Source organism: Madurella fahalii (assembly GCF_045866475.1).
Source record: "Madurella fahalii IFM 68171 DNA, scaffold_5, whole genome shotgun sequence".
In the NCBI taxonomy this organism is placed as follows: Eukaryota; Fungi; Ascomycota; class Sordariomycetes; order Sordariales; genus Madurella; species Madurella fahalii.
Genome location: NW_027263975.1, coordinates 1 through 460899, shown reverse-complemented (window position 1 = coordinate 460899; position 460899 = coordinate 1). Strand labels below are relative to the sequence as shown.

At 54.1% G+C, this 460899-nt stretch overlaps 139 protein-coding genes and 1 non-coding gene across 140 annotated transcripts; 69 read left to right on the top strand and 71 right to left on the bottom strand.

Moving 5' to 3' along the window:
* Window positions 1–436: 436 nt before the first annotated feature.
* MFIFM68171_08684 (Nicotine oxidase) lies at window positions 437–2064 on the top strand (the record flags this gene model as incomplete). The annotated part of the gene is made up of 3 exons (XM_071064104.1): window positions 437–764; window positions 817–1489; window positions 1545–2064. The coding sequence occupies 3 exons, from the start codon at window positions 437–439 to the stop codon at window positions 2062–2064; spliced, it is 1521 nt and encodes a 506-aa protein (XP_070920205.1).
* Window positions 2065–2517: 453 nt separating this feature from the next.
* Window positions 2518–4191, bottom strand: MFIFM68171_08683 (Pisatin demethylase; the record flags this gene model as incomplete). Its single annotated transcript, XM_071064103.1, has 4 exons — window positions 2518–2703; window positions 2761–2866; window positions 2941–3821; window positions 3895–4191. The coding sequence occupies 4 exons, from the start codon at window positions 4189–4191 to the stop codon at window positions 2518–2520; spliced, it is 1470 nt and encodes a 489-aa protein (XP_070920204.1).
* A 2145-nt stretch (window positions 4192–6336) lies between these two features.
* On the top strand, window positions 6337–8255 carry SET6 (Histone-lysine N-methyltransferase set-6; the record flags this gene model as incomplete). Its single annotated transcript, XM_071064102.1, has 4 exons — window positions 6337–6726; window positions 6792–7082; window positions 7140–7398; window positions 7465–8255. The coding sequence occupies 4 exons, from the start codon at window positions 6337–6339 to the stop codon at window positions 8253–8255; spliced, it is 1731 nt and encodes a 576-aa protein (XP_070920203.1).
* A 473-nt stretch (window positions 8256–8728) lies between these two features.
* MFIFM68171_08681 (uncharacterized protein) lies at window positions 8729–10417 on the bottom strand (the record flags this gene model as incomplete). The annotated part of the gene is made up of 1 exon (XM_071064101.1): window positions 8729–10417. One exon carries the CDS (start codon window positions 10415–10417, stop codon window positions 8729–8731), a length of 1689 nt encoding a protein of 562 aa, XP_070920202.1.
* A 375-nt stretch (window positions 10418–10792) lies between these two features.
* On the bottom strand, window positions 10793–11938 carry MFIFM68171_08680 (Stress response protein rds1p; the record flags this gene model as incomplete). Its single annotated transcript, XM_071064100.1, has 1 exon — window positions 10793–11938. One exon carries the CDS (start codon window positions 11936–11938, stop codon window positions 10793–10795), a length of 1146 nt encoding a protein of 381 aa, XP_070920201.1.
* An 896-nt stretch (window positions 11939–12834) lies between these two features.
* MFIFM68171_08679 (uncharacterized protein) lies at window positions 12835–14566 on the top strand (the record flags this gene model as incomplete). The annotated part of the gene is made up of 2 exons (XM_071064099.1): window positions 12835–14347; window positions 14403–14566. The coding sequence occupies 2 exons, from the start codon at window positions 12835–12837 to the stop codon at window positions 14564–14566; spliced, it is 1677 nt and encodes a 558-aa protein (XP_070920200.1).
* Window positions 14567–15611: 1045 nt separating this feature from the next.
* MFIFM68171_08678 (D-isomer specific 2-hydroxyacid dehydrogenase NAD-binding domain-containing protein) lies at window positions 15612–16905 on the top strand (the record flags this gene model as incomplete). Its single annotated transcript, XM_071064098.1, has 4 exons — window positions 15612–15964; window positions 16028–16080; window positions 16141–16225; window positions 16293–16905. The coding sequence occupies 4 exons, from the start codon at window positions 15612–15614 to the stop codon at window positions 16903–16905; spliced, it is 1104 nt and encodes a 367-aa protein (XP_070920199.1).
* Window positions 16906–17417: 512 nt separating this feature from the next.
* Window positions 17418–19668, bottom strand: MFIFM68171_08677 (Carboxylic ester hydrolase; the record flags this gene model as incomplete). The annotated part of the gene is made up of 7 exons (XM_071064097.1): window positions 17418–17925; window positions 18053–18273; window positions 18332–18614; window positions 18675–19038; window positions 19101–19210; window positions 19280–19402; window positions 19457–19668. 7 exons carry the CDS (start codon window positions 19666–19668, stop codon window positions 17418–17420), a joined length of 1821 nt encoding a protein of 606 aa, XP_070920198.1.
* A 5241-nt stretch (window positions 19669–24909) lies between these two features.
* On the top strand, window positions 24910–25661 carry MFIFM68171_08676 (uncharacterized protein; the record flags this gene model as incomplete). The annotated part of the gene is made up of 3 exons (XM_071064096.1): window positions 24910–25057; window positions 25137–25397; window positions 25465–25661. 3 exons carry the CDS (start codon window positions 24910–24912, stop codon window positions 25659–25661), a joined length of 606 nt encoding a protein of 201 aa, XP_070920197.1.
* Window positions 25662–27395: 1734 nt separating this feature from the next.
* Window positions 27396–29204, bottom strand: MNN2 (mannosyltransferase; the record flags this gene model as incomplete). Its single annotated transcript, XM_071064095.1, has 1 exon — window positions 27396–29204. One exon carries the CDS (start codon window positions 29202–29204, stop codon window positions 27396–27398), a length of 1809 nt encoding a protein of 602 aa, XP_070920196.1.
* A 2912-nt stretch (window positions 29205–32116) lies between these two features.
* MFIFM68171_08674 (uncharacterized protein) lies at window positions 32117–33156 on the bottom strand (the record flags this gene model as incomplete). Its single annotated transcript, XM_071064094.1, has 2 exons — window positions 32117–32783; window positions 32855–33156. 2 exons carry the CDS (start codon window positions 33154–33156, stop codon window positions 32117–32119), a joined length of 969 nt encoding a protein of 322 aa, XP_070920195.1.
* Window positions 33157–37554: 4398 nt separating this feature from the next.
* MFIFM68171_08673 (27-O-demethylrifamycin SV methyltransferase) lies at window positions 37555–38472 on the top strand (the record flags this gene model as incomplete). The annotated part of the gene is made up of 1 exon (XM_071064093.1): window positions 37555–38472. One exon carries the CDS (start codon window positions 37555–37557, stop codon window positions 38470–38472), a length of 918 nt encoding a protein of 305 aa, XP_070920194.1.
* A 417-nt stretch (window positions 38473–38889) lies between these two features.
* Window positions 38890–40545, bottom strand: MFIFM68171_08672 (Beta-lactamase/transpeptidase-like protein; the record flags this gene model as incomplete). Its single annotated transcript, XM_071064092.1, has 2 exons — window positions 38890–39361; window positions 39407–40545. 2 exons carry the CDS (start codon window positions 40543–40545, stop codon window positions 38890–38892), a joined length of 1611 nt encoding a protein of 536 aa, XP_070920193.1.
* Window positions 40546–42389: 1844 nt separating this feature from the next.
* Window positions 42390–42647, top strand: MFIFM68171_08671 (uncharacterized protein; the record flags this gene model as incomplete). The annotated part of the gene is made up of 1 exon (XM_071064091.1): window positions 42390–42647. The coding sequence occupies one exon, from the start codon at window positions 42390–42392 to the stop codon at window positions 42645–42647; it is 258 nt and encodes an 85-aa protein (XP_070920192.1).
* Window positions 42648–47140: 4493 nt separating this feature from the next.
* Window positions 47141–49234, bottom strand: MFIFM68171_08670 (Heterokaryon incompatibility domain-containing protein; the record flags this gene model as incomplete). Its single annotated transcript, XM_071064090.1, has 2 exons — window positions 47141–48197; window positions 48252–49234. 2 exons carry the CDS (start codon window positions 49232–49234, stop codon window positions 47141–47143), a joined length of 2040 nt encoding a protein of 679 aa, XP_070920191.1.
* Window positions 49235–50952: 1718 nt separating this feature from the next.
* MFIFM68171_08669 (Glucanase) lies at window positions 50953–51762 on the top strand (the record flags this gene model as incomplete). The annotated part of the gene is made up of 1 exon (XM_071064089.1): window positions 50953–51762. The coding sequence occupies one exon, from the start codon at window positions 50953–50955 to the stop codon at window positions 51760–51762; it is 810 nt and encodes a 269-aa protein (XP_070920190.1).
* Window positions 51763–59407: 7645 nt separating this feature from the next.
* On the top strand, window positions 59408–61067 carry MFIFM68171_08668 (Tyrosinase copper-binding domain-containing protein; the record flags this gene model as incomplete). Its single annotated transcript, XM_071064088.1, has 4 exons — window positions 59408–59988; window positions 60055–60217; window positions 60293–60736; window positions 60816–61067. The coding sequence occupies 4 exons, from the start codon at window positions 59408–59410 to the stop codon at window positions 61065–61067; spliced, it is 1440 nt and encodes a 479-aa protein (XP_070920189.1).
* A 2068-nt stretch (window positions 61068–63135) lies between these two features.
* On the top strand, window positions 63136–64225 carry MFIFM68171_08667 (NAD dependent epimerase/dehydratase; the record flags this gene model as incomplete). Its single annotated transcript, XM_071064087.1, has 3 exons — window positions 63136–63241; window positions 63359–63528; window positions 63611–64225. The coding sequence occupies 3 exons, from the start codon at window positions 63136–63138 to the stop codon at window positions 64223–64225; spliced, it is 891 nt and encodes a 296-aa protein (XP_070920188.1).
* Window positions 64226–65903: 1678 nt separating this feature from the next.
* Window positions 65904–67441, bottom strand: MFIFM68171_08666 (Peptidase S8/S53 domain-containing protein; the record flags this gene model as incomplete). The annotated part of the gene is made up of 2 exons (XM_071064086.1): window positions 65904–66743; window positions 66803–67441. 2 exons carry the CDS (start codon window positions 67439–67441, stop codon window positions 65904–65906), a joined length of 1479 nt encoding a protein of 492 aa, XP_070920187.1.
* Window positions 67442–71084: 3643 nt separating this feature from the next.
* MFIFM68171_08665 (uncharacterized protein) lies at window positions 71085–73097 on the top strand (the record flags this gene model as incomplete). Its single annotated transcript, XM_071064085.1, has 1 exon — window positions 71085–73097. The coding sequence occupies one exon, from the start codon at window positions 71085–71087 to the stop codon at window positions 73095–73097; it is 2013 nt and encodes a 670-aa protein (XP_070920186.1).
* Window positions 73098–74511: 1414 nt separating this feature from the next.
* MFIFM68171_08664 (Carboxylic ester hydrolase) lies at window positions 74512–76328 on the top strand (the record flags this gene model as incomplete). The annotated part of the gene is made up of 2 exons (XM_071064084.1): window positions 74512–76084; window positions 76147–76328. 2 exons carry the CDS (start codon window positions 74512–74514, stop codon window positions 76326–76328), a joined length of 1755 nt encoding a protein of 584 aa, XP_070920185.1.
* A 124-nt stretch (window positions 76329–76452) lies between these two features.
* Window positions 76453–78178, bottom strand: MFIFM68171_08663 (Delta 8-(E)-sphingolipid desaturase; the record flags this gene model as incomplete). The annotated part of the gene is made up of 3 exons (XM_071064083.1): window positions 76453–77205; window positions 77264–77924; window positions 78000–78178. 3 exons carry the CDS (start codon window positions 78176–78178, stop codon window positions 76453–76455), a joined length of 1593 nt encoding a protein of 530 aa, XP_070920184.1.
* Window positions 78179–79099: 921 nt separating this feature from the next.
* Window positions 79100–80285, bottom strand: MFIFM68171_08662 (Short-chain dehydrogenases/reductase; the record flags this gene model as incomplete). Its single annotated transcript, XM_071064082.1, has 2 exons — window positions 79100–79812; window positions 79934–80285. The coding sequence occupies 2 exons, from the start codon at window positions 80283–80285 to the stop codon at window positions 79100–79102; spliced, it is 1065 nt and encodes a 354-aa protein (XP_070920183.1).
* A 1658-nt stretch (window positions 80286–81943) lies between these two features.
* On the top strand, window positions 81944–90159 carry MFIFM68171_08661 (Lovastatin diketide synthase LovF; the record flags this gene model as incomplete). The annotated part of the gene is made up of 10 exons (XM_071064081.1): window positions 81944–82123; window positions 82180–82266; window positions 82317–82374; window positions 82428–82761; window positions 82813–83338; window positions 83405–84059; window positions 84115–87051; window positions 87119–88887; window positions 88941–89267; window positions 89320–90159. The coding sequence occupies 10 exons, from the start codon at window positions 81944–81946 to the stop codon at window positions 90157–90159; spliced, it is 7713 nt and encodes a 2570-aa protein (XP_070920182.1).
* Window positions 90160–91242: 1083 nt separating this feature from the next.
* MFIFM68171_08660 (Reticulon-4-interacting protein 1, mitochondrial) lies at window positions 91243–92229 on the bottom strand (the record flags this gene model as incomplete). Its single annotated transcript, XM_071064080.1, has 1 exon — window positions 91243–92229. The coding sequence occupies one exon, from the start codon at window positions 92227–92229 to the stop codon at window positions 91243–91245; it is 987 nt and encodes a 328-aa protein (XP_070920181.1).
* Window positions 92230–92845: 616 nt separating this feature from the next.
* On the top strand, window positions 92846–93300 carry MFIFM68171_08659 (Germin-like protein subfamily 2 member 2; the record flags this gene model as incomplete). The annotated part of the gene is made up of 2 exons (XM_071064079.1): window positions 92846–92865; window positions 92919–93300. The coding sequence occupies 2 exons, from the start codon at window positions 92846–92848 to the stop codon at window positions 93298–93300; spliced, it is 402 nt and encodes a 133-aa protein (XP_070920180.1).
* Window positions 93301–93764: 464 nt separating this feature from the next.
* On the bottom strand, window positions 93765–95873 carry MFIFM68171_08658 (Fungal-specific transcription factor domain-containing protein; the record flags this gene model as incomplete). Its single annotated transcript, XM_071064078.1, has 6 exons — window positions 93765–94001; window positions 94071–94559; window positions 94621–95134; window positions 95204–95513; window positions 95566–95688; window positions 95765–95873. The coding sequence occupies 6 exons, from the start codon at window positions 95871–95873 to the stop codon at window positions 93765–93767; spliced, it is 1782 nt and encodes a 593-aa protein (XP_070920179.1).
* Window positions 95874–99424: 3551 nt separating this feature from the next.
* On the bottom strand, window positions 99425–100839 carry CHT4_3 (Chitinase 4; the record flags this gene model as incomplete). Its single annotated transcript, XM_071064077.1, has 3 exons — window positions 99425–100416; window positions 100483–100631; window positions 100691–100839. 3 exons carry the CDS (start codon window positions 100837–100839, stop codon window positions 99425–99427), a joined length of 1290 nt encoding a protein of 429 aa, XP_070920178.1.
* A 1991-nt stretch (window positions 100840–102830) lies between these two features.
* On the bottom strand, window positions 102831–105358 carry MFIFM68171_08656 (Tail specific protease domain-containing protein; the record flags this gene model as incomplete). Its single annotated transcript, XM_071064076.1, has 4 exons — window positions 102831–103889; window positions 103953–104665; window positions 104727–105122; window positions 105175–105358. 4 exons carry the CDS (start codon window positions 105356–105358, stop codon window positions 102831–102833), a joined length of 2352 nt encoding a protein of 783 aa, XP_070920177.1.
* Window positions 105359–106662: 1304 nt separating this feature from the next.
* MFIFM68171_08655 (TRIP4/RQT4 C2HC5-type zinc finger domain-containing protein) lies at window positions 106663–108258 on the top strand (the record flags this gene model as incomplete). Its single annotated transcript, XM_071064075.1, has 1 exon — window positions 106663–108258. The coding sequence occupies one exon, from the start codon at window positions 106663–106665 to the stop codon at window positions 108256–108258; it is 1596 nt and encodes a 531-aa protein (XP_070920176.1).
* Window positions 108259–110575: 2317 nt separating this feature from the next.
* HST3_2 (NAD-dependent deacetylase hst3) lies at window positions 110576–114041 on the top strand (the record flags this gene model as incomplete). Its single annotated transcript, XM_071064074.1, has 2 exons — window positions 110576–110701; window positions 110763–114041. The coding sequence occupies 2 exons, from the start codon at window positions 110576–110578 to the stop codon at window positions 114039–114041; spliced, it is 3405 nt and encodes a 1134-aa protein (XP_070920175.1).
* Window positions 114042–115333: 1292 nt separating this feature from the next.
* Window positions 115334–115704, top strand: MFIFM68171_08653 (uncharacterized protein; the record flags this gene model as incomplete). The annotated part of the gene is made up of 2 exons (XM_071064073.1): window positions 115334–115485; window positions 115539–115704. 2 exons carry the CDS (start codon window positions 115334–115336, stop codon window positions 115702–115704), a joined length of 318 nt encoding a protein of 105 aa, XP_070920174.1.
* A 768-nt stretch (window positions 115705–116472) lies between these two features.
* On the bottom strand, window positions 116473–118634 carry MFIFM68171_08652 (uncharacterized protein; the record flags this gene model as incomplete). The annotated part of the gene is made up of 7 exons (XM_071064072.1): window positions 116473–116714; window positions 116776–116845; window positions 116895–117054; window positions 117105–117244; window positions 117301–117730; window positions 117815–118139; window positions 118601–118634. The coding sequence occupies 7 exons, from the start codon at window positions 118632–118634 to the stop codon at window positions 116473–116475; spliced, it is 1401 nt and encodes a 466-aa protein (XP_070920173.1).
* A 2066-nt stretch (window positions 118635–120700) lies between these two features.
* MFIFM68171_08651 (Heterokaryon incompatibility domain-containing protein) lies at window positions 120701–121442 on the top strand (the record flags this gene model as incomplete). Its single annotated transcript, XM_071064071.1, has 3 exons — window positions 120701–120975; window positions 121027–121352; window positions 121408–121442. 3 exons carry the CDS (start codon window positions 120701–120703, stop codon window positions 121440–121442), a joined length of 636 nt encoding a protein of 211 aa, XP_070920172.1.
* Window positions 121443–126332: 4890 nt separating this feature from the next.
* MFIFM68171_08650 (Cation/H+ exchanger domain-containing protein) lies at window positions 126333–127868 on the top strand (the record flags this gene model as incomplete). The annotated part of the gene is made up of 3 exons (XM_071064070.1): window positions 126333–126363; window positions 126738–127196; window positions 127246–127868. The coding sequence occupies 3 exons, from the start codon at window positions 126333–126335 to the stop codon at window positions 127866–127868; spliced, it is 1113 nt and encodes a 370-aa protein (XP_070920171.1).
* An 844-nt stretch (window positions 127869–128712) lies between these two features.
* On the top strand, window positions 128713–130593 carry MFIFM68171_08649 (tripeptidyl-peptidase II; the record flags this gene model as incomplete). The annotated part of the gene is made up of 1 exon (XM_071064069.1): window positions 128713–130593. The coding sequence occupies one exon, from the start codon at window positions 128713–128715 to the stop codon at window positions 130591–130593; it is 1881 nt and encodes a 626-aa protein (XP_070920170.1).
* A 1114-nt stretch (window positions 130594–131707) lies between these two features.
* On the bottom strand, window positions 131708–133256 carry MFIFM68171_08648 (uncharacterized protein; the record flags this gene model as incomplete). Its single annotated transcript, XM_071064068.1, has 2 exons — window positions 131708–133111; window positions 133182–133256. 2 exons carry the CDS (start codon window positions 133254–133256, stop codon window positions 131708–131710), a joined length of 1479 nt encoding a protein of 492 aa, XP_070920169.1.
* A 1265-nt stretch (window positions 133257–134521) lies between these two features.
* On the bottom strand, window positions 134522–137551 carry MFIFM68171_08647 (Heterokaryon incompatibility domain-containing protein; the record flags this gene model as incomplete). Its single annotated transcript, XM_071064067.1, has 1 exon — window positions 134522–137551. The coding sequence occupies one exon, from the start codon at window positions 137549–137551 to the stop codon at window positions 134522–134524; it is 3030 nt and encodes a 1009-aa protein (XP_070920168.1).
* Window positions 137552–139554: 2003 nt separating this feature from the next.
* On the top strand, window positions 139555–141650 carry MFIFM68171_08646 (uncharacterized protein; the record flags this gene model as incomplete). The annotated part of the gene is made up of 4 exons (XM_071064066.1): window positions 139555–139649; window positions 139716–139902; window positions 139965–140716; window positions 140798–141650. The coding sequence occupies 4 exons, from the start codon at window positions 139555–139557 to the stop codon at window positions 141648–141650; spliced, it is 1887 nt and encodes a 628-aa protein (XP_070920167.1).
* Window positions 141651–142522: 872 nt separating this feature from the next.
* MFIFM68171_08645 (NAD dependent epimerase/dehydratase) lies at window positions 142523–143534 on the top strand (the record flags this gene model as incomplete). Its single annotated transcript, XM_071064065.1, has 3 exons — window positions 142523–142767; window positions 142838–143202; window positions 143272–143534. 3 exons carry the CDS (start codon window positions 142523–142525, stop codon window positions 143532–143534), a joined length of 873 nt encoding a protein of 290 aa, XP_070920166.1.
* A 694-nt stretch (window positions 143535–144228) lies between these two features.
* On the bottom strand, window positions 144229–145218 carry MFIFM68171_08644 (uncharacterized protein; the record flags this gene model as incomplete). Its single annotated transcript, XM_071064064.1, has 4 exons — window positions 144229–144342; window positions 144399–144737; window positions 144798–144865; window positions 144927–145218. 4 exons carry the CDS (start codon window positions 145216–145218, stop codon window positions 144229–144231), a joined length of 813 nt encoding a protein of 270 aa, XP_070920165.1.
* An 835-nt stretch (window positions 145219–146053) lies between these two features.
* On the top strand, window positions 146054–147745 carry MFIFM68171_08643 (RGS domain-containing protein; the record flags this gene model as incomplete). Its single annotated transcript, XM_071064063.1, has 1 exon — window positions 146054–147745. The coding sequence occupies one exon, from the start codon at window positions 146054–146056 to the stop codon at window positions 147743–147745; it is 1692 nt and encodes a 563-aa protein (XP_070920164.1).
* Window positions 147746–148721: 976 nt separating this feature from the next.
* Window positions 148722–151436, top strand: MFIFM68171_08642 (P-loop containing nucleoside triphosphate hydrolase protein; the record flags this gene model as incomplete). Its single annotated transcript, XM_071064062.1, has 1 exon — window positions 148722–151436. One exon carries the CDS (start codon window positions 148722–148724, stop codon window positions 151434–151436), a length of 2715 nt encoding a protein of 904 aa, XP_070920163.1.
* An 842-nt stretch (window positions 151437–152278) lies between these two features.
* Window positions 152279–152491, top strand: MFIFM68171_08641 (uncharacterized protein; the record flags this gene model as incomplete). Its single annotated transcript, XM_071064061.1, has 1 exon — window positions 152279–152491. The coding sequence occupies one exon, from the start codon at window positions 152279–152281 to the stop codon at window positions 152489–152491; it is 213 nt and encodes a 70-aa protein (XP_070920162.1).
* A 709-nt stretch (window positions 152492–153200) lies between these two features.
* On the top strand, window positions 153201–153769 carry MFIFM68171_08640 (uncharacterized protein; the record flags this gene model as incomplete). Its single annotated transcript, XM_071064060.1, has 3 exons — window positions 153201–153294; window positions 153377–153488; window positions 153568–153769. The coding sequence occupies 3 exons, from the start codon at window positions 153201–153203 to the stop codon at window positions 153767–153769; spliced, it is 408 nt and encodes a 135-aa protein (XP_070920161.1).
* Window positions 153770–154031: 262 nt separating this feature from the next.
* On the bottom strand, window positions 154032–155204 carry MFIFM68171_08639 (Beta-lactamase superfamily domain-containing protein; the record flags this gene model as incomplete). Its single annotated transcript, XM_071064059.1, has 2 exons — window positions 154032–154876; window positions 154973–155204. The coding sequence occupies 2 exons, from the start codon at window positions 155202–155204 to the stop codon at window positions 154032–154034; spliced, it is 1077 nt and encodes a 358-aa protein (XP_070920160.1).
* A 2700-nt stretch (window positions 155205–157904) lies between these two features.
* On the bottom strand, window positions 157905–158725 carry MFIFM68171_08638 (cellulase; the record flags this gene model as incomplete). The annotated part of the gene is made up of 3 exons (XM_071064058.1): window positions 157905–158185; window positions 158255–158623; window positions 158674–158725. The coding sequence occupies 3 exons, from the start codon at window positions 158723–158725 to the stop codon at window positions 157905–157907; spliced, it is 702 nt and encodes a 233-aa protein (XP_070920159.1).
* A 1518-nt stretch (window positions 158726–160243) lies between these two features.
* Window positions 160244–161440, top strand: MDH1 (Malate dehydrogenase, cytoplasmic; the record flags this gene model as incomplete). The annotated part of the gene is made up of 3 exons (XM_071064057.1): window positions 160244–160297; window positions 160408–160525; window positions 160602–161440. 3 exons carry the CDS (start codon window positions 160244–160246, stop codon window positions 161438–161440), a joined length of 1011 nt encoding a protein of 336 aa, XP_070920158.1.
* A 567-nt stretch (window positions 161441–162007) lies between these two features.
* On the bottom strand, window positions 162008–166102 carry SPF1 (putative cation-transporting ATPase 1; the record flags this gene model as incomplete). Its single annotated transcript, XM_071064056.1, has 3 exons — window positions 162008–162548; window positions 162609–165670; window positions 165746–166102. The coding sequence occupies 3 exons, from the start codon at window positions 166100–166102 to the stop codon at window positions 162008–162010; spliced, it is 3960 nt and encodes a 1319-aa protein (XP_070920157.1).
* A 1661-nt stretch (window positions 166103–167763) lies between these two features.
* Window positions 167764–169054, bottom strand: MFIFM68171_08635 (uncharacterized protein; the record flags this gene model as incomplete). The annotated part of the gene is made up of 2 exons (XM_071064055.1): window positions 167764–168355; window positions 168417–169054. 2 exons carry the CDS (start codon window positions 169052–169054, stop codon window positions 167764–167766), a joined length of 1230 nt encoding a protein of 409 aa, XP_070920156.1.
* A 914-nt stretch (window positions 169055–169968) lies between these two features.
* MFIFM68171_08634 (Cell cycle transcriptional repressor whi5) lies at window positions 169969–171817 on the bottom strand (the record flags this gene model as incomplete). The annotated part of the gene is made up of 2 exons (XM_071064054.1): window positions 169969–171030; window positions 171107–171817. The coding sequence occupies 2 exons, from the start codon at window positions 171815–171817 to the stop codon at window positions 169969–169971; spliced, it is 1773 nt and encodes a 590-aa protein (XP_070920155.1).
* Window positions 171818–174724: 2907 nt separating this feature from the next.
* MFIFM68171_08633 (High-affinity methionine permease) lies at window positions 174725–176475 on the top strand (the record flags this gene model as incomplete). The annotated part of the gene is made up of 3 exons (XM_071064053.1): window positions 174725–175010; window positions 175073–175959; window positions 176017–176475. 3 exons carry the CDS (start codon window positions 174725–174727, stop codon window positions 176473–176475), a joined length of 1632 nt encoding a protein of 543 aa, XP_070920154.1.
* A 286-nt stretch (window positions 176476–176761) lies between these two features.
* Window positions 176762–178489, bottom strand: MFIFM68171_08632 (uncharacterized protein; the record flags this gene model as incomplete). Its single annotated transcript, XM_071064052.1, has 5 exons — window positions 176762–176918; window positions 177227–177484; window positions 177560–178051; window positions 178112–178160; window positions 178396–178489. The coding sequence occupies 5 exons, from the start codon at window positions 178487–178489 to the stop codon at window positions 176762–176764; spliced, it is 1050 nt and encodes a 349-aa protein (XP_070920153.1).
* A 1190-nt stretch (window positions 178490–179679) lies between these two features.
* Window positions 179680–180590, top strand: BOS1 (Protein transport protein bos1; the record flags this gene model as incomplete). The annotated part of the gene is made up of 2 exons (XM_071064051.1): window positions 179680–179682; window positions 179757–180590. 2 exons carry the CDS (start codon window positions 179680–179682, stop codon window positions 180588–180590), a joined length of 837 nt encoding a protein of 278 aa, XP_070920152.1.
* Window positions 180591–180859: 269 nt separating this feature from the next.
* Window positions 180860–181827, bottom strand: THI80 (thiamine pyrophosphokinase; the record flags this gene model as incomplete). The annotated part of the gene is made up of 3 exons (XM_071064050.1): window positions 180860–181453; window positions 181503–181579; window positions 181638–181827. 3 exons carry the CDS (start codon window positions 181825–181827, stop codon window positions 180860–180862), a joined length of 861 nt encoding a protein of 286 aa, XP_070920151.1.
* A 322-nt stretch (window positions 181828–182149) lies between these two features.
* On the bottom strand, window positions 182150–182740 carry MFIFM68171_08629 (uncharacterized protein; the record flags this gene model as incomplete). Its single annotated transcript, XM_071064049.1, has 1 exon — window positions 182150–182740. One exon carries the CDS (start codon window positions 182738–182740, stop codon window positions 182150–182152), a length of 591 nt encoding a protein of 196 aa, XP_070920150.1.
* A 928-nt stretch (window positions 182741–183668) lies between these two features.
* MIA40 (Oxidoreductase) lies at window positions 183669–184704 on the top strand (the record flags this gene model as incomplete). Its single annotated transcript, XM_071064048.1, has 3 exons — window positions 183669–183873; window positions 183936–184347; window positions 184407–184704. 3 exons carry the CDS (start codon window positions 183669–183671, stop codon window positions 184702–184704), a joined length of 915 nt encoding a protein of 304 aa, XP_070920149.1.
* Window positions 184705–185427: 723 nt separating this feature from the next.
* Window positions 185428–186148, top strand: MFIFM68171_08627 (Mitochondrial outer membrane protein OM14 C-terminal domain-containing protein; the record flags this gene model as incomplete). Its single annotated transcript, XM_071064047.1, has 3 exons — window positions 185428–185520; window positions 185588–186054; window positions 186115–186148. 3 exons carry the CDS (start codon window positions 185428–185430, stop codon window positions 186146–186148), a joined length of 594 nt encoding a protein of 197 aa, XP_070920148.1.
* Window positions 186149–190660: 4512 nt separating this feature from the next.
* MFIFM68171_08626 (uncharacterized protein) lies at window positions 190661–191642 on the top strand (the record flags this gene model as incomplete). The annotated part of the gene is made up of 2 exons (XM_071064046.1): window positions 190661–190905; window positions 190964–191642. 2 exons carry the CDS (start codon window positions 190661–190663, stop codon window positions 191640–191642), a joined length of 924 nt encoding a protein of 307 aa, XP_070920147.1.
* Window positions 191643–192349: 707 nt separating this feature from the next.
* Window positions 192350–193471, top strand: MFIFM68171_08625 (uncharacterized protein; the record flags this gene model as incomplete). Its single annotated transcript, XM_071064045.1, has 3 exons — window positions 192350–192954; window positions 193019–193300; window positions 193360–193471. The coding sequence occupies 3 exons, from the start codon at window positions 192350–192352 to the stop codon at window positions 193469–193471; spliced, it is 999 nt and encodes a 332-aa protein (XP_070920146.1).
* Window positions 193472–195093: 1622 nt separating this feature from the next.
* Window positions 195094–196011, bottom strand: MFIFM68171_08624 (Aminoglycoside phosphotransferase domain-containing protein; the record flags this gene model as incomplete). The annotated part of the gene is made up of 1 exon (XM_071064044.1): window positions 195094–196011. One exon carries the CDS (start codon window positions 196009–196011, stop codon window positions 195094–195096), a length of 918 nt encoding a protein of 305 aa, XP_070920145.1.
* Window positions 196012–196628: 617 nt separating this feature from the next.
* On the top strand, window positions 196629–197172 carry MFIFM68171_08623 (uncharacterized protein; the record flags this gene model as incomplete). Its single annotated transcript, XM_071064043.1, has 2 exons — window positions 196629–196899; window positions 197033–197172. 2 exons carry the CDS (start codon window positions 196629–196631, stop codon window positions 197170–197172), a joined length of 411 nt encoding a protein of 136 aa, XP_070920144.1.
* A 245-nt stretch (window positions 197173–197417) lies between these two features.
* On the top strand, window positions 197418–197993 carry MFIFM68171_08622 (uncharacterized protein; the record flags this gene model as incomplete). The annotated part of the gene is made up of 1 exon (XM_071064042.1): window positions 197418–197993. One exon carries the CDS (start codon window positions 197418–197420, stop codon window positions 197991–197993), a length of 576 nt encoding a protein of 191 aa, XP_070920143.1.
* A 1822-nt stretch (window positions 197994–199815) lies between these two features.
* On the bottom strand, window positions 199816–201262 carry MFIFM68171_08621 (Myb/SANT-like domain-containing protein; the record flags this gene model as incomplete). Its single annotated transcript, XM_071064041.1, has 2 exons — window positions 199816–200826; window positions 200888–201262. The coding sequence occupies 2 exons, from the start codon at window positions 201260–201262 to the stop codon at window positions 199816–199818; spliced, it is 1386 nt and encodes a 461-aa protein (XP_070920142.1).
* A 1488-nt stretch (window positions 201263–202750) lies between these two features.
* Window positions 202751–203680, top strand: MFIFM68171_08620 (Ureohydrolase; the record flags this gene model as incomplete). Its single annotated transcript, XM_071064040.1, has 1 exon — window positions 202751–203680. The coding sequence occupies one exon, from the start codon at window positions 202751–202753 to the stop codon at window positions 203678–203680; it is 930 nt and encodes a 309-aa protein (XP_070920141.1).
* A 1392-nt stretch (window positions 203681–205072) lies between these two features.
* CEL3A (glycoside hydrolase 3) lies at window positions 205073–207377 on the top strand (the record flags this gene model as incomplete). Its single annotated transcript, XM_071064039.1, has 2 exons — window positions 205073–206864; window positions 206971–207377. The coding sequence occupies 2 exons, from the start codon at window positions 205073–205075 to the stop codon at window positions 207375–207377; spliced, it is 2199 nt and encodes a 732-aa protein (XP_070920140.1).
* A 214-nt stretch (window positions 207378–207591) lies between these two features.
* MFIFM68171_08618 (Regulatory P domain-containing protein) lies at window positions 207592–209006 on the bottom strand (the record flags this gene model as incomplete). The annotated part of the gene is made up of 2 exons (XM_071064038.1): window positions 207592–208670; window positions 208733–209006. 2 exons carry the CDS (start codon window positions 209004–209006, stop codon window positions 207592–207594), a joined length of 1353 nt encoding a protein of 450 aa, XP_070920139.1.
* A 6833-nt stretch (window positions 209007–215839) lies between these two features.
* On the top strand, window positions 215840–216418 carry MFIFM68171_08617 (uncharacterized protein; the record flags this gene model as incomplete). Its single annotated transcript, XM_071064037.1, has 4 exons — window positions 215840–215918; window positions 215966–216062; window positions 216117–216178; window positions 216240–216418. The coding sequence occupies 4 exons, from the start codon at window positions 215840–215842 to the stop codon at window positions 216416–216418; spliced, it is 417 nt and encodes a 138-aa protein (XP_070920138.1).
* A 1080-nt stretch (window positions 216419–217498) lies between these two features.
* MFIFM68171_08616 (xylan 1,4-beta-xylosidase) lies at window positions 217499–219837 on the top strand (the record flags this gene model as incomplete). Its single annotated transcript, XM_071064036.1, has 2 exons — window positions 217499–217695; window positions 217749–219837. The coding sequence occupies 2 exons, from the start codon at window positions 217499–217501 to the stop codon at window positions 219835–219837; spliced, it is 2286 nt and encodes a 761-aa protein (XP_070920137.1).
* Window positions 219838–220047: 210 nt separating this feature from the next.
* MFIFM68171_08615 (uncharacterized protein) lies at window positions 220048–221802 on the bottom strand (the record flags this gene model as incomplete). The annotated part of the gene is made up of 1 exon (XM_071064035.1): window positions 220048–221802. The coding sequence occupies one exon, from the start codon at window positions 221800–221802 to the stop codon at window positions 220048–220050; it is 1755 nt and encodes a 584-aa protein (XP_070920136.1).
* A 1379-nt stretch (window positions 221803–223181) lies between these two features.
* On the top strand, window positions 223182–224597 carry MFIFM68171_08614 (Archaemetzincin-2; the record flags this gene model as incomplete). Its single annotated transcript, XM_071064034.1, has 1 exon — window positions 223182–224597. The coding sequence occupies one exon, from the start codon at window positions 223182–223184 to the stop codon at window positions 224595–224597; it is 1416 nt and encodes a 471-aa protein (XP_070920135.1).
* A 400-nt stretch (window positions 224598–224997) lies between these two features.
* On the top strand, window positions 224998–226451 carry EGT2 (Glycosylphosphatidylinositol (GPI)-anchored cell wall endoglucanase; the record flags this gene model as incomplete). The annotated part of the gene is made up of 2 exons (XM_071064033.1): window positions 224998–225136; window positions 225184–226451. 2 exons carry the CDS (start codon window positions 224998–225000, stop codon window positions 226449–226451), a joined length of 1407 nt encoding a protein of 468 aa, XP_070920134.1.
* A 614-nt stretch (window positions 226452–227065) lies between these two features.
* Window positions 227066–227815, top strand: MFIFM68171_08612 (Gluconokinase; the record flags this gene model as incomplete). The annotated part of the gene is made up of 2 exons (XM_071064032.1): window positions 227066–227254; window positions 227345–227815. 2 exons carry the CDS (start codon window positions 227066–227068, stop codon window positions 227813–227815), a joined length of 660 nt encoding a protein of 219 aa, XP_070920133.1.
* A 602-nt stretch (window positions 227816–228417) lies between these two features.
* Window positions 228418–230439, bottom strand: MFIFM68171_08611 (GTPase-activating protein SAC7; the record flags this gene model as incomplete). Its single annotated transcript, XM_071064031.1, has 2 exons — window positions 228418–229085; window positions 229149–230439. 2 exons carry the CDS (start codon window positions 230437–230439, stop codon window positions 228418–228420), a joined length of 1959 nt encoding a protein of 652 aa, XP_070920132.1.
* Window positions 230440–232381: 1942 nt separating this feature from the next.
* Window positions 232382–233699, bottom strand: GRE2_2 (methylglyoxal reductase (NADPH-dependent) gre2; the record flags this gene model as incomplete). Its single annotated transcript, XM_071064030.1, has 5 exons — window positions 232382–232912; window positions 232976–233269; window positions 233332–233464; window positions 233525–233576; window positions 233645–233699. 5 exons carry the CDS (start codon window positions 233697–233699, stop codon window positions 232382–232384), a joined length of 1065 nt encoding a protein of 354 aa, XP_070920131.1.
* A 687-nt stretch (window positions 233700–234386) lies between these two features.
* On the top strand, window positions 234387–235724 carry MFIFM68171_08609 (Salicylate hydroxylase; the record flags this gene model as incomplete). The annotated part of the gene is made up of 1 exon (XM_071064029.1): window positions 234387–235724. One exon carries the CDS (start codon window positions 234387–234389, stop codon window positions 235722–235724), a length of 1338 nt encoding a protein of 445 aa, XP_070920130.1.
* Window positions 235725–236750: 1026 nt separating this feature from the next.
* MFIFM68171_08608 (F-box domain-containing protein) lies at window positions 236751–238093 on the top strand (the record flags this gene model as incomplete). The annotated part of the gene is made up of 2 exons (XM_071064028.1): window positions 236751–237884; window positions 238037–238093. 2 exons carry the CDS (start codon window positions 236751–236753, stop codon window positions 238091–238093), a joined length of 1191 nt encoding a protein of 396 aa, XP_070920129.1.
* Window positions 238094–238855: 762 nt separating this feature from the next.
* VPS24_2 (Vacuolar protein-sorting-associated protein 24) lies at window positions 238856–239065 on the bottom strand (the record flags this gene model as incomplete). The annotated part of the gene is made up of 1 exon (XM_071064027.1): window positions 238856–239065. One exon carries the CDS (start codon window positions 239063–239065, stop codon window positions 238856–238858), a length of 210 nt encoding a protein of 69 aa, XP_070920128.1.
* A 1387-nt stretch (window positions 239066–240452) lies between these two features.
* MFIFM68171_08606 (uncharacterized protein) lies at window positions 240453–241354 on the bottom strand (the record flags this gene model as incomplete). Its single annotated transcript, XM_071064026.1, has 2 exons — window positions 240453–240546; window positions 240603–241354. 2 exons carry the CDS (start codon window positions 241352–241354, stop codon window positions 240453–240455), a joined length of 846 nt encoding a protein of 281 aa, XP_070920127.1.
* Window positions 241355–242047: 693 nt separating this feature from the next.
* On the bottom strand, window positions 242048–243708 carry MAN26A (Mannan endo-1,4-beta-mannosidase man26A; the record flags this gene model as incomplete). The annotated part of the gene is made up of 4 exons (XM_071064025.1): window positions 242048–242107; window positions 242166–242357; window positions 242490–243493; window positions 243546–243708. 4 exons carry the CDS (start codon window positions 243706–243708, stop codon window positions 242048–242050), a joined length of 1419 nt encoding a protein of 472 aa, XP_070920126.1.
* Window positions 243709–244103: 395 nt separating this feature from the next.
* MFIFM68171_08604 (Glucose-methanol-choline oxidoreductase N-terminal domain-containing protein) lies at window positions 244104–245437 on the bottom strand (the record flags this gene model as incomplete). The annotated part of the gene is made up of 2 exons (XM_071064024.1): window positions 244104–244963; window positions 245035–245437. 2 exons carry the CDS (start codon window positions 245435–245437, stop codon window positions 244104–244106), a joined length of 1263 nt encoding a protein of 420 aa, XP_070920125.1.
* A 130-nt stretch (window positions 245438–245567) lies between these two features.
* MFIFM68171_08603 (uncharacterized protein) lies at window positions 245568–246057 on the bottom strand (the record flags this gene model as incomplete). Its single annotated transcript, XM_071064023.1, has 2 exons — window positions 245568–245613; window positions 245666–246057. 2 exons carry the CDS (start codon window positions 246055–246057, stop codon window positions 245568–245570), a joined length of 438 nt encoding a protein of 145 aa, XP_070920124.1.
* Window positions 246058–246692: 635 nt separating this feature from the next.
* TPN1 (Vitamin B6 transporter) lies at window positions 246693–248380 on the top strand (the record flags this gene model as incomplete). The annotated part of the gene is made up of 3 exons (XM_071064022.1): window positions 246693–247127; window positions 247198–247421; window positions 247483–248380. The coding sequence occupies 3 exons, from the start codon at window positions 246693–246695 to the stop codon at window positions 248378–248380; spliced, it is 1557 nt and encodes a 518-aa protein (XP_070920123.1).
* Window positions 248381–249119: 739 nt separating this feature from the next.
* On the top strand, window positions 249120–250600 carry MFIFM68171_08601 (Lysosomal acid phosphatase; the record flags this gene model as incomplete). The annotated part of the gene is made up of 2 exons (XM_071064021.1): window positions 249120–249216; window positions 249270–250600. The coding sequence occupies 2 exons, from the start codon at window positions 249120–249122 to the stop codon at window positions 250598–250600; spliced, it is 1428 nt and encodes a 475-aa protein (XP_070920122.1).
* A 172-nt stretch (window positions 250601–250772) lies between these two features.
* MFIFM68171_08600 (Pantothenate transporter liz1) lies at window positions 250773–252488 on the bottom strand (the record flags this gene model as incomplete). The annotated part of the gene is made up of 4 exons (XM_071064020.1): window positions 250773–250940; window positions 250998–252117; window positions 252176–252279; window positions 252354–252488. The coding sequence occupies 4 exons, from the start codon at window positions 252486–252488 to the stop codon at window positions 250773–250775; spliced, it is 1527 nt and encodes a 508-aa protein (XP_070920121.1).
* A 434-nt stretch (window positions 252489–252922) lies between these two features.
* Window positions 252923–253007, bottom strand: MFIFM68171_t135. The gene is given in 2 exon segments: window positions 252923–252957; window positions 252971–253007. It is a non-coding gene; the product is annotated as a tRNA-Gln (tRNA).
* A 538-nt stretch (window positions 253008–253545) lies between these two features.
* Window positions 253546–255627, bottom strand: MFIFM68171_08599 (uncharacterized protein; the record flags this gene model as incomplete). The annotated part of the gene is made up of 3 exons (XM_071064019.1): window positions 253546–255046; window positions 255105–255462; window positions 255519–255627. The coding sequence occupies 3 exons, from the start codon at window positions 255625–255627 to the stop codon at window positions 253546–253548; spliced, it is 1968 nt and encodes a 655-aa protein (XP_070920120.1).
* Window positions 255628–257757: 2130 nt separating this feature from the next.
* On the top strand, window positions 257758–259159 carry MFIFM68171_08598 (uncharacterized protein; the record flags this gene model as incomplete). The annotated part of the gene is made up of 3 exons (XM_071064018.1): window positions 257758–257986; window positions 258059–258527; window positions 258595–259159. The coding sequence occupies 3 exons, from the start codon at window positions 257758–257760 to the stop codon at window positions 259157–259159; spliced, it is 1263 nt and encodes a 420-aa protein (XP_070920119.1).
* Window positions 259160–260232: 1073 nt separating this feature from the next.
* On the bottom strand, window positions 260233–261532 carry MFIFM68171_08597 (uncharacterized protein; the record flags this gene model as incomplete). The annotated part of the gene is made up of 2 exons (XM_071064017.1): window positions 260233–261370; window positions 261438–261532. The coding sequence occupies 2 exons, from the start codon at window positions 261530–261532 to the stop codon at window positions 260233–260235; spliced, it is 1233 nt and encodes a 410-aa protein (XP_070920118.1).
* A 3227-nt stretch (window positions 261533–264759) lies between these two features.
* On the top strand, window positions 264760–268461 carry MFIFM68171_08596 (uncharacterized protein; the record flags this gene model as incomplete). The annotated part of the gene is made up of 6 exons (XM_071064016.1): window positions 264760–264918; window positions 265008–265375; window positions 265453–266102; window positions 266172–266825; window positions 266886–267107; window positions 267695–268461. The coding sequence occupies 6 exons, from the start codon at window positions 264760–264762 to the stop codon at window positions 268459–268461; spliced, it is 2820 nt and encodes a 939-aa protein (XP_070920117.1).
* A 2664-nt stretch (window positions 268462–271125) lies between these two features.
* MFIFM68171_08595 (uncharacterized protein) lies at window positions 271126–273803 on the bottom strand (the record flags this gene model as incomplete). The annotated part of the gene is made up of 3 exons (XM_071064015.1): window positions 271126–273239; window positions 273364–273535; window positions 273759–273803. The coding sequence occupies 3 exons, from the start codon at window positions 273801–273803 to the stop codon at window positions 271126–271128; spliced, it is 2331 nt and encodes a 776-aa protein (XP_070920116.1).
* An 8566-nt stretch (window positions 273804–282369) lies between these two features.
* Window positions 282370–285402, bottom strand: MFIFM68171_08594 (uncharacterized protein; the record flags this gene model as incomplete). The annotated part of the gene is made up of 1 exon (XM_071064014.1): window positions 282370–285402. One exon carries the CDS (start codon window positions 285400–285402, stop codon window positions 282370–282372), a length of 3033 nt encoding a protein of 1010 aa, XP_070920115.1.
* A 545-nt stretch (window positions 285403–285947) lies between these two features.
* SMY2 (kinesin-like protein) lies at window positions 285948–290606 on the bottom strand (the record flags this gene model as incomplete). Its single annotated transcript, XM_071064013.1, has 3 exons — window positions 285948–286258; window positions 286309–290264; window positions 290500–290606. 3 exons carry the CDS (start codon window positions 290604–290606, stop codon window positions 285948–285950), a joined length of 4374 nt encoding a protein of 1457 aa, XP_070920114.1.
* A 462-nt stretch (window positions 290607–291068) lies between these two features.
* MFIFM68171_08592 (uncharacterized protein) lies at window positions 291069–292415 on the bottom strand (the record flags this gene model as incomplete). The annotated part of the gene is made up of 3 exons (XM_071064012.1): window positions 291069–291387; window positions 291447–292035; window positions 292097–292415. The coding sequence occupies 3 exons, from the start codon at window positions 292413–292415 to the stop codon at window positions 291069–291071; spliced, it is 1227 nt and encodes a 408-aa protein (XP_070920113.1).
* A 504-nt stretch (window positions 292416–292919) lies between these two features.
* Window positions 292920–294152, bottom strand: MFIFM68171_08591 (uncharacterized protein; the record flags this gene model as incomplete). The annotated part of the gene is made up of 4 exons (XM_071064011.1): window positions 292920–293484; window positions 293546–293612; window positions 293672–293894; window positions 293952–294152. 4 exons carry the CDS (start codon window positions 294150–294152, stop codon window positions 292920–292922), a joined length of 1056 nt encoding a protein of 351 aa, XP_070920112.1.
* Window positions 294153–295544: 1392 nt separating this feature from the next.
* MFIFM68171_08590 (uncharacterized protein) lies at window positions 295545–297797 on the bottom strand (the record flags this gene model as incomplete). The annotated part of the gene is made up of 5 exons (XM_071064010.1): window positions 295545–295986; window positions 296073–296388; window positions 296445–297357; window positions 297412–297467; window positions 297524–297797. The coding sequence occupies 5 exons, from the start codon at window positions 297795–297797 to the stop codon at window positions 295545–295547; spliced, it is 2001 nt and encodes a 666-aa protein (XP_070920111.1).
* A 505-nt stretch (window positions 297798–298302) lies between these two features.
* Window positions 298303–298926, top strand: ats1 (Peroxygenase 1; the record flags this gene model as incomplete). Its single annotated transcript, XM_071064009.1, has 2 exons — window positions 298303–298345; window positions 298409–298926. 2 exons carry the CDS (start codon window positions 298303–298305, stop codon window positions 298924–298926), a joined length of 561 nt encoding a protein of 186 aa, XP_070920110.1.
* A 168-nt stretch (window positions 298927–299094) lies between these two features.
* MFIFM68171_08588 (LYR motif-containing protein Cup1-like N-terminal domain-containing protein) lies at window positions 299095–300177 on the bottom strand (the record flags this gene model as incomplete). The annotated part of the gene is made up of 1 exon (XM_071064008.1): window positions 299095–300177. The coding sequence occupies one exon, from the start codon at window positions 300175–300177 to the stop codon at window positions 299095–299097; it is 1083 nt and encodes a 360-aa protein (XP_070920109.1).
* Window positions 300178–301005: 828 nt separating this feature from the next.
* Window positions 301006–303609, top strand: SWI6 (transcriptional regulator swi6; the record flags this gene model as incomplete). Its single annotated transcript, XM_071064007.1, has 3 exons — window positions 301006–301188; window positions 301241–302894; window positions 302945–303609. The coding sequence occupies 3 exons, from the start codon at window positions 301006–301008 to the stop codon at window positions 303607–303609; spliced, it is 2502 nt and encodes an 833-aa protein (XP_070920108.1).
* Window positions 303610–303946: 337 nt separating this feature from the next.
* MET8 (Bifunctional dehydrogenase and ferrochelatase) lies at window positions 303947–304779 on the bottom strand (the record flags this gene model as incomplete). The annotated part of the gene is made up of 2 exons (XM_071064006.1): window positions 303947–304621; window positions 304678–304779. 2 exons carry the CDS (start codon window positions 304777–304779, stop codon window positions 303947–303949), a joined length of 777 nt encoding a protein of 258 aa, XP_070920107.1.
* Window positions 304780–305204: 425 nt separating this feature from the next.
* On the top strand, window positions 305205–307304 carry PEP7 (carboxypeptidase Y-deficient; the record flags this gene model as incomplete). Its single annotated transcript, XM_071064005.1, has 3 exons — window positions 305205–305492; window positions 305543–306407; window positions 306457–307304. 3 exons carry the CDS (start codon window positions 305205–305207, stop codon window positions 307302–307304), a joined length of 2001 nt encoding a protein of 666 aa, XP_070920106.1.
* Window positions 307305–307892: 588 nt separating this feature from the next.
* Window positions 307893–309260, top strand: MFIFM68171_08584 (Kinetochore complex Sim4 subunit Fta1-domain-containing protein; the record flags this gene model as incomplete). The annotated part of the gene is made up of 2 exons (XM_071064004.1): window positions 307893–308844; window positions 308905–309260. The coding sequence occupies 2 exons, from the start codon at window positions 307893–307895 to the stop codon at window positions 309258–309260; spliced, it is 1308 nt and encodes a 435-aa protein (XP_070920105.1).
* A 679-nt stretch (window positions 309261–309939) lies between these two features.
* MFIFM68171_08583 (uncharacterized protein) lies at window positions 309940–310779 on the top strand (the record flags this gene model as incomplete). Its single annotated transcript, XM_071064003.1, has 1 exon — window positions 309940–310779. The coding sequence occupies one exon, from the start codon at window positions 309940–309942 to the stop codon at window positions 310777–310779; it is 840 nt and encodes a 279-aa protein (XP_070920104.1).
* Window positions 310780–312412: 1633 nt separating this feature from the next.
* Window positions 312413–314230, top strand: MFIFM68171_08582 (Penicillin-binding protein 4; the record flags this gene model as incomplete). The annotated part of the gene is made up of 4 exons (XM_071064002.1): window positions 312413–312914; window positions 312966–313082; window positions 313128–313380; window positions 313426–314230. The coding sequence occupies 4 exons, from the start codon at window positions 312413–312415 to the stop codon at window positions 314228–314230; spliced, it is 1677 nt and encodes a 558-aa protein (XP_070920103.1).
* A 46-nt stretch (window positions 314231–314276) lies between these two features.
* On the bottom strand, window positions 314277–316094 carry MFIFM68171_08581 (Protein-arginine deiminase C-terminal domain-containing protein; the record flags this gene model as incomplete). The annotated part of the gene is made up of 1 exon (XM_071064001.1): window positions 314277–316094. The coding sequence occupies one exon, from the start codon at window positions 316092–316094 to the stop codon at window positions 314277–314279; it is 1818 nt and encodes a 605-aa protein (XP_070920102.1).
* A 398-nt stretch (window positions 316095–316492) lies between these two features.
* MFIFM68171_08580 (Arginine metabolism regulation protein II) lies at window positions 316493–318091 on the bottom strand (the record flags this gene model as incomplete). Its single annotated transcript, XM_071064000.1, has 4 exons — window positions 316493–317249; window positions 317298–317431; window positions 317480–317787; window positions 317839–318091. The coding sequence occupies 4 exons, from the start codon at window positions 318089–318091 to the stop codon at window positions 316493–316495; spliced, it is 1452 nt and encodes a 483-aa protein (XP_070920101.1).
* Window positions 318092–318440: 349 nt separating this feature from the next.
* MFIFM68171_08579 (Acetoin reductase) lies at window positions 318441–319382 on the bottom strand (the record flags this gene model as incomplete). Its single annotated transcript, XM_071063999.1, has 1 exon — window positions 318441–319382. One exon carries the CDS (start codon window positions 319380–319382, stop codon window positions 318441–318443), a length of 942 nt encoding a protein of 313 aa, XP_070920100.1.
* A 1769-nt stretch (window positions 319383–321151) lies between these two features.
* Window positions 321152–322137, top strand: MFIFM68171_08578 (Putative short-chain dehydrogenase reductase protein; the record flags this gene model as incomplete). The annotated part of the gene is made up of 2 exons (XM_071063998.1): window positions 321152–321224; window positions 321290–322137. 2 exons carry the CDS (start codon window positions 321152–321154, stop codon window positions 322135–322137), a joined length of 921 nt encoding a protein of 306 aa, XP_070920099.1.
* A 918-nt stretch (window positions 322138–323055) lies between these two features.
* MFIFM68171_08577 (Glucose oxidase) lies at window positions 323056–325251 on the bottom strand (the record flags this gene model as incomplete). Its single annotated transcript, XM_071063997.1, has 7 exons — window positions 323056–323085; window positions 323133–323908; window positions 323955–324419; window positions 324474–324600; window positions 324651–324916; window positions 324967–324999; window positions 325047–325251. The coding sequence occupies 7 exons, from the start codon at window positions 325249–325251 to the stop codon at window positions 323056–323058; spliced, it is 1902 nt and encodes a 633-aa protein (XP_070920098.1).
* A 1583-nt stretch (window positions 325252–326834) lies between these two features.
* MFIFM68171_08576 (MARVEL domain-containing protein) lies at window positions 326835–327420 on the bottom strand (the record flags this gene model as incomplete). The annotated part of the gene is made up of 2 exons (XM_071063996.1): window positions 326835–327071; window positions 327124–327420. The coding sequence occupies 2 exons, from the start codon at window positions 327418–327420 to the stop codon at window positions 326835–326837; spliced, it is 534 nt and encodes a 177-aa protein (XP_070920097.1).
* Window positions 327421–328667: 1247 nt separating this feature from the next.
* MFIFM68171_08575 (Glycosyl hydrolases family 43-domain-containing protein) lies at window positions 328668–330281 on the bottom strand (the record flags this gene model as incomplete). Its single annotated transcript, XM_071063995.1, has 1 exon — window positions 328668–330281. The coding sequence occupies one exon, from the start codon at window positions 330279–330281 to the stop codon at window positions 328668–328670; it is 1614 nt and encodes a 537-aa protein (XP_070920096.1).
* A 412-nt stretch (window positions 330282–330693) lies between these two features.
* On the bottom strand, window positions 330694–332448 carry MFIFM68171_08574 (MFS transporter, ACS family, allantoate permease; the record flags this gene model as incomplete). The annotated part of the gene is made up of 4 exons (XM_071063994.1): window positions 330694–331621; window positions 331674–332119; window positions 332173–332241; window positions 332296–332448. The coding sequence occupies 4 exons, from the start codon at window positions 332446–332448 to the stop codon at window positions 330694–330696; spliced, it is 1596 nt and encodes a 531-aa protein (XP_070920095.1).
* Window positions 332449–333209: 761 nt separating this feature from the next.
* Window positions 333210–334262, bottom strand: MFIFM68171_08573 (Glycosyl hydrolase catalytic core-domain-containing protein; the record flags this gene model as incomplete). The annotated part of the gene is made up of 2 exons (XM_071063993.1): window positions 333210–333555; window positions 333604–334262. 2 exons carry the CDS (start codon window positions 334260–334262, stop codon window positions 333210–333212), a joined length of 1005 nt encoding a protein of 334 aa, XP_070920094.1.
* A 1188-nt stretch (window positions 334263–335450) lies between these two features.
* Window positions 335451–336872, top strand: MFIFM68171_08572 (Acetyl-CoA acetyltransferase; the record flags this gene model as incomplete). The annotated part of the gene is made up of 4 exons (XM_071063992.1): window positions 335451–335515; window positions 335566–335746; window positions 335815–336391; window positions 336448–336872. 4 exons carry the CDS (start codon window positions 335451–335453, stop codon window positions 336870–336872), a joined length of 1248 nt encoding a protein of 415 aa, XP_070920093.1.
* Window positions 336873–337049: 177 nt separating this feature from the next.
* MFIFM68171_08571 (EF-hand domain-containing protein) lies at window positions 337050–337330 on the bottom strand (the record flags this gene model as incomplete). Its single annotated transcript, XM_071063991.1, has 2 exons — window positions 337050–337102; window positions 337171–337330. The coding sequence occupies 2 exons, from the start codon at window positions 337328–337330 to the stop codon at window positions 337050–337052; spliced, it is 213 nt and encodes a 70-aa protein (XP_070920092.1).
* A 596-nt stretch (window positions 337331–337926) lies between these two features.
* CDS1 (phosphatidate cytidylyltransferase) lies at window positions 337927–339455 on the bottom strand (the record flags this gene model as incomplete). Its single annotated transcript, XM_071063990.1, has 4 exons — window positions 337927–337968; window positions 338018–338823; window positions 338876–339254; window positions 339300–339455. The coding sequence occupies 4 exons, from the start codon at window positions 339453–339455 to the stop codon at window positions 337927–337929; spliced, it is 1383 nt and encodes a 460-aa protein (XP_070920091.1).
* An 810-nt stretch (window positions 339456–340265) lies between these two features.
* Window positions 340266–342768, top strand: MFIFM68171_08569 (uncharacterized protein; the record flags this gene model as incomplete). Its single annotated transcript, XM_071063989.1, has 2 exons — window positions 340266–341315; window positions 341362–342768. 2 exons carry the CDS (start codon window positions 340266–340268, stop codon window positions 342766–342768), a joined length of 2457 nt encoding a protein of 818 aa, XP_070920090.1.
* A 235-nt stretch (window positions 342769–343003) lies between these two features.
* Window positions 343004–345125, bottom strand: MFIFM68171_08568 (uncharacterized protein; the record flags this gene model as incomplete). Its single annotated transcript, XM_071063988.1, has 2 exons — window positions 343004–344025; window positions 344078–345125. 2 exons carry the CDS (start codon window positions 345123–345125, stop codon window positions 343004–343006), a joined length of 2070 nt encoding a protein of 689 aa, XP_070920089.1.
* Window positions 345126–346089: 964 nt separating this feature from the next.
* Window positions 346090–348553, top strand: MFIFM68171_08567 (uncharacterized protein; the record flags this gene model as incomplete). The annotated part of the gene is made up of 3 exons (XM_071063987.1): window positions 346090–346586; window positions 346634–347771; window positions 347822–348553. 3 exons carry the CDS (start codon window positions 346090–346092, stop codon window positions 348551–348553), a joined length of 2367 nt encoding a protein of 788 aa, XP_070920088.1.
* Window positions 348554–348905: 352 nt separating this feature from the next.
* MFIFM68171_08566 (uncharacterized protein) lies at window positions 348906–349979 on the top strand (the record flags this gene model as incomplete). Its single annotated transcript, XM_071063986.1, has 1 exon — window positions 348906–349979. The coding sequence occupies one exon, from the start codon at window positions 348906–348908 to the stop codon at window positions 349977–349979; it is 1074 nt and encodes a 357-aa protein (XP_070920087.1).
* Window positions 349980–351744: 1765 nt separating this feature from the next.
* On the top strand, window positions 351745–352666 carry MFIFM68171_08565 (uncharacterized protein; the record flags this gene model as incomplete). The annotated part of the gene is made up of 3 exons (XM_071063985.1): window positions 351745–352040; window positions 352136–352409; window positions 352604–352666. The coding sequence occupies 3 exons, from the start codon at window positions 351745–351747 to the stop codon at window positions 352664–352666; spliced, it is 633 nt and encodes a 210-aa protein (XP_070920086.1).
* A 1167-nt stretch (window positions 352667–353833) lies between these two features.
* Window positions 353834–354633, top strand: MFIFM68171_08564 (uncharacterized protein; the record flags this gene model as incomplete). The annotated part of the gene is made up of 3 exons (XM_071063984.1): window positions 353834–354184; window positions 354241–354393; window positions 354451–354633. 3 exons carry the CDS (start codon window positions 353834–353836, stop codon window positions 354631–354633), a joined length of 687 nt encoding a protein of 228 aa, XP_070920085.1.
* Window positions 354634–354846: 213 nt separating this feature from the next.
* MFIFM68171_08563 (uncharacterized protein) lies at window positions 354847–356684 on the bottom strand (the record flags this gene model as incomplete). The annotated part of the gene is made up of 6 exons (XM_071063983.1): window positions 354847–355000; window positions 355052–355286; window positions 355349–355631; window positions 355686–355956; window positions 356006–356559; window positions 356613–356684. The coding sequence occupies 6 exons, from the start codon at window positions 356682–356684 to the stop codon at window positions 354847–354849; spliced, it is 1569 nt and encodes a 522-aa protein (XP_070920084.1).
* Window positions 356685–358976: 2292 nt separating this feature from the next.
* On the bottom strand, window positions 358977–359539 carry MFIFM68171_08562 (uncharacterized protein; the record flags this gene model as incomplete). The annotated part of the gene is made up of 2 exons (XM_071063982.1): window positions 358977–359348; window positions 359516–359539. The coding sequence occupies 2 exons, from the start codon at window positions 359537–359539 to the stop codon at window positions 358977–358979; spliced, it is 396 nt and encodes a 131-aa protein (XP_070920083.1).
* Window positions 359540–359779: 240 nt separating this feature from the next.
* Window positions 359780–360648, bottom strand: MFIFM68171_08561 (uncharacterized protein; the record flags this gene model as incomplete). Its single annotated transcript, XM_071063981.1, has 4 exons — window positions 359780–359967; window positions 360027–360237; window positions 360384–360516; window positions 360608–360648. The coding sequence occupies 4 exons, from the start codon at window positions 360646–360648 to the stop codon at window positions 359780–359782; spliced, it is 573 nt and encodes a 190-aa protein (XP_070920082.1).
* Window positions 360649–364004: 3356 nt separating this feature from the next.
* MFIFM68171_08560 (uncharacterized protein) lies at window positions 364005–364661 on the top strand (the record flags this gene model as incomplete). The annotated part of the gene is made up of 3 exons (XM_071063980.1): window positions 364005–364253; window positions 364316–364476; window positions 364538–364661. The coding sequence occupies 3 exons, from the start codon at window positions 364005–364007 to the stop codon at window positions 364659–364661; spliced, it is 534 nt and encodes a 177-aa protein (XP_070920081.1).
* A 2693-nt stretch (window positions 364662–367354) lies between these two features.
* Window positions 367355–368905, bottom strand: MFIFM68171_08559 (uncharacterized protein; the record flags this gene model as incomplete). The annotated part of the gene is made up of 4 exons (XM_071063979.1): window positions 367355–368069; window positions 368120–368244; window positions 368302–368585; window positions 368638–368905. The coding sequence occupies 4 exons, from the start codon at window positions 368903–368905 to the stop codon at window positions 367355–367357; spliced, it is 1392 nt and encodes a 463-aa protein (XP_070920080.1).
* Window positions 368906–369461: 556 nt separating this feature from the next.
* MFIFM68171_08558 (uncharacterized protein) lies at window positions 369462–371250 on the top strand (the record flags this gene model as incomplete). The annotated part of the gene is made up of 4 exons (XM_071063978.1): window positions 369462–369639; window positions 369694–369844; window positions 369911–371159; window positions 371215–371250. The coding sequence occupies 4 exons, from the start codon at window positions 369462–369464 to the stop codon at window positions 371248–371250; spliced, it is 1614 nt and encodes a 537-aa protein (XP_070920079.1).
* A 2944-nt stretch (window positions 371251–374194) lies between these two features.
* On the bottom strand, window positions 374195–376193 carry MFIFM68171_08557 (uncharacterized protein; the record flags this gene model as incomplete). The annotated part of the gene is made up of 2 exons (XM_071063977.1): window positions 374195–375547; window positions 375642–376193. The coding sequence occupies 2 exons, from the start codon at window positions 376191–376193 to the stop codon at window positions 374195–374197; spliced, it is 1905 nt and encodes a 634-aa protein (XP_070920078.1).
* Window positions 376194–376902: 709 nt separating this feature from the next.
* On the top strand, window positions 376903–379356 carry MFIFM68171_08556 (uncharacterized protein; the record flags this gene model as incomplete). The annotated part of the gene is made up of 14 exons (XM_071063976.1): window positions 376903–377091; window positions 377164–377236; window positions 377337–377554; window positions 377632–377768; window positions 377834–377915; window positions 377978–378170; window positions 378230–378318; window positions 378380–378549; window positions 378601–378688; window positions 378747–378794; window positions 378845–378885; window positions 378947–378978; window positions 379044–379180; window positions 379267–379356. The coding sequence occupies 14 exons, from the start codon at window positions 376903–376905 to the stop codon at window positions 379354–379356; spliced, it is 1587 nt and encodes a 528-aa protein (XP_070920077.1).
* Window positions 379357–381786: 2430 nt separating this feature from the next.
* On the top strand, window positions 381787–383493 carry MFIFM68171_08555 (uncharacterized protein; the record flags this gene model as incomplete). The annotated part of the gene is made up of 8 exons (XM_071063975.1): window positions 381787–382296; window positions 382379–382469; window positions 382539–382727; window positions 382859–382871; window positions 382964–382996; window positions 383038–383164; window positions 383217–383250; window positions 383321–383493. The coding sequence occupies 8 exons, from the start codon at window positions 381787–381789 to the stop codon at window positions 383491–383493; spliced, it is 1170 nt and encodes a 389-aa protein (XP_070920076.1).
* A 2088-nt stretch (window positions 383494–385581) lies between these two features.
* MFIFM68171_08554 (uncharacterized protein) lies at window positions 385582–386229 on the bottom strand (the record flags this gene model as incomplete). Its single annotated transcript, XM_071063974.1, has 1 exon — window positions 385582–386229. One exon carries the CDS (start codon window positions 386227–386229, stop codon window positions 385582–385584), a length of 648 nt encoding a protein of 215 aa, XP_070920075.1.
* A 1992-nt stretch (window positions 386230–388221) lies between these two features.
* On the bottom strand, window positions 388222–388989 carry MFIFM68171_08553 (uncharacterized protein; the record flags this gene model as incomplete). Its single annotated transcript, XM_071063973.1, has 2 exons — window positions 388222–388793; window positions 388866–388989. 2 exons carry the CDS (start codon window positions 388987–388989, stop codon window positions 388222–388224), a joined length of 696 nt encoding a protein of 231 aa, XP_070920074.1.
* Window positions 388990–389592: 603 nt separating this feature from the next.
* On the top strand, window positions 389593–390769 carry MFIFM68171_08552 (uncharacterized protein; the record flags this gene model as incomplete). Its single annotated transcript, XM_071063972.1, has 3 exons — window positions 389593–389713; window positions 389765–390507; window positions 390731–390769. 3 exons carry the CDS (start codon window positions 389593–389595, stop codon window positions 390767–390769), a joined length of 903 nt encoding a protein of 300 aa, XP_070920073.1.
* A 5441-nt stretch (window positions 390770–396210) lies between these two features.
* On the bottom strand, window positions 396211–397000 carry MFIFM68171_08551 (uncharacterized protein; the record flags this gene model as incomplete). Its single annotated transcript, XM_071063971.1, has 2 exons — window positions 396211–396827; window positions 396874–397000. The coding sequence occupies 2 exons, from the start codon at window positions 396998–397000 to the stop codon at window positions 396211–396213; spliced, it is 744 nt and encodes a 247-aa protein (XP_070920072.1).
* A 572-nt stretch (window positions 397001–397572) lies between these two features.
* MFIFM68171_08550 (uncharacterized protein) lies at window positions 397573–398634 on the top strand (the record flags this gene model as incomplete). The annotated part of the gene is made up of 3 exons (XM_071063970.1): window positions 397573–397714; window positions 397761–398515; window positions 398584–398634. 3 exons carry the CDS (start codon window positions 397573–397575, stop codon window positions 398632–398634), a joined length of 948 nt encoding a protein of 315 aa, XP_070920071.1.
* A 5883-nt stretch (window positions 398635–404517) lies between these two features.
* On the top strand, window positions 404518–405645 carry MFIFM68171_08549 (Soluble quino protein glucose dehydrogenase; the record flags this gene model as incomplete). The annotated part of the gene is made up of 1 exon (XM_071063969.1): window positions 404518–405645. One exon carries the CDS (start codon window positions 404518–404520, stop codon window positions 405643–405645), a length of 1128 nt encoding a protein of 375 aa, XP_070920070.1.
* Window positions 405646–411638: 5993 nt separating this feature from the next.
* Window positions 411639–412791, top strand: MFIFM68171_08548 (uncharacterized protein; the record flags this gene model as incomplete). Its single annotated transcript, XM_071063968.1, has 5 exons — window positions 411639–411827; window positions 411916–411952; window positions 411996–412063; window positions 412202–412506; window positions 412590–412791. 5 exons carry the CDS (start codon window positions 411639–411641, stop codon window positions 412789–412791), a joined length of 801 nt encoding a protein of 266 aa, XP_070920069.1.
* A 4700-nt stretch (window positions 412792–417491) lies between these two features.
* On the bottom strand, window positions 417492–419155 carry MFIFM68171_08547 (uncharacterized protein; the record flags this gene model as incomplete). Its single annotated transcript, XM_071063967.1, has 5 exons — window positions 417492–418007; window positions 418082–418302; window positions 418403–418671; window positions 418735–419009; window positions 419078–419155. The coding sequence occupies 5 exons, from the start codon at window positions 419153–419155 to the stop codon at window positions 417492–417494; spliced, it is 1359 nt and encodes a 452-aa protein (XP_070920068.1).
* An 11476-nt stretch (window positions 419156–430631) lies between these two features.
* Window positions 430632–431130, bottom strand: MFIFM68171_08546 (uncharacterized protein; the record flags this gene model as incomplete). The annotated part of the gene is made up of 2 exons (XM_071063966.1): window positions 430632–430900; window positions 431022–431130. 2 exons carry the CDS (start codon window positions 431128–431130, stop codon window positions 430632–430634), a joined length of 378 nt encoding a protein of 125 aa, XP_070920067.1.
* Between the last annotated feature and the right edge of the window lie 29769 nt (window positions 431131–460899).

The following is a 460899-nucleotide window of genomic DNA, read 5'->3' as shown; positions in this document are numbered from 1 at the left end:
CCGGTCAACTGTCTCGAAAAAATAGCGAGGAATAAGCTACCGGATCGGCAGCGGCGTGGAGTAATTAATTACGCACCGATCCGGGGTTGTAATCGATTCAAAGGCCGTCTGTTCGGCTCCGGTTCAATCAAATTTCTACAGCAGATCGTGAAATACCTAGTAGCAACCGAAATACGAGGGACAGGTGGATGCAATATTTAAACAAGCCTGTTTCTGTCTTTGAGCTGCGTTTAAGATACGTGTCAGTTCAAACCGCTGCGCATCTTACTCGATTGCTTTGAAGGCTTCCACATCCACAATAGTACTTATCCAAGACGACGGTCACCCGGGAATCCCTCCACCATGGTGAGGGGATCAAATACTCTCTTGGTCATATCTGGGATGGCAATGGCATCTTGTTCCACCGCTTTAGCAACCCCGTGTGGTCCGTCGCCAAATGTATCCTGTGTCAGTTTTCAGGATTTCCTTCGAATCCGGTCCTGGTCTGCTAAACGGGTCGCAGTGTCGAAGCCTCGTCATCGCTGGCTTGGCAGAAAAAGTCTTCTTCCCGACCGAGACGAAGTACCAGCGCCGCCTTGACTCGTATTGGTCCGTGAGCGCCGCTTTGAGTCCATGGTGCATGGTACTCCCTTCCACGGCCGAAGACGTGTCCACGATTATCAAGACTCTGGTGTCGGGCAACTGTACCTTCGGTGTCAGAGGAGGTGGCCACAGCAGCTTCGCCCTCTCAAGCAGCGTCGAACATGGCGTAACCATTGACTTTGGCATGTATTTCTACTTCGTTAAATCCCCCAGAGCACTTTTTGACGTCAATAGGCAATATGAATGGGACCGCTTACAACCCGGAAATCGAGATTGCCTCGATCCAGCCCGGTAGTCGATGGCAGGATGTGTACGAAACGCTGGCGCCACATGGTGTAACAGTAACCGGCGGTCGCGCGGGCTCAGTCGGAGTCGGTGGCTTCCTCACCGGAGGCGGCAACTCGTTCCACTCCGCGTCTCACGGCATGGCTTGCGACACGGTTGTCAACTTCGAAGTTGTAATCGCAGACGGATCCATCATCAATGCTAACGCCCGGGAGAACTCGGACCTTTGGGTCGCATTGAAGGGGGGATCAGCCAACCTTGGGCTGGTCACTCGATTCGATCTGCGCACCATCAAGTTCCCAAATCCAGCACAGCCAGACATCTGGGGAAGTTTTCTTTCCTTTGATCCAGCAACCGGCGATGGCGTCATCGATGCCATGGTAACCTTCACTGAGAACGCTCACATAGACCAGAATACGACCTCAATTATGTATTTCGGCCACATCCCTGTTGCCGGAGGAATGGTTGTCCACGTTGGGCTTGAGAACACGGCAGGCACGGTTGACCCTCCCGCGATTAGCGTGTACCGGAATGCCGGCAGAATCATATCCAGTCATGGAGCTGTTGTGCCCATGGCTGAGCTTACGCGGTCGGAGAATCCAGCTCAGCTGGCGGGTTTTCGGTAAGGCACCGGATGCCTCCTCGACGCCTAAGAAGCTAGTCTAACCCGTCTGCAGAAACATATGGTTCACACTTTCCTTCCAGAACGACGCGCGAGTCATGAAGTACGCCGCTGAGCAGCACAGAGTGGCCGTAAACAAATTATCGGAGACTCTATCCCCTAGCAGCAACTTCAGTACTATGTGCGCCTTCCAACCGCTGAATAAAGTCATTGCCGAGCACGGTATTCGGAATGGAGGCAACGTCATGGGTCTTGACTATTGGATGCGAAGCGGTAACGGCATCTTATTTCTTGCCGAACTCAGCGTCAACGGCGTCGAGAATGAGAAGAAGGCGTATCCAATCATGAGGGATTGGACCGATGCCGTCGATGCCTATGCGAAGGAGCTGGGGGTCGACTGGGGCTGGAAGTACTTGAACTATGCTGGGCGGGAGCAGGATCCGCTCTCTACGGTTGGGCCTGACGCTCTCGGGAAGCTAAGGGCTGCATCGGCAAAGTACGACCCTCGAGGTGTCTTCCAAAATCTACGTGGGTCAGGCTTCAAGATACCCCAGACTGCACGCGAGAGCCCTTAGAGCGCTAGAGCAAGAGAAGTGGGAATACGGCAGTAGAGCCCGGTAGCGAAAGTCTCCGTCGCTTATGGGGTTTTCTGCCCATTAATGGTATCCAAATGAATCTCCGGGTCTCCAACCGCCGTTGGTCCTCGTGTACAGGGAGGACAGGATTCCTCTTAAGTAGTTGACTACGACGGGGAAATGTGAGTTGTATGTTAGCATCTCAAAGATAGACTCAAGTTCTCTTACTAAGACTAGATAGGTATATAGGAGGAGGAGGAGAACTTCATGGAGAGATTAGATAGTGTTGTGGGAGAAATCCACGTTACAATATAAGCTACATCTAATTAAGGATAACGAAAATGGGTTGAGAATCAGCCAAATTTTATATCTCTTTCCCCGAAGCCCGTAAGCTCTTTGCAATACCGGCCTAGTTCAGAGCATTTAATTCACCGTCACCCGCATCTCAAAGGCTCATCGTACCCTCTCTACGTAGACAGGCCAGTCGTGAGGGAGAGTATTGAAGTATGCCTCGTAACTCCATTCCTGCTGTGGATCAACTTGACGAATAACGTAATCCCGAACAATGCTTGCGGCCAACTTTGACAGTTCCATTTTTGCCAAGTTGATGCCAGGACAAGTTCCATAGCCAAGTCCAAACTGTCGAGAAAAGGTCAGCTGCTAGAGTGGGAACTCCTTGTTAAACGAGATCTTTACCGGCATATAGAACTTGTCTAATCCAGCGCTATCCTCCTTCAGCCATCGATCGGGGCGGAAGGCGTTTGCATCGGCACCCCATATACTCTCGTCTCTCATCATCGTACTGCGACAGACACGAATCTTAGCTTATCCTCAAGGCCTCAGGCCGCAGCCGCACGTCCCATAATCACAACTTACTACGGGTGTATTGCCAGACAGGTCCCCGAGGGAAAGACGCGATCACCAAGCTTTGTGCCTCCTGCCGCGGCAACTCGCGGGAGTCCAGTGCCGAGAGGGCCAAAGAGGCGCAGTGACTCCTTGATGCAGGCTTGTAGGTAAGGCAATTCTTGCGCATGCTCAAAGGAAACAATCCTGGTATCACACTTCCCTTGCGCTCTTGCGCTCGTAACCTCGTCGCTGCACCGTTGCCACGCTGCGGGGTGACGGATAAGGTGATACAGGAAGCTCTGCATTCCAGTCGACATGGCATCGGTCCCGGCGAGCACCCCCAATGTCGCCTGGGCCTGAACATCTCTCAGCGTAACTTTGCCCTCTTGGTAGGCCTTGAGCCAGTGTGTCAGGATGTCGGACTGCACACCCGGGTTCTTCTCCCGCTCTGCGATTGCATTCATGGCCGTGTCGTAAATGAGGCCGAACGGCAATATTCCGGTCCATGTCACAAACGGGTTGGCTAGCAGCTTGTTCAGCCATGGAAAATAGCCGCCCACGGTTCCAATACCAGCAACTTTGTGCGATCGCGACAGGGTTTCATTGATGTCATAGCCTTTGGAGATAAAGCCGAAGGGCTTGGAGAAGAGAAGGTCTCCGGTAACATCGGCAGCCGTGAAGGTGAAGAACTTGTCCAGGTCCATGGGTTGCTTCTCGGTCGAGAATTTGTCCATCCAATCTAGCAGGAAGGTAAAAGTCGCATCAAGGCGCTCTTCAAGCGCCAGCAGGTAAGAGGTCGAGTATCCCTGCATGAAGTGTTTGGCACGCGCCACTTTGGCTTTGGGTTCGGTTGTAGAAAGCGTGGTTTGAAAGCGGTAATCAGGAAGGGCTCCAGCGCGGTACCAATCACCCTATACAGATGTATTACAAGGTCAGAGCCCCAGTGGGAGGTACATTACAATGAGATTCGGATATTTGTTGTACCTTGTGGAGTGCCGTGAGCAGGAGCTGCTTCGGCGCGTCGGGATGATTGACGCTCACTTCGTTGGGCGCAACCCGGACGAAGGGACCATACCTCTGATGGAGGTCGTAAAATACGTTGAGCGAATCGCCCCGAATCAACGTAATGATCTGCCATAGCCGAGTAAACGAGGCGAAGAACGGCCCTGGGATGTCGCTAAGAGGTGAAAAGTAGCGGCGTTTGACTAGCACCGTAAGTAGAGTGATTACCGCGAGGCTAATGAGTGAGCCAGGCGTTATAGGTAAGCCAAAAAATTCCATTTGGCTAGCTTGAAGGCGGCGGCCGGAAATTCAATTGATATGAGTATTCAAACCGATATGATAGTCAAATGAAGTCTAATTATGTCAGGAGGTTGGAGTTTTGATGATGGGAACCCTATCACGGGACACGTGGTCAGATGCGAGAGGGGTCTATTTCTTATTCCCGGTAGAGGAATACCGGGCAGGGACGTCATCATGGTGGACTATTTTTGCGTAACGGGGCTCGCTGCAGTCCTCGGCGATCAGGATGGATGCGTGGGCAATCCGAGATTGGCAATCCGAGATTGGCAATCCGAGATTGGCAATCCGAGGTAGACAATCCGAGGTTTCGCCAAACCCGAAGGGCCCATTCTCGAAGGACGCCGAACCCAGCGAAAACCTGGATCCAGATTTGAGGGAGGAGTTGGACGGAACTCCAAAGCAGCCTAAAAGCCCTTTGTATGTCAGTTTTGACCATAACTGCTGCCTGCTAACCAGATCTGCGCCGCATATTATCCCGAGGGCCGAAGAGAACTTGGGTCGACTAGAGAAGTTGATCAGATGATGGGAATGCATTAGGACAACATTTTCAAGTTGACTTGTACCAAAGAAGACCTCGCTGGCCGGGTGAGCAACCTCACGGCAGCGGCGGCCGAAACCTGCAGAAAGAGAGATAAAGAGAGAGCGGCAGTCGACTGCACGAGATTGCAAAAGCTCGTTCAAGCCTTCGAGAGCGCGGCGCGATGCACGACAAGCTCGAGTTCGGCTACCAAGATCTCCAGGCAGGGAGTGAGAGACGGATGTCCGAAACCGTCAGACTGTAAAAGCCCGTTCAAGGAAGGAGCTTGAAAGCTAAGGGCGGAGCGCCATCTACAATAAGCCTGATCGGAACTATTGTGAGCTACAAATATGAGCGCAAAACTAACAGCGGAGAAGTTGGGGTTCTAAGCTTTTGTTCGGAGGCGGCCGAATCGTCGGATTGTAATGGCTTGTCCAAGAACGGAATTCAGAGCTCGAGACTGGAAAGATTGCTGAACTCCGGGGGAGAGATGGTTAGATCGAAACGGTAAAAGCTAAAGCCCTCATTTAGCAAGGTTTCTTTTAGACAAGGGAGAAGAAGTGAGCAGGACGAGGCTGAAATGGTCGGAGTCCGGCTTCAGCGGATCGTTCGAAATAGAGACACCGACATCGCCAACTTTGCAAGGCCTCGTTCGGGAAAAGCAGAAGGACCCGAGAGAGGATGGGTAGGTAACGCTGGATTGTACGGTTTATTCAAGACAATGATGCCCAAGTCGAAGGGGACGGGGTCAAGATCGTAAACATGTAGGGTGTCATTCGTGCAAGAGATGAGGAAGCTGAAATGCTAGAGCTGAAATGGTGACCCTTCTCGTCCGATGAAAAGAGGGCGAAGTCGAAACGATATGAACCGAAATGGATCATATCGGCAAACTTGTATATGCACTGTGCGACTCCGACCGGCCAGGTGCAGGCCCTCGAGCGCTCAAAGAGACGAGGAGTGTCTAGCAACAAGTTGTGGGTGACAAGTTTTGCGCTTTCTCCACGCCAGAAGACAAAGGTACCGTACAAAGCGCAAAATCGGGGTTTTCATTGCCGCGACGACTGCAGTTTTGGATGATCAATTTTACGGGCCAGAGCCTCCGTAATGTTGATTCCTAGCTAGCCTCCATCGAGCCCAACGCGTTGGAGCCACGAAAACTGAATCTAGCCTTTTGGAAAGGCGGCTAAGAAGCGTTCCGGGCGGCGGCAGCACCGCGAGAGGTTTGGGATTCTGGTTACAGTAATTTCGCCATGCCCGATATCTGAGGCGATGAGGACGGCTGGGTCAGTTCCAGCACACTAAGGTAAGGTAGGTAGCGAGTAAGCCAGCACTGTGGTTTAATGCAAGCAGTTTGTGCTGGTGCTTTCACTTCTCATCCTGTTTAGTACCGTGTTTGAGAAGTTTCCTTTATCAAACTTCCTTTTATTTCCAGAGTCTTCTGAGTTCTGACCGCACTTGCCATTCTCTTGCCCCAAAACCATCGCATTCTCGCATGAATTAGCAGCCTTGAGTTGCGCATCTCGCCTCAATTTCTTCGCCGAAACACTGCCTACTTCAACTTCAACTCAACTCGAGCCCATTGGATTCACTTATCGCATGATTCTCAGATGGCGACTAAACAACCGACTGACGTTGCCGATGGAAAAGCCGGCGATTGGTACAATGATTTGACCGCATCGTCCCGCGAAGCTTTCCACACGGATCCCGAGCTTTGCGAGAGCATGCTTCGCAAAGTCGTCTCAACATTCCCGCTCAAGATACGCTCTTCGCAGATTAGCATGGGCTCTGGGCTCTTTACCGAAGCGCAAATTGACGCAGGTCGTGAGATCTACCAATCTCCGCCTCTGATGACGGCCGTCGATGTTGGGAACGAGTCATTCTGCCACTACTGCCTCAAGGACACAAAGGATGGCTTCAGCACCGGCAGCGCTGGCGACGACAACACTTCTCTTGCAAAATCGTGCACGGGATGTAGGGTTGCGAGGTTCTGCTCCAAAGTAAGTATCAACGCAAAACAGTACCAACAGCTGCCCAAAACCCAGACTGACGGGTCCTACCCCAGGAATGCCAAAAAGCAGCATGGACAGAGTTTCACAAGGACGAATGCAGGGTGATGCGTGATGTCCCTCAAATGAAAGCACAGCACCTGCTCGCCCACCGGCTGGTCTTCTGGGGGCAGCGCAAACGGATCATGGCGAGCCAGGGCAAGGCCATCAGTTTTCTCGAGACACACTTCCGCGAGTATTCGGAAGACGGCGATCGCATCTCTGAGATCACGGACATTGCTATGGCCATTCGAGAGGCCACCGGCGGCAAGGTGAACCTGGGATTGGTCTGGAGGACTGTGCCAGCGGTAGGCGTTCAAGATGTCAGATACCACTCACGAGCTTTGGACTGATTTGTGGTGCAGCTGCGGGTCAATAGCGTGCGAATCCGTCCCGCGGCTAGAAAAGAATCCGTCGGATACGCGCTGGACCTCGTCACGGCTGTGATGAACCACTCCTGTGATCCCAACGCGTTTGCCTTCTTCGACGGCCGCCAGCTGTACGTCCGCTCGCTCAAGACGATCGCCGCCGGCGAGGAGATCACCATTTGCTACCTCGACCCCACCATCGCCATCTCCATCCGCCGGGAATTCCTCCAGCGCGAATACTTCTTCGACTGTCGCTGTACGCCGCCCCTCCACCCTCCACCGTCCCTCATCCACAGCCCACTGACCAGCCCTCATTCCCCAGGCAAGCGCTGCGAGTCCGAGCTCAACGAACAAAGTGCCCTCCTCGGGCACGACGCCTCCCTGCTGCCCACGCTGTACCAATCGCAGCAGGACATCCTCGACCTGATGAGAAACGCCGTCCTCGCCGCCAGGCGCCCGGGCCTATACCCAGAATTCGAAAACCTGCCCTCGGTCGAAGGCCAGCTGCGCGCCATCACCCAGCGCGCCTTCCCATCCACCACCACCTCCAGTACCACCACCACCCCTAGCACCAGCACCCACACCAAAAAAGCTGACGCCTGGCCCGCGCACATGGCCCCGCTGCCCGCCGCGCGCCTCGCCCTCGCCATGCTGTACCTGGAGCAGGGCAAGCCGGTGCAGGCGGCGCGGCACGCGCTGCGGGGCGCGCGGCTGGGGCGGCGGGATCCCCGCACGCCGTCTGGCCCGTCGCCGTCGGCGTGGTCCGGCTGTAGGCCGGAGTGGGTCAACGACACGATGGACGTGGTCGCGGCGCTGCTGTTCGCGGCGTCGGCGGGCGGGGGCGGGGGCGGCGCCGGGCTCCCCGCCCCGGACGACCTGCGCACGGTCGCGTACGGGTATCTGTACGAGGCGTGCCGGGCGGCCGGGGACGTGTTTGGTGGAGGCGCCAGGTACACGCGGGATACCTGTGGGCTGTTTGCGGCGATCGTCGGCGGCAAGCATGGGAGTCGGCCTGGCAGTGAGGAGTTCAAGGGGGAGTTTGAACAGGCGCAGCGGAGGGTTGGGACGTGGGCGGGGATTGGTGAGAAGGACTGGGTAAGGCTCTCTTATTGATGGGGGATGAGTGGCAGCGTTATTATGGTAAAAGGGGCTGAGTGAGGCAGTGGGATACCGAGAGAGATAGGGATCGTCTACTGCGAGAGAGTTGCTAAGTCTAGCTGATTTCATGGCTTTCAGAAAATGAGAATGGAGGAGTCACCTACGATTATCCCATGCGCTTGCCGCCTGCATCGATGGGCGGAGCAATCATCCCCCACTCAGGAGTAACATTTATTATCACTACAGTTACTATGGCCGTGATGCCGCACGTAAAACCGCAGGTTGGAAACAGGGTTGATATTGTAAGATGCTGAGTTTGGTGGATTGTTCCGCCGATTCGTGGTGAATAATTAATTAGCTGTAGTTACACAATTGCAATGCCAGAAATACGACTCGTGCCACCCGACACTGGAGCCTCCGACCCGGACTCCTTCCTTGGGGTTATCTGACGGGCACTACTCCTCGTACTTTTACAAGGTCAGTCTCTATCAGAGCTGCAGTTTTTCTCGGAGGTGCTGAGTTGCATCAAAGATCGTTATTGGCTCCACGGCACCAACGCTCTCCTCAGCATTGCTGCGGACGGAAACACTACCACCAGCCGAAGACGTGTTCCACTCGTCGGTAGCGTAAGATCCCCTTCGAGAAGACCATGGCGACAACGGCAGCTCCCGGTCCGCGGCAACAATCAGCTCAAACATACAAGTCAGGCTATCCCACGGCCCGTGCGGCCGCGTCGGGCTGCGCTCGAGCCACTGCGACGCCTCGTCGATGATATTCGGCGAGGCCAGCATTTCCCAGATCTCGACCAGGTTCCTGTGCAGCCCGACCCGGTAATCGCTGAGCATTTGCCTCAGCTTGCCGCTGGGAAGGCCGGCGCGCCACGTCACGCTCGGCGGTCTGCCGTAGCCGACGGCGTGGATCGGGTTGTTTTGCTCCCACTCGGTCGTGCGGGAGAAGGGGTCCACGTCCACGAACATCTTCTTCTTCTGCCGAGGCGGCAGCTGCCAGGGGAGGTTGGTGAGCAGGAACGTCCGCAGCGTGTGGATATAGGCGATGGCGGCAATGTCGAGCATCTCGATCAGTTCCTCACCGCGTCCCTCGAACTCGGCCCTGGCGGCGTCGACGAGGTAGGCCACGGCGGTGCGCATGCGGGAGGAGTGGGCCTGGACTTGGTGGCGCCATTGGAGGATGAGCTTTTTCTTTTCTACCGAGGGGTCCTCCTCCGGTACTTTGTCCACGCCCGGCGGAAGGTATGCCTGCGGCTTCCCTGGGAGTTCCTGGACGACTGCGGCGAAGAGGGGGTTGTATGCCGCCGTGATCAGCCCATCCGCTAGGTAGTGCTCAAATGGCTTGACGCCCATGCGGAGAAACACGTCCATGACGTTGATATGCAAGGCCTTGGACGCCACTGACAGCGGAGTCATGTACATACCCCCGTAGTGGTACGGAATGTTGAGCTCGCCCCAGCCCACCATGACGATGAGCAGCTGGATGAGCGCCGGGTGGCTGAATCTATTGCTGCAGTGCTCCAAGAGGAACGGCATGAATCCGGTGCCGGGTGGCATCTTGCTCCCAAGCTTACACAAGGCGACCGGCGAACAGGCCCGCGTCATGAGAAGACCGTACAGACCACCTGGATGCGCGTGCTCGACCAGCTTGGACGGTGAGAACTTGTCAAGCGTCAAGAGGAAATCGATTGTCCCGTCATACGCAAGGTCAATTGCTCGGCTGTACAGCTGTTCCCGGTCATAGCGGAAGGGTCTCGCGGGCTCGCCCGCCCAACGCATCAAGAAGTCGAAGCATTTTACCGCTCCTTCTGTCATGCACATGTGTACCAGCAGTGCCATGGCTGGATTGCCATGGGCGCGAAACCGACTTCCATTCAAGCACTCGGCATCCGTGTCGAAGTCGGCCACGCGGATCAGATGTTCCAGATATTCGACATCGTCGTGCTTGATGGCACGGCCGACCGAGCTGTGAGGCTTCTTCACTTGCGTGAAGGGGACCCACTTGGCATTCAAGCGCTCCCATTCTTGGGCTACAGTTCGGTTAAAGGCATGGTTGACGAACAGGAGCTCGCACTGATCTTCGTCGCTCAACATCCATCTCTCCAAAATGAAAGGAAGAATCTTATGCCACGGGATCGAGGACGGAACAGCGTTATGTGGCGCGCTCATCCTGAAAATAGTGCGGGACGATGAGAATACGTGGACAACTGGGGCAGCAGAACTAGTGACGGCTGACGAGACTTCAGTACGCATGTGGTGGTCGGATAACCCCTCTGACTACTTAATCCAACAGGGGCGCATACTTATAGCAGATTGGTGGACCCCCACATTCAGTAACCTCTTGTCCTCTTTATTCGAAGCTTTTCTATGCCTGCGCTGTCTGGAGACAATTTCTTTGTTGTTGGGACGCCACGCTGTGAGGTTCGTGAGCCCGCCTTTGTCCCCAGCCGCCTCTGTCTCGTGCTTTGACAACCCGCACGGTCCCCTGAGCACTTGAGAGCCATCTGCAAGTTACTGCAACCGGTCCATGCATCCCATGTTGGTCTATCCCTGTTGCGCGCTGGCCCGGAGCAACGCAACTCCTAGTTCCGCCGGCTGCTCGAGTATGACGGCGGGCCCTGCGACGACGGAATCATCTGTGGGAGCACCTGGCTTGTCAGCCAGTAAGGCGACGATGGCGCCCTTGGTGTCAATGACGGCCGGAATCATGGTCCAGACGTCTTCCTCGGGCCAATTTCGCGTCTCGATCGGGACGCTGATATTGAAGACGCTGTGGAAGAAGACGGCGTAGTACTGCGTGCCTTTTTTAAAGACGGGCTGGTTCGTGGGGTCTGGGAAGCTTAGTCTGATGTTGTAGCCAGGTTCAAGAGTCTTTGTGTCCAGGGCGGCTGACAGTGCCGGCAGCTTTTGGCGAGGAAATGGGTATTCTGGGTTCTCTGGCGGGCAGCTTCCCGGGACGATGAGGTTGTTGGTACTGTCGAGAATCTGGTTGGCGTATGGGAACATTGTGTCGGCCGGCCCCCCAAACGGATTGACTTTCCAGAGATCCATCAGTGCCCACACCTCGTGGCGGGTCTCAGTCTCGGCAATGGCAAGCATGGCAGCTGCGGACGTCTTGCTCTTAACCTGCTGCACCAGGCCCGACAGGAAGACCATGCTCGATATCTCGAGCACCGTCAAGAAGGCAAGGTAGGACAGCGGATCGGTCAAAGGAAACACGTACTTGCAGGGGCCGGGCTTGATGGAGGTCGGCGAGATGTTGTTCTGGAAGATGCGCAGGTGGCCGGCTTCGTTGTTGCGGATTTCCATGAGACGGCGGCGTGTCGTGTTGGGCATGCCGATCTTGACAAAGTCCTCGTCGCTGAAGGCCTCGATGCCTTGCTGGTAGAACTCAAAGATGACCCACTCGGCTGACAACAAGTTTTGCCAAGCGTAGTCGTCTTCGGCCGGGGGGCCGTATTGTGTTGGGAAGACAGGGTCTGTGATATTGCCGGGAAAGGGTCTGTCCTCGCCCCAGTACGAGTTGTAGAGATTCGACATACCAGGAAGGGGCCCATACGTTGGGTCAGCCAGCTTCTGCGCTTCACCAGAGTAGCGAGAAGGAATTGGGGGGGCGGGAGCTGACAGTATGCCTGCCACAAGCAGCGTGAGAGCTACAGGCACAAGCTTGAGAACCCGGTTTCGCATCATGGGGGGATCGCAGACCAATTTGGGTGACGCGAGAGAAGGTGAGGTAGAGAGAGGAATGTTTGCCGCCCAGGAATGGAAGAAAATTATATCAAGTACAATGACGAAACAACACATTAAAGACGACCCAAAGGCAGCCAGAGGATTCGGGCGCTCGAGCCTCCAGCCTCGGGCTTGGGGGTTGGTAGAAAAAATTGTTCAGACCAGTCGGGGTCATTGATCCCACGAGAGCTATTATCTGAGCTTTAGGTCCAGTCTCCCTGAAAGGTACCTGCCCTGGGCCCATGCGGCAGGGGCGCAGATGTGCCTGGCGATGGATGGCCCTGGCAGGTACGTACTATCCGTGGAACGGAAGAATCAGGGCTTGCGCCTCACCGACGATGGCCGGGCCTGGTGTGATGAGCGTAGTGGTTTGAGGCTTCCGTTTGAGCGATGCTAACCAGACGCTTGAACCGCAGGCTGTTGCAGGCCGCGGAACGATACCTGCTAGATTGCCTGCTAAGTCAAGGTACCTAGTTGCACCGCCGCCCAAAGTGAACAGTCCATGACGCGTCGGCCTTCAGCCATCCAGCAACCGCTTCCAACGCTTGGGCACCGGCACGCAAGGATCCAGAGCGTGCTAGAAGAAGCGCACGCCCGGCGAGGTTAGTGGCAGCTGCCCGCATGATTAGACGGGACCGCCTGAATCACTCGGTTCTTTCCATGACCCCCGCCGATTTTCCGATGGTGGAAGGACTGGACCTAACTGGACCTAAACTCGAGAGACCAAAACGTTGTCGAGTTTAGAGCCAGCAAACCGCCTCTGACCTTCACCTTCACCCCCCGCCGATCGTCACTCGGAACGTTAGCAGACATACACGCACCCCACCCACATACGCAGAGAATTGCATCGTCGTTTCATGGCGCCCTATAGCAGCCCAAAGTTTTATACACTGCTGCTCCTAGCATCAATTGCTATCGCTGCCGTGCTTTCTTTACTCATCTTTCACCCGTGGCCAAACCGCCGGGCTCTGAAACGCCACAACGAGCAAGAGGCGGCGCGCCGAGGATGTAGCCGAGCGCCTACGATACCCAGGGGGTTCTTCGGCATCGGATGGCTCCTCCGGAGCATTTGGGCAACCAAGCATGATTGGGGCCCGCAGTTCATCGTAAAGAACCTGGACGAGCAGGTCGGCAGGGACGTGCACACTTGCGTCCTGGCCATTCTCGACTACGAGCTCATCCTGACCCGCGATCCCGAGAATGTGCAGGCCGTGCTCGCTACTCAGGCCCAGGACTGGGACATTGGAGAGCACCGTACCGCCAGCTGGGCCCCTATGTTCGGTCATGGCATCTTCACCTCGCGGGGCGAGCGCTGGAAGCAATCCCGCGCCCTCGTGCGCCCGCAATTCACCATGGGCCAGATCAACGACCTCGACCTAATTGAGCGTCACGTCTGCCACCTCTTTGCTGCCATTGACAGGCGACACAAATGTTGTGGCGACAGCCCAGACGAGAAAGGGTGGACGCGCGAGTTCGACCTGCAGCCCTTATTCTATAACCTGACACTGGACGTCACGACCGAGCTGATCTACGGATACTCGGTGCACTCTCAAAACCCGTCCAAGCTGCTCGAGCTCCCCATCATTCCCGGCTACGACATGCCCGACCGGGAGAGCATCGGCATGCACATGGATGCTGGGAAAGCATGGATCGAGACGCGTGGCGCCCTGTGGAAGTATCGCTGGCTACTGCCGACCGGAGAGTTCCACGCTCACTGCGCCGCGATCAACAAGTACGCCGACTGGTTTGTGCAGCTTCGCCTCCAGCGCGGAGATGCCTATCTAGATGGCCTCCAGCCCAAAGACGAGTCCGTCTCCAGAGATCGCTTCGTCCTCTTGCACGAACTGGCCAAGTCGACGCAGGACCCTATCGAACTGCGCAGCCAGACGCTCAACATCTTGACGGCTGGCCGTGACACTACGGCTGCGCTCCTAGGCTGGGTGTTCTACTTTTTGGCAAGGAATCCCAACGCCCTTGCCAAGCTGCGCAACGAGGTTCTGGATCGTTTCGGTCCATACATCCCTTCCCAACCGAGCGGTATCAGATTTAGGGAGCTCCGTGACTCGATGCCGTACCTCAGCGCCGTCATCAACGAGACCTTCCGCGTGGCCCCCGTGGTCCCCCTTAACGAACGGGTTGCCCTTCGTGACACCGTCCTGCCTCGCGGCGGCGGCCCGGACCGTGACAGGCCGGTATTCGTGCCCAAAGGACGCCAGATCCTGATCCTTACCTACGCCATGACGAGGCGAAACGACCTTTGGGGTGTAGACGTAGACGAGTTTAGGCCGGAAAGATGGGAAGAGAACGGCGGGCGCAAGCCTGGGTTTGAGTTCATCCCCTTTGGCGCAGGAGCCCGGCAATGTTTAGGCCGTGAGTAGAACATCCGGCGTCGCGATCGGCTATCCGCTTACTGAAGAAACCCCAGAGCATCTTGCCCGCATCAAGGCGGCATATGTGATTTCCCGACTGCTGCAGCGATATGACACCTTCGAGAATGCCGAGAAACCTGCCAATGCGCCCATGAAATTCCATCATACGATTGAGAATAGGAGTGGCAGTGGTGTCCGAGTCCGGCTGCACGAAGCATAGTCTGGGGTTGCCTCCATCCAGATAAACAAAGGGTGCTAATGGGAGGATTGTACGACGACGGACGAACCAAGTAGCAATACAGTGTTGTACGCGGGTTAAAGACTAATGGGCGGTCAACTCAGAACTCACATGCCTACCCTTATCCCCTTAACTGGTGCGTCTTACATACTATTATTGAAATGGAGTAGACTAATTAATTGGAGGAGTCACTTGGTGGATCTCCTTTTTGCGGTACCTACCTTACCTAATTTGCACTGTGTCTTTGCGCCGGATGGGGCGGCTTTAGCCATAGCAGCTTTAGGCCACGTTCTCTAGGGTATAAATACGGTTTCTTTCCTAGGTATATCATTATGCAAAGGATACAGAGATACAGACAACTTACTTCCTTAAAGCTGCGGCGGCAATACTATGGTCTTTGCGTACGATGTGTCCCTGCTAGTTGGACCTCACATACGGGTCAACCTACGTTTGATCTGTCCGAACTGCCCCTCTCACGACAAGACCACTCTCTCAGTGCTTTTACTCGCAAGGTATTCCTGGAACTTATTGTTCTTTAGTATCTTAGATTCGAATTTCTGTTAAGTCGCTATTGAGTGCGGGTCGTTGCGGGCGGCTGCAGAGCCCGAAGAGAGGATCGGCACGTCAATCGGATGCTAACACCCACTTGTCCAAGCCGGTGCTGTTTTGTACGTCTATGTGCTCAAGGTTTCGACTGTGTCAGAGATATTCTGTAGATTGGTGCGTGATAGGTTCAGATATCTCTTGCGTCTTCATGGGCAAGGCAATGATCAAACAACGGCCGTTGCCGAGGTTTGATTACTAATTAAGCACACTATGCGAACCGCTCCCCACATGCATTGGTGTAACCTCACGGGAAGCGGAGCAGAGCTCTCAGTTCCGGATTCGATCTCGGACCGCCTCCGCACTGGCTCCCGTCGCCTTGACCGCCCGCCCGTCACGGTGTCAACGACTTGGCCTTGCAGAAACCAACAGCTTACAAAACACAGCGCTCCATGCTTCTTGTTCCCCCCAACTCATCAACGCCATGTTAGTCAAGGCAAACGCCAGCAAGACCCTCAAGGGCCACAAGCTCTTGATGATCACGCCTTGGGAGCCGCCTGGCGCCTTCATCGACAAGCTAGCCGCCAAGTTTCCCGATCTGCAAGTAGTATACCACCAGCAGACGCCCCCCGAGAAGTTGACGGCGCCAGGTGACTTGCCAGCGGAGGTCTGGGAGGATGTAACCATTATCTTAACGTTCGGCACCTTTCCAAAACCTCAGGAGGCGCCTAAGCTGGAGTATGTCCAGCTGATGAGCGCGGGCGCGAACCATGTCCTGGATAATCCTCTTTTTAAGGATACAGATGTTACGTTTTGCACAGCGAATGGCATTCACGGGTGAGTCTGCGATCCTGTGCTAGAAGAGTCCGGACTGGAAGACTTACTCTTCCCGTGGTTGAGACCGCAAATATCCGAATGGATTATCAGCACCTACCTCGCGTTTGAACATCGCTGTCAGTGACGCCCCTTTCCCGTCCAAGAGGCTGCCTCCACTAACTTCGTTTCCCTTAAAGTTGCCGAGTACCTTGAGAAGCAAAAACAAGCCCACTGGGACAGAGGCAATATGATGGGCATGGAAGATGCCGTCGGCAAGACAGTGTACGCCTTCATCCGATCCCATCCCCGTTTTGTTTTTTCATGGCCTGACCAACCTCGACCACAACAGCGGCATCCTAGGCTACGGCAGCATAGGCCGGCAAGCAGCCCGTCTCGCCACCGCGCTGGGCATGTCCGTCCACGCATACACCCTGCACCCGCGCCGGACCCCGTCGTCGCGGCGTGACAAGTCCTGGACCCCGCCGGGCCTGGGCGACCCGGAGGGCATCTTCCCGTCCAAGTGGTTCTCGGGCGGCTCCACGGCCGACCTCCACGGCTTCCTGGCGTCGGGCCTCGACCTGCTGGTCGTGGCGACTCCGCTGACCGACAAGACGGCCTACCTGCTGGGCAAGGCCGAGTTCGAGGTGCTGGCCGCGGACGGGCGGAAGGGGAGGGCGTTCGTGTCGAACATTGCCCGCGGGGCCGTGATCGACACGGCGGCCCTGATCGACGCGCTCGACGACGGAACCATCAAGGGCGCGGCTCTAGACGTGACGGACCCCGAGCCGCTGCCCGACGGCCACCCGCTGTGGAAGGCAAAGAATGTCATCATCACGCCCCATGTTTCGGGAGCGTCGGCGAAGTATTTCGAGCGGGTGTTGGCGGTGCTGGAGTTCAATTTGACGAGGATGAGCGAGGGCCGGGAGCTGGTCAACAAGGTGGATAAAAAGGCAGGGTATTGATGGGCAAATTCTTTGTTTCTTTTTCTCTGTGTGTGTATTTTCGGGGAGAGAGGGGGGACCGCTTGTCTCCTCGATGTTTGGAGTTCCGGACGGCCCCGCGTGCTTTCTCCTCATCTTGTGTTAGTATACCGTCATGACATGGGAACCAAGCTGGGAATGGGGCCTGAGAAGGCAGAGAACTGCGGAACTATAAGCCTAATAGGTAAACTGCTACTGGTCCGGTCTAACCGGGTAGCCGGCTCCTGCATTCTGTCATAGCAGCTACGGTATAGTTATATATTTTTTTACGTTACATGACGATATACTCTTTGTGGGCGGACGGCGAGGAGTGGTATTACCGAGCGGAAGTCGGGGCTTGAAAAGACGCACCAGACCGCGGGGCGGAAGCACTCAGTGGTAGTATCATTGGCATGGCTCATGCCAGCTGAGCATAGACTAACCCGCCATCACGGTGTGCCATTAGGACACACCTCAACACACCCTACGCTTCCCCCCATTAAGTCTCCTACCTTTCACATCACGCCAATTCTCGCCCACAAGGCACACCTCTCCCGCCTGCCTCCTTCCCAGTTCAACCCATCCACAACCTTCCAATCCGTCCTCCCCTCACTAGTCACATTCAAATTCAACATGCCATATTCCCTCGAGTTCAGCGTCCCCGACCCTCTCTTCCCCACGATCTCCCCCCACCGTCTCCAAGTCCCGTTCTCCGCCGCCGCCAATAAACCCGTCCCATTCCCGCCACCCATCGTCAACGTTGGGTCTCCCGTCACAATAAACCGCCCCCAAACCTCTTGGAACCCTCTCCTGAATGTCCCATCGACATTGGTGGCTGCTCCTTTGGGGTCTGTCTGCAGCGGACCCAAGTCCGCGCCGTGGAAGGCATTGGGGATCGAGAACTGGTAGCGCCAACCCGCCCTGTCCGCTAGGGCGGCCGAGTCAGGCACGTAAGCGTCCCCGAGCCAGAAGGAGGGGCAGACAAATGTGGCTTCGGCGTAGAGGTTGTTCGCTGCTTGTTGCCTGTGCGGTGATTATGTTCGTTAGTTGGCGGTTCTATCACGGCGGTGATTGAGTAGCTGAGGCCCATAGTGGGGCTTTGAGGGAAATGTGCGGAAATGGGTCACGAATGGAAAAAATAAACGCTTACCAGCCGACCGCGAAGGCCGAGACATGGGTGGCGTAGGGCGGGTGGAGGCCGTCCGAATCGAATTTGGGCGACGTGAAGTTCAGTGGGATGGAATATCTACTTAGAAGCGAGGTGATGTTCGATGCTGCTACGGAGGGGTAGTTGAGGGCGAGGAAAGACTCAAAATGCGATTGGGTGGTAATGTTTTGGGGGACGAAGAAAGTTCCTTCGTTGGCGTTGCTCTGTCGAGTTAATATCAGCTAAGTGTAATTATGTTGTCCGGGGTGGAGAGTAACTGACCCCGGTGAGAATTCGCTCGCCATTAACTTTTCCGCTGAGGAGTTGTCGGTTAGGTTGCTCCCGAATGAGGGTGCCATCAGACACGGGGATGAAAGCCCACTGTCCGAATTTGGCGGCGTAGCTGGTGTATGCGCTGGCGTTTTGCAGGACGATCGTGTCGGCATTCTGCAGGCATCTAAAGACGGAACCGTCGCTTGGGATAACTGTCTCGTTGCTACCGAGACACTCAGCTCGTCGAGCAAATTGTAGGTAATAGTCGGTGGGTAAAGCATCATCAAAGTTTCTATACACAAATTTAGTGGGGCGGCTCGGGTATGCTGTAGGGAACACTGAAGTCACTCACGGCTGCGTTGGGAAATAGGGGCTGCTGGCAATCCCCCTCCTGAAGAGACTTGTGCCTTCTGTGCCGCCATTTGCCATCGCCATCAACATGACAGAACCACCACCAGCCGACTCACCAGAGATCGTGACCTGATCAGGATCACCTCCGAAGCGGCTGATGTACTTCTGCACCCATTGGAGTGCGAAGCGCATATCGTGCAATCCGGCATTCACGACTCCCTGGTCCGCGACCTCAGCTGACGACAAGAATCCGAACGCGCCCAAGCGATACTGAATCGTTACGGAGACGATGCCATTGCCCACAGCTCGCCCTATATAGGAGAAGTCAAACGAGCTGGCCCAGCCGGCGCCATAACCGCCACCATCTGTAAAGCATCAGCTATGAGGAGTTGTGACTAAAAAGAGAAAAAGTGCGCGGGTTACATACGAATCCAAACTACTACTGGCAGTTTAGTTGCATTTGCTGGGGAAAATACGTTTAGAAATAGGCAGTCCTCGTTACCCAAGATGGATTCATTGAAATTTACAACGGCCGGCCTATCAGTGGAAAACAACTAGTCAATATCTTTGGGGACAATACTAAGGGGCAGAGATGAGAATACTAACGTTGGGCCCGGCAGTGATTGCGGACATCGGGGAGGGTCACTGACGGCTTGGATGACCGAAGTGCGATTCACTTCGGGAGCCTCTGGAAGTTGCCAACGCTTCGGCGGAGCAGCGAAGCGAATTCTGTGAATTATCAATGTCTCTTCTATATACCTTAAGATTACTGCTCACGCCTACCCTCGGTAGACATTAGTATCGAAAGTTGGATCGTAGGACCCTTGATACTGAGAGTATCCCAAGTCCACAATCGGTGCGGCAGCGCCTCCCGAGACCCCTTTGAGGTCCGGCGGAACAAATTGCTCTTGAATGAAACCGGACACTAGCCTGCCAGCTGCGAGAATCACAGCTAGTTGATATACGGCTACGAATTGATTCTTGGTTTTGATCATCGTTCAGGAGATAGGGCGTGGGTCGAATGGTCACGATGATCGTGGGTTCCGGAATCCGGGGGCTCGGTACAGGGAGTTAATAACTATACACAGTCTGGAGCGCCCGGGACTTTAAGGGCTGCTGGCCATTGTCCCTCAAAATGTGCTGCATCCCCGATCTTGACTCTATACAACCGTAGCATCGCCATTCCGTTTTTTACGATAAGCGACGGGTATGCGGTTGAATACGAAGAGTATGATGACTGGCAGAATGGGTAATACCTTTATGTCCCTGCCGCACGAATCAGGAATGATTGTGGCGGACCCCAATGCACCCAAGGTAACCTTTTGCCGTAGAGCCGCGAGAATTTGGCGAGGACTCCAAACTGTGCAGAACCAAACGTGAGGTGACCCAGGAACCAACTTTTTGGATTAATGACGATGGTCCGAACCGAGCACCTGCTGCCGGGGACGGATACAGTTCCGCATTAACGCCAGAACGACTCCAGGAGGGCTTTCGTAGTTTCTAGGTGAAGGCAAGGTTGTTCATCCCAGTCAGCGTACGGCCGCCACGACAGGCTTCATTTCGATAGGCAACATTCGATTCCTCCGCCGGGTTGCCGAGATATAAAGCGCGGCGTCAAACCTTAAGCCGCCTCGTCCAGCGACATCGATGCAATCACCTCAAGCATCGAGCGAGATACAACCGAAAGATATCATGCACCGAGAACAAGATACCTACCAGAGGACATCGACATAAAACACGCTTGTTTGGCGGGATGAGGAATGCTAACAAGCTTACAACCTCTCCAATGAAATTTCCGCGATGCCGATACAACTGTGATAGTTTCAAACTATCATATTAAGCTCAGACGGTAAACTCCGTATCACGATATCACCGAATAAGGGTAGAAGGGAATAAATATTCGGGGGGTTAGACTCGCTGGTGAACACCCCAGGACAGGAGTAACTAAGGTCTCTCAAGTTACAGCAACTGAAGTCAGGACCTGGTGAGAAAGGGGGAAGATAAACCAAAAGACCCAAAGCTGGCTGGATCATGTCAGCACCGCCTATAAGACAACCCCGCACAGTGTCTCGGAGAACGTTGAGAGCAAGATCTCAACATTATGACTGCGGACCCCGATACTCTTCCAGGGATTGCAAAGCCGTCTGTAGACATCAGTTTCAGTCTATCCACGCCATGTCCCGTGCTGGCAAGGAGGATGGCGGAAGCGTATACGCTCAACCACAGACAGAGCATCGAAGATCGCGGCCCTTGTAGAGCTATTCTGGGCATAGGGCAATCACATTGTCTGGTGGTAACAGCCACGTCCGGGTTAGTAACCGCAAATAATAGCTAACACAGCCTAAGTAGACACCCACGATATGTAGAGAAAAAAAAATGTTTGTATACAAGATGTCTTGTTGACTCGGAACCACCGCCATGTCCCATACCCTCTCTGTTTGTCGAGTGGCTCGCAGTCCGAACAGCATCCAACTAGCCATCTCAGGGACAAAATAAATCATGATATCTGGGCCCCGTACCTGAGACAAGAGAGCTGCTATCGCCGCTGGCAACACGATAGTAGTGCCGGGGTGTCTATTTACTGTGCATGGTGGCAGCGCAGCGGTTGAGTGGTCAGATTAACAGGATTACCTATTTTCTAAGGGTAGGTAAGCAGGGTGTGAAAAAAAAGACGCGCTAAAGTTCGTCACTGACGAGCACCGCCTGCCAGGTGAGCTTGCCTTGTGGATACGCATTTGTGGGATACTGGTAGGGTATAAGTACGGCGTGATAGAAAGCTTTCGGCGTAAAAGGCCGGCCAGAACCGGCGTACATTGGCAGAGCCTGTAGGTGACACTGAGATCCCTTCTCGGTGGTGATGCTGCTGATAGTAATGTTCGCCGGTTTCTGGGGGTGAGATGTCAGGTGCGTTGGTAGAGACGGATAGTGACTATGAAGCTTGCGAGCCTGGATAGGGTTAATTAAGTGCCGATTGACAATGAGATGGGGACGAGAAAGGTCATGTCCGTCTCTACGTATTACTCGAGGAAAAGGTTTTGCTTTCTTGTCTATGGCAGCGGCATCAACGAAAATTGAGACGTATCCTTGTTCTGGTTTACATTTAGTTTATCTCCGACATTTGACTTACGAAGCGAGAGGTTAGCAGATACAAATGTGTCGCACTGCAGGGAGCGAAGTGGCGGCTCAGGAATAGAGCGTAGGTAGAACAAAAGAAAGAAAAGTGTGCCTTGTTCTGATCCCAATATGTGGGAGACTTTGAGCGGTATATATACAAAAGAGATCCCCTGCGGCTAACTGCGCTCTAACTCTTGGCAGCGCTAAACCCTTTCAGATCGCGACAAAATGAGCATCTCAAGGATTTAGATATAAGTAAGCAAGCTAGCTTCTTCGTAGTCACGGGGCCAAACACAGCTAACGAAAGGCAAATTTGCATTCTATTATAGAGTTATAGAACTTAAATAACATATTTTCTATTGCAAACGGTGCCTTAATAGTTGTAAAAGCTGTGCAACATTAATCAGACGATGTCTTTCAAACCCGAAATTTTAACAACGTCTTGCGCTCAGAATACTGTTTTATATCGAGTTCCCTGCGCTAGGGGTAACGAAGTACAAACATCTCGTATTCCCAGCGTATAGCTAGGCAAACCAGCCCTCTCCCTCGATAATGGTAGCTCAAGCTTCTCCATTGTCCAATATGGCAATGCGGGTTGTTGCCGCTCATAGTGCCGTGCTTCTGTCCAATGCCGTTGCAGCTGTTACAACTATTCGGGAGGATCGTTGTACAAATATGAGCTTTGATCTGCCGGATTGCAGCATCAGGACGTTCGGGTCCTGTAGCATGTGACACAATCTGGCTCCATGCTACGGGATCCGTCTTTCGCTGCAGCCTCGTTCGACTTGACCCTTTCCCCCCGGCAGACCACGGTCACTGTCCACCTGGCGGTTCTGAGATCTAACAGGTCTCCTACTGGCTTCAGGTTTCCGACTCCTGTGGTAACAATCAATATATTGAGCATTTTGCTTAGCATACATAGAACACGAGCTGAACGCTACACTAATGCTAGGTACTCTGCTCATGGAGTTGACATTTACCCGCAGAGCACATTAGAGGATTCAGCAGATTGACGCCATTACCTTGTCTCAAGATGCCCATGATGAAGGGCGGCAATTTTGTACGTCCCTACGCCGAACCTAATCCCGTGCGAGCTGATAAACACGACGTGTGTGAGCGTTTTGTCAGGGGCATCCTGGTCCGCCGTGCTGATCAACGGTCTTATTTGAATCAACCTAATGCGGCCAGAGGATCTCACATGATAATTGGGCGCGTAGGGTACTCAATAACCTCGTCGTCTCTGTACCGGCCGTATCGGTGAGACATAGCCTGGTGTTTAGCCGGACCACGACCCGCGCCCATTCCATTTACCCGGGCCATGGGAAGCTCAGCAACAACCCCTCCTGTATTGCCTTGTTCAGTACTTGCGCTAGCAGATTGGCAGCCATGTCTTTCAACCTGTGTCAATCCAGGGCTTCTGTAGCAAAGTTTTGCCGTTGTCTCACAGGCGGGAACGAAAACCTTCCTCTCTCTGCTATTTGCAGCGATCTGAAACCCTTACAACCGTGTTGAAAAGCTATAGCCCATATGCTGCTCGGGAGTAGGGCCGCTGATCAGCGGTGTAGGCGCGCGGTAACTTTCCGTCATAGGATCCGGCGCTAGGGGGACCGCGGCCCTGGAGGTGGGGGAGGTGGTATGGCTAATCGAAGGTTCCCAGCGTAGGGTATGGAAATACCGAGTTGACCCATGGGTAACGTAGGTGGGCACTCGAATAGTTTAAGATAACCCCCTATGAAACCTACTAGCCACTTGCTTACACTTTCACAATTTTTACCTCGGAAACACCGCCTAAAGTATGTAGTATTGCATTTTCAATCCTCTTGACAAAATTGAAAAGTTTCAGGTACCTAGATCTAGACCGACTTCCATTCGGGTAACCTAACGGTACTTTTCTACCCTACGTACCTAACCGCTCTGCTGCCTCCTCTCGGATGGAACAACTCGTGGTTCTCAAAGGGTGCCGGTTTGTACGAAAAACCGGTTTTGTTCCGAACACACGGCAGAATCTTAGGGCACGTAATCAACATAAAGCGTAGCGAGCAGAGGATTCCAGGGACCTATAATACCTTCGCTATATATACGTGCACATTTACCGTGTGACCTGTGTGCTGGCCCACATTCCTTCACCGTCCACACCCCACTTCCTGGGGAGAGTCCAGAGCATATTGTTCCATCACCCTGGTTTGGTTGTCTACTTAGATCATAAGATGTAATTAGCAGAGCCCATACCAGCATTTCTTCAGAGGTGCCGCGCCTTGTGTGCGTATTAGTTAAGCTAAATGCTCCCCCTGCCACGAAAACGGGCCATCTGCACCGTTCTCGTTCGAACAGAATCGCTTGACCGGCCCTATTGCGGCCCTTCCCGGTGCCAACTAGTAGTGATCAGCAAATTCCGTAGGCTGGAGGACTTGGAGGAACGACTTGGCGGGCCGTGCTGCCGATCGACCCACGTGTTCCCCGGCAATCAACACCCACCGTCAGCCGGGGTTGATCGACGACGATCGTCCATGTGTGGGGTACGGCTCTTCGTTGCATACCAAAAGCCGATATATCCCAGCTCAGCTTCTTGTAGATCTTCCAAGATTCCGCTTTCCGTGGTACGGGAACGCCGTGGGAAGCTGACTACGCTGGACAAGAAAGTTGGTTATGACGTTATAGGCTATTTCGGCGCGAATATACACCCGAACTCGCTTCATACTCCTGTAGTTGCCAGTCTATCAGTCCCTGACTTCCGAGTCTCAGGTCAACTGACGCTGCAGTACCCGAGAGGGCGATTCGTGGAGACTGGCGGACCGATGCTATATTGTTTATCTGTTGCGATATTGGATCCCATCTACTTGTGAATTAGGGATGCAGTGTACGCGCCGACACGAGGTTCGATCAGCGATACCATGGATCACGAGCGAGAGAGAAAAGAAAACTACAGGAAACAGAGATGCCTATATATTGGTGTGTTGGTGACCTCTCCGGGCTCTCCCTCCCTGCTCTCCCCAACCACTCGCCTAGGTCTCTAACCGCGACCGAGATCCTGCGCTGCAAATCTCAAGTCAGCTCCCGGCTTCTGAGTTTCTATCTGAACAAAGGACGATAGCGTTGAATTGTTCTTCCTGTTACCCATCATCATGAAGGCCGCACTCTTCGCCCTTACCGCTCTTTTCGCTAGCTCGCTGGCAAACCCCCTCCCGGTTGAGTCCACCTCCCATCTCGTCCCCCGTACCACCAAGATAGACGACATCTTTGCGGAAGTCGAAGCTCGTACCAAGGCAGCCGGTATGTCCCCCTTCCTCTAGAGTTTTCTCCAACCCACCCACCCACCGACCTCTAGTTCCTTCGCTAACAACAACGCAAGTCGCCATCTGTGTCGAAGCCGATATAGACATCAGCGCCGCGCTCGAGGTCCGCGAGGCGCTCGCGGCCAAGCTCAAGGCCGATCTGGACGCCTGCGCCGAGCTGCTCGCCAGCGCGGCCGCCGAGATAGAGGCCAGTGCCGAGGCCGAGATCGTCGCGTCCAACGGCGGCTGCGACGCCAAGTGCGCCAGGGGCAAGCTCGAGGAGCACACGACCAAGTTCTGCGATGACATCAAGATCATCGTTGAGATTCTGGGTGAAAGTGCGTTGCCGCGCGCCGTTTCCTGCAGCTAGTAATCAAGAGAAACTCGCTAATCTGCCGCTGCTAGGCTGCGTCAAGAAGTACGTGAAGCCCTGCTTCGCTGCTTTCACTAAGCTCGTGCTTTGCCTCGATGGCGTCTTTGCTGGCATCGCGGCCTCCGTTGGAGCCTGTGTCAAGGCTGTGCTCGGCGCGTCTCTCGGCGTGAGCTTGGGCCTCGGTCTGGACCTCGGTCTTGGTATTGGGATTGGTATCGGACGCACCTGAATTTGATAGGCATCTCCATTGGTCGCTGTATAGGGGATGACAGGGCATTCGACACCCTTGGGTGCGGTGGTTCACAATCTCTAACTCAGGCTGGAGATTGGGAATGAGAAGGATTGAGTTTGACCAGAAGGAGGGACGGTACAGGACTACGGTGCTGTCCGTTCATTGGCTTGTACAGCTAGTCTCAACTGCAATAGCAACAGTTATGAAAGAGGTTATCATGATAAGGACCTAGTAGTTACATATTGATTTGAAGATACAGTAGTACTCTCTTGTATCTCCGATAGCAGAGGTCGCCTTCACACTATTAGGGAAAGAGTTGTTAGGACTGGGTCGAAACAATTCTTCGTTTACTTGAGTTACTCTTTCAATGGTTAGACTATACAAAAAGACTATAAACTACTCAGGGCAGTCTTGGAGTCAGAATATCAGTACTTAGTATCAAACGGTTGAGAGAGAACATTGGGCACCTTCGACCTGCCGTCGCGGCTCGCGGCCTTCCTTCTGAGATCCGGTAACCACCGGCCGCGGTCTTCGGTTATATGCGGTGTCATATGTGAAGCTTCTGTTGGCTTGGTCCGCAAGGATGGTTCCGAAGACGGTTTTGTTGGTAGATATTGCAATACCACAGACTATCTTGGGGGACGAGAAACGCGGTCCAATAATTTGTCGGTCATAGGCAACTTCAGTTCATACTAGTAATACTCCATCACAGATTTGAGATCTCTAGCATTCTTCAGTAGACTACTCTAATCCTTGTTCATTTAATTCCAGAAATTTTGTTGGTTCCTCTCCCGGAAGTTCTCTCATGGACACTCATCCAGAGTAGTACGCCGGTTTTTTTTTTTTTTTTTTCCCACTTGAGTGGCCCGTATTTCCCACTTGCAACATGCGGATTGGATGGTGACGCCATAAATACTGTCAGCACAGTAATCTCCTGCTGGTATACACATATTGGCCCTGATGAACTCTAGAATTCTATCCTGTTTCTAACCCTCCGCCTCTACCTAAGTCGATGTACCAACCTATAGGGCACCACACATTTAGGGTAGCTTGTTAGACCACATCGCTTTCCACTTCACCACTTCAACTTACTAGACCTTTGTCAATTCTAGGCCAAATTGCAATAAATCTCAGCTGCGTTTTTGTTAGTTACTAGCAATAGCTTTTGTTGAGTTGCTGAAAACTACCCGCGGGGATCTGGGCCCTCTGGACTCTGAACGCTGGATCTTGCGGAGTACGCAAGATCCAGCGTGAGTTACTCTACGCCTTAAGTAGGCCTCAGGCCATCGATCTTGAAACAGAACATCCAATTCCAAGCCCTTTTCCAAACTTGATGGTCGCCCGCACTATTTGAGAGCTTTTTATGCGTGCAAGATGATCTCCCTCGGACCAAGGGGAGCTCTATGTCCACATCCTGTTTTGATCTTGTTTGGGCTGAAAAGATCTCCTGTTGTGGTTGCCCAGCCTCGTTCATCCGGCCGTTTGCCGTCTTTGTCCTCCCCCTTGTTTTATGGGTGTGAATGTGTGTTTTCGTACCATTTCAAGGCTTACGGTTTTTGGTTGGGGTCTTCGAAATGATGTTCTAAATATTAGGGGTTCTATGATCTATACAAAGAAAGACCACAACCCTCCTGCCAGCTTTTCCAAAGTTGCCACCCCTTTCCCGGTACTCCAAACTCCGTTACATTGCCCGATGCTCATGAGATACATCTATGCACCCCCGGCGCGCCATCAGTCCGTATCATACACCTGCGCATAAACTTCTTGCATCTTAGCGCACACCGGCGCCCACTGGGCCATTTCCGGGTGGCAATAGATCTGTATCGAGTCCTGCCACCACAGCTTCTCGACGTCGCGCCCTGTCCGCTGGATGACCCAGCCCGGATCCCCCCACATCCTGACGTACTTGCCCTCTTCGTTGACGGCGACGATGCCCGCCTTCTTGTCGAGGATGCGCGTAAAGTCGGGCTTGACACCGTTGTGGTGGAAGAACATGAAGCGGCCGTGGTAGTGGTTGAGCGTCAGGTTGCCGACGGTGGCTAGGAAGCTCGAGTCGGTGAGGAAGTCTTCCTGCCAGGTCGGCCCGGGCTTGACCTGCGCGATCGTCGGCGGCGGGGCCTTCTCGCCGCTGGTCTCGGGCTTGTCCTTCCCACCCCACCGCCAAAACCGGCGACGGTTCGCTCTGCGGGGGACCTTGTTCTCGGTCCCGGTTCCCTCGCCAGGCTTGTGCTTGGGCATCTCCTTAGGCCTGTCCTCGTTATTCTCCTCGACTTTGTCTTCGTCCTCGGCCTTAGCTTCCGGCCCGCGTTTAGCCTCCTCAATGGCGGCCATGACCACCCGGTAATCCTCGACCGGATCCATCTGTTGCATAAACATGCCATTCCATTCCCCCTTGACCGACCGCCCGTGAACCATGGGGATCCTCTTGACATCCCAGTAGCCCTTCTTAACGCCGATGCCAGGTTTCATCCACCCGGTCGGCTCCTCGTACACGCCCTTCCGCCGCAGCGCATCCAGCACCAACGCAGCCTGCAGGAACGTCTCCTTGTCACCGTCCCCCGAGATCCCGTGCTGTGTCAAGACGTCGTAATAGTGCCTCGGCCCGTTGTAGTTATAGTAGGCGGCCAGGAGAAGCGTGTCGCCGTGGCGAGCCTTGTCGTACACCATGATGCCGCTCTCGGACGACGTGCGCGCCGTGAGCGGCGGCACCTCGATGTCCCCCGCAATCTTGTAGAACAGCGGCGATGACGACGGGGTCCAGAAGTCGGGCCAGGTGATGAAGCCGGCCGACGTAAACGGCTCGGCGCCGTGCTCGAATATGGAATCGGGGTTGAGGACGGGCAGGCAGTCGGCGTCGAGGAAGAGGACGTTCTGGAAGGTCGAGGCGATGATGGAAATGAACTTCCATTGGTAGCGTCGGAACTTGGGCACGAAGGGGTGCAGGCTGACCCACATGTCCTCGAGGTAGACACAGGTGGCGTTGAAGCGCGGCATCATGTTGGCGCAGACCCAGTCGGCCCATTCCGACGACGAGTCGAGCACAACCTCGATGGGCAGATGCGAGCCGGTCTGCCGAGTCATCAGCACCACCGAGACTGCCTGGCCAAAGTTGGCGGCCCCGGCTGTCGTCACGACGCCCGTGGTGCCGGCGCGATAGGGGAGGTGGCGTGCAAAGTCGGGGAGCTGCTTGACGATCGAGGCGTGCGACTGGCGGAACCTGGCCTGGTCGTCCTCGCTCAACTTCCACAAGTCGGGCCGGGCATAGTCGATGTCGGGCCGCCAATTGTCGGCGCGTGCCTTGCCCTTTATCTTGGTCGGAGAGGCCATGACCTGCGTGTTGTTGAGGCGGGTAAAAAACTCTACCCACCAGTCGGCTGTCTCATTGCTGGTGCTGGGAAGGCGAGTGCGGGGGGGACCGACATGCGCGGGCGGGCGCCAGGTGTAGGTCGGACGCGTGATGAAGTAGGCTAATGTGCAAAAGAAGGGAACCACGAGGAGGACGAGATACCTCGCCCTGCCGGCCCTGACCGCGGGGCGCATGGGCGACGGACTCGGGCGCGACCACGAGCCAGCCCGAGCCTCCGAGGTGGCGTCAAATCGACGTGCTGCCGTCCGAGTTGCGAATCGAAGCGCTTCGGCTGTGCGTGCAGGAATCGGGTTCAGGTATTAAGCTTGCCGGCTACCTCGCCATGGCAGCCAGGCGCGTTGTGTTCGGAGGGAGGGGGAAACGGGCTGCTGCATGGCTGACGGCGAGGTTTGTCTCGTGGACGCCATCGACGAAACAAGAGTTGAGAAGGATTCCAGTGGCTGTGCGCCAAGAAGCTGTTGCCTCATTCAAATCCCTGATCCCTGCGCGTTGCGAGTTTTGGATGATTCGTGTCTTGGCTGTTAGCACAAGGTAGCAGTGAAGCGTACAAAGAACCCAGCAATCTATTCCTAATCCATCAATTGACACAACCATGGGTGGGGAAAAAAAAAAAAAAAAAAAAAAAAAAAAAATTAAAAAATTAAAAAATTAAAAAATTAAAAAATTAAAAAATTAAAAAATTAAGTTAACGTACGTTAAATAAAAATCAAATAATTAAAAATCCAACGTAAAGCATTCCGTTGATAAGTAGGTACCTAGTCTTTCGCATCGATACTCAAAGGCAGAATCTGGGGAATACCTAATGAAGGTAGTGTCTAGATTGCCAGCTGAGGGCTGTGGACTTTGAGGTTCAATGGTCGACAGTCCATATGATATATTGGAAGGCGGAGTATTTACACATGCTCTAACAGTGTGCTTAGCCCTGAGATTGGTTGGGCTCTGGAGAGGGAGAGATTTCGATAATAGTCTATGTACAATCGTCCATCTTCGGACACGTCCAATCCCCGCTTTCTGGAAATCTAAACTGCACCAATTCCAAAGGCCACGATACACCATTCCATTCCTCAGCACTATCGTCGTACGGGACAGTGCTTGGGGGTAGCATCTGGCTTTCCTCGAGGTCATCGACAAAAGCGGCTTGCGGATCCTCGAAATTGAACCCTGGTGAATATGTCGCTGGTCCAGGCAACACATGGTTTTCAGGAATGACAGGCATGTTGAGCTGAGTAGTTGAGCGCACAGCACCATCGGCACTGTCAGCAAATGAGCTGGGAGGTGTCTTCCACCCCGAGCCCTCTGGTCTCGAGCTTCCTCTTTGTCCAGAGGAGCAATCCCGAGGCGAGCGAGACGACAAAAAGTCCTCGTTCATGAAGTCGAGAGCGCGATCCACCGCCGCAAGACGATATGCTTCGAGGGCTTCCTCTGTCAATGGTATGTCAGGGTGTTGAAGACCGAAGCCTTCTTCTCGAAGCTTCTCAAGCAGGACCTCCCGCCCCCGATTTCTCGCGTACTCTCGAAAATCACGGAAATCGTTTGACACATCTAGGTCGATGTATGGAGAGTTTGGCCGTGGGATGTCGGGGAAGAGAATGTCCCATACACCAAACCACTGATCAGATACAGTGGCTCCCTTGGATTTTCTGTGCAGCTCCCCCTGCTGATGTCGGGTAATGAGGCGGTCGTTCCATGGTTTGTAGACGCATGTCGACCTGTCTCGTTGTAGATGGTGCACCTTGGTGGTCTCGTCTCGAAAGGTGGTTTTACACATGTCGCAGTATATCTCGGGCTCGGTGTGCTTCCGGGTGAGATGCTGCTTTACCCGGCTCACCTGCCAGAAGCTTTCCATGTTCAAGCACTTGCGGTGCTTCCTTGGGTCAAGCTTCCAAAAGGGACAGGCTAGGGATTTGCGCTCTGGCAAACCCGGAGTCCTCCTTTGCGTTTTAGGTGGGGGAATCTTTCTTGGTTCATCTGCGTCTTCTCCTTCGTCGTTGGCTCTAGCTCTTTTTCGGCCTACTCTTGAATCACCCCCTGGCGCTGTGCTCCCAGTGCAACTGTTGGATGTGGCGGGGCCCGCCTGGTTGGTCTCCTGCACGGTTTCGCGCTGAGGCTGGGCGTGGACTATAGCGGCCCCCAAATCCGGATTTCTATCAACAGCTGAGGGCCGTTGAGTACATTCTTTGGAAATGATTTCCGAAGCTGAAGTGGCGCTCCTGTATCCCTGAAGAAGCCGGCACGCTACGACATCGAGAATCGTGGATAACTCATCCGGGACCTCATGGGGCGGAATCTCTGGAAGGTCCGGAATCGACATCATATCAGAGTCGAGGGAAGTCTCGGGGCACATCGTTGTCGAACCTGGAGAGCTGAAAGAACTTTCGGAAGTGGTGGCACTGGGGCTGTGATGTGAGACACCTACTCCACGATAGCGAGGTGGGCTTGGTGGATGAGATGTCGCATCGCTCTCGCGGTCAAAAGCAACCGGGTGGGAGCAATCACCCAAGAAATGGCGGTATTGCCGAATATGCTCAAGGAGCCTGAGCCCTGAATCCTTTGGGCACTGGCACCCATCCGCAGGCGTAGCAGCGTGCCAGAGACATGCACCGTCTCCCTGCTTAACGAGCTCGAGGGATCGGTTTCGCCCCGAAAGCCGAACATGCCCATCCGCCTGCTGAAGGTTATCCTCAGAGATGAGCGAAAACAGAACTGTGGGCGATATCTCTATCCCCGGAAAAGATGGGGGTCGGCGAATGGTAGGAAAACCCTCGGCAATGACCGGTACGATATGTGCATCTAGCCAGCCCAGCTTCTTAAACGCCAAAAGCCCTGGAACGTTGCTGATGATGTCGGGTGCAAGGTGGGTCTTGATCTCCCAGGGATCTTCAGGAGTCGCCCGAAATATAGATAGCCTAACACGAGTGACCTCTCGGCCTTGCAGGTTTTGTAAAGCCGCTAGCATCCAGGCCAGTTGAACAACGTTCTGGGCAATGGAATACGCGGCACCCGCCGCGTGGAATTGTAGAGTATCAGGTGAAGTGACTGAAGTCATCACAAATTGAGTAAAACCTTCCTGAGTGACTGCAGTTAGTTAGCGAGACTGATAGCTGAGAACAATAGCAGGTGTGGTTGTCCGCTTACGATACACATTATAGTCAAATTCCTGCGTAATTATACTCAAGACTGACTGCAGGAGCTGCGTCACGTTGTACCCGAAGCCCCATGTCTGGCAGACGTATTCCTTGAGGGTTGTCGCCTGGGTGACATCGTTGGACGAGCTGACCAAGACAACGGTGGTGGGCATCGCGTCCCAGATGCCAACATTTCTGTTATACTTCTCCCTCAAAAGCCGCTGCTTGACATGCTGCCATGGGATTCGGAATTCGGCTGCGTGAATGTAATAGGGCCAGCGCAGTCTGAATTCAGTAGTAGGAATACTACTCATGATTTGATGTCGAATTGTATCCATGGTCCAGAGTTGAGATTCTCCCCAGTCCAATGAGGACTCTTTTAGCAAATCCTCGATTAGTAGTTTGTATGGCCCACCAATTATTCGCCTGTCTAGCGAAGCCTCCTCTAAGTCTTCTTCCAGCCCCTCAAATCGCTCTGAAACATTGACATGTTCTATGATCTGGCTGCTAGGACTACTATCCCACGTGAGAATATTTCCCGCCACAGACATCTCACCATGTGGCTTACGGGGGCAGTCGTCTTCGCCTCCTCTCTGAAACATCTGCCGTACATGCCGCGCAATATCACTGGATGGCAAACATTAGCGCAAGAGTGATCAAGTATACATGAATGGGAGATATCCACGTTTTGAACTTACCGGCGGCGATCATATATAAACTCCATATCAAGGAAGGAGGCAGGGCGGATAGCAATTGCCTCGATGATCTTCGGGAAGACTAGGAAGAAAGAGTCCAGGTTGTATTCGTCAATCTGATGCCGAATCTTGCGATAAATGTAGTTACAGACCACACGAAAGTGTTGAGCTTCATCTATGGCGTCTTGCCAGCATGAAATGTCTGCGTATTTGTCGACATGGTGGTCGCTTACAGGCGTTATATAAGTAGCGTCCACGTTAGCCTGGTAACTGCGTAGCCGTGACCACCTGTAACTCTCAATCATGGCTGCCGTAATGCCCAATAGTTCTAAGTCATGGGGCGCGTCTTCTGGCTCCTCATCTTCGATGACCAGTTCCAAGGATTTCGCAATTGTGCCATTTTTAAGAGCCACTTTGTCCCGCAGGCAGGCCTCGCAGGAAGAGCTACCGGGGCACTTATTGGGTGCGGGCGGTTTCGACAAATCTGGGCGCCAGGGCTCCAAAACAGGACCACCTGGGTCCATAACAGGCACTGATCGTTGCAGTATCGAGACTCAGGGACGCGAGTGGACTAGAATGTATTGCTTAAGGGGGAAGCGGTCTTTTGAGTCGGTGGAAATGTGCGAGGAGGATTTCTCAAATGATAATTTAATGCAGTGCATGTTGCATGGTGGCGGCTGGACCGCGCAAATGTGCCTTTTTATTTCATTGGTTCGGCATTTTCCGATTAAAGGCGTACCAGAAAATCCCGAGGTCAACATCCGTAGGAGGGCCACTGGCACGAAGAGAAGCAAAGACAACAGCGATATTGAGTGAGTGGTATTCTGGCCTAGGGCGCCACAGCGCCTCCCATAGACAGCTATACCCCTAATTACGTCTGAGCCACCTAACGTTGTATATAATATGGGTGTGATAGACATCTGGGAGTTGGCGGCCCGGCCTGCATCGTTATTGCGGCGGTGTCTCTTGGCGCTCCATATCTCTCCTTCACACAACCTCCCCGGTTTATAAAAGATTATGTGTGTGGTAAGCTGAATAACGAGTATGGAAAAGAGAGCTTTTTTCTGACACAATACCCTGCGTTGACATTGCATGAAGTTCTGACGCTCTTTACCGATCTACCTTGTAATAGCTTTGATATTGACTGAATACCGGCGTCATCTTAACTACTACGCAGCTTGGAACAACTCTATCATCTCCAATCTTCGTTCAATCTTGAACGACCACCTGAACAACACACAGATTCTCGGTCCATGCCGTGTCGTTCACAGGCGACACAGTGAGCTGTGTTTCCCACCTAGTACCGCTGCTTGGAATCATCTGCACCAGTCAAGCTCCAGTCAACTTTAGGTCTTGCACACGACGGCGATGGAAACTTCGATCATTGACGAATAAGATAAAGTAGGAGGAAGAAGAAAGGAAACAACGAAAAATAACGACATAGGAGCACAGCGGGGCTTAGGATTACTCACAAATTGTCCTCCAGTAAGCAAACAGGGCGTATCCGGATCACGATCCGTATAGTAATGGCAGACACGTAGGAGGACATTCGTGTCCTGAGGAATGGCGCTCAGCTCTCCATCGAGCCGGCAGTTGTATGTAACATGAGGCTGGATAATACAGTCCCAGACTTGGGACCACGGGCCCCCAGAGACGGGCATAAAGTCTACCGAAGCCCATACATCGCCTTCGTTGACGACTCGGAGGCGGCCTAGGCTCTGCGTCGACATCCGAGTGGTTAGGAGAATGCAAAGAGAGGAGAGGATGGATGTCACATCGGTTCTGAATACAATCATTTGCGCTTACCATGGGGCTGAACTGGGAGCAGTAGTTCAGATCACGCTTGACGAGCTGCGCTTCAGGTGCGATGACGACCACAGAGGCGAGGGCGGGAAGAGCTAGGAGGAGGGTGGTGGCGGAGAAGAGTGTAGACAACATGCTGGGAAACTTCTACTTAATGGACTGTGTAGTCGAGGACGAGTTGTTCTGGACGGTTGAGGAATGGTTAGCTGCTGAGAGACGGCAGTGTCCCAGTACTTATACTCTGTTGGCGAGCCAAATCCTCAACCGGCCCCCACAGACATCTTTGAGTGAGAAGCGGTGAGGTATTCTACACCGCATTCTCTTATAAGCTTCGCACCACAATCTCAAAGTCTCTTAGAGGATCCGAGTGTGTAGTTCTTTAGTGTCTCTATTTAGTCGGCCTCACAAAGTTGCAACCTAGCCTTAAGCCCGCTAGACGCGTGCCCATTATGGTCTGACCTCAAGATGCCAAGCAGCTGAAACAACCGTGTCAACCCTATACATTGGATGGCATATGCGTTGTAACCACTCCTATGCTGTAATCAAGCTTACCGCTATGTCAGCATCATCTGGTGGCACGCGCCCTCGGATCCAGTGACCCGTCGCGGGGCCAGCTAAGGCGCGTTTGTTGAACAAAGTGTTCCAATACTCTAACCCTCTCTCAAGAGCTCAACCACTCTTTGGCATACAGTTTCCTAGTGAGCGGATAGCGCTCCCCGGGCTTGAACAGCGAGGTTGTGAAGAATGGTGGCACCCAGGTTTGAACCTACCTACCCAGGAGAAGGGGAGTTAAGTTATTTGTCATTAAGTAGGTACCAAGACCGTTTCATCCAGCACTGACAATTCCTAAATGGTAGAGACATCATGACGCACAGCCAGGCACCGCCATGACCCACTAAGACCATTACCGTGTCGAGCTAGGCGTCATTATATCACCAGTACTATAGAAGATGTTGCCAGCGTTGGGCGATACCGTCAGAGGACAGCAGCATCATGACCAAGACCGTTCTTCCCCCGGCTATGTAAGTAGCTTCCTTAGCTCTGGGACAAAGCCAATGAAACACGACACGCGGTTGCCGGAAGGAACTACGGAGAAATAGCATTGACAGCCGTATATGCTGATAGAGGAACAAACTCATGTTATTGAGTTACCATCTCGGGACACCCATGGAACCATAGCTATTTTCTAGTACAAGACCATGGAAGTGGAGTATGATATTTTCACCGGATATTTCGTTGACAAGAGCAATGCGGACTCACTAGCCAACGTCGACAGTGACCGCAGGAGGTGGGCAAACCGTCTTCCTCGATGACGTGGTTTTAAAAGAAACTCAGTGGCCGAAGATCACTCAGAGGTATGTTGGGTTACCTCGTAGTTCTTGATGGCGGAGCCCGAATATCCACTATTCCAGTTCTTGACGTTCAACCCCCTTTGTTCGCTCCTCATCAGTTGAGCCACACACAGAAGTTGAATCTAGGGGATTTCCCATGAATCATCCGGGTGGACGGCGGCCATCAAGTGTACAACTTTGCTGGGATGTAATGTAATCCCTCAGCCCTGCCTCGGCAAGCCGAACATAACTTGTGTTAGAGCGAGATATTTTCTAGTGTGTAGTAATGACGGTATTCATTTGAATGCCACCCTAAACTTGGAGACGCCTAAATAAAGACTGCTTTACCCAAGCGTTAGCCTGGGAGCATACAGGAGCGACCTTGCAGCGTTGCATTGGCGGGGTAATAAATGAAAAGAGACTAGTTCTCCGGCAGGAGGCAGCTGAAGAGTCTGGATCCGAGTAATGGATAGCCGAGTTGGTGAGTGTAATCAAACATTGCACGCGTGACAGTGACGGACCAAAGGCCGAGTGCGTGAACCGGTGGTAAAGGAGGAAGCTGTATATCTTATTATTAGACTTTTCGGATCGTAACCTTATGTATCGTTGTGGAGCGGGCGCCCGACCATAGCGCCCAGACGATTACGATGAGCTATGTCCGCTGCTGGCCATCTTCGGACATCAATCATATCTCATCATATGGTACTACCGATGTGCACAGGATCCTGTTTTGACACGCATCGATCCAAACGTGGCATTTATCCTCTCTCCGCTCATTGTATCATTTATCACTCCCCCACCCCGCTGGCCCCCAATGTAATCCGTGCATCTTTGGGTCTCCGCCTCATACCGGGCTACCTCACATAAGGCAGCCTGCTACACCATTGTATGCTTGTAGGTGGTCTTCCGCCCGTAAGCTAGGTCCTACAGTTGATAATAATCCCAACTGACCTAGTAGCAACGGCGTATATCAGACGCCGGGTCCGACCATAGTTTGTGTTGCGTACAAGTCTGATTTCAACAGTTAGTTATGATGATTGGTATAGCTGGGGGCAATTTGGGTTGGAATTCTGGAGGTTGCATTCGAGTCCGGACGCGCGCGGGGGAAGAGTTGCGATGGTGAGTCTGGGTTTGAGAGATCGCAAAGCGGAAGGGGTTGGAAAGAGACGCATCCGGTTCTATGTGCAACGAGCCAACTCGCCGGCGGACTACCCGATCTAATCAATGGAGACAATGAGATGAATGCCCGCAGAATTTGCAACAACACGTGACACGGCGCCGCGGGTTGTTGGTCAAGCGCTGTACCTAGTGGCTCGGCGAGGGATTCTGCCCCCTGCAGGTCAGAATATGCGCCTTTTGAAGTCTTAGTATACATCGGATCACGACATTAACGCCCGCCTGGCCCGTACATGCATGCATTGGTCCCATTGTTCAGATATACACCCACAAGGTTGTCGGTCACGACAATTGCCAGCCCTCCGAAACGCTACACACATTAGTACCACGACGCAGGGTGCCCAACCTCAACCGCAATCACCTGCGCCGCCGTGCTGAATCGCACCGCACACCATGCCAACATCCGGTTCTTCTCCTGAGGTTGCCGCAGATGATGCTCATGCACCTAATCCACAACTGGAATCCTACTATGCATCCCTCGAATCCCGTATTGGATACCGCCTGGTGCTGGGAGGGACGCGTCACTTCGGGTACTGGGATCGCGACACGTACTGGCCCTTTCCGATTTCCGCTTCCCTGAGGGCAATGGAAGACAAGCTCGCAGAGGCTCTTGCCCTTCCCAAGGGCGCCGAAGTCCTCGACGCGGGCTGCGGTGTCGGCCACGTCGCGATCCGCATGGCCAAGACTCACGGCCTGCGTGTCTCGGCCATTGACATTATCGACCATCACATTGCAAAGGCACGGCGCAACGTTGCCCGCTCTGGTCTGCCGGATGGAGTGATTACGGTTCGCCAGATGGATTACCACGACCTTGGAAGTCTGCCCGCAAGGTCTTGTGACGGCGTCTATACCATCGAGACCTTCGTGCACGCCACAAACCCCGAGGCCGTCCTCGCCGGGTTTCACCGAATACTCCGCCCTGGCGGCCACATCGCTCTCTTCGAGTACGAGCACGAGTTCAGCCACGAATCGACCGACGAGATGGCTGCGTCGTTGCGGAAGATCAACCAATACGCCGCGATGCCGACCAATGCCCGCTCGCAGCCCGGTGTGTTCAAGCGGATGCTTGAGGACGCCGGCTTCGAGAATGTCGTCGTGCGTGACTACTCGGAGAACATCAAGCCCATGACTAGGTTCTTCTTCATCCTCGCCATTGTTCCCTACTTCCTCGTTCGTTTATTGCGACTCGAACGGTATTTTATCAACACGGTGACTGGAGTTCAGTCGTACCGGGGGCGGAAGCACTGGCGCTACGTCGCCATATCCGCATCAAAACCAGAAGGGCCGCTGGAGATTTCGAAGAACCAGTAGGGTCGCGGTGATATTCTGATCTTGGGGCGTACATGCATGAGATGATGGGACAACAGTCAGAGGTGCCGGTGTCGGGGCATCCCGCTGCAAGGAAGAACCGCGCATTTGAGTATCATGGCTAGTGATGTTTGAGGTTAGGATGGTATTGTAAAGAGACTTGGGTGTCCTCCTGTTCAATATCCGCCACTCTGCGATCTGAGGCAGAGGCACAGACCCGCTTCACCAGATCCAAGACGGTTACCATTCCTTCAAAGAATAGGAATAATTTCTACGCTACTCTCCGGAAAGTAGTTGTCCACATCCGTGCCACCACCATCTCCGCCAACACCGCCTTATTCAGTACCCACTCAGACGCAGCAGGTCGCCGCAATATCAAAATAAGTAAGTAGCACCTCAGCACCCCGGTGATGCCCTGGACTAGTCCACCTTGGTAAACCCTTCCGATGGGGCGCTCAGGTCGTCGATTCGCAGCAGGAAATTTGCCATTGTGACATCCCCTTCACCCTCAAACTCTACCTTAAGGCAGGTCACGGGCCTGTGGTAGCCAGTGATGTCCGCCATATAAGCCCACGCAACCCATTTGTTTCCATTAACATGCTCGAGTTCGGCCGCAACACGCCCCGCCGCGGTATTGATAATGTTAGTCCGTAGGAAACATGTGCGTGTGTCTCTCGTCGGCCGTGCCGGGCTGTCTGGAGCGGACACGCGAGACGTCGAGTTGCACACCAAGAACAGGTCGATGTCCACGAATCCGGGGTTCGTGTACTTGCCTACATGCTCGGCAAGGGGCCACGACGGCGCGACTGCCGGACGACCGACTTCCTCCGGGAAGTGCATCGACGGACACTGTTGGATCGCTATCTCCGCCTGGGCAGTTGTATTCGCGAAACTGTGCAGCCGTCAGTACGATCCGTCAGCACTGCAAACGACTCACATCTCAGTCCACGGCAAACGTTCCGCCTCGGGCGTCCCCAGCAGTTCGTAGATGGCCGTGTAGGCGATGACATTGATCGCGGGGCTGCGCGAGTTCTGCATCAACACCAAGCCCTTGCCCTGCCGGGGAAAAATCCACATGTCGGTCCGAAACTCCCCCACCGCCCCGCCGTGATGCCAGGCCAGTTCGCCCAGCACAAAGTCGCCAAACCACCCTAAGCCGTACCACGTCGGCCCCGTGAAGAAGCCATCATCCACAACCCCCGGCGCCACAAACATGTGCGTCCCCAGCACCGCGGCCCGTCCTTCCTCCGAGAGTGGCCCGTCTGGCGCCAGGGCCAGCATCATCCTCAGATACTCCACGTAATCCTCCACGCTCGATATCACCCCGCCGGCGCCCTCCTCACCCGACACATCCAAGTGCGGCACCACCTCGTAGCTCGCTGTATCATTATTCCAGAAATACTCCTCAGCCAGCGTCTCACCGCCGCCTTCCTCCAGCCAACTCAACCACGTCCTCCGCATCCCCGCCGGCACCCAGACCCTCTCCCGGAGGAACCGCCCGGGCGTCTCCGTCCCGCCCGCCCGGCCCAGCAGCCGCGCCGCGACGGCATACATGAAGTTGCTGTACAGCCACCGCACGCGCGGCTCCGCCGCCACGCGGAGATGCCTCAGCCGCGCCATCGTCTCGCCCACCGTCCGCCCCAGCACGCCGACGTCGTACCGGGGCAGGCCCGTCCGGTGCGACAGCAGGTCCAGCACGGTCAGGTGCGACGTGGCCCACTCGTCGGCGAGCGCGAAGTCCGGGAGGACCGAGGACACCGGCGTCGTCCAGTTCAGCTGGCCGGCGTCGACAAGCAGCGAGAGCCCCAGCGCGATCTGCGACTTGGTCGTGCTCCCTGCGGAGAAGAGGGTTTGTGGGGTTATTGGGGTGAGGTTTGACGCGTGTCCGAAGCCGTGGGCCCAGGTTTGATTGCCAGAGATCAGGGCTATGGCGAGCCCTGGGGAGTGGAACGCTGCGAGCGTGGAGTTGATGAAGGAGATGAAGGAGGGTGAGACCAGAGGGGGGGTGGTAGGGGTTGTGATGGCGGTGGTGAGGATCGTGAAGAGGATGAGCGGGAAGAGAGAGATGAAACCCATGGTGGCGGTTCTGCTAGGCCTGAGGGAGTTCCGCAACTGTGGCTAACGGCGTTCGATTTCCGCTCGTGGTCATGGTGGCTGTTTATGTGTGCTAACGTTGGTGTAGTAGAGCACGACGGCTCGTCCAGAGATGCTCCCGTTCGTATTCCAGCTGGTTACACAGCGCGCGGCTGACTTCCGTCCCCCGAGGTATGGGCAGCCGCGTAAGCAGCCCTTCGGACTTAGTCGCACAATCGCGCACTAAACTCCCATCTGAACGCGTCACCATCAACAGGGCATCTGCCACCGGCCTGTAATTCATTGCACCCTAGAACCTACCGGAAAAAAGTCAGGTAGTATAGGCACCATGAATAGTCCATTCTGGCCGCGTTTGGGTTCATTTGCCAACTCAGTACTGCCCTGGGGAAAGTAATCCGAGTGCGTCAGGTTGATTGAACATGGAGCCTGAGTTCGGTGAAAGCGAGCGTGCGAGAGAAAAGCTTACCTCGCCGCCTGATGCCCACCAAAACGGCAAAATCAGGGCCAGGCCTGGGCAGCCACGTGTGTCGCCCAGGCAGCCGTGATCTTACCAAAACCGGCCCTCCGCATTGTCACATTGTAATTAGGCCTCATTCCAACTCCGGAAACTGGCAAACTCCGATCTCATGTAAGGTTCTGAGTCATGGCGACGCCATGCAGTGTCTATGTAGGTAGTTGGCAAAGCTCCGCGCTTGATTGAACGCCCTGATGCTAGCGATGAGGTGCCAACCCATCAAGGCCATGGTGTTCCAACCATAAGGTGGCAATTTATTCAAGCTGTCATTCGTCATCTATTAGAACTCGTCAAACCCAAGGCAAGGTCACAATGCCACACCGACGGGAGCGGCGGGCGGATTAGTAATGTGAGTAAGGTACCCAAAGTACGGTAGGTGCGGCGACTTGTTACCCAAGTCCTATATCGTAAGTGTAACAGGACCTCACCTTGCAAACCCTGCCATTAGAGCAGCTACAGAAGCAATACGTGAAATATCCGTCAGCGGCGCGGAGCCATGCGACATGGGGACCGTTTACGCAACCTACCTGTACCTTAGCGCCCGCAGGTGGCAGTGCCGCATGGCATCCAACCAGCAAGCTCGATTCTTTCCCAACGGAGGCAGAACGTCAGCTGGCATGCATTTGCCCTACAGGTCAGACATGTGGCGGCCGACCGGTCCGCATGCCGCTCACGCGATTGCTCGTTGAGGTCGTCAAGGCGTGTGCGGGGGATACCTCCGTTTGGCTTCCCCCACAGAGTAAGTAGGTATCAGCCCTATGCGGCGCAACCATCGTTTCGGGTCACAGCCTTGCAGTTGGCCCGCAAACACGTCCCCGTGCAGGTAGGGAAAACCAAAGAGACAGTGCCGCCTCTCAGAATCGTCAGTTTCCTCGACGCTGAGAGGTTCACCAAAGGCCGGATGCTTTTGCATCCCATCAGGTCATCCTTCGTTCAGGTTCTGCTCAGCGGCACAGCACAGCCAACGTACAGAACCCGTCCAGAATGTTAAAGCCGTTTACGTGGAGGCGAGAGTTTGTCTTCGGTGTATTTCCCGCTGACCGCAAGGCGGCCTCCCAGCCTCTTCCTCTCCATGACTCAACCGATCTCCTGATGAGAACAGCCTCACCGTTTCTCAGTTATATAAAAGTCCTTGAGCCTCCGCGACCGATCCCTAAGGTACCCTCCTTTCATACCACTCTCAGCCTACCAATCAAAGCTTGACATTCCCTACCAACGTAGAGCATAACACAAGAATCACCCACCCAACCCATCAACCACAGCCAAAGAAAACCGCCAAGCCCAACAGTCAAGTCAGAAGAAATCAAAGCAAATGTGCACCACGTACACAGACTACTGGCGATGCGGACACCTCCGCCGCCGCCGGATCGTGACCTGCCACCGCGACTACAACCACTTCATGGACCGCGAGCCGGGCAAGACGTACTCGGCCGAGTGCGACAGCTGCTGGCGGGAGGCGCGTGACGCCCGGGCCGCCGCCCCCGCCGAGCGGGACTACTACTACCGCTACTATTCCGTCCGCCGCCTGTATCAGCCGCGGAGCTCGCGGCGGGTGTCTTTCTCTTTGTGAGGGAGGGACTTTGTGAGGGAGGGACTTTGTGAGGGAGGGAGTGTGGTATGTTTCAAGGGCTGTTTTTTTTTTTTTTTTTTTTTTTTTTTTTTTTTTTGGAATGATTTTGGGAAGGGGTTTTGTTGGTTGGTTGCCCTTGACTTGTTGTAGGATACTTGTCGACAGATGGGATTGGAGTTTAGGTTCGGTACCTTAGGCCGGTCTGGTGACACTGCATTTATGATTTGGGTTCGTCTTCGGGAGTTGTTACACGGGATGAGCTCGGGCTCTTGGATGGGTAAGATAGGGTTGGCGCTAGTGGGCAATGGTCGTGGCTGGCTGTCAGGATACAGGTTGGCTTCCCAGGGCTGGGATACATTTAGACACGGAAACCGATAGCTAGGTGATTAGATAGAAACGATCTCATTTCAGATTGACACCTTGGCCATCTTTGGGTCATGTGAAGCGTCCCACCATATAGCAGCACACATAGAACTCTAGTAGGAGGTTATTAGAACCTCATGCGATACCGATGCACCCATACCAGCTTACTAGCAATGCATTAGGTATCGGTTGCTTCTTCGCGCTCGCTTTATATTTCCCGTTCGGCGTAGTGTCATGTGAAACAAGTAACATCACAGTATAGAATGATGCTTCCCGCGGCCCCAAACATGCCTCTCCTCAGATCAGAAATAGTACTAGTAGTACACAAGTCCTATGCCATGCAATGCGCAATGTCCCACCGTCAACGCCTGTAAATGCTATCCCGATAATTTAGTCCACTAAAAGGCCGTGTTCAAACGCAACGGCTGCAAGCCATTGCTTCTGCTGCCCCTGCTCGCTCGGGTGCTAACAGTCCCCCCTGCGATCCCGACATCAAGGAAATCCCAACTGTGACTGCGCTTTGGGACCTTGTTGCTCCAAGGTACCCAGGCTCTCGGTTTTCTTTCGTGTAGTTTCGTCCCTTGTCCCACTCCGAACATGTATTTCCCCTTGGTGTCCCGCCACGGTTCCCCCAACAGCCCACTGATTCCCACCTCAGTGCTTGCACGGCGCCTATCCGCCATGCATTCCCGGAACACCGTCCAGCTTGTGCAAAAGAATATCACCGCGATCCAAACCCCCTGCAGTGGCAGGGCCACAGCCGTCGCCGCCTTCATTCCGAACGGCGAGGTAGTGTGGAGTAGTTCCCAGACGTGTTGGACACTGGCAGGAATCCAAGTGACAATGACGGAGATGGTAATTAAGAGACCTGTCCGCAGATGCTCTCGTATCACCGGATCCCGGCTGATGAACAACCCCGCCATCTCCTTCGTCGAGAGTCGTTGAGGCAGTGGTGGCGATGGGGCCGGGCGGGGAAAACAGCCAAAGTTGCCCAGCCATGTCGACCGGGGGCTGACCGCTCTCGGGGTGTATGCGGGCATCGGGAGTGTGAAAGACGGTGAGACTTCGCGTGTTAACTCGGCCACTTCTGAGCCCGAGAACATGCCACCAGAGAGGGGTGACATCGGCCAATCACTGAGGGAGATGAAGGATTCCTTGGACTTTGTCAGTTTGCGGAAGGGCTGCGTGCATAAGACAAGTCACTCACTCTCTCAACTATGACTGGTAGACCGACTGTCTTCGGGCGGTACCCGAGGCCGTTCTGTGGCGTCTGTTGGGGTGCTTTACGAGCCTGGAGAATGTTGCGAAGCCCAGTCGCGCAGTAAATCGTGACCGAAAGGAGAATAAAAGCCCAAGCGGGGACGTAGCAGCCATATAATCTCAAGGCTTGCCACTCACGCCTAATCCAGCACCAGGTCTGCACAGGAAACGGTCAGCTCGGAGAGTCTAGAAAAAGCAAAACGCTTTGCCATACATCAACATTGCCATAGAGTGGGCCGCTCTGGGTGTCTCTTAACAAGAGAAAGGTAAGAGCAACACCGAGAGGCCCCCAGTAACACGGCAGACAATACAGCCAGGCCCACTTCTGGAGGGTATTTAGACCGGTGCCGTTGCCGAGGTAGAATACGACGACCATGTTGACAGCCATTGCTAGTGACCATGACGGGGCTGATAGCATGAATCTAACCAGAATCCGGTCAGACGTGATCATCAAACAAGACCAGGATCATACTCACAGTTGCAAAAGAACTCCCTGGGCTTGGCAGGTCGGGCTCGACGCCCCTTGTTGAATACCACCGTCGGCTATGATGGAGGCCGCAGACGCCGCGATCGAGGCGACGGATGCGTAAATAATGAGCGTGTTTGGTAACGTCCTTAGTCGGCGAAAGCGAGCATATGAGAGCACGACCAGGATCACGGAAACTAGGGATAAAGAACCCGCCGCCCGTTCCAGGGACGCCAGAAGTCGGAGTTGATCATGGTGTGGGATGTCGCTGTTCATGACAGCTCGAGGGGCGGGGGCATGGAAAGAGGAGTAAAGAGAATACAGCAGCGTTACATGGAGGTCGGACAAGGGAACCGCTGTGTAAACTAGCAACGATAGCGCCAAGTTCAATCGCGTTTCATCGGCATGGACAGCGAGACGGCACCTGCGGAGCCAGCATGAAACCGGGTTGCGATTTTGTACGTCAAGACTTTGAGGATGCCAACATGGCTTATGCAAAGGAGTCGGCGAGCCGGCGACGTGAATGCCTAGGTAGGTAGGTAATGTGATAGCAGCGCGATGGATGAAGGGGAGGGCAACGAGCTCAGTAAAAAGGACGCGTGGAGAGGCACAAGCACGGCAAGATGGTAGCTAATGGTGTCTGCGCCGCTTGTTGCGTCACCTTTCTCCTTCTCAGCTCTATCCAAGAACCAGCACAAGGGCGGTGCAGCTCGGGGAGCTATCATCAGGAACAGAAACGTTTATCGGATGCAACGGTGATTGAGTGGGTACCTTACCTTAGTACTAGTAAGCTCGTCGGCTCGGTGTATGAGCTGGCAAAGCCGCCCGTTGATAGATTAATCGTTATTCTGATACGTAGCTGCCAGGATAACTGCCGAGGGGAGCCAGAAAGCTCACAAAACACAGGAAGCCTTGTGGCATATTGACGTAGGCATGCGGCGCTGTTGTGTGCCGGTCCAATCTTTGCGCCGCGGAGAGCTGGGGGCGAGAACGGTACTGATTGGACGGTAGCGATTGTGTACCCGCCCGCCTGGTTCTTTCCGCCCGCTGGGCGTATTTGGCCTTCTTTAGGTTTTGCCAGGAACCAACATGAAGCGAGAGACAAAATCACAAATGCCAAACCTCTTGCCATTTCCCTGCATACATCTCAGACATGAGCCCCCGAGGACCCGGCTCTTCATCAATAGGACGCGCTTCGTCCCCCAAGATGACGAGTTTTGCACCAACACAAAGAGCAGAGAGCCATGATCACAAACCTGCCATCGATTTTGTCCGCATCTGACAGTGCTTTTAATAGAATAGATGATGTGCGTAACGTGTGGGGTTGCCGATTACCCCTGGAGGCTGGATCGTGGTTCTCGTGGCCAGCCGCGGTTAAGGTCCGAAAACAGAGCTGAGAAAGCATGCAATGCAACGCTGCTGCCAGGGGATGGCACCATATGGCACCTTACCAAGTGGCTCGACTGTGATGTTGGCCCGAGCTATTTCCAGCCCTCTCGCTTCGGAAAACCACTTTGATGAATTCTTTGGTTCAACGCCTGTAGCTCGCTTATCTTCCCAAAAGACGCGAATGAAAACGCTGCCTTTGGGATCCTATTTGTAAAGAAGCGTGGAAGGCAAGAGGGAAGAGGTTGCGGGTTGTCGGCCCGCTAATTACCGGACTGCTAAATGTGGAGCTGCGCGGTGGGTGAACATTGCCATCGCCATCGTGAGCGGCCGGCAAAATATCCTGTCCATGATTACAATTCGAAGAGGACCCCGTCTACACGCCTTGAGGAAGGATCCATCACCTCCCGGGGAAGTCCAAGTAGAGCAGCCACAAAAGACATTTCAAAGCCATTAACGGGTTTAGACTGTCGACTCCATCACGTAGCGATTCTGTCGCAAGGGTCTTCCTTTTCGCTTGTGGTAATTACATGATTCATTTCACCACATCAAATGCAAGCCGGGTCCGGTGTGACAAACTCTGAATTTCCCAATTGGGTGTAGAAGTCGGATTTACCTCCCAGCTGCGTGGCCGAGAAAGTAGCATTAGTATCGGAGTAGGTCTTAGACGTGTCGCGGCCGAGAGAAGGAAACTGGAAGACGGCGGGGCATTGAGGGAGGGCGAAGAAGGATTAGCTAATTCTGCCTGAGGGGATCTACAGTCGGCGGCGCGGCTGGGACCGAGGGACTGGTATCTACTAGTTACACAGCACTTTCCGAAGGATGACTGTTCCCAGGACGACCGGAGAGTGATAGGAATGAAAGGGAGATATCTGACGCCACGGAGGGTATTTAGGAGCTTTGGGGGGTTGGCGGCCTAATTAGTTGGAGATGATAGGGCTTCAGATATCCAGTATTACGCCCAACAAGCTGGCAGCATCCAGCAATCGAATCGGGTTAAGGTATGTCGCATGTCAGCTCATCCAAGGATGATCTCTTTCCACTTCGGACCAGGTGGGAAGCTGTCCGCAACCGCATGGATTTGAAGACGCCCGATACCGCGCCTCTCCGCAACGGGGCCGTGCCATTCCAGTAACATCACGAAATAGCGCATTTCGCCACGGCAGTTGGGCCTAGGGTCCATAGTTCGAGAAAGAAGTATGAACTCAAACGTATCCTGTGAGGTAAAAATGGTCGTCTGTTCGACTCCATCCAGAGAAACACTGCCAACCTGAAGTCCGTTGGTCGATATGATGTGTGCCCCGCCAGTAAAGTCGTCTTTCAGCTGGATGGGAAAATGGACAGACAGGGTCCAGAACTGAAGAAGAGGATACGGAGTTTCTGGTATGGAGTTGCTGGCGAGATCCTCCGTTGGATATGTCCGGGCCGAGTTGACAAAAACTTCCGCTGGGCAATCAAAGGGCTGCCGTTTTCGGTAACCAGGGTAGTCAAAGTTGTCTAACGGAAAAGATTCGTTTGCGGATGGGTCCCACACCAAACTCAGCACTCCAGAAGGGTTTCTTTTGTACCAAATTATCCAGGTGCGCTCCTCGAGCCACCGGTTCAGATACTCAAATATCGATATACGCACATACAACGGCACGGTCAGTCGGCCTTTCCAGCCAGCCCACGAGTAGCTTGGGAAGCCTGGGCGGCGGCGCAGGATGCCGTGACCGTCTCTCTCGAAGATGAGAAATGCATCGAAGGCGGCTGTTGGGATTCCCTGAAGAATATGGCACTTCGACAGTTGAGACACTCGCCGGGTAATCCCGTCCAGGGCGCGAAGCGCGTCGCTCGGAAAAGTGAGGGCTCGTTGGCTGTAGTAACTGAGAATGTTGGCGAAGCTGCGCAACGGCTCCTTCAACTCGGCCGTTTCTGACAAGGTGGACGCCCAGCTGGTTAGGAATAAATGTTCTCTGCTTCCTCTGGGCCGTTGGTCGACGACATGTTCCGCATAGACATCCAATCGACAACGAAAATACACACGTCCGGCGACGAAATACACGGCCCGTCGAGCAAGAAGCTGTTCTTGGAACCTGCGTGCGGGTATGATGTTAGCCAATACCACAACCACGGGGAGTGTACCATACGTCCACGCTCTCGTCTCGTATACGGAGCAGTTGAGGAGCCGGTCCAGCGGTACAAATATGCCCACTGATACATCCTCGGTGACTGGAATGGCAGTGTTTCGGCATCTGCTGCCTTCTCGGACTCCCGGTAAGCCTGCATTCGCGTCATGGCCTGAAGCGGCAACGATTGTCAACCATGACCTTTCGTAGATCTCATCCATGATCCTCACTCCTCGTGAGACGTCATCCGGGTCGTTCTGGATCAGACAGAGCGCGTCAACCCAGAGATAGCGGACGCCCAGCTTACGTACAAGATCTATGGCGTCCTTAATCGTCCTAGGGATGCTCTTCCAGGCCTTCTTGATCCCTCCAGAGAGCGAAAGGCTGGCTCGGGAAGCCGTCGTTAGTCTGATGGCCGGGGACTCCCCCCACACATAGCTCAGAGCGACATAATCAGGCACGGTTCGCAGCTCGACAATCGACGACTGCTCGACGTCGATAAAGCGCACAGTTTCCAGACCAGGGAAGCTGTCTTCAAAGCTGGCCGTCTTGGCGCGGCATCGGCCCAAATGATGCCCCTCACAGGTCGAGATCCAGTCGTTAAGGCGACTGACGTTGAACTCGGCTTCCACAACTGGCTGAAAATATTCATGATTGGAGGCCGGCCGCTGATTTGAGGATGGTAGGGCTACACAGATTGAGATCCGACGAGCATGCAGATCGATGTTGAAGGCGCTGCGGCTGCCTGGACCACTTTTCGGGCGCCAGTAGAGCGACACATCAGGTCTCGCCGATAATGGAGTTGTGTTGTCAACAGTATCTGTTTGGTACCCGGTCTGAAAAGCGGTGACAATGACGCGGCAGAAGGGACAATCACTGTCTAGAATCCTCGCACCGGATCCCAATGAGAATGCCATGGACGGGAATAGCCCCTCCGTGGCATTCTTGGAATCAAGGAGCGGGATTTTGGCGCAGTGCTCGCAAAGCGGTTTCAACGGCGGCATGGTGATGTTTTGGTGCAATTGAGATGGTGGTTTATTGAGCCACGCATGAGTTGCCTAAAGCGTAGGTAATGAATACCACTCCGCAGTACGTCGAGGCCGGCGTCAGGCTGTCGGCTTGGCTGTCAGCTACGCCACTGCGCCAGAGGACATGCATGATGCATTTCGGCACATCAGTCACCGAGTCCCATTTCCTTCATAAAGAACGTTACAAAAGTATGGGAACCGTCTAGAAACAATGAGCATAGTGATTTCCGCGTTCCCGTAAATGGAGCAAGGCAGGAAAAGAACCATAGGGGGAAAGGAAGGAAAATGCCAAAATTGCAGCACCGCCCCACCACCAAGATGCCAAAGTTCCTACTATACAATGGACGTCACCAGGTGATGGTTGGCAGTGCAACGGGTATCTACAACCAGGATTTCAAGATTGTGATACAGGCCTCCTGTGGGACAATTGTAAACATGACCCGGTGGTATCTGGTGTCTGCTTTCAAGCTGAGGCTGTCCTCCCATTGGTGTTCCTAGTCGGACACGTAATCACGAAGCCAGGAAGGACCCGCCGCAACTCGCGCTGAGTAAAAGAGCAAGACAGCGCAGGGCATGGTAATTCCAGGCCTCCGTTTTTCCTAGTGAAAGATGCATTCATCTTTATCAGAGTACAAGCCTCAGCCCTGAGGTCACACACTAGGTACGTAGCTGGACAACGATGTCTCCGCTCATTAATTATGCTGCAACCCCTTGACATACAAGCCCAGCTTAGCAATATCAAGTCGAATGAAGCTACTGTAGTGCACGACTAGGCGCCAGCATAGTAACAATGCTGATCCTATACACAAGGTTATCGTAGTGCCCAGGCAGGTGACATCGCCCATCTACCTATTTTGCCAGCACCAGGTGCTGCTTGAGTGTTAAGAGGGTAAGCAACATCATGGGCAATGGCCCCTCCCCCTTCAACCCCCAAGTAGCAGCGGGGCTCTTGGCACCCCTTTTTAATATACAAAAAGGGGAAGCTCCTCAACATGGCACGTATAATGGCTGAGCCTGAGAGCCTGGACTATCTTGCCTAAATGAAGTTACGTGGGAACGCTGCAGGTCATGAAGATTGCCGATGCCATGCCACTCGACACATCCACAGGCAGAGTTCCAGGAACTTGGCCAAAACGGCAGATATACCGTCCCCATATCAACTTGGGGTTGTTTCAGATCTCTACGTTAGCCATGCGAGACAACCACTACAGGTTGATATGAACGACGATTAATACCGGGTCCGAGACTGGCCGGGCCTCGGATCCGACTCCAGACCAAATATTCTACCAACTCCCAATACTAACTCAACATATCGACTATGCCTGGGCTGGTGGCCATGTCTATGTTCTCAACAAGCTTTCCAATGGCGGGGTTGATCGTGGCTGTAGAATTACTGATGTGTTGCGGCTAAATGTGGCTCGGGAGTACTGCGGGAAGTGGCATTTCTGCACTCGCGGTCGGATGCTACATTTCTGATATCGTACATTTTCCGCAACTGCCGTCGCTTCTCTAAGTCCGTGATATAGGCCAAAATGGCGGGCTGGGGAAAAATATCAAGCCCCTCATCCCCCCTCATTCTTTTTCCTGTACAAAACGAGCCAACCCTCGGATTCCAACAAATTATGTAGCAAACAACTTAGTTCTGTAGCTCAAACCACCCGGGCCACAAAATCCAGGGAGGATAATTAGTCGCCATGATTTACTCAATACTGCTTGGCCTGAGCCTGGCCTACGGAGCTTCGGCAGCATGCAGTCGAGCGACACTCGAAGAGGCCACGGCATCCTACGTCCGAGCGCAAACCGCCGGGCAGCTAGACCTCCTTAGCCTGGCGAGCGAAGTCAGCTATGCGGAGAACGACACGCCCATGGACATCGCGGAGGGCGTCCTCTCCCAAGCCATCACCATCGACTTCAACCGCAGCATCCACGATACGGTCGAGTGCGCCACCTTCACCGAGCTCACCGCCGCGACCGCCGAGCACCCGTACGTCATCCACACGCGGATGCTCGTCGCCGACGCCAACATCACGGCCATCGAGTCCGTCGTGACGGACCAGGGCGACTGGATCTTCAACGCGACCGGCCACCTCTACTGGACGCAGCAGGAGAACTGGGACCCGATCCCCGCGGAGCAGCGCGATACGCGCGAGGTGATCAAGGCGGCCGGCGACGCGTACCTCAACCAGTGGTTCAACTCGACGCTCCCCGTCCCGCTGGGCACGCCGTGCGCCCGGCTCGAGGGCGGCATCTACACGGGGCAGCGGAACGCGTCGGCGAACACGTGCGCGATGCCGGCGTTCCCGACGCCCATCGACGCGGGGAACCGCCGCTATGTCATTGACGAGGAGCTCGGCGCGGTCGGCATCTTCAATGGCTTCCCCTGGCTGGAGGCCTCGGATCCGGAGGCGGTGATGCCCAGTAGCAATCTGTTTAGGGTCCAGGGTGGCCTGATTCGCTACATTCACGAGGTCACTGTGTGCAAGACTCCCATGTGCGGGAGATAAGGAGAGGGCACAACGGAGGCGCGCAGGCCCAAGCGGTTGTGGTATGTACCTTATGTAACGTTGTCTAGGTTACTAGCCTTCCAAGACGGCCAATTGCTCCCTGACGGTCTGTTAAACCAGTAGACTTTACGCCTGGTGCTCGATAGGGGTGTAGACGGCAATTGATTTGTCCCGACAAGAGAGCTAATAAATCTCGGATTTAACTATATATGTTGTAAGTCTAGTATTTAGCTAATTTACTCTCTCCTTTATTTAATAGGTATATAAGCGTAAATGTGTATTTCTATACTATTTCAATATCTCTATCTGAGGATTAATAACAACTACTTGATAAATAGAGAGAACTTGATAAGTAAATTGCTATTATATATTAGGAGGCTATATTGCACTATGAGAGATCTATACTTGAAGTACTCCTTCGTTGGAATTAACTTATTCTAGAGCTAACATCGTTATTAAACTCTATAATATATCCCTCTAAAAAGACCTTCTTAACGTATCTTATAAGCGAGCGCCACATATAAGCGAGCGCCCTGTTTTCCACGCGACGCGTTCCTCCTACACCAAACATCAATTTTCTCATCAACCCAATATGCCTCCCACTTCAAAGGAAGCCAGGGTAATCTTGGCCATTGAAGCTATTCAGAATAACCCAAAACTCAAGATTGCAACTATAGCAAAGATCTACGACGTTGCCCCCCGAACTATACGTCGTCGACTAGCCGGCACGCCTGCACGACGCGATACTCCGGCCAATTCGAAGAAGCTCACTGAATCCGAAGAGCAAGCTATTGTTCAGTATATCCTTGAGCTAGTTGCACGTGCATTTCCACCTAGACTTACTGGTGTGGAAGATATGGCCAACCAACTGCTAAGGGTACGCGATGCGCCCCCTGTCGGCAAGCTCTGGGCCCACAACTTTGTCAAACGCTAGCTAGAGCTCCGGACACGTTGGACACGTCGGTACGACTACCAGAGGGCCAAATGCGAGGATCCAAAGGTTATTGGCGAGTGGTTTGCACTTGTACAGAATACCAAGGCCAAGTACGGCATTGTAGATAACGATATCTACAACTTCGACGAGACCGGGTTTATGATGGGGGTTATCTCTGCGGGTATGGTCGTTACAACCTCTGACGGCCGTGGTAAGGCAAAGCTAGCCCAGCCTGGCAACCGCGAGTGGGCAACAGTGATCCAGGGTATCAATGCCCTTAGCTGGGCTATCTCTCCCTTTATTATCTTGGCCGGGCATTACCACCTTGCTAACTGGTACCGAGAGTGCAACCTTCCAGCCGACTGGCGCATTGCGACTACCGACAATGGCTGGACTACCAATACAGTTGGCCTAGATTGGATCAAGCACTTCGACTACCACTCAAAATCCCATACAACAGGTGCATACCGGCTATTGGTCCTTGACGGCCACGAAAGCCACCACTCGACCGAGTTCGAGCTCTACTGCAAGCAGAACAACATCATTACGCTCTGCATGCCTCCGCACTCTTCCCACAAGTGCCAGCCACTCGATGTTGGCTGCTTTGGGCTACTGAAGCAGGCGTACGGTCGCCAAATCGAGGACTTAATGCGCATGCATATCAACCACATCAGCAAGCTCGAGTTCCTCTGTGCCTTCCGCGAGGCCTTTTTTGCTTCTATAACAAAGAGTAATATACAGGGTGGCTTTGCAGGGGCTGGCCTAGTGCCGTACGATCCAGAGAGGGTACTTTCTACACTGGATATACAGCTTCGTACACCAACACCCCCACCCTCACAGCCAGGTACTACACAACCTTGGGTCTTCCAGACGCCACACAACCCTCGAGAAGCCGAATCACAGTCAACGCTTATCAAGACTCGCATTGCCAACCACCAAAACAGCTCCCCGACTTCAATGTTGGCTGCAGTAGACCAACTAGCAAAGAGTACAACAGCTGTAATGCACGAGGTGGCTCTTCTTCGTACGGAGGTCTCTTCGCTCCGCAAGGCCAATGAAGCGCTAAGCAAGCGCCGGAGGGCCAAAAAAACGCGCGTACAGCTTGGAGGATCACTTACTGTACAGGCTGCACAAGATCTACTGGCCCAGAAGGATGGAGGTTGGGAGGTAGCTGAAGGTATACAGCCGGGTGGTAGTAGTACAGAGGGGGGTCGTACGAAGATACGGTGCTGTGGTGTGTGTGGCAAGCCTGGCCATAATGCCCGTACCTGCCGGGAGGCTGCAGAATCGTCTGATTCAGCTGTTTCTGATGTAATTGTAGTTGGTTGATACTGTTGTTGTGTTGCAATTGAGGATAGTTGTAGTAGGGTTGTGGAAAATAGGGCGCTCGCTTATATGTGGCGCTCGCTTATAAGATACGTTAACTATTCCAACAAGGGTGTTAATGTGGAATCGCTATGATTATCCTGTTTCCGATAACGCAACCCGTGTGGTTTGAAGAGTTGTTACATAGTGCTTCTCTGGACTGGACTGAGCCCGGTTCTGCAGGTTTGTGGTGGTTTTTTTCATCATCGGCCACTGTACTTTGACTTTCTACCTCCGTTCCACCCGTTAGATTCTGGTTATAAGCGGCAACCGAGCCCACTCGTCCTGCAATGTGTCTAACCCAGCAATGGTGCGCTGTGGTGTGCCGTATCTCCAAATGTTGGGCCCTCTCTTTGCGAGTGTGTTACGAAACCCGTTTCGAAGGCCCCCCTTAGGCCGGAATACGACGGTAATGCCCCTGCTCACGAGGGCTCCGGCACCCTCGTAGATAATCACAGGCGGTGAATCGTTCCGTAGTCTCCCCATGTCAACCTCGTAGCCGCGATTTCCCTCATCAATCCCAGGGCCATGGTCATCGAGCGAAATGCTAGTTAGGTGCGGCAGCGTGTGAATGATCTCGGATAGGTGCATCAAGCCGTCCAAGGCGGCTCGACTGAAGGTCAGTGGCCGTGTCGAGCGGCTCACTTGCTCCGCGAATGCGCGCATATCACTGTTCCACCACCAACCGCCATCCGCAATCGTAAGTAACGCAGCATCGGTGAGGTATATCTCAACAAGGGAGGCGGGTAGGCTCAGTGGAATGTAATGTGTTTCCGTAAGAATGGCCGGTAGGTCCAGTGAACCAGGATCATCAGAAACAATGCACTGGCCAAGGGAAGGGCTCGGCAACCCCAAATACTCCAGCTTTGAGAATGCCGACAGGCCTTTGCTACTCCATTTTAGTCCTCGATTCTCCATTCTGGATTCGCACTCGAATGATTCGTCATAGGTGTCCACTGGCGCGATGATGAGGGTCCGCAACGTGTCTGAAACCGGCTCGAGCATGATGTCGAGATCTACAGTCACGTCACGGTGGTACATCGGGCATCGAAGACTAATTTCTAAGATCAGGACTTCGAGACACCGCGGTAGACACAAGATAGAACCAAACCAAGGAAGCGGCAGGCGATCCCAGCGTAACCTAAGCTCCCGCAGGTTCGTATACTTGATGGCTGTTAACGGAGGCAGGATGCTAGGCTGCGTGGAACACCACTCGTCCGACTCGCTGAAAAAGGTTCCTGATCCAGATTCGGCTATAAAGCATGCCGTCAATGCCTCGAATGCCGGAGCGGACATCAGGTTCCAGAGAATAGATTCCCCAGTTCCGTTGAAAATGTCTCCGGAAACCCCTCCGGACCAGATGACGTGGCCTGATATTTCCGGTCAGCAGAGTGAACCCGTAATGACTTAGCAGCAAGTAACCCGGGCACGTACACTCCTTGCAGGAAGAACCAGCGCTGAATTCCTCTACCGCCTGCGCAATGGTGGTGTCCGAAGCACGACTAGCATTGTCAAGCCGGATTATGAGACTTCGAAGGAACCTGCAACAGCGAAGTACATCAAGGCACTCCCAGCTGCCATCTCCATACATCGCCAGTGTCCGGACAAGGTTGGCAAGTCCCGGTTTCAACGCTAACGTATCCTTGAACTTATTCAGGGACAAAGCCGATTCTAACATGACGCAGGTATAGATAGGACCTTGTGCTAACGAGTAGGCAGCTTTGGAGACAAGTGCTAGAGTCAACTTGTCTCTCAGTGGGAGGCATTTGATGATATTCTCGAGAATCTCGGATGGAAGCTTCGTCAAGACAGGTGATTTCGGCGCCATCTCAGCTACCCGTCGCGCGTATTGCTTTCAATAGTAATTCGGGTCCTGTGCGATTGTCGTAATCCGTAGCAGCTGAGACATAACAATCTTTTGCTTTGAAGTCAGGCCGCTAGATTCGTTCTGTTTTGAACACGACAGCGTTCAAAGAGCGGTGAGCGGAGCTGTCATGCCTACCCGATTACGTAGTTGCTAGCTGTTATCGGCCCCACCAGGCAGCAGGTTCAAGTCCTAGACCTCGCCATTCTTCCCACCTTCTCCTACCTTTTCATCCTACCCACTGAACCTAGCCCTCTTCCGTTACTCCAATCATAGCGTCACAACTGGATTACGTGAGAGGTGTTCTCGTTTGAGTCGATGGTCAAGAAGAGCTTCAATACTAATATTATAGCCTTATATGTGTCTTACAACTGTCGCACTGTCCATACAATTTGTTTGGCTTTAGATAACCAAGGCTAACGACACACACTCTACAACACTCGTGCTAGAACGACCTCAGCTGCCCCACCCTCCCGGCCTAGCCAGAAGAATGCGGCTGTGTGCTAGACTAATTTCGTGTGATATTCACTAATACATAGCATTAAACGCGTTTTAATGGGACCTATACTCCTAGAGTAGGCTTAAAGGGCTCAGTTCCTGGTATATATGTATATATAGGGCAGGTCTAAGTAACACGTTACAATGCTATAAGGGGATTGGGGGAGTTTGTAAAGATGCTCTCGAGCGCAAAGCTATCGACTGCCGAGTCGAAAGCAGAACTCAAGAGGCCGATTCAACTAGAAGTCACTTGATCGGCTCGAGAAGGCTCTCTAGGAGCGAAAGCAATTCGAGAACCTCCTTGCTAATGCCGTAACATCTATAATCTTCTAGGCCATGAGATCGTACTCGCCCTCTAAGCTAGCGCCAACCGTCCAGGAGAGCGCACTTGCACAGAGCTGGCTACCTTGACGCACAGGCTAAAGCGGACCCCGTTTATATACTTATCGACGCTACTCTGCTCTTTGACGAGAAAGCCGAAGTCCACTGTCGGCTGGTGGGTCCCTGAGAGACAAGATCCCTCCACGAACCCGCACACAGCGCGGAGGTCATCCCCGCAGGGGGGAGGGAGAAAATTGATGTTCCCCCTGAGGGCCGGGAAGCTAAAGACATGCAACTGCCGCAGGGTCGCGCCCGCGTTACGAATTGCGACGGGCATGCCAGCGAGGGCCTACGTAGCGGTCAGCTCTTCCAACCTATCGTGGTTCTCAATCTTGCCCGACACGTACGAGGCCACGAGGAACGCAGAATGCCTCTGGTGAAGTGACGGTCGGCCTCCAGGTCCTCGGCCGTAGCACCGATTCGGTGTCGGTAACACAATGGAAGCGCAGGGAGTCTAAGTGCAGCATGGGGGCTACCAAGACGGCTAAGGCATGGGCGAGGGGGCGCTGCTAGCGAGCCCAAATTCTCATTGTGCCGGTGTTGGTACTTACCGTAGACCTCATGGAATACTTGCCGAACCTCATGCATTTTGCCGTCCTCAAAGCCGGGTCACTCGGGGGTCCCTCTATCAGTTTGAAGTCACGTCACAGGGCTTGAACACAAGCTGGGGGCATTGAAAGCGTCCTGGTTACGTGAGTTTGTGCGTGATTCGGTTCTGGTAGAGTTCCGCAAGTTTCAGGGATCACGCCCAACAGCACAGCAGACATGCTCAGGTTCCGAGCTGATTCTCTCGGGTGGTAATGCCGGTCGACCACCACAGCGTGCACCCGCGGGAGACAATCGGGTTCCTCAAGATCTCGTCGACACTACCGAGGGACGACTGGTCCAGCTCCAACCCCACGACCAGGAACTGAACAGGGATGCAGCTCGCAGAAGCGGAGGCAAGTTAGCCGCGCTCTCTGTATGGCTTGGAGGGAGTCCTGCGAACGGGCGGGGGCCGGGGGCGCCGCTCAGTCAATCACGCCTCAGCGAACTATCCTAGGGTCTTAGGGGTATCTTAATATACCGCGGAGGAGCTCCGGGGGGAGATCCAGGAGCTTAGGAGCGCGTGCACCGTCGGCAGGTTCCGGTACTATTAAGTAGCACCACGCTTATCGATAAATCCGAGGTGGGCGAGCTACGGTCCCCCCGCGTTGGCAGTACGGCGGAATACAGCGTGGGTGTTTTCATCGTGAGAATACGATAGACAGCAGCTTCGTCATATACTAGGTACTCATGTGGACCTGGTACAGACGTTTCCGAATAGCGGTGCCCTGTTCCAAAATAGGCGGCCACTGCACCGACGAGTTAGCCAGAACAAAGAAGCCCATGAAAAGAAGAGATCAGGAACGGGAAACAGGCTCACCAAGTTCCTAGAAAAAGACTGTATACTTTTATTCGGCAAGCGGTAAAGGAAACTCGAAGCTGATGAGCTTCTGTCAAGCGAGGTAAGTATTTCTCGAGATGTCTTTCTCCTTGTTTTACTCGTGGAGCGTCTTGCTCTGCATGCCTTATGGACCTTTTCACTCGGGCATTCTGTAGTGGTATGATCAGAGCAGCACGCAAAGCCTGTAAAGACCGAAGCCCGGAAATACTCCACCTACCAGTTGGCTGTAGTGTTTTTGTTCACGCTGCACGGGAAAATCTAACCCCAGCCCTCGATATCGACTCTTGGTATGCACCCCGAGATTGCCCTCCCGGTTGTTTGGCAGGGGCGAATGCTTGGTCCACATTAGAGAAATTGACATACACCTCTTTCAGGATATGAAAAAGTTAGCGTAGCAGGGGATTCACTGTTAGTGCTTACTGGAAACAGCACGGTTTTTCCAAACAACGGGCCCCTTGTAACGCTAACTTTTCATATCCTGGAGGATATGTAAGCCTTCTGTGGTGGCGGCTGTATTTGTCTTCCGTCCCCGTATGGCGGTAGGGCTGGAGTCGTTGGCTCTGGCCCGAAATATCTGGCTGGCAAATCGCTCCAAGCTCGGTGGCGGAATGTTTCTCGTCTCCGAGAGAGGTCTGATTACGCCAAGCCACAACATTTGGAAACCACGCTTTACCTAAGTGGTAAATAATTCATGGAGCACATTATGGTTTCTCTGCTCGAAACTGTTCTTCCAGCAGGGATGGTTGGAGCATGAACTGGCGGTCGCGGGTCTTGCCCCCATCGGGCCGTCAAAGACACGGGACAGACGTGCTTGGTGTTACCTTTAAGGTGGCGTTCTTCTCTTTAAGAGAGAAACGCTACCTCTTCTCTCACGTCGCGCCTTGTTTGTGTTTCGCTTCAAGGTGGGATATCCTACCTGCCGCTCATTTTTGAAGGCGCTCTCAGTGCCTGCCGCTCCTTTGATACTTGTTGAGTCCTCAGTTTGACTTGACAGTCACTCCTTAACTTAAAGCAACCTTTCCATTCCTTCTTTTCAATTGCTTGAGCTATGCGTTTGAGGCATTATTTTGTCGGAACGGCCTTCCTGGCCGTTGTCAACAGCCGTTGTGTCCCTCCACCGCGTCCTAGCCTATCGACCGATGGAGATGTCTCTGTCAGCGTGACTGTTACGGCTACGATGTCGACGGCGGTTGGTGAGACCGGCACAACCACGTTGACTGCGACTTACGACGAAGAGTCCCAAACCTGGGCCGGGGAAGCGTTGAGCACCGTTATCCACAGTTCAAAGCCGTCAGGCCCGACCGAAGCGAGCTCTGCCGTTGATCCTATTGAGGAGGATTCCACCAGCATTCCTGACAGCTCCACAGTCTCGCAGAGGAACGGGACGACGTCTGCAGGGCCAAACCCGACCACGACGGAGGAGAAGTCATCCTCTAGCCAGCCTCCCTCCATCTCACGGAACAGTGATACCGCGTCAACTCCTGCTCCGACTGACGTCCCCGACGAAGAATGGACAGCCACTAGTGAAACCAGTCTCGAAGCTTCTTCCACCACGCAAGGCGAGCAGGTCACATCCCAGACTGCGGAGCCTTCAGCGAGCTATCCGACCTTCCGCCGCGAGTACCCTGCCGATATACTCGACGAGCTTCGCGATAGGAGCATACCAAAGCTCGCGACGTACCTGGCAAAGAAGTCCAGTCATTCCAAGAGGCAGCAGAATGCATGCACACTCGAGAATGCCCGGGTTAGACGCGAATGGTATGATCCTCCCATCCCTCTTGCTCTACTGCCACTACTGAAGACGCTAATGGGCGATGATCTTAGGGGTGACCTCTCACTGTCGGATCGCGCAGAGTATATTGCTGCCGTCCAGTGTCTGATGAAACAACCTCCCCAGTGGCCACCAGAGAAAGTACCTGGCGCTCGTTCACGGTTCGATGACTTTGTTGCGGCACACATCTTCAACTCCAGCGACGTTCACGGCTTCGTATGTCGAAATTTCCAGTAGCAGACCCCCGGTGGAAAAAAAGAAAAATCACTAACTTCGCCTCAACCTATTCAGGCCCATACCCTCTTCTGGCATCGCTACTACGTCCACGCGTACGAGAGAGCGCTTCGCGATGAGTGCGGCTACACCGGCGCCCACCCGTACTGGAACTTCGATCGCTGGGCCGAAGACCCGAAGAGCTCGCCCTTGTTCGATGGGAGCGCCACGTCTCTCGGCGGGGATGGTAATAACAGCGCTTGGGGTGCGTACCGCATCATGGGCGGACCTTTTGCCGGCTTGAAGGTGAACCTCGGTCCCGGCTACGCCTTCGACTATAACCCTCGCTTCGTTAGGAGGTACATATCCCATTTCAGGGCCCATTTCACAACGACGAACTACACGTACCCGCTGGTCACCGAGAACGACAGCCTTGAGGATTTTCAAATGGCGCTAGAGGAGAGGCTAGGTGGTGTCTGGCGTATGGGCATGGCCACTATCTACTCGTTTATCAATGAAGTGGTAAGTTGAAGCCGATGATTCTATACCCTATATCCCCGAAATGGCTCGGGGAACTCGCTGCTAATGGGTTGGGCGATAGGATATGCCTTCGTGGGTGGCAGACCCGGTCTCGTTCCTCTTCCACGCTTCCATAGACCGCCTTTGGTGGCTCTGGCAGCTACAGGACCTCGACAACCGGTTGTATGTCATCCAGGGAATGAAGCACGGTTCCTGGCAGTTGGAGGTTGCCAGGCTCAACGACACTCTCAATCTTGGTTACATTGCTGAAGACCGCGAGGTACGCGAGGTCGTCGATACGATGGATGGCCCCTTCTGTTACATATATTATTAGAGTATCATCGGGGTATGGAAACGGTGGAAGCGACACTGTGGCTTGAGATGCCTGTGGCCAGAGGGGCGGCGTATACCGAAGTGGCATTTGGTGATTTGTCTTGGCACCTTAAAGGAGGGCTAATTATTATTCTTCCCTATTCTTTAAAATAAGGCTATCGAGGCCATTTCTTGTACAACAATGGCTCATTCTATTTCTGGAGATATCTTCACGCATTCGGGTCACGGTTAGAAGTTTGAGCGCCCGAGACTACTCCCCCCGGACGGGAGCGAAAGAGTACCTTAGATACCTTGCTATACACTAGTCGCAAGAGAACGACCCAGGGGCACCCCTCTGAGGTATTCAGTGCTGCAACAGGATATGGCCCGTGTCCTCAGCACCGTTGTCACCGACTACGAAGTCATTTAGTTGTGCTCCTGCTGTTGGGAATAGTTCTCTTCCTAACCTACCAACAACCCGATTTGTATGTCTGGGAGAAGTGGCTTTGCAGCGCATTCAAAGGAAACCATGGCCCGCTTGTCTACCCCTGTACTGATTACCTTAGTCTGATGGACCGTGACCAAAGAAGCCAGCAGATGGAAGCCATCGCCAGATACAGGAGCACGACGTCGCAGACAAAGTCGCGTCATGTGAATGATGGAAATTGGAGCCTCAGGCAGAAACTCGGCGCCCCAGGCGCTTATGTGCGCCCCTATGCCCAACTGGGTATGGAGTGTCTCACAGCGATGCCTCGTGGGTCTTCGGAGATCCTTGGCGCTCCCCCGCTCCTTTCGCTGAATCAGAATTGTGCGATGGGTGGAGGCTCAGATGAGGATGCTGAGGACGAAAGGAGAGACAAATAGACGCAGAGGAAGTAAAAGTATATACCCAAGCCAATGTAAGTACGTTTCGTAACACGTTAATTATCGTCTACGGCATTTATGAACACCCGAACTCCGACAGCACAAGCATGGTGGAGACGGAGTGAGTCGAAAAGAAAATTGTCGGCAAAACCGTTTCTTTATCTTCATCGGTACGGCCGATGGGGACTTCACACTTCTGGATCCCTTGAGGCGGCCTAATCCCGTCATGATGCATTCAGCCTCGCCCGATCCGACACCGAACCACACTAATGTACGAAGTAAGCCGGAAGCGTATAAGCTGCTTCCAATGAGACTAGTTGTCTGCCAAGGCGCACATGATTGACCGATTGGCTTCACATTCCTCGACACGTGTAACATTCGCACAGCACACTGTGTATGCAACTCCTCCCAACCTCATCATCCCCACTGCCCTTCCCAGTGATTGGCCAACACGCCAGGAACGTGTCCTTTGCGGTGAATATGCGCGGTGAAATGAATCCTGGATATAGAAAAAAAAGTTTCTCTTCCGAAGCAGTCCCCTGCGTTGACTTGCGGTGAATATGGCGAAGCAGGTCATTCGTTCAAACATTCAAGTGAAGTTAACGTCTGGCCTAGCCGTTTCCGCTCACCCAATGGGGAGACGGGACTCCCAGCCCACAATACCAGCATGCTCCCATTTCTCGGCTCCGACGGCGGTCCAAGACTCCGCGCGGTTAACCTTCCAGCCCGAGAGAGTCTCCAGCTTCCGAGACACATCCCGGAGGAGCGTTCTCGGGCGCTGAGACAGGATCGTCGCTCTTAGGCGCAGACGCGGGCGCAGGTGCTGAGCTGCACGGATTAGCTGCAGATGAATTCCCGCATTCGGACACGCCTCCTCTGGCACCTGGGCAGGGCCGATGCCGATTCGATGAGCAGCCTTGGCCCGACGATGGAGCGCCGGGACGCCACCGCCACGGGTTTCCCAGTAAGCGCGTTGCGGCGTCGCCTGCCCCGTGGAGCGGGTTTTCTGCTCGCTTACTGGCAGATCTACCCTGCCCTAGTGACGCCGATGGGGAGACTCCGTGTCAGGATCCGCACCGACGGGGCTGAGTGTCCGGGAAAGGATGCCCGGAGCCCGGGCCTTGTTTTCTGAGCCCATGTATATTCAAAGCATCTGGACTCCCTTTACCTTCGTGCTAAAGGCATTGTCGCAAGTCTTTTGCTCTGCGTTTCTTCAACTGCTGATTATGGCGACCAAGATGTCGAACGGAGGGGTGGCCGAGACGGCCGCGAATCCCCGGATCGTGCCCATGAGGGTGATTGTCTGCGGACTGATGAGGACAGGGACACTCAGTGAGCCACTCCATTACCTTTTACCATTTCGCTTCATGGCGTCTGGTATCCCTTTCTTATCACAGATGAAGAGGGGCCGTGTTTTCCATCTGAGCATCCCGACTAACGGACCGATAGGTATGAGGGCCGCGTTGCGACAACTCGGCATCCACGATGTCTATCACATGCAGACAACCGGGGCGAATCCCGGCGACATCCCCTACTGGATGCGGGCGATTGACGCCAAGTATTGCGGCAAGGGACACTTTGGCCGTGAAGATTGGGACGAGCTCCTCGCCACTCACCAGGTACTATTGATTTTCCATTTTCCACAATGCCTTCCCCATGCATTATCGTGTGATTGCGCCTCCCCGTACTAACACCACCCAGGCTACAACCGACATCCCCGCCTCCTTCTTCGGCACCGAGCTAGCCCGCGCTTACCCGGAAGCGAAAGTCATCATCCTCAACCGCGAGCGCGAGAAGTGGTACAACTCGTGCCTGACGTCCATCCACGCGGCCTTCAGCTCCCTCTCCATCTTCGACAAGCTCCTCATCATGCTCTTCGACCCCACCCTCCGCCAGTTCGGCATGTTCATGCACAAGGTCAACACCCAAGTGCAGGGCTTCGAGTGGCCGGAGAAGGAGAAGGCGCTGGCCTTCTACGACCACTACTACGACGAGTGGCGGAGGGAGATCCCCAAGGAGAGGGTCCTGGAGTACCGGGTCCAAGACGGATGGGGCCCGCTCTGTAAGCATCTCGGGGTCCCCGTGCCCATGGTGGAGGTCGGCGGGCGGATGGTGGAAGCCGAGTTCCCGAGGTTGAACGACGGGGCGGCGATGAGGGCGGCTGCGGGAATCAAGATGCGGGCCATGAGGAAGAGGGTGTTCTGGAGGTTGGCCGGGTGGGTGCCGACGGTGGGCTTCCTGGGGCTCTTGGCCTATATGTTTATTTGGGGGAATGGGGGAACACCCGTGGGACTCCCCGGCTGGGTTATGGAATGACCACGATAGGGGCCCGTTTGGATGCTGCACGGTAGAGCCTTAATGTGTCACATGGGTGATAACCTTTAGTGGATGGATGACGGTGTGGTGTTCGGGAAGCCCAAGAATAATTAAGGAGTAAAAATCGGTTAGCCTTAAATCCAGATGTCACCATGTTCTATTCTACTTCCAGGTTAAAGTACAAGACGCGATTGGACTAACCGTTCGCTACGTTGTCCCACACGTCCCAGATGTAATTATATCCCTAAGCTATACACGAACGCGCATGGCATGACTTTGACGAGAGATCTTATGGCAGAACCCACCGGGGCAGGTAGCAGACGGATGAAGAAGCTTGATAGCCTGCAAATCCACACTATCAGCTCTAAACTAATAGGAAGGTTTGGGGAGTGCTTCCCCAGCCCATACTTGTCCTTGATTTGGCCATGCATTACTATGCAGTAAACATATGCAACTCAAATCACCTCACACCGCTCCAGGCTCCAGGCTCCAACAACATGGCATTTGCAGCTCCCGCTGGATAAGGTATTCAGACCATCCGATATATTCCAGGGTAACCGGTTTCGGGGCCGCACGGGCCGTATCACTTCGATCCATGGAAAATGATATAAGCTGTAAGGTTTCGGCCATTGTACAAGTGCATGCATGACAGACCCCGCGTTGACAGCTGCCTTGCAGAGACGTACTCTCTTGCCTCGTTATGGGCGAGTTTAAGAGCCCGCGTGCTATGTTCCAGCAGATCATCAAGGCCGCGGACACAGTCAGAACTCGCCCTCCCGCCCGCCTTGCTCCAGAATACCACAGCGTTCCGGGATGACCGTTTCGAAGCTTCCGCCACAGTTTCCCGTCCGATCATCCCGCCCCCTTAACATGTAAAAGTGAAGGCAGTGACATCCGGTTGCATTCATGTCCCCACTAGCAGAAGACTATACGACGATGGCTCGTGAGGGCTCCTAGGGAAGATGCAATCGCGGCCGGTAGGGAAGTAATTGGGCTTTTGTACCCAGAAACAGCTGAGTGTAGATGGTAAAACTGATTTGGCATATAGGCGCGCCCAACAGCTTGGCCAACGGAATCCCGCTTGACTGCCTCGGTAATCTACACACTCTCGTCGGCTTGATATGCAGCCGGGGCCCCTCTGACCCTTTGGATACCTTTAATAATTGTCGATGTGGCCTCGCTTCATGCGCATCGGGGCAGATTCAAGGCTCAAGTCGCATCAATGGCTCGTTTTAATGGACAAATTCCGCAACATTGGGGAGTTGCTTGCAAGGTATGTCCCAGAATCAGATCTTTACAGAAGTGGTAATCGAACAGTGCACTAGCCGCAGCATACGGTCCCTGCTGCATTCGGTTTCAGGTAAAATGGCAACCCTGACACATCAATACCATGGTCGAAATGGAACGGACTCGTCTTTTTCGAGGCAATTAAGCAGTGTGAAAAGTGCTTGCGTGAACGTGAATGTTAAAAATCCCAAATGACTGTAATCCTCCCTAGTACCCAACAGTAACCACTTCCGCCTTCATCCAGCCAGGCATTTCCTCAGCTAACACAAGGATCTGTATATCACAGGATGGCGGCTGATCCGGTGGCCCCGCTGGTAGCAGCTAACCCCGTCGTCTGCTGGAGCCTGGAGGCATTGGCGTTGCTCACACCTTCTTGTGTCTGCGCCTTAGCCTACTGCAGGTAGCCCCCGTCAATGAGGGCCCGGAGATCCGGCTGCACACCGATCATGTCGGACGAGGGGTTGGAGGTGGGAGTGCCTCCAATCTTGATGAGGTTCCGCATCTCCGCCGCCGACAGCTTGGAACCCCTGTTGGCGTTCACCATGCCCTGGATGCTCAGCGCCGCGCCGGCGATGATGGGGGCCGCGCCTGAAGTGCCGGAGAAGTTGCCGTAGCCATCAACCCACTGGAAATTGACCGACTCGGCGGTTGACGTGAGGATGCCCTCGCCCCAGGAATGGACGTCGATCCGGCTGCCGTAGTTGGAAAACGACAACCTCGTGCGAGGGAGCGCCGCAGAGCCAGCGCCAACCATGATGGCTCCCGAGTCACGGAAGTCAGGGCTGTTTCTGTTCAGGAAGGCGCGCGGTGTCGATTCGCCCTCGCGGACAATGGGCAGATCCAGGTTCACCCCCCCGTTGCAGCCGGCTTCGACGACGGTAATACCCATCGCAGTTGCGAGCCTGATCGCCTCGTACTCAGCATCGTAGATCTCTGCTGGCATCAGGTTGTTGTTGGCGTCGCCAAGCTGAATCTCCAGCAACATAACATCGCCAAAGCTGAGGTGGGAGGCAGCGTCAATGATAGCCTCGGCATTGTTTTCCTGGGGGGCTCCGTTGACATCCCGCGTGACACCCACTACGTGTCCCTGTGCTGCAGGGGCAATGCCAACGCCGCCGATGGCGTTGTCCACCATGAGCATAATCCCGAGAACCGCGGTTCCATGAGGGTAGTTTCCACCGTATCGGTCATTGACGTTCTTTCCGGCCTTGAGAGTGATGCCCGCAGCTTGCTGTACACTCCGTTAGCATTCTTATCTCACTCGCAGATTGCAGATCGCACGACTCGTACCAAATCTTCGTGGTCCAACTTCCAACCGCGCTCCACGTCGATAACGTTGGTTCCAGCGCCGTCGCCGCCAGGGAAGCCCCAGGCATACTGGGCGTTGATGCCCACGTTCGCGCCAGTATATCCCTGTTCCGGGAACCGCGGATCGTTGCTTGGCTGAACGGCGGGGAGTTGCGCACCACCAAGCCGCTGGCAGCTTATCACCTCATCGTATGCACCGAGGGTGTTCAAGAGCTGGACGATCTCGGGAGCGGGTGCGTCGCCCATAGGCTCGTTGAACTGAACTTGGTACCAGGCGCCGAAATCCGTGGGCACGTAGGTGGGGTCGAGCTCGGTGGCCCGTTGAACCATCTCAGCGATCTTCTCGGGGGATACGCTGTTGATGAGAGGCAAGACGCTAAAATCTACGTCTCTCTTCCCGTTCCGAGAGCCCGGGTGCGCCTTTCGAATGAGGTCGGCGACAACATCGGTCCCCGTCAAGGCCCGGGCTGTAAGGGATGCTGCTGTGCTGTTGAGCTTAACGGCGATAGCAAACCGAGGAGGAACCACATCGTCGCGCGGTGGGATGGAGGCAGCCAAAGCGGTGTTGAACAAAGGGAGGGCGCAGAGTAGCCCGACGGCCAAGGAGCGGCTAAGAGACATCATGATGAGTCTTGGAGAGGCTGTTCCTCACGGTGGCGGACTCTGCAGAGCTTCGGTTTGTGAGCATCAACTCTCTCCGCTACTGTACCATCCCCATCCTACTTATACCCGCGTCCGTTGCCTGCGGCAATTGCTGAACTCAGCACGGTCACCCTAGTGCCAATACAAAAAGCACGTCACGATATTGTACGCTACAGTGGTTGCGGTCCCAAGACTAACCCCTATTGGTTACCAATATGGCAACCGCCCAAGCCTCCAATCCTCACGTCACTGCCCCTTGGCCAAACCATGGTTTTCCATTGGCGATGTGGTACAACTTAACCGAATTTCCATTCATGGAAGGAGTTTTGCCCTGCGATTCTTTTTCCCATCTTGAAAATCATTAGCAAACATAGCCAGCCCCCCGGATAGGTCGTCAATGCTTCCCCCCTCGTGTTCGTTGCCATAAGTGGCGCGCTGCATCATGTGATAATGCAGAGGATGACTGTGCCGCCACGAGGTTGAACCTGGGTCGCGTTGTAGCGTCCAGAACCAGGCCAGGGTCCATGCAAGCGAAGGGGATCGAGGCGTACAAGCATGGGTACACAACAGGCGGCAGAGAATGGGTGGGGGGGGACGGCACACAACAATTGGGTCTATCTTCAGATAGCGGCGAAAACACAAGGAGAGCATCCATGCCAGAGTTATGGGAGGGCGGGTCTCGATGTTAGAGCTAGTATAGTGCTAGTGAGACCGAAGTGGACCAGAGGATTGACTACAAGGGAGGGGAGTAAGCAACGGCAGTACCATCGGGACGGTCGGACAAGTTGGGATGACAATAAAGCATGGTTTCTAAGGCATGTCAGTGCGGGATGTGATGCCAAGGGCCCTGAGTACCTGGTCCATGGATCAGGATTGTGGGATTATTGGCCCCTTCTCATCAGCCTTACTGAAATTGGAGGTTCCAGAAATGCGGCGCGGCGTGGGATACAAGCATGCTGACCACGTTTTTGTCTGTGCATCGCCAGGCAAACACCAACCCGACCGACCTAGTTAACAGGCGGTGCTCCTTTCCGGATGCCGCGGAGCCACATTCGGCCCGTTTCCGTAGTGTCTAGGAGTCACGATGTCCTCAAATTCAGTCTCAGAAGACGTTAGTTAAGCCATCACGACACTAGGACAGGCAATGGGTTCAGTGAGCTAGCACGGGTCAGTACAGCGTACCTACGGAAATCACGGCACACCCAGGTAAGCAAAAGCCAAGCGCCAATCAGGGATCGCACAGACCAAACAGACCCAGACATCGACCCACAATGGTTCGGTGAGGTGATGTGACCCAAAAGATATCTTTCGGTGGAAGCTAGAGGTGCTCTTCCACAAGCACCTTTTCGTATTCCGGCTAGGCGGGCCGTCGCGGAGCGCGGGAGCTTGAGATCACTCGTAGGATGCATCTTTTCCTTATTATAGAACACGTCACAATCTAGACCGTTGTTAGGGTAGTACTCCGTACTGTACCTATGTGTGTCGTACAGAGGCAGTGGACAACGCAGTTATATAAACCCCCTAAACACAGGGTGTTGCGTTAGAATGATTCTTGCATATGCATTATTCAGTTTACCATGCATAGATCCCCTAGCCTGTCATACGCTCCACCGTCTTTACGGTCTCCTAATGGGGTATTCCATACCCGGAATCCAATGCGTGCTGTGTGCTCATCCTCTCCCATATTCCCCTCCCCAACAGCCCCCTTTCCTTCTAGGTCCCCCCCACTACGATTCTTCACAGGTTGTAGAGGAGGTAGGCGACAATTTCACAAACTCTTTGACCTACGGCTCAAAAACATTTCGTAGCACGTGGCTGGATAGATCTCTGGAGGACGAGGATCAGTATCTACAGTATCAGGAGTTTGATCGCGTCACACAGTTACTTGGCAGACCACGTCACACGAAGCCATTTACACCTGATCCTCAGGCGCCACGTTCGACTACGCCCATCTCGACCCAGGCTTCAGTTCAGGGCACCCAGCGTTCTGAGGCGACAGGATTACAGCCATCTATACGCTGGCACACGTCGCGATGGGAGGGCGTCGACCTAGCGCAGGAAGACTTGAACGACAACACCAGTCAACGAGGATCGCGACGAACAGGGCGTAGAAGAAGGCGTGGAAGCAGGGGAGTTCTGGGCGCAGGCGCCCAGGAAGACAACAACAACGACAACAACAACGAGAGTATCGCCAGTCAAGCGGCGCCACAATGATCGCGAGGAGGGCGTGGAAGAGGGCGTGGAAGCAGGGAGGCGCTTAGTCAGATGGACAGTTAGATGGACAGGCAGATGGACAACTGGGCCGTTAAACTGTAGGAAAACAGCACTTATTTGGGTCTTGTAAGATATCAACGAACTAAGGCGAATTGATCACTTTAACAACGTCAATTGCAACTGCAGTATTTGGTGGGCTTTTTGCGCTGAAATGGGCGTCTTGCGTCCATTGTCATGTCTATTTTGGCCCTGCCAGGGTTGGGGTTATATATGGAAGATGTCAGTGCACGTGCTATTTATGTGGGGCTACAGTATCCTGGGACACTACACTACAGTCCGAAAAGGCAGGCTCTATAGAAATCTGTAGATATAGAGCTTACTATACAGATATATAGATCAATATATAGAGTAAAAGAAGGCCTTCTTTAGAATATAGATAGGAACTTAGTAAAGGTAGTATATATAAAGTTATCTAAGGAAATATCCGCTATCTTTATAGGAGTAAAAATCGGGATATTATCTTACTTTTCTCTACTGAAACTGCATGCACTTTAACAGGACTACTACCGTAAGATAGATCTTGAAGAGCTGATTCTAACAGTATATAGATCTATATGGTAGGATAGATAGTAGTTGCAAGGTCAGCCAAAGTCCTCCCTTCTCTATATATATAAATCAAAGAGTTAACCTCTATAACTCTACCAATATTGCCTGCACTTCAACGAGACTACTACCAATAGAACCGCCGTAAAGAGAGATATCTAACAGTATAAATATTATCTATCTTACTTTATATCTTCTAATTTTGCTGTGACGTGAGAGCCAATTTTGTTCGCAACAGCCTCAGACCAGCTGGCGTGAGTTTTGTCAATGCGATTTGATTGGCTTATTGAAGTAGGTCTATAAAAGTGGGTTAACAGGTACAAGCGGTACCTCACGCCCAGCAGGTCTGAGCATCTGAGACCAGGGACTCAGTGGGTTAATGACTGCAGTGCTACAATCGGGTTCTGGTGGTCGCAGCCCGATCAGCCTTACTAATCCCCTCTGCCACGAAAAGGACGCGGGTATCTGTTAGGCCTAAATTTCTCAGCCGGCGTTGTTTTAATTAGTAGTTAAGTTTAAGAATCGGCGGGTCCTTTTGTAACTTTGTTTCCATCCGTCCGCTGCGCCAGCGCGACTCAGCAGTTTCCATCGCAATCGCATCCACCTCGCCCAATTTCTTACCCATCTTTCACCAAGCATGCTTCTTCGTCACCTTCCACGCCAATATTCGCTCCGGTCGCTCGGCTGCCGTCGCGCACGCGTACCTTCATTCTGGCGGAACAACCCACTGTTGATGAATCCGGCGAAGTTTCGCCAAATCCAGAGATCGAAAGCCCGAGGTCAGGATGCTAGTGTACTCGGGCCGATGATCTTCTTCTCTCTCTTCATTCTCTATCTAGCTGATCCGCCGTTGAAACCGGCTTTCAACGCCGTAATATGCGTCATCTTTCCTCCAAAAAGAGTGGCAAGCAGCACCTTCTCGCCTCTTCCTACCACCACCCAAGGCGCGACCCAAGAAGTCCCTTTCATCTACCAACCGATTACTCTCCCCAACGAGTTTCGCATTCTTGTTGTGGAACCGGGGTCATTGCCCGATGAGGTCCATTGTCGCATAATAAACGTTGTCAAATCATGGCGGACGAAATACGACGCCCTATCCTACGCGTGGGGGGACGAGCACCCAACAGAAACGATTATCGTCAACGGCTCGCGTACAAGCGTCAGAAAGAACCTGCACTCGGCCCTGGTCAATCTGCGGCACCCCAATCGGCCACGCAGATTATGGGTGGATGCGCTATGCATCAATCAGGCCGATAACGAGGAGCGGGCTGACCAGGTCCAGAAGATGAGCTGGATATACTCTACAGCACAGAATGTTGTCATCTGGCTCGGCGAACAGACCTCTGACGTTCGAGGGGCGTTCTCGGTACTTGAGAGCTTCGATCGGATGTGCAATACTCTCCTCTACGACAACGAAGAAATCTACTCTCTCAACTGGTCGCCCGTCTTCCATCTACTGCGGCGCCCATGGTTCCAACGGACGTGGATCATCCAGGAGGCTGTCCTAGCGCAAACACCAGTCTTGGCCTGCGGCCTCGACACGATGCCCTGGAAAGTGCTCAGTGACCATGCCTTTCGTTTACGAGCCATCGTACCCGACGATCCACCACTACATCAGGCACTGAGCGCCGTGGACATGATCAATCACGGACGACGCGAGCTTCACAGGAAATATAAAGATCAGGGACGAAAAAAGGGGACGTACGTACCGGACTTCAGGTTGCTCAGTACGCTCTATGAGATACGAGGATTTCAATGCGGAGACAAGCGCGACAAGGTTTTTGGAATTCTCAGCATGGTCACAAACGTGGGCCCGGAAGACAAAGTGCTCAGTCCGAACTACCAAGTCAGCGTTGAGGATCTTTACAAGGCGGTGGCGCAGTGGGATATCGAGAAAAATGCAAGCCTGGAGATCCTCTCTTACTGCTCGGGAAGAAAGCGCGCACACCCCAATTTGCCTTCCTGGGTACCTGATTTCTCCGACCTGGACGAAGCGAAACCAATATTTATCATCCAAAGACTTCGTGCCAACCGGGGATCCAACAAAGGGCTCGAAAATGGAAATCGGCCATTCTTCCTCCAGGAGGATGGCAAGACGGTTCTCTTACTAAGCGGCAAACTGGTGGATTCAATCGCGGAAGTCGGGCCACTAATAGAACACCCACAGATGGCTCCCTTTACCGGCTTCGAGACCATGATCAGAGACACGGACGTTGTTAGCCTGGATGAGGCGGCCGTATTGAAGCGGCAAACCTGGCTTTCTGAATGCGTACGTATTGCGTCGGCCGCCGATCCCGATCCTCCAAGGAAGCCAGAAAGCATGCCCGGATTCTGGAGGTCACCGACGTTTGGGATGTCCCCTCTCCAGTTCTCAAAATTTCATAAGGCTATGATTATCCGCTCCTATACGGAAAAAGATACGAGCCTGTATAACTACGCTGATTTTCTCTACCGAGACATCGATAGCAATCACGAGCGGCATATAAGGTGGAGTGAACGGGATAGGATCTCCCTTGACAAGACGTACAGAGATCGCCTACACAAGCGAAGGTTTTGCGCAACCAGAACAGGGAGATTGGGTTGGGTTCCAGGTTCAGCAATGAAAGGTGATCTGGTTTGCCTGTTTTCCGGGGCGCAAGTTCCCATCATTTTGAGGAGGGTGTTAGTCGGAGAGCAGGATCGATTCATGGTGGTTGGTGACGCGTATATTGGGGAACTGATGCCACCACCTAAAACCCCTCAGAGCCTATGGGAGGACTTGTTCGGGCCGACCTGGCCCGATGTTTATACTGGTGGTGAGCGCCTAGTTCTTGTTTGAAGTAACCGCTGTACGTAGCCAAGGTTGTGTGTTAAAGACTAGACGTTGTCTTGAAGCCGTGTTGGTTTTCTTAATAATCACCTTTCTACCCAATCAGGTATAGAGCAGGGGATGCCTTCCTACTCCCCTTTGCACCAGGACGAACAGTCCCTGTGGCTTGCAAACATCACGACAGCCCCCTCAAACACCCTCTGACAGGCTGGACCGCTAGTCTGGCGAGATAGTTGAAGCTTTCTCACCTGCAATCCTTTTTTCGATCTGACAGAGGTTAACTTCCCTATAAGCTACTAGATAAGGAGGTATACTAGAGATTAAGTAATGAGTAGTGTAATCGTGAATTGTAGAGAAACTGTAGGAACTTTACCTGACAATTCGGTTAAAATGATTGTTAATTTCTAAGAAGAGGATAGAACTAGAGTTAGTCTAGTTTAAGTAGCTAGTAGAATAGAGGATTCTCTATTAAAAGATGTAGATTTTAGGCCAATTATAACAACCAGTACAGTAGATATAATAACCTCTGAGATAACTGATGCTATAAATATAATTTGGGGTAGTTATAGATATTCCAAACATGATAGTAAAGTTTGTAAATCTACGTATGGAGTAACAGCACGGAGATAATGTACTGTCAGCCCTTCGATGCTTGGCTGTGCAGCCACGGTGGGGTCATCCAAAGCATTTCTGCCAGTACTAGGCGTAAATGCCTTATGAGTAGCAAACATTATAACGAGGATCACCGGTTAGATAATAGCTCTGAAGCTTAGCCTTGATGGCTATCGTCGAGGGTGCAACACCCTCGTGGCTGGAAACCTACTCGTGGAGATTATCTTTCAATCTGGTTACGTCAATGGATGGGAAAATGGTTATTGCCTAATTACGCCTTACCTCAGAGCGAACGCGAGTTTCTCTCCAGGGGAGAGGTGCGACATGGGCGGCGGAGCCACTGCTCATGCACGATATATCAAGGTAGCACTGGATAAATTCAAGCTCCCAAATACGGACTAATTCAGCACCGTCCTGGCAATCTATCTTCGGGTTTCGGATTGGTCCCCAGCGCGTCTCGCGGGAAGCCTACCTAAATTAATATGTTCCCTAGATCTAACTTGGTTACTAAGTACGTATTCTTGTGGTAGAATATCCTATGCTTCATCATCTTGGAAACCAAGATGAGCACCCGAACGCTTTGGAGGTGAAATGGGCATCTTGTTCCGTCTTATTTCCTTGCCGCCCAGCTTCTCGTCAAGTGGGGATTGCAACCAAGTTATGCAAGAATGCTGAAGGATTCTAGCCGCGTCCCAGACCCCGCAATATTCTGCCTCGTCTCAGGGGTTAGCAGCTTACAAGACCTTTACTTCCGGGGCTCACCGTATCCAGGTGCCCGATCTATATAGATTGCGTGACAAAGAGCAACCGAATGAAGCCCTTCTATCTCGCCCTCCTGCCAGTGGTGCTGGCAACTTGCCAAACCGCCCCCCTGGCGACGACGCGTAATGGAACCTACACGGGCCGGTACCTCGCCGAGTTCTCGCAGGACCTCTTCCTAGGAATCCCTTATGCTAGATCTGGACGCCTGCAAAACCCCGTGCCCTGGAACGAGTCATGGGAAGGTTCGCGGTCGGCTGAGTGGTACGGCTCCATTTGCCCTTGCCCGAGCTCGCCTCGAAACCTCAGGAACGCAAACGTAACGGGGATATCGGACGACTGCCTCAATCTCAATATCATCCGGCCATCGCAAGCTACTCTAAAGACCAAGAAGAAGTTGCCCGTGGCCGTGTGGCTGTACGGCGGCGGCTTTGGCGACGGCTTCGGCGCGGACCTCAACTCCAACTTCTCATGGATCGTCCAGGAGAGCGTGGCGCAGGGCATGCCAATCATGGCCGTGACGCTCAACTATCGTGTCGGCTTCCTCGGCTTCCCAGGTGGACACGAGGCTATGGCGGCAGGCGTGACAAACCTTGGCCTGAAGGACCAACGCCATGCGCTGCGCTGGATCCAGGAGAACATCGCCGCTTTCGGAGGAGACCCGGACAAGGTGACAGTCTGGGGTCAGTCCGCCGGCGCCAACTCGATCCTCTACCAACTTATGGCCTACGGGGGCCGGAGCCGTGAGAAGCTCTTTCACGGCGGCATCGTGATCAGCGGGTCGGTCGGTGTCGGCAACACGGTCCGCCCCGATCGCGACGACGCCGTGCAGGGTTATCGACACATCCTTAATGCGACGAACTGTCTCGACGCCGAGGACAGTCTCGACTGTCTCCGCGAGGCACCCCTGGACCTGGTGTTCAACGCCAGCAACTCGATTCGCACTCGGCCAACGTGGTGGCCGACGGTGGACGGGGACTTTATCGCGAAACCGCCAACCCTTCAGCTCCTGGCCGGTGAATTCCCGCGTGACGTGTCGGTTCTGGCGGGGACAAACGATGATGAGGGCTTCACCGTCGCAAACATTTACCCCCCAGCCACCGAGACGGAAGAAGAGCTCCGTCAGATCATCCGGGCCCTATTTCCATTCGCGAGTGATAAGACGCTAGATCTCGTTCTCGCTGCTTACCCGGTTGACGGGCCCAGCCCTCCGTACGCTTTGCCCATGGCGGAAACCGACCGGCTCTGTGATGCCCTGAGGGAGGCGGGACAAGAACGGTGTGGCCGGCAGTATAGGCGTTTGGCGGCCATTGTGGGAGACTTTACTTTGATCTACGGGCGTCGGGTCCTGACTAGGAAGTTTGCAGAGCGTGGGATGACGGCGTACTCGTACCGGTTCGATACTTGGCCGACGTCGATTCCCATTCAGACCCAGTATGACCCCCAAACCTACTTTGCGGGTCACTCGTCCGAGTATTCGTATTTTCTCCGTTTCCCACGCGACTACGAGTTGTATGGAAACAACCCCCCGGTCGCCAACTCGACTTCACACCTTGCACTCTCGCACGGCATCTCGGCAAGACTGATCGCATATGTCTACAACGGGAACCCAAACTCAATCCATGGTGCGTTGAGATTCGTCTTCAGCTCGCAGCAATGAAGTCTCTGCTGACTGTGATGAAACAAGTCCCGAAAATGCCCGCGTGGCCAAAGTACAACCTCAAGAGACCCTCCAATCTTGTCCTCAACGCCACAGAAGTCCCGGATATGCTAAATGTCCACGTAGAGCCCGATACATGGCGTGAAGAAGGGATGGCATTGTGGGCAAAATATCCCCTGGAGCTTGACATGTTTTCCGGCGGCAGTTAGACGTATTCCTAGTCCTCCCTAGGACTCAAAGGAATTAGTATTACGTATTGTCTCGTTGTACCTGACGCGAGACGGTTGATGGTATAGTCTATATGAACACTAGGAAATTCAAACCCATGAACCTCTAATGCAACCCACTTGTCCCCGTCACAGCCATGAACTTCTGGCACTCAACCAGATGCTTGACCTGCTGCCCAACCTCGCCCAACCGCCCCAGCACCTTCGTATTGCCTTCCGCAAACCCCAAAACCGTATAGGGGATCCCGGTGCTCTCGCAAAACTCCCTCACCAGCGCCTGCAGTCGGCGCAGATTGTGCCTCGGCACCCGGGGGAACAAATGATGCACCGCCTGGAACTGCAAGCCCCCATGCACAAAGTCCAGCCAGGCCGGACAGTCGACGTCCATGGTGGTGCGCAGCTGGCGCTGGGCGAACGACTCGGACTCGCCGAGCTCCGACGTCGACATGCCCCAGTGGGACAGGGTGATCTGGACGTGCAGCGGCATGGTGACGACGTGTGAGAGGAGCACGAACGCGACGCGGATCGTCCAGGTTGGCAGGCTGCGCCACACCAGCAGGTACCCGAACAGGTACCAGTAGCACGACATGAAGACCATCTCGACCGGGCGGATCCACCAGGCCTTGCTGCTGCCCAGCGAGGCCGACTTGGCCGAGAGCACGTGCAGCCACGAGAGGATGTAGAGGTTGAACCGGGCGAGGCACATGACCGGATAGTAGGTGTACTGCTGGTAGGGCACCATGAAGTTGGCGACCGCGTCCCAGGCGAAGGTGAAATCGTAGTAGGATGAGTGGATGCCGCGGAAGAACGAAGGCGACGTGGCGAAGAGGGGTACGTTTTGGATGTCCGGGTCGTGTTCCTTGGACTGGTCAGTGTTATGCTGATCGGAGCGATGTGATTATGGCTAAAACACCTACCGGATGGTTCGTGACGAGATGATGCACGTTGTGGCTGCTTTTCCACCACCCGATCGACAAGCCGCAGCAGAAATCACCTATGAACATGGCTATCAGACTATCCGCCTCAAAGCTGCCGGTAATGGCTCCGTGTGCTGCATCATGTGCGGTGAACATGATCTGGTGCCAGAACAGGCCCAGGAAAACTGCCGAGGTCATGTACCATTCGTACCGCAGAGTCACCATCGAGAGGGTGAATAGCGTCGTGTATCGGGCCATCTCCTTTGCGTATTCCAGATACGGGCAGTCGTAGAACCCCTCATCGTGCAACCTCTGATGCAGCTTTCTGTATTTCTGCGCGATGTCTTTCTGCACCGCGGGGTCTAGCGAGGGATAACCCGCGATGTCCCTGTGAATCTCTTGGCTCTCTGCCCAGTCGACGAATGCAGCAGCATCGCCAGCAACCTTAGCTGCAGCCGGAGGGCCATTAAAATCGGGCTCAGCGGGTTTGATCTTGGAGGAAGCGGGATCGCCGTGTGGAATCGCCGGTGGTACCCCTCCGGTTCCCTGCTTTTGGTAAATGCCACCCCTGATTGGAGGTGTCCTGTTGATCCATATCCCAACTGGCTTGCGGCCAATTCGAAAGGCCTTCATGCGCTTCCATGTAGCTGGCCGGTGGTACCTGCAAAGGGGAAGCATGTTAGCGCACTGATCGAGTCCCTACTGCGCGTGGACAAACACAGACGCAAAGTCTTACGCCTTAATCTCGTCAGTCGCATCTTTTCCAACCATGTGCAAGATAGCCAGGCGTCCACCGGGATGCTTCTCGAGCCACGAGTCCAACTGCAGGACATAGTCTTCAAAAATGACGATTGCATGTCCTTCGGCAATCAAGCCCTCTACCGCCACGGCGGTCAATATGCTGTCACGCTTCATGACAGCGTGTCGAAGAGTCAGTGAACGGCGTGGAAGCTGATCTGCCACGGGAAATAGAGGAGAGTCCTGGAAGGTCGGGCGGAAAACAAGAGAGAGGAAGACAAGAGGATCAAGAAGAGGACAACGAACGTCTTGTACTGTACCACATGTGACACAAACCAACGGATAGCAATCCGAAAATCCTCCCACGATAAGAACCTCTTGCCGGGATACGTAATGGCTCCGCCGCCCTTGGCGCGTTTGACGGTCGATGAGATTCCCGCTAAAGGAGTGAGTCCACTACGGCCGGAGGGGCTGAAGAACACAATCTCCCCCTTTTGCGCCAAGCAGCAGCAGCTCAATCTCGTGGGACGAAGAGGGCAGATCCGGCCGCCATGGCGTAGAAGTAATATTCTATTCAATTTTCAGGCCGACTCAGCCACTAGTTGCTCCAGACGCAATTTATAGCCTGTTTCATTGATCGACGTCTGTTCTGGCATGAAACATTTGGGCCGGGAGGCGGGAGCCCCAATTCGAGGCGAAGAGGCGTTGGCCGAGACCTGCTTGGCACGGGGGGTTGCGCTGTATGCAGGGACCGAGCTTAACTTGGGAAGACTCCACTTACGCATCGCCTGGAATAACACACACTCGATACTGTACTGTACGGCATGTGCACCACTAAGTTACAGGTGCATTATCTGACCTGTACTTAAGGTTGTTTTCAGATCGGCTCCACTTGAGCGGATGTGGGCGTGAAGTTAATTGGTGCCACACTCATCGCATCAACAGAGCTGTTCCCACCTGACACCGAGGCACAAATTGAACGTTGTCGATGCCCATGTTGCAATCCCAATCAAGAGCCTAAGGTATGGTCGGCAGTACATATGCAACAAAAACGCTAAGCAAACCCCAGCAAAACAACAAACAACGCAGTTCCCCGACTCACACAAACTCTGACCCAGTAACCCTGATAAACTCAGCCACCGTGTGCACCCACACCCTCCTCACCAGATCCTCGCCCCTCAACCTCCTCAACAGCTCCTCCACCTTCGGCCCGCCCGCCTCGCCGTCGAAGCCGACAGAATACACCCCGCTCCCTTCCAGCCCGTCACTCCCCCGCGCCACCGACACGCCGTCGTCGTCCCGCAACCTGACCCCGCTGGTCAAGGCAACATCCACCCCGTCCCTGGCCGGGAACCTGGCGCTGGTGGCCAGGAACAACTGCCTCTCGCCGGCCTCGGCAACCGGCAGCGCGCCCACGGAGGCGCCCACGACCCGGACCTTGGCGAGCAGGCCGCGCATGCCGGCGCCGCGGCCGCGGCGGCAGCGGCGGACGTCGCGGCCGAGGTTGGTGCGGACGCAGCCGGGGAAGGCGTGCACGAAGCTGACGTCGGGCGCCTCGAGGGCGAGCGACTCGAGCGCCAGCGTGGTCATGGCGCTGAGGTGGGCGCGGGCCTGGCGCGGGTGCGCGTCGGGCGGGATGTAGCAGCCGGGGAAGTTGGACGGGTCCAGCAGCCCTTCCTTGGTCCCCCCGTACACGCTCACGACGCGGCGGAGGGCCGACGCCTTTTGGAGCAGCGGCAACAGGTTGGCGATGAACCGGATGCGCGCGTAGTAGGTTACCGCCGTGGGGTAGTAGAGGGCTTCGACCGTCTCTGGGGAACCAATACCCGGGGGAGGGGGGTCGGTTTTAGTAAGTGTAGGCACTTTATGAAGGCGCGCGTGGGATCCTAGGGATTCTGGGGGATCGGGGTTGTGGGGAAGAGGGAGGCCCACCTTGGCCGGTCACCATGGTCCCGCAGGTCAGGAACAGCAAGTTAACTAACTTCTCCTTTGTATAGATCTCTCGGCACACATGGTCGACGTTCTGGAGGAGCGAGACGTCGGCTTGGAGGAATTGGTACTCCCCCGCAGGGTTCAAGGTCTGGAGTTCGGCCAGGATGCGGATCGCCGACTGCTCGGAGCGTCCGATGAAGTAGATGCGCGGCTGGACGGTGTGCTTGGCGAACTTCTTCATGGTCGTCTCCCCGATGCCGCTCGTGCCGCCAACGAAGACGGCGACGAGACCCGGCGGGAGGGAGCGCGGGATCCTTGCGTTTGAGGCTCGCATCTGCTCGAGGGAAACCATTTTGCTCAACCTTGTGGCACGAATCGAGGAGCTTGACTTGGCGAGCTTATTGGTGTGACCGCGGCCGGCTGAACCAAGAGTTGAACTTGGCTCTGGGTGACGACAAGCGTTGGGAAATGGAGGGGTAGCGTCGAAAGCAGAACTCCGTGGACCCTTGGGGATCTAGTCATCTTGACCTGACATACACTAGGCGCGTAGCTACGGGGTGTGCATGTGCTCTTCTGGATCGGATCTATGGGGCAGATGTAACAAGCAGAAGACGGTCAGCTTCCCAAGCAGTAGCGGCTGCGAGATCTGGGGGGCAACGATCCTTTCTGCATCCGTCAATTCTTGGTTTTGGCTCAGCGGAGCACCAACGATTTGACTGGGTGGGCCTGCTCCCCGAGCTCTGTTGGGGCCCGCATCAAGATCCACCTTGCGAGGAGGATTGCGATTTGGTTTCGAGATTTGCTTCGGACGGTCCGTGCCCCGTATCGCCATCGCGGCGCGGCAAATTCTTCCGTTTTCTTCGGAAGATAGCGGTCGACAGAGAATATTTACAGGTGCTCTAACCCTTTGAGAATTCGGGATCTTCGACGTCCCAACATCCCCAGTTTGGAATGCCCAGTTCCTTTTCTTGGTGCATCGAGTGTCAACCGTCTCGCTTTTGTTCCCTGAAGGGATTAAGTACACTAGAAATGGCAAAGCCGATGCTGGAATGCGTGTCAGGCCCGACCCACAGAATACTAAAAGGGATGCCGATATCGTAATTTGTACCATAATAGTGTATACGTAATTCAGGAACTTGTGCGATGCTCCAGGACCAGCAATGCCAAGCCATGTTGATCTGCCGCGCCAAGCTCATATCCCTGCCATGTCTTGGCCAACCTTGGTCAACCGCTCAAAGGGTCGCCAGTTCATCATCACTGACAATACTGCCCGTCTTGAGCGCCAACAGCGTGAGAAGAGCAGAATCGGGTCCAATCGCTGAATTGCTGTGATACCGATGACAGAATGGGATGGGGGAATTCGCAGTCTTAATGCGTCTTCCCGGCACCCATTCACGGTTCGGACTTATTTGTGGGTCGGATACCGGAGTTTCTCGGCGGAGTGGAACGGCTGCAGCCGCCCTGCCACTACACTTACTTAGAGTCAGACTGCGTTCCACTACACAGGGAGTTTGCAAGCCCGGGGCAGATCGGACCGCCTGTTATGGATCTGGCTGTTTCTCAGGTTGCTGTCGGCCCCTGTCCAAAGCGGCGTCAGTGCCTCTATGTGTCATTGCGTAGTAGCGAGTCCCGGAGTTGCATCTGCGTTGCAATTGGGGGTCGTCGGAGTATCTAACCATCGATCTGGTGAGATCGGGCCTACAGGAGCTGAATATCACCGAGTGCTCGGTCATCTTGCAGAAATGGCCCGCTGGATAGGCAGTGTTGTGCACGACTGAGTTTTCTGATTTGCCATTCGGCTATCAAGTAGCCAGGGCAGCCATCCATCATGGGATGACTGTATCAAGGGGTGACAGGACAATCAAGGGATTAGTTCGACCCAATACCCCTAATATAAGTAGTCGTCTCCCTAGACTGAGCCGTTACACAGAAAGTTGGCGCACCTCGACCTTTGACCAGGTATTTCAACAACACTTCGGTTCCAGAACCCAAAAAGAGGAACCCGGCAAGATGGCAACCAACTCCCCAATTGCCATCATTGGCATGAGCTGTCGATTCGCTGGCGATGTCGACAACCCAGAGAAGCTATGGAGACTCCTTGCAGAGGGTCGGAGTGCGTGGTCCGAGATACCGAAAGACAGATTCAACCTTGGCGGTTTCCATCACCCGAACTTTGAGAAGTTGAATGGTGTAAGTATCGGCATTGCCACTCTAGGAGCACCGTCGCAGTTAACGCGGGGATCTAGACGAATGTTATTGGTGGCCATTTTTTGAAGGAAGATGTCGGGTTATTCGACGCACACTTCTTCAACCTCTCAGCCGAGACAGCAGCAGTAAGTGAATGATCCACAACCTCAGAAGCATCGTAGCTGATTGTGAGAAGGCATTGGATCCGCAGTTCCGGCTTCAGCTGGAATCGACCTATGAGGCCCTCGAAAGCGGTAGGTTCGGCGTCGGGCGTGCACAGGATACTGCAGAACTGACAGTAGCACAGCTGGAATTACATTGCAGGATGTGGCGGGCTCCAACACCTCAGTATTTGCCGGCTCTTTTTTTCGCGACTACCATGAGAGTCTGATCAGAGACCCAGACGCTTTGCCTCGGTTTCTTCTGATGGGAACGGGGGCAGCAATGGCGTCGAACCGTCTTTCCCACTTCTTCGATCTGCGTGGGCCCAGCATGTCAGTCGATACGGGTTGCTCAACAACGCTCACAGCGCTGCACCAGGGGTGCCAAAGTCTCCGGACAGGGGAATCCAACATGGCCATTGTGGGCGGCGCGAATCTAATGTTTAATCCCGACATGTTCATGGCCATGTCATCCATGACGTTAGTTTTCGCCCTCAATGACTTGCGCAAGACTCACTGACAATGATACAGACTAATCTCCAAAGATGGCAAGTCGTACGCGTTCGACAGCCGGGCGAATGGGTACGGACGTGGCGAAGGATCCGCCACAATAATTCTGAAGAGATTGGATGACGCACTTCGCGACGGGGACCCCATCCGCGCCATCATCAGGGAAAGCGGCGTCAACCAGGACGGCAAGACCGAAACCATCACGACGCCCAGCGCGGAGGCACAGGAGGCCTTGATCCGCGACTGTTACCGGCGAGCCGGCCTCGACCCGGCAGAAACGACTTACTTTGAGGCGCACGGCACGGGCACGCCGACCGGCGATCCCATCGAAGTAGGCGCCATTGCTTCCGTCTTCAAGGACACCAGACCAGCGGACGAACCGCTCAGAATCGGTTCAGTGAAGACGAACATTGGCCACACAGAAACCGCGAGTGGCGTCGCGGCCATCATCAAGGTGGCCTTGGCTCTGGAAAAGGGCCAGATTCCGCCGAGCATCAATTTTGAGAAGCCAAACAAAAAGCTGCACCTCGACGAGTGGAAATTGAAGGTTTGTTTCATCCTTTCTGAATCCCTAATGGCCGGTTTCGGATCGATGCTGACTGCTGCGTGACAGGTGCCGACCAAACTTGAGTCCTGGCCAGGAAGGGACGGTGTCAGGCGCGCATCCGTCAACAACTTTGGCTACGGCGGGTCAAACGCCCACGTAATTATGCAAGACTTTGACTCTTTCATCGCAGATTCTTCCAGAGCAATCCTTCCAAACGGACAGACAAACGGCACCAACGGACATGCAAATGGCGTCGCGGACAGGCACACTAACGGGTACACCAACGGCCACTCCAGGAGAAATAGTGATGCAGGTGGCCTTATCCGCCCCCGGGTCTTTATTCTCAGCGCGAAAGACGAGAAGGCGGCGCAGGCGATGGCCGACAACCTCAAGGCCTACCTGCAGAACGTCGAGACCAGCGACGAGAATGGGTTTCTCGACAACCTAGCCTACACCCTTGGCCACCGCCGTTCCCGGTTCCCTTGGATCTCGACATTCTCTGGCAGTAGCATCGCGAACATCATCAAAACCATCGAGTCTGGCAAGGTTAAGCCGGCCAAGACAGGCTCTTCCCCAAGGCTCGGTTTTGTATACACTGGCCAGGGTGCGCAGTGGTGGGCCATGGGACGAGAGCTCATCGAAGTGTATCCCGTGTTTAAGGCTACGCTGTTGGACTGCGACACGCATCTCAAGAAACTCGGGGCGGGCTGGAACATGATAGGTTAGCCAACACCTGTCACCGTCGCTGTCGAGCGCAGCTAACAGAGAGAATCCAGAGGAGCTCAACCGCGACCCAGAGACCTCGAGAGTCAACCAGCTCGACTACAGCACGCCCGTCTGCGTCGCAGTTCAGATTGCGCTGACGCAATTGCTGCGAGCATGGGGTATCACGCCAACGGCAGTAACAAGCCACTCGAGCGGAGAGATTGCTGCCGCCTACACTGCCGGCGCCCTCGACCTTGCCTCGGCCATGGCAATCGCGTACGCGCGTGGCGGCTTGGCCTCGGATTCGAACCGCCAGCTTGCGAGAAAGGGCGGTATGATGGCGGTTGGCTTGAGTGCTAAGAACAGCCAAAATTATTTGTCCCGTGTATCCCACGGCAAGGTCGTGGTGGCGTGCGAGAACAGCCCTAGTAGCATCACCCTCTCCGGCGATGTCGACGGGCTCGATCAACTGGAGGCCATCTTGAAGCACGAGAACATTTTCGCTCGGCGCCTCAAAGTTGATGCGGCCTGGCACTCCCACCATATGGAGGCCGTTGCGGGTGCCTACTACGCTTCCATGGACAAGAAAGTCCGACCAGCGCAGAAGCACCTCGACATGATCTTCTCGTCGCCTTCGACTGGGACTCGGATGGAAGACGCCAACGAGATTGGCAGTCCCGCACACTGGGTGCGCAGCCTGACCGGCCCAGTCCAGTTCGTCGACGCGTTCCGCAATATGTGCTTTGCAGCTCCGGGCAGCCAGCTGGACGTGGACATGGTAATCGAAGTTGGTCCGCACGCTGCGCTCTCCGGGCCGATCCAGGACATCATGGGCATGCCCGAGTTCAAGGAAGTCAATATCCCGTACGGGAGCTGCTTGATTAGGAAGCAGAATGCCGTGGATACGATGCAGGCTCTGGTGGGGAATCTGGTACAGAAGGGCTATCCGGTTAACCTCGTTGCAGTCAACTTCCCGTATGGAAAATATGGGGTGAAGGTCCTGCACGACTTACCCACTTACCCATGGAACCACCAGACAAGGCATTGGAACGAACCACGAATCAACAAGGCCCTTCGGAGTCGGAAGGAAACCCATGATCTCCTCGGGTCGCTGGTGCTCGGCACCAACCCCAATGCTCCATCATGGAGACACATCATCCGCATCAACGATTTGCCCTGGATTAGAGACCACGTGGTGCAAGACAACATGATTTACCCTGCGGCAGGCTACATTGCCATGGCCATTGAGGGTGCGGCATATCTGGCTTCCCATAAATTCGGCGGCAAGAAAGTCCGGGGATACCGCCTACGAGACGTTGACATACTCAACGCTCTCGTAGTGCCAGAAACAAGTGATGGCATAGAGCTGCAACTCTCGCTTCGGCCATGCAGCAACAGGACGCTCGACACGAAAGACTGGACAGAATTCCAGGTGCAGTCGGTGACTGCTGACAACAAGTGGACTGACCACTGCAAAGGTCTGGTCTTCGTTGACTGCTCCCCCGAGGAAAACCACGAGCCTAGCGGGACAATCACACAGGGGACTCGGCGGAAGCTCAATCAGCCAGTGGAAGAATCCGCGTACAGGAGTCGCATCAGCCCGCATGACATCTACGCCAACCTGCGGTCTGGAGGGATTTGCCATGGGCCAATCTTCCAGAACATCAAGAGCATTCGTGCCCGCAATAAGCAATCGATTACGTCCTTCATCATTGCTGACACGGGGGCCGCGATGCCTAAACGCCACCAACACCAGCACATCATACATCCTACAACGCTCGATTCTGTTTTCCAAGCAGCATACACCGCAGTTCCCGGCGCAGGGAATACCGTGCGGACGCCCAAGGTGCCTCGGTCGATCCGAAACCTGTGGGTCTCGCATGGTATCAGTCCGCTACCTGGCCATTCTTTCAATGCCTACACGAACCTGGACCACCTCGACTCGCAAACCATGACCACCTCCGTCACGGTTGCCGACGCTGCGGCCGACCAGATCGAGGCCACGCAGTCGCCAGCCATTACTGTTGACGGTTTTGTCTACCAGTCAATCGGCAACGCCCCTGTCCAAGCGGCCGATCCGTGGGAGCAAGACAAGTTTGCCATGGCTAAGTGGGTTCCCGATGTCACCTTCCTCAAGGATTCACACCTGAAGAAGCAGCTGGGCAGTGAGATCTCGTCCAAGGAGGCCGAGCTCCTCATGGATCTGCGCAGGGCATGCCTCTTCTTCATTTACGATGCGCTGCACGAGCTCACGGAGGCCGACATCAAGCGTCTCGAATGGCACCACAAGAAGTTCTACATCTGGATGAGGCTCCAAGTTGAGCTTGCCCGGACGAACGAGCTCGCGCCCGGCAGCTGCGAGTGGGCCAACGCATCGTACAAGGAGCGGACGAGACTCCTGGAGAAGGTCAGGACTGGCAGCACCAACGGCGAGATGGTCTGCAAGCTTGGCGCTAAGATTGTTCCCATCCTTCGAAATGAGGTTACTCCTCTGGAGGTTATGGTTGAGGACAACTTGCTGTCTAGGTACTATCGGGATGGGCTGAAGTGGGGTAGAGCCAACGCGAAGCTCGGTGAGCTGGTCAAGCTCTACGCCCACAAGAATCCTCGGGCGAAGATGATCGAAATCGGGGGTGGGACTGGTGGAGCGACAAGTCACATTTTGAATGCATTGGGAAACAAAGGGCAGAACCTCGCCTCTTACGATTTCACCGACGTGTCCTCGGGCTTTTTCGAGGCTGCCAAGGAGAAGTTTCAGGACTGGAAAGGCATGATGCGGTACAAGAAGCTCGACATCGAGCAAGACCCGGCAGCTCAGGGGTTTGAAGAGGGCACTTACGACGTCGTCATTGCCTGTCAGGTGCTTCACGCTACCCAGTCGATGCACAACACGATGACAAATGTTAGAAAGTTGCTAAAGCCCGGCGGGAAGCTGTTTATTATGGAAACCACCAAGGACCAGTTGGACGTTCAATTCGTTTTTGGCTTCCTCCAGGGCTGGTGGTTAAGTACGGGCTCTCCATCTCCTGTCTTGCTTATGGGGACTTAATTTTTACTGACATCAACTGCGTACAGGCGAAGAAGAAGAACGCAAGTTCAGCCCATCCTTGACAATCCCCATGTGGGACCGCTTCTTGCAGCGAAGCGGTTTCCGCGGCGTCGAGGCTGAGGTACACGACTGTGACGATGACGAACTGTACTCCTTCAGTGTCATGTCGTCGACAGCTCTCAGCAGCCCTCCCAAATTCGACTTCGATATCGCGTTTGTGACCACGGCCACTTCGGCTCCCGACTTTTGGCTCGACCAGCTACGGGTTTCCATTGGCCTCTTGACTTGGACAGTGCCGACTGTCCACTCGGTCGCGTCTGCGCCAGTCGACGAGAACAAAGTGTGCATCTTCATCGATGACTACGAAAATCCAATCTTGGCCAACACGGATGCGGCGCAGTTTGAAGGACTCAAGAATGTTTGCACAAGGTCAAAGGGCGTCCTCTGGCTAACCAGGGGCGGCGCTGATACCTGCAAAAACCCGCTCGCGAGCCTTGCTTCCGGGTTCCTCCGGTCCCTTCGACAAGAGTACTCGGGTAAACGGTTGGGAACATTAGATCTGGATCCTTCACAACCACTGTGGTCTGCTCAGTCGATCCGGACCATCACCGAGGTGTTCAAGGTTTTCTTTGACCATTCCATCGCTGAGCCTGCGATCGACTACGAGTTTTCGGAGAGAAACGGCGTTATCCACGTCCCAAGATATATCAAGGACGCCGATCGGAATCAGGCCGTGTTTTGCCAGCCTACTGGGCCGCCAGTACCGAGAATAGAGCCATTCATCCAGGCTGACCGACCTTTGCGCCTGACCATCGGGACCACCGGCCTTCTGGACACTCTCGCCTTCGACGACGATCCGAGTGCTGGGGAGTCCCTCCCGGACGACTTCGTCGAAGTCGAGCCGAGAGCCTTTGGAGTCAACTTCCGAGATGTCATGGTCGCCATGGGCCAGCTGAAGTCGAAAGTCATGGGCTACGACTGTGCCGGTGTGATCAAGAAGGTTAGCGCAGGTGCTGCATTGAAGGGTTACAGGCCAGGAGACCGCGTATCCGTGCTACTGAGAGGCCACTACGGAAGTCGTACCAGAGTGCACTGGACCAGTGCGGTGCATATCCCGGACGACATGACCTTCGAGACTGCCGCTTCTCTCCCAACGCAGTTTGTCGCCGCCTATGTCTCACTGTACGACAATGCCAGAATCCAGAGCGGGGAGACAGTTCTCATCCACTCGGCCACCGGCGGAGTGGGACAGGCTGCCGTCATGTTGGCACAGCGCGCCGGCGCCGAGGTGTTTGTTACGGTCGGCTCGGACGAAAAACGACGGTTTGTGATGGAACATTTTGGGATCCGGCCCGATCACATCTTCTCCAGTCGTGACACGTCGTTTGCGGCCGGCATTATGGAGATGACCGGGGGCAAGGGGGTGGATGTGGTTCTCAACTCCCTGGCAGGCAGTCTGTTGCAGGAGAGCTTCAATTGCCTCGCGCCATTTGGCCGTTTCGTCGAGCTCGGGAAGCGAGACCTCGAGCTTAACAACAGTCTCGCCATGGAGGCCTTTACGCGTGCTGTATCTTTTTCCAGCGTCGACGTGATTGCTCTAGGGGAGCGCAAGCCGATGCAAGCGAACCGGATCCTGAAGGACGTCATCCGCCTGGTGGCGGAGAAAGAGATTGATCCTGTCCATCCCATTACGGTATACCCGCTCTCGGATGTTGAGAAGGCCTTCCGTCTCATGCAGGCCGGCAAGCACATGGGGAAGATTGTTCTGTCGGTCAACCCCGACACACTGGTTCCGGTAAGTAGCCGTTCACATGTTGTCCTCGGACGTTTGCTAATATCACGTCGAAGGTAATTCCCCGGACTTTTAGCATTAGACTTCGGTCCGACGCATCCTACCTCGTCGTTGGTGGTTTTGGAGGCATCGGGCGGTCAATCTGCCATTGGTTGGCAGAGCACGGAGCGCAACATATCGTAGTTGTTTCCAGAAGTGCGAACGCGAAGGGCAAGGTGGACAATCTACGAGAAGAGTTGAGCTCTTCAGGACATGGCGTGACCGTCACGGCCATTGGCTGTGACATATCGGACATGAGCGGGCTGACAAAGGCGCTTGACGAGCACGCTCGGAGGAGAATGCCGCCCATTAAGGGCATCATACACGGTGGCATGGAACTAAGGGTAGGCAAAGCCGTGTTTTTCCCTCATCAGCAGCCGCTAATGATGACCACAGGACTCGGTGTTGGAGCACATGACGCTCGATGACCACAGCGCTGCCCTTGCGCCAAAGGTGGCAGGAAGCTGGAATCTACACCAATACTTCGCCTCGCAGAATGACCTCGACTTCTACATCATGCTCTCGTCGCTCATCGGCGTCGTGGGCTTTGCAAGCCAGTCTAACTACTCATCAGGCGGTGCCTTCCAGGATGCACTGGCCCGACACAGGGTGGAACACGGGTTACCGGGCGTATCCATCGATCTAGGCATAGTCAAATCCGTGGGATATCTAGCCGAGGACGAGCACAGAAAGACCATTGATGCACTTCAGAGACACGGATTCATGGCGTTGAGCGAGGACGACGTCCTCTCAGCAATCGGTTCGGCCATCAGCACCCCGTATGCCGGCGCCATCACGCTCGGCATCAACACGGGGCCCACAGGGCAGACCGAAGACTCGGCTCTCAGACGGGACATGCGGTTCTCCTGCCTGCAGTACCAGAAGGCACACTCGGACGGCGCGGAGAAGACGACGAAGACAGGGTCCAGCGACTTGGGCGGCAGGATCTCGTCGGCATCCACCTTGGACGAGGCGGTTGGGGCGGTGGTGGGCGGCATCGCCAGGAAGCTGATGGACATCTTCATGATTGCCGAGGATGACGTGGTGCCTTCCAAGTCGCCGGCCGATTTCGGCGTCGATTCGCTCGTCGCGGTCGAGCTCCGCAACATGCTGGCCCTCAAAGCCGGGGCAGAGCTGTCGATCTTTGACATTATGCAAAGCCCCTCGATCTTGGCCCTTGCAGGCACAGTGGCGGTGAAGAGCAGTTACATTGACCCGGGCCTCTTGCCAGGCTGACGGGTCGGGCGTTGGTTGGTGTGTGTGCGTCGTGAGTTGGGGGGGGGGGGGGGGGTTGTTTCCAATGCCCGAACGGGCGAGGGTTCACATATTTGTTGGGGAGACGTGGGGAATCGTCAGGTAATGGTTCGGCGCACAGATGGGTCAGGGTTCATGCTTTTACACTAGGACCTTCTGCATTTGGTTGTGCTTGTTCTGATTGGATACCACCGGGTGGTTTTGGTGCAAGCGAAGGAGTATGGCGCATCTTGGGGATCAGCGGCGTTGGGTGCTCGGATGTGCTTTTTTCTGAATAGGGAACCTTGAGAGTTGATAAGCAGTGACAGGCCAGTACCCGTGCGTACACTGAGACATGCCGGTGTGGAGATGTGCCCCGTCAGGTTTCTGCTAAGACGATTGCGCCACCGGATTCCAAAGACGTCGATCATATGCAGATCCCGATCGGGATCAGCGGTCGGGGTAACTGGGGTGTCGCGGGGGGGTCACTCAACGCGAGGGTTGACCCGCACCCAAGTCCCCAACTGCCTGGTGATCCGCCATTCTTCAGCCTCCTGTGACCTTTCGGTACTCGCTGACCACCCTCCGGGTAGTTTAGTGAGAGTGTGAGAATGCTCGTTGAGTGAATCCTCTACATTCGGTTTAAATCTGAGGGTGTCATATGGTGACTCCGGCATCACTCCCTGCCAGGTTGCACTGGTCTGCTGACAAGCTTTTATCGGTGTTCTGGGCTATTGGGGGGTGGGCGGGTTGCAGCCACATTGGCTCAGCAGTCCCAAGCCGTGACCGTGTGTAAGTGCTACAAGGGCTGTGCATCACGGCAACGGTAGGTATGGGCGTGACTGGCTCGCGCATTATCACGCCGCCAAGTTGCAGTATTGATTTCAACGGTAAGTCAGTCTTGGTGCTCGCTAAGACCGAAGGCAAATGCGAGCCACTAACAGAGGGCCAACAAGCACGTATTGCGGCCAACAAGCCGTCCCCAGAAGACGAGAGTGAAGATCATTACTCTACACACGCTAAGCGACAACCAACTCATGCACCCGTAAGAATCCCAACTGTCCTACAGCCCACCAACTTCATCCCCTAGGTAGCAACGAAGTTGATGACAGCTTTGCCCCGCCGGTTCCTCTGGCCGGCCAACTCCCATGCCTCGAGAGCCCTATCAACCGGAAACTCCACCACTGGCAGAGGCTTGACAGCCCCCTCATCAATCAGGTCTGCAACCTTCTCCAACACCTCCCTATCGGGCGTGACAACAAAGTAGACATAGCGCAACTTGGGGCGGCCCTCGAACTCGGCCGGTACCACCCCCTTATTTAGCGCCCACTCCGGAGGCGGGTCGGCAACCGTGACCACGACCCCGTCGTCCTTGACTGCAGTCCAGCTCTTGCGCAGGACCTCCCCGCCGGCCGTATCCAACACCGCATCCACCCCCCTCCTTAGCCCCTCCTCCCAATCCGGCACCGTATAATCCACCAGCTCGTCGGCGCCAAGCGCGCGCAGAGCCGCGAGCTTCTCGCCGGACGCCAGCGCGACCACCCTGGCGTCGGGGACCACGCGCTTAGCGAGCTGGACCAGCATGAGGCCGACGGCGCCCGAGGCACCGGTGATGAGGAGCCTGGCGCCGCGGGGGAGGGGCCCGGCGCGCTGGGCGCCCAGCATCTCCCACGCGGTGAGGGCGGGGATGGGCAGGGCCGAGGCCTGGGCGTGCGTCAGCGCCGCCGGCTTGCGCGCCAGCTCGGCCTCGGGCCGCGTCGCGTGCACGTAGTCGGCCTGCCCGCCCTGAGGCGCGTCCGCCCGCAGCATCCCGTACACCGCCTGCCCCACCGCCAGCCGCCCCGCGTACCCCGCCGGCAGCGCCGCCACCGTCCCCGAGATGTCGTGCCCCGGGATGCGCGCCTGCGTCTCGTACAGCTCCGGCCACGTCACCTCGGGCGCCGTCACCGAGGCCGAGTGCACGCGGATGAGCACGGCGTCGGGGTGCTCGGCGGGCGGTGAGGGGTGCGGGTGGGAGGGGTTGAGGGTTAGTTTGGGCGAGGTGCTCGGGCCGAGGACTTGCACGGCTTTCATTGTTGGGGCGGTGGTCATGGTTAAGTTCGTAGTAAATAGGGGGATATTGTGAGGGTCAAAGTTGGATTGCGCTGTAGTAAGGAGCCACGACGGTTGTGGGAACAGGAGATCTCGGGGCGCAAGGAATCGGCGATGGAATAATTAAGTATCCAGGGTTCGGATGCGCGATGCAAACTCGCTTTGCGGTTGTGGTGCATTTGCCGGCGGATGAGAGACGCCATCCGGGCTATTAGTCACACCAAACCGCCTCGTATTCCCTTTGAGCACGAACGAGTGGTAAGTCAGCATTACTCAGCACACGTCTCTAGCAATGAGTAAAACATTACGTAGCACGACGATCCACTTGATCGGGGCTCGCTCTGGTCTAGTTTAAGGATTCGCGCAGCACAATGAATCAGCAAAACAGCCTCAATGGGCCAGTACCTCCGGTGGCCCGTCGGTATGTGGAATCATGATGCCGCGAACCCCGGACGGGGGCATGTGGAAGCGTCTATAAGTAGTAAGTTTGCCACACGCAGTTAAGGTATCTCGGCGGTATTCCGTCTTCCATCAGAACGGTGAAACAGTAGCCCAGGAATATACCACGCCCTCTTCAAAGAAGACAACACATCATAAAATGACCTCCGAAGCCAAAGCGTAAGTCAAACACCCACTCTCAACCAACAAAACCCTGACAACCAGCCCCACAGCAAGTACGCCGGCCGGCCGCGCGAGTCGCTCAAGGTCCTGTACGACCACAAACTGCCCAACTGCCCGGGGAAGTCCATCGTGGGCTTGGAGCTCTCGTACCCCCCCAACGGCTTCAGCCCGCCGCACCGGCACGCGGGGGCCACGGCGGTGGCGCACGTGCTGGAGGGCCAGTTCCTGAGCGGCATGAACGGCAATCCACCAAAGGTGTACCGGCCGGGCGAGAACTTCATCGAGCTCCCCGGGTGCCACCACACCGTGTCGGACAACCACAGCGCGACCGAGCCCATGAAGGCCATCGTGGTGCTCGTGGTCGACACGGCGGTGCTCCAGACGGAGAAGGGGTACGCGGCCCTTGTGGAGATTGACGATGGTTGGGAGTAATTAGGATGCATGAGTGGATACCAACCCTTTGGCTTGGGTCCGTTGTGATAGCTGCGGATAAGACAGACCAGGCAACGTGGCGCGTGTGGAGTGCAAAAGAATCAGAATAGAAAGAATAAAAAACCGTGGCAGACTATTAGAGTTCGCGCCACAGAGCCCACAGGCCGGTGATTGGTCTCGTTTACCCTGAAGCCCGTGCCAGGAACCGCTATCCCCTGGCTAAAAAAGACAGTCGACACAGCAAGCAGCGCGTAATTACCAACCCCCGAACAGCGATAACTGCTGAGCTCTCAGCGACTCAATTGACGAGCAGTCGGTGTTTGATTAGTTCAACTGAAAACAGTCGTGTGATTTGAATCAAGTACCATGGTGGAATGCGAAATGAAGATTATTAACTCTAACGGTTGTACCGGGGTATAGATAGACGAAGACGGAATACGTATTAGATGGTCCAGAGTTGGAGATCATAAACCGTCGAAAGAAAACTCCTGGGATTCCAGGACGACTAAATGGTCCCTTGCCAGGTTATTGAAGCTTTGCATCTTTCTCAGGACACCCATGCAGGCCTGGAGCTCACCATCAATCGCAGAGTCCCCGGGGTCTACCTCCAGTCCCTGGCTCTGAAAGTGGCTGCCTCGCGTTCGGTCTGCCATCAGTTGCGATGCACCGAGTGAGATGGCTACCGGCAGGAATATGTGGGCCTTCCTCGTGGGACAACGCATTAGCTACGTGCGGTACGAACTGCGATGGGCATGTGTCCAATGTCTTACCTTGAAGTAGCCGATATGTTCATGTGCCTTGGCGAGGCCGGCAATCTCCCTCGCAGCGCGCGTGGCGCGATTTCGGTAGTCCACGACGGCCGGGCGGCATTGATTCTCGGCGCTTGATGCTTCCGCAATCTGGCACATGTATATGGTGGTCGCGTGTGCCATCATGAAAGCGAAGAACAGCATGGGGTCTGCCACAGCCGAGACGACCGGTGTGTTAATGGCGAGCGAATCGATTGCCCTGGACAGCATGCCATCCAACCATTCATGGCGTAACCAAAAGTCGAGCGATGGGCTGCCATAGGCTCGTTCGACGCTCGACACCTGGCAGTGAGACAGCGCACGGCCGCATATGGTTACCAGAACGGCGGATTCCGCCAGCGGTGAGAGGAGGCTGTGATCGCCCGTGGCGATGGCTTCTGGCAAAAAGCACCCCTGAATGGGATGACCGCTCTGAAAGGCTAACTCTGGAGATGGTAATCTGGTACAAACCTGTAATAATAACACGGTTAATGGCGAGGCCCCTGCAAAAGTGTTCATCGAATTGACCCACCACTTCCTCGTTCAGTGTCAATGGGCAGCGGTTCCTGATGCATATAAGGCGATCAAGACTGTAAGCCACCCAGAATGTCCTCCGTCTCTCCTCTGTGGTTACCGGATCCTCATCGTCCATCATATTCTCCGGACTGTCGACCTCGTGAAGGCGGGCCAGCTGCACCAGTCGGAATGCCCGTCCGGCGCTGACCCACGCGCGGCGGTAATTACATCGCGCAAACTCATATAGCGTGATGAGCAGCCAGGCCTGCACCTGCTCAATGCGCACAACGTGCATATCGTCCTCGCTCAGGTCGAGCGCCTCGAGCATCTGCCTCGTCTCTTTGTAGAGCATGTCGCGAGAGCTCTCAAACTGCGACGAGAGCGCCATGGCCAAGGTCCACATGGCATACTGCAGACAGAGAACAGAGTTCGGCACATTACCACAAGCCGTCTGCCGTGACCGGGCAAAGTACCGGGACTGGTTGAAGATGGGGACGTTCGGATGTACCCGGTCGAAGTACAACTGGTCTCTGAGCACGGGGCGGCTGTTAGCGAGATCACAGTGGCCTAGGGGCTTGGGGCACTGGGCAGCGACATACAGATCGGCGCGCAGCAAGTCGTCCACGAAGGTGCCCCTAGGTGGCGAAGGTGGTGTGGGGGGGAACTTGAACGTCGAAAAGCCGAGAGGAATCGAGGTAGGAGTCACGGGAGGGGCCTGGGTATGCATCTCGCTGTCCCAAGACGGCTTCGTCTGGCACGGTGAGGCGAGGAGGGGAGATCCTGCTCCCGGTGTTGAGCTTGTAGACGAGCCATCGGCGGCTGTGGCCGGGTCGACGTCGCCGGCAAGAATTGACTGAATGGTCAAGCCGTCGCCGGTTTGGTCGAGGCTCAGACGGCGCTCTAGAGCCACTTGGTGACAAAGGTTAGGCATTAGTAGGAAGAAAAGGGTCGCGCGTCTCACCGATTCGGCTTCGGAGAGCCTTGAGATCGCCCTTCTTTGGTCCGCGAGCCAGACGGTTTGTATTGACCTCGCAGGCAATGCCAGCGTCGGCGCAAGTGCCGCACTGGGGACGTCCTCGGTCGCCTGTCGATGGTGTTCAACGCAGATTAGCCTCTAGCAAAACCAAGACAGCGTCGACATCTGAGTCTGCTCGCCTTACATCGTAGCTTCCGCTTCCGACACTCCTCGCAAGCTGCGCCGGGGAGCTGTCTTGACTGTCCCGCAGTGCTGGAAGCGTTGCTGCCGCTTGAACGCCGGGCCGCGGCCATGGGAAATGACGATGAGCGGGATCGAGACGGGATTTGGGTTTAGCAGGAGGCGGGAGGGGCCGGCCGTGTCTCGAACAAATCCGATTGCTAACCACCTACCTAATGTACTGGGTCAGATTGCTAGGGTTGACGGAGTTTTATAAGACTACCTCTGAGGTATCTCCCGTCCCTGGCCCTGGCCCGTTGCCTGGGCTTCGGCCGCCGACTCGGCCACGATGCAATGCGGTGCAGGGCCGTTGGCTTGTTTGGTTGTGCAGGGTAAGGTGCTCAACGATCCCGCAGTGCTGCATACAACAACTTGGCATGCTCCCCAGAGAGCACCATGCCCGCCCACCGATACCACCCCACAGCGCCCTGCCCAGCAACTTGGAAAGCGGTCTGGCACAGGATCCCGTCCCTAAATGCGCCCGCTTGACCAGGCTTCCCCAACGACCCGCTCTCGGGCTCCACTGATCTAGCCCAAGGTTGCAGAGCAGCAGAGATGCCATGGGCATGTTTATGTGGACTCAAGTTGTGGACTTGTGTAGCAGCAGCGCATGCTGTGCTGACTGCAGCCGTCAGCTCTCCATCTCTTTGCCAACCTGAACACTTGGCTCCCGTGGGCCGTGGCGGAATCGATGCAAGACGCAACATTGTGTGCTGCACTAGTTATGCATCCGCTGCTTATTATCTGATTAGCGTCCGATCGACAGCCCCAGATCCGATTGCGGCCACCCCTGTCTGGCCCTGGCAGCCCAATGTGGAAATGTACGGCGCAGCCAGGCTCCTCTTCAGCTCGCCAGTGATGTTTCTGCAGAGCATTTTCCAGAACCAGACGAACCACAGCAGTCGCACAGTCCGGACAGCACCGGCCCGCTCTTGCGGTCCTAGGCCCAGCCACAGAAAGCCTTCGGGCGGCGCCTAGTGTTCTGATTCGTTTTTTCGCGATGCGGCATTCTTCCGTCGACCGTCGACCGTCGACCGTCGCTCAGCCCGCAGCTTTTTCTCCCCGTCCACACGGCTTTTCCCCCGCCGCTGCCCATGCTGCCGATCTAGCTTTGTAGCATCACTGCCCTGACACTAGTGTACTGCGGTCTCGAGCCAAGGCGTTTCCCCTGCCAGGGTACCGACATGGGGACGGGACCAATGCCCCACCCATGAATTCTACACCCAATCTCCTTATGAAGTGACAGTTTTTTTGCATTCTTCCAGTCTGCCCTTTCGCAATTGCCCTGTCAGTACCCTTGTCGGTACCCTAGCCAGGGAAAGAAAACTTGCCAATCTTACCATAGTAGTGTAGCGTAGTACAGTCCCGGCGGCTTGATCACCCCTGCCAACCCCCAGGGCTCCATGAGCGATCGCGGCCGGGCAGCTGGCATGATTCGGACCTGTCGGATCCGACGAGGCAGACGCACCTCAGCATGTCGTCAGGCACTAAGTCAGGTTGGGGAAGGTAGATGTCGGGTGTCTAAGAACGCCGCGCGCTATCCCCGAGAATTGCCCGGAAGCAGGTCGACGGACGATTGCCCAGCCAATGCGATAGCCGTGTTGGTTTCGTACGTATACGTAGGCCACGAGCATCCCATGAGAGCCTTTGATCCGCCAGCTCGAGAAGCCACGAGTGCAGATAGCTAAGGTACCAAGACTGGGCTCGCTGTGGAGGCAAGGCTTGCGCCGCCTTCGGTCTCTCAAGCCATCGGGTACCGCCCCCTCGCTAACGCCTGACGTTGACACGCAGGCGGCCTGTTGAGCTGACGTGGTTGTGATAAGCTCGATCCGATGCCAAGGGAGCCCTACATCACGCACACCCGGTCCCGCGGTGATAGATTGACATTGATCCTCGGCGAGGTGACATCGGCCATGGAGTTCGAGCTCCTCCCGGCAGATCCCCCACCATCGCCGGCAGCTAACCCTTGCGGCAAACACGCAACAGAAAACCGATATGCTACAATACACCCACTCAGGCCACGTTCTGACCCTCCATCCTCCGGCTCCTGCTGCATCGTAGCGGCGCTGCCAGCTTCATTGGGCTGTGCCGACCCAGCTCAACTTTGCCCAGCCTTCCCTTCCTCGCCTCGGATTTCAAACTAGACCGGGGAACGGATCATCAATGCTCCAATCCAACATCGTGTTCCGTTGCCTGGCTGTTCGGGTCTGCCCGGGCCGCTCAAACTTGACCGTCCCGGAGCGGGTATCGGTCATTAAGCTGTCTCCCGGTACATCTGTCGCTGCCCGGTGCCGCTGCGGCAGACGTGCACCCCGCCATGATCCTGACACAGTGGGGTGGCTGACGCTATCATTGTGAGTCAGAATCTGCTCAGTGCCGCTACGTGATGGAGGGATCACCTGGTCTGTGAAGATGGGGGTGGAGAGGGGTGGATAAAAGGGGGGGGGGGGGGGGGGGGGGGTTGGTTGTTGGTGGACTTTTGAGATCTGACGATCCCGTTGGCCGCGATGAAAGCCCAGCACAGCCTAAAAATTTAGTACCGTACGAGGGTACGAGGGTGTCCCAACCTCCGAGTCCGTATGCGGAGATCAAGGCCACTGTACGGCCGATTCTCAGAAGTATACCACACATGCCGACTGAAGAGACCCGAAATGGAACACCAGAACACCCACTTGACCCTGGGATTCCCCCTCCCCTAAGAGCCCCCATCGACCGTGTAGAGATAAAATCGTATTCGCAACGGCCGATAATACTAGCTACATCGTACTACAGTTCTCAAACGCATGTCTTGTTACCGTCCCGGGATCGACACCGGCGGCGTAGTACCACGTAGCACAATATCAAGCGGCAAGAGAGATAGCCACAACTGCGGCCAACCATATGCGCCATGTGATCCCTGGCGCAGTGTACCGAAACACAAACACTTGAGTAAGTGGTTCGAAGGTGTTCGGCCGGCAGTGATATCAACAAGTTCAGCCGGTGCATGGGAGGGTTAGGTTCTTGGGAATTCATACTGGCTATTGTCTGACTCATCGGGGCTTTCCGTCAGGTTCACCCACAAGGCTCTAACTCTGAGATGGACCGTATCGGGATATCCTTGGCCCGGGTAGTCCATTGGACTCGGCACCGTAAAGTACGTCCCCACACGGTCTAGCGGGCACTGCGTATCCCGCGAATTTGACAGGAGAGATCAGTAGCTGATTATCGGTAAGAGCCCGATCACCTACCGATTGGGCGACACATACATACCATCTTCCTCGACTTCCCAATTGAGTTTACTGGTTCCTATTTCAAGAAGTCCTGGAGGTCTGAACGTGATAGGAATTCAAAAAAGACGACAACCCCTTAGTATCAGAGCAATGGGACTCGAAGTTCTTTAAATCAGTTTTTGAAATCGAATATGTACAAGGTGAAGCCGACAATGAACCCCTTTTTCTAGCGAAAGTGATACCCGGCGCAACTCGCCGGGTTCTTCAAAATTTCCTGGAAATCCCCTTCCCTTGACCATGCTTCCTCCCAATCAGGCCTGGAAACGGCCATGCTCAACTGGAGATACATCGAAAACGAAAGACACCAACCATACAACCTACCCGAAAATGCAAATAAAAAATGTCCCCGTCCCTCATCACGGAAATCCAGCCCTCAGATTATCATACACGCTATCCGGATAAGCAAGCATATTCTCGCTCGCATCGATCGCGCCGCCCTCCTTCAAGCCCCTGAAGCTCGTCCCGATCAGCGAGCCGGCCTCGTCCGTCCGGTCCGCCGACGCCTCCCAGAACATGGTGCCGCCCATCCCCTTCGCCTTCAGGTAGTCGACCTTCCTCCGGATCATGTCGGCCGTGTCGAACGATATCAGCTCCCGGGCGGCGGCGTCGTAGCTGTAGGTGGCGCCGGCGACGTCGTCGTAGAAGACCTGGGCGCCGGAGCGCGGGAGGGCCTTGTAGTCCCACACGCCGGCCTCCCAGCTCCCCGAGCCGACGCCGTTGAAGGGCTGGCCGAGGCCGGCCGTGTTGGCGAACCCGCGGCCGTAGATGGGCATGCCCATGACGATCTTGGACGCGGGCACGCCCGCGGCGAGGTAGTCGCGGATGGCGGCGTCGGCCGAGAAGGGCGTGCTGCTGGCGTTGCGGCCCGGGTACAGGTTGGCCTGGTGGCCGGCCAGCGCGTCCCACGACCCGGCAAAGTCGTACGCCATCAGGTTGAAGAAGTCGAGCGTGTCCGCCAGCGACCGCAGCGGGAGCTTCCCGTAGTGCGTCGGCCCCGCCGGGCTCGCGATGCTCAGCAGGAAGTGGTACCCCCCCGCGTGCCGCGCCGAGTAGGCGTCGAGCGCCGACCGCACCGCCTGCAGCAGGAGCACAAAGTTGGACGCCTCGGTCGGGTTGGCCGGGTATTCCCAGTCGATGTCGAGCCCGTCCAGCCCGAGGTCGGCCAGCAGGCGCACCGCCGACGACGCGAAGAGCGCCCGGCCTTCCGGCGTGCTGGCCGCCGCCGGGAAGTTGGTGGAGTAGGTCCATCCGCCGATGCTGAGGAGCACTTTCAGGTGCCGGTGGCGCTTCTTGAGGAGGAAGAGTTGCTTGACGCAGCCGTAGACATTCTTGCCTTGCTCGTTCCAGGCTACGGATTTTTGTCAGCTTCTTTGCTCAGCGGCACGAACTAGGGAGAGGAATGGCTGGCGCTTACAGTCCCCGGGATAGTGCTTGTCTAGGTCCGCATAGGTGTCGGACAGGTACACTTCCCCATTGGGCCGGAGGTTGGCAAACGAATAGAACACATGGGTGAGCTGGGACGCGGGCAGCTGATCTGGTTGGTAGTTGCGACCGTAGATGCCCCTGATGCGGTCAGCCCATCTGAATTGGTTCTTGTCTAGCATTTGACTAGTAGTACATACCAGTTGGTGAAGTAGACGATATTCTTGTAACCAGATGCCTGCCGTTTGTCGACTTCGGTATCGGCCCGGGGCAGGGGGGTTGCTTGGCTGAGGAGTGAGCAGACGGACAAGGCGGCTAGTGCCGCTCCCTTGAGAGAGAAGGATACCATGGCGGAGGTGCGATAGCGCGGGTCGCGACTGGGGTCGGGATGGGACGACTGACTACTGTCCGAATGTTCTGCGTGCCGTCCAGGAATTCCAGGCCCGGGACAGTCTTATACCCGTCGACCACGACTCGGCCCGCAGCATATCAGGACTTGGGGTGGCGTCCTTCCGATGACCCGGTTCAACGTTCACTCGACATCACGTCTCTGACCATGCAACCAACCTACGTTCAATAATGGGAATCCACTGCAAGTGCTACTGGTCCCGCGCCGAACCCCCTGACTACATGAGGCGTACCAGCAACGTTGCCGCCGACGTCGTGGTAGTCGGCGCTTGGGTTCTGGCTGCCAGTAGCAAAAGCGTAGCCCGTTGCTCGCGTGCGTCCTTCCGCTCCGAATCTGATACCCCACGCTACCTAGCTAACCCATCTCAGGTGTTCAGGCATGTGTCCCGTGACGGGAAGCCATGGCATGGCACGCCCGAAAGCCCGGGTATCGCAGGTCATGTTGGACCCTGGTCTTGCGGGATGGAACGCTAGAGGCCGTCATCTCGGTCGTTATCCCCCTTATCACCGCGGGGGCGCTAGCACGTAGCAGTGCCATTTAAGGTGGTTTTGCTGGGAGCCAATCGAAATGCGCCGCCAATAGCCACGCTGCGATCGAATCTCCGCGTGCTCGGCACTGGCATGTGCCCCACGATCACCAGGCACCCGCCACGGCAAGAAAGTTCCCTGGGCTATGGCCGAATGGGGAAGGTCGGCCCCTTAAAGCCTTATTGTGATTCGTCCTCCGACGAAGAATGCCGAACTGGAGGGGTCCTCTGGGGGGTCAAGGTGGCCTTGGGACTTGGAGCTGTCCCCACGTCAGGCTGCCCGGGTGCATGTGCTCAGGGGTAACTCGACGTCTACCATTTGGCGTCGGCGGGCCTTCTGGGGTGCACAGTGAAGCACCTGTTGAACCACAAGAGTGGAGGTAGTATAGGGCATAGGAGCTGTGTGACGCATAACCCGCGTCGCTGGTCTAGTACAATATCTGGCAGAATTCATGGACCATATAACTGACACATCGCACTCTCTGACGAAGTTATAGTTTGTCATTGGCAGCGATCGACGAGTCCCGGTTCTGCCCCTGGGGAGTCGGCAGAGCCGCAATAATAGAACGCTATTAGCCAATATGGCGCACACGTCGGGTTTATGCCACCTGTCCCAACTCCCAAGCGCCCAACAAACGGGCAGTCCCGCAGCGGCAGTTCGCTGCACATCAAATCCCGCGGAGCATTTGGTCAGAGTAGGATTTGGTCAAAAGCGCGCAAATGCCACTTCCGGCTGGGTTGCATGACAGCAAGATTGGATCAAGGTGTAACGTTACCTTACTCGTCTTCTCACTTGCTCAGCGTGAAACACTGAGGGCGATTTGCTCAAACTTGGTCACTACCTCTTGGGGAATTGGGGGTTAGCCGGGGAAAGGCCCAATCCGGGAATGTATTCCGAAGACCAACCAAACCGCACAAATCAGAGACGACTAGGCAGATATGCCTTGATAACAACTGACGAATCGTGGGTGCCGCCTTTTGACTTGTCTGGCGGCGACTGATGAGAAACGGAGAGTCGCGTGTACTAAGGTAATTACCTAGGCAAGTACTAATATGCAAAGCACTAGAAGGTAACGGACTGAAAGAAATGAAATGAACTGAAATAGAAGACGGAAAAGGACGAGAAAACGCTGAAACGGTGTTAAGGGGACAAGGAAAAAAGTGATTCTCATATATGTTTGGGATATGTTCCTCCAGCGGGCACAGCTTGTATGGGCACCATCCCTATACTGGATCGTTATATAGTGGTTCCATGGCTACGGCGCAGCAACACGCTTCCCGGGTTCGAATAATTCTTTCATATTATTTGACCAGTCTACAGAGTTACGCCATTATGATTACCGTCTAAAGCCGGAGAACTAGAATGCAATGCACCACCAACGCCGTTCCCAATGAGCCCAGTGCGTTACAATCCAAACCACATCATGACCACCATCAACCCAACCGCCCATCTAATCGTTGACCCTATCCTGAGCGAGCCCGCACCGGAGTCATCATCAAGGTTAGTATTGCTGTTGCCAATGTCCTCTCCCGTTTCATCAGGCACCTCGCCGCCGCCAGTGAACCTCGTGTCCGTCTCCTGGCCCGCGAGGTCCTCCCAATCCACCCTGCTCCCTTCGACGCAAAACCTTTCCGGATCCGTCCACGTCGCGTCCACCGCCCTCTTCCACACTTCGGCAGGCCCGTAGATCATTTCCCTCGTGTAAAACACCCTGCAGTTGGCCGGCTGGTACAGGAACTGCAGCGGCGTCTCGGAGTTGGTCCGCGAGAAGGCATTCCGGCCGTTCACGGCCCCGGGCTGTTCCGGGTCGAAGGCGCGGCGGAGCGCGTAGCCCTCGGCGAGCTCGGCGATCTCGCTGCCCGTGTCGTTGAGCCCGTCCGGGTTGAGGTAGATGGCGGCGGCGGCGGCGGCCGAGATCTCGTTCATGTAAAAGATCTGCGCGCCCTCCACGCCGGCGACCGACTGCATCGCGCCCGTGCGCGGGCGCCCGCCGATGGACACCGTCTTGACGTTCAGCTGGAACAGCATGAGGTAGGAGAACAGCGTGCAGGTGGAGCCGCAGGTGCCGTCGGTCAGGAGCACGACGTCCTCGGGCTGGAAGACGGCCGGCGGTGGGGACGAGCGGTGGCCCGTCCCCGTCATGTTGAAGAAGGACGACGTCTCGTTCAACGGCATGAACTGGTACGCCGTGAACGTGTCGTTGTTGAGCGTCACCGGCCCCAGGATGGACGAGACGGACGTGTAGGCGCTGCCGTCGGGCGCGTAGACGCCAAACGGAAGGAGGTTGCTTACGACGGTGCTCCGCACGAGCGTCCTGAGCGCCGCGATGCGCTCGGCGGGCGCGTCGTCCGAGGGGCCGGAGACGATCTCATCGAAGACCGATTCGACCGTGTCGGCGATCTGGCGGAGGCTTTCGGGTGCTCGGATGTTGTCGGCGCGAAACATAGGTTCGTCAGGGAACAGCTGCACACGAGTCAGTCATCGGTTGTCCTTGCTCTTTCCTCTCCTGGTTCGGTTCGGACACACCTGGGCAAATAGCTCGTAGCCGGCGCTGATAAAACCGCCGCCGTTGGCTGTCAGGTCGATGACCAGCCTTTTTTTGTTCTCACGTCGGCACTCGGCTAGGAAGTCTTCGATGGTCTCCTGAAAGTCTGTCAAGTAATCTGTAGAGTCCGTATCTGCCGCCGGACTAAAGGCCGAGATGGCGAGCACCGCGGTATCGTCGTAGCCTGTGTCGTTCAGAAAGTATCCCGACGTGGTACCGGCTCCGCTATCCCGTATGACAGGGAACGGATACCCTGGGATTGTCGGCGCCGGGGTAGAGGGCGATGTGGTGGTGGTGGTTGTCTCGGTAGCCGAAGCAGCTCCAAAAGCCCCCGATGAGCCATCCGGGTCGCAAAACCGATCGTAAAAATCCTCGCCGGTCTCGACACCGGTAAAATCTGCGCCGCGCCGGATGACTGCGACGCTGTCTTCCGTCCTCTCATCGCCGTTATCGTACGTGAAGGTCAGACTGGGGCCATTATAGTCGATCGACGCAGCGACGTAGGTGGTCGCGCCCAGCGACGCGTAATTCTCCATCACCGAGTTCCACTGCGCATCCGCGTCCTGGAAGCCGCTGAAGACTAGGTTGCGGCGCTCAACCACGGTAGCCGCGTCTTCGCCGTTGATCATCACGATGGCCCGAGGGAACCTCCCAGAAGCGGTGCCATTCCTGGTGTCGTTTCCAAAAAGCTCGGCTAGAAGTATATCAGCACTGGCCAATCCATCATCCGAGGGGTGGCTACCGAGCTGACTTACATGCGTGATAGAGTTTGGGGACTTCGATGCCGTCGACAGACACGGACACGAGGTCCATAGCAAGCCCGTTTCTGAAACTGAAGGCCCTGAAAATGTCGGGATAATACGAGAAGTGGCCATCGTGGGTTGACGTGATGAGCTGGACGATGGCAAGCTGAAAATCATACTCGCTATTGAACCCGCCCGCTGCCGCCCTGCTGGCAATGTCGTCTAATCCGCCAATGATATCTACGGCCGGAAATGGATAGGTTCTGGGTGGGTTCTTGAGCCAGGCCAGCGTGCTTTGCCATTGCGCGAACGCTTTCAAGCTCCTGATCAACCTTTGTGCCGGCTCAGCCTTGTTAGGAACTGACTGGAGGCATTCAATCGCAAGCGTGGCGGGGATCGTGGGTGTTGCTGTTCTGCTAATTAGCGGGTTGATATTCCAGTTCCGTTTCTTTCTGCTCACCCCGTGGCGATTCCTCAAGAAGCGAGTCCGTCGCCGATGCCACCGACGCGCATGCAGTCGGATTCGCTGTGATAGAGGCTACAGCGGAGTTAGAAACCTGGGGTGCTGGCGCTGCATTCACGCCTGATATGCTTTGGGTGCTGAAAAGTAGGAGAACAGCAAGTCTTTCCGTAGTAAGCCACATGATGAATATTACACCACGGGGCGGGATAGTGTGAGAGATGAACAGCTAGTATCCTCGGTATCCTGACATGGCGGCAACGAATATATAAATAAGGACCGCATCATGTCACACGCATCGTGTAAGAGCAGTACCGGGGTAACTTGCATGGTATGCTGCCTCCTTTAAGCGCCAAGCCATCCAATCGAGTGGCGATGGGGTCGCATAACATGCTGAAACGATGCGAGTTAGGAACCGACCCCCAGCCCTGGGACCCCTGAACCCGGGAACAACAGTCAACGGGGGCGCTCCCATTGGCAGCTGAAATTTCAGGCGAGCAATCAGAATGCGACATTCAGTCCGAGTGCAGCGCCGCCGGGCTGGGCAAATTCCGAGTGCCTCGCTAAAAGCCACAAAGGATGCTTGCGACGATCATGCTTGTGCCACCGCGCTAATGAACAGTACTGTAGGGAAGGATTCGCAGCGCCTGCTACTCCAGGAGAGGAGGACGGACCATCTTGACAAGTAAACTTAAGCTTTTGATTTAATCAAAATAGATTACCTAATCCCGTTTCTGTTGCACTCGATTTGAGTCTGGCACACAAGACGAGCTCCCGGATCCGCTCTCATGTCCAGCCATGTATCCCTGCGGGAACATTCGTCGGGCTTTCCACAAGGGGCTGTGCTGTAGGATTTATGGAGACTATGATAGGGGAGGGTACTGTCAACCCGAGAGCTCTAGATACTGTCAATCGGTGGTATGATTGCCTTGTTGCCTTTCAGAGAGTCTGGAGTGGCCGTGTTGTCGACCGAGCGTGTGGTTTCGGCTCCCTGATGCTGCGTTGTTCACAGGTGGGAGCCATCGTGGCAATTGATTTGCGGCAACCTCCAGGCTGGGATTCGCAGGGGCGGCCTGCAAACCAGGCCTTTCCCGTGGTCTTGTCGCGTGGCAAGGTCGCCCCGCAATGTACACAATGCTCCCCAATATCGTCTTTATCGAGGAGCTAGTTCAAGTCTGGATTGCGTCAGTGTGTGCCTACTGCACAGCACACAGGTCCTCACACAATGGGTATGGCTCAATGTAGGTATTTTGGGATGGTTTTCCTACCGCGCCCGACTAAGCCACGGCGCCAGCCGACCAGTCATTGTGGGGCAGCTCGGCGTCCATTTTAGGTTGACCGTCATTGCGGCGGGCCAGAGGCCTGAAGCGGCGCACGCGGGGAAATTTTAGTGACGGCGGGGCACTGCAGTGGCCTAGAGAACTTTACTCAACCAGAATCCTCGGCAGCGCAAAGTCACAACACCAGCACCGAGTGCGCAAGGCTGCGATGTCGAAACAACAGCTCTTCCAGTTACTGCCGTTACCGGACGATGGCCTGCAACAAGTCCTCGACTATGCCTCGACTCTGTCCAAGGCCGAAGCGGCCGACCACTTCACAAACATGCTCGGTGACTCGCCCCAGGTAATCGACTTCATATCGACATTCAACGCCCGCCGCACCGAGCCAAAGGCGTTTCCAGCCACCACGCCCAGCTCCGAACAGAGTTCCGAGGTTGATTCCGTCCCGAAGCACCGTCGTCCCGCGAAGAAGAAGAAGGCGCCCCTGCATACCCCGCCGCCTCGACAAGTCGCATCGTTTGCGCTCGGCCCCGGGACCGTCTACAACAAGAAGGACCAGCAGGAAGAGTATATGTCGGGGAGGCCAGGTACATCCACACCCTCGACCAGCGCCGGCAACAAAGGCAAACAGACCCCAGCAAAGTCATCGACGCCGCCTCCCCAGCCCTCGAAGCCTCCGCCCTCAGCCGCGGGAATGCTGGTCTCAGACCTCGGCGTGCCCAAGCCAAAACCCAAGTCGAATCCTGTATCACGAACGTCCACACCCGGCCCGTCGTCGTCGTCGTCGTCGTCGTCACGAAACAATCCCAACACCGCCAAAGTCTCCATCACGGGCGGCGTGCCCATGCACGGCTCCTCGACTGCCCTCGCCGACCTCGACCAAGCGATCCGCTCCCTCGAGATCACCACCAACCCGTCCCACGCCTCCAACGCCCCCGAATCCGTGGCCGCCCGCCGGTGCAACTGCGTCGCGACGCGGCACCCGCTCCTCACGGCCGCGCCGAACTGCCTCAACTGCGGCAAGGTCATCTGCATCAAGGAAGGGCTGGGACCGTGCACCTTTTGCGGGGAGCCTCTGCTGAGCTCGGCCGAGGTGCAGGGCATGATCAAGGAGCTGCGCGCCGAGCGGGGGAGGGAGAAGATGGCGGCGGACCGGGAGGCGCACAGGAGGGCGGACGTGGGCGGCGCGCCGCGGCCGTACACGGCCAAGCCGGACCCGAGCGTGGCCGAGGCCATGGCGCTGCAGCACCGCGACAAGCTGCTCGCGTTCCAGGCGCAGAACGCGAGGCGGACCACGGTGCGCGACGAGGCCGCCGACTTCGACGTGTCCCTGACGGGGAGCATGTGGGCGAGCCCCGAGGAGAGGGCGCTGGCGTTGAAGAAACAGCAGAAGTTGCTGAGGGACATGGAGTGGAATGCGAAGCCCGAGTACGAGAAGCGGCAGCAGATTGTGAGTATTGATCTGACGGGGAAGAAAGTCTTCAAGAAGACGGTCAAGGTGGAGCGGCCGCAGACGCCGGACGAAGACGAGGACGATGCTGGGGGCGGTGCATCAGTGCTGCGAGAGACGGACGGGAATAGGGTGCAAGGCGGTGCCTTTAGCAAGAACCCGCTCCTGGGCGGCCTTATCAAGCCGGTTTATGACCCTGAGGGGAAGGGAACCGAGCTGGAAGGCAGGAAGGAGAGGAAAACCAGGTGGCGGAGGGTCCAGGATGACCTGGACGATAACCAAGCCGTCATTCTTGATGGCGGCATCTACGGCGGGGCTGATGGGGCGGCCGGCGATGAACCGGTATGTGGATGAGCCGCCGCTTGAAGCTCCAGCCGCCATTGAAGCATGCTTGAAGCGCTCGACTTCCCAATGATTGTGGGTTGCGACGATGGCCCGATAATCAGAGCCTCATTCCGCCTGGTCGCACTCTGCAAACGTTTCTACGGACTGATGTCGCACCCGTAATTTTGCTGCGTCTTTCGAAACTGTGAAACGCAGCTCACAGTGGACCAAGAAAAGGGGAGTTGTGTCCTCTGTCCTCAGGTGGTATAATCAGAGCCTTGACAGCTCTACGAAATCTTGCGCTATACAACAGACTTTCGCATGACACTAGGTATAACCTTATTCTGACCCGAGCTGGTAAAACGTAGCTATCTTACACGTTAGACGACGCCTACTCCTCTGCCATGCCACTCTCTCCTCGCTTTGCATACCTACTTCAGTGCCTTCCAGAGGCTGACAGTTACCTTCCTCCGTTTCAAACAACTGAACAACATTCATCTTCCTCTCGGCCCGATTTCTTCTCAACCAAGTCCCCAAGGCAGAGGCGAAAGCGGCAATGCTGACGGAGATGCCGATACACCCAACGGCTAGATCGGAGAAGAAGAGGAAAATAGGTAAGAGTGACCAACTCTAGGATCAAGATCCGCGCGATTTCTGCGGGCCACTCATGGTCATTGTCCACTACCGCATCGTCTAGCGCGTTCTTAGTGTCATTCTGCGTCTGGGGTGAACGCCCCCCGCCCCAGCGGGTATCTGGGCCATGACGGTTGAGTCTTCGTTGCCCTAGTCCCTGAACAAAATGAATTTCTAATCGGAAAGAAAGGTATAACTCGGGTGGGGTGGGCGGTAGAGTCACCCTGGCCGAGGCGTTCTCGGGATGGCGCCGGTGGAATTGGATTACAGTAGCGTCATAACTAATTGCTAAGATATCTTTACCGTCATATTCCTGATATTAGTTACCATAATCTTAGACACGGCCTTGGTCCGGGCCCTATGAGGTTGCGGAACTAGATCTCGCCGCGTGTAAGCCGGATGCTGTCCCCCATTTTTCCGGAGGTCAAGCCAGGTAGTCAAGTATTACTTAAATCAGAATAGGTCATGTTGGTTGGAAGAGCGGGAGAGCCGGAGCCTGATAGAAATCGGTGGTGCAACGGGTTTGCGGATTCTCTGACAGGGTCTTTTCAAGTAAGAACACATGCACGGCATGATGGGAAAGGCGCAATAGAAAACTGCATTGACGAGGAGCACACGGAACGGAGTTTCTTTTGACGTAGTGGTATCTATAATACGGGTTGGTGAGTTGAATCTTAGTTCCCTATGACCTGCAAAACTGACCATCGCAGTAGTTACCCAGGGGCAGTTATAGGAAGGGCTCGTGTTTTCCGTGTTGCACGGCTGTTTTGCTGTCACTCGAGTAGAAATTGTCCGACTCGGTGGTAACTAAGCCAATCAGCACATGCGGTGAGGGCAGTTGATGACCGCGTAACGGGCCTATCGGTTCCGCACGTTTTCCAGAAAGCAAACCACCCTGGCAGAGGCCCGAGCTTCACAACAGTACCGCAGATGGCACCGGGGCCAAGACATTGTGGGGTTCCGGGCCGCCTTCTTCCACTGAAGCCAACCAAAGCAACTGGACGGGAACTGCCCTGATGTTGTTTGTCTGCTTGCACTGGAGCAGTAGGGAATTAAGAAAAAAAAATCTCCTACTGCAGTTTCGCATACCTCTAGAAGTCCAATATCAAATCTGCTTGCAATTCTACTCCCCCAGCGCGTTGCAGTGGACAACATCGAGGTCTTGTGAACCGGCCGGTGGACTACAGCCTCCGGAGCTTTGCCCTGTTCTTGGCAGCCAGCGAGGCTCGAACCCCTGCAGGCTTGGCTTACTCGTCGCGCGTGTCGCACCACTCGACCTTTCGACACTAAGGTTAGCGATAGACAACAAACGCCGTGGGCGAGCAGCTGCCAGGTGAACAATCGGCCCCGAACGACCCCAAGTCCGCGTCCAATGCCGCGTTCTGCTCTCCAGAATCCCATCACCAAGCCCCGCGAGCACACCGCTGCATGCGTTACCCCGCCCATCTTCCCATTTTGAACGCGTCCCGCGGTATCCCGTCCCAGGCCAACAAGTCTCCAGCGCGCCATTGTCGCTTTCCGTTGTCTCGCGCAGAACCCTGGCCGACGTTGCTACCATTGCGCCATACGCGCAATCACCAAGAAGGAGCGCGTTGCCACCTGTCTCCGAATCATGACGAAGTAGAGCACTTCTAGGTCTCTTGTCCGTCGCCCGCCGTTGCCCGGACCTGTTCCACCGTCCTGTCCCGATGCTGCACCAATCGGCTTAGACAGAATGCCGACTACCCACGTTGAGCCGGGCTCCGAGTCCCTGTTGCAGGAGATCGCAAATTCCTTGTCCAAGGCGCGCAAAGTTGTGGTTATCACGGGCGCCGGCATTAGCACCAACTCGGGCATTCCCGTGAGTCCCACGCGTTCCACCGTCTTTCCACTCCCGCATCCCGTTCTGACGCTGTTTCCAGGACTTCCGTTCCGAAAACGGACTCTACTCGTTGATCCAAGCCCAGTTTGATGCTGCACATAAACAGGCCGCTAGCAGCAATAGCGATGTCGACGTGTCGGACACAGCACTGGAGGAAAGACCGGCAAAACGTCGACGGATATCACGTGCCGGTTCCCCCGAGATTGAGACGACCTTGTTCCCAGGACTACGTGGGATGGCAAAGCATGCGGTCGCGAAGGATGAGCAAGGCGCCCAGCAGGGAGAGGAGATGGTCTCGGGACCTGCCAACGAGACATGCCACCCGAATAACGTCTCGAGCTCTCAGCAAGGCATGGCAACGACAGAACAGGAACCGGCCGCCCGCCCTCCTAGTTGTCCCCCGGAACCGGCGCTGACGCCGCTCCCGAGTCCACGCCTCGTTGCTGACCAAATTGAGGCCGTCTCCAAGCCGTTAGTGGAGGATTCCCATGCTCCCTTTGCCTCGTCCCCTCCCCGGCCCGCTCAGGACGCACTGCGCAGGCCGGACCTAATAGACCTACAAACACGCAGCTCCTCCCCGCTATCATCTCCACCCCAGGTCACCTTTGACCCCTATGAGGATTCGCTAGGCACATCAGGCTCATCATCTAACCAAGATAGCGCCTCGTCCCGGTCGCAGAGCGAAGAACCGTCTTCAGTCTCTACTCCACTCTTGACCTCTCAGACCTCATTCTCTTCTTCGTCCGGTCGGGCCTCGCTTCCTAACATGAAGGGGCGGGACCTATTTGACGCACAAATATGGTCTTGCCCTGTCAAGACGTCGGTGTTTTACACCTTCGCGACGACGCTTCGGCAAAGAGTGCGCTGTGCCGAGCCGACAAGCAGCCACCATTTCGTCAGCGTCCTTCGTGACAGCAGGAAGTTGGTCAGATGCTATACGCAGAACATCGATCAGCTGGAAGAACGCGTGGGTCTCACAACATCGCTATCGCTCGGAGCGGGGAACCGATACCGCTTCTCTGCTCGTGCCGGGCGTAAATCAGACGGGCCGAAGAGCTCGCTGAAGAGTGCGGAAAGCTCCATAGACAGCAGCCAGGGGCCACCACAGAAAGAAGATGAGCCGCAGAGCGAGACTCAGCCTCAGGAGATGTTGCAGCCCGGCGAGACAATACCTGAACCTAGCCAAGAAGAGGGCAAAGACGCCTCTTCCAATACCGTTCAGGGGTCGCAATCCGGCTCCGAATCGGGGTCCACCCAGAACGACACTCCAATCCCAACACCCTCAGCTCCGACTGCCACGTCTGCCCCGCCGGCCCCCAACCGCGGGGTTGAATGTGTATTCCTACACGGTTCCTTGGCTGAGCTTCGATGTTTTGTATGCGCCCGTACTGCATCGTGGGACGACGAGGCTCGGCAGGCAGATACCCTCGCCGGGCGGCAGCCGATTTGTCCGCACTGCGCAGGAGCAACAGCCGCCCGGGAGGAGCGGGGCAAGAGGGCGCTCGGAGTAGGCAAACTACGACCCGACATTGTCCTCTACGGCGAAGAGCACCCCCATGCGCATCTCATCAGCCCCCTCGTGCAGCATGACCTGTCACTAGGCCCAGACATGCTGCTCATCCTCGGGACAAGCATGCGCGTTCACGGACTCAAGGTACTAGTCAGGGAGTTCGCTAAAGCTGTGCACGACCGCGGAGGCAAGGTCGTGTTTGTAAACTTCACCAAGCCTCCCGAGAGTGTTTGGGCAGATATCATCGATTTCTGGGTACAGTGGGACTGCGACGCCTGGGTTGGCGACCTTCAAGCGAGAAAGCCCTCCCTATGGCTGCCCCCTGGCACCGCAGTCCCGGAAGACGAGAGACCGAAGCCCGTCAAGGCCTCACGTAGGCAAACCGGCGAGTCTAGCAAGCGAGGAGATGCTGTTGACAAACCATCCAGGAGAGGCAGAGAGAGCGACGCCGCGAGCCGTAACCAGAAAAGGGAGAACAGTGAATTATCAGTTGTGCAGGCGACAGAGAGAGATGGTGCGTCTCCGCAATGTCAAGAGATGCCGCCACCCCCGCTACCTAAAGCGGTGTCCAAGAAGCCGATTAGGGTCCCTCGGGAACGGAAATTCAACCCCAACGCGAAACGCCCGGCGTCCGTTCGAGATCACAAGCTCAATGGCGCCTACCTGGTCTGGAAGATTCTGCAGAATCTGCGACGCATCACCGATGGCAACCCGGCCTCGTCGGCGACTAATTCCCCAAGCCGAACTACCGTTAAGCCAAAGCCGAAACGACCTCGCAAATCAGCCCCGGCAGTCGTAGAGTCGGTGGACGTCAAGACTGAGCAGCACGTTACTATCGATCCAGCGGGCATGGCAAAACCAAAAACGCCAGCACCATCCCTGGCGCCGCCGGGCCTGCCCAACATGGTTGTCGAACCCACCGTTTCCAACGGGGACAGCTCCATATCGGCGGCGGTAAAGAGCCGCAAACGCAAGCAGGCTGTTACATGGCGCATGATCAACGGCGTCGAGACCAGGGTCTCGCTCAATGACGCAGGAGACGAGGTCCTATCACCTCTCCCTCACACCAAGGCCATCTCCCAGCCCTCCCCACAACCGCAGCCACACCCGCAGCCACACCCGCAGCCCGAACTCCAGAACTTCAGAACCCTACCCCGGCCGACTGCACCTGCACCTTTACCTGCCGCTACGCCTCGAACGCCTCGACCGCCTCCCCGCGTTCCTCGTGCCAACCACGGCGCTACCGCCTCAAACACCACCAACCCCTTTGCAACAATCGACAATGGCTTCCGCGAAACAGATCGGCTGATTGCCCAGCTACATCAAGAGTCATCCGCCGTATTCATGCCTCGCCCACACACTCCCCCAGTCCGACTCGCCCCGCTGAATATCTCACCCGCGAACGGTTCCATCCCGCATCCGCTCCAGCAAGACATAACCCCCAAACTGGCGACGTTGGAGCCCAAGGTCACCTCTCCCGGTCCGCTGGCCGCAATATCCTGCGACGTCGGTTCGCCCGTCGCTGCCGCGTCGCATGCGCGGTTGCACCTGGGGGCCGTGGCGAATCCGTTCTTCTTTGCGGATCCCCTGGCCGGGTGGTTGACCTGCCCACCGCGGTGGGCGGAGCAATACCAGCAGCAACAGCAACACCAGCAGCAGCATCCACAGGAACAGCAGGTGCGGGTAGAGTTGGAGAGGGAGTGGTATGCTCATACTCACGCGGTGGGGTATGGACCGGATGAGCAGCTGAGGAAGGAGCAGGAGGCGGCGTTGATGTTGTCTGCTTTGAGAGAGGGGAGTCGGGCATGAGAAGTTGGGGGGATAGATGAGGTAGGAGCTAGGTCGGTATGATTATCTTGGACCCTTGGGCAATGGACTGGCAAAGGGGGTGGAGTTGCTGGTGGACTATATACATGGCTAGGAGTTGTATCTATTATATATTGGATGCCGGCTGAAACCCGGAAGCGATTTGTGGTTGAGCGGTATGGATTGCATTCTGGATTGGAGAGGCTGTATGTCCTAGGGTTTGTGGCGTTTGGGTAAGGTGCTTAGCGGTGCGAGATGTTATTCGCTTGGGTTGGGCGGCGGGTAGCAGTAGCGGTACCGGGAAGTTACCTGTCAGACTTGCATCTTAGGTAGATAACTTGGAACAAGGTGACGGCCACATATTACTCACCTCTTGAAGCCCAACCGCGGATCCGTAGTTCCACGGCCTTCGTTTGTTCGGCAGCTCGAATGTTCAGGATGTCCAATTCTATCATGTCTCTGCGAGGTGCCGTCGGATGGTTGTTCATTCAATGCAGGAAGCCATTTCCCTGGATATGTTTGGTGACAGTCAGAATCAAATGCAAACGGAAAGATGAGAGCAAAGAGACTTAAGTCGAGGGTCAAGGCAGCCAACCCCCCACGCCAGTCCAGCAGTTCCCGTGTGCTGCAATCATCGAAACCCACAACTACCATCCCCGGCACAACGGACCTGTACTAATTCTCGCTTTCACGAAGCCAACTTCTCAAGCTCCTATCATTTCATGCCATGCACTACACTTGCAAGGTCTGGACTTGTCGCAGAGTTTTCGACTCCCAGCACGCGTTGGAGCAGCACCAGTCGGCGCTGAATCACCGGCCTCGACACGCTTGTGCTTTCTGCAACAAACGGTTCATCTCTCAGCAAGCCGTAAAGCGCCACATGGGCAATGCAGATCATTGGCTCCAACCGCGGTTTTGCCAGATTTGCAATAAGCGGCTTTCGCAGCTCCTATGCCTGTGAGCAGCACATGGAGGCTACTGGACACATGCACTACCTGTAAAAAATCCCTCAGGGTTCCGCTAGAGATTCAGGAGGAAATGCCAGGTACAGGAAAGGTGCGAGGAGTGGCGGTTTGAAGGATGGAAACAAGAGATCGCAATGGGGTGGTGGGAGGACGGACAATGGCGGGACCTCGCCGCATTGCGTCATAGAGCGAGCATAATCACAATGACCTCAGCAGCCAAGTCAGATGAGGATCATATAAAGTAATGCGGGCGCCTGTAAATTAGGCCTTCGAAAATTCCAGCAGCGCCATCGCTATCGACCTGTCCATTCAACTAAAACAGACACGACAATGCTCAGAGCCAACCTCAACAAGTCCGGCATCAGGGTTTGCGGCGCCCGCCCCCTGACCCGCCAACCCCGTGCCACGAACGTGAGAACGGCCATGTACAAAAAGGACAAGGCCGGCGGCACAGCCTCGCAGCTAGAATGGACCCCCAAAACGTGAGTCGATGAGAACACTATACCAGCCGCCTGCATCTAATACTTTCTCCCAGATATGCCATGGTCGGAGGTCTCGTCATGGCCGTCGCAGGAACGTACGGGCTCATGATGGGCAAACCCGCCGGTGTGGTTAGAACGGAGGGCAGTCCGGTGTCTGTCAACGAGAAAGGATCAGCTGGCGCTCAAGAATCTGTCACCGGAAGGAGGCTTGATCATTGACGGCGCCTATGGGGGATAGTCCTGACAAAAGGAACACTTCCTTGTCGCGAAGCTGTCTGCCAAAAACCAGTAGCGGATACATAAATTCGTCTTTGCCGTCGTGTAAAATATTCATTGATATAGGTTTTTCATCCGGCCTATAGGGTACGGTTTTCCTATGTATATATATAGCAGTAGAAGGTCCGGCACACCCTATCTTGGGTAAAGCGGCGTAGGAAGAATGAATAATAATAATGACGTTCCAAAAGGGGCCCCTTCCAAAAAGCCAAGCCACACATTAATTACGTCAGAGACAGGTCGCTCGCGATACAACTGGCAAGTCGAAAATACAACACAACAACCGAATTCAGCCTCATTAATCCGATCCAGTTTCAGACAATCCACCCATCCTTACCACTCTCGTCACAAGCCTCTGCTACGTAGTGCAGCGGACCGATGATGATATGAAAGCACAGCGAATAGCCTGCCTTTCCCTTTGGATCGGGGGCTGGTTATCGGAGCGGTGCGGGCGTCGCTGGGAAATGAGTGGTCGGGAAACATCAAAGATGAAGCATGAGTGACCCATTTTCTGTTGCCCGGTCCTGCCACCTTTATTTACCGCGTATGGCCAACCTCTCTTTACAGGATGTGGGACGTGGCTTGTCGAGCCAGAGCAGACCTTGCAGCTATTCTAGTCGCATCACACACCAAGTACGTTTCTACCGGGTTCCTAGTAGCCTTCGTAATTAAGCTATATGACCTTGATTTGCTATGAAGATGGTAGTTGCCCTAAGTGATCCGGTCGCAAACCCCGTACTCCTGTATCATCTGTACCACTACAACAAATCCCCTGATGGCGGGCACGCTTGACAAGGCGTACATAACCAGCCTCAGGTATCGTTCCTTGTTCATCCTGGCCGGCCCCTCATATACATCGCGTTTGAGCTCCAGGACATTGTCCCGCATACTTAAGAACTCGGATTGTGCCGCTGCCATTGCCTTCTGCGTAGGATCGACGAGCCGTGCTAATTCTAAATTAAGGAGAAGAGAATGTATCAAAGTTTGATCGGCCGCTATCTGGAAAATACTTACGCCGATCTTTTGTATCTCTCCCATTTCCTTTGTCGCTTCTTCCGCCCCCAACGCTGACGTCGTTATACGGCTACCGGGAGGCGGTTGTCGCGCTTGATGTCAGCTAGCAAGGCATTTACATCATTCAATACGGTGCACAGCTTGGCTTTTTGGCTGTGGAGCTGCCGCATGCCCTTGGCAAGAAGCTCATCACACCGCACTCCATCATCGTGGCAGCTGTTGTCTGATTCATTGTCGGCGTCGGTGAAATTGTTCCTGTCGCCGCCACCACCACCACCACTAATTCCGCTTGAGAGAGGGCATCAAAGACCTGGACGAGCGGGACCAACATATTCGGGATGTTCACCAGGCTCTTGTATAACTTTTCCCGGATACCGCCGTCCTTGACACTTTCTAGCACCCTGTTGTCGCGCAGCTTGCCATGGATATCCTGCACGGCCTTGGACAACTCATCAAAACTCGCCAACGCCTGGCAAAGAGGGACCAAGGTCTGCTCTAGCTTTCCGGCAGGCCCTTGGCCAGGACCTTGAGCTTATGCTGGCACCTTTGTCTCCGGATGCGGCGGAAAATGTCGCCTCCACCGTTGTCGATGAGCTTGGTGAGAAAATAGCCGGCGATTAGCCAGGCCAGAATCCAAGCTCCCTTCTTGCTGGTCCCAGGGCTTGAACCGCTGCGGAACGAGGACAGGGCGCCGACGACGGAGACCTGCACGGCCGCGCAGCCCAATATGGCGCCGTACTCGATCCAGTGCCGCCAGTGCTTTGGACGAAGCCATTGGCCGCGTTGTCGCTGTGCTGTGGCTGTCTGGGGGGTTTTTGAAAGCTGAGTCGACCTCCCGTGCTTCCTGCTGGCCTCCTCTAAGGTCTCAACAACCCCGATGATCACTTTTCCGTCGACGCTCCTGATACTTGGTTCAATCGTCTTTTCGATGCCGCTCACATGAGGGGTAGCCCTGCTACCACCTGTGGCCGCGGTTCCAGCAAGGGCACTTTCTCGAGGCACTTGCCTACCGTCCGCCAATAAATCCCTCATATCTGACTACTCCACCATGAACATGGTCTGATACGACGGCCGCGCCAGATTGCCTAACAGGTAGATGACCGGCATGAGGGCGTACGGGGTAACGGTGAGGCCAAACGCGGCGTACCCGTACTGGCTAAGCTGGTCGCCCCTCGTCTGGTACAGCGTCACGACGGCGTACACCGTCTGGGCCTTGACCACGTTGTAGCTGGAGGAAATGATTGTGGCGTTTCCGTCACATGGCTCGTTTCCCTGCTGCCACGGCGGCCCAAGGCCTCCACGAAGCTTGGTTGCTGTGAGGCGTTCACGGGTACCGCGAGCCGCCTGGGAAGCCCACCGCTGGGCTAGCGGATGAGCACGCTATCATCCCAATCCCCAGACTATCTGTTCCGCTTGGTTTCTTGCTGTACTGCGTGTATGTAGGTCTTCCTCTCTTCTGAGTCCCCTCTCTTTTGAGTCCCCTCTCTTTTGAGTCCCCTCTCTTTTGAGTCCCCTCTCTTTTGAGTCCCCCTATCTTCAGGTTGAGTTAAACGCCTATCCGTTCTCGGCCGCCCTCCAGGGGCTCTCCACTGGTTCCAGACCCGGGTGGGCTTTCAGCGACAGTGCCGCAAATTGAGCACCAGTCCCGGCCTGGGTATCGTGACTCGCCCTATGATCTACCTTATGGGTCTCTTCCAGGGGATATACAATCAGTGGAAAGAACAGATGGGTGTTTCTGCATCTTCGCTGGGTCTGCTTTGGACACATAGCTTGTTTCTCATGCCCAAATCCGTGGAGCGTCCAGTACCTGCGTTACCTTACTCACAGCATGACGCGCTGTTGAATATTGGGGTGCGCATTCTTCTGGCACCCGTCACCCGCCTCCCCAAGGAGCACTGCGCCTGTTGCAGGAGCATCCGGAAGTGAGGTGGACACTCCAGCGCTGAAGTGCCAGATTAGGGTTAGTGGGGTTATTGGTGCGCTACGCCAAGCGGAAAGAAGGGCCGCCCGCACGGTTTTGAGTATGGCGGGATGACAGGGGTCCGGTTGCGCCATCAAGCCTCCATATCTCGATACAACTGCAAAGCGCAGAAGCTGCAGCAAAAACGCAACAAGATTGCAGCAGTGTTCCTCCCAGCCTTTTCAGACAATAGGCCCGCAGTCGTTCGCTCCGAGCCTAGTGGGATGGATTCACTCAACAGCCTCTCTGCGAGGGGCGAGAGTTCTTTCGTGTCTTGAAGCTCTCAGTTTATTCCGAGCTCGTCGGAGGGTGCCCGGCGAGCGACATGCCGGCATTCGTATAGAGAAACGGCCCCTCGGGGGCGATAAACTAGATACGGCGATGAGCTTGGGTGGCGTCTAAGAGTTTTTTATAATGCTTACTTGCAGAAAACAGTAGCTGCTTCTATGGAAGATCACTTGCTTTGAAGATCAGACTAACTCCTGGCTGAAGAGCAAGTGTGCTGAAGGGTTAAGCAGTGAAGAGTTTGCTAGAGTTGTGCTGCCAGTCAACGCGCGGTTCGGACGGTCCAACGCAACCGACGATTGCAAAGTTCACGGCACACTCTCACGGATTTGCCATGGAAGAAACAGCGAAGCGAGCCATTATGGGTTAGGTTTGTACCAAGATCAACGTGGAAAATGATGACGTGGTTTCTGGTTACAAGAGACTCCTGGAAACCCCTAGTCCGGGCCAAGAATATGTACATCCTCCTCTTACCTCCTTCAGTACCTTGGCCAGCGTTCCCCAGCTATCTGGAGGCTTTGGAGAGGATTTCGGAGACAAGCTATCCACGAAGAAGCAAACCGACTTTTCGAAAGAGTATGCGCAGCGTATGAACAGAGAAGACTGTGTGAGGATGCTTATTGCTATTGGAAAGAGAGGATAATGGTTGCAACCGAAAAGAACAACTGTAGGTTGAGCATGTTATCGCCCTTCGCTTAACCTAACCTCATCAAGTACTGCGTATTCTTTGGATCAGTTCCCATCTCCGCGGCATCTAGGCCTGTACCTATTGCGAAGTCCCTCACAGCCCCAACATTTTCTTTCGATCAGGCAGGCTGGCTTGTGGTGAACAGAGAGAGAGAAGGATACAGAGAGCCGAGTAAGAGCCGTTTGGGAGGTCGGGGGAGCCCAAGCGCGGACGGTGGCGAGCACGAGCGGGCGGGCGGGGCGCCGTAGGAATACGCCAGCATGCCATTGTACGTCCCAACCGGCAGGGCGGCGCCCAGCAGCTGCCCTTCCGGCTAGGGCGACACATTGCAGCGCACAGTTTCACAAACATACAGCAAGAGAAAAAGCTCCGGCTAGCCCACAAATTGCGGAACGTCAGTTTGATAGTGTACATGTGTGGATCAGGGTCTTGTTGTATTTGATTACCCGGTCAATCGGCGTAGTGTTGAGGTACTGCACTGGGCCGAGGCAGAATACTTTACTTCTCAACGCCTTCAAAAGTCAGTGCTCAATCCCCGCCTCCAAGGCCCATTGCAGCCACTCGGACTGGGTTGAGTCACCTCTCCTCAGGCACAGCCACCGTCATGCTCCACAGCTGTGCTGCCCTTAATAACGCAATCGATGCATCTTTGGCCTGTGCAACATCAACGCCCGTGGTTGAGCCAGGACGCAAACACGAAGTCTAGGGGTTTAAGATTGGACGCAACTCTTTGGGCTGATTGTAGGCTGTGGAGATGACACAATAAACGCACTAACATGGCAGCAATCTAGCTTATATTTTGTAGTTCCCCCTGATCACTTCCTTGTCGATGACTGGCTCCGTTCTTCGCGCTTATCCAACCCACATGATTGGCTTTATTTTCTTAATCTGAGAGTTGCTGCCTGCTTCCCCTCATCCTCTGGTCTTGTTCTAATCGTCACCATGAGCCTCCAGCTAAAAGATCATTTAGGTTCCCCCATGATCCTGTGGCAATGCGGCTCCTCAATGCGGAAACAAGAGAGTTCAGAGAATTCTTCGGCCACCCGCCCTCGTACGCGATCCTATCACATACGTGGGGAGAGGACGAGGTGTCCTTTGCAGACATGAAAGATCCAAGCCATACCACGAAGCTCGGCTACAGAAAGATTGAAAACTGTTGCCAAAAGGCCATCCAATTAGGTTTTGCATACGTTTGGGTCGACACGTGTTGCATCGACAAGTCGAGCAGCGCCGAACTGACCGAGGCTATCAACTCGATGTTTTCGTGGTATGCTTTCTGGTGTGTGTCCTTTGCATTCCTGACTGACCTGGTCTGAAGGTATGAGAAGTCTGGGGTTTGCTTCATTTACATGGTCGATGTTCCGCCTGAAAACTATTCCCGCGACAACTACGGAGCATTCGCCAACAGTCGGTGGTTCACAAGAGGGTGGACTCTCCAGGAGCTACTTGCACCATACAGCCGCCTCTTCTTCGACGCCGAATGGAATCATATCAATTTTGACAAGCCCCTTCAACTCACTCCATCGTTCAGGAAGCAACTGAGGGAGCTCGAAAATGAAATCTGGGTGCTGGAGCGCATCACAAAGATACGTGAAGCCTGTCTCAGGAAGTATACCAGCTTCTACGAATATACGGTAGCGGAGCGTATGTCTTGGGCTTCAGCTCGAAGGACAACACGAGAAGAAGATGTGGCGTATAGTCTACTGGGGATCTTCGGTGTCAACATGCCTCTGATGTACGGCGAAGGCGGCGGCGGCGCCTTTCGTCGTCTTCAAGAGGAGATTATACGAAGGTCGCCAGACCACACCATTTTCTGCTGGGGTTACGGCCAAGACGAAGTTCCTCCCCCATACAACTACAGATACAATCCATCGTTGGAATCGATGAGCCCCTTAGCCCCTTTGCCATTTTGTTTTCGGGGCGCGGATATCCTCAGCTCAGGAACAGCAGAAGATTTGTACCCGAAAGCTGCACTCCGGCTCGCTTCTCATTACGCAATGACAAATCAAGGCTTGCTCATTGAGCTTCCATGCCAAATCATCGATGCGGAATTTGGGACAAGACTCGCAGTCCTCTCTGTCGCCGATCCCTTCGGACGAACCCTCGGGTTAGTGCTGGTACCGTCCGGAGCTCCCTACGCCAACCTCTACTATCGAGCGCCCGGCTCTGGACCTCTTCTGCTCTCCAAAACTTGTTCAGCGCTGACTGTGGAAGCGCTATATATTCAGAACTCGAACTTCCATAACAATATTTCATCTTCCACCACGATGGATTTCTCATATTTTTGCTTCTCGATTGAGCTTGAATGTGGATCACCGAATTGGGTATGTAACGGGTGGTATCCGCCGATCCAGATGGAATACATAGCATACATTGACCATGATTTGCATTATGTGCAACTGAGCCCCATATCTTCCTCCCTGAGACCATTTTCAAGATTCTTGATCGGTTTCACAGACGGGCAGTCAACCATTCTCTGCTGGCTGGAATTTGCTCCGGTTGACGAGCAGACTTTCACTGTCTCAATAGCTTTCATTGAGGATAAGAAGATATCTCCTACGAAATGCCTGTATTCAACAGACACAGAACGGATGGCGACTACGAAACCTAGCGAATACGACTGGGTGGATCTTTCTAATACAGACATTGCAGGTGCTGGCAGAGAACAAGCTGGCGTTTCTGGGTGGGTTGATGACCCCCACAAGTGTTATGTAAAGTTAAAGCATATCTGTCACGCGTACAGGAGCTCAGCAGAGGTCGTAGGAAGTGCGTGGAAAGGTTGAAGTCTCTGAAGATCTATCTACTGCAGTAGGAGACTAAAGAACTGGCTTAAATACACAAAGGAAATGGTCTGGGCGAGCTTACGTGATGAGCTGCTGAGCTCGGCGGTGTGAGCCGAGCTCTATACGTGCTGTTTCTAGCGCGACACACCCTCCAGTTAACTAGCAATTTTGCTTGTCAACTGTACTTTAACAGTTGCGGGAGCTCCCGAGCTGCATTTGTATATACATACATTTTTGGTATTAGTGTTGTCAGTCGCTTTTTGCGTATAGGGAGCTACGCGGCGTATAGATCAATTACGGAGTTCAGTGCTATAGGTCTCCCGTACGATCAGCGTTGCCCCGCGCCCTACTATAAATCACAAGCTCCTGAGATTGCAATCACAGCGCTCTTATACAACAACAACAATACCATCACTGTACCTCCCAAGAAGAGTTCTGTCTACGCCGCCGCCCTCGCAAAGGCGTACGCTGCCTACACTCAAAAGCGGAAGTCTCTATCGCCGCCACTGCTACTGCAGACTACCAAGAAGAAGGCCCGAAAGGGCGATATCAGCTCCTCTGCATCTAAGTAAGTTGTTCTCTCGTTCTCTCGAGCTTTGGAGTAAGACTGACAGCAATTTTCAGTACCGACGATATATACGGCGAGCGCTGCAGCGAGGCTTGCCTCGGCTGCGTACTCTCGGCCTTATCTGGCCGCTCCTCCGGAGCGTACTACGGTAAGGTAGGTAACAGTATTCGCTGTTTCCGCTCCTCGGCCAGCAAGAAGTGCAAGCCACTGTAAGTCATTTTTAAGTATATATACTTTGTTTTACTTACTTTGATATGTTTATACAGTCCCGCTATTATAGTCCCCTAGGCTACCAAGCTTATTGCGGTTATCGAGGCCAACGAGTCCGGCTTGGTAAGTTCCTCCTACTCTTTCCAACTGTTCTCAAGAGTATATACTGTCAAAAGGATCAGGTGCCAAAGGATCAGGATCACAGGATCTAGTGCGGGAGCCAAACCTATGTACTCGATTGAGCTAAGGAAGGCTGGCAGCTGACTGCGCCACTGTACAGACGTCATCCTGTACGTGTATCTCGTCTATAAAGGAGTAAGCTCTCTAAGGGAGACGAGGGAGAGATAGGGGAACACAAGCAACAGACTGAGAGACACAAGGAAGAGAAGACACACAATATCCTCAACTGTCATTTCCCAAGATTCAGAGGTGCCGTGTTTCCGACAATTAAGAGTCTCATTCGCTTAACCTCCGATTAGCAAGCCAACAAAGGAAGCACAATCAAAAGCATCCCTGAATCCGATTCAAGATGACAGCCGTCAACAACGACAAGACTGTTTTCCTGACTAGCTCTGACGACTGGGAATCCTGGAACCAGCAATTCCAAGCCCAGGCCGTTGCCGGGAATACGTAGGCCTAGATTCAAGGCCTGACCCTATTTCTCAACGAGCCTACGGCTCAGGACCCAGCACGTCACAAGCATAAGAACCCTACCCAGTTAACCATCACGGCTAGAGGTAGTACCGAATCTGTGATTGAGGACGAGCAGAGGACAACCCCAACTATAGGTTCAACTGTCGGATGCATAGCACCTCTGAACGTTCGGAGTTAAATTTAGGATGGAAATTCAGGATCGAAAATTGAGGATGTCTTGTTTTCTTCCTTGTCTAACGGAGGTGAACTTCCTTCTTATTCCCAATTTCCTGGACCACGGAGACCCGTCAACCCGGGTCTCCGAGAGATCAGATCACACTTATCCGAGTCGCACTAATCCGGATCAGTGTGATCCGGGTTCGTGTTTTGCAGATCCAGGATCCAGCTTCCTGACCCTTTTGACATATCCTAGGCAGTCAGTAGACTAAACTATAGGAGCGTAAAATAAGCGGTAATGGAATGCAGAAGGTACGGGAAGAGGATAGTAAGATAAGGGAATAAAAAGGACGTAATCTACGAGAATAAGACTATAAAGAAAAAGAGAGGAAAGGAACTAGGGCGAAGAAGGCGCTCTTTATACCTAGGGTTAGGGAAGGCCCTACTTCTCTTAAAAATAAGATCAAAATCTAGTATAAAAGAAACTCAAGATAGTTAAACTAGGAAGACTACAATTAGTAAGGGCAGAGCTACCTCTATACTACGACTATATAACGTATATTATAAGCAAGCTGACCATATAAGTGAGCTGACCACTTCCCACCGCGACGCGTCCCCCCTACACAAAATACCAAATTTCTTTACAACTAACAATGGCAATATCTTCGTACGAAGCTAAGATAAACCTAGCAATCGACGCTCTTAAAAACAATCCGAAACTTAGTATCCGAGCTGTAGCAAAGATCTATGGGGTCAATAAAACCACGCTTCGAAGCCGACATAAGGGTATACCTGCACGACAAGATGCTCGACCTAACTTACGGAAACTTACGGATCTGGAGGAGCATACGATTATTCAGTATATAACTGAGTTATGTATACGCGTATTTCCTCCTCGGCTTCGTTTTGTGGAAGATATGGCCAACCGATTGCTATGCGAACGCGACGCGCCCCCTGTCGGTAAGCTCTGGGCTCACAACTTCGTCAAACGCCAACCAGAACTCCGGACGCGTTTTATACGTAGATACGACTACCAGAAGGCCAAATACAAAGATCCTAAAGTTATTCGCAAGTGGTTTATACTTGTATATAACACTAAAGCCAAATACGGTATCCTCGACGAAGATATATATAACTTTGACGAGACCGGGTTCCTGATAGGTATAATTACCACTAGCATGGTTGTTACTACCTCCGATAGCTATAGGAAAGCCAAAAAAGTTCAGCCTGGTAATTGCGAATGGGCTATAGTTATCTAAGGAGTAAATGCTCAAGCCTGGGCTATCCTACCATTCATCCTTTTGAAAGGGAAATACTATTAGGAAAGTTGGTATCGAGAATATAATCTTCCAGCTACCTAGTATATCGGTATAACCGATAATAGCTGGATTACTAATAAGAAAGGCCTAGATTGGATTCGGCATTTCGATTTTTATACAACATCTCGTACTAAAGGCAAATACCGGCTCCTAATTCTCGATGGCCACGAGAGCTACCACTCCGACCAATTCGAGGCCTACTACCAGGAACACAATATCATCATACTTTATATGCCTCCACACTCTTCGTACCTAGTCCAACCATTAGATGTTGGTTGTTTTAGACCGTTGAAGAGGGCTTACGGCTACCAAATCGAGGAACTTATGTGTATACATATTATATATATCACCAAATTGGAATTCCTTTGTGCGTTCAGAGCAGTGTTTCTTACTTCTTTTACCGAGAAGAATATCCAAGAAGCCTTTACTGGAGCAGGTCTTGTGCCGTACGATCCAGAAAGGGTCATTTCCAAAATGGATATACGTCTCCGAACCCCAACTCTACCAATCTCGCAGCCAGATACGGCACTACCTTGGCAATCTCAAACACCACAAAACCCCCGAGAGGCTACCTCACAGAAAGACTTCATCAAAGGCCGGATATCCAACCACCAAGGCAGTTCTCCGACACCTATACTAGCTGCCGTAGACCAATTAGCCAAAGGTACAATGGCTGTAATGCACGAAGTGGCTCTTTTATGTACAGAGGTCTCGGCACTGCGAAAGGCCAATGAGGGGCTTAGTAAGCGACGGAGAGCCAAAAAAACACGTATACGGCTTGGAGGGTCTTTTACCGTACAAGAGGCACAGGATCTACTGGATCAAAAGGCTGCAGATGAGCAGGTAATCCACGAAAGACGACAAGATAGTGGTAGTACAACGGGGTCTACTACGAAGATTCGGTGCTGTAGTACGTGCGGCAAGCCCGGTCATAATGCACGTACGTGTCAAGAGGCTGGAGAATCGTCCGATTCATCTATTACTGGTTCAGTTATTGTTATTTCCTAGTGGTGGTGTTGTAATTGAGGATAGTAGTGGTGAGGTAGTGGAAAGTGGTCAGCTCGCTTATATGGTCAGCTCGCTTATAATATACGTTAATCTAAACGCAATTACCTTATACTACCAACTCCGACTTCCTTCCCTTAGTAAAACCCCCCTTCTTTCCCTACTTCTAAGTTATTAAGGCTATACATACACTATTGTTAAAGACTAGGGAAAGGCAATAATATATAGCCGAACAATCGCTAGCACTATACAACGTAATGACCCCGATACTTCTACGCTTACAACCCGCTGACCAGCGCTTCTTCGACCTCCTCCTCCTCCTCCTCCCCCACAGCCGCGCCCGACAACGTCAACCCCAGCGCCAAGAAGCAGCCTCCACCAGTTGACTTCTCGCAGACGCGCATCGGCACCTTCCTCGTCTCAGCCGCCGTGCTCGACGACGTCTGCGGCCTCGTCCTGGTGAGCGTGATCCACCAGCTGCGGGGCATTGCGGGCGGCGACGACAGCGGCGGCGGCGGCGGTGGTGGTGGGCAAAGCCTGGGGTGGATCATTGGGCGGCCGGTGCTGGCGAGCGGGCTGATGGCAGTGCTGACGCCGGCCGCGGCGCGCTTCGTGGCGCGGCCGGCGTTCCGGCGCGGGCTGGAGCCGTGCGTGGCCCGGGCGGGCGTGCTGCGGCGCAGGTGGCACGTGGTCAACGCGCTGCTCATGGCCGCGGTGCTGGGCGCGTTCCTGGCGATCGCGGCCTACGCGGGCGCGTCGGTCCTGTTCGGCGCGTTCCTGGCCGGGCGGGTTCGTCGGTGCTCTGCCTAGTCCTACTGCTACTACTAGTGGTAGTGGTGGAGGTGGTTCTGAGGTCGCTGGCGAGGCGGGGAGGGGTGGAGTGGGCCCGCTGTTGGGGGAGACGTTTGATCGGTACACTGGCGGCGCGCGCAGGTTCATCCTCCAGCCGCTGTTCTTTGCCAGCATTGGGTTCGCGGTTCCGTTTCTCGAGCTGTGGACCGGCGAGGTCATCTGGAAGGGGATTGTCTACACAGTGCTCATGGCGCTATCGAAGCTCGTCGTCGGTATTGTTGTCCCGGCCTGGGATCTCATTGCTTCCTGGCGCAAGCAGTCGACTTCGGAGAAGGCCAGGCGAGCTGCTCTCCGGGGCTGGGCGCCTGCGACACTGCTTGGCGCCGCCATGGTGGCTCGTGGCGAGATAGGCCTGCTCATCATTCAGATTGGCCTGAACGGGACGCCGTTCCTGACCAGAAAGGGGTTTGCGATTGGCGTCTGGGCCATCGTGCTTAACACGATCATTGGCCCGGTCATGGTGGGCATCCTGTTGAAGCGGGTCGGAACGAGGATTGCGGATGACACCCAGTGGGGTGTGCAAGGGAAGGGCGACTCGGATCTCGACTGCCCTGCAGCGGCTGGACAGGCCGGCGGTTCGGGTATTGAAGGTTCGATATTGGAGATGCGTTAGTGCCCGGTCTACCAAGGGTCATTCAACCTGGTTCTGTTTGTTCCGGGTAGCACTTAACCTACCCTTGGTAGTAGTGAGCAGTAGGTACTCGGCACTGAAAATAGACTCTTAACAGGGATCAGGTTTGGATCTACGGTGCAAATGGATGGCCAACAAGGTTGACGATACCACCGACGCAATTCGGCTTACTGCCGGCTGTGGCATCCTTCCGTCTCGGCATCTCAAGGCCGTGCGGGAGGATGCCAGCCGCGGTGCGGTGTGGCCAAAATCGGGCTGGCCTGGCCCACCATGGGGGCAAGTGATGCGGATGACCCGTGCTGTGGAACCGGAATATAAATTGGGTACGGAAGCTGACTACAATATCGAGTCAGGGACGATGCTACTGACACCCAGCCAATGGGGGATGGCGCCGGGTTGGCGGATATCTGGCTCGATTGTCGCGGCTGAATCGCATAATTGATCGGAAGCAGCCCGAAGACGGTACCACTCTCGCAGTGACGCTAAATGGGCCTCGTCGCAATCTAACACCCGGCCCTAGCTCTTTAATGCTCCGAGCGCAAGACGATATAGATTGCGCCCAGCGCCCTCGTACGACCGTAGTTCTTCACCCCACACATCTGGCCCTGTGCAAGGAAAGGTGTCCGTTGGCGTCGGCGAAGGATCCCGGTGCACAACATGCAGACGAAATAAGCTCCGTGCTTGGCCGCCGGATCAAGAGCCACTTATTAGGATCGCCAGTTACCGCGCTTCATCCGCCTCACTCCACCTGGCCGGACTTGTGGGATCGGAGCACGCACAGTTGCCCCTGCTCGTCTACCCAATTCTTGGAGCCACGACGTCCACCATGCGGTCCTGTCTCGTCGCGGCCCTGCTGGGCCTATCCGTCACCACGGTCCACGCAGCGCCTACCGTCGTCCTAGAACAGGCGAAGGATATTCCACCCGGCTGGAGCCTCCACCACAACGCGAGCGCCTCGGACAAGATCACTATCTTCGTGGCCCTCAAGGAACCCGGAATTGGCGAGATAAAGGCCAGGCTCCACCAGCGTCACGGCCCCGACCATGCCTCCTTTGGACATCTAAGCCGTGATCAAGTCCATCAGCTTCGCCAGCCGGCCCGGACAACAACCAACGCCGTTTCCGGCTGGCTAAGATCAGGCGGAATCCGAGATGTCCACACACAGGGCAGCCTCATCAGCTTCGAGGCCTCGGTGCAGACGGTCAAGTCGCTCTTTGAGGCCGACCTTGCGTACTACGCCTACGAGGGCAGCGACGCGGATCCACTTCTACGGGCGCTCTCCTACACCGTTCCTGCCTGGCTGCGCGACTACATCGACTTTGTGCACCCCATCACCAACTTCATGCCGCCGCGTGGCCGTGGCGGCCGGCGCAGACGCCCTAAGCCTAAGCCCAGGCCCTGGCCCCGGCCCCGTCCAAAGCCAACCACAGCGGGTCCGGGGTCGGCCACTCCTACCAGCAGGCCCATCGGCATCCCGACGCTCCCGGCCCCGCAGGAACCCAACCTCCCCTGCCTGACGGCCACGCTCCCGGACTGCATCAAGAAGCTGTACAACATCACTTATAGCGCCACGGCGCCGAGCCCCGTCCGCTTCGGCGTAGCCGGTTTCCTGGAGCAGTGGATCCTCTACTCGGACGTCGCGGAGTTCATGGACACGTTCGCGCCGCAGCTGGCCGACCTCAACCCGCCGTACAACTTTTCGGTGGAGCTCTTCAACGGCGGCACCAACCCGCAGGACTCGCCGCGCAACGCGGGCATCGAGGCGTCGCTCGACGTCGAGTACGCCATGGGGCTGGGCTACCCGACCAACGTCGTGTACTACGTGACGGGGGGGCGGGGCGTCAAGCTCAACGCGACGTCGGGCGAGCCGCTGCCGCCCGAGCAGAGCGACAACGAGCCCTTCCTCGAGTTCCTGACGGCGCTGCTGGCCAAGGACGACGACGACCTCCCCCACGTGCTGAGCATCAGCTACGCCGACGACGAGCTGGGCGTGCCGCGCCCGTACGCGCTGCGCGTCTGCGACATGTTCGCCGCCCTGGCCGCCCGCGGCGTGTCGGTGTTGGTGGCCACCGGCGACGGCGGCGCCGCCGGCACCGGCCAGACCGACTGCGTGTCCAACGACGGCGAGCAGCGCCGCATGTTCGTCCCCACCTTCCCCGGCAGCTGTCCGTACGTGACGAGCGTCGGCGCGACCGACAACGTGGCGCCGCCCATCGCCGGCGAGGGTTTCAGCGCCGGCGGGTTCAGCGACTTCTTCGAAAGGCCCGAGTGGCAGGACGAGGTGGTCCTGCCGTACGTCGAGGGCCTGGTCCGGGCGGGCGACCCCCGCGTGGCGCTGTTCAACAGGACGGGGAGAGCCATGCCGGACATCAGCGCCATCGGCTCAGGGTTCCAGATCATCATGGGTGGCGCCATGAGCCAGGTGCTGGGGACGAGCGCGAGCACACCGACGATTGCGGCTATGGTTGCGCTGGTGAACGATGCGAGGATGCGGGCGGGCAAGCCGAGCTTGGGGTGGCTGAATCCGCTGCTCTACTCGGCCAAGGTCAGGAGCGTGTTGACGGACGTGACCGTGGGGGATAGTTCGGGATGTGACTTCCCAGATGGATCCGTCTCGCCGGGGTGGTCGTCTGTTGCGGGTTACGACTGTGTCACGGGTCTTGGGGTGATCAATGACTTTAACGACTTTATGGCTGCTCTTTTATAGCAGGGAGATGATCTGGCTTGATAGCTTTACTAGATAAAATTACTCGATCACATCATTGTTAGTCTCATAGTACCGTTCGTCGGTCAAGTGCCTCGCCCTGCACCACGCCTAGTAGATGGCTGTCGCCGATGAGCGTGTAAATTCCCTCCTTCCCGGCACTCGGTCGATCAAGTATAGCACTTCTGCAACCAAAATCACGTAGAGTACATCTCCTTTACCTCGACTTTCACCTGGCCAAAGCGGCCGTGCTCCATTCTATAGAAATGTTGCGACCCGGCACAACCCATCACTGAGTTCTCGATCAATCTTCCCATTCATCAGGATCGCTGTCCGTACCGATTCCAGGAGGTCGTAGTTTGCCATCAGTGAAGCAACTGAAAAGGTAGTCGATGTAGACCGCCATAGCATCGAGCACTCTTCAACAACGAGATCACGCATCCCTACCATACCACAGGCAAGTATCTTAGTAAATGCCATTGAAAGTCTGTATCTAAAGGCTTAGAGTCTAATCTCTAGTAGTTCGGCATGGGTTTCCTTGCAACCAGCTTACTAGCTCCTTCTCTGGCCTAGTGTACTAGTTGGTTTCAGGAAGGACCATATCTTCCAGCGATAGTACCCAGCTGATTATTGTTTCGGTACTCGTATATAACTAGCCTGCTTCTTTGTCCTAGTATGTTAGCCCTCCCTGGGCAGTAGGTCGCTTTCCTCCGGAAAGGTACTTCTATGAAGCCCCCGGAGAAAGCGCTCTTTCTCTTCTTCTTCCTCTTCTTCCTCTTCTTTCTTTTCTTTCTTTTCTTTCTTTTGTCGTAGAAGGAGAGAGCAGTGACCAGGAGCTTGAAAATGTCCTAGTCTGCGGTCTGCGCTCCATCTATATAATCTATCTCACTGATACAGAAAGACTGTATACTGGGGGTGATGGCAAATGTAATAGAATTGAGGATGGCTAATCTACAGGGCTTATCTAATGTAACAGCACATAACCCCCTGGCCCAGGATACGGGTATCCCTTGCAGTATCTTACATTCACAGATGAGGATCCTGGCCCCGATCCGGTATCAATCGGTTCGCTAGAAGCCAGACTTCAGTTTCGTACCACGCTTTGTGGCGGAAACCGTTACAGGAGAGATACGGGCCCAAGGTTCTGCTCGATATGCTCGAGGATCCAGGATATGGGCGTGGCATAGGTGAGATCTACCTTGCCAGTCTGGCCTCCGCTGCCTCCATCAATGATGCCACCGATTCGCCCGTTGAGATCCCAGATGGCGGAACCGGAATCGCCCGGCCGGCAGAAAAATCTGTCGTTCATGCTGACAATAACCCACTGGAGAATGTTGTAGCAGCGGCCGTCGACATTGATACGTATAACGCTGCGGATCTCGTTGCTGACTCCCCAAGTCATCTCTGTGGTTCTGCCCTGCTTTCCTACCATAAGTGGCGACGTGCCCTGCGTATATCCGGCCGTAAAGATACCGTGAAGCCTTATCGTCTCGCCTGTTGGCTTCCAGAATGGAGAAGGCACGCCGGGGTTGAGCTTCTGGAGGTCTTCGGATGTCACAGAACCAACCAATACGGTATTGCTGAGCTCGTCGTAATCAGGTCCGAACCGCTCGCGATCAAGCGCAACAATGGCGTAGTCGGGCAGCCAGAGTTGGGTAGTGTCTTGATGGCATACGGGTAGCCGTGGAGGTGAGAAGAGGATGTGACCAATGCGACGAGAGGTGGCGTGTTCCAGTGAGGCGATGTGGGCGTTGAGCTGGTTGCATGCGTCGGATTCCGCCTGGTATTTACCGCCCTGGCGCTGCCAGAAAGCCGCGTGTTTCTCCCGCTCGGCGCGGATGTTATCCAGGGTAGTCTGACCGGGCATCATGACGTATTTACCCGAGCCATGATGCGCGTAGCCATGAGCATCAATCTTGAGAACGACATGGCGGGAAACCAAGGCACATTTGGTGCGCGCCTCACCCTCGCCTAGCGATAGGTAAACGGATAGGGTGCCTTCTCTCGCTGGTGTCTCTTCGGCAGCGATGCTTTGCCCTCCCAGAACCGAAGTAAGCGATGTAGGCACATGACCACCACCAGGATGTTGGAGTGGGATGACGCTAATGGCTAGGGTCGTCACGGCTGCCTCGCGGATTTCGCAGTGCACATCAAGGCCAGCGCGCGTGAGCTCCGAGCGACAGCCAAGGGCAATATCCAGACCTTCTTGCGAAGTGAGAGAGCCGGGCGTAACACCGATCCAGAGAATTACAGGATAGAAACTGGAGCCAAAGTAGCCAATGCGGACCACGTCGATCGAGGTCCATTCTGTCGAATCGAGGCGGGAAACGATCTTGTCGCGGAGGGAGCTATCGTAGATATCGACAATTTCATGGCTCCCAACATTCTTGAGTTCCTTCGTTACGGTGAACTCGTCCTCGATTCTTGGCGCCCACGGAACCGTCAGGAAATCGCTTCGTGCAACAAGTCTCGGGCAGCTGGGCAGCCCATAGTAGTAGAGCTCCTTCTCGACGTCGGACGGCTGCGAAAAAAAAAAAAAAAAAAAATTAGCTGTACCCAACATGGTAATTAAAGGTAAGGGGGGTCAGTACTTCAGTGATGGCGGCCATAGTGTATCGTGGCCGCTGACGCAGAGGCAAACGAGCTCTGGGGCGAGGGAACGGCATTTTGGGGCGGGGTAACTATTTAAATTCGTGTTTTGACGGATAGCAAAAGTTTCGTGAAAGGTTTGAGAGAGAACACACGAGGAACGTCATGGTGCATTTCGTTTCACAGTGGGAGTCGGATGGTCCTGGGGAAGCTACGGCCATGGATGCAGTGGGAAGGTCGCACTGTGTTCAGTGGATGAACGCACGGGTTTTTGGCGATGGTCGCACGATGTTCTAGTGATGGTTTTGAAGCTAATGGAAAGCTCAATGGGAAGCTCGCACCGAACTGCCTAGATCTGTGGAGTAGCCCCACAAATGCAAGGGCCAAAAAGTGACTGCGGGTTAGTGGAGCTAGCCAATGTACACGTACAGTACTGTACTGTACATACCAGCACCGCCCAAGCCCGCACCGCCCAAGGTTGGGCAGCGGAAAGTCTCAGCAGTACTGTGATACGGCCTTGAGCAGTTGAAAATGGCTCGAGTTTTCTCGCTTCACTACCTTTCTATAGTTTAGTGTAATGGCGTATTTTTCGCGAATGGGATGGTACTTCTTGTTTCAAGGCTTCAGCAGTGCGAAGTGGGTCTCCTTCGATCACCGAAGAGATCTATTGCCAGGAAGAGATCTTTGGCTTGGGTTTACATAACCCTTGTTGCTGCTCTTGGACTGCGCAGTGCGCCTACGCTGTCGCGAGCCGATTAAGCTCTACGCAGTAATGTGCACAGTACGGCGGGGGTCATGTACCGAGTGCACGGAAATCCCAGCGCGGCCAGGAGCAACGGTTTTGTCACATGCATGCTATTTTTTTCTCCGGTTCTTCACTAATAGTGACCCTACTAGCTCGAATTTATTGCGACGGTGGAGGTGGATTGTTGCGTGACCATTTTCTTGCCGCACGCCAGCACGATCTAGCAATACCTCCCAACAAGCGCAACACTAGTCCCAAGGCTAAAGTAATTCATCGTTGGCTGAATTGCTTAAAGAGCGTCTCCATCGGCCGGAGAAAGTCTCAATATACCGTGCTCTACTTGCTCTACATGACCTTCTATCAGGGATGCAAGAAAGGCAAGAGAGAAAAGAAAGAAAAGAAAGAGCGCTCTGTCGGGAGCCACTCTATTCTTCGGCCGGAATCAGTTACATTTTCGACTTATGCAGCCGGTCCCGACCCGAACTCATTAAAAGGCTGACGACTCTGCAGCTAATGACTCAATTGCATGGCGAGCGCGAACTGACCGATGATCAAGCCCTGAGATTGGTCGAGCATGTATTGTACCTCAGCTAAGCCTTAGTCTATGATGATGGTCTCAGGTTTTGGTTGAGCATGGTGAAAAGCATGATAGGTCATCTTTCCAACGCCGATCCTCTCGTCCCGGACCGGTGTCCCATGCTTCCTCAGCAGAAGGACGTTGTAGACATCAACCCTCGCGACCTCGCCAAACCGCCCCGTGTCCCAGAAGGGATCCCCATTTTCGACGTACGGGCCCGTATCCGGTGCGGCGTCCGCGTTCGGCGGGGGCACGTCGAGCCTGTCTTCTTGCCACTCCTCCCTGAAGACCTCGCGCTGCAAGATGCGCGGCTCAACCTTCCAGTACATGTCCCAGCCTTCGATGGGCGGCGCAATGCTCGGTAGACTATCCCTCGACACGGCGACGAGGGAATACAAGCCCTCGGCATCGGTGTCGATCTCCTCAAACGGCACGTTGAGGCTCAGGAAGCCGGCGCGGTAGCCCTGATGGTAGATGATGCGCCGCCAGGGCGGGCGGTAGTTGGCCGAGCGCTCCTCGTCATTGAGGCCGATCTGGAGATAGTCGTGCTGCATCGCCTCCTGCACATGGCCTTCGGCGGTGATGTCGCAAAAGCGAATGGGCACGCTGCGCGCTATGAAGGCCAGCAATCCATTCTCCAGGGGGCGCTCTGGGATCTCCTCGCCGGGTAGGGAGATGGGATAGTTGAATCGAATGCTTGGATAGGCTGCGTGCGTGTAAAAATGTTCGTTCTTGGCTTCGTTGCGCTGGACTTCCCACCCATCGTCACGATTGTCGATATGCCAAAGAGTATAAGGGTTGCGGTTGGAAAGAAGCAGGTTGCTGTCAAGGATATTTTGGATGGCTTCCTGGACTTGCTCCGGCGGCGCTCCTTTGATCGACAGAATCCTTTCAATCTGTGCCTGCTTGTCTAGCGGCTCAAGCCATTTGACGATTGAGGCTGGTGGGAAATATATGGCGTTGTAGAAGCCGCGGCCGCGATACGAGCTGTGGCCTTCCCACGCGCACCAGGCCCAGCTGGGGAAGAGTGGCACGCCGTCTTCGTTTCGTCTTCTTTTCAATGGCTCCCGGGGATGCCATAAGAGCGCCCGATCAAAGACGAACTCGGGGATGCCATACCAGAATTTGGTGTTCGTGCCACGCCGAATCAACTCCGCGATGCCCGAGAAAGCGTTGATGGCATCCGAGCCCCACGTCATCTTGCGCTTCGTGTAGTTGCTGACAGCCCGGCGATAGACATCCCACAGCGTATGCTCTTGGAGCTGCAGCGGTCCGGTCGAGTCGACAGACGGCGCCTCGCCGATCTCGTAAATGGGCGCGTCCGCCGCCGAGACGCCTTCGGGGCCGTCTGGATCCGCGGCTCTCCAGACCATGGTGCCATAGTCGGTTATAAATGCCTTGTTGGGATACGCAGCCTGAGTCGGGTCAAACCAGATACGAGTAATCAAGCTGTTCATGCGGGACGTGTACTTGGTCTCGTCGTTGATCGGCTTGGGTCTGTATCCGACATCCGTGGCGGGGACCGTGTCCTCGAAGCGCGTGGCCATGTGAGGGCAGGTGAAAGCCATTTGGGAGTCGGTAAAGAAAACGACGCGCTGAGATAGAAAATGTTCCTGGAACGTCCATGCGCGCGAGTTCCACACCGAGTTCTCGACCTCTGCGTGTGGTTTGCGCGCATCGAGGAATGCTACGCCGACGGTCATACCCTGAAGTCTCTCGACAATCTGCGATCGAGACCGCGGCACCGAACCAACGCCAGCAAGGCCGTCCCAGGGGCCCGAGTTGGTGGCGGCGACAATTGTTAGGACAGCGTTGCCGTAGATGGCGTGCATCTGCGACATGATCTTGGTCTTGTCCTCGACATCATCCTGGCGGATGCAGAGCGCGTCAACCCACAGGTAACGGAGACCGATCCGACGTGTGGCTTTGATCGAGTCTTTAATGGTTTGTGGCAGATTGATCGATTCGTCCAGCAGTCCTTGCGGGGCTTCCATAACCTCCTTCGTGGCGGCCGTGTACTCGGGTTGGCCTCCCTTGCCCCAAACATACGACAAACAAGCGTAGCGTGCAGATGGTTCCATCTCGCAGACCCGGTTCTCGACCGTGTCGATGACCCTCAGGCTCGTCAGCGTCATGTTGTCTTGGCGCTCCTCTGGCGGTGCATGGGTGTCTTCGCATGTGCGGAGCCACCCTCTCAGGCACTCCAGGTTTGCTTCCTCTTGACGGACGGGGAGCAGATGCAAAGGTTCTGTCCCGGTCTCGTCCATTCTCTGCAAGATGAATCGTTTGTTGCCTTCGCCCCTCACGTAGCTTTGAAACTCGACCTCGAGTTTGAGAGGGTATCCGGGCCCGTCGTCGATGACATTTAGGTTGAGCGTCTCTCCTTCGAACCGCTCGACAGGCAAATCAGGCAGGAGGTCGTCGTTAGCAATCTTCCTCCGCAGGAGGCTGCAAAACGAGCAGTTCCCGCTTCTTAGGACCTTGCCTAGGGCATATAGAGCTATACAGGTAGGCCCCGGCTGAATGTTTCCCACGAGTCCCCGCTCGGTGAAGAGGGTGTTGAAGTCAATGTGCCTGCACATGTCGCACAGATACTCCGGGTCATCCTCGGGCAGGACTGGAGGATCTGCAATGAACCATTCTTCGTCGAGCCCCTCGGCTTCTTCGAAGAGCCCCCATCGTCGGACGTACTGGTGGTGCCTGTAACGCTTGAATTTCGCATCATCCTCAGGGCTCGGAGCCGACAAGGTTCCGTCGTTACTCTCCTTCTCCTCGTCGCTATTGGTCTGGATCCGTACTGTGATCCGTTCGCGATGGTCATCCGACAGGCCGTCAATGTCGTGGGGTTGCTTCCCGGCCTCTTCCACCTCCTCTAGGTTGGACTTGCCTCTCACCCCACTCCTCTCGCTGTAGTCTTTCACCATGGCTCGGACATCGGGATCAGAAATCTCTTCGCCTCCGTCGCGGTCTCTCATGATGCTCTGCAGGATCGTCCGCGACCCTTGGTCGCGGATGTTGAGGCTGGCAATTTGCTTGACTTGGTACTTCATGGTCGGCGAAGTCATTGGAGTGAGGTGCAAAGTTCGTGTCGAGTCATGCACAGAGAGAGCCAGCGTACTGTACAACTTCTTATACTGTAGTAGAGAAGCCGGCTGTCAATGCGAAGCGCTCAGACCGAGGCGGGAGGACCAGTTGCGACGGAGTCGCAGGCATCGTGGTCCTTTGTTTCTGCTGCGCCTGCGGCAGGATTGCCGTTAGGCTCCACTGGCCTGCGTATCATGGACGGCCCACAAACTATAAGGTCACGATTGCACGTGTCAGATACGATTTCCTGGGCCGCCCGGACTCAGGTATTGGGGTTCCAATAGGAAGAGAACAAGATGCTCCACTTTCCCAGGGGTGAAAGTGCCGTAGGCTCAACTGGCTCAATTGCCGACTTGACCTGGGCTAACTGGAATCCGAGCCTCGAGTGCGATCAAACACACCTTGCAGCGGGCGATGCATATGCACAGCAACACCCCCTCTTTCATTGTTGGAACCGCACGGCGGGGTGCGAGGACGTTTTCTTAGTCTTTCACTATGACCTCTAGGGAAAACGTTATAGAATGCTCTCTACCCTATTGCCCAAAGTTACATCGCGAAGTTCGCGAAATTCACCTGGGGATCGTTTGTTGGTATCGAGCGGTTGGCTAAACCGCTCCATCACCGTCTACGGCAGAAATCTACCCCACTGAACAAACATACATACCTTAGGTACAGGGGTGAATGTCTCCTATGCGACACTCCAGAAACTCTGTTTCACCGAATAAGTAAGGTATGTAAGATATTTCCACCTATGCCGAAATCCCACACGGGTATTAGTCTGCATTATCTTCGCATTGGATTAGTGCTAGTTATTAGTAAATATCAATATCCAAATCCAGCCTTTTCTGCCTTAGGCAGCCTTTCGTCTACCTTATAGACTACCTTATAATCTTCTCCCAGGATAAGTATGTACCTCTACTAGATATAGTTGCATGAATTGTGCGGGGAATGAACTGTGAGTCGTTTCTTGCCGTGTTGGCTTTGAGCACTTGCTGCCCAAAAACACGGATATTGAGGAGGCTTGCACTACCCAGTGTGTCTCACGACATACAGATGAGGTTATAGCCGAGCTCTTTCAATGCCGCTGGCTTGTTGGTATCGTACCTGCTCCGCTCCGGTCAGGATGGAATCATCCGTCATGACGAATGAAGTATAAGCAAGTTCTCTATGTGGAGGTCGTTGTAATGATTAATATGTAGGTCTCTGTAATGAGAGCTACGGGGCAAGACCGGGAGAACCGGCCGAATGACGGTGGATGATGTCACTGTACTAGGGTAGATAAGAACCCCGTGGGAAACCCTCTCACGCGGGGAACTTCTGATCCGTAAGGATCAGTCTCTGTGTAGTCAATGACAATAGGAGGCTGTTCGTGAAGCTATCGCCCACTGATCAAACCCTTTTCGGTACTGAGACATCGTAGTCCATCTCCCTCAACGTGTTCCCAGAACAACCCCCTTTACAGTCTCCTGGTAATCGGATACCAGGTTTAGTCAATGGGAGCACATCCTCAGCACCGTTCGTCTATCATACGCTAGCAGAACAATTAAGATGTGGGTGTGCCGTCGCCCACTGTGCCCTTGACCGCTGGCAAGATATGGCTCTGCCTAACGAACGATTGAGCTTCACCGCTCTAATCAGGGGCTTGTGGAAATAGGTGTGATGGTGCTAGTAGCACAGCATTCAGAGTGCAGATTTATTTCTGAGAACCAATGCTCCCGTCTCCGGGTCATCCAATAAGGAAGGGAAGTTTTTTTTTCCAACGCAACACCCCGCGCTGATGAGCGTCTAATATTGCCATGATTCGTCAGCTTTGCAGCTGGAGGTTAGTGGAGCGGAATACAAATGCCGATCCGAGCGGGAGTTGAACCCTGTGGGTCTTGCCGGCGACTTCGGGCGCTATTAAGTACTAGTAGCTACGCCTTCGGTCATCCTTTCTCTTGCCGCTTGTGCAAGATGGATTTTCGACACAATGCTTGACGTTACTACTTTTGTCCGACTGCTTCTCAGTCTCGTCATTTCACCCTTCGCGGGCGCCGTTGTGATGCGGGAGGAATGGGACTTCATGTGAGCCGCTTATTCGTGATAAGTATTGCGTATTATCTTCTTGACTTAACCCTGATGGTGCCTTAGAATCGTGGGCGGCGGGACCTCTGGGCTTACTCTTGCCGCCCGTCTGTCAGAAATACCTGACTTCTCGGTACTTGTTCTCGAAGCGGGCAATGACCACACAACAGACATCAAAGTGATAGCCCCCGGCATCTTTGGCTCTATGTACGGAGACCTGGAGTATCACTGGGAGTACCGGAATGTTCCACAAGTGAGCCATGAGAAATTCACGCAGCCGAGAGCATCCTTACATCAACCGACACTGACTTCCAGAAACATCTCAACAACCGTTCGCACGCCGTGATGGGGGGCAAGGGCCTGGGCGGAGGCAGCGCTATCAACTTTCTCTTCTGGACACACACATCTCGGCGTATTATCGACGACTGGGATAATCTCGGAAATAAGGGCTGGTCTTGGACCGAATTGCAGCCGTACTTGAAGAAATCCGAAGCATTCGTCGAGCCCTCAGCACAGACAGAAGATGACCTCAACATCACCTTTGTTGACCCTGATGCCCATGGCCGAGATGGCCCAATTGTCAACTCGTTTCCAGGACTGTACGGACCGTTGTTGCAGGCTTGGCCTCGTACGTTCGCGGCAATTGGACTCGGTGTCGATGGCGACCCTCGTGGTGGTCGCGCGCTTGGGGCTTTCATCAACCCCTTTAACATTGACCCCACAACAAACGAGCGCAGTTACCCGGCTTCAGCCTACTATCTGCCTGCCAAGGGGCGGCCCAACCTCAAGGTTGTTACCGGAGCACTCGTGACAAAAGTACATCTGGAAAAGAAACATGGCGGGCCACTAACGGCAACCGGCATTTCTTATGAGAAATCAGGTGCCGATTATATAGCCTGGGCTGGGAGAGAAGTCATCATCTCTGCGGGCGCGTTGGAGTCGCCGAAACTGCTCCAACTCTCGGGCATTGGGAGCCGCAAATTGCTGGAAACCGTGGGCATCGAAAGCCTCGAGGATAACCCCAACGTAGGGGAAAACTATCAGAACCACGTTATGTTGCCGTTGGGGTAAGTGCGTAGCAATCAATGCAGTTCAAGTACACACGTGCTTCTCTCCTCAACACAGGTTCTGACAATATCCTGATCCAGGTTTGCTGCCAACCCGGGGCTGACGACAAGCGAGGACTTTGTGAACACGACAGTGTTCCAAGCTGCTATGGATGAGTATCTGGCAACACGGACCGGCCCATTTACGGTGGTAAACGCCAGCACCGCCTTGTTGTCTCTCGCACAAATTGGCGGCTCTCTATCCAAGGCCCGGAGCATCAAGGCATCCTCCGACCGTGATCACTCTGCCTCCACTATTCCGAGTTTGCAAGAGCAATACACGCTTTTAATGGGAGCCCTTGCGGTAGACGAAGCTGTTGTACAAGAAGCCTTCCTGGCGGGCGGCATGTCGCCGTGGTTCTACGACGACAACTCCAAGTTCCTCAGAAGCCCAGCAGACGGCGGGCACTATTACACTCTGCTGGGCATCTTGCAGCTTCCCTTCTCGCGGGGATCCGTGCACATTCAGTCTCGAGACCCCAAGGAGCCCCCACGACTCGACCCCCGCTACTTCTCGCATCCCATTGACTTGGAGGTGGCAAGAGCCGTTGCGTTCCACATGCAGAAGGTGGCTTCTACGGCGCCTCTGTCTGATCTGCTCCGTGGCCACGGAACCATCTTCCAGCCGGGGTATTACAAGCTGACGGAGGGGAATGTGGATGCCTTTATCAGGGAACTCTCGCTTCCGGCCTACCATCATTCCGGCACTTGTGCGATGATGCCCAAGCGAAAGGGTGGAGTCGTGGACGAGCGATTCCGCGTCTATGGTACGCGTGGCATGAGGGTGGTGGATGCGAGTGTTTTCCCCTTGCTGCCGCAGGGGACAATCAACAGTGCCGTAATCGCTGTTGCCGAACGAGCCGCTGATTTGATCAAGGAAGATTATGGGTTCTGATGGAAATAAGTTAAGGCCTGCTTTCGGCCAATTCCATGCAGTCATTGCAGTGCGCATTACACAACCATCAATTCAACCGCTTTCAACTAACTCGTTTCCTGAACTGATATAGGAATTGATTGGCTACTCTCGGATCCGTTCGTTTTGCTGGAAGACTCACAATCCAGCAAGCTACAACTGTAGCGCTGTGAATTTGTTCGACGGAGGCAAATTTGTGATTTAATCCCATTCCCACCCATTTCGCAAAGGCCTCGAGGCCGCAACCAAGTCCGAGTGCCGATGGCGGCAGTGGTACAACACAGAGTCTCGTGGCTGGAGCAAAGAGCAAGTCCGTGAATAGCCCTGACCTAGTAATATCATTAACATGAAGAAACCTATTCGCTGGGATAGGCTGTGGATCAGGCTTGCTGGCTCCTGACGCGCGGTTATCTTTTGCCCGGACAAATTGGCAGAGGGGCCAAACTTGAATCCTGAGACGCTGTCCACATAACATGGCGCGATACAAAATAGCCTCATCAGAACTGTATGGTATTATAGAAATCACTGAAATTGGTCAACAGCCCGCCGACCTTGGAATGTTGTTGACTCGCGGTGTGCCTACTCTCTGAGAATGGGCTCAGGCAACAGGAATGGTTTATCGCCTGGCACTGCGAGCTGATTACAAATGATACAGGGACCCGCGCCGCCCCTGCGCATGTCCTCGTGCACCAACAGATCCCAGCCCATTGATAGCCCCCAATCAGACTCGGCTACACACATAAATATCAACTATAGACCGAGTTTTTCAGTTACATGGTCAAGCTTTTCAAACCCTCTCTTTCCCCGGCTCCCCCGACCCGTTACGGTCTACAGCGACCGCTTTAAGACGCATCATGCCGAGCCTCAATGGCTGGTTCTATCACCTCCTCGAGCGTTATGTCTACGCCGTGCCAGACCCGCCGCCCCGCAAGCGTACCAAACCCATGCAGGTGCTGTGCGTTGGCTTGCCTCGTTCAGGAACCGAGTCTCTCCAACACGCGTTGCTGAAGCTTGGCTATGACCACACTTTCCATGGCTGGGATATCATCTACGAGGAGCCGAACTACTGTCAGCAGTGGGTACGGTTGTGTCGTAAGAAGTAAGTTTTCTCGACATCCAACGAGGCCGACGTCCACCCGCATTCCATCCGCTCATGCGCGACACAAAAGATTTTTCGGCCCCTTGGACGGCAAAACTACCATCACGGCAGCCGAGTTTGACGCCTTGATGGGCCACTCGGTCGCCGTCACTGACGCAGCCGCGTCCGTGTTCGCTCCAGAGCTCATCGCCGCGTACCCGGACGCCAAGGTTATCCTCAACTACCGCAAGGACATGGACGCCTGGCACCGGAGCGCCACCAATACGCTTGTACGCGCCAACAAGCACTGGGCGCTCTGGCTGCTGTCGCGTCTCGACCGCCAATGCTTCTGGGCCTGGCACTTGTACGTCGACTTTATGTGGCCGGGCTTGTTCCGGGCCCTGGACGGCAACATTGAGACGGGCATCGCACGGAATGGGAGATGGGTCTATCGCGGTACGGCTGCCATCTTTTGCACTTGTCCTGTGCAGTGGATATGAAGAGCTGACATGTGTGGGACTGCAGAGCATTGCAACATGATCCGTGGACTGGTTCCCAAGGACAGGTTGCTAGAGTGGTGCGTTGAGGACGGATGGGAGCCGCTGTGCGAGTTCTTGAACAAGCCCGTTCCAGACGAGCCCTTTCCCCATGCCAATGCGGCTTCGGGGTGGCAGGGCCAGGAAATGAAGCTTGGGATGAAGTATATTAAGGGGGCGGCAACTAACCTGGCTGTTATACTGTCGCTTTTGGTAGGGGCAGGTTCCATGTTCTACAAGTATTACCATTGAGAAGGTAGGGAACGCATATCATGGATGGTGTGAAAGCACTAATTATGTAAATGGGTGGAATCAGTGTAACTTCGGCACCCACATACAAACTCTGTTCTATCTTTGTGTTCCGGGTGCCTCGCAAAAACTCGAAATTCCGGTAGATAGTATCGAAGGAAATTTTCTCACATCTATTACCTAATTACCAACCTCTTGCCCGCTGGGAATAGTTCTCTCTCGCTCGGAATAGTATTCCTAAGTTAGGTTGTGAAACAGTACGGGGATACTACGCCTTTCACATGGAACATCTCAGTCGGAGAAGGGGGATATCCAGTCCAAGTCGACATACTAGCCTGATCCGCGCTTCGTTGTCGACCGCAACGCCCCCTCCTGTTTCTCACAAGATTGCACTGCCCGACTGCCTGTAAACCCGGGCAGCATGCGAAGTGAGCGCGAGAAGCTGGAATTGCTGCATGTCAAGACAAGGAAATGAAGGATGCCATGGAGATGATTGCAGATCTTGAATCTGGCTGCCTGTGATCACGGCACGATCAAGCTGAAAGCAACAACGTCGTATTGTGAAATATTAGCTCTAGTAAGAAAATATCCAAGGGTATCCCGAGCAGGCGCTATAGACATTTGATATCCAGGTCGCTATGGTCTAGATCGCAACGAACCCACTGTGCACAAGGAACCAAGCCCCAACCAAAAACACCTACATCTCGAAACAGAGCAGCCCAAGCACAGCCAGGCCTAAAGTAACAAAGTCCGCTCTTAAACCACCAGTGCCAGCAGTCACGAGAGACGATGTGGAACTTGTTGCATTGAGCTGGTAAGAAATTAGTGGACAAAGAACTTAATCATTGAAACTGAGGTTCTACCTACCGGGGGCCTGTGAGACGTCGAAGAGGATGCCGGGGGCTCTGTGATTGTACCCGAACCTGAACTGCGAGACGAAGGGCTCGAGGAACAACCTTCGCCTGCCGTTACTGTCACCTCAAAGCTGATAGTAGAAATCACTGTCGTCGTTGCCCAGGAGGTGACGGTGGATCCTTGGTAGTGTGAACATGTCGGGAGCGAGGACTCGGAAACGGTTACTGTCCCGCCCGATGTGCCCGATGTCGAAGACCCGGATCCAGAGGATGTGGAGGAGGAGCCAGGGCTACCTGGTGATGAGGCTGTCGTGGCCGTAGACGGAAGACCACACTCTTCTAGACTTTGGCCCTTTAGAACAGTCAGCCGATGTACAGTACACGTGAGCCACGAGCTTGGGTTTGCGCTCACATTCTCGCAGCACCACACCCTCCCGCCAAATTCTTGCCAGGCGCAGTAGTAGCCGCTTTCGCAAGCACCTGTTGAAGCCGGAGTTAGCAGCACGTCTCGAGTTTGGGAACCAACATGTTGGTGACCCACGTCCAGACCCATTCTCGCAGCACGTTTGGTTTAAATCAACCTGGTTGTAGCAGAATAGCGAGAGTGTCGTCGAGGCATCGCACGAGATCCAGTTCGGACCGCAGGCATTTTCACATGTGGTTCCGCTGCCGCAAGAGCCGAACTCGGGGTGGTAACCGGGCGGCGGCGACTGACGACGAACATTGGCTGCCACGTCTGCGCCGGGAGTGTTCCACCTGAAGAATTCATACTCGTGCGCAGCAGCAAATGTCAGCAGCTGGAGTGCTGCAAAGGCAATCTTGCGGTTGTGCATTTTGAGTTTTCAAGCGATAACGCGGATGGTGCCAAGAAGGGGAGATGATGGGGGGGGGGCGTCGTCTTCTCGGGACTGGGCCCCGCGCAGGAACAGGAAAAAAGCTTCATTAAAGTTTGAGCTCTCGGAACCTGGCAGAGCATGATCTTGACCCAAAGCGTCATCTAATTCCTAGTAGGTGTCCGTGGCGCGCTCTGATGGGCTCGACATGGAAGCCCTGAATTTTGGGCCCGCAGCAGCCCGAGCCAACCACGGCGTTGATGCCTCACAAGACCATGGGTGCTGAGTTGTCCCACCGAGCGGTGAGTTGTTGAGCAGGGCTGCAGGACGTGCCGGGATGAGGTAGGTTGGGCACGCAGCGGTGCAGCCGAACTGAGCCGATCCGGAAAGAGTCACGCCAAGCCGACCATCACACTACCGGAGTGTATGCCCAATCACCACCTCGAGCCGTCGCCGCTTGCGCATGCATCGCCGACTGGAGCCTGTCTTGGGGCCGTCATTGCACGTCGGCCCCCGGCGTCGTATTGGGCTGCAGATGTCACACATTGGCTGCTAAACCCACAATGCCGTGCAGTTCGCTGCTGCTTGCGTGTGTCCACCGTCCCCGTCCACCTTGCCGAGCCCACCCTGTTTTGTAGACTTTCCCGTTCCCGCCGTACAGTCCATCAAAAATGCTTGTAGAGCCCGGGTCCACGGATCCCCCCAGAGTCCCTCTTTTCATGGCCCTCTCACCCTTGTTTAGCAACTGAAAAACTATCGTTACCCCCATTCAACTTCACCAACGTGCGGAGCGGTCGACGGCAACCCGGACCATAAGGTTGGCACCTCAGCCACCATGGGCAACTTCGTGGGCATCACCAGCACCGGCTTCGTCGGCACCGACGAGAAGAGTGCCGTGACTTCCTACATGCCATGTCACATCTTTGGAGACCAGATGCTGATCGGCGCCGGCATCCGCATCGGCTTCTACCTGCTGTACGCTGCGGCCATCATTGCCGTGCTGTTCAGCGTCGACAAGCAGTTCCGGTTCTGGCACGGTGCATGGGGCATCCTCGCCCTCTCGCTGTTTCTGTCCATGTTCCTCAACGTGGTCGACTACAGTCTGATCATCATCGACTACGCCGTCTTGATCCAGCTCGTGCTCTGGTACCCCGTCTACTTTATCATCACCGTCATGTTCCGACAAGCCCTGGTCGTCGATGGCAATGGCCACTCCAAGCCGGATGCCGAGTATCAGGAACGACTGCAGCGATGCCGCCGGCAGACGGCCGTGACGGAACTGGACGTCGTCCGAGCCCGCGCGTATGCCGACGTCCTCAAAGCATTTGCTTTGCATGCCGCTGCGGAGGAAGCAGAGCGAGAGTACGACGCTGCGCAGGCAGCTCTAAGCCAGGCGGTGCAGCATTATGTGTCACATTGGCACGATCAGATCGAGTTCCGGGACGGCTCAGACAACGAAGCAACCCACGTCGATGGAGGGGCGGTCACCACGGTCTACAACACCGAGTTGATCGAGGAGATCGCGGCGGCGCCGACACGTGCCGACATCGACAAGCTCCGCGATCTGTTTGTGGCTGCGATGGTGCACTCGGAGCAGACTGTCGCCGAGGCGCGAGCTACCGAGCAGGAGGTGGCACTCATCGCGTCAGAGGAACTGCGCATCAGACGCCGGGCGCGGCCGCCGAAGCAGGCACTTCGCCATTTCCTCCTGTCAACCAGCTACAAGGACCAGCTGACGGCAGCCATCGGTCTCCTGGTTTGGTCCACGTACATGTTCGGCACGGCTGCACTCAACTGGCCTCTTCTGCACAACGGGAACAAGCCCGGCGGTGCCTGCGACAACGTGCCCACCGTCTATTTCGTCCTGGCCCCGAAGAAACCATTTTCCGACCAGGGATTCGCCACTTTTCTGAAGGTCTGGACGGTGGGTGTGTGCGTGGTGGCAGTCATCACAACGGCGATGGGAGTATACATCGCCACCATCAGTATTTTTGGGCCCAGCGTGGTCGGTCTGGGGGCCTGGCGGCGTCGACGGGGCAAGACGTCGGTCGAGTCCGGCCGAGGCGACTACGTCCACGACATCCACGGGTCGCCTGGCTATTCCCGCAAAGCCCGTGGGCACCACACTCAAGACATTCTCGATTGCATATGCCACAGCGAGTCCAGGGCGATCCAGCATCGCTACCGGAGCCGAACGACCACCCCGGCGCAGTTCAGCCTGTGGACCATCCCCTGGGCGGTCGTGCTGGCGGTGCTGCTTGTTGTCACAATCGCCTGTTCCGAGTTGACCGTCACAGGGCAGGGGCCAAACAACAATGTGCCCTTGGACTTTGCCCGGCCACCGCTGCACGAGACATCCGAGATACTCGCGTTTCTGATCGGCTTGTACTCGCTGGTTCTGACACTCTTGAGCGTTTTGGGCGCGTTTATTGCAGCCTTTGTGCGCAGCAGGCGCCGCCGTCAACACCACGAGCCGCACCACGAGCACCATCACAGCCAAGAGAAGCGCCAAGTCGAGAGATCGTAGCAGTCGGCAATGGTCGATTCAAAATGTGGTTATTGGGAAGAACGAGGGATGGAGTGTCGTGGGTGTAGTGTTCGTCCACCGGAAGAAACATTGGGATTTTTGTTTTTTTTTTTTTCCGATGTTTTCCCTTTTGCTTTTTTTGATGATTAGAAGTTTACCACGAGATACCAGGCACGGGGGTTTCTGCGTGATTTTAGCATGTTATCCTCGGTAATGAATTGAAACACGATTAGAGGTATGCGGAAGCAAGTCCCACACGTCGGCCCGTCACAAAGCTGAGCGATGGCACGATTGACCCGAAGGTGACATGACTGATCCTGGCGTGGCCAGCGAAGAAGAACCATCCAGCGGCGGGGCGCCTCAAGTTTCCTCTGAAAGGGAAGGCACGGATCCGAGTAACGCACACACTCCAGCCCCGTGCAATGTGCACTTCGATTGCTATTGTTCTCCTGTCTGAATAACACAATAGTCAACGGCTGGCCTGCGCGCACTTCTCCCTCCCAAGGCACTCTCCATCCCCCCGGATCCAGAACTCCTTCTCCGAAGTCGATTCCTCCTCTTCTTCTTTCTTCCCATTGCTTTGTTCAGCTCGAAGTCCTTGTCCCCCCGCAGGTCCCAAGTACCCCCCCGAACGACTCGAGCAGCTGAACTCAATCTCAACTCGCCGTAAATACCATCGCTGCCCGTAAGTACGACTGCCTTGTTCCTCTTCTTCACGACTATCTGCCGCGCTATGTCGCCAGTCCAGTTACTCAGCGCGCGGGTTTCTCAATCAGTCATTGGGCAGTCGGTCTCCGCGAGGTTCGAAGGCTTCGTTCTTCGTTTTCCGCGCCTCTGAGTTTGGAATTACTGTCGAAGCAACTGACAATTAACTAATGTATCAACCTCCCAGAGCCGCAAACTACCCCACTACCTCGGCCGCTCTCGAACAACCTTCATTCTGCCCCTGCCGTCGTGGTTGCCGCATTCAACAGCAATGAGTGCCCCCATTAAGCCTCTGTACCGCTTTGCGAATGTCGCTGAGTTCGCCCATCGCCACAAGACGGGCACCGATGCTGAATTCGCTGCGGAAGAACGACTCATCGATGAGATAAACAAACAAGAAAACAAGTTCCGGGCTTGGATCGTCTCCAAGACGCGCCGAACGGCGAAACGGGATGAATATCTTCTCCTCGTCCAGCCGGGACCAGGTGGCGAGTACAAGTTGCCGCAGCAGGGTGAACCGGCCAAGATTAGAATCATCTTAGGCGACGGCTCTCTGACTCGTTTCTCGGATGCCTGGAGGATTGAGATTCCCACGGAGCTTCTTGGAATCACAGCTGAGCATCCCGAAAAGCTCGCCGCCTTCCACGTCACCGTTTTTATCGCCGAAGCGCATGAAGGCATCCAACCCCTGATCAGCGGCACCTACCCTCCGAGGCAGCCCGGTGCGACCTCCGAGGATGTCACCCCCAGTAACCGTTCCGACACCTCCAGCGAATCCTGGGATGCTCGGTCCAACAGCAGCGATAATGACACGCAAACAACATCCGCCACTTCTGAGTCAAGTGGGGGGTTCGACGAAGTCAAACTGGCAAGCTGCAATGCCATCCGCGTGAACTTCTTGCTGACCGCCTCCGAGTCGACCAAGAATGCCGAACTCGCCGCGCTTGAGCAGCTGTACGGCAAGCACCAGAATGCGACGGAGCGGCAGATCAAGGCCTTCGAGTATTTCGTCCTGCTCCGGGACCCAGACTTCGTGGTCGACCTCCACCATGAAATCCCCCACCTGACGACTGCCATGCAGGAGACATGGTGGCCCACTTCACGTCAGGCCAAGAAGTTCGCTCTCTTGAATCCCCAACAGAAAGCCGCCTACATGCACGGTTTCAACAACCTTCCCTGCGGAATTTGCATTCTACCCGGCGGCCCTGGCGCTGGAAAGACTCATTTCAACTTGTTCACCATTGCCATGGCGCAGTTGAAGCCACTCCCACGCCCAGTCAGAGTCAAAGGCCAACTGGAGAAACTCTGCGCCAAAGTTCTCTTCATCGTCGACATGAATAGCCCTGTTGACGACGTGGCCAACCGCATGGTGCGTCTCTACGATGAGCTCGGTATGAAGAAGTCCATCATCCGCATGAAGGGCTGGGGCTCCGAGGTCAAATTGAGCGGGAGACTCAATTCTGCGGAGGATGCAGCATCAGAAGAAATGCACGTCGACTTCTCTCAGCAGTTCCTTCGCACCGCCAATCTCATGGCCCTCGGCAATGGCCCCGCAGGTCGCCGTGCCTGTACAGCCCCCAGCCTGGACGAGGCAGCTTGGCAGCGTTACGACACGCATAAAGCTACCAAGTACGAGGAACTCACCAAGTTCATGACAGAGGACTTGTGGGAGAGCAGCGATGTCATTCCTCTGCGTCTCCGCCGGCTGGTGTACAATCTCTACCGTGACACCCTCGCCGCTGCGGACTTCATTGCGACCACCCCAGTCGCCGCTAGTAACCACTTCCGCGGCATGTTCAAACCGGACCTCGTCTATTTCGACGAGGCTCCTCACGCTCGGGAGCTTTCAAACCTGATCGCCATTGCCAACTTTGATCCCATTGCATGGATCTTCTGCGGTGATTATCGCCAGACTGTCCCATTCGTCGGCTCCGATAGCATTGGCAGCAAGAACATCTACCGAAGCCAGATGCAGGTTTCGATGATGGAGCGTGCTGCAATTGCCAGAGTCATTCGGTACGAGCTGCTGATGAACCATCGGTCGTTCGGTGGCCTGCATCAGTTGGCCTCTGCTCTCTGGTATGGCGGCCGGATGGTGAGTGGCAATAATCAGGTCCCTGTATCCCTGCCTCACATCCAGCGGTACTTGCAAAAATTAGCAGGCGGCAAACCCTGCACCGTTCCAAGGCTCCTTGTCCATATCAAGAACTGTGGCCCGGAGGGGCGCGATGGCACATCGAGTTGGAACCCCACGCATACCTTGTGGGTTATGGCCAGGGTCCGCGAGCTTCTAAGAGACGAATATTTCCGGCATGCAGAGCGGGATGAGCCGGGATCCATCCTCATCATCTCCCCGTACAAGAAGGCGTACGACGAATACAAGAAGGCCATCAAGAGGCTGCCTCACTGGGCCCAGAAGCGAGTCGAAACCCGGACGGTTGATGTGGTTCAGGGCCACGAGGCAGATTTTGTGTTTCTCGACTTGGTGAAGGATAAGTCCACTGGGTTTCTGGACAATCCTAACCGTTTGTGTGTTGCCGTCACACGGGCTCGGCTTGGAGAGGTCATCATGATGCATCCGAAGATGCCCGAGTCGTCGACTTTCCTTAAGCACTCGAGGAACCTCCACGGCATTTACACCCTCTGCCGAGAGGCTGGCCAGCTAGTCTCCGTTGACCCTGAATCAGCGGCGGACTCAGCCCCCAGGACGGAACTCCTGTCTTCAAACATTCCAGCCAGGCCTATCGGATTCAGTTCTCTCGGGCCATGTCCCGCGCCACGACCTTCAACCGGCATTGTCAAATGTGAAACTGCGAAGGTTGTTGATTCTCAGCTTCCGGAAGCTGAAAATGAGAGTCAGACGGTTAATAAGCCCGCCGCTGACGAGATGAACAAAACAGGTCCTGGTAAGGACGGCTTGAAGAAGGAGGAGATGATTCATTCGGATGGCTTGACCCTAGCAATGCTCGGCGCAATGCTTGCTTGAAGAGTCATGAGAGGGGGTCCAAGGTTGCAAGAAGTCTGATTGGCGGGCATCAGAGACGAATAGGGCTCTTCATATTGGCAGTATCTCAGCTGGCGGATTCTGCATTCATGTAGCCAGGCGGAATTCTGGGTAACGGCCCTGGTGGCGCGTAGAAAGTGCAGAAAATGGCATGTCTTAGACAAGCTGGACTTGGAGGTGTCAGCTACATGGAAATACTATGCATTTATGATCTGCGCAGCGCTTCTGGGCTGCTGGTATTGCCTCTGGGAGTTGTGCACATGCTCGCCATTACTAATCGGTTACTATGAGAGATCCGACGAGTATCTCCCGGCATGACCAGCGGTGTCAAAGGTCGAATCCCTAGCTACGATAATGACGATCTAAAATCGAGTTGGCCCATCTGAGACAAACCGCCAATATCAAGGCCGATGACCCCGTACTGACGGTGTGGCAGGGGCTCTTCGTTTGAGCCCGCTGTCAATCATAACTGGCTAGATAACAAATAGGAAGAGCGCATGCTTTGATCATGCGGTTGAACAATGATTAGAATAAGCGGACGCCAAATAAAGAAGCCAAAGGGAGCTAATGAGGCCAACCTTGTGAAGTAATAATGGGCCGGAATTGCCCATTGCGACTTGTTGCCACCATATGCTTCGATATATTAGCCTTCGTACGCTTCGCGTCTCGAGCACTGGACAACACTCCCAAACTGGTAGCAAAATCAGCTCTGAGGCAACTGACCAGCACAAACACAAGCCAACATCGGTTTCCGTAATTATTCTGTTAGTCAAGAATTACGAATTAATTAGCACAAAGACTGGGCAAATCCAGTGGGACCAGATATGCCCCTCATCAAGAGAGTCCTCGACAAGAAGGCCAAAGAGACAGGTTTCTCAGAGGCAAGAGTCGACAAACTGCTCAACAGCATGCAGCCGTATATGACCAAGCATGTGAGTGATGCCGACCTGAAGAGGCTGATTGGGGAGGCGAAGGGGTGCGTGAGAGGGAAGGCCACGTCTGGCGGGTTGCTGGCCAAGATTTTCGGGAGGAAGTGATTACTACCTCGTTCCAGTCCCTTAGGTCGTGATAGATTCCATTTTTAAAAAAAATAACAGCAGTGGGTCATCAAGAGCAAACAGCGCCATGCTCTGGGGCTGACGGATACAACCTTGTTGGGCCCCGGCTCTGGGGTTCCAGTGAAAGACCAGCTTTGGCAGCGGCTCGTCCCAGGGTCCCTCTGCGTGGTGCATTGCAGCAGGATCATGGTTTTCCCCTTTCGGGGCGCTAGCCGAGACTGCAAAGCTTTTTGACTGGTCACATCGCATCACGCATCCTGGTAAAGCGAGACCCAGCTCCCTGCGCCCGGCTTTCATCTTGGTTCAATTGGCTGCCAATACGGGGTGGATGTTCGACTCTTTGGTCCAGCCCGCATGCACCAATGCCACTAGCCTAGACACTAAGTTAGCTTTATCACAACAGCCGTCAGCTCCCCTTGCAGCTCCCAAGCGGGCCGTCCTCGTTGCGAGTGGGCCGTCATCGCATGTCAGGCACCATTCGGCCATAAGAATCCAGGCAACCAGGCATGGGGTGGGATCCCTGTCTCCAGCATCTGCCATTCCCTTGTCCTGACTTATAACCCGTCCTCGCCGTCACCGCCATCATCTACCGTTCACTCTTTCTTCCCCTCGAGATCGCCCTCCAAGGTACAAATTTGCTGTCATCCGCCCCGGTCGACACACTTTAACCCGGGATCTGCTTCCAATCATGCACCCAATCAAGGAGAACGACTGGCAGGATGGCCTCTTCGGCTGCTTCCGTGGTGGCCACTGTCTCATGGGCTACTTCTGCCCATGTATCCGTGAGTACCTTACTGCCGCCACCAGTTGACCGCCAGGTATTACTAGTATTACCAAGTCCCGGCCATCTAACCCTTCTCGCAGTGGTCAACAAAACGCATATGCTACTCACGAACGAGAATGACCCGAATCCCAGCGGATGCGGCGCGTGGGGGTGCGGCTGGTGCGTGTTGACCTTATGCGGCATAGGTTGCATGTGAGCGCGATCCCTCCCCTCAGTAGTTGATGTCCTCTAGACATGGCCGTTACTGACTATCGCCCTTTCCTCCCTCAAGTCTCCCCTGTCTCCAACGTGGCGATATCCGCTCCAAGTACCACATCGACGGCGGCTGCTGCACCGACTGCCTAGCCAATTGGTGCTGCACCTGCTGCGCCGCCATCCAGCAGTTCAAAGAACTCGAGATACGGAGGGACGCCAGGATGCCCGACAAGGCAGGCTACCAGCCACAGGCCCCGATGCAGGCTCCGATGCAATAAATGTGGACTCGGCGTGTGAGAAGTACCGGGACAGCGGGTAGAATAATTCTATCGGGCGAACCGGCACTTTTTTTTTTTTTTTTTTTTTTTTTTTTCTTTTTTTTTCTGGTTAGGGGCAGGGTAACAAAGGCGTTTGAGCGGGCGAGTATTCTGGACTAATTGATAGGTAATTTGTGATTTTGAAGGCTCGGGACACGGCAAGGAAACCGAATAATTACTATCATGGTTGTATCTACCTCAATTCTCCCCTCGCAAAGTCCAATCACACCTTCTTCACCGTGAACCGATACTCCTCCCCCCTATCGAGATACACCACCCGTTTCCCAAACCCGGCCGCCTCGACCTCCTTCTTGAAGTCCTCCAGCGGCGACATGAACACGTCGTAGTCGTCGAAGTGGATCGGCACCGTCACGTCCGGGTCCACAAGCCTCATCAGCTGCACGCCCTGCTCCGCGTCCATCGTGACCATCAGCAGCGGCAGCTTCGGTCCCGGGATGGTCGTGCCGCCGAGGTGGATCAGCATGAGGTCGATCCTGTCCCCGCGCAGCCGGGCCGGGATCTCCTTGAGCTCGTCCACCAGCAGCGTGTCGCCCGAGATGTAGATGCGGTAGCCCGTTTCGAACCCCCCGCCATCGCCGCCATCGCCGCCTTCCCCCGCGGAAGTGCCGGGGGCGGCAGTGGCATGCCCCAGCTCCACCAGCCACCCGTTCGTGGGCGGGACCGCCCCGAGCAGCTCGTTGACGTCCGCCAGCGGGCCGGGCGGCACGTGCTTCCCCGGCGTCGCCGTCACCTTGACGGCCGGTGCCCCCGGCCCGGCGCCGCCAGCGACGCGCATCACCATCTCGTCCCACGTGTCGAGGCCGTGCACCGCCCGGAACGCGTCGTCGTCGCTCTTGCGGGTGGTCAGGCAGGTCTTGGCGTGGGGCGTCGTGATGATGGGGATGTCCCGGCTGAGCTGGGCCTCGACCTCCCTGTCGAAGTGGTCCTCGTGGTAGTGGGAGAGGAGGATGCAGTCGACGGGCGGGAGCGACGCGAGGTCGGGAACCGCCGGGTCGGTGAGCCGCGTGGCGGTCACGGCTGGGCCGAGGTGCACATGATCACCGGCGTCTTTTTTTTTTTTTCAGAGGATTTCTTTCTGGTTAGAAAAACTTTGTTGTGTTTCTGGGAGATAATTAAGCATCAGTCAAGGCACCGGGTACATACGGAGAAAGTTGGGGTCGGTCAGAATGCGGATGCCATGGTAGGATATGAAGGTTGTGGCCGTGCCCACGAAGAAGACGCTCCCTTGATTTTCCGGTGATGTTTGGATGTCACTACTTTGAGAAGGGTGTGTTTTGCTCTTGCTGATGGGGAGCGTCGGCTCCGGGTCGGTGTGGTGCGTCTGTACCTTGAGGAGGGGAATGCGCTTCTGCGGGTTGAGGATGAGTTGCGGCATTGTTGTTGCCGTCTTTTGGTTGGATTCCATCGTAGCAAACTAAGGGATTGTCCTTCTCCTCTTGTCTGGAGTGTTCGTCCTGGGCTATAATATACTCCATCACCACTACAACTGCTGACGTTCGTAAGGCTGTTCCATTTGTGGGGTTATAGTATCCATCTTGTTCCTGACTGGCTATGCAGACGGTGATGAAATCATGACGAATGCCCGTTTGTCGTCATGGACGGCGGCTGCCAAGCCATTTACTCAGGCCGGCCAACCAAATGTTAATCCGCTTATGTCTAATTGATGCTCGCCGTCTCCCTAAGACATGGGAACAATAAGCTAAATAGTGCCTTGAGATCCTGTTCTTGGTCTCTTTTAGCCCTATGCAATGTGAGTCAGATAAGGAGGACGGGGGAAGTCTCAGATCCTGTCGCCTAGGCATACAAGCCCATCGGAACCGGCGGAAAACGGATCCGGTTATTCTCGTGCGTCCTGGTACCCATCTGCATCACACAAGGTCTCGCTGCGTGTTGGTAGCACGCATGTACCTTGAACCATAGCTATCATTGGCTACGGTGACCGGCTTGCTTACGGACATGCTACGGCTGAGGTCGTGGGTAGTACCACGAGATGGGCCACGGTCTTACGTTACATGCTGTCTGCAACTCCTAGTCAAACATGGACCCAGCTGAACCAGGCACGGAATTCCCGCAATGCAGTTCTTGTTCCTTCAGACAACGTCCAACCATTCCGTGCCGCCGGACTTCCTGGCAACGGTGCCGCCAGGCTGCCTCGCAGCGTCCCTGGAGCAGCTACCTGGTAATGGGAAGAGGGGTCGTTAACAGTAATGACACGGCACTAACTGGCTAGTCCTTTGTACTTTGCGCGGCCAATCGATGGCATGATGATGCCCAGCTAGGTACCACTATGGTATACGATGATGCCTAACTACCAGGTGTCATCTTTCTCCCCATTGTCAGCACAGGGTACAGAGGTCTAAGTGGTCAAGGCGTTGGCATACATTAAAGCCAGAGATCCCCCTCCACTGGTAGATTGCATATCCTTTAAGTTGGTCAGACGCCCGGGCGCCCTAGCCCGTCAGGCATCACTGCCTGCTTTAGCGGTGACAGTCTTCCCCAGCCTGAGTCTCCCTGTCGGACCATGCCATGTCCATACAAGACACGCATCGCGCGTGTCGGGCCATTGACGACTCCCTTCACCGTGAACCCTGACTGCTTAGGAGATTTAAAAGTCAATTTCTTCCCCGATCCTGAAACGTCGCCGGCGCCGCCGTATGGGCCGCTGCATGATATTGGCCACCTTCAGCATCCAAGGACAGGTGGCTGTCGGCCTAGTATGGCCGTAACGCCCTGGGTAGATCTTGGTCCATCGAGTGTCCATGGATATTTTTATTCCCCGGCGACTTCTTGTCCCGCGGGGTTTACGAGGTTAGCAAAGCGGTTACCAAGTTCGTTCTTCGTTGACACCGGACATCAGCGCCTGTGAACCGATAGCGCATTGCCTCGACCCGCCACTGCGCGCGTCAGAGATCCCGATTATATGTTGCCCAAGCGGCTTCACGTGTCATGGTTCCTCAGGGATTCTGGTTTGCTCCTCGGCCGTGTCGACTCCAACCCTTGCGACGATTGTAGGTTGGACCTCGGACATAACAGCCACCATCACGCCTACCCCGACAATCCAGATCTTTGACCAACCCATCAAGCTCCTGTACCAGAAGTCGAATACCGCTCCTAACGACGCAGCCGGGTCGGGTCCGGGTCTGACAGGAGGTGCGGCTGATACGCCGTCGTCGTCGCCGGGATTATCGCAGACGGCGAAAATTGCCGTTAGCGTTGTAGTGCCGGTAGTTTGTATTGCCTTGGCCATCGCCGTTCTCATTTCCATCTCCCGCCGGCAGTCGAAACGACGGCAACGGGGAGAAGCTGCCCCAAACTCGTGGGGAAAACCTGAACTCGATGCCACACCAACGGTCAAGAGATCCGACCAGGGGCTTCCTCACCCGAATTATCTCAATGTTGAAGAGGCAGGGTCGCTGCCACTGCACGAAATTCCAGCTCCCGCCCCCAAGCCGCCGGAGCCAGGCGAGGCAGCATCAACACCAGTGTACGAATTTCCAGCACCCGTTTCAAAGCCGCCGGAACCTGTGGAAGCAGCATCAATACCGGTGTACGAAGCCCCGGCAGCCCACCTGACACCGCACGAGCTCGGTGGAGGGGAAGTGCGGGCGGTGATATAGGCGGCGCTTCTCAACTTTTCTTCAACGGAATCGACAGAGACAATGCGGGCCGTTTAAAGCTTCAACAAAGGAGATGGATAGGCTTTCAGAATGGAGGAGGTAGCCGAAGTGCTTGAAGGATCGGCATTCCTAATCAGGACAGACAACTCAACTTTGTCAGAACGCATACAGCCAACCCGCGATAGAAGGATAGAACTGCAAACATGGAATATTGCAGAAAAGGAACGGGCAGCGCATCGTAACGAACGAGCTGACTCCCGTACGCCCGGGTCTAATTTAGTGCCTAACTCTGGGGTACAGATTGTATGCAGCGGATAAATTTCTTATGCTCGGCAATCGGCCTCAGCCAACGGATGTCTTGTTCGGTACTTGCGAACGGGATGAGAAGGAAAAACCGGCCTACGAAATAAGCAGCACAACCCAAGCTCTACATCTCAGTCATCCGCGACCCTCTACGTCTACCCCTGCCAGACATCCGGACCCGGAGCCTTGTAGCTGGTCCTCACAGGATAGTACGACCACAACAGGCCTGGATCATTCGACCTGTACGCCCCCGGGAACGAGACCAGCGGGCCGGGGTTGCCGTTTCCTCCGCCGGTGATCTCAACCTGGGCGCAGGAGAGATAGATCTGGGCCCCACCGACCGACTGGGCTTGGTGCAAGGCGATGCTTTCGACGCGGACAAGGTACTTGCCGCTCGGCACGCTCTTGGGCACCGTGAACTCGACCGTCTTCTTGTCTATACAGCTGTCAGCGCTGCTACTTGGAAATGTAAAAAGAGAGTGGCAAATAAAGCGCATCGTCGTACTATACGCCGGCCAGGTTGCCTCGCCGGATGTTAGACCTCCTCCCGGGCTCGGCACCGCGCTGATCTCGGCCACCTTGAACCACACGTTGCCCGCGCCATCCCACGTGTTGATATCGCGTCCGTCGGGGACCCTAGCCATGTAGAACGAGACGGGGCCGAAGTGGGTTACGGCCGACATGGCGACAAAGCCGAGTTTGTCGCCGGCCGCAACGGTAGCCGTCGATGTCCCCGACCGCATCTGGAAACAGCGGATGTCCGGGCTGTTGACGTCTGTCACGCCAAAGTTGCCCTGGTAGTTCTTGGTCTGGCGCACCGAGGTCCACTCTCGTTCCTCGGCCACGCCGTTCACAATGAGCTTGGAGAATCTGTCTGCCGATAGGGTCAGCTGGGCTTCGGTCGGACGGTCACACATCGCTCACAATGGGCTTCGGCAGTAGCTGCCAGCAGCAGCAGCAGCGAGGTGAGCTTCATCTTGCCGGTTAGTGTCTGCAATGGGCTGTGTCAATACGGGGCTTGGGTTTGCTATTGGGCTGAAGATGGACGAGTGTGTCTGTGTGTACCCAGGGGCTGGCGGATGGCGCCCCACGCCATATATAGCTGGCCCGCGTGGCATCCACGAGGCGCCCACGGCACTTTCAAATCGCCGACAGTGTCAACGGCCAAGATTCCGGGAACTGCCTTTCCAGTCATGTGGACTAATCCGGTAAATGCCTGGGAAGACGACGCGCCACTGGGTCGCCGTGGAGCATGTTTAGCCTGTTTGTGGATATGAACCAAGAATGCTGCGAGTGGATGAGCAGAGAGTTAACTACGGGTCCCATTTCAGCGCAGCAGGGACGCCCAAATGGAAGCATCTCGATCATTTAGCGTTAGGTAGCCCGAATGCGGTTGGCACTCCCCGGTTGGCAAACCCATTCTCCAGGTTAGCCAATGTATTCACGGCAATCCCCTACCAGGCATAACAAGCATGAAGGAGTGTCCTGGTCGTCGCTGGCGCCGCCCTCATCATCTTAACCAAACATGGGCTGGAGGTATTCTCCTCAGCCCCGTCGTTGCCGACGTGAAAAATCGATGCATGCTGAGGTGTCACGGTAAAATCAACCGAGACAAGGAAACGTGGAAAATGCTAACAGCCTTGCGCACCGCTGCCACCAATTCGTCTAATCGCCGGTGGATAAAGTAGGTAATTAGCTAAAAAAAAAAAAAAAAAAAAAAAAAAGAAAAGGGGTGTTGAGCGCGTGAAGGATGTTTGAGTTGCATGCAATTCTACTCGTGAGGATAGGAGCTCTCTCAGGCAGCGTGAACCCAGCACCTGCATATGCTCAAAACTTCTGGGAGTGATGCAGGCGAGATGAGAGCCTCAACCTTGTTAGAAACACGCTGGAGGGTGGACGGCATGTTTGTCGATGGTCAGGACTGGGCAGCCGCCATGTCTCGGGATAAGATACTACGTGGCACCGGAGAAACATGTCAACCTCCGGACTCGACGGCATTCGGCATCCGGTGCTCACAGATGCCCTGGGGTTCCGGAGACCCGGTTAGCTGGACTGCCCTTGATGTCATGAAGTGGGCACTCGACACGCAAGGGGATCCTTCGGTATCTCGGGGCGACGGAGCAACGAGGTGCCTGGCGAGGGAATGCAAAAGACGCAATTGAGAGGCCAGTTTTTGCCCGCCAAAAGCGCCATTTGCAGGCAAAAGGTCAAGCTTAGGGAACTTGTGTGGGGCGCCCTGAAGGAGCGGGATTTTCCGAGGTCCGAAGCCGCCGAATGCAGGACTCCAATGGCAACGGCGCTAGGCGAAAGTCGGTGCAAGGACAGCTTTTTTTTTTTTTTTTAACCTCACGGGATCCACACAGCCAGGTCGAATCCGCTCAAACAGTCAAACTCGCAAACTCTCCGTTTCCTTGGCCATTGTCTTCCTCTCCTCCACCTTCATTGCTAGCCGCCTGCACTAAGTCTACGCTCACCACGGTCCCTATTTTTCAAGATGTTCATGGCCTCGAGGATCCAGCGCCGCGCCTTCTCGGCTTCGGCAAGAAACGTAAGCTAGGTCAACGCAATTGGCACCGGGACCCTGCATCCACGCAGGCCACCCTGCGCGGCCATTGATGCCATTGACGTTCAAGGTGCTGACCGTTCTCGTCGGGACAGCTCTCCAAGGTTACCGTTCTCGGCGCCGCTGGCGGCATTGGCCAGCCGCTGTCTCTGCTGCTGAAGCTTAACCCCAGAGTCACTGAGCTCGCCCTGTACGATATCCGTGGTGCCCCTGGTATGTCGTCCGATGTCCTCCGAGGTGTCCGATGTCGAATGCCTCTCGGCTGACTTGGCCGTTTTGCGCCGCGCAGGTGTTGCCGCCGATGTCTCGCACGTCAACACCAAGTCGACCGTCAAGGGCTTCGAGCCCACCCCCACGGGCCTCGCCAATGCCCTCAAGGGCGCCGAGGTCGTCCTGATCCCCGCCGGCGTCCCCCGCAAACCCGGCATGACCCGCGATGACCTGTTCAACACCAACGCCTCCATCGTCCGCGACCTCGCCAAGGCCTGCGCCGAGTCGTGCCCGGATGCCAACATCCTGGTCATCAGCAACCCCGTCAACTCGACCGTGCCCATCTGCGCCGAGGTCTTCAAGTCCAAGGGCGTCTACAACCCCAAGCGCCTCTTCGGCGTGACCACGCTCGACGTGGTCCGCGCGTCGCGCTTCGTCAGCGAGATCAAGGGCACCGACCCGGCCAACGAGAACATCACGGTGGTGGGCGGTCACAGCGGCGTGACCATCGTGCCGCTCTTCAGCCAGAGCAACCACCCGGACCTGTCGTCCAACGCCGAGCTCATCCACCGCGTCCAGTTCGGCGGCGACGAGGTGGTCAAGGCCAAGGACGGCGCCGGCTCGGCGACGCTGTCGATGGCCATGGCGGGCGCGCGCATGGCCGAGTCGCTGCTCCGCGCCGCGCAGGGGGAGAAGGGCGTGATCGAGCCCACCTTTGTCGACAGCCCGCTCTACAAGGACCAGGGCATCGACTTCTTCAGCTCCAAGGTCGAGCTGGGCCCCAACGGCGTCGAGAAGATCCTGCCCGTCGGCAAGGTCGACGCCGTCGAGGAGAAGCTCCTCGAGGCCTGCTTCGGCGACCTCAAGAAGAACATCGAGAAGGGCAAGGCCTTTGTCGCCAAGAACCCCGGCAACTAAAAGAATTGCCCTCTTGTGCCGAAAGCACTTTGTGCACGCGTGCCCGCACCAGCACACACACGCACGCACACACGCACACTCAAAACACACCCCTTTCTCTAAAACCCCCCAATGACTTGACTTGATGCGGATGACCTTGGAAAAGTAATGGGCGGTAGTGGACTGGGCGTGCGGCCGGCAAAAGGGAAGGGAAAGGCGAGGGGACACGGAAGAAACTTTGGTGCTTGGGGCGTTCCTGTGGCTTAGATCCGGGTGCTGGTGGACTCCCAGGGCTAGAATCTGTGATTTTCCTTCCCTTAAAACGGCTTGAAATATGTATCATACACCCTAGGAGTTCCACCTTGTATTCATTTGCTGAAACAAACCTCTCTCGGTTCCATCGTGTATGATGAGGTGGTAGTATTCTAACACCACCCCCTTCCTCAGCCCCGCCGTGTAATGTACGGGAATGATTCTATCCTTGAAATAAAGCAAACATGATTAGGTACGGTTTCTAGACTTCTACCACGACTTCCCATCTATCGTGTACCCGTCCCGTCCCGTCTCCTCTCGACTCGATTACTCCTACTACCGCGGTTGTTGCTGCTGTCCCCACGCGGCCCTCAACTGCGCCCTCTTCTCCTCCATCTTCCTCTCAAACTCGGCCACCTTCTCCATCCTCTTCTTCTCCTCCTCCTCTTCCTTGACCTTCTGCTCCTCCGCCTTGCGCGCCTTCTCCCTCTCCAGCTGCTCGGGCCTCCGCTCGGCGATGTCCCGCGCCTTCAAGTCGCTAAACAAGAACTTGAGCACCACCTCGATGACGTAGCACGCGACGTAGTCCAGCACCATGACGGCTGTCATGGTCGTCTTGAACTCGTCTCTGAAGGGCACCAGCTTCATGGCCTCGTTGAGCTCCGGGATCAGCTCGGTCGAGCAGGCAAACGCGATGCCCGTCACGCCCACGATGCCGTAGAACATGCCCTTGTTCTCCGACAGCGACTCCCGGAACGGCCGGCCCTGATAGTTGACGGCAAACGTCGAGATCTGCTGGATGAGCTGCAAGAGGTAGACGGCGCTGTTGAGGAGAGACGGCTGGAAGTCCGCTTCGAGATCCACCATTTCGGAGCGGCTAGATGGGGTGTTAGTTAAAAGGGACTGTGCGAGTGGAGCAGACAGGGGGGAGACTTACGGTTCGAGCTGGTCGCAGTATCGCGCAATGTAGATGAGCGTCGCGACATGCACGGCAAACTGGCCGAGGATAGAGCCGATGATGTAAAAGTTGAAGATGTTTGGCTGCGGCCGCTCCTTAGACAAGCCCTCGACCGACCGCGCGCGGGAGATGGACAGGAAGCAGACGCTCATGAGCATGCCGCTGATGGTGATCTGCCCGTCGCCAAACTTGATGCCTTCGAGGTACAAGACGCTCAAGCTGTAGGCGCTGATGAGACAGTTCAGGGCCAGGATCTTGTACATTTGGATCGTAGCCACCAGCGTGCACCGCCCCTGGCGGATGATGTTCGGAATGGCAATGACGTTGCGCAGCTTGGATGTGAAAGGCGCGGCCACGGAAGCATCGCCCAGCTTCAGCGACGGCGGCTCGTCATCCATCTCGACGTCCATCATCGACTGCGTCAGCTTGTCGGCGAAGCCTGATGCCTTCTTGGCTGCCTCGGCCTGCTTGACCTTCCTGGGGTCTTGATTGATGAGCTGCTGGGCAGCCGGAGAAGTAACCGTCTCGATATCAGTGCCGTTCGCCTTGGCGAGCTGCTCAACGGTGACGCCCTTCTTCTGCGCCTCCCGCTCCATGGCCTTCTCGTAGTGCGGGTTGGACGGTCCAGGGGGGTACAGATGCGCAATCATTGCAGGAACCGGAGGAGCGGGCTGCTTCCAGCGCGTCATCAGATCCACCTGCTTCTGGTAAAGATCCTTCATCTTGGTGTTTCGAGCGTGCTCGGCAATCCGAGTGAGATCCTCCTGCGTGCCATTGAGAAGGGCAACGCCAATATGGGCTTGCTTGAGAGCGCCGACATCGTTGGTGCCGTCACCGGCCATGAGCGTGTAGTATCCCATATCTTTCAGGCCCAGCAAGATGTCCTCCTTCTGCTTAGGCGACACCCGTGCGTACACCCAGGTGTACCGGAGGAGAGACCTCCAGCCGACTTGGTCCTTGAACTTGCTCAGCGCATAACCGGTAACACAGAGGTCTTTCGTCTTGAGGATCTCGGGGTCGATGGGTTTGGTAGGGTCAACATCGATCCGGATCTTATCATCGACGCTGCGCCAGATAAGCGACTCCTCGCCGTGTACGCTGTGCTCGGGCGCATCCAATATGAGAACGTCACGGTCAACAATCTCGACTTCCTTTGCCACGTGAACGGCCGTGAGAGGATTGTCTCCGGTAATCATGACCACGCGGTGGCTGCTCTCGTTAAGCATGCGGACGGCCTGTTTTGCGTCGTCTTTGAGCGGGCACTGTAGGACCAGGAAGCCGGCAAAGTTGAGGTCCGCCTCGACGTTTTCACGCTTGAGTTCGTTGATTTTGTGAGTGCTCAGCTCGCCTTCAGTCGTGAGGTGCTTGTACGCCAGGGCAAGGACTCGAGAGCCGCGGCGGGTGAAGTACTTGAATGTCTCCTCGTAGTCTTGCGGGACAGTAACCAGCATTTTCATGATCGTCTCGGGCGCTCCCTTGACAGCAACAAATGTGCCTCTCAGCTTCCTGCCAGTCTTGGCATCGGTCGACGCAATGGTAGCGACTGAGCTCTGGCGCTTGAGAGCAGACGAGAACTGGAACCGGCGCTTGACCTGGACAGTCCCAAGGATGCCCCCAGCGGCCGCGTTTGCCGGTTTGCTGGACAGGATGTCGTTCTTCCCCAAGCTCCAGCCCAAGGCAGTAAGCGTAGCCTTCTCCATGGGGTCGCCCACGATGTCGCCCTCGTCGAGCTTCACCAGTGCATGGGCACTGGCGAGGACCAACGTAGTTTCCATGCCAGCCTCGTGAACGGCGCTCATGCGGCTATGGGCTCCATCAGATTCCCTGGGAGTATCCGTCCCTGAATGGCCAAGTCCGAGGCCAGCGATACCCTCAACGACCAAATCTTCCCCTGTCAGGGTTCCCGTCTTGTCAAAGCATGCCACGTCAATGCGACCCGCGAAAGGGATTCTGAACGGCTCGGTGCAAAAGATGGCGAACTTGGCGAGCGCAGACAGGCTGGTGTTGACAGCTAAGCTCAGTTCCATGGGGAGCTCGGGCGGGACGACGCTTGTCACGATGAGGATGCAATCGAGCAGAAGCTTGGATCGCTTGCGGTCCTTGCGGACACCCTCGTCCCACACATACCACGAGGCGGCCAGGGCGAAGATGAGAAGGAACAGAATGAAGAGCAAAGCCTCAACGTTGTTGGCTGAGACACGCTCGGTCGAGTAGATCATGGTTCGCACCAAGCTGCCTTGCGATGTCTCGAAGCCGGTCTTGGTCACAATGGCCATTGCGCCATTGTCAGGGGGGGGAGGAACGCCGGATGCGACCTTTGGCCTCTCCTCGTCGGCGTTACCATGGGTGATCTGGAGCACCTTCGTACCGCCCCACAGGAACGAATTCTTGTCGAGGCCGTCCAAGTCAATAGTGGCATCACCCGGGCGCAGCTGGATCGAGTCCTTGAGGAGAGGCGTGCTCTCACCAGAAAGCATCGCCTCGTTAACGATCGCAGTTCCCTCAACCAAGAGCATGTCGCACGCCACGCCACTGTCCTCTTTGGTCCGCGAAACTGATACCAGATCACCCGGCAGAAGCTTGTCGCTCTGAATTTCGGTCCACTTTCCGAGGCGGAAGACATACATGTCATAGGGCTTGATGCTCATGCTACGGAACTCGTTCAACGTCCGCTGGCGCTGCCACACAACGGTGCTCTCAAACATGACGAGCATGAAGAGGGTGAAGAGCGAGTAGTACCAGTACTCATCGAGAAGCCACAGGCCGACGCAGAAGATCTGGAAGACGAAGAACGGCGCGACCGCGTGCTCCTTGAAGAGCTCGGTGAAGGTCGGGACGGGAATGTCAAAGGTATTTGTCCCATAATGCTGCTCGAGGCGGTTGAGCTCGGCGGCGCTCACGATGCCCCTCGACCGCTGGAACTGGCCCAGCTTCGGATTCGCATCGATATCATATGTGAGGGTGCTGAAGCTCCCGCTCTCCGGGTTGTAGAGGAACCGGCGTTTCTGGAAGAAGAAGGAGATGTTCGTCTTGTCACCGACCTGGACGCAAGAGTGTTTCAGCCCTTCTGTGAGATTTTCGCTGGGGGAGTGGGGGAGGGATGCGGAGGGGCTCACCTTATCGCGGACAAGTTTGCAAATCTCAGCGGAGCCGGCATTCGCAATGGGGATGACCTTGATCAACTCGGCATCTTCGATGGATCGCGCCCTCTTCGCCGTGAAAGCGGCATCGAGGTTGACGCTCCAATGGGTGCAGAGCCAGACCAGTGTTTGGCAAGTGACGATTGTGCCGACCCAGACAAAGGTCCATTCGGGAGCCTGGATGTACTTGTCGTAGAGGTCGGTGCTGAGGTAGAAGCGAAGGAAGATGGGCCATACTATGGCGAAAGGCCAGATGTAGGCATGTTGCGGCAGGGGTAGCGGCCGGAGCAGCTCGGCGGCCTTGATCTGTGAATTGTCGACGAGCGGCGCCATGCTGGTCGGTAGAAGGGGAAAACACGGGAATGTCGCCTATGTTTCCGGCATTGAAGAAAGCCGCCCGGGCCAAACAACAATGCAACAATGCGAGCCGGCGTCTGTCGGCAACGGGGGGAAGGCGATGGAAAAATGCCTGGAGATGTCGGAGCGTGGATGGGATTGCGACGGGACGGACTGTTCTTTTCGGTCCAATCGCGTCCCAGTTCAGCTCTCATGCTTGGCGCCACCGCCTCGGATTCATGTCAGCTGTCGCCACGTGGGGGCCAAAGCGACAGAACTCGCCTCACCTGAATTCTGCATGGCCCCACGCTCGTCATCCCACAACATCAAGGTGTAGGTGCTATTTTAGTTACCTTGGTGTTTCTACTAGCTTAATATTAAGTTCTCAGACTATCCCACCACCGCAGTCGACGCCTACTAGCGTGTCAGTGTTGATTTAGTCCGTGCCAAATCCCTTTGAGTAGTTCTCCTTCGTTACCCCATACATGCCGTCCCCTCCGAGCCCCCTCCGTTTCCTGTTCCTCGTCGTTTCCTGCGCAGCCACTTGGGTTCGATTTTTATTTTTTCCCTTGAACGAAGCCCTTTCTGGCATCATCTCTATTCTTCCATCTTGTCCAAGGGATACTGCGACGATGGTACTGGGGCCTAGCGCTAGCCTTGGAACTTAGCATTATAGAGGGATGGGGTTGGATTGTACTTAATCTCTGAAAGAAATGCGATATGTCCGGCAGTGGGAATAAGGAAAGTGCCTACCACAGAATATCGCTAAACCGTCTCAGATGCCTGGCCCAAAATGGAAGGGAGCATATCGAAACTCTGGACGCCACTGCAATTACGGTTTATGCCACCATTTTCTGGACCTGGTCTAGTGTTGGTGGGAAGTTCTCCCGCTATCCTCCTCTACCTTTGTTTAAGGGTTGAATAGGGCGAGAGTTGATGGGTGGGGAGGCAACCGTCTGCTGAGTGACAGGGACTTGGTGACACATGCAATCAGTGGCCAATGACGATTCTAACTGCCCTCTGTCGGATATGTAACTGACAGCAAGATCGAGATGCGCTGCTTGTATCCTAGCTGCAAGCCTGCATGTTTGGACACCGCGGCCGTAAGATTGGGATTGAGGCTACTCGGAACAACTATTGGAAAAGGGATGCTCAAGTGGGCTTTTGCACTGCTGATTTTCGGCTTGCGTATCGAAGCGCCATCTTGCTAAATGTTTGAATACCTTGGGGCTTGCAATTTTACGGCTTAATGGTCTTTACCTCGCGCTGTTACTGACTCAATTACTGGGTCCTCTTTTCAGGCTCGACTACTACTTTTACCATGGAAAATTTGATTCTTAGTCTTCGATCTAGTTCCCAGCAGCGTCGATGAGGTTAAGGTGAAGGACTGAGGGGCTAGCATGACTAGCGACTATCCGAAGAAGAAGTATAATTAAGAAACAAAGATACCCGTGTCCCGATACCGTTACCTCCGAACCGGCCAGTCTGAAGAGAAACCCGTCGAAAGCGAGTGCAATAACACAGACCGAAAGCTATTCGTACCATTACCGAGATCATGCAATGAAACCTGGCCAGCCATGAAATACCCATACATCCGGACCCCACAGAATGACTCCTGCCGGAGAACCGCCCGCACCCTTTCGCGCCACAAGGTCCCCTCAGTCTTGTTTATTATCCTGACGGATCATCTTGGATCCCTCCTGGACGTACGTTTCCCCGTCCGGCTTGAACGTCACGGCCAGTTTCCCTGGTAATTTCCACACCTCCGGCGCACTCTCCCCGTCGAGAAGCTCCGGAGTCGTGCCTTCGTGCTTTTCAAACTCGCCAAACCCGGCGAGTATCGCATCACGCGATATCCTCCCCGCAAGAGTGACGTTCATGTCCCTTACGTTCGGGGCCGCATCCTTTACGCCCTGAAGAAGAGTGCGCCACAGCTTCTCGCCAAACGTGATACTGCTGGGCGGGCAGGACTCGGCTGTGCAGCCGAGGGCGCGGGGAGCAGGGCGAGCTAGCATATGGAGCAGAACCGAGTTGTCATCGTCGGTGCCTGTTTCAACAGGGGGGGCCACCGTGTCCTCGCCGCGCTTGGTCAGGTAGAGATGGTCGTTTGGGTTGGTGAAACTCAGCTCCAGTGACCGCAGGTCCTCCAGAAACGAATGCGGCCTCTGGATGAAGAAGCGGTGGGCGTCGACCGAGAAGGTAAAGACGGGCGTGACATTCTCGAAGAATGAGACGATAGCCTCGAGATATCTGACTCACGTTAGCTATCCTATCTTATCGCCGCCTAGATTCGAAGAGGTAGGGTTCCCACATCTTCTTGCACGTCAAAAACAGCGGCAGGAACGGCGCCTCCTCGGCCGGCTCTGCCCGCCCTGTCAACGGATCCCACCGCTTCTGGATGGCGTGCTGGCACTTCCAGTGCTTGCCCCAGTTGAGGCGCATGACCCAGGCGAACCAGAACCAGCCGGGCGGCATCCTACTTGGGCTGCCGCCGTCGTTGTCGAACGGCCAGGGCGCCGTGACCCACGCATCCTCCTGGACCGGGTCGCCCGGGTGGACCTTGCAGGGGGTGTGACCAAGAATGCCGCGGCCCGAGCCGTTCGCGTAGATGTGCAGACGCAGGTCCGATCCGGGGCTTGACGTTGGCGGGCGGCGGGGCTCGAGATAGCCGCTCCACACCTCGCGATAGATCATGCGCCGGATCTCGAGCGGAAGACGCGAGAAGAAGGTGCATGCGTCCTGGGGGTTCGCCGACGACTGCAACTCGGCCCGGGTGATGGTCTTTGGGATGTCAGCTGCACCTTGGACCGCCCGTAGATCTTGGTGCAAGATGACTGGCTCATTCACGGTGGACGGCCCATTTCGGCGCTGGCGCTTGGTGCCCGCCCTCTTCTCAATCTTCTGACGGAAAATGGCCCGCAGCCGGCGGAGCAGCGCTTTGGCTCGCATTACGCCCGGCGTATGGCGGGGTTGTTAGTAGAATCGGTCCAGGCAGCCGCCGTCTACAGCATGTCGCTAGGGAACCGGGCTGCAGACTGGCTGTTCGAAGAGCGAATAAGGATTTTTTTTTACGGTGTTTGGTCGATGGAGGCAACCAGCAACAGCACATCAGCAAGGTACAGGTATGCAAGGCAGGCACTGGAGCGCGGGTCCTGCAGCCCAGCGCACGGGCGGTGCCTGACCGCAGCCCGTGGCTGTTTCAGGTGTTTGATGGGCGGCCAATCATGCTCTGGAAATGCCGTATAAGACGGGTTGCCTTTCAGATTGCCGCAAAAGGAAGACGGGACCACTCCCGTTCCTCGGTAACTAGGCATGCTTTGTCCCGTGACGGATCGCATCCGACGACCCTTGAGGATGCAAGGCAGCATCCAAGACAAGCTCCCACACGGACACAGAGATCATCGGAACAGGCAATCATCATACCATTGCTGCCCTATCGCCATGCTGAGCTATGTACAGCCGACGGCACATTGTCGGGCGCAATTCGCAGGCAACAAAACGCAACGCCAGTCCTAAATGCAGCCAGCAGTATCCGTGTAGTCAGCAAGACCCTTGAAGGCATCCCCAGACCAGGCCCGATCCGCTGGAACGGAAAAGAATAATGAGAATAAAATGAAGAATGATGGGAAAAAATGCATCCTCGTCATGACTAAATCGGAAAACGTGCGCCAGCGGGCATTCATTAGGCCTCCAAACACATATGCCCGTAAAAATGTCTTTTTTAGAGTCAAAACCGAGGCGTGGACAACACTTGTTGGTGAGCCCTCTGTGTACCCATAACGCTGTGTAGAACACAGCAGCCCTAGCCGTGCGAAACCGTCTAGCCCTCTCTCTATCCCGCTCACGGCGCGGGGATTACAGCATCATGCACCAACAACATGAGCGCCGTCCCGGCGCGCCCTCTGTACCGGAATATGAATCTCGCCATCTGAGTCCGAGTCTTCAGCTGCCGCTCGGTCTAGCATCCGATCAATATCCTCGTCAGCCAAGGTTGGCCGTGGCTTGGAAGAGACGGTGAGGCCGGCTGAGACGGGCAAGTGCTTCAGCCGTGGCACCGGTGCGTGCACTTCGCCGTGGCTCCCATTTATCCTCCGTCGGGGCGTGCCCCTTGACATTGGCGTCCCAAACGGCTCGTCAATGTCCATCTCCATGGGCGACTTCTCAAAACCGACCCGCTTATGTGTTTGTGACTGGGAGCGAGCGTGGTGCGTTGGCCTACCCGTGGGCAGGCTTTTCCGCGGTTGTGACGTCGGCAGCGCTGTCCTTTGCGGCTGGTTGTGGCCCGACGGGAGCGGCTGGGATGACGAACTGGGAAATGCGTGCTTGAGGTTGGCCGAGTTGCCCGGACTACTCATGAACAGAAGCGATTCGATTGCGTCTTGCTCGCGGACATTTGTGTGCGGCGAGACAAGAATAGCCTCAGCCATCGTCCTGTGACGCCCAGCTCCAACATAGGGGCTCGGTTGGCCCGGAGAGCGTGGCGCTGCATGCGGCGATGCTTGGTGCGAGGCCGGGAGGAACGCGGGCGGGTGCCTCGAGTTCGATCCCCTTCGAAGACTGCCTAGGTTCTGAGCCGGCTGGATTGACACGGGGGGAGCAAGGCCGTGTGTGGTTTTGACAGGGGATGCCGAGCTCCCCCGTGATGTTGAATGCGGTGACTCTCTCCATTGAGCCTCGCCGGGCCTGCTCGAGGAGTGGTTGTGTGGCCCCGTGGCAGGCGTCGTGTTATTGCTGCCTCGATGAGAAATGCTGGATAGTTGAGGGCTCGCCGAGGACCCGTTCCTCAAGTGTATCGTGGATGTGCTGGAAGCCGGAGAGGCCGCTTGGGATGCCAGTGTCTCTACCTGGTCAATGGAATGGGACTGCCACCCGTGATTGACCTTGACCATGGCGTACGACAAACGCGCTTTCAGTTCCGCAGATAACTGTGAATGGGTTAGCACGAGCAGTTACGCTCAACCAGGCGGGGATGGCCTAGTAGGAGCTGGGACGCGAAGCTACCTCTCCAATGCGGCTCCCCGCGGTGGATGCTATGCTGACCGTGCTCGTATTTCTCGAGTGGCCAACCACTTGTCCCGGTGACGCGCTCGATTTGTCGCGCGAGTGCTTGATCATCCCGTCCGCCATCCGCTTCCTCGACAAAGCGCCGTCCCCAGCAGCGTCCACCATGTCCTCAGGTATCCTCTCCTGCGCTGCAGCGATCTGGGACAGTTGCAGTAGTTGGGATTCTTGGCTCGATTCCTGCACGCTTCCAGTGCCGGGGCTCAACCTCCCCCCGCTTGCAGGCGGGGTAAACACTGGATCTGCGTCGTTCGTGGAGCTGGTGCCTTGAGAATTGGTGCGAGAGAGGGCAAGCTGCTTATGCTGGGGCAATTGGGGCAGAGAGCTGTCGCTAGCAGTGGAGCGCTGCTCGGAGGAAGTTGTCGTGGGATAGCTGGCCGGTTGGGAGTTGGCGGCGCCCGGTGCCGCTGCTTGGTGACGCGCAGTTAAATTGCCGCCGGAGGGGTCGACGCGAGAGGAAGTCGCGTTAACTACAACAGAGGACCGTGTTCCGAGGGCCTGTCCTCTCGGCACCGCGCCAATCTCATTCATTTTTCCGGGATGCGAGCCAGAGGCTGGACCAGAAGTCAGAAGGGGGGTGGTCGCGGAACCGTTGTCCCCGACGGGTCCGAGGTCGAGGCGACGGGAAGTCGACGTTGAGCCCGGGTCCATCAGTGCGCGGGCCGTTGCGGTCCGCGGAGCTAGATAGCGGGAACCAAATGACAGCGAAGGGTCTAAGGCGAGGCGACGTCCTAAAGAGCGGATGGGTAAAGATTTGCGAGGTTTCGCAGTTTGGTGGACATGCGACCCGGTTGGTTACGCGATTCGCGCGACGCCGCCGCGGCTCAGCGCTGGTTCGTTAGTGGGCGTGCCGCGCACTTCAGTGCGAACACAAGACCCCACCCAGGCGCAGCACGACCCTGATGGTGAGCCACGCGGCCACCTGCTCCACACTCAGCACCCTGTGCGTTTGGTATCAGCGTTAACCGAAGACGGCCCCGACGACTGGGCCGACGGCACCATCACATCCGATTAAAATGCGCGGAGCAAAATATGCAAACATGCTGGATCATTAAATGACTCAGATGCATCCAGCGAAGTGAGGAAAACAGTGCACATACGAAACAGACATAGTGTCGCAGACACACGGCCGACGGGTTCACTGCGGTCTGACAGATTGAGAAACCCTCCGGCAAACGAATCAGGAAAAGCAAAACCGGACGCGAAGTCACGTGTGGGGGGACATTTGGTTGGCACTTGGCATTCCACACGCCTAGAGGTTCAACAACTTTCAACCACTCCTTCCATACCTCTTTACCTTTCTATCTTCTTGGGTTAGGGTCTGCATCGCAGACGATCGAGCGCTGCGAGATTGTCCATGGCGGCAGCCCTTGACTCAACTCGGCCAGGGTTAATTGAGGAACTTCACGCATCCTACCAAGGCAGGATTTGATGACCGCCGCTAGCATAGAGGACTGCGCAGTATGCCAGTCAGGAGAATGCTAGGTTGTGAGAACTTACCATTCTCTGACGATGGTAAATACACTTTCCTCTTGGGCCTGGGAAACATGCAGCCGCAGGAGGAGACAGCATGGTTAGTCTTTCCTACTACAAGCTCTAGATTGTCTCAACTGCAAGCCACCTCGTCATAGGAAAGGAGCACAGGGAGCTACCAGGCCTCGGCCTCTAGCCTCACTTGCATCACGGTTCTCCCAACGACTGCTATGCCACCTCTTATCTTCTCACAAAATTCGTCTGCATTCATCGCTACTTTATCCATAACCCAAAGGCTGGCCGGCCATCCACCGGATCCGAGGGCCTATGGTCCATTCAGTCCTCCATCACGCCCAGCCTTGCATTTTCTCCCTGCTAAGTAGGCCGCAGCCTTCGTGCTGTCCACCATCATTTGAAGCTAGCCCTTAGGCCGCGCGACTGACTCCAGACTGAGCTGCGGGAGATTGAAGTGTCATAATTAATGGCCGTTATGATAATAGCGGGAAAAGATTGCAGCGGCGCTGGACAAGAGCCCGGAGACGGATTGCTGCGGTTCTACATCGATAACCGCATCAAAGGAAAGTGCATCGTCTCAATACTTGAGAAGGAGCTACATTATCCGCATTGGTTAGAACATTCAGAGGCTTTCGGGACAGAAGGCTGCAGGGGCGAAAACATTTCTTTTTTAACTCGTTGAGTGATGCCTTTTTTTTTTTTTTTTTTTTTTTTCTGTTCCCCCCCCCCTTCTTCTTTCTTTCGCTTTACATTCTTTGCCTTCATTTCATTTTCTTCCTTCCTTCTACTCTTCTACTTCACTTTACTCCTTTTTGCATTTTCTCCCAACCTTTGGCTTGTTCTCAGGCTTAACTCCCTTCCTTTCTCTCCCTTTGACTATAATTACTAGTGTGCTTTATTTTATTTTTCCCTTCTAACTACAATCAGCAAGCCATCGTCTGGTGTTCTCCGCTTGCATCCCCTTGCGTCTATGATGGATAATCAGGCGAAGCTTGTTGTATCGAACTGTATGGTCACGAGTTCGCCGACTATAGAGATGAGGCCACACATACCGGCCATTCCCAAGCGGAAAAGGCCGATTGGGCACCTCTGCCTTCCAGAATAGGGCACGGCACTGGAAACTTCTGCGCGGCGCGCGATCATGAGAAGGACATTCCTTGATAAAAAAAAAAATCTCCTGGACGAGTTGGACGAGCTGCGAGTCTGCAAACCATTCGCAGGGCTTGTTCGGTTGTCTAACGGACACCTTCTGGGGCCCACCTGTTACCGTGGGCAGCAGTGAGTCAAAGTCGCCGAAACAGCCGGAGACCGGTGGTTGACGGGCCGCACGGCTATGGTTGCGGGGGGTCGACACCCAAATCTTGTCCGTCGTCGGCCAACAACACTGGCGCTGCCGTAATTCTTGGCCGGGAGCACGGCATCGGAGCATTTGGCCGGTTTGTCCAACAATGCCAGTCCGGCCATGGCCTCACGTTATCGGCATTACCTCCGCCAAGAGTGCCGAGACGTAATGCTGACTGACCTTCCCGATACAGCTGGAGCAGGCGAACATCACAAGCGATGGTTGGCCTTGCATCCCGCGCTGGAAGCCCTAAAAAGGCAACCGGCATTCTGCCCCATGGCTCACAGTCGCTCCCACAAACGAAGTCAAGGCGCCTCTGTCTGTTGAGAACGCTGGTGAATGGATTGGACTAGGGGTCGAATCCTCCACGAGCCACGATTCCCGCACAATAGAATCGGAAAATTCACTTGCGCTTGCGCAATCATAGCGTTGCTCACGACAGCGTCGCCTCGGGGAGGTGTCTCATGTGTTGTAGTAGTGTCCAAGACCCAATGCAGGGCCCCATGTCACCTTCCAGCGGCGCGGCAGATGCAATCATGGACGCGGTGGCACAAGATTTAGGTTGGGATGGCGCAAATGCGGCCGGCGTGTCACGTCACGTTCACGGCCCTTGGGATGCGCGGGGTCTACTGTATATTAAACGATCGGCGCCTGCAGCTCTGCTTTCCGGCTGGTTGTAACCTCGCGCTGCCCACTCCAGCAAACCTCCAGCGGGCAGCTCAATCACCATGGGTTTTTTTGAAAAGGCCTCCAGCGAGGAGGCGGCCGCCGGAGACACGAAAGATCATGTGCAGGAAGCGCCGGCAGAGCGCGATCGTGACCTCGGCGGCGCCGAGGTTGGCGAGATCCAGGAGGAGAACACGTACGCCTACGATGACTCGCGCAAGCTAGGCATTACCGGCGCCGTCTTCCTCATCCTCAACAAGATGATCGGTACTGGCATTTTCTCGACGCCATCGAGCATTTTTGCAGCGACAGGCTCGGTTGGTGTGAGTTTGATGCTGTGGGTGATAGGTATGCCGTTCTAGTCTCTCGCCGGGCTGCGAACAACGCTGACGCGCTGCATATCTGCTTAGGCGGCTTCTTGACCTTCTGCGGCCTTAGCGTCTGGCTCGAATTTGGCCTGGCGATCCCTCGCTCGGGCGGCGAGAAGAATTACCTGGAATACATCTACCGCCATCCACGCTACCTCGCCACCTGCGTTCTCGCCTCACAGATGATTTTGCTGGGCTTTTCGTCGGGCAACTCGCTTGCCTTCGGCCGTTATGTCCTCTATGCCGCAGGCAACGAGCTGACGGATAGCTATCGGGCGCGTGGAATTGGTGTCGCGTGCGTCACCTTCGCCGTCGTCTTACACGCAGCGTTCCCAAAGTGGGGGATCCGGCTATTCAACGTGCTCGGCGTGTTCAAAGTGGCCGTGCTATTGTTCATCGTCTTTTCGGGCTTCGCTGCTTTAGCCGGCCGCAGGCTGATCGAGGATCCGCACAACTTTGACAACGCATTCGCTCTCGAGACGGGTGAGGGCTATGGTGGCGGGGGCGCATACGCTTATTCAAACGCCCTGCTCAACATCATCTACAGCTTCAAGGGCTGGGAAAACGCCAACTACGTGCTGGGTGAGATCAAGGACCCGCGCCGTACACTGACCATCGCCGCACCTCTTGCCGTCGGCGGCGTCACGATCCTCTATGTCCTGGCTAATGTCGCCTACTTTGCGGCCATCCCAAAGTCGGATCTGGCGACTTCCGAAGTCATTGTAGCCGGTCTGTTTTTCAGAAATGTGTTTGGGGACAGTGCCGGCGCCCGTACACTACCGGCGTTTGTCGCACTGAGCAACATGGGAAATGTCCTAGCCGTCAGCTTCGCTCACGCGCGGCTCAACCAGGAGCTCGGAAAAGAGGGCTTGTTGCCCCTGAGCCGCCTATGGGGTTCCAACAAGCCGTTCAACTCACCTGCCGCAGCTGTACGTCCATCTCTGCTACCCTAGCTCTGTCAAGATGCTAACAAAACCACACCTCAGCTTTTCCTCCACTGGCTGGTAACCATCATCGTCCTGCTTGCGCCGCCCCCAGGACCTTCGTACAACTTCATCGTCAGCCTGTACACGTACCCGGGGGCATGGATCAACAGCTTCGTCGCCGCGGGGCTCATCTACCTACAGTACCAAAAGTCGGAGCCGTGGAATCCGGGCTGGCGCACTTGGCTGCCTATTACGGTCATCTTTTTGCTGTGCAACGCCTTTCTCGCCATTGTGCCCTTCATCCCACCCTCGGACGGAGATATCTGGGCTGAGGGGTACCCTTACTACGTGTTCCCCGTCGTGGGAGTTGGTGTTCTGATCCTAGGCGGCATCTACTGGACGTTGTGGACCAAGTTTTGGCCGGCCGTTCGAGGCCACAAGATTGTCGCTGAGAGAATCATTGACGAACAAGGCGTCGAGGTTGTTCGGTACCGCAAGGTCAAAACGCATGTTGCTTGAATTGCATCCCGGATGTGGGCGAAGGCGATGGAAGAGTTGTACAGAGTAATGGTACATAATGGGATGGTCGTGTCAACGAGACTCTTATTCCTTGGACAAAGCGAGTTTGCTGTCTCCATACGATGATACGGCGCGTTTGGTATGCGTCACCAGTGGCGCTATATTCCTGCGGCTTATTGATCTCTAGGAACGTTGAGCCACCCGGTTTTAGCCAGGAACCATAGCTTTCCAAAATCAGCAAGCGCTGACTACCTGCTTTGCGATACTTTATCATCGCACCTCATTTTCACACGGGGAGCTCGTCCAACGACTGCCAAGTTACGTTGGCCACCTCCGCTACCCAACCTTCATATTTATTGGTGGCACATATTGTTGACCCAAAACGGCTCACCTCGCAGCTCAACTCGGGCAACTTTGTTGTTGAGACACCTTCAAAGAGGATCCTGCATCGCCATCAGCTACCCGCCGACTTGAGAGGGAGCACTTTTACTCATGGGCGCTCCGGATCCAAATCGATACAAACCCAGTCCATCCTGACACTCAGCATCCCACCCCCAGGCGAATACCTGTAACTACAGCTCTTCGGCGCAAGCTCTCTCCTCCCGGAGCCAAATATACAGGGATACCAGGCGTCAGCATCAGAAAGGTCCACTTCGGTGTGGTTGATAAACGCGGGAAAGTCGAGGATATTCTGCTGCGAGTTGAGGCGCATGTAGAAGCTCATAAACGCCGCGCTGGGCTGTCGGCAGACGGGGGTGACGGCGGCCCGGACGCGGAGGTGTTGTGCTCGATTTCAAAGTTGGAAAAGATCCACGAGGGCGAGACGACTGACGAGATGGTGCACCCGTCGGGGGTCGGCAGGGGGTCCTCGATGGAGTAAGGGGCAAGCGGGGCAGACCAGGTGATTTCGACGGTTGCCTGGACGCCGTCGGCTTCGCAGGAGGTCGTAGTGCCGTCGACGGTGCACACGAGCGGGAGCGTGGCCCTGCCTTTGCCGGAGAAGCTGACCCTGGAGGAGTGGGTAGGTGGGTGATTGTCAGCGGCCTAGGGTGGATATGGCGGGAGGCTGAAAGCTACTACTCACGGCTTCGCAGCGTCAACGTCGTCGCAGTACCATGTCTGGTAGATACTAACCTCCCGGCTGCGCGGTAAGAACAGGACCTCCGTCTGGATGTTGTACCGGTTGGGGCGGGTAGGGTCTATTGATTCTTCATCGCAGTGCGGGATGACCGGGGCCTCCTCGCCGGGACCGGCGGGGAAAAACATCACGCATTCAGCCATGTGCCCGTTGGCCTCGTTGGTCACTTGCAATTGGATCGACTGCAATGGTATCGCAGAAGTTCCGTCCCCAGTATCGTTGATGTGGATGATGGTTCCCACTGTCCACTTGGGAGTTTGGGATGCTGCCTCACAACCGGGCTTGTCGTGGCCATCCGGGCCGTCGGCGTAGGCCGGGGTGATGGATACAGGTGTCTCCAGCGATCCCTTGATCAAGTCCACAGGGTTAGACGACTTGCAGACCTCCCCATCGCACCTTAGGAGAACAGAGTTGCTGCCTGTTGCGGTAAAGTTGACTCTGCAGTGTCCGCAAGTCAGAAGGTGTCAGCAAGTTTCGGTATGAAGAGTAGGGACACACGGTTCGCTCCTGTCGCTGCAGGTCCAGGACAGCTTCACTCTGAAGCTAGCTGATGCCGTGTCAACCCTCACTGATGCTTCGAGAGACGCATCTTCTGGCTCGCCCGAGGATGTGCATGAGCTCCATTCACTTCCCTCTTATCCTTGGCATGCCAATGGCAGTGATAAGTTTGTTACTCTGTTGAGTAAATCGAATGAAATCTTGGCCGACTCGCTGTGAAGATCACGGATACACCAGCTGGGAATCTTGAAAGAGTTACTGGTGCAGTTCGTGATGCCCTGTACTTCCCGGGGCAACACTACGCGGCGCAGCAGCAGCGAGGAACGACAAACTGGTCGAACTGAGCAGAGCGAATGAAGCGGCGAGGGCCACTGCCATGTTGGATGACAACTGAATCAACAGCGGCGATGATATCAGCTAGAGATTCGAGAGCGGCTTACTCGGACGGTCCGCAAACGAAATGGGAGTCTGTGTAGGTACTCAAAGATCTGCTGCAGGCCTATTGCTCCCATATCTTCTTGTACTCCATCCTTTCTTGAGAGAATCCTAGACTTTGTTCTGCTGGCTTGGCAGAACGGAGCAGTTGATCCTACACCTGCAGGTCCTCTACAAGGTGGTAAAACACCTACGCTAGGGAGGGTTCATCCTCGTTGTAAGAGGGTTTCCGCTACGTTGGACTTTAGCCTCTATGCATGGCAGATGGATCAAGAGCAATTGAACTGATTCAGTTATCCCGGCAATAGGTGATCAGGCGGTGCAGCCCTTTCCCATGGGCCAGGCCAATATGGGTTATGTAGGAACGGCGCGATTCCCCTCTAAGCCAACATTGCAGAGTAGCTGCGCCACAGTTCGACGTCCGTGGTGTGACTAGGAGAATTCAGACATTAACTCCTTGACGAAGGGATCTTTAACCCCGGAGAGCGAAGACTCTCCTGGAAATGACAAGTCTGGAAAGTAGGCAATGAACGTCAATAGCGGAGGGGAGCGCCGCAGGCGTAGAAGGAATTTTTAAATGGCTAGTGCTGCAGGCTGCTTGCATGGGCCAACTCGGGCTCGAGGAGGACGGAAGCTGCGAAAGCTTCCTGGGGGACTTGAAAATATGCGGGAGCTAGAGCGGCATTAATGGGATACGAGGAATGGCGACGAAGGACAGGGTTAACTATAGAAGTGGAACTCGACAGGAGACTGAGCAGGTAGTGCAACCTGGAATCGCGGGATGGCTTGGGTACTGATCGTGGTTTAGGGGACCTTTGATAGTGAATTAAAAGTTGCTGGCTTGCTACAGTAGTTGCGCCTCCAGGCGCAAAAGCTTGGCAAATTGGAACATAAAGATGCGCCGGAAACAGGCCCCACTTTTCTGTCCGTGCGCTTTTATACTTCCACTCCGGGGTTTGTTCCTCGGCGCCGGGGCAAATGCCACATTGCAAGCAACGGGCCATGACAGCATGCCAAATTGGCCGTGTCAACCCGATAGCCACGAGGACAAAACTGTTTGATTTCACCCCAACTCGGCCGTCTTTGCCATTTTTAATAACAGATCCTCACATGAATTACAAACAGACGCCAGCATGGTGAGTCCCTCCTATCCATCCAAACGCCAGCGCCTGACGACCGACATCGCCCTTTACTGACTGATCCTGGCAAGAACACAACCTTCAACTCGGCGCTCAAGCAGCGCACCACGATCCGCAAGGACCTTTCGGCCCTCTCCAACCCCTCCTTCTCCGACGCCAACACAGCCCCATCCCCGATAACCCCCGCCGCGCTGGGCTCGCTCTCGGCGTCCCTAACCGCCTTCTCCCGCACGATAGACGAGTACAACACGCTCGCCAAGCAAGAGCTCAACCCGGCCAAGCAAGAAAAGGCCTTTGAGCGGATACGCGACTTCCGCGCCGAGCTGTCCGAGTTCCGCGCCCAGCTCGACGCGCTCAAGTCGGCGAGGGAGGAAGCGGCGCACGCGAGCAACCGGGCCGAGCTGCTGGGCCGGCGGCCGTTCGCGGCCGCCACGCCCGAGAACCCCTACGCGAACTCGACCCCCCCGACCGCGTCGGCGTCGGGGTACGGCCTGGGCGCGAACGGCGGGGGCGGCCACGCCCGGACGACGAGCGTTGCCGAGGCCGGGAGGGCAGGGCACGGGCACGGACACGGACAGGGGCAAGGGTTGGGGCTGGGTCTGGGCAGCGGCGACGTCGGGCGGGAGACGCACGCGCTGCGCGAGCAGCAGTTCTTCGCGAGCACCCACTCAGCGCTCGACGACTACATTGCCCGCGGCCAGGCCGTGCTCGGGGACTTGAGCCAGCAGAGGGAGATGCTCAAGTCGACGCAGCGCCGGCTGTACTCGGTCGGGAACACCCTCGGCATCTCGGGCGATACCATCCGCATGATTGAGCGGCGGGCGCGGCAGGATAAGTGGATCTTTTGGGCCGGCGTCGTGGTGTTCTTCTTGTTTTGCTGGTTGGTGCTGCATTACCTGCGGTAAAGAAGGGGGTGGGGGGGAGGCGACGGCCTTGTTTTGTATTTGGGATCGTCTTGTGGGGCTGGCTTGGATTGTACACACTTCTAGCCACTGTCGTTCAGCGTGGAGTTTTGGGGGCATCCGGTTGCTGCTTAGGTTCGGAAATATAAATTACGGTATTCCGCGGGGGATCGTCTGGCTCTGTCAAATCCCCATTGCGGGCCATGTGTGTATAAATTCGCTGGACCTCTATGATGCCCGCCGATTCCGCTCCGCCATGCACCAGCTGGCCCTTACACCTCCCTCAGCGCAATCGTAAATATCACGTCCTTGGTCGTCACCACCTCCACCACCTGGGTCTCGGGCAACACATGGTTGCTCGTGCTCAGCTGTCCGCCAAACTCGGTCTCCCAGTCCGTAACATCCCATTCCAGCCCTTTGGTCGTGATTCGGCTCGGCTCTTTGATCGGTAAGATGCCTACGTGCTTCCCAAACACGTCGTCCTCGCCAGCAGGCCCACACCGTACACGGATGCGATGGTGCCCCGCCTTCAACAAAAAAGTTAGGCTCTCCCCGCTGATCAGATACATGTGTCCATCGACGTAGTGAGGATCCGTCTGAAAGAGGTATAGGTGGTGGAGCTGACTCAAGCCCTGGTCGACCCGCCCCCCTAAGCCGCCCATGGCAACGATGTCTAGCGGCGTGGCGGTTGCCTCTCTGCGGTAGTTCTGGCGGGCATAGCGGATTGCCTTCCCAAAATCCGTCGAGTCCTGGTCCGTGTCGTGAATGACTTTTGTCACTTTGCGTCCCCCGGCGGTGGACTCGTAGTATCCGCGGGCGTGGATCGTCAGGCTGTCTAGATCGCCGATGATGACGCGCAGATCGTCCTGTCGATCACGGTTAAATGCGCCCTATGAGACTCATTGCCAGACTCACAAAAGAGCCATCGCCGTACTGTCCGGCAACCCTATAGAGGCAGTCAGCGCCGCCGTCGGCAGCGATGCGAACTGATGCTTTAGTGCGCCCATAGTCAGCCCCGGTTGCACTTGTACGAAGGGAGGGGCTGCAAACCATTGTTCCACAACTGACGTAACAAGCCGAGATGGTTTTCGAGGGGCTGATTGAGCACAATCAGCGCAAACCCGTCCGTTCCGTCGCGCCCCGAGGGCCGTGTCGGTGACCCAACGCCCCGGATAAGCACAGTCGGATCCCACTCAATTGTGTTTGGTTCCTTGCTAGCAGGCTCACTGCATAGACTCATGGTTGCATTTGTGCGAACGAGGCACGACACATGCAGGAGGCACACGGGCACTTTGCGGGGGAGCTTCGCGGCATGCAAGTAATGAGGGTTGGGCTAGGGTGGGGTGGCGTTCCAGTGGGCTGGAACATACAGCATCAAAGGAAGATCGACCATCTGGGCCGACGGTCGCCGAGTCGGTCTCTAACTTTACATGGACGCTGATACCCAGAACTGTGGCCCTTGAGAGTTCCCCCGGCTTGAGCGCCACAAAATCTAATTTCTGGTCCCGGTCCTGCATATTGGCCTATCCGGGTACCATCCAAGGAACGTGCTCCACCCGAGCTCACCGATGCTTATCCGCCAAAAAGTAGCTGCCCTTGGATCCTTCGAGGAGACCAGAGTAGAGTGGGACATCCTCAAATCCTCCCATCATATCCACCAGGTCCTTACTCGCGCATTCCATCTGGGGACTTAATCCCAAGCTACTGCGCCCGGGCTGCTTGGACGCCCTCCGCTCCCGACTCGGTCCTCGCCGAGGAGGGGGTGCACGCGGCGCTGCACCAAGAAACGGTGACATAGCTGTGGACGCGTTCGCTGCCTGGTACGGGCCGCTCTCACTCGTGTTTCCTGATAATCTTCGTTGAGCCGGCTGCGTCTCGGTTTCGTCAGCTCTATGTGTCGCCGTCTCCGTGGCTTTCTGGCTGTGCATAGCAGATGAGTATCGTGCAGGTCGAGGGGATGTAGAGGCCTCGGCCAACCCGGAAGACGCTTCGTCGTCGTCCAGAAGGGTGTCATCGCCGACAATCTCCCAGCCGTCATCGATAGGTGCCGGGTCTGACGAAAGCGCAGCGTGCACCCGTTTTAGCTTCTCGACAGCAATTTTGGTTATGCGACTGGCTTCTTCCCAGGAAATCTTGCCGAGCCGTTGGGCCATCTCCCACGATATATGTAAGTGAGTGCAAAGAGCCTGCACAGTCTCCCTTGCGTTCTCGAGATCTCTGGCCATGCTTTCACCTCTCAGCAGGCCAGATAGACGAGATAGATACGGTACTCAGTGCTTGCGGCAAAGATCCTCGGCGTGGACTGCGGTTCGATTTCGATTGTTGTTACTTGGGAAAGAAGGGCTATTTAGTACCAAGAGGGAACAACTGGCCCAAGTCTCGGGGTATTTAAGCAAGCAGGTCTCGAATATAATACTGCATCACGCGGCGGCGCTAGCTCGCTGTGAGGGTTCATAAGTGAAGCGTTTAGTAGCAGCCCCGAGCACCTAGCGGTCCATGGCCGGGTCGAGTCATTGCTCTTTGCACTACGCGGCTACGAGAACTTTGTGACGAGTGCGAGATGAGCTATATTTGGCTCTTGAAATAGGACGAACCGATGTTAGGAGGATGTCCCGTGTAGGGAAGTGAGTTTGGGCAAAAGCGCCACGCTGCCAAGGTAAGCCACCGCAGTAGGTAATTAGCAAACGGCCGGCATGAGCGAGCAGTTACGTGACTGTGCATCTCTGGCCGCCGGCGACTGCGCCGTTGTATTAGATGGCGCTCTGATATTGGCGAGTTTGGCTGGCGCAACAAAGCGTCAAAAGCCTGTCTCTAGTGTAGCGTGATGGGTCCGTGCGAGACGATCGGCAGGACGCAAAGCGGGTCGTCAATCATCAGGGGCATTGGCCAATCATATCCACCCCGGAAAATTGTCGCTTCTGATAGCGAGGCTATCGCAAGATGGAAATTTTGGCTCCGTCAGTTGATGACAAACCAAGAACTTTCTGGGTCTCCGGCGGCCACGTTCCTTTTGTGCTTCCGTGCCTTTCCTGTTTTGCGTGCATTTGATATCTCGTTTCTTCTTTTCGACTAATACCAAAAATGTATCGCGCGGCGCTAGGGTCATCACCCAGCGCTTTGCGCGCCATCCGACCGACAACGCTCGCTTCCGGCTCTCGGCGGCTCCTGTCGACTGCCCCCGCGGACAAGAAGCGCACGTGGAAGGGCACTGGCTTGCGATGGGGTCTCGCTATCGCCGCCGTCTACTTCTACAATACCAGCCCCATCTTTGCCGATGAGCTTCCCCGTACGTCATCTTTGTGCCTAATCATCCGTTTCCTTTCCGGCACTGACGGACCCTGGCTGCAGCGCAAGGAGTTCCTGCCCCTCCCCACTTCTCCGACTCGGATCTTCCTACGATCGATGCCATGATCGAGGATAAGCGGCGTCAAGCCGCCGCGGCTGCCCCGCCGTCACCACCTCCTCCGGAGCCGACGAAGACTGCAGAGGCAACGGCGGAAGGAACAGAATCAGTCAAGACAGAGGCCGCGGCGGCCACCGCATCGGAGACTGCTCTCGAACCAGGCTCGCCCGAGGCGCTTGAACATGAGGCCACACAACAAGGCGCATTCGACCCCGAAACTGGCGAGATCAATTGGGACTGCCCGTGCCTCGGCGGCATGGCCCACGGGCCGTGCGGAGAGGAGTTCAAGGCGGCGTTTAGCTGCTTCGTCTATTCCAAGGAGGAGCCAAAGGGCATGGATTGCATCGACAAGTTCCAGTACGTATCACCGGCGCTAGAAGATGAGCCTCAGCAAGCAGCTGACTGACATCTTGCAGGCACATGCAGGATTGCTTCCGGAAATACCCCGAGATTTACGGCTCCGAATTAGCGGACGATGACGACGATGAGCAGGCGGCCGCCCCAGCGCAGGACGGCGCTGATGCTCCCCTAGCGATGCCGGCAGAGAACCAAACATCAACCGGAGCAGCCCAGCCTTCCACGCCGCAGGCCGAGGTGGCACCTAAGGAGAGGCAGGAGGCCGCAGCGGAAGCGGCAAAGCCGAGAGAAAGTCTTCCAAAGCAGGCCACCGACGCGACTGACGTGGCCGACACGAACAGCGGTAGGGGGCAGTAGACACCCTGGAGGGCGGGTTCTCCCTCAAATTGTACAACACACAATAACGCAAAGACGGAGCGGCTCGTTCTGTGCTAGGGCAAAGGGACTTCCGCAGGGTCTCCTGTGCACATTGTACGACTTATGTATACCATTTAAATATGCCCAATAGACCTTTCCTTTCTCCATGTCGCTGGTCTGGCAGTCGGCATCCCGATGGGGGTTTTGGTTAGTCGCTGGCGAGTGTAGACCCATGGCTTTCCAAGATGTTCAAAGTCGAGAATGCGAGGCAGAAGACTCCGGCAGCTTCTTGACAAGTTTAAGATGAATTAGCGTGTGGGCATCCTGGTCCTTATTCTTTACTGGCATTTCTTGGCCTTTCGCGACTTTTAGCGGAGCCGCAGACGTCATAGGCGACCGGGATAAGGGCGCCCCGCTCTAGATCCTTGGCTGTAACCGTCGAGCCTGCGCTGCCATTCACTGAGGTCACCACTGGGCAACAGGCACGCCCAGTTTTACCCATCACATGTGCCCGTTCACCCGCCTATTTGTTCCCACCACTTCCGATTTTAACCATTGTGACCTCCTCCAATCCCGATCACGATAACCATCTCATCGTACAACGTCGCTTTTCCATCAAACCGTGAATAGCGTCAACTCGGAACAGCAAGCCTCGAGCGAACTTACTTTTCCTCTCTTTATTAAAGCAACCAAAGAGTGAGTCCCCGAAGCTGCCTGTCCTCGATGGCATCCATCTCGGTCCAGCGACTGATATCTCCCGGCGCAGTGTCGTACGCCGAAATCGCATCCAAAGGCCCGAAGCAGTCTCCAGAGGAGGTTTGTTCCCCTTAATCCTCACCCAACACCCCCGCGGTCCGACATACTGACGCGCATTCCAAAACAGGCCGCGGCCCCCCAGCCGCCGCAAGTGGAGCCGACGCTGACGGCGTCCACTTCGTCGCTGATCGACGTCGACGCCCCCTCGGTGCGCACCGTCCCGTCGGACTTCGCCGAGCAGGAGATCCAGACGGAGACGCAGGCGGCGCGCGTCGACCGCGAGGAGCGCGACAGGGAAGAGGCGGAGGCGCAGGCGCAGGCGCGCGCCGAGGCCGACCTCGCCAAGAAGAAGGCCCGCGCCGGCAGGGTCGCGCGCCGCGCCGACAACTGGCTGGCCAAGCACTTTGAGAGCATGGGCGAGGGGCCCAGCCGCGCACTGGCCGCGGCCAATCTGTTCGCGGTCGTGGGGTTGAGCGGGTGGCTTGGGTACAAGGCGTGGGGCCTCTACGATCGGGGCAGGTTCGGGCTGAGGGAGGTCGGGATCGGCCTGGGAGTGCTGGGCGCGGTTGGCGCCGTGGAGGGTGTGCTTGTCAAGTGGGTATTCGCTGGCTAACTTTGCTGCTCAAGACCGATGCTGACCAGGTTGGCTTCTAGCTACTTTTACAAAGCCAAGGCCAAGGAGCAATAGGTGACACGATGATGACTACGCCCGAGATGAGAGACGAGAGACTGGAGACGAGAGACGGGACAGCAGCAGCAGAATGGTTATGCCATTGGGAGTTTGGCTTGAGTTTGGGTCGGCCCGGGCGTCGTCGGTATCGTAGCCCGGAACATTTCGGTTAATGGCAGTGCATGGGCTCTGGGTTCTGCGTTCTCTCCACACCACTGTATCTTTCCTACCTTTGTGCATAGGTTTTCGACATATTCATGTGTTCTCGCCGACTCTACGCGCGATTCTCCAGGCGGCCCGCAGTGACGCAAGTGTGCACCGCCCAGAACAGGGGCCCGGTGACAGTGGATCTAAGGCCGTTTCTCGTTCCCGGAAGTCACGGGGGACTATCCCAGTTGCACCGGGTATAGACTCTTCAAATTCTCGAATAGGGAGTCATACATGTCTTGGGCACCTCCACACGCTTATGGATCCCATCTCCGGATGTTAGCCTCGTTACGGCTGTTCATGAGGTCAGATAATTAAGCTTTGGTCTGTGCTCGACCCCTAGTACTTCAGTTGCCCCACCACAAGCCTCGCGGGCTGAAGACTGTCAAGGAAAGAATGAGAGGAGACTGGAGACCTGATATTCGCGGTCCGAGACATCGGGAATCTGTGGAGGTTATAACTGCTAGCGTTGATGAGTCACCCCAACGAGAGTATAAAACCTTTTCACCTTGCTATGATATCATCGACCAGACCCAAGCGGCCTGGGCCAGGAAACTCAGATGGTCTTAAAGAGGTATACAAAGGTTTGGGCAAGATGTGAGTATGATTCCATTAAAATGTTGAGATCCTGCGTGGTGGGAGGACAAGCCGTTGTCTAGGACAAGCTCTAGTTCGATGCCGATGGACTGAGAGTGAGAATCAACTGTGCCGCTAATTAATCGTCGTAGTTTAAACACAATCACTTGGTCTTTTGGATTGCAGCAACTGCTTTTGAGGGTGTGCCAAGGGCGACTCTGCACTGGACTTTCTTCCTAGTCATGTTCATCCCCCCTTCTTTCCCTCCTTTCAGCTAGCAATCTACGTACCCGGGTCTGCTCCTTCTGCAATGAGATTGGTAACTCAAAACTAAGACGACGTCTCTTACATTCCCGCACCGAGTTTCCTTCCAACCTCGCCATCAACTGTACGTCTCAGTATCATATGTACCGCCATGATGTCTAAGTTGCACGCATCGGCGGCTGACAACGGCCTCTGGTGCACCAAACCGACAATCGCGACGGAATACGGTAGGTCTCTCCCATTTCGTCACCAGATCTCCACTCACAATGCATGCTGCACAGCGTCGGAGCTAACCTTTGTCGGGCCAATGATTAATCGAGCACCAGGTGTGTGACCTCAGAAAATCCATGCCACTCGACAGCCGTTGAATCTTCGAGCAGTCCCCATCTACGCCGGATTACTCAAACCGCATGAGTTCAGCACGGTCCCGTATCTTGAGCAGAAGTTGGAGCTCTTTCGGGCTCAATTTCGCCAAGATGAGCTAAATCTGGCCTCGCTGGTAGCTCAGGGAGCCGCGGGCCGACTCATTCAAGAAGTTGAGCAAGCGCTGCGGAATCTTGGAGGAAAAATCAGAAAACTGGAGACAAAGGTCGGACGGAAAATCGCGTTCCGAGATGATCTGATCAGACACCGCCAGAAACGCCGCTTGGTGCTACGCACAAGGAAGTTTGTCATCAAGAGAGAGTCTGGCACTTTCGAAGCCGAGCACCGCAATGGGGTCCATCACCGACAGTTCGCTCGCGGCCCGCCGACCCATCCTGATTTCTTCGAGCGTAGAGGATTGCCTGATCTGTACGACGTTCCGATGTACGACAGCAACAGGCACGGAACCCGTGACCTCCCCTATCGGCTTCTGTGTAGGCAGCAATACCCAGCTACATACTCAGCATCTTTTGGGTCTGCCGGCCGATTCCAATCCCCACCCCGCGGCTCCGGAATGTTGAGTACGTGGGCACCTACGTATGAAGGACATAGCGGAATCAAGCGTCGTCGATCGCCAAGCGCCGACCGTATGTTTGACCACGTTGAGAAACGTGCCAAGTGGATGGTTAGGGACATGGATAGCGGGATGGACTACAAGCTGCCTGCCGCAGAAATTGAGGACGGTGAGATCGTCGAACTAGTGTAGGCGGCTGCATCTGTCTTTGCTGTTGGCACGTTTCAGACGACGGGTCTGCTTGTGTGTGTGTGTGTGTGTGTGTGTGTGTGTGTGTGTGTCAGTGACAAGTAATTACGTAGCCCTAGACTTGGAAGGTTAAAGCTCGAGGCGGAAAACAACAGGGACGATTATCAACCCCCGTTGAACGTCTGTGACAAACTTCTGTTGCCTTGCCAAGCTTAAGGTCTCCTTTACTTCACATGCTCCCTTTGTTTATTGCTTACTTCTTCTATACCATTGCATGGATGAGATTCTCGGCAATGTCCGAAAACCAAGTTAATTCCTGCTCTGCCGCTCTGCCACTCCTTGCACTTCGTACTGCCAATCGGGGCAAGCGTTGACTTCTGTGGGGTGGTCTGCTTCAGCAACCTGGTTGCACGAACTAGTCGGAACCTGGGAGAAGCGACGTAGTCACATAACAGGGACGCGCAAAAAGGTATTAGTCCATGGAATCTTCGCTTCGACCCATGGACTCGTGGCTTAGCAGCCATTTTTGGAGGCGGCCTGGCAACGATGGAAGCCTATGGACACCAACCGGTGCGTGACGTTGTGGAGGGCCTGGATGCGGGACACGTCTCTCATGACGAACGTTTGTCTCAGATAGAGTGCTTAGGACCGACTCTTGCGCCATTGTACAGCCCATAGGCTGCCTAGAGGGCGCATACTTGGAAGGCAACAGAAGTAGAATAAGGTACGGTGCCCCGATCTGGGGTGTATTGGTGTGTTACCACGAGCGCACCGCGGTTACCCCGGGACGCTACGACATCAATAGCCGTACACAGGGGAACGGAGCAGCCCTTGTGGACGCAAAGTTTGGGCAATCATATGCGGAAATTGAGAGAAAAACAGATGAGCTTCCCCATCATCTAAATGGTCAAGGACCGAGGAGGAGACGGGACTGTCGAGATCGGGCCCAACGTCGGTGGTGGCGATGCATTCGCCGGAAGAGCGACGATGGAAAACAGGCTTGCCCGGCAGGATCGAACAAAGATAAACTAAAACCCACCTGGATTCCGCCCAGCCGATGGCAGCACCAAGCGGACGGTATCCCGACGAATGGGCTGCGGTCGCACTGATGGCCGTTTTTAGCACGGCGGTAACCGGGGTGGTGTGCTCCCTGCAGCCCTAATGGCTGCCTGACGAGCCCTTGGGCCCAGACCGTGACACTGACGGTCCCGAGAAAGCAGGCTCGCCTACGGAGGTCTGCCTGCATGCGCCAGGTCTCAGCGGAGCAGGTTCCGGACGAATCGTTGCTTTGCGCGACGGCAACTGCCGACCACCAAATTTTGACCTTGGCCGATGGCAGAGATGGGTCAAATCGGCAGGTCCGATGGCTGCAGCCCTATGGGTGAACGGGAGCTTTCGGTTGTTCGACGGCGCCGGCGTCCAGTCCCTTCATCCCTGCGGGCTTGTGATCCATTAATATCCACGCGAGACATTCCTCATTTTGCCCCCGCGCCCTAGCCAACGGCCAACAACGAAGCCATCCCTTTTTTTTTTTTTTCGTCCGTTTTTGGCTGGTCCAATGTCCGGGAAGACAACGTTCCATCAGCCACCGCGGCCGCTTGTGGAGAGGAAAAAGCGGTCTTGCAGTGAATGCCGGCGGAGAAAACAAAAGGTGCGTCCGGGGAATTTGTCGGCGTCGCTTTGGGTTCGGCGAACTAACCTCACAATACCTTAGTGTGATCAACGACAACCTTGCCGGAACTGCTCGCGCCGGATGCCCCAGCCCATTTGTCATTACGATGGCAGCCCGTATGTTCTGACTAGCCCACTCCAGATTCTTGTCGCTCACCAACGAAGGACACGCGCGCACAGCACAGCAGGACCCTTTCCGCGCCCGGTTGTTCAACGTGCGCCAGAGTTTGCTTATTCCAACAGCACCCTCCCTGCGATCACGGTCCCGCCTCACTATACCCCGGGACTCCTGGTCCCCGGCCAGATCGACCTCTGGGCACAGGCATCACCAACGAGCCTCGACGGCCGATCCCCCGGGGGGTCCAATCCAACTTCCATCTCCCAACCAGGTTCGTGGCTCTGCGAAGGCGGCCTTTGGGGGTACTGAACTCATGGAGTATGAGTGCGCAGGTGCAGGAACCTACCCAGTCGCGCCGGTGACGACTCACGATCGTGCTTGCAATCTCTTCATCGATACTCTCCTTCCTATCATCCGGCAGAGCCCGGCTCGCTCCCTAAATTCGTTGTGTACGTTCAAACCTGCACCCCACAATCGGCCCAAGCGTTCAATGAGAAGCGGGAACTGATGATGGTGGGGATACCAAGTCATTGAAACATGTCTGATCAGCCAAGAGACCGTGGTGGATATGGACATGGTCATCTCCGCCAGGGGCCAAGCCATTCAGGCACTAAAGGAGATGCTGGCCATGCCAGAGTCCTCAGCGAGTGATGAGGTCATTGCGGCGGTGGTCAAGCTGGCTATTAGCGATATCTGCTACGCCGAGACACAAGATCTGCAGGTCCATGCGGATGGCGTTCACGAGATGACGAGGCTACGCGGCGGGCTCCCTACCCTAGGTATGCACGGAGTATTAGCAAAGATTGCTATCCTGTGAGTCAGCCTAGCGACTACCGCTTCCACACCCCTGCAGGTTCTAACGCCAACGAAGCGTGGACTGGGCCATTGCACTCAGCTTGGAAAGCCCCTCTTCGTTTTCAGATCAGGAGATTTCCGGCCACGCTGATCATTTGCGGCACACTACACCTACAACGGGTTCGACAAGTCCACTAGAGCTACCCGATCCGGACTCTAGGCACACGAGTTTGCCGCCCGATCGCCTCGAACACACCACCGTGGCGATGCTGAAGGATGTGGAGTTCCTTCTCGACGCCGTCCTCGCTCTGCCGCAAGCCCCATCGCAGTGGCAACTGCGGAAAGTGCAGTCGATGTCGGAGTGGGTACACGGCCGTCTGTCAGGGGCAACGGAGCAGACGTCGTCGACCTCACCCCTCCACCACGCAGCGAGGTTGGCGTCGCTGCTGTATTGCCGGACTATCGAGGCACGCGAGCCGTTTAGTCGGGTGATCCACGAAGGGGATGTTGCTGAATTGGTGGATGCTGTGTGGAAGGTGCCGCTGGACGTGTGGAATAACCACCTGGACACTCTCCTCTGGGTGTTGGCCACGGTGCTGCCGACGGCAAGGAACATGGCACAGTTCTACACGACCAAGACCATGATGATGGCGGCTGCTGTGCAGCTCTTGGTGGCGGATTGGAACGCGGCCGCAGCTGTGCTCAGCCGCGTCGTGAAGCTGCAGGCGTGGCTTCGCACTTGCCCTCAGGATTAGGGGATCCAATCGAGTTGTGACGGACGACGGGTATACCGGGAGGGCTCAAGCTATCCGGAATAGCGGGCTAGATGTTTGCTTCGGAACGAAAGTGTGTTTTTGGGTAACATATAGTTTTCTGGGTAATCCGCATTAATCATTAATGTTTCACACCACATGTTTTCCAATAAGGTAGCAACCGAATGTCCTGTCCGGATTCCCGATGATCCGGTGCGGGCCCACCCGGGGCGAAACCGGACCCGACCTGGCTGCCCCGCGATGGTCGTTATCGGCGGCGTGCACTTGCAGTAAGGCTAGGTGGGTGGTTGTGGAGTGACACATCAAATATCGTCCGGCGATACGGCCAAATTTGGCAGTGAAATGGATGCAAGTCAGGCCGAGCGGCCAGCAGCCGTCGGATCGGAAACCGGATTTCGGAACAACCCAGCTCGGTCCTCGGACACTTCGCGTAGCATAACGGGGACCGTCTTGGCATACCGCTATCTTTGGACCGAACACCAGAGACCAGAAGGAATCAACGCCATGACAGCGTGAGGCAAACGGGACTTCGCCGGAACAACTTTAATTGTCGAATCCTCCGTCCTCCGTGATGTATAATTATAATTGGCAATGACCACGCTCTTGGAGCGGAATAGTGACCTGTCCGCAAGTCTTCAGCTCTGTCATTCCACTCACCTACACGATCGTTCCCTCCCCGCACTTCTAACATGTCTACCCTAGCTAACTTTAAGAGTTACCTCAACTCGCAGCTGTACGTCAAGCTCCCTGTCCCCACCAAGAAGTTCACCGACCAGATCATCGTCGTCACCGGGTCCAACGTTGGTCTGGGTCTGGAGGCGGCGAGGCACTTTGCCCGCCTGGATGCGACCAAGGTGATTCTCGCCGTCCGCTCAATTCCCAAGGGTGAAGAAGCTGCCAAGTCAATCGCGGCATCGACGGGACGGGAGGATGTCGCCGAAGTCTGGGAGCTCGACCTAGCCAGCTACCGGTCTGTCCAGGCTTTCGCCGAGCGAGCGCAGGCGCTGCCTCGTCTGGATGTGGTGGTAGCCAATGCTGGTGTCTACATGACGGAGTTTGAGATGGCAGAGGAGAACGAGACTACTATAACCGTCAACGTTGTTAGTCACATGTTGTTGGCGCTGCTGCTCTTGCCGAAGCTCCGGGAAACGGCTCTTATGACGAGCAAGCCGTCTGTGATCACCTTTACGGGTTCGTTTACACACTGGATGACGCAATTCCCGGAGCGGAAGAGCGAGCATATTTTTGATGACCTGGCTGATCCAACCAAGGCCAAGGGCCCTATAAGAGAGAGGTCAGTATCAAACAACGGGGTGTCATTTGTCACAACATCCAGCTTCGCTAATAAAATTCATCAGATACTACGTCTCCAAGCTCATCCAGCTCCTAACAACCCGCGAGTTCGCCAATGAGCTCACAAGGTCGAGCAAGCCGGGCAAGGTCATCACGTCCGTTATTAATCCCGGTTTCGTCGCTACGCATCTCATGAGACACAGTGGGCCTTTATTTCAGGTCTACATGAAGATGTTGCGGAAAGCATTATCTCGAACCGCCGAAGAAGGCGGGCGCACGCTTGTCCATGGAGCAGAGGGCGCAGAAGAGACACACGGGCAGTATCTGAATGACTGCAAGGTTGGGAGGTATGTTGTGCGTTCGAAAAGCTGTGAGGTACCGTAACTGATTTCCATATCCTTCTCAGCCCTTCTGCTTTTGTTGTTAGCCCAGACGGCCAGAAGACCCAGCAGCAGCTCTGGCGGGAGTTGACTGCCAAGCTGGAGAAGATACATCCCGGAATCACACAGAATATCTGAATCAGGGCCTTAGGGGTTTGGTGCCGTTTCCGAAGCCGCGTCTTTCCGGCACCCACGCTTGGTAATTAGAGCATGGTTCTGGGACTTCAAGCAGAATGTGGCACCGTGGGTAAAAGGCAGCACAACGTTTTCAGCCAGCCCTAATCAGCATCATCATAAACCAACCAGCCAATCTCATACGCAACGTATTCTTCTAAGTTGACCGTTGAAATCTGAGATGCGATGGTACACCATGATACAGAATCTTCTCCTGGGTACATGTTTACTTCTTTACGACAGATAATATCTCACATTGATGGAATACGTTACACGATCCACTTTGGATTTCTCAAACACTCCGGCTTGGGGTGTGGTAATTAAGCGCCCTCCCCCACGCCCCTACATTGATATTGAAATAGTGGATGTACGATGTGCCCTGGACGACTCTCTTCCATTTCCATGGTCTCATTGGCCACGTGATCCAATGGTAACCTGCGGTGACAGCATCCCACGGCCTGGGACTCAGCTTGGGGCCAACTAGGCTGAGAAAGGGAATCATTATGAAATGGCTTTCGTATTTTACGGCTCGAAATTACGTAAGGGTTAGAAATCCGTGCAACCCCGAGAGAGACTGATATTACCTAGTGATAAAGCCCGGTTCCGTACACGTGGGCAATCGGGCGCCGCTAAATTCGGCACTGAATGATCGCGGAGAATGTCACGTTGGAACGCCTGTGCAACCAATCTCCGCATACTAGCGAGGGCAGCTGACTGGCTCACAGCACAGTGAACTAATACTCAGTTGTCAACCTGACGTCGGAGAAACCGACTGGGCGGAGATGCTGCTCGCGTAATGTCATCCCAGGGCATGAAGATCTCCGCTTCTCCTGCCAAGCTCTGACTACCGTGGAACCTGAGATGTGGTTCGGTTAGAGAGGGCTGCATGAGTACGTGTTGGTGACCACACCCAACTCCAAGAGTATTGGCCCAGCGGACATCGGCTCGTGGGCTACATATGAAGCTAGTATGGATTGGTTGTCTCGGGTCTTTGATATTCCAGTTTCGGGGGAGCAAAACCCCGCGTTTTCCTAACTTACCTGACCGGAATAAGCAAAATGAGGAGGAGGGAATGTTTCTGGACGGTGTTACCCTCCCTGTGAGGAGAAGCAACTGCAGCTGAAACTATGATACGTTTTTGGGATCTCCTCACATGTCCATATTCTACACTCAGGAGGTGGGGCAGAGGCTGCAGCAACGCCGCCTAACTCTTAATTAATGGGCAACCTGAATTGCTCGAGTCCGGAACCGGCCACTGTGCCGCCTGCCGAGGGTGCTGGCCAGACCTTTCGCAGCCCACCATGGATGTTAGCTGTCCTCACGAGTCTGGCTACGTAGGGCGATGGCGGCTGCTGCAACGAGACAATTTGGAATCCGAGGGAAGAAACAACCAGAGAAAAATGGGTGATTGGCACACTGCATTCTTTTTTGTGCGGCGCTAGTGTATGAACTGGAAGCACTGTTAACCAAGGGCCATGTTCCCAATGCGCGCTCTAGATTCGGATTGGTGAGTTGGTGTCCTGTGGGTGGCAGGGGACTTTATCCACTGGCGTGAGACGATGGAGATGCACCGCCCTCCCAATGGATCAATCATCTGCCGGCTTGACGGATAGTGTGGCACCTGCCTTGATGTTGAACCGTCGTGAGGGGGGAAACCGAAGGGTCTTGCGCCGTACTTCGGCCAATATTGCCGCCTTGCCCGAGTACAAGCCGGTTGCAATCCAGGCAAACAGTCTCCATCTCCAACGTGCGAACCAAGACCACTCCGCAGGGGGTATAAAGTTATGCATCGCCGCGTGTTCAAAGTATGACGGGTAGAAGCCTGCATAGTCCCAATCCGCCAGCCACAACTTTCCCGTTTCGCTCTCAAGCATAATGTTGCGGGGCGCAAGGTCGTGATGGGTAAAGACGAATCCCTTCTCGGGAGCGGTCGGCTGTAGACAGGACTCTCTGTGCTGCTCTGGTGTCTTGCTTGCTTCTCGGCGGGGATTCACGAGATTATACCAGAAATTGACAATTGAGGATATCGTAGTCGGGGAGGCGTACGGCGGGATCCCGTACCGGTCGTTGTCGATCCAGAAGGAGCGGCAAAGGCCCGTCCCCAGGGAGCCCGCTGTCGGGCTCGTTGCGGTCTGCATACGCCGTACCATTCTCCGGAGCTGAAAGGCGAGCCGCACCGTTGAGACCAGCCCGATGTTAGGCCAAATTGTCATGAGGTCTTGGCCGTGGATGCGGGCCTGGATGAGCTCGAAGGTGTCTTCTCGGCGAATGACACGCTTGAAGGCCGGAACCGAGACGCCGAGGCCCTGGGCCATCAGCATTGCACGTTTGGTGTCTTCAACATCTTCCTCTTTATAGTAACACTTGGCGACGTATGCGTCCGAAACATCGATCAGGGAGGTTATGGAGGGGCGCCCCTGTTGTGCCTTGCGGATATCGGCGATGCATTTTGCGAGGTCCACGTCCGATAATACGTCCACGGGATCCTCCCCCGAGGCAAGCATTCTCACATCAAAGGTGTGGCGATGATGGACCAAATTGGACGGTGCCTATCTTGCATGAAATGTCTTGCGTAGGTACAGTAGTGTTTTAGTGATATGACGAAGGACATGTGGCGGTTGGCAGGTATTGTTTGTGTGGCGTGTCCAGGTCGAAGGTTGAGTGACAACGCATGGCTGAAATAATTACATAGGTTCGGTGGGTGCTACGGTACTGTACTGTACAGTACAGGTCAATATGTGGCGCGTGCACGCCTGCGGAAACACGCCACAGGCTACTACAGGTCGAGGCTGGACCCACATGTCTCAATCATACACGACCAGACGCTATAAAACATAATATTGCACAACGAAAATAAACTCACACTTTCCGCGTATGGCGCGCTTAGCGTGATTTGTTCTCGCCGGCCTCGATGGCGGTCGCGACTCTAGAGATAAGTAATCATGGGGAATCCAGCGGATACATGGGGTGTCAAATGATCCCACATCCAAAGACCCAAGTGTTGCCTTCGAATTCTGACGTGCTGAGGGTGAGTAGATTAAGTCGTATTCCACAACCGGTACGCTCCCTTTCTTACTTTGTCTAGAGCCCAATCAAGTGATCTCCGAAACTGCATCTAAGTATGGCTTCTGACTTCGACGGCAACTGGGAGAGCGATAATCTGGACGTCAACGATCTCGGCAAACGGGTCGTAGCGTTGCACCTCGTTGCCTACATTAATGAAAATAACGAGGGTGATGAGGAGGGTCTTCCACCAACCAATCACTGGTGCTGCTTCCTCGAAGTACCCGAGCACAAGTCCGTCCGACTCGATATGGTGCCCGGGTACGGCAGCGACGGCTTGCGGGGCAAGATTGAGATATCGTCCAAGGTCTACGCTCAAACGCACAACAGTATCAAAAACGCTTACCTTCACCACAACACTAGGGGTCACCGTCCAGAAAATGGTTCATCTCATTGTAACAAAGGGAAGGCAGAAGTATCAATTCACTCCCGACTGGGAAGGCTGCCGGTACTGGAATTTAGTCCTGTTCCAGGACTTGGAAGCCGCTGAGTACGTTCCGCCGGACAGCGCCGGGAAAGCTGAGGAGGCATTGTCGTTCTACTGGGTGAATCCGGAAGGCAAGGAAAAGCGGGAGCTCGGGAAAGGGACTTTTCGCGCGTAGCTGAGCACCAATTGCATCCCCGAGCAACAGGTTTCATCAAGTGGTCTTTGTTGTGTTTGTCGGGTCTCAATTTGGGCTAATTGGCCTTGCGTAAAGTACATTACGTAAGCTCTTAGCATTCCAATTGCATCCTGTGAACAGAAGCGGTGAAGGTAGTGTGGCTCTAGTGGGCCCCAAATCTTCTCCTCCTGCCCCGACCCTACACGTAGACAGCAAATCACTTAATACGCACTTTGTCATAAGTTATGTCGGCAGAAGCTCTCGCCGTCCTTGAGCGGCTCCAGCAAAGCAATAATTGGGACGTCGACAACCTCAAGAGCGGCGATCTTGATGCTGCGGCCCAGATGATCCACCTCTGCACCCTCCGAAACGATTTCAATGAAGGTGACGAGGCTGGTGAGCCACCAACAAACCACTGGACCATTTGTCTTCAGCATTCACCCACAACTTGCGTCATGCTGGACATGGTTCCCGGTTACGGAAGCGATGGGTTGCGCGGCAAGATTGAGACGACGTCCATCGGCGACAAGCCATATACCGACGAGACGCTTCACGCGTTCACCTACAAGCCATCGAGAAACGTCACCGTCGCGGACGTTGTCCAAATCATCAACGAGAAAGGGAGAGACCGGTTTAACCTCTCGCCCGAGTGGGAGGGTTGTCGGTTCTGGCTGTCAGTTGTCATGGGGGACTTTGAGGACGTCGAAGTGGTCGACAAGGGATCCGCTATGACGGCCCTGGAAGCACTGCGACAGTACTGGATGAATCCAGAGGGATCAGAGCCACGGGTGATGAGAGAAGGGGTTTTCAGGAACGGATGAGCCGGACCCTCTCGGATCTCCACTCGACTGTAGACTGTAAGATGTCAGAAAACCAACCGAGGGATGACCCGTCCCAGGCCACCACACCATAACAAGCACTGACTTAGCATTGACTAACAGCGGCACTTGGCCGCGGTACCGTACCATAGGGTCGTGTCCACCGACCCATCCCAGTGAACTTCTCCATACTCCAATTAACGCAAGAGGCCAGGGACAGTGACCGAGGACGCATCGGGTTTGGAACGCACGCGGGGGCGGGGAGGCAAACATCTATCTGCCAAATCATTGACAGGGCCAACACACCACTGGACTGCTGCACCACCTTCTGTTGTTGTCAAGTTGTTCCCACCCACATAATGCGCGCAACGCATCCCGCCCAGGCTCCAGCAGCCGTCGGCGCCTGCTCTGATTCGTCCCCGTTGTGTCAGAGCAGGTATCCACGCCCAGCTGTTGTGGGGATAGGCAGCGTTGGAACGCTGCTGTTGAGTGGCGCGAGTGGTGGGGGAAGAGGGGGGGCACGAAGTCAGGTGGTGGTAGTTCTTGGCGCGGCGCAGCTCTGTGTGAGATTTGGGAGAGTCAGAGTATAAATACCCCTTGACTCTCTGCTACTCCCTCGTTCCCTTTCGGTTGAAGCATCAAACTGCCAGCAAACTCCCCAAGTCCAAACCACCAGCGATACTAACACCGGTTCCCATACCATACCAAACCAACCCAATCGTCATCATGTGCGGCTCCGATTGCCAGTGCGGTGCTTCGTGCTCTTGCGCCAACTGCCCCACCCACAAGTAACTGGGTGCGTTTTTTTTTCGCTGCCGAGCAAGTCCCATTGTACGTTCTGTTTCTTACCTTGACAACATGGATCGATACTAACTTTACCCAAGTCCTCGCATAGTAAGGGGCCGGGTATGACGTGAATGGCGTAAGGTCAGTTAGGGGGCGGGTAGGTCGGCATCATCGTGTGGTTGGCGGAAGGGCGGCAATCTCTCTTTTCGGCGGCGGCTTGTTGTGCTTTGGAGTGTTAGTTCTAGCATTGACCCAAATCAAGTTTGGTGCTCGACATTGGTTTTCTTGTGGCAGCATGACACTTGAGTCAAACTTGTGTGTGTGCGTGTGTGTGTGTGTGTGTGTGTATGTGTGAACCATCCATCGGTTCCATGCCCGTAGGATCTCATTAGACAGGCCCGTGTTGCAGTCTCATCATATGGCGTCGAATACCTACACTCATAGACACCAACTCACCAACGCAAAGCAGGACCCCAACGGAAACCAGCAAACGCCCTGTCCCAGCCCAGAAACAAGTAAGAATACAGGTGGTATCTGCGCGACGCCAGGTTGAAACTCCGCAAAGAACAATGCAAAGGTCATCGTCCCGGACCCCCAACCCTGCGTCCCAGACGAAAGAATGAGACGTAGATCCCTGCTGGGTCATGGTATGCTCAGACCCCCTGACTGAGCCCAATTAGGATAAAGACCGCCAGCTAGGTATCGACGCCAATGCGAAAGGAAGGAAAAGAAATAAAAATAAAAAATAAAAAAAATAACAAAAGACAAACCTCTTCAGAGAGGTAGATAGGTATCCCAGCAACGATAGGAGCAAAAGCAAAATCCCTCCAACCGTGGAAAAGACGTCCCTCCGTTCCGTCTCATCCGCTCCGAGCCACGATCCCTTCATCCACCCCCGCCCCCCCTATCCTATGGCCTTCCCGTCCGAATCACATCCATGCAACCTACCAACCACCCAACCAACCGACCGACCAACCCGCAACACATCGCCAGCAACCACAAGAGAACTAAAATAAAGAAAAGAGGGGGGATTCACCGCCTACGCGATCCGATTATGCACCTCGCGCAGCCGCTTGACCCAGTGGCGGCGCAGGGCGTCGGGCATCTTGCAGAAGACCATGGCCTTGTTCTCGTCGGCGAGGACCTTCTCGGCGATCTTGAGCTGCAGGTCCATGTCCTCGGCCGCGAAGTCGCGGAAGAAGATGTCCATGGCCTGCTCCTGCCACCCGGCCGACAAGCCCAGCCTTCCCCCGGCCCCGCCCCGCCCCGTCCCCCTTTGTTGTTGCTGCTGCTGCTGCTGCTGCTGCTGTTGGAGGAGGGTCTCGACGAGGAGGAGGAAACCGTCTGGGAAGCTGAGGTTTGCGGCGTTGGTGGTGTTGCCGTTGGCGAGGGAGGGGAGTGCAGCGCCGTTGGCGGTGGTACTGGAGCTGTTGGATGGCGTGCTGACGGGCTGTTGATGTTGGTGTGATTGTTGGTGGTGGTGATTTTGGTGTTGTTGCTGCTGTTGCTGTTGTTGCTGTTGCTGCTGCTGCTGTTGTTGTTGCTGCTGCTGCTGCTGCTGCTGCTGCGTGAGGTCAAGGTAGCCCGGACCGGTGCGTCGTCGTTTGTCGGTCTGCCCGGAGGAGGAATTGCTCTCGGGCGCCTGCAGGCGCTTGCGGGATTGCAACGCCGTCTCTTCGGGCGGGGTCAGTGCTGAGGTCGACGAGACGGAGGATCTTGGCGGCGGCGGCGGCGGCATCGAGGTCTGTGGGGCGCGTGGGAGCTGTTGCGCCGGAGGAGCGGCCATAGGGGCGGCCATCGCCGCGGGCGGCATTGGCGGGATGTGTGTCTGGTTCGGGTTGATGTAGGCCGCGTCGGTGAGGAGATCTATGATGGCGGTGCCTGCCGCCTCCGGCTCTTCGGTGCCATTGAGGTTGTCGGGCCCCTTCCTGCGCGGCTTGGTGAGGCGCTTGGGCGCGCCACCTGACCCGATGACGTCTGGAAACAGTATCTCGTAGTATTCTTCGTGGTCGAACGGGCGGGCTCGGAGGGAGCGGGCGAGCGGCTCTTTCTGCAATGCGCGTGGTCAGCGGTCGGCCCTGTTCCGAGAGGCCCGGGGGACCCGGTCCTACCTGAAGGTGTCTCGCCCAAGCGTCGTCGGTCGCCGTCACAGTGCGAGTCTGCGCGTTGTAGAAGAACTCTGGGTCCTCGCGCAGGCCGCGCCACAGGCGGTACTTCTTGCGGGCATTGTCCGTCTTGTTGATGAGGTGGCTCTTGTTGGCGTAAGCGTTGTGCTTTTCGATGAGGGCTTGCATGGCACGGTCCCAGGCCTCGGGCTTGAAGGTGCTGCCATCGCGCAGGCCGAGCGAGACCGACTGGCATAGGGAGTGGAAGAAGGTGGCCTCGTACTGCGGGTTCCACGTGAAGCGCGGCCCGCGATGTTTGCCGGGGGCGGACCCCGAGGCCTTGCCGGCCCCGCCCGCCGTGGTAAAGTCCTCGTCGGACATTGCGGTCCTGCGGGCGGAACCCTCCCTTAAACCGTTTCTTTCCTGCCGATGTGGCCGAGCGGCCGCGTGGCGATGGAGTTGCGGGCGACCTGGGTCGGACCGAGGGGAAACGGAGGGGGGGGGGGCGAGGGGGATCCCACCGCCACTAGACCGGGCGCGCGTGCGACTCCCTTACGAGCCAAGTGCTTTGCTGGTGAGAGAGGGCTCAGCGCCAGGCGCTCAGCAAGACGGTTTTGAGGACACACCACCCCCGGCCGCACATGTCTTATCTGACGGCCTAGTCGCGCTTTCGGTGGGCTTGAAAGGGCCACCGTTTTGTGATACCGAACGCTGATGGTCTGATGCGGATCATTTGTCACGAGGTTGGGACGGTGAAGCGGGGGCTGGGTGCCGTCGGCTGTGAAACGGACCGCCTGTGCGCCGCAGCCAAGATGTCACGTGCCTGTGCTGTGCAACAAAACCAGGTTTACGCACTGTAATCGTCAACAGTTCTGCAGTAGCCAGCGGGATGCCCTCTATTTCAGCGACAGGAATTCTTCAATTGCTTCTTGTTGACTCACAGCTCTTCTAGTCTCTTTGAATCGTTGTGTCAAAGGAGCAATAAGCCCGGTTGTTGAAACCTCTGCTGCTGCCTTGAGCAACCTGCAACCACTCGGCACTTCCCCTTGGTTTACATCCACCTTTGCGCAAACAAGTGGATGTCCCCGTTTTGGTTCTGATCTTTGCGCCGCGAGACAAACTTCACTTAAGTATTATCCGCTATGGGACCTGTGCGTTCCAGCACTTAGTCCGCAGCATGTAGGGCCTATATCGTGTGCTCAAAGACGCTTAGACCCCTTTGAAGTGGGACGCATGGTCAACCATTTCCAGACCCCAGTTTCCAATTGAACCCTCCCCTTCAACCGAAAGGATGTTCAAATTCAGCACCGTATTTCCGTTCCTAAGGCTCGCACAATGTTGATCGAATACTGCACGACTTCCAAAGACACCACTGATGATGACATTGCCGCTCCGCGCCCCCGACTCAGCCTGTCCATAGGATAATTAGGCCATGAGTTAGAGAGGTTGATGAGGTTTTCTGGAGCACCAGAGCTGCCTGTATAACCCGCCCCGTGAGGGATCTCTCCATGTCCTCAACTTTCGCTCTTGTTTCTATCGCCATGGTGCGCTTGTGTCTGTCCCGACCTCGTCGTCACAGCTCAAGATATAGAAACCCAATCGCTCCCTTGTTTTGTTCAATGCTTGGTTAATGAGTGGCTACCTGCCAAGGCGTCATGGTTCTTGGGTTTAACGTGCCCCGCGCCTTCGGCCTAATGATCACTGACTGCTTACGCTAGCTCCATTATACCAATCGCGGCTCAACGCCCTGCGAGAGGCATGGTACAACTTCAACATTCAGTTTTGAATATAAAAGTCGTCCCGCTTCAGCTCAATTCCCTTGCACCCCAACCATTCTCCTTCTCACCTTCCCTTGGCAAATCATCCACAATGTCTAACCCCAAGTTCCACTCTATCACTCTTATCTCCTCTCCCTACCATGTTGGCGTCCCCAACGTCGGGCCCGGCGCTGGCCCCGCCTATCTTCTCTCCCGTGGTCTCGTTACCTCGCTCAAATCCTTGGGTCTCCCGCTCCACGAGCTTGAGATCGAGGCTCCCGATCCGGACCAATTCGAGGGCGAAATAGGCCGGAGCTTTGAGGTCCTCCGGCGCACGGCAAGGCTGGTCGCGCAGGCGCGCAGGGACGCATCGTTCCCCATTATCCTGGCGGGAAACTGTACTTCTGCAGTGGGTGTTGCGGCGGGGTTATGCGCGGCCTCTTCCGAGACCACGGAGATTGGCTGTGTGTGGTTCGACGCGCATGACGATTTCAACACCCCGGATACTGTCATGAGCGGGTATTTTGACTCAATGGCGATCGCGATGCTGGCGGGGCAGTGCTGGCGCGGGCTGTTGGCGACGGTGGCCGGTCATCGGCCGCTGGACTTGGGGCGGTTGATTCACGTCGGTATGAGAGACGTGACCGAGGTAGAGCGCAAGAGGGTGCTTGAGGCCAGGTTTGATGTCATCTGGGGGTGTCGGACAGAGGTTGAGACGAAGGCTGACTTTGTCGAGGGGCTTGCTCGGGCGTTATGGAGGAAGGAACTTGGACCGACGATGGTACATCTTGATTTGGACTGTCTGGATAGCTCGCTGGGCAAAGTCAACAAGTTTGCTAGCCCTGGAGGTCTGTTTGAGGAGGACATTTACGAGTGTTTGGAGAAAACTGTCACATTGGCAGAGCCGCAGGCGCTGACGGTAGCGTCTTTTGACCCGTCGTGCGATGAGAAAGGGGCCGAGAGGATTGCAGAGGTCGCAATAGCCGCTGTCAGCAAGTTCGCTGCAGCCCTTTTGACGGCTGGCATGCTTTCGCAGCGGTAGCAACACACGGGATTTGCGGTGCATTGGAATTGCAGGCTCGCCTGACCACGCGCTCTCGCCAAAGGAGAGCTTCTTGATGTGGCCGTCCCTGATAGACCGCCCGTTGACAGGGGAACTCTTGATGGATTCCTCTCTATCCCTGCATCCATAACATCATAAAGTCAACGAAGCTAAGCTCAGTTACATATTCGCTAATTTAACTCCAGATGCATAAACAGAAGCTAGTAGTACCTGGCGGACATTGTAGCCGCCTCGGTCATGCCTAAGGTATTTTGCAACCAGTCATGACTCCAAATCGGCGCCAACATGACAACGCAATGCTAGCAATAGCCAGCGCTGGATGACCCCGTCAAAGAACCCCTTGCCCTGATGCATAACTTTGACGCAAAATGCGGGCCGCGGAATGAGACAACAAAAGCAGCCCCTTTGCTGCAGTTTAGCTCGCTGTTGCTCCCCAATTGTGAAGGCCTAAGTTAGAGAGAGTGAATGTAACGTGTCGTTCCTTGTCACACCTTGCAGCTGGCTGACACCCTTCGCTAACCACTAGCAGTACTTGGTGTTATAGGGCCGCTCGTTGGGTAGTAGTGCCCGAATCCAACCACAGCCGCCCATAGTTTCAGGTTAAAACTCGATATTCAAATTGGCCCTTGTTGATGAGACCATCCGGCCAATATAAAGGGAAATACCAGGTCATGTCCATCTCTGGCCAAGCAGCACACCCAGGAAGTGGAAGGTGAGCAGATGGAGCGACGGATCCGAAGCCCGTGATACCGTGCTCTTTAGACATCTTGGGGCTTTTGATGTCGGCCACTCGCATGCCAGTAACGCCTCCACAATAATGGACTGTTTTGCGGGGTTTAAGGAGTGGCTCACTGCCATGGCGGGAGATATGCATTGCCTAATTAATACCAGGCAATGCGGCCCGGCTATGATGCCTCTGCGCGCCACAGCCGCTCGGAACCCACTCGGCGTCCGGCATCACGCCGGGCCATGGCGTCGTCCCGCATTTCGAAATCGTCCAATGCCGATCCCCAGGCCTGCACCCCAGCTGGCGCCATTTATGCCCACGCGGAAAGGGTTTTCCCACCGCTGCGAACCCACCCTCCCTCGGCGGCCAAGCGCCGACTGGTTCCTGCCTTGATTGGGACGGCACTCACACTGCAAGATCTGACGATAGATGAATAATGTGGGGCCCGACGGCACCTGGCGAAGCATCCAACTCTCTTCTGGCGTGTCTAGGCAATGTGGAAACTCGGAAGCAAGCCAGCATGTGTGTTTGGTTGGGGACTTATAAGGAGTGCGGAGCTCCTCCTCTTCCGAGGGCGCGCCACCTTGGGCAAGGACTCTTCCAGGTAGGGACTTTCGACGGAACCTCCCAAGTGACTGGTCACCATGGCTCTCCACGCCTTTGCGCTGCTGGCGGCAGCACTGCTCGTCCGGGCCGAGACGGGCGACAAGGTCGCGCGCCAGGGGCCGACAGGAGCGGCCAACTGGGCTGCTGCGCACTCATCGGCTGCTGCTACGCTTGCGAGAATGTCGCAGCAGGACAAGATCAACATGGTCACCGGCGTCGGTTGGGACAAGGGGCCCTGCGTTGGCAACACAGCTCCCATCGGCTCGATCGGCTACCCCCAGCTCTGCCTGCAGGACGGCCCGCTCGGCATCCGATTCGGAACCGGATCGACCGCCTTTACCCCTGGAATCCAGGCTGCCTCAACGTGGGATACCGAGTTGATACGCCAGCGCGGTGCCTACATAGGTGCCGAGGCAAGGGGGTGCGGCATCCACGTCCTGCTGGGCCCCGTCGCCGGCGCGCTGGGCAAGATTCCCCACGGAGGCCGGAACTGGGAGGGCTTCGGCGTGGACCCCTACCTCGCTGGCGTTTGCATGGCTGAGACCATTGAAGGGATCCAGTCGGAGGGCGTGCAAGCCAACGCCAAGCACTACATTGCCAACGAGCAGGAGCTGAACCGCGAGACCATGAGCAGCAATGTCGACGACCGCACCATGCACGAGCTGTACTTGTGGCCGTTCGCCGATGCCGTCCACTCCAATGTCGCCAGCGTCATGTGCAGCTACAACAAGCTCAACGGTTCCTGGGCGTGCGAGAGCGACAAGGCCCAGAACGGGCTGCTGAAGACGGAGCTCGGCTTCCAAGGGTACATCCTCAGTGACTGGAATGCGCAACACACGACTAACGGTGCCGCCAACAACGGCATGGATATGACCATGCCCGGCAGCGACTACAATGGGCGGAACGTGCTGTGGGGACCTCAGCTCAACAACGCCGTCAACAGCAACCAGGTATCACGCGCACGGCTCGACGACATGGTCAAGCGGATTCTCGCGGCGTGGTACCTCCTGGGCCAGAACTCGGGCTACCCTTCCATCAACATCCGGGCTAACGTCCAGGGCAACCACAAGGAAAACGTGCGGGCCGTCGCCAGGGACGGAATCGTGCTGCTCAAGAATGACGGGATCCTCCCGCTGCAGAAGCCGGGCAAGGTTGCCCTGTTCGGCTCGGCGGCCGTCGTCAACCCCCAGGGCATGAACGCCTGCACCGACAAGGGCTGCAACACGGGCGCGCTCGGCATGGGCTGGGGTTCCGGGACCACCAACTACCCCTATTTCGTAGCACCTTACGACGCGTTGAGGACGCGTGCTCAGAGCGACGGAACGACCCTCAGCCTTCACAGCTCGGATAGCACCAACGGTGTCGCCAACGTAGCGTCCGGGGCGGACGCTGCTATCGTGGTTATCACGGCCGACTCGGGTGAGGGCTACATCACCGTCGAAGGCAACGCGGGTGACCGGGTCAACCTCGATCCGTGGCACAACGGCAACCAGCTGGTCCAGGCCGTCGCAAACGCCAACAAGAACGTCATTGTCGTCGTCCACAGCGTCGGGCCCATCATCCTCGAGACGATCCTCAACACGCCGGGCGTGCGGGCCATCGTGTGGGCGGGCCTCCCCAGCGCGGAGAACGGCAACGCGTTGGTGGACATCCTGTATGGCCTGACCTCGCCGTCGGGCAAGCTGGTGTACACCATCGGCAAGCGCGAGAGCGACTACGGCACGGCCGTGGTCCGCGGCGACGACAACTACCGCGAGGGCTTGTTCATCGACTACCGGCACTTTGACCAGTCCAATATCGAGCCGCGGTACGAGTTTGGTTTCGGACTGTGTAAGTAGGAACTAGTTCTGATTCCAGTAGCACCTCTCAGGCATATCCATCCCAGCCTGTTTTGTTTTTTTTTCTTTTTTTTTCTCCTTGCTAACCTCTGTGGCAGCATACACCAACTTCACCTACTCGGACATCACCGTCACCTCGACCGCCACGGCTGGACCCGCCACGGGCTCCACCATCCCCGGCGGGCGCGCGGACCTCTGGGAGACGGTGGCCACCGTGACGGCCAAGGTGACCAACTCGGGCGGCGTCGCGGGCGCCGAGGTGCCGCAGCTGTACATCACCCTGCCGTCGTCGGCGCCGCAAACCCCGCCCAAGCAGCTGCGCGGCTTTGCCAAGCTGAAGCTGGAGCCCGGCGCGAGCGGCACCGCCACCTTCAACCTGCGCCGGAGGGACCTGAGCTACTGGGACGTGGGCCGGCAGAACTGGGTGGTCCCGAGCGGGAACTTCGGGGTCAGTGTCGGCGCGAGTTCGCGCGACATCAGGCTGACGGGCACGATCACCGTGTGAGTTCTATGGAGACTGAAAATGTGGAGGGGATGGGGGAGAGAGGGTTGGGGATGTGTATATACGATTCAATGTTGGTGCGCATTTTGGTAGTTTCCCATAGGCATTTTTGCATTCAATCGCAGAACAAGCATGTCCGGATATAATTAGTTGGTTTAATTAGAATCTTCAAACTGCGTGAGCGATTGTCCGTTCTCGACCCCCACGCTCGAGCCCATTAGTACCCCTGCACCCCCCCAGTTCCCGTAAACTTGAGCGAATACACACCCCTCTCGATGCTGTTCAGCAGGAGATATCCCGACTTGAAATAAGGATACACACTCCACGTGCCGGTGAACTCCGCCCGGCCCCCGACGCTGTCATCCTCGGGGTGGCAGTCAAAATACCCCACCTCCCTCATCCCCCTGCCGGTCGGATCGGTGCTCAACGAACTCACGTCGACAATGCGCAGGCCGGAACCGTAGTTGGCCTGGTAGGACAGCCCGTCCTTGACGTATTGGTTGTGGTCGGTAGCAATGGCCGGGCTCTGGTACGTGCCCGTGAAGACGGGCCGGGTCAGGTTCGCCACGTCGACAATGTAGGTGGTCGTGCGCTGGTTGGCGGCCGGCCCCCGCCTCCTCTGCTCGTCCAGCTCGTCGTCCAGAAGCAGGTACCGCATCCCGGCGTCGGCGAGCCAGCCCTGGTGGGTGTAGCTCGCGCCGTTGTAGGCCGTGCTCGAGAGCGTGACGGGGTTCGACTTGGACGTCACGTCGGTGATGTCGAGCGTGTCCTCGTTGAAGTTGAAGCAGATCTCGCGGTTGGTGTAGCGCCTGTCCGGCCCCGTGTACGTCACGCACTGCGCGTCGTGGACGTACCCCCCCGCAGAGAGGCAGCCGGGCGAGGTGGGCCGGGACGGGTTGCTGACGTCGACCATGAAGAGACCACCGCGGCAGCTGGACACGCCTGTGCCGACGGCGTAGATCATGTTCTTTTCCGGGTGCGCGACGATGTTGTGCGAGTTGCCGAAGCCAGAGTAGTGCGCTGTAAGGTCGGTCCTGATGCTAAACGTCCTTGGGGACGAGGCCGAGACGTCGAGGAGCTTTTTCATGTCGAAGACCTGCAGACCGTGGCCGTCGGCCTCGGAGCCGATGTAGACGTGGTCGCCAATGACCTTCATGTCGCGCCACGAGGAGCTGGTTGTCTGCGTGGGCAGCCGGCCGAGGTAGACCAGCGAGCCGTCAGGTTCGACCTCGACGAATGCGGTGCCGTCTGTCTGGCCGACGGCGGCGAACTCACGGCCCGTGAAGGACGTCCAGCCTGGGATGGGGTTTAGTGGGTGTTATTGAGATGATTTGATGCGACTCCAGACTCAGACTTACCCCAGATGTCGTTGCCGCGGCGAGTGCTTGATCCCATATCCTGGTGTCTCAGGAAGCTGACAAGATCGACATTGTTGCACCTGTACTCGCCAGCCCTGCCGTCGACACAGGCAGTCGCGGCCTGGGTTGCATAGCGATCAATGTCAAAAATGCCGGCCTCGGACTGCGCAGCCCATGTGTCCAACTTCATCTTCTTCAAGACCGACATGGATTCAGCGGCAGCGGTGGCGGCGAGGGCCGACACGGCCGTGATCAGGGTTGCGGCAGCCTTCATGGTGAGTCGATGTCAGAGAGGGCAGCGATGATGTAGAGTAGAGTCGTGGGGTTCTCGCTGGGCCGCGCATGGGACCTCCGTCCTCTTATCTGTTGACGGGGTCGGGGCTGGTGAACCATCGCCACTGTGACCCTTCGGATCCTCGTATCTCCTAATGCGTGGCCAGGCACCTGCAGCATTGTGGTCGTCCAGTGCACACACACTGCACCGCTGCGTGTGAACCGTCACCTAGCATGTGGATCATCATGACGAGCGCAACTGAATGCGATGCCACCCACTCCCAGCAGATACCTTCCGCAATCGCAGCGAGACGCCGGCGCACATGCTCGGGGGCAGTCAAGGCACGGGTTTACGACGGCAGAGAGCGGCCGGTATATCTCGCGTGCTAAGTGGCAGTCCGGCTGCAGTCTGTGGGCGCGTGTTGGCATGGAGGGGATAGGATCCCTCGAGTTGCCCAAGCGGGAAGGTGTGGTGAGACAAAATCCGGCAGTCGGTCTTGTAATGGCGGCCAAGCCGTTGCATCGTCCCGCATGCAAGCCATGCAAGAGCCGCTCCCTATCTGGGTTGCATTGAATCAGATGAAAAGAGGTCGACCGGTAGGTTTTCCCCATGGTATTTACCTCAGACAGCCCTGTCTGCAGGGATTCCCACCCGCATGCGGAATGCGCCACCTCCTGTTTTTGTATTGTGATCCCGTGGCCGGGCTGCCCGGGCATGCCACGTTTATGCCCGTTTTCTGGTTGAACAAGGCGTGCCGAGGCAGGTTACCACGAGTCCACGGCGTCTCTGTTCCCAGCGCCCTTATTACCTCCCTCTTCTGTATTGGGTGGGGCTAAAAAGGACTCGGCACAGGTGTGCTCTGTCGAACCCATCTACTAAGTACCTGACCTTAACTGATGAAGTTGTGATGCGACGCACGGACTTTGGTGTTTGCGCAACAGAGTCGCCTCTGACCCATCAGGCCGCCGCACTCGTCGCCGCCGGTCCATAACTCGTAGTTCCTATAGGGATCGATGCTTCAAAGTCAACGTCTTGTGTATGGGAACCGCGACATTGATGCTTTTCAGCACGGCGCAGCGAAATTGACCTCACCTTGAACGGAAAGGCTAGGCCGGGTGACACTGAAGTTGCGCGATCATCCCACTATCAGAAAACCACAGATTCCCGCCCATGCCGGAATCAGGGAAACAAAGTCCTGCTGCCTAATTATCCCAGCAATTGGTAGCTGAGACTCACATCCCTGCAGCGGATCGGCCCTGACTTTCAGAATCAACTGCCACGGCTGCCAAAGATTTGTCCGCTTAGTTATATACAGGTATTGTGTATACTTGGTAGCGCAGAACAGCCAGACTTTTGGTCTCCAGCCCATTCCATGCGTCGTGGATTCATCCAACCGCTATTCCGACAATGCGCCCGTCGACAGGGCCCGCGGTCGTGAGTTTGTCGATAGCCTGGGAGTTCGATTTGCTTGCCGGATTGCTCCCGCTGCCGGGGGTACTGGCGATGCGGACGCGGCGCCGTTCGGGTTCGTCCTACCGGTTTTGTTTTGCCCTCAAGGCGCTGTTGAAGATGTTGGTTGCCCAGTCGGTTACCTGCGCCAAGTTTACCGAATCCCCTGCGGAGGTAATGTTTGCCGTTGCCCTCACGGTCGTAGGTCTATCGTGACGGAAGATGTCAAGGAGACGTTTCTCGTATGAGAGGTGAATTCAAAAGAGCGCCTGGAGTGAACTTTCCATTGAAGCTCGCAGCCTCGGCCCGCGGTCGCATTTGACGGGAGTTCCATTGGTAAAGCACTACGGAAAATATATTTTCCCTTCATCTGGTTGGGTTCACTAGAGGCTCAGGTTCGATCATTGTTCCAATGTTTGTGAACAGGATGCTTGCTGGGCAATATGGCTTAGAGCTCCGCTGGAAAGGGCCCCGAGGGCGGCGAGCAGGGCGAGAAACGGGTGCACCGTGCTAAGTTAAGGTAGTTAGCTAGCTGCTGTGTAACCTGGTCGTCATCGAGAGCGTTCAATGTTGCACAAGAGGCAGAGTGGCGATCTCTAGATGCACGAGGAGGGAGAAAAAACACTGCGCACAGTCCCCTCAAGGAGCCGTTCTTGGTTGGGAACCAAGAGCACAAAAAAGGGTCGATCGCCCCACAAAAGCTGTTTATATATAGTATTGCCCTGCCAAGAGTCCCAGACGTTGTATGGGCTGGCAACCCGTCGCACACCTGCGCTCAGTTTGCCGAGAAAAGGACATATGCGGAATGTTGCATTCTCTCTTCGCTTCCATATATCTGGGAATCTACAGCGGGATTCGCTTTTGGAGTGGGGGAATGGCGGTATTTGGGGCAAACTGGCCCCTGGGCTTGGAGTGTGGCTGAACCGGCCTAGGACGTTGGGCCTTCTTGGCTTCCTTTTTTAGGTTTTACACGATGAGGATTGTATGTTTGTTTGCACTGCCTACCTACCTTCGTGATGGTGCACAGTTAAGTTTGCTCTCGCAGGCCAACAGCATTGCCCCTAACTCCTTTCATGAGAAAGAAGGTGAGCAGCTACAGTTCGTGGGTAAAGAACAACGCTTCTAGGTTGAGCTTGATTGGCTTGATATTCTTCTTTCCCCTCAACACCCATGTGTGCTCAGTACTGTACTTTTAACCGGCATTCTTGACTTGGCTCTTGCGGGTCATGGGCAGCGACGGATAGTCCTAACACGTTGAGACAAGTACTAAGTTGGACAAAGTCTAAGCGGGGGGTTCTAGAATATGATGAGCTGTTGTTTTGCAAGGCCACTCGACTACGACACAGAATTCCCGAGCGGTAGGGGCCAGGCCACTTCTGATGCCGTGAATACCATACTCGAGTAGCAGCGAATCATAAACAGTTCCCACGCAAAACCGAAGAGTTCCAGGGGCGAGGGAAAGTAACGACATCATAGGGACCCGCCTGGGGAGAGTGAAATCTAGTGCGGCAAAAAAACACCTCGTGCTGGACCAATGGTCAGTCTCGTTTACATTGCGGAGCCTTCAGTTTCTTTGTTGTCAGCTCCGCGTCTTCATTACTCTCCTTCTGCCCACGATCCCAAAACTTTCTTCTGCACCACGGCTCCAACCTCGAGTTTCGTCGTAACTCAACAACCCCCTCCACTCGGATCAATTCGAGTTGTCTCGTCTGGTGAGTATCTATTATATTTGTCCCATTTGTCGTATCAACGCTATCTTTGTACCATATTCTAACTACTGTCTGCTTTCCAGTCTCGATCGCCTGGCGAGGGGCTTGCAAGTTGAAAACAGCCGTAATTCTGCCTTATTCTGAGGTACGCAGCTCCGCTTGTGCTGACGCCAGCACTCGAGACCTGTAAGCCCAGCTAACTCTTTCTTTTAGACGAGCCATCAAGACCAATAGCACAATGGCTCCTACTAAGGAACCCCCCGCGGCTACGACGGCTGAGACTCCGACCACCCCACGCGAGTCTGGCGTCATTTCCGGTCGCGTCACCAAAGCCAAGAAGACCACCGCTACTGAGGGAACCCCTACTAAGCGGAAGAACTCGACCCCTGCCTGCTCGGCTTGCAGGAAGGCAAAGGCCAAGTGCGAGAGAATCAAGTCATGCGAGAGATGCACCAAGGATGGAACCCAGTGTTCCCATGATGACGCCGAGACCAGTGGTAAGGCGGGTGCTTGCGAGCGCTGCCGCGTCAGAAAGGCAGCCTGCGTTCGCATTGACTCGTGCAAGCGTTGCATTGGCAAGGGCATCCAGTGCGCTTAAGGACACACGGGTTTGGGTTTTCGCGTCGCTGGAGCTTTAGAAAATCTGGGCTGGGAGAAAGGGAAAACGGCGATGGCTAACAGGATCGATTGGTTGCCTCCGTCTTTTCGTCAAAATTACCTTACCTACGTAACTTACCTTACTTTCGAGAATAATGCAGTTCTCTCATCACGGCGTTAGAGCCTCCTAAACGATGCCCCCACGCCCAAACAGCAAAGTAGGAAGAATAAGTAAACCGAGCGTTCTGCCAAAAAACTCGGTATTGTTGACTTGATGAAAACTGCATCCGTAGAGCTTGTGTGTATGCGCCACTGCTTCTGGTTCGGGTGGTGCCAAGTTCAGGGGTTGAAACCCCGGCAGCTTTCCGCAAGGTACCCAAGTACCTTATCATTTCCAGTTACACAAAGCCTTTGGATCTGGCGCCCCTTATCATACATCGCTTAGCTCTCCCACAATGGTTTAGACGCCCGTAGTCTTTTTTGTTCCGTGAATATATCCGCTTCGCTGTTGGGTACTCCTTGGTACTGGCTTGTCCCCCTCTAAAACTTGGGAGGATCGCCGCATCCTAATTAAAAAGAGCCCCTTCCCGTGGGCTGACTCCTTCGCTAGGTATCTCTTTTGGCCTTGGGCGAAAGAAACATGAATCTGGTAGCGAACTAGGTAGTCACGATACTCCAGGCAGAGTATACCGTGACTCTCCATTCCTTTCGGCCGCAGTAGGCTACGTATTTGCTGGCTTGGCGTCGGGCCAAAGGGGCCTCTGTAAGCTGGATACGCCTTTCACAAGTAACCCGTAGCTGTGAAACCAGAACAATGAGTCCTATGGACAAATGGGGTTTTTTTTTTTTTTAAAAAAAAATAAAGTAAAGTAAAATAAATTAAAATTAAAATTCCAAATTTTCGTAAGCTCTTACGCGCTGCGAACCGCTGCAGGGGTCAAATTTCCGGCGTTTCGTCTAATGGTGAAAAGGGTCAAAAGAAGGCAACGGAAACGGAAGGAGAAACTTGGGAGATTGCAGTTCGGGTAGAAGGGCGGTCTGACAGCGGCAGTGGTCTGAAAATCCGCCGACGTGAGGGGGTTCCCGGGAGAGCTCCACTGAATCCAATCCAACTCCAAGAGGCTCGGCGCCCGTCTCACTGGGTCTCCCAGGTGACGTTGCTTTTTGGACCTAGATACGTGGAGAAACCGGCCTCACGGCAGACAAGGGAGGGAGGGGTACACAGAGCTGGAACAGACAGAGCAAACAAAAGTTGATAAGGGGGCAATTGGAGGGCGACAGGTTACGGTGGCCGACCGGCGGCTGCTGCGGCAAGGAATAATCGGATAGGCATCTTGTCCGAAACAGAGCAGTTTTGGCCAATCGAGAGCCGTTCTGGGGGGGAGGGAAAGTTGGAACTAGTGTGTGGTCCAAGAGAAAGCCCGCTCAAGCGCGAGATTTCGGCGCGGCCAACAAAGCATAGGCGACCAGCGGGTGCTAAGGGCAAGCCCAAGACGTGGCGGGAGGGACGCTGTGTATTCCTCTTTTGGAATGCCGTGAGGGAGGACGGCCAAATTTTGCAGGCTCGTGTGCCTGTGAGCAGCTTCTGCTCCGGCTCGTGCCGGACGAGGGGGATTTTACTGGCGATAACCACGGTACCCAGTTTTGCGGTAAGCAGTGAACGCCGCTTTTCGGCACCCGCTAGGGCCCGCGCGGCCATATTGGGCTCGCCGTCATACCCAATTGCCGCACTTTACTAGTGAGGGGCGCGGGAGCAAAAGGGCCTGCGATGTTGATGCCCAAAAGGCGACGGCTTGGAGTGGTTTTTTTTGGCGCCTAGCCGAGGCCGATGCTCGTTCGAGCTCTGATAGCCAAGGAAGACTGACAGGATGAATGATATCGTCATGAGGTGGGATTTGCTTGGATTGCCGGGACAACCCAGCATCAGACGGAGGGGAGCGGGCCAGCAGAATGGATGCGCGTTGCCGCCCCTCCATGCAGCCATTTCGGCCTGTGAGATTCGAAGACACCTAACAGAGACCCCGTCAGTAGGCTACTGGGCGATCTTCGGATTGTTACACATTTGTCTAGAAGCTCATCTGGGGAACGGGTTTGAGTTCTGGTTCCCGATACGGTCTCGTGCATGAGGCACGTAGCCACTGTGTCACCTCGAGTTCGGGAACAGGGCTGGAGAAGGGACGCCCTGTGGGTAGCCCTCCCGTTAGCACTTGTGGGCAGAAGGGTCCGAGCTTGGGGGCCCTGCTGGTATAGATATCGAGGGGATGCAGTGGGCGGCGCTGCATCTCCATCGTTGTCTCTTGGACCTCTTGGACCTTCGACATCGAGTACGGGGGAACCGCCAAGGCCTGCAGCATCAGAGCCTGGCTGCTCTCCTGACTTGTTCTCGGGTGCCCAGCAAGGCCACTTGTCGACCTTGCAGATGCCAGGCACTACCGATGCCGAACCTCCGACTCGGCTTGTATCTTGGTCGACTTTGACTCATCCCTACCCGACAGAGCACTTGAAACCTTGGCGGAGGGCAGCAAGCTGGGTAGCTTTCCGAGACAACGCTGGGTAACGTGAGATGGGCCGCCGAACCCAACCTTTTTCTTTTCTTTTTTTTTTCCTTTTGCCAGGGCTTTAGCGGGTGGTACCGTATGGCTCCGGAGGAGGGTCCGAGAGGGAAAGCGGTCGCCGATCTTGCACCGGAGCAGAAAGCGGTATCAGACGGCCCAAATGCTGTGAGTGGTGGCTCTGGCGCGTGCCAGGCTCCTAAAAGGGCCCGAGGTGACGGCAGGCCCGAGGTGCCGTCAATAGGGGGCTCGTCATGCACGCCATGCAATGCGACCAAGCGCTAGGCCCTCTCCAATCACCAGCTCTATCCCTGCACAGCGACCCCAGCGAGACGAGTTGGTCACGCCACCCGCAACCGAGCTGGTGGTTCCATCCGCCACCGGCATGTGGGTGTGGGGTCGAGTGGGCTTGGTGGTGTTTGCGCCCACGCATCCATGCAGGTTTAGCGGCCGACGACTATGACGACCCAAGAGGGACATCCGGGAGATAGTAATATGGGACCGCCACACGTCCAACGGCGCGCACATGGTCGCTGGGTTCCACAAGGACTTCGCTAGTGTTAGGCTTCGGCTGCCATCAGAAATGGCGAGCGAGGCGCGCGCGGGTGAGGATCGCCGTACCCGTGCCCGAGGTTAAATAGCTCATGGCCAGCTGCCCTCGACGAAGCGCCCCTTTGGCGGTTAACCGGCAGCACCAAAAAGCAAGGCAACAAAGAGCTGCGCCCGAGCGGACTCCCCATCACAGCCAGGTAAGCGTTCCCGGGCCGCGTCTTTCGCGGCACACCGCTGACCCGAGCACATAGGCAAAGCGGCAGCGGCAAGCGCACATCCCGGCTCCCCATCCCGACGCTCCTTCAACATGGCCGTATGTCGTCCGCAATCCCGAGGTGATGTTGGCTTAAGCTGAATCGCGTACAAGTTCCAAGCTGGCGACGTCGTTCGCATCCGCGGCTCAACTGTGGTCTACAAGGTGGTTGCTGTAAACAGCAACCTGGTCACCATCCTTGTGTCGAATCCCCAGCCCGACGGGCAATATCTCCCCTTCAATCCCAACTCGTTACAGACGGTCGACGAGTCCAGGCTCGAGAGAGCGAACGACCCCTAACTGGGCGCCTGGGTTTTGGTGCCGGGCTGCTGGTTTTCATTTGTCGCATTTTCTTTCCTTGCTTGCTGTAGAGATTCGGTGTTGGTGGACTCAAAGATGTTTGTTTGGCTTTACTTGCGAATCGCGGCGCTGGGGGGGAGGGGGGGAGGGGAGGGGCTGCTTGTGGGTTTGATTAGCACGCTGTCACATCGCTGGAGTGCTGGGCACGCACCGGTGAAATTTCTAGATAAGGGCATATAGTAGCTGCTGCAGCATAAAACCATCTCTTACGCCGGCCGGCCCTGAGGGCCTGGCTTCCCCGCATTCATCCCGCAACTACAAAATGTACGGTACGTGAGCGACCACTTGGCCATGGTTGGTTGAGTTTTGACAGAGAGGGGTGGCACAGCATGCCTCAGAGCCACCTTCAAAGTCATCCAGATAAGTCGATGTATGGAATGCAGCGTCTGCCGGGATGCTTTGGTTGGGGGGAGAAAGGGTTAAGTAGTAGGTCCGACGGGATGTCCTTGTTTTTATCTTCGTTTCAGCTTTCCGTTCGACAAGAGAGCTAACAAATGTTTCGCAGGCGGTGATACATGCCCACTGGCAATTCAAACAGAAACGGTTACTGCGATGACGGCGGCTGAATTCACTAACGTGCTTGCCGACTGCAACTGTCCCGGGAACTCGGAGGGGGACACGGCAGCCGGTTCGAAATTCTCCGCGGCTCACGACAGAATTGGCAAATTGCATTTCGGGTCTTCTTTTGTGTTTCTGGGAAATCGCACGCGCCGGGTATTATTCAACGTCCCTCTCGCCCGGTGCCTCTCTTGGCTGAGTCTCTGGGGGGTATGGGACCCCAAGATGGGCTGCCTTTCCCAAGGGCCCTAACTGGCAGACGATACTCCCCAATTCTCGACCCTCCACGCCGGGAGCGGGGAACCAATTTACGGCGGAGAATTACTCGACGACGGCCGAATCCGACAGCGCCATGGATCCTTGGCCTTGCTTTTGGATGTGACTCAAGGCTGTTCAAAAACGTGGCGGTTTCGGCTCCTCCGAGTCGGGTGACAGGAACAGTGTCGTCGACAGCTTCCAACCATGGCCTCCTTGTACGGTTTCGCCTTGGCCTTTGCCGCGCTCATTGCGCCCGCGAGGGCCGGCGTCAAGTATCCTGACTGCGCAAACGGGCCCCTCAGGTCGAATCTGGTCTGCGACACCTCAGCGGACCCGGCGGCCCGAGCCGCGGCTCTCGTGGCAGCCATGAACAACAACGAGAAGCTGGCCAACCTCATCAAGTGAGCTCCCGTCAGGTCCGCATCTGCCGTCAGGCACTAACAGGGTCCCTCAGCAATTCTCCGGGCGTGTCCAGGCTCGGCCTTAGCCCATACCAATGGTGGAACGAAGCGCTTCACGGGGTGGCTCACAACCGCGGCATCACCTGGGGGGGAGAGTTCAGCGCAGCTACGCAATTCCCACAAGCCATCACCACCTCGGCAGCCTTCGACGACCCCTTGATCGAGCGCATGGGTGTCATCATCAGCACCGAGGCGCGCGCCTTCGCGAACAACGGGCGAGCCCACTTGGACTTCTGGACACCCAACGTCAACCCGTTCCGAGACCCGCGCTGGGGGCGAGGCCATGAAACCCCGGGCGAAGATGCCTTCAGGAACAAGAAGTGGGCCGACGCCTTCATCAAGGGCATGCAGGGACCGGGACCTATTCACCGGGTTGTTGCCACCTGCAAGCATTTTGCGGCCTACGACCTCGAAAACTCGGGGAGCACCACCCGCTTCAACTTTAACGCGCGAGTTTCCACCCAGGATTTGTCCGAATACTATCTGCCCCCGTTCCAGCAGTGCGCCCGCGACTCCAAGGTGGGTTCCATCATGTGCGCCTACAACGCCGTCAACGGCGTCCCTGCCTGCGCGGATTCCTATCTCATGGACACGGTCCTCCGGAAGCACTGGAACTGGACCGACGATAACCAGTACATCGTGAGCGACTGCGACGCCGTGTACTACCTCGGCAACGCCAATGGTGGTCACCGGTACAGGTCCAGCTACGCGGCGGCCATAGGGGCGTCGATGGAGGCCGGCTGCGACAACATGTGCTGGGCAACTGGCGGCACGACCCCGGACGCCGCCGCCGCCTTCAACGCCAGACAATTCAGTCAAGCCACGCTAGACAGGGCAATGCTGCGCCAAATGCAGGGCCTGGTGAGGGCGGGATACTTTGACGGACCCGACAGTCCGTATCGCAACCTGGGTGCCAGAGATGTCAACACGCAAGCCGCCCAGGATCTCGCGCTCAAGGCCGCAGAGGAGGGAATCGTGCTGCTCAAGAACGACGGAGTTCTGCCAATCTCGTTGAGCGGCTCCAACTCTCAGGTTGCCATGATTGGTTTCTGGGCTAACACCGCCGACAAGATGCTGGGTGGTTATAGTGGAAGCCCTCCGTTTAGGCACGACCCAGTCACAGCCGCAAGATCAATGGGCATCACTGTCAACTACGTCAACGGCCCATTGACGCAGTCCTCCGCAGATACCTCGGCGGCTTTGAATGCGGCCCAGCGATCCAGCGTTATCATATTCTTTGGCGGCATCGATAACACGGTCGAGAAGGAGAGCCAGGACCGCACATCCATTTCGTGGCCATCTGGACAATTGAGCATAATCAGGAGACTCGCCGAGCTTGGCAAACCCGTCATTGTTGTTAGAATGGGGACACATGTCGACGATACGCCGCTTCTCAGCATTCCCAACGTGAAGGCCATCCTGTGGGCGGGTTACCCGGGTCAAGACGGCGGCACAGCCGTCATGAACCTCATCACCGGCAAGGCCAGCCCGGCCGGGAGATTGCCAGTCACCGTGTACCCGTCGTCGTACACCAGCCGGGCCCCGTATACAAATATGGCACTCCGGCCTTCGTCCTCGTACCCTGGGCGAACCTACCGCTGGTACAAGAATGCTGTCTTCCCCTTCGGCCACGGCTTGCATTATACCAACTTCAGCATCTCGGTCGAAGACACGTTCCCAAAGATTTTGTCGATAGCCGACCTGTTGTCGTCCTGCAACGGCGTGACATACCGCGACCAGTGTCCGTTTCCGTCGGTTCCCATTACCGTCACCAACACGGGCTCGCGCGCGTCCGACTATGTTGCCCTGGGATTCGTTTCTGGAGAGTACGGCCCTTCACCGTACCCCATCAAGACGCTCGCAACGTACAAGCGCCTTTTCGACATCCAGCCAGGCCAGGCGCAGACTGCGCAGCTGGACTGGAAACTTGATAGCCTGGCCAGAGTGGATCAGAACGGGAATACGGTGCTATACCCTGGGAAGTACACACTGCTATTGGACGAGCCGATGATTGCGAATGTAACTTTCGTTCTGACGGGAGACGAGGTGGTGCTGGACAGGTTCCCACAGCGGCCTGCCTGAGAGGAGACATGGCAATCACGGGTTCTTTTCAGTTGCTGTATATCGGTGTCAAACTATTAGTACATTTATCCTATATCCGACCCATTGTCGCGTCCCTTGTCCATCGGCCCCAGTTCTCCTTGTTTTGTACAGTTTTCAAAAGCGGTGGCAGTGACAATAAAAAGCGGATCCCAAACCGAATTTGCCTGATGCCAAATCTCCTCAACAACCTCACCAGGCAGTCGACCTGGCAGAGTGCGGGGGCGTCATAGGGCTCCTCGGATTCAAGCCCCTTTGGTCTCTGCCTCTGTTGGCGCTTCTTACCATCCCAGATCCCCTGCGGATTCTACCGCCGTCAATTACCTCGCGGTACTTCTTCTGACGCAGCTCCAGCAAGCCGCCGGTATCATCGGTCCAGAAAATGCGCTCGTCAGCCCAATCTGCCTGAGCCGGCACAAGCACAGCAACATGCACGTCCCTCCCGATATGGCGCTTCCCTTCTGGCCAGTCCTTTAGCACAACCGCCCTGACCCTCTCCCAATCCTCCGTCTTGACCGTCCGGTCCGTCGCCGGCGCCGAAGCCGCCACCTCGACAATCGACCTGCTGGCATGCAGCAGCGCCAGAAACTGGGGGATCGTCGCCACCACCCCGTCGGCGTCCACCTCCCTGCGGCCCCACGCGTCCTCGACCCGCAGTGAGCTCCTCCTGCCCCGCGCCCTGCGCGCATAGCTCTTCCTCCTGCGACCGCTCCGCCCCAGCACCGCGTCCTCGTCCTCCTCCAGCGCGAATCCCACCCCCGTGGCCGTAGCCGGGGCCAGGTCCCTCGGGGGGCTGAGGTAGCGATGCCTGCGTTCCTCGTCCCCCCATTCCGTGGCGGTCTTGGGCCGGCGGCCGCCCGCGTCGAGCCCGTCAACGTCGACGTCGTCGCTGTCCGGGTCGTACAGCCGCGCGTAGCTCGGCTCGTCGCCGCGGCCGCGGCTGTACCACGCGGCCCAGCGGAACCGGTTCTCGGCCGGGTCGTGCTTCAGCACCAGCTTGCGCACACCCTGGTCGACGCGCATGCCCACGAGGACCTGGCGCGGCACGTCCTCCATCGCCGCGACGGGCCGGAGGGCGACCGCGCCGCCCCGGAGCTGCGCGCGTCGGCGGCGGCGGTGGGCGAGCGGCAGGGACATGCTGGCCGCGCTGAGCGTGCCTCGGCGGCGCAGCGCGAGAGAGGAGAGCCCGTTTCCGTGCCCGTGCCCGTGGCTGGGGGAGAGAGACCCCGAGGGCGAAGGGGGCGCTAAACCCGGGCGGGAGAGGTCGGCTTCGAAAAGGGTGATCGTCCCCCGCGGACTGTCGGCGGACCAGGTCAGCACTGTGACGTGGTTGGCGCTGCTTCCCACGTATTTGGATGTGTCGAAGAGTTCGCTCTCCAGGCGGTCGAGCTCGCGGGGTGTCGGCTTGGCAGCGAGTGCGGCGTCCGGGAGCGGGCGCAAGATACTGCGCTGGGCGTACGTGAGGAAGTCGCTCAGCTTTTGCGGGTTGTCAAATGTGTTGAGTATGGGCTTGGCTAACCGGCCGAGGCCTTTGATCTTTGCTATCTCGATGCCGCCCAAGGCGTCGATCACTTCCTCTCGCGGGGTTTGCGGTCGGTAGGTCTGTCTGCGGAGTGTGATGGGGAAGGGGTGGAACTCGGCCCAGTTGAGGAAGGGTTGCTCGGGCTCGACCGCGTGGGGCGGCGTTGGACATGGCGGGTGAACGACCACTGGAGTGATCAAAGGTGACGCGATCGCCGCGCAACGTCCTGTTGTCTCACGATCTGGCTCGCCTGGCAGAGGTCTGTTAGGGATGTGGAAGGTATTGCCGATTTTGCTCTTCGGGTCAAGCCCGCCAAGGGACTCACGATACATGGCGTGGCTCGATTCCCCCGGGTACGAATCCGAGTAGCGGCGACGGTCCCATTGTCTACCGGCGACAAGTTCTCTCGCATCCATGTCGTCCATTGATGTTGGACTAATTTCCCGGCACCGATCTAGTGAGCTTTCCGAATCCGCCGGAGGACTGAACGCCTGCGCCTGCAACGTGAGACGGGGCCTTTCGCCAGTCGCGGACCGCGGCCAGGCTTGGTTCATGCTCTGGCTTGCCATTATGCTCCGCGTTTGCTTGCCGCGATTTCGATGTTCTGGAGAGTCGTTTATGTTGGCCGTTGGTTGAGGGGATTGCATTACAGATATTGGCCGGGTGCGCGGCACGTATACAGCTGGCCTTGGGCCCCGGGCTTGGGCCGTCTCCGGGCATTTGGAAATTACGTTACTCGGGCGGTGGCTAACATGAGGTTATCTGGCGTACCAAACACTCGCAGGTTGAGTTGATTGGCTGGCCTCGGTAAGACGATGGCGCATCGCCAACGGTGCGGCGCTGGCGGCCGGGTCAGGGGCCGGTGCATACCCTATCGGCTCGATCTGTGCACGCGCATGCGATACCCCATGCACGAGGCCGAGGGCCTGGCCAGAATTGATAGACGGTTTCATGTAATACCAAACTGTTCCTGCTACACTTGTTCGGGCCGGGCCTCTTGTTGGTGGAAAGGATGAGCTGCGGCGCACTGGCTGATTCTTGCGTGCATATGCCCGCAACCCCGTACTGATTGAAATAAATTACCTAGGTAATTACTCTCTGTGTTGGTGCCCATACCCACGCGGGGATGCCACTCGGGAAGGATCGGCTCAAAGTGCTGGGTCTTTGTGGGAGTTCGCCTAGAAGAACAACTGGTTCTTTAACAGCCTCGCTTGGTGTTCCGAGGTCCATTCGAGCAGCCCAACACGGCGTCAGCGGTGTGAGGGTCCACCTGGTCGAGGGTTTTCGGCCTGCTCTCCCCTACTAGTATGCGGGAAAGGTGTTCTTACAGTCAAACTGGGAATCTCTGATGCTCGGATGTTGGATATTGCTCGGATTACAACGGCGCTACAGGGGGCGAGGCGGTCATTGCTATGCAGAGTTCTGCGAGAAAACCAAAAACCATTTGAGAGGCGAGTTGTTTCTCGATGGGCACGGCACATTACCTTACTCTGCCCGGTAACGCTCTCTCTTATTAATTACCCTAAGACAACCTGGCTTGAGGCGACTTGTACATGCCGTTATACGATGGCTTTTCAGCTGGACGCGGCCGATGGTATTGCGATGCAAAGCATGGATTACTTATTGTTCCATTGGCTGGCGTGGTTGGCGTGGTTGTCAGAGCAGGCTTATCTCTCTGGCTGGCGTTCTAATTTCCAGGGTGAGGCACGGTGCTCCAACAGTCCCCCAGGCAGCAACGTCACTTTACCACAACCTAAATGGTTTTCTTACCCCAGACCACAACAAGTCTGGTCATGCCCCCAAAATGCCTTCAGCATGCTCCCATGAGCGCGCAGAACACGATATCTCTTTGCATGCTGAAGAAGTGGGATTCAAGCGACCGTCATTCGCGAAGAGGAAAGCTGCGACGACGCCGTCGGGTCGGGCCACGCGATCTGGCGGTGATGAAAAACACCATCAGGACCTCGAATCCCTCTTCCCCGGTCCACTCGTCCTGCCAGATGACGCGCTAGCTATAGATCCAACGGAACCGCCTCAGAGTCTGAAGTCGTGGATGCAGGAAAAGTTGCGGAATCCAGTTACGCAGCAAAGAAAGACAATCTACATCGCTCCCGTGCCCGAGGTTGCACAGCAACTCTCCTCCATCCGCAAATGGGCCGTTCCGTCAGCGGCTGCGGCATCCCGGGCACCGACATGCAAACCGCCCGAAGTCGACCATGTGCGCCAGTACCTCGAGGCATTCTATCACCCACTTCCCGTTAAGCTCTTGCCGCAGGATGTGCGCTTTGTCCCGTGGGATGAGGCCAAGGACCGGATGCAACCCAAATACATCGGCCTGCAGGCCGGGGACGGCGTTACACGCGTCAGGACGCGGCCAAGCCCGGACAAGGTATTTTACCGCCAGCTCAACCTAGACGACATCCTGGACGCGGCGATCGAAGCCCTGCCCGATGATGCGTATGCCCTCGTCATGCTGGTCAACCACGACCTGTATGAAGATGCCGACGACGATTTCTGCTGTGGCAGGGCATACGGCAACAGCCGCGTGGCCGTTGTGTCGTCGGCTCGCTACCATCCCGGCCTGGACCACGATGCCGGCATCGACCGCGAGCACATGTGGCCCGCATCGCATTGCGCAGCCTACGTGCGAGGTGTTTGCAAACCGCTAGCCTCCAGGCATTCGAAGCGGCGCAAAGCCGCCCAGCCGGGCGTCCTCTCACCGGATCCTGGGGCCGCTATGACGGCTGTCATACGGTCAGCCCTTCCCGCACTGAAGCCGGAGAACGACCTCGACGGTCTCTGGCTCTCGAGAATGGCGCGGACCGTCTCGCACGAACTCGGGCACTGCTTCTGCCTCGACCACTGCTCCTACTATGCTTGTGTCATGCAGGGGACGGCGGGCATAGCCGAAGACGTGAGACAGCCGCCGTACCTGTGCCTGGTCTGTCTGGCCAAGCTGACGAGAGCAATTCGCGATGTCGATCCGGAAATCGATGAGGCCGCGTTCCAGATCAACAGGTACATGGCATTGGCCAGGTTTTGCAGTGAACACCTGCAGGTGGCCATGTTTGCGGCGTATCGGTGCTGGCTGTATATGAGAATTGAGATGTTGAAGAATCGGGGCGGAGTGCCGGCCAAGGCTCTGAAGAATGACAGTCTCGCTCGGCTCACGGAAGAGGCCACCAGCAATGACCAGCTCGGAAAACTAACCACTCCCTAGGCCGTGTGGCGCATTTACCTATTCTCGCCAAACCGACCCTCCACACCTCCAGAATCTGCATCCTCGGCTTGTGTCGGTTGGCGGAGGCAATGTCAACTACCCTCCCTGACGAGCTAAAGCGCGCCCTTTCTAGGACAAAGGCACAGCCAAGCAGTCGTTCTTTGCGCGATACCCACTTAGCATGCAGGTGGTGCGGAGATGCCGGCCGTTGCGACTAGGGCGGATAAGGAAGTGTATCTTGACTCCGGCCGGGCCCAATGACTCATGGAAAATAGCCACCGCCAGGCCTATAATTAGGATATGACTGCTCATCCCCACGTTGTGATCCCCCCGCCGGCCATCTATGCAACTCTGTGACCGTAACGGAGTACCGGTCGGAAACAGTTGATTACTAGTAACCATGGGGGCCACGACGCTCGATCTCCCGGTCAGGGAACAAGCCGCCGCCGGAACCAAAAGAAACGGTCCCGTAACGTTCGGCAGAGATCTGAAGGAGCAGCAGTTCCTATTCGATCCAGCCTACCGCAATCTCAATCACGGTATGCCCACAGTTGCTTCGTATCGGCGCAAATCCTGACAGCCACAGGCTCCTTCGGGGCGATCCCCCGCGTCATCCAGACCAAATTGCGCGAGTATCAAGACAGGGCCGAGGCAGCGCCCGACCCTTTCATCCGTTATGAATACCGCGATCTGCTCGATGAATCGCGCGCTGCAGTTGCCAAGCTCCTGCGAGTGCCCGTTGAGACAACTGTCTTCGTGAGCAATGCCACCGTCGGCGTCAACACGGTTCTCCGCAACCTTGTCTGGAACCCCGACGGCAAGGACGAGATCCTGTTCTTCGACACCATCTACAATGGCTGCTGCCGAACCATTGACTACGTCTCTGAGGACCGTCAGGGATTGGTATCCTCGCGTTGCATTGCCCTGTCCTACCCTTGCGAGGACGATGCCGTCGTAACGGCCTTCAAATCCGGCGTCAAGGCCTCCGTTGATGCTGGAAAACGTCCTCGCCTCTGCCTCTTCGACGTCGTCTCGTCGCTGCCGGGCGTCCGATTCCCCTTCGAGGCCATCACAGCGGCCTGCAGAGAAGCCGGGATCCTCTCGCTCGTTGACGGCGCCCAAGGTATCGGCATGGTCGACCTCGACCTGGGCACTGTCGACCCGGATTTTTTCGTCAGCAACTGCCACAAGTGGCTGCACGTCCCGCGCGGGTGTGCCGTGTTTTACGTGCCGCTGCGCAACCAGCCGCTGATCCGCTCGTCGCTGCCGACGTCGCACGGATTCGTGCCCAGGACGGCTCCCAAAGCGGGGACGAACCCTCTGCCGCCGTCCAACAAGTCCGAGTTTGTGGGCAACTTTGAGTTTGTCGGGACCCTGGACAATGCGCCGTACTTGTGTGTGAAAGACAGCATCAAGTGGCGGGAGGAAGTGCTCGGCGGCGAAGAGCGCATTCGCGAGGCGCTGACGGAGCTGGCGCGGTCAGGCGGAAAAAAGGCTGCCGAGATCCTGGGAACTAGGATCTTGGACAACGAGTCGCAGTCGCTCACGCGGTGCCCCATGGTAAACGTCGCTCTTCCGCTCGCTGTGGAACCCGAGGCGGGCCAGGGACCGCTGGGGGGCGATTTGTCGTCGCTTCCCGCGATCCCACGGAGCGATACATCGGCCGTCAGGAACTGGATGCTAGAGACGCTGATGAGCGAGTATAGGACGTTTATCGCCTTGTTTGTGTATGGCGGTCGTTGGTGGGCTCGGCTAAGCGCCCAGGTTTATCTCGAGATGGACGACTTTGAGTGGGCAGGCAGGACGCTCAAAGAGGTGTGTGAGCGCGTGGCCAAGGGGGAGTATAAGAAGTGAGATGAGGTGAGAGCGATAGACAGCTAAGAGTTGGCCCGTATTCTGAACCGCGGCATTGTGTGTTTGGACGCTCATGATGGATTTTAATCCGAGAACATGCTCGTGCGAGCGGGCAAAACAACCGGTTGTGTAGGTAAGCATCGGGACGTTTGCGTCCGATACCAACAATTGATATCGTGATGCTCCGTTGACAGGCACTGCTGAAACCCTTGGTAACAACCCTAACAATGTCGGCTCTAAGCCCAGAGGCCTAGGTGGACAAACTGGAATTTGCTACGCCCTGGAACCCTCACTAGGTAGTTACGTAATTATTCGGAGCTCAGAGACCCATGGGAATGGAGGTTGATACCCAGGACTGACGTCACCGTCAGGAACATCAGTGGTTCCACCAGATTGGAACTCGGCATCCCTGGCGTAGAGTTCTGTTCGCAAGAACAAAAAACAAAGTAGTGCACTCTAATCCGATTGCAACCAGTTTCCCTTTACCAGCAGCTCTTCATTCCAACATCACAGGCCAGCAAGATCTCAACATCACAGACCAGGGCCTACGTTCACTACCGATCTTACCCAGTCCGCCAAGCCAGCTATTACACCTACCTTACCTAACAACCAGAATGGGCGACCTCATCCCACAGGGCACTGAACCAACTGCCACCATCGCCCCCCAACGTGCGCACGCGGCCGACATCCACGGCGACCACCGCTGGATCTGGTTCATCACCGGGCCCACAGCATGCGGCAAGACGACCATCGCCAAGGCCCTCGCCCACAACCTCGGCTTCGCCTTTGTCGAAGGCGACGACGTGCGTACCTATTCTCAGTGATGTAGACCATCATCATCCCAATGCCACTGCCGCTAACCACGCAGACAACATGGATTTCCAACCAAAAAGTATCACCCCCAACTCAACCTCGACAAGATGTCCCAGGGCCGCCCGCTCACCGACGCGGACCGGCACGCCTGGCTCCTCGCCCTGCGCGACCACGAAACCGCCCAGCCCCAGGCCTCGCAGCAGTCCCGCCACCTGGTCATCACCTGCTCCGCCCTCAAGCGCCAGTACCGCGACGTCCTCCGCCGGGGCGCCCAGGACGCGGGGAACCTGCGTATCCGGTTCGTGTTCCTGGACGTGGATGAGCCCGTGCTGCGGGAGAGAGCGGCGCAGAGGAAGGGCCACTTCGCGGGCAAGGAGTTGGTGGCGAGCCAGATGGAGGCGCTGGAGCGGCCGGGGGAGGAAGACGAGGGGGATGTGATCGTCGTGCGGGTTGACGCGGACAGGCCGGTGGACGAGACGGAGCGGGCGGTGGAGGTGAGGGTGCGGGAGGAGATGGGGAGCGATGACGGGAGTTTTCTGAGAGTGTTATGAGCGCCGGCGGATGGGATGGGATTTGCGGGGGATGTTGAAGTCTGAAGGCGTTACCCTCGGGTTACGAAAGATTCGGGTGGTTGTGATATTTACGGGAAGAGACTTCTTTCGTTCTAGCCGTCTTGGTTACCAATTCCGCCTTGAAAGACATGTTATCGGGTTGTAAGCTACAGGCAGCTCATGCCAATCGACGAATCGAGCTCGACATTGGGATAAGCTTGTCCAACTTTATTATTCAAACTTAAGAGCTATCTAAAGATACTTTCCAATTAGGGCGTTCGGTCTGATTTCATTAGTGACTACTAGTGATAACTAAATGATGCGTCTCGTCCCAACCCGGGTCTCTAGTACATAAGTATGCCGTGCAATCATTACCTTACATACCCGGGCCGTGAATCCTCATGTACAGTGCCTAATTACAACAGCTAAGGAAAATGCAACAAAAGAAAACAAGTGAAAGAAGATGAAATCCAACGCCAAATGCATCCGCATGCACTGTAGCCAACGATGCGTTGTAAACCGAGATAGAGTCGAGACAGAAGAAAGAGGGGTATCTCAACGCGATTTTGCTCGTCCCATCCGATCGCCCAGAACCAAGCACTTCACTGGCCGCCCTTCCACTCCAGCATCTCCCTGGTGCTCGGCAGAAACAGCTTGGACTCTCTATGGGCGCTGCTCCCGGCGAGCTTGCCGAGCGAAATGGCATACTCGCCCCGTTTCCTAATCAAAAAAGCCAACGCCAGCGTCGGGTGCACGTTCCGCTTTGTGCTTTTCCGCTTCTGCTCCTTGCTTCTGGTGTCGTGGTTGCTGACCAGCACGCTCGCATCCGTATCCTGGTGGAACATGGCTCTCGACACGGCCGAGGCCAACCGCCTCGCGTCCGCCTCCGTGATATCCCCAGACGCTGCAAGGAGCACCTCGGCAAAGACGGTGAGCAGCTGCTTGGTCAAGTTGCGGTTCGCCGTCGGCAGCCGGTTCAGCGCCTCGGTCCAGAAGTCGAGGCCGGTTTCGACGCGAGGGCACGGCGGTTCGATGGCCCCCGCCTGCCTCGCCAGCAGGACCCACGACCTAACGACCGATTGGGAGATGAGCGGTTTTGGTAGCTCCTCGAGGAATATGAGAATCAGCCTCGCCGCGTCATAGACGGTGTAGTCGCTCCCTTCGAACTGGAACTGCTCGCCGTACGAGGGCGGCTGGCTGAAGATATCTTTGAGGTTAGACACGTTGTAGGCATTGCCGGGTGACGAGAAAATATTGCCGTCGGTGCCGCCTAGCGCAGTCAGCTTCTGGTTCCGGAGCTCTGAGAGTTCGGGTTGGGAGGGTTGATGCATACCTGCGCGGCGAATGAACTCGCAGCATTTGTACACCGACAACGGAAATGTCCTGTACGAGGTGCTCCTGCCCTTATGCGATATCCGGATCTTCATGGGCGCGGCGCGTATGCTCTCCTTCAGGTCCACGCCAAAGACAGCCTGGGGCTTGTTCGGCTCCGCGTCGCTTAGCCAGGGCATACGCGCGAAGAATCTCGAGCCCCTGTTGGATTCGCGAGGATTGGTAGACGAAGAGGAGGATGGCGGTGGCAGGTCGTCAGGGTGCCATGGTACCCGAGGGGGTGTGGTCAGCTCGAACGGAGTCAAGCACCTCTTCTCCAGACACTCCTCCTCAGCCGGCGGACGGCTCCCGCTGCGAATGAGCGAGAAGAAGCTCGCCGACTTTCTTACAGCGCCCATGTTGCTGGGCCGCCAATCGCCCGAGCCTGCGGATGGGCTCGCGCTACCCATCGAGCTCATGCTGGCTGCGTGCGAGTGATTCCCGACCGTCAGGAACTGCCGTCTCGCGCGCTCGGTGCCGGAATCATCGCTACTGCTTTTGCTGGAGGACGCCTCGGTTGATGTCATCAAAGACACGCCATCCTCGTTTACCCCGTCGCCCTCTTCTTCCCGGGTGTTCCCTAGCCCATCCGAAGCAGACGTTTCCGATAGGATAGTGTCAATCGACATTTGACGCATCCTATGGTTAGTAATCTCCGGGCTGGGGGCGAGTGCCGGAAGCGGTCCAAGACCGGCGTCGAACGACCTGATCTGCGTCAGCGGGCGGAAGACATCGGTGACCACACTGGGTGTCACTGGGCCAGAGGCAGACGGGCTGGTGGCGCTATTCATCACGTCCTCTTGGTCCGGCACCAACTCGGGCACCTCACACGGATGCGAGAACGGGAACCGCGATATCCGGCACGACATCTCGGGCTCGGGCGACGCTAGGGCAATGTCGCCCGGGAGCGCGGGCAGCGCTTTCTGGGAGGTTGGTAGAGGTTGCCTCATGGGATAACTCTGCTGCTCGGCGTGTCGTCGGCTCTCGAGCGGGAGGACAACGCTGTCGGTCCTCGTCATGATCGAGTCGGCATCAATGTCATCGTTGACCGTCCCCCTGTCTCCCTCGTCGACATGCAGCATCGGGTAACGGATGGAGCCTGGTATCTGGGCAACTGCCGGCGCTGCCTTTGGTGTTTGACGTCCGTCGTCATCATCCTCCCCCGACGTTCGATGGTCTCCGTCACCTCCACCCCAGCCGAGCAAGGCGGCGGCCAGCTGCTCCCGCAATCCACCGTCCAGGATGTCGGTCATGACTGCAACGTCGCAATCTCCGCTCCTCTGGCAGTACAAGTACGCAGGATGACAACAGCGGTCTTTCATGACATGGTTATATGGGAGACGGAGCGTCGTTGACCTCCGCGCCTGGAGCACGAGAGATCTTGTTTGCCTGTTCCCCGGCGGCAGCGCGGAATATGTGGTGCCCGCCACAGAGTGCGACACGCCGTCGAAAGGCAAGTATTCCCGGACGGCGCAAGGGGTCCGTGCCGTGCAGGCTCCGAGGTGCGTCCAAGACGGGGATCCCGGGTATACAAGGGCGGCACAAACCCGACGTGGATATCCCCGAGAAATGCTCTCGGCTCGAAGCGGAGGGAAATTTGGACAGAAGCGGTTGCGGAGGGTGGGGGGTGGGTTCGGGGGGTTTTCTTGATGGAAAACAAGCATCCAACGTCGCTGTCCGGTGGGTTCCATTAAATTTGGCAAATTCACCCGCCGTCTCGGCGTCTTGCTTGTGCGATGCAGCGAATCTGCAACGCTCCTCGCTCCTCGCTCCCCGCTCCCCGCTCCCGCTCCTTGCTTCCAACGGGCTTTGTGCAAACTACGAAGGACCATTCTTGCCCCCCCACCCCACTAAGCTCGTTTCAGGTTTTCTGCTCGTTTGGCCTGCTGACCCTCCCTGGGATCCCTGGACTGCCCCTTGGAGTCGTGCTGTGAGCCGAACGAGGGTTACCTTGGGCGTGGGGGAGGGTGCCCGGTGCACTCCGGTGACTGGCGGAACAGAGTGTCACAAGTTTCTTTTTGACCCTCCACAATCCTGCTTTGGTCTGCATTGTGCAGTGCTCTCCCCGAGCTGCCAGTGGTCACTGCGACCGCGGAAATATACTGGTCAGCAGCAGTGCACGTATAGAACGCTGTCTTTCTCTCTCTCTTCTTCCATCGTTGGGTTGAGCAGCAGCGGCCCGGTCCAACGAATCAGCAGCCCCTGATCGTGTTGTCAACGGCGCGGGTTTGCTGCGCCGCCGAGGATAAGTCCGCTGCAGCCGCCGCCGCCGCCGCTACCTACAGTACCAGCACCTCACACCGCTGTTCCATGCATCCGGTTGCGGGTCCTGCACGATGAGGTGCTTTCCTGCTATGGCTGCAACCTAACCCGATGCCCAGGATCACATTCCATCGCTTGGCCATACTGTCCCAACAGGCCCGAACTGCGGCACGGCTTCCTCTTGCATGTATAATAAGGGACGAAACGAAACAGGGTCAACGGCACAGCATGTTTGTCTTACTTGGCCACTGGGAACAGGTTAAACGTTGCGCCGATCCGCCCCGGAGTCGCCTAAAGTCGCTGCCGTGCTTCAACCATCCATGCCTTTTCTGGTTTCGATTCAGTGCCACCACACGTAACCCACTGTCGTCAACATTCCAATACGGGCCGACTTACGGGCAGAGCATGTTCCGAGGCGGTGACCAAGCAAGTATCCTTCAACATGCGAGGGCGGCCAGCGGTGAGTCGGAGAGTTCCTCATCCGTCGCCGGTCCATGCTGCCAGGGGGTTTTACTGTCGACAACCTTGGTAACAATAACGCGCACTGAGCTGGGCGGTGTGTACAAGAAACTCTGCATTCCTGGAGCTGGAGTCCATGTGGACGTTTGCCTCGGATGAGGATTGCAGAGTAATTAACATGGGCATGTAAGGTAAGGTAGAAACGGTATCGAAGGGCCAAGCGCCAAGTGGGCGTACCCGGATAGAACGACGGCACAAGATTGACAGATCCAAGATTGGATCGCGATCCTTCCGGAGCGAACTAAACCGATTTCTAGCCCGAACCGTGCATGCGTTGCTCCCCCTGAATGAATGCGGTACTCTAAGGAACGGAAAGGACTGCTATCAGTGTCGCTACGATGTAATTATTTGCGGCTATGGTCGCCATCCTCGTAATCATGGCGAATTCGGTCTCCGTTGTGATTAGCCCCTGGATCACGGACGTTGGACTGCCTGCTTCCCTTCAAACCTCAAAAGCGACTCAACCGTGTCTACCACGCTCTTCTCCAAGCTGGTGTAGTCCAACCCCAGCAGCTTCTTGGACCGGCTGTTGTCAAATTCCCAATGATCGTCCGGGAAATCATCCTTCACGTCAGCCGGCGGCAACCTATCCTCGAGCTGGGGGTACATCTCCCTGATGATCCCGGCCAACCTCGGGTTTGAAAAGAAGCCGCCCACAACGTAAAACCGCTTGCCCCCGGCCTCGGGCACTGTCAGCGCCCGCACGTGAGCCAGCGCCACGTCGCGCACGTCGACAAACGTGAAGACGGGGGCCGTCGGCTCGATGGCCTCCCGCATGCGGCCCTGCACCAAGTCGCGGATCCGCTGGTTGGACGTGTTCAACGCGTCGAGGCTGTCCAGGGTGCGGGGGATCGGCCCGAACGTGTACGTGTTGTTGATGGTGGCTAGGTCAAAGTTGGGTCGTTCGGTATCCACGAAGGACCAGGCGGCCTTTTCGGCGAATTTCTGAGACAGCAGTCAGCGGTTCCGCTTGTGATCCATCAATGGTAACTAGGTATGGGAACTCACCTTGCTTGCTCGGTATGCGTGATGCGGATCCATCGCCTGTTCCCAGGTCAGGTCGCACCAGAAGGACTCGTTGTACACTTTGGTGGGATGGTTGGGCGGGCTGAGAATGGCAGCCGACGAGGACGTGATGACAACCCGTTTGACGCCTGGCGCATGAGCCTTTATCGACCGGAGGATCCCGGTTGTTCCCTTGATGGCCGGGTCAAGACACTCCTTTACCGGATCATCAAAGTAAAATTTGTAGGGAGACGCCGTGTGGACAACATAGTCCAGTGGCGGGTCTGATTTGACAACCTGGCGTTTGCATTAGTGCTTGACGTCATAACCTCATCTGGATGGCAAGGCGGTTGATTCACCTCGTCGAACGCGCCCTCTTTCGCAACATCTTCGACGACGGCATACGAGACTCGCTTTCTCATGTCCTCGTCGATCGACTGGACAATGCGTTGCCCTTTTTCCTCCGACCGCGCTGTCACAACGACCTTGAAGCTATTCCAAGATGCAAATTAGCTCATAGTCTTTCTCTCCCATCGCTCGGTTTTGATGTACCCATGATCTAACAGGCAGTCCAGAACATGCGAGGCGACAAAGCCGGTTCCGCCTGGCAGGGAAGTAACAGTCAGCTACCCCTTGTTTGAAAAGCGTCGTCTTATAAATGGATGCGATTACCAGTCAGTAGCACTTTGCCCTTGGTGAGGGGAGCAGGTATCTCGACGAGCGTCATTTCTTGAGTGGTCAACGATGTCTCTGCAAGTTCTAATGGGAGGTTGGAGGAAATGGTTGCAACTGACGACATTGGGCGATGAACGGTTTTAGTCCGCGTCAGCAGCCGTTAGAGGCTTAGGGACGGCCTTTAACAATTAAGACCGGACATACGCGGTTACGCTGTTACGCAGTTACGCAGTTAGATACGCAGTTACGCAGTGGAGGTGTTTACGGTAAGACGCCATTGTGATGGATTGGAGCCCAAACAGAGATATCCTTCGGCACGTGCAATCAGGTAACACCATCACCACCGGACTCCGATGCGTTTAACCCCACCCAAGGCCGATGACATCTGCAGAGCACCCGGCCGCCCTCTCGCTTACCCTAGCATCCATAAGCAAGAGAGTCGTATGCTCGGCCTGAATTGCATCGTGGATTTCCGTCTGCGTCTTTTTACATCTCACACTCCGCGTCGCTTTCGTCACTGGAGATTCCGGGCACAAGAGTCAAGCTCGCCCTGACAAGCGCAGGTATTCTATTAGTAGTTGGGGGTAAATAAGGCACCAAGGTAGGTACCCGATAATGGCGCCGACTCCTCGGTTAATTTGCTCAGAGCCGAGAAGAAGGGAATCCCTATCTTCACAAGCGGCTTTCCAGAAGCATCGGCAGAATACCCGAAGGTAGCCTTCTTTTTATCGGGCTCAGGATGCCTTCAGCGACCACTACCGTCCAAGATGAGCCCCTGCACGTCGCCATCATCGGCGCGGGCATCACGGGACTCAACCTTGCCTTAGGCCTGCAAGCGCGCAACGTCTCCTTTACCATCTACGAGCGCGCCCCGGGCTTCCGTGAGATCGGCGCGGGGATCGGGTTCAGCCCCAACGCCGAACGGGCCTTGGGCTCCCTCAACGCCGAGGCACTCGCCGCCTTCAAGCGCGTCGCCAACCCCAACGGCGAGGACTACTTCCAGTGGATTGACGGGTACGACTCAGCGGAGCTCATCTTCAAACTCCACGTCGGCAAGGATGGCTTCATGGGCTGCCGGCGGTGCGACATCCTCGAAGAATGGGCCAAGCTGGTGCCGGACGACGCTGTCCGCTTTGGCAAAGAAATCGACACCGTCCTGGAGCCCGATTCCGAGGACGGAAAACTCACCCTCTACTTCAAAGACGGCACCACCGCGTCCGCCGACGCCGTCATCGGCTGCGACGGGATCCGTTCGCGGGTCCGACAACTCATCCACCCCGGCCCAAAGACCAAGGGCCAGAAGCTGCCCCCGTGGGCCCACCCGCACTACACGCGCAAGTTCTGCTACCGCGCTCTCGTCCCCATGGCCCATGCCGTCGAGGCAATCGGCACGTACAGGGCTTCCACGCGCTTCATGTACAACGGTCCCGGTGCGCACGTCATCACGTACCCCGTGGGGAACAACTCGGTGCTGAACATCCTGGCCGTGATCTCGGACCCCAACCCGTCCTGGTCGGCTGCCGCCGGCGGAGGCATGAAGCACACCGGGCCGGGGAGCCGGGCCGAGGCCGAGGCCGCGTTCAAGGACTGGCACCCGGCCGTGCGGAGCATCGTGGGCCTGTTCCCCGACCAGATGGACAAGTGGGCCATCTTCGACATGGCCGAGCACCCTGCCCCGGGCTACGTCAAGGGGAGGGTGTGCGTGGCGGGTGACGCGGCCCACGCTACCGGGCCGCATCTCGGGGCGGGAGGAGGGATGGGGATTGAGGATGCGTTGGTGTTGGCCGGCCTGTTGGCTGAGGTAAAAGAGAGGGTGGGGGTGGAGGGTGAGGGGAGGGGGATGTTGGTGGCGGCGGCGTTGGCGGTATATGATGACGTGAGGTATGAGCGCACGCAGGGCGTGGTGCAGTCGACCCGGGCGGCTTGTGACTTGTTTCATTGGAGGGACCCGCAGGTGGGAAGGGACCCGGAGAAATTTGGCCGCGAGATCACGGAGCGGTTTCACAGGATTTGGGAGTACGATGTTGATGACATGGTTGATAGTGCGCTGCAACAGTTGGACGAGAGGGTTCGTTAAATCTTTGAGAGGGTGCAAGCTCGTTTCGGCTATCTGCTCCAGGCTGTAATCGGACAGGGACCCGCGTGCACGAGAAAGCTGCTAGGGGCAAAAGACAGCAAATCATTATCACCATCATCAAGATCACATCCTCCTCGATTGTCAAGGATGATGCCCCCCGACAACTGCATGATCGAGCGTGGGCCGTTCCTTCATCTCTAGGGAGGACCCACACACCTCGGCTACCTCTCCAGGAAGCCCTATCAGCAAATCGTTGGGACCTCATTCTCCCATTCAGACCATACCTTTCCAAAGTAGGGCGCGTGTTGCTTCCATGTTACCAAAAATCTTAGCTTTTGAGGGGATGTCGATCGTACTGACTGATAAACTAAGTGAACGTTTTGGTTTGGAAATGGTGTGGCTCGGCGGTAGCCAGAGCAGGCCTGATGCTACGATTGGCGAGCGTGACAGATCACCTACCTGTGATGGGCACCCTGAATGCAAACTCAAGCGCCGGCGAGACGTGACACCTCATGGCCTGGACCCCTTGCCGCTGCCCTCCCTGCAGGGCCGCTGTCCGGTATAGGAGAAAGCTGCACCTCACTAATTCCCGATTGAACCGGCCCAATTCTAGGGTCAACCTCATTTGCCCTAAAAGTACCTACCTAGATACCTGTGAAAAGCAGGTATTTGTGTTGTACATTTTACCAATGACTTACGTGTGAGAGAGGCTCATCTCGAACGGTCTCACGCGCTTGCAAATAGAGATCCAAAACAGAGGCAGCCCAGTACATTACCGTTGCAACCTAATGTGGTGAAGTACCTTATACTAAGAAAAAAAAAAAAAACCTTTAATTACAACGTTATAACTTCCCAACGTTGAGTTTGCCGTTTGCAGTTTGCTCGCGCTGTCACGTGAAGAAGGTCGTGTTGTGCCCAATGGCTGCATGGTCACTACGTACGTCCATCCACATCCTTCTCAAACCAAACTGCAACCAAGGGAGGGGGGACAGTCTTGGAGCGGTCATGTCAGCGAAAGGGTTAAAAATGCGCGAAAGGGAGCCTTGTTATTTAACCTCACTTCCACCGGAGCTTGTCGACATGCTCTTTTCCGAGATGGACTCGGTGCGAGATCTCGGCAACTTCATCACCACCTGCCGCTTCATTTATGCGAGCTTTCAGGGGAGAAAAGCGTCTATTATCTTCCGTGTCCTCCAGAATGAGCTCGGCGCGGTTGTAATCGATGCTCTGTTTCTCCAAATCTTTCCTTACGCGGACCCCGGCGACCCCGGGAAGTGGATGACGTATTGGGACGGGACCCACACCGCAACCGCCGTGTACCGGGACATGTTGAACAGCGGTCAAGATGGCCGGCGCGATGCCTGTCCAAGTCTGGTGGAGTTGACTGACCTCTGCCGCGCGCTTCACAATATGAATTTCCTCGCCAGTGTCTACATTGCAACCCAACTTCGCTCATTCGGCACCAAGGGGCTTGTCGCCGCCCTACCCTCACGCACTGAGCGGCTGCGGGTGCTGAGGGCGTTTTACCGGCGTCAGATCGTCTGCAATGCCTGGGCACCGACGAGGCGTACCTCTCACTGGATGCACCGGGATACGGCCGCCATCGGCAACACAAGCGACCACGGAGGCGTGCGACTGGGCCTCTTTGCCGCCTTCGAACCCTGGGAACTGCAGCAGGTCGACCACGCAGATTACTTCGTTGTACGGTTGTGTATGGCGCTCTGGCTTGTCGGAGAAGAGGCGGCGGCGGCGGCGGCGGCCCCGGGCCCAGCGAACACGGTGGTGGAGCCACTCGGGGAGACCGAGTTCGGCGATCTCATGGCGCACGTGGATTGCCTGGTCCGGTACATGCGGGAGCACCCTGGCCTCGCCGACGCCGCACTCCGCACCCCGCCGTCGCTGTCACGACCAAGGGACGAAGCATCCATAGACCGCGGGCCTATACCTCTCTACCGGCAGCTTGCCCTGCAATATTCACTACTTTGCTTGCGGCTCAGCTGGCAAGTCCAACGATTGGCTAGATTCCCAGACCCGGCGAGAGACCAACTCGGGCAACAGCGCCAGGAAGGCGACGCTGGCCATGGCAGGACGGTTCATTTCGTTGGAGACGCAGTGCACTTACCTCCGTTTGGCTGGACGGATGCGCTGGATGGACGTTACGTGAATTGGTTTGGAGAGGCGTTAGTCAAGGTGTCCTCCGAACCCACCGTGCGAATGCGACGGCCGATTGGGACACCATCTGCGCCCGCTTGGTGTGTTTGAGCGCGTGGAGGCGCGCTGGATTTGCTCTGTGGGATAAGAAGCGAGTGTAGGCTATGAAGGAGCTGGACCGACTGAGCATGCTGCGGACAGGTTGGGTTTTCTGTTAGCAGTCTTGTCACGAGACATGGCATGCTCCCAGAACGGGTAGAATCCGTAGTGCATCTCTAATTAAGCCTAAGGTAAGTGGAAGCACTTGGAATCCTGAGCTCTGCTTTAGTCCCTGCTTATCGCAGGTGACAGCATAATTCATGGACAGAACTAGCGACACTACGACCCATCTAAACATTTGTTCTCTTTTCCTACGTTCTCTTCCGCAAAGATTCTTCGCTTGAGTACGTCGTGTATCAGAGAGACGAGCTTTTTGTACCGGCATCAGGTGGCAACGCCAGTTCGTTATGGAATCATCAGATTGCCTGGTATGTCCGTCTGTAGGGCTTACAAGACATTTGCCACATTGCTCTGTAAGGGGATCGTCGGCATATGGGTCCGTGTGACGTCTTCAATACAAAACAAAACAGCAAAGTTCATGTTATGTTAGCAGTTAAGGCCCCTGGAGCCCCATCATCGGATACACCTCCCGTGCTCCATTCTGGTTACCGCCCTTTACTCCTACCAGTTCGAGGCGTACTCGTGCGAGATTTTGTCTCTAAGTAAAGTGAAGCAAATGAACAAATAGAATTACCATGTTACTATTCCATCAAGGAAAGGGGAAAGCGGCTCGAGAGCTCTTTCCGATCCCCCAGTTGTTCCGTGTTGGATACGTCAGGAGAAAGAAAACAAAACCAGGGCAGCAAAATGGAGAGGAGCCAAAGCATGCGAGCGAGGAGCTTAGCTCCTCAAGGCTTCTAGCCTGTTCCTCATCTAGTCCATCATAGCCTTCGTGTCTTCTTCCTCCCACCCCCCTCCTCCTGCAAGGGGCTGACGGCAGGGAGTTTTTGGGCGATAGGGGTAACAGGAAGCTTCCCGGTTACGTCTAGACGGCCCTTGAGGATCTCTCCCAGCACCTTGTCAACCTCGCCTTCTGCGGTCTCCTCCTCCATCTCGACAAGGTCATCCCCGGGAAGGCTTTCGCCCACCATCTCCTCGATAATGCTTGCCTTTATCAACTCGCTTGAAAGCTCTCACATCGTACCCGCCAGCTCGGGGAGGCGGATAAGGGAGTTAACATCGCGCATAACGCCAACACTAGCGCGTATACTACCCTCAATCTTACGGAGTGCAAAAGCCTCGCTCACTTGCATCTGCACGCTTTGAAGTTGAGCCTTGGATGTAACCAGGCGAGCGGATGTCTTGCGTTGCAAGATCAAGATTCGCGCGAACCCCCGCATCTCCCGCAGCGCCTGCGCTTGCCGCTGAGAGTCTCGCGCCGCCCGCTTGCTCGCTTCTAGTATCAGATTCCTCGTCTTGGTCTCTCCACTTGCTTCATGTGTGCAATGTCGCGGTCCAGTTTGCGGGCGTTGGACCTGATAAGCGCGGTGCATTTTCGGAGCTATTTTGCACAGCCTGTCAGCGGATTCCCACGCCAAACACCGTGATTCTCCTTGATTCTGATGAGAGTGGTCGGGCTAGGAGCGGCTTACCTGTGCCTGAGGGTCAGGTTTTGTGAACAGCGCCGTGAAGCTTTCCATCGCGACGAATCGACGACGAGGAAACGGGTAATTGCTGGGGCGTGACAGACGTACTCGTGCCTGTTTCGTGCGTCGTGGGTACGAAGATGACCTCGAGAGTTGGCAGATCAGGCGCGTCGTAAGTGTGTATCCAAGATGACGTTGGTCGGTTGTGCCGCGCTGGTGGTTGTTAACGTTGGGACGCGCCGTTCAGGTTGGTACCTGGGGTGGTGAGCGGGGGCGGGGCATTGTAGTTGTGACTTTGCCGGTAACGGTGAAAGTTGCTTGACATGACGGAAATTTACTCAGCGGCTGCTCTCCAAGTATAGACGACTCTAGAGAGCACAGATCTGCCCTTGAAATACCAATAGCTTGGACACGCCATAGCCCGCTGCCTTCACACTACCGCTGTTACTTAATACAAAGGAAATCACCCACCAGCTCTCGGCCGAGAGCACTGGTTGGGACACTATAAATAAACTGGAGACATGAACTGAACTTTGCACCACAACCTTTCCTATTTAAAGTAATTAGGTACCAAGCAACGCTGTTCACTACTCCTAAAGATGGAATTATACATTCAGCCCGGGTTCGACGTAGGAACTTAGACGAGGTAAATACCTAGTATCATAGTATGCGTCCTGATGACAACGCGTTACCACGGGTGGAGAGATATCTAACTTCCAAGACAATTATTTCGACATACCTTGAACTAAGACTTTCTGTGTTTTAGATGCCACCATTGGACCCGATGAAGGTAAACTTCGCTTCTTCCTGGACCCCTTAGCTATCCCGGTCCCCTTCCCTTCCACCCCATACTCAAGTCGTTTCAGCGGTCTCATTCAATTGTTTTAACAATTCAAGTTCCCAGCGCATCGTAGCGCCCGCTGCGTAGTGCTATTGATAAAGCCCGGCGTTCTTCAACATCCGGGGTTGTTGCATTATTCGCTTGCCTGTGTCGCTCATTAGCAGGGGTTGTCGTTGACAACGGCGAGACGAAACGGCAGACTGACGATCCTCCCACGTCTTCTTCGGAATGTTGGCCTTGTTATGGAGATGCCACATCCACGAACACCACATGGCCACCAGGCCGTCCAGTGTGCGCCGCGTCAACGGCACCATGACGCGCAACTTGTGTTCGACTCCCTCGCCACCGCTCGGAATGCCGCTCACCTGGCTAGCGACTAGCACCCCGTCCGGATCGGTCCACAACCAAGTGTCCTTCCCATGCTCCTTCAGGGCAAAATAGTACTCGCCCTTCTTAGGCTTCTTCCCTTGTCTCTCAAGAGCCCTTTGTTGGGCGTCGGAGAGCACCTTCACAGCCCGATAGCCATGATGGAAAATCGGGCTCTTGGTGATCTGCACCTCGCCAAGCGCTTTGCGCGTGAGAGGCACTAGACGGACCTCGAAAGTCCACGTAAAAGGCAGTCGGGCCTCGATGCGATAAAGCTCTTTTTCACGCTTCGAGACCGCCGGCGAGCCGTTCGCGGCGGTGCGCACCCGGTAGTCTAACCGATCGAAGTTGATGGTGAGCGTCGAGCGCCCCTGCGCGTGGATCGCCCTTGAGAGCTGGTACAAGGGCTCCGAGTCCGCCTCGCCGGCGGCCGTCTCGGCATAGACGAAGCGCCCGTGTAAGACAAACACAGCGGGCTGCACGACTTCTTCAGGGTCTTTGCCATTAGGATCGCCGTCTTCGCTGTAGATAGGCGGCCGCTCGTCAGGACATGGAGACGCCGCGGGGGGGACTGGGGGGTTGTCCATGTTTGCCTCGTGGCTGAGATCTGGTGCCAGAACGATCTCGAACCTCTCTGGGTTGAAGATGAGATTTCTGGTGTGGCTCAGGGATTTTTTGGGCTGGTACTTATCAACCGTGACGCGATTCGCCCAACATTCAGCCTTGGCAGCACAGCCCCCAGGACCTGGCAGCAGCAGTAGCGAATACGCAGTACTGTACGTGGGATGCGCGCTGCCGAGTTGCGTCTGCCGAGAAAGAGCATTTGGTCCAGACTCTGACGTAAGAATAACAGGAGTGTTGACTTATAACCCAGCCGTTTTATCTGCCCCATGCAAACGTCTTGCCAGTCAACCCTGCATGGAGGTGGGGTCCCGACAATCATTTGTGCGGCTCCACTCAACGCATACCTTACGCAGAGGACGAGCTGCCAGGTGCTAGAGGGTAGATGCGGTCGTCCTCCATATCAATTCTCCAACCGCCTGGCCTTGGCTTTGGACACGCAGTGGTCAATACCACAGTATACAAGCCGTCACATAATTATGGGGGCCGATCTGGACTGTGACCCCCAGCTACCACAGCAGGGGATATAACACTTCGTACATTAAGTGGACTCTGACATAACTCGAATAGAATATTTCCTAGTCTAGTATCAGTGTCATAGGGTGGCCATTAGCCAATACTAATAGATACGTAGTTAGACCCTGACCCTGCCACGGCCCTTAGGCTTCTCTCCAACCCTGTATTTCATCCAAGGTGAGAACATAGTCGCTGGTATAGACCTATTGACTGTCAGTTATATTTGGGTCTTATCGTAAAGCCATAGAGCACTCTACTCACTTGTCTCAGGGTAGCGAGTGAGTTCCAGTCGGGGTTGTTGATGAACGTGTCTCCCCATACGGCGAACCATAACCAGTGCGCCTCATAGGCTTGCAGTAGGTCGGGAAGAGGGGCGGCCCCCACCTCGGACGCGGCAATCATCTTCTTGTCTTGGCCCAACTCGATGAGTTGATTGTACTGCGTCGACATTGGCTGAGATTGGGTCAGTAACGAGAACTGCCAGGCGTAGCCGAGAACGAGCAGGATCTCTCAAAAGGAAAGAGACCGAGGGAGGAAGGAAAGCCAAGATCGAAAAGGAAAGAAAGGCAGACGAAATGCACCCACCCCATTGCCCTGCGCATACACATCTGCGCTTAGAATATCAACCGTCTCATCCCCCGGGTACCACTCGGGCAAGATGGAGTTCCAGACCCAGAGCAGGTTGTTGATCTGGTGTTGGTTGGTAAGCCGGTCATGCAGCAGCGCCCACAGCTTCTTGGCCGGCTCGGGCCCCTTCGCTCCCCACCAGAACCATCCGCCCTCGGCCTCGTGCAGCGGCCGGAAGAGCACGGGCACTCCGGCTGACTGCAGCCGTTTCAGCTGCACGGCGATGGCGTCAATGTCCCGGATGAGGAGCGTGTAGTTAGCGTTCGTAGTCGAGCTGAGCGCCGCCTCGACGTCAAAGTCAGTCGCCCGCGTGTAGAAGCCGCTCCACCACTTGTTCTCCTCGGTGTCGTACAGGCCCGTCGGCGCGTTCCAGTGCCAGAGGATCGAGACGATACCGCCGCGGTTGTGGTGCTCGATGGCCTCTTCCACTGCCGTCCCTACGGTACCTCGCTCGACGCGCGATGGCGAGTAATCCATGAGATCCACCGAGACGAGCGCCGGCATCTTGCCGGTCTGCTCGGCAATCCAGTTGGCGTACGACAGCTCCTGCTGGCCGGAGAGGATCTTCTTGCCGTAGATGGAACGGAGGTAGCTGTACAGCGCCTTGGCGTTATCGTCGGCGGCCGGGTTCATCGGTGCTTCGTTGATCTGGTGGGCCGGACGAGGTGCAGAGGGTGTGAGAGTGATCGAGTCGATGAGGTACCACCCCCAGTTGTTGACGATGTCAATCGTGTTGGTGCCCTCGTCCAGCAGGAGCTGCCCGGCGGCGACAGATGTAAAGGTCTCGCCGGCGGGGAAGTAGACCTCGCTGCTCGCCCCGCCATTGAGCACCACGGTGGTGCGCTTCTCGCCATAGATGGCAGCAACGCGGATACTTAGGTCGTACAACCGGGTGGTGTCACTGTCCACGTTAAAAGTAACCTTGTCGTTCGCCTCGTCGAAGCCAGTAACGTAGCCGGTGCCTGATGATAGTCAGCTTGCCGCCTCCGAGTAACCAAAGGAACGTATCCTTACCGGTGAACCCGGCCTGCGCCGTGTCGATATTGGTCCCAGACAGGAGCGCATCCTCGGCCTCAAAGGTGCGCGAACTACTACTAGCGTTACCCTGGTATGGCGCAGCATTCGTGCCTGACAAGGCCACGATGCCGCAGAACAGATACTTGAGAGTTCTGGCCATGTTGACTTGGGTCGGATTCGGCTGCTGCCCACAGACCGAGAACCAGGTCAGGTCGACGTCGTTCGGCTGATCTGCATCTTAAATAGCATCCTCAATCCCAGAATTTGACATCAGGTTCACGGCAATATTCTCAGAATCACCGCGATATGTGGGGTTCCTGGCCTAATGTCGGAGGCTGAAGCTCCGCGTTGGCAGCCCCGGGTTATCGCGCCGCAGATGCCTCAGGATGCATTCATGGAGAATTGGCGCTCCCCCAATCGCAATCCCTTGGCTACTTGGCGGGAACGGAGGGGCGCACAGATTGGGATAGTTTTTTGTGTTTTGGTCTCCGACATCCCGATCAGTTGCCGTCGCGGACTCAATGCTGAGCTAATTAACTAGGCGCAACCCCCCGATCATCCTCCTTTGATATCCTCAATGATCATATCTGCCGCCTTCTCCGCAATAGCATATACGGTAGCCTGCAAATGGGCGCTGATGTGAAGCGGCATAATGCTGGCGTCAACTACTCGCAGACCTCTAACCCCGTACACTCTTAACCGCTCGTCGACAACTCCAGCTGCCCTGCCCTCACGGCCGCCCATAGCACACGTCCCTATCGGATGCCAGTCTGTGATTGTGTTTTGTGTGATCCAAGCCCGCAGGTCTTCCTCCGCCGTGACTGACTCGGAGGGATGGGCCGGGCCGCGAATAATATCGCTGAGCGGCTTCGTGCGGCAGACGTCTTGTGCGAAGCGAGCACCGTGAATCATGACTTCGAGATCTAGTTCTCCGTGAGGTCCGGTGTAGTATTGAGGATCTATTGCAGGTTGCTGGGAAGCGCTGGACTCCGAGCCGTCTTTATTCGGGATGATATGGATAGAGCCCCTTGAGAAGGGGTACTGGAGTATCTGAAGCATTGTGCAGTAGCGCTTGCCAGTGGCAGCGTCTGGATGGAAAGATGGGTTCCAATTTCCCAGGTCGAACACGTACTCGACCTGCCCGAGCTTTTTGTCGGCTGCAAATCGACTCGAAAGGATTGACCTCTGATCTGGTCTGAAGCAAGCCATGTCCTTTGACTTTACCAACATGTTTTCTAAATCCCTTACCGTGACGAATTGGGAGACAGGGAGGTAGGACATGGAGCATGGGAGGACGGTGAGCGGGCCTGAGCGGTCTCGCAGATACTGTTCAAGCGCGGCAGCGAGGACGTCTTTGTCAAGCAAGTCATCTGACTGTGCCAATTCCGGGTCAACCTCGAAGATAAGAGGCAACACTGCCGAATAAGGTCAGCCTATCGGGAAAATAAAACACGGCGACCGCGGAGGAAAATGACAGCCAACTCACTGATATGCTCTTGGAGATTCTCGCCGACGTTCGGACTGTCCACTTTGAGGGGGATCTTCGCAACAGATAATACGTCGGGTCTGCCCACTCCAGAGAGCTCGAGGAGCTGTGGGGATTGCACGCTCCCAGCGGAAAGGATTACTTCTCGTGCGGCCGACACGGTAAACGTCTTGCCGTGGTATATGAATCGAACCCCGGTAGCGGTCCACCCATCGCAGCCCCGCTGCTCAAGAACGACCTCCTCTACTAGCGCCTGTGTCAAGATGTGGAGATTAGCGGGCGGTGGCGAGCAGTAATGAGCTGCGTAGGAACGCGTGCCGCTCTCCGGGTTCACGGCGCAGATAGTTGTCCACACCCCGATGTTGGAGCCGTCCAGATGGGCAGGGTTTGATCGGATGCCCATGTTGTTCAGCGTTGCGTGCCAGTAAGCGTGCGAAGGGGAGAAATCACGCGTGTAGGATATATGTATGGGCCCGCTGTCGCCGAGGAAACTGGAGGGCTTGTTGTAGGAGGTCTGATGCTTATCCCGGTACTCAGCGAGGGGGGGGGTGGAAGAATTCGGCCCTTTTGAAATACGGCCTGGAGGTGGTTAGGTTGCTTCCCTGGAAATTGCGGGCGGTCACCGACTCACAGAAGGGATTCCCAACCCCAACCAGTATTACCCAACTCCTCCCAAGCATCGTAGTCCTCCTTGCTTCCACGATTCCACGTCATGAAATTCAGTGCACTCGATCCCCCGAGCACCTTTCCTCTGTTCCATGGAAGCTTTCGACCCCCGAGGCCTGGCTGCGGCGTTGTCTCAAAGTGCCAATCGAGGGGACCTCCAAGTGGACGGCCCGAGTAGGCGGGGATGTTGACCTGGTCATCGTCCGCCGCACTCTCACCGGCCTCGAGCACCCCAACTGTGAGAGCGGGGTTCTCAGCCAGGCGTGCTGCTACGGCGAGCCCAGCGGTGCCCCCGCCAACAATAACAAAGTCGAAGTGGTGCGCAGCGAATTTCTCCGCATTCTCTAGAGGCTCCATTCTCACCGAGCTAGAATTGACAGACAGGCGTCAAAGAGTTCAAGCAATCGTGAGACGAGTGGAGTGGCTGCTTGCTGAGTCCCTAATGAAACGCTCGTGGAGTTGTTTGTAAGCGTCCCGCTCTTTGGCTTCGGACCTGGACACCGTGCCGTACATTGGTAACCACGTTTGTGGAAGACACAAGATCCCCACCTGCATGCGCTATTGATCGTGGAGGAGTGACACCTCAATGCGGGTGGTTTGGAAGCATGTCAGCCTAAGCCCGACCCAAGTTCCGGATGTGAACAGAATCCAGCGGGGTAACCCGCTTTCAGATAATGGGGTTACAAATAGCTTACCCTGTGGCTTGCAGCTGACGAAAGACAGCACTCGACAAGTGCCGGTTGCCACACTCGCGACGGACCTGCAGGTATGCCGTCGAGGAGTTCAACCACTCATATACCGTGCGAGCCGCCGTCATGGATGACCATACCCCGCTCATTAGGGGTAAGAAGGCACACCCCGGTATACCAGGATTGTGGTGGTCGAGATAAATCGCAAGGTTTGCTCGCTATCGCAGTGATGCTCGATGCTCTCAAGGCTTTCGCTCGTCTTCTTGGGCTACCACAATCCCAATCTATCAGGGATGTGCAGCGATGACCTCCACCAACGACGGAGACGTTAAGAAGCAGCTTTACACCACGCCAGAGATCGTCACCGCTCTCACTGACGGGGCAAGCGACGGACCACCATCACAAGTCATTGCCGGCCCGCAACTCCAAGTTCCATCCATCCTCACGAGGCTCAATGCGCGCCTCGAGAGCCTCCATGGCTTTGAAGCCCGTGGTATCGCGCGGGTTCTCCCCTCTGAGCGGCACCCGGCATCAACCATGGCAGACGCCCAAGTGTTTATTCTGTGGTTCGGCGCCAATATCTCGGTGAACAACCTCGCCATCGCTCTACTAGGGCCGTTAGTATTCCACTTAGGCTTTCTGGATAGCGCGCTGTGTGCCGTGTTTGGCGCTCTCCTGGGCAGTCTTTCAACTGCGTACATGAGCATCTGGGGCCCGGTGAGCGGGAATCGCACCATGGCAAGTAACCGCCTCCCAATTGGCACATGTGGGCTTTCTCTTCGGTTGATGCTTCGCTGACTTTGCTTAGGTCGTGCTTCGATACTTCATGGGGTATTGGCCGTCGAAGCTGCCAACGTTTCTCAACGTCATTCTTATGGTCGGCTACATCACGCTGAGCTTCATTATCGCCGGACAGATGTTCTCTGCGGTAAGCGGGGGAAGCTTGACGATTGCTGTGGGAATTGTCGTTGTTTCCCTCGTGTGCTGGGTTGTTGCTGTCTTTGGCATAAAGATCTTTCACCAATATGAGAGGTGTGTTCGTTAAGTTCCTCTCCGACCGCAACCACTGCAATTGCTAATGGAACCCCATCAGATTCGCTGGGATCCCCCAGCTCTTGGTCCTTTTCGCACTCATTGGTTGCGCGGGACCGTATTTCGACGCGTCCAGCCAGTCTCAGGGCGAAGCACCTGCCATCGCAGCGAACCGCCTCTCCTTTCTGAGCCTGTGTCTCTACGCTCCAAACTCGTGGGCTGCCGCCGCGTCCGACTATTATGTCTACTACCCGGAAAGCACGCCGAGGCGCAAGGTCTTCTTGCTAAGTTTCTTTGGTCTCTGGATGTCTTTCTCCTTCGTCTACTTGCTCGGGATCGGACTGGCTACTGGAGTCACAAACCACGCGTCATGGGCGGAGGCCAACACAATTTCGACCGGCGCTCTCATCGTCGCCGGCTTTGCACCGCTTCGAGGATTCGGGCTCTTCTGCTCTGTCATCGTAGCCCTCGGTGTCATCGCCAACAGCGTCCCTGGCACGTATTCGGCCGCATTGGGATTCCAGGTGCTCGGTCGCTACGCCAAAGTGGTACCGCGCTGGTTGTGGGTCAGTGTGGTGATCGTTCTGCAGATGGTACTAGCGCTCGCCGGCCGCGAGGTGCTGTTCATACTGTTCCAGAACTTCCTCGCGCTCATGGGCTACTGGGTCGAGTTCATGATTGTCATTGTCGCGCTGGAGCATGCCATATTTCGGCGCAGCAAGGGGTTTGACTGGTCCCGCTGGGAGGATAAGTCGTATCTGCCTGTCGGGTGGGCAGCTTCGGCTTCGTTCCTATTAGGATGGCTTGGTGCTGTGCTGGGAATGTACCAGATCTGGTATGTCGGACCGTTGGCGATGCTTTCAGGGGGTGCGGATGTGGGCGTGTGGGTTGGCTGCGGGTTTGCGTTGGTCACATTTCCACCTTTGAGGTGGTTGGAACTCGTCGTGGTAGGGCGGTAGGGGATGGCCTGCTAAAACATGAACTTGAGTTCCAAAGTACCACCTTCGCCGTTATTCCGGAGATGCACAGTTGCTGTCGGAACTAAACTGAATCAGCGCGGAGGTCCAGCCGCCCTAGAGCCGCCGGAAATGCACCGGAGCTATTCCGATCGCGGTGCCTGACGGGCTTCCCGCGCGCGGTGGGGATGGGTGGGGTGCCGAAAAGGAGGGGTTCGGTGATAAGTCACAAGTTGAGATAAAGAATTGTCCGGTCGTCGGGCCAAGGGATAGGCGAAGGTGTGAGTGTCCTTTCGAAGGCCAAACCCGCTCGAAGTTACAGTCCGGATAGCGGCTGCCGGATCATGCACTACCTTACCTGAAGTCCCGGCAACTCCGCTGCTTTCCGCGGGGGGAGAACAGGCTGTGCGACCTGCAACTTGTTGCAAAACCAGCGCTAGGGAGCGGTTGCGCTTTTTAACATGCACAAAACCCGATTTCCGAGGAGATCCCCTCACAGCCTGCGCTAGCGGGTACAGAGTGCCCAATAAGCAAAGCTCGAGGTGGGTCAATATCAGATCTTATCCCAACGAGATCGAGTCACAGGATTCCGTTGGAGAGCACTTAGTACCCCTCCGTGTCGCGGTGTGGTCGTCCTCCCAACACCTGCCATTAACTCACCAAAGCTGACTAGGTAGTACTAGATACTCGGTCGCCAACATTTTCCAGTTGAAAGCGAAGAGCAGCAGAATCGACCGGCAACATGCGCATTGTGACTCTAACCCTTGCCGGCGGGTTTGCGGGCACTGCTGCCGCCGAGACGATCCATGGCGCCCTGGTCTTTGCACGCCACGGCGATCGTAAGTGTGATGAAGCGTTCACGGCATGACCGAGACTGACAGATTGCCTGGAGGAACCACAAAGCACTATGGCGCCCAGAAACTGACCGACCTCGGCGCCCAGCAGCTGTTCCAGGTCGGCAGCGACTACCGCACCCGCTATCTGGCATCGGGATCGCCCTATCGGATCAGGGGCATTTCCGAGTTCCTGTATGATGCTTCGCAGATATACGCCAGCGCGCCGGATCAGAGCATTCTCCTCAATACCGCCACTGCCTTTCTTCAAGGGCTCTACCCACCGCTGGCCCACCTCGTGCCCGACTTCACAGGTCAAAGCCTCTCCAACGGCTCCTCCGTCTCCAGCCCCCTGACCGGCTACCAGTATGTCACGCTGCATGGTGTTGACGACGACTCTCCGGAGGCGGTCTGGATCAAGGGAGACGATGGCTGCCCGGTGCGCACTAGGGCCTCAGACGACTTCAAAGCGAGCGCCGAGTTCCGAGAGAGGCTCGCATCGACGGCAGACTTTTACCGCAGCTTGCATCCCGCCCTGGCAGGCGTCTCCGACTACGCCTCGGCGGACAGTCTGAGCTACGCCAAGGCTTATGACATCTACGACCTTATCAACGTCCAGCGCATCTACGACAGCTCCTCGGCCGCCATGAACGTGACCGATGAGCAGATGTTCCAGCTCCGCACCCTGGCCGACAGCGCCGAGTTTGGTCTCAATTTCAATGCCTCGCAGCCAGCGCGCTCACTCCACGCCGCTACGCTTGCCGGTGCCGTGCTAAAGCATCTGACGCAGACGGTTTCCTCTCCTAGCAGGAATCCCAAGTTCACCCTCCTCGCGGGCAGCTACGACACCTTCCTCGCGTTCTTTGGCCTGACAGACCTGACGGCTGCGTCACCCGATTTCTTTGGCCTCCCCCACTACGCCTCGACCATGGCCTTTGAGCTGTTCACCGCCGGCCAAGAGTTCGATGCGGCCGACCTGCGGGTGCGCTTCCTCTTCCGCAACGGCACAGAAGGAGCCCTAACGACCTTCCCCTTGTTTGGTTCCGGCAAAGCGGACCTCTCATGGCAGGAATTCTCAGGAGCCATCCAGGAGCGCAGCATCAGGTCCCCCGAGGAGTGGTGTAGCGCCTGCCAGAGCAACGCCTCGTTTTGCGTGGCTTATGACCTGCCCCGGGTCTTGCACGAGGCGGACGAGATGAGGAAGCGAAATATTGCGGTGGTCGTGGTAGCGTGCGTGTCTCTTGTTTGCAACCTCGTTGCGGGTTTCGTCTTCATTCGTAAGGCGCGTCGGTCCCGGGCCGAGAGACCGCAGGATAGGTTGACTACATCGGAGACGCTTACATCCCAGGATGTTTCGAGTATCCGGAGCTACGAAAAGGAGAGTGTTTAAGGGTTGAGGTTGTTAAGTTGATAGTAGGGCTGATGATTATGAGGTATGGGACAGACTGGAAACAACTGAAGGATATGATTGAAAGAGCCCATTTGGGAAAACCACCGCAGCGTGGTGTCCCCTCCCACGCCCTTGAGTAATTAAAATACATATTGAGCGATATCTAATATACTTAGACGGGCGTTTGTTCCTCCCCTGGGCTGGATTCTCTGCCAAACGAGGCCGTCTCGATGGCTGCTCTTCGACGGCTAAGCTTTGCCGTCCTTGAAACCATGTACGACAGGCCGCCCGTCCACACCGCCAAAGCGATCGAAGTTGCAATCATGGCGTACATTCCTCTCTATGCACCGTTAGCGCCCTCCAATTCCTTTTCAGCCGCAAGAGCCGAGACACTCACCGTAAACCACGGCGCCATCGACGCCCCGTAAAACACGATGCTCCACCAGGCATTCACGGCATTACTCCCTAGATTCATGCCCGCTAGCACGACCGATCTGAACACGGGTTCCCTCGACCTCATGGCATCGTTCGCCCACGCGAAAAACGTCGCTTGACACGCGTACACGGCGCCGGCCCAGTAGTACGCGCCAAACACTATCGCCGTCGACCTCGCCCCGCCAGGGTCAGCCGCCCCTCGCGCGGCGAGAATCATCCCGCTCGTGGCCACGCCCGTGACCCCGATGAAGTACCCAACCAGGTAGCGCTTGCCGCCCATGAAGTCAGTCAGGGCGGCCCAGAAGAGGGTCGAGACGATGCCGACGGCCGGGACGCCGGTCGGGTAGTCGTTGAGTTGCTGGACTGTGTACCCGGCCGAGGGGTGGCTCTTCATGTACAGCGCGAGAAGCGAGTTGGATGAGAAGGACTCGGTCTCACCGGCAATGATCCAGAGGATGACGAAGCCCCACCATTCGTAGGACGTGAGGACCCTCTTGGCGAAGGCGAGTGTCATGGGGGATTGCGGGGTCTGGTTCTTCTCCTCCGAGGGGGGATCCGGGTCTGGGTTACTAGTACTGCTGCTGCGCCGGGGCCTGTGTGGTTCGAGACGCGATATGGCCAGTGCTCGTTCCGACGGACTGAGATAGCAAGCCGTTGTCGTCGCCGGGGTGTCGGGGAACAGCAGGAATCCGTAGAGAGCAACCGGCAAGGTGATGATGCCGTCGATGATGAACAGCCAGCGCCAGCCGCTCAGGCCGTGCCGGCCGTGCATGCTCGAATAGATCCCGCTCTGGATGAAGCCGCCGATCATGGTGCCTGCGAGACCCGAGGCGGTGAAGACACCGCTGCGCTTGCCCAGCTCACGCTCCGTATACCACGACCCGAGAATGTAGTGGGTGCCGACGAACGTGGTCGCCTCGGCGATGCCCTGGAAGAAGCGGATCGCCATGATAGCCTGAGGCGAGTGAGTCGACGCCGTCACCATGGTCAGCCCCGCCCAAGCCACCATCATCGACGGGAAGAAGTAGCGCGGCTTGACATAATGCAGGCTGAGGTTGGATGGTATCTGGCCGAGGACATAGCTGGAGAGGGTTAGCCGTAGCGGTTCTGTGCTGAGGAAGATGGTCGAGAGAGACGCACCCAACAGTGAAACACGTGTTAATTTGGTTCAATTGGTCTCCTTGGAAATTCAGGTCCTCCTTCATGCCCGAGACATAGGCGTTTGCGAGGTTAGTACGGTCAAGCTAGTTGATTAATTATCGAATTAATTAGTTGTGTACTTCAAGTCCATACCGGACCGGAGGTGGGGCTGACTTACATAGTTGAGGAAGTAGCTCAAGCAGCAGAAGGTCAGGATGAAAAAGTCAATCTTCCGCACGAGTCTCCGTTCCACCGGCTGGCTATGTCTTGCTGATGAGAAGTAGTCCCGAAGTTGGGACAAGGATACCGTCATTTCGCCGGAGCACGCCGGCATCAGTTCTTGCGGCCAGAGTCGGCAAAGTAGGATACGTTCAATCCACCAGCAACTACGAGGTCGGATTTGTGGGCCTAGTAGGTATGACGTCTATAGATGCGATCTACCCAAGATATCGGGTCGGTGATGCATTGGGCTCGACCCCGCCCGCACAGGCAAAGATCAGCGGCTGTTTCTTGATGCTGGCTTTGGTGTTTGGCCCTGCCTGACCACCCGCATTCCGGCGGCACAAAAAAAAAAAAAAAAAAAAAATTGGAGAAGACCCTGGTGTGCTTTCCAACTGTTGTGTCGCCCTGTCAGGGCTCAATCACCCCGCCGAACCCGGGTGATATGTTTGTTCGACACTCCACAGCGCGACAAAATCCCGGCTCCCCACCGGAGAGTTTTGCGGCTTTACCTGGGAAAGAAAAAATAGGTCGTACCCGGAATCGAACCGGGGTTGCCGGAATGTTCTGATGGGATCAGAATCCGGAGTGATAACCGCTACACTATACAACCGTTCACTGGCACGATAATGTGTTGCTTCTTGCTAATATGGGACACTGCTCAAATAAACAAAATACGCAGCATAATCACGGTTTGATTTGGAAAGGAAACGGGACTGTGCAAGTTATTAGGGCCTTAAAAGAAGGTCATATCTGAAGGTGTCCGACCGAGCCTCGTAACGACATGTTACAGATGGATGTGAGTGAAACCGATGTCCACACTACGAAAGGCCTGTTTCAAAAGAGAGACCATAAGGCCGCGTTAGTCGCGGTAGTTATGGTGATTTGCTTCGAGGCCTCGAGGATTGAGATGGCGAAATCCCAGGTTGCATTGGAACTAGAACAATCTGGGAGACGAAAAAGGGGGAGGGAAAAACTCCATTACCTTGCCAAGTACAGAACTAGTACCCGCCGGTGGGTGCAAGAAGTGCAAAGCACTAAGGCGAAGACTGCAACAACCTGCGCTTCAAGAATCGGACAAAGAAAACGGCCTGGGTACGGCAGGAGTATTTACAGTACTGCATAATATAGTACAAATAAAGAAACAGCTTCTACGCGGACACCTTGCACAGACGACCAGTCTGCATCGTCAACCAGTCAGCCTGGTCAGCGACCTCCCACCTGTCGGACCCTACGGCAGTGGGGGCCCAGAAGACATCAAGAGGGTCGACCCTCCGCTTGATCTGCAGAAGCCGGTCGTAGTTGGTACCGAAGAAAGCCTCGGCAAAGTCAGGCTCCATCACATCACCCTCATTGCCGTAGGCGCCAGGCCCGTAGGCGCGCAGCCGTTCCATCCAGTTGTGCGTGATCTTGTTGTGCACGGCCTCGAGCTCGTGCTCCGGCAAGCCCGGCGCCCAGCCGGTACCCATGATGCCGAACCAGACGGTGTCGCGCCAGTGCGAGTTGGCACCCGACGGCGGGGTGCCCGCGGGGGCGACAGGGCGCATGTTGTACTGGATGAGAGCGGAGCCCTCCTCGATGACGGAGCGGACGGCGTCGAACATGGCCTCGCGCGTGGCCTCGTCCTCCCAGTTGCTGGCAGGGAACAGGCGGGAGGCAGTGCGCAGATTGCTGTTGGCCACGGCCTCGGTGGGGAAGTGCTGCGACCACGTGTCGTAGAAGTTGTCGTGCTCAAAGTAGGCGGGCGCAAAGTCGAAGCCGAGCGCGGTCCACTCCTCAAACAGTGGCGCGACCATGGCCTTGAACTCGGCGAGCGACATGCCAGGGACGTGGAAGGGCGACATGGTCCACACGTAGCCCGAGCCCGGGGGGCCACGCGGGAAGATCATCGAGTAGCCGTAGACGCCCTTGGACGCGTACTCGGGGAATTTGCGCCAGTAGGCGTACATGGCGTCCCAGAAAAGCGAGTCGGGATTGGGCGTGTCGGGGCCGCTGACGATGGTCCAGGTGAGGCCCGCGAAGCTCATCTTGGGGTACACCTTGACCGTCATGGACGTGACAACGCCGAAAGTGGCGCCGCCGCCGCCGCGCATGGCCCAGAATAGGTCGGCATTCTCGGCCTCACTGGCCGTGACGAGCCGTCCGTTGGGGAGGACGACGTCGATGCTCAGCACCTGGTCAGAACCAAGACCAAACTTACCGCTCAGCGGAGAGTGGCCGCCGCCAGCGGTATAACCGCCAGCAACGCCGACACCCTTGCACTCGCCGCCTACAGCAGTGACGCCAAGACGGTCCGCTGCGGCGTACAGCTCGCCAACCTGGACACCGGCGCCCAGCTCGAGGGCCGGGCCGTTGTACGATGGGGACCTGAACGACTTGATGTGCTTGATGGTCTTCAAGTTGTGTGTCCAGATGGACAGGGCGCCAGCACCGCAGGACTTGCCGAGGAAGTCGTGGCCAGTGTTCTTGACGACGAGGCGGAGGTTTAGGTTGCGGGCGAGGTTTACGGCTAGCTGGATCTGGAAGACGCTGGTGGCCTTGACGGCGTACGAGGGGAAGCCACCCAGGGTGCACGTTGATGTGTTGCCGTTCTGGGGCATGCACGTCTCGCCCGTGTAGAGCGGTGACATGACCGAAGTAGGATCATTAGCACTAGAGAAAAGGTGTCAGTGACGCTTAACTAAGGGGAGTGGTGTTCTTGTTGACGTACTGTGTCTCGGACTGGGCCCAGTTCGCGATCACATCGGCACACTTGGCGGCATCGTAGACGCCGCTGTTAGGGTAGCAGACGGCGCCGATGGGCACCGTTTCAATGAGGGCGCCACCCGTCAACAGGTTGAACACGGCCCAGGTCAAACGCGAGGGCCACAAGGAGTCGCCCGGGAAGGTCTTGCAGCGGCCGAAGCCGATGGTGCGCTTCGCGCTTATCGAAGTGTCACCTGCCTCGGTGTCGAACTGGAAGAACTTAATGCCGCTCAATTGATGGGCCGTCAAGTTGGCGATGACGGCGTCGGTCAGCTGGAGGGTGCTGGGGTCGGCCGCCGGCGCAACAGTGACCTCGTTGGCAGCTGCGAAGGTATCAGTCATCCATCCCACAAACCCGGTGCCCCGCGAGTCGACGTACGAAGCACGTTGCCGTCGTCGCCGACAATGGTCTGCGCGAGGCCCAGCCGGGCAAAGGGTAGCACGGCTCCTGTGAGCAGCAGAGCGCGCTGGAGAGATACAGCAGCCATGGCGATCGACAAGATTAACGAGGGGCCTGTCGAACTGGAGAAATGAAGAGACAGCCACGCTCTTGACCCCGCGACGGCGGCATGGTTATGTAGTATTCCCGCCCAGAAGAGCTCGGTTCACTTGCCGAGCTGCCAATCAGCATCCCAGGCTAGACGCGGGCTGTGCCATCCCTCTGGGTGTCCCTGGGAGGGTCCGGCAAAGCAATAATGTCGGCTTCATGTGGGGCATCTCATCGCTAGGAGGCTTTGTAAAAGATGACCAGAGCAAGTAGCAGACCGCAGACTACCTGATCTGCATCTGCCAATCGCCCAGCTTAGAGCTTGCGCCAGCCATCTCGTGTAACATTTGATATTGCCTGCCCGGTGCCTCTGGTCATGTTTGTCTGCCCTTTATTTTACAAGGGTGAGGACAGGGCAAAAATGGTCCAGCGCATGGATTCCATTCGGGGTCGAAGAACCTCGTTCGATGCTGGAGGGGTCCAGAATTCTCCACGCCTCGAGCTTGGCAAATCATCTCGTTGCGGGACCGCTGCAGGGCAGCTCTACTATAGAAGAACACGAGGACAATGTACGGCTCGGCTGTGGTGGCATTTCTGCGAGAAGGTCGATGGGTTCAGACGGTCCCTTCTTATCATGCTAGGTAATTTCTAGGGCCAATGCGTCCCCAGAGAAACCCTCGAACGCTCAGGAGTCACTGCTGTTTACAGACATGTGGTTAGGTAGTATTGATTTGTTATCACCTTCTTGTCAGCACCTCCCCCCTGCGGCGCCCCTTTTTCCCCCATGACTTGCATCCTGAGCCATGGGTAGCCGCCCCGACGCATTGGATGGCTCACCCAACTCATGCGGCTCGAGCCCTTGGCAGTCCCACGACTCTGGGCCAACCTGTGTCGGTACCTTACTTTCCACCCATGCGGGCCGTATCGTATAACTGCCGTGCCATCCCAACGCTAGGCAGTGCTGGACATCGCGACTCAAAGAACCGGGCTAGGTTTTGGCATTGCTGATTTCACCCCGTTGACGCTTGTCGTCACCCCTTCAACAATGGACGAAGAAACTACAGGTATCACCCTTGCTTGGCTTAGCGTCCGTGAACCGGCGTTTTAGCGGGGCAACAAACGGAGAGTCCGATAGGGCACCGTGTCGCTTGTGCTGGTCCTCGCGGCCTAGGCCAAGCCCAGGGTGCCCACCTGTTACGGGTCGTTCTGTGCGCTTCGACACGCATTCCCTGTCCGGACGGTATATTATATCGTCCGTGTGGCGAAATTGAAGTGTCCGCTTCCAGACGCACTTCAACGCAGAAGGCCGCTACTCTTAGCCTTGAGATCTGCAGCCCGAATTGCCGTTGTCGGTGTTATGGTAGTACTCGTCTTTGTCAAAACCCTGGGCGCTCGGATGTCGGCTCCTCGACGTCGACATCAGGTCACCACCAGGCAGCATTCTCCAGACTTCGCCGCCGATAGACTTGCCCTCATTCTGCATAGCCTAGTCGGATGGGGGATGCTCCGACCGTGATGGAGAAAAGAAGAAAGGAAAACACCTCAAAACCAGGAGGCTCCACTGGACACTCCCCGCTTCCGAAACCCAACTATTCCAGGAACGTACAGAACAAGGATCATTTCGCTCATTAACCGTCGTTCCTCTTCGCTTTTGGCTTTGCAGAATTTGATTATTGCGCAGTGAACCGACTGGTCAACTCTTCGATTGTGGACTCATCCACACCGGGGGGGCACCCAGGAATGCAAGGATGGAGTGGAGGCATGGCAAGGAAAGAGATCTCGGGGAACCTAAGGAAGTCCCAAATGTGGGACTATGCCCAAATTCTGGTCTGTCCGCTTTGATGTCCAAGTTGAAACTTTGCAGCTTGGCTTGTCTTTCGAAGCGAGCTGGTCGCATGTATTCGTGCTGGCACTTTCGGGCGTTGAAGCCCAGGTAGGCACTACTAGAGACTTTATACGTACTTAGAGTACGGTACACGAAACTTGAATGTCTTTCTCTTCATCAACCCCAGACTGTGCCGATCTCTTTCTCGATCTCGATCATCCCTCCACACCTGTGCCGATCGCCAGGCCACCCCCGCGCTCTCAGCGTCCCACGTCGATCGAGCCTCTACTGATTTAGAAGCCTTCAATGGCCATTCTACCTCGCCGTCCTGAGCATGGGAGTGTCCTCGACATCCCGACGCCGCCTTTGCAGCAGGCCGCCCTCTTCGTCATCTTCTTCTTCACGGCGCTGGCCTTTGTCGTTTACAGCCTGAGGGTGTACACCAGGCTAAAGACGCGACAATGGGGTCTAGACGACTACTTGGTTACCTGCGCCATGATCTTTTCGCTTATGATGATCGGGCCATTCTACATGTGTAAGCGGCGCCGCCACTTCCCCGTCAACACCAAACCCGTCCGCGGCTTTACTAACCGCGTCGGCGACGCAGATATTAAGCTGGGGTATTTTGGCTGGCGGGCGGAAGATGTGCAAATATATGCACCCAGTTTCGACATGGCGCCTGGGATGTGGTGGTTCTTCCTAGCACAGCTCTTCTACAATCCCATTCTAGCCTTCGTTAAAGCCTCGGTGCTGGTTTTCCTGCTCCGGTTGGGCGGCCAGAAGCCCGGCGTCAAACTGGCTATTCACGGCCTAAACGCATTCAACGCCCTGCAGGCCATCGCCATCTTCCTAGTCGCCCTGTTGCAGTGCCTACCCATCGCCGCCAACTGGGACTTTGCCCTCAAGACCGATCCCGATACCAAGTGCATCGACAACTCGTTCCACGTCATCATCTCGTGCCTGACCATCTTTACCGACATTCTCGTCATCGCCCTCCCCTTTTGGATCTTTCTCGGGCTCAAGATGCCCAAGGCTGCCAAGGTTGCAGTGCTTGGCATCTTCATGCTCGGTATTGCGTGAGTGATCCCATGCCACGAAACACGGAACGAGCCGGACGTCAAGCTAACACGCCCTCTTCTACAGAGTCACCATCATCGCTATCGTCCGCCTCGTTGGCGTCTACAAGCTCTTCTACGTCCCACAGCCCGACAAGGACCCCTTCTACGACATCACAGTCACACTCAGTGTCGTCGAAGCTAACGTTGCTATCGTTTCGGCGTCGGGTCCTGCTCTCCGTCCCCTGTTCCGCAGCTGGATGCCAACCCTGTTCGGCGGTAGCACCGACCGCTACGGCGCCAACAAGTACACTCCCAACCCCAGCTCGCGTTACTTTACCGGCCCCAACTCAGTCGCGACTATCGGTGGCGGTGGCGGTAATAATAGTGCGGTGCGCCACGGCGGCCGAGATTCCGTCAGTCGGCACGGCAGTATCCCTCTCAAGAACCTACGGGGCATCAAGACGGGCCACGCCGAGTGCCGGAGTGTCAGCCCTAGCGGTTCGGAGGAAGAGATCATGACGTATAACGGCATTATGCGGACCACCAACGTCCGCGTACACTTCGACGGGAACGGTATTCCTCCCGATCAATCGAGCCAAGCGTCGAGCGATCTCAAGCCCAAAGAGCCCGGCGAGAAGGGCAGTCTGTAGTAGACGTCACGTTACTTCCCTATCGTCCTCTTCAGCGTTGGCTCGGTGTTTGCGGAGTGGTATTTGGCACATGGTACCGTATGGGCGGATTCAGCAGTGTTGTTCCAAAAGTTCAAACTGCAGTTGCTAAACTTGGTTCCGTTGTCTCCCTTTCTGTTTTTTTTTTTTCTTTTTTTTTTCTTTTTTTTTTTTTTTTTTTTTTTTTCGCAAGTTTCTACTTAGATACCTCAGAGCCGGGCTCTTCCCCTCCAACGCTGCCAAGGGCTGCTACTGCAAAATAAGATTGCGTTCGATCATGATGAGTCACGGGATGTTCGCTGTTTATGACACAGGGGCAAGAAAAATCGATCTCTCGTAAACTCATAGCGTGTACTCCTGGAAGGGAGCAACACTTTTCGCTCCAAGCCGTTTTAAGCTCAACCCGTTCATCCCTGAAAATCAACTGCACCAAACCGGAACGCACAGGAGCAGAATTCGGAGGCGCTACTTGACGACTTCTTCTCAGAAACTCACCCTTGGTGACGTCGGGGACCTTCGTGCCCCCCAGAAATTCCAGGGATCCCGTTCCAGCGTCGTCAAAACTGTAGGCTCGGGCTCGGGCTCCGGCACGGACTCAAGCGCAGGCTCAGGCTCAGGCTCAGGCCCTAGCTCGGGCCCAAACTCGAGCCCAGACACGGGCTCCGGTTCGGGCTCGGCCTGGGGGTCATGCATAGCTTCATCCGCTGATTTTACTTTCTTCTTTTTGTTTTTACTGATCACCGAACAGGCCCAGATGCCGCCGTCCGTGAGCTCCGCTTTTGGTTCGGGTTCTGGTTCGGGTTCAGGTTCAGGTTCGCATACTGTTTCCACTGGTTCTGGCTCCGGCTCCGGCTCCGGCTCCGGCTCCGGTTCCGGTTCCGGTTCCCGGTCCCACACCGTTTTCGGCGACTCCGGTTCCCACTTGATCTCGGGCTCAAGTGCAGACGCAGGTGCAGGTGCAGGTGCAGGTGCAGGATCGAGACTAGGCCTTGCTGAGGCTAGGGTGATGGCATTGACCCTCCGCTTCTTCTTTTCGATCGGATGTTAGCTTCGGATTACATCAGACTCCCGTGCTGCAAACGCCACGGATGAAGAGCATTTCTGACCTTGCCCTTTCTCGTTCGCACGCCCCTTACGCCCTGGGAATCTCCAGCCTGCGGTGTGCTGTCTGTGTTGGGCTCCGGTCCAAAATTTGTGTCAACAACTGGCTCACGGGTTGTCTCAGGAGTCAGCTCAACGACTGGCGCGGCTTCGGTTACCGGTTCGGGTCTGCGCCTCTCCATCAGCTTGGTAAAGAACTCTCGGAGTTGCTGAACTGACGGCTCTGGCGCAAGCTGGTAGACTGACTCGGCCATGCTGACCGGGGATCGTTGCGCCGCATGAGTTTCGGAATCCAGTGCGGGCTCGCAGGCACCAGTGCAGCTGTCAACCTTTTCCTCAGGGAAACGGCGGTCAATCAGGGGTGTGTATAGGCGACCAGGATGTGAGGTGTGCTCCGGCAGCTGTCCGTCAGGCATATCGACATGGTCCTTGGCCTTGACGGTAGAGCCGCGGATCACCTGCTCGAAGGACCCGTCTGTAACAGGAGTTGGCGGATCAATGGCAACCCCGTCTCCTCCCGAAAGTGATTCGAGCATGTCGACATAGACTTCGAGAACGCACCCGAGGAGGACCTTGACAACAGATGCGCCACTGCTGAAGTCGGGTGGCCACTCGGCTCTTAGGAGGGTCGACGGGTTCCTAAACGCAGCCTTAATGCGCGACCGAATATACTGCGGGAACCACGCGTCATCTCCGATGGGCGTGGGGTACGTCTCCTTGACGACATCAATCAGAGTGAAGGGGTCAAACTGTGCAGCGAGGAGCTCGATCTGAGCCCTGGCCAACTCTTCGAGTCCCTCAAGCCCATATGTGCGAGCCACTGAATACGCTTCGAACGTCGTCTTGAGCCGGGCCAACTCTCGGTTTACCGTGCAGGCAGCCCCGACACAGTCCAGTGTTTCAAGACTGTCAGTGTAAAGGTACTGGACCAGAGCGTGGCCAGCGTTGCCCGAGACGTCGCATAGTCGGATGGTTTTTGTCGAGGGGCCACAGAGGAGGGCCAGCTTGGGGCTCCGTAGGATAAAAGCTTGGTGGACAGTGAGGGGAAACCCGCTTCCAAACTGGAGTTCGACCACACGACTCGCGAATGGCCTGGGTGAAAAGCGGGTTAGTGTGTTGGTCACGGAATCCAATTTAAGAACTCGAGTCTGCCACTTACGAGACATCGTCTCCGACGCGCACGCCCTGCCCGTCGCCACCGGCCCAGTAAGCGGCAGGCGTCTCCTCCTCTCGGAAAGTAGTAGAAGGACCCATTATACGGAGTCAGACGGTTGTGTCTGTCGGTAGATAGGGTAAAGTAAGACAAACAGTCGCAGAATGGAAAGAAAGAGGCAAACGCTCGGAAATATTTCAGACTTGGTGATGGAACCCTCCATCAAACAACGGCCTGTTGCTTCTTTGGGCTGCATGTATGCCCGACAATTGGAACCGCAATAGCCGAGGGCCCAGCCCGCTCCTCCCTGACTCCGAGTGCGCCAATCACCGGCTTTGAGGTTGCATCCATCAAAAGTGCAGAAAGTAGATGGAAAGTTTGAATGGAAGAGGAGCTGTCGCAACCGCTTCGGTTGCCAATGAGTCGACATCTAGACCCTCCATCTACCCGGATGGCAGTGGGGAGCCAATAAGCCGGCCTCTTTGCAATGCCATGGTAGAATTTGATGGAGCATTGTGCAAGGCAGAGCGAGCAAGAGCCCATATGCACTCATCCATCGCAGCGATCGAGCACCGACAAGCCTGCCCATTGACGAGATTCCATTTGGTCTTTTGCTGCATGGCCCCGTTCGATTCCGGTTGTTGGTTGCAGTTCCACTCCCGACTACCAGCCTGCAGCTACGGAGAGTATATATTCGCAGTCAGGTACTGTATATGTGATTCTTCTCGTTTGCCGTGCATTACCAAAACACAAACCTAGTGTTACCCCGTATCAACACCGTAAGGGGTTCGACACAGCGCCCCGTTGGAAGCAATTAACCAGTCGACTGACTTTGATACTTATTAACCTTAAAACTCCTACATACTGCCAATGATGACTATGTCATTAGAGTTATACATCCCTTTTAACATTACGATGTCTTGCCGGCGCAGTCGGCCACAATTTTCAGGCTCCGTTACTGCGGCCCGCACGATCTAGTTCGCGCATTGAATCATCCGTGAACTTGTCTAGCGACCAGCATAGGCCAAAGTCAACCAAGAGTGACATTCCGCGCTTGTTGACGATGACGTGTTCGGACTGAGAGCGTTATGCGCCACATAGATGTTGGGCTGAAGGCGGCCGAATACATGATTCAGCGGGGCAATGAACACGCATAATCGCTTTGTCCCACCATTTCTAATATTGGCAGACATCGATTGGACACGTATTTTTCGTTACGTCGGGAAATGCGGTCAATTATGGTGGAGAGAGTTATCAGTAGTCCGTCTTGTTCCATCGTGCGCTTCGAGCCTGGAATCACGATGCAGTGAAATAAAGAAAGCACAAGCGATTTAACATGGGATACATCATTGTAAAGACAGGCAAGGCTATTGACTTCGGTTTTGAGCTACCGCGTTAGACTAGGCCAACTTCCTGGGTGGTGGTGTTGGAGATCCCGCTGGTTTGGACTCAACTAACGGACCCTGACACGCATTCTAGAGAAAACGATTCGTTCAGACTCTTTGATATGCTACCGACATTGGCAACGCAAAGACTCCAACTTCTGTACATCTTTGACACCCCCGACTATGATGTTCGCACGGCCAAATGTTAAATCGACTACAAAACCTCGCGCCGTCTCTCCGATGGAAACAGAGCGGATTACGGTGTCATTTTTATTAAATGCCCATAGACGAGTGGTCGCGACGGTCCTCAACACCGTTGGCAAAGCTAAGGCAAAGCTGTGTGTGATAACCATTTGGATTGCTAACAACCAGTAAACCAGACAAGTCAAGGGAGGGTGCTTGCCATATGCTGGAAGAATTCAAAGGCCAGGGTTCCACTCAACACTACCTCATTATACAGCATTTCCCTTGTTGCCCGCCTGATCCCAAGAGGCTTGCCAGATGTATAGTCGCTTCCCCATCTCCTTCCTCCTTTCCGAGACTGTGACGGCTACGGAGTGTTCCTTTCCTTCGCCGTTTCCCGTACATGCCAAGGCTTGAATTCGCTCCGATATTGTCGAGTCCCCTGAAAGATATCGGTCGAGGATATAGGCTTGCTGGGGTCTTCCCCCAGTTCTAAGGTTGGGGTACCCAATAATCATTAGACTTAATATGGTTTTAGCGATTTAATTGGAACGACTGACCCGCATTCTTCGGAGAACGAGGCCGGCGAATTCGATTTCGCTGACATGGTAAACTAATTAGGTTTCTTGGATCGAAAAAGAGCTTGCAGTTTTGCTCTTTTTTCTTTTTCCTTGTTGGTGCCCTTGTTGATGAGTTTCTGTCTGGGTTGGGATAAACCATTGCATCCAAAGACTCCGACGTTTACGAGCATTTATATACAAAGCAATCCTCAACTTGGTGTTCTGAGGTGGATTCTTAGATTACACCAAACCGTTCATGTTAACTGAAAGCGCCTCGAAGACTAACTCCCAAGATGGCGGATATACTTGTTCCGCACTAAAAAACACCTGGAATTCTTCAGCACACTTGTGTAGGTGCCCCGTCATTGGTTCTGATCGAGTCAGAATTCGTCGGCGCCATCTGAGCCAATCACAGTTGGATCAGGCAGATGGGCCCCTTAGGCATACGGGGAGCGTTTCCTGGTTGCTCATCGCGAACAACATGATACGGGTAACGTGCTTGGGTTCCTGGCGTAATTGTAAGGGCTATACTTCTGCTAAGAACCTTATCCTCTTCCTATGTACTCCCGTTGACGGGATTGCCATCGAATTTGCTCAGGGTTTGCCGGTTCCTTGGATCCAAGGGGTACTGTACAGCTCATGCATGATGACTGCAATAATTTCCTGCAAAGGACAAGCACAGCATGTCGACCCCCACACCAAACCACGGACGGACGAAACTTCCATCGGATCTGCCTTCGACAATTGATGTGATTGGCGCAGGCCACACGAGACTTGTCGTGGCCTGATGCCCAGAATAGGAGTCGCGCCCAACGAGGCTCACGTTCATCAGAGCCCAACCCCTCGGCATGGTAGAAACTACTGCGAAATGGGCCTCGTAGTCAATACGGATAACACTTCACGGTGTCCATCAATTGCATGCATTTCATGTGACTTAACGAAATATCTCCAGCCGGGTTCGCCAAGTTGCCAACCCTCATACCTGACAAAAAGGGTTTACAGAACCAGTAGGCCCGCCGACCTCAGATTGACACAATGGACCCGCCTGCGTTACCCAGGAAAGAAGACATGCTCCCGGGTTCGAGCTGGCGCGGGCGCCCTCGTTATGCTCCTCAACTCAGCCGCAACGAAACAATTCCTCCCAGTTTCAACGCCCCGAACGCCAATGACTCACACGCATATGTTCTTTGGGGCTGTCACATGGCAGCTTTCAAGGCGATTATTCAGGGTCTCCGTCAGCCTAACGACTTGATTAATGAATATGCACTCGAGAGAGCACAGGATCATTTGGATGCTATGGGGAGGTTGTCATCTCAACTGATCCGTGCCAAGGGAAAAGAGATCGCGAGTCCCGTCCGGGTGGGTGTGCAAAAACTCTTTCACTCAATCAGCATAGTCGAAAACATGACGAAATTCAAGTGAGACGTCTAATCACTTGTGGCATGCAGACAAAAGATGAAGGCGACTCTGATGCTTTACAGACCGACTCGGGGTATTGCTCGGCGGAGCTGGTCAGCCGACAGGCCCTTGTCCCAGGTGCCAATGAACTCGAAAAAGCGGATCTGGTTCGCAACGAAGATGCTATGACGGTGCTCTCGGCGATAACTGAAGATCTGCCAGATGCTGCCCGACGTGCGATTGTGGACGTCTGCGAAAGCATCAGTCGGCAGATTCGAGAGCAGGTCCGCGACGCAGACCGCAACTCGTTCCTCGCGGTCCTTCCCGGCATCATCAAGTCGTTCGCCGTTCGATTCGGCCTCGATAACTCCCATTACTTGAGTCGAACCATCATGTCCTTCGTGTATGCACATCATCGGTAAGCCAAAGTTCCTAATTCCTCGTTATCCCTCGGCCTCTGCTTCCGAATCGAGCATCAGCTCATGCGCTTCCAAGCGAGATTGCTGCTATGTTGAAGTCGTTGATATTCGGGGATGAGGATGATGGCGAGGCGGAAACAAGCAGAAGCCGCCGGGCAGAGGGCATGTCAATAGCCGACAAGATGATCTTATGGGGAGCCAAGTCTCAAGACGACCCCGGCGAACCCGAATCCTCAGATCGGTTCGTAGGTGTGGAAGACGACTACGAACACGGTGCAACACAGCCGGATCTCTCACTGTATACACAAATGATCCTGGGCAGCCAGCCTTACCAGTGGCTCATCGGCAGCCTGCTCAGAGAATCCAGTTTCCACTGGGACGACACGCAACCACGGATCATGGTAGACGAAGTGCGCCAAAGGATCGTATGCGAGCTTCCTACCGGCGTGATTAGCAGCAAGAGAGAACCCAGCAGCCACACTGTCACCTTTCAGCTCAAGTGGCGCCCAATCCACGATCGTCTGCAGCATGAGCAGTCTGTCCACGGGGTCGGACTTGGAGATGCTCTTGTCGGGTCCATCGTTCTCACCAGCTCATCAGCCCATGAGATCCAAGCCACCACTGTTGAACAATATCTCATCCAAACCTGGGGTCCCAGTAGTATCTATATCTTGAGGGTACTGCAAGCCGCCATTGAGGATGAAGCAAAAACAAGTTTAAACCTAGGTAAGTACTTACTCTATGAATCGTACCACTCCATCAGGAACCGTGTGCTCACCGTACTGACATGTCAAGGCTCATTAGGAACCCGCTCCCCAACGGGTGAGGCAGGGATTCGCGCATCCATTGATAGCAAACAGGATCTACTCTCAATTTCTGTCACTGGGCCAGCATGCCTTATCGGAGAGCGTGCTGAGCAACTAGCATGGCTGGCTGCCACCTTCCAGTTCCCCTTACGCTATAACTGGCTCGAAACCCACATCCACAGCAAGCCATGGGTCAAGAAGGTTCCATGTGCCGAGGGAGAGACTGTCTGGTTTCTAGCCAACAATAACGAACCCAAGGCCTCCGAGCGAGCGTTGATCCTTCTGTCTAGCTGCATAGGCCGGATCGTCTACCCGGTCATTGCTCGAGGGTTTCCGACAGCTCGACGACCCGAGTTCTGCCCGGGGATAGAAATCCCCGCTCCCATGTTCCGGCATTTCTTCAATCTTGGCAGGCTCAAAGAATCCCCTACCCTCGCAGGGGCTGTCGTGGATGGACATGCAGGGATGCTGAAGCTGGTAAAAAAGGTCGGGCGGTTATTCGTCTGGCACATGTTACAGCTGCGAGTACCGAGCATGTGCTCGTGCCAGCTCGACCTATGTCAAGCTGGAGATGGGGGTCCACAAGACTCGGAAGCCTCAACGAACGACGACATGAATCAGAGTCGCCACATCCTTGGCGATTGTGAGAGCACTCAGGCCTGGCTGGAGAAAAGCCCTCCAGGCGCATATTCTAACCGGCCAGGTCCGGCTTCGGCGCATGGTGACCCTCGTGATACCGATACGATGTCCGATACATCGTGGAGCGCTCGCACTGCTCACTGTTGGAAGGATAAAGGGGACGATGGGGAGGGAGATGTTTCGCCTCTTACCGAGGGGTCACAGGAGACGTCTCTTGATTCAGATATGCTCTCTATCTCGGACTCTTCAGACTGTGGCTGGCCCAAGTTTGCCGAAGAGCACGAAGGTTTATCTTCCGTCATCGATTTCGTTGCACGTCGTCTCTACAGCGAATATAGGGGCGTGCCGGTCCGAAGAGACGCAGCAGACGACATAAAGACCTCTCGTATCAATCGCACGATTCCCCTCACAAAGGGGGATTGCAAGCTTCCCAGTTTGCAACACGGTTCAATAGGACTTCAAACCTGCGACAGCGATGGGGAAGGGGAAAGCCCCAACAAGGACAGCTTGCGTCACATCGGTGCGCAACAGCAAGGTCAATTCAAAGCACCCAGTGACTCGCCAGGAGACAGACGTACAAACTCGGCTTCGCCTAGCGGAGTATCCTCGACTCCCGGTGGTTACCGAGGCGGCCAGCAAGGCAGGGGCAAGGGCAGCCAGGGCAATCTACAGGGAGCTGGAAACGGGGGTCAAGAAGGGGGAGATCCCTCTTTCCCAGGAAAAGGAAAAGACGACAACGGCCCGACGCCGCCCCGAAGATACTTGCTTGTCCGTTTTGGAAACTCGACCCGGTGAAACACCGCCATTGCTTCAAAAGCGAGCTTTACGCGGTTAGCCGCGTGAAACAACACCTAACGAGGAAGCATACACCAGAGTACTACTGCGAGCGCTGCAAAGCAATCTTCCAAGACAAGCAAAGCCACGAGTACCATCTACAACAACCGTGCGTCCTAGACCCGGACGCGACCTTAGACGGCATCACGCATCAGCAGCATCGACAGCTGGCCCGACGGTCCAACCCTGCGCTGTGCGAATCCGAGCAGTGGTTTGTCATCTGGGATGGTCTGTTTCCCGGACGGCCACGACCCAGCTCGGCGTATCTGGACACGGGTCTGTCCGAGGACCTCTGCCAATACCGGGAGTACGTCCGGCGCAGCGGCCACGAGGTCTTAGCCCAAGAGCTACAAAGGCGAGGCATCCGACTCAGCCTGCAGCGACAAGACGCCGACGCCGACGCCGACGGTGCGGTGCAGGAGGCGGCGGTTCGGGAGGCAATGTCGCGTTCGCTCGACTTGTTGTTCGACGATTGGCTCTCCTCTCGCGGCGACTCGGAGCGTTCGTCGATCTCGTCCGGGTCCCGGGGCCCTCTGCCGTACCCGAAGCGACAAAGAGTCCAACGACCGCCAACACCAACCAGTTCCTTCGCAGACAGCGGTATCAGTCTGCTGAATTATCCTCCCGCAATACTACCGCAGCCACGCAACGAGATGCAACCACTAGAACCTTGGGCCGAGCAGCCAGAGCCATTCATCGGGTTTGCGACACGCTCATTCTTCACCGATGGGGAGTTCCCAGGTGCACACCGCACCGGGATCGATGACCTCCCGCCTAGTTTCATGGATGGAGGTGAGTTGGTATGAAATGATCCACTCGGCATGGAAAGTCTTAGATACCCCTCTGAGGCCGATATCACGGCTCATGATCCTGAACTACCCAGCTACCAAACCGTATGGGGGTTTGGGTTGGGTAACCCTGAATTTATTTTATTTATTTTATCTTCTTTTCTTTTTCCAGATTCATTATCAAAATTAAAGTACCACATAATTATATCTCATGTATGCCGTAACAGCTTAGGAATTAGAGCCCGGAATGAAGAGAGCCCCTAACTAAGGTACTTAATGATAGACTTGTCTGGACATGTGAATAATTATAAGATTTGATTAGCACTTTGTTTAATAAGTAGCAATGATGAAGACAGATGAGAAAGCGAGAAGGGTATAGTTGTAATGTTCCATGTACCGTGACCGACCGAACCTCAAACCTAAGAAAAAAAAAAAAAAAAAAAAAAAGGAAATAAAAACGCCAACCACCTAGCCAGCCAAAGTCCCTGAATGCGACACGTTGCCACAACCCGACCGAAGCATGCGGTGTATCCCACAAGCCCACTCAGACTAATAGTTCAAGTAACAATGAACTTGTTTGAAACACCAACAATCCAGTTTCACGTTTGTTCCCCCTCCCAAGACTCGGCCAACCGGCCTTGACCACCGACCAAGAATGTCGACTCCAGATCATGCGAGCATGAAGATGACGTTGACGCACACGGTCGGAAACAAGGAAGGGGTGGAGGGGGGAAAAAAAAATGAAGCAGAGTTCCTGTATACACCCCCCGCTTTCGCTCATACGATGACTGTGTTGGATAAGAGGACCCGAAGACGCGCAACAGCAGGGTCAGCGACGTAGTATCCGGAGGGGGGTTCGCAGGCGCATGCGGCAGGCCGACAAGAAACGGTAGAGTGGCCTAAACACCCCCCCAAAATTCCCACACCTGGTCTCCAGATCGACGAGTCCCACCAGGACTAGCGCGCTGCCTCCCCCCCGGCCGTCGGATAGCTGCCACCATCATCTGACATCGTGAGATGGCTAAGCGGAATTTGCCGGCGTAGCAGGGTCGGATTCGGACCATGGCAACCTTGGGCGGACAGTATCCCCGTGGCCTGCTCGGGAAGACGCCCGCTGCGGATGTGACTCAGGAAAAAAATCGAGTACCGCCCCGACGTCCCGACCAAGGGCGGTCATTCCACCTCGCGAAATCCCCGTGGTGTCGCTCGCGATATCGGACCTCGACCTGTTTTGCTCATGACATCAAATATTTCAAACGACGGGCAAAAACTTGTATAAACGCCAAGGTCGGCAGTTGGGTCGCCTCGAGCTCCATGCAAACGGAAGGTGTGATTAACGGGCAAGCTCATGGCCAAGGACCCCCCTTTGTGTAGGGGCCAGTCGCAGGGCGCGGGTGGGCAGCGGGGTGCCCGCGGTGCCTGCCTTGTCGATATCAAAAGTCTCGGGATCGAACATCGAGATCGTGACCACCGGGGTGATGGTTGGAGGGTGCGACGCCAAGCGCGGCAGTGGGACGTCTGACGCAGATTCCATGCAGCATGCACAATCCGGCCGATGCCTCCCTGGCCCTGTACGCCGCCGACGTGCAGCAGCATCTCCGTATGCAGCAGGTCTTCCCGTTAACTCCGCACTCTCGCGGGGTCTCCGCACCCGATATGACGACCGTGATGGACGCGTCCCGTGGATGACCCTGGTGAGTCCCTCCTCTTGGAGCTGCCGTGTCAAAAAGATAGCGAGCAGACGGCCTGACCCAAGGGAAGGGGGGGGATGCAGATACACACCCCCCCTCCCCCTCTTCCACCCCCCTTCCTCCCTGCAGTGCGCTTGCGAGATGTTGTTAATGCGCAGAGGACGCGACGCGGCGCGGCGTAAAGGGTGGTGTTGACTCCAGATGGAAATCCAAGATTGCACCCGCATGAACCGCCCGGATTCAACATGATAGATAAATGGACGTGCAGGGATCTGCTCGAGGATGCGGGTCGGAGACTTTGGGATGGTGGGCACTGGGGGGACCTCGGGACGTGCCTAGCGGGTGTAAAGGAGGTGCCGGCCCGCTCCTGATTGGTTGTACCACACCAGCTGACCACTCCCTCCAACCCATCCCACACCATCAAGCGACCGCCCAAGTTGGGAGGGACGTCCGCTATCAAGGTCGTGTCGTCGTCCTCCTGGGCTCCGAGGGATCGTATTTCCCTCGAGGCAGGCAAGCACAGCCTCTGTGGGGACGCAAGCCCCCAGAAGGGGACAGGTCGCATCATCTTGCTCTGAGGATGACACCTGCCATCTGATTTTTGATTCTCGTTCCCGCGAAATCGCTCTTCAAGTCCGCGTCCCCTTCGTGAATGACTTTGGGGGTGGGGGGGTGCTGGCTTGGGACACCCGTACTGTAGTGTCATAGCTGCACACACCAGAAAATTGACACGGGTCAAAAATCTGCCATGCCGCGCGGCTCTTTAGCTCCGGGCTACCCACCACCACCGTGACTTGCGGTCCCAGTCGGCTAAGGCATCTGACGGGCTCACGCGTCGGCCGCGTCTCATGCACACCCTCCCTTGCGCGCCGGCACTGGATGCCGCCAATGTGCGCTTGCCGGGACGCCAGGTCTAGCAGGTGCCGACGGCCGCAAGGCCTCCAATGATGAGCCTGGCGATGCTACCCCTAGCCAAGGATTGCCCACCCACTCAAGCGCGCGGGCCGCTGTCCGCGTATGCTGCGCCACCGTAGACTTGGCCGTGAGCGCTGCTGCTCTGCGCGGGATAGCTTCCGCTATCCGCCGCGTAGCCCTCCCAGTTCCGCGTCTGACTCTGCGAGACCGGGATTGGGGAGTGGCTGTAGGCTCCGTGTCCATGGTGCGGGCTGTGGTGGGCTGATCCGGCCAAGCCGTACGGCGATGTGAGGCTGTGTGTTGTGCCTCTGTGATCGTAGACTACAGGCAACGTAGAGATGCGAAGTGTAGATGGAGGACTAGTCTTCAATGCTGGCGACATCGACTTCGCTGCTGCGCTGTATGCTGGCCACGACGGTGCCGAGGCCAGAGCCCGCGGGCTTGTCATGGTGTCCGGATGGTGATGGTGATGGTGATGATGATGATGATGATGACCAGCGGCCGCATAAGTCGCAGCTGCCACAGCGTTTGTGGTAGCAGTCGACGGCGTCGAGACTGGCGTCGGCGGCAGAGTTGGATACCCCGTAGCGGTGGTGGCAACGTGAGGTGCGCTATTCGGAGACATGACGGCCGATGTCGAGGCGCTGTATTTTGAGATGATCTTGAAGAGAGCCGACGACAGATCCTTCCACTGGAACACTTTGACGTCCTTCTCGATATTCCGCGGCTTAGGATTCCCGAACCCCATGATGACCTTGAAGAACTCCTCGCTCTCGGACCTGGATTTGCTGACTGTAGTCGGCTGGAACCCCTCGAGGTTCCTGCGGATGCGGTTCTTCTCTTCGACTCCGAACCTGTTCGGCGCCGCAAGGATTTGCTCGAGCAGGTGAATCGTATCGACCGAGGTGATGTAGCACGCCTGTTTCTCCTCCCACCAGATACAACTGATGCAAATGCTATGTGGCGGCCGCTCTGCAGGGCGGACGGGTTTGAACGTCAGTGTGAGTGTGCTACCGCTTTGCTGCTTCCTGAACAGCACGAGCCGGCGCTTGTTCTCCCATTCCTCCTGCGACCAACCCTCTGCCATGGAACCGAGATCCCCGATGATCTTGAGCGTCACCTTTTCATGATACACGCCATAGCCGGCAAGACCGTTGCCCGCGGACTGGGCTAACATGCTAGTCCTGGCGAGCTGCGGCGTTGCAGGGCTCGAGTGCTGCAGTGGAGTCAGGCTCGGCCGGGTGATGGAGGCATGCGCCGCATGGGAGAGAGCCGCAGCAGGGCCCCGGGCGGGATCGATTTGGCCGCCAAACATCCATCCCGCCCCATGCGGCGATCGAAGGATCGGCGGCGCTCGTGCGTAATGGTCCGCAAAGGACCCGCGATAGCCAGACAGCATGTTGCTACCTCCTTGGTTATAGGCGCCGGCGGCGAAGTCGGAATGGATGGGAGCCTGCGCATGGATCTGTGCTGCGGCGTTGGCGACCGAGACGCTTGGGGGGAAACCGTACGCATTTGTAGACGAGTCTCCAGGTAACCCCTGGTGGACGACCGGGCTGGCTGTCTTAGTCTCCAAGTCTTGGTGTGGTGGGCTCGCGCGGTGGACAGGTGATCTGGTCTTGGGTGACCCCAGGTCCGGGGGGCTGCCGTCACCAGGGGCTCCAGCTGCCACATTACCTTCGGGCGCGACACTTTGGACATCGTGATATGCAAACACGCCGAAATTTGTGACGCGTGCTAGTTCCTCGCCACTCGTACTTTCGACGAGAAGTGTCAGGGGCGCATTGCCGAGGGACGAACAGCCCGCACCCAAGAGCTGCGGAGCCTTGGCAGTAATGGTATAAGTGCAGCCATTACCGCTATTCCGCGAGTCTCTGGAAACCTGTGCACTGCATCTCTGTGAACCGAACAGGACAGAAACAAAAGGTGCAGCCGCCATCGTGTTTCCAAGTAAATCGTGCTGGCTGGTCACTTCCAGGGACACCTCGGTGCCGGGGGAGCCGGAATGTGGGTGCCATGACAAAACGTCGATGCTGATGCCGGGAACTGCTTGCGCCGCAAGATACTGGTCTGCCGTTGCGTTGGCGTTGGCAGCAAAGGCCATTTGATTGATCTGCGAGGCAGCATTTTCGGTCTGCTGGGCAGAAAAAGGCTGAGCAGGATACTGCGAGTAGGTTGAATCTGCATACCCTAGGGTTATGCCATGCGATCGGTGGTCAGCCGGGGGTTGCACGCCACGGATGGGTTACGACACAGCCCCTCGGGAAGGGGGGTTTGGTTTGCAGTGCAAATGGCTCCAGAAGGGTCGACATACCGTGCAGCTGAGGGGGTGGAGCCTTGAATGCAGACATGGGCAGGAGACCAGAGGGGCAGGGCCCGCCAAGGTCTCCTCCGTTTCGAGCGGCTTCCTCCAGCCGGATCGTCAGTGTCTCGGGCGACTCTATCTCGTCGTCGACGATGATGGTCCGTTGCGGATGGTAACCGGGCTAACGTCGTCAGCAACAGCCTTCTCGGGTTCGAAGCTTGGGCGGGCGATTTGACGAGGCTGATGGGCTTAATGGCTGGCCAGGAGCGGCCGGGCAAAAAGGGGCCGCTTCAGAGCTGCCTCGGGCCTGCGGACCCGATTCTGCCCAGTTGGCAGGGGTCGAGCTGAGATGCCACCACGCGGCTTGAGGCACATACAAGCACAAGTGACAGGATTTTGCTTACCTCAAACACCTTGTAAACCGGCTGGCGGATCTTGGTCGCAGACATTCAAACTGATTTCACTTGGGCGTTTTGGGAGAGCGTGGAATCCCGTCAAACAGGGCAAGGGAGGAAGTAGCGCCTGATGCAGCGATTTTGAGAGCTTCTCCAAAGCCTCGTCGATCTGATGTTCGAACTTGAAATCTGATTTCCAGCTGTCAACAATGTCGCCGCTGTATACTCGCCCGTTGGTGGCCTGAGCTCAAGCACTCATGCTCCATCCCAGCTCGATTGACACTGGGACGAGAATCTCATGAGACTTGGACGTACCTTTGCAGCTGGAAACGGGATCCTGTAATCCTTGGAGTGCTTGCGGTTGTGCGTCGAGACCAGCCCTTAAGACGGCGCGGCTGATTCTTTGACAAGCCTTGGTCGCCGACTCCCACAGGTATGGCCCTCTGATCGGTGGCTCCAAGAGAGCAGCAGGCAATTCCTGGACGTGGAAAGCGCCCGACTCAGCAGGACGGGGTCCCGTGAAAGAAATCCAAGACTGCAAACTGGTTCGAAATGTCGGTCAGCATGATATGGATAAGCGGCGGGGCGCCGGCGACAAAGCTCAGTGGCTTCCACACTGCCTAGGACTTCCCATGATGAGGTTGCAATTCCGGCATGTCGAGCGTCAGGGACAGAAATGGCTCTTACTCTGATGCTGATTGGTACAAAGGCCTGTCGTCAAGTCTCAACAGCGGTTTCTCGGAACCGGCGCTGTGGAGACCAGGTTTGATTGTATGCAGCTATCCCGAACCTGTTCGCATGGTGATATGTCAGAACTCCTGCAATCAAAAGCAGCAGGCATCCGTGAGCAGTTCGTCCGGTACGAGGCGCCGAGCGTGCGGGAAGAGAGAAGGGGAGGATGGCGGAAGCAGAACTGAGACGGTAGTTGCTAGGCGACTTGGATGTCCTGGCAGGGGCGGACGGAGGAGAACGAAAATACTGATAGTAAAAGTAGTAGGAACACGGGAGGATAGCACGGACCAGCACCAGCTTGCATTTCTGGAGAGGGTTGGGTTGTCGGCGAGGAGGTGGGCGTCAAATGCGCTCAGGAATGCGGGACTGGTGGTAAGTGTAGATCTGGGAAAGCGCATCGGCCGGCAGGCTTCCCGCCTCAAACCTTGGTGCCCTGGATAAGGTACCTTAGGTTAGGTAGATGGCCCTTCGATCCGGGCCTGTGGTCGGCGGGTTAAGGTGCCAAGAGGGGGACGCTGCTCTCCGTACAAGCCGTCCACCCCCGATTGCGTGTATTTACCGTCCTCTGGAGCACAGCAGGTGACGGCGATGGGCAAGCAGGAAGTATGGCGCGCGGGTGAGCAGGGGTTGGAACTGGCGTGGCCGTTGAATGCAAGATTCCATGATCTTTTGGGGGAGATGTGGATCATGCAAGGGTGATTGGGGGAGTGGAGAAGCGCGCCGAGTTGTGCGTCGGGTTGCAAGGATACTAGACGAGGTTGCGAGAGCCGGATGGCTGCCAGCCGGTCTTGTGAGGCAACTGTCGACACTGGGCGCGAGGTCTGCTGCGGGCCATGACCTCGAGAACATGCTGGAGAGCCCGCAACCAAGGCAGGCCCTGACAAAATATGGACAAGACGCGACACGAGCGGAAGAAGCCCGAGAAGATCGGAACACGGAGCAGGAAAAAAAAAAAAAAAAAAAGGGACAGGGAAAAGCAAATGGCGTAAGGACATGGGCAAGGGTGATGGCTCGCGGCAGCAGGTATGTACCTGTACATCAGTTCGTTCAGCAGAATCAAATTCATGTCGATACCGCGACGCCTGTGGGGTGAAGCTTGGAACGCTCGGCGAGCTGACAAGGACCGGGGGAGTGAATATGGTTAGACCGAGCTGCAAGGCTGGTCAGAGTGGGCTACTATTGGATGAAAGGTGGAGCAGCAACTTGGATGGCTTGCGAGCGCAAGGGGGGACGGGGGGAGAGCGATCGTCTTTTTGCGGATCTGGGACCCCAGATCACCTGCGCGGCAATAAACTGATCCCTGTGATCGAAAATACGACGCTCGGCCGTTGCCCGGCATTTCCACGGCCTTGAGAAGAGCCGCTGGCTGGCGATCCGTCGGAAACGAGATGCGAATGACGCCGACGCCGCTGCCACCTTGCTGCCACTTGGCCCGAGAACGGGGGGTCCGGACAGGTTCGGGGGGGAGCCCAAACCGCGGATCAGCGGATGGCCCCGGGCCCTAGCAGAGCGATATCCCGCCCAGCACAATGAGAACTGTGAAGGACAGGGAAATGGCGAGTTTGGCAGGCCGCTCGAGCAGCTCGGCACCGATTGGCCAAGCCGGTGCCAATCTGAGGATCCCGGGGCGGCAATTGGATCGTCATGGGGGCAAATTGCCGGGCAGGTAACACCATCATGGTTCCCCCATGCGCGCTGTGCTGTGTAAGGTATAATTGGGGTTACATAGCACTACAGGCCCGCAGATCACGTTAAGCTCGACAATCCCGGGACAACTCCCTCTCGCCGGCTCCCTAGAGCGCGGCAGCACCCGCGGTAGGATGGGCCAACGGGAAAATCCACCCAGCTCAGATCCCTCCCCGCCGTCAGAGCTCTGCGCGTTATGCAGCCAATAGCTCGAGCTCGGCGGCTGGAGCAGCCGCTGCGAGGCGCAATTTTATGAGCTTTGGCCCCCAGATGCCAGCTGATGTGCTGGACACCAAGCGACCAGCGCAGCTGAAGGCACGGACGAGCTAACCTGGTACTGGTCCTTCTTGGCAGCACGCAGCGGCGAATTGGCGCGTCTTGCCGCAACATCGCCTTTCCTCTTTCCGCCTCTGAGCTGTCCCGCCCGCCTGTAGCATTCAGATATAATGCGGTGCGGGCCTCAGCTCTGAGCTCGCAGCCTTCCAGCTGTTCTGCAGGAGAGCTAAGATTACGGTCCTCTCTGCTGACCGCTGCCGGGAAAGAGGGGAGTCGCTCTCAAGGCTTCGGCCGGGTCGAGCGGGCACAGGAACCGGTGATATTCAGTGAGGCTTGCTTGTTGGCAGTTGATCAATGGTGTTGTGGCGAGCCTTGACGTGCGGGATCCCAATGAGAGTAAAGACCATCGGATCCCGTCATCCAGGGGAATGGATGCCCTCGGGCGAATTGTGGGGTTGCAGGGTATAGTGTATAAGGCCAGTGCTTGGCATACCTTGCCTTACGCATAGAGCCGTGTTGATATCAGGACGCCGGCGCAGGACGGACTCACGGTGCATACACTGGTCCCAGAACCTAGCTACCCGACCCGCAGGACTGTTGTCGTAGGTACTGTACTGTACAGTTGGCCAAGAGACGGTGATGTCCCTTGAGAGGGATGTGGAACGTATGTGTCTCCCATTAGAGCAAAGGAACATGGGGTGCACGCAAAATCCATGTCCGTCGACGTCTACGGACTACCAGTTGTGGTTAAACTGAATATTTCCTAGTATTGTATATAGTACTCACGTGGACCACACTACTGCCTGCCAAGCTCAACTCGCTGGCCTAAGTGAACGTGCATGCACTCTCGACGGATATTTAACCTCAGGTCCAATGCCCAGTTCCAGGTGGCCAACCCTGGAGTGAACCCGATTCACTCGGGCGCTTCCCCGGCCCCAGCAGCCAACAGTGAAGGGCCGTACATGATTAGTATATCCCCATGGGGTTTCCGCTGGCCAACACCTCAAGGCCGCTTACAGGATTCGCCCGATAGAGTGCGCTTATGCTACTCAGGACGACTGAGTATTGGCTGGAGAATGGCCTGTTGTGGGGGAGGAGGGAGGGTCAATTTGTCACAACTGTCCGTTCACAGCCTATCCCGCGATAGAATGCTCGGCCATCCCGAGAAGATTGTTGAAGGTTGTGGATTGCACTGCGCGGAACTGCTGGCGGTTCTGTTTGTTTGTTTTTTTGTACCTGAATGGGCAAGAAATCCTAAGCAAGGTGCTGCTCATATGTCATAGAACCGACGCCCGCAAAAGATACCGCCCCGGACCTAGACGGACTCAAGACCATTACCTACGGCCGTACAAACGCTCCCAAATTCTAAATTGTATCCATTGATATGGCTGGTGACATGGATCTTTGTTTTGGTCACACCTTGTACGCCATCAACGTCAAGTCTCGAGCATCGCACAAAGGTGCGGAGGAATCTGCGTCCCATTCCCTACTGCCGTCCACGGCGGGTCTCGGCACGTCATCTGCACCACCACGGGCGTTTGTCGCGGATTTCGGTCAGAGGAATCCGGATGACCCGAGGAATCGGTTCTTGCCAAAAAGGCAAGTCGGCTCCCCATACCTCTATCATTCCCGTGCCAGTTTACGCCACGTCAGCTAGACATGGATCTATGTTTGAAACACGTTTATGTGAAGCCCCTCGCATAGCTACCTGGGTTCGGCAGTGCGGACGTGTCCAGGACGTCCAGACCAGTCTACTGCAAATATGGCAATTTCTAGTCTGTCATTACCGTCTGCAGTGTGCCGTGGAGTTGCATCACCCCCCTGGTTTATACTTCGATCCTGCAGCAATGCGAGCCAGTAGTTTCCTGCAAAGTCGGTATCGTTACGTCCGTAGCCAGTTCCAATGACAGACGGGCGACCATTCAGGGCACGCCGCTTACGGCGGGAACCAACGCTTGGTTTTTTTTTTTTTTTTTTTTTTTTTTTTTGGGGGGGGGGGGGGGGGGAATGGTACTAGTCACGGCTCGGTCCCTTCTTCGCAGCTCCTGGAGAATGGGTTTGTTTATCACCGGAAAGAAAATGGCTCTGTTTTAGAAATGCTAAAACGTCGTTAGACAAGGACAGACTCCTCAAGAAGCGAAGCGGTCGTTGGCAGGTCCATGTACAGGCAAGTGAATTCAGACCTATCACTTGGCTTTGTGAATCTGCCCAGTGCCAGATCGTAGACATGCTAATTAGCGCGGCGGGGTGTCTCGTGAGTGAGTTACCGTGACATGGGTTGACGCAAACTCCCGGATAGGCGGACCCGGTAGCCAGGGATCTCATAACACGCGCCGGTATACAGGATAGATACTAGACTTTCTGAGACGTAGCAGGAATGGCTTCCTTTTGAGTAATACTAATAGAAGAGGGCCGACCTGCTAACAACGAAGCCGTGCTCCAGGCTTTGCAACCGGCATTCTTCCTACCTACAACTGTTAGTTTTCAGTCCATCCAGACTATGCCCATGACTATTAGATGTACTGCATGGGCATTAGTTTGTCACGCAATCTTGATACCGCCGGTCTCCGCCACGCCTTTGTCCTCAGGAATCAGGATGCAGATATCCGCGGCTCAAGCTGTTAAGGGTTGACCGGAAACCCGCTGCTTCGGCCAAACACGGGGGCCGGATGCAAACGCCCACCCTCCTCTTGGGGTTTGGCGCCGAGAATTATGCCCTCCTACCCGCATTGCAGTATGAGTGTGAGCGCGAATTCCGTATTGCCCATTCCGCATCATGATTTGTGGGACCGCAGGCCGCGTCACTTCTGATTCGCCTTGCCATCCCAGCAAAGTGAGCGGTGATGGTGAAGGAGGGTGGCGACGTGCGCCGCGGGATATCTTCTAGCCGGCTCTCGCCCTCCACCGTAAACCCTTCGGATACTGGACACCGCCCAGGAAACAACCCGGCTCTTCGCTTCTTCCCCGGAGGGTTTCGGATTGCTTGAGACAAAGTGTGCTTAAAATGGCAACGTTGCGTTTACAGATTACCAATACCGAGCCGCTGTATTGACCATACCAAAGGATAAGACGCGCCTTTTCCTTGCTACAAAGGACTAGTTGCTCCTACACCCCTCCGAGGCTCAGCGAGTCTCACAACTGCTGGTATGGCTCAAGCCTCCGCTCTATTTGGAAAGTCCCGTTGATGATGCTTTGCTTTTTTCCAGCCTTGGAGAGGCCTGCTGCCCTTTCCCACGATTCCGACAATGTTTCACGCCCCGGGGCGTGTATTTACCACCACCCAGCCGGGGCTCGACTGCAGTGATCGCCGACCAGGAATATGCAGACCAGGCCCTTTCAGGTCAAATCCCTGCTGTTCCGATCTTAGCCTCTGATCGTGCTCTGCCTGTCTAGCAGGGCCGGTCAAGCTTTCCATCCGCTGGTCGAGAAAAACGAAGAAAGCGATCAGCCCTTTGCAAATTGCTTTGGGGCAATACGTGCTACTCAGGGCGGCGTATCCTACATGTGTACCCGGTACCTCCCCCCCCCCCCCGCGTCTGTCATTACGGGCCTGGGCGCAAAAAATAAAAAATAAAAAATAAAAAATAAATAAAAAACAATCGGCGGATTGGCGGCTCGACCTCTGCCGATCTCGTCCGTGAGGCGGTCTGACCGTCTGAGACGATCTCAACGGCCCGCGTAGGGACAACTCCCACGTCCGCCGTTGAAAACCAACACCCGGGGGTCATCTCCCAGTGTCGAAAGAAGACGCCCGCCGGCGCGCCTCAAAACACAGAGAACAGCCCCAAGGCGCTTGCACTTGGGGCGTCTGCCCCAGTGGCTGACCTGCTGGGCGTTCGCGCTAGTGTCAACATAAGGTCCGCCGCCCGCTACGACCTTGCACCCGGTTCGATGGTCCAGATCCACCCGGATCGCTAGCGCTTCCTTCATCAAGCTGTTCATCGACGCCGGGCTCTAACCGCTGGAGCGGAGGGTGGCTTCGGCCAAAAGCAGCCACGGCTGGAGAGTTTCCACCGAGTTTCAGCTCAGCAGGGTCGCCTCTGTTGGCAGCCAGAATCCAGAGGGGGAAAGCAAAAAAAAATTGTCGGCGAAATCTCGACCTCTCGTGAGGGAGGAAAAAGGCCGGCACCAACGGCAATTAGGCAAGTCTGGCTTGGCGATCATTTTGCAGATCCTGCTTGGCCCCATTGTTGACCCAATCCGGGTTCCTTGTCAGTGATCTGCCGGAGGATTCGCGCTGTCTCGCCCTGGAACGTATTCTCACCTCCCTCTTTTGGATTGTTTTGCTCTGGCCGGGCACCCCGCCAAGGCCGTGACGTTGACTTGGCTATCCGCGCAGCCAAGCGCTTCTGCAGCTTCCGTCATCCCATGGCATCGTGGGCCTCAGTCGGTTCCCGCGCAACAATTATATGCTTCGTCTTTAAGTTATTTTATATTTAACTTTTTTTTTTTTTTTTTTCTCGGCGCCCGTGCTTCGCCCTTCCACACCTCGTCGGCGCAGCTAGCAACTCCGATGCATTGAAAGGAAACTCGAGGGCCCCGCCGGTCGGGAAGCGGGCACAACGGCGCAAGAATGCGCATTGCACACTGCCGTGACGATCTCTCGTTGTTGGCAGGTAGTTTTCGTGCCTTGAGACAGACCGGCCTAGAAGGGTGATAAGCCAAAGAGATGTCGAGGACTCCCACTTTGTTGGGGGTGGGATGACGAGGGGTGGTTCTCTGATTAGAAGTATGATCCCGCTCTCCGCGGCCACGGGATATTCGGGAGAGCCACGTACATACAAGTACGAGCGACTCCCGACCCAGCAGGGCGGCAGCCCATGAATCGTCCGGGTCCAACTGCTCTGTCACAGGCATCAGACCCCTGGCATCACCTGGTGTCTATACCAGGTAGGTAGCATTTCCGCTGCCCTACCGGCACTGTGTCTCATGCGCAGCATGCCAGACAGATCGCAATTTTCCCCCGTGTCTTAGGTCCCCGGCGGGCCGACTAGCCTCCCCACACGCCGGAAAGAGCCGGGGTCTGGAGTGGACACGGTTGGCCCCGGAGCTGCCGTAGAAATAAAGCTTAACAGCTACAACTCCAGACAAGCGTGGGTCAAATGCCAGATTCGAAGTCAATACGCACCAGTTGGCAGAGATTGAGGCGGTGCGATTTTCCGGTATCCAGTCTACCGACATCAGTACTGTACATCTGAACAAGTGTAGCCCACCAGGAGAGGTGACCGAGGACTACGGTCATTCCTAGACCGGCAGACGCAGCAGTTCTTGAGTGATAAGCTTGGTCGCGGAAGTCGGCTTTCATGCTCGTAGTGATCTGAGGGTAGATCGGACGTCCGTCTGAAGCAGAATTAGCACCGCCGCCGGACAGGAGGAAACGGTGGCAGGTAAGTAGTAATCACCACCCTTGGTGCTCGTTCCGGCAAGGTCCCCCCCGCGAAGCTCTCCGGAAGAGCTGACACAGAGACAGCTCAAACCCCGAACCTCCCATCAACAGCCTCTTCGGAACTTCTCCGAGAGGTCCTAAATGTGATCTTGTTACTAATCCCCAGCCCCCCGTAGCACAAAAACTTTACCCTTTCAACCGCCGACTGGAATGCCGGCAGACCTCCGCCATACTTCTGGGAATGTACCTCCAAGGCTCAGACCAATCACAGCGTTCTCCGTGAGGACAATCAACGTTGAAATCTTGTTTGTAGCAGTACATGGAAGATTTTCCGTGTACTGCTTGCACCCCACACTAGGTACTCACCCAAGTTTGTTGAGTGTTATCGCCTTGACAAAATCCCAACTGGATGTCAAGACTCACAGGTCATCCGCACAGATGTGTTGCTGCTTAAGCGTCGTCTATTGCCCTGCACCTGAACCCCATACCGACCATTGCCCTCCTAAGGGAAGGGAAATATCCTATCAAGCCAAGTGTCTCTCACAGCAACCCTTCCAACAGCCCCACCAACCTCTCCCACTCCTCGCTCCCCTCCCAGTTCTCCTTGGCCTTGCCCATCACGCTCCGGATGGCGCTCCTCGCCTTCCCCTTCCACTTGGCTCCGATCTCCGATACCTCCTCCCCGTAGTTCTCCAGCATCGAAACCAGCTCGTCCGTCCGTTCCACAACCGTCCGCCACGCCTCCTTGTCCTCGAGCCAGTTCCTGTTGCCGCCTCCGCCGCCCTCGCCAGAGGAAGGGAGCAGTCCACCCCCAGCAGCAGCAGCCCCCCTTACGGCTGCGCGCCACGCCCGCTCCGTCGCGTCGACGGCGCCGGCGTAATCCCGCCTCCAGACGCGCTCCCGCGCGATGAGTTCCCAGAGCTCGGAGCGCGTCGTGATGAGCGGGACGACGGCCGACTCCAAGAAGTCGCACACGTTGCGCTCGGCGGAGCCGCGCGGGGGTTCGTCGACCTTGCCGCCGGTGACAGCGTCGGGTTTCTCCCGGGAGAGGACGGCTTCGTTGAGCAGCAGACGGAGCACGTCAATGTCGAGAGCGTCTTCGGTATTGCGGATCCGGACGACGCTGCGGAGCGCGAGGAGGAGGTCGGATACTGCGATGGGTCGGAGACGAGAGGCTAGCGTGATGACGTTGTCCCAGATGCGCCAGTTATCGCTCGCGATGGTCGCACCTCGCTTGTAGGCTGCGAGCGACTGCGAGAGGAGGGTATCTGGGTCGCGCTGGGACGAGGCGGAATCGGCTGCTGCTTCTTCGCCGCTTGCCTTGTCTCTGTGCTCATTCTTCCCTTCTTCCCGTTCTTTCTTGAGCTCCTTCACCCGCTCGACGTAGAGGCTGTAGAGTGTACTGCCCAGGTTGCTCCATGTGCGGGCGTCTTCGCCCCCGACGATGTTGTCAGCGGCGGCGATGGCCCTATTGAACGCCTCGGCTGCGTCGGACAGGTCACCAAGTCTTAGGCTAATGTCGCCTAGGCGATTCCATAGCTCCGAACTCAGACGGTTCACAGCGACCGCCTTCGTGTAGGCATCTTTTGCGCGCCGTAGATCCTTCTGCTGGATGTAGTACTCTCCCAGCGACTTTTGCGCCCGAGCGAACCTGTGCTTTGAAATATCCCATGCACGCTCGTAATGGGCGGGATTGTTCTCGATGTCTCCGAGGATACACCATAGGCGGGGCGCATTTGAAGGCGCCGGTTGGCGCTCTGGGCCATGGTAATCGGCCTCCTTCAGTTCATCAAATTCCACATCCTCGTCCGCTTCGTCCGAGCCTTGTTGCTCCACGGACGTTCCAGTCTTGTGAAACAACCGCCACCGCAACACCGCTTTCGCCTTCGCTTCCCCGCTGTTCCCCCTTCCATCCTCGTCGTCCTTGGCTGCGTTGCTAGCGAAGCACAGCGCAACCTCGGCCCACAAACGTAAACGCTTAAAAATCTCGAGCGCTGAAACTAGCGAGCCAAGGCCCGCCCACGAGTAGGCGAGCTCGGATTCGAGATGCCATCTGGGCGGCGAACTGAGGGCATGAATGTGCTCCAAGCGGACGGATGCCGTAGCAGTCTCGCTTGGTTTTGCAGCGGGGAAGAACGAGGTCGGTTTGTTTAACGGTTTCTGTTTCTCTGCCTTACCTCCCTCTGACGTGATTTGAATTTCTGGAACGGCATCGGCTGAGCTTGTGGCCTGTGTTGGTTGCGGGCCGCCGTCGACTGTCTGGGTTGTGTCGACAATGACCTGGTCGACCACAGCTTGCATCTGTAACACTCCTCTCTCAACGGTCCTGCTTCGGTGGACTTCGATCCGAGACCGAACCAGGAGAGCATGGGTGTAGATCTGCCAGTTGGTGGACTTGTCCGAGATGACTCGGACCGCAAAAGGGAGGATTTCCTCCGAGGTCAGTGTATCGACTGGGGAGAAAGCGTCTTTGAGTGTCGCTTCGGCTAGGAGGATGATCTGGTCCAGGGGCGAGAGCTGCGGTTGTTCATCCGGTAGAAGATCCTTCAGGGCAGGGGGAAGTTCGGACCTCTCTTCGTCCGCACCGTTTTTAGACGCCTCCTTTGTGAACTCTAGGTTCTCCAGCAGGGTGTCATCGTTGAGCGCAAGAGCCTGTGGCTTTGCCTGATGCTGCCTATGGCCATTCTGCCTATGGCCATTCTCAACCACCTCTCCGCTCTTTGCCAACACAACAAGCTGGCTGGTGCTCTTCTCCTGGAATCGAGTCCGCTTCCCGAGGGCGCCTGACAGTGCGTATACGAACCCACTCAACTCCGTGGCTTGGCGCAGCGCCTCCTTGGCCTTTGCATCGTGGCCCAGCATGATGCACACATTGGCTTTCTCGACCAAGAAGCGCACCCGGTCCGCAGTGCTCCACGTGTTCTCGTGTCCCAGCACACCCGCCTCCACTGCCTCCATCCCCTTCTCGATCGTGTCCTGCAGACTGGGCACATCGCTCCACTGCTGGCTCCTTGTGAAGACGGATCCCGGCCCAAGACTCGGCTGCGTGAGGAGCTTGTAATGCCACACATTCGCGCGCAGGGCAAGCCACTGCGGCGATCGCACCGCCCCGGCATCAGCAGCCTTGCTCGACTCTGGTCCCATCTCCCGTTCCGCTACAACGAAGATGTACCTCGCCAAACAGAACAGCTCAATGTGCGGAATGTGAGGGTACACGGAAACGCCATCGACGTCCAACGACTGCACGCACGCCTTACGCAGCCAGCGGTATCCCCGGCCCCCAACCCCGGGCACGCCCAGGAACCGCTCCTCGACGCGACGCACGCCCGCCTCGTCCAGCACGGGGCCCGTGACATTTGCCTGCAAGAACGCGTTGAACGCAGCAAGCCCAACCTCTAATCTCTCTTTCGGGACCTTGGCCACGCCTTTGTCATCATGGGGTTGTGCTTGAGCAAGAAGGGAGTTGACAAACTCGCCAATCAGAGTTGCCGCGGGGTCGCTGAGCAAGACATCGATGTAGCGACTAGCGCGCAGCTGGTCGGACAGCTGGCTTGTGGTAGTTGCGGAATCCATTGCGATATGATGATGGACAGACAGAGGAGTGAAATAGGGGAATTCAAACACAACGCCAGCTCATCCCATAGTCTGGCTCCCTGCGCGTCCTGTCCTGGAGTTCTTCACAGTGGAGCGCAAACCGAGTCGAAATATTTCTTCGGGCGAAAATAAGGTGGGGTTATCATGGAGGGGGTGGCAGCGATTAGATAAGAAACCCCTGGCGGGCCAGAATCACCTTATTTTGATGAACTTAGAGAAGCACCGGCTTTGCAAACGTCTCACTCTCAGTTGCTACGAACCATATCCACACCATGCTGCAAAGCGCTAGGTACATACGCACCATACATTGGCACAGATCGACATCTTTACCGATATTTGGCCGGCGTCAACTCCGTCGCCAATCTCAACTCGGCCAGTGTCAGTCCAGGCCTGCCCAAAATATGTAGTGGCGCAGGTCAAGTGCCAAAGATCGAGCTGCCCAGCTTCGCCAGATGTTAGGTCCAACGCTCTTAAGTCCGGCGCCTCCCAGACAGGCGTTCAAGTCTCGCTCCGGACACCTTCACCTATTTCTTGCCCTTCTTATTCTTGCTGGGCACGACGCGGAAACCAGGAACGCTCGCGTCTTCCTTGGCCGCGCTGTTGCCGCCGCCCTTCTTGGCAACCTCGCTCCAGCCGCCGTTATTGCTATTCTTGGCATCGGCTGACGCGCTGACCGGCTCCTTCTCAACGATGCCCTTATCGGCAAGCTTCTTGCGACGCACAAACTCATCCGCAAAGTGGCGGCCATCCATGGTGGTGCTGTAGCCGTACACGGCCTCAGCAAGGATTGAGGGATCCAGGGGCATCTCCAGCAGAGTCGCCGCAAATTGGTCGACTAAAAGCTCGTCAGTACGTATCCATGCGGACAGGAAGAGCAGGACTCACTGTCGGTGACCCCAATAAGGCCACGGGCCAGCTCACGGTGCAGCCACTTCTTAAACTCCTCCATGGCCAGATTTTTGGCGTCTTTGAGAGACGTGGTCGCTAGCTTTGGCGCCGGCTTTGCCGCAGGCGCGGATGGGGTCTTCAGGTTGCTCGCACTGGCGGAGCGGTTCTGCACGGCGGGGCCCGTCGGAATCTTGACCTTACCACCCGCCCCAACGGTCGACCATCCGCCTCCCTGGCTGGGTTGGGAGGTCGCGGCGGACGTGGCCAGCCCAGGAGGCATCGAGCCTTTTCCGGCGAGGTCCGCATAGCGCTTACCCGCCGCGGATGCTGAAGGCGTGCTGGCCTGTGCAACTTCCCGCGCCTTCTGCTTGCGTGCCTCCTCCTCTCGCTGGATGTCGGCTAGCGTCTTCTTGGAACCGGCGCCGCCAGGACCGGCGCCTACAACTCCGCCCTTCACAGCGGCCGGCTGCTTCCACGGGCTACCAGCTGGCGCGCCAACGGGCGAACCGGTGCCCCAGGTGCTGGTAGGGGGCAGGCCAGTCGTAGCAGCGGCCGCCGCCTTCTCACGTTCGCGAAGTGCCGCAGCTTCCTGCTCCAGGGCGGCCCTCCTGGCCGCCGCGGCTGCCTCTTCCTTCTTAGCAGCCTTCTTTGCCTCGGCTTCCTGAATCTCCTTGAGGCTAGGACCCTTTTGGGTTTCCGTACCGGCCCATGGCGCCGTGGGCGGCGGCGCAAGAGCAACGCCGTCTGAGGCCGTGTCCGGGGTGCCAGAGGCAGAGCGCTCGCCATATCTCGTGGGCAGATTCGACGCCGGACGCTGAGCGGTGGGGGCAGCAAGAGGCGTGGACTGCGGCGGTGGGAAAGGCATCGGGAGATCGGACGCCGACGGCTGGGACGACTTTGCGTTGTCGGCCTGCGTTTTACGCACCTTCTCGGTTAGGGAGAGCTCGGGTTGCGCCTGAGTCTGGGCGGTCTTTTTTGTGGCAGCTAGTTCTGGTGCTGATGGCGCCTCTGTCACGGTAGCGGCTTGTGCCGCGGCCGGCACGGGTGAAGTGACAGCTTGTTCCTCGGCCTCCGCAGTCTCCTCCTTCATGTCGGAAGTGTTAGGTTCCCCCTGGCCACCACCACCACCACCAGCAGCAGCAGCAGCAGCAGCCTCCTCGGCATCGAATTGAGCGCGCAACTCGTGAAACTCCTCGAGTCTCGCACGGAACCCCTGCGAGTCTTTCCGAAGTTGATCAACACCGGGAAGTTGACTTCTCAGTCCCGTGTCACCGGTTGGGGCCCCAACAGCTTGGGAACCAGGAAAGACAGGAGGCAAACCGCCAGCCGCTTGCATGGTTGCCAGCGTCTGGCGTTCGCCAAAGTTAAGGTCAGGCGAAAAGAGATCTGTCCCAGCCCCAATCGGACCCTGCGTAGGGCCGTGCGCTATAGTTGCCGCCGTGTCAAAGAAACCCGCGCCGGGACCAATGGGGCCAATGGGATGTTGGGGAGCCATCGCGATCGGAGAAGTCATACTCCCAAAGCTCGGCTGGCTCTGGAGACTGTGAGCGCTGGAGTGGTGATGGAGAGCGCCGGGCTGGATCGGGGGGCGCCCGAACGTCTGGTGATGGTGCTGAGCGAACTCGCGCTGCCTGGCGTGGAACATCTGTTCTTCCTGCTTCCGGCGTTCCAGATCATTCTGTTGCTGGGCGGTGAGCGTTCGTCCAAAGGAAGGGAATGCATTTTGAAGCGGCGGGATGGCTTCGGACGAACCCCCGACAAAAGGTCCTACAGTAGGAGGGGGCCCATGCGGAATTCCCATCTGAGGCACGAGGAAGGGTTCCCTAGAGTTTCCAATACGCCGAATGAGCTGGCCCAGGGGCTCGAAATCAGGATCTTCCAGGCGCTTGACACGGAGGTCGGGAGTGAAGAATTGGGCCTTGTACCAGTCATTCATCTCCAGACCGCTAAATGGGCCCTGCATCGTGCCCTGGGGGTCCAAGTAAACCCATCGCATTCTGTCTGGCATAACCATTGTCCTGACAGCCGAAGGGTCTGCGACGGACTGGCCGGAGGGGAACGACGAACCACTGGTGGGAAAGGATTGGCCCGGTGCTGTTGCGGTCAGGCCGGGTTGGGCTTGCTCGGCGGTTGAGAACGGCGACCGGGCAGATTCAGAAGTCGGGAAGAGGTCTTCAAAACCACCTCTTCCAGGTCTCACCGGACTGCCCGTGTCGCGAGACTGCAGGCCAATTGCACCTCGGCCGATGGCACCAAGTGGGTTTCCCTGCCGGAGATCGGGCACCGAGTCGCCGAGGCTGTCCTGGTCATGCCCGTGCATCTGAGCTTGCATGGCTGGAGGGAAGAGTGACTCGAGCTTGCCTCGACCCAACCTGGAGGTGCTAGGAGCGCCAAACATACCACCTAGTCCGCCAAGACCAGGGGATGGAAGGTCCGCCAACGGGCTGAAGATACTACCCCCGAAAGCATGCTGAAACGGCCTTTCACGATCCGGAGTGCCGACGGAAGGGGCTGGCCAGCCCGACAGCGGATTGACTGAAGGGAAACCCTTGGCGCCGACGCTGGAGGTTTGGCTCCTGTCACTGCCGTCAAAGGCTGCGCCGCCGAACGACCGGGGCAGTGTCCCGAAGTTTGATTGTTGCTCGGAGCCCGGACCAGAGTGGGCAAGCCGCTCCATATCGTGGTCATCCGGGCCCTCTTCGCCGCGTTCAGCTAGCGGGCTGCGGTAGGGGTTCGTCTCGGATGGACTTGCTGGGCGGTTGCCGTCCCCTTGGTTGCCCAGACTGAGGCCGGCCATCCCAAAATCGCCAGCGTTGCCCTTAACAGGAGTATCAAACACCCCGCTGCGCTGATGCTGCGCGGCCATGGACTGCGGGCTGTTATCATGACCGCCGCCCAGTATCGCAGGTCCGGAAGAACCGTCATCCGCGGCAAAGGGGTCCGTGTCCGTCCGCTGACGAGGACGCCAGTTCGCAGCATCGCTGGGCTTGGGGCCTACATTGTCGGTGGGGTCTTTTGGGATCAGATGAGCGAGACGACTTCCACTGACGCCAAACCGCTTGTCCCCAATCGGCGGCGTGGGAAGCGCAAAACTCCCAAAGGCACCGATGCCGCCCGTCACTGGGCTGGGTCCGGGTCCCCAAAGCGACGGATGGCCCCCAAAGCCCGCGGTGCCGGTAGTATTGCTACGCGGCATCGTGAACGGCTGGGTCCGTGAGGGCGTCTCACGAGCGTGCGCATCTTCCTCGGGCTCGTCAGTTATCGATTCCTTGAGCTCGGTGCTCTTGCGGGGAAGCCATGGCTCGTCTCTGGCAAACCTGCTCGCTGTCGGAGATGCCGCCGCGGCATTCGGGAAAGGATTCGTGTCTATCGTCTCTCGCCGGCGGGTGCCGGGGCGAGAGGAGGTTGACGGGGACGAGATCGGGTAATTAGCCGCGCTGCCAACGCTGATCGAAGTCTTTCGCCCGTTAACACCACTGCCACCCGGGTGATTCCCTTCCTTGTTCTGTTGGGGTGGTTTTAGGGTCGAGTTGACATCTGTCGCAAACATCTCACGCTCCGCCGGAGACATGTCCTCCAAACTGATTGGTTTCACCGTACCGTTTGAATCCCAACAGACACTCGGGTCCTGCGGCACGTGTGGAGAGTCGGTGCTCTTGCCCCAAGCCCGCGACTGACTTCCATTCACATGCCCCGGGTTCCAGTTCGGCATAAAAAGGCCGGCTGCGTTGAACGGGGCAGCCTCGACATGGTTCTTATAAATGTCCAACAGCTCGTCTCTAGTATAACGCGGGCCGCTAGGCGAATCGAGGCTGGTGGATTGAGTCATTGCCGACAGGGGAGGGACGTCAGCGACAGAGCTTTGTGGCACATCGGCGGGGCTGGTTGTGGCGGACTGGTTGAACGGAGTGGTGGAGGCTCTGCGGAAAGTCCTAGTGCCGTTTGAACGAGGCCTGTTACAGACTCAGCGCTGATCCGAGTTATGTGCGATGGTGTACTGCGTGTGTATCGGAAACGCCACAGGATCCCCGCACTTGCATGAAATACCCTGGTGTAGCAAGGCATACGAATCGCGTCTGTGGGATGCAATGCCTGATCCGACACGCGACCGACGCACAGCGATGGACGTCCGGGCCGAAAACAGACAGAAAGCATCGCAGAAATTACCGACCCCGGAGGAGCACTCACCATTCACCACTTCCGGATCCGCGGGCAGAATCGCTCCTTCCGGCGCCTCTGGAGTCTCGGTTCTGGCCAGCGGCGGCAGAGGCAAAGCTCGATGGTAAGTGAGGCATGGTGTTATGCTGCGGTCAGGCACTTGGAAAAATCGATTGCCGCAGAGGAATAAATTCGTGGAAGCAGGAAATGCTGAATGTCGATCGAGAAATTAATCGTTTGCGGTCGAGGAGGCGAGGTTCTTGACAACAGAGAGTGGCAGAGCTTCCCTTTTTTGCAAAGTTTCGACGAGGTCGTGGAAAGTTAGATGCCGAGCTAGACCCACTCGGGCGCAAACGTGACCTAACTCGTGACTGTGCCCGGTGAATGTGAGTGGCCCGCACAGTGAAGATTCCGAGCCCTCGCAGCAGCACGCTCCCCTGCACCACACTGTGCGCGTCCCGGTGGTGGGCTCTTGTGTTGACAGCTACTGCCTATAACGCACCTACTACGCAACCGAAAAGTGGATAGGCGAGCTTGACTCGGTCCCATCATGATTACTGTACACGGACTCGATAGCCCTTTTTTTGCCCCCAAGGTTTTCAGTCTTCCTTGAGCGTCTCTCTGACCGAAAACTCGAGCAGTCCGTTTGACGGGCACGAGTTTTCGTCAACCAGTTTTCTGGCCGTCTCAACCCCTGCAACCGGCACGCGATATTCGAACCGGTTTCCCTTCTCTGGCTCTTTGCCTCCCGGAAGCGCGTACGGAAACGGCAGGTACTCGGGCAGTAATTTTAGCTGTCTGAGAACTGTCCCCTGATCCCAGGCGATATGCTCATGATAAAGACGATCGCCGCGGATGTTCACGATACTTGTGAACGGGATGCTCAGCGGCTGGAAGGTCGGTGGGATTCCGGGGATACTATACGAAACTTTTATCAGTGTCGCTGCCCTACGATGTGGAGGAGGAGTAAGTCTCACAGCCAGTCAATGACCCGATCATGAGTGCAGTTGAACAGAAACTCGTCGACGATGCGGTCGATCCCCACCGTCCTGCTCACCAACTCTAGCGCCGCATCATCCGGGTTACTGAAGATGAAATGATCCCGGTAGAAGCTTGTTAACTTCACTCGTCCGATACCTCCCGTCAGGGTGGGCACGTGGTTGACGTAGGGCTCTTCAACCATGGTCGCCATGGTCTCCGCGACGCTGCGGTCGGCGAACTCATAGCGCGTGTGCTCGTCCCAGATTGCTTCGAGGTCAAAGTAGGGCCCTCCCATCAACGGTTTCAAGAATGATAACGAGCGCGTGTGCGACACCGCAGCCGCACTCGCGCGGTAGCCTGGGTGTGCAGGTACGGAGAAGAAACCTGCAGCTGCTGGGTAGGAATGAACCATCACGCTGTTCCCTGTCCTTGCTGTGTTCCCGCTCCCTGGCAGATGCACAAGGACTGGGACAGATGGCTCGCCAACTGGGCAGCACCCATAGAAGACAGACGCCACAATCTTGGGATGAGCTCTGATAGCGTCGAGAATCGCTGGGCTATTCTGCGCCGCATCATCGTGTATCGCTGGGCGAGGTTAGCGATTTCCTTGCAGCAGCCGAGATGAAGCACAAGTGATCGTCCCTACCAACCACGCCAAACTTGTCACCAACACATGTCGGTAGCTTCTCGAGCTCGGCAATGGCGATGCCAACCTGCTCAACAATGCTGGATGCGCCATCCTTGACAAGGATCTGTGCGACTGCGTACCCTTCCTCGGCCCATTTCTGCCATGGTGGCGGATCCAGCGTCTTGTCGTGCCGGCTCAGATCGAGCGTGGCCGGCACGACGAGCACTAGGCCAGGGCCGTTGCCCCGCCGTGAGAGCGGGGGCTGAATCGAGACCTCTGGTGTGACCTGGACACACTCTACTGAAGGGCGCCGGGCTGTAGGGGAGTTGGTGGCCATTTTTGGCTTATCGCAGGAGGAATGCAGTGTTTCCTGTCAACATGCAAGACGGGACCAGGGTTGCAAACCGGTTGAAGTGAAATCCCGGTACAACTCAGGAGGTACGGCCCGTGGCCTCCGTTCGCGGACACAACCGCTCCACTGCGGATCGGGCCACCTTCTGCTATGGATGCTTATCCGGGCTAGGTATAGAGCGGCAACTTGCATCTCTTAGCTGTTTATTTATAGGCGTTCTAGGCAGCGAAGCTGTGCCTAAAATAATTCTATTCATTCATACTTCCCGAACCTGAAGTCCATCCGGGTGCTTTGTTGTATTAGCTGAAACGCGCTCTGGATAGATTTAGGACTAATAAGTCGGACGGCGGATCTCCACATGAGCTATACATGACGAACTGATGATGCCTGAATGCTGCAGGATCATGCAAATACTCGTTTTCTGGATCGTAGAAATTAGCGCCTAGTAGTATTCATTGACATCACGGTTTAAATTTCGATAACATCATCTCAACCCGGTCGCGTGGTGGGGCCGCTCAAGTCGCCGCAACTCTCCAAATCCATATACTGTTCCTTAGCCGCATTTGAACACTTCACCACACTATTCATTCTCAGGACTGCCCCTCGGTCCCATACTGTCCGAGCATCCGTTCGTCTCCGACCCTCCGCTCCGGCGGCCGGAGAGGCCACGTTTGCACACTTGTTCTTCCAAAGGTTGAAGAGCGACTTTAACAATGGAACACAGCCGCAAATGACACCAAGGTGAACCTCGACCGCGGTCCAAATCCAGAGTTGAAACCCATTCCATGTGACATCGTAGGTTTCCTCGACCACGTAATGGACCCAGTAAGTCCGAACGCAAGCCGCAACGACGACAAACAAGCCGAAGCTAAAGAGGACAATCAAAGCAAGCCGTTGTGAAAGCGGCAAGCGGGCATGGTAAAGGGATGGCAGTGGCAGGATCCACACGATAAAGTCGGCTACGAGGGTTCCTACGGCGTGAGACACCAGCGGCGGCCCCTCGGGGATGCAGTCGCGACTGCTGCCGAGGAGATCCCAGTAACTCGAGGTCGGACTGAAAAAGACCATTATCAGTATCTTGCCTCACCACACGGGACGTGCAAGCGCAAACTTACATGCACTGGGTAAACAGGACGAGGAAAAAAGCAGTGTTAGTGAGCGTTACAAAGCAGAGAGCAACGTCTGAGTGAAGTGCTCTGTCAGTTATTCTGTCAAATGGAGGTTGGGGGCAACAAGCATACGTGTCAGACGCCGGAACCAGCTATCCAGCGGTGCAAGACGCAGGTAACTGACGAGGATCGAGACCTTGGCGAGCGCCGTTGACGGGACAAACAAGCATTGCGCTATAAAAGACACTCGACGCCCCGAGACTATATCCTCGGCGGTTAAGTCCCAGACATGGACGTCCCAGCCAAACAGCGACGACGCCAGCATGACACACACGGTCAGGCCAGTGCCAAACATCTGCCAAGACAGATTAGCCCACGGCGATGGTGATGATCATGGAAAGAACAGACTGACGGTAGCAGCGACCATTAGCCAGTCATCCCAGCCGCTTTTGCGCATAATGACCAGCCTGACATAGAGGCGGAGGGCGAGGCATAGGAGGGCTATCGGAAACGTGATGAGTTGGACAATCAGGAGAGCCGGGCCCCGCGTCTCGGGGTCAATGTAATTCGGGCTTGGCCATGTGGCCTGGACTTCGGGGGGCGCAACTCTCATGCTGTCCAGAACCAGCGAGGTTCTTGATCGCCAGGCGTGCTTGGCTCGTTGGATGCGGCGGTTAACATACGCTGACGTATGCGTCGGGCCTACTCAACGAAATGGTGGCCCCGTCGAGATTGCAGACGTTGACCGGGCGGCTTGTACTGTACAGTGGGACCGAGGGACTTGGATTTCCGCCATGGGCCGGACAATCGGGAAGGCAACATGGAGCAGAATCCGGGGTAACACAGCAACCTATATGAGTGGATGGACCGCGGCATCTGTGACATTTCCAGGGGTCCAGCAAGGGAGCAACAACTCCGCATTGGCGTCTCGGCTCGGTCGGTCTAGTAGACTCTGCGACCAGATGTGGTTCTATCGACTCCGGTGACTCGAGCCTCGGCCCCGCACTCCATAACCGTATGGAGTTGACAGGCCGCGACAGGGTCCAGGGACCAAGTCCTCGTGCCCAACAATTCCTCGCCGTACGATTGTTGCCACGCCCCCTCTTATCCAAACCCGAATTTGTCAACAACTTACTATGACGGCTTGACAAGTACCTAAGTCCTCGTTACAAGTCCAAACAATACGCAGAGAAGAGAGTCGGTGCTGTGAGGGGGGGCGCCCGTGCTTTGGCATATGCACAACCTCGGCAGAGGCATTTCGCCTCTGCCCCACACGGGGACCGCCTGCTTGGTTGGTCCCATTCACGTTAGCCGCCTTACCACATCGAGGAATCGAGATCTGACATATGAGCAAACTGGACCGCCACAACCATCGACCGTGGCGCCTACCTCCGATGGTGCATTGCAAAGACGAGCGCAGCGAGATGAGAGAGTTGATCTCAGGACCTATCCCGTTGGGGTTTTCAGGACGGAGGGCTGATTCTGAAGATACCTGCTCCTTGTCGTCCGTGCCCGAGCCGGATCGGTGGTCGAGAATCTCGGGGAACTAGCGATGTCGTAGTGCAGGCTGCTAATGGGGAGGATTCAGTTGGCACTGTGGGTCTTGGTCAGCTAGGTTTCTGGACCCAGCAAGGTCTCATGATACGCCCACCAATGCGCTAGCGTTGGTTTTGAACGGTAGTTGGTCCCAAGGGCCGTCTTCCTGGCGGGATAGCCATGACCTGTTGAGTCCCAAGAGATAATTACAGCTTGTGGATTTTGTACAGTGCATATTAGCCCTCCAGAGACACGGCAACAGGACCGGCACGCAGTGCGCCAAACACGAAAGGCGCTGGAGAACGGCAGTTGATTGTCTGCAGCTTCCCCCCTCCGAGACCCAGGGTTGCGATGGACCTTTTAACCGACGATGTGTACGTACGTGCTCCTCATTTGCTCGGCAACTAACATCATGGAAAAAGACCTCTTTTGGCGCAGGTCAACGTTGGCATCCCCGAGCGATTTGTCCTTAGCCCTGGCTTTCAGCGTTGACCATTTGGATGCGACCCTCAACACGGGGAGCAACGGCCTTTGTCCATGCAACCTCAAACTCCCCCTCGGTTAAGTTGTCGCATGCCTTGTCTTCTACGCCCGCTAGACGGCACCATTTTCGGAAGACGCGGCGCATGATGGAGAGTTCCCTGTCCACGGCCTGGCAATCTCGTCTCGCTGCCTCCTCCTCCTCCTTCTCTTCCCCAGAGTCGCTGTCACTGTCATCCTCTGCATGCCCAACCGACGGGGTGATACCGGTCCGTCGCTGCCTCAGCTTCGGGGGCGTCCATTCTGACCAGCCATCGCCTCTGTCCGGCTTCCCGCTATCCCCTTTCTCCCTCACTGGGCTCACTGGTGCAGATTGTGACGGTTTCCCGACGATAGGGTGGGACTTTGCGACGTCCTCGGCAACTTTGGTCCTGTTCGGTTCGTTAGCTAGACGTCGTTACCCGTGACATGGACACCCAGAAGCGATCTTTGCCAATATCAGACAAAACAGACATACCAGTGGCGGTCCACAGACGGGCCCCGGCTCGTCCACTTATCCATTACCCTCAGTGACATGTAATACTGCCGCAGCATAGCCGAAATGAGAATGCCGTTCTCTTCCGACACAATCTCCTCGCACTCACCGCCAGCTGGTTGTACCAGCAGACTGCGGTAGCCGTCCTTGCCCCGTGCCATGTACCCGCGCGTCGCGAGGACGTACGACCGCTCCATGTCCAGTGGCGATCTCCCGATTTCGGCTGACACGATGCGGGATCCGACGGGACGGGAAGGGTCGAACTTGAAGTTGATGTTGGACACCTGGGGAAACCGGCCTGCGCAGCGTCAGCGACCAGGGGAAAGCCCGCCGGATATTGGAGGTTGTTCATACCTTCCAGTGCGGGATACAGAGAAACACCGTTCTCCAATGCATCCCATATGGCTCTGCCTGAAGCCTTGATGACCACCACGGGATCCTCGAACGGGAAGCAGTTCGTCACGTCCTTGATCCGGATCGGCCCAGGGGGGTATATCTGGTCGCCCCGGATCGTGCCGGCTGCCATCAGTGCGCAATCGGCGCCATAGTGGTGCCGCATGATGTCGCACACAAAGTTACCTATGTTGCTCTCCTTGCGTCGCACCGTTGTGAAGCGCGAGTCAAGCGGGGCGGTGGTCCAGCCGATAGACTTCTCCAGGCTCTTCTTGAGCTTGGCCGTGAGTTTGTCGACCAGGGCGATTGTTTCGGCATCTTCTGACACCGCCCGGGCAATATCGCGCCGCCAGATGTCAACGTCCCACTTCCTCCCGCTGTCGGGGCTCGCCCGGCGGATCTCGAGGTAGCTTAGCTGCTTAAAGTCGGCACCGGACCGCAGCACGTGGGTACCGTTGATAAGGCTGTGGGCATAGAAATGGTCGTGGCCGCCGAGAATGATGTCGATCATGCCGCCGCCGAGATTACTAGCGAGCTTGTTGTCGTTGGGCTGGCGCATGTGGGTGAGAGCGATGATGATGTCGGCTCCTTCTGCGCGGAGTTGCGGTACCAGCTCCCGGGCGACCTCGCTGGCCGACCGGTAGATGATGCCGGGCGGCAAGGTGTTGACCGTGTCGAGCCACTCACGTTCGCCGAGCCCAAGCAGACCTACCTTGATACCGTTTGAGGCAGTGATTATGTGCGTCTTCTTGGCGTTGCCCAGAGGCACCCCGTCTCCGAGGGCAGGGTCCAGTACGTTGGCTAGAAGCCAGGGAAACTTGCACTTGGCTGACAGGTGACAATATTGCATGACACCAAAGTCGAGGTCGTGATTCTGTTGCATTCGTCAGTGCATATCCCGCCCTCATCCGTCGACGCGAGCACGTACACCGACGACGGCACAGTCGGTTCCGATCATGTTCAGGATGGGAACCATGTGGCTGCCTGTGCAGAGAGCAAAGTAAGCAGGCGTCGGTCAGGGGCATTCTGGTGTAGCGGACCCTTTGTAACGGAGCTTTCGAGGCTTGGGTTGAAGGCGTCGCCCGAGAAGAGCGTGATCAGGTCTGGCTGGCCACGGAAGCGCTCAGCATCGCGGTACTCCTTGCACACTGTCATAAACCGGGCGACACCACCGGCGGGCTCGGCCGACGAGGCGTCGAGGTGGTAGACATCGTTGTAGTGGAGCAGCCGCAGGTCCGGAGGAGTATTTACATCCTGACCGGAACTGAAGGTGACGCTGGGTTCGGCCGACTGGGGATCAGGCGCGGGGCTCATGCTGGCCAAGGTATCTGTATACTTCGCTAGGACCCTGAGCTGTTTGCTGTGTTAGGAGTAAAACACGAGGCGCCCGATGGCCCGCGGGGCTTTGATGGCGGGGCTTTGATGGCGGGGCTTTGATAACAGCAGAGAGCGCAGTTACCAGAGGAGGCGGAAAGGTGGGTCGGGCAGAGCTCAAGCTTCACCATAATTATTCCTGTCCTACCTGGCCTGAAAGGGGCCATGGCGGACTCATTGGGACCAAGACTACTGGCCATGGCACTGTCTTGTGACATCGATTTAAGTTTACAAGCAGGGACCCTGATCCCGTTTTTATTCTCCCCCTTATCGGCCGATCGACTCGGTTCCTGACGGGCGCGCCCTTGCGGACTGGGGTTGACCCCGCCATGTCGATTTGTGCGGGGCAAATTCTTTGCGTCTGTCGTGGACTATGTAAAGGGGTGGCAGGTCCTTGGAAGGAAGAGTTGGCACCGCAGCTATCTAGACGCAGTTGAGCCCAGCAATGACATCTAACGCTCCCACTGTCCGGCACGCCCGGCGAGAAGGTCTTGTGTTTGCTCCGTCGCTAACGGTCGCGTTCTGCTGGCCCTGAACTGACCGCAAACCAGACGTCCCAGCGATCCTGGAGTTGATCCGCGAACTGGCCGATTATGAGCATGAGCTGCACAGCGTCGAGGCCACCGAGGCCAAGCTGCTCGATACCATCGCATTCGCGCCCTCGGGCTCGCCCGACGTTGCCCAGACCGGCAACATCCCACAGACCGAACCCACCTCTCCCTCCAGGCCCGCACGGTGTCTTATGCTGATCACGCCCGCCGGTGTCCCTGCCGGCATCGCGCTGTACTTCTACAACTATAGCACGTGGCGCGCTAGGCCAGGTATCTACTTGGAGGACCTGTATGTCAGGCAGAGCGAGCGCAAGCGCGGTTACGGCAAGCGGTTGCTGGTTGAGCTTGCCAAAGAAGTGGTGGCTATACAAGGCGGCAGGCTCGAGTGGAGCGTATTAAAATGGAACGAGCCGTCCATCAAGTTCTATGAGAGCATCGGTGCCAAGCAGATGAACGAGTGGGTGGGCATGCGTGTCGATGGAGAAGGCTTGACCAAGCTAGCAACGCTGTTGGAGTGAGCCAGGGGTTAATTGGGAGCGCCAGGTAGGCATAAAATAACACGAATTGTGTGCCCATGGCCGCTCCGAACTGTGATGCCGCTGAGTCACTCAGATGGTCTGTTCCTCGTGCCCGCGCAAAAATGCGGTTCTTGGTACATGCCGTCGAAGGGATGGCGATAGCATCCATCATTGCGTCTGCTCGCCGCCCTCTGCTGACGGCACCGCGCCCGTCGGGGTATGGTCAAAAAATTCAGCGGTCCTGGCGGTGGCTGGCGGCACGTCGAAGCTCAGTTTTCCCCAGGTCACGTTCCAACCCTGACCATGCGGCTTCTTCTCGATGATCGAAGTAAGCTGCCAAATCTCCGCAAATAGACGGCGCAATAACCGCGGCGTGTATTTCTGGTAGTTGACTGGTTGAGGGTCTCCGGTCGGTGTGTTGTCGTCCACCACCCCGTTCAGCAGCTTGCTCCGCCTGCGAGCCGGCCGGTCGACGACGGAAATCGGTTTGGTGGCGTACGGCTGCCAATTCCATGTGTAGTCCTCTCGTCCACCCAATGCGCTCTGTGCCACGGGTCGCCGCGGCCGGGGAAGCCATTCCGGACCCGGCTCTTTGCTGTCCGCAATCCTGCCTAGGCGCTCCCATTCCTCCTTGGGGAGCGGCGGCATGCATTTGTCCGCTACCGCCTTCCACACCTTTTTCAGCTTCGTCCGGGCGACCTTGGGGACGAATGGCCGGCCCCAGGAATTCTCAGCCGGTATCAACTTCTCTGGCACGGTCTGCGTGTACGTAATTGGCGCCTTTGGCGGGTTGGCTAGACACGTCTGGATCTGAGACCGTGCGAATGTGCGGAGTTTGTCCACGTCCCAGGAATCCAGCCAGTCTATCTCACGGCGCTCGGCGGCAATGACACTCGCCTTGACAACATACTCCTGCAGCTCCTCGGTATTTGTGGGAATCTCGCGATGCACTAGATTCGCCACGAGTTCGCGGCGTCGACGGCCGATACGCCCGAAGGCCCGAAGCAATACCCGGCGCATCCGCATGATGTCGCCGGCGTTGGCCGCCCGGAGGTAGCGCAGGTCATGGTGCGCTTGCTTGATCCGTCGTTTCGACCTATCGTCAAGGTCTTTGTGCTTGTGGAAATTCCCCTTGATCTGGGCGTCGATGAATGGCCGAGCAGGCAAAGGTAGGTACGAAGCTTCGCGCAGGAGGTGTCGGTAGAGGTGCAAGGTGGTTTGGGGGTGGGGAAGCCGTAACGGACGCGACATTGTGGATTTTGGCTTGCTAACCGTTGATGGCATCACAAACGCATTGTTGAGCGTCGCGGTGGCCATTGGCATCCTCTGATTGCAGGGTTCTGGCGTCGCGTAAATTGATAGGTCCGTGCACTTGCTGGTCGCATCAATCTTGGTGGACCCGTGGTGGCCCCGTGGTGGCCTGTGCTTTAGCAGCCCCGCCTCGCTTCGGGAATTGAAGGGCGCGCGCGTCCAGGCCTCTTGGAGACACGACCACGAGAAACACGAAAATTACACGTCTGCACTCCGTGCCTTTAATTGAACTCCAAACCGGGAGCGCTCGTCATTGGCATCGGGCTTTAGACTGGGCTGGCTGGTCGAGGCGTCATTCTCCGTTTTGCCGTTTGGCAACTCGCTGTCGTCAACAATACGCTTTCTCCTGCAGCGACTCGGCGAGCACCGACTGACTGCATTTTCTCGGCCCACTACGACGCATTGGTTTTGCAGCTCCAGTTACGGTCACAGGGGCGCATTTGAAATCGTGCCACTGAACTCTCACCTCCGCCGACACGCCATCCCGCCGTGGTCTGCGTTCATCATTTGGCGCTTGTATCGATTATCCATTTGCGGTGTCTGCGTACCCAGCGGTGAATATCGCATTTCCGCCCGTCTCGCTACGAACGCCTGGTCTTCTCGATGGATTGTTGAATGGCCTCGAATTCTGTTACCGCCTCTGTTTCCAACCCTGCTCCTCACCGCACTTGCGCATCGTCCTCCGGGGATAGTCCGATCACTCCGGCTCCCGCGCTGTCGGCTCAACCCACCGTCAACACAAATCTTCTGCCGGGTGATTTGCCCAGCATGCAACCGCCGCAATTGGGTCCTGGCGCGCAGCAGCAGCCACAGCAGCCACAGCCCTCCTCTCAACAGTCCTTCTCCATGAGCCAACCGTCCTCCCAAACATCAGGCATGCCGTCTTCATACCGGCAATACACCGATATGCCTCAGAGGGCGCCAAACGATCACGTCATGCCAATCTATTCGGTGTGTGCTCAAGGAAGTTATGCGCCTGTTATGCCACTAACATGTTTTACAGGCCGTCTACTCGGGTGTTAATGTTTACGAAATGGAGGTCAACAGCGTCGCAGTCATGCGGCGCCAGACCGACGGCTGGCTCAACGCAACACAAATTCTCAAGGTCGCGGGCGTCGACAAGGGTCGTCGGACCAAAATTCTTGAGAAGGAGATCCAGACGGGCGAGCACGAGAAGGTGCAGGGCGGATACGGCAAATACCAGGGTACCTGGATCCCCTTTGATCGCGGCCTCGAAGTCTGCCGCCAGTACGGCGTCGAGGAGATTTTGACGAAGCTCCTTACTCACAACCGGGGCCAGGAGGGAAGCGGTGACGTCGACACCCCGACCAAGGAGCAGGCCATGGCTGCACAGAGGAAGCGCATGTACAATGCAAGCTCGCAAGAAAACCGCGCCAATGGCTTTTCCGGGACTTTCTTCAAGAACATCTCCTCAACGGCATCCCATGCCATTAACGCCATTAGCAAGGCCCGGTTCGACTCTCCGGGGCCGAGGAACCGCAGTGGTCCCACCCGAGCGCCCAGCTTCAACCGCCAGTCCTCGACGCAGGAGAACGATTTCCCGCCCAACTCGCAGCAGAGCTTCGTCTCTGATTACGGGCACGCAGACTCCGCGTTTGGCTCTCAGACTACCCAAGCTGCCGATGGCCCGGAACAACCTCCGCGCAAACGACAAAGAGTCCTTACACCGGCTAATAGTTTTGGTGGTCTAACACCGACCTATCCTCAGGTCGACGCGTACGGGGCCAACTTTCCCGGCTCGCCAACAGAACCGAACGAGTCGTTCATCTACTCCCAGGCGGGCCTCAATGTCGAATCCGAACCGACCTACGGTCCTGGCCCGCTCCGGCCGCTCCCGTATGAGATGTCACCCGAGGCTGAAGCGAAGCGGAGCATGCTCATGGGGCTCTTTATGGAGCCCAATGGCCCGGACGAGGCGAAAAAGAATGTTCTCCGCAATATGATTCCCCAGGAACTGGATGCCCCGATCGACACGCAGAGCCACACAGCCTTGCACTGGGCCGCGACCCTCTCGCGCATGCCTCTCCTCCGCGCCTTAATCGAAGCGGGTGCAAGCCCATTCCGCGTGAACGCGTCGGGAGAAACAGCTCTGATGCGGGCTTGCGTGGTGACCAATTCAATGGACCTCAACTCATTCCCCGAGTTGCTCGACGTGCTCGGCGGTACCATCGATGTGAGGGACGACAAGGGTCGGACCGTGCTACATCACATTGCCGTGACCAGTGCAGTGAAGGGGAGGAATAGCGCGAGTCGGTACTATCTCGAGAGTTTGCTAGAATGGGTCGTGCGACAGGGGAGCGCCCCGAGCAGTCAGAACATTCCCGGTAGCAACGGAATCACGCCGCCGGCAAAGATGGGCATTGGTCGGTTCATGAGCGAGATTGTCAACGCACAGGACAGCAGCGGCGATACCGCACTGAACATTGCAGCGAGGATTGGCAACCGCAGCATCATTTCACAGCTTCTCGAGGTCGGCGCGGACCCCAACATCGCCAACCGGTCGGGTCTCAGACCTCTGGACTTTGGGATCGGTGTAGAGGCCGAGGATCATGTGAATGGGGATGCGGCGGAAAGAAACGGCGCCACCCAAGGGTCAAGCCAGAAGAGCAGGGAAAACAGCGACGAGGTTGTGAACGGTAAGTATCTGGGACGTGCATCCCTCAAGCCAAGACTGACATTTGCGTAGCCATTACCCACCTTATCGGAGAGTCGTCTTCTCTTTTTCAGAACGAGCTCAAAAAGAAACAGGAGGCCATTGACTCATTGCACAACTCGCTTCGGACTACGTCGGCACAAGTCGGGGAGGCGCGCCGCACGCTCGAGACGCTGCAAGAAAAGCTCAAGGCACAGCAGCTCGCCCGGCAGAAAGTGGTCAATCTCACCAAGGCGTGTGAGGAGGAAGAATACCAGCTGCTTCAGCTGGAACAACGTCATGGTCGTCTAGATGTGGTGAGCGCGAGTTCGTGGGAGATGGAACTTGAGGCGGACCTAAAAGCCCTTGCAGCACCCAAGGCACAAACGGCGACGCCGCCGGTCAATGGGCACGATTTGAATTCGAATCGGGATGTTGCAGCGAGATTACCAGGTGTGACCGTCCTCCGAGCGCGGATCAAGGCGCTTCGCGAGCGCTCATTCCAAACGCGCCAAGCCGTCGGAGCGCTGCAGGCGCGGAGCAAGGAGAGAGAGCTCAAGTATCGCCGGCTCGTGGGGCTCTGCACACGCCGGCCCGAATCAGAGCTCGACACGCTGCTTGACACACTGACGAGGGCGGTCGAGTCGGAGAAGGGCGAGTTAGAAATTGGGAGGGTCCGGAGATTCTTGGGTGGTGTTGAGGATGTTGCGTTGGGCTAACTGTTTATTCGTCTTTCACCCTGTTCACGGCGGCATATGAGTATCTGCATTTGTTGTCCTCTTAGGATTTACGATACCTGTTGGTTTAGTCTCAGTTGTTTTCAGGCGTTGGGATAGAGAGATGAGGCGGCGGGTGTCTCCTTGGGAATGACACTGTTGCATGTACCAGTGGCCCGAGGGTTCTGCAAATCATGTCACTATAGGAAAGTTTACGGCACAGTTGATTTTAGCTTTGCGTTATGGCTGTGTAATGCACTCTTAAGTCTCACTATTCTTGTAGACTGCCGTAGTATATGACACGCTTCAACGCCTCGGTTATCAGGCAGTATGCAACAGATCAGCTGCCGACACTGAACCCAAATGACCCGTCAAAGACGTCCGGGTCGATATCAGGGTTGGTGCGCATGGTTTTTAGCACGTCCAGGGTCGGGACCTTACCCGAAGCGTAAAACCGCAAGAGGTTGCCCATATCCTCCTCGGATAGCCCGCACATCTCGTCCCAGCTGTAAGCGTCGCTAACTTTCGTCATCCATGCCATACGCTTCGGTCCATCCTCTGGCTGCGGTGCAATCTGACGCAGCTTCACGCGCAACTGACCAATCGCCTCGATGGCCCTGCCCGCATCCGGCGGCAGCTGCCTTGCGATGAACTTTCGAATCATGCTCGCCAACCGGGGACCTTTGCCATTTGTGCTGACCATGATTTGCAGCGGGCCGTCACGGTGGACACTACCAAAGTAAAAGTCACACTCGGGTGGTACGTCGGCGATGTTGGCGGGGATGCGCCGCTCCTTGCACAGCTTCCAGATCGCCGTCGATGCTGCGGGGTCATCTACGGCCACCAACACCATGTCGGCACCATCGAGGTCCGAGGGTTCAAAATTGCGGTCGATGTGTTCGACTTGCTTTTGGGAGACCCGGTACGCAACCTCGGGGTTGAGTCGCGCGGCCGGGGAGACGACAGTCACCTTGGCGTCGGCATTGAGGCAGTGGTAGATGCGGCCCGCCGCAACCTAGATCGTGACGCTGCGTCAGCGAAGGACGCGCAGGCCATCGGGGAGAGACCAACCTCGCCGCCACCAACAACCAGAACCTTCTTGTCCTTGATCTGCCAGGCAATGATCAGGCTCCCCCCGCCCTGCACCTCGGAAAACTTTGGTGTGTCGGTCATTCCTATTCTCGCCGGAGTGAATGTTGGAATGGCCTGATAGCCGCTGTGTTTGTGGAGGTGGGAGTCATTCCGATTGGGAAGCGTTATGGGAAAGCTTGGAGCAAGGGGACGAGGCTCATCGGCCGGCGTTCGGCGATTGGACGGGACATTGGTCTCCTCGTGGGGGGTGCAGGTAATTATCGATAAGGCTGGGGCTGTTATCCACAGCACAGCACTACAGTAGGACCCACTAAACATTTGGATCGGTCCAGCCTTGGCCAACAAGGCCGCTTTCCACGCCTTGGCAGCCGCATCACTGCCTCATCCATCAACGGCACAACCACCATGTCTATTCGACCGGCAGCACCCAGCACGGAATAGCAGTCCTTCATCAGTCGGTAGCTGCGTCATAGCACCGGATTGGAACAACGACTCCGACGACGACCATGTCTGGTCGGAAACTGGGAGGCGGCAGGATCCTAGGCAGTGGCAAGGGCCTCGCCCCTCCCCCATCGTCTCTCGGCCAGCAAGCCGTGAGCCCGTTCGCTCCCTCCGACAGCAGCACCGTATCCCTCCACTCGCGAAACTCGACGCCAAATTCGCTCTCCCCACTGTCGTCCAGCCCCCGTCTCGACTTCTCACAAGACCTTGCCTCTAATGTCAGCCTCGCCGGTCCCTCCAATGGCGCTTCGCTCGGAGGTAAATTGGTGTGCCCGATTTGTGAGGAGGAGATGGTGCGTTGACTACGAAGATCATTGGCGACTACTACTGACGGGCGCTGCAGGTGACGCTGCTACAACTGAATAGACACCTCGATGATGTCCACCAGGAACTGCCTGAGGCCGAACAAGACGAAGTTAAATCGTGGTTCGACAAGCAGGTGCTCAAAGCAAAGCGATTCCAGCCCCTCTCCCTGATCAACCAGAAGCTGCGCGGCCTGGAGGTGTTCGAGTCGAACGAAACACAACCGCTCTCGGTCGCGGCCGCCCCCGGAAGAGTCGCCGACACGATCATCGACCCAGAGGAGCTGGTTACGAGGAAACACTGGCAACGGCCCACGGGAAACGACCCCTGCACCGACCCGACATGCGAGCGGAAGTTGGGTCCCCTCACCGGCAGCGTGAACTGCAGGAAATGTGGGCGGCTGTTCTGCGAAGAGCACACCATGTATCAGATGAAGCTTTCGCGGTCAGCCAACCACGAACCCGTCAGAGGCGTCTGGTGTCGGGTCTGTGAGACCTGTTACAAGTCCAGGGAAGGATACAACGACCATAATGGGCTGTGTCGGGATCACACGGCTGATTTTGCCGCGATACGGGCCAAGAAAGTGGAACGACATCGGCTGGAGGTTCAGAGGCTGGAGAAGAGGCTAACCAAGTTGACGCGGCTGCTGGTAGAAGCTCCTCCGGAAACGGCCGTAAGTCCGGGGCTTCTGTCCCCCTTGGCGGGCCAGAGAAGCCAGAGGAAGGTGATAGAGCAATCAGTAGTGACATGGGAGGACGATGCGTCCGTCTCTAAATGCCCTTTTTGCAAGCAAGAGTTTGGATCTTGGACATTCCGGCGACATCACTGCAGGATATGCGGTAGGGTGGTTTGCGCCGACCCGTCGACGAACTGTTCGAGCGAGGTCGGCCTCAACGTTGCGGGCCGTAAGTATCGTCGTGTTATGGCGAGAGACAAGTTGCTGATTATCAACAGCCACGGCGTTGCCAACGACCGAGAAGCCCATCGCGCCGGCGGACGGACAGATCGGCATAGATATCCGCATGTGCTGCGAGTGCAAATCCACCCTCTTCTCCCACAGGGACTTTGCCGACTCCATTCGCCATCGGCCTCCCGATCAGCGCGCCTACGAGACACTGCGGCAGTTCGAGCGCGGCATTCAAATGCTGATGCCTACGTTCCAGAAAGCCCTCCTGGCTCTGCAGCCGCCTGACGAGAGCAGAGGAATTGACAAGCCCCCGCCCACACACGCACAGATTCAGGAGGCAGCCAAGATCCGCAAACGTCTCACGGATGCGTTTGGCAAATACGATGTCGCCGCAAAGCGCATCCGCGACATGAAAACCGACAGTCCAACGCAACTCCGTCTGCAAAAAGCTATCTATGCATCTGCATCTGCATTTCTGCACGCAAATCTCATACCCCTGAAGAGCGTGCCGGCGATGCTCAAGTCACACAGCTCTGGCCAGCGGCGGCTGCTCTCTGGCGCAAACGGCTCATCGCATTCCTCGCCGCTGCGCAATGGCGAGTCGCTAGGCTTTGATGCCGAAACATCGAGCCTCGGTGGTGCCAGTGAAGTCAGTACCGCCGTCTCGGCGCTCGAGACAGAAGAAAAGGAGGCGCGCGAGAAGCTTATTGTTCTAGAAGAACAACGCTTCATGGTCCAAGAAATGCTCAACCGCGCACGGAGCGCCAGGAGGTTCGAGGAAGTCAGCACTCTAACAAGGAATCTTGAGGAACTGGACAAGGAAATTGATGCGTCGAAGAAGCTCATCGTCGGAGTCGAAGAGAGGTGGGAGGGTTTGTATGCAGCTGGCGCGTGAGGGATTGGATATATGTTATTTTCACCAATTGGCACCCCAGCGTTGGGTGAAAGCATTGCGTGGAGTTTGGGCATGGAGTTTGGAGTTAAAAGCCGGGGACATTGTAGTCTATTCTGGAGCGGCCCGGCTGGCGGTCATGAATCATGGGTTATGAATGAGACGGTTAGGAGCTACAGACTCGAATCGAAAAGTCGTCCTACTGGAGGTTTGGTCTATGTTTGCTCGTCACGACACTTGATCTTCGACCGTACCCTTGCGGCGACACAGCAGGGGCTCGTTGCTGGCTGATTTATCAGGGTTAGGGTTAATATTCATCACCCCGCCGTGGATTCCGTCGAGGACTCTTGCACCGTTTCGCAAACAACGACGGATTATCCATCATTCCCACAAACAACAGGATCCACACATCCTAAGTGCAGCATAGCGCGTTGTAGTGTACGTCTTACCGTGTCCGGGTTTTATATTGCTGGAATCCGGATTTTCGATCCGGCACGACGTGTCGAGTTCCGGCGGGGTTCTCGCGTTGCCGCGTTCTTCCACAGCTATTTGGGAGCCTTTGTCAGACGACCCTTCGTCTCCCAAAATCACATGGCTTCCCGGCGAGGCCTGAACCACACACCGGATCCAGAATCCCCACGACCAGACTCGCCATCTCCCGACGAGCAATCTACAAGCGAGCCCGACGAATCCTCCGACTCTCCACTTCCATTCTACAACACCACATTCTCGGCGCATCGGGTGTCGCGTCTATACGTCGGCAGAGAGCCGCTGACTGCGTCTCGCCTACGTATCCTTTCACAGCGTCTCCGGGAGAGGTTGATCGGGGATGTCGTTCGCGGAGTGGAGGTGGGGCTAGGGCCAGACGGGGATGACCCGGTCATGGGACGAGCCGGCCCATTGGAGAGCGTCGAGATGCGCTGGGTTAGCGTTGCGGCCGTACTAGGCATATCTCAAGAGAGGGGTGATCAGCACTTGGGCCCCGATGGCATGGAGTTGGAGGGGGAGGACGCAGATGACCGGCATCGCACAGCCTCCGAGCTGCACGGGGCGAAAGCGCTGCAGGTTTCGTTGCGGTACGAAACGGCGTCATGCACTGCGCTGTTGCTACCGTCCCTGAAACGGGAAGAAAACAAAGCGGATGCCGCACACACCCGGTTTTCTGTCGCCAGTGTAGACGACATGGACTGGGAGCAGTCGGTTGACCCGGGTCATTTCCTCAGCTTGCCACTGCTCCTTCTTCGCATGCCGGCACCGCTCAAAACCATCATTGGCGACTTCTTGTCGACGACATTCGACTGCCGCGTCAGCCCCATGCGGTTGGGCACGCGGAGTCTAGTACGCAGCTGGGAGGCGTGGATCACAACCGCCGGTGTGCCGTCTCGCGGCCCGCTCGGCAAGGATGTAGTGATTAGTCTAGGATTTCACGTCCCGCCGGCGCCTGACAAAATGGCGGCGTCGAGTCGAGACGAAGTAACCGCCACGTCGGATCATCAGCTCGGCCTGAAATCCATCGACGTCATTATCCCGGCGTCGGAGCTCCGTAAGTTTGCGTCTGCAGGGAGACGACTGACAAAAACTCAGGAACCAAGTGCTTCAATAGGATGGAGATGGGAAGAGGATCTGAAGGAGCGCCGGCGTTTGGCGGGCCGTTTTTTTGAAGAGGGCTGGGGGTGGCGGGCGGCTACGGGCGGAGACGGCGGAGAAGCGATTCCCGTACAGCAACCGTTTACGGAAGCGCTTGCCTGCTATTTGAAGGAGCACCTTGGCCTGAACTTGTTCCACCCGGGTGTCCGGGTAATCAAAATTGCGTGTGGGGGGTTTGCCATGTCCGAAGGACGGCTGAAGGTGTTTGCACCGACTTACCTGGGTGAGGCGGGCGCCGGGCAAAGGAGCGCGGTCTTGGAATTGCTTAGAGATTTGGCGGAGAAAGCCCAGGTCCGGATAGGAGCCACTTGAGCTCTGCTCCACCGCGTGGTAGGGAGTGGTTGCGAGCATGTACATGTTTTGGGCATCGTGAGATGAAACAGCGATATGGGGCTTTGGGGATTTTCGGCTTGATACCCATGGATTTAGTCGCTGCTTTTGCCGAAGGTAAGGGTTGGGGTGATGTCAGGACATTTGTTGGCATACACACCATGTACAAGTATAGTCACAATCACTACAATATGTTCTAACTCTTAGCTGGGTTTGAACAGGTGAGATGTGACCCACCAACGGAGCTCAGCTCGACTTTCGCGTTTCCATGTATAAATCCGGTACCAAATGCGGATCTGTTCAAACTTCAGCCGAGTTGGTATGATATCCTCAAAGCATCAGGGCAGTTGCCGAACCGGGAAGGCATCAGCCGGATCCATCCCCTAGAAGAGTCCTTTCTCAGTTCTTCCATCAGGATTGTGTTCAGAAGCCTTTGGTGTCCGTCCGGACTAGCGAGCTGTTCTACTAACATGGACAACTTTTACACATTACACCAGCTACACAGGTCAACGGTGCCCGGCACTTCCCTAGCGACCCCAGCTCTCTTCACCCCATAGCATCTATTCTTCACTGGCCGGGATGGATATTTAATCCTGCAGCGGGACGCCATTGAGGCATATCATCTTCATTACCCCAGCCACGGACTAACAATCACCTACGAATGGAGCGCAGAGTATCCCGGGGTTCTAGCCCCGGCGATCCCAGCAGCAGGGGCAACCGGAACCGACAAACAACCACCACCAGCAACGGCGGAACCAACCGACGATCCCCACGACTTGCACGAGTTTTGGTGGAGGCTCGGCAGCGCAACAATCGCCCAGGTGCTAGCACGGCAACCCTGTCTAACAACCCTCCCGCCAGAAACTTAACAATTCAGCAGAATTCACAGTCCGGGACTCGTAGGCAGGGCAGCGATGGCCTTGGTGCCGGTTCGCCCAGCCGGTGGGAGGGCCACCGCGCCGCCAGTGATCCGGGGCCTTCAAGACCTACCTCCGACAGCGGCAGCTCCAGCAGCGGCGAATCTGGCAGCAGCGGATCAGGAAACAGCGAGAATAACATGAACAGTGAGACCAATTTTTGGCCCATCATTTCTGACTGGCTCCGGACTCGCCAAGGCCCCAAACCCGTCGTCAACTGCACCATTTGCACGAGAAAGCTGGTCATCCCCGACCTCCAAGACCCTGAAGAAGAGGAGGATGAAGAAGAACACCCGGCAGACAACTGGGAAGATCACGTCATCCTGGGCTGCGGCCACGTCCATGGTGACGATTGCATGCGCGCCTGGGCTTTGGAGTGTCTCCTAGGAAACGACGACCCGGACGGTCCCGGTTGCCCGATGTGCCGGGAGCCCATCTATGCAGGTAGGCCAGAAGTAGAGGCGGCAAGATACCGAGCGCTTATCGCGCTAAATCATGAAGAGAGCGACTCGGACAACGACTCGGATGACGACCCGGGGGAGAACGCGGATGACGGATTAGTGGACTTGGCCCCGGCGGCCTAGTTTTGGCAGAGGCTATTCTGATACGGTAAGAATACGAGAACGTGACAGATTCTTCTTGGTTGCTTTCATTTTATTTTTGCCGCAGGAACAACGGCCAAAGGGCCTCTCCCTTGAGAATCAGGGGCCAAGCAGTCCTAGTTCGGGGTTAATCTAGGAATGTGGAAATTGTTTTAGACGCTGATTCTGGGAATGAGGTATGTCTCCAGTGTCCGGGACACAATTTCTGGTACAGGAATCCATTCTAATCATCGAGAGGCAGTTATCTTGGAAGCTTAAAACGGACTTATTAGTGCTGGTTTCGTCTTGATAGACTACATGTGCAGCAATTGAACAATCACATTGTAATCAATCTGAATGTCTTTTCGCGAAATTGAAGGTGTGAACAACTAGCTACGAGTAGGCGGAGGCGACCGTCGTGATATTTCAGCCTAGGACCAGCAAACAAAGCTGTCAATTGCATCTAGGCGGTGCCATGGTCAGTTACGCCAACCACTATAATGACACTTATGCACAACTGAACAACAATTACATGGTAATTATGTGATAGACGCAGAAAATCTAAACCTCATGTTTTACAGCGCCACACGGACAACAAAATATCAGGCTTGTGAGTGGTCGGGGCACTTACCACGGAGGCCTAATCACCTTTCCTCGGTTTAAAGACGACGCTGGAGGAAACGGCTATGTTCAGCCAAGTCATCACTTAGTTCCCGAAAGTAGGGTGTGGGGCTTCTCAAACTGCGTTCGGCCCCTGGAGTCTCCTACTAGGATGGGGAGCCAAAGTCCATATGATTTAGACATAATCAGGCATGTAACTTTGGAGTGTTGCCACCGTTAGTGGTCAAGTAACTGCAAAGTACACTAATTGGACGCGGCGGGCCAGATGCGGGTAACCCACTTACGGCATTCAAAGTGTTTTGTTGTTCGTTAAGGTTTACTTTCGCCGGCCAGTTCGAATCGTTCAGGAAGCGTGAGTTGTAACCGGTAGTTAATGGATTTTGAGAAAGTACGGTATTACGCGGGCTGTAGACAGCAAACCCACGGATGGCATGCAGCTGAGGTGGCCGAATTTAGTAACAAATCTTCTGAGGGATCTGCGGCAAGGCGTGAGATAGACAGGCGAACACGCACGGATGGAACACAATTAACAGAACGGTCAGGTAATTGCACAATGCTTAAACTAGGTAATTAACTCGCTAGATATCTCATTGGCATTCCGTAATTTTCTTATGCCAGAGCATCTGTTTTGGCTCCACTGATTCTGTTCCAGACTGCAGTGTGACACGAGCTACTGCAAAAAAACCCAGGGGTGTGACCTGGACGCTCCTATCAAGTGAAGCAGTTGCGCTGTATTGGCGCCACGAAGCTGGTGTGTCCGCGCTCCCATTCTACTCAATGCCCGTTATCAAGTGTGTTGGCAGCGAAGCAATCCGAGCCGGTTACCTTCCGTGCTGACTCTTCGATAGGTGCGCCTAACCGATATATACTGCGGGGTGCAGCACAGATTCCTGGAGGCAAGCCAGTAGGCGTCGATTAAAACCCGGATACCTCTGCTACCCGAGTACATTAGTACCTTATTAAACGAACGGTTTCAAAGCATCCGTTGGATAGACCTCACTCGGCAATAGTATCAATGGGGTCACTGCGGAACATTATGGCGCTCGCGGCAGCCGGGCTCACATTGGGGCAGAACTGCCCAGTCCTCGGCCCCGCATATCCGGATGTTGTCGATCCCGGATCGTCTCGGGCGCTCAACGCAGCCCGAGTAGCGTTTGACAAGGAAATCACCCAGGCTCTTTCGAGCGACCTAGTAGGCAACGGAACTAGCTTCTCGATTCAGGTCTTTTCTTCTCACTCGGACACTCCGATATACGAGCGTTACTACACGGCTGCCGGTCTAAGCCTCAACAAGTCGGTCGACGCCGAGACGCTTTATCGTCTTGCCAGCATCTCCAAGCTCATGACGGTATACACAATGTTGACAGAGCTCTCGGAGAAACACTGGAATGACCCAATCACGGACTATGTGCCCGAGCTTGTAACAGCGGGCGATGTCGATGCAGTCGACTCGACGGCCTGGTCCGAGGTGACCCTCGGATCTCTCGCCAGCCACATGGGCGGCGTCTCGCGGGACTGTAGGAATTCAAGCAATTTCTTCCGAACAGTGCTGTGGCTAAGAACTGCAGATGCCCTCCTAGACGTTTCTTCTTCATTTCCGGACGGCCTTCCTGGACTTCCGGTCTTGAACGAGTCTGAGATCGTGCGGTGCGGCACAACCGGGTTCAGGCCATGCACACGAGAGGGTGATAATAACCTATTACCTACATATTGCCACCTGCTAATTTCAGCAGAGTCAATCGCGCGGATGAGGCGGTCGTACCCGATATCACCTAGCTACCACACACCAGCGTACTCCAACATGGCTTTCCAGTTGCTGGGTTACGCAGCCGAGAATATTACTGGGAAGCCATTTGCGCATTTGGTAGAGGAGCGGCTGTTAAAGCCTCTGAATCTGAGTCGGACTTTCCTGTCAGCTCCTCTCAACGACAGCAACGCCGTCGTTGTGGACGGATGGACGCTGGAATTGGGGGATGAGGCTCCGTGAGTGCAGCGCCCGGGCGACCGTATTCCGTTCTGACCGAACAGTGCCGGCGCATACCTCTCCTCCTCATCCGACCTTACCAAGCTTGGCCGCTCCATTCTCAACTCACAACTTCTCCCCACCCAAATAACACGCAAATGGCTCAAGCCGGTCGCCCACACGGCGGACGTCTCGCTCTCAATCGGCCGACCATGGGAGATTTACCGGTTTTCGGTGGCCGCGTACGACACGCGCGTCGTCGATACGTATACCAAACACGGCGGGTATGGCGAGTATTTGGGTCTCTTTGCTGTGTCGCCCGACCACGGGATCGGGTATTCGATTCTCACGGCTGGGCCAACAGTCACCGCAACACAGGGATATCTCGAGACGCGCATACCTGAGGTTTGGCTTACAGCAGCCGAACAGGCGGGCAGGGAGCAAGCGGACGCTGTCTTCGGGGGCAAGTACACCCTACCAGACAACTCTACGCTGGAAGTCTCGCTCTACCCCGGCGAGCCGGGCCTGTTCATTTCCAAACTAGTCAGCAACGGCACTGACATGCTAGCGCTTGACGGCGCGTCAGTGGGTGGCTCGGCGGGTGCCAATCTGGGGGCGTGGCTGTACCCGATGCGCTTGACTGCGGACAACAGGGTGGCGTTTAGAGCTGTGCTTGGCGCTCTGGGACGGCCAGCAGAGCGCTGCATTTCCTGGGTCGCCCTGGACGCCATACGGTACGGCGGATATCCGCTAGATCTGTTCATCTTTGAGCTTGGAGCGGAAGGAATGGCCGTAGCTGTGGAAGTCCCGATACTGAAAAAGACGCTACACAAAGAAGCGGCTGCTAGCAGGCGACACCAGTCGCTTTAACGGAGACATTAATCAGCACTAGTATCCATACATCCGTTGCCTGCTTTTACTTCCACCACTCGCTCGCTTCCCTCAGCGTGTTCGTCCCGCAGTGCACCTCGCCGCCTCTGACGTGGTGGCTCATGTAGTCGTCCACCCAGGCCACTTCCATTCCCGCTCGTCCGTAAACCTCCTTAACCGCCTCCCCAAAGATATCTCGCCCGTCCACCACCGGACCCCACTGCTTCGGCGCGACGTACTTCCTCCCCAAAACTAACCCGTTCAAAGCCTGCGGCAACAGGGACTTGAGCTGTCTCTCGCCCGGGCGAGGCAGGTTCAGTCTCCGCGGCAGCCCATCTGGGGTCGCTGGCCAAGGGTAGGTGACATCTTTGAAGAGCGTGGGGACACGCAGGACGTCGGCTTCGTCGAGAGGCACATCCCGTAGGAGGACGGCTAGGTTTGCATCTAGGTATCGCTGCGCGTAGGCGTTGGTCGCGAGGAAGGATTCGTCTGCGAGTAGAGAGGCAACGGTGGTGTTGTATAGTAGGTCCGGGTCGAGGAAGACGGTCGCCTCATCGGGGGTGGCATCACCTGTGTAGCTCACTAGGGGTATGGCCTGGCCGGTGGACTGCGCCTCGCGTAATAGGGCAATGGCGGAGCTGGTGTCCGCTACGGCGATCGTGAAGCCGAGGGTGTTGTTTGAGGGCAGGAATTGGACCATTTCATCGACGTGGCCGACTGCGAGCCAGCCGGTTTCGAGGAAGAGGGGGTCTTGGGCCCCTTGACTCTGGAGGAAGCGGACCATTGACGAAGCAGGGTAGGTGCCAAAGTGTGTGCCCATGATGACGCGGCCGTTTGTCCAACGTTTACCGGACCGGGAGGTGTATGGCGGTATCGTCTCGATGTTCCCGCCCGAGTTGATCTCTTCGAAGCCGAAGCCAGAGCCCCGTCCCGGCTGGAACCCCCCCACGCCGGGGCCTCGGAGCTGGGAAAAGATTTGCCGCCCGGCGTCGCGTGTAGACTGCGCAGAGCGGAGGAGGATGCGGATGGAGATGGGACCGGCTGGACCTGGCATGCTGGCATACCCGGGTTCGAGAAAATCTTGGGCCCAGATGTCAGTGCTCTGGTTGAACAGGGCTAATGGCATGTCGCCGACCGCCTCCGCCAGACCACTGAGGAAATGGGCCTGCCAAATAGACCCTGTCTTCGCGGCAGTGCTAAGAACCACCTCAGGTTGCTGTAGGTGGTGGTGAAGCAGAACCGGAGCCTGTTTGAAAGCAACAATATCGCGTGCCGTCTGATTTCCATCCGAGACCTCAAAGACAACCCCGACTGAGCCATCCCAGACGGACGAGTCTGTCACGAGCCCCCGCCCGTCAATCCGAAGGGAGATGCCTCTACGCAGACTACTCGCGTTGAAGGATAGCTGGCGGTCGACAGGCGTGCTATCAGTGGCATCCCAGAATATACGGACCCTGTCGCGGGTGTGTTCCGGCTCGGTATAAATGCGTCCCACTGCATTGTTGGAGACGCCTTGCATTGGAAGCGTTAGCAAGGGAGCGGCATAGCGTAGGCTCGGAGCGAGCAGACGATCTCCGGATGCGTCATGACAGCGCCAAAGCTCGTCATTGCTGAGCGGCTCGCCAGTCAAGTCCACAGTTGAGCACCGGCCGACGGAGTCGCCGACGTTTGGGAGAAAGATGGCTCCGCGGCGTGCCGTCCAAACGCGCTTGCCGACGTCGTCGAGGTGGTTGACCACTCCATCACGATTTGTGTCCGCCAGAATGCGTGGATGAAGCGTGCTTGTATTGTGTGTTGCGGCTGCAAATGCACACGGAAATTTCAAGAATAAAGCGAGAAGCAGATAGCGACACACAAGTGCCATGTTGGGCGGTGGATAGCCACGTTGTGCGTTCGATGATTCAGGAGTGTTTGTCTCATCATTTTTACTTGAGGACGTTATCCTTATATATACCACAGCCGACAATGATACGCCGTCGCCCTCGCCCTCGAGGCTCACTGGAGATAATCAAGGCAAGGATGCGGTAGGTTATTACGCGTCTTGCACCGGGTAAGACCGTAAGACGCCCAAGCCTGCGCGTGTAAATCCTTCCTAAATAGGAACGATTGAAGGCCAAGAAGTGGCTGACATACCGGCGGAGTCCCGGAAGCTCCCGTGAGCCTATCAGCCGACCTGGGTGATCGGGGAAAAGCGGGCTAGAGAATCGGACAGGAGTTTAAGCTGCTGGAATATCAATGGGACGATTCTTTCCTCTCCGACTGCTACAGTACAAACACGTACGACTGGTCGAAGAGGCTGTCCCAGGCTCCTCTCTTACATCTCCATACACGCTGTTCTAAAAAGTCCTTTGCTATGAGTGGCGCAGCTGTGCCCAGAGAGCTGCTGATCCACTGGAGCTCCTCCAACACAAAACGCTTCGTGGCGTGGTCTTCTGCCTCGATTCCGGCGACAACCAGAGGCCATAGAACCAGTTTGCGGAGCTGCGTGCTTCCGCAAGCTTCGCGCAGGCGACTGAGCAGAACCGAGCGGCATACGTCTCTAGTCTTAGAGATCACCTCCCGGGGACCTAGGTACCGGTCTGTGTCCATACCAGAGCAAGCTTCGGTATTGTCGTAGAGAAGCGAAGCAATGCAGTAAATGGCAATGGCTGACTGGTAGATGTAGGCAATAATCTGCCAGCCGCCGAAACCGACCCTCTCCCCCGCCTTGTCAAATCCAACCTCGGCTGCCCACTTGTCGATCTGGAACGCCCTTATGCGCCGGAGCACGTCAAGTGCTGCCGAGGACTTGTCCCGTCTCAGCGCCATGGTGTCCTGGCCTACGGCCGCGGCGGCCCCGCGAAGCCGTGATCGTAGGTGGTTAATATGGATAATCTCGATGAAGAGATCAGGGGGGCAAGGGAAGCAGGTCGCGAGGCCGTTGCCGTACAAGACCGGAAGCAAGGTGATTAATTCAAGATGGTTGCGGGCCGAGTCGACCCCGACCTCGGGTGAAGTTGTGCTTCCCATTACCTCGATGCTGGAAGCGTCAGTCCGATCGCATGAGAAAGGGTAACGTGCGACGTACATAGAGTAATACCGGAACAGGTGGCGCAGGTAAGGCCGCGAGAATACTAAATCACTCAAACCGCCCTTCATCTCGATCATGGTGGTCGCCCCGTTGCTATGGTGCCGCCAATTCGGTGTGAAGGACTGCTGGATCTGAACGAGTCAGACCCCGTTTCCAAGAGGCCGGCCGCGGATACCTACCTCAACAAGGAGAAGGAGAAGCACAGCTGCGAGCGTCGAGTCAGCGGTCTGGTTCTCGGGGCGGCCCAGGTCTGCCGCCAAAGCCCGGAGGGCCTCGCCGCGATGCCATTGGAGCCTTCGGGTCAATGCCGCTTGAACTAATGCAGATGCATCGCTCAGTTGCAGGATACGATGGCAGAGTGCCGTGCATACCAGGCTCTGGGTGCACGAGCGAGGTAGGAAGGGGACAGCGAAGTGGTGCATAAAATAAGGACTCCCGGGCCCACCAGCACCTGATGCGGCCAGATCGGGAGAAATGTGCACATTGTCTAAGCCAGGTAAAATCAGCGCACTGCTGAGCGATGTGGTGGTGTGCTTACAGTACTCGATGGCCTCAAAAATCGCGCCCATCTCCCGGCTGCTCTCGGGCTGGAGTGGCCGAGGCACAACCCATTTCAACGGTCCTTTGGCATTCACCTGTTGCGGCTGGAGCCACTTCAGCTTTCTGCCATCATACCCTGGGCAAGCCATGCCCCTGGCTTGGCATTTTCGACATCCGGAACGGGTGGAATCACACACCAGCCGGCGACGGCGGCACTCCCAACATTGTTTGGCTTTGGTATGTTCCTCCATGTCGAGGTCTGTGACGGGCGCTGCCATAGAAAGCACCGGGGGGCTGCGGTCAAGCTTTTGAGAGATGGAGCATGACGAAAACAGGTTGTGGCTGTGCTAGAGCGGATGTGTTCAGCCCTTATTCGATGATCGGGCTGTGCTACTTTGTCGAGTCTCTCGGACCGATTTCTGGGATTTTGAGACGCTGGGAGGGCCTGTGTCGTGCCATTGGTTCTTTTCCCACCTCAAACTAGCTCATTTATTTCGACCCAGCACAAGGACATAATTATTTATAAAAAATACGGCGGGTTGAGATTGGTTGGTTCCTGAGCCACCGAGATCCATAATTACCCCATTCCCAAATTCGAGATCAGGTGTAGATAATTCCGCCATCAACAATGTACGTCTGCCCGGTAATGTAGTCGGCGTCCTTGCTCGCCAGGAACGACACCAGGCCCGCCACGTCCTCGGGCACGCTGGTCCTCCCGAGGGCAATCAACTCGTCGCTGTACCGTCGGATCATCTCGCCCTTTGCCTTCCCCTCTCTCTTTCCCAGACCAGCGTCAATGAGCTCCCACATCTTGGTATCCACGATCCCCGGCGCATAGGCATTCACCGTGATCTTGTGCTTGGCTAGCTCCATCGCGTACACCTGACTCAATCCCCTGACCGCCCACTTGCTCGCGCTGTAGTGGCCGAGCTGCGCGAACGGCTTGAACGCGACGATGCTCGCCGCACTGATCAGCTTACCGGCGAGCCTGTCACCCTCCTTCTTGCCCTCGGCCTGCGCTATCATGGCCCGCGCCGCCGCCTGGAAACAGTAGTGCACGCCCGCGACATTAACCTCGAACATGCGCTTCCAGTCATCGGGCGTTAGTTCTAGTAAGGGCTTCACCTGGGCGATGCCGGCGTTGGCGACCATGGTGTCGAGCGGGCCGAGCTTGTCGACACTCGCGCGCACGAGCTCGCCGACCTGCTCAGGCGAGGAAACGTCGGCTGCGTGCGTGTAAGCGCGCACACCATAGGTCGACTGCAGCTCGGCCGTTAGGGCGTCGAGCTCGCTTTGCAGGGCGGGCAGGTCGTTGGCTGTAATGGAATAGCCGTCCTGTGCGAGGCGGACAGCGATGGAGCGCCCGATGCCGCGCGCGGCACCTGTGACGATTGCGGTGCGGCTCGGACGGCCATGAGGATCACTAGAGAAAAGGCGGGCATACCGGAGATGGCGATGCTGTGACGTGAGGCCGCCCCTGATGAGCGGGGCGGCGAGCGGGGTGAGTTGGAACGACTGACGGCTGGCTCGGAGCAGGAGCATGGTGGCCGGGTAGCTTGGGAGTGCGCGAGTACCAATGGTTGATGAGATGACTCGTCATGAAATTTGGATGCTGTCTAAGTAGTAGAGTACAAACCTAGGTACGGAACGGGGACAGAACCGCCTGGGGGAGGGACTTGGGGGTTATTGAACCGAGCACAACTGAAGCGCTTCGTTCGTGGGGAGATGGGAGGGTCTGAGCTGTATGCACTACCACCACTTGCCTGCAGGGTCTGCGTTCGTTATGATCGCATCAAGCCTGGCCCTGCAGAGGCGGGGTTGCGGGTAAGCATGAACTGTAGACATGCATCAATTGCCGACTTGGTTGTGCCCAATTCAACCAATGCTTTGTCTCCTACTCGTAGTACAGAATGCCAAGCAGCCGCTCTTATCGGTTGATGACCAGAAACCATTAAATCTGGTTATACATATTTGGACTTTTCTAGCAGAGCGTTGGAGGACAAGACAAAATGTAAGCACTGAAGGTTATTTGCCCTGGTCGGGTCAATGGACGCCCCAAAGTTCTAAGCAGCATTGCCCCATTGGATCATCTCCGCCGCGTCAGGCGTCCCTTGCATATCTCTACTACTAGCCACTTGCAGGAGGTTCGCTGCCATGCGACTAGAGCCGCTCACAACGAGGGGCCCATGACCAAATGTTCGGCACATCAACGTCCCTTCAGCACCCTGTCCGGACTCTACCCACTGCCACCACCGTCGTCAACCACCTAGTGGCACAGGGCCCGGCGACCGTGTCCATATCTGTCGTCACGCGAGCGCAACCTAGAACCTCGCTAGTTCGACATACCAATCGTAGGGTGAGGCATAACGTATTGATCTTGCTACGGAATCTAGTGAGCCTTACCGGCCGATACCACTCGCGTAGCTAGTCCCCGTGGCCGTATTGAGGGAAACCAGCAAGCGAAACCTCCTGAGGTAACTACATGGGCGGCATTTCGGAGAAGCCGGCCATCTGCGAAGCGCGCGTTTGGGTGGGCACTGAGGAGTGCGATCCAGGGCAGGGTGGCATTTGGAATCATGAATGACAAAACGGTTCTCCGGGTCGAGTCAACATCAACTGAGTTGATGCCCGTAATAGACGGACGGAATTTTGTACAGCAGGGAGACCAGGTCAAGCCGAGCTTCCTTGCCTGCCTACCGGGTGGCCTAAACTAAGGACAGATTGAAGTATTGGGGGCGCATGCCCAGATGCCTGAAGTTTTTCCTGTGATGTTGAGAAGATACGCTGGATGAATTAGTAGCCATGCAGGGTAAACACACACCGTTGGCGGCCATTCCATGAGTTGCAGCCGCTGAAGGCAGCATGAATACAGATGCGGTGCCCGATATGAGAAGACAGGCGCGCAATTGGAGGAAGACATAAACCATCCGCACCTATCCTTCTCGGCGCCGCACTGGTCTCAAGTGATTGGTCAAGAGGCATTGAGAGAAGAAGGTAGACTTCTTCTGCTACCAAGCTCGGGGTCGGGTGCTCAATTACGGGCTCGGGTTCGTGCTATTACCCCTTGCCCAGCCCGAATGTACCGAAATTGGGGGCCAACGAGAAGCCAATGTACGTCAATAGCAAGTCAGCAAAGTCCATGTGTCTGGACGCGTCAACTCCAATCTGCCTGGGATTCTCCTAGGGCTATATTTATATTCTCCTTCTACGGCCATTTCAGCAGGAGAAATTCTGCAGGATCTTTAATTACTACTAGTTCACCATGGAGCGGTAAAGATTGAGTTTTACATAGTCTCTGTTGCTTTACAAATATGCCCGGTGTAACGTTCCGCCCAAACAGAGATGTTCCAAACCTTGCTGGCAAGGTCATCCTCATCACCGGTGGTGAGTTGCGGAACGTGGACCCCCCGCCATAAATAAATCCCTGTCTCTAACAGCATGATCACTAGGAACCGCCGGGGTGGGATCCGGAACCGTTATCGAGCTCGCCCGGCACAATCCCGCACAACTCCTCTTCACAGGGCGTAACGCCGAGACGGCCCAATCTGTGGTTTCGAATGTGCAAGCCGCTGCACCCGGGATCCGCGTCTCATTCGTGCAGTGCGACCTTGCGAGCCTTACATCCGTCAAGGCTGCAGCAGAGAAGATTCTATCGGATCTCTCACGCCTCGATGTCCTAGTATGCAACGCAGGAATCATGGCCAAGCCGGCCAGTCTCTCCAGGGACGGCTACGAGATACAGTTTGCGACGAACCACCTCGGTCACGCGCTGTTGACGCAGAAGCTGCTGCCGCTGCTGGAGAGGACCGCTGGTGACGGCTCTGACGTCCGCATTGTCATGGTGACGAGCACGGGATGGCGAGGAACGCCGCCCGGTGGCATCCAGTTTTCGAAACTCAAGACGACCCAGGAGATGGCCGTACTGGGGCGCTGGCTGCGCTACGGGCAAAGCAAGTTAGCTAATATGCTCTACGCTCGAGAGCTGGCGAAGCGTTACCCGAGCATCTTGTCGTTCAGCCTCACACCTGGCGTTGTTGCCACGAGCCTGGTTACAGACCTGGGGCCGTTTGACCGAGCGCTGGTCTATATTCCGAACATCGGCAAAATGAAGACGCCGGAAGAGGGCACGCACAATCTGCTATGGGCCATTGTCGTCCCAGGGGACGGCATCAAGCCGGGGGCCTTTTATGAGCCAGTCGGTTATCTATCCCCGATGGAAACAAGGGCCAGCAAGGACCCCGAGCTTGGAAACAAGCTTTGGGATTGGACTGAGACGGAGCTCAGAAAATGGATGTAGCAGGGTTTTATTGATGGTGTAGGAGACGGAGGTTCGATTCGATAGGTGTAGGTGTAGAATAACGTGGCTACGGTAAATGCATTAAGTTGAAAGCATCCTGCTACTGAAAACAAGCCTGACGTTGTAAATCAGTGCAGAGACGGACCACTCCATGGCAGCCGTTGATGACGTTCTCGGGCCTCAAAGTCCAAAATGGTACGGTGGCACAGCAGAGGTAACAAGTGGGTCGCCAGAGCCACGGATTGTGGGACGGCTTCTGCGCGAATCGTTCGGCCCGGCTAGCTGTACATGCTAGTATACCTAGTAAGGCAGTCCACTGTAGATGGCCAAAACTAGTTACTATTACTATTAACAACCCGGGGCAACCTAGTTACAGACCCCAGCCCACAAGATACTTGGCACCGAACTCAGCGATGATAAGTATATGCCCGCGATCCTTCGACAAGGCAGAAGCCGACCGGGTTGGAGCACCGCATGGGAGGAGAGGCTGAGAGCACATTCTGGCTGCGGCACCCGCAAATTCCAAGTCGGAAGCAGGCACTTCCTCCGTGCGAGGGAGCCAGCGTTCAGAATAAAATCAGACGCGGGCACCTGTGGGAGCCTATTCAGTGGATGGTAATGAACGCAGCAGAGCGGGAACCTTCTCGCGGACCGGGTGGCTGTCATTATCATCACGGCATCATTCGAAGGCCAACCATAGGAAAACGTAGAATAACCCCGTGGCCTGACCGACGAGCCCAGGGTTAGTGGGTTTCAGCCTGCAGACTATCCGAAACAACTTGAAGCTCATGTTTGCTAAGATTTTGGAAACGAACTTGCAGAGGTTTGCTGTGTTTTTGAAGGGTAATACAATTAACGCTAAATATGTCACAGATGTATTCGACTAGTCCGCTATGTGCTCTTGGTACATCGCCCGCGCTACGCTCTAGCCTTGATGAGATCCGCCGCCTGTCTAATGTTAGCGCGTGTCCGGTAGAGTGTGTCGATGGACCTGCCTTTTCAGCAATGGCATACACCGTCTGCTGCGTGTAAGAGCCCGGAAGATCAGGCATGATGCTGGCGTCGACGACGCTCAGGCCTTTGACGTCATACACCTGCAGCTTCTCATCAACGACGCCGCCGAGCTTCTGGGGCAGCATGGCTGCAGTGCCAATGGGATGGAAGCAGGAGGGGTTCATGATGCCGCGGAGCCACGTCTCGATCTGCTCAGGTGTCGTCACATGGGGGCCCGGGCTGAGTTCAACAGGGCCGTACTCCTTGAGCCTGGTCTCCGTGAAGAACCTGCGCGTGAAGCGTGTGAACTCTACGAGCATGTCGAGGTCGGCAGGGTTGCTGAGCGCTCGGTAATCCACCTTGGGAGGCGAGAAGAAGGGGTCGGCCGGGTTGATGTTGACGGTACCTCGGCTTAGGGGGTGTAGGTAGACGATGGAGGCCTCTTGGGACGTGCCGCGGAGGAAGAAATTGTACGCTGCCGAGTCTGGACTTCGCATGGCCTTTGCAATGGCCGCCTTCTGAGCCTGGTAGCCGGCAATGACGGCTTTATCTGTGCCCGAAGGGAGGTAGGCCGCCGGGTCTTGGGCCTCATATCGCCTTGCGATATCACTGAATGTTGTCGGCGCAATTACAGGCAGCGAAAGCCAGCTGCCGCAGTTCCCAGATGCGATACTCATGGGCCCGGTTCTGTTCGCATCGAACTGGGCCTGCGCCTCGGCGATGAAGGTCTGGTTCACAAACATGTCGTTGACGTCCGGATGGACATTGAACAGGGACACTACAACCGTTAGAGATACTAGAGAAAAGTCATGGTAGAAACTCACGGTTGAAGATAGGGGCGATCTGGAACGGCTGGTCCTGGAAATTGCTTCCCACGCCCGGAGCATCGACGACGACGTGCACACCGGCCTCCTTTAGCAACTTCTTCGGGCCCACGCCGCTTGCCTGGAGCACCTGCGGCGTGTGAATCGCACCGGCCGCCAGGATAATCTCCTTCTTGGCCTTGACGGTCCGAGCCTCGCTCTGGTCTGTTGCGCCTGCGGGTACAAAGAGGACCTCGTTCGCTCGCTTGCCCTGGAACAAGACCTTCAGCACCTTCTGCCCAGTCAGGGTGTGGTAGTTAGGGCGAGCCGCCTCAATGCCGTCCCAATGGCCGGCCCGCGCAAAGGACCGGAGGACCACACTCGGGTCCACGGACGAGGGATGCCAGTATGCACCAGTCTCGCCGGAGCCCGAATCAGAGGGGTATTTGACGCCTGGGATGTCTCCGAACGCAGCCATCTCCGTTTCTGTTTTCCCGTCAGCCACTGCATGGCAAACGCACATCCCCACATCAGACTCACTAAGGAAAGGCCAGGTAAAGGACGGAAACGAGGCATGCACCCCGGACGTGCTTCCCCAGTAGCGCGCATCGTACTTAATGTCGAACTCGCTGGCCAGTTCTGCGCTCGGCGGATGGAAGTTCCATGCCTGAGAGTTTGTTAGGATTGAACCAGGGATTGTGATGACATTCAACTCGCCTTTTGAAAGTACGGCAGGAGGCCATCCCAACTCCACTCGGACTCCTCCCCAAAATAAGATCCCCAGCGGTCGTAGTCTTCTTTTTGTCCGCGAACGACCTGCATGCCGTTGACGGCGGAGCTGCCACCCAGCACACCACCGACGATGACATCGATCTTGCGGTTGTTCAGCGCCGTCTGCGGTACGGAACTGATGTTGATAGTCAGGGACGGGTCCGTAAGCCCCCAGAAGCCGAGGTTGACGGTGGTCACGGCGCTCGAGTTTTCTGCTCGACGATTAGCGCAGCTGGGAGTCGGTTGGTAGGGGTCGCCTCACGGAAGACTCCTCGCTCGAGGACCAGGACCGAGTCTGTGATTATCAGCGGTTTCTCCAGCCAAGGTGACAGGATTACATACGTCTGCCATTCTCAGTCAGCCGGTCTGCCACAGTCAAGCCGGCGGTACCGCCACCAACGATGATGTAATCATATTCCGGCAACAAGCCCTCTGCTCGGTCGAGGATTGTCGAGCTAGCGATCGAGCGAGCAGGCACGCTATATGCCTCCGCTGCCCCAATCACCTGCAGGAGGCCAGCGGCGATTGACAGCTTAGACAGTGCCATTTCCTTTGGACGTCACGGAAATATGGGGATAAGGGTGAAGATGAGGCTATGAGACGCCGTGGCCCCGTCGTATTTGTACTACCGACGACTCGCCATGATCAGCACTACTTCTCATTCTCGTCCAACAAGCCGGGCTGCCAAGAACGCATAGCTCAATATTCTAACGAATTCTGGAAGCCTCCGACCCATCTTGCTGGGATTGATTGGCTTCGTTACGTGATGGGCCGGATCCCGGGTGCGCGATCCAACAACAAGATGGCACCCTGTTCGGGACGACTCCGCAGCCGGCTGGCTGTTCCGAAAGCGCGCTGCTGATAACGACCCCACGGAATTCCAGTGGGAAGGCTGTCGGAAACACAGAAGTGCGTCCTGCACTCATCCAGCCCGTCCCATGGCGCTGGATCGGGCTTCGACATAACGCTATGTCCGCCGAGTGGGAGAGGGGCGGCGCAATCACCACATAGGGTGGATCGTGGCGAGCTGCAATGCTGCGTAAGTGTGGTACTGGCAATACGACTGTTGGGGGAGCTGGTAAGCTTGATCCAATAGGAGCGAAAGGAAGGCCTCTGGAACCATGGAACAACAGCTGCATGGCCAAGGGTGTCTCAAATGGTCCCGTGGTTCGGCCCCGGCGAGCGCTGCAGGCAATAAAACTTCCCGAACCGGAACCCGGTACTACCTCCCCTCTCACCGGATGGGAGCCAAGGATGGCCGTGCCCAAACCTGATGCAACGCTTTCATTTGCTAGCAAACACGGGCGGAATCCGTGGCACCAACTGCTGAGTGAGTGGGTGAGCGTGGAACATGCATGCCAGGCGCCATCACGTCGTTTGCTGTACGAGTACCTACTCAGCAGAGAAAAGCGATTCCAGCCATTTCCTGGCCTTATTGCGCATAACGTGATCATGCCTGGTGCTTACTTCGGGCATTCAAGTGGAATAAATTCCCAGCACTGGGCGCAAATGTTAACGTGCGGCAATAGCATATAAGAAACCCCCCATTTCCCTGCTAGGTAGGTAGTAATATTGGTCAGGTCGGAATAAGCAAACTTCGTTGTTACGATCTGCTCGGACTGTCACTGCGCGTTGTAACCATAAGTTCAGATGTCCCAGTGCAGACCACTTCCATGCTACGAAGAGCACGGCAAGTAAATCCAAGAGCGAAAACGGCAGTAACGGCGCCAACAAGCATAACCTGACCAGATAGTCGACACCCCGCGTTCTGTTGCGATGAGAAACTAGGATATATTTATCCTGCCGCCTAACCGACATTTTGAGTCATAGCCAAACAACAAACACTAGACTCAAGATGGTGCGCCTCCTGTTGCGGCCGGCACAGGTGTAGCCGGCGTAACTGTGGTTGTCGGCGCAGTTTGACCCGGCGGTGTAGGCTGAGGCTGGTCCGCAGTCCCAGAAGCACCACCAGGACCGCCCGCCGAAGACCGTGTGAATCGATTTCGGTGTCTCCTATCGTAGAAAAAAGCTCATTAGAGCGACGATATTGCTTGTCCGGGCGAAGGCTTACCGCAAGAACCCTTTGCTCCTCGTTGTAAATGCTCCGTATTCATGTGTCCAATAGATGCCCTAGGGCGCCCCGTTAAACGACGCCGAACCGTTCGAGGGGGGCAACTCACCAGAAAACCGCTTAGGAGGTAGAGAAAGATGGGAATGAATGAATGAGAAGGCGAGGATGGTGCGCCAAGCTGAGCAGCCAGTGCGATTCACATCGATGCCCGGCTCTCCCTCCCGGTACCAACGGCCCCAATAGAAGCCCCAGTAGGTGATGAACCAACCCGAGCCGCACGTGTTGACGCGCGTAAGCTATAGGCGGTGAGTGTCCCTAATCATATTTCGTCTCAGCAGGTTAGCTTACCGTTTCTAACAAACAGAACACGACTAGCCAGGCGATGAAGAATAAAAAGTCGATAGGCCACGACCAGAAGGAGTAAGCAAGAGGCGGCATAAAGATAAGGGTAGCAAGGATGGTCAGTGCCGCAATGACAGCGGCGTAAATGAGCCGTCCGTTAGGCTCGATGGCGCCGGCAGAGTCCGCGGGCGCTGAGTCGTTGAGGAGGTAAAAGAAGCGCGAAAGCAGCCCCAGGACGATCGCTCCTGAGGCAAGCTGCCCGAGGCGGAGGACGACCAACAGCACCTTCGATACAGTCCCCATAGTCGCTAACGGCTGCTTGTTCCTGTGTGTGAGCCTGCAAGGTTGAACTGTGTAGCTGGGGTATGATAGTGTATGCAGTTCGACGACCGAGCGCTACTGCGATGCAAATCAACAGCCGGTGTGACATTGTTATCGGGAAAGCTTCGTAGAAATGTACCGGCTTGAATAAAGAAGGGCAGACGTCATTGGCCGTATCGTGGGATGTGTAAATAACGCATGCGGCACTGGAATGCTGTCGAGATCTTGTTCGCTCGCTGTTGCTGGATGCGGCAGTCCGACACGGCCCGATCCGGTGCCTCAAGTTATCAGACAAAGAGTTTGGTATTGCTGTCGGAGGTACGTGGTACCGAAATGAAAGTTCAGGTCTGGCACCCCTGAGCCCCCTTTCTTCGCGTAGAAGCATATCGGAAGCGGTGCCCGAGTTACACCATAGCCAAGACAAATATTCATTAGGACATAGCGTTAGCCAACTCCTATAAAATGGCGCCTGTGGGAACTTGTTCTCCATTCCCAAGGTGCGGGCAGCCCTATTGGTCAAATTGGTCTTCTAGCACCGCAAGATCTGCCCTGTGTCATGTCGGCTACGGAGCTCTATACAATGCTTGTAGAATCGGTATTCTCTTGCATATATTGAGAGTTACTCTGGTCCGGTACTGGCAGCGCTACCGCCACTGGATATTAAACCTGTACTAACAAATTTGGCTATAAGATTAACAAGTTAAACGCCATTGACGGTAACCTCACTCTCACTGCGCACCTGTTAACAAGCCATAGCGGACAACGCGGTTTATTGGTATTTTCATGGCGTCTCGCCGCGGCGCTGCTCGCCCTATATGTCCTTGTTAACCACCTTGGGCTGTCCGAGGATAAAGTGCATGTCTTGACAAATATATGATCTTTAACTGCTTGCCAGTTCAACAGTAATTATGCTCAGTTCGCAGAAGATCTGGCGCCGTAATTTGAGTCCTGGTGGACTTTGTTTTGTAAACCCTGGGTGTTTGCTGTTGATCAAACTCGGGCACACTGTTGTTTCGCCAATCTTTACCTCCTTATATGATGGGTACTTTTCAACAACGGGGACAGTAATTATTGCATCCAGCGTCTAAGGCAATAATAGAACTACTCACTGATAATATGCTAGGATAACTAAAGGGATCGAGGAAGCAGTAGTCTGGAGGTTTAATCATACGGTGAATTCTTCTAGTATATACCGCGCCCGTGCAATGGCATCGCCAGCACACCCCTTCTCAAACCTCGTACCGGTCACTCTGATGCTTTACTGGGCGGTATACAAAATAGTCAAAGGTTGCTCGCTCGGCTAACCCGTTCATATCCGATGCAGCAACACCAACAAAGGCGCCGGTGAAACTGCCGTGGGCCTGGTGGCCGCCGCACTCGTCCGACACAATGCTCGCATCGAACACGGGCCCGACCTTCTTGAGCTCCTCGCCCTCGAGCGCATAGTAGAATTGCAGTTCTTTCCCCCGGATGGTCATGGCCAGTTTGACCTTGCCCTCATTTGGAATCTGGATGGGTTCCGGGAAAGGGAAGCGGAGGCCGCCGAGCGGCCAGGAAGCCTCCGACGCCATGATGAGCAGCTCACGCTGGCCGTCGGAGTGTGCCGTGACAGTCAGGTAGAAAAAATTGTAGCGGCAGTAGTAGGCCGTCAACCCGGCATACTGTCGCTCGTCTGAGGGCGAGAAGTCAATGACGGTTTCGGCGTCACACGAAAAGTGCGTCTGGCGCCGCGCAACCAACGCCTGCTCGAACCAGGACCCAATGCTCTCGCGGCCGATGAGTGTCAGCTTCCCGCCGTCAGTGTTGAAAATACGGTCCGGCTCTGGCGTGCGAAGCCATTGAAAATCCTTATGGAGACCTGATTCAAAAGTATACCGCTGTTCGGCCCAGTACGGCTCATCATTGCGAGCGCCGGGAAGGTCGACAAAGAGACTCGGGACAGGGCCGTTCTTGACGTACAGCCAGTCGTCGTCACCCCAATACGCCTCCTGGATCGCCGTCTCTCGTCCAAGCACGCAACGGCGGAACTGTGTCGTCGGCCGGCCCGTCAAGTGCACTAGGTATGTCCGGCCGTCAGGGGTATCAACGATGTCACCGTGGCCGGCGCGCTGCAGTGCCGCGTTGGGGTGATCCTTGGATGTCAGGACGTGCTTCTGGGGGTGCGTCTCGTACGGGCCCCAGATGTCGCGTGACCGGGCCAATGTACAGGCGTGCTCATACCCCGTGCCGCCCTCGGCGGTGAGCAGATAGTACCACCCATTGCGCTTGTATAGATGCGGTCCCTCGACAAGCGCCAAGTCGGTGCCCTGATAGACATTCTTGCGCGGACCAACCAGCTTGCCAGCTTTTGCGTCGAACTCTTGCAGAATGATGCCTTCAAAGAGCAATGGGCGCCGGCGGTGGTCCCACAACATGTTAACGAACCACTTGCGGCCGTCATTGTCGTGGAACAAAGACGGATCAAATCCGGACGAGTTGACGTAGATGGGGTCAGACCAGGGGCCCTCAATGGCGGGCGCGCTGACGATGTAGTTGTGGGTGTCTTTGAACGAGCCGTCCTTGCGCTTGACGTCCGTGTATACGAGCCAGAAACGGTCACCGTCGTGAGTAAGACATGGAGCCCATATACCACAGCTGTCGGGATTTCCCCGCATGTCCAGCTGGCTCTTGCGGTTCAGGGGCCGAACGACCAACTCCCAGTTAGCGAGGTCGCGCGAGTGGTGGATCTGCACGCCCGGATACCACTCAAACGTCGAGGTGGCAATGTAATAATCGTTTCCGACCCGGAGGATCGACGGGTCCGGGTTGAAGCCCGGGAGGATGGGATTGCGCACCTGCGGCATAGTGTCGATATGTTGTGAACCAGTGAGTCGAGATGGTACGTCGTGCAAGTAGTTGTAAAGAGACAAAATCGCTCCTGTACATCCTCCGGCCTGGCGGATGAGGGGCATGGCAGGTATCCCGACAGCTCCACTCCGCATTTAGCCGGGATGCACAACTTCGATACCAGGCGGGGTCTGAAGCTACCAAGAGCATGCTACACAAGCAGATTCACCCTGGCTGCGCCCATGCCGCGCTATTTGAGTGCTGGCAAGCTTGGATGAGCCATACAGATATTCTGACTGGCCGGAGACGGGAGAGATGTTGTTAGGCCGACAGACCCGTGGCTTGCACTCCGCTTTACAGCGCGAACACCTTGGTACGGCTGTGGACACTGGACAGATTCACCTTACAAGCTCCATACTCCGCAGCGCGTCAGTAGACGTAGACGAACTCGTCGTTTTCCCGGTCCGTCAGGTCCGCAAATGCTCTGTCTCCGATCGCCGCTGCATTGTCTGCGTGCATGTCGATATAGTCGTCCTCCATTGAATGATCGTGGATGATGGCGGGCTTGCCGTTCCCAAGGCGCCGTCGGACCTGCTGCCGGTTCAACAACGCCAGATTGCCTATCTGTAGCAGGACAACCGCAACCATGGCAGAGAACACGCCCATGGTGCTCCGGAGCCCGGCCAAGTATGCAGGGGCGTCGGCCGCAGTAAAGAGCAGCGGGCCAATGATGTTGCCCGCCGACGATGCAGCATTGTACTGGGCCATGACGGTAGACTTTTTGGTCTGTCCTGCCGTGTTGGCCAAGATCCAGGAGACAATAAGCGTGTTGCAGCCGAATATGAACGCTAAAAGATAGTATCCGACAAGCAGCTCGGGAAGATGAGCTGAGTCCCGTGGAAGGATATACAGCAGCACCAGCCCGGCCAAGATCGGGATAAGTATTGACAACAGAGTCAGGGACTTCCATCGCGTCTTAGCCGCTGCCCATGCCGTAAGGAGAATCACGGAATACTGAACAACGCCGAAGGGAATGTTGAGAAGTGTCGTCGTGTACTTATCGAAGCCGAACCCGTTGAGGATAAGCGGCCCAAACGTGACACAAACTTGGGCGCCGAGATTGTTCGCCAGAGACATCCCGATGAAGAGATAGGTCTTGATGTCGAGAAAGGTCTCGATGATTTGGTTCCACTTGAGTTCTCGGGATCCGACCCCGGTCTGGTTCGCTCTCAGGCGTTCCAGGGCCTGCGTTCGTTCCTCGGCAGTCAGGAACCGAGCAGAAGAGACGTCGTCGTCCAGCCTCCAGTATATAAAGGGCACGCTGGCAATGGTCAGGAGACCAGTGAGCAGAAAGATCCTGCCAAATACATCAGTACCCACGACAGCCCCTTGGTGGAGCTTGGACTGACCATTGCCATGGAGCGAGGATCCGGGACTTTGCATGGCCAAGAGCATACGATAAAAGAGCAGCCACAATGGTCGCCAGACCGTTTGTACCGTACCAGGCAGCAACCCGAACGGGTTGTTCTGACCTCCGATACCACTGGCCAGTGATGATGGAGAACAGCGGTAGACAGCCGGCTTCAAATAGGCCGAGGAAGAAGCGATCTACGAGCAGGCTGGCGAAGCTACGGCATGCCGGCATGCACACCTGCGCAAGCCCCCATCCCAGGACGAGTGCGGGCATGAGGGTGCGGTGGCGCACCTTGACGATGAGGACGGACGAAAAGGGCTGCCATGCTAATTGCGCGATGGGTGCAATGGCTCCCACGAGCGAATACTGATTTCCCTCGAGACCCGTGTCTTCGCGGAGCCCGAAGATGGCGCTGAAACCAAGTACTGTCTTGTCGAGGATCTAAACCCGTGTAAATGTGTGCTATTGCGGGGAAGGCAGGCCGGAGGGATCACCTGAAGAAAATAGACCCAAACGAGAAGGACCAAGATGGCCTTGTCTGTCTTTCGGCGAATTCGTCTGTTCTGCCAAGGGACGGAAATGAGTGCTGAACATCAATTTGGGGGGGGGAGGCCTACGTCGTCGTCCGTAAGCACAACCCTCACGTCCCCGGCAAACCCGGGCGCTTCCTCGGATGTGCCAACGTAGGCCGCCGCAACGTCGTTCGACAGGCCATCGGTCGTCGGCACTAACTGATACCCGCTACGGGACGGAGCTAAAGGAGGATACATGACGATAACGCTGCCGATCGGTAAAAGGGCACGTAGACGCATACATAGCACAGGGGATGCTTTCCATCGGGGTTTGCCTTTCACGGAGTGGGTGGAATTGATCTGAGTTGGGCGCAACAGAGGGGTTAGGGTTGCATTCCATGGGCGCGGAGCCCCCCTCCCACCTTTAAAAAAAAAAAAAAAAAAAAAAAAAAAAAAAAAAAAGGGAAAAAGAAAGCGGGAAATATGGAGGAGCTGGAGAAAGGGGGGGAAAAGACCCTAGAACCCTCAAGTACTTTGATTAGGATCGGAATTATACTCGCTAGGAAGGTTCCGGTTCCCGTTGTCTCCTGAGGTTCCAGATCAGTGAACAACCACACATGCAATCCGCCTGAAACCCCTGAAATCCGCCGGCACCACCTGCGCAGTACGTTCGCCTGTGTGATTGTGCTTGACCCAACGTGACGAGATTAATTGGCGCGCAGAGATAGCTACTCGGCATAGGGCCGAGTGCCTGACGCATGTGTTTTCGTTGTACATCGTCTTGGCTCCCGTCTGGTCGACGCTTGTCCATGGCCGTTTTACGGATTGTAGATATCTATTTGTTACAGCAACACCAGCACATTTACCCCTATGACTACCTTTATCCATGACTAAACGATGATGCCTACCCACCGTTTTACGAGCGTTCAGTGTTGCTCGATACATGGGGATAGCGAGAACCGGACAGGATCCCCCCCTGCACGCTTGCGCTTGCTAAGCGAACGGCGGGTCGTAAAGGCTCAGTACAACATCGCAACGGCGAGAATTGTACTGAGCACCGCTATGCCCCCTTGCGGCAGTGCTGAGCGGAAAGCCGACGACGTGCCCCGCTCGGGATTGACGCCGGTTCCTTGCCGACCCAGATACCATGCCCCGATATCGGTGAGCTTGCCGTCGGCGCTAAGCATGGCGGCGTTGGGTCCGACGTTGGACGCGTCGCTGCGGAAGGCGCCGAACAGAGAATAGCGCTCGACAAAGTCCAGGCGATCAAAGTACTCGGCAGACATATTGTAGAAGGCTTGCGTGGCCTGCAGGTCCTGGTGGTCCAAATTATACTCGGTGATCCAAATGGTCGTATTGGGGAACCTGATCCGGTCAGTGGCGTCACGCTTGGCCGCGTAGACAAGAACTCACGCGGCAGAATATTGCCCCATGTGGCTGGCCAACCCCTCAAAGTTGCCGTACCAATGTATCGTCACAAAATCGTACGTGCAATTCCGCGTCTCGTCGTCGGTACTGATGAGCTTGGAGCATTCGCTCAGAAAATCTTGGAGCCACGGAAGCCCAGAGGGCGCTCCAGTGCACGCCGGCAATCCCACGCGTACACCCATTTCCTGAAGGGGGATCAGGTTGTTGACCCAGACCTGCGCGGCCGCGGCGGGCTCCATGTTGCTGCCCCCGTATACAAACGGGCCGTCGGGCTCGTTGAATGACAACACGTTCGTGATGTTGATCCCCCTGTCCTCGATCAAGCTCTTGACTGTTGACAGAAACGAGGTATCGTCTAGACTTGGCGGCGCGCCCCACAACATTGGCACAAACTCGAACGAGGACTGAGCAATGTCTTGGTATTCGGGCTCAGGAGCGGGTTTGTAATTATAGTACCACGTCAGGGAAGTCGGCTCCTGGATCCATATGGTGTCGTCTGCTCGCGTAGTCTCATTTGGCGTAAAGACCAACCCGCGCTTGGGCGAAGAGAGAGGGCCGGCCGCTGCCGGAGCCGTAAAGGAGAGGACTGCCAATACGGCGGCGTAGGCCCCGATTTGCAGCATCCTAGTGAGGCCGTGGTGCATTGGTCTCGATCGGACGGCAAAAGTAATGCGATGGCTCGTGCCGAACCGTCCGATGGGAAGCACTTCCCCGTATAGCTGCCGCCGACTTGGATAAAAAACGAGAGACTCGTCGGCAGGCAGATCCAGGGTAAGGTCAAAGAGAGAAAAAGCAGGAAAGAGATGAGAGAGCCATGCCAGTTTCAGGCCACGCCCAGGTAATAAGGGAGAGGACCATTTTCTGATGCAACTCGGACACGAGCTGAAGCTGGAGTCTCCTGAGTTGGGCCGTTCTGGGAGGAAATTCAGCAGAGCGAAGCCTTGGCAGAACCAGGGGTGCGTGGACGCTTAGCCCCTTCCGTCTCCCAATCGATAGATGCACAGCCAGGAGCAGGGAAAAGAACGCCCTGTTCCGGGCGCTAGCGAATCCTACTCGGAATTGACCGTGGGCTGAGCCAGATGGCATTTCGGTCAGCGAAGTCGATACGGATCCATCGGCAAGACCATGGCAAAAATGGGCTTTGAACGGCGTGCCGGTTTCACCACCGGAAATAACTGCTCTTTCTTCAAGGAGTTTGGTTTTAACTAGTACTAGTAGTTTCGCAGAGCATTCCACCTCATCTTGCGCCACCGCGGGGCCGTTGCAAGTCTGGGCTGCATGGCAAATCAGCCCGAGCGCCACCGATCTGTTGGGCTGGCGGCTAGATGATGGAAATCCAGAGGCGGCCTAGAGCCCCTGAACCGGTTGAAGGAACCTACGGTGGTTCTGTTGTTGAGCCTTGTCTGGCCCACAAGCCTGCGAGCAATTTTTAACCGCGGAGACATTCGAGTGGCTAGATTCGACAAACGACGTCAAGACAACCAGAACGCCACACGCAACGGTGGGGTGAGCGGCCTGGATGCGGAGATCTTTTGCTCGCAGAACATCCTGCAACTGCCGACTGTGGAACCGATCGCCAGTTTGAGTCCCGGCTGCGGATTGAACGGGTTTCCCCGCAACCGACCCCGGCTCGGGTCAGTTTACCCCCAGGCAATCCATCACTGACAAAGACCGAAAGATGCCTCGGCAAACCGAGCCCCACACCGCAACGGAAACCACGTTGCCATCCACCGTCAACCCTGGGGCTATATCTCATCAATTGCCGCCTTTGCCCTCGCGGTGTCCATCTTGGTTTGTCCTCACCCCACGCGGAATAACCTTGGATAGAAATAATGGCTGTAGAACGGCTGGGCTCCATCCTCAAGCACCTGTCCCCGGGCAGTGCGCTATCGCAGATGTGCGCGCCCACCCCGGACCAGCACCGTTTGCGTCGCTAACTTCCAACAGCACATCAAAGAATGCCGACGATGTCGTTATCACGCTTGCAGTCCGGACGCCACTCACGAAGGCGAGGAAGGGCGGCTTCAAGGACACGAGCCTCGAGTACATGGTGTACGCGCTCCTAAAGGAAGTCAGAGAGCGCAGCAACCTCGACCCTGCGGTCGTGGAGGATATCTGCTTGGGCAATGTGCGCAACTCCGTTCGTCGAGAGATTGGCGTATATATCCTAGGCTCCGGCTGATGCGTTCGCACCAGGTCTCCGACGGCAAGGCGTCGTACAAGCTGCGCGCCTCCCTCCTAGCAGCTGGCTTCCCCAACACGACGAGCAGCTCGAGCTTGAATCGCTTCTGCTCTTCTGGCCTCAAGGCCGTTGCCGACATCGCGCACGCCATCAGCAGCGGGTCCATCGAGGTCGGCATTGCCATTGGCGCCGAGCAGATGACGATTGGCGGCGACGCTCTGGAGAAACCCTTTGATGAAGAGGTCACAAAACACTCTCCCGAGGCCGTCGACTGCATGCAACCCATGGGTTGGACGAGCGAGAACGTCAGCCGCGACTTCAACATCACGCGCGAGGAGATGGACAAATACGCCGCCGAGAGCTTCCAGCGCGCTGAGCGGGCGCAAAAGGACGGCCTGTTTGACGATGAGATCGTGCCCATCAAGACGAGGATTAAGGACGCCAACGGCGAGTGGAAGGATGTTACCCTCACAAAGGACGATGGCATCCGGCCCGGCACCACCGCCGAGGGTCTATCTAAAATCCGTGTCGCCTTCCCGCAGTGGGGTCCGACCACGACGGGTGGCAACGCCAGCCAGGTTACCGATGGAGGTGAGCTATTTTTTTTCTTTTCCCGCGGAGGCGCGAGTGTACGCTAACAGACGCAGCCGCTGCTGTCCTCTTGATGAAGCGCTCGACTGCCATCAAGCTCGGCCAGCCCATCCTGGCCAAGTACGTCGGTTCCACCACCGCTGGCCTGGCCCCGCGTATTATGGGCATCGGCCCCACTGTCGCCATCCCTAAACTCCTGTCTCAGCACAACCTCACGCTTGCCGACATCGACGTCATCGAGATTAACGAGGCTTTTGCCAGCATGGCCGTTTACTGCCGCGACAAGCTCGGCCTGGACTGGGCCAAGATGAATCCTCGCGGCGGCGCCATCGCGCTTGGGCACCCGCTTGGCGCGACCGGCGCGAGGCAGATTGTTACTGGCTTGAGCGAGTGTAGGCGAACGGGCAAGAAGGTCCTGCTGACGAGCATGTGCATCGGCACTGGCATGGGCATGGCTGGTCTATTTATCAATGAGCAATGAGGGGGCCCAAAGGTGGTGATACCATGGGCATGTACATTTACGTGCTATGTACAATTTGTGTTTTGCCAGCGTCGCAATAGATCTTTGTCTCCATACCGGTGAAGCGTGCGGTGTCTCTTCGAGCAAACCGAAGTAATACCGACATCAGGACTTAGCTAGCCGCTGTGGAAGATTGTGTCAAAGACTATTGTTTTTCTCAAGATGCCTGACAACCTGCACGAACTCGTCAACTGCCGATGGCGCGTTATTAGCAGGCGGTGTCAGCGGTCTTCTTCAGCTTTGAGACCAGGACACATACAACACATCTCGCGACTGGTGTCAAGGCCGCAGCTCTGGCACGCTGATTCGACGTCCGACTCGCTCAGGGACGCGCCGGGCATCCCAAGGGCGTTAACAGCTTCCCTCACACTAAGCGTGTCATCTCCGTCGTCGCCGCCGCTGAGGAATGCTATCCTCATGTTGGCTTCGGAAGTCTTCCAGAATTAGCACACCTTGTATGAGCGATTTATCCCCAGCTCTTGCTCCTCTCCGCCTCAGCGACTCGTGTGCCCGGAGAGGTGGGCATGGCACATACCATGGCGGATGCTGGGGATGTTTCCTCTGGAGCTAACGGCTTTGAGAGCAGTATCCCGAACGAGGCTAGGTCAACACAGATGTCAAGTCTGGTAGGCACTTGGTCGACGTTCGTTTATCGATTTGGGTTATTGCTAGTACCCCGCGCGCGGCTGTAACTTGCACTCGGGGGCAACGCCATTGGCTTCTGATTATAGTGGTTGCCCGCCGGATGAGGGGACCGTCATGCAGCTGGCACGACTCGAACAGCGCCTCACTCTCCCCGGAGAGGAGCAATGGAATCCGGTGGCAAGAGAGACAGCATATACATTTTAATTAATACATGAAACTACCATGGCAACGCTGCTTCCACCGCAGTCCCACAGAAAACGGCGGGCAGATTATCTCATAACACATATACGAAATCCGAAAGTCTGCTTGTTGGCACCGAACGCCAAGTGAATGTGCATCCGGACTGCAGCTACCGACTCTTCAACGCGGGCTATTTGCTTGCTGATAGGATTTTGTCAAAAGCGGCCGGCGCCTAGGTGCGTCAGTCAGGGCTCAAGCACAGACAAGCCAGAAACACATACCTCGGGTCCAACAATGCCCTGGTTCGACAGATATTTAAGCAGTCCCTTCATCACTTCCAGCTGCTCGTCCGCTGTCAGGCCCATAATGGCCAACTCCATGACGTCGCTGGCCGAGGTCCTCTTGATTGCAATGAAGGTGTGATAGTAGATGAAAGCAAACAGGCCCATAATGAACTGGCAGTCCATGCGGTCCGTCATGCCGCCGTGCCCGGGGATCGAGTCTCCAAAATCCTTGATCTTGAAGGTCCGCTTCAACCCAGAAGCAAAGAAACCGCCGAAGGGTGCGATGAGCGAGGCAAAGCTGGCCCAGAAGAAGGTGTGGATCTGCATTGGTGCCATCGTGACGCTGAGTGTATAGTTCGGAGGCAGGAAGAACAGCTGCGGAGTGGCATAAGTGCGGGGGATAAAGACAGGATTCGGGTCGCAATCTAGTCCGGTGAAGATGTTGGCTCCGAGGTTCGTCGCAGGGCAGATGAAGTACTTGGAGCGTAAGAGCAAGTTGGTGAGGAGAATGCCAAACAGGACCGTCATGACCCACGCGCCGACGAAACCCTCGACCGTCTTTTTGGGAGACAACTTGATGAGCTGCGTACGGCCAAAAGTGATGCCGCAGACGTAGGCAAAGATGTCGTTTGTGATGACAAGAGCGGCCGGTAGGAAGAACCAGATCATGCCCTCGAGGACGTTGTTCATGATGAAGTGCGCTTGAACCACAATGAGGAACAGTGCCATGTGCGTCCAGGCGAATTGCGAGAACTGGAACTTGAGATGACCACCCTTGAGCGAGCCCACGAAAAAGACGAAGCCTGCTGGGTCAGCTGTCGTTTCCGACTTGTCAGGGGCATCCGAACTACATACCGAAAACATAGAGAATAAAGCTGATGAAGCGGTGGTGTATCGCCAGAGGCAACAGCACGCGGTCAACCAACACTATGTGCTTGAGGTAATACACAACGCTCTCTCCGTACAAAAAGTACATGGTGGTCGCAAGCCAGTACCAGTTCAAGCTCTTGGTAGATTGGAGATCGCGGGCGCGACTCGGCACGTTGGCGATAGCGATAACCTCCTTGAAGGATACTATCTGCACCGCCGTAATGACCACGAGGATGTAGACGTGACCCATGAACAACGCCGCAAAGAAGCCGCCTATCATGACAAACGTCCAAAAGGTGCGCGTGATGAAGTTGGCCTTTTTCTTCTCATACTCGGACTGCTGCTGCTCCGGCGTTGAGGGTTTCTGGTACAGTCAGCGCGAGTCACCACCGCGTGGCGGAAGACGCACCTCCTGGATGTTCTCGAGGGTCCCGCTGGACCTTTGCTTAGTCGGCGAGCCCTCCTCGCTGACATCGCTGAAGCTCGCACGGCGGCCGTCCGATTGCCCGTTGGAGTGCTTGTTATTGTGGGGGAATTTAACCCCGCGACGTGACCTGCCCGTCATGACAGGTGATGGTATCTACCAGGGCTTGACGTGACCGGCGGGCGATAACGAACACGGGATCCGGTAAAGGCGGGAGATGTGCGAGTCGGCGAGGTCGGGATACTGCGCTCAGCCGGCTCGGTGGGAGTCGCAGGATGCGGAGAAGCGCTGCGGCAGATCGCCAACGCGCTAGAAGGATTCTTGCGGCTGTGACCGCTATCCGGCCACCGTGGGTGCAGTTCGAAAGTCGAGATGAAATACGCGGCGAAGTCTGGCTCGTCGGTTGCGTGAGGAACACGATGTCCGGATCTCACAAAGTGGACTCGAGCCTCAAATTTCGATGGCTACGTCAATCCGAGCTTGGCCAGGGCGCCAAGTGGGGCAGCAGATTGAGAGTTGGGACGGGACCAGGAACAAGGCAACCACAGCCGTTGATCATTCAACGGCCCGAGAGCGGAAATGTCGGGCTGGGGCTCAGAGGCACTGGACCTTCTTCTGCGGTGTATTGTAATGTGGCGTGGGGGAACCCTGGGATCGTGACAAGTCTGTTAAGTTGGACAGAGCGAACAAACTGTCCTGCAGAAGTCGGGGAACCGCGAATCACATGCATGCGCACTGCCCAACACCCCCACAGTTCGGGGCGTTGGGCCACCGAGAAACTCGTCAGCCTGAATTACGTAATCTCGAAGTTGGCGGTTTGATGGCTGTCAACGCGACGTGACGCAAACTAGCAGAAGCATGCTCCTAGCTACCGTCCCGATTGCAAATTGTCTGTTCCTCGGCCAGGCTCGATGTCACGGTTATGCTTCGTATTAGACGCGCGAACTGGCCATGGATGAGTTCTCGGACGACGGTTTCGACGACCTGAACGACACGCTGCTGCAGGAGCTCGAAAACAATGCCATCCAGTATACGCAGGCCCAAAAGCCTGCCCTATCGCAGTCTACGCCGGCTACGCAGGCGCAATACAATGTCCACGAGTACGACTTTGACGATGATGATCTCGACGATACTGTCGTGATCGATGAACATGCGCAGCTACCACCGCGGCCTGCCCATGAGAGAACGCTGCCTGCCCAGCAATCCCGCCAGGGCGCCGAACCGCGATGGAATCAACATAAGCCGTCGAGGCCGCCCTATCCCCCGCCGCAGCAATACCCCCGATCAATTCCCCAACCTCTGTCCTCACAGCGGTATCCTCTTCCATCCGCCAGGCCGCACATGCCGGCACCGCCGTCACAGTTCGTCCGACCACCACAGCCTGTTCCCCGGTCATACTCCGTACAGCCCTCCCAGGCCGTCCATACGGGTCCCGGCGGGCAAAGCGACATCATAGCCGCACTCCAAGCGCGCGTGTACACGCTAGAGTCGGATATCATCGCTGCCAAAGGGGAAGCTGCCATCCTGCGTTCCAAATTTGACAAGGCCCAGACGACTCACGTTGCAGAGATTGCACGTCTAAAGAAACAGAACGCCGAGCAGATTGCAAAGCAAGAGCGTATCGCCGAGGCGGCACGGGCAGCCGAACGTACTGCCACGACCGAACTGCAATTTGCCCGCCAGGACCTTAGGGAGGAGCTGGGCCGGGCAAAGACCAGGAAGAAGGATGGCCCCTCCACGCCAAAGAAGAACAAGGCCTTTGGCTTGGCGGACGGGTTCGATGGTGTTGAGACCCTATCCAGTCCTACCAAAGGACAGGCGCTAAGAAGGAAGGATTCAGGGCCAGCTTCTGACCGCACGCCCACAAAGGGTAAAAGGAAGCGTCCGATCGTCGACAGCCCTACATTTGCTCTAGAGACACATTCAGGGGAGGCGCCGCCCGATAGCGTACGCCGGAACGCGCCCGCTGTCCCGTCTAGGCTGCCCCCCTTGGCGTTTGACGTATGTTATCACCCCATCCAGCCTTGACTCCGCTAACCGTGTCCAGTTCCTGAGGCTTGTCCTCGACCACAGTTCGCTCCGCAACCAGCCGCCGACGTTTGACTTGTTCTCCCGTTTCGCATTCCCTTCTGACCCAGCCCAGACGTTCGCGTCCATCATCTTCCACAAACTGCCACAGTTGGGCGATCCCACACAGCCGCTGCGGGTGTTAGCTGACTTTTCTGAGTTGGTGATTGACATGTGGCAACGGTGCTTGTCCGAGAGATACCATGCGCCCATCTACTACCTCGTCGCCTTGGTTCTGTACACGTTGGAGCTCAATGCGGTTGCGGTCGCGCCGCACATCATCTCGTCCTTGGTCCCTGTCTGCACTACGACGTGCCGTCTCGTCGCACTCCCCCGGTTCAACAGGCTAGACGGGAACTCGTCCGACGATAGCGTCGTACGGCAGTTGAACCTCGATATCGACGTTACCCAGTGTCTATCGCTTCTCTGCCTGGCTGCCCTGGGCTGTCCATCTCTTCCCTTCGACGCGGAGGGGTCTGAGACTCTAAATTCCCCGCGGGTCGAATTCTGGAAGACGGTGGAGCTCGACTTTGTCCTGATGATGCTGTCCCCCAAGCACCCGGAGGTGGATTGGTTTGGCATGCTCTCACTGCTGTGGACGTCGGTGACACCACAAAGTATCGGCCCTATCCCGTCGGCAACGAATGACAGCGGCCGTGCCGAGGAGAAAACCCCCCAACTCGTCGCTGCCACTATAATTGACTGCGTTTCGTCATTTCTCTGCGAGCCGCCACGATGGGCCACCCCGGGATCGGTAAAGGAACTTGTCGTTCGATCTGCTGCCCTGGAGACGCTCACAGTGTTTGCAACAAGTCCGTTTGGTGCCCTCCAAATCGCTGAGAGTGATGTTGCAATTCCCCGATTGGTCACGGTGCTGAGCTGGGCCGTTGACCGACTGTATGACATGGATGTGACGACGCCATCGCGGAAGGCCGCGTGGCATCAGACAGGCACCAGAGAAAAAGCGGAGAGCGGAGACGATATGGATGTGGACCAGCTTGGCCCGAACCTGGCCGAGATGCAAGCGGGCGGGCGAAACCAACAAAAGCACTCAGATGAGGATGAAATGGCTAATATTGAAGAGCACCCGGAGCCAGATCCGGTGTCTCTTTTGTGTCGTCTCATCTCCCGGGCCGTGCGACTCCTTCACCTTCTTGCGACGGACCGGCGCACCGCTGACGTAGCGAATATCTCGACGAAGCTAGCTGCCTCACACGGCGGCTCGCAACGTCACCTGCTTGCATTGGCTCGGCTGAATTTTGCGGAGGAGGACCTGGTGCTGGAGGCCGGAATCGACGCCGAGACAGTGGAGCTGGCACACGAGTTGCTTGAACCGGCGGTCACACCAGATGAGGGCGAGGAGGTTGGTGAGGTGTTTGGCGATTGAGGCGGCTCGATATGGATTGAACCGAGTGTACGAAAACGGCCAGCACCATATCAATATTAAATTCGAATGCTTCTACCGAACGTGCGTTCGCCTCCAGAGAGGGTAACTGCAACCTAGGGATGATATCACAAGGGAAAGGGGTAATTGTGGTGAATATGATTTGAACCCTCATCTAGTGGGACATTACCTAGTATATCGATACTGAGCGTACATGGTCCAACCAAACCTAGGCGAATTAGACGATAAAAACCGACAGCCGACTCCCCAGGAGCTCGCTCTTGGGAAGTTGCACATCCTTCTTGTCAAAATCATGCAGCAGCAGCCAGCAAATCATGCGGAACACTAATGCGCACCAGATGGTATTCCGGCGCACCTCGGTTGGGCCAAGCCCGACCGTCTTCAATGTCTCGGACCGGCTCAGTCTTGACAGGCCCGTCCGCCGCCTGCTGGAGTGGTGACTACTGCTCGTGGTGCCGGAGACAGGTGGCGATTGCACTGGCCTCTCCGGCGGGCCGCTCGTCCCACCAGTGTCTCCCGCGAGGCTCTCGAGACCGCCAGGCGAATGGCCGTCCTCTTGCTGGCCACCGCTCTCTTGGCCGTGGATGAAGCGTGATGCGGCGGCAGCCTGCGGATCGTGGTGCTCCGACGAGGTGGTTACGGCGCGCACACGGATCTCGTCAAAGTAGCGGTCGAGTAGTGATGACTCTCGCTTCTCGTGGGGCACTTTGAGCAGATCATCAAAAGAGATCTCGCCTTTGATGGGGGTTTCCGTTGCGGCGCGGTTTGTTGGTGAGTCCTCCCAGAGACCGGCTCTAGTTGCCGGGCTGTTGTCACCACCTCCATCCATGTCCTTGGCGGAGGTATTGATGGCGAGCAGGACTTCCTGCACATGGCGCCGGAGGACATCGAGGACTATGTCCTTTGCATTTTTCTCAGGGTCGAGGATCTTAGAATCGATAGAGTTGATGGCTTCATGCAAGTCGTTTAGGTGTAGCGGCGAGTAGTCACCGTCCTGGGCGGGCAGCCTCTTGTTCAACTCATCCGCTCTGTCGTCTATATCCTTGAGTTCCGACGGCGGGGTGTACTTGGCATGCGTTGTGATTTCTCGGCCCAGGCGCTCGCTGAACTCGGCAAGCAACCGGCGCGGCGAAAAAGCCTGCTTGTTAAGCGAAAAGGCCACTGGGTTCGGGAGGTACGTGAATGGTCGATTTATCAGATGGAGTGGCCGCGCTAGCATGCCCACAACTTCGAATATGACTGCCTTGTGTTAGCAGCAGGCACAGGAGACGTGGAGTGTCGGCTGTCAAACCTGGGAAAAGATGGGCGTGTTTCTTGGTCTCGTCCGAGTAGCACTGCGTGGTATATTCGTTGCAGCGTATCAAATTTAGCGTCTCCGCAATCTCCGTACGACTCCCCAGCTGCAGCGTCATGAGGTCGGTCTGCTCATTGATTGGCTGCCGCCAATTCTCATCGTCCTCCCTTGGCCGGTAAAAGGTTGGCACATTGCCAAAGCAGAGCTCTTTAACTTCGGCTGTGGGGATCACGCGGTTCTTCTTGAATCGCGGCCAGCCGGGCTTTTCAAATGTGAAGACGAGGCCAAAGTCACTGACTCGGGTGCCTAGGACACTATACCCGTTACCCTCGGCGCGGTACCTGTTCTCGTCTCGGTCAAACTCTTTCCAGTAGATGCCGAGCACGGCACAGAGCTCGATAATGTGGCAGATGGCCGTTGTCGCATACGGCCTCCGGAAGGTCGGATGCCTTTCAAAGCTCCGCTTCATGGCTTGAATGTTGATGGCAAGAGTCACCCTCTCAGGCGGATCGGGCCGCTCCTCCAGAGGAGTCGGCTGCCACCTGCGACTCTCCCAATTCCTGGAGTCTCGCTCCATCTTTTGTACCGCGCTAATGACCAGGATCCAGGTTGCCAGCTCATTCTTGACCGTGTGCACACGCTCCCGGGTAAGGCCAGAGTTGCCGAGGGGCACGTCATCTTGGCCGGGGGGCACGTCCTCCGGGTCAAGGGGCGGCTCCTCGACCCTAGTCTCAACGCAGCTCTTGCGTGTGCCTGTGACATACCAGATGGCCGTATCTACCGGGCCGTTCTTGTTATCGTCGGGGGCCAGGAAGATGATAGGTGCCTCATACTCGACCTCGACACGGAAGAACTTCCATTTCAGCCGCACATACGGAGCCCAGAGGCCCATGACCTCCTTGTCGCGGCTCGGGAGGCCCTTGGCGGTTGCGATGATGGCCTGGACATACTGCAGCACCACACCGAGCAGCGCGAGCGTGGAGATGACGAGTGCCGCAATTGCGACTCTGTCCGCAAGCGGTGACTGTGCTTGTGATTCCGACATTGTTTCAGAACTTAGTGCCGCATGTTGCTGCTCGATGCCGAACTTTAGCGGCGTGGAAGAGATGTTTGGATAACCTTCATATACGAGGCCAGGCGCCAATGGCGGCAAAAAATACGCCTGCGGCGCCCGCCTGCAGTGCTGCGGCTGGAACATGGCTGGAACATGGCTGCATTCGCTTCGTGGCAATGCCTCATTGAATATCTACAGTGACTGAAAACCTAACTTGATCACAACACACCGTTCAATACCAGCCAAAAGACAAGCTAACATATAGTTGTGAATGGGAAAGCTAGTTACTATCCGGCTAACTAAAGTAACCACATGACAGCGCATGCCACCTCCGCACCATCCCTCCCCCTCCCCGGGTCCCCCTTTCTCCCCTACCTAACATTAATAGGACGCCACGTAAAAGCATCGTTCCCCAAGTCCGAGCAATTCTTTACGATCAGCACCTCTCTAGCATATAGACAGACTTAAGAGAATCATCCGCACCACAAATAGTGCCTCTTGGCTCCACTTCATTCTCTTTGGGTGAGGAGGCCTGCCAAGCGTCGCCATCTGGTCGGGTGATCGCTGTCATTGGCTACTACTCGCGGGACAGGGTCGTCACGTGGGGCGCGGGGTCTTGACTCTTGTTCCAGATTTTGACCAAACGACTCGCCAAGGCGTCGAACCTGCGACAGCACGCAACTGGCCTCTCAAGTCCCGCCCCACGATCTGGCGAAAATCTTACCACGGGATGCCCGGGGAAACGACGCTTTATTCCGTTGCGCAGACCGCTAACACCGATTCGCCCCCATCGATGGCTGGGGATTGGAAGGGATAGCCGCTCTACTCTGTGCCCTTGATGAATTCTGTCGACAGTGTTTGAGGGACCTTGCCGTTCCCTTCCTTTTCCTTTTACTTGGCCACAACCCTATTAGATGCCCTTCTCGTACTAGCCAACTAGGTAACGTCAACGACCATGTCTCGGCCGAACGCTCCCCGTCCGGGCCACGACCATGCGCCGACCAACCCAAGCGGTCTTCGGCAGGCTTATACAGCATCATCCTACAGTTCGACTGAAGGGAGTCCGTATCCGCACAGCCCGCCGTCCCCCGATCGAGGTGATCCCGCCTCGGCGCATCGCCATGCCGCCGGGCCGAGCACACAGCAGCCGACGGAGACCACATCCTTACTAGAGGCGGCCTTGGATTTCCGGGAACAGCTCCACGAAGGGCCATGCAACCACGGCACGTTTTCGCCCCGGCCCGTGAGCCCCTCGAGCTTTCATGCCGACACGTTGAGCCCCTCCGAGTCCGAATCTGAGTCAGTCCTGCCCGGTATCGACGGCATATTAGCTGGACCGTCGAGAAAGCGCAAGAGCTGGGGAAAACAATGGGCCACCAAGATGAGGAGTAAGAAGATGAGCACCTCGAGCGCGCTGGCGGAGCGCCACGGCGTCAAGGATTCGGCCTTAATGTGAGTCCGAATCCCTCCCGGGCCCTCGGTCATGCTGACCTCTCCAGGTATCTCTCATACTATCTCCCCGTCATGGTCTGGGCGCGCGAGTACAACTGGTCCTACTTCAAAGGCGATTTCGTGGGCGCCCTTACTGTGGCCGGGATGTACGTCCCCATGGCGCTGTCACTTGCCGATAACCTCGCCCATGTGCCTCCCCTCAACGGCTTGTACTCTTTCGTCTTCAATCCGCTCATCTACGCCCTGCTGGGCAGCTGCCCTGCAATGATTGTCGGGCCAGAAGCGGCCGGCTCACTGCTCGTTGGCACAGTAATCAAGGCGAACGTCGACCGAGGCGGTGGCGACCAGGATGCCAATCTGCACGCCAGGCTCTGCGGCATCATCGCCGGCTTGGCCGGCGCCATGGTTTTCATCGCGGGCGTTGCCCGCCTCGGCTTCCTGGATAGCGTTCTCTCCCGCCCCTTCCTCCGCGGCTTCATCAGTGCCATCGGCGTCGTCATCACCGTCGATCAGCTGATCCCTGAGCTCGGGTTGAACAAATTGGCCGACCGCGCTCACGTCGGCCACAGTAGCAGTGTTGAAAAGCTGGGCTTCATATTTAAGAACCTGGACCAGGTGCATTCCCTGACAGCAGCCGTAGCTGGCACTAGCTTTGTGATCATTATGGTCTGTCGCGAGATCAAGCGCCGTATGCAACCGCGATACCCGGGGGTTGCCTACGTCCCAGACCGCTTCATCGTCGTGGTCTTGTCGGCCTTCCTAGCATACTGGTTTCAGTGGGACGAGGCTGGCGTGGCCGTGCTCGGCAAGGTCGAAGCGGCAAGCGGCCGCCTCTTCAAGTTCCGCTGGCCGCTGCAACCATCCAACATGACGTACATCCGTGAGTCCATGAGTACCGCTTTCTTGATTGCCTTGCTCGGCTTCTTCGAGTCTTCGGTTGCCGCCAAGAGCCTCGGCGGTGAGAGCTTCGCCGGAATCCAGCTGAGCCCCAATCGCGAGCTGGTTGCCCTCGGGACCGCCAACATTGTCGGCGCGTGCTTCTCGAGTCTGCCCGCCTTCGGAGGTTACGGCAGGAGCAAGGTCAACAGGTCGACGGGAGGTCGCACCCCGGTGAGCTCTCTCATCCTCAGCGCGTTGACACTACTCTGCATCCTGGTCCTACTGCCTTATCTCTATTACCTTCCGGTTAGTCGCTCTCCCGTCGCTGCTGAAAGTGATTTTGACGCCTGCCACAGAAACCCGTTCTGTCGTCTCTCATCAGCGTTGTTGCCTGGTCGCTGATAGAAGAGTGCCCCCACGACATCTCCTTCTTCCTCAAGATCCGCGCATGGCAAGAACTTGGGCTGATGATGAGCATTCTGCTCGCGACCATCTTCTTCTCGCTCGAATTCGGTATGGCTATCGGCGTCGGCCTGTCTTTGCTGCAGGTCATCCGCCATGCCACACGCCCGCGCATCCAGATTCTCGGCCGCATTCCGGAGACTAATCGGTTTGAGAACGCAGAGGCGAATCCAGACCGCCTCGAGTTCATCGAAGGGTGTCTGATTGTCAAAATTCCAGAACCGCTGACTTTTGCCAACACTGGCGAGCTCAAGACTCGGCTGCGGCGGCTGGAATTATACGGAACAAGCCTCGCGCATCCGGCACTTCCGCGGTTGAGGAGAGAAGACTGGAACCGCAACATCATCTTTGATATCCACGGCGTGACGTCGCTCGACGGCAGCGGGACACAGGTGCTCGAAGAGATCGTGCGGGACTACAGGCAACGAGGTGTCCGCATATTCTTCAGCCGCGGCCCGGGCCGCGATTCCCGTGTCGGGCGATTGCTTCGGCGGAGCGGCATAGTCGAGCTCGCTGGCGGAGAGCACCACTTTGTCGACGATGTCCATGAGGCGTTGAAGCTGACAGAAGAGGAAGAGGGGGGCGAACTTGCGGTCTCGGACCGCCGCATCACCGGTTCAAGCTAGTCACGAGTATCCTACATGTAGTAGCCGTCTAATCTCCACTGCTCCAGTAACACTGCCACGCAGACATGACTTGAACCAACGGCCACTACAGAGCAACGAGCTCAGGGCACGTTTAGGTGCCGAAGACGGATGTGGAAAAACCCTTATCCGCCGAGCACTGCAAGGTACCTTAGGCTGGGCCGAGCATGACCTGAATGGAGGGGTGTTCACAGGGCCATTAGCCCGCCAGTTCGCTCCCAGTAATTCAGCTCTCGCCTGTCAAACCCTAACCCTTCGGCAACTCAGCCAAGCTGCCAAGCGGCCGCGTCGAGCAGTTTGCAGACCTGAACCCTCACGCATCACCGGAATTACCATGTCCGTCTCGCCCACTCCGACTCGCCGAGATCGCGTTCTCGGCGCACTACTCGGCGTCCACGCTGGCGATTCGTTAGGCGCCACGGTCGAATTCGAGGCCTGGGATAGCATCCGGATCATATATCCCCATGGCGTGCGCGATGTGGTCGGAGGCGGCCCCTTTGGCTGGCCGGCCGGGCACGCGACCGACGACACTGACCTGACCCGCGCCGTACTGTTGGCGTATCGTGACTCCGAAAAGCTCAAACGATCTCCCGCATCGCACAACACAGCCGACGTGGTCGAGCTGGCTGCGCGGTACATGGTCGACTGGTACGACGGACGGTGGCCGGATCGCGTCTGCGGTGAGACGCCCCGCGATGTCGGCGGGGCGACGGCCACGGGCATCTACAGGTTCAAGCAGACAGCCAACCCCCGGACTTCCGGGGCCGGTGACGGCCGTGCGGGGAACGGGTCCCTGATGCGCTGCATCCCCACCGCCCTGTTCCAGCCCGATGTGGGTCTAGCCGATGCGGAATCCATGGCCATCTCGGCCATCACGCACGACGATCCGCACTGCATCCTCGCCTGCGTGGCCTACAACGCTATGGCGCGGTCGTTGGTTGACGGGACGACGACGGCTGACGCTTGGCAAGCGGGGAGGGACGCCGTGCAGCGGGCTGCATCAGCTTGCCCAGCAAATACCAAGATTACCCGCGCAGCACAAAAGGTTGAAGCTGCCATCGACGCGGGCAAGGAACTCGTACAAGTGCACGATCTCGCTACGAACGGACCCAAAGCAGCTGCAAACGGCCCGACAGCATTGCCTTTCAAGGCATCAGGCTACGTGCTTGAATCTCTGACGCTTGCGGTCGCCGCGCTGCTGGACCCACGACCGCTGGAGGAAGTGCTTATTGACGTAGTGCGCATCGGTGAGGACACGGATACCAATGGAGCCATTGCCGGGGGGCTGCTCGGGGCAAGGGACGGGGTTGACGCAATACCCCTGCGGTGGAGGGAGAAGCTGCAGTTTGGAACCGAGTTTGGTGAGGTTGTGGATTACATGCTGTCGCCCCGGGAAACCGGCAACTAGGTCAGCTCTAGAGCCTTCTGAAACATGATTATTGCCAATGTGCATCCGCAAATGCCAAACGTCCTTCCGTGGGAACACCCCTGCTTTTCGTGGCCCTGCACTCCGTAAACTAGTAAGCAGACATGCTGCAGACCGGCAGAGAAGCCTGGGAGCGATGCAAGGCCAACTGAAGGCTCCGCGGGCGCCAGAAAAACCTTATCCGATACTCAACAGTACTACCTGCCTCCTTTGATCGCTGGTAACGGTCCGCTCTCCTCGTGTGGCGTGCGTGGTGAAGGCAGCGGCCGCCAATGACGGGGAGACGCCCAGCACCCGGGTTGCTATTTTATGCAGACGGATTTAGACAGGCCGCCAATGTCCGGAAATCCTCTTCTCTTGGGACCAAACAGACGCAGGATTTGCGGCGAACCACCGAAACATCAGGCGCCAAGCTTTCGACACTTTATCCATATATGAGAGCTTTAAGCCTGGACCCTGTAGACCGGTCGCGACCATACCCGATCACCCGGTCGTTCAATAGCAGCCAAGCTGGGCTGACATCGACTCGGGAGCGCGCACTTTCCATTTCGGATGTAACCTACCCTGAAAGCACTCAACATCGAGGCAAATCATCATAACTCGAATGCTTGGGCTTATGCGCGGAGGTACTGATTCCCAGGGTCGAGAATTCTCCGAGACTAACTGGTGAACTGGGACCCCGGCGGCTCCCCAATCTCCCGAGACAATATTGCCGCTCCACTCGGTACCGAGCGGGTGTTGGCCAATCGGCCGCCCAATTCTCATGTGAGCCCAGCAGTTCGTTCACCAAAGTATCTAGCCAAGGTTCTTGGCGATCAGCCCTCCCGGTTGGCGCGCTTACTATGGTCCTCGGGCAATATGGAGCCGCCTTTAGTATTGATATCACTGCACCGTCTGGGGTACGCCACGGACTCGCTATGCTTCCGCGGATGGAGTCGTCCGTCTGTCGCGGAAGGAAACGGCTTGGTTCCAAGGGTTCAACCACCACTCATAACCCAGGACAGAATGACAATGGTCACACCCATGCTTCCTGAATTAGGACTGGTAGATTGCCGCCACATGAATGCCCTACCAGGGACACGTCGCCGGGACAACCTCGGGTTGCTTCGCACGACTTGGAAAACACAGGTTTGGATCACACGGATCCGGCTAGCAATGTCAAGACACCAACAACCTGGTTGGAGAGATGACTGAGGGCCGATTAATCTCGGGGTGATGTGATTGTAGATAAAAATAGCTACAATAAAAAGCCGAACTGTTAACCATTCTGAGGTCTATCGTGAGATGGAGTCCGCCAATAACGCCTCGTTCATGTATGGATCCTTCCTTCCGCTCAACCTTATTTTGACTCTCGTGCAGCGAGGACAATGAGACTAGTAAGGGCAATGGCATGGCAACACCAGATAGCCGGGCGGGGGTGACAGCATGGCTGCGGCGTGATGGTGTGCGCCGAGGGACATGGTCTCACCGTCATTCCGTCCGTCTCCGACTGGATATCGACCAGAACCGGTATGGCGACTGTCGAACTTCGGAGTGCAGCTCTTGTGTGCTATTCTCGTCCCACGACTAGTGTCCCTTGAGGGGAACAATTACCTCACCGCGGATTCTCGACGTATATAAGAGGAGACGATGAGCCCGACTTGTAGACTGCCCATCACCAGCCTCATCAGCTTCCTCCTAGCTCCAGATCCCCTAACAACTTCGTCTCGCAAAGTTTTACCTCCCGCTCTTGAGATCCACTTCAAAAATGCGCTTCTCCGGTCTTTTCTTCGCCGGCGCTGCTGCCGCCGCCGTCATCTCGCCGGGCCGCGACTCCCTGACCGCGCCGGCACCTGCCCCCTCGGACATCAAGATCCTCGACGTCACCGCCATCGGCTCCGGCTGCCCGGCCGGCCATGCCTACGTCAATGTCGATGCCACGGGCACCATCTTCGATGTTGCCTTTGACAGGTACATTGTGACAGCTGGCCCCGGGAGCTCGCCGTCCGACAGCCGCAAGAACTGCCGCATCAGCATCAACCTGCAGTTCCCGTCCGGATACCAGTGAGTCAAAATCTAGGCTTTGGGGACCGAGGGAGGGATAATTTCCAGTTCATCCAAATGTACAACCCCGTCAGCCGGATACTGAACAAGTCCAGGTTCTCCGTCATCGAGACCCGCTTCACAGGCTACGCCAGCCTTTCCGCGGGCCAGACCGGTACCTGCCGCGCCGGCTACACTTTCTCGGGCGATAGCAGCCAGGAGGTCGTCTTCCAGAAGAACCTGATTGCTCCGTACGAGGACAACTACAACATGATTGCCGGCGTTGGCGTCGAGTCGTTCTCCCGCTGCGGCGGCACCACTGCCATCCTCAACGTCAACTCCGAAATCCGCATCACTCCCATCTCCACTCCCAACCCTGGGACCATGACTGTGAGAGCCCCCTACAAAGCGACCATTAAATGGCGCCGCTGCGATCCCACAGCTTGAGGTGGCGGTTTTCCCGCCAAAATCAAAAGAAAAAAAGTTCACATCTAGACAACACCAAAAAAAAAAAAATCAAAAAATCAAAACACCAAAATCGCAGAATAGATGGGCTAATACGAGGGCGAACTCGACCAATACAGGTGGACGCCTTCGACGGAAGCCTGCACCTCATTTTCCGCACCAACTGGCAGCTCTGCCGTTAAGTTTAGAGCATAGAGGCGTTGGAGGCCAAGGACTCAACGAAAAGCAATGGGAATGGTTTACTCTTCGGGTTCACGAGCTTCGATTCGACGCGACACGACTAGGTGATGGATGATGGGCGGACAACTCGGCAAGGGACGACTAGGTGGGATGGAACGATCGAGTAGGCGGAGCTTGGGTTGCAGACTTTACACTCTTTTGCCCCATTCATGAGGGGTTCATTCAGATAGCCAGAATTCACCGGTGTTTGGCTACTTGTCTTGATCCGCGCCATGGTCCCCGGTTTGGGTGCCAGAGACCGGTATGCAGCATTAATCGGCGAGATATTGCTTCGACTGTGGCGCTCGATATCATCCGATGCTTTGGCATTCCTGCCAGGGCTTCCCAGAATCCGGCCGCTTACCACACACCTGGTCTTTGAATTCTAGATTGACGGCGGTTTAGCATGAATGCGGCCTCTCATCCCCACGGGGGCATATTTAGGCAAAACGCCATCCCCACAAACTCTACGTCAGCTTAAGCAATTCGATCCGATAGCCGCGACGCCACTCGGTATTTCATCCGCGTTTATTGCCGGCCATACGCATCCAGGATCGACATATGTGAAACAAACCTCCGATTCGCCCTGGCATTGATCTTCAGGGCCATACAATCTCGGATATAGGACTCTGCGGGGAAACCTGGCGTTGTATGCAGCCTTCGGGTGCGTGGACGCCCTCATGGCCAGCCGGGAAGGCCGCCTTACTTTGATCGTCATCGTCGAGGTAAGTTAAGTTTGCCCCACGGCATTCTGGTTCGAAGGCGTAGTCCTGTCTGGCAACTGCTATAAAAATCAAGCCTCGCGTCGACGAGGGGATCGGCTGAGACTTTTCGGCGCGTGTTACACCCAACCATGCCAACCGTACCCGGTGCTGCGAGGGGTATAATAGATGAGCTGTAGACTTTAATGACGGGCTTAAGGAATGGAGGACACCGGACAAGCCCCGCTGTCCCATTCGGCATCCTCGCACCGAGATGACTTCCGCCTTCCCTTTTGCGACTACCCGTCCGTCCGGACCCGGTAGAGGGTATGTAGCGACATCCGTATAAGTACTTGCGATGCCTTCCCTCCACGGACGTCCATGACAGACAGACCGAACAGCACCTGTGCCATCTCCATTAAGATCAAGATGAAGGTCACCACCGTCGCCGTCCCCGTCCTCGCGGGCCTCGCCAGCGCCAACCCCATTGGCATTGAGGAGCGGCAGTCCTGCCCCCAGGTCCACATTTTCGGCGCCCGTGAGACGACGGTGCCTCAGGGCTACGGTACCTCCCAGGGCCTCGTCAACATGGTGAAGCAAGCGTACCCGGGCTCCACCAGCGAAGCCATCGTCTACCCTGCCTGCGGTGGACAGCCTCAATGCGGCGGCGTCAGCTATGACAACTCTGCGACCCAGGGCACTGCGGCTGTCGTGAGGGCTGTGACCGACTTCAACAGGCGTTGCCCCGATACCAAGATTGTGTTGATCGGCTACTCGCAGGTACGCAGTACTCATCTTCGGGGCGCGAGACATGACCACTAATTAACCTTGACCAGGGCGGCCAAATCATGGACAACGCGCTGTGCGGCGGCGCCGGCGCCACACTCAGCGGCGCGGCCCTGGAAGCGGTTAAGGCTGCCATCTTCATGGGCGACCCGCACAATGTCGCTGGTCTCCCATACAACGTTGGCACATGCCGGGCCGGTGGCGTAAGTCTCAATGCAGTCCTGAACACTAGCTGCTTCCAACTAACTGCTTTTAACCAGTTCGCTGCTCGTCCCAGCGGCTTCCAATGCAGGCCAGCCAACCCGTCGATCATCCAGTCGTACTGCGACTCGACCGACCCCTACTGCTGCAACGGCAACGACGCCAACTCCCACCAGCAGTACGTCAACAAGTACGGACAGCAGGCTCTGACTTTCATCAGGAGGCTCCTCGACGCTGCTTGAGCGCAAGTCTAGCCATCATCCAGTGCAGATTGTACATAGTGCATACCCAACTCCTGTACAAAGAGACTACGAAAATGAACTGCAATTCAATATGTCTCTGCATCCATCCATCTACTACTACTAACCTTTCGACCAACCCCACAACTGACCGAAGATAGCATAGCTAGACGACTGTCAGGAATCAAATTCAAATGTGTATTGAAATCTCTGCTCCTAAATCTCGTTTGACGCGGCCGTGTAGTGCTGCAGCTTTTCGAGCGCTTCCTGGTATTCCCTCTCTATCACTCTGGCATGCTCCGCTGAGCGCGGCGTTATCGAACAAGGAAAAGGCAGGGGACTCGAATTGAATCCGTCCGAGTAGGCGAAGCTGCAGCCGTTAGCACGAACCCTGTAGCCTAAGATAGTATCCCCAACGCACATGTCTACGTCGACCTCCTCGCCCGCCTCGTTCAGAGCCGGCTTAACGTCAAACGCCCACAGTATGCGCGCAATGTTGATGGCCACGGATGCTGATCCGAGGTGCATGCCGGGGCATATACGGCGGCCCCAGCCAAAGGCGCTGTGGCCGAGATTGCCAGGGTAGGCCCGGCTCTCGAGGAAGCGTTCTGGCCGGAAGTCGTGTGGCTCTGGAAAGTCGGCCTCGTTTAGATGAACTACAAGGCTGGTCAACGCGCCTTCTGTAAACAAGAGATCCAATTTGAAGCTGGGGACTTACTGCTCCACAGCGGAGCAATGATGGTGCTCCCCTTCGGGATAAATATGCCCTTGTACACGTCGTCGGCTGTGCTCGCATGCGGAGTGCCACCCAACACGGCGACAGGACGCCAACGGAGCGTCTCCGAGACCACTGCCATCACGTACCGCAGTGAAGGAAGGTCATCGAATGTGGGCAGCCGCTCGCGCCCGACCACCCTGTCCAGTTCCGCTTGCGCTTTTGGAATGAATCCATGGCCGAACTTGACACACGCGAGAAGGAAACTGGCAATGGAGCCTGCTGACTGGAGGAGGGGTTACTACTAGTGTGTGCCGCAGGGATGATAAGCACGACTTACTGTTTCTACTCCGGCACCGAAAGGAGAGCCGGCGGCATATGCGACCTCGAGATCGCTCATGCCAAGGTTCAGCTGCTCGTCCAAGAGATGCTTGGCGAAGCAGTCTGGCAGCACTCCTGCGGCTATCCGTTGTTTGACGTCGTCCATGAGCCCCGTGTACATTTTGATGTCTTTCTTGCGTTGCTCTAGCACTTGGGCCTTCCACGGCGCAAAGATGCTGGGGACATATTTGAGCGCCGGGTAGCGCTCGACGGCGAACTTGCCAGGGATGCTTTGGGAGGTGAGCGAGAGCCGGCACACAACAGAATCCGGGGACTTACTTGACCGAAGTTAGCCGGTCCATGGACTCTGCATTTAGGCGAACCACGACGTCGGTCCGGACATCCTCGACTCTGCGCCCGTACGTCACCGTCACAATCACCGACGCCGCATAGCGTTCAAGGTGCGTCCGGAAGCCGGCAGGATTCGTTAGCAGGTCGTGCATGAGCACCTTGGACTCGAGGCTCTGGATGGGCCGGTATGTCTCGCTCTGGCGCTGCATGAAGCCGCTGTGCAGCAACTTGCGCCAGCGACGCCAAAAGTTCGAGTAGGGCGCCATGAGCCCCCGCATTCCTCCCGACAAGAGTTCGCCGCCCATGATAAAACGTGGCCGGGACGAGTAGATGGCGCCTCGCTTTTCAAGCAGATCCCAAGCCACCTGAGCCGAGCCCAAGATGATGGTCGGGGTCGGGCCCATCTGGAGGTACACCATATCGCCATACTGCTGGTGTAGCTCTCGAAACCACAGCCACGGTTTTCGCAAGCCCGTCTTGAGGGATTTGGGACCGGGCGGGAGTTGTGAGCGATGGGCGTACAGCCGCCATTGCTGGTGCAACTGCTAGGGTCAGTGTTGAAATCCTTGCGTGCCAATTCGGAAATGTTTATTACCCGGGGAAACTCTAGTAGTAAATAAGAGAGGACTATCGCAGCGCCCAAACTGGCGACAACGAGGCTGAGCATTTTTTTCCTTTTCTTTCTTTCTTTCTTTCTTTCTTTTTTTTTTATGCAGGGCTAGTTTCGGTCAAAACGGTATCTTAGATGGTGGTTGTGGTTCAAACCATTCAGCTCTAAATATTACTGAAACCTCCCCTCTCGGAAGATGATATGCTGCAACTGCCGTACCCCCATGTCGCCCTCAACGGCTTGGCGCGCCAAAGCGGCCAAGCATATCCGGTCAGACGCTGCTCTCGCCGTACTTTGCTCGATTTCTCGGTACGACACTGTGCACCGAACAACATCCGAGTCGGGCCTCGACTGGTGCGCTACACTGCAGCAACGGGGAAATATCTTTTCTCAATACCTCCTGTCGTAGACCTCGCCTTGCGCTCGATTTTCTTAGTCACGTCTCAACTTGGATGGCGAAAGGCTGTAAAGGGTCACTGCGGCAACCTGTATCCGCCTCCGTCGTGGCATCAAGCTCCATTTGGCGTTTGTCCAGGTTGCCACCATCGTTTGCATTTCGGTCTGGTGGAGCTCGGTGAGTGCCGCGCCGACCGCGCTCAAGGGCAGTTTCTACCACTCCTCGCTAGTACTCTGCCGCTTCCTGATCCGGTTTCAAGGATTGCGTCTGGTGACTTAATTATGCTAGGGATCATTGGTCATGCCGTGCCCAAGTATGGTCTCTAAACCATTATAGGTGACGAAGATAGGGTTTTAGGGTGAGCTACCGCTTAGCCGTAGTATGAACTTTAGCTGCTATTTCATCGACAGTATCTTGGCCTCAGGCCCGCTTGGATGTCCAGATCACTTATCAAGGTAATTTAGACGTGTACAAATACAGTAGACTGTGACAGGTGTAGGTGTGGTGATGCGAGCAATGACGGTGTGCTGCGGAGAGAAGCTAAATGCTTTCAGGCAATTGGAAAAACAAACATAAATGAAGTGCGGTGGACCCATGCAAGTATTTCTTGGACTGTCAATCTTAACGTCGCAATGTCAGCACGGAACTAGGAATTTCCAGTGGCACCGCTTCCACTCTGGCCGGGCAATATGAAGATTGAGAAGGACGAAAGCGTCCCTTTACCAGGGACTGGAGTCACATCCTAAGCCGTCAAGATTTCTGTTGATAACATACTTAGATGGCAACCTTAGGCATCGGGGTCAAGGAGGAAGATCATGGCCATGGCCAGGGAGCAAGGTTGAACAATGGGATGTAGCAACTGAATAGCTGAAGTATTCTATCTTCTATACATTTTGGAATCGAGCAGTGGCTAGTAGACGGAACAAACCCCAGCACCGTGTAGTCAGACGAGACGGAATTTTAAATTGCCGTGGAAAGAGACCTTCCCCCTTCTCCACCCCCCTTCTCTAAATTCATTACTAAACTTACCCCATACATTTGAAATATAGAATAAGCTTGCCGTTGATTGCCTTGCCTACACCACCGACCGGATTTGTAATGAAATGGATTTAAAGACAAACCTCAGATTTTCGTCGCTGAAATATCTTGCGACAGCTAGATAATACTCGTCATCCGCTTCAGCTCTTTTAACACCTCATTCTTTAGACTTCTTACCCCATTCCTGGTATGGGTCTTGGTCTGCCAGACTCCCTGATCCAACACAAACCGTAGGGTGACGAGTCTACGGGTAAGAATCTCGCGGCGGAAGTCCTGGATAACGACGCCCGGCATCTACTTAGCGCATCCAAAAACCATTTTCGAGGAGTTCTAGCGAGCCTCCAGATGGCAGATTAGGCTCTTTACATTTTCCGGTTCGTCCGTCGCTTGACTGGCGTACCGCAGAGCCCGCGTTACCGATGACCACTTCGTGTCAGTGCTCAGGGACGTCCTCCTCCATGGTAAGAACAGGATCTCCGCCTCGAGCAGAGCCAAATGTGGATTGATACTCCCCTCGTACGCTGCGCGGACGCGGCTCCAGACCGCATCCTGTAGCACCCAGTCTCTGGCCGTCTAATGTATGAAGTTGATGAAACCACCCTCCTCCCCTGAGTAGACCTCCAATATTCCCTTTGTCCGGGCACTCAGTTTTTGCTTCAGCGATTTCAAGGCGTCCTTCCTCCATTCGTGAGTCGGAAGAGCATCCATACTCTCAGTCGAATTCGGTCGGGGCTCTTCAATCAGCCGCATGATAAGCCAGGGTAAGGGCCTGTAAGCCGCCTTCACTACCTGTATCATGAATGAGCTGTCAGACAGGTTGTCTTTATAGATACTGGCCCATACGCGATCGAAAAAGCCCGAGAGGATGGGGATAGATCGGTTAAGGCCTTCCCGGTTTTGGAGATTGAACAACCTTACGAAAGCAAGTCGGAGAGCAGCTGAACCACGACGGACGCCCATAAGACGACACAGTTTGCTTTGTCTACAATGCCTCTCAGCAACCGGCCAGTCTCGTTGAGAAACAGGCGCTTCTGCTCGCCGAAGCCTTTATGGCCTTGGAAGCTGCCGGAGATGAAAGCAATCATGTCGTCCCCAGTGAGTATATGCATATCGAGCATGGGGCTCTCGTTAAACTCGTTGTCAAACTCGGTCCAGGGCCGACTAGCCACGCACAGCTTGGGCCCCCCGGAGCAGCGGGTTTTGATGGCGCGGAACAACACAACGACTTCGCGGGGTGGAATGAAGAACTCGTCAAGTCCGTCAACGAACAGCGCCAGCTTGACGGACTTGCCACAGTCAGCAAGTAGCGCATCAAACGACGCATCAACTTCCTTGTCAGACCACTCGGGGGAGAATTACTGGTGCTTCAATATCCGTGACGAAGCCCAACGCCGCGGGGCCAGGACAGGAACCAATTTAGGGTCAGTTTGAAGGGTCTGGGGACATCACGGACCTCTTGAGGCCGTGAAAGGACCATTGTAATTCGTAGCCAGAGTGCTAAGCATAGTACGTGACTACTAGGAGAGGTAGAGGTGTGGGCCATTTTTAACGATGGGTTGTAGGCGTGGGTCCTGTATGATATACTTCGTCATCGTCGATTTCCCTGACCCTGGCCCCCGGTAATTCAGTAGACTTGATCGGTCTCGGTTTCCAGCCACTTCGGGAAGCTGCGCCATAGGGACCCATCCATCCCTATCTTCGGCTCCACCTGGAACACCTATGAGTAAGCCAGGGTGAAGGTCTCCACGATGGCATTTTCCCGTGTGCGGATGGTGTCAAAGTTGATGCTCGGAGATATTATAGCGGTCGCTCTGGCATCGTTGTCGGAGGCGTGGGCCATGGAGGCATCCGGTTTCCGGTCCTTCCTCCGAAGCATTCGAGTGAGTTCGTCACGTATCCGCCTTGCTGTTTCGGAGTTGTTTCTGAGGGAGCCGATGATTCATCCTTCAAAGGCAGCCGCTGACTGACTTCCGCGAGAGCCAGGAGGGGCTGGCTGGCCTGCGTCTTCAGCCTGTCATCCTTTGCGAGAAGCCCGGGTCTTGATTTGTTCGTGATATTCGTGGAGGCTTGGTAAATTGGCTGCAACTGGCGCTCTGTGCGGTAATTAATCTCCAAATGGCGTATTTGCGGGTCGAAGTCGGCTTGCTTCTTTCGCGGATCCAGCTCCAATGGGCGCTTTAGAGAAGTTAGTTCCTCTTTGAGCTTCGTCATCTCCCCTTCTTATCGGTCCCTTGTTCAGCCGAATTCCAGTTGTATCTTCTCCGGTAGTTGTTTTAACTCTTCTTATAACCTTCCCGTCTCTTTTGCTTATATTTGCTTACGCGTCCCACCTCTCCGTCTCGCCTCTCCGTCTCTTGTTCAGTCATCGTCTCCACCTGCTCGAGCAACCTAAGCACTGCGTCCAGCTGCCTGCTGAAATGGGGCTCCCATTGTTTTATCCACTTGGAGTCTTGCCTGTGGCGGGTACGTTAATTCGCTGGTTAGCGCGCGGTGGAGCAAAAAATGAAGGACTAGAAGTGAGGAGGACTGGAACGGCAGGTCCTACCAAAGACAAAATTTCACCGAGTCGACAACCTTGCGCCTCATAAGCTCTAGCCGGCATCGTATGTCTTCAAAGTCTTGTTGGCATCGGCCATCTCCTTCCGGTTGCGGTCTCCGAAACGGTTGGTTTTCCAGCCGGCCTCTACGCTGGCGTTATTTGCGTGCCTGCTCCTGGATTTGGCAGCGGCGTTAGTACCCGTCGGCAAACTGGAGCAGGATGTCGAGCTCTCCGGGTCTTCCCTTGCCTCTGGCGGCTTCACTACAACCCACACTACTTCCCTGAAGCTCGCTCGGACATACCGAGCTTACTCATCAGGTAGAGATGTTAATCATGGGAAAATGGGCAACATACACGTCAAAAGTTCAATCGGGTTTATTGGGCTACGAGGTTCAATTTGCAGTAACCGTATTTACGGTGGGGGTAAAGGATAGGGGGAACCCTCTCTTAAAGATACTGTAAGCGCTATCTGGTATATCGATGGTAGCTAGCAGAGTCGCAACGGCACGGGAAGCCTTGGGTCCGGTTGGAGCGGCAGGTATGGAGCGCCGAGTATGACTGAAACATCTGAGTGTCAGGGCGAACTTTCCTGGCATATTCCTACTTGGATTCTCTCACTCGGCGTCCTCCCGGATATGGAAGGAGACGTGGTACAGTGCGAAAAAATCGTGTGGCGGAAAAGGCCAAGAGCTAACAGCCGAAGCCGCAGCGTGAGAGGGAATTAGTGATTGGGATGCAAAGCCAGATGAGAGGATTTAGAACACCTTCCGCATGAATTCCCTACGCGATTTATCTCCATCAGTCACCTCATCGAATTGACCGCACCCCTCGGTCTCCACTGGAAAGGACTGGATTATGACGAAGAAACGTATTTAGCCGAGGGGAATTGCTACCAGTGGCTTGCGGATACAAGGCATCGGTATGGTGTTTACCTTCAAAGCAACGGCATTTGGCGTCCAAACGTCGCAATTCCAGTTTCGATTCCTGGAACTTGACTTTCAGGGTTATAGACTCCGGCTAGACGAGGACGCTGTTAGCATTCATGTTTTCAGTGGAGAGGAAGTTTCATGAACAGCGTTCCCAAATTTCGCTGGCTCCCTTTCGGTAGGCTTCTTAAATTCCGTATCCTGATTATTTCAGGTCTCGGAGATCTGTAAGTGCTGTCTATGATACTCTTCTGTAATAAGTACTTAAGGTGCAATTGCGGCGTCGCTTTTGCGCGACATCTTAATACTGTTTCTAATCAACGTGTCACGTCGGGCGCATTACTTTTTTCTTTCATGCCGCTCTATGATCCTAGTATGAATATAAATTCTGATTTTGATCCCTTCAGCTTATCTTTTGCCGCCATCATGTCCTCGTGAATCAGCAAGGTTTTAATACCGGTAGCTCGGGGCATTAATTAGGTGTCTCCTATATATCGTTCTCGGGCAAGTTTGGGAGTGTCACGGCATTCTACAGTTTACACCGGTGATCGCTGCATTGTTGACGTTCTTGTTAGCCCGGAAACTTCTTTGCTCGCGATGTGCGCAAAACAGAGTGTCTGTGAGCTTGGTAAAGCTGCCAAAGAACATCTGACTCTTCTGTGGAGCATTTGATCAGCTGGAAGTTGCCGGGGGGCCATACACTCACAAAGTCGAGGCAGGCCAACTCAAAGCCACGAGCGTTGAAGACAGGAGCAAACCCGGCCTTTACCACACCGTATTTAGCAACATCTGTCATCAGGGACGCTTCTTCGCTATGGGTTATTGTTGAGAAACTGGGGTCAGTGAGACCGTCTTCCTCGGTATCTTTATGTCCTCTGTTTTGTGACAACGGAGAGAAGTTACCGAAATCGCCTACCAGTTTATAGTCGTCCGGGATAGAGGCATGCTAGGCCTCAGATGTTCCCAGGTCCCGCCCATCTAACTAACCCTCTAGAGACACGCCCCATGTCGTTTGTGTTCGCTGGATGCAGTAGCGTGTTAGAGAGGTGAAAATCCGAGTGCCTGCTCGAGCCCCCTTCACCGTTTACGCAAGTCGGAGTCTCCGATCGAGCCATGGTTTCATTATAGGTATGGCCAGAACGTTTCATATCTCTGCATCTCGCCGCCCAGTTGCGATAAGCCAAGGCCCCCTTGTTTGCTGAGAAACGCGCTAGCCACTACCACCTCGGCTCTGCTTTAGATTCTCCCGGTTCATCGACTATTGTATCAGTGGGCTAACATGCGACGGTGAGGTCTCGCTGGCAGTAGTCATCGATCTTGCGGTCTTTGCAGCGGGGGATCCGTAATCTTGAATGAAAAGACTGGAATGGACAAGATGGATGTGGGGCGTGGGCTTCTGCTCTGTGCGCAAGGTTTTATCCTGAGTGCATCCTACCTTACTGCTTGCTTGGCCAGGCTAGTGTACGACGGATGCGTACGACTTACTTTGCCGTCATATCCGGACCTTCTGTGAGGATTGAAAAGGTGGAGACCCCTGCGGTGGGTGGATACGCTACCTATCGCACCAGGGAACCAAAATCTGCCTGGTATACCTGCATCGATCCTCCATCAAGCACAAGCTCGACGGTAGGATACAATGCGTGGGACATGTGTTGATGCTGGGATGCGTCCACTGTCAGGGCTTCAGGTCGTTCTACAGCTTCGAACTAATTAGGCCAATTGGCTGGGGCCCTGGAAAGTCAGATTGCTCCTTCGCAAGCGTGTCAGTTACACTGCAGCAAATATTGCACCACACTGCAGCACCAACGAACCGCTTATGCAATGATCAGCCGGATTTGGCATTCACTGTAGTAGTCAAGAGCTTTTGCTGACAATTCTAACGAGGTGACCGACCACCCTGAATGGCGGGGAATACAAGGTTGGTATAGCAGGTCAGCACTAGAGAATCCTTAGCAACGCTGACTCCAGCGGGTATTTCCACAATCCTTTCAGTAACATCCCTAGCTGCGGGGAGATCGGAACCGGAGTTTGAAGCCAATCCGCGACAAGAGCGTGAGCCAACTCCGGGTCTAAATGGCCAAAGATCAAGAAGCGAGAGTTCCGGTGGCGGATGCAAACACTCGCCGCAAATTAACCGATACGATCATTGGCTGTGCAACCGCATGCAACCTCGTATTGTGTCTAGAGGTATCGACTAGCGGTGTAACAATAATTTACCATGTTTGGACAAGAGATGCTTGCATGTGTTAGACTGTAGTGCTCCTTATTGTTACATTCAACATCCACCGGGTTGACTATCTTTGTCAGCGTGTTGGAGACTTGATTGCAGGACATTGACTTCAATCAAGGGTGGAGTCGGGCATGGGTCACCGCGCAACATCTATAGAAGTAGTAAGACTCCCGCCGTCATCCACCAGGAGCTGTGTCCCAGACCTCAAGTCAAACTCAAAGGTTAACCCCCAAGAGCAACAGCCAAAATGGTCAAATTCACCCTACCGCTACTCGTCCTGGCCATAACTACCTGCGTGGCCGCTGCCCCGGGGGCCTCTAAGACCACCTTCTCCTTCGAGCAGTGGGTTGAGGACATCATTGCCAACCCCGACACTGCTCTGACAGTCGATGAGGCCATCGCAGCAGCTCAGGCGGCTGACGTTGTTGGCTCTGCCGGCGGCCTTCGAAAGAGAGTTAGATGCGATCAAGAATCAATAGGTTGGCCGAGGGCGCCTGTATGTCCCCCGCGCTCCAGAACATATGAAACGGGTTGATGCTAATAGGTTGGCCTGTACAGGGACGGGATGCTGCAGCCTGCGTCGACGACCTTGCCCGCAAGGGCAATAGCGGGGTCAACTGTGGCATCGGGAACAACGTATTCAACATTCAGATGTGCCGTATCGGCGGCGCCCAGATTGTCGGCAGCAAGTCTAACCCGTCTCAGCAGTCAGCAAACTGGTAAGGCATATTATCTTTTCCATCCTTAGGCCCTAAGCTTACTAATACGGTATCTCCTCAGCAATGATGTCGCTCGCACTGCGGGAATAGTCTTTGACAATTGCTGGAGATCCGACGATACAATCGTGGGCAGCGAGATCTGCATTACCAACAACCAAATGCAGATCAACGTTCTCGGACTCTGAGTCCCGGACATGGGAAGTTGACCGATATGTGCCGTGAGATTACAGTGCGGGTGACCGAGGAATCACGAATATGATACGTATTATACAGCCATGAGCAGCTGCCAGTCTTGTTCGTTCTGTTAAACTTGCCCAGTAACCTGCTTGCAAACTGATTCTTTTGTATGATATGTGGGGCAAGCTCCATAATGTTTATGGAAAATACCTTACGTTGACATGGCACTACGAACTTCGTATGATATAACGCTAGGCATTTAAACCCTTCTCCGAATCCCTAGGACTCTTTTATTAAGATCATTAAGCACTCTGTGAAACCTGGCAAGATTCACTTCACCAACTATTCAGCGGTGGCGTTCAGTAACTTACACTAGGCTGTGCTAATAAAAAGTAAGTTAGTATTACACTTGATCTTGGGCTTTGGAAAACGTCAATCAGGTTGAAATGTGATATGACGCCCCAATTATCGGCGCTGGTGCTCTTGATGTGGGAAGCTCGACGGAACTGAACTGGTCATCACTAACGTTCGCTCTAACAATGACGGAACCCGGGTTTAGTATTAGTAAGTTACCTTCTTCATAATATGGCTCCTTATGAGCTGTCAACTAGTATTTCTCTGAGTTCTAGAATATAACAGCGGAATCCTCTTCCTCACTTCGAATTGGGCCTGCGCTGGATGACGTTTTCAGATCGCGTATTCGTGTGAGCCTTTACCGCCCGCTTCTCCACCGAGGGAAGAAAACTGCTGGTCTTTGAAATTAGTGTTCGAAGTTTTGGGACATTGAGGCAGAGCACGAGAGCGCCGGACCTGAGCGGGAAACTTCAAACTGGCTGCAGCTGTTCCTCGACGACGAGTCCATCCTCGATTTTGCGGAAGATTATCTCGAGGCGCACAGAGTATTAAGTTATGAAATTATACGCAGTTGATTCCTTGCATAAGTACATACTAATACAAGGGGTAAATGGCCGTGTATTTACAATGTGCCTTCTAAGGAGCTTGTTAAGTTATCTGCATCCAGTGCACTGATACCTCAAACGTACCTGTGGCTTATGTGCTCTGTCCGTTGGTTTCAGCACAAAGATTATTTTGATCAACAACGGGACGGTAGCTAGATCCGCAATGCGTTGCAAATTGCCTGCCTTATCCACCCGCACATTACGACTTGCAAATGATGTCTGTTGACCAGTGAGACGTCGAGAGCACTGATGACGATTCGAAAACTACCAACGAGAGAGAGGGTTCATCCAACTTCATTCCGTTTTGATTGCACATACCTAGTTCAAGGTGGTTGTGGAAGTAATCGAAGATTGGAGGCGTGTCCTTATGACGCCACCGGATCCACTGACAAGGACAAGGCCGCAGTCAAGCAAACTCGAACGACGACCGACCTCTCCATGAGAGCACAGACAGGCCTACCGCTCGGAGTTGTCAAGTGGTTACTGTAACCCCGCCCACTTAACCCAAGACTGAATGTACCACGGCCTCAGAACCACGATCGTGGAAGGGGAATCCGACCCAGCGTCGCTCGGCGCAGCAGCAACCACAGGAGGCCTGGTTACAGCTCCGAAAACATTGTTAAGGCCTGAATCCCTGGGGTACGTCAGGTACGCAATCCGTGGTTGCCAGGGAGCCAGCCGCATTACAAATCGGAAGGGCGGCGGTCCTATCTTCGGTCGACCGAGGCGACACCAACCCGACACGCTTTCTGGTGCTGCAGAGGCTGGAGCACGAATTCGCACACTTTTCGGCGGGATTCGGGACAAATGACGAAGAACAGTTTTTATCTTAACCTTTGGCTGAGGACGCGGTTGATGGGGAGATACAGAGTATATGGTAGGCTTGGAGCAGCCGTACGAGGATGACGGGAATAGGCTGCAGTTATAAGAAGTCTAATGGATGGTATGGGGGCCACCGAGAGAAGAAAATAACGGTTAGCATTCTGTAAAGACTACTAATCACCGCCGTAAGTATGTTTTAATTCTCTTGCTAATCATCCCTATAGCCCCTCGTAGACATCCACCTTGACTAGTATAGCATTTTTTAGTCCGGTTTGATAATGAAATGGTGTAGAAACACATATCTATACCCACATACCTATCAAAACAAGGGGGAGGGCAAAGGCAGCCAAATGCCAGACAAATGCCAGACAAATAGGATAGATAAGACAGGTTAGGCGACAACACCAAATCAAGTCCCTACAGCCTAAACAAGGTTAAAATACCATGTACAGATAGAGCTCCCACTGATCAGAAGGAGATCGCTTTATACACAAAGGAAGCTCATCAATTGAACCTGTAACAGGTATAGAAAAGAGTGCTGAATTGATTGTCCTGTCTAAGAAGAATGGGTCTACGGCAAGTTCCAGCCTCCGGGGCGCCACTCCAGTACGTATGGTCCTCTGGGGACAGTTTCCCTTAACTCAATAAGCTCTAATTATTTATATATAGGGGTGGAGATCAACTTGAGATGCAGGGATAGGTCGATAAAGAGTGTAAAGGAAGTGTGTTCTACGATTAGGAATAGTAGTGAGATTACAGGGTTGTCCGGTAAGCAGGAATTAGTCCTTTAGGAGGAGGACGCCTTAATCTGTTCGATATAGGAGGTCCAAGTCCTTGCCAGACTGACTCAGGCTGACAGAAACAGGATTGTTAGGCTTCATTATCGGCTTATGAGTTTGGGACTTCATGTAAAGCGTGCACTAATGATGTTTAGTGGCATATACATCCTCGATCCCAAGAAATCCGGGCGTCTCAAAGCTGAGAATAGCGCCCCAATGAGGTCGAAAGACATCTTCGCCCTGTTGCGTCTCCAACCACAGAACACCCTTGATGCGGATGAAGACATGTTCCCAGGTACTTAGGTGTAACAACGTAGCTACAGCCTCTGCGCGCTCCCTGTACCACTGGTAATGAGGTGTACCAGTTGACGCCACCATACCCACTGCGCAAAACCAAATATCGATTGGATCATATGTGTGTTGTGTCAAGTCCCACTGTTGGAGATGCTCCGTAAGACGGTTGAGGATTTTGTTGAATATTACTCCATGCGAAAAGTAGGTCGGTCCTTGAATGATAAACATGTAGAGTATGGTTGCATCACAAACAAACTCGGTGAATGGTGACGGGTGAGTCTTCGTGCCTCGAGCTAGACGCAGAAGCCGGTGTATGACGAAGCACGTCAAGTCATGGAGCTGGGTTGAGGTGAAGGGTATCCGTTCGGCCGCCTGGAAGACGTTGCGGAGACGGATAAAGACATTTCTGACTTCTTCATCGATGCCGAGCCCGCCAAGTTCCGGCGGATCTTGGACGGCCGGCGAGTTGAGCTGCCATTCTGGAATAGGAGGTATTCCGTGTCCAATACCGGCATCATCCTGAGTTTCGAACTGAGGATGGCCCATGATGAGCATTGATACCCTAAACAGTTGTAAGCGTCGTCATGGAACGAGGCGTCCAAGCGGACCCACCAGCTGACCATCCTTGCGGTAAGCGGGCTAGTCTGCCTCACCGCGTTGATGCCCCCTCTCAAGTCGACAAGTCTTTTCACTCCGTTGACATGCATTTCGGCAACTTTGGTGTTGCCCTTACCGAACTGAGAGTGACGAGGTCAAACCATGGTTCTAGGCGATGGAGTTGAGAGCTAGCTCACTTCGATAGTAGCCAAGGTGATGACGGAATTCATGGTCCCATCTTGTAAGGCCAAGGATGTGTCCTCGACTTTACGCCGGAGGAGAGCGACAGAGTCGGCCATAAGGAGTTCGGAAGTGTAAAAGCCCCTTTGGGCCATCAGCTCCTCGTCAAGGCATGCCGTTTGCAGGGAGACGTGAAACAAGGCTGGGTCGCCTAGGGCTATTGGCCACCATGAGACGAGAAAGGGGTTTGTTGTTGCGTTGAGATCGAGGGGATAGTATTGGAAAGCAATCTTGTGGAGGACTAACCAGTTAGACGAGATACTCGGGATGAAGCTCGGATGTAATACACTTACAGCTATGGATGAGGCGTTGGACATGTTCCCGGGGTAGCCTCGTCGGTGGGTACGATTCGAAGGGGTCGACCGATGAAAACCTATAGCTGACCAGGGGGCCGGATATCCCGGATTCGCCTGACGCTGCCGGCGCCGCTGTCAGGGGCTCGTTGACATAGACGCATTGAACCTTGCGCTTGATGCAGCGGGAGCAACGCGGCGTGCTCAGGTCGCAGCTGTGTTTAGATCGGGCGCAGGCAGCACAAGAACGTCGGAGGGTGTGGCGCATTGTGAGAGGGGACGTAGTCGAGTTGAAGTTTGATGCGACTGCGTGAGGGCTACGGATAAAACGGAAATCAGGCTAGCAAGGGAGACACGGTTCTGGGCCACGCGGCGCCCCGCGAGGGAGGTTGCTCCAACTGCGGGCTTCAGAACCCGTAATGGCTTTGACGAAATATGAGACTCGCCTTCCTTCCCCATAGGCTCGTGACGGGGTGCGGCCGACAGCAATTCAGCGTTGGAATTGAGATCGCTTGCGCTGGTTCCTTCAGCATCCCCTGCTTTGCACGGGCCAAGAATCGAAACCTCCGACATGCCGAGCACGAAAAGCCGAAACATCTGTGGCCTAGCCGAAACAGGACTAGTCTCCGCCGCCTTGTGTCACCGAATTGCCCATGGCAATTCGGAATTTAGTCCTCATTTGGTAACCGGTAGTGGAGCTGCACCGGCGGCCCGAGCCCGGACCTCTACTCCGGGTTGCGCGGCGTGTGTAAGTCAAAAGGCCTGAAGGCCCCGATCTTAATCTCAAACGCTGCGAGATCTGTGTTCGCCATAAAGACCGCAACATGGCTGCTGAGTTCGCCAACGCCTCGAGCGCTCCGCCGGAGCTTCTCCAGAAATCCAGATGGGTTTCCGTGCCGTCCCAATGGCTGCTGCACGACATTTTCGTATTTTACCTGGCCCATTGGCCTGTCTGGCAGTCCGTCGTAACGCTTTTGCTCGGATTGGTGGTTTATGACCAAGGTAGTTTTGCGAGTCTGTCAGGCCCTGAGAAGTCGTCGAGCTGACAACCTACAGTCATGTACCTCCACCGGAAGGGTTCCATCACCGGACCTAGATTCAAAATCCCGCTCACAGGGCCATTCATTCAAGCACTGCATCCTAAATTCGAGGCCTATCTTTCCCAGTGGGCGAGCGGACCTCTCAGCTGCGTCTCGATCTTTCACAAGTATGACTCAGCAATCACTGAACAGCCCAATCATTATTAGGTCCCAGTTGACACAAGTCACGGCAGATTCGTCGTCCTAGCCTCTGATCGCGATCTCGCACACAGGGTTTTCAAATCGCCCTCATACACCGAACCATGCATCGTCCCTCTCGCAAAAGACATTCTCGGCCATAAAGCCTGGGTGTTCCTCCAGGGGAAGACTCACGCCGAATATCGGAGGGGCCTAAGTCCCCTCTTCACCAACAAATCCATAGCTACTTACCTTCCGGTGCAAGAAAAGGTCTTGGCCGACTATTACCCCAAGTTCGTCGAGGCCAGCAGATCCAATCAGGGGCGCCCTTTACCTTTCATGACCCTGTTCCGCGAGATCAACTGCGCTCTCTCCTGCCGCACCTTCTTCGGTGACTATATCTCACCCGCGGCCGTGAAGAAAATTGCCGACGACTTCTATCTGGCCACAGCCGCGCTCGAATTGGTCAACGTGCCCTTCTCCATGTACATCCCTTTCACGAAACCTTGGCGAGGCAAGCGGATTGCCGACGCTGTACACGCCGAGTTTGCAAAGTGCGCCGCCGCCTGCAAGCGCAACATGGCAACCGGCGCTGCCCCGACCTGCATCGTCGATCACTGGGTGCTGCAAATGTTCGAGTCCAACCGCTACCGCGATCGAGTCGCTGCGGGTGAGACCGATGTCGAGAAACCGTCTAATCTCATCCGCGAGTTTACAAACGAGGAGATTTCCGAAACCCTCTTCACTTTCTTATTCGCTTCTCAGGACGCCTCCAGCAGCGCTACCACGTGGCTGTTTCAAATTCTTGCCCAGCGACCAGATGTAATGGACAAGCTGCGGGCCGAAAACCTCGCCGCGCGCGGCGGGGATAGAAACAAGCCGTTTGATTTGCCCATGCTGGAATCCCTCACTTACACGGCCGCTGTCATCAAAGAACTCCTCCGCCACAGACCGCCCGTTATCTTCGTCCCGTACCTCGCTACCAAACCCTTCCCCATCACGCCGGAGTATACGGTCCCAAAAGGGGCTATGGTCATCCCATCGTGCTATCCGGCGCTGCATGACCCCGTGGCATACCCCAACCCGGATGTGTTTGATCCGGAAAGGTGGATTACCGGTGACGCAGAGACAAAGACAAAGAATTGGCTTGTATTTGGCACTGGCCCGCATGAGTGTTTAGCGAAAAGGTATGTCCCGCTTACCATGGCGGCCATGATTGGCAAGGCGGCGTTGGAGTTGGAGTGGCGGCATGTGCCGACAGAAAAATCGGAGGAGATCAAGGTTTTTGCGACCCTGTTCCCCATGGTGAGCACTTCCCACTCTTTTCGCTAGCCTGTACAATACTGAATGATTGATGCAGGACGGCGCGCAGTTGGTCTTCACGAAGCGGCTCTAGATGGTAGAAGTAATACAAGCGCGAGTGCTTGAGATGAAAACAGATGGAACGGAAGATGGGCATGAGCATGGCAGATCAAAGGTACTAGTAGCATAATAGCGGATAATCAAGCTACATTACATGATATATTCGGAGGCGGGACCTATGGACTTTACTACCCACAGATCTAGCTTTTGGTTGTTTCGAAATTGCCGGCGACGCCAAACTGCGTTGTCCAATCCTCCCTGCTCTGTCCTAGGGAAAAGCCTGTGGGTACCCGTATGGGTTAAACCCGTTGAACCGTGGGTAAACCTGTCTCGGTCCTACTGTACCTCGACATTAACCTGGGTAATCGCTAGCAGCTCGGTCTCAAACGCGCAAGGGTTCCGCTGAAGGGCGTGGTGTTAATTTCAGAGGAGTGTGCTGAGCCTGGGAGTTAGAGTACTCGTTTTGCAATGCATTTTGGATATCGACCTGCTTCCAGAATATGTCGTGCCCGGCCGTGACACGCAAGAGATGCGCTCGGAGACAAATAGAAGCACTCTCGGCGGCCGTTGAATCAGCTTGTACTATGTCGACCGTCTTCCTGTACTGTACACTTCGACTTTATCTTCGCAGCTCGGTCTGCATAGCATACAGATAGGACCGTGTTGCCTTCCCACCTCCTCACCACACCACAACTTCACTATATGTTTAATACATTTAATCTCACAACACTTTGCAATTTGCTTCATTTCTTTCGTAGACTACAACAGGTAACCTTATGCTACCTGTCCGCTGCTTTACAGTTCCGAGGCGACCAAAGTTCCTTAGAGAGGGTAGCAGAGAAGGATATCCTTTGCCGACCTTACGAACCGTGTTAAATTCATGATGTATGACTTCCTTGCTGAAGAACAGCTAGTGAAGGGGGCTGATGTTTACATTTTCCGATAGATCTTGTATAACTGGCCAGATAAGTACTGTATTAAGATCTTGCGTGGCCTAATTCGGGTGTTCAAACCAGGTGCTAAGGTTGTATTGAATGATAACGTCCTGCCTCAGCCGGGCGTTATGTCCAGATGGCAGGAAGACCGCCTACAGTACGTTATTGCTGTCATGTTGGAACGGAGCAGCTTCGCAACTCTAAGTTCGCTGGTCGCAGTGCAATTTGTAAGCTAACAATGCATTTTTTGTGCGGTATGCTATAGGTCCATGGACCTTTGCATGACAGAACTTCAAAACTCTGATGAACGAGAACTACATGGCTGGGCCAAGGCATTTGAGCTTGCAGACACCCGCTTCGAGTTTAAGGGGAGCCAGCAGCACATTGGTGCGAACTTGTGGCTGATGGTAGCGGAGTGGAAGGGAAATTGATAAATAGGAACCGATTGAGGTAATTAGCAAGCAGCGAGCGTGGGGCGACAACTGCGTCTCGCTATTTTGGAAAGACTTTCAAGAATCATCTACCTCAAACTTGGCTTAGGGATACGTAGGTAGATTGTAGGAGTGGTAACTGGAAGTGGATATCGCTCTCCACGGTCCAGAACTTTACATGCCCAGAAGTGACCAGCTGATCGTTAACACTGCCTTCAACTCCCAGGCCCAAAGGGTGCTTTACAATGTAAAGTCTTGGCATGAATCTCCGCTGTAGTGCTGGCGATCTGGCACCAGTAACACCCTGTTACTTATACAACGATTACGATACGAAAATTACTACCCCGGGATGGGCAGTGGGTAGTAATTCCCACTTCTCTACGGCCTTGTATTGGACTGTGTCTCTTCCAACAAACACCGCGCTAAGTTGGGACATCTCATGGGGACACGCCAGGCATCTTTGACCAATCGCCGGATATAAAGGCGTAGTAGATGCCATCCGGAGAACCGTTCGAGGCCGAGCCAGCAATGGCTCCGGAGCTTGCCGTTTGGGACCCGTGAGTGGTGTGTATTTTGCGATACGGCACAGGCCATCCGCATCTCACCCGACCGTTAACTAACTTTGGCAGATATACTAGGAATTCCCCGTATGGGAACTTGGGATATCTGGTCAGTCTGATAAGGGTTCCGCACTAGGTTATGCGCACACACCAAGTTATAAACTGACTACCTGATACAGACTCTAATTAATATATAGTTAAGACAAATAACGTGCATTCCGTAATACTGGCCGCATTGTTCGTAACAGTAATACCTCCTCCGTCGCGTTGGCTAATTCTGCCACTCTAGTCTCCCACTCCCAGCCCACGATCCCCACGACCACGTGCCCCGCCTCTATATGTAGCACGAACTTGTTTCTTCTCACCTATCGGCACTCACGCACTCCCCCCTCAAACGTCCCTGGATCTGCGCCAAGTTAGTCTCCCATATCTTCTTCGAAGGGCGTACGTCCTAGCTGAGGGCGGCGGTAAAGGGTATAGGGATGGGAGTAGTTGGGATAACGGTTGTGGGATATCAGAGGTTTGGGATTGGCGTCGCCGTGGGCACGGTGGATGACGATGTAGAGCTTAGAGGGTGGAGGATCCTTGGGGGCCGACGCCGGGTGCGGTGTTTGAGTTTACAAACAGGGTGCTGGAGATTAGTTTTGGATTCAGTGAGTGGCGGTTGGGGATTGGAGAGGGAGGGAAGGAAGAGGATTTGATTGTGGGCTGAGGGGGAACTGATCGTTTTCGACAAGTTGATTTATAATACTGCAAGTACGATTGATGATAATAAGGCGATGCTATCATGAGATCTACTTATAGCAACCGTTCACCTTCGCTGTGTTATCTACTTTAACGATGCGGGAGCATACCTATACTATCTCGCTATGAGGCATTTCACAAAGACATGTTTGGTGTGTGCTAACTCTAGGTACTCTATACAAGCTAACCACTGCACATAGGTTCATAATGAATTATCATGAGCTTGAAGTAAAGAGGCTGATAGCGCCCGATTTCGATTCTGACATGCAGCAGTTTCCCCAGAGGTCTGCCGATAAAGCGGTCCCCCTCTAGTACTGAGGAATCATGCCCATGGCCAGCTCGAGTATTCTATACCCAGTCCGACAGCACAAGGATCGGTCCTTCATCGCCGACCAGATCTCGACACACGATCGCAGCGTGTCCAAGATAGTTCTCCGCGGCGGGATCTGGCTGTCGAGGATGGATGCCTCAACGGGGGCGAGCGGCGCATCGTGCCAAAGCAAGTGTATGCAAGCCGTTAGCGTCGCCGAGAAGAAGTCTGTCATGAACACGGTCGTGACAGAATCCAGCTTCTGTGGAGCGTGTCGGCCGCCGGAGTGAAGCTCGAGCTGATGGGAGAGGAACGCGAGGCTGCACTCCAGCGATGACCAGTACGAGATTGGGTATCGAGAGGGCGCGTCTGGGAGGTAGGCAAACTGCCGGTGCAGTGAGATCAGTGCGCGGCGGAAGAAGATGTCGAGGGCAATACGTCGCAAACCGGTCGAGGATGCGGTAACGCTGGACATGAGGAGGCGGACTTCGGAATCGTAGCTGAGTACCTGTTCATACGAAATACGATCTGGGTTGGTATTGACGAGGCCGACGACATCCAGAATCGTTTGGTAACTGCTGTATAAGAGGTCTTGCTCTCGTCCGGGCTCACTCCAGTCCGAGCGGGGTCCGACGACATCGCGCTGAAGGAGGGGAGGCATCCCCGCCATTGCGGCTCCCTCGATGTCTATGAAGAGAATTGCGGTCCATAAATAGCGACGAGCTCGCCGATCTTTGAGGGAAACGGCGTCCTCTGCCGCTCGGAGATCGTCCTGGTGCAGGCCAACCATCACAGCGAGGCGGACAATCAGTCCCATCAGCGACCAGCTCGAGTCGATAGCCCAACAGGTTGCATTGGTGGCCCGTTTTGCAACCACCATTAAGCACAGCGTTCTCAGGCTATAAATATTTGGCCGGAAAGTATAGGGAATCTTGGCCAAGCACGCTTCAGCCGCGCCGTAGAGGTCGCGAGTCCTATCTCCGAGTCCCTCACCAACGAAACATCCAAGTCCAAGCACCATGAGATACTGCGCAAGCCATGAAAGGTCGGACAGAACTGTGCCAGCTACCAATCGCTCAGCTGCCTCGTGTGAAAGTTCCTCGATGTCTAGTAGCATAGGATGAAGTGGTTCGAGCGAGTCGCGGTATTGGTGTAAGTATTCCGGCGCTACCGGTCTCGTCCGCCGGATTAGCGCCATCATAGCATCTGCTGTCGTAAATTTAGCAGCCTCGGCACTACCCAGAGGGAAGTTCCCCGATAGAACCTTCGGCGTGTTCTCCCAAGCGTCGCAAGCTAGTTCACGGACCGCTATGACTAGCGGAGGGGAATTGAGCATCCCGAGAGACCATATCTGTGTTTCACGAGGCGTGGTCAGCGGATGGACCACAGTGAGCGGCAAGCATCGACAAGTACGGACTGCCAGATTTAGGGAAGAGCGCACCTACCCTTTGTAGAGGTGCCTTCCAATGGCTTGAACCGCGATGATGGGAATGCCATGTGATCGCCGCAATGGACGGATCTTCGCCTGAACATGTGAAGAACGAGAAGTCCTGCAGTGGTGAGTTCTCCACGGAGCGATGTGTGTACGAGCAATGATCGGCGAAGCCAGTTGATTTGCATCGTGAGCAGGGGAATTTCTTGTCACACTTGACCTTGTGTCGGTGGCAGCGGACGCACGAGAGACACGCGCGGTTTCGCTTCTTCTTCTTGGTCAGGGCGCGAGCAAGAGTCTGCTCGGACCCGATCTGCTCGGACCCGCCCGGACTTGAAGCTGATGTTGGGCGAGTCTGCTGGGTGGGAGAGTCCACCGGGTTCAAATTTGATGTGCTAGGGGTCAAGATGGTACTGCCACTGTTGCCGGGTTCGGCAACCTCGAGGTTGAATGAGCATACGGTACCTGTCTGTCGACACCGGCCGCAGACAGGCTTCGCCCTGTCACAACTCTGCTTCCGTCGACGGCAATTTTCGCATGCATTGACCGGGCGTGTGCGAGTCATCGTTGTTGCTACGGGAATTTTCATTCTAAGGTAACAAAGTGATTCATCAATGGTCTGCGGCGATAAGCGGCGGACGAGGCGAGCTTGCACTTATTGATATCTGGCCTCAAGGGGTTAACAGGACTCATGGTTGGAGGAGCAATTCGAATTGGCCTTCTCCGATCGTAGCGGCCCGCCGCTTTTGCCAGGGGCCGTCGGCCGATACTTACCACCGGCAAACGCCGACGATCCCTGGTCTCGGCGCCAAGGCACCCCCCAACAATATCCAATGATTGTGCCATTCACAATGACTGACGAGAACTCCCTGAGGTTTCTGTCCAAATTTTGGAACTTTTTGCGTTGTTATTTATTATTATGAGAACCTCAATGGATACTCGTAGTAACCGCGTCCTGCCTGAATAAGGGGACAAACGGCCCCCGGTCCCGGCCGATGACAATGTGTAGCCCCCGCCCTCGTAGTCCTGCCTGCACTTGGCATTGGCAGAGTCAGACAACAAGGAGATTCGCATACGTTGGCCTTAGCGGGGAGCACAAGTATAAGATCCCGTTATTCTCCTCGCTACCGGCGTCCTGGGCATCCATACCCTATGTCCTCTCCCCGGGTTAAATTAGTATCCGTACTTCCAACACTTATTCCCCTAAGCGGATTAAAGTTCTGGGTGCTCAGTTTCCCGATTGTCAACGTCACCGACAGTTAACACAATTGGCAATGGATCGGACCTCGACCGAGCTACATGAACGGGCGTCTGCTCCGCGACACCTCGTCGCCCAACAATACGCCAGATTAGTCGAGGCTCAAGCTCAGAGTCCCGATAAAATATTCATCACCGGCAGCGAGTTGAAAGACCTTGATCCGAATTTGGTCACCTTGGACCATAACGCCGGCGAGCACCCCCGAGTAAGGCCCCCCCCCCCCCCGCAACGGGAGCATAACTGGACGACTCACTCGTGTAATAACTAACGGCAAAAGTCATGGCCGCTTATTAAGAAGGTTAGAACTACGGGCATTGTGGCTGCGCTCTGCTTCCTCTCGCCGTTCGCAAGTTAGTGCTACCTTTATCGCTTCTTCTTTTTTGCATGACTCTGGTTTCTGTCCGTTTTTCTTTCAACTCACGCGTAACTACTGATTACTTGAGTTAATAGGCACCATCTTTGCTCCGTCAATCCACCTCGTCATGGCCGACCTAGGCATCACTGACAGCACTCTGGGCGCGCTGCAAGTCTCCGTCTTTTTGTTCGCCTATGCCGTGGGGCCGCTGTTCCTTGCCCCTTTGAGCGAACTTTATGGGCGAGCCGTCATTCTCCAACTCGGAAATATCGTCTTCGTTGCCTTCTCCGTCGGGGGTGGCTTTTCACGTACGGTAATGTCGCCCATCTTTCTACTTCGCCATGGGAATCGATCGACTACTAACCTCAAGAATTGCCGTATCACTTCTAGCCGGCTCAACTGTCAGTATGTCGCTTTCTCGCCGGCATCGGTGGATCATCTGGACTTGCCGTGGTCGGGGGAGTAGCCATGGACCTGTGGGATTTGGAGGCGCGGCCAAAGGCAACAGGCCTAATCATGCTTGGACCGTAAGGCCATGTTCATGTATGTTGTCGAGTTCAAACATGCGTTCTGACGTTTTCTTCTTTAACAGCATCCTCGGTCCAATCCTCGGTCCGGTCTGCGGCGGCTGGATGTCGGCAGGGACATCATGGCGGTGGACAATGTGGGTTCCGGTATGGTGAGCACTGCAGAATTTTCGTGCCCTTGGACTAATCTATCCAATTCTGTCGTGCAGGCAATTTCTGCTGGTTTCCTTGGTCTCCTGGCACTCATATGGCTTGATGAGTCGTATGCGCCTTGGATCCTGCAGACGAAACTCCGCCGCGCTCGTGCAAAAAGTCATCGAGCTGACTTTTATTCCGTCCTCGATCTCAACTCTGTCGCAAAGGCTACCCTTGGCTCCGTCCTTGTCCAATTCATTCGACCAGGTTAGTTATACATTGCATTCGAGAATACCATCCTGCGTTGCTGATGGTTGTTATCATAGTCATATATTTAGTAGTCGATCCCGCTTTATTACTCGCCTCACTCTTCTATTCAATGTGCTTTGGAGTTGCCTATCTCGTCCTAGTTACGGTGAGTGATCCATCCAACCAATTCTCACGTACTTATTCCGGTCGATCTAACAGAGCATTAGTATGCCGACGTTTTCGGCTTTGGCTATGGCCATTCAGTCGGCATCATCGGCACTGATTTTCTCGCGCTAGGCGTTGGCATGATCATCGGCACCGTCGGAACAATGAAACTTATGGAGGCTGTCTTCAAGAAAGACTCCCCAAAAGACAAGCCATTCAAGCCAGAGTCACGGTGAGTCTCAGATAATGCTCTTAGCCGCGTCTGCATGCTCACCAAACCGAGGCTGTTGAGTTGCGCGCCGGGTCTTGTGCTCGGAGCCGGGGGTTTGCTTTTGTACGGCTTTGCCGCGTTCAAAACGCACTTCATTGTGGTATGTCTCCCCAAAGGTAGTTGTAGCATTAGAGTTGCGGTCTGACGGGATTACCTAGCCTTTGATCGGTATTGCCATCTTTGCGGTGGGAGTAATGAGCATCATGGTAACCAGCAGCCTCAATCTCGGGCTCTGCTCTGATCCAAGTACGCTAAGCCAGACATGCAGATAGCAATCCAGGTCTTCACAGTTGAGAGGTGAGTACCTAGGCACAGTGCGGGACAAACTTGAAGCCCGCTTGCTGATGACGACCACAAGCTTCGAGTTCCCGGCCTCGGCATTCGCATCCAGTATGGAAGTTTACATCCATTTCATCGTCTTTCTTAAGTCGTGATTTCATACTGACCCCTGCAAGTCTCCGTCCTTCGATGCCTGTTTGCTGGCGCCTTCCCTCTCTTCGGGCAGAAGCTCTTCGTAGCTGTCGGCGTGGACTGGGGCATAGCCCTGCTGGCTTTTCTCATCCTCGGTATTGGCCTGCCATTCGTCCCGGTGGTGAGTATTTAATGGGTTTCATTTACCATTTCACTGGCCTGGTTTTCCGTTTCTTCATGTGTAGGTACTGATGTTTGGGGGTTTAGATGTACAAGTACGGTCCGAGACTCCGGAAGGTCGGTGCTGCCAACATGGCACGCTTGGAGGGGTACTCAGTGGAGAATGCCGACAAGTAATCTGGAGAAGAGGATATATCTACTCACTATCCCATCTGTGATTGGATTACTCGTGCCACTCTCCTACTTGGCAAGTTGCTCGGTTCGTAGTAACGAAGAAAAGTGGGGGTGTTGCAAGATCTGGGAGCTCACTCCAACCGGAAAACTGAAAAGAAGAAGAGGGGGCGGGAAAGAGGCGCCAAGGACACATCACAGCTAGAACTCAATGAGATGAAAATTCAGCTAAGAGAGGTGCGAATTAAGCCGAAGAATTTCTCCCTAATCCCCAGTTGCAGCACCTTCTGGTTCCAAACAACCCCTGAGGATTTGAATGACATTGTCGATATAGCGATGATAGAGTCTTGTTTAATTGCTGACCGGCAGATGGCTGTGTAATTAGAAGCGGAAAACTGCGGGACCTTAGATGATTCGAGATAACTATGTCCGGTGTCCTCGCTTTCGGCGCGGAGTAGTGAAATTGGCGGCTCATCTGAGTGTGTCCGCTGCAAAAGACGGTTGAGGTTCTGACATTCGATTTCTGATATGCCTGTTATTTTTTCCCCTTTTTTTAGGGGGGAAAGGAGTTTGTCTAGGTGGAGGCTATTCAACTATCATAACTCGAGATATCTAGTAGTTCAGGCCAATATCGGCTCATAATGATCATCTCGCCGGCAGAGCGGAAACTGGCCTCGAATGGCGCAATCCACTAGGCTTCGCCAAGAAGTGTCACCTACCGGTCGCCCATCTCTTGGCTCTACCGGCCAAATTCAAACCGGTAGCGATCTCGCCAGTAGCAAGGGTATTAATATAACTATGTACATCCGTTTGCCCCGTACAGTTAAGTGTAGCTGCACCGAGGAACAGTACATTAGGAGTACAGACATTGTTAGGGTATGATAGGTAAGTAGTTGAGTGGGCGAGCTCCGATTAACTTATTTGAACTACGATTTGGTGCTCGAAGAGTTAAGCGCCTTGAAACCCGATCTTGGCGTGCTCAAGGCCCTTGGTCCGGGCCAAGATTGCTCAGTCGGTGACATGACGAGCCGATCTGGGCCTTGATTAATCCTCTCTGCTAGCTGGGTTGATGAACAACCTAATGCTATGCTTGATGCAGACCTCGAGCGGGTCAACAACACCATCTATCAGAAACGGAAATGAAAAATGGAAATGAGAAAAGACAAATCATTACTGTGTACCCGAACCGGTCGCTAGTTAGATTCAGCTTGGGACAACCTAGTAACGGCGGAAATCAGTGTTGACCAGACGGTATAGACAGTATTAAACGACTCTAGACTAGGGCAATGTGTACGTTGCTTAGGTGTAGAACATTTCACATATTGTATTATACATAGCATATAAAACTGCCGAGCGAAAAACGATTTGTAAAAGCACCCCTGGAGGGTGCCGTATAAATCGCCGACGTCAGGATCCGAGCGGTTTGATGGAGCGTCACAGTGCCATGTCAATATGGGGTATAATTAGCATTGGAAAACGATTCTTTTTTTATATTATTCAGTTTAACTACGCAGATCAACACAGATACTGCGCTGGAAAGAAATTACTTCTGCACGTAATTGCAGGTAACCCCACATAATCGCCGATGCCCTTATGGGTTCAAGTTGTAAAAAGGATGAAAGCTAATTCTAATTACCAAAGTATCTAAGATAAGTGATTGAAAATCGAACCATCGCATTGAGTCGGGACGCCACCAATAAACGTGGTGAACGTCTTCCGTTGTATCCGGACGGCAAAGAGTATTCGGGCGGCGACGACCGCAGAAGGCCCAGTTGAGCGCTGCATCCCTGATTGATCGCCTGATACGGCTGCATGCGCCGCACTGTGTCGCAGACTCGCAACACCGAACGAGGAAGGTGATGGTGTCCGTATACGGAGTTCAAGGTAAGCCCATCATCCCGAGTTGCATACAACCCTCTCTAGGCCGCACCACAGCAGCGCTAGGGGGTGGTGCGGGGCGTCAACGGTTGCAGATCTCGCCTTTCCTCTCATCCTCCCAAGTTAGGGATGTGGGGTACTTCTGATGTTTGGCAACCGAACGACTCCATTCAAACACCGAGTTTTATTCAGTCGTAGATCCAGGGTGTGCACATACAACGGCATATCCCCCTGGTCGTTGATAGATATCGTAGCTTGGGGACACTCCCATGCAAGAAAGTTGACCAATCGGAACTCTCGTTGACTCCAACACCAACCAACAACACCGACTAACAGCTTCGGCAATATGCAGGTTGGAACGAACCGCATTTGTCAGCCCCCTGAACTTAGCGCCAATGCTCCAATGCAATAAACCGGCGAAGAAGAGCTGAGGAGCTCATTTCGCGTGCAGTGTTCCAACTCCTCTTGTCATTCTTCCATGAATTAGTGCCGGCCGTCTATATTTCCGACTTTTACTTGGTTTCTCTAAGACGCGGATCAATATACAGCTAAGGCACCATGGCCCACAAGGCGACAAATGACGCCGTCGAACGCCTGAAGGCTGCCCTTCCCGGGCAAGTCATAACAGCCGACATGGGGCCTGTCTTCCAGGCTGAAGTCTCTGTGCCCTGGTCTCAGACTTGTTGGACCCGCTCTGCGGCCTACGTTCGTCTCCGCAACCCTCCCGAGGTGGCGAAAGTGTTGGCGATCGTCAAGGAGACCGGGGCAAAGTTTGCTCTACGTGCCACGGGCCACAACCCTAATCCCGGTTTCAGCAGCGCCGGCGATACTGGCATTGTGCTCGATCTCCGAGGGCTGGAATCGCGGGATTTCGGCCCCGATGGCATCGCTATGGTCGGGGCCGGGAACACTTTCGGTGAGGTGTATGCATGGCTTGCGGAGCACGGACGCTCGGCCATCAGCGGACGAGATGAGCAGGTCGGCGTGGCGGGCTTCCTGCTTGGTGGAGGAATGGGGGCTTTCCCGAATCTTCATGGCTTTGGTGCGGATGGCATCAAGAACGCTGAGGTATGTTATGCGCGGACCTTCGCATCTCGGCCTCCGTGATCAAGGATTCTTTACTCCCTATATCGTTTCTCACGCTTTACAGGTCGTACTGGCAGATGGCCGCGTTGTGAATGCCAATGCCAAGGAGAACTCCGACCTTTATCGTGCTATTAAAGGCGGCAGTTCCAACTTTGGTACGTGTGTAACTGTCTCGGTCCACTGTTGAATGAACTGTATAATTTGTGTCGTCCTAACGGACACAGGCATTGTGACGCGGTTCGATCTCCAAACATATCCATTGATCAGGGCCCAATACACCATCAACTTATACAATCCGAAAGACTACGTTGGGATCATTGATGCCACAATCAAGGTGCAGGAGGCGATGGAAGAAGATTCAAAGATTGCTCCTTCACCAATTTCAACGCAGGATTTGTTGCAGTGGGGCTGCTGTACGCAGACACCCCTTCTGAGCGCCCTGCCGCTTTTGAGCCTTTCTGGAACCTGAAGAGCTTGACCACGACGGCTTGTCCTACAACGGGCGGTACTTTATTTTCGCTTGCCCAGACCATGCGACACGAAGACACCAACGGAAAGTTAGTCCAGGTTACCCTTGTCTCGTCTTTCCCTTCCTTTTCTACCTACGGTGAATTTTCTTCCCGCATATAGATTCTGATATGCTGAACAGGCGCCATGGTTGCTCGCTCACAACGCGAATATCGCAAGACCTCTATGAGGGGATTTACAGACTGTATCAAGAAGCCCTACAAAACTTCCCAAAGGCTATGTCCTACACTTTACGGCCCAGCTTGTGGGCACGGCTGCTGTGCAAGCCGGCAAGGACCGAGGTGGTAACATGCTAGGCCTACAGAAGATCCCGCAATGCTGTGTGCACTCCAACTTCTCAATTGCCTGCCTTTTTCACTAACCATCAAATTAAGGGGTGGGTGTTTACCTGCGAGTGGCCCAACGAGGGTGACGACACCCACGCTGAAAAGGCCCTCCGTTTCCTCTAAGAGGAAGTGGAGGCTCTTGCACGAGAAAGGGCTCTGGCTCGACTATAAGTGCCCCAACTTTGCAGCTGGCCACCAGAAGGTCCTGCACAGCTACGGGATTGAGAACCTCAAGAAGCTACAGGAAGCGGCCTCAAAATATGATCCCGAGCGGGTGTTCCAGAAGCTGCAGAATGATGGGTTTCTGCTGCGCGATAATATTTGAGGAGCTGAATGCTAGGCGATCATGAGATATGTAATTAGCCGCGTTAGGAGCAAGGCTTCCTTGGTGCTCCTCGCTGTCGCATAGACCCTGAGCCCCGACATTCTTGTCCATGACCCTCATTGCATGCAAATACTTACATGTACCGCACCCGGCACAGATAAGCTGGACCCGAGGTTAAATCATGTCACACCGAAACCAAACCTGTAATCCGTAACTAATTGATGAGCCTGTGGTGGGCCACTGGGCCTTGGGGAGGTTAGGCGAACTCCGACCTTCTCGACCCCGAACCTAGAACATCCAATGAATTTGGATCTCACCGGAATGGATTCAAGAAATCGCGTTGCCCAGCCGATCTTGAACGCCATGTTAGATCAGAACCAGGGTAATAAAGTCGACCCGGCGAATGAAGTCCAAGGGACGAATTTCCTTGCAACCTGTCACTGCCCGGTCCTCGTTGGTTTGGTGATGGCGCATCAAAACGTTCCTGTCTTCAAGTAACCGACTACTAATGAAAGTCACGTCACAGGACTTGATTCATTACGACCATCGTTCCGGTCTTCACAGGCGAGTTTGACTCGTCCTACATCATCAGTTGGTTTCGCGCTACCCCAATAATAGCGACCAACCCCGCGTTACAAAGTGTATACTCTGTTTCCGAAAAAAAAAAAAAAAAAAAAAACCTGTATCTGGTGTAGCGCTTGGCGCCCTCCTCCTCCACTACTTGCCACGAGCCTGCTCAGAAAACTCGCCGGAAGCACTAGGCGTCTTCATGACACTACACGGTCAGGCACAGCCGCGGGCGCTTTTTGCCCACCCGGTATCACAGTGCAGCAAAAGCTTTGGCCCACTGTCAACGTCTGTCTATGACACAGTCTGGCTCTCCATGGTCGTCCTTGAGTAATAACTCCCGCCAAGTGCCTGAGAGTTATAAGAACACCGTTGACGGCATGTTCAACGTGGTGGTGGCGCTGCTGGCTTTGAAGGGACACATACAAAAGCTCGGATTGGGCAACGCGATAACCCAGCGTAACTGGTTGCTCAGGAGCTACCGGGCCAAACCGGCTCTGAAAGGGATGCTTCAGGCCTAGAGCGTTGATTCGCTGGACCCAATGGGCTTGATTCTCTTCGCCGTTTCGCTCCTGACCCGTCTAAATAAGGGCCATTTCCATAAACTCTACTGGGCACGGTGCAATAGAGGCTATCCGTGGTGTCAACTGGTCAAGCTGTCACTCTCAAAGCTCTACGATATAATTATTGTCTTGGTCCATCATGATCCGGAGGGCTCTATTAGTTACATTGACTTGGACCGTGTCCGGCTACGGCGGGATGCCGGCGGTTCCATAATAGCCCCTCGAGAGTGAGCGGGATAACTTAACTCACAATCGATCCAGAGTGTCCGGAGGCCGAAGCATCAACTCCCGGTAACTTTGGGTGAAGGTCTGTGTTCGCGCGAAAATGTTTCCTTGGGGTTGGGTTCGCGTAGCCTCTCCACTTTCGCTCTTCTCTCTCCCTCTGTATTTGCTTTATTTTACGTTCTTGGACTGGCAACCGGAAGACCAACAACACAGCTCCAGGTACGCTTCATGATACGGACGACACATCTAAGGAACCAGTCGTTCCATTACCATGGCCAAAGCGCCACCGTCAGCGTTAATCGACTTGTCCGAGCATTGAAGGCCAATGAGCACCTCACGGCCTACCCAGGAGACCGCAATCTCAGCTTTAGCGTCAAATACACTGTTTATTCTTCTCCTAGTATGAGATAACCGAGCTCAGCATACAACGCCGATTTCCGGGCCGTCCAATTCCTAACATGGAGTATCTTTGGAGTACATTTGAATAAGGAATGATGAGCTGATCAGACAAAACCCTCTAGAACGCAGTTGGAAAGGACACAATGCCTTAGACTTGGGATTGTTTTATTATCTATCTCCATTATTGTACACATAATGCATGAATCAAGCAATGTAAGCTAAAGCGTACCTAGGAACACGGTCTCAAATCCTAACGGCCAAATGCAGAAGAAAGAGATAAACTAGTCAAATATACAGTAACCATTCATCATCCCGTAAGAACCCAGCTCCCGATTCAAATTGCTTTTTTCTTTGCAACGATGTAGGGACGAGTGTCGCTCTTCCCCGATGCGTGATATTCGGTTGTGACAATCTCAAAGCCCGCCGCGGAGATCTGTTGCTGTAGCTCTTTTGCAGTAAAGACGCCGGCGTAAGGCGCTAAGCCGACGGCACGCATCGCAGGCAATACAACAAAGCTTACAAGCACATTCATATCCCCCAAACAGGGCGTCTTGGAGATGAACAAACCACCCGGCATGAGGAGCGTGTATATGCTGCGTAAGGTTCCAGGCAGGTCTCGGACAAGATGGAGGTAGTTGAACGCGAGAACAGCGGCAAAGCGCGATGGCTCAGACGCAATTGATTCGGCTGTTGCCATACGGAAAATTAGGCCGGGAATCGTAGCGCCGCCGGTGGTTTTTGCGTTTGCGATCTCAATCATCTTAGATGAGATGTCGGTTCCGAGGTAGCTCTGGACGCTAGGGGCTAGATGAACCGCTGTGCTCCCAGTTCCGCAACCCAGCTCTAACACATGGTTGTCCAACGCTAGCAAGCTCCGCGTCTTATCTAACGTGCGCTCATATCCAGCCTGATCAGAAACCGGAGACTTCGAATATTTTTCGGCCCCCCGATCCCAGAAGCGGGCATCAGTCTCTGAGCTCATAGTGAGGGTTCCTAGCAAGGATATTCCCAGATAGGCGGAGTAGTTTAGGCGGCTTTGCCGACAGTGCTGTTGATCGTTTAATATATAAACGTGGTGGAAGTTAAGAGTTATGCTAAATACAACGCAGAAGCTCAGTTCCAGGAATGTAAAGGATTATATAACGCAATAAACGCTCTAATTGATTCGGAAGACCCCGGGCCTTCTCTATGTGCACTTCGTTTGGACTCGGGCTGGGCAAACTAATTCATTGGCTGCTGCCATCTAAGCCTCAAGAGAGCCACGTAAGCCTTGGCTCTGCAACCCTGACCGAACAATTGGGGTGAAGCTAGGTATTACGACTACCAGATGACTAAACATCTTGTAATCAAATATTGCGACGACGTGGAGTTGCCGAGAGTTTTGGACTCGGGGACCTTTCCCCTAACCTGTTGGGTTGGATGTACGTAGCACCTGCGCTCTAGAACACTCTATCCGTCTGCGAACTCCAGGGTGAACTCATCACCAGATAAATCCTTTGTATCTACAATCCTACCTAGAAGGCTTGCTCATCATATAGCATCCGGAGCACGAGTTTGGACAGGCCGTCCTTTTGGCTATCCCGGATCTTGTTGGCGAGACTAGAGTACGGGGAAAGCTAAATAAGTTTTACGGCCGGATGATCCTGTTTGATGCAGAGTCTTGGAAGGAAAAATTGCAGAGAAGTCCGTAGGCGAGCCCTTTCCGCCACCGATTGATGGGTATCAGGGCGAATTGGCTCGTGGGTTCCGTCGATATCGATACAAGGAGTTGTAGGTTGAACGACACACGATGGACTTGAAGAAAGTCTTTTAGTGGTTCAAAGAATAACCGGGACGGTAGTCTATATGAAGTTAGCCCCACCGTTTGGAAAAGCGACTCGGTCGGCAAGGGCTGCGAGAATTACGTTGACGAGGGCTAGATCCCCCGGAACTACTTTCCCTGACTCAATACTACCAACGAAAAGTTCTTTAAAACACAATACCCTACGTTACCATACGCTATGAAAACGTTTGACTACAGGGTGGTCATTTAACCTCTTGGGCCGCTGACTCGTCTGTAGTCATGTCCTGTTACGGCTCTAGAGTTATCTAATATTGACATTAGTGGAATAGAAATGGCAGTGAAGCAATATGAAGGGCATATAACTGGGTTATGCTAGAGGCTCTCTAGCTAACTCCCTGCAAGTAAGTCAACTAGTTCATTATGCAGCTCACTGCTGACAGTATCAGCGCGACGGAATATTCAGGATGTGACTAGCGTTTTCTTGAAAAGCAACCTGCTTTGAACATAATTTATCACCAGCGAAACAAGATAACTTATAGGGGCGGATTGGACTCTCCTAATGTTGACGAGGTACGGGGCAGGACCAGGTCTTGGAAACTGTAGTCGATTCAACGTGTTACAGCACAAGATTCATGAGTTCTAGCAGCTACAGTACGCTTAAGCCATCTCGGGTGACTTTTTGGCACTCAAACCTAGATGCGTTTAAAAACGCAGCAAGAATCCCAAATGCTTGAGTCAAAATATCGCTGTATCGTATCACGGTACGCTCTACGCCTCAGGTACATCTTTATCGCCTCTTATAGAATGATGTCTGGCAATCCGTATCGGCCTCCACGACCATTTTCTTCATGGCCGAGAAAGCTTGGGCTAGCAGAACACATTTCCCCTACCTCCTCTCCCAACAGGACGGGCCAAGTTTGAATCGTTGCTATTCTCAACATGTCCGTTGAGACGGCCGAGCGCGCCATCACCTCCTCTTGCCTCGTTATTAATCTAACTTTACTACCGGCCCCACAACTTATCTAACCGCTAGAAATTCCACCTACCTAGCGTCACGACGAAGTCATTACCGCTCTCAAGCGCCGGTAGATCTATCCCATTCACGGCCAAATTTGCGTAAAGGAAAGCAACTTGACGTGAAAATGTCAGCCATATCCTTTGTCGTTCAATTTCCTCTCATTTTTAAGACCTTCATAGGATTACACAGAAACCCGTGTTCACCCTCTTCATTATTTCTCTACCCGCCATGGTTTTCTTGACGTTTTTCAGCCTGCGCTCGCGCATCTCCTTTTCTAGTTGGAGCTGGCGGTGGTTGCCGCGAGCAAAGCGCGCGAAGTGGCGGAGTACTTCAAAATACACGTCTGAGTCGCTTCCGTTGAGGTTAAAGACGGTTACGCTGTTCCCCGCAATATTCATGGTATCTTCCCTCAGCTCTTCGCTCAAGATCACGTATTGTGCCATCTTTTCGGATCGGATGTTATTCCACATGGTGGTGACGCAGACCATGCGAGGGTAAAATGCCTCCCCGCATATTGCTTTGAAGATGTCGAAATTGAACCTGCTTGTCCCCGTAAAACGCTTGTCGGTGATTTTGTGGAAGTATATGGCCCCAGTGACCTTGGTATCTTGCACTTTAAGCTGGTTTGCGATCTCCTGTAGAATCCCGAGGTTCGGGGCTGCCGTGTCATCCAGGCCGGGAGTGTCTATGATTGCAAATGTCGTCCCGTTGTACGGGAACTTGTAGACCTTGCAGCGCAAGGTACCTTAAACTCCGGTCAGTACTGCCACGGAAAAGCTGCAGGGGTAACGTCGGAGCGGTTAATAGTTGGACGTACAGGGGTTAGGCCCATTCCCAATTTTGATATCACGGCTACCGAGGTTGGCTACTTTCTTAACGAAAGAAGACTTCCCTGACCCGGTGGGTCCGATGAGGAGAAGTGTCACCTCTGGAGACGCCATATTCGTGGGCGTTGTCGAATTTCAGGAGACAAGGGTCGATGTTGTGCAGACCCGTCACCTCCCGTCCTAAGTGGAATGGAGAAAAACTGTCGCTACGCGAGAGGGAAGGCGAGGCTTTTGTTGGTAATTACAACGAGCCATTGAGCACTCGTCGCATGGATAAAGACGGGAGAACACGGTTTCGCTTATAGGATGGGAGTCACTTTAGACTGCGACGCTGGTTGGGAGTCGGCAGCCTCACTGGGTCGCGATGGGAGCTCACAGGCGCTACGGGGCGGTGGGGACGGCAGGTGGTAGCCAACACACCCTGGGGTTTCCGACGTGTCGGCTTGACGTTGGAGGGGATGGCCCAAACGCGCCCAGTTGGAGCCCAGAAAACCGCGGTCGGTGCCCAACACCATCCGCACCGCCGGAGGGGCATGTAGACGGGCCCAGGGCAATTCGAATTTTGGAAAAAGGACAAAACCCAGTACGACTACAAACCTAACTCGGGGCTCTCAGTGCATCGATTCATATCAACAACGAAAAGCCGGCGAGTCGGTTTTGTTGGACTACTGGTTCTATCAAACTCCTCTCCTTGCATTGTGTCATTGGTTAAGAAAGATGGGGCAAGGGCAAGGCGTCTTGATTGGGCTGATAGGCGTGACCGGAGCTGGGAAAACAACTTTTGCCTCGATTGCGTCTGGCCAAACAGGTTTGAAGATTGGAAACACGCTGAAATCCTGTGGGACTATCCTTGGACCTATTATTATTGACAGACTAACAAGGATAACAGGCACTCAAGAGCCCCAGGTCGTCAGGTTCGAGGTTGACGGTCACCCTATTGTCCTGGTCGACACCCCGGGATTCGACGATGACGAGAGGTCCGACGTCGAGATCTTGGAAATAATCGCGAAATGGCTTTCCATTCACAATTCCGGAAGACGGCACCTCTTGCTTGACGGCCTCATCCTTCTCCACCCTATTACGGCCAATCGAATCGGCGGCACTGAGCGGAAGCGAACTCGTCTTCTCCAGACGATCCTGGGCGAGGATGCCTACAAGAGGGTCATAATCGCCACGACCATGTGGGACGATCTCAAGAACGACGACGATAAGTTCACCTACCGTATGCAAGGCCGGCTGGAAAAGGGAGAAGTATGGAGCGAGATGCATTCCAAGGGCGCCACCATCCTCCGTCACTACAACAACAAGGAGTCAGCACACGACATCGTCAGGCTGATCATCCAAAAGTCAGAGGCTGAGAATGGGGGAGTTGAGCTTCAGTTGCAGAAAGAGCTGATCAACGTCAAGGGAAGAGTCTCCAAGACAACGGTTGGAAGGGAAGTGAAGCGAAGTCTTAAAAACAGGCTTCAGACGCTCAACAACCATCTCAAGGAACTAGACTCCAACAAACCCCAACCGCAGGTTAGCGACCCCAAGGAAAAGGAGATAAGCGAGTGGGAGGAAAATAAACTGGAGATCGTGCAGAATATTGAGAATTGTATGAATGAGTTGCGGAGGTTGAACAAATTAGTGGTGAGTGCCAGTCTCCTACAGCAGTTTCCTCCGGCACGCTCCTCAATCTCAAGGGGTTCCCGCCAGGGACTTGAGTACGTGGCATCGCTCGGATCCATAAAAATAGCGCGTGGGGTGGCATCGTACTTAGAGGTCTAGTCATGTATTGAAGAAGCAGTATCCATTTTATTAACCATAACTAGACACTGGATACAAGCTGCTAACTCGTCATCTCACCCCAAAGGTCCGGATGAAGAGGCTCTGGTCCATGTTTTTTAAGTAATCAAGCGCAACTCCTGCCAATTTGAGTAGTGCGGGACGGCCCGTAGCGTAGCCTATAGGCGGGCTAGACCTTGTTTAGCTGACAACGGGAGTATTTGTTAGATAGTCACGGTATTTTACAACATTTAATTCTATAGCCGTCGTCATTTTTTCCATTAATCAGTGAATTCCTCAAGTATTGGAATAGTGCAGAAATACACATCTACACTCACATACCTATCTAAACAAGCGGGAGGGCAAAAGACAGCCAAATACTAGACAGACGAGATGGACAAGACAAGCCAGACGGCACCTCAGTAACTGGGGTCTCTATAGCTCAGCTAGGATTAAAAAATATAGATAGATAGAGATCTCTAAATCAGAAGGAGACTGCTTTGCGTTTAAAGAAAGCTCTTCAATTGAGCTTGCAACAAGTGTAGAAACAATGGCTGAATTAGATGTCCTCTCTAAGGAGCAATGGATAGAACGGTCTTATGGTATAAATACAAATGGATCCCTTAACAAATTCCCAGCTCCTGGAGTACTATCCCAGTAAGTATACCCCTTTGATTAGATGGAGCCTGGTTCTTGGGGGTAGTTTTCTCTCTAACTCAGTACAGAGATATTACTGCCTACTCGAGAAAAGTTTATTTGAGCGCTCGATACTTCTGTATCACAAATATTAGTAAGCAACGTTTAATATATTGCTATCTATAGTCAATTTTATCAAGGGAATGTTGCTGATTTAAAACCTATACCCAATCTTGGTGTTGTTCCAATGGCTATGGTGTTTGCGAAATAGCTAAGACTCGTCTGATTGACTTGCCATCAATGCGTGTGGACCGACTGACAGCAGTTTTGGGCACATCCATTATGCACGCACCACGGACGGCCACAGACTGATCCGGACCCGGGCTACTTTTCTAAGTCGCGGTGGACTCCTCATCCATTACCACCACCACCCTTCTTCCTACGCACCTAGAGACCGGCTAGTTATCAAACTAGAGCGTAGAGCTTAATAGCATAACACAGAAGAATCCTCAACGTTCTTTGATTCTCTATATTCCCTTGACGTAGGGCTCGTCCTTTAGTTAGATCCAATGATAACCCACTGGCCTCACATCGGGTCATACATAGTTATCTTAATACGGTGGTTGGCTGAAGCCAGGTATCCAGGGCATTCAAATTACCCCGGAAAAACCGGTTCACCGACCGTTCCGTTCTTATTCTAGATCACAGATTAAATGCGTCCACTTGCCAGCTCGCCCCTCTGTAACAACTTGAGAGGTAGGGAGTCCTTTTTGAAGGGCGGAAACATCTGCTCATGATATAGAAGTTATCAGAATACCAATTCTCTTAATGTGCCGGCATGTCATATCAGCGCCAGGAACGCGTGACTGAGGTACCTACGTTACGGAAATAAATAACAAGAGATACGCGTTGTACATAAGGGTACGAAACAAGCTATCTAAAATTTCTCAACTTGATCAAGCTTAATAGCCGTTTGATGCTCACAATTATAACCAATGCTAACCTTGTCGGATTGTCCTGGCCTCTCTTTTACCGTGATAACAGAACGACACTGACATAACTGGGAGGTCTTCAAACGACAACTCGCTGTTCCGCATGGGTAACACTATCCCGCGACGGGGAGTCCGGAAGCTGACACCTCCGTTGTTGTTGCCGTTGTTGTTGCCGTTGTCGTTGTTGTTTATCCAAGCCCTCCCTCAGCCACTGCGGCACTGTGTCATCGGTGATCGGGACAACGGCCGGTAGGGGCAGGGTTAGAACGACGACAAACGTAAGCACGGCTTCAAAACCGCGATCTGCATGTCCTCGGCTAGCCCAAAGCCACACCATGGCACCGAGGCACGCGAGAACGACTCCATAAACCGAAGTAAAGTGGAACAACACGCTCCAGACGCCAAAGTTTATGTAGGCTCCCGTGGGCACCGACTGACCTTCTGGCACCTGGTTATATCGTCTTGTGGCTTGTTCTATCTTGCGGCTGATTTGGCCAAAACTTCGGCTGCTGAGGAAGAGTCGAACGACGTAAGCAAGAAAAACCGCCAAGGACGCTGCTAGGATGAAGGTTGCCAAAGGGGGCGGCGGTTGCAGTTCTCGGACCTGCATGCTGAAGGTGCTAGCGACGAAGGATAGCGGGACAAAAACAAACGCCAGCTCGGTAAGCCTCGTGATGCTTGACGATTCCAGTAGTTGCTTCCGAGACTCCAAGACGGAGAGCTCAGCCCGGAGCGCCACATCGATCTCTTCGGTTCGCTTGATGACCGCGGATATCCGCTGGCGAGCCCGTGGAGCAAGCAGCCAGAAGTCATGCGATAAGTTAGTGTCCGACTCGGACATGGGGAACCGGCCAGATACATCACGAATAAAGTCGGTGATTGAGGTGCGCAGGGCCGGAAGACGCAATTGGGCCTGTGCGAGCATTCGTCGCCATTCACCAATAGAAGCCTGAAGCTTGGAGTCCTCCAAAGACGCCAGTCTAATTTCTTGGAGGGTGTTGTCAAAGACATCTGATAGCGTCATTGTGTCGAGGAAGATGATCCGAAATAACGCTTCCGCAGGGTTGGCCATGGTCAAAAGACACGGACTCCCAGAAAGGGCGTCGGAATCGCGCAAGCATTGGTTTGTCATCCAGCTCATCATATCCATATGCGCTGTCCTAGGCTCGTCCTGGTAGTCCTGTGAGACCGGCTGCGGAGTCCGTCTGTCGCGCTGATATGTCCACCTTGAGGCGATAAGTCTGTAAGGCAGAATTGGGGCAACAACTGGGGCTGTTTTCGATGATTTCTGGGCGGGGGTGTGGCTGAAAATCTGGGGACCGAATCCCGTTCCACTTCTCACGCTAGAACTGATGTTTCGAGTCGCCGGGCTAACACCGCTAGAGAGCTTCGGGAGCGGGTCTGTCAAAATAACCACTGTTCATAGACAGCAGGGTAAGTAAAGAGAAAAAACTCGAGTTATGTTTCCTAACTCACTAAACTCAACCCCTCCCCTAGACTCTCGGTAGATCGTGACTCTCTCCTCCCATGCCGCTGGAACAGTGCTGATGTGATCGTCTGTAGCCGGGATAGAAGGGTTCCCTATTTTCCACGCGCCACGGAAGATATTCGTTTCTATATCCGTGTGGCTCTCCCTCCTGGGGAGCCTTTCCAGGCGTCGTACACGTAATCCGGGTGTCTCACTGTCCGAGTCCCTGGTCGGCCACGGGTCTTGGAGCAATGAAACTCCCTCCTTTTTCCTCTCGTCCCCGAGCAGCCTGCTTACGGGTCGATACCACTGTGCAGAGACGATATGTGTGCCTAGAAAGGTATCGACGCACTGGCTTCCCACAAGGGGATCGAGAGAGTCATCATTGACGCCGGATCCCTTGAGATGCTGGATGAAGACGAGGGGATCTAGTTTGAGGGTATTGCCTAGCGATTCAATCAACGGGTGAGAGACATCCTCCACTACTACTAAACGTGAATGGCAGGCAGCGTGTTCCGCGTCCCAGAATTGCCGAAGTTGATCTGCGGATGGCATATGGTGCAGCAGTTCAACATATTGCTTGTTGTCCCGTGTACATGTCGATATCTCATAACAGTATACCATGCCGCGGTTGTGGAATCTGTGGTCACTTGCTAGAATGGAGAGGCATTTCGAGGTCGGGGATCTTTGATTGATGTACGTGACATCGCCTATCTCTGGTACCGTATTATTAGGCGCGGTCTCTGGACCGACTGGGAAGTTGCCGATCGATTCTTGAGCCATGAAAGATATGCGTTCAGGAGCGGGAGCCGAGTCAGTGGAATTCATCTGTTAAGTTGTGTGTGAGGTGTGGGGATCACTGAAAGGCTGGGTGGGTAGCAAGATGCGACAAGCCGCAAGGGGCTGGCTCGCACATCTGGTGGGTCCGAATCCAGATCATTGCTGCCCAACCCCGCCAACACGTCTCACAGTGACATTGCATTACGCACCTCCTCTCGACCTCTCGGTCTCGTTCCAGAAGCACTGCTTGCGTTCAGTACCATATCGAATAAAACAAAAAGAACTGACGAAAGAAAGAAAACAACAAAGGAGAAAAGACAAAATCACTTCGTAACTCGAAATCGAAACCCGTTGCACGTAAACATGTCGGTCGGTACACTGCTGAGCAAGTTTCCCAGCATCTTTCCATATTCAAGTGAACTCGAGCTGACGGACGGGAAATGAAGGAGGCGCGCTTACTCACGTTGGATACCATCATGTTTTGATGGGTCTGACCATCATATCAATGATTCTCGTGTGTAAGACGAGTCCTGTCAACGGTTGAAGAAACTATTCGACACAAAGCACAAGCTAGCTGACATCCATGGTGGCCAAGCCGTCCTCCTTGCCGGTTGCTCCACACCGCATAATATGAGTTCTGTCTACGTTCTGTCTTTATCCTATCAAAAAACATCTAAGACTGTCTTGTACGGAACACTCGCAACAGACATTTCAAATTCCATCTCGACAGCGCTAGGAACCTCCACCGGCATTGAAGTCCGCGCTAGCTACTTCAACCTTTGCGTCCGTCGAGGTCGTGAAGAGTGGGAATGCAGTCGAGACGCCCCGACTTTACAGACCCTCTTTCTGGACTCCGACCCGCTCGGTCTGGTCTCTGTGGCGAGTGCTTTTCGGGACGACATTATATTCCCAGGATTCTTGTATACGCAACCCCCAGCCCCCCAAAAGTAAATCCGTAGTACTAACCCCCAACCCAAGGATAGTAGATGTCGTCCTCCACTCCATCGCCTACATAGCCCTAGCTACCTTCCCGAGATGGCACGACGAGGTGCGCAAGGGCGACCCTTTCCCGTGCGGCTCATTTGCTCGGGTCGCGCAGCTTGCATCCGGCGCCGCGGCGCTATTCGGACTTGTATCGGCTCTCTGGCAGCACACGGCGGCAGTTGCGGTAGGATCAATCATGTCCACCACTAGTTACGGCCATGTGATTTCGCGCGTCGGGACGGCGGCTGTAGCCCTCGCTTGGACGTCCTATGTCCTGCTGGTGTTTGTTTTTATTGTCATCTTGGTGTTGAGGTATGTGCAAAGCTTGGAAGACACCGATGAATAGGTAGGCACCTTAAGGTGGGTAGACACGGTAGTGTGCTGTTTTATAACGAATGAAACGGGATGCCGAGCGGTACGATACGTGATCAACATACAAGGAATCAAGATTGTCCATTACCGGCCAACAGGGTAGCATTGCGGACGTAGTAGTCGTATTTGATGGGGATGCATGTAATTAAAACCTTGAATTGGCGCTAGTGCCGGTGGGGAGATCTTCGAGATGAGAATCTGCACGTGACTTTCCGTTCATTCTTGTGGCCGAAGAGTGGTAGACCAGTGCGACAAAGCTCGTAAGAAGCAGAGTCGGAAACCAGGACTCAGGCTGTAGCTCAAGCTATTTGGTCATAAACGCCTAAGCTATTTACCTCAAACAATTCTACATGGGATTCCGACACTAGATTTCGCTAGTATTTCCTTCCCCGCCGTTGTTTTCCCTATACCATTTCTGCTCAGCCCCGTCTTACGCGACTCCTTGGCCAAAAGCAGCTGGGGTGGTGTCTCAGTCATAGCCAACAGCCCAAAGTGATTAAGCACTTCCCTGCAGCTTTCCTTGTCGTTGCGAAGCCTCTTGAAGATGGTAGGCCCAGTCTCAGACAGTCTCAGGTACCCACCGAGCGTCTCAAGCTGTCTGTTCAGCTCCTCGTACTCCTCGTACTTTCCCTGCTCGATGGTGTCCCACATAGTTGTCATAGCGGCCACGTAAGGAAAGAAATCTCTACCACAGATATTTTTAGCGATGGTCAAGCTTTTCTTGGCCGTGCCCCCAAACCGTCTGTCGGTGATCCGGTGGAAGTAGATGGCGCCACAGATCTCGAACTGGGAACGGATCTCGTTCAGCATCCTAGCGATCTTCTGAATGGTATTTAGGTCCGACTCTGGCGAGCCATCGAATCCTGGCGTGTCGATGATGCCAAATTCTGTGAGCTGACCATAAACGTCTTGCTTGACGGTATAGGCCTTGCATTCCGACGTGGCTTTAGGGGCTAGGGTTAGCGAGGATTGGTGCTGGTTAGATGTAAAACAACATACAAGGATTAACATCATGCTCAATATCGACATGCTCCTTGGTCAAAGATTTGACAAAGGAGGACTTCCCCGACCCGGTAGGGCCAATAAGCAAGATCGCATGTCGGCGCGGGGTGGTGGGATAGCCCATCAGGTCGATGCTTTCTGCTTTCTGGCCGTTCTCGGATTAGCTTCTCAGGTAGGACTTAATCCACTTCGAAAAGACATACGATGTGTGAGATGATCCCGATGGGTCGGAGATTGCTTATTGCATGCTTATTCATTGTTGGGGTTCGAGAGGAATCAGATGTGTTTTTTTTTCTCCCCCCCCCCCCCCCCCCCTCTTTTTTTTTAAGCAGCTAGCGCATCCGCTCGGACCATTTGGGCAAATGCCTAAATTTGAAATGATCATGCTAGGTCGAACACACGGATGGATGTTTTCGTTAAGTGGGGGGATCTGTCCCACGACCGCTGCATTGATTCTCCGGACGTGTCTGGTTGGTATTGGGCGGCGTGACCCGGTGATGCCTGACGGAGCCAGCAGGCCCAACCCGACATGCTCTGCTGGCCCGAGCCGGCTTGCTGCGTTTTGAGAAGCGGGAAGCCCTGGATTTGCCCACACTTCTTAATTAAGCCAGTGCTCTCACCGGCGTGGAGTCCACCGCCCATATTTTTTGCCCACGGATTCCGGTAACCCTTCAAATCAGACATTCGTTATCGGCCATGGCCAACTCGAGACAGACGAATCGGAAAAAGAACAGCGATGTGATGATCGCGTTGTTGGGTGTGACCGGCGCCGGCAAATCGACATTCGCGTCCATCGCATCCGACACTGCGTTGGAAATCGGACATGGCGTGGATCCTTGTAAGTGAACTGCTGTTGCCCGCCATCGCCGACTAACCGGCGGTAGGTACACAGCATCCCCAGGCCGTCCCTTTTCAGCTAAACGGCCGCAAGATCGTTCTAATCGACACGCCCGGATTTGACGACGACAAACGGTCTGACGTACAGATTCTAGAAGCAATCTTCAAGTGGATCACTAGGAAGGGATACTTGAAGCATCATCTACTCGACGGACTCATCTTTCTCCATCCCGTCACCCTAAACCGAGTCGGCGGCGCTGAGCGGAAGCGCACTCGACTACTCGAGAAGATCCTGGGTCCAAAGGCCTACAAGCGCGTCATCATCGCCACCACTATGTGGGACGACCTCAAGTCCGACGATGTCGCAAAGAGCCGGTTGGAGGGCCGGACTATCAAAGGAGGCATATGGGACGAGATGCTTAGCGAAGGTGCCCACATAATGCGACATGACAATACTAAAGAGTCAGCGCACAAGATCATCCAGAAGGTCGTCGAAATCTCCGACAGGGAGGGAAAGGTCAAGTCCCTACTGGAATTCGAGCTAATCAAGCACTCCGGGCGCGTTGGTAAGACGTCGGCCGGAAAAGAGCTCAAAGAGCGGATAAGGGAGGAAATTAACCTCCTCAAAGAACTACGTGAGGAACACTGGAAAGAGAAACCTGTAGAACCTTCAAAGACGGAAAAGCAGGACAAAAAGGGCCCAAAGTGGGTGGAGTGGAAAAAGTGGAGAGACGAGCTGCGCGAGCTGGACAAGAAGATTGAGGCAAAGGAAATAGACTATGAAAAGGTGGACACCATGGTTGTGAGTAAACCTCGCCGTCAAGCTAGGTAAAGGTTTGGTGGCATCTATACTGACTTCCCGGTTTAAAGGTGCGGATCAGGAATTTCTTCGCCAAGCTTTTTAGCAGCTCCTCTATGTAAACCTCCCCTTTACGTCCGTAGCGTCGGGTGAGGGTATCTTTTCCTTGAGCGGTAGATGATGGTTTATTGGGCTGTATCGAAGAGAATGACTTAGGTTTTGCTTATGATCATAAGTTCTTTGTGTCCTTGTATCATAGCTTTCGGGATTTTGGTTCTTGCGTTGCTGGATAGTGATGGCTACTTGCGATGGGCTTGTGCTGACATAGGCGGCTAGAGTACGCTGAAACTCGGGAAGAGATGGAAGGCACTAAAATATCCAGACCAATATCTTCATTTACCCCCCTCCGGCCTGCGCCACACCGGATGCCCCGAGCTCTGCACATCTCGAAACATTGACTTAGATTTCACAATCATATAGACACTATTTTCCTAAGCCTTCATCACTTCATTACACGCTCTGCCAGGGTCACATACCTATCACTCCACCCAGGCAGGCCGACCAATCAGCACCAATCACAGTTACCTGTACCCACGCAATTCGAACCAGACAGTCGCTTTTCTAGTAATTTCTAAAAGGAATGACTTTTAATTGCAAAGGTACGGGTTCCCCATATTCCAATTTGACTATGATTTACCAATGGAGCGCTTATTACTGTCTGGCAATCGTTATCTGAGCCTTTGCGACTTTGTCCGCACATATCGCGAGAGTAGCTTGACGGACCGTTAACAACTGATGTCAGGTACAGTAACGTAATCCATAAGCGAGTCGTACACACAAGCGAGTCGTACATGGTAAGGGCCGCACAGACATTTAGCTGTAGCAGTAACTGCTAATTCCCGGCTTAATCCCGCTGTTAGTGCTACAGCTGAATCTCCGTGCGGCCCTTACCAGTGTACGACTCGCTTGTGTGTACGACTCGCTTATGGATTACGTTATATGTAGTTCAAGTTTACTGCTCTCAGGTGACGTCACAGGTACTTGGTGGAGCCCGTAGTGTACCAGCAGGGTTGCCAAACCTTTGCGGGTAGCCGGGAGTATTTTTTTCTCTCCTTCTTTTTCGTTTATACTTAACGCATTTATTTTGATGGGTACTCTTCGGACCGTAGTGTTCTTCTCACCATACCGTAGCCCCACATTTTAATTGATATTGCCGCCCTATACCGCCCTTTTTCCCATTCCATCACCATAATTACCATCACAACTTCCTTTCTACCATACGTACAACGACGCCGACAAGAGTTCTCGAAAGCTCCCAATTGTACACGCTCACTTGCACAGTAAGTAAGCGCTTTTTCAAGCTTTCTGTTACTAACCTGCGATAGGTACTTCAGTCCAGGGCTCCCAGCGCTCCGAGGCGACAGGATTGCAGCCATCTATCCGCCGGCATACGTCGCAATGGGAGGGCATTAACCTAGCGCAAGAAGATAACAACGACAACACGAGTCAACAAGGATCGCAACGAGCAAGGCGTGGAAGAGGCCGTGGGAGCAGAAGAGGCCGTGGAAGCAGGGGAGGGCTGGGCACAGAGGGTAGGCAAGGCGAAGGCGCCCAGGAAAACAACAACCACACTGGCGACGATATCGCCAGTCAAGCGGTATCACAGGGCGCGCAACGAGGGCGTGGGAGAGGGCGTAGAAGACCGCGAAGAAGAGCGCGTGGAAGTAGGGGAGCCGCCTAGGCAAATTTGCGACATTTAGATAGACAGTTGAGCCCTGCAATTGTACGAAAACGACGCCTATTTGGCCCAATTAAGCGACAGTGTTAGATATCGTCTAATTCAAGCGAATTGAGCACTTTAACAACGTCAATTGCAATTGTAGTATTTGGTAGGCTTTTGGCTTGAAATGGGCTTCTTTTGTCAACTTTTGTGTCCACTGTCGTGTCCATTTTGATGGACGCAGCCGAATTAGGCTTAGTGTGGACATGCACAGACCACTTTTAAGTGGGGCTACGGTATGGTGAGAAGAACACTACAGTCCGAAGAGTCGCCCTCTTTATTTTATATAGTTTTTAAAGGCTTGTGTGTCTAGTGGTTCGGGCGATTTCTGGCGATTGCTGATGATTGCTAGCGACAGTTGAGACGCCGTTTTCCGGGACGTGCACCTACCTACCTTGCGTTTCCAAGTGATTGGGGAAAAGCTGAATCCTTTTCTGTCTGATCCTCAGTCGGGACCGAATCAAAATGTACACTAATCCGCAATAAAATCATTTTCCCACGCTGAGTGAAACCACGTCACGTAATAAGAAACAAACTGAAGTCCTCAAATGGTGGGCTACCGGAGTGATGAGAGGGGCCGACACCGACACTGGCCCTGCCGCACCCCATATTCATGCCCGCGGGATGACCGCAGTTAGAACAGGTCTCCTCCGCGGTTGATCAGCGCTTTATCACTAATAGATCATCTTTACTATCTTTAGTTCAGGTGATCGGCATACCCACCCCCAAACATTTATATACGTACTATAACACCAGTTTGCTTCCAGCTATCGTTGGAATGTCCGCGTTCAGGCTGTGAAACACGAAGTAACTGAGTCTTTAATGTGGTCAAAAAAGCAATAGAAGCGCTGCGCTGCGTATGGAAAGTGGCCGGCAGAACAAGCGCTAATTAGTCCAAAGTCTTGACAATAAAAAGCCCCTTGCAATTAAACCCCGGAATTAGAAGCAGTCCAAGGATTACCCCTCATCTTCTAGAACATGGCCCAGCTCTAATGATGCTCGCAGGGGCTACCACTATCATCTAAAAGGCGTACTTGCTGTAGTGTGGAATATCTTGCTTTTAATGCGACTAGTAATTTGATGGCGATATGAGGAGAAACGGAGCTTAGGTTCTGGGTTTGACAGCGAGTACAGCGTAGCGCAGGCGGCACTTGTGGTTCGCTGAGGACTATGGGAGTTGCAACCGATGTGATCGTATTTCTTCCGTATGTGCGGTAGCAAAGTAGGCGGCAAAAATATGGTCTAAGCTGGTTGCATTGGGTCAGTCAGTTCAGCTTGCCTAAGCCGCTTCTCAGCTCGCCAGGCCATACGTCAATTCGGACCGTGAGCTCGAAATGGATATCGCATAGCATCACGCATATCTATCATTACCATATTCGTTGAATGATTCCTGTGCGTTGATTATCACCGCCGTCATTCTCATGGGATACTCAACCCTGTCACATGGCTGCATTGGGTCGGTCAGTTCTGCTCGCTTGAGCCCTTCCCAGCTCGCCCGGCCACACCTTAAGCTCGAAATCGATATCGCGCAGCATCACGCATATCGATTATGACCAAATTCGTTCAATGGTTCCCGTCTGTTGATGATCACCGCTATCATTCTCACGGGATACCCAACGCTGATTGCCGTTGTGATGTCACAAATCAAGTTCCATTTCGAATAAAATGTCTCGACGTGGGCAGCCATCCGCATTTCCGAGCCTGCAGAGTAGGATAAGCGAGAAGCACGGCATACCGTGGTAGCGATGGTTGCAAGTCTGACACATCCTACCAATACGCGAAGGCGAAATCATATCAGCACCTTTCGTATCTTGGCAGGTCATCTCATGTGTATAAACATCCCCTTCTCCGCTCACCTCGGCACTATTCTTCTTCAACTTCATCGAGCACACCCAACTAGACCATCACCAAAAGAAATCACCAATCTGCAGAGTATCCACCTCAGCCATACTTTCGCCATGCACGCATCCTTCACTTCTGTTCTCGCCTCGGCCACGGCCCTCCTGGCTAGCCTTGCTGCCGGTGCTGCCTTGCCTGCTGATGGTTCTGACGTAGTGAAGAGACAACAGGCCACCGCTACTATCAATATCTGTACGGAAGACCGGCTGATATGCCAGACCTTGCCCGTCTACTTGGGCGCTACCGGTACGTACATATATTGCATTCATCCGACTGCACTAGCACTAATACTCTGTTCTCCGTCTCTTTTATTTTCATACTTTCTGCGAGATGTGAAGCATGACTAAACGAGACATCGTTCCCTTATAGTGAGAGCCAGGATGGGTGCCGGCGATTTTGCTTTCGCTAGCTATGGAGCCTATGCAACTACTCGATCAACGAAGAGGGATACAGGTGACCAGTGGTTCGTCGTGACTTGCTTGGGCAATCCGATTGACGGCTCGTGCACCGTCGCTAACGTTACTGAGAATGGACCCCGTGGTAAGTTAAGCTCCTTTCGCAGGTTAACCCTCTCCTTGTATTCGTGCAGCTCTATATATCAAGCCTGTTGATATCTATCTACTTTACTACCTATGCCTGCCGTTTACTATAGCCATGCCCGTGGTTAATAATGCCTAAAGGGATGAACTAACTATGAACTGTATTACGGCAGTCTCGATCATTGAAGGCATTAGTGAGGAAGAAGGTATCCGTCTCCAGATTGGCATCGGTAGCCTCGTCTAAGGCGCTAGGTTGTCTGTCTGGTAGCTCGGTCCGCGGGGAGAGTGGAAGCAACAGAAATATGACCCCGGAAGTTGCAGTCGAATGTTGATATAGAACCTTAAACCACAGGAGTTCGTGATGAGTGAGATGAATGATATAAACTAGTCATGATTTGTTATGTGTAAGATACGTGAACTGGAATTAGATGTGATGTAAATTTTATGGATGCTGTCCGAGCTCAATCTGAATGCAGTAGCTATATTTACGTGAAGTTTCGTTCTTGCTTCCCATAATTTTCAAGACATCTCCTTTAGAGGTATGTTTGAACGGGTAAACTGTTAGCTGTGTACAGCAAGGAGAGAAATTTAGAAGATGAAAGGAGGAGGGAAAGAGGGACAGGACAGGTCCAACTGTAGATAGGCGCTAACCTCTACTAGAGGATAGGGTTTGAACTACTTAACTTTCTTCAAAGGTAGAACAACTGTAACTTATTGAGCTCCTAGATATATAATTTGTATTTTGTTGGATATTATGTTCGCCCAGGAGAGATATAGCAACAGGGTTGGACATAATGTAAGAACAGATAGGTAAGCCTATTTTAGAATCCTATATTCCACAACGCACAGGCTACAAGAACTTCACATCTACCTAGCTAGATGAACAAGGCCTATACGTCAGAGACCATATGTGAGCAAGGTCCGGTGATGTGTAGTATAATTATGACAGGTCGAAGGTCAAGTACGGAAGTCCTTCTGCCGGCCACCTTGGCACCGGCGTCTACTTATGGGGAGCCGACAAAACATGTCATAGCAAGGTAATAACGGCGATATGCACGGCCACGGGCGGTCAAAACCCGCACAAGGTGTGAGTTCTGGATCTGGAAGTGCCAAGGCTATCGGCCAGCCTTGGCCTTTGTTCAATAGAGAGCCTTCCCTCCGTTTAGGCTTGAGGCCTTCTGCTTCATCTCATTATAAGTCAAACATACCGCCCTATACCATCATCATTGTGAATAGATTCAACTACGTGAGACTTGCAGTTTCGGCCCTATACAGTACCATCAAACTGTAACGGTGTGGGTAAACCGAAGTACGAAGGATCATGTAGAGCATGGCCGTAAACCAGGAAGTTAAACAAGCAATCCTAAGGACAACCGAAGTTCTTGCACGAACTACAGTCACACTGCCTCGAACAAGCATCTGACCTCGAGAGAGATTCCAAGAATAAAAATACTTCTGCGGTATACTTGGCGCCAACACGCCAAGTAGCAATTGTAGTATAGGTGTTTGGATAGTCCGGGGCCAAGAAACGGTGGTGTAGTATTCTTTATCATCGGCTACAACTATACCTATAGTCGTTGTCCAATGGCCAACTCTGAATAGCCTGAATATAGGCATGAGTCGCGATCCCTTGGTTTCTTAAATAGGTCGTTCCCAGAGGACTAGGGGAGTAGCACAAGCTTTTCCCATGACAGTCCAGCAGTTTCTGTCTGATGCGAGCCCTTCACCTAATCACCTAGAAACAGTGACCTCTTTCCCCGCCAGGCCTTGCAAATCAAGGAGCCGAAATGATGCGATTTGGACTTTCCATCGTCTACGCTCTGGCGTTGGTAACCGGTGCTTTGGCTGCACCGTCGCAACTTGAAGTGGCGCCGCGCCAGGCCCCGTTCCGATCCATCGCAATCACCGACTTTGCCGAACCATGGGCTCTGGCCTTCCTGCCCGACAATCGCATCCTCGTCACCGAGAAACGGGGGAATCTTCGTCTCGTGGATCCGAACACAAGCGCCAAGGGCACAATCACCGGCGTGCCTCAGGTCCGTTACGGCGGTCAAGGCGGATTCGGCGACGTTGCGCTGCACCCGCAGTTTGCCGAGAACAACCTTGTGTACATTAGCTACGCCGAACCTGGCAGCGGCTCCACGGCGGGCGCCGTCGTCGCACGTGCCAAGCTGGTGCTGAACAACAGCGGCGGCGGCGCGCTGCAAGACCTCCAGGTCGTCTGGCGCCAGTCGCAGATGATCAACGGGCAAGGTCATTATGGACATCGCATCCTCTTCGATGCCAATTCAACATTATGGATCTCATCCGGCGAGAGGCAGCAGTTTGATCCTGCGCAGTCTATGACGTCCAATCTCGGCAAGATTATTCGCCTGAATGACGACGGAACGGTTCCAGAGGGCAACCCGTTTGCCAACCAAGGCGGTGTCGCAGCCCAAGTGTGGGCGTTGGGGATCCGAAACCCGTTAGGCATCGACTTCGACGAGCAGGGCCGGCTTTGGGAGATTGAGATGGGGCCGATGGGCGGCGATGAGATCAACGTAATTGAAAAGGGCGGCAACTATGGGTGGCCGATCGTGTCCCAGGGCAACCATTACGACGGGCGGGCTATCCCGAAGCATAACACGCGCCCCGAGTTCATTGCCCCAAAGGCCTTTTGGAACCCTGTTATCTCCCCCGCCGGCATGATTATTTACAAGGGAGACCTGTTCCGCAGTTGGAAGGGCAATGCTCTCATCACCGCCCTCGGCGCTCAGGGGCTGGTACGTGTCGAGATTTCAGGCAACACGGCGCGGGAGGCTCAACGCATCAATATGGGCCGACGCATGCGTTGCATCCGACAGAGCACGGACGGTGCACTGTGGGTGCTAGAGGATGGTGCTGGCGGGCGGCTCTTGAAGCTCACCCCATCTTGAGTTCGTTGGGAAGAAGATTGATGGTTTGCGCTACAATGACCAGAGTAAGATATATAGTACCAGATCTGGGTGGCTAAGTACCTAGGTTGCAAAGATGGAGGTTAGAGTGTCGTTTGAGAGGGAAGTAATGGACATTACTTGTACTCCAACGCTTCCAACAAGTCAAAAAGTCAAACCTGGCCCTTTATCTACCTTGATTTGTTTTAAAAAAGCTAGATTTTGTTGGATTTGTGACGGCGTCTCGGGAAATACGACGCCCCTTGCGAGGGTGTTGCAATGCCACGTGACATGGAATCGAAGGAAAGCCAACGTATGATGTTGTTACTGGAGGGAAGTGGAGATTCAAGGGCCTTCCACCGAGCTGAAGATCGAGGATGTGGTTGAGCTGCTGCGGAGACAGAGCTTCGCCCCTGCCCTCCAGTCAGCAAGGGCGTGCAGGAGTGGTACAATCAGATCCCGGAGTATACCGCCACGACACCCAAGCGGAAGGTGTCTATTGATGATGTCAAGACTGCACTGCCTGACAAAGTGTTTTCGTTGATGCTTTTTGAGCGGGACTGGACCAACGACCGGTGGGATGAAGGCCGGCCAACGGTGATGGAGAGGTGCTACTTGGCCTGGTGCTACGGGAAGTTGAAGGGGGTAGGTATGGGAAGATTGGGATGTTTTAAAACGACGCTTCTGAGTTTCTGGACCAGAGTGCGCAGCCCTGGGAGGGAGCCACTGTGATGTTGATCTAAGAGTATTGGGATGGACAGGAAGCGAGCAGGGCTCCCAGTTCCTTCGATGACCAAGACGGAATTATTGATTACCTAGGTAACACAAGGAAATCTCTCATTTGGCTTTAAGGAATGCACTTGTGAGAAGGCTGCGATTGGAAGCGAATCTTGGGATGATATCCTAGGAGCCAAAGTTCCGTTGACGACCTCCATGTGCTACCACTCATCCACGCAACGATCAGCTGCTGTTCGGAGAGGCAAAGGTGTACGCCCTGTTTTTGACAAAGAGACATACCCAGACAACCGTTCGACTGCCTAAGGGAGGTGTGGCCTCGTATTTGAGATTGTGCACGGCTCGTATGGGGGCAAGGATGTCTTTTCCTCTGGAGCGTCTTGTTAGCTATACTAAGGCAACCCGAAACGATGAGGCCATGGCGCACCGCAAAAAGGCGCTGCTTTCGGCGACGTCTCCAGAATTTCCAAATGGTGTATATCGCCGGAAGAAGACCAATGACGAGTGCCAGGGCAGCGATAATCGCCTCGATCGTCAAATTGCATCGTGTTGAAAAAGCTTGGATTTTATCGGAGTTGTCAGGCCAAGAGAACCTCGACTAACTGATTGGTAGTGAAAGGCGGCCCTTACAGAGGTATGTTGGGCTGTCTTGACTGTTGTAACTACGTCCCCATACGAAGGGGTGAACTAATCGTTAGAAGGGGCTCGTCGTCGGCGTTGAGAATTTGTGCATGGCGAAATGACATGAAGGGTTTTAGAGCGCTTGTTAAAGTATGCAGACGACACAGCGGTTGGCGTGTCTGACACTCCCCCCAGTGGTTCGAGCCAAGGGCCTTGAGGGGACGCCATGGGGATTCTGGCATGGACGAATCGGGGGTTTGGAGGTCCTCAGTCAGTCCTTGAGAAGTAGCGGTATTTTCCTTGCGTGATGCTGTGACCTTTTCCGCCGTTGGGATTCTGGAATCGGCCATTGAGAATCAGGGTTTGCAGTGTCGATGGGTGCTTTGTTGGGCTTGGGTCTGTGATTTTGGAAAAAAAAACAACTTAGCGGTGCAGAAGCTAGTTATATCGACAGAACTTTTTGGTTTACTCCAGTGACTCCCATCCTCGCCATCCTTACCGATTTTCCTTGCCACAAGCAACTCTTTTTCTCCACATCTTGTTCGCCTATCAAGTCTCGCCTAGCTTCTAAAGTGCGCCTGAGACAGCTGATATCTTACATTTGAAGCCCTATATGCTATGACTGCATACTGCTTTTCTGCTTCGCAAGAACAGTTGACATACCCAGCGAGAACTACCGCCCTCTCCTCCATACGGCTCTAATTTACTAGCTCTTTAGCCGTGCTATATTGTGGTTGTTATGACGGGGCCTAATACCGCTGAAGGATGAGAGCGATAGAGGAACGCTATCCATACCCTCTATATCCTTGAGGATCTTCGCTTGTGTGGACCCTGGGGGGTAATCGAGCAGATGAAACTACGCTACGGCTTCCGTACAAAGCAAGCTCATATAATTCTCCGGCAGAAGGTTTTCCAACTAACAGTATCTTAGCAAACGCCAACACGAATATCGATTTCAACAATGGGGTTTTGAGAAGTATATGCCTGGGGACAACTACCCGATTATCACGTCAATTCTCGGTAAATGAAAACGGGCAGGAAAGGAAAGCAACGTGCACTGGAGGACAGAGCTAGTACCTGACGCGAAGATCCCGAAGGAATTATCTCGTCATGGTTACATGACAACCTTAGAGAGGAAGCACATGAGGAAAAGGTAATTAATACTGAAGAAGCTCGTTCTCAGTTGTCGCTTTAGCTCACAACTCTATAGAGCCTGATTTAGCAACATCGCCCGAGATACCCGCCGGCGTCTAGATCTGCACCGCTCCTCCCTATCCTGTGGGAAAACTGCGAGAGCTCGAAGTCTGATCGCATCCTTGTTGCGGCTAAGTCACTTATGTTACGTAACCTTGGCATATGAAAAGGAGGTGCCTGGCTCAAGCGTTACCCTCGACAACATCTACCACAGTACATCCAGTCAGATGCTCAAGGTGGCGGCCTTCGCGATCTCCAACAACTTCCCTGGTCACGGCAACCGGACAGAAATTTGCAAATGGTTTAGGAGTCTGGACAAATTTAGCCTAGACTTCATCCGACTGCTCCAAGAACCATCAAACCCAGCACTTCTCCAAAGTCTCCGTCGGCTAGCCGTCGAAGAAGGGGACGTTAAGTAGAAGCCATAATGACGGTGATCCATGAACTCCTGAACGCCGGTGCGGACGTTAATACAATTGCGGCGGACATCGACGACACGGAATACCCCTTGAAAAAATGGCGCAAGACAATAGAGCCATCCGACGCCTGGTATTCTATCATATATGGGAAGCACTCAGCCCTGACCTTGGGATCATCATTCCGATGTCCGGAGCTGGTCGACTTCCTCATTCGCAACGGCATTGAGATCAGCTTCCATATCGACGGCGCTCGGTCACTACTTCGAGAATGCCTCTACGTCTCATCAGAGCGTTTCTTTACAGCGACATCTGAGGATGGCGTGCTCAGTACACTGGCGGATCGTTTGGAATGGCATGAAGGTCCGAGGGAAGAAGTCTCCAGGGTACATGACACTGCGAAGAGGCTCATCATGTCTCAAGTGGACGTCAATGATCACAAGCCTTGCCATGTGGGCGGCGGCTTTTGCGATGAGCATCGGGATTTGAATGTTACTCGGCATTTGATCTTGGTATCCTTACCCAAAACAGGGGCCTTGTTGACGCCCTGTGGTCCGCAGGTGCCAAACCAACAGGTAATTCATTCAAACGCGCGATCGAAGCACGGGACTATGATACATTTAGCCACCTCTTGGAATCAGAGGCTGACTTTCCAGAATGGGCTGTTACTCCCGACGAATAGCCAGTTACAGAAGATGAGCCTTATTATATGAAATCCCGAAAGGCAACGGACCGGCAGAAGAGGAGGGCTATGATCTTAGCTGCAATACAGCTAGGAGTGTGTGTCACCCTCGAAAGTCTTACCTGATCATGCGATTGCTCAAACATCGCCGAAAACTGCAACTTCCTACGAGACCCAATTAAAAAAGTGCTGTGCCGGAGGCTATCAGGACACGCTTGTCTGCTTGCTTCAAAGGAACATTGTGCCTCAAGGCTCTCTCGCACCAGTCGTAGGTTCTTCGATTGAATTTCCAATTCGTCGGGGCCATTTAGAGGTGGTAAATGTACTTCTAGTAGCCGGCGCTGATGCGGATGCCGCGCGCAGAGACGGCCCAGAGGCCACACCACTCTGGCTTGCCGTCCAAGGCGGACACAGAGAACTCGTCCAAAAACTACTAGACTATGGAGCAGAAGTCGAACCTCCGTGGAGAGGAAACCTTCTCGTCGAAGCAATTCATTGCCGATATTAGGATATTATCTAGCTCCTTTTAGCACATGCCTCTCCAGACAGTTTGGGACGCCACAGCGGTACTCTCTTGTGGTTCTCTCCACTAGCTGCTACTATTTTCAAAGAACAATGGACGATTGTCGACCAATTATTGCAACTCGGAGCATCGGTGAACACCAGCAGCCAGCAGCCAGCACGACAGACCACTGCCTTATAGCACTATGCTTGCTTTTAAGACCGCTGCGGATGATGAAGACTCAGTCTTGCTCAGGCTGCTCGTAGACAAAATATCAATCTAAGAGCGACGAGGCAAAAGAGACACCTTGCACGTGGCTCCCGAAACGGCTTTGGATCGAGGCCACTTAAAGAATTTCCGTCTGATCTTACGGAGCAAGCTCCTTGGCATACGAGCCGTCTCAAACAGCCTACATCACGCTCTCAGTCCTCTGTAGCTCACCGTCAAGAGTTCTTGCGATCACTTCTTGACGCTAGGGCATACACCGACACCATCACCAACGACGATCACTTCGGTCCGCACGCAACCCTCCTAACAGCAATCTCTCAGCAAGATCCTAGGTATATGAAAATCATCCTTGAGACGCGAGCGAGGACAAATAAAGAACTGCCACCAAAAACGGCTTACTCGCCTTTACAACTAGCAGCTTTGAAAGGGAACCCGGAAATCGACCGAATGGTTCTATATCATGGCCAAGATCCCGATATTATATCGTTTTGCGCAAACACTTACCAGTGATATTCCGGGAAGTTAGACATACGTCACCCGATTGGAACCATTGTGCAGAACGCGACAATGGAGAAGAACTATGAATTTCTCAAGGCACTCCTTTAACATAGGGCGAACCCGAACTCAGAAACGAGGCGCTATCTGCGCAGTCCCTTGCATTTTACGTGTCGAGATGAATCCTTGGAGCTCGTCGGAGTCCTCCTCGAGTACGGTGCAAAGTCAACTCGTCACCAGCAAAGAACTTTGGCGCTACGATTTGCTGAAATTGGTGGTTATGTCGGTATAGCGCATCTCCTGCTAGAAAAGGGAGCCGAAGTCAACGCAGAACCGGCGGCAAATGAAGGATGCACGCCATTAGAAGGTGCCGCAGAGCATGGAAGGATTGATATGGTGCAGCTCCTCATGAATGCCGGCACAGATATTTCCGAGTCTAGGCAAGGTCAGTATGAGCGCGTTTTACGAAGGGCATGGAATAATGGCCATTTTGTCACCGCAAATTTACTTTGGTCTTGTCGTAGAGTAAAGCGGACAGCTTCTTCTTCAGATAGGGATTCAAAATCCAAAAACAACCCCCACCTCACCGGCTTCCTTTGTACCAAAACCTCATCACACACTAAAGAACTATGACATCTATTTCTAGTGTAGCCTGGGTATTGAAGGGAGCCGGGTTGCTGGGCGGACGCCGAGCTCGGCACAGCTCATATTCATGCTCCTCGCAAGGGTTGCTGAAGTTGCGGGTAATCCCGAGGCTCACGGCCCACTCGGGCAGGAGCTTCCGCGCTGCCGGGGTCATTCACATCCAGGGGCTAATTCGAATCCAGCTAAGACAGATCGGTGCGCCGGGAAGACCGTTTTGTCCGTGCGAGGGCGCCCAGTTCGTTGACCGGTCGCCCGTGTGGTTATTACCAGCAATCCACACCCTGTCAGAGACACCCATTGTCAACGCCATTTTCCCCGTTCGGGATGATGTTCCAAACGCCACGGCGTGTTGCAATGTAAGCCTTGGGAGGAGCAACGACTGAAATACCAGCAACCTGTCCGCTTTTCCCACATGCGACAAGTTTTCGAGCCCTTCGCCACTCCTCGGGTTCGTTTCAAGATAATCTCCTCTATCACCATGTTAACCACCAACTCGACTGTGACATTGGACGCGGGCCGCCAGCATGAGACACGCGCTCCGGAACTCATCGGGGCGCTCACCGTCGGTCCGGCCATTGCTACCATCTTTGTAACAATGCGCCTCTATACGCGCGTCGTCCTAACCAGGAAGTACTTCTTCGAGGATTACAGCATCATCGCAGCCTTGGTAAGGAGGCCCTTTTTCGTCCACTTTTTGGAAGTCCTGCCCGCGTTGTGGAATCGAACCCAGCCCTGACGCATTCTGACTCGCGCAGATCTCTGCTGTAGCCATGTCGGTATTCATGGGACTCAGTAAGTCGTGGTCCGAAACCAGAACGCCTTCTGACTTCTCCAGCGGTTATGTACGGGTCCGGAAGACATATTGAAACCGTCAGCCCCGCGGAACTCAAGGACCTCTCTAGGGTACGTCTAGAAATCTTCATCAACCCTACCGCCTCGACCAAAAGAGAAGGCGCTAACGGGCGCCGCAGGTTGGGATCGGCGTAATCCAGTTCTACGCCTTTGCACATTTTTTTCCTCAAACTGTCCATCATGCTGCAGCACTACCGTGTCAGCACCCTGCCGTGGGAGAAGCGGCTGTGCTTCTCCATCATCGTCACATTAACGGCTGGGTACATTGCAATCCTCATTGTCGAGATGGTCCGTTGTGTCCCATTCGAGGCGCAGTGGAACTCCAAATACCTCGGGGCCAAATGCATCAATAGCACTGCTTTTTACTTCTCGGCTCAGGGGCTGAACATGGTCATGGACTTGGTCATCCTCCTCGGGCCGCTCATCATCCTCCGCCATTCGTCCGCTCTGCAACAGAAACTGCTTTTTGGCATCGCCTTAGCCTTTGGCGGAATGTAAGTTAATTTCCCTGCATCCCAGCGATTGGCAGAGGTCAGTATGATCAACTGGCTTACGTGTGGCCTTTCTCTCGCCGCAGAGCCTGCATCGTATCCATCCTTCGGTTCCAAACGCTTTTACCATCAACCACCTCGTCAGACCCCACGTGGGATAAGACTCCCAGCGGCTTCTACGGGGTGATAGAAGCGAACCTCGGTATCGCTGCGCATGCGTCGTCACCTTGCGGCCGCTTTCCAGCGGCTGCGGTTATCATTATCCAGCAACAACCAAGTCACGAATGAAAGCATGCCACACAATACGAAGCGTCGCGCATCTCTTTACCATATCACATTGTAGAGGGAGAGTGCCCAATCAGTAGCGATAGCCACAACATGGAACTTTTTTTTGGGGAGGGGGGGGAGGGACGGACCGGGTACATCTGGAGGGTCAAAACAGGAACATAGCCAGTGTACGAGAGAAGGGATACCCAAAAGAGCATAAATTTAACGTAACGTATATTATAAGCGAGCTGACCATATAAGCGAGCTGACCACTTTCCACTACCTCACCACTACTATTCTCAATTACAACACCACCACTAGGAAATAACAATAACTGAACCAGAAATAGATAAATCGGACGATTCTCCAGCCTCCTGACACGTACGTGCATTATGACCGGGCTTGCCGCACGTACTACAGCACCGAATCTTCGTAGTAGACCCTCTTGTACTACCACTATCTTATCGTCTTTCGTGGATTACCTACTCATCTACAGCCTTTTGATCTAGTAGATCCTATACCTCTTGTATGGTAAAAGACTCTCCAAGCCGTATACGTATTTTTTTGGCTCTCCGTCGCTTACTAAGCCCCTCATTGGCCTTTCGCAATGCCGAGACCTCTGTACGTAAAAGAGCCACTTCGTACATTACAGCTATCGTACCTTTGGCTAATTGGTCTACGGCAGCTAGTATAGGTATCGGAGAACTACCTTGGTAGTTGGATATCCCACCTTTGATAAAGTCTTTCTATGAGGTGGCCTCTCGAGGGTTTTGTGGTGTTTGAGATTACCAAGGTAATGCCGTATCTGGCTGCGAGATTGGTGGAGTTAGAGTTCGGAGACGTATATCCATTTTAGAAATGACCCTTTCTAGATCGTACAGCATAAGACCTACTCCGGCAAAGGCTTCTTAGATATTCTTGTCGGTAAAAGAAGTAAGAAACACTGCTCTAAACGTATAAAAGAATTCCAATTTGGTAATATATATGATATATATATATATAAGTTCCTCGATTTAGTAGCCGTAAACCCTCTTCAACGGTCCAAAACAACCGATATCTAATAATTGGACTAGGTACGAAGAGTATAGAGGTATATAAAGTATAATGATATTATATTCCTAGTAGTAGACCTCGAATTGGTTGGAGTAGTGGCTTTTGTGGCTATCGAGAACTAGGAGCCAGTATTTGCCTTTAGTACGAGATATTATATAAAAATCGAAATACCGAATCCAATCTAGGCCTTTCTTATTGGTAGTCCAGCTATTATCAGTTATACCGATATACTAAGTAGCTAGACGATTGCATTCTCAATACTAACTTTCCTAGTAGTATTTCCCTTTTAAAAGGATAAATAGTAGGATAGCCTAGTCTTAAGCATTTACTCCTTAGATAACTATAGCCTATTCGCGATTACCAGACTGAACTTTTTTAGCTTTCCTATAGCTATCGGAGGTAGTAACAACTATACCAGTAGTAATTATACCTATTAGGAACCCAGTTTCGTCAAAGTTATATATATCTTCGTCGAGGATACTATATTTAGCTTTAGTATTATATATAAATATAAACCATTTATAAATAACTCTAGGATTTTCGTATTTAGCTCTCTGGTAGTCGTATCTACGTGTAAAACGCGTCCGGAGTTCTAGTTAGCGTTTGACGAAGTTGTAAGCCCAGAGTTTACCGATAGGGGGCGCGTCGTATTCGCATAGTAATCGGTTGGCTATATCTTCTATAAAACGAAGCCGAGGAGGAAATGCATATATATATAACTCAGTTATATACTGAATAATCGTATGCTCCTCTAGATCCGTAAGTTTCTGTAAGTTGGGTCGAGCATCTTGTTATGCAGGTATACCCTTATATCGGCTTCGAAGAGTAGTTTTATTGACCCTATAGATCTTTACTACAGCTCGGATACTAAGTTTCGGATTGTTTTTAAGAGCGTCGATTGCTAGGTTTATCTTAGCTTTATACGAAGATATTGCTATTATTAGTTGTAAAGAAATTTGGTATTTTATGTAGAGAGGACGTATCGCAGTGGGAAGTGGTCAGCTCGCTTATATAGTCAGCTCTCTTATAATATATGTTATTTGATAAGTAGGCGGCGAATATAAGCGAGCAGCGAATTTTCCCTGCGACGCGAACTCTCTACCTTCAATCCTCAATTCTACTACAACAAGCCATGGCTACCCCCTCAAAAGAAGCTAGGATACTCTTAGCTCTCAAATCGATTTAGAATAGCAAAAAACCCAATATTCTTTCCACAGCCAATATCTATAACGTTCTAGAAACAACACTTCGTTATCGACGCACTAGTCGGCCTTTATGACGCGATATACTAGCTAACTCATGCAAACTTACAGATCTAGAGGAGAGTACAATTGTTCAGTATATAAGTGAGCTCTGTATACGTGTATTTCCTCCTCGGCTTTGTTTTGTAGAAGATATGGCTAACCGACTACTATGCGAACGCGACACCCCCTATGTCGGTAAACGCTGGCTTATAACTTTGTTAAACGCTAACTAGAACTCTAGACGCATTTTACGCGTAAATATGACTACCAAAGAGCTAAATACGAAGATCTAAAGGTTATTCGTGAGTAGTTTATACTTGTATATAATATCAAAGCCAAATACGATATCCTTGATAACGATATATATAACTTTGACGAGATTAGATTTATAATGGGTATAATTACTATTAGTATAGTAGTTACTACCTCTGATAGCTTTGGCAACGCCAAAAAGGTCTAACCTAGTAAACGTAAGTAGGCTACAGTTATCTAAGGAGTAAATATCTAAGGCTGGGTTATCCTACTATTTATCCTTTTAAAAGGGAAATATTACTAGGAGAGCTAGTATCGAGAGTGTAGTCTTCTAGCTACCTAGTATATCAGTATAACCGATAATAGTTAGACTACTAATGAGAAAGGCCTAGATTGGATTCGGTATTTCGATCTTTATACAGTATCCTGTACGAAAGGTAAATACCAGCTCCTAGTCCTCGATGGCTACGAAAGCTACTACTCCGACCAATTCGAAACCTACTGCCAGAAATACTGTGAGGATCAAGGATCCAAAGGTAGTAAGACCAGAGTGTCTGTGTACAAGCAGTGCACGTGCAACGTAGGAGCAGAGTGCTCGTTAGGATTCGAGTGGTGGTCTCATTGAACTCTGCTTCCCTCCTAAGCTCTGTCTCCCGCCCTCCTTCTTATGCCCATGACAGTATCGCTAGGGCTTACTTCCCCGCTCTGCTGCTTTGTCGTCCTCCTTACTGGTGCGCTCCTTCGACGCTCATCTGACGCGCTATTTATGCCATTCCAGCTTAGTGCCATTGTTGCTTCTGAGGCTCGCTTACGCTGCGGCTCCAAAGCTTCCGGACCGCGTCTCACGCTGGCCCCGCTCAGCCGGTCCTCACAAATATAGCATTATTACGCTTTGTATGCCTCTACACTCCTCGTACCTCGTCCAACTATTAGATATTAGTTATTTTGGGCCATTGAAAAGAGCTTACGGCTAACAAATCGAGGAACTTATACGTATGTATATCACGTATATCACTAAATTAGAATTCCTCTGTACGTTCAAAGAGGTATTTTTTACCTCCTTTACCGACAAGAATATCCAAGGCGCCTTTGCTAGAGCTGGCTTTGTACCGTATGACCCAGAAAGAGTGATTTCCAAGATGGATATACGGCTCCGAACTCTAACTCCACTAGTCTCAAGCCCAGATACGGCACTACCTTAGCTATCCTAGACGCCACAGAACCCCCGAGAGGCCACCTCACAAACAGACCTTATTAAAGGCCAGATATCTAACCATCAAAGCAGTTCTCTAACATCTATACTAGCTGCTATGGACCAATTGGCCAAAGGTACAATGGCTGTAATGCATGAGATAGCTCTCCTGCGTATGGAGATCTCTTTATTACGTAAGGCCAATAAGGAGCTTAGTAAGAGACGGAGTGCCAAAAAAACACGTGTACGGCTTGGAAGATCACTTACCGTACAAGAGGTACAGGATTTACTGGACCAGAAGGCTGTAGATGAGCAGTTAGTTCAGGAAATACGGCTAAATGGTCGTGGTATAGAGGGGTCTAGTATAAAAGTTCGGTGCTGTGGTCTGTGTAGCAAGCCTGGCCATAATTCACGCATGTGTCAGGAGGCTGGAGAATCGTCTGATTTATCTATTTCTGGTTCAATTACTGTTATTTCCTAGTATTGTGGTTATGTAATTGAGGATAGTTGTGGTAGAGTGGTAGTAAATTCGCCGCTCGCTTATATTCGCCGCTCGCTTATCAAATACGTTAAGGCAAAACGGACTTCAGTATAATATAGATCGATGGCGAAACTATATTATTGAAATAGGTACAGTTAATTTTTCTAGAAACGAAGGCTAACCCTAAGGCGAGAAGTAGTAAGGGAGAGTGTATGCCAGTTCGCTACATCGTCCTAACGAAATTGCGTCTTTGCTGTTCATACTCGCGAATGGCCCCGCTGAGTGTTGAAAATTTCACCCGTTGCCGCCGCCGTTCTGCGTCAATCACATAGAGCATGTATTTCATATGCGCCTCGATGTCGAGCCGAAGGACCTCACGGAAGGGTAACAAACATTGCCGGCCCCATACATCGGTCAAGTTCTTACCGTGCAGCGTATGCCAGTCTCTGCGGTTCTGGATACAGAGCAAGGATCGTGTTAGCTGCTGTCAGATAGACCACTAACGGGAATAAGTAAAGCATGCCTTGGTCTTGACCTCGTCAAGGATGGACTCGACGTCCACGGTCTCGCCAAAGTGATATCGGAAAGATTGGAGTGTCTCGGGCAACTTGCAGGCCTGGGCTACTCTGTCTTCAAGGGAGCCCGGAGGAGGACCTGCTTTAGGTTGCTCGCTGCTGTCCTTATCGGCCTCACTGGAATCTTTCTCTTTTCCGTGTTTCTCACCGGGTTTGGCACTCTCGGCTGTATTCCCCTGATCGTCGGGCTGGTCTGCTCTCACCTCGGCGGCTGGCTGAGGGTTCAACGCGGCACGCAGCTCGTCGGCGCCGATCTCAGGCCCGAGTCGCCCGACTGGGCTGGGGCGACAGCCCACTGCTAAAAACTCATCAATCCAGCCCTTCCCCGGCCGAAGCCAAAAGTCGGCTTGGAAGTCGGGTTTGAGAAACCGGCCCTTGACCTCGTTGAAGCTGAAAACCGCAAGCCGATGTAAGCGTCCCAGTCGTCGTTTCACTCGAACCTGCCTCATTTCCTGCCGTTAGCCTGGTTTTCTAGCAGGCTGGCTGTACGAGGCTGACAGGTACGACGTCTTACCCGAGCTGAGAAGTGGAAGGTGAACTGGCGTGACAAGGCTTCGCGAAGAAGCTGCATGTAGTGTTCTGCGCTGGGACTGGGTGACCCGGCCGCAGTCTTGAACGGAAATATATCTACGGGGACCCTCCTCTTGACCACCACGTGGCGACTGACAGTTTGCGTCAGGTCAGGAGTGAGCAGCTTGGTTTGTTCCTGAGTGCCTGCCCAGAACCACTGGTACCCTGTGAGCGAGATGATCAGTAATCAGGTACATACGTACAACTGGGACTGGGAAGTGGCCTATGTGGCGGCGAGAGAAAAGTCATTTGAATGGGCCTTCACCATTCGCAATGCGATGAGCACTGATACTCCAGGTCGAAACTGCGTATTCCACGCTCAACTCGGTGGACCGAGTAAGGCCGAGTGACACATTGGCGGACGGGGTTTGCGAGGCCGAGAGGCTCGCCTCAGGTGACAACTCCATCCTTGTATTCCTGGTGATGCTGAAGGCCATAGCCGGGTCTGACTCGGGCGAGGTATAGAGGACTTCATCTGAACTATTGTGTCGGTATTGCAGACAGACGTCGTGGAGGAACACCTCGTGACCGTCCCTGGATAGGAGAAGACCTGGTTAAGATAGGAGTATTGGGGCTTTGTGCGAGGGATATCCAGACTTATGCCCTGTGCTATACTCGAGAACGCTCGTCTCTAGGTTGAATCTCGCTGCGACGAGCAACTCCCCTCGCCTCTTCTCGACCGTAATTATGGGTGCCAAGACGCAGAGGGAGGCGTGTGCTCCTGTCAGAAACTGGTTGTCGAGGTTGACGATTATGGCAGGCGCCCTCCGGTTCATCGACCTTCGGGTACGGAGAGCCTCGGTGTGCTGGAACAGATCTTCTAACTGCTTGGCAGTCGAAGAGCCATGGATAATGAGGCTGGATGGATCATCCTGAAAGAGACAGGTATCAGCTCCATTTCCGTCTCCACCATCTACGATGATGATATAGGGGAACCAACCGGATCCTCTTCCCATCTCATGCCAAATGCATCTAGTGATTCGGGCTCAACATCTTTCCGAGACACCTGAAGTTCCATGTATCGTCAGCCAAAACGACGCCAGCCATTTCCATTTCCGCTCCCCACGCTATCGCGGATAACTGAGGTGACTTGCTATAGCGTGTTCATCTTTGGGTGACACTGTAGTCATGGCACTTATCAGAGGCTTACAGCTCGAGAAGTTGAGGCGGTGAGTAGAGCGGGAACGTGAAAAAATGCGGGGTTGAGTGGTGACAGAGTTGGGCTCCAATGCCATGACGCCCCAATGCCAATCACTGATCAAGTGATCACTGCAGGAACCCCACTCAGCAACTTATTATGCAATAGCCGCAGTTCTCGACGCTTAGCAACCTCATTAGGCAGCAGCGAGAGAAGTCAGGCAAAGGAGTCACACTAGAGTATCCTGCCTGAAAGCACGGCACCTCTGAATCGTGGGGAATGACAATTGAGGATTTTGTGTCTTCTCTTGATTGTCTCTGTGTTGTCCCTGCTGGAGAGCTTACTCCTTTTATAGACGAGATACCCGTACAGGATAACGTCTGTACAATGGCACAGTCAGCTGCTAGCCTGCCTTAGCTGACTGTTACGTGGTGGGAGCCCAGATGGGCCAGACGGCCAGGATCCCAGGGGTCATGTGATCCCAGGATTCTGGAACCTTCCCTGGGCACTGACCCATTCCTGTCATATATTTCGGTGCTCCCGCACGCTCTGCCCAGAACTTTCTTAGACAGCGCAAATTTTATCTTATTTTTTACCACGTAACACTGACTAGAGTACATGGGTTTGGCTCCTGCACTAGATCCTGTGATCCTGATCTTTTGGCACCTGATCCTTTTGACATATACTTAATGCTACATCAAATTCACCAGAACTACAGCTAGAAATAGATATATCACTTCGAGGATATACAGACGAAAAAGTTGATGTTAGGGGTAATAGACAAATACAGAGAGAAGAGATGTCTATATTCTCTACAGCGGCTCTCATCTTTCTGTCTGAGCTCCTCTACAAGACCCTCGAGAAAACTATAAAAGGATCTACGGATCTTCTTGTAAGTTCATGTTGGAAATGAGGACTCTCGTCGCACGACGGTCCTTATTTCCAACGTACTTTCCCAGTTGAGCTCGCAGGGTGAAACTAGCTCAAATCGCTCAAATCCATCGTAGGCCGGCAGATCAATCGTAATCTATCAAGATATCTCTACGTTATCGTAATCCTTTCCTCCTACGTCAACTGCTCCTACGTACTCCTACTCTCTATCCTCTACTTCCCGGCACTCTGCAAGCTTATCTTCTATATCCACGAGGCTCATCTAGGCCACAACTCGATCGTGGACCTCTCTGCTTAGTGCTTTTGTAAGGTCGTCCGCGATTATCTCGGCGCTCTTCGTGTATTTGACGTTGATTGCGCTTTGCTGAACCTTTTGTCGTAGCCAATGGCTGTATATATCAACGTACCTCAGGCTCGTCTTAAATGCTACGCATTTGGCGCTTACCAATCGTATCGTCTGTATATTGTTGTATTCTATTGTAATGCGTTTGTCGTCGAGAAAAATACTTAGATCCTTCAATAAGTGGCTTATATAAAACAACTCCTTTACTGCCTACGAGAGAGTAAGGAGTTAGCCTCTATAGTAGAAGTCGTTACTATATTCTACTTATTTGTACACTATTCTATTAACGTAATCCACAAGCGAGTAGACCACCCAAACGAGTAGATTACTCCTTCCCACAACACATCTTCTTCTATACAAGAACCATTTTTCTATACAAGCCAATATAGCTTCCACTTCAAAACAAACCGGGATATTTATCTATATACTATTACTTTCTTTTACTATATACTATAATCATATTTAGTTTTTTTTAAATATATACTATCCCCTATGCGCCGTCGGAGTCCACTGGAATCCGATGAAAAAAGGGCCGTGCCACCCCCGAAGCGAGCCGGCCGGGGGGTAGACTCCGTTGAAACCCGTACCCCTGTAGAATCCGATGGGAAAAAAAAAAAAAAAAAAAAAAAAAAATTCGGAACCCTAACCCGAACCTCCATTCTCCCCCCCTCTCCCCTCCTCAGACGGAAACCCTATACGCTATACTCGAACCCTACCCCCAACTCCAACCCTGAACCCCTAACCCTGAACCCTAACCCTAGTCCAACCCTAACCCTATAGTTAACCCTAACCCTAGCTCAACTGAAACTCTAGTTCAACCCTAACCCTGATAATAACCCTAACCCCAGCTTAACTTAAACCCTAATTCAACCCTAACCCTAATTCTATTAACCCTAGCCTTATTATATTATTTATAACTTTCTAAACTAAGTTATATTATAGTATATTATACTATATTAACCCTAACCCTAAAGTATAACCTTAACCTTAATAGACTGTTTAGAAACATTCTTCGAACTCCCTCTCCTCTCCCTCTCCTTTCTTTCCTAATACCTATAATCTGAGGACGGAAGGGGATAGATAGCTGTTATATAATTAATAAGATATAGAGTTATACTCTGTTATAAATAATATAACAACGTATAGAGACATAAGAAAAAGATAATACTTTGAAGAATATATTATCTTTATAGACTCTTTTACTATTGTAATCTCTCTCTACGATCCTCGACCTCCATTCGTATAGGCGGTCTCTCCCTGCCTCTCCTAGGAGCCCTTACCGCCCCTAAGAGCCTTTACCGCCCTTTTGTTTCATCACTACCGTATAGAGCATACTATATCCTTTAGCCGATACTGTACAACACTATATAGTATAATATAATATTAAGCCTAGGCTGGATATTCGTATGCCGGTAAGAACGACGAAAAGAAATACGTACCCTACCGATATAATGGAGCCCTTTACGATCCTCCCGCTGTACGGTGTACTGGTCTGTACCCTCTGCCGCCGGGCCTGTGTGGCTGCCGAGGTTAAGACCTACCTCTCGAGCCGCCATTCGGTTGAGATCGGTCTCGAGCGCCGGAAGGCTATCGTCGTAGCCGTCTCTACTGCCCCGGTCCTCTACTGTATGCAGGCCGACCTAAACTCGTTCCCTCTCCTGACCGGGCCGATCCCGGCTATCGGCCTCCTCGAGGGCCCCTACTTTGACGGTCTCGCCTGCTGTATATGCCTGTATGTAGCCCGGCAGGTCCGGACAATCTAGGAGTACTGCTGTACGGTATACGGCTGGGCCAACCCCGCTACCCGGGGCGGCAACGTCCGGGAGAAGGCGGGCCGGCCGTACGACCTGCCCTGGGAGTGCGCTGTGCTGTGCTAGCGCTTCTTCCCTAACCGGGGTGCCTGTGGTTGGTTCCGTGTCGACGTGCCTGCCCGGCCTACTGCGGCCGATTAGCTTGCTGGGCCCCCTACCCTGGCCGGCGGTACGGGCGGGGGCGAGCTCCTCAACTCTGTTGCAGAGGTATATACCAACCTGCAGCGCCGTACGGCGATTGTCGAGAACGCCGAGGGCAAGCTCGTACCGAACCCCTGGCTCCGCCGGGTTAGCTGGGCCGAGCACCTCGCCGGCCTCGACTGGGCCCAGCTATGTCGTACGGTAGGGCTTACCGCCTCGGAGGGCTGGCCCGTATAGGACGACGACGACAACGACGACGACGCTGCTACGAATACGTGGCTGGTCCAGCTGGCCTGGGACTCGGTCGGCCGGGTCGTATGGCGGGCCTAGCAGGCCTGTGCAACTGCGGACGAGGTCGGCCTCGCCGTCCTCTTCGAGGTAAACCGTAAAGAGGTCGGGGTGAAGCCGGCCCGGCCGTTCGATAGCCGCCTCGAGCCCTCGACTACTAAGCGGTATACCGATATATGGAACAAGGTCGTCGGCTACCTCCTCCGGACAAGTATATATGACTGGGTAAGCCGGCCTCTATATAGGCTAACCCCTATGCAGTAGCGGCTCCTATAGCTCTGGTCCGACCTTCTCCGGAGTGCCGGCCCTAGGCTGTCGGACGGGGACCTCGGGCGGGCCGACCGGATCTGCCTCGACCTCCTCGTCGCCCTGCTCGACTACCCGCTCCTACGGGCTTCGTACGAGAGCGTCCTGTTTTCGGCCCTCGCTGTACTCGGGATCTGTAACAACGGTGGCTGGCTCGGGCCGGAGGTCTATATACCGATCTACTCGGCTATTATCAAGGTCGCCTGTATGCTTGTCGTACGCTAGGCGCAGCTCGAGACGGACGAGGTTGACGAGGCTGGTAGGGTCCGGCCGAGCCTCTTCTATGCTGTCTGGGCCAAGGTCCGCCGCTTTATGACCACTACCTATAGCGAAGACGAGTCGATGCCGATGGACTGGATCTTCGTGTCCCGCTTGTACGGCCTCCGGATCCGGTATACCACCGTCGCCTAGGGGCTGATCTACTGGAGGGACTACGGCTGTACGGTCGTCTACTGGGATATCTCGGTCTCGGTAGACAGCCTGGCGGAGATGCTATATACGATCGTCCGGTCGGCCCGGCGGCTCCTCGACGAGCTCCTCTTCGCCCTGGGTACGGCCGATATGGCCGGTATCGAGCCCCCGCCCCCGCCCCCGCCCGCCCTCGACTGGGGCAGCCTGTCGGACGATGTAGGCGAGGAGTGTACTGGCTTCTCGTTCCTCCAGTACCCGGCGAATAGCCAGCTTGCCGGCTACGAGTACTGGCTTGTATGGCGCCTGTACGACTACCTACCCTGGAGGGCGAGGTGGTTCCAGAGCGGCCCGGCCGGGCCCGCTACCTTCAGGCCGCCGGCTGTTAAGGCGTATGTTAAGAGGGTCGACGAGTTCCGGGCCCTACTCCTAGTAGCTACCCACTTGCTCGGTGGCCAGCCTGCCTGTACGATGGAGCTCCTAGGCCTCTGGCACTACAATACTGTGTATGCCGGCCGCCGGAATATCACGATCTAGGCCGGTATGGTCGGCCTAGAGTTCCGCTACTATAAAGGCTACCTAGTGTCCGGGTAGGTTAAGGTGATATACCGCTACCTCCCCTAGGAGTTCGGGGAACTACTTGTATGCTACCTCTAGTTGGTCCTACCCTTCTGCTAGTAGGTACAGGCCTTCTCGAACGGGGTGACCCAGCTAAGCCCTTATCTGTGGGACTCTACCTTTGTATAAGTCCCTTCTTCTTCGTCTACTTCTTCTTCTTCTTGTCCTTCTTTAGCCGCTACTAGGCCGGCCTCGGGTAATGGCGATAGCGGTAGTGGTAGTACAAGTACCGACCCTTATTACCGACTCTGGACCCCGGACCGGGTACGTCGGCTCCTACGGCAGTAGACCGAACGGCATCTAGGCTGCGCTTTCGGGGTCAGTACCTAGCGCTATATTGCAATCGCTATCGGCCGGCGCTTCTTCTAGGGTACCGGCCTAGTCGGGGCTGGCGACTATGCCGGCCTGTACGGCGATTCGGAGACGGAAGGTGAGGACGAAGGGGGGGCTAATCTATGGGATGCCTAGGCCGGCTATAGCTTGTATATCGCGGGCTTTATCTACGGCTGCGAGGCCCGGGAAGGCGATATTGGCTTTGTAGGCTAGTAGTAGCAGTTCTATACGGTAAGCGCTGCCTGGTACCGGTTCTTCGGCTTCGGCATTGCAGTTGGCCTGACAGAGGTAGGGGCGGCGGCCTAGCTGACGTACGGCACCTTCGAGGAGGAGCGGCGGGCTGTACGGGCTAGCCGGCTCAGCTAGCTACGGTAGGTCGATCTACGGAGCTGCCTTCGCCAGCTGCTAGGCGACCCGGGTGCGGACTTCCGGGGTAGCCAGTGGGCCGTGCTCGAAGCTGTTGTATGGGGTGCGAGCCCTATTATATAGGTCGCCGGTACCGGTACGGGTAAGACACTAACCTTCTTATTCCCGGTATACTGCTCTCGTGGGAGTACGATAGTTATAGTCGTCCCCTTCGTTGCTCTAGAGGAGGATATCTAGCGGCGGTATCGTGTATTCCGTCTCCGCTGCGAGGTCTGGTCGCTGTACGAGGTATATGCTGCGCTGCTTGTCCTGGTTACCCCCGAGTCCTTCGATACCGATACGTTCAGGGCGTTCCTGTAGCGGCTTGCTGCCCGGTACCAGCTCGACCGGATTGTGCTGGACGAGTGCTATACCGTGTTCGATAGTTCGTACGCCTTCCGGCCTAAGCTCCGTACGATCGGCACGCTCCTATAGGCTACCGGCGCCTAGCTCGTCTTCCTTATTGCGACGCTGCCGCCCCGGGACGAGCCCGAGTTCTTCGCGACGATGTACCTGGACCCGGCGAGGGCGGTCGTCGTACGGGAGCCTATATCGCGCCCTAATATCGCCTACTACGCCTTCTCTGCCCGGACCGCTGAGGAGCTGGACGATAAGGTCCTCTCAGCAATCGAGGAGCTCGGCCAGTGGTGTGGGCCGGCTGGGGACGGGCCGCGTACGGCGGCCGGGGTAGGGCCCAGGGCGATTGTATATTGTTAGCAGATCGGCCGTACGGAGTAGGTAGCGGCACTCCTCGGCTACGAGGCCTACCACAGCCGAGCGGGCGAGCCGGCTGAGCGCAGTGCAGTCGTATAGCGGTGGCTAGCCCGGGGCGGGCCTATCGTTGCGACCTCGGCCCTGGGCGCCGGGATCGATATCCCGGACGTACGGCTCGTCCTCCACGTCGGGTAGCTGCGCTCCCTCTGTGACTTCGTCCAGGAGAGTGGCCGGGCCGGCCGGGACGGAGGCCCGGCCTACTCCGTCGTTTTCTCCTGCTGCCGGCCCTGTACGGCACCTGCAGTAGCAGCCGAGGAGGATATTGCCGAGTATATTGCAGATGAGGTCGGCTGCTGCTGTACGATCCTGTCGCGTGTGATGGACGGCCGGGCCGACCGGACGGCCTGCGAGGACGGGGAGGCCCCCTGCGACCTCTGTACGATCGCCCGGGCCGACGAGGCGGCTGAGCGGGCGGTACGGGCCGAGGCCGAGGTGCTATACAGTACGGAACTTGCCTATATCAACGACGGGCTCGAGTGGGGTGCAGCCGGGGCTACTATATGGGCCCGGGAGGCCGCCCGGGCTGCTGCGGGGCTCCGGCGCCGGCTCGAGTTCTGGGGCCAGAATTATATCATCTGCTTTAGCCTAGCTGACCCGTCTAGGCCGGAAGGGGGGGCTTACCTACCCCACCCATACGGCAGCTACGACTGCGACCCCGGGCGGTACCTCGGGCAGTCGGGAGGGGGTAGGGGGCCGGCGCCGGCCGGGCTCCAGCGCGAGGTCCGGCGCTGGGCCCGTGGCGTACGGAACCGGCTTGGGAAGCTCGGGGGCCTGCCCCGGTACGGGGGCTGCCAAAGCTGCGGCGTGCCACAGCCGTTCTGCGACCGCTGGGTGGCCGAGGATACGGACGGCGGGAGCTTCGTACGGCGGCCGGGGGGGGCCTGCTCGTACCCGGGCCTCCTTGCTACCGTAGTAGGGGCTGCCCTAGGTTCCTTCCTGCCTAGCTAGGACCGTACGGCTGTGGACGAGGCTATATACGATACGGTGTTGACGCTCCAGCAGTGCGGCGTCTGGGTACCCGACTGGCGGGCTGGTGAGGGCGGCCTACGGTTCTGGGACACTATACGGCGTGCCGTACGGTGGGGCGGGCTCGAGACTAACGGGCTAGCGGTTTTCTTTTACTGGATTTGCATATATATAGAGAAGAAGAAGGATATAGAGATAGGGATATAATCTATAATGATATAGATCATCTTTAAAATAAATATATCTTCTTACTCTTTTTATGGTATTGTATAGAGATAAGCTATAAATCTGATATTAGTAAATAAATAGGAGTAATAAATAAAACCTGATAATATATATTATTAATAAGTTAGTTAACTTAATAGTATTTAAGATAAAGAGTTTAATATAATAACTTTTATCTTTCTATACTATACTTAACAATCCTATATTCCCTATTAACGGTAGAACGTTATAAATAAGGTTATATATATATATTATTATAAGAAATATTCTATTATTAAATATTCTATTTTAAGTTAGATCTAATACTATAGAGACTATAATAATATTATTAAAATAGATTAAAATAGTTAAAACTATTTAAAAATATTTTCTTTAAATATCTCTCTTTATTAGAAGGTAATAAATATTTTATTATTTAGTACTAGAAAAAAGTAAGAAGGAGAAAGTTAGGATAGAACTATTTAACTATAAGAGTAGGAGATTCCTATAATAATAATATATATAGCCTTTCCTACTATTATATCTATACCTCAGTAAAAGACTTATAGATTTCAGAGTTCGGCTAGAAACTCTAATTCTGTGGTTAGGGCAAGGCCTAGAGACTCTACGGCGACTATTAAATTCTCTAATTATAGAGGCTTATAACAAGATCTAAAGGAAGTTCTAAAGAAGAAGATAGGGATAAAGACCTCTTAACCAACTATAATCTATATAATCATCGAGAAATCTATTACTACTATTAGATAGTAGATTAATCAGGATATCCAAGACCAAAGTTAAAGTAATAAACGATAATAGCTAAAACTAATAGCAGATAAGGTATAAATCTAGATATAGCAAGGCTATTAGAAATAATATATTAGAGACCGACCTACTAAACTAGCTAATAAAGACCCTCCTAGTACTATCTTTACTGATAAGACTTTATATAAATATTAAAATCTATCCTACTAGAGCTTAGAACTCTCTATTAGTTTAAGCCTATATAGGGGTAATTGGCTCCCGAGACTTTCTCTTTAAATAATAAGTTCTAAACTTCCCTACTCCGTACTACAGATATAGAGAGAGAAGGGAAATAGTAGAGTACCTTATTATATAGTACCTAATACTACCGAAACCTAGAACTTAGCTAAGAATAGAAAGTTATACCTACCGAGATCTTCGTCTTATAATATAGGGCAAGGAATCCTAGAACTAATAGCTATTAAGGAAGCTCTTAAGCTAGCTAATAGATCTAGAGCGCCTAGCAGAATATAACCTAACTAGAAAGCTAGAGCTAGAGATAGAGGGAGTCGAGGAAGAGGAGGAGGTACCTAAAACCGAAGTCGAAGGCAAAGAAATCTTTAGGGTCTATATAAAGCCTTTCTTTCTTTTATAACTATTTAGTACTTTTTATCATTATTTTTCTTTACTTATTGATATAGAGTTTTTACCTAACCTATTACGGTTTTCCTATATAACTAATATTAGAAGGTCCGGTATACTTATTAGAGTAAAGTAGAATAGGAATAACACTAATATATATAGCTTATAAATATAGTAATAGATAGGGTTATAGATAAAAATAGAAGTTTTAAAGACTAAATTATATTTATAAAATATTTTTCTATAGTAGATATAACTTATTATATATTTCAAATATATATAACTCTATAATTATATAACTAATTAATTTAAACTTAGAATTTAAAAATAAAAGTAAATATCTTTTTTTTTTTCAAAATCTTTATTATACTAGACTACTAAGATTGAGATCTAAAGATATAAATTAAGGTATTTAGATCTTAATAATCTATACTCTCTTATATATATAGATTATAGTAAGTTAGATTAAACAGTTTTTAGAGGGTAGGGTCTCTCTAATTAGAGGAATATAGTTACTAGAATAGTGTCCTAGGAGCTAGAACTTGCTATAGATCCATTTTTCTTTTATACTATAAGTAAGGCCGTCCTAGCTATTACTCCTTAAATAGGACAATTAATATAGTACTTTTCTTTATACTTATTACAAATTTAATAAATAAGCTTTCTTTATATATAAAGCAATCTCCTTCTAATTAGAGAGAGTTCTATCTATATATATTATTTTAACCTTATTTAGGCTATAAAGACCTGAATTATAGTATATTACCTAGCCTATCTTATTTACCTTATTTATCTAGTATTTTACTGTCTTTACCCTCCCCCTTATTTTAGTAAATATATAGGTATAGATATATTATGTATTTGATAAACAAGCGGCGAATATAAATAAGCGGCGAATTTTCCTTACAATACGAACTCTCTATCTTCAATCATCAATTCTACTATAACAAGCCAAAGCTTATTGTAATTAGGGTTATAGTTAGGACTAGAGTTTAGGTTCTATAGCTAAACGAGCTAATTAGATATATCTAATCTCTTTACCTGCTTAGAATTCGAGTTAGCGAAGAAATATCTTATTAATCGGCCGGTAAGGAGTCTATTTAAATTAGATTAGTTAGTAGGGAATCTATCTAAATTAGGTTAGTTAGTAAGGAGTTTCTTTATATCAGGTAGACTAGTAAGGAGTTTCTCTATATCTAGTCAGCTAGTAGGAAATCTATCTAAATTAGATTAGCTAGACTATATTATCTCGAAGTTAGGTTAGCTAATAAGGAGATTCTCTATATTAGATCGGCCGGTAGGGAGTCTATCTAAGTTAGGTTAGCTAGTAGGGAGTCTATTTAAATTAGATAGGATAGCTAGAAGTCAATCTAAGTTAGGTCAGCCGGATTATATTATATCTAAATTAGGTAGACCGGTAGGAAGTCTAACTAAGTAGGTTAGCTAGTAAGGAGTTTATCTAAATTAGATTAGCTAATAAGGAGTCTATTTAAATTAAATAGGTTAGTAGGGAGTTTCTCTATATTAAGTCGAGTAGTAAGGAATCTATATAAGTTATATCAGCTAGTAGAGAGTTTCTCTATATCAGGTTAGCCGGTAGGAAGTTTATCTAAATCAAGTCGGCCGAACTACAATATATCTATATTTAGTAGGCTAGTAGGTAGTTTCTCTATATTAGGTAGGCTGGTTAGGAGTTAATCTAAATCAGGTCGGTCAGTAGGGAGTTTCTCTTTATCAAGTCGGCTAGTAAGGAGTCTATCTAAGTCAGATTAGCTAATAGGGAATCTATCTAAGCCAGGTAGGCCAGTAGGAAGTTTATCTAAATCAGGTCGGCCGTACTATATTTATATCAGGAGGTCGGTAGTAAGTTTCTCTATATCAGGCCGGCTAGCAGGGAGTCTATCTAAATGGAGTCGGCTGGTAGGGAGTCTATCTAAGTCAGGTGAGCCGGACTATATTATATCGAAGTCGGGTAGGACGCCTATTATTAATGCCGCGATAGACTGTTAGTAGAGCCTATTGCTCGGAGCCAATGAGAACACTGGTATCGGACTTTGTATAGGTAGAGACCGGTGGTTGAGTCCATTGCTGTTGAGTCCATTACTCTGTCGTCTAATCAGAATACTCGTATCTACGAAGCGTCTTATCTCTCTGATTATGCTCAATCCCAAATAAAATCAATCGCTCTTAGACAATGCAAGTCCTCTGCAACGGAGGTTCAGAGCAGCCGACTTGCCTATACATTTACTGCAACGGAGGTTTAGTACGCTAGTTAAATCTGCTACTCTTGTACGATAGTAAGTCTATTGTAATAAAGGTTCAGTGCACTAGCCAAGTCTGCTGCTCTCGTACGACGGCAGGTCTCCTGCAACAGAGGTTTAGGGTGGCCAACTTGTGCATTGCTGTAACAGAGGTTCAGTGTACCAGCTAAGTCTGCTGCTCTCGTACGACGGCAGGTGTCCTGTAACAGAGGTTCAGTGCACTAGCCAAGTCTGCTGCCCTCGTACGACAGCAAGTCTACTGTGATAGAGGTTAGGGCTGCCGACTTGAACTTAAGGTACTCCTTCCTAGTGAGACTAGTAGTGGCGGCGATCTTGTCCCAATCGAAGTCGGGCTTAGATTTGAAGTTGTCGATGAGGGCGAAACTGAAATTGACCTCTAAAGCGGAGGGAACGTAGCCGTTGATGGTGACCTGGCCGCTGGCCAAGTCCTTGCCGGCCGAGGCAGCAGTATTCTTCTTGGGAGTCTGCGCTATAGTATGCTTCCCTGTATATTGCTGCAATAGAGGTTCAATGCGTTAGCCAACTCTGCTACTTTTGTACGATAGTACGTCTACTGCGATAGAGGTTCAATGTAGTAGACTGGTACTGACTGCGATGTAGGTTCGGTACGCCAGCTAAATCTGCTGCTCTTGTACGAAGGGCATATTTGTTGTTTAGATATATGGAGTCTATTGCTTGGTCGTAGAGGGTAGGGTCCATTGCTCCGGAAATACAGGGTAGGGTTGGAAGATAGCCGTATACAGGATATGTATTAGGGGAATGAGTACTATCAGCTTACTCGGACAGGTAAATCTTTTACTTGGATAGTAGAGACTTTTGCTCGGACAGGCAGAGACTTTTATACGGATAGGCAGAGACTTTTGTATAGACAGGTAGGGACTTTTGTATAGACAGGCAGGGACTTTTATTCGGGTAGAGAAATATTTTCAATATCTGCTGCTGATATATAAAGGGCAAGTCCACTACTCTTATACGAAGGGTAAGTCGGTTAAGCTTGTACGAGAGTCGAGTCCTCTACTCTTATACAAAGGGCAAGTCTACTACTTTCGTATAAGGGGTAAGTCTACTACTTAGATGTCAAGAGACCCTAGATATACTTTCTAGAAACTTATATACGAGGTGCCATTAATTTTTTAAAAAGATAATACAGGTAATATCATAATTATTATAAAAAGTCCTAGAGTTAGGACAAAGTAACAGCAGTATCGTATATACAAAGTGATTTAAAAAAAAAAAAAAAAAAATTAGCTATTATCCCCTACCCCTCATCCCCCCAAATCCCCAGTTCCAACTTACTCATCACGAGTACGCCGCTGCCGCAACTCCTCCAGCTCCTCCTCCAGCTTAGCCGCCTTTATCAGGTGCTGGTCCATCCGCAGACGTATACGCTCCGCCCTACCCGGCGAAAGAGTTCCCTGGCTTCCAGGGCTTCCAGGGCTCCCAGGCTCGCTACCCGACTCAGCTAGTTCAGCTATATAACGGTTGGACCCCGACGATATAACACGCCTACCCGGGACGCTCCATAGCATCTCCTCCTCCTCTACTACCTAGTAGTACTACAGGAAGTCCATACCGTCCTTGGAGTCGACATAAACCTTCTTTTCCTTCTCTAGCTTCTCCAGGATAGCGATATCTTTAGCCGGGTATGACTTCCAGCGCTCCAGCTCATCTCGCTATACCCTCAGCCGCTCCTACAACGGCTCTCCGGCTAAGGGATACTACATTGGCCTCTTATCTACATTACCAGGAAGAAATGTCAGTGATTTTATCGTATAAAAGAGGTGTTGTATAACAGTGTCGGACGATAGGGGATTATTATACAGCCCTCTCCCCGCTTCGTATAAGGTCTACAGTTGACATCGAACTCGCTAGGTAGGCCTGTAGCGATTAGCGGCTTGATATTAGGGCCGGCCTACTTATTTTTATTACACGGAGTATTATTGGTATTGCAGGCGCGGTTCGTACGACTGCCCGATAGCCTTAGACCTACCGGCACTAAAACGTAAAAAACATATAGGTTAGCTATATATCGTACGATATATCAGATATAGCGGCAATACATGACTTACTATAGTGATCGTACCTGGTATTCCAGTCTCGGATCTGGTAGTTAGTGCAACTACTCCTGAAATGCCCAGCCAGCACGATATACTCCCTGAACGGCCGGGCAGTGCTCTCTTTGGCGCAGACCTGCTTGCAGGGCCGCTGCACCTATCCCCGGGCGGCAATAATCATTACCTGGCTCTTCCGGTAGTCGCTAACGATAGCGTCCTATATAGCCGCCTTATTATCAAACCACTTGCGGTTGACTACTACTGCTGTATTGGACTGACCTGCGGCGAATGCTGTAGTCCGTGCCTGGGTATTGCAGGTACTTGTATACCGCTCTAGGACTTCAGGCTAGGGCGCCTGGGAGAAGTCGATTATATTGCTATAGCCGATTATGGAGGCTGGGGTACCGGGTAGTGTACTTATCTTATACGACTGAATTATTTTTTATTGGTTTGGGTTTCCTATCGTACAACAGTTGGCTGATCAGAAATAATGTCCGGGAAGGGAAGTAGGTCAGTAGAGGGTTTATTTCTTATATACGATAACTGCCTTCGACTAACAAGTATATAAGTTAGCGGTAGTTTCTGGTACTGATTTTTTTAGGTAAGAGTGTAGACGATATAAGTTGATGGAGGTTTCTTATATACGAGGTCTACTATAGCCTAGCGAGTGCTCAAAGTTAGTAGTAGTTTCTGGTAATGTTTTTTTAGAGGGGAGGGTATACAATGCAATTCGATAAATGCCTCTTTTTTTCGAGGGTAGGCAATGTAAGTTGATCGGGGTTTCTTATATACAAGGTCTGCTGTAGCCTGGCGAGTGCTTAAAGTCAGTAGCAGCTTCCGGTAGTTTTTTTTTTTAGAGAGGAGGGTATACGATACGATTCGATAAGTACCTCTTTTTTTTCGAGGGTAGGCGATATAAGTTGATCGGGGTTTCTTATATACGAGGTCTATAGTAGCCTGGCGAGTACTCAAAGTCAGTAGCAGTTTCCGGTAGTATTTTTTGGGGGGGAGAGTGTATAATGCGATTCGATAAGTACCTTTTTTTTTTTTTTCGAGGGTAGGCGATATAAGTTGATAAAGGTTTCTTATATACGAGGAGTATAGTGGTCTAGTGTATATCAAAGTCAGTAGTAGTTTCTGCTAGTAGATTCGTTTTTGGAGGGCAAGCGATATAAGTCGATAAATACTTTTTCTTTCTCTAAGGGCAGGTAATATAAGTTAATGAAGGTTTCTTATATACAAGGTGTATAGCGGTCTGGCGAGTACTCAAAGTCAGCAGCAGTTTCTAGTAGTGTTTTTTTTTTTGGGGGGGGGGGGGGGAGGGCGTGCGATATAAGTCGATAAGTGCTTTTTCTTTCCCCGAAGGCAGGCGATATAAATTGATGAAGGTTTCTTATATACGAAGTATATAGCGGTCTAGCGAGTACTAAAAGTCAGTAGCTGTTTCCGGTATTATTTTTTTTAGGGGGGGGGGGGAGGGTATACGATGCAATTCGATAAGTACCTCTTTTTTTCGAAGGCAGGCGATATAAGTTGATAGGGGTTTCTTATATACAAGGTATATAGCAGTCTAGTAATTATAGAAGTTAGTAATGGTTTCTGCAAGTAGTTTTTTTTAGGAGGGCAACTCGATAGGCATTTATTTCTCATATACGAGGTTTACAACGGTCTAGTAAGTATAGAAGTTAGTAGTAGCTTATTCTAGTATTCTTTTTTAGGGGGCAGGTGATATAAGTTGATAAAGGTTTCTTATGTACGAGGTCTATAGTAGCCCGGCAAGTACAGAAGTCAGCTGTAATTTCTACTAGCAGTAGCTTATACGATAAACCAGGATATTGGCCAGTACACTTAATATCAACTTAGTCCTCTACCTAGAGGTAATAGATATAGGTAGCCAGGACTAGAAGTAGCTTGTATGACAAACCAGTATAATAGGCATTAATCCTGGATATAGGTAGAGAAGGAGAACTGAGAAAAAAAAAATGATAGTAATAATAATAAAAATATAACTACTATATCCTACCATCCTCTGGCCTAACCTCCTACCTAAAATACAAGCTCTTTACCCCGGCCTCGCCATTATCGTACCCTGCTCCTTACTGCTGCTACTGCTACTCGTAGGTCTCTCTCCGCTATTCGTACCGTTTTAGTCGGTTAGCCAGGCGGTTTGCCTCGCTCCTATGCCAATTAATTGCAGCCTGTAAGGCCAGCTCCTCCTCTATCTCGTTGTCCGGGGCCTAGCCCTCGCCTTAGGGCGAACTTGGTACCAGAGGTGCATCGGGCTGCTAACCCGGGATCGGAAAGGTCTCGCTAGTCGTAGTATCTGTCTACTTCCCCGTTACCCTCTCTATAACCTCCAACTTAGCCCTCTTCGACTCTGTATACAACTCCCGGCGCTGCATCTCCTCTACCTACCGAGCCCGTAAATGCTGTACCTCCTCGGATTCTCCTAGGCTCGATCCCGGTATCGGTGCTATTTGGTATATACAACTCCCGTCAGTACAATCTATTGTATAATAGTAGAAAATATATCAGGTAATTATATGTATATAGTAGCTATCTCTTATTCCTACGGGTAGCCGGGGTAGTAGGTGACTTTAGTGCCGGGGGTGCTAGCGCCTTGCCTCTCAGTACTATAAAAAAAAAAAAAAAAAAAAAAAGGTTAGCTCCGTTACCCACTATGATGATGAATATAAATAAAGCATATTCTATCGTACGATAGAAGAGCACTTACGGTTGTAATCGCACCTCCCTTTCCAGTCGCGGCCCTAGCAGTTGGTATAGGCACTGCTTATATAGCCGTATAGTATAATACAGTCCTAGAACGGGCGTATATTCTTCTCTATACCGTATAGCGCCTTATACGGCTCCCGGGGCAAACCGCAGGCGACGATAATGACTAGCTGGGCCTTATAGGGGGTGTAGATAATGTCGTCCTAGGTCTTTATATTGGCTTTGAACCAGCTCTTCGAGGCTACTACCGAACTGTTATAGCCCGCAACTACGCCGAAAGCAGCTGTATAGGCCTGGGTGTTGCCGGCGGCTGTATACCGCTATAGCACCTCGGGCTACAGCGCTATAGTAAAGTCGATTATACCGTCTATAACAGTCGAGGCCGGGGTAGGATAAGTGGTATATACCGCTATCTTATTCGTACGAGGTGGCTATCGGGGAGACAGGTTTCTTTTTTTCCTGCAATCGTATAATAGGGAAAATATTAGTAATATAACCGATATAGAGAAAAAAATAGAGCCTGGGACCAGGGCTACCTACGTATAACAATTTAGCTGCAGGTTGTAGTAGTAGAGGTGTTTGGTAAGAAGGAGAGAGTATGCAAGGGCGAGAAGATGTGGGAATAGGGTTGCAGAGGAAGTGCAATTTCGTATAAGGTGGCTGTCGGGGATAGGTTTCTTTTTTCCTGCGATTATATAGTAGGGAAAATATTAGTAATATAACCGATATAGATCAGAAAGAAATAGAACCTAAGACCAGGGCTACTTATATACGACAATTTAGTTGTAGGTTGCAGTGGTGGAGGTGGTTGGCAAGAAGGAGAGATTATACGAGGGCAAGAAGATATAGGAGAAGGTAGGGTTGTAGAGGAAGTATAATAAGCTTCCTAGCTGCCGCTAATGCAACGGCAGCCGGGACTTGCAGGGTAGAATCGTGGTTATCAGCCGGAGATAGTATACGAGAGCGAATAAGTTCCTGTACCGGGGTTTGGCCAGTAGTCGTAGCCAGGATTTGCGGGGCAGGTATGTAGTTGTCGACTGAAGGCAGTATACGAGAGCCGCAGGGTTTCTAGCTGCTGCTGTGGTAGTCGTAGCCAGGATTCGCGGGGTAGGTATATAGTTGTCGGCTGGAGGTAGTATACAAGAGCTATAGGGTTTCTGGCTGCTACTATAGTAGTCGCAGCCAGGATTTGCAGGGTAGGTATGTAGTTGTCGACTGAAGGCAGTATACGAGAGCGACTGAGTTCCTAGCTGCTACTGTAGTAGTTGCAGCTAGGATTCGCAGGGTAGGTATGTAGTTGTCGGCTAGAGGCAGTATACGAGAGCCGCAGGGTTTCTAGCTACTGCTATAGTGGTTGCAGCCAGGATTTGCGGGGCAGGTATATAGTTGTCGACTGAAGGTAGTATACGAGAGCGACGGAGTTCCTAGCTGCTGCTATAGTAGTTGCAGCTAGGATTCGCGGGGTAAGTATATAGTTGTCGGCTGGAGGCAGTATACGAGAGCTATAGGGTTTCTGGCTACTGCTATAGTGGTCGCAGCTAGGATTCGCGGGGCAGGTATATAGTTGTCGGCTGGAGGTAGCGTACGAAAGCTGTAGGGTTTCTAGCTACTGTTATAGTGGTTGCAGCTAGGATTCGTGGGGTAGGTATATGGTTGTCGGCTGGAGGCAGTGTACAAGAGTAACAGAGTTCCTAGTTACAGCTAGGATTCGCGGGGTAGGAGTATAGTTGTCGGCTGGAGGTAGTATACGAGAGCTATAGGGTTCCTAGCTACTACTATAGCAGTAGTACCTGGGATTCCTCTACAGAGATATAGTTGCAAGGGCGAGGCGATATACAAGAGCGATAGCCGTAGTATCCAGGGTTCCTCTAGAGAGATGTAGTTACAGGGGCGAGGTGATGTACAAGGACAACTGAGTTCCTAGCTACTGCTATAGCGGTAGTACCCGGGATTCCTCTATAGAGATGTAGTTACAGGGGCGAGGCGATATACGAGAGCGACAGCCGTAGTACCTAGGGTTCCTCTAGAGAGATATAGTTACGGGGGCGAGGTGATATACGAAGATAACTGAGTTCCTAGCTACTACTATAGCAGTAGCACCTGGGATTCCTCTACAGAGATGTAGTTGCGGGGGCGAGGCGATATATAAGAGCGACAGCTGTAGCACCTAAGGTTCCTCTAAAGAGATATAGCTGATAAGGCGAGGTGACGTACAAGGGTAATAGAGTTCCTAGCTACTACTACAGCGGTAGCACCTAGGATTCCTCTATAGAGATGTAGTTACGAGGGCGAAGCGATATACAAGAGCGATAGCTGTAGTACCTAGGGTTCCTCTAGAGAGATATAGTTGATAAGGCGAGGCGGCGTACGAGGGCGACAGAGTTCCTGGCTGCTGCTACGGCGGTGGTACCCGGGATTCCTCTAGAGAGATATAGTTGATAGGGCGAAGCGATATACGAGAGTAATAGTCGTAGCACCTATAGTTCCTCTAGAAAGATATAGTTGATAAGGCGAGACTATATACGAGAGCAACAGAGTTTATAGCTGCTACTATAGTAGTTACAGTTAGGATAGAACCCTAACTTATACGAAGGTTCAGAGATTAATACGAAAGTCCTAAGTACTCTTAGGGATTAACCTTTAGGAAGAAGCTAATAAGAACACTATTACTTTTACCAGCTATCCCCTAGAAAGGCCGGTAAGAATACTATCACTTTACTAGTCGTCTCCTAGAGAAGCCAGCGAGAGTACTGTCTCTTTTACCAGTCATTACCTAGAGAGGCTAGTGAGAATACTATCTAAATAGTAGCCTAATGAAGTAGGGGATAGTGCACTGGCCGGATAGCACTCTAAGACAACTCTGGGACTTCGGGTCCGGCGGTGTAGGTCCGGGGTATCGGGTTCCCGGCCCTCCAGGCTGGATCAGGTGATCGGACTAAGAACCTACTTTTTTTTTCTATATTTAAGACTGTCCTGACTATCGACCTTGACAGTCAAGAATAATCAAGATCAACAGTTCAAACCAATTCTTTCTTTCGATTTACTTGCTCTATTAGGAGCTGTCTTTACAGCCTCCCTCTAATCAGAGGGAGTCCTACCTATCTTTATTACTACTTTGGTCCAAGCCGCGTTGCTGGGGATCCTAGTCTGTTGTCGGGTTTCTCAGTCATTGTCCCTCCCCTTATTTTGTTATCTTATTATTTTATTAATAGAGTGGATATATATTTTCCGCTCTATTTCACTAATAGCTAAAATAAATAAGTAGAGTATAGTATAGGTAACCCACTAACTTTAACTAGACTAGATCCTAGACTTAGGGAAGGGAAAAACCTACTTACGGGTACCTATAGGTTACCTAGATATTACTAGGTATAACCTACCCTACCTAAAATCATCTGGGTATAGGTAGGTAATCCCTATATCTATTTAGGTAATTCCAGATATAGATAGGTAATATCTATCTAGGTTTAAGTAAGAGGTTAATTATATAGGTAATTACCTTAGGAAGTGAGTTTTTAAAGAGATTTATATAAAGGACCTAGAATAGCTAATTCTTTATCGTCTAAGATCCTTAAAGCCGATAGCTCTTTAGATCTAGATCTTTAGTTTAGACTAATATCTCTAATACCTAATCTAGTAACTTCTAAAATTAAATATTAGAATATCTTAAGATAGACGGAATTTAGAATTTACTTACTACTCTATAACTAGTCTAGATTTAAAGGAGGTAACTAATTTATATTAATATTAGTCGGTACCTATTTTAGGTACTAGCCTTTAGATTGTACTATAGAAATAAACTATATTATAGGTTAGCTGATTTTTAAGGTAATTATAACGATAATTATAGTAATTTAATTTACTAGCTAGGCCTACCTCTAATTCTCTATTCGTTTCTAGTAGAAACGGATAAAAAGTAGGGGGTTATACAGGCTATAGCACGAAAATAGGGGGTAGAAATAGATAAAAACTTCGCGAGTAGAAACGGATAACCTTTTCTACTCCAAAAATCATATAACTAATACTAAACGAAAGAGAATAATTAGGAGCTACCTACTACGAAAATATTGGTTAGTACGACTAAAGGGTACTGAGATATATAGGGTTGAAACTATATTATAATTGGGGTTAGGGTTTAGGTTCTATAGCCTAGTAGGCCAATCAGGAAGGTCTAATTAATCGGTTTACCCGGGCTATACCCGGTAAAGAGACCTGTACTGTCAGTCGGCTAGCCGGGACTCTATTTAAGTCAGTTCGGCCGGATAAAATTATATCTAGGTATATTCGAGTAGCCGGAACTCTATCTAAGTTAGTTCTGCTAGACAATATTATATCTAGGTAGGTTTAGGTAGCTAGGACTGTATTTAAGTTAACTAGGTATCTAGGACTGCATTTAAGTTAGTTAAGTAGTTAGGACTCTATCTAAGTTAATCTAGGTAGCCGGAACTCTATTTAAGTCAGTTCGGCCGAATAAGATTGTATCTAAGTTCTATAGCTAAGCGGGTTAATCAGGGTTACCCAATTAATCGGCTTATCCGAGTTACGCCCGGTAAAGAGGCCTATCCTGTCAATCGGCCGGCTGGGACTCTATCTAAGTCAGTTTGGCTAGATAAGATCGTATCTAGGTTCTATAGCTAAACGAATTAATTAGATATATCTAATCAATAGACTTGTCCGGACTATACCTAGCGAAGAGACCTATATTATCAATTGGCTAGTTGGAACTCTGTCTAAGTCAGTTCGGCTAGGCAAAATCGTATCTAGATATATTTAGATAGCTGGAACTCTAAGTTAGTTCGGCCAGCTAAGACTCTATCTAAATCAGTTCGACTAGATAAGATTATATCTAGATAGGTTCAGGTAGTTGGGACTATATCTAAATTAGCTAGATAGCTAGGACTCTATTTAAGTTAGTTTAGCTAGATAAAATCGACTAGCGAAGAGTCTATCTAAGTTAAGTCAGCTAGTAGGGAGTTTATCTAAAATAAGTTAGCCGGTAGGGATAAGTTAGGTTAGCTAGGAGGGAGTTAATCTAAATTAGATTAGCTAGGAGGGAGTTTATCTAAATCAGATCAGCTGGACTATATTATATTTAAATTAAGTCGGCCGGTAGAGAGTCTATCTAAACTAAGTCGTCCGGTATAGAATTTATCTAGATTAAGTCGGCTAGCTAGGAGTCTATCTAAGTTATATCGGCTGGTAAAGAATTTATTTAGATTAAGTTAGTTAGTAGGGAGTCTATCTAAATTAGGTTGGCCGGCTAGGAGTTTATCGAAATTAGGTTAGCTAGTAGATAATTTATCTAAATTAAATCGGCTAATTTAGAGTCTATCTAAGTTAGGTCGGCTAGTAGGGAGTTTATCTAAATCAGGTTAGCTAGACTATATTCTATCTAAGTTAGGTAAGCTGGACCATATTATATTTAATTTAGGTCGGCTAGTAGAGAGTCTACCTAAGTCAGGTCAGCCGGCTAGGAGTTTATCTAAGTTATATCGTCCGGCAGAGAATCTATCTAGATTAAGTCAGCTAGTAGAGAGTCTATCTAAGTCAGATTAGCTAGGAAGGAGTTTATCTAAGTCAGATCAGCTAATAGGAAGTCTATCTAAGTCAGGTAGGATAGCTGAAAGTCAATTTAAGTTAGGTAGGTTAGTATAGAGTCTATCTAAGTAGGTTGGCTAATAGAGAGTTTCTCTATATCAGGTTAGCCGGTAAGGAGTCTATCTAAATTAGATTAGCTAGTAGGGAGTCAATATAAGTCAGGTCAGTTAGTAAAGAGTTTAAGTCAGGTTGGCTAGTAGGGAGTCTATCTAAGTTAGGTAGGATAGCTGGGAATTAATCTAAGTTAGATAGGCTAGAAAGGAGTTTCTCTATATTAGATAGGCTGGTAAGGAGTCTATATAAATCAGGTCAGCCTGTAAAGAGTCTATCTAAGTTAAGTGGGCTAGTAGGGAATTTCTCTATATCAAGTCGAGTAGTAAGGAGTCTATTTAAATCAGGTCAGCTAGACTATATTGTATTAAAGTTCCGGTCAGCTAGTAGAGAGTTTCTCTATATCAGGTCGGCTGAATTATATTATATCGAAGTCAGGTAAGCTAGTAGGAAGTCTATCTAAGTTAGGTTGGCCAGTAGGGAATCTATCTAAGTCAGGTCGGCCGGTAGGGAGTTTCTTTATATTAGGTTAGCTAGTAGAGAGTTTCTCTAAATTAGGTCGGCTACTAATAAATCTATTTAAATAGGTAGGCCGGTAGGGAGTCTATTTAAGTAGGTAGGTCGGTAGGGAGTCTATCTAAGTTAGGTTAGCCCGCTAGGAATCTATTTAAGTTAGGTCAGTTAGATTATATTATATCTAAGTTAGATAGACCAGTAGGGAGTCTCTCTACGTCAAGTCGAATAGTAGGGAGTCTATATAAGTCAGGTCAGCCAGACTATATTATATCGAAGTTATATCCGCTAGTAGGAAGTGTATCTAAATCAGGTTAGCCGAATTACGTTATATCTATATTAGGTAGGCTAGAAGAGAGTTTCTCTATATCAGGTAGGCCGGTTAGGAGTTAATCTAAGTCTAGTCGGCTAGCAGGGAGTTTCTCTCTATTAAGTCGGCCGGTAAGGAGTTTATAAGAACTGACTAGGTAGGGTTGATGTTGGTATAGGATGGAAGCCCCGAAGCTATAGCGCCGGTAGGGCTATAAGAAGTAATAACAACGCTAAGCCAGAAGGGCGTAGATATCGCATTAGAGGAGCGTCGAAGGAGTGTATAAGCAAGGACGATAATAGGGTAGCGAGTAAAGTAAGTAAACCTAGACGCTATTATTATAGGGTATAAAGAGGGGGGCGGAAGATAGGGCTTAGGAGAGAAATAGAGTTTAATAAGACTACCGTCCTACCCCTAATAAGCACTTCTACATTATATATATATTACTCGTACTGAGGTACTCTAGTCCTACTACCCTTAGGTCGTTAACCTTTATAGAGTCTATTTAAGTTAGGTTAACCGGATTATATTATATCGAAGTTAAGTAGGATATTTAGGAGTTTATCTATCCCCAATTCTCTATTCGTTTCTAGTAGAAACGGATGAAAAGTAGGGGGTTATACAGACTATAGGGCGAAAATAGAGGGTAGAAACGGATAAAAACTTCCCGAGTAGAAACGGATGACCTTTTTTACTCTAAAAATCGTATAACTGGTACTAAACGAAAGAGAATAATCAGGAGCTACCTACTACGAAAATACAGGTTGGTGCAACTAAAGGGGGCCGAGATATATAGAGTTGGAACTATATTATAGTTGGGGTTGGGGTTTGGGTTCTGCAGCCTAGTGGGCCAATCAGATATACCTAATTAATTGGCTTGCCGGGCTACGCCCGGTAAAGATACCTGTACTGTCAATCGGCCGACTAAGACTCTATCTAAGTCAGGTCGGCCGGACGAAATTGTATCTAGGTAGGTTCGGGTGGCCAGGACTATATCTAAGTTAATTCGGCTAGATAAGATCGTATCTAAGTAGGTTCGGATAGCCGGGACTCTATTTAAGTCAGTTCGGCTGAATAAGATTGTATCTAGGTAACTAAGTAGGTTAATCAGGTGTACCTAATTAAATGGCTTACCCGGGCTGTATCCGGTAAAGAGACCTATACTATTAATCGGCTAGCCGGGACTCTATCTAAGTCAGTTCGGCCGGACGAAATCGTATCTAGGTACGTTCGGGTAGCCGGGACTCTATCTAAGTTAGTTCGGCCGGCTAGGTCTCTATTTAAATTAGTTTAGCTAGACAAAGTCATATCTAGATAGGTTCGGGTAACCGGAACTGTATCTAAGTTAGCTAGGTAGCCGGGACTCTATCTAAGTTAGCTGGGTAGCCGGGACTCTATCTAAGTTAATCCGGGTAGCCGGGACTCTATTTAAGTCAGTTCGGCCGGACAAGATCGTAGCTAGGTTCTATAGTAAAGCGAGTTAATCAGGTGTACCCAATTAATCGGCTTGCCTGGGCTGCGCTCGGCGAAGAGACCTGTACTATCAATCGGCCGGCCGGGACTCTATCTAAGTGGGTTCGGCTAGATAAGATCGTATCTAGGTAGGTTTAGGTAGCCGGGACTACATCTAAGTTAACTGGGTATCCAGGACTATATCTAAGTTAGCTGGGTAGCTAGGACTCTACCTAAGTTAGTTCGGCCGGATAAGATCGTCTAGGTAGGTTCGGGTTGCCGGAACTATATCTAAGTTAGTTCGACCGGCCGGTACTCGAGATCTAAGTCAGTTCGGCTCCTAGATACTATCTTCTTTTTCTTTTTTCCTCTTTTTTCTTTTTTCTTTAATAGAACCCTTAGAATGCAGTTAAGTTCAATTGGCCTTACCTGCCTAGCTATCTCAAGTTCAATTGGCCTTGCCTGCCCGGCCGGCCTAGTCAAACTTGACTTCGGCCTCACCTGCCTACCCGGCTTAACGATCGGATCTGATAGTTTAGTCAACCTCGCCTGCCCGGCCTACCTCGCCTACCCGGCCCGCCCAGCGATCGGCTTCGACGGTACTACAGTCAGATATAGCAGCCCAGTTATATACCTACAACTACTATAGCCAGACCTTCGATAAGAGATACCTCCTAATCGGATACATCTTTCAAAGCTACCGCCCGGCCTAACAATATCGTTAATAACAACGTCAATAATAACAATATCGTTAACAACAACGTCAGCAATAACAACCGATAGAGAGCCTAATAGACTTCCGAACTAGGATTCAGGGTTCAAAGGAATACTAGGAACTTGTAGTCTTAACGGAATTCCTGTATAATATTATGGTTTAGGTCTCGGTTTCGACCTATTCTACCCGGACTGAAGATCGTATTCCTATCGAATATCACACTATTAATTAGAATAAGTATTACAATAGGTATTACGATAGATGCCCCGGCCTTGACGGTCCTGACTATCGTAATGGCCTTGACTACCTCGACGGCCCTGACGACCCTGACGGTACTCACGACTTTGACGGCACTGACGGCCCTGACAGCACTGACTGCTCTAACGGCTCTGACTACCCTGATTACCCTGACGACGGTTCCGACTATCCTGACTACCCTGACGATAGCCCTGACTATCCTCACTACCCTAACAACGGCCCTGACTTTCCTGACCGCCCTGACAATACCCGGACTGAATATAACGCCCCTATCGAAGATAATAGGGACGAGCATTACGATAGGTATAATGCAGTTGCGTAGGATAGATCTGATGGATACAACGATGGATAGGATAGATATAATGGACCTGATAGATACGATAATAGGTATAACGATGGACCCGATGGATACGATGATGGGTACGATAGGTACGATAGGTTCTAATAGTTGAGAGGTATAATAGAGGCATTATTTTTTCAATTCAGTCCCGGCAATTGTTATATAGTAGGAGCCCAGATAGGCTAGACGGCCAGGATCCCAGGGGTTATGTGATCCCAGGATTCTAGGCATTGGCCCATTCCTGTTATATATTACTAGGCTCTTGTACTCTTGACAATCAAAATAGATAAGAACGAATGTTGATCTTTTTTCATTTTCCTATATAACAGTATTATAAATAGATATAGTAATCTTAATATCTTAACTATATAACGGCTTTAACTACGTTAATAGCTTTAACTATCTTAATAACCTCGATAGCTCTAATAGTATAGATCTTAACGATTGCTCTAATTATCTCGACTACTTTAACGATACTATAACAATACCTGGACTCAATATAATATTCGTATTGAAGATAATAGGGACGAGTATTATAATAGGTATAATACCGTTATAATCTCTATCCAAAGATAACGATCAGAATAGTTTTATAAAGAGAGAAAAGTATTTTCTCTAATTGAATATAGAATAAGTTTTCTATAAGGTATATTCTTATATATAATATAGTATAACTAGTTTACTATAATAATACTATAGATAACTTACTAGTTGTTAATATAGAGAACTTCTATAATAAACCGTTATAGGAAAAGATACGGTACAAGTTAACTAACTAGTAGTTAACTTAGTATTTCCTATATATATTTCTATTTATAACTGAGAGTAACTAGCAATAGTTATAATAATATTCAGTTTTTTTAAATATATACTACAGGTTCAGGAATTTACTTAATATATTATATATTGCATTTAACTAGTATTTTTATCTATAATACTCTACTTTTCTATTACTTTCTTTTACTATATACTACTAGGATAATATATATCAGATATATAACCCGTTAGAAAGTAGTTATTAACCCGTTGATAACCGGTTCATTTCAGAGAAAGAGGAATCAAATCGTTTATTACAAGATAGGGTTAGGGTATAATATATATAATAGGAGATATTATTTATTCAGTGGTTTTAGTTCGGAGTGGATAAAATAGGTTTTATATTTTATTAACGTTAAGAGAAGTTCGAGGTAGAGATTCGTATATAGAGGTAAGTATTAATATTAGAGAATGTATTTTTATATATTTTTCAGGACAGTATATTTTAGAGATAGATTTCAGGTATTTACAATAAAGTTATTTCGTTATAGTAGTATAGGAAGTAGAAAGATTTCGAGTATATACAATACGATTTAAAGTTAATATTTATTATATAGTAGGGTTTATAAAGGTATTTAATACGAGAGAGAGGTTTATCAATTTAAGGATTATAAGATTTATTTAGATTTAGTAGATTATTATAGAATGTTATATATTATATTTTATAGTTTTTACAAGGAGTAGGAAGAATAGAGGATAGGGTATAGAGTTGTATCAAGGATATATCAATAAAGATTTTATATTTATTTAGATAATTATTAAAAGGGTAGAAGTAAAAGTAAGAGTAAAGGTAGAGATAGAGATAGAGGTTCGAGTTTATATTAGGATAAAGGGAAGAGTAATAATAAAAGTAAGAGTAAAAGTAATAGTAGAGATAAAGGTAAAGGTAAAGGGTTAGGATAAGGATAAGAGTATATATAAGAGTAAAGGTAAAGATAAGAGTCAGAGTAAGGATAAGAGTCAAAGTAAGAGTTAAAGTAAAAAAGAGTTAAGTTAAAAAGGAAAGGGTTAGATTAAAGTAAAGGGTTAGATAAGGGTTAGAGTAAGGATAAAAGTCAAAGTAAGAGTCAAGGTAAAAAGGATAAGTAAAGGTCAAAGCAAAGGTAAAGGTAAAGGTAAAGGTAAAAGTAAAGACAACGGTTAGAATAAGGATAAAAGTAAAAGGAATAGTAAAGGCAAAGATAATAGGTTAAATAAAAGTCAAGGTAAAGGTAAAGGTTAGAATAAAGATAAGAACGAAAGTAAAAGTAGAGGGTTAGGTAAACAGTTTAATAAAGAGTTCAAGTTCGAATAAAATAAAAGTAAAGGTAAAAGCAAAAGCAAAAGTAATAACGAGGGTTAGAGTGAGTATTAGGTAAAGATAAAGGTAAAGATAAAAGTAAAGGTAAGAGTAAGAGTAAAAGTCAAAGCAAAAGTAATAGTAAGGGTAAAGATTAAATCCCTTACTACTTCTCGCCTTAGGGTTAGCCCTTGTTTGCAGGAAAATTAACTGTACCTATCTTAATAATATAGATCAATAGCGAATCTATATTATACTGAAGTCCGTTTTGCTCTATCTATTTTCGTTAATTAGTTATTAATTTTCAAAGTTAGCAAGTTTTTGAAGTAAAAAGCGTGCTAAGATATCAACTGCCCTACTTCTGTCAGTAATAACCCTTTTTGGCAATGTCCCTACAAAACCTGTCAGCAATAACTCTTTTCAGCAAGTATCCCTATAAAACCTGTTAGCAATAACCCTTTTTAGCAATGTCCCTATACAACCTCTTAGCTATACCGTTTTTAGCATTGTCCCTACAAAACCTGTCAGCAAAAACCCTTTTCGTATAAAAGTACCTGCTAACAAGTGTCTAATCGCACCTACAATCGGCAATCCCCAACTCCCAGCCCGGGTATAAAAAAAAGAAAACCTCTATAGAAGAACAATAATAGTTAGATCAATTGATTACCTTAAGAACTATAGTCTATAGTACTCTTTAATAGCGATAGAAGGATAGGATCTTCGGAATGAAAACTGGAAGGGCGTGCTCGGGTTTAGTATAGCAACCTAGGTATATTGCAGAAAAGGAGAAGTAATGATTTAGGTAAAGGGTAAATCGTATTATAGTCAGGATGTTTTCGGGAGTAGTTCGGCTGCTTATCGGGCGATAGTAGGGTTCGTACTTTTAGTGATACCTATTAGGAACTAGGAACGAAAAACTGGAAGGGCGTGCTCGGGTTTAGAATAGCAACTTGGGTATATTGTAGGAAGGAGAAGTGATAATTCGTATAATGGTCAGGACGTTTTCGAGAACAACTCGGCTGCTTATCAGGCGACAATAGGGTTCGTACTTTTAGTAATACCTATTGGGAACGAAAAACTGGAAGGGCGTATTCGGGTTTAGAATGGCGACCTGGGTATAGTACAGGAAAGGAGAAGTAATAATTTAGGTAAGGGGTGAATTATATTGTAGTCAGGACGTTTTTGGGAACAATTTAGCTGCTTATCAGGCGATAGTGGGGTTTGTACTTTTAGTAATACCTATTGGGAACGAAAAACTGGAAGGGCGTATTCGGGTTTAGAATAGCGACCTGGGTATATTGCAAGAAAGGGGAAGTAATGATTTGGGTAAGGGGTAAATCGTATTATAGTCCGGAGGTTTTCGGGATTAGTTTAGCCGTCTATCGGGCTATAGTAGGGTTTGTAGCTCTGAAGTCCTATCTTTCCTAGTTTTAGTAACATCTATTAGGAACTAGGAACGAAAAATTGGAAGGGCGTGCTAGGGTTTAGAATAGCGACCTAGGTATATTGTAGGAAAGGAGAAATAATGATTTGGGTAAGGAGGGGAGTGAATTGTATTGTGGTTAGGAGATTTTCGGGAACAGTTCGGCTGTTTATCGGGCTATAGTGGGGTTCGTAGCTCCGAAGTCCTACCTTTCCTGGTTTTAGTAATATCTATTAGCAGGTGCTCCTAGCTGTAGAAAGTACATCGCTTAATTATAATTTAGATACCTAATGAGCCTAATTTACCTGAATCTAATATAAACTGTAAATACTATTATTATCTTCTATCTCGAAAGACTAGAAAATGCTATACCTAAGGAAGTACGAAACTGCCGAGGAGTGCCTTACTATTCGCCGGGTATAGAACCGCTAATCGTAATAGTAGTACCGTTCTCGAGCTATACCTATACCTTCTAATGGACTTACTATTTGTTACTATTAACCTGTCCCTCTGTAAATTCAAGTTAATAATACTAACCCTTCTCTTGGACTCGTTATCAACAACGAGATAATACTTTCTGAGCTTCTTAGACCCTACCCTGTACTAACTTCATCGTAATATACGATTAACCAATTTGGGTTCTCTAATATCCCCTCGAACTAAGAAGAAAGCGATAGCTAGGAAGTATCTTTCTTTATAAGACTTTCAGCCCGAGTATCATTTATATACTAATATCTTATATAAATAGCAATAAGATATTCCTTACCTACCTTTCAGTCCCGAGCTAGCCTACTAGCCTCAATCTAGCCTACTAGAGAGCCTTTATAATATATTATCCCTGTAAATAACCTAACTATAGGATATCCTCTAAGGTAGAGTACTCGAGGATCTCTACTTTGACGATATCCCTAGAGCTATAGAAGTAGGAGATAAGAGTGCAGAGGATCTCTTAAATCTCGCTTCTATACTTACTGAATGTTAAGCGGTAGAGGATATACTGGTAGACCTAGTCTACTAACAGCTTTATATTGTAGCTCCTCCCTAAAGTCTAATAACGCTCTAAAGCTTTAGTAGTCAGAGTATAGGACGAGCTATACCTCCTAGCAATACCTCGGCCAGAAAACAATAAACTACGTTCTAATGTGCTGCTATAGGTACTCGGGATATTCGGTCTATATTTAGCCCGTCGTTATTACCTAGAAGCCAAGGATATCCAAACGCTTCTACTCCTCCCTTCAACTTTGGGTTGGTATCTGGGACTCTAGGTTTACTCTAGCCTCCCCCTACTAGCAACTCCGAGAGTACTGTAGAGGCCTAGAACCCTATAGGTAGTGCCGTAACTCCAGTAGATAACTCCCTAGAGCCACTTTATTCTTTTCTTATTCGACGTTTTAAGCAGTTCCTAGTCTGCTCTCTATAGTAATACCAAGCGATAGATATGTTGTCCCCAGAGTACTTGGCTTTATATAGCCGCGATGGAGTCTCGCCGCGCTGTAGCTCGCTCTGTGATATTGTAGATACCCTATAGAGCCGGCCGGACCCTTCTATAGAAGAGGTAGATATTAACTAGGAGCCTCTACCTCTCTCGAACGTTTTGGATTCGAATCGCCTTGGCCTCCGAGACTACCCGGTTAACCTCGACTGCCGTCTTGCCTTCGAGGGGTATGATTCAAGAGTTCCTAATATATTGCCTCCTTGGCTCTGTATGTCAACCTACTATGGCTAGACGACTCAGACTACGCTGTTGGCTCTTACATCGTTTGATATCGATAGTGTTTGTGTATTTGGCACCTCTCTCGCTGCTAGCTGCTAAGGTATCCGCTGGTTCCCCGATATGTATACTAACTTTAATATCACTACTAATGTCTATCTTGGGCTCTCGGTACCCCTAGACGCTACTTCCGTAGTAGAGTAGTAGCAGACCGTCTCTCTCTATACGATACTATACTACGTCTTTGGCTAGGTCGGGGGCTGGGAGGCGATAACCGTCTATATCTTCTTTCCCCGCCTCTATAAAGATGCCCTACTGCGTAGCAAGCTGATTAACCGAACTCTCTTGTCTACCGAATAGTTCTTTCTCTGGTCCGATGCTATCCTTATCCTAGCGATTCTCGAGGCTACTAGTATCCTGGATGAAAACGGCTAGCTTGTTCTAGACTCTAATATTATTTAATACCTTCCTCTGTCCTACTGTATAGCAGCCTACCTTATATCGGCACTAACTGAGCTTGCTGCTTAAGTTAAGTATTATAATACTTCGATAGCCGAGCCCGGTAGTAGTAATACGAATCCCTGGTGCCAGATTATTGGGTAGTTCCTATAGGCTACTACTATCTAGAGATTAACTAGTATCTTTACTAGTAAGATAAGAGACTACCCGGAATGCTAGCTGTTGTTCGACGACTTCGTTGTCTACTTTACCTGTAAGAATACTAAACTTCAGTTTATGATATCCAGTGCTTTAGGCAATACCGACCTACCTAGTTCGATATTCTAAGCCGTTGTCGAAAGGTTCTTACAGCACTGGGATAGATGCTTCGACGATTAATACCTCGATCTAACCCGCATTTTCATCGACCTCGGTAAGCAGGTTATAGCAAGGCCTATAGCCCTATCTTTTGACAGCGATATCTAGTTTGTGATGACCTTCCTCTACCGAAGCTGTTGCCTTTAAGCTGCTATCGACGATCGAGAACGCTGGCTTTCTCAATAGGCCGTTCGCGACGGCGGTAATTGCGGGAGCCGCAGTGCTACTCCCTTAGGCCGGGATACGAGCCCTAGTATGCAGGACCTAGACCCATAGCGCCTAGGCCTACAGGACCCTGTACCGGTACTGGCCTCCGAAGGAGGAAGCTAGGAGCCGGATAACGATCGATTGGTGGAATTTAATATCGTATGTGGCCGCTCGCTCTTCTACTACCCTAAGTGCTGTAGGATCGAGGAGGGTAGAGGTAGCTTCCGGAAGCCAGAGGTCGTATTTTACCTGTGGGCGATGACCAACGAAGTCGGTGCTATGACGATCACTCCAGTACCTAGAGGCGTAGACTTAGCTAGGGGACTTGTATACTCCTAGTACTATAACCTTATTAAGGTGCCTTTCGATGCCTAGAAGGTCTATACCCTCTAGCCCCTAGTATATAAGAACCTAGCTATCGACCCCCTCTATCTCCGCTAGCTCTGCTACGCCGGGCGGGTAATGATCGCTGAGCAAGTAGTGTTGAAGAAAGGGTACCTCCTATCGAAGTAGCGAGTATCTTTTAACCTTTGAGAGTGTGTTAACCGGTTATTTGGTATCCGCAAAGAGCACTATATCTCCCTCTCTCTACTCCGCTAAGTCTAGTCGGACTGGGATTCGATCGAGCCTGTATAGGGTGACGAGCCTATACTGTAACCTTGGTTCTCTATTCCAACCTCCGATGTTCTCCACTTTCTCTGTGGCCAGATTAACTGCTATTGTCTCCTCTTCGAATATATCCTCGGCTGTGCCGGCCCGATGTTCTCGCTCTCCGAGACAGTTCCTATGGTTATTACCCTCCGAGGCCTATGCTATTGCTATAGTAGTAATATAATCTTCAAAGAGCCGCTGCTGTTTGGTGACGAGTGGACTTAATAGGAATGGGTTCCCCTAGAAGTATTCGAATAGGATATAGAGGATGGGAATCCCGATGGCCTGGAAGATGTAGCTAGTAGCGATAGCCTGTGCTTTAGGGAGTGGCGGAGGGTTGGACTCGGTATATACCGTTCGATACAGCGGTATGGATTCGGATGGTAGTGTTCTGGCCTCTTCTAGTGGGAGTTCTGGCGGTTCCGAGGCCCGATTACCTACTGGCTTCTAGTTGGTAACCTCCTTCTCTATGTCGAGTACCGGAGACGGTGGAAGGCTATCCGCGAAGTCTATAACGTGTAGATCTAGCTCCTCTAGGTATAGACGTGGTTCCAAGACTACGGCCTTTAGAACCGCCCCCGAGTGCAAGCGGTATGGCTGGACTACCTCCACTGCCTCGTCCTCCGGTAGTTTGATCTCGACGTCTGGTAGGAGCTGTATGCCTAGAACAAAAAGTATGAAGAGTTTAGGCCTACCGCTGCTAGTACCTACCCCCCCGGCAACCCTCTGCCATTTACCTGGGACGGGACCTACTGTCTATTCTATGATCGGGGTCTCGGTGCGACCCAAACCCCCTACGGCCCCTACCTTGTTACCAGTAATAAGCTATCGATCATTGAACTACAGGAGCTTATAAGGTTCCTATTCGAATGGCGGGATAGAAGGTAATAGAGGGGCTGGTTTGCCTGTAACTATCGGGCTGTAATATAATGTATCTTCATTATAATCAGCTATCTCCTTGGCGAGGAAGCTGTATAAAGGTGGTTCGCTGATCTGACTAGCCTTGTCCTCCTTATACAGTGGATTCTTCTGTACCCCAGCAATATATCTCTCTTTAGCTTTACTAAGAACTATCAGAGGTTAGGCCTAATTAGGAGGATAATGTGGTTTCCTGTAGTACTCTATCGTTTCGAGGAAGAGGGGGAATGGATATCTAGCTCGTAGTTCAGGCTAGAATGGGGTAGTGTTATCAATATCGGAATATCTACCGGAGTATCTCTAGTATTTCGGCAAACCCTCCTCTATAACACCCTATACCGATCTATCTAAGGATCCTACCCGGAAGGTAGTAACCTAAGAGAACTAAAATAGACGGTGTAGCAGCTGGTTAGGTTGTTGGAGCGACTAACCAAGGAAAGTAGGGTAACCTGGGCTATAGGGAAAGCGCTTTTAGCCTCCGAAGGCAAATAGTTTATACCTATTGTGGAGGGCGGAGATACGCCCGAGCTTGCGAATTATAGGGTTATTGTGGAGGTAATGGGCTTTGACGAGCTGGATATATGGTTCTTTTAGATAGTAGATAGTAAATAGATTAGCTTAGATTACGCCTATTCGGTATAAAATAGTAATACTAGTCTAAGAGATCATAAGAGAACCGGGTATAGTAAATTTAGCTCAGCTTTATAAATCATCTTCATTGTAAGAGCTAGAGGATAGTAATGTTTATAGAAGTGCTATGGTAGGCCTTATCATCACTAAAGGTACTACAACCTGCTCCTGGCCAACCTTCAAACCCCTAGTAACCTTTAGACACCCTGAAATCCTGCTAATCCCCTTGGAATAGTATTAATCCCTAGAAGGACCTATAAGACTACTAGTAAAGACCCTAAATACCTAGCAACCCTCAGACCCCAGTAACCCTCAGACTCTAGCAACCTACAGACAACCCCCTATAGCCCTTAAATCCGTAGAAATCTATAAAGCTCCTAGATACCTATAGAGAACCCCTAGTAACCCTTAGACCCTCTTAACCCTAGACCCCTAGAAACCTATAAAGCCCCTAGAAATCTTTAGAGAAACCCTAGTAACTATCTGGCCCCTAGTACCTACAAAGACCGTTATTGGCACGTATAGAACCCCCAGTTGCCAACGGAATTATCTAGCAAACTATCTTGTTGCCAGGTAAGGCCAACTACCCGTGTTGTAGAGTAGAAGAGTCCTCAGCTTACCAGCTCAGCGTTTACTAGCCTCATAGCGGGACGTATTTATTTTCCCCTCCTAAATTCTCTAGAGTGCTGCCGGCAAGCGAGAGTGAGAGTGTAGGTGCCCCTATAACACTGCTTTAGCACCCTAAGAGGAGGCCCGACCGAGAGGTTTAGCCCTAAGGCGTTCCCAACCAATAGGTCCCTCCGGTGGCTTTATAGAGGTCTAGCGAACGGCCAGGCATCTACAGAGCCCACCCCTCGGTACACACGGGGTACTCCCTTATGCCTAGAAGGAGTCTTCCTAGATGCCGCACCCGCTAGGCGGTTAAACGCCAGGCGGCCACGGGGCTGGGGTGGTACTCGCTGCAATCGTCGGTACCCCAGCAGACCGTAGGGTACCACGCGAGAGCAGCGACTAATGAAATAGGACTAAAGCGGCCTACGAAGGCTGCTATAGAGAGGTGTCTAGGGCGACCCGGATATTCCCTCTACAGTAACAGTCACTAGTATCTATATTAGAGGGACTTAGATTAGGGTATCATTCTTTATAGATAGCTATATATAGGTCGTACTACTAATATCTAGAACGCTACGGTATACTTTATTACCGCCTATAAAATAGACTACTAGTGAATATATAGAAGATACAGTAGTTCACTCTACATCTTATATATTACCCTATCAGACTGCCTCTAAGAGCCTAGCAAGCCGGACTTCCCAGGGGCAATCGTATACCACAGACAGTATCTTAGCTTATCTACTGTATCTTAGACAAGCTAGAGTACCTACGGACGGGGTACACTAGAGATACGTACCCACCTATAGGTATTAGACCGTCTAACCTTAGACCCTCGTATACCTACCGACTATAGCGCAGTACCTGATACGAGCTAGCAGGTTTTTAAGCGAGTTTTTCGAATTCTATAAAACTCAATTATATAGCATTTGCTAAAAATAGGCTCGTACAGGGCGGGCGCAGGGCGGGCGTAGGGTTCGTACAGCCGTACCTCGATCGACTTTAACACCCTAGATCGGAAGCTCCTGTCTTAGCACCCCGCGGCCCTTATATACCCACCGACTTGGGTGCAGCACCTGATACGAGCTAGCGGGTTTTTAGGCGAGTTTTCGAATTCTATAAAACTCAATTGTATAGCATTCGCTAAAAATTGGCTCGTGCAGGGCGGGTGCAGGGCGGGCGCAGTGTTTATGTAGCCGTACCTCGATCAACTTTGATACCCTATATCGGGCCCCTGTCTTGGTACCCCGCAGCCACCATCTTGGCACCCCGCAGCCACCCCCATATACCCACCGACTACGGTGTAGCACCCGACACGAGCTAGCGGGTTTTTAGGCGAGTTTTCGAATTCCATAAAACTCAATTGTATAGCATTCGCTAAAAATGGGCTCGTGTAGGGCGGGCGCAGGGTTTGCGTAGCCGCACCTCGATCGACGATACCCTATATCGGGGCCCCTGTCTTGGCACCCCGCAGCCACTATCTTGGCACCCCACAGCTACCATCTTGGTACCCCGTAGCCGCGAACCCTACTACGGCCCGACAACCGGCCGAACTTTTCCTGAAAACCTCCTGACTATAAAATAACTTACTCCTTACCTAAACCATCATTTCTCCTTTCCTACTATACAGCTTGTTAGAGCGGATGGACTATAAGGTCTACCGGTTCAACTCTTATCTATTTGCGCGGCTACGAACAGCATTCGATATATATATGATATCTACCCGATGTTATCCCAAGTCTTACCCCCTAAGTTCAGACGATCCTCAGTAGTAAGGAACCTGAGGGCGGGTTCTATAGAGGGGAGGATAATTTGTAACGAGAGTCTCTAGACGAAGGTTAGGAGGACCCGCCGAATGATACTAGATAACGTCCTGATATAGGATAGATAAGAACCCTGTTATAACGAGAGTCTCTAGACGAAGGTCAGGAGGACCCGCTGAATAATGTTAGATAATATCACGATATAGGATAGATAAGAACCCTGTAAGGGAACTCTCTTACGTAGGGTACTTCTGATCTACAAGGATTAGTCTCTATGTAGTCAATGACAGTAGGGGGCTGTTCGTGAAGTTGTCGCCTACTGATCGAGACCTTTTCGGGGCTGAGACATCGTGATCCATCTCCCTTAACGTGTCCTAGAGCAACCCCCTTTATACCCGTAAGGGAACTCTCTCACGCGGGGCACTTCTAATCCGTAAGGATCAGTCTCTGTGTAGTCAATGACAATAGGAGGCTGTTCGTGAAGTTATTGCCTACTGATCGAGACCTTTTCGGGGCTGAGACATTGTAATCTATTTCCCTTAATGTGTCCTAGAGCAACCCCCTTTACAAGTCTCTAGACGAAGGTTAGGGGATAAGCTAAATAACGCTAGATAATGTTACGATATAGAATAGATAAGAACCCTGTGAGAGAATTCTCTTATATAGGGCACTTCTAATCTATAAGGATCAGTCTCTATATAGTCAATGATAATAGGAGGCTGTTCGTGAAGTTATCACTTACTGATCGAGACCTTTTCGGTACTGAGATATTGTGACCCATCTCCCTCAACGTGTCCTAGAACAATACCCTTTATAATGTAGTACCCAATATAAGCTAGTAGGTTTTTAGACGAGTTGTCTATATAAATAGATAAGAGTTAAAGCAGTAGATCTTATAGTCTTCTTGCCTCAATGAGTTGTATAGTAGGAAAGGAGGAATGGTAGTCTAGATAAGGAGTAAGTTATAGTAAAGTCAGGAGGTTTTCGTGAGGTGTTCCCTTGGTTATCAGATAGTTATCGGGCTGCAGTAGAGTTGTCAGCTCTATTATATTGCTCGTATTGAAGTAGTAAACTGTATAGTCTTCTCGTTTCAACAAGTTGTATAGTAGGAAAGAAGAAATAGTAGGGTAGGATTTAGTTGTATGGAAGTCGGGAGATTTCCTCTATATGTTCATCCGTTTATTGCGCTGTGGTAGAGTGCTTAGTTTATTACGTTGCTCATATTGAAGTAGTAGACGTTATAGTCTTCTCGTCTTAACGAGTTGTATAGTAGGAAAGGAGGAATAGTAGGTAAGGATTTAGTTAGGTAGAAGTCGGGTAGTTTTCCCCTTGTATTCCTCCTGTTATCGGGTAGTGGTAGAGTGCTTAGTTTATCACGTTGTTTGTATTGAAGTGGTGGACATTATAGTCTCCTCGCCTTAACGAGTTGTATAGTAGGAAAGGAGGAGTAGTAGGTAAGGATTTAGTCGAGTAGAAGTCAGAAAGTTTTTGGATGGTATTTACCTTGTTATCGGGTGATAATGGAGTTCTTAGCTCTAGTAGGAAAGGAGGAGTAGTAGGTAAAGATGTAGTTAGGTTGAAGTCGGGAGGTTTTCCCTATATGTTCATCCATTTATCGCGCAGTGGTAAGGTGCTTAATTTATCACATTGCTCACATTGAAGTAGTGGACGTTATAGTCTTCTCGCCTCAACGAGTTGTATAGTAGGAAAGAATGGTAGGTAAAGATTTAGTTAGGTAGAAGTCGGGTAGTTTTCTATATGTGTTCCTCCGGTTATCAGGTGGTGGTAGAGTGCTCAGTTTATCACGTTGCTTATATTGAAGCAGTGGACGTCATAGTCTTCTCGCCTTAACGAGTTGTATAGTAAGAAAGAAGGAATGGTAGGTAAGGACTAAGTCCTATAGAAGTCGGGAGGTTTTCCCTATGTGTTCACCCAGTTATCGGCCGATAGTCGTGTACTCAGTTTATTCTGTTGTTCGTATTGAAGTAGTGGATATTATCAAAAAGTTGTATAGTAAGAAATATAGAATGGTAGGTAAGGACTAAGTCCTATAGAAGTCGGGAGGTTTTCCCTACGTATTCACCCAGTTATCGGCCGGTAGTCGTGTACTTAGTTTATTCTATTGCTCGCATTGAAGTAGTGGATATTATAGTCTTCTCGCCTCAACGAGTTGTATAGTAGGAAAGTAGGAAAGGTAGGTAAAGATTTAGTTAAGTGGAAGTCGGGAGGTTTTTGTAATAAGAGTCTCTAGACGAAGGTCAGGAGGACTAGCCGAATGATGCTGGATGAAGTTACAATACAGGATAGATAAGAACCCCGTAAAGGAACTCTCTTACGTAGGGCACTTCTGATCTGTAAGGATGAGTCTCTGTATAGTCAATGACAATAGGAGGCTATTCGCGAAGTTATCGCCTACTGATCGAGACCTTTTCGGTACTGAGATATCGTGATCTATCTCCCTTAACGTGTCCTAGAGCAACCCTAAAACTACCTACCCTAGAAAGGACCTACCCTAGAGACTACCTACCCTAGAAAGGATCTATCCTAGAGACTACCTACCCTAGAAAGGATCTACCCTAGAGACTATCTACCCTAGAAAAGACTAACCCTAGAGACTACCTACCCTAGAAAGGATCTACCCTAGAGAGGACTTACACTAGAAAAGATCTATCCTAGAGACTACCTGCACTAGAGAGGACTTACCCTAGAAAGGATCTATCCTAGAGACTACCTACTTTAGAGAGGATCTACTCTAAAGAAAACCCATTATATATTAGATTTATTATAGAAGTTAGTTTAGCTAGTAAAAGTACTTATTAGAATACCAATAAATCTACTATCTAATAAAGTAAGTAGTTAGTTAATAATATCTATAATAAAGTTAAATAATAAGATTAAAAATATACCTTATTATAGAGTTAATATTAAAACTTTAATAAACTAGTTATAGAAATTTCACTATAATCTCTAAAGAGTTATATATAGTATAGACGAATCTATAATAAAGCTAATATAATAAAATTAATAAGAACTAATAAATCTAAATAGATATCAGTAAATTTACTTAATCGTTAATATTTTCTAGCTATTGGTATAATTTACTATTACTTCGTAAATAAAAGCTATAACTATCTATTTTAGAAGAATCGAGATTTAGGTTCTTCCAAATACTATAACTATAATAGTAGTATTAAAGAGATTTAAAAGAGTTATCTAAAGATATAGATAGTAGTTAAATAAGGTTGTAGATTACTAAGATATTAAGGATATTATTTTTATAGAGCTCTAAAAAGCCTCTATTTTTAATGGTTAGGTTTACTAAGTTAAGGGTATTAAGTAAGAGGAAGAAAAGAGTATATATATAACAAAGTATTGATATCTATCCTAGGATATTACTATTAGCAAAATCATCTTACTAAGGTTTAAATAATGGAAAGGAGATAGAATGGTAATATAGAGTTTTACTTTTTAGGAAAAGAAAAAAGGAATTCAAGGATGTATTTAAAGGAAAAAAATATCATAGAGGAAGCGAAGATATTAACAATACTTACTAGAAATCAAGTTAATAGAGATCAAGTTATAGTCTTACTAAGAGTTAAAGTAGAGATTTCAATATTATGTTCAATAGTATATTCCAGAAACTATTTATTACTCTAAGGATACTAATTTATATAGGTTGTTAATAAAATAGAGACTTAACAATACGAAGTAAAATATTAGGATAGGAATAAGAATAGTTCTAGTTCGTTTATATCTTTCAGTTTCGATATAATATACTTATATTCTAGAACTAGTTTATACTCTACTATTAACTTTAATTTCCACTCTACTCTAACTCTAGGTCTAACCTAATTCTCTATTAGATTTCTACTTGTTATATAATAGGAGTTTAGATAGGCTAGATAGCTAGGATGCTAGGAGTTATATGATCTTAGGATTTTAGACTCTTCTCTAAGCACTAGCTTATTCCTACTATATATTACTAGGCTCCTATACTTTTTGATATAACTAGAAAGATAACAACGAATTTAGATTTATCTTTCTTAATCCTATATAACACTATTAAATATAACCCTAACACTAGCTACAACCCTAACTCTAAATCCAAGCTATGCTATAACTTATAACCTTAACAATAAACAATATATATACAACTTAGATTCTTAACAACTCTAATAATACTCTATAAATCCAATTATCTATATACTCTAACATCTAGTAGAAGCACCACTATAAACTACGATACAATAGCTAGTCCAGAGCGCACTATAAGCCGATTCCGAACCCGGAGTCGAAGTTAACCCTATCCCCAATTCTCCATTCGTTTCTAGTAGAAACAGATGAAAAGTGGGGGGTTGCACGGGCCACAGGGCGAAAACAGGGGGTAGAAACGGATAAAAACTTCCCGAGTAGAAACGGATGACCTTTTTTACTCCAAAAATCGTACAACCGGTACCAAACGAAAGAGAACAATCAGGAGCTACCTACTACAAAAATGCAGGTTGGTACGACTAAAGGGGGCTGAGATATATAGAGTTGGAACAGTGTTGTTATTGGGGTTGGGGTTTGGGTTCTACAGCGCAGCGGGCCAATCAGATATGCCCAATCAATCGGCTTGTCCGGGCTACGCCCGGCGAAGAGACCTGTACTATCAAGCGGCCGGCCGGGACTCTATCTAAGTCAGTTCGGCTAGACAAGATCGTATCTAGGTAGGTTTGGGTAGCCGGGACTGCATCTAAGTTAATTGGGTATCCGGGACTGCATCTAAGTTAGCTGAGTAGCTGGGACTCTATCTAAGTCAATCTGGGTAGCCGGAACTCTATCTAAGTCAGTTCGGCCGGACAAGATCGTATCTAGGTTCTATAGCTAAGCGGGTTAATCAGGTGCACCCAATTAATCGGCTTGCCCGGGCTATGCCCGGCGAAGAGGCTGTCGGAAACACGGCACCTCTGAATCTTGGGAAATGACAGTTGAGATTTTTATGTATCTTGTCTTGATTATGTTGATTGTCCCTGTTCTTCTGCCTCCTGTCCGTCTATCTTTGCTGGAGAGTTTACTCCTTTTATAGACGAGATACGCGTACAGGATGACGTTCGTACTGTAGCGCAGTTAGCTACCAGTCTTCCTTAGCTTAATAGAGTATATAGGCTTGGCTCCTATACTAGATCCTGTAATCCTGATCCTTTGGCATATGATCCTTTTGACAGAGGCCTGTACTGTCAATCGGCTAGCGGGGACTCTATCTAAGTCAGTTCGGCCGGACAAGATCGTATCTAGGTTCTACAGCTAAGCGAGTTAATCAGATGCATCTAATCAATCGGCTTACTCGGGCTACGCCCAGCAAGAGACCTATACTGTCAATCGGCTGGCCGGGACTCTATCTAAGTCAGCTCGGCCGGACGAAATCGTATCTAGGTAGATTCGGGTAGCCGGAACTCTAAGTTAGTTCAGCCGGCCAGGACTCTACCTAAGTCAGTTCGGCTAGACAAGATCGTATCTAGATAGGTTCGGGTAGCTGGGACTGTATCTAAGTTAGCTGGGTAGCTAGGACTCTATCTAAGTTAGTTTAGCTAGATAAAATTAGGGTTAGGGTTAGGGTTAGGGTTAGGGTTAGGGTT